The sequence below is a fragment of the Prionailurus bengalensis genome, chromosome D3, assembly GCF_016509475.1.
Source record: "Prionailurus bengalensis isolate Pbe53 chromosome D3, Fcat_Pben_1.1_paternal_pri, whole genome shotgun sequence".
Lineage (NCBI taxonomy): Eukaryota > Metazoa > Chordata > Mammalia > Carnivora > Felidae > Prionailurus > Prionailurus bengalensis.
This window is the reverse complement of record NC_057356.1, coordinates 5785476-6303608: the sequence shown is the minus strand read 5'-3', so window position 1 is coordinate 6303608 and position 518133 is coordinate 5785476. Positions and strand designations below refer to the sequence as shown.

Sequence of the window (518133 nt, the reverse complement as noted above, 5' to 3'; positions counted from 1 at the left end):
ACATTAATGTTAGCTGTTGCTATGCTTGCTGTGTGGGTGGCTTGACTATTACGTGTGCTTTGATCGTCTCATTTGGAGCGTCTCATGTGTTGAAGTGTCTCATTTGGAGCAACGACATCATGAAACCAGCACTGATGTCTGACTGTGATGTGAGGGGCTATTAGAAGAATTAGGAATCAGGGCAACCCCTCAATTCTGCCTCCAAAATCTCTCCCCAGATTTTCCACTTGGCTCCACCTCTCTACTTCCACCCTGGCCCCACTTACTGTAACTTTCCCTTCTGGAAGAAGCCGATGGTGGGCTTCTAACTGGTTTCTTCTTTGTCTCTTCTTCCCACTGACCTGTTTTCTGCACAGCAGCAATTTTGCACAGCCGGCACTTTTGATAAAGCCCATGCATTTCACCCCGCCAGGTGTCGATGCCAGGTCACAATAAAATCCAGAGCCCTTACCGTGTCTGACACAGCCTTGCATAGTCTGATCTGTGTCGACTTCACTGTCTTTGGCCCACATCTAAGCACCAGTCACCTGCTGTTTCTCTGGGCCTTTCGTGTGCCATGGTGCATCTCCAAACTCCGGTCCCTAGTGTCAGCGTCTACATGAAGGATCTGGTGTTACAGCCCGCGCCCTGCGATCCGGGAAAGCGAGAATTTAAGCTTTGTCAGCAATTCTACTTTCACTCGGAGTCACACAGAGACGGATTGCCCCGCCAGAGCTGAATGGCTGGGAAGCCCGGGGGGGGGGGGCGGGGCTGGTTTGCACGTCATTCGAGGGTCCTTTCCTCTGTCCACCTGCTCAGTACCCAGATCCCCTCTCAATAACTCAGAATTTACAGACTGTGGGCTTGTTGTACCGTCTATGAATAAAATGATACAACGTTGGGCGCCTGGGTGGCTCAGTCCGTTGAGCGTCCGGCTTGATTTCGGCTCAGGTCGTGATCTCACGGTTTGTGAGTTTGAGTCCCCTGTCAGGCTCTGCACTGACAGTGTGGAGCCTGCTTGGGATTCTCTCTCTCTCCCTCTTTCTCTGCCCCTCCCGTGCTTGCTCTCTCTCTCTCTGTCTCTCAAAAATTAATTAATTAATTACAAAAAAAGAAATCCTACCCCCCCAAGGTGATGGCATGAGGAGGTATTATTAGTGCCCTTGTAAAAGAGGCCTCCGCGCTCTGTTGCCTCGTGAGGACTCAGCAAGAAGGCGGCATCCAGGGGTGCCTGAGTGGCTCAGACGGTTAAGCAGCCAACTTCGGCTCAGGTCACAATCTCGAAGTCTGTGAGTTCGAGCCCCACGTCGGGCTCTGTGCTGACAGTTCAGAGCCTGGAGCCTGCTTCAGGTTCTGTGTCTCCCTCTCTCTGACCCTCCCCCGTTCATGCTCTGTCTCTCTCTGTCTCAAAAATAAATAAACGTTAAAAAAAATTAAAAAAAAAAGTCGGCATCCATGAACCGGGAAAGGGGGTTCTCGCCTGTCACCACATCTGCCAGTGTCTTAATCTTGGGCTTCCAGACTTCAGAACTGTGAGAGATGCATCTCTGTTGTGTATAAAGAACCCAGTCTGTGGTATTTTTGTCACAGCAACCCAAGCTGACTAAGACAGGCTACTATTTTCTGAGCAGTCCTATGTTTCAGGAGTCTGAGTGGTCTCCCACACAACGCTGCCTTCGCCCTGTGCCTTGAGCTCCATCCCAAAGGGCTGACAACCCGAAATAGACTCGCACCCCCTCTTCCACCCACACCACCCTCCTGACTTCCCGTGGTTGCTGTTCCGGCTTCTCAGCCGTCCCTCTTCTCCTCCTCCTCCTTCTTCTTTGACAGACTTAAGAGGATCATGGACAATTCTGATGTCACCATCGCATCTAAACACTAGCAATGTTGGGGCGCCTGGGTGGCGCAGTCGGTGAAGCGTCCGACTTCAGCCAGGTCACGATCTCGCGGTCCGTGAGTTCGAGCCCCGCGTCAGGCTCTGGGCTGATGGCTCGGAGCCTGGAGCCTGTTTCCGATTCTGTGTCTCCCTCTCTCTCTGCCCCTCGCCCGTTCATGCTCTGTCTCTCCCTGTCCCCAAAATAAATAAACGTTGAAAAAAAAAATTAAACACTAGCAATGTCACATGAAGCTTGTGGTCTGTTCTGCGTGGATTCTGCTTGATAGGCGACCTCCTTTCAAGGGCATTGTATAGGAGATTCCACTCAGGCTCCCCAAACCCATCTCGGAAAACAGGATGATCAAACCCTGGCAACCAGATTCTTTAAAGTGCGTTGAGCACGCGTTCTCTGAATGTCAATGCCTGTTTCCACCTCAAAGGAGGTTACCTGGAAATGTTAGATTTTCCCTCATGTTGCATTGGCCTGGTAGCGCTTCTCTGTTTTAAGAGTCTCATGCACACCAATGCTTGGGCTCTTAATTAAAGACCACGTTTAGTGGAAAAAATAATAGCAAAGTAGAAAAACACCCACTTGTCCTTGTACGGGTTCCTTAGAAATGGGGCTTGAGACAAATTTTATGAGCTAATGCTTTATTGGAGGGTACAGTACCAGGAATTCAAGAGTGAGGGAAGAGAAGAAAGGCAGAAAAGGAAGGAGAGCAGATTCAAAGTAGAATATTACCAAGGTTGGCCCAGCTTTGCAAGAACACTCCACTGCTTGCTCAGTTTTCTGGAAAGTCCCCGGGGAGAGGCTGTGCGCGCCCACCGAATCTCAGATTCTGTCCATCACGCAGAGCGTGGTACTGGGTGAGTGGGGTTGGGGATATGTGGGGGGAGGTGAGCAATTTATCTGCCCGCTCCTGTGGGTCTCTCTTGAGTTTTTCCCATGGGGCGTTAACCTCTCCCCATTTCCAGGTGGACTCCCTATAGTCAGCTGGGTCTGGATGCTGAGGCGACTGCAGCCTTTGCCTGTGTGGGCACCTGAGGCCATCAGAAGTGTTGGGAGATAAGGGGCCGGTGGCTTTGCAACCTCGGGCACAGTGTGAGCAGTGGCTGATGCCGTTCATGCTGGGAAGCAAGTGTCCCAGGTGGGACGAACAGGTCTGGGTCGGCCAAACCCAGAGTTCCACCACTGACAAAATTATGTATTTAGTAGAGTTCCCCCCAGTTCCATTCTACTCCCAGGTAACTATGGTTGACACTTTGCTCGACGTTCTTCCTGATTTTTTCCCCCTGAGAATATGCACATTCTATTTTTCTAAACACACATTTATCAGTTTTACTTCCCAACACGCATTTACTATTTATTTATTTATTTATTTATTTATTTATTTTCGCATTTACTTTTAAAATGGAAGCATGACGGGTCACCTGAGTGGCTCATTCGGTTAAGTGTCTGACTCTTAATTTCGGCTCAGGTCATGATCTCACCGGTCATGAGTTCAAGCCCTGTGTCGGGCTCTGTGCTGACAGTGAGAACCCTGCTTGAGATTCTCTCTCTCCCTCTCTCTCTCTCTGCCCCTCCCCAGCTTGTGCATGCGCTCTGTCTCTCTCAAAGTAAATAAATAAACTTTAAAAAAATAAAATGGAAGCATGACATACATATTAGTATGCAATTTGTTTTTTCACATCGTAATACCCTAGAATTATTTTTCCAGCTCAGCATATATAGACCTACTTTATTCTTTTTTTTTTTTTTTTTTTTTTTTTTACAGATAAGTTTGCATACTTTACTTCTCCTGAATCCTAATAGGTTTTAACTCCTAACATACACATTTTGGTAGCATAAGTTCTAATATTTTTATTTTGTTTTAATTTTAATTCCAGTATAGTTAACATACAGTTATGTTAGTTTCGTGTGTGCAATATAGTGATTCAGTAATTGTATACATTACTCAGTGCTCATCATACAAGTGCATTCCCTAATCCCTGTGTTCCCTAATCCCTATGTTCCCTAATCCCTATGTTCCCTAATCCCTATGTTCCCTAATCCCTATGTTCCCTAATCCCTAGTTCATCCATCCCCCAACTCCTCCCCTCTGGTAACCATCAGTTTGTTCTCTATAGTTGAGAGTCTGTTTTTTTTTTTTTTTGGTTTGTCTTTTTTCTCCTTTGTTCATTCGTTTTGTTATTTAAATTCCACAGGTGAATCAAACTATATAGGATTTGTCTTTATTTATTTTGAGAGAGAGGGAGAGAGAGAGGAGGGGAGGGGCAGAGAGAGAGGGTGAATCCCAAGCAGGCTCCATGCTGACAGTGCCCCAATGTGGGGCTCAAACTCACAAACTGTGAAATCATGACCTGAGCTGAAATCAAGAGTCAGACACTTAACGGACTGAGCCACCCAGGCACCCACGGGATTTGTTTTTCTTTGACTGATTTATTTCACTTAGCATGACACCTGTAGATCCCTCCATGTTGTTGCAAATGACAAGATTTCATTCTTTTTAACGGCCGAGTAATGTTCCATTGTATATATATAGCACATTTCTTTATCCAGTCATCTGTGGATGGACGCTTGGGTTGCTTCCTCCTCTTGGCTATTGCAAATAATGCTGCATTAAACATAGGGAGGCATATATCTTTTTGAATTAGCGTTCTTGTATTCTTTGCGTAAATACTCAGGAATGTAATTGCTGGATCGTAAGGAAGCTCTGTTTTTGACTTTTGGAGGCACCTCCATACGGTTTTCCACAGTGGCTGCGCCCGTTTGCATTCCCACCAACAGTGCACAAGGGCTCCTTTTTCTCCACGTCCTCGCCAACACCTCGATTTTAGCCATTCCTCAGTCTTTTTTTAGTAGATAATACCTCCTTCATTCTTTACATTAAAAAAAAAGTTTATTTATTTTTGAGAGAGAGACAGAGAGAGAGACAGAGCATGAGCAAGGGAGGGGCAGAGAGGGAGAAAGGAAGACACAGAATCCGAAGCAAGCTCCAGGCTCTGAGCCGTCAGCACAGGGCCTGACGCGGGGCTTGAACTCACAAACCGCGAGATCATGACCTGAGCCGAAGTCGGATGCTTAACCGACTGAGCCACCCAGGCGCCCCTTCTTCATTTTTTTAAGTGATGGTATAGCTTTTTGGTTTATGGATATACTGTAATTTACCTGATCATTTCTCCCTTGATAGACACTGGCAGGATTTTATGGTTTGTGCTATTTTATTTATTTATTTTTTTATTATTTGAGAGAGAGAGAGAGAGGGAGAGAGAGAGTGCACGAGCAGGGGAGAGAGGCAGAGGGAGAGGGAGAGAATCTTAAGACATGTGATTCCGTCCCATGATTCTGGGATCATGACCTGAACCGCAAGCAGGAGTGGGATGCTCAACAGACTGAGCTCCCCCCCCCCCACCCCAGACTGTGCTCTTTTAAACAACGTTGCTGTGCAGATGGACACAATTTGTGGGTTTTTTTTTTTCCAACTGTGTGAGAAGTGAGTGAGTTGCATTGTTCTTTGGGGGCTGGGGCAGGGGTGTCTAGCCCTTCTTTATTCTCCACATTTTAAGGACACTAGTCCTTTTCCAGTTTTTAGGCTTGGCAAGGTCAAAACCCTCAGACAACGCTGTCAGGAGTGTTTGATGAAATCCCTCTGACAAAGAGTCCGTGTCTGCTAAATGTGAACGTACATCTGCCCTGTGACCCAGCAATTCCACGTCTAGGTTTATGCACAATAGGAGTGAACACAGAATGTCCGTATCTGTTACTCAGAATCACCCATCACAGCAGGGAGCTGAATGCACTTTTTTTCGGGTCCAGCTTCTTTCCTTAGCATAATGGTTTGAAGATTCATTCAAACTGTGGTGTGTCTAAATAGCTCATTCTTTTTTTTTTTTAATTATTTACTGTTTTTATTTGTTTTTGAGTCAGAGAGAGACAGAGCATGAGCAGGGGAGGGGCAGAGAGAGAGGGGGAGACACAGAATCTGAAGCGGGCTGTAGGCTCTGAGCTGTCAGCACAGAGCCTGATGCGGGGCTTGAACTCACGGAGTGTGAGATCATGACCTGAGCTGAAGTCGGACGCTCAACCGACTGAGCCACCCAGGTGCCCCATCATTCTTTTTATTGCTGACCGGTATTCCACTGTATGGCCAACACCACATTTGCTCATCCATTCGCCTGTTGTTGGGCGTTTCGGTCATTTCCGGTTTTTGCCTCGTTCCAACACTGTGACTGTTCATGTGTGAGTCTTTCTGGACGTGTGGGTTCCTTTCTTTTTGGGTAAACACCTAGAAGTGCGCCGTCTGGGCTGCAGGATAAGCATACGTTTAACTTCTCAAGAAACGTGCTTGGGGCGCCCGGGGGGCTCAGTCGGTGAAGCGTCCGACTCCGGCTCAGGCCACGATCTTGTGGTTCGTGGGTTCGAGCCCCGTGTTGGGCTCTGTGCTGACAGTTCGGAGCCTGGAGCCTGCTTCAGATTCTGTCCCCCTCTCTCTCTGCCCCTCCCCTGCTCATGCTCTGTTTCTGTCTCAAAAATAAATAAACTTAAAAAAAAAAACCCAACACATCACCTTTTCCCAAATGGTTGTGCTGTTTTACATTCCCTCCATCAGTGATGAAACAGAACAGGCTGAGCCTTTGTAACGTTACCAATATCCCTGGGGGATTCTGCGGCTCACCTGAGCTCAGAACCACTGGCTTAGAGGATGATGGATTGAGGGGGGTGCTCTTTTCCTTCAGGAGGTGACAGGAAGCGCGGAGCCTCTGAATCAGAGGTGTGCCTGGTGCGGTGGAGATAGAGGGCCGGCAAGCGGGTCGGTGGGCTTGACTGGCTCTGCGAGGGGAAATGCCTCGATAGAGACCAGAGCAGAGGGGCGGGGGCAGGGAAGGATACGCTGTATGGACTCAATTCTGAATGATGTTGGGAGCCACTGTCGGGTTTTTGAGCAGAAGCATGACGTGATTTTGTAGCTTAGGAAACTGAAGCTCAGAGAGGTGAATGAACTGGCCACAGGGTCACACAGTAAGTGGCTGAGCTGAGATTCCAGCCTGGTCTGTCCACAGCCAGAGCGCGTGTGATTGACCTCTGTAGTCCCTTTGAGCTGTCTTTGGTATCAAATACACACATAAAAAGATGTTTGGAAGCCGTCGATGTCCTGCCAAAGACCACCAGGAACACACTAGAAGTTGAGACAATTGGATTTATTACTCATTACAGCGCGGGAGACCGGACGCCCTGCGCAACTGCGGGGGTGTCTCAGTAAGAGAACTCAGGGTGTTAGAAAGAACTGATTACAGGACTCGGGCTTTGGTTGGGTGATTCTGGGGAGAGTTAAGGATCTAGGAGTTTTGCCCTGGAGCGGTGCTGTTAGGAAGCAGGGATAATTCTAGGCCTGGGGCTCTTAAATCTTATGTATGTATGTATGTATGTATGTATGAGAGAGAGCACACAAGCGGGTGAGAGGGGCAGACGGAGAGAATCAGTTCGACTCCACGACCCTGGGATCACGACCTGAGCCCAAACCAAGAGTCGGACACTCGACCCACTGAGCTACGCAGGTGCCCGGGGCTCTCAAATCTTATCCAGAGGACAGTAGAGCCAGGCTGAGGCTGTAACTGGTAAAGAAGCAGCCATTACTGCTATTAGCCAAGAAGGGGAGATGTTTGGTATTTCGTGGCCTGGACCATGTTCGTGTTCTGTCTTGTTTTATGGTGGTTCCGAGGTGGCCTTGTCTGATGTTGATGTTCTGTGAAATTGTTATTTCAACGGGAGAACATGGAGGCCAGCTGACAGGGCCAGGCCAGCTCCTGGATGTCAGGCACTGCTCTCCTCTCTCTCAAAGCCTTGAGAGTTGTTTGATATTATTCATGGTGGAAATCGGGCTAGGGGAAAACTAGCTTTGGAACATGATCCTATCCTGAAGTCACAGCTTCTGGCTGCTTTATTTGCCATCTCACCCAGCTGTGCCAGCCCAGCTGTTTCTGGACCATACCCTGGTGGATTGAAAACTTCCCTGTGTGTGCTTATTTTTTTTTAAGTTTATTTATTTATTTTGAGAGAGACAGAAAGTGTACGTGAGAGAGAGAGAGAGAGAGAGAGAGAGCGAGCACGAGCCAGGCAAGGGCAGAGAGAGGGAGAGAAAGAATCCCAAGCAGGCTCTGAGATGTCAGCAAGGAGCCTGACGTGGGGCTCGATCCCGCAAACTGTGAGATCATGACCTGAGCCGAAATCAGGAGTGGGACCCTTAACCAATGGAGCCACCCAGGCACATGTTTGTTTTAAACAACTTTATTGAAATATAGTTCACGTGTCTTCAAATCCACACATTTAAAGGTACAATTCAGTGATCTTCAGTGTATTTACATGCAACCATCACCCCATCTCATTCCAGAACATTTTCATTGTTTTAAACAGAAACATTGTTTTAAACAGAAATATTAGCAGTGACTCCCTGTTTCCTCCCTACTCCGCATCACAGCCCGAGGCAACCACTAATCTACTCTCTGTCTCTATGGATTTACCTATTGTGAATATTTCACGTAACTGGAATCGTATAATACCTGGTCTTTTGTGACCGGCTTCTTTCACTGAGCATAATGTCTTCAAGTTCATCTGCTTTATAGTGTGGGTCACTGCATTATTCCTTTTCATGGCTGAATCATATTCCATTGTGTGGATAGACCACCTTTTGCCTATCCATTCATTAACTGAGGAACTTCGGAGGTATTTCTGCCTTCTTGTTGTGCCTGGGGTAAAAACAGTACGTTCCTCTGAAAGCCCAGGTCACTTTGTAGGAATCTTTATCTCTTCACAGAACTTCTTGTTTCTGGGAGATGAACCAGACTCCAGGAGAGAGTGGGACAGAAGAGGGAAAAGGGAAAAGGGATTTATCCAGCCGGGAAGCTCGCAGCCATTGGCTAGCTTTGTCACCCAGCAGGGGCTCTGGGAGTGCAAAGATAACTTAGGGCAGAAGTCCCTGTCCTCGAGGAGCTCACAGGCCAGTGACTGGAGGGGGCACATGTATTGTTTCCCCTCCTAGGATCCACCCCATTTTTCTGGTCTTCTTCAGGGGAACCGCCCCCCCCCCCACCCCCCGGTTCCTGGGAAGGAGAAACCCAGGCCTGACCAGCCCGCATTAGCCAACCCGTGGGCCTAGTGGTTGCCTCAGGAATGGGCAGGGACTGACTTCAGACAGTCCAGTGACATTCCATGACACTTTTCCTGGACCTCTTTTCTTTTTCCTTTTTTTTTAATGTTTATTTTTGAGAGAGAGAGAGAGAGACAGAACATGAGTGGGGAGGGGCAGAGGGAGAGAGGGAGACACAGAATCCGAAGCAGGCTCCGGGCTCCGAGCTGTCAGCCCAGAGCCCGACGCGGGGCTCGAACCCACGAACCGCGAGATCATGACCCGAGCCGAAGTCGGACGCTTAACCGACTGAGCCACCCAGGTGTTCCTCCTGGACCTCTGAGAAAAGGTAATTTTTCATTCGGTTCATTGTTCTTCCCATGTGGTTGATGCAAAACTCGGCTGGAAGCCTGAGGCTGCTGGTGGCCATCTCGCGGTGGTTTGGGGACAGCCTGCCTGAGCAAGAAGGTGACAGAAGGAAAGCAGGGCTCAGACACGGGAGACCAAACCGCATCCTGGTGATGTAACCTGAGCAACTGGACCACACTGTGCCTGATTTTTTTGCTACCTTTGTGCTTTTCAGCTGCACGAACTCTTAATCTTTAAGAATTAGAAAAATAAGGGGGGCGCCTGGGTGTCTCAGTCGGTGAAGCGTCTGATTGTCGATTTCGGCTCGGGTCATGATCTTGCGGTCATGAGATCAAGCCCTGTGGCAGACCCTGTGGTGCCAGCGCTGCCTGCTTGGGATTCTCTGTCTCCTTCTCTCTGCCCCTCCCCCGCTGTGCACACTCGAGCTCTCTCTCTCTGAAAATAAATAAATACACATTAGAAAAAAGAATTAAAAATTCATCATGATAATGGTTGCACAGCTCTGTGAGTATAACTAAAACCATTGAACTGTATACTTTAAATGGGTAAGTTGTGTGGCATATAAACTATATTTGAATAATAAAAAATAACACCAGATAAGGACGATGATAGAACCACTTGAGAATGTTATGGAAACCCAGACAAAGAGCAGCTCACTTTGTCTGCAAAGCAGACTGCAAACAGCCTTCCTGAGTAGATGTTACTCTGTATTACCGGTGAGGAAGCAAAGACACTCCCAGAAAGGAGCTGAGTATGTACCTCTTAATGAGTGACAGGGCTAAGAATTACATTTCTAGGAGCGCCTGGCTGGCTCAGTCTGTAGAGCACGTGAGTCTTGATCTTGGGGTTGTAAGTTGGAGCCCCACCATGTTGGGTGTAGAGATTACTTAAAAAAAAAAAAACCTAAAAAAAAAATATTTCTAGCCCATAAGCTGGTCTTTGAAAACACAGTCTTTCCTTAGGCACTGTCAAAATCTAAACCATGGTGCTAATTAATTGACCTAAATTATTTTAAAGCATTTATAGCATCGAGCCTGCTTATCATGAGCATCTCCAAATACACACGGGGAAAATCCCTGTAGTTCTAATGCCTTTTATTTTGGATTTCCAGAGTTTGACAAAAACTTTTTCACGTTTCAAAGTGGCTTATGTGAAAAAGTTATGTAAATAAGAAGTCCAGGATGTGAACTTCAGGCATAGCTGGATCCAGGGGCTTTCTGATGGCAATAGCATCTGATATCTATTCTCTGCTCCTCAGCTTGGGATTTGCATGATGTTGATGTCACTTTCATGCAGGCTATCCACACATGGTGGCAAAGGTGGTCTCCAGGACCTCTAGGGTTAAATCTTACCAATAGCTTCAGAAAATTCAATGCATTTTCATTGCATATCACTGGCTCAGCTTGGGACACATACCTATCCCTGGACCAATCCCTGTACTTATGCTGATTGGTCAAGCTTAGAGCCAGAGGGTAGGGATAGTCTACCTGAGTGGTGCTGGATAAGACAGGAGGGAAAGGAATCCCCAGTGGACAAGTGAGGTACTCTTACAGAGGGGAGAATGGATGTTGAGCACACATAAATAAACAAACAAACAAGCAAACAAACAAATACATTATTGTTTAGTTTGGGACCAGGAAGTCAGTAGTACTCCCTCACACTGTAGAAATATAGTCATCTAATAAAGTTGATATTAAAAATGTTCTCTTGGGGCGCCTGGGTGGCGCAGTCGGTTAAGCGTCCGACTTCAGCCAGGTCACGATCTCGCAGTCTGGGAGTTCGAGCCCCGCGTCAGGCTCTGGGCTGATGGCTCGGAGCCTGGAGCCTGTTTCCAATTCTGTGTCTCCCTCTCTCTCTGCCCCTCCCCCGTTCATGCTCTGTCTCTCTCTGTCCCAAAAATAAATAAAAGTTGAAAAAAAAAAATTAAAAAAAAAAAATGTTCTCTTTTGGGACACCTGGGTGGCTCAGTCGGTTGAGCATCCGACTTTGGCTCAGGTCATTATCTCACAGCTCGTGAGTTCAAGCCCCGTGTCGGGCTCTGTGCTGACAGCTCAGAGCCTGGAACCTGCTTCAGATTGTGTGTCTCCCTCTCTCTCTGCCCCCACCCCTGTCAGAAATAAATAAACATTAAAAAAATTAAAATGTTCTCTTTTTAATACTTCAGTTTCATTTTCATGATCTGGACTATCCTTTTCTTTTCACTTAATTTCCCAAATCTTTAAATATTGTTCTTCCTCACCCCTGGATTCTACCATCAAGAATGCCCCTCTTCTGTTTTCCTGTAGCATTTTCTATTTGGATTACCCCCTTTAGTCTCTAATTAATTACTTCCGGGTATTGTTCCCCGTGTGCAAGCAGGGCCTACCACAGGGGCCCAGGGTCATGTGACCAGGCCTTCAAATTCACTAGCAGATTCCCATTTAGACATTTCCTTTTTTTTCCTTTTTTTTCTTTCTTTGTTTCTTTTTTCCTTTCTCTTTCTTTTCTTCCTCCCCGTCTCTCTCCCTCCTTCCCTCCCTCACCCCCCTATCTATCTATCTATCTATCTATCTATCTATCTATCTCTATGCCCAACATGGGGCTCCAATTTACAATCCCAAGATCAAGAGTCACATGCTCTACTGACTGAGCCAGCCAGGTGCCCCTAGACTTTTCATTTTTTTTTTTTTTAACGTTTATTTATTTTTGAGACAGAGAGAGACAGAGCACGAACGGGGGAGGGGCAGAGAGAGGGAGACACAGAATCGGAAGCAGGCTCCAGGATCTGAGCCATCAGCCCAGAGCCCGACGCGGGGCTCGAACTCATGGACCGCGAGATCACGACCTGAGCTGAAGTCGGACGTTTAACCGACTGAGCCACCCAGGCGCCCCTAGACTTTTCATTTTTACAGATGTTAATTTTACATTTGGTTTATAATTCAGAACAGGAGTTTGTATCAGTCAGAAAACACAATCCATTCTAGGTCTTTCCAATAGAAAGTTTTGGTTTTTTTGTAAGATTTTATTTTTAAGTACTCTCTACACCAAATGTGGGGGTCGAACTCACACCCCAAGATCAAGAGTTGCATGGTCTACCGACGGGGCTAGCCAGGGGCCTCTCCAATGGAAAGGTTTTAATGCTGGAAATTGGTTAGACATATGCATTAGTTATCTACTGCTGTGCAACAAGGCACCCCAAAACTTAGTGGCTTAGAACAACAATCACTATTATCTTTTGTAGTTTCTGCAGATCTGGAAGTTGAGAGCAGCTTGGCTGAGCAGTTCTGATGCAGGGTCTCTCATGAGTTGTAGTCAAAATATTGGCAAGGGCTGCTCTCATCTGAGGGCTTAAATGGGGCCAGAGCTGCCACTTCCAGGATGGTGTGCTTGATGGCTGCTGGGGGGAGGCATTAGTTTTTCCCCATGGGTCTTTGCCAGAGCAGCTCCAGTGTCCTTATGACATGATAGCTGGCCTCCTCAGAGGAAGTGAGTCAAGAGAACAAGGTAGGGAGCGCCTGGGTGGCTCAGTCGTTTGAGCTCTTGGTTTCAGCTCAGGTTATGATCCCAGGGTCGTGGGATCAAGCCCTGCGTCAGGCTCTGTGCTCAGCGCGGAGCCTGCTTAAGAGTCTGTCTCTCTCCATCTGCCCCTCTGCCCATCTCCCCCTCTGCCTCCTCCCCAGCTCGTGTGTGCACTCTCTCTCTCTCTCAAAAAACAAACAAACAAACAAACAAACAAACAAAAACAAGATAGAAACAATACCTTTTATGACTTAGCATCAGAAGTCACACATTGTCACATTTGCCACATTCTCCTAGACAGAGGTGAGTCACAAAGCCAGTTCTGCCTCCTGGTCCAGGAGAGGGGAATTAGGCTGCACCTTTTGAAGGGAGGGGGACCAAAGGGTTTGTAGATATGTTTTGAAATCGTCACAACAGGTGATGATAGGAGCCAAGCAAGGGATGGTGAGAGGAGCCACAGATTAGCAACAGCAGAAAGCCGCTATTCCAGTTAGGACTGGAAGGGATGAAGGGAAGTGTGCAATTACCAGAGTCCAGGATCCAGGACCACCCAGCGGCAACGGGAACTTCCGAGGGGCTGGACACTCGAAGATACAGCGGAGTTGCTTCCCAAAGCGGAGGGAGACAGATGCTGTGGCCTCTTCCTTCCTCCACCTTCCGACCTTCTGTCAGGGTCTGCAACTGGCCCAACCTACCAGGAAGCGGACTGCAAGGGAGCCTGGGAGATGTAGTTCCTCGTGATTCGGGGGTGGGCGGAGAGGGCTGCCTGGGTCTGAGATCAAATGGGCAGAAGCCTAACACGGAGCCCCCTCCCCCGCCCTCCCGCAAGGACTGATCTGATTAAGTGGTGATAATGTGGTTATGTTTATCTTCACTTCTGATTCTCTATGAAAATTGTTCCCAACAAAGTGACATTTTAAAACTGAAAATGAAAAAAAAAAATACTGATGAGAGAAAATCCCTTAGTCTCCTTTATTCTTCCTTAATTATAAAACAGACTTCCGTGGGACCAGAAGGGAAAGGGAGTGTTCATACCCAGACAGCAGAAAGCTGAGCTAGCCTTTCTGTGGAAACAGCCTTTTGTTATTCTGTTTAGAACTTGCCAGCTTTTGAGAACTGATGGATGCAACTGTTCAATTTCTAATCTGGTTTCCTAGTCCCTCGCTCAACAAGCTTCTGATTCCAAGCAGAAAGGATTTATTTTGTCTGTTCTAGGTATATACCCCAGAGAATTGAAAACGTATGTCCATACACAAATGTGTGTGTGAACATTCATAGCAGCATTATTCCCAATAGTCAAAAAGTGGAAACTCAAAGGTCCATCAAATGGCAAACAACGTGTGGTCCGTCTACACAATGCAGTATTATTCAGCCACAGAAAGGAATGAAGTACCACATGGAAGAAACTCGAAAACATGGTGCTAAGCAAGAGAAGCTGGCCACAAAAGGCCACGGATTGTACGATTTCATCTCAAATCCATAGAGACAGAAAATAGATGAGTGGTTGCCAGGAGGGCTGGGGGAAATGGGAAATGGGGAGTGACAGCTAATGGGTACAAGGTTTCTTTTAGGGGTGATGAAATATTTTGGAATTGGACAGAGGTGATAGTTGAACAACTCTGAATATGCTAACAACCACTGGACCGTACACATTAAAAGGGTGATTTCACGGGGCGCCTGGGTGGCTCAGTTGGTTGAGCGTCCGACTTTGGCTCAGGTCATGTTCTCACGGTTCGTGAGTTCGAGCCCCGTGTGGGGTTCTGTGCTGATAGCTCAGAGCCTGGAGCCTGCCTCGGATTCTGTGTCTCCCTCTCTCTGTCCCTCCCCCATTCGCACTCTGTCTCTCTCAAAAATAAATAAACATTAAAAAAAAAAAAAAAAAAAGGTGATTTTGCTCTTTTTCCCCCCTGGCCGCTTGGAGCTCAGCCACCACTGTGAACGACACAATAACTATCCGGACCGGAAAGTTCATGACTGACTGACTACTTTACGGAAACAAATGGTCATCGATGTTCTACACCCTGGAAAGCAACAGTACCTAAGAAATTCAAGAAAAACTAGCCAAAATGTACAAGACCACAACAGATGTTATCTTTGTATTTGGATTCAGAACGAATTTTGGCAGTGTTGTTGCAGGATCATTGAGAGAGGCAGTCAAGAGAGAATTACTGAGACGTGTTCCGGGGCAACTTAGTAAGTTTATTTAAGCAGCACGGCGACAGGACCCTTGGGCAGAGAAATCTGCACTCTGGCTGTATGAAGCTGGTGGTTATATGCTTAGTGCTGAAGGGGGAGGGGACGTGCAGGGAGTAGGTCACAAATGTCTTCTTTGAATGTCTACTCGTAAAACTACTTTTGCAAGATTTCTCTGGTGCTTATCATTCAGCTCGGTATGAACTATCAATGAGATGCACAGGCAGTCATGAGACCCTTTAAGTATGTAGCAAGCAGCTCTCTTACCTGATGCTTATCAAAACCGTGCAGGCTATATAGGTCACCCTTCTGGGCTAAAGGTGAACATTTTTCTGCTCCTGTCCCTCATCAGTGGCAAGACAACTGGCTTTGGCATGATTTATGATTCCTTAGGGGGTGTAAAGATACATGAACCCAAACATAGACTTGCAAGACCTGGCCTGTTGGAGAACAAAAAGACCTCAAGAGAACGGCGAAAAGAATGTAAGAAGGAATGAAGAAAGTCAGGGGCGCTGCAAAAGCTGATGCTGGTGCTGGTGAACAGCGGGCTGGAGATTGGACTACAGAAGGAGTAAAGATTACGGGACGCCTGGGTGGCTCAGTCGGTTGAGCATCTGACTTCCGCACAGGTCGTGATCGCTTGGTTCACGGCTCATGGGTTTGATCCCCATGTCAGGCTCTGTGCTGACAGCTTGGAGCCTGGAGCCTGCTTCGGATTCTGGGTTTCTATCTCTCTCTCTGCTCCTCCCCCGATCATGCTCACTCGCTTGCTCTTTCTCAAAAATACACATTAAAAAATTAAAAAAAAAAAGGAGTAAAGATTCTGCATTGATTTTGTCTGTGGTGATTGTGCAGATTTTTCATGTGAGGGTTAATACACTAAGAGCTTCTATGTGGGAAAAAAGAGAGTGATTTCATGGCATGAATTATATTTCTATTCCTTAGTAAAGCTGGAAAGAAGGGGGGAAGGAGGAAGGAAGGAAGGAAGGAAGGGAGGGAGGGAGGACAGGACCCATTTTTTGTTGCACCTCACTGATTACTGATAACCCCCTGGTAGGTTCTGGGCCAGACCTGAGTTGAGAGATTCATTCGTCATTCATCATATATTACTAAGTGCCGGCTATGAGCCATCTGTTTGTTGTGTTGAATGCGTTCACACACACCATGGCATGTGAGCACCTGCCAGTCTGTGCTGAGGACCATAAAAGTGTACATTTACAGTGGGTGGGCCTGGCAAGTCCTGAGAGCCTGTCTTCAGATCCCGAAGTAATGTCAAAAGACACTTGATGACTAATTTATGGCTATGCCACTGAAAAGAAAACCCTCTATAAAGAAGGAACTATGCCAAGTAGTTGATAAGTGATTAGTTTATGGTACTGTGTTTGGAGTTACTTTTGTCTCTTTTCTGATTTTTAGATAGCACAGCTAATTACATTTCTAATATAAAAAAAATAAATTCACAGATGACTTCTGGCTGCATTTTTGGTTTGGCCACCACTGTGTCTTCAAACACTGGAGCCAAGTGTATTTAGATACAGCATCTATGCTCCAATTTGCCACACTCCTCCCTACTCCCTATTGCCTTAAGCTGGGGTGCCTTCACTCATTCATATAAACTGCCTGATCCCTGAAGGCATTTGAATTTGGGTCCCCTGATTTACTTTATAAAATCCAACAATATATAATTCAGGGTGGTCCACCAAGATGATAAATGTCCACATTTTAAGTCCCTGGTAAGTGGAATTAGAATATTTCACCAGTTTGAAAGTGAAAATTAATGTATTTAATTTCTAGATAAAAACAGAATTGTTCTCGGCACTTTTCTATACAGTTCGGTTGCTTGGGAAGTCAAAAAACCTGTTTCAGTTTAATTCATTAAAAAAAATTTTTTTTAATGTTTATTTTTTTTTGGAGAGAGAGATACAGCGTGGGGGTTGGAGGGGCAGAGAGAGAGGGAGACGCAGAATCTGAAACGGGCTCTAGGCTCTGAGCTGTCAGCACAGAGCCTGACACGGGGCTCGAACTCAGGAACAGTGAGATCATGGCCTGAGTCGAAGTCGGTTGCTTAACCGACTGAGACACCCAGGCGCCCCAGTTTAATTCATTTTAATAGGAAACTACTGTAGGTATTATAAGCAGGAAGAACTTCAATACAGAGAAAGAGAGGCATATAAGTGGGTTAGTGAGGCTGGAGGGAACAGGCTCTGGGCTCCCAGAATAACACAACAGAACTGACCTGCCAGCACAAGCAGGGCCTTTGACACAGTCCGGAGAGTGGGAAGTCAGGGGACTTCACTAGAGCTCTTGAGTTCAGTCAAGGAAGCCCTGCACCTGTTTTTTGACACCTGAAGCGGGGAAACTGGATATTGGGCCACTACTGCCCCCTATTGCCTGATGGTCTTTCAAGAAATAATCCCTAAAAAGAAAAAGAAAAAAGAAAAAAATCCCTCAAATTTGCACAGCACCTTCGCATATGGGACGCCATCTGATCCTCTTAATAACTTCACTAGATGAGCAAGGCGCGTGGTGGACGTGGTGTCTTCCCCTTTTACAAGCGAGGAAACTGAAGCTCAAAGCTGATGGGACATAATGAAGGTCACACAGCTATGTGCGAAACTGGAGTAAGCCGCCAGGTCTCCCCAGCGCCAGGTCAGGTCAGCACACTCCACCTAGTGTCATGAATGGGGTCTTTGGTGGCCCCGGGATAGGCTCTGCGAGCACGGCATACGCGTGCCAAGACTGTGCCACAGGAGTGCCACAGACTGGCAAACAACCGTAGCCCGGTTGCACAAATCTGCATCGCCAGGGCTGCTATGTGGCAGAGGTTATGTCTAGGGACATTCGAGAGAAGAAAAAAGGTGACGTTTGGGTTGGGTTTTGAGGGATGATCTGGCAGCAAAGTGCAGAAAATTGTCCTAGCGGCTTGCAAGAGCTCTGAGGGGGCGTGATGTGGCAGGAGCACTTTGGGAAACTGACAGAATTCCAATTTTGGAGGATTTGAACCAGGTAAAAAATATTTTTGTAGTTGAAGTATGATATGCATACAGTAAAATAAGGTGCAGTCGTCTTTTTTATTATTATTAATTTTTTTAACATTTATTTTTGAAAGACAACATGAGTGGGGGGAGGGGCAGAGAGAGAGGGAGACACAGAATCTGGAGCAGGTTCCAGGCTCTGAGCTGTCAGCATAGAGCCCAACACCGGGCTCGAACTCAGGAACCGTGAGATCATGACATGAGCTGAAGTTGGACGCTCAACTGATTGAGCCACCCAGGCATCCCTATTATTATTATTTTTAATGTTTATTTACCTTTGAGAGAGAGAGACAGACAGACAGACAGAACACGAGCAGGGGAGGGTCAGAGAGAGGGAGACACAATCTCAAGCAGGCTCCAAGATCTGAGCTGTCAGCACAGAACCTGAGGCAGGGCTCGAACTCATGAACTGTGAGATCATGGCCTGAGCCAAAGTCAGATGCTTAATCAACTGAGCCACTCAGGCGCCCCAAGGTGTATTAGTCTTAAGTATAAAAATACTATGTGAATATATAAAACTTTCCCAAATCCCAGGAAGTTCCCTTGTGCCCTTTCCCAGTCTACTCCCATCTCCATCCTTTCTGGTAGGTTTCTGTGGGATTAGGGTGTTTCCCAAGCGGTAAGTGCTTTCCCTGCTTAATTCCGTTGGCTAAGTAACCAGACGGTATTTGATGGCAGGCAGGTAATTCATTCATTGGCCAGAGAACACAGAAGGGGAGCTCGTGCTCTGAAGGCACCTTCTCGCAATTAGGACTCAAGGCAAGGGTTTCTGGGGTTAGGGTAGAAGGGGCTGGTATGCAAGCCGACGTGGGTGTTTTTTTGGGGGGAAAAGGGGGAGGAGGCTTCTTCGAATCAGAGAGTATCATTTCTTCCCTTAAATGGGTGCGGTCGCACGTGTCAGTGCGATGGTCGGTGTGTTTTTGTTTTAACAATTAGGTGGTAGGGCACCTGGCTGGTTCAGTCCAAAGAACGTGCCACTCTTGATCTCTGGGTTGTGAGTTCAAGCCCCATGTTGGGTGCATAGTTTATCTAAAAAAATAAAATCTGGGGCACCTGGGTGGCTCAGTCGGTTAAGCATGGGACTTCGGCTCACGTCATGATCTCGCGGTCGTGACTTTGAGCCCCACATTGGGCTCTGTGCTGACAGCTTAGAGCCTGGAGCCTGCTTGGGATGCTGTGTCTCCCTCCACCCCGCCCCTTCCCTGCCCATGCTGTCTCTCTCAAAAACAAAAAATAAACATTAAAAAAAGTTAAAAAAATAAAATCTTAAACAACAGCAAAACAATTAGATGGAAATGATCCCGACGTCATGTAGGGGGTTAACAGTCATCTGAACTGGATCAAACTGGTGGAAAACTGGGGACTCGTTTGGAGTTTGTTGGCGAGTCCCTGGTGGCAAGGGGAAGGCAACAGAGAATCTCGAAGACCTTGGCGTCAGCCCCCATCTCCCTTTACTTCTTACTTCTGTTGCTGCCTCCAAAGTTTTCGCCATCTCTTTAGACAATCTTAGGGCGTCGCACCGGGCGCGGGAGGTTTCCTGATACTGTCGCTTTCTGGTGTGGTCCACGTGAAACTTAGCCTGCGCGCGAAAGGGATGATGGTGGGGACAACGATGTTTGGCCTTTCAGAGCCACCATCCAGGCTCGGGGTGCGCGGAGCCGCCTTGTCCCTCCGCGGCCGCCGTGCGTCCGTTACGTGGCAGCTGCCGGCGCCCGCCAATCCACGGCGCCCGCATCAGCCCCCTCGGGTGGCGCAGCCGGAAGGGGCGGAGCAGAGGCGGCGGCGGCTGAGGAGGCAGCGGTGGCGGCGGCGGCGGCGGCGGCTCTGGAGGCCGCGGTCCCGGTCCTGGCTTCGGCCCCAGCCCCACCATGGTGACGCTCGCCGAGCTGCTGGTGCTCCTGGCCGCTCTTCTGGCCACGGCTTCGGGCTACTTCGTCAGCATCGACGCGCATGCCGAGGAGTGCTTCTTCGAGCGGGTCACCTCGGGCACCAAGATGGGCCTCATCTTCGAGGTGGCCGAGGGCGGCTTCCTGGACATCGACGTGGAGGTGCGGGCGCGCTGCCCGCGGCCGAGGCGGGGTCGCGCGGCGGTTCGGGGTTTGGAGGCGCTGGGGCCCGCGCTGGGTCTGCGGGGGCGCGGGGCGTGGAGGCCGCTGTCCGAGCGCTGGGAGGGGCCCGGGCCGCCGTCTGGCCTCCGCCCGGGCGACCCCCTAACGGCCCTTTCCCCCGCGGCCCGCCGGGATTCCGTGCCCCGGGATGCCCCGCGGATACGGAGCCGTCGCTTAGTTGCTTTGCGGTCTCAGTTTGGACGGCGGGTCCCCCGTGGAACCTGTCGCTGAGCTTCGTCGACCAGGCGCCGCGTGTCAGCTCCGGGCCCAGGAGACGCTTAATCTGTCGCGGCTAGCCGAGGGCCGGTCTCATTGGGTCTGCAGCTGCATTCCGTCGTGTTACGGATTAGTGTTGGAAAAAGTAAAGCGAGTGCCCCTGACGGAGCCTAGGCAGACGTTTGCGTTGTGCATTTCTTTATTTTTCATAGAAACAGCTTCAGTGTTTAACCTGTTTTCATGCAGACTTCCAGATACCTCCTTCTGCCGTCTCTGGCTAGGGGAAAGCTGGAGTTGGGCCATTCATTTTAGGCGTGATGATTACAGATAAAGTATCTGGAGGAAACAGGAAATTATTTTAGGAAACTAGCGGTCCCCGAATTTCCTCCTATACCCCCCCCCCCCTTTTTTTAAAACCAAAAGAGTGTTTCGCGTTTTATTTATTTATTTATTTAGGAAACCAGATGTAAGTAATACTTAAGTTCACTGCTAGCATGATTAATTGGGTTCTAGGATTTTCCATCTGGCAGTGAACAGCAGAGTTGGGCACAAACGACACAGTAAGAGTGAAGTCCAAAAATAAGGGGATAGTGGAAGGAGTGACTGATAAAATTAGTTAAGACGTTAAAGGTCAGTTATCCCAGTCTCCAGATTTTGCACGCTTTCTAAGAGGAACTAGGGTGACCGAAGCCTAACCGCTGATGTGTAGCAGATGGATGAGAACATGGGTCCCTTAATTTCCAGTCTAGTCGTTTTCTTAAGCCTTCTGGCATCTCAGATAAAGCAGATTCCTACACTGGTTTGCAGCAATCATTTAGGGAAACCTAGAAATGTAGCTTGCTCAGATTTTTTAGTTTTAAAGATATTTTTTCATGTTTTGGTGTTAGTAGTTGAGTTTGCAGGTGTGTTGGTGATACAGGCCAGTTGGAGACAACGTGTAAGGTGCTCTTCTGTTTCTGAGGAGTTGACGTTTAGGTTGGACGGATGAAACGTACATACTCAGAATTGAAAGGTGCTGTGGAGAGCCATCGAGTCCAGCTTTGTTTCATAAGTGCGAGACCGCAGCCCAAAGACGTTACTGTCACTAAGCGAAAGTTAAATTTTGTTAGCAAATATCCTACTGCCAACGACACCACTTACGGAGAAGTATGGTTTTAAATCTTTTGTGGTGTGCATTTCTTTCCTGCCTCCAGATTACAGGGCCTGATAATAAAGGAATTTATAAAGGAGACCGAGAGTCCAGTGGGAAATACACATTTGCTGCTCACATGGATGGAACATACAAGTTTTGTTTCAGCAATAGGATGTCTACTATGACTCCAAAAATAGTGATGTTCACCATCGATATTGGGGAGGCCCCCAAAGGACAAGACATGGAGACAGAAGGTGAGCTGAACATTCAGAAGACTTCTATCACCTTCTAAGAATTAACATTGTGTACGTTTTTATTCATCTGAACGGAGTGTTTATTTTGATTTCTTATTCTAGGCTCATTCACCGTCTTTAAAACCAAAAGCTTTTGTGATACACACTTTTTATTTCTCCAGGACTCCTACTTAACAAAAATAATTTGCTGGAATTTTATATTTCAGTTCTTCACAACGGTCTCTTGCAACTTTTCTTAGTCATTCTGTGCTTTTGTAAGCATGTAGGTTGTGTGTGCTTTAGGTGGTTGTGTGGATTTGCTAATCCTGGTATATACATTGTTGTTTATTCATTTATACATGACTAGTTTGGTTAAATTTTGTTGTTTTATTTTTGTGTGTGTTTATATTTTACACTTTTCTTTAGGTGGTGGAGATACCTGGGATGGTAGGTAGATTGTCTTTTGGCAGCATCCTGTCTTTTTGCGCATTTTTGTTGGCTGCTAATTTCTGCTTTCCTTCATTCTAACCTGTTTGTTCGCATGAGAGTGTTTTTTCTCTTAATTACAAAACCCCTACAACTAATTAGAGTTTTAGACTGATTGTTTTCTGTGGTTTTTACTTGGATGATGGGAGGTACAGGTTAGGTCATTTTAAATTAATGGCATTGGAAATATAGGGATTGACATTTTAGTAGTAACATCATACTTTGTTTCTTTTAGATGAATGTTGAGGGTGAAAAGATTCAATTGTAACTGGAGGAGTAAAAGTCTTAATTAAACATAGCTGATGGCAAATGGTGCTGTTGACTTTTAGGGAGTACTTCGTTGGCTTGTTTTTACCATTATTGTAGTTTTCTAACTTGAATTTGGTTGGACGTGAATTCCAGTTCTAGAAACTGTGTCTAGATATGGTGAGAAAGGCTCTTTCAGCCATATGTTGCAGTTAGATTGATTTATATTTCTCTGCTGACCAGCAACAAACCCTGAATTGAGTCTTTTGGAGGAATTGGTTACCAAGAACCAGCACATTTGGATTTTTGGAGGGGAGGGGGCACGGTGTACATCAGGATTTGTGGAAACTAGCAGTGCAACACATTTCATAGTGTTAACGTGATAATATTTGTTTTAGATATTAAGCAGTTTGTAGGGTACTTACATCATAAAGAAGTTATTTGTTGGGGCGCCTGGGTGGCTCAGTTAAGTGTCCAACTTCAGCTCAGGTCATGATCTCACGGTTTGTGAGTTCGAGCCCCATGTCAGGTTCTGTGCTGACAGCTCAGAGCCTGGAGCCTGCTTCAGATTCTCCCTCTGATTCTCCCTCTCCCTCTCCCTCTCCCTCTCCCTCTCCCTCTCCCTCTCCCTCTCCCTCCCCCTCCCCCTCCCCCTCCCCCTCCCCCTCCCCCTCCCCCTCCCCCTCCCCCTCCCCCTCCCCCTCCCCCTCCCCCTCCCCCTCCCCCTCCCCCTCCCCCTCCCCCCCCCTCCCCCCTCCCTCCCCTTATGCCCATGCTGTCTCTCTCTCTCTCTCTCTTTCCCTCTCTCCCTCTTATGCTCATGCTCTCTCTCAAAAATAAATAAACATTAAAAAAATAAAGTATTTGTTAGGTTTTGAAATCTGTAGAATTTAGAGAATCCTACTACTTAGTAATTCTTGTGCTTGCTTTTCGGGGCCACTTACGGCGTAGAACTTGGCTAACCCAAGGAGAATGAGGAGTTTTGAAGGGGTTTGTGCTTGTTCATTTTCTGGAAATTGGTCCTTTCTAAATTTAGAAAATATTGGTTGAGGAATGTGAGTATTAAATTATTCTTAAATAATCCTTTAACATAATATTTAAAATCCTTGCTTTTGTTAATGTTGACGAATGGAAGCTGTGAAATCAAACCTTACTCTAAAGGAGTGTTCCTCAGGCAAGGGACAGTTTTTGCCCCCCAAGGGAACATTTGGCAATATCTGGAGACTTTTTTTTTTTTTTTTTTTTTTTTTTTTTTTTTTTTTAAGTAGGCTCCATGCCCAGCGTGGGGCTTGAATTCCCTATTCTGAGACCAAGAATCGCATGCTCTACCAACTGAGCCAGCCAGGTGTCCCTATCTGGAGGCATTTTTGATTCTCATGGCTGGATGGAAGATCCTACAGTGCACTGGACAGGCCCCCCACAACAAAGAATTTTCTGCTCCAAAATGTCAACAGTGCCATTCATGAGAAGCCCTGCTCCTAAGGTCACATCATGCTTGGGGCTTTCAAAGTGAAGTTAGAGAGGGATGATTGGAGATTCCAACCTAACTACCTTAATATGGGAGGGGCCCTCCAGTGGGAATTTTCTCTTGTGGTATATACTTATTTCCTAACTGTTTTGTTCATTGTCACACCGTAGCACTATCTAGAAGCATACACTTATTCTTCAGAACTGTCCGTTCACCTTGTATTCATTTTTGGCTAAAAAGAATACCTGATTTTAAACCTTGTGCAGTTGTGAGCTTGTTTTTTCTCTTACAATGCCTGGCATTCCCCACTGTAGTGAAATTACTGCTTTGAGTTTCATAGAAGAATGTTTGAGTTTTGGTGTGGATTTTTTCGAGAATGTTTTCAGGTTTTTCTACACTCAGCTTCATTGAGATTAAAAGTCTGTTTTGATGCTGCTTTTAAATTAACATTAGAGTTATATGATTCTAATGCTATTGCTCTTAACATTAGAGTTATATGATTCTAAGGCATAGATTTTTATTTTAGTTTAAATATTGTTATTTATAGCATTATTAGGAATTTGTTTGTTTTATATTTTGTTCTCCCCCCCGCCCCGTCTTTTTTTTTTTTTTTTCCCCTTCAGTTAGCAGTCAGTATAGTGAACTTAGCAACAATTCATTAGAGGAGATTTCTTAGGGTTAACTGTTCTCCCTTAGTTAGTAAGTATTACATAGTATGTTTCCCACCCTGAAAGAGGTTTCTGTACTGGGAATGAACTTTAAAAAATGCTTTGAGAATTAAATTGTCCAAAGTGATGTCTGAGCCATTTCTAAACACCTTTTACATGGCTTCTCTAAGGAATATTTTGAGGACTATTGCTTTAAAAGTATTTTTCAAAAGGAGATTGCTAAATACGTGCCAATCTGTTTTCAAATTTTTCTGTAGCTCACCAGAACAAGCTAGAAGAAATGATTAATGAGCTGGCAGTGGCAATGACAGCTGTGAAACACGAACAGGAGTACATGGAAGTCCGGGAGAGGATACACAGAGCGAGTAAGTTAATGCCGTCACTTTGCAGCAGTGTTTGGTGGCCATGAAATTGTGAAGGTGTATTTCTCAACAGCTTGTTTATATTTTCCTCATGTGAATGTTTTACAAACATTATCTTACTAAAGCCTTGACTTAAAAAAAGCACCTATGCAAAGGTATCTTTTGAGTACATGTTTGTAGAGCTTTGTATTGGACTAGTTTATTATTGGGACACTAAATCTAAAGTGAAAAATGCTGCGAAGATTTAGCATGAGCTTTTAAGAGTTTTAAAGAATCTATGGTCAGCTAAGGAATATTCAGTGATAGTTTTCCTAAAGCAGAAAAGAAAACTGAAATGGTTGGTTTTTAATCACATGTTTTGAAATTTCTGTGCCAATATTATTATTATATGCTGAGAGTTAGCTTTTTTCCCTAACATGGAACATTTAATGTAGATAAAATAGCACTAAAATGTGAATCTAGGCAGCCACCAGGTGAAGCTCAGCTTGGGTTCTTAAATTTGTAAACTGGGGACGGGGAGTATATTTGTCTGTGGAAGCAGTGATGGCTGGAAGGCACCCCATGTTTAGTCGCAAAAGCCCATGATGTAGCCTTAAGCACTATGCTGTGCTTTTGCATGTAAAATTAAGAGGTACCATATTGACACGCAGACCAGATACCATATCTTAGATCCAGGTCCACATCTATGGTTCGGTGTTTTTTTATCCTCCAAATAGTTCTTGGGGGTAGACCGCACGGGAGCAAGCTTGTCTGTGAATGCCAAGTGCTTTATGTCAGGAGTCTGTTCGAGGTTGGGGTAGGGAGTGGAGAGAAGAGTGACTCTAAGGGATAGTGGGCACAGGCTGAACCTCTCGAAGGCGTGGTTTGTGTTCCCCCTTCCCTCTTCCATCTCTCCTTGCCACATATGGAAATGAGCCTTCAGGACCTAGAGCACACACTTTGCCCTTGTATGGGAGAGTAATGAAAAACCACAACAGGCTGGAAAAGTGAGAGCCCCTGTTCTCGCTGATATGGAGCCCCTGTTTTCGCTGATACGGATTGGGGCGTGAGGTGGGCCAAGGCTTGTGTACATGCACCCCTGCCTCTTCCACCATGATTCCTTCTCTTTGCCTCCACTCATAGTCTGTTCCTCTGGGATCACCACCTTTTCGCCCTCACCAGGCAGGGACCTATTTGTTGAGTACCTTGCTGACCACCAGGGGCCAGCCCATTCTGGGATGAGAAGGACACTGAGCAGAGTCTGAGGTCCAAGAGCTTTCATTGCTTTTTGTTTTAACCAGTTCAGACCTGACGGCTTCAAGGTTATGGGAAGTTCTTGGGAACACGGCAGCCAGAGGGAGCACCTGTCTTCTGGTCTGTAGAAGACATCCAGCCTTATTCTTTCACACCTTATTTGCGCGGAGATGCTCCTGTGTTTGTTTGACAAATATAATTTTAGGCATTCTGTTTATTTTTGCAAATCAAATAGTTCCCATGATGTTGTTTGGTTTTTGTACATCTCCCTGTAGCACTTGCTCCTTGGAAATGAATGTAATGAGACTTTTTTTTTTTTCCCACTGCAGTGTTGTGATGATAACAGATCTTCTAGGTCTGGCAGATGTGTGAGTAGTGTGAGGACAGTGTCTTACATACACACTTTTCTAAGCGAAGTGAAGGGAGAGAGAAATACTTCTTTTTACATGATTGGTTAATATTTTGAAGTGTTGACTCAGACATTCCCCTTTCAGACACAAATCTTGAAAAGCTAGTCATTCACAGGTATGCTAGATATTGGTTACTAAGTCTTCAGCAGAAGTAAACTTCATGCCATGGTTAGTACTAAAATTTTAGCTTGGGTGATTTTTTTAGAGTTCTAGTTAATAATGTTTTTGGGTGTGTGTCTTTTCTCACTCTGGGGGAAAAAAGCCACACTTTTTAGTAGCTAAGTTATCTTTTTGGGAACTCGTCCATTGCTTTTCACTTCTTTTTGAGGGATTGTCAGTCCACTAGCTATTTTAATTTTAGTCAGTGTTTTACAAATGATACACATATATCTAAAAACATGCACTCAGCTGATTTATACGTTACTGTCTTGCTAATTATAATTGTTTTTAGTATTGGCCATTTGTAGAAAAATCAGAAACTGCCTAGTAATTAAAAACAATTAAGGCTGTAGAATTTGATGGAAAATGTGAAAGAATATGACATAGATTGAGCTTCAGAATAAATGAATAAAGAGTGGTCATGGCTGTTACTTTAAGGATGGGATCCTTAGCTTAAGAGTGGGGTAAATCATGAAACTGGTTCCAGGTTGGTAGTAAGCGCTAGTAGTGGTCCATGAGACTGAGAAACCTCCTGCATCTGGAACAGCTGCCAAGTGCATCATTGATGCTCAATATTTGTTAAATACGTGTTTAAGGAAAAAGTCACTTTGACACATTTTGACTTGGTAGGTAGTGCTTTTTGGGTAACTGTATGATCTTGAAATAATCTCTTAGTTTTTTTTAAGTCCGTTTTCTGATTCAGCAAAAAGGATTATAATGTAGGAATATTTTAATGGGAGGGAGAAAGAAGGTTGTATTGGGTTTTAACCCTAGAGGTTAAAGTCACTTGGGCAAGTCACTTTTCCCCTGTGTTCCCCATAGATAAGCGGAACAGGCTTGACCATACCCCATGAATCCTTAAGGTCCCATATAAATCTAAAATTTTCTGCTTCTAAGTTTGTTGAGTTGCTTGGGGACAAAAGACAAAAATACTTGGAGTACTCTGAATGGTGTGCAAAATATTCCTTCCCTAAAGACTAGGATGATTTATGATGCTTATGCCTTTTTTTTTTTTTTTTTTTTTTTTTTTTTTTTGGTGTTAAATTTTGTTTGTTTGTTTGTCCTCACAGTCAACGACAACACAAACAGCAGAGTGGTCCTTTGGTCCTTCTTTGAAGCTCTTGTTCTAGTTGCCATGACATTGGGACAGATCTACTACCTGAAGAGATTTTTTGAAGTCCGGAGGGTTGTTTAAAAAGCCTTTTCCTGATGATCTCAAAATCATAATTCACTGTTTACCAAACATCTTGGTCATAATAATGTCATTAGTTTCTACATCTTTATTTTCGGAACTGTACATTCACAGCTTATGTTTCTTTGTGATTAATAGATATTGGGGGAAAACACCTTTTTAGGACAGTTATAGTGAAAATTTGACACTTGATTGGCATAATTTCTTATTTGAATTCTGCCTCCATTATATAGGCCTTTCAGAACTCAAACACTGTAAGTGAAATACAGGCATATAGTCCCTGTTATATCTATTTTCCTTTTGTTTTCATGATAAAATGCAGTTTGTTCAGACAAGTACTTTACGGATAGTACTTCACTAAAATGACTTTGGATCCCTTACCTGCAGTTCAAGTCATTAAAGATTCATTTTGTTGAGTCCTTAGGAGAAACAAGTCTGAATCTTGACATTTTCCACTCAGCCTGTTGGCAGCGCTCTGACTGGGGTGTTACCGGGTTGTTACTTTTATACCTGTCTGTCTTGTTTCTGCTTTGAAGATAAGACTTCCCCAACAACGTGTTCCCCCCCTAAATTTGTATTTTGAACCTAGGACTCAATCACCTCCAATTAGGTTGATGACACAAGCAGCTAATAACCATTTTTGGTTTCTGCCTAACCTTGTAAGAAGTCTCTCCTAAAGTCAGTTCTCTGGGTGTTGCAGCAAATGGTAGCTCTTTTCTTTCTGTGCTGGCACACCCACTTTCTCCACTCTTGGCATGTAGGAAGTGTGCATTCATGCAATTGGAAAAATCTGGATTTTTGATGCCAAAGGGTTAAAGCCTCTTGGATTTCATTGCAGTGATATACAGCCACTATTTTATTTTTGATCAGTGGCATTTTGGCCACTGTTTAATTAGGGTACTGAACATCACTGTCAGTACTAGGATTTTGTTTTTGTTTTTCTTGGGTCTCTATTTTTTGGCACATGTGAGTTTTGTATAAAATGACATGACTTTCTCTTGGTCTCTGATGATGGGTTTAAAATTAAAGGCGCATCTGGTTGTGGTGTGGGGGTGATCCAGGATTATGTTGTGACTGATGTATGTTAGTTACTTGTACATTTTTTTTGGATCTTTGCAAGGGGAAAACTACAAGTAACGAGTTTTATATAATTAATTTAAATTTGTTACAGGTTTTCATGTTCAGGATAAACAATTTTTCAACCTTGGGTGAAAATACTGCAACAGTTTTAGGGTGACTGTATTTTACCTTAAGACAGCTGTTGCAACTCCAATTTTTTTTTTTTTTTGGGTGTGTGTGAAAACACTTCAAAGTTGAATTAAAAGATGTACATTTAAAATTGGTTGTGTATCTAATCTGCCCCAGGTTCAGTAAATAAACAATTCTTTTTAAAAACAGTCTTAGTATTCTGTTTCATATTAATGCTTAAATAACATTTGTTAAAGTACCAGCTTTCTATTCATATTTCAAATGACGCACGTTCATGTTTTCTGAGTTATCATGCCTGATAAATGTCTGTCACTTTTTTTTAATGTTTGTTTATTTAATTTGAGAGAGCTCTAGTGATTACACAAGTGAATGGGGGAGGGACAGAGAGAGAGCGGGGGGGGGGGGGGGGGGGGGGAGAGAATCCCAAGCAGGCTCCACGCTGTCAGCGACAACCCGATGTGGGGCTTGAACTCATGAACAACCATGTGAGATCGTGACCTGAGTCGAAATCAAGAGTTGGATGCTTAACCGACTGAGCCACCCAGGCACCCCAAATTGTCACTTCTTAGGTTTATAAACTTGAGGATCATAAGTAGGAACCCAATATTAGCTTTCTTTGTGTGGTTTCTTTGATGATTCATTGTAAACATCTTAAGTATTTTTTCATTTGGAGAAAATTGAGGTTTTTTTTTCACTCAAGTATGTGGTTTATGCATGTGGGAAATAAATTTAGGAAGAATTAAGTGATTTGTGCAAGGCCCTCATTGGTGGAATCAAAAACTAGATCACTGCTTTTAGAAACTGTTCCTCTTCCTCTATTACACTAAGGGCCTGCTAAATAATAAAAGAAACTACCATTTGTTGAACACTGGCACTCTGCTAAGCCCTGTATGTGGTCTATCTCATCTATTCTCAAAACAGCCCTTACTTTTGGTGTTATCCTAATCCTCATTTTGGAAATACGGAAACAGGCTTGGAAAGCATCTAAGGATCTGAAAATTAGTAAGTGGAGCCCCAAATGCAAATGCAAGAAGGCCTTTTCCCTCAGGGTTGGTTTTCAGAACTGTGGAAGTCCCATTTTATGTATTTATTATATTATTATTATTATTATTATTACTTTAATGTTTATTTTTGAAAGAGAGGGAGACAGAGGATCTGAAGCAGGCTCTGTGCTGACAGCAGAGAGTCCGACCGGGGGCTCGAACTCACGAACTGTTAGATCATGACCTGAGTCAAAGTTGGACTCTTTAACCAACTAAGCCACCCAGGTGCCCCTGGAAATCCTGTTTTATAAAACAGTTGTCAAAGGTATTTTGTTTGTGATGTGATCCGATTTCAGTGGAGACGTTGCCTCTAGCTTATCTTTCACTTCATTTAGTTTGAGATAACTGGAGTCTGTAGGAGTACTGCATATTCCCATTTATCCATCCCCAAAATATTTGAGTGACTGCTTTGCGCTATCATTTGTAGCCACCGGTTAAACAAATTAAAGAAAAATTCCCACTGTCGTGGGGTTTACCTTTCAGTGGAGGAGACGAACCTCATATGTAAATTAATCGGCGTATTAAAGGCAAGTGCCATGGAGGAAAAATAAAGCGGGGTGAGCGGTTTTAGTGATTAGGAAAGAGAAGCATCACTGAGATGACATCTGTAAAGACCTGCTGCATGTAAGGGAGCAAGCCGTGCACGGAGCAGGGACAGCTATGTGTTGACAGGGTCCAGCATGTAACAGGTGGTTGGTAAAAGCTTGCCAAATGAATGTGTGCGTGGACGAATGAGTGGCCGCAGCCAATGGTGAACCCGGGAATGGGAAGATAATGTTCTCCTTTGGGGCTTTCACTTTCTCGGAAGTAAACCAACGTTGATTGTACCAGGCATCGGGTCCCCACCATCAACCCTATCTATCTTGCATACCTTTTAACCTGGGTCTCCGGGGCTGGGGTGCATTTCCGTCCAGTCCCTCCAGACCCACTTGTCCTTTGGCCAGGACGCGGTGTTGTGCTGCCACCGGCCTCCGACGGGCGCAGAAAGTGAGCGAACCGGAGCAGAATCCCTCCCGCCGAAAAGCCGCCGCAGAAAGGCCTGCTCGCGGTGGGAAGGCGCCCGAGCCCAGGTGGCTGCGCGGGACGGACAGTACAACTCGGGACCTGGTCCCGCTTCCACTCTCCGGCGGTCAGCTTTCCAGCCTCCTGCCGCGAGGGCGCTTTCCCCACCCTGCGGAACTTTGCTGCCGGAGTTCGGTTCCCGGCGGTCCCGAGGGCTTCCGGAAGCGGAAGTGCTCGCTGGCGGCGCCCAGGCGGCATCCCGGCGGCAGCGGCGGCGGCGGCCGGGCGCGCGCTATGGAGCACGTGACGGAGGGCTCCTGGGAGTCGCTGCCGATGCGGCTGCACCCGCGGGTGCTGGGTGCGCTGCGGGAGCTGGGCTTCCCGTACATGACGCCGGTGCAGGTACCCGGTGCTGCCGGGCGGAGAGGGGTCCTCCGTGTGCCGGGGGGCAGACGGGGAAAGGGAGGCTCTGAGCGGGCCAGGCCCCCCGGTAGTCGGACGCGGCCGGTGGGTGTGAGCTTTAGGTCTCGCGTCTTGGACCCGTCGCCCTTGCGGCGACAGGCGGTCCACACTCGGGGGCTGCCGAGCTGGTTAATGACCCTGGCAGGCAGGAGTGGCAGCGCACCTGTGCCAGGGCCCTACCCTCCTCCGTCCTTCGAGTGCCGGGGCCCAAGTGCCTGCTGCATCCCGGTCCCGCCCCCTCTAGCTGTGAGATCCGGGGCAGGTGACCTGATCTCTCTATGCTTTTGTGCTTTCTTTCCTTCTCTGTAAAACGAGGCAAGTAATTACCCGTCTCATACGGTCGTTGTGGGACTTAACACAGGACGGTGTCGGGCACATTATGGGAGCTCAGTAAATATTACCTGCCGTTGTTATTTTGTGGACTAAGTGAAGGGTCCTGGCCCAATTTATTTACTTACTCAAATATTTATTGAGGACGTACCATGTATCAGGTACTTTTCTAGGCTCTGGGGATTTTGCTGTGTTGTTCTCCTGTCATGGGCCTTATTTTCTTATGCAGGGGAGGGAGAAAGGAGTAGAAGAATAAAGGAATTTGAGTTGGTGGAAAGTGTTACTAAGGGACGAAAACACACTGATGTAACAGTGACAATAAAGTACAGGATAGGAGGAAAAGTGGAGTGTGAGAGAGGGCCTCTCTGAAGGTGTCACTGAGCAGATACCTGAATAATTGAGAAGGAGCTGGCTGTGGGGTGATTGGGGGCGGCAAGAGATGCAAATGCCCTGGGGCTAGACTTGGCCTGGGAGGTACAGAAAGAAGGCATTTGGCTGGGGCATCGGAAGTGCTGCAAGAGATGAGCAAAGCAGGGTCTACGTTGTGCAGGGTCTTGGAAGAGTCTGTATTACGTCTAAGTGCATAGGAAGCCATCCTAATGGGAAGCTAGGTAGGAAGGGAAGGGAGGTGACTGATGTGCAGGGAGTGGACCAAAGAGCAAAGAGGCCAGGGGGCCAGTGTCATGTGAGAGAGGATGGTGGCTCGGAGTAGAGAGGAAGCCGTGGATGTCGAGAAGTGAAATTTGAGATAGCTTTGGGTTTGTTGGACCAGATGTAGGGATGACAAAAGACAGGAATCTAGAAGGTGTCTGAGGGTTTTGTCTTCAGTAGCTCGGTGGATGGTGGTACCGTTTATTGAGATGAGGAGGGTTGGGAGAGGTAGCCCGTTTCTGAAGGAAATTGACGAGTTTTGTTTTGAAATACTGAGTTGAGCTGTCCATAAGATCCCCGGGAAAGATGTCAAGAAAGCTGGAGATAAAGCTTGGGAGTGCTGTGCACCCAGCCTTGGGAATGTAGACTCTGTCTCTGCCATCAGTGGTGATGATCAGGGTCTGTGCTAGTCAGTAGACGCATGTGGCTGTTGAACACTCGAAATACGGTGAGTCCAAACTGAGAGGTGCTCCAGCTGTAAAAAGTACAACGGATTTTGAAGACTTGGCATGAAAAATGAATGGAACGTATCTCATTAATTAATTTTTGAAATACTCATTACAGGGGTGCCTGGGTGCCTCACTCGGTTAAGTGTCTGACTCTTGATATCTGCTCAGGTCATGATCCCAGGGTTGGGGGGATTGAGCCCCAGGTCTGGCTCTGTGCTAGGTGTGGAGCCTGCTTGGGATTCTTTCTCCCCCCCCTCTGTCTTTCTGCCCCTCCCTCGCTCGTGCTCTCTCTCCCTGTCAAGATAAATTAAAAAAAAAAGGTAAAATATTCATTACATGTTGAAGTGACACTAGTTTGGATCTATTGGGTTACATAAAATATATTAGTAAAATTCATTTTACGTATTTCGTTTTGTGCCTACCAGAAAATTAAAAAACCGTGTATGTGGGTCGCATCATGTTTCTTCTGGACGTCAGTAGTCTAGAGCAGTTTCTCAGTCTCGGCACCACTGATATTTAGACTGGCTAATTCTTTGTTGTGGGGAACCGTCGTGGGGCTTGTCGGCTGTTTAACAGCCTCCCTGGCCTCTGCCTACAAGATGCCAGTAGCGCGCCCTCCTCTCTCTGGGTTTTGACAACCAGAAATGTCTCCAGGCATTGCCAAATGTTCCCCGAGGGCATAGGAATCATCCGGGTCGAGAACCCCTTTCACAGAGGTCATTAGAAAAGTCCTGTGTGTGCTGTGATGGGTAAGCTCAGGCCCTGGGGACCAGGAGTGGAGTCGTGGAGGGGATGACCTTCAAGCTGAGGCCGGGGCGGGCTTCGGGTTTGGCCACTGGTTGCTGAAACCACAGGACGAGGTTTCTCACAAAACCTAGAGGTTCTCTGTGGTGTTTCACATGAGAGGGTTTATTTGAACCGTTGTTGGTTTTTTGACTTGAGAGCCGGAAGGGACCCTGAAACTCAGTGTCTTCAAACCCTTCCTGGTCCAGAGAGGAAAGGAGGTGAGGCAGGGCTAGAATCCAGGACTCCCGAATCCCAGCTCCGCTTGCTGTCCCCTCCACGCCGTCTGTGTAGACGCCGCTGCTGTGTTGCCACTGAGCCAGCCCCGCTGGGGTGCCTGTGGGGACTCTGCTGAGAGCCTGCATCGTGGTGGGGTCCAGTGTGATGCCGGCCACCTGCTGGGTTCCTAGGGCTTTTGGCCACCTCCGTGGAGGCTGGCATTCTCTAACCGGTGCTTTGCATCTCTCTCTCCAGTCTGCAACCATCCCTCTGTTCATGAAAAATAAAGATGTCGCTGCAGAGGCGGTAAGTACCTCGTGCAAATGCAGCCCGCCCTCCCGTTTTCCCTCCAGAATGAACCGTGAGGAAAAGCCAACCAAATTTCCTCCCTCTTTGGCAGGTCACGGGTAGTGGCAAAACACTCGCTTTTGTCATTCCCGTCCTGGAGATTCTTCTGAGAAGGGAAGAGAAGTTAAAAAAGCATCAGGTGAGGATAGCCATGTGGCTGGTTTTTCACTCGGTCATCGTAGAGTTTACGGTTGCGAGAAGCTGGTCAGAAGGTTGAAGAGAAAGGAGATCTGTCTTCTTTATTTGCAGATTCTGGATTTGTGAATTTGCCTGCCTGTTAAGATTTATTTGTGGCTGCCCAAATCAGTACTTCACTGTTTTCTTGCTCATTCATGAATTTGTGCAGAGCAGCAAAAAATCTGCATCACGTGATGTGCAGGTTCCCAGCTGAGTCTGAGCGGGGCAACGCTCTGCCGCCTTGTTTCAGCTCTCAGACTATACAGAGATGTCTTTCTCCCAGTCTGTTTACTGCTGTGATTTTTGCATTTTTGCTGGTGATTTGAATGTTTAAGACGGCCTCAGGCGTGGCGCCGAAGCACTGTCGAGTGTTCCTGGGCACACGAAGGCTGGGATGGCCCTTCTGGAGAAAGTACCTGTGTTAGAGCAGCTTCCTTCAGGCACGAGTTCCAGTGCTGCTGGCTGTGAATTCAGTGTTGGTAAACCAACTATATCTTATTTGAGGTGTCTTTAAACAGAAACACGCATACAACCAGCTTATGTACTGATTGACAAAACACGACCATATAACCGTGCCTTTCCCCCAGGAGCAGCGTCTCAGTGTTTGCTAAGTCCGTGCTGTGAATGTTGTGAACTGACTGTAATTCAGAGCAGTAATTGACCGGATGCTGAAGAAGCCTGGGAAGTGCTGTTCCTCTGGGGACCCTGCTCTGTGAAGTGGAGGGTCCTGGCGTGTGTGTTCAGCTGTGTGACCCTGGGCACTGCTGATTGTGTCCTTTCCCCCCACCTGGGCAGGTGGGAGCCTTAATCATCACACCGACGCGAGAGCTGGCTATTCAGATAGACGAGGTCCTAGCGCATTTCACGAAGCCCTTCCCACAGTTCAGGTAAGTTGGATGCAGTGCCCCCGTCCGCCATGGGCGGTTATTTTGCCTGACCTGCTCAAAGACCTGTTTCTTGTTTTAGCCAGATTCTCTGGATCGGAGGCAGGAATCCTGGAGAAGATGTTGAAAGGTTTAAGGAGCAAGGGTAAGTTTGCTTGCTTCTGCTCCTTTTCTTGCTTGTTTTTGGCATTGAACCCAAGAGGAAGCCATGCATGGTCTGGGCCTAACTGGGAGCACTTCCGTCAGCAGCTCCCTCTCCCCCAAAAGTTTCATTCTTCGGGCCAACCTCCCATTTTGCCTGCTGGCTCCTTCCCATACGGCCCGGATGAGCCTTTCCCTTTCAGTGAGTCTTACCCCTGCAGAGGAGAAGCGAGGTCAGGGTATGGCCCCTACTCTCCCCAGGCCGGCTCTATGGGACGTCGGGCCCTTGTTCTTCTCACCGTGGGCTCTCTAAGTGGTGTCATCCCACCCTTGGTGGTCACTGACCTTGCCCTGAGCTCAGACCTGCAGCCTCTTCTCTGCCTGGCGTCTCCTGGGCATCTCCCAGCTGTTGCAAACGTGTCTGAAATGGGTACTTTTTATCCCCAAACCTGCACCTCACCTGGAGTTTCCCGGTCACCTGTCCCCCCTGTGCTTCTCCCATGGTCACCTGTCCCCCTTGTGCTTCTCCCACGGTCATCTGTCCCCCCACCCCCCCCATGCTTCTCCGAAGGTCTGGGAGTTGGCCTTGCTGCGTCACTGTCCCCTCCATCACCTCCCCCACCCGATAACCATCACCGGATCCTTTGCATTTTCTCTCCAGAGCACACATCTCTAACCCTTTGCTTTTCTCGCTCGCCACGTCTCCTGCTCTGATCTAAACCACCTTGTCTCCTGGGCTGTTGCAGTGCGTTTCTACTCTGTTTCTACTCTTGCCTTCTTATAATCCACTCTCCACAGAGCAACCGAAGTGGCCTTTTCAGTGCCTGTCTGATCATGTGACTCACTGAAAACTCTTTAATGGCTTCTGGCCCTTAGCAAGGATTCTAATGTTTGTAAGGGGCTTGCGAGGCCACCATTCTCCACTGCCACCGCCTTCCCATGCGCTTGCTGCTGCACAGACTCGGCTTTCTTCTAGGCCACTGCATGGGCCAGGCTCCCCGAGTCCCCAGGCAGGCTCTGGAGGTCAGCATTGCATCTGACAGTGCTGAGCACACACAGGTGTTTAATGAACAGATGAATGTTTGAGTACGTGGTGGCCATCAGCCCTTTGAATTTTTTTCAGTCCCACCATGAATAAGGTTTATAATGAGCAGTGGTAGGTTTTGTGGCCAATTTGTTCGAGAATCTTAATGACGAGGAACTGCTTCTGTCGAGCTATACCACGAGATGGTTTTCAATAGGGGTCACAAAGTCAAGTTCCTGCAGGGGTCAGAGGATAATATCAGTGTGTGAAAGGGTTGGGGTGGGGATTGGTAGGAACTGCCCAGTACACGCTTGAGTACTCATCTCTAGCTGATAGTTGCCTTGCAGGAATCTGGGCTCAGTATTACCAGATTTTGAATTAAAAAAACACAACAATGTGGAATTCCAGATTCTTACGTGTTGGCTCCAGACTTTGTTAACCAATGGCATGTAATTCACATTAAAAACAACAACAAACTTCTTTGGGTGCCTGGCTGGCTTAGTTGGTGGGGCCTGCAACTCTTGATCTTAGGGTTGTGGGTTCGAACTCCCATGTTGGGTGTAGATATTACTTAAAAATAAAATCTTAAAAAAAAACACACAAAAAACCAAAAAGACTTCTTGCAGGTCAGAAAGGTTGGGGCTGCATTTGGCCTTTCGTCTGAGGTTGTGATCTTTACATAAAATTCTAATTCTGTTAACATTCTCATTTTATAGATGAGTTAGCTGAGGCTGAAAGTGGTTGAATAACTTGTTTTAGGTAAAGGGTCAGCAGACCTTTTATGTAAAGGAACAGAGGGTAAATATTTTAGGTTTGTGGACCACAGGGTTTGTCACAAGTATTCAGCTCCACTCTTGTAGTGTGAAAGCCACCAGAGACAATACGTGAAGGGATAGGCACGGCTGTGTGCCAGTGAGGCGTCACAAAAACAGGTACAGGCCCGATGTGGCCGATGGGCTGGCCTCTGCTGACCCCGCCCCGGGTCTTGGCTCTGAACCTGATCTGCCTCCCTCACTGCCTCCCTCACGGCCCCAAGCTTTGCTGCTCTGAGCCCTGTCCTTCCTCTCAGGGCCTCACCTCCCTTCCCTGGGACTTCCACGACTTCTGACGGGGGGGTATATAATGCTTGGGATTTGGGATCACAGATATTCCCAAGATCCAGAGAGTGTGGTAACCATTACTGTGTTTTCAAAGTGGGAACATCATTGTGGCCACTCCAGGCCGTTTGGAGGACATGTTCCGGAGGAAGGCAGAGGGCTTGGATTTGGCCAGCTGTGTGAGGTCCCTCGACGTCCTGGTGTTGGATGAGGCAGACAGACTTCTCGACATGGGGTTTGAGGCAAGGTACCGGACTGTGGGCTTTGGTGGCTTCGGGCGATACTGGGCGAAAAGGAGAGCAAATTGGAATTCCTTTACCGCCCTGTGACTGCCTTTATCGGCCTCCTCTGAATTTCAGATTATTAGGTGGTTTGATCCTTCAGAGTCTACCACACAGCTTAAATTCCAGTTCCACTTAAGATGCATTTTCCTTCGTGATTTCTTGCATGTCTTTTAAACAGCATTTTTGGGATATAATTCATCTGTTATACAGTTCACCTATTTCAGATGTACGATTTAATGGTTTTTAGTCTCAAAAGTTTTGTCTTTGTTCTCTCCTTTTAACTGCTCCACTTGATAGCAGTATAATTATGTGTTCGTATTGGAGAAAACTTGAAAAAAGTGAGAGTATAGTCTCATCCCCTGGTAATGTCTACTGTGAACACTGTAATGCTTTCTCTTCCTGTCTTAAAATATGTTTAGTGTTATAAAGTCGTATTTGTTAATTATGCTGATAAATGAGGGGTTGAGTTTGAGCCCTCTTTTTTAGCATAAATACCATCCTGGAGTTTTTGCCAAAGCAGAGGAGAACAGGCCTTTTCTCCGCCACTCAGACACAGGAGGTGGAGAGCCTGGTGAGAGCGGGGCTCCGGAACCCCGTGCGGATCTCGGTGAAGGAGAAGGGCGTGGCGGCCAGCAGCACCCAGAAAACTCCTTCCCGCCTGAAGAACTACTACATGGTGCGCACTGGGCGTTCTCCTTACTGATTCCTGCAGTTCAGTCCTAATGCTGCCTGGGGTCTAAGGTACATCGTGGCACTGCCTCTAGGGCAACTGCCTGGAAGGTGGGGTTGAAATCAGGCAGGCTCACCAGGTGGGGGGGGGTGATCCTCACTGCTGACGTTTCTGGGCCGGGCTGGTAAAGTCAGGAGGCCGGCCTTTCCCAGGCAGAGGGCGTGGTCCGTAGGTTCTGTGGCGTGCGGTCAGGATGGGCGCCAGGGCAAGGCCGTCCAGTTGCACATCTCGGCTTTGCCCTCACTCGCGAAACTAGATGCCCTTACCGTACCAAGGAGGCTACAGCGCTACCCACGTCACAGGTGGTGGTAAGGATGGACTTATTATTAGTACAGATGAAGGTTATTCGGCCAGTGCTCAGTACAAGTACCTATCAAGAAACGGTAGCTTTGGGCACCCACTGTGGCTGGCGCTGCATTCTGCTAGCTCGTATTCACTTCCGTGGCTGCATGTAGAGGTACCTGAGTGTGTGAGGAGAAGCGCCACACTGAGGATTTGGTTTTCATAAAAATAGGGGGGAGGCATACAGACGGGTTTAAATGTCTCTAATTTAGGGGCCTGAATGGAGCGCTCGGAGTCTGTCTCCATGGTGGTCTTTCCAATTTTGTACATTCCTTCTGGAAACCTGTGTTCATCTTAGAGCCGTGATTTCTGAATGCGGGGATATATCAGAATCTCTTGGGGGCTCTTAAATAATAGGGATTCTTACGTCCAGTCCTAGACCCACTGAATCTGTATGCTGTGCCCAAGAATCTGCACTAACAAAAATCTACCCTGAGGGCACTTGAGTGGCTCAGTCAGTTAAGCGTCTGACTCTTGATTTTGGCTCAGGTCATGATCGCACGGGGTCCTTGCGCTGAAAGCACAGAACCTGCTTGGGATTCTCTTTCTTCATGTCTTTCTGCCCCTCCCCCGCTCACACTCACTGTGTCTGTCTGTCTCTCTCAAAATAAGTAAACACTAAAAAAACACTGTACCCTAAAGGGGTACCTGGCTGGCTCCGTTGGTAGAGTGTGCAGCTCTTGATCTTGGGGTTATGAGTTAAAGCCACATTGTTGGGCGTAGAGCTTACTTAAAAAAAAAATCTTCTCTGGAGATGGTCTTATAGCTGGTGTGATCCCTGTCTGTATGCTGGGATTTGGGGACAATTGCATTAAAAGATTTTTTTAAGTAATCCCTACACCCAACGTGGGGCTTCAACTCACAACCCTGAGATCAAGAGTCGCATGCTGTACCCACTGAGCCAGCCAGGTGCCCCTGGGGATGATTGCGTTAGATGACTGTGTCTCTCAGTTACACGGCTTTGTGACATATGTGTCAGCACATACTGATATCTATTCTGAGCTCGGTAGGCTGATTAATATACTGATAGAAGTGTGTTCTATTCATGGAGGATATCAAGAGTCCTTAACACTTAAGGCTGAAACTGGAAATAGCTATGGAGGTTATTATTGTCAATAAATTTGTTTTTATTTTATTGGTTTTCCTTCTTATTTTGCAGGTATGTAAGGCAGATGAGAAATTTAACCAGCTGGTATATTTTCTTCGAAATCATAAGCAGGAAAAGCACCTGATTTTCTTCAGGTAATCCTTCTGGATGCTGTGGTGGGAGAATCTGGGGCTCAGTCACATCCAGAATACTTAGGTACATGTAGCTCTAAGGTTTGGAATTCTCTCAGGAATGTTTTTGGCCGCAAATAGCTGAAAACCCAACTTTTGTGGCTCGAACAGGAGGCATTATTTTTCTCCTGTAGAGAGAAGTCCAGAGGTTAGGCAGGTCCCGACACTGGGTTAGATCTCTGGAGTGTCGAGGTCAGTGTTTCTGCAACTGTCCTGGCCTTTTGTTCTGTCTGTCCGTCACTGTCCTGTCCGCTGTCCTGTGTGCACTGAAAGCGGATAGAGGAGGAAAGGCAGAGGAAGGTGGAAGGGTATCCTTCACATCCAAGCTTTCTTAGAATCCCCTCCTCCCTAGCTGACTCGGGCTTTCATTTTACGGGCCGAAGGTGTGCCCCTCGGCAGCCGCTCACCTCGAGGCAGGGGAACTGAGTGTGCAGCTGTCCCAGCCTCGTCGTAGAGGGCGGGGAGGGAGGAGGTGGCTGCTGGGACTGGCGTTGGAGCGGCCAGCTCAGGGTCTGCCACGGTGGGGTTTGTTTCGGTGTCAGAACTCCAGAGGGTTTCGGATTTAGAGCTCAATGTGGATGATGCCGGTAGCCATTCTCCCAAAAGGGATTGGGTCATCGCCGCCGCGTCTGTGCTTGCCGCCTCCCTCCCGGCCCCGGGTGGTCGACGACGCTGAGCCCGGTCTCCCCTCTCGCAGCACCTGCGCCTGTGTGGAATACTATGGAAAGGCCCTGGAATCCCTGGTGAAGGGTGTGAAGATTATGTGCATTCACGGGAAGATGAAACATAAGCGCAACAAGATCTTCATGGAGTTCCGCAAATTGCAAAGGTGGGTTAGCTGCCGCGGAGGTCACCCTCGGCTGGGGCTGTTCTCTTGGCCTGGGATCCTCTTTTCTGCCCTGTGTAGCCCAGGGCCCCTGTCCTCGTCCTGACCCGTCATGCTGTGCTGCACTGACCTCCTTAGGTATCACGAGCTTGCCCGTGAGGTGTCTTAAGCTCTGTAAGAACAGGGACCTGAGTGTTGTGTGCCCTCCTGGATTCCCCGGTATATGGCCCGGCACCCGGCCATGGGGTTTTCATAACTTGTGCAGGTGGAGAGCAGATGGGAGCTATTCACTGAAGCCTCGTGGGTTGTCCTTGGGTGACTGCATGGGGGACACTCTCATCTCTTGGTGACCGTAATTGACTCTGTGTGTATAAGTAACATTTTGCTGCTTTTCTTAACCATTGAGCCTCCTGGCTGGTTTTTGTTTTTTTCCCGGTTGTGTTGTTAACAGCACTCTTCTAGGCAGAGAAAGAGAACGGACTGTTGCACTTCAGGATTACACTCAGCAGGTTTTTCTTTTCAAATAAAAGTATGCTAATCAAAAATCCCTTCACTGTCTCCTTCCTCCCTCCCTCCCTCCCTCCCTCCCTCCCTCCCTCCCTCCCTCCTGTTTTGGTTGGGAATTTGTGAATTCCTAGATATTCTTAGGAGGAAGAAAAAGTCAAAATGTTGTTACCAAATGCTTCTGTGAGAGATTCGGGACCCTGTGTGTTACTGTCCCTGTCATCATCAAGGCCAGTACAGACTGATGGTGATCTCCTTACTCAGAACAGTGTTTTCTCATTTTCTAGTGGGATTTTAGTGTGCACAGATGTCATGGCCCGAGGAATAGATATTCCTGAAGTAAACTGGGTTTTGCAGTACGACCCTCCCAGCAGCGCAAGGTACAGTGTGACAGAATGTTACCCTCTCTGGGGAATCGGGCCCCACGGATCCCGAGGAAGATACACATAACGATGTTCATCAGAATGTTGTTTTAAATAGCAAAAATGGGCAAACAGGTGAACCGTCACTGGCATGTCAAATAGTGATGCCATATTATGCAGCATTTCAGGTTATTTTCACATACTTTTTAAAAGTTCTCACATGAATGGACGTGATAGAATGTTTAAAGGAAAATAATACTTAACACTGCATGTGAAAGTTTGTTTTTCTCCCAAACATAGAAAAATGCGGGTGAACAGAACTCCTGAGCCATAATAGTTGTTACCTCTTGGTGGAAGGCTTACATAAGGCCTCTGTTCTCTTCTCTACTTTTGCCTCCCAGTTTTCTACTAGGACTGTATCATCAGCTGGGCATAAGTGCAACAGTTTTCTAGTTCACAGAAATCCTGTCCTTACAGGATCCTTACAGAATCCTGTCTGGTTTGTAGTCTGTTTAACTGCCAGCTCTGGTATTTCTGACACTGGCGAGGGGTAGGGTTGGGACTGAGCCGTGGGGTCTGGCGGCCCTGCGCCTGCACCCTGCCGTTCTCACTTGGTGATCACGTTCCCATCCTGTGTTCACAGTGCTTTTGTGCATCGCTGTGGCCGCACAGCCCGCATCGGCCACGGTGGCAGTGCGCTCGTGTTCCTCCTTCCCATGGAAGAGTCGTACGTCAGTTTCCTTGAAATTAACCAAAAAGTAAGCGGTCTTTTTCCATATACAATGCCCAGTGACAGTGACGGGATGGATACCTAGTAAACTTCTTTTTGGGCACGTGGTCTGGAACTTAGCTTAGGGGTTGCATGCTCACAGGGGCAAGCCTGGTGACGTGAGTGCAGGGACCTGGCTGGCTGAAAGGCTGTGGGGCGGCACCAGCCCCCGGTAGGATGGCAGACACTGCTCGGCTCCAGCTGAGTGTCAGTACTTGGGAACACAGACCTCGTGTTGGATGCTCTCCACCAGAAATCAGGATTGTTATGTAAAATCGATTTTAAAATTTTCTTTACAAAATTTCAGACCAAATAAAACACTTGGGAATTGGGGCTTCTAGGCCTCTGATTAAGGATTACCATGAATTGTTTTGCCTCTGGCTTTATTGGCACTGGCTCTGATGGGTGTGAGGGGATCCCAGCCAGAGGAGGTGAGCATGTGTCTGTGTGCAGTGCCCCCTGCAGGAGATGCAACTCCAGAAAAACACAGGAGACCTCCTTCCAAAGCTCAAGTCCATGGCCCTGGCTGACAGAGCTGTGTTTGAAAAGGGCATGAAAGCCTTTGTGTCATACGTCCAGGCATATGCCAAGCACGAATGCGGCCTCATCTTCAGATTAAAGGGTAAGTTGGACTGCACTTAATTGTGTCTCCTTCAGCATTATTACAAATGTGATGGTCTCACAAGTATTACAAATGTAAAATTGCTTTGTTTTACACAAACCTTTAGGCATATACAGGGTTAATATTTTCTAAACATTTAAAAGGAAGTTTTCTGGGGTGCCTGGGTGGCTCAGTTGGTTAAACATCCGACTTTGGCTCAGGTCACGATCTTGCAGTTTTTGAGTTTGAGCCTGGCGTTGGGCTCTGTGCTAACAGCTCAGAGCCTGGAGCCTGCTTCAGATTCTGTGTTCCCTCTATCTCTGCCCCTCCCCCACTCGTGCTCTGTCTCTCAAAAATAAACATTGAAAAAAGTTAAAAAGAAACAAAAGGAAGTCTTCCTAGGGTTTGCTAGACAGAATAAACTGGCTGCTGAGTATTCCTTTCCGCTAAAACTGTAACTTTAATCCTAATTAAAATGGACCCCTTAGATCATTTGGATAGAAAACAGTTACATTGGGGGTGCCTTGGGTGGCTCAGTTGGTTAAGCATTTGACTTCAGCTCAGGTCATGATCTTGTGGTGCACGAGTTCAAGCCCCATGTTGGGCTCTGTGCTAAGAGCTCAGAGCCTGGAACCTGCTTCAGATTCTGTGTCTCCCTCTCTCTGCCCCTCCCCTGCTTGTGCTCTGCCTCTCTCTTTCAAAAATAAATAAAAACATTAAAAAAAAAACCCCAAAAAACTAAACCAGTTGCATTGTTAGGCATCTTCCTTGGGTTGGTGCTTATAATCAATCCTATTTTGGGTGTGCTAACTCTGATATTTTGGTTTAATTAGATCTTGATTTTGCTAGTCTTGCTCGAGGGTTTGCCCTGCTGAGGATGCCCAAGATGCCAGAACTGAGAGGAAAGCAGTTTCCAGATTTTGTGCCTGCAGATGTTAATACAGACACCATTCCATTCAAAGATAAAATCAGAGAGAAGCAAAGGCAGAAGCTACTAGAGCAACAGAGAAAAGAGAAAAGAGAAAATGAAGGGAGAAAAAAATTCATAAAAAATAAAGCTTGGTCAAAGCAGAAGGCCAAAAAGGAGAAGAAGAAGAAAATGAATGCAAAAAGGAAGAGGGAAGAGGTACGGTGTGTTTTCTTTCTCAAACACCCAGCTGAGAATTCTGAATGAATTTTATCAAAATAATGTCTTTTAGTGGGAATTGTGTGCGGCTCCCCTATCCTTCTGTCCTGTTGTGAGTTGGGTGAGAGTGTGTTGTTGCTGGTGGGAACACGTTGCTGAGGAATTTGGTGGTTTGTTGGTCTCTATACTTAGGGTTCTGATATCGAAGACGAGGACATGGAGGAACTTCTTAATGACACGAGGCTCTTGAGAAAGTTTAAGAAAGGCAAGATTACTGAAGAAGAGTTTGAGAAGGGGTTGTTGGCGAGCGGCAAGAGAACAGTCACCACAGCAGACGTGGGGATCCCCGCCTGGGAACCTGACTGCTGACACCGGCTTTGGGGAGCGTGGGAGAGTGCGGGGAATGCGGCCAGCGGGCCCGGCACGGCTCACATCTGCTTTCGCTACGTGTCGGAACTTCACATCCAAGAAAGCTGTTCAGACTTGGGGGGCGGGGGGTTTTACACTCGTGGATATTGTATTAAAACCACACCGGCCTTTAGGTGTAATGGAAGAGCATAACTGTCGGAGTGTAAATAACAGACGTCAATATTTTGATGGGTCACCTATAAATTAAAGCTCATTTTTCTGTGGCTATTTTATACTTAACTTTCTAACAAAGATACTGAGGTAGACTTGATTTTTGGCTTTTTAAGGTTCCTTAGTGTTTTCAGGCGTCTGAGCTTCCTGGGTGTCCTTTCCCCTGGACTTTCGTTATCTCTTTCAGGGGCTGTACAAAACACCGGCATGGGGTTGCTGATGTTGCTGGGGTTCGTTTCAAAGAATAGTCCTCACCGCTGTTTTACGGGGGAGTATCTGAAAAACTAAAGAAGCAAATCCTAATCTGGGAAAAAACATATGCCTCGTGTTGAATAAATTATTTCCTTCCATCTGACTGTCTTGGGTGTGTGACTGAAGCTGCAGAGGCCTCACCAAGATGGCCAGGACCTTTGGGCGTCGGGTAGCTCTCAGTACTGATGCAACACCGTCTCAAAACCCTTCATAGAATTTATTTGAAAAGATGCTCGATTTGTCCCCAAGTACAATTTTAAAAAGCTGTTCAGGCACAAACAACATCTAAAGGAGATTCACATCTTTCACAGATGCAGAATTTCAGCTTATAAACGTTCTGGAAGGTCTTCATACGTGATGAGCCATATAGGATGCTCCTGCTAAATGCCGTTTCTGCCTTCCTTGGGTTCTCTTGCTGGTTTCCATTCTGTCTGCCCCCAGACCGATGAGGGGATGGCAGTCCCTGGCTCGTGTTCACCGCTGGAAGCCTGATGAGAACTGAACATGGTTTCTAGCCTTTCTCACGAGGCGCAGTACGTAATGTGTGTCCCGGGCAGCTATTAGTTCCTGAAGGGGCGCCTGGCTGCACAGGAAGGCCTGCATCTCTTTGATGCTTGTAGCAAATCAGTCTGGAGTGCAGGGAAGAAGGGAGGTGGGCTTGGGCAGGTCTTTCACTGGGTAAGTAGCCAGTAATCTAATTTGTGTTTCTGGAAAGTGCCTGGAAACCACGAGCGCAATTCAGGTTGGGTTTACGGGAACTATGAACACATTTTAGATGGGGCTGAAATGAATAAAGAATTCTTGAAGTTTTAGGTCTTTAGTCTGTAAGTCTTCACTAAAAAAAAAAAAATTCAGTTTTAGGGGTGCCTGGCAGGCTCAGTTGGTGGGGCACACCACTCCTGGTCTTGGAGTTGTGAGTTTGAGCCCCACATTGGGTGTAGAGATTACTTAAACATAAAATCTTAAAAACTTAGTTTCTGCCCGACTCACCAAGGGGTCAAGAGGCTACTCACCCCGCCCCAAGTGCCTCAGCTGCGCCAGCAGGGAAGGGTCCAGCGGTTACAGATACAACTTGATGAGCTCGTCGCTGACCGCTGAGGGTGTCAACACCCCCAGGTCTGTAAAGAGCAGTGTTATCAAGGAAGGAGACGTGTAGTCCACCCACGGGTGCTCCTCTTTGAGATCCTGTTCGGTCTGCACAGACTTCAGGGTATCTGCCTTATACTGAGGAGAGAGAAAGCGTGCGGGTTGGTTTCCCCCACGAGGGGCTCAGAACCGGCGTGGGCGTGGCCGACCAGCCAGTGCGCTACCGTCTGAAAGAGCGCGCCGAAAACACGAGAAGCCGGCTGCGCAGCGCCCTGGTGAGGAGGGCAGAGTTGCAGGGGTGAGCCAGGGGGGGCGGCCTACTGGCCGCCAGCCTCATCTAACGAAAACCCAAACCGCGTCTGCCCTCACTGGGGTGCTGGCTTCATTTCTCGAAACCTCTCGAGATAACAAGTCACGCCGCTTACACAGACCTTACTTTGTGCCCAGCACGTGCTGAGCTTTTCTCCTGGGTCACCTCCCAACTGTCGTCATGCTGCCAGATGGCACTTGCACCTCGTTTCACAGGTAACTGAAGTTCAGGGCGGAAAACGGGAGCATGTGCCCCAGGTCACGTGGTTGTAAGTGGAGACAGGAGCCGAGCCGGGACTCAGCCATCCGCTCTCCCTGCCTCCTTACAGCCCCTTCACGTGTGTCAGAGAGACCGAGAGACAGAAATTCTGGGGACAAACGGATCTGTCTGACTCTGAGTTCAACCAACAACTGATCTTTGCATCCGAGGTGTTGGAGAATGTGACGGGAGGACAGTAGCTTACGGAAACACTCTTACAGTGCTTTTTCCCCAAAGGTTTCAGCTTAGACTCAGATACCCCTTCAAATAGGTAAAAACAACAACAACAACAGCAACAACAAACTCTTGCCTTAAACTTATCTGGGACATCTTGCTGGTTTAGTGGGAAGAGCCGTACAAACTTGAAACTTTCTGCAACCACATAAAAAGGCTTGTTCTGTGCTTTGGCGCACACGGCCATCTGGTTGGTTCCAATCTGGAGAGTCAGAGAAAACGTAGAAGGATGAGATGTTATGGCACATTTGGAGGGTGTGTGATATGTTACATAATGCATGTGATTCTGGCTTTGGAATTAAAGATCTTTTAAACAAAGATGACCGCATAGGGGCCCGTGAGCGGCTCCGTCGGCCGAGTGTCCGACTTTGGCGCAGGTCACGATCTCATGCTTTGTGGGTTCGAGCCCCGTGTAGGGCTCTCTGCTGTCAGTGCAGAGCCTGCCTCAGATCCTCTGTCCCCCTCTCTCTATCCCCCTCCCCGACTCGTGCACGCTCTCTCTCAAAAATAAATGTTAAAAGAAAGAAAAAGACGACAACACAGACAGGTCTCCACAGATGCACAAAGAGTCAGACGCACGCCCCAAAGATGCTCAAGGTCTTCGGTCCTTAGGCAAACACAAGTCAAAACCACCATAAGATGCTACTTCACGCCCACTGGGGCGGCTAGAATAAAAAACAAAACACAAGTGTTGGCAAGGACGGAGAGAAGCCGGAATCCTTGCACGTTGCCGAGGAGAAGGCGAAATGGCGCGGCTGCCGTGAAGAGTCTGGTGGGTCCTCGAGAAGCTGAACGTAGAATTACCGTATGACCCAGAAATTCCATCGTAGGTATGTACTGGAGGGGACTGAAAACAGGAACTCAAACGGATGATTGTGCCCCCGCGTTCGTAGTGACATTATTCCCAAGAGCTGAAACGTAGAGACAACTCAAGTGGACGTGAACAGGCGGATAAGCAAACGTGGTCTGCGCACGCGACGGGACGTTACGCAGCCGTGAAGGACGACGAAGCGCTGACACCTGCTACAATACAGACGCTTGGAAAACATCACGCCAAGTGAGGCCACGCCTCCAAGCCGTACGCGTGAAACCTTTATGTCCCATATGTTTCAACACACAGCACGTGGAACAAATGATGAAATCCTTCCATGGTAAGCAACCGATAGAGAAATGTTACCACCACACTACACCGATGTCCAATATGCCCAATTAGAAAACAAGCAGCCAAACCCAATTCCAATTAAAACATGTTCCGAGAAAAGATGAACTGCATTCTCATGGTTTACAAAGATCAAAGACAGGTGACCAAACTCTGGCCGCTCCAGTGGCCCCGGGGGACAGGGACACCGTCTGATGCAATGGTCGTCTGCAGGCTAAACAGGATTGGATGAGGGAACCATAACACCCGATGCCGCCAGCAGGTAGGCTGGCGACCTCTCCAAGCCCAGAGCAAGGAACCGTGGAGAAGCAATGTTCTCACCTTGTTAATGATGCCCCCGTTTTCAACAACCCCTTCAGCGCCAACTATGACAAGATCCACTTTCTCCATGATGTAGCTGAAGAAATTAAAAAAAGAAAAAATTGCTCTATTTTCTTGGCTGCTGTTAGCATCACCACCTACCGACATTAATATTCCATTTTCAGCTCACTAAGCCCCTCTCAAAACAACTTTCTTCAGAAGAGCACCTCGCCCGAGACACACCCTTGGCACTCTTACTAGGTCTGCCACCACGGGGCGTGGAAACCCGCCGTGATCACACCCCCACAGTAAAACGTGCACAGCATGCTGCCACCCAGCGCACATACACATATGGGTGCGGTAACTGACCCAGGACTGATTCTCACTACGTGTGCGCCACTCGATTTTCCGATCTAATTCAATACGAACAAAACCACAATTTAAAAATCTGTGGTGGTCTGAAATTGGAAGAAAAGGCTATGTAGTTCAAGAATCTTTCTGGGGCGCCTGGGTGGCTCGCTCGGTTAAGCCTCAGTCTTCAGCTCAGGTCATGATCTCACGGCTCGGGAGTTCGAGCCCCACGTCGGGGACAGCGCAGAGCCTGGAGCCTGCTTCCGATTCTGGGTCTCCCTCTCTCTCTCTGCCCCTCCCCTGCCTGCATTCTCTCTCTCAAAAAGAAAGAAACGTTAAAAAAAATGTTTTTTAAATGAAAAAAAAAATTTATAAAAAAAAAAACCTTTCAGGTAGGGTGAAGGTCAATTTATCTTTGACGATGAACAATTATGTACAGTTCTTCAAAATGCTTACTTTGAACGCATTCTTAATTGCCTTAACCATCTGCCTTATGTGTTTTCTTTCCAAGAGATCATCCGTCCTGTTTTCTTTTGTGAGGTACCCTGTCAGTTCTCGGAATGTGTCCTTAGTTTTAAAAGTGAAGTTGCACGGGTAAGTCAGAGAAGCCCCGAGGGCCACTGAGGACAGCCTACGCCTGCTGAAGAGGGAGCACTGATTACGTGTGCTGGCCTTGACCCAACCTTTGCACCTTGTTCTTAAGGTGCGCCCTAAGACTACATAAGCGACTCCCACTCTCCACAACTTTCTACAGCTCTGTCTTCTGCATGTACTATCAAGACTTTATCACGAGCTTGCTGGTCTCATGAATTCAGAATTCAATTCAGAAGCGGCACATTGCCCAATGCAGTTTTATGAATGGGACGCAAACCTTCAATCAGGAAACCCTGCTCCAAGCCAACCCCGAGGGTGGGTGAGGAAAAGTAACTGTGGCCAGGAAGACAGGAACTTACCCAACAGCAGCATCTAGGACCACAGTGACAGGGACGTTGAGGTGGCAGAGAGCTTTGGCCATTTTCTTACTGGAAAATGACATTTTGAGAACATTAGAGAGTCCAAGAAAGTCCCATAGTGCGTACAATGAATCACTTAATTTGGACGACATATCACATTGGCTTGAAACGCTGCTCATATTCACGGATTAAGGGGCACATCCCAAGATTCTGGACTAAGGAAACAAGAATTTGGGTTCTTTAGAAGAAAGTATGTTTTAGGAAAACTACATTCTTGGGGACTCTGAGTAGGAGATACAAATGCAGAAAAAAGGACTAAGTTTTTCCTTTAATTATCTTCTGGGGAGAGATGTGAATCATCTACTCCTTGACACAAATCTTTCCGCAGACGTATTTGGTTGCTGTTCCTTTGATCTGACTACTAAATAAAAACCCTGGATCCCATACCGTGGCCGACTGCGATTACACAGGATTTTTCCTCAGGGACAGGAAAAGGCACAGCCAAAGGCAATGCTGACTATCTGGCAAACGGGTGGGGGGGGGGGGGGCGTGTTCTGTGTCTTCCCACACGGGTGCGAATCCTCAGTTTGCTCTTTAAAGTGACTGCTAGGGGCCCATCGATGGCTCAGTTGTTAAACATTCAACTCTTGACTTCGGCTCAGGTCACGATCTCACAGTTCATGAGTCTGAGCCCTCTGTCAGGCTTTGTGCTCACGGTGTGGAGCCTGCTTGGGATTTTCTCTCTCTCCCTCCCTCCCTTCTCTCTCAAAATAAATAAATAAACACTAAAAAAAAAAAAAAAAAAAAAAAAAAAAAGACTGCTCGGCACATAACCAAATGGAACGATACTTGCCCTGATAAGTCAGGCTGTGACTCTGTAATGTACACCTTGAAACGCTTCTTAGCCGCCACTGCTGCCTCCAAAACTCTCAGGACCACTCTGGAGTAGGCGTGAGTTAATATTCGCTGTGGACCGAGAAAGCTCTGTCAAAAGGGCAAGCTTTGCCGTGATCACCCACGCTCTCTGCCCCTCTAAATGCACGTTCCGGGCACCCCGAGGCTTCCCTGTACCCTTTCCCACAAGTCAAATGTAGGTGGAGAGGAGATCTTTGATGGCACATGTATCGTGGGCCCTCTCTTCCCACAGCAAGTGCGGGAGGGTGGAGCCTCCGCGTGGTGTGGCTCACAAGACACAAGTCTTTCTATCTGAACGCTCTGTTAGGTTCCTTTGGGCCGGTTTTCCCATTTCTAAGACTCGGTTTGCACACTCAGGCCCGCAGGCACCAGGCAGGTCGCATGAAGACATGCTCGGGTGGGGCCAGCGGCAAAGAGGAGAGACCAAGCTCCAACGGAGTCACAATGGGCCTCCTGTTGCCAGATCATCGATTTTTCTTGAAAATCCAGGACTTAAGCGTTGGCTAATTTTTTTTAGTTTATAGATACTACTCGGGGTAAACACAACCCATTTGTGGACCGGATACAATGTACAGACGCTCGCTTAACTGTGTTCTAGGCAACAGACCACACGGTTCTGTATACGCGAAAGGGGTGGATATAGCGCCGTAGCTCTTTTCCGGGCCTCCTGAGAGCCTGTAAGAAATACAGCTTCTCAGCCCCCCAAGACCTACTGAATCGGAATCTGCATTAAGATCCCCAGGTGGTTCATCCGCAAGGTGAAATGTGGGCAGCTCTGCTCTGAATTTAGTCTAAATCAGCACGGGTGCAGGTGGGTATCACACCTTCCAACACACCAGAGCAAACGAAACCTGCCCAATACTGAGCGCGGGGGGCAGTCTGGCGGGAGGAGAAGGCCTCAGCGAGAGGCGGTCGTCATCTTGCCTCCACTCGAGCAAAAGTGGCTTTGTTTGCAACCGGCGTTTGTATAAGCCCTACGCGCTGCTATTACATCGTTTACTGAATAACACACTTCAAAGGTTGGGAAGGGGATAATAAAACCGAGGACAAGATTTCAGAGTCAAAATGCAAGTAAATGATTTTATGGTCCGTGGAGGCTTGGCTGGCAGAAGAGGGACGCCGTGGGAGAGACGTCATCCAAGTTTTACTGCCCCTTTGCCGGGGCCTGGCTTAACCTGCAGCTCCTGTCCTCGCTCAACCTGTACTTGGCAGCTCTGTGTCTCTGAAACGGCACTGGAAACGAACGCACGGACATTATCGCAAGCTAGTGCTAACCTTCACCTTCACCTTCACATCAGGATGACCCGGTGCCAAGAGCTGTTATGTGCGGGCTGAATTTTGATTTAGTACACATCCAGTAATGAAAATGCTTCTGTGGTGAGACATCCTATTAAAATCAGAGAATCATCCGTGCTCTCCCGGGGTTTTTCTCCACCTGCTTGACGGGACAGCCTCTGTAACCACATTTACACACTTGTGTAGTGCTTGCTGTGTGCCAGGCAGAGTACGGAGTCCTTAGACCATCTCAGTACCTCCTCCCACAACAGCCTGATGAGGTAGGTGCTGTTACTACCTTTATGTACCATGAGAAAACTGCAGCACAGAGAGGTTAAGTAACGTGTCCAAGGTGAGACAGCAAGTAAGTGGCACGGACGGATGTTACCCCGGGAGTCTAACTCCAAGATCCTTGCTCCCAATTACCACACACCCCGGAAATCTACTCACCGCCCCATCTTTGATGAAAGTATGGCACAGATCTGCAATTTTATTTCTCGATAGGGATATTCTCCTGAGAAAAAGTTCTCCCCGCTCAATCATGATCTTTTTACATTTAGAGTAATCCTAGGAAAAAAGGAGCAGAATGAGGGGAAGGGCAAGATCCAGGAGAGTATTTGCAGCCAAACAAAGGAGAAAGGTAACCCAAGGAGGGCCGTGCTTACCGAGTATTCCAAGGAGGTGAGGCTAATAAAGCGTAGGAAGAGCTCCCCGCCTGAGGACACGGCCACAGAGGAGTCCACGCCACACAGGGTTTCTATGGCACTGGTGAGGTTTGCTCTCAGGCCCTGGATGGTCTCCCCTGGATTGATCACACGAGGAAGGCGATGTTCGTTTAAGTATCACGGCCCCTTGGTGTGTCTGTGATTCATTCACTTATTCAACCAGTGTTTCCCGAACGCATCCCGTATGCTAGAGACACATCAGTGAGCAGATGGACAGGGTCCCTGCTCTGATGGGACTCCCTCTCTAGTGGAAGAGGCAGACGGTAAACAAACACACGAAGAAACACACAAGTTACAGACCCAACAAGGACAGAGAAGAGCAGAATGATGAGAAAGGTGGGGCTACTTTGGAAAGAGCTAAAAGGGATGGCCCCTGGAATGGAGGCCATTGAAACTGAGACCTGAGTACGAAAAGATCCAGCCACATAAAGAGCCAGTAGGAAAGGTTACAGGTGCGGACTCTAACCACAAAGACCCTGAGATGGGGACAAACTTGACAGGACAGAGAGAGGCCGCCGGGGCCGAAGCACAGTCTAGTGAGGGATGGCCCGGAAGGAAAGTAAGCAGAAGTGGCAGATGAGGTGTGCGAGGCGGTTCAGGCAGGGCTTAGGTGTTTGCGTGTTACTGCAGGTACAACGGGAAGACTCCAGAGATCATCTTAGACACATGTCTCTAGGCCAGCCCTTCACACGCAAGAAGGCACTTTATTGTTGTTGTTACTTTGCTTATACGAGATATCATGCTATACCAAGAAACTTACATGTAGGATGCCTGAATTAGGTGATCACAATGAGTGACACTCATACTAAAATTTATCCTGTAGCATTCTTTGTAGCAACTGCACAAATTCTGGCACATGACAGAAACTCAATAAACACTTATAAAGCTGAGCTATTGCTATAATTTAAGCTTCATGGTTGACTTGTTACAACATGGTCACTCTTGGAGAGCCTGGGTGGTTCAGTGAAGCGTCTGATTTCGGCTTATGTCATGATCTCAGAGTTCGTGGGTTCAAGCCCCGCATTGGGCTCCACGCTGGTGGTGTAGCATCTGCTTGGGCTTTTCTCTCCTCCCTCTGCTCCCACCCCCTTTCAAAATAAATAAGTATATTAGAAACAAACAAACAAAAAACATGGTCACTCTTGATTCAAAGTTCATCTCACTTCTGAAAGGGGACCCATTTAATGATGACTGGGGGGCTCTCTCCAGGTTAAAAGGAAGACTGAGGGGAGCCTGGGTGGCTCAGTCAGTTAAGTGTCCGACTTTGGCTCAGGTCATGATCTCAAGCCTCATGAGTTTGAGCCCCGCATCGGGCTCTGTGCTGACAGCTTGGAGCCTGGAACTTGCTTCAGATTTTGTGTCTCCCTCTCTCTCTGCCCCTCCCCCCCTCCCCCACTCTCCTCTCTCTCTCTCTCTCTCTCTCTCTCTCAAAATAAATAAACGTTAAAAACAAAACAAAACAAAACAAAATGAAGACTGAAATTAAGGAGACGCTGAGCTTGGAGCTGCATCACCTTATGAAGGCCACACACATTTTCACTTTCTACCCTTCTAACAGTCATTAGAAGACTTTCCCAACACCCAAAGTGTTCGAATCCGACCCTCTTCACCTTTATCTCTCTTCAAGAATTCCAGCAAAGTCCGGATGGCGGCTACTGCTGAGGCCATGTCAGGATCTTCCTTCATCTGGGACTTAAAATATTCAATTAGCTCTGGGAAGGGACAAAAAAAGCAATTCATCAAACTCATTTAGCAGGATGTAAGAGCAGAGAGGTTTTCACTTAGAAGCAAACTAATTTTAAAAATACTTTCTTTTCAGAATGTTTGGCTTCAGGGGCATTATAAATGTTGACCGGAATACACTTTAGTATTTACAGGCTCTCCTTCTCGTCTTGAGAAAGCTATCCGTTCATAATGGTATAAAATTGAAGCACCACCAAATGATAGTGGAAGGTCATCCACCCTCTTAACCTGGACTCCACATCGTGGGAGAATCCCAGAGTCAACCTCTCCAGACAGTCTATGCTAATTCAAGCCTGTTCACCTGCTTACATATATACATGTACATGTAGAGGTCCATCCCCCTCTTATTTTCTTAAATGATAAGTATCATACATGTTAGTTTCCTCTTGTACCTCACTTAGTAAAACACCTTGATAACCACTAGACCTGCACATCAAATATGCCTTTCAAAAAAATTCCAGGGGCGCCTGGTGGCTCAGTGGGTGAAGCGTGGGACTTCCGCTCCGGTCATGATCTCGCTGTGAGTTCCAGCCCTGCACCCGGCTCTGTGCTGACAGCTCAGAGCCTGGAGCCTGCTTCGGATTCTGTGTGTCCCTCTCTCTCTGCCCCTCCCCTGCTCACGCTCTGTCTCTCTCTCAAGAAAATAAATAAACATTAAAAAAAATTCCAGTACTAGATCCAATAAAGCAGGGAATCTTACTCATATTTTACATATGAAGAAATCAAGACTGGGGAGACCTGCACCCCTGGCCCAAGTGTCCCTTTTTCGGAGGAGGGCACTGGAAACTGTTGGGAGAGGAAGGCCTGGGATACCCTGGGGACCCAGCCCCTGGATACAGGGGCAGCGAGAGTGATTGAGTTGCCACTAGAAGCAGCGCCTCCAGACGAGCAGCCTGAGCTTGGAAAGGGACTTCTCGCAGAGCGCAGCCCGGGCGTGCGAGGTGGAGGGACCCCGGCGTGGCTCCGCTTTAAGCCCAGCAGGCCCCGGCCCTGCCCGTCTCGACTTACCCTTGTCGTCCATGGTGCCCTCCGAACCGCGGAGCCCGAGGGGACCGGGGCCGCCCGCGCTGCGGGGAAGCGTCCCCCGACCCGTGTGGCTCGCAGCCGCAGACACGGTCAGCACGCAGCCCGACTCCACACTCCACTTCCGGCGCCTTGGGGGGCGGGGCCGTGGGTACGGCGCGAGGCCTGGGCGGAGCCGCCTTTGCGTCACGCTGCGGCGCCGGAAGTCGGGGTGCCCAGGAGCCGGGAGGAGTACTTGACTGCTGCTGCCGGGGCGTGGGGGGATCCTGGCTGCCATGGTGTCAGACGGTGAGGGCCGTGCTGGGAGGGACCCCCCCACCCCGGGACTGGGCGGGCTCGGCCTGGCCAGGACCACCCAGGTGGAGCATTATGTCGGGGGCCGGGTGCAACCTGTTTGGTCTTTAGGGGAGTAGCAAAAGAATTCATTTATTCAGTAAATATTTCTGAACGGCGTCCTGTGTGCCAGGCGTTATTTCATGCGCTGCGCAGTACGGCTGAGAACATGACAGACAAGGGCCCTCGGGGAGGGTACAGTCTAGTGGGCGAGGCAGACAGTAGGCAAGTAAATAATAGCTTCGAAGGGTGACAAGAGGTGTGAAGACGATATACTGGATGGTCGAGGCGCATCTACTTCAGATAAGAGCTCAGGTACTGAAACGGAGTCTTGAATGACTGTGCGAAGGCGCCGTGGCAAGTTGAGCCACTGCATTACAGTGAGATGGAAATGGGGAACTTGAGGGATAGAAAGGAGAGACTTTCATCCATACGTTAAACTATCAGTTGTAGAGCCTAATGTCTTAAGAAAAAAAAAAAGAGACCAGCGTGGTGGAAGCGAAATGAGCTAGAAGGGTGAGATCAGAGAACTAGGCAGATGCATGGCCCTTGTGGGCCAAGGTAAAGAGGTTGAGCTTTGTTTTTAAGTGTAATATGAAGCCATTGTAGGGTCTCAAGCAAAGAGTTGGTACAATCCGATTTATAATTCAAAAACTTTTAAAAAATATTTATTTATTTTTGAGAGAGGGACAGAGCATGAGTGGGGGAGGAGCAGAGAGAGAGGGAGACACAGAATCCGAAGCAGGCTCCAGACTCCAAGCTGTCCGCACAGAGCCCGACATGGGGCTCGAACCTACGAACCGTGAGATCGTGACCTGAGCCGAAGTCGGACGCTTAACCGACTGAGCCACCCAGGCGTCCCTGATTTATAATTTTAAAAGGTCACTTTGCTGTGTGGAGAAGGGACTGTGGCAGCAAGAGTGGAAATAGATCATTTCGGAGGCTGTAACAACTGCCCATGCTTCCTTTATCTTTTTTTAAGATACCACAGGGCTGTGAGAGAGGCAGGCCTGGCGTGGCCCAAAGGAGGAAAAAATCACAGGGCAGTGCCGTGTGTATGGATACCCGTCTCTCCTGAAAGGCAGCACTTTGTCTTTGTCTCAGGCTTTGGGTGGTGGCAAGGAGTGACCTTGAGAATTGTGGGATGGGGCCTCATGGGGAATGAGGCCAAAGGAGTGTGGGCTTACGGGTGGAGGCGTGTCTTTCACAGGAAGTCCTGTGAAAGACAGTTACTAAGTGCGGCTTCTGTGCTAGGCGTCTTTGTGTGTGTGGTTTGCATGTGTTATTTCACCCTAGGGTTAGCAAAAATCCTCACTCTGTAAGGAGTCCGGTCTGGTGGGCTAGATTTAGCAGAGCTGGCAACAGAGATCAGAAACACAACTAGCTGTGAAATGAGGCGGTGAGTTCTGAGTGTCGTTAAAAGAGGGTCAAAGCGGACAGTGAGGCATTGAAAAGCTAGTCTTTAGAGTCCCGCAGACCCGTCTTCATAGCAGGGTGTTTTGCTACTTGCCAGCGGGCCGTGTGACTTCGAGCAAGTTACTTTCATTTGCAGAGCAGGAATGCCATACTTCAGGTCCTCTAAGACGCTACCGATGATGAGATGCGTTTGTATTCAGGATACCACTAAGAGAAATGTCATAAGATACCGTCCTGCTTTTAGCAACTGTTAAATGTTAAAAGGAAAAAAAAAAAAAAAGAGGTGCACCTGGGTGGCTCAGTTGGTTAAGCGCCCGACTCCTGATCGCGGCTCTGGTCATGATCTCACGCTTCGTATGTTTGAGCCCCCCATCGGGCCCTGCGCCGACCGCTTGGAGTCTGCTTGGGATTCTTTGTCTCCCTCTCTCTGCCCCTCCCTCCCCCTAAAAAATATGTAAGTAAACATTTAAAAAAGAGAGAGAGGGTACGTGTTATAATTGATGAAAGATATTTCCCTCAGTATGTTAGCACAGAATGCGATTCTAGTATTAACATGTGCCAGTGGCTGATGCAGAGGACTCCTGTCCTCAGCTGGGGGAGACAGGACCTGTTGGAAGACCTGAGGAGGGTTCTTGGAGGAAAGAGGTAGCACTGGTTTAGGGCTTTGAAGGGTAAATAGGATTTGGATATGTGAGCGGAAATCTCCGAAGGAGTGAGGATTATCCCGATACAGGAGGTGGAACTGCAGGAAGAAGGTATGGGGGGCAGGAAAGGCGTTATTGCTTTTTGCTATTAAATGAGCATCCTGGGTTTTTCATAACGGCAAGGACTTACGGGTTTGTGTGTCTCTCACCTCAGTTAGAATTTAGACTCCTTGAGGCCTTGAACCCAGTATCCCCAGCACCTGACACTGGTATTTAGTGTCAGTGTTCGTTGAATGAATTCATGGTGTTGTTAGCCTGTCTAGTTGTGCCTAACTTTGGAGAGTAGCCTATTCCCAGTAAAATCTTTACATAGCAATTGCTTTTCCCTCTTTGGTTTTCACCTTTTAAAAATTGGTTCCTGCGGTGCCTGGGTGGCTCAGTGGGTTAAGTGTCTGACCCTCGATCTCAGATCAGGTCTTGATCTCAGCGTTGTGAGTCCAAGCCCAGTGTTGGGCTCTGCCCTGGGCGTGGAGCCTAGTTAAAAAAAATTTCGGTTCCAAATCACAGTTGGCCTTGCTGCTAGTATATTTGATAGACTTGAGGCCAAACTGAGTCCAGTGTCTCCCTTCAACCCCTCCGTGCCTGAAATTCTATCACTGTTGCATATTAACTGGTTAATCGGTGCGTTCTGTCCTTGACCAGGCATTTAAAATGAATATTTGGGCTTCGTTTATTAGGTATTTATTGGGCGTCTACCACATGTTAGGCAGTTGTGCTACAAGCAGAGGAGGAAGAGTCCCCTCCCCCTCACGGAGCTTCTGTTCTAGTGCATCAAAGATGTAGTGGTGCAGAGAGCAGGCAAGAGCCTGCTCAGGGCCCACAGAGCTTTAGATTATTAAAAGAACATGGCCTTTTGTTAATTTCATGATTGTAGGTTGATACACATGTAAAGGCAAGTGGTGGTGCCTGCTGTGGGTTTAATTTACAAATTGGGAATGTTAGCTTTGCTCTGCTTCCATGAGGCTAACGTTTTTATTTTTTGTTAATATTTTCAGAAGATGAATTGAATCTTCTGGTTATCATAGTTGATACCAACCCAATTTGGTGGGGGAAACAAGGATTAAAGGAATCTCAGGTAAGATTGCTTGAGGAGGCCTTTGGATAATTCTGGTTTAATTGAGTGTGTGTTTATATTGCTTTTTTAAAAAAAAAAAAATCAGCTATGGTAAAGTCCTTTACATACCATAAAATTCATCCATTCTGATGTACAATTCGATGCTTTTTTAGTAAAAATCACAATAAAATAGTGTAACCACCACCACAATTTCATTTTAGGATATTTCTGTCACCCCCAAAAAGTTCCCTCATGCCTGTTCACAGTCAGTGCTTCTACCCCCTAGTTGCAGGCAACCAGTGATCTGCTCTCTGTCTCTATGTTGCCTTCTCTGGACATTTCGCGTATTCCATGCAATATGTAGGCCTTTAAAAAAAAATCTATTTTGAAGTATTTTATTTTGAAATAATTACAGACTCATAAGAAATTGTTAAAAAAAATGGTGCAGAGAGGCCCCGTGCACACTTGCTCCGGCTTCCTCCAGTGGTAACACCTCCTGTATCTCAAGTACAGGAGTGAAGCCAGGAAACTGACACCAGTGTGCTCTTCAGACCTTATTCAGATCACAACAGATTCCCATCCATGCGTGTGTATGTGCGGTGCTATGCTGTCCCTGTCGCATGTATCTGTGGAACTACCACCACAGTCAGGACGAGAGCTGTTTCATCACAGTGCTCCTTTTTTTTAATTTTTACTTTTTTTGAATGTTTATTTATTTTTGAAAGAGAGAGACAGTGTGAGCAGGGGAGAGGCAGAGAGAGAGGGAGACACAGAATCGGAAGCAGGTTCCAGACTCTGAGCTGTTAGCATGGAGCCTGATGTGGGGCTCGAACTTGTGAACTGTGATACCATGACCTGATCTGAAGTAGGATGCTTAACCCACTGAGCCATCCGGGCGCCTTGTCACTTGTGTTCCTTTTATAGTTGCTACACCTGGGGCATCTGGGTCGTTCAGTTGGTTGAGTGTCCAACTCTTGCTTTCGGTTCAGGTCATGATCCCAGGGTCGTGGGATGGAGCCCCATGTTGGGCTCCACACTGGGAGTGGAGCCTGCTTGAGATTCTCTCTCTCTCTCTCTCTCTCTCTCTCTCTCTGCCTCTCTCTCTTTCTCTCCCCCTCCACCCATCTCCCCCAGTCATGCATTCTCTCTCTCTCTCTCAAATTAAAAAAAATAGCAATAATAATATAGTTGCTACACTTTAGACAGTCCCTGGTCCCTAAACCCTAATAAATGCTGATCTAATCTGTTCCCTAGTGCTATAGTTCTGTTGCGTAAATAGGTCATAAAGTGTGTAGCCTTTGAGGTTGGCTTTTTTCACTCAACTGAATGCTCTTGGGGTGCCTGGCTGGCTCAGTCGGATAAGCGCCTGATGTCGGCTCAGGTCACGATCTTGGAGTTCATGAGTTTGAACCCTGCTGACAGCGCACAGCCCACTTTGGATCCTTTATCTGCTCCACCCCCCACCCCCCCGTCTCTGCCCTACCCCACGCTCCACGCATGCGTGCTCTTTCTCTCAAAAATAAAATTAAACATTTAAAAACAAAACAGAATGCCCTTGATCCATCCAGGTTGTTCCATGTATCAAAGTTTGCCCTTTTTATTGCTGAGCAGTGTTCCGAGGAATGATATCCCACAGCTCGTTTCGTCACTCACCTGGTAAAGCTTTGACATTTGGGTGGTTTTCTTCAGGTTTTGGTTACTACATAAAAAGCTGGTCCGAAAATTTGAATGGAGGTTTTTGGGTGGATGTCAGTTTTCATTTCTGTGGGATGAATGTCCAGGATCGCAGCTGCCTGGTGATCGCACGTTTGGTTGGATGAGAAACTGCTGTACTGTTTTCTAGAATGGCTGTACGCTCCCACCAGCAAGCGTGAGGGATCCTGTTTGTCCCTCTCCTCACTGGCGTTTGATGTGGTCGCTGTTTTTTATATTAGCTGTTGTAATGAGCGTGGAATGCCACCTTATTGTGGTCTTAATCGCATTTCCTTAATAGCTAGACATGTTGCACATCTTCTCGTAGGCTTATTTGCCATACAGATCGGCCTCCTGACGTGTCTTTTCATGTCGTTTGTCCATTTTCTCATTGGGGTGTTAGGGTTATTTTTAACTATTGAATTTCGAGATTTGAAAAACATGTCCTAGATACAAGCCCTTTGTCAGATATCTTGTTGGCAAGTATTTTCTCCCAAGCTTTAGCTTGTCTTTTTATCCTCTTCTGGTGGCCTCTCACGGAGCAGAAAATTTTCAATTTTGATCAAGTCTGGTTTCTCGATATTTAAAAAATACGGCTTGTGCTTCTGGTGCTATAAGAATTCTCAGCCTTGCTCTAGGTCTTAAAGATTTTCTGCAGCGTTTTCTGTGAAACGTTCTACGTGTAAATGCATAATCTAGGAGGGCCGGCTCAGTCCACAGAGCATGCAGCTCATGATCTCCGGGTTGAGAGTTCGAGCCTCACGTTGTGGGGGTGGGGGGGTGGGGGGGTAGAGATTACTTAAAAATGAAATCCTAGAGAAAACGACCAAATAAATCCACAATCCACTTTGAATTATTTTTTTTTGAACAAGCTGTGAAATTTAAGTTGAGCTTTCATTTTTTTGCCTCTGTGTAATCCAGTTGCTCCGGCGCCAGATTTGAAAAGATTACCTTGGGGCGCCTGGGTGGCACAGTTGGTTAAGCGTCCGACTTCAGCCAGGTCACGATCTCGCGGTCCGTGAGTTCGAGCCCCGCGTCAGGCTCTGGGCTGATGGCTCGGAGCCTGGAGCCTGTTTCCGATTCTGTGTCTCCCTCTCTCTCTGCCCCTCCCCCGTTCATGCTCTGTCTCTCTCTGTCCCAAAAATAAAAAACGTTGAAAAAAAAAATTAAAAAAAAAAAAAAAAAGATTACCTTTTCCCTACTGAATGGCTTTTGCAGCCTCGTCAGAAATCACTTGGGTACTTGTGTGGGTTTATTTCTGGGTGCTCTTTCTGTTCCTTTGTGCTCTCTGTCTCTCCCTCCACCGGTACCACAGAGTGTTGATTACGATAGCTAGATAGTAAGTCTTGGGCTCCAGCTGGCTGGTTCCTCCCACTTTCTTCTTCTTTTTCAAAATTATTTTTTTTAACTATTCTAGTTCCTTTGCATTTCCATATAAATTAAAAGAAATTAATGTTTATATTATTTTTGACGGGGGGTGGGGAGTGCAGAGAGAGAGAGAGAGAGACAGAGACAGAGAGACAGAGAATCGAAGCAGGCTCCAGGCTCCAAGGTGTCAGCACAGAGCCCGACATGGGGCTCGAGCCCATGAACCACGAGATCATGACCTGAGCCAAAGTCAGACGCTCAACCGACTGAGCCGCCCAGGCGCCCCACCTTTGGCTGGTTTTGACACAAGGGTGATACTGGCTTCGTAAGATGAATTGGGAAGTCTTCTTTTCTGTTTTCTGGAACAGATTATTTTGAATTTGGTATCAATTGTTTTTTTTTTTTTATTTTATTTTTTTAATTAAAAATATTTTTTTAATGTTTATTTTTATTTATTAAAAAAATTTTTTTTAATGTTTATTTATTTTTGACAGAGAGAGACAGATCATGAGCAGGGGAGGGTCAGAGAGAGAGCAGGAGACACAGAATCAAGCAGGCTCCAGGCTCTGAGCTGTCAGCACAGAGCCTGATGCGGGGCTCGAACCCACGAACCGCGAGATCATGACCTGAGCTGAAGTTGGACGTTCAACCGACTGAGCCGCCCAGGCACCCCAAAAAATGTTTATTTTTGAGAGCAAGAGAGACAGAGTGCAAGCAGGGGAGGGGCAGAGAGAGAGAGAGAGGGAGACATAGAATCTGAAACAGGCTCCAGGTTCTGAGCTGTCAGCACAGAGCCTGACGCAGGCTCAGACTCGAGAAGAGAGGGATCATGACCTGAGCCAAAGTCAGACACTTAACTGACTGAGCCACCCAGGCACGCCAAGTGTCCATTCTTGAAATGCCAATGAAATCATCTGGGCCTGGAGTTTGCTTTTGGGGGAGGTTTTAAACTATGAATTAAATTTTTAATGGTTATTAAAGTTTTGAATGATCTTTTTCCTATTGGGTGAGTTTTGGTTATATGCACTATTTTGATTTTGTTTTCCACTTAATATAATATTTTTGAGGTTCATCCATGTCGTAGTACGTATTGCCGGTTCCTTTTTATTCCTGAATAGTATTTTATTGTGTGGCTATACCTCTTGTTCATCTGTTCACAAACGTTTGGATTGTTTCCACTTTTTGACTCTTAGGAATAATGCTCAAATAATTCTCAAACAAGTCTTTGTGTGGACGTATGTTTGCATTTCTCTTGAGTAGCTAGATGCCTATGAGTTGAGTTGCTGGGTCATGTGGTAAGTTTAGTTTTAACTTTTTAAGATGCTGCCAGACTTAAAGAGTGGAGTGGGTACGCCGTTTTCGATTCCTTTGAGAGGTGTGTAAGAGTTCTAGTTTCTTCACATCCTTGCCAACACATGTCTTTTTTTAAATAATCATTCTGGTAAGTAAGTAGTGGGATCTCATTGGGGTTTTAATTTGCGTTTCCTTGATGACTATTATATATACAGATATAATGTATGTGTATTATGTATATAGTATATGCTTATTAAGCATCATATTTTCTTTTTTTTTTAAGTTTATTTATTTATTTTGAGAGAGAAAGAGAGACTGTGACCAGGGGAAGGGCAGAGAGAGGGGCAGATAGAGAATCCCAAGCAGGCTCCATGGTGTCGGTGCAGAGCCTGACATGGGGCTCGATCTCACATACCATGAGATCATGACCTGAGCCGAGATCAAGAGTCAGATAATTGATAGACTGAGCCACCCTGGTGCCCTGTCATATTTTTTTAGTTGAAATGCATATTCAGTTATTACGCCCAATTTTAAAATTGGGCTGTTTGTTTTCTTATTACTGAATTGTAAGAATTCTTCATATATTCTGGATGTAAGTCTTTTTCCAAGTATATGATTCACAAATATTTTCTCCGGACCTATGACTTTGTGACCTGTCTCTTCATTTTCTTAATGGTGTCTTTTTTAAAGTCAGCGTTATCCAGGGGCATCTGGCTGGCTTAGTTGGTAGAGCATGCAACTTGTGATCTTGGGGTCTTGAGTTCAAGCCCCACGTTGGGTGTAGAGCACACTTAAAAAAAAAAGTAAATAAAAAGAAAAATCAAAGTTAAAATCAGCTGTATTGAGATATAACTGACATGCAATGGATAGCATATATTTAAAGTGTTCAGTTTGACATGTTTTTGTATATGTATACATTCATGAAATTATCATCACAATCAAAATAATGAACATATTAATCTGTGACCCCCCCCCCCCCCCAGAAGTTTCATCATGTTCCTTTATCCTGCCTACTTCTCTCTGCTGGTCTTTGCCCCTGGGCAACCAGTCATCTGTTTTGTCATTATAGATTAGTTTGCATTTTCTGGATTTTTATATAAATGGAATCAAACAATATGTAGTGGGATTTCTTTTGGTCTCGTTTCTTTACTCAGCATAATGATTTTGAGATCTGTCCAAGTTGTTACAGTAATGCATTCCTTTTTATTGTTGTTGAATAGTTTTCCATCGTATAGACCAGCACATGACTGCATATTACCCTATTACGCCTCAAAAAACTTTTATTTTGAACTCTCATCAGTGGCATATGAGAATTCCTTTTTTTTTTTTTGTACCCAAATAAGATATTCTCTTGCCTTGTTTTTGTTTTGTTTTGTTTTTAAATTTTTAAGCTTATTTATTTTGAGAGAGAGAGAGAGAGAGAGCGAGCGAGCACAAGCAGGGGAGGGGCAGAGAGAGGGAGAGAGAGAATCCCAAGCAGACTCTGCACTGTCAGTGTGGAGCCAGACACGGGGCTCAAACTCACAAACTGTGAGATCATGACCTTAGCCGAAACGAAGAGTCGGATGCTTAACCAACTGAGCCACCCAGGTGCCCCCCTGTTCTTTCTTAAGTTTATTTATTTATTTTTGAGAGACGGGGGCTTGGCAGAGAGAGAGAGAGAGAGAGAGGAAATCCCAAGCATACTCTGTGCTGTCAGCACGGAGCTCAACGCAGGACTTGATCTCACAAAAGGTGAGATCACGACCAGGGCTGAAATCAAGAGGCAGATGCTTGACTGACTGAGTCACCCTGGCACTTCTCTCTTTCCTTGTTTTATCTTTTGCCCACAGGATGTACCATAAAAGTTATCTCAGTTTGCTTTTAGTATATTTGATGGCCCATTCTCTGTTGGGGCATTGCACATTTTCCTCTCTGGGTATTATTTTTTTTAATGATTTGTGGATACTCTTTATATTAAAAAGTTCACCTTTTGCTTGTCATATATTGCATTTTTTTTTCCAGTTTGTAATTTGCCTTTCACTTTTGTTTATAGTCACCTTTTTTGCCATATAGAAATTTTAATAGGTTTGTTGTACTTTTTTTAAATAAAGTGGAATTTATCAGTGTTTTATTTGCTGCCTGAAGTATTTTTTCCTTTAAGAGAAACATGCTTTATTCCAGGATTATAAATATATGCACCTACATGTTTTAGTAATATTAGTGCTTAAGAAAATGTAAGCTCGATGAAAGAAGGGATCTTTGCCTGGCATATAACAGGTGCTTAGCATACTTAGTGAATGAGTGAATGGAAAACTTTTACAAATCACCAATTTAATCGGTATGTATATTAATCATCTGTTCTGCGTGGTGGTAGTTTTCTAGTAATTTTATCATAGAATGTGTAACATGTTTGCTTTCCTTAAATGTTGTACAGAAAATATTTGTGGAATAATGCACTGATGTAGAAATCATTTCAGATAAATAAAATTAGAAAACTAATTTTCAAGTGTTTTGGTTTATGGCTTTGGAGGAGGGGGTTCCTGAGCGAGTTTTCAGCAGTGAATAATTGTCTAAAATTTAAATGAAGTCTTTATCATTTCAAGACCTAACCTAGTTATTTGGGTAGCTGCTTTATCTTTTCTTCTGGTTTCTATTTTTCAACAGTTTACTTTATCAAAATGCATAGATGCTGTGATGGTGCTGGGAAATTCTCATTTATTCATGAATCGTTCCAACAAACTTGCCGTGATAGCAAGTCACATTCAAGAAAGGTATGACTGTCGTGAGTACCTGTTCAGTGCTTCACACTTGTGAGATTTTGATGCCAGTCGGCATGTACTGTTCCTTTCCTGTAGTGCAAAAACAAATATTTTTCTATAGCGTTGAACAGTACTAACAGCGTCAAGAATCAGTACGTGTACCTTTGAAAGGAATGAATGTCGGAAACCTCATTAGCTGACATCTAATAGAGTTGCATCATGTGCACAGGTAACTTACATGGAGCCAGCCATACTCTGTAGGCAAAGAACAGGGAGAATTATCAAGTGGGGCAGGTAGCTCCTATCCCTGTTGTCCTTGTGGGTCTGCTCCAGAGGGCAGGTGTGATTCCGCTTTCTCTCAGCCAGTCTTGACTCCTGCATACTTCTCAGAGTGTAATATTTTACTGCTCCGGGTGTGATTCTGGTGTTTACAGATGAGGGTTTTTCTTGTTATGTAGGCTTTTAACCCAGGCCAACTGTCCCATCTGGTGCTCAGCAGAAGAAACAGTTAACTTTTCTTTTCTTTTCCTTTTCCTTTCCTTTCCTTTCTTTTCTCTTTTCTTTTCTTTTTTTTTCTTTCTTTCCTTTTCTTTTCTTTCTGTCTCTTTCTATCTTTCTGTCTTTTTTAATGTTTATTTATTTAATTTCGAGAGAGGGAGGGCACAGGTAGGGGAGGGGCAGAGACAGGGGGAGACACCGAATCCGAAGCAGGCTCCGGGCTCCGAGCTGTCGGCACTGAGCCCGATGTGGGGCTTGAACCCACAAACTATGAGATCATGACCTGAGCCAAAGTCAGATACTCAACTAACTGAGCCATCCAGGCGCCCCAACAGTGACCTTTTCTAACACCAGTGTAGAACCTGGCTGCACGTGAGTCACGTCGGGACGGGTGTGTAGGTGTGCAGCTTCCCTGCAGACATGACCATGTACACGGTACATATTTTCACTGTTAATTTTGACCATATTTACTTTGTGCGCATACACTGACCATAGAATCTGATTCTCCGGGCAAGACACACTTCTTGTGTGTCTTAACTAGGTGTCAGCCACATTGTGGGAGAAGTGACTCTCGTGTACTGGCCTGTTTCATATGAGGTGGGTGGTCCTCCGTCCTCGTTTCTTGGGGCTGCTCTCTCGGCTGTGTCGAAAGAGCCCGTGAGCCACCAAGTAAGTGCCCTCGCTCCCATGATCACCATGCAGTTTTCTCAAAATTGAATGTAAAAGACCTCACTGATTCGGTTAAGATATCAAAAGAAAAACTAGAAAAGGCACAGTGGTCAGTTGTTAGAAAAATTAAAGCTGTGTTTTACAGGATTACTATAAAAATCATGAAGCACTGGGAGGATCTTTTCAGGGGCCCTTGGACCAGATTTGTATTACGGGGGGTAGGTGAATACCCCTCAAATAATAAACCAGCCCTAAGATAGAATTTGGTATGACTCTCCTCCCGACTGGCATCTGAGAAAGCAGGATGAGAACCACCTCGAAGCATGTCGAGAGACTGGGACCGGCTTTATTTCCTCTCACTTTTGAGAAAACAGAGGGATCATTGAAACACTCTCTGGTGGTAGACTCGCGTTTGCCAATTATTATAGAATCTTGCGAGGCAGAATTGGCGTGGTTTTTGTTTGTTTTCTGTGCTGAATTTCATCTGGGTGTTTAGTGAGGACAGAGTCCTGGTGTAACTCGTGTCCCCCCCCGTTTCAGTCGATTCTTATATCCTGGGAAGAATGGCAGACTTGGAGACTTCTTTGGAGACCCCGGCAACCCTCCTTCTGAATTCAGCCCCTCAGGGAGCAAAGACGGCAAATACGAGTTGTTCACAGCAGCGAATGAAGTCATTGCTGAAGAAATTAAAGATCTCATGACCAAGAGTAATGGATTTCTTTGCCCATTATATTTTTGTACAATCGACAGTTGAATGTGGAGGTCCTTGAGGCTCGAAGTCGAGAGATTTGGGGTTCCTGGGACTGTTTACTTGCGTTCTCTCTCTTTTCTTTTGTAAAATCATTTTCATCCAAGCCTGAGCCCCGGTTGCCTGACCTCGCCAGCCTCTCCCACTGTCCGCCAGCCTCTACTTCTTGAAACACACTCTTAGCGTCTAAGGATATCCTTTTGTCCTGTTTCTCCTCTTTTTAGGACCATTCTTCCATCTCTGACTTTTCCTTCATCTTGTCCCATAAAAAAATAGGTTTTTTAATTCTGCACATTATATTCTTCTTTTTTCTTCCTCTGTGTGTTTTCATCCGCTCTTATCTTTAATTGTCATTTCTATGTGAACACTTCCCAGTCTTTATCTTTAATGTAGCCTTTCTTCCAGCAAATGTCTCCACAGAGGGGTCCACAGTCTGGCTGGCACACCCCAGACTAGGTTCATTATCTTTCCCTCCCAGTCACACCGCCATTTCCACCCCCAGTTTCTGCCACACCCCTCCACCTACGTTTCCAAATTCAAAGCGTTCATTTTTGACTCTTTGCTGCTCACATTCACCATCTAGTCAGCCATGATATCCCATTAGTTTAGCCTTAGAAGTACCTCCAAAATCTGCCTCCCAATTCTCTGTCATCTGGCTCAACCCCAGCACCGTTGGCATTTTGGGCTAGTTAATTCTCTGTTGTGGGAACTGCCCTGTGCTTTGGAGGATACTTAGCAGCATCCCTGGCCTAGACCCATTAGATGCCATAACATCCCCCAGTTGTGATAACCAAATGTCTCAGACTTTGCCAAATATCCCCTATAGGGCACAGTTGCTCAGGTTGAGCACTGCTCCTCTGGATCACTGTAGTGGCTTCTGTTCACTGACTTCTGTCTGTCCCCATTCAGGTCTTTCCACTCATAGTTATCTTTCTGAAAATCAGAGCTGCTGTTTCCTGGCTTAAAGGCTGTTACTGGTTCCCTATTGCCCGTAGGCTGTGTTTTTTAAACCGTAGCCTGTGTCAGAATCACCTGGAAGGGAAAGGGAACTCTTTAGAGACAGGAAGTAGGTTCGTGGTTTCCTGGGGCCGGGGCAGCACCATGCGATTGGGACCGGCCGAAGGGATCTTTTGGGGTAAAAGGAAATGTTCTGAAATTGGGTTGTGGTAATTGTGTACAACTCTCTACATTTACTAAAAACCACTGAATTGTTTTCCTAAAAGGAGTGAATTTTATGATCTGTCAGTTATACCCCAGTAAAGCTGGTAAAAGTCGCCTGGGGGCTTGTTAAAACAAAATGCTGGATCCCACCCTGCAGTTTCTGGTTCTGTGGGTCGAGGGTGGTCCCAAGAATTTGTGTGTCTGTTAAGTTCCTGGGTGATGCTCCTATACCTGGTTCCAGAATCACACTTCAAGAACCACTGGCCTCCAGGGTAAAGTCTCAACTTTTCAGTATGGTGTTCAAGACCTTTCCTGGTCTGACCTCACCCACGGGCGGGGGTATCAGTGCTCCAGGACCAGCTGCAGGCCAGATGTCCGTCTGGGATCTCCACCCTCTTGAACTGCTTAACTCTTTTCACTCAAGGCGTCAAATAAGTTGCCAGCATCATCCCTGCTTGCCACAGCTAGAGGGCTTGCTCGACCCGCTATCCACAAGCCAGGCAGCTCTCCAAGGGTGGGAGGCAGGGGGTGATGGGACGGAGGAGAGAGAGACTCAGATCAGGTGCTGTACATGACCTTTCTTACCTTTTAGGTCATAACAAACCTGAACCTTTCCAGATAACCCCAGGGTGTTTTCTATTTATTTTTTATTGTGGCAGAATACACATAAAATTTACTCTTTAGCCATTTAAAAATGTACGGTGCAGTGACATTAAGTACATTAACATGGTGCACAAACATCACCACTGTCCATTTCCAGAACTTATCCCAAACTGAGACTTTGTATCCCCTCAGAATATTTTAAATTGAGAAAATGTTAAAAATTGCTTATTTAAGCAATACTGAGAACAGATCTCTCTCTGTGTTTTTAACCCTGATTTGGACATGTTGTCTGGTTTTATTCACGATGAATGCTTTGGTTTGAAAATTATTTTAGTCCAAGAAAATGCCCAGTAATTGACTTTTTAACTTTATTATTATTTGCAGGTGACATAAAGGGTCAACATACGGAAACTCTGCTGGCGGGATCCCTCGCCAAAGCTCTTTGCTGTATCCTTGGCGTTTTAGTCGTTCAGAAGGTGTCTTGGGCATGAAACATACCTTTCTTGTGATAATTTTGAGAACCTTGGGTGTCCATATTAGTGAAAGGCTTGAGTATTCTAAAGTGGTGGGTAATCAAAAAATAGTTTATCTTGGCTTTAGAACATTTTTAAAATAAGCTGTAAAAACTTGAAATGTAAAAAAAGGAAAACTCTGATGTTCTCTAGTATGTCCTGCTCCCAGCAGATTCTTGGGGGTGCTTGTATCTTGCGGCCTGGGGTGGGTGTGTTTGTTTCTTCTGCCTTCTGTAAATTAGTAACAGTGTGTTTGATTATAGGAGCTGTTTACTGATCCTGAGGCTTAATTCGTGAGCAGTTTTTCCACAGGCCCACAGGTTATTTGAACTTAGCGTAGAGTGAACACCTTCCTGAGCATTTTTTTTTTTTTTTTAAACCTGACTCCTGGTAAATCTTTTTTTTTTTTTAATTTTTTTTTTTTTTTCCAACGTTTATTTATTTTTGGGACAGAGAGAGACAGAGCATGAACGGGGGAGGGGCAGAGAGAGAGGGAGACACAGAATCGGAAACAGGCTCCAGGCTCTGAGCCATCAGCCCAGAGCCCGACGCGGGGCTCGAACTCCCGGACCGCGAGATCGTGACCTGGCTGAAGTCGGACGCTTAACCGACTGCGCCACCCAGGCGCCCCCCTTCCTGAGCATTTTGATGTTGTCTGTGTTTGTGTGATGTTCTCCCAGTCTTGTGTAATTTGATTTCTTTGTTTGGGAGAGTATTGAGAGATTCCTGTGTCCTGGGCTTTGGGGGTGCCTCTCATCTGTGTGTGGTTTTCACATTCCTTACCTTATCTGGCTTATTGACTTACTGGTGGTCCCAGTATATTCACACGTAGGATGTGGTGGACAATCACAGAAGGATCATATCCTGGTAATTTTAATATTCTGGGACAAAGATCATGTTTTGGTCAGGTTACAAAGCCCAGTTAATTGCGGTTGGTAATTGGAAACCCCCAATCACTCTTGTGTGTTTATCGTGGGAAGTGGAGCATTTCTTTTTTCAGCTAACTGGATGCTGGATTGATTTAAAATTTGAGGTTATTTTCCTATTTACTATAAATATCTATGAAATCAAATAATATTTTAAAATTCCTTAATGCTAAAAAAATAAGATATTCATAGAATGAACAAGGAGGTTAAAGGTAGGAGTCTATGGTTTTTTGTGAGGCCTGTAATCCTTATCTTACTGCTATAATTTTGGTGGACTGTTTAAAAAAATTGGTTGGAAAACCTTATAATACGTTTAATAAGATTCAGTTAAATTGTAATCTGTTTTTATCTTTTTATAGATAATCAAGAGATGAAATCGAGGATTTTGGTAAGATTAAGAAAAAATCAGTACTGTGTTTATATACCAATGGCAGCCTATTAGAAAGCATAACGGGAAGTAAGACCCATTTATCTATTTATTTTTTTAGTTTTCTTATTTTGAGAGAGAGAGAGCAAAGGAGGGGCAGAGAAAGAGGAAGAGAGAGAATCCCAAGCAGGCTCCACGCTATTAGTGCTGAGCCCTACACATGACCGTGAGATCATGACCTGAGCCGAAATCAAGAGCTAGACAGACATTTAACCAAACTGAGCCAGCCAGGTGCCCCAAGACCCATTTATAATAAATATTGAATATCCAGAATAAATCAACAATGTGTAAAACTGATTATGATGAAAAACTAAAATTCTGAGAGACATGAGAGAATTGAATGGAGAGCCAAATTTTACTCTTGGATGTCAATTTTTCCAAAGTTAAACTATAAATTTAATGCATTCTCAGAATACTAATGAGGTTTTTTTGAAATTTTTCATGGCAGAATGGGGGGAATTAAATTCAAGAGTAAGGGGTCCCTGGCTGGCTCAGTTGGTAGAGTGTGTGACTCTTGATCTTGGCTTGTCAGTTTGAGCCCCACATTGAATGTAGAGATTACTTAAAAATAAAATCTTAAAAAAAAAAAAAAAGAAAGAAGTTCAACAGTTTATCTGGAAAAATAAATCAGTGAGAACAGACAAATGCTTTCTGAAAGAGAATGATAAGCAGGAGCTTGCCCTGTCAGGCATTAAAGCACATGGCAAACCTGTAGTAACACTGTGATTCTGGCACAGTGGTAGACACAGGGTAAATGGAAAAGACTAGAATCCAGAGAAAAACCAGGTCAATGGAGTTCTTTGACTTGTGGAAAGGAAGCCCTTAAGTTTGTGGCAAGAAAATGAATTATTGAGTTGAAGGTAATGGGCCTATTGGTTGGCCATTTGGGGGGAAACCAACCTAGATCTCATGCCCACATCTAAATCTAGTAAATCAAATCAAATAAATCTAGTAAATCAAACATTTCACTGTAAAAATTCAAGTCATAAAAGCACTGGAAGAAAATACCTGTTTATATGCATCTTGGATAGGGAAGGACCTTGCTGAGCATGATGTGAAACTTTAAAGAAAACCTGAAGACCTCAAAAAAAATAAACCCCCAAAACAAGAAGGAAAGGAAAACTATTAGGAAAAGTATTTTCAGCATAGCTGCCTAAGAGAGGATTAATGTCATGGTTCTAAAAATGAAAAAGGGCTCTAAACTAAGTTTTAGAAGTTAAGGTTTACTGTAAAGAAACGGGTAGACGATATGAGCCATCTGCAGAAGGAGGAATGTGGATGGCCAGTTAGCGCTTGAGAAGTCGTGCGGCCTTCCTAGGAAGTGCAGAAGTATAAACGTCCAGTAAGACGTCAAGATTTAATGTGCATATACTTCAGCAATCTCCCTGATTACTTTAGGAGCTAGTCGGGGTCACGTAAAGCGTGTATGTGGGTGCTCATGAGAGCACTGTTTAAAACTCAGGATTGGAAACTGCTTCAGTGTCCTCTGTAGATAATTGGTTAGAGAGCAGAAATCTATGAAGTCAGCACGAAGGAGGATGTACATCCACATTCATTGATACGAGATTTCCTCCCCAGGTACTGTGGAATCAAAATGCAGATTGCAGGGGGTCCCTGCATGGTAGAGCATGTGACTTTTTTTTTTTTTAAACGTTTATTTATTTTTGAGAGAGAGAGACAATGTGAGCAGGCGAGGGTCAGAGAGAGAGAGGGAGACACAGAATCGGAAGCAGGCTCCAGGCTCTGAGCTGTCAGCACAGAGCCCGACACGGGGCTGGAACCCACGAGCTGTGAGATCATGACCCGAGCCGAAGTTGGACACTTAACCGACTGAGCCACCCAGGGGCCCTGAGCACGTAACTCTTGATCTTGGGGTCGTGGGTTTGAGCCCCACATTGGGTATAGAGTTTGTTTTTTAAAAAAAGAGCAGTTTCCTGAACACTAGGTGATCATCCTGGTGTGTGTGTGTGTGTGTGTGTGTGTGTGTGTGTGTGTGTGTGTATTTTGGGTGTGAGTGTATATATGTGCCCCAACAGGTGCTCTCTAGAAACTATTAAACAAGGATCCTCTCTTGAGCGGTAGGGTCTGGGGGAAATTGCTGCAGTCATCTTTATGCTATAGATAGTATGTAATAATGGTAACGAGGCAGATGAATTCTAATTCAACCAGCTGCACTGGTTGTGTCTGCTGTACATTGTGTTGACGTGTGGGTGAGAACTCGGCTGTGCCCGCAAGGTATTCACGTGGATATGATTTCCAGGTGATTAAGGCTGCGGAAGACAGCGCACTGCAGTACATGAACTTCATGAATGTCATTTTCGCAGCACAGAAGCAGGTGAATTGGGAGTATTTTTTCTTTTCAATTTTTATTTAAATTCTAGTTAGTTACCATACAGTGTAATACTAGTTTCGGGGGTACAGTCTAGGGATTCAGCACTCACATGACACCCTGTGCTCATCACCTGTTTCCCCCACCCTTCCCCCCTCCTCCCTCCCCCCCTCCTCCCTCCCCCCCCCCCCCCCCCCCCCCCCCCGTAACCATTAGTTCTCTGTAGTTAAGAGTCTGTTTCTTAGTTTGCCTGCCTTTCTCTCTCTCTTTCCCCCTCCCCCCGCTAGGGAGAGCATTCTTTTTAAAGAATATTTGTTTCCTTATGAAGGAATTAATTTTATTTTTTGAATGACGTACATAGAAAGGTAGTCTGACTAACTGGCCTTATCAGTGGATTAGGAATCTGGAATTCATATTTTGTACTAGTCGTTTCTTTGTTTTGGGTCCTGGAGCCCATGAGAATCTGCGGGGTCCCCAGAAAAAGGTACTCTGAAACCCAGTTTTGCATTTAGTTTCATGGAATTCATGGAACCCTTGTCTAGCCCATCCTTGGACCCATCTTTGGGCCTCAGGCTAAGAATCCCTAGTTTGCAATTCACACCATACCTTGCCTCAGTTTCTCTATCTGTTTGCGTGGGGAGGTCTTAGAAAGATTTGATATTTTTACCTTGCAAATATTTGAGTGAATTTTCACAAATTCAAATGAATTATCACTAAGACATTTTCTTCTTTGACATGTTAAAAATAACTTTCTTAAAACTTCAGTTTTAAGCCCCAAATGCTCCCACGTCCATGCCTAATATTCTCCGTGTTGGAGCAGCCGCATGCCATAGTGAAAGACCGTGGGCTTTGGGGACAGGCAGACTGGAGGGGGCAGGTGACAGCACTGCCTTCTACCGCCTCTGTGACCGCAGCCTGGCCAAGGCCTGGGTGCTTCAGCTGCAGATGCGCAGTATCTACCTTGTAGAGTCATCCTGTGGATCACATAAGGCATTTTGAGAGGAGTGTAGCACACAGTAGTTACCCGATGCAAGCTAGTCATTCTTATTCCTCTTATAATGTTTCCGGAATGTTCGTTTCAGAATATTTTGATCGATGCCTGTGTTCTAGACTCGGATTCAGGACTCCTCCAACAGGTACGTGTTCAAGGAAAGCGCGGTGGTGGTGGTCCAGGGAGCATGGTGTGCTCTCTTGATTTCTTGTGAGTGCTTCTCACCGGCCTGCACCCGGTTGTAGGGTTAGCCTGTGTGCTGCTGCAGCTTGGAGCACTCGCATCTCCTGGTCCTTGTTTTAGTTTATTTTTCTCACTGAAGTATAGTTGACACGCGGCGTCACAGCAGTTTCAGGTGAACGGCTCTCTGGTTCCTTTAAAATGTTTGTTTATGCTCCACACCGTGACTTTGATTGGTTCTGTGAAAGTGACTCACACATTGAAATGAAGTTCAATGACACAGGAAAGTATTTTTTAAAGGGGGAAAAAAAATCCCTTCAAATCCTGTCGTCTTCAAATTACCGTTGTTAATCTTAATCTTAGGCGAACAGCGTGACAGATCTCTCTCTACACAAGGTATAGGTGGAAGAATGATCACCAAGTAGAGCATTTTATAAAGACTGGATCATAACTCCACATCTGTGCTGTCCTACGTGATAGTTACATGGCTGTTGAGCTCTTGAAATGAGTCTGGTCTGAACCGAGATGTGCCGTTAAGTGCAAGATACACAGTGAATTTCAAAGACGTAGTATGAAGAACAGAATGTAAAGATTTCTGTATTGATTACATGTTAAAACGATAATACTCTGAATATATTGAGTTAAATAAAATGTTATTAAAATTAATTTTATCTGTTTTTTCCCCTTTTTTATGCGGCTAGAAAATGTTAAATTTCACATTATTGCCCACGTTATATTTCTGTTGGATGGCACTGTTGGATGTTGCTTTTTAATCAAACGTGTGGAAAAGAGGTCTAATTAAATCATAAAGGGGGGGGGAAGAAGACTAAAGATACTGCTGAACTTCGGATAAATGTTTTTTGACCACAAGAAATATTATTTCCTAAAAGATCAGTTAACAGCACAAAACTGGAAAACGCGGAGTTTAGGTTACTACTGAGGTTGCGGAGTAGGAGATACAGTTGGAAAGTACACTAGAGTCAGAGGTTCTGGAACGGTCCTATTTCTTAAACTTGGTGATAGGTACATGGTGTTCGTTGTATCAAAACCATACTTCCATGTTATGTATGTATAGTGTTATGCGTATGGTTATATCTCAGAATTAAAAAACCAAAAAGGTTGAGTATGTGTTTTAACTGCACATTTCAGCCTACACAGTGTCTGCTAACTCCTAGAAGATCTTGCCTGTGCCATGAATTTAGATACCCGCTCTGCGGGACGCCTGGGGGGCTCAGTCAGTTAAATGTCCGACTTCAGCTCAGGTCACGATCTGGAGGTTTGTGGGTTCGAGTCCCGCGTCGGCTCTGTGCTGACAGCTCGGGGCCTGGAGCCTGTTTCGGATTGTGTGTCTCCCCCTCTCTCTGTACCCCTCCTCTGCTCACGCTCTGTTTCTCTCTCTCTCTCTCCTCTCTCTCTCTCTCCCTCCCTCCCTCTCTCTCCCTCTCAAAAATAAACAAACATTAAAAAAAATAAATAAAAGGAAAAAATCCCAGCTCTGCCTCCCTGGCCCTCCTCACATTTATATGCGTGGGTCAGACACAGGCTCTGTGAGTTCCAGACTTGAGTATTCAGCTGTATATGCGGCATCTCCCCTTGGACCGCCAGCAGCATGTCAGGTTTCACATGTCAAAATCGGAACTTGAGGTTTTCATGCTGCCTCCCAGGGGCATCCCCATCTCAGCGACTGGCAGCTCAGACCGTCAGCCCCTCAGGCCAAAATTCTGACTCTAACTTGTTTCTTCTCTTCTTCTCCTTTCCTACCCTTGCAAATCTTGTCGGTTTGATCTTTGAAATAGTCTCTGAATCCCACCGTATGTCTTCCGCTTCACTACTGCCACTCAAGCGGAAGCTTGTAAGATCTGTTGACCGGCCTCTGTTTCCTTGCTGACGCCCACCCAAGTCGGTTCTCAGCACAGCGGTCAGAACGAAGCTTTCAAATCAGATCTTGTCACCCACCTGCTCAAAACCCTCCCGTGGCATCCCAGCGGGATGGACTAAAACCCAGAGTCTTCCCGTGGCCATCTGTACTCCCTACGCGATACGGTTTCCGGGTATCTTTTTGTCCGCGTGGCGTCTCCCACTTCCACACCGGGCTCCTTGCTGTTGCTTTCAAACCACAGGCCCGCTGCAGCCTGAGGCTGTCTGCACTTGCTGTTCCCTCTGCCTCTGAGGCTTTTCCTCAGTTGAGTCACCTCCTCAGAGAAGCCTTCCCTGACTGTCTAGTGTCACTCCCCGTCCCCTTACCCAGCTTCATTTTTCTTCATAGAAATGATAACTTGTGACGTTATTTCTGTGTTTACTTACCTGGTTGACTCTTCTGTCTTCCCCCGTTTGAACCCCAGCGTCCGTCAACAGATGAATGGGGTTAAGCAAATTGTGGTATAACCATACAATAGAATAGCATTTGGTCATGCAAAGGAATGAAGTGCTGATAACGTGCCACAACGCGGATGAACCTTGAAAACACGACGCTAAGGAAAGGACCCATGTTGCCTAAATCCGTTGATCCGAAGTGTCCAGAATAGGCAGATCCATAGAGCTAGAGAGTGGACTAGTGGTAGCCCAGGACTAGAGGAAGGGGGTGGGAGTGACTGCTAACAGGTACGGGGTTTCTTTTTGGAGTGCGGAAATGTTCTGGATCTAGATAGTGGTGACAGTTGCGTAACGCTGAATACAGTAAAAAGTAGTGAATTACACACTTTAAAAGGCTGAATTTTATGGCCTATGAAGTATCTCAAAGCTGTTGCTAAAAAATATAATGAAAACGAGTAAACATGGCGGGAATAAAGATTTTATCAGTGGCCAACACAGGAGAAAGGGCATATACTGTGCTACACTGAGGTCTTCAAAGGGCGAAAGAGTGGCGTGCCTGGGCGGGGGAGACGATAGCTGGAAACCTGGAGAGGTAGCGGGAAGCCTGTGGTCCTCCCTCACCCTGGGAGACCATTCCCTTTTGATTTGCTCAGTCATATCCTCCTTTGGAGACCTGACCTGGTGAGAATTCCATCCCTCTAGAAAAGCTTAAGCACGTGCCAGTTCGGCAGAGAGCCCTCTGTATGTCTTGCAGGCCTGTGACATCACAGGGGGACTGTACTTGAAGGTGCCTCAGATGCCCTCCCTCCTGCAGTATTTACTGGTAAGGAGCCTGACACCTGGAGTCCGAGGGACAGACCCCGTTTCCTGGGGAATGAATGGGAGCAAGGTGGCTGAGGCTAGTAATTGGAAGAAGAAGGAGCAAATGGTGGCCCCGGGGGTTTGGAACCTACAAGGGTGCACGCACTTCAGGTGGTCTCTGGAGGCGGCTGTGTGCAGAAGGTTGTAGGACTGTTCACAGAACGGTGCCTGCGGGTGGATGTGCTGGGTCGCTGGGAGATGGATAAAAATGCATTTCTTGATAGACTTTTAAGGAAGATCCTAATTTATTCTCCTCAGTGTTCACTGGCTAATATTTGATATTTATATCCTGACTTCTGGTTACTTTTCCCCCATGTTCTAAATAAAATTATCTTCCTTGCCTTTCCCCCCCCCCCCCCCAGTGGGTTTTTCTTCCCGATCAAGATCAAAGATCTCAGTTAATCCTCCCACCCCCGATTCACGTGGACTACCGGGCTGCTTGCTTCTGTCATCGAAATCTTATTGAGATTGGCTATGTCTGTTCTGTGTGCTTGTCAAGTAAGTTCAAGCACAGGGTTGTCCTTTTGTGTGTTGTGCGGGGGTGGGGGATGGTCAGAAAATAACCGGTTTTTTCCAACATCCTGTTTATTTTGTCCGTTCAATTTACAGTATTCTGCAATTTCAGTCCTATCTGCACCACCTGCGAGTAAGTATCCCCCGCCAGGCTGTGTGGCTGGCTCACACTGGAAAAGTCTAGAGCACTGAAGAGTGTGGTCCTCTGTGTCATTTCAGGACAGCCTTTAAGATTTCGCTGCCTCCGGTGCTGAAGGCCAAGAAAAAGAAACTGAAAGCATCAGCATGATCGTAAGATCCACCCGCCCCCACACTCTGCCCATCTTTTCGAGTCTATGAATAGAAATTGTATGGCAGAGTCTGTGTTGGGAAGGCCCTGAAAAAATACAGCATGTGTAGGATAATTTTTACTGAAAATTTCTTACAGGAAAGATTTCTAAACCATTATCCTCGTCCTGTGCTTTTGGGAGACTGCTTTTTTTGAGGGAGTCATTCTATGCAATGTACCCCAAATCATTTCTGACTGGTTTTTGGCCACAAAGGGAGAAGAGAAGAAAGCACAAATTAGTTAGTGACTTTTTTTTTTTTTTTTTTAATGAGGTGCTCATTTGTCAGTCAGCCCGTCCTGACTGATCACAGGCTTTGGACTCTGTTACCCGTGACTAGGTTCTTACTGTGAATGCACGACCCGTGAAATTTGAGTGCAGTTTTGGAGAAAGCAACCGTGCGGTGCTGGCATTAGTCAACGTAGACCATCTTCCTTGATTCCACAGCTGACTTTTACAGTAGTCATGTAAATAAACTCCCGATTGTCGAGATTCAGATTAGCTTCAGATACAGATATTTTTTCTTTTCTCTGACATCATTACGTGTCTGGACACAGTCATCCAAATAATAACAGTTTGTCACCGATTAAGTGCAAAGTCCGATCTTGAGTGAGTGAGGAGAGTGGGTGCAGGACTCTGGCGGCAACTTTTTCTTCAGAGATAGTTGTGTGAGAGCTGATTTGTGAAAGCCGGTGTCTGGGTTCAGAGGGGGACTCTCTTGGGGAGAATGGATTTTTTACGGTTCAGTGTTGTCCCCCAGATAGAATTCTTTCCTTTTGTAATGAGGGGAAAAAAAAAAAAAAGCAATAATGTTGGAGAACTGTTCTCTAGAAGCTTTGGGTTTACTACTGACAAATGCTAAAGGTTCAGAAGAAAAATTATTTGTAATTTCAATGAGAAAAAAAACCCTATTTTTTTATGTGAGCTTGAAGTTATTAGAAGTCCTTTCAAATTCCAGTACAATGTAAGAAGGGCTTTCAGGAATGGTGGCTGGTTTGATTTGTTTTTAAAAGTATATTGACAAAAACAAACAGGTGTATACTGACAAAAACCTGAAGATTCTAATTTTCTCTTTATGCCATCTCAGAAGCGGAGTCTCGTTTAAGTAGTTTGGTACTTGGTTAGATGATTTCGGGTAGATTTTGTATTCTGGATTTATAACTTTGTTAATTACACACAGATTTTGGTGGTCACCTGGCAAGTATTTGTGAATCCTTAAGTTCGAAAATCTGGTTTGTCTTTTAAACATACTATTTAATACTTCATAGCCTAAGAGTAATGGAAATCGCTGTTTTAGGTCTAGGAGTCATCAGATACCCAAAAGACGAATAATTTCAAGGAAGCTGATCAGGTTTTTGTTTGAAATGTTTTGTGTTCTGGCTTAATTCTGTTTAGGCTTTGTTTTTAACTGTTGTTTTTATGGTTTATATAAATTTTTATAATAAAATAATTTAAATTTTCATATTTGCCTAAGTCATTTTCTCTTATTGTTTGTTTCATGCTAACTCAACTTATCTTAAAGTTTGTACTTTAACTGGATTTGGTCAAATGTCAGTCAAGTTTTTATTCAACTCTGAAGAACTTTTACTTATTTTTTTTAATGTGTTAAAAAAATAGTTTTTAATGTTTATTTATTTTTGAGAGAGAGGGAGAGACAAGAGCCTGAGTAGAGGAGGGACACAGTGAGAGGGAGACACAGACTCCGAAGGAGGCTCCAGGCTCTGAGCTGTCAGCACAGAGCCCGACATGGGACCCGAACTCATAAACTGTGAGATCATGACCTGAGCCAAAGTCAGATGCTTAACCGACTGAGCCACCCAGGCACCCCTATTTTATTTCTTTTAAGTAAGCTCTATGCCCAATGTGGGGCTTGAACTCATAACCACAAGGTCAAGAGTCACATGCTCTACCAAGTGACCTAACAAGGAGGCTCTGAAGAACTTTAATTTCAAATCTGGCTAAAACTGTATATGAAAATATTGTTGGAAATACTGCGTAATAATAGATTGGTGTGAAGTATTTAATGCCAAGTTTCTAAGCCTGAAACTATTAGAAGAAAGATTTGATGTTTGCTTGTTATTTTGTGAGCAAGATTAGCAAAATTTTAATTATTTGGTATTTTCATTGGATAAAGCAAGCTGGTGGAATGTATGTTCTCATGTCATAGAAGCAGGACCTTTATTATCCCATAATAGTTAATTGTAAAACCATGAAATTATTCCCTTATTGAGTAGATAGTTAAATATTATAACTATCATCCAATCCTCAATTCTAAGGTAGTCTCTTGGACTTTATCTACAAAAAGATTCCTGCTCCCATGTTTTAAAAACAGTTATTTTGTTTATTTCAAATCATCCAAAGATGATTTGTAAGACCGTTAGTGATTCCCGGAAGAGTGCATGGAACGTTTCCAGCAGTGATGGAGAAGAGAGTAAACGTGATGTGAAAATGTTGGGGTTCAGAGAAAATGGGCAAGAAAGAATTCTTCAGTGCAAAAAGGGGTGGTTTTATTAAAGCATAGGTACAGGACCCGTGGGCAGAAAGCTGCACCGGGGCTGTGAGGAGTGACTGGTGGTATACTTTCAAGTTGGGAGGGGATTAGGGAGAGTGGAAGTCTCTAAGGAATTTAGAAGCAACCTTTCCAGGACCTGGGGCTCCCTGCTGTTAGGAAAAGGTCATATACTAGCGTCTAGTAAAACCTCAGTCATGAGACCCTTCAGATGTAGATCGGTGGGGCCCCAAGCTTGGAGGATGATTGCTAACATACATCTTGGGCGGAGGGGAGAGATAAAGGAGGTTCCAGGGGAATTTTTATATGGTAAAGGAGACTTACAGGATCCTGGAGGTCAGGCCATTGTTAAGCTTAAGTATTAATATTGAGGGGTGCCTGGTGGTTCAGTGGGTTAAGCATCTGATTTAGGCTCAGGTCATGATCTCATGGTTCCTGAGTTCGAGCCCCGCGTCGGGCTCTGTGCTGACAGCTCAGAGCCCGGAACCTGCTTCGGATTCTGTGTCTCCCTCTCTCTCTGCCCCTCCCCCACTCATGCTCTCTGTCTCAGAAATAAATAAACATTAAAAAACATTTAAAAAAATAAAAATAAACATTAAATTAAAATACTAACATCGAAGCAGAATTCCTAGCGGAAGGTCACACTGCCTGTCTTTTTTTTTTTTAAGTTTGTTTTTATTTATTTTCAAGAGAGAGCATGAGCAAGGAAGGGGCAGAGAGAGAGAGAGAGAGAGGTAGAGAGAATCCCAAACAGGCTCTGTGCTGACAGGGGGGCTTGATCTCGCAAACTGTGAGATTATGAGCTGAAATCAAAAGTTGGCCACCCAGGTGCCCCCATCAATGACATTTTTATATAAGAAGTACAGTATTTAAAAATCAGGGCTTTTCATTAGTAGTTGAAACTTTATGCCTACATTTTATATTAATAGAACAGATTACAAATAATTTTAAGAAGTTTCCTATTTAATTTTAATAATATTGTACCTCACAAATGACAGTTTTTAAAAAAACTTTTGAAGTTTTTTTTTTTTTTTATTGTAAATCCTAGAATCCATAGTTCATTTCACTACTGGCTAATAGCTTAATGCAACCAAAAGCAGAAAATAAAAACATACTTTTAGTACATACTGTTTATTCTGATCAGGACAAAAAATGATAACATGCTTTTATTATTATTTTTTTGTTTTTCTTATTTTTCAATATATGAAGTTTATTGTCAGATTGGTTTCCATATAACACCCAGTGCTCTTCCCAAAATATTATTATTTTTTAACGTTTTATTTATTTTTGAGACAGAGACAGAGCATGAACGGGGGAGGGTCAGAGAGAGAGGGAGACACAGAATCCGAAGCAGGCTCCAGGCTCTGAGCCATCAGCCCAGAGCCCGACGCGGGGCTCGAACTCACGGACCGTGAGATGATGGCCTGAGCCGAGGTCGGACGCTCAACGGAGTGAGCCACCCAGGCACCCGTAACATGCTCTTAAATACTAAAATGTTTTTATTTTGAGTGTCTGACAAGCGACACACGCCAATACAGGTAACTATGGTACTATGTCTGCGTAGAACATATGACAGCATGGCAGCAAAGTTAAGGTCTAGCAAAGTAGAACTCCGTGAAAATAAAGATTTGTAGTACATTGAAAACACCCCCAGGAACAGTGTTTGCCTACATTACTTTCTTACGTTTCCCCTAAAGTGAAAGCATTTTGACCCAGGGATTCAAAGTCATTCAACACAAAATTTTTCCTCAGTGAAAATGCTTTTACTCTCTTGTTCAGGAATGATGAGTAAATAGCAGCAATAGGTTAAGTGATGACCCCCCCCCCCCCCCCCCCCCCCCGTTGGCAACGTTCTAGGCTTTATTCCCAGATATACCGGGAGATGTAAACACTTTGCGATCCCCCAAGAGGAGCTGATGTGCGGGCTGGTGGTGGGGATATCATGCCGATTACAGCTGCAACAATCCACGATTTGGCAAGAGCGTAAGAACAAGGTGGAACTCCGTGCCGGGCACTTGTGGAACCTCAGCTCAGATTGCTTTCAGAATGTTAGGTTTGCCGATCTTCACACTGTCCTTTCAGGGAGAGACCATTATCTGCCTTCCAAAGAGGAGGTAACTCAAGTTTAGAGAGGTCAGGTGACCTGCCCCCGGTCCCGTAGCGTCCTCAGCGTCTCCACGCCGTCACTATAATAATGTCTGAGATGCTTTGAGGCTAGTGACGCAAGAATTGGGATACTTTTGTGTCTGCCCCAATGCTGGGCAAAACGTTTAGTGTTCTTCGAGCAGATCTCCTCTCGAGTGCTGACAGCTCTGTGCGGTAAATACAAACAGCAAAACACTCTTCAAAACGCTGGGAGAATCATAATAAAAACAATTCAACAGCCCTGCAGCCTCATCCCCTTTTTGTCCTTCTCCCAAAGTCCCCATAAAAATGACGTTTATTAAGGAGCTTGTTTAGAAGCCAGTGTCTGTAGGTAGGCTCGCTTTTGCGTGCGTGACTGAACTAAATCTCTTAAACGGGACGCAGACTCCAACTTTTTCGGGATCGAGATTTAAAGGCGCAGGGCCCGTGGGCGGGGTCGGGATGCTGCGGCCCCGGGTTGGGGGCGGGCTCTCTGCTGCATTCCACCCAATCACCGCCCGCCGCTCCTCCAGGCCCGCGGCCGATTGGTGGTTGCCATAGCTCCGGTTGGTTTGACAAGATGGCGGCGGCGGGGCGGCGCGGGCCCAGTCATCGCGTACAGAGCGTCCCAGCTTCCAGCGCGGGAGCGGGTTTGTGAAGCGGGCCGCGCGAGCCCCAGGCATGGGCTTGCCGCCGCCGGCCCCTCTGCTCTTGGGGCTTCTCCTTCTGCTGGACGTCCTGAGGCCGCTGTGGGGGGACCTGGGTGTGTACGGCAGGGCAGGGCCCCGAAGGGCGGGTGGGTTGGGGACGAGGCGTTTAACGGGCCAGATTTGGGACTCCTTCGGGTGCCCTTGCAACTAGTAACTCCGCCCTTCCCCTTCTTTCCCGCCCAGTTTTCATCCCTGCTTTCATCCGTATGACCGGCCCTGCGGTCAGCGCTTCCCTGGTCGGAGGCACCGAGGATGTGACCGTGTCCCTGGCCTTGCTGCAGGACAAGGAGGGTAAGGAGTCCGGCCCTCCCTGGGGGGGGGGGTTGGGCCAGGGCCACGCCGCCCAAGGAGGTGGCATCTCAGGAGGTGGCATCCCCTGGGGCCCGGGCCGCTGTCCACTGCAAAGTCGGCGTGGGAGCAGGAATGGGGGGCTGCTGTGGACCAAAGACGACCGACGGACAGGCTTGGTGAAAGAAAGCCTGGAACAGTAATGGCTCACGTTCACTGAGCTGCCTGTCTCCTGTGGTTTACATGCATCACTGCATTTCCCCAGTAAGAACAGTAATACACTTTCATGTCGTGTAACACATGAAGACACGAGAGTTCGCAGAGGCTGTTACTTGTCCAAAGTCGCACAGCTTGTGAAGGGCCCAATCCCAGGCTTGGAAAAGGATTCCCAACCAGGGAGCCTGACTCCAGCATGCACACCCTTAGCTGCTGGGCAATACTGCCTCCTTGCATCCTAATCTTCTCCCCCATAGGCTTATTGCCAACTCCAGCTTGTGGAGCGCTGACCAATGAGACGGGAGACTGGAGCTTGACTGTGACCCCCAGTGTGGTAAGGCCAGAGGTAAAACTTTTCCCGGGGCGTCTGCGGAGACCCACGTTTAGTGTTTCTGCAGTGCTGTTTTGGTTGGACAAGGTATGGTTTTGTCTGTGCTTGGAACCACCGTGAAACTACGGGTTACCAGATCGAGGAGACGCCCCTCCAGCCCAGAGGTGCTTACGGTAGGGCTAGCGGTCCTTGGACGGGTTTCAAGAAGTTTGTGAACTCACTGAAATTGTGTGTAACATTATGCGTGTGTGCATTTTCCTCATGAGATGGTTGCCAGCTTCCATCAGATTTTCAAATGGATCTGTGACTCAGAAATCTTGACCTCAGCTCAGGTCTTGATCTCACGGTTCGTGAGTTCAAGCCCTGCGTTGGGCTCTATGCTGGGCATGGAGGCTACTTAAAAAAAACAGCAACTCTCATTTAATAAATGTTTTATTGAATGCCTAGTATGTGCAAGACACCAGCGATGGAAATATGGACGAGAAAGCGACTGCGTGCACCCCAGGAACTGGGGACTCTTTTCATTGACTTTTTAATGTGTGTATTTAGTCTTCTGCTGATATGCTGATAGGAAGATAAAAAAGAAAAACTAAAAAGATGCTGGACAAACTGAGTTAATTTATCAGACTTGCTTGCTTTTCTGTTAAACTGAGGATTAGGAATCAGGGCTTACGAATCGCCAGAGGTTTACCGGCTGAGTGATGGCAGCTTTGCGTACGGTTTTCCTTTCGTAAAGTGAACCGAGGCAGCTGTGTGATTTTACTGTGTTTTCCGTTGTGTGTTCTTATAATTATCCATGCTGTGTTGAGTCACCTTAAAAAGTGCAGCGACTTTTCCTTTCAGAGCGCGTTGGATGTGACAGTGAGGCTGAAGAGGGGTCTGCAGGGGTGTTCCGCTAACGAGACAGATCCCTTCTCAGGGCCCCCGTGTATTGTCCAAACTCTTCTGGTTTCGGCATCTCACAATTCATCCTGTTTAGCACATCTGCTCATTCGAGTGGAGATTTACGCCAACTCTTCTTCGGCCCGGAATGCATCAGGCAAGTCAAGTCCAAACATTCACGCCGAACGTTGTCTGTCGGGTTCTGAGTGCGTGCTGCGCCCTTTGTACGCTTTGCTCTGGAGTCAGCGTTGCCTTCTTCAGCCTACTTTCCTTTTGTTTAATTTTCTTATTTTAGAAGTTTCTACTTTGCGTTATTGCACTTAATTAGGATCTATGTTATTCCGCTGTGCCGTTTGTATCTTTGTAGACTGCCCGAAAGGGAGAAAGTGAGGTTTGTTTCTGTGTCTTGATTCTTATGACTCCATCTTAAAACCAAAACCAAAAAAAAAAAAAGTCAAGGGAAAGATTAATGAAGGAGTTTACAAAAAACAAAACAAAGAAACCAAAAAACCAACCAACCAAACAAAAAACCAGTAGATTTTCAGTGAAAGCGTTGGACCTCCAGCTCCCTTTCTAGTGTCAGCCTATTAATTTATGCTTATGGAAGCATGTGGTATTCTCTTGTTTCAAAAACAGTACATACACACACTAATAACACACAGTTCACTATTCTATGCCTTTTAGAAATAAATTCCATATAGGGGCACCTGGATGGCTCTGTTGGTTGAATGTCCGAATCTGGCTCAGGTCATGATCTCACGGTTCGTGGGTTCGAGTCCCGCGTCGGGCTCTGTGCTGACAGCTTGGAGCCTGGAGCCTGTTTCAGATTCTGTGTCTCCCTCTCTCTCTGACCCTCCCCCGTTTGCACTCTGTCTCTCCCTCTCTCAAAAATAAGTAAACATTAAAAAAATTGGTAAAAAAATAAATAAGTTCCATATAAACGCATGTAGGTTCACCTCATTCTTTTTAATAGCTGCATAATATTCCATCGCGTGCAGATACCGTTGTGTATTTGACTAGTCTCTTACTGATGGAATCTGAGTCACTTCCAGCGTGCGGTGTGTAGCTAGAGCAAATATCACCGCGCACGTCTGCTTTTGGACACGAAAATGGCCTTGTGGTCTTCTCCCGTTCACACGGCAGGTTTTCTAAGAACGACAGAATGTAGCTGTGCCAGTGTTGAAGGTCCACTTTGATAGGTGCCACCACCATGTTCCCTGTCTCCTGCAGTCAACGCTAGCAACTCTTGCCTTTGCAGTCCCCCGGGATGAAGGGAGAAGCGTTCGTCCTCAGTAGCGAAGGTCTGTCACTTGTCATTTTGAGACTCCCACACTGTCGCTTCCCTTATCACATCCCCTCACTGTGATCCCCCTTGTGATTTTGGAAGTTGAGGAGGGTTAGATATGTTCAGATGGTGCCATCCATTGGGCCACCCTGCCTTCAGTGTGCTTACGCGGAAACATCTCCAAGATCTATTACCAAGTGCAAAAAGCAGCCGCACACGGGTGCTTATAGCATGGAGTGAGACTATATATTTGCATACGGAAGTTCTGGAAGGCTATCTGAGAAGCTAACCATGTAGGGCCATTTGGGCAAGTGGTGTGGGAACAGGAAGGGCTGGCTGGGAGGACTTCACTGTGTACCTGTTTTTAGATCCTCTTGAGGTTTTTTTGTTAAATTTTTTTTTAAAGTTTATTTATTTAATTTTGAGACAGAGCACAAGCTGGGAGGGTCAGACACACAGACACACACACACACACACACACACACACACACACACACACAGACACACACACACACACACAGAATCCGAAGCAGGCTCTAGGCTCCGAGTTGTCAGCACAGAGCCCGATGCGGGGCTCAAACCCATGAACCATGAGATCATGACCTGAGCCAAAGTCAGATGCTTAACCGACAAAGCCACCCAGGTGCCTCCTCTTGAGTTTTTTGAACATGTGCATCTGTGGCCAATTTAAAGGTCTAAAGTTTTGTTTTTAGGAGAAAAAACCAAAAAACATTCTCTAATGCTTAAAATTTAAAGCCAAAAAATAATATTCAGGGGGTGCTGAAAAAAATCTACAGAAAGGATTAGTAGCTGTACCATTCAACGTGGTGACTTTTCTTCTTTTTAAAAAATATGCTTGACTGCATTTAGGTAATAGATCAGAACGTCTTTGTATAAATAGCCAAACTTAGGAAAATTAGACTCTGTGTATTGGTAGTTATGAGATGTTCGCTCTGACCCCATGAAGGTATGAAAAATTTTGCACCCAGTCAGACAGAGATCAGAACGAGAACAAGGACGGAAGGACAGATGGGAGGTACGTGGTATGCCTAGGAACAATCAAGGTAGCAAATGGCGTAGGAGACATATAGGTAGATGCACAGATACCTACCTATATATCGCATAGTAAAACCCTATTCTAAAATGCCCTGTTTTTATTCCACTGGTTTGATTATACTAATGGCCAGACCCTTGCCTGAGTAACAGACTATGTTACTCAGACCTTCTCCTTATTCCTGAGACCATTGACATACTGGGGTTCTACTATATTCTAGCATAGAATTCTGCATAATTAGCTGTTTTTGAGATGCTTTAACTGTCATGTCATTGAAGTTAACTGTTATAAGTGATTGCTACGTAGTTTTTCTTTTTTTTTTTTAAACTACTATATCGGTCTTTCTTTCTTTCTTTCTTTCTTTCTTTAATATATGAAATTTATTGTCAAATTGGTTTCCATACAACACCCAGTGCTACGTAGTTTTTCAACATGTACCCAATCTTAGGACAAAAGTAAAGTTTCAAAGTAAAATTTATCTGATAAATTGTCGCAGGGGAACTGGAAACATTACTGTCTGGATTCTGAATTAGGAGGTTGAAATGTAATGTGACGTATTCCTTTTCCAATTCATGTAAAAATTATTAATTTCCCCCACACTTCCACACTTGAGCTAGAATCAGGATATAAAGAGTTGGGTCTGCAGTGCGATAGGACATGAGGTTGAACAGGTAGCATGATTAGACATGATCTTGCGGCCAAATGGGCCCCCAGATAATGTCTCTGAAATGTCCTCATGGCTTCGGTTTTATCTGCTGGAAGAGGTAATGCATTTGAAGGGGTCAATGGGGAATGTCAGTCTGTGTTATGAAAAGGATTGTTCAGTGTATTGAAAAATAAAGTCAGTGCATTACCTTTATCCTAACTTGTAAATTTTAGTCATGATTATCTTTAAGATCAAGCGTGACTTCATTTTGTTATAATTAGCGTATTTTCCTATATTTGGGTTTTTGTTGGAGTAGTAGATACAGGCCCAGATAGGGTTTATGCATAACTCAGGGATTCCTTAATATGTAATATTTGGTCCTGGTGATTTGTAAAACAATGATCCAGCTTTCTTTCGAGTATCAAAAATGTGGCAATGCTTTGTCAGAGTGTTTCATGGCTGGACTTCTCTGTCGTTTGTACTTTTCAGAGAATGTGACTGTTATTCCCAACCAGGTGTATCAACCCCTGGGTCCTTGTCCTTGTAATTTGACCGCTGGGGCCTGTGACGTTCGCTGCTGCTGTGACCAGGTAAGCTCTTTTCGATTACAGGTACAAAGGTTACTATACCCAATAGCATGTAAAGGATACAGTTCCCCATACAGCTTTTTCATAGATGGGCTTTGAAAAGTAAGATTGTGTTTTGTGTTGTAGATTGTTTTTTTTTTTAACTTTTTTTTTTTTTTAAAGTTTATTCATTTATTTTGAGAGAGAGAGAGACAGACAGACAGAGCACAAGCAGGTAGGGGCAGAGAGAGAATCCCAAGCAAGCTCTGTGCCATCAGCGTGGAGCCCAATGTGGGTCTTGAACCCACGAAATGTGAGATGGTGACCTGAGCTGAAATCAGGAGTCGGACGGTTAACTGGCTGAGTCACCCAGATGCCCCGCAGATTGTTTTCAAATTGAATATTTTCTTATCTAGCCCAGTCAGTCTTATTTATGGAAGAAAAAATGTATCTCTTTGGCGAAGGTCATGATTGAGATGATTATACTGAGGATGGTTTTACTACGTTATTGAGAAGTCTTCACGAAAAGATAAAAAGGAAGGAAAATACATTATTTCAGTGATTTTTTTTTTTTTTTGGGCAAATGTGTAGAGGTGCACGACCCTCATGGCAATCCAATTTGAGAACATTTCCGTCACCCCAACTGGAAACCTTGTGGCCCTCTGCGATCTCTCCCGTTCCCTGGCCTCAGCTCATCCCCAGGCCCCTCTTCACCTGCTGTCAGGCTCTGTGGACTGGCCTGTTCCAGACATGGCACATAAGCAGATTCCTCTTGTATGTGGCCTTCTGTGTCTAGCTTCTTTCACCCAGCATCTTGTGTCCAAGGGTCATCCGCCTTGTGGCCGGTGTCTGTTTTTGTCCCTTTTTTTTTTTTTAATTTTTTTTTTTTCAACGTTTATTTATTTTTGGGACAGAGAGAGACAGAGCATGAACAGGGGAGGGGCAGAGAGAGAGGGAGACACAGAATCGGAAACAGGCTCCAGGCTCCGAGCCGTCGGCCCAGAGCCTGACGCGGGGCTCGAACTCACGGACCGCGAGATCGTGACCTGGTTGAAGTCGGACGCTTAGCCGACTGCGCCACCCAGGCGCCCCTGTTTTTGTCCCTTTTTATGGCCGAGTCACATTCCGTCGCATGGACAGACCGTATGTTGCCAATCCATTCATCAGCCGATGGACGCTTGGATGGCTTTCGCTTTTTGGCTGTTACGAATGAAGCTTCCGTGAACATTTGTGTGCAAGTTTTGGTTTGGACGTGTGTTTCCATTTCTCTTGGATATATTACCTAGGGGTGGAGTTGCTCTGTCCTATAGGAACTGTGTGTTTAACCTTTTGAGGAACCGTTTTCCAAAGTGGCTGCATGGTTTTTATGTTTCCATCAGCAGTGTAGAAGGGTTACAGTTTTTTCCATGTCCTCATCTACGTTTGTTACAGTCTTTTTGATGATAGCCATCCCAGTGGGTGTGAAGTGGTATTTCATTGTGATTCTGACTTGTATTTCCGTAGTGGCAAATGATGCTGAACAGCTTTTGATGTGCTTGTTGGCCATTTTTATCTCTTTGAAAAAATGTCGCTTTAGATCCTTTGCCCATTTTTAAAAATTAACTAATTTATTTTTTAATTTACATCCAAATTAGTTAGCATATAGTGCAACAATGATTTCAGGAGTAGATTCCTTAGTGCCCCTTCCCCATTCAGCCCATCCCCCGTCCCACACCCCCTCCAACAGCCCTCTGTTTGTTCTCTATATTTAAGAGTCTTTTACGTTTTGTCCCCCTCCCTGTTTTTATATTATTTTTGCTTCCCTTTCCTTATGTTCATCTGTTTTGTATCTTAAATTCCTCGTATGAGCGAAGTCATAGGATATTTGTCTTTCTCTGTCTGGCTAATTTCACTTAGCATAATACCCTCTTGTTCCATCCACGTTGTTGCAAATGGCAAGATTTCATTCTTTTTGTTCGCCAAGTAATACTCTGTTGTATATATATACCACATCTTCTTTATCCATTTATCTGTCAGTGGACATTTGGGCTCTTTCCATACTTTGGCTATGATAGCGCTGCTATAAACATTGGGGTGCACGTGCCCATTTGAAACAGCACACCTGTAGCCCTTGCATAGGTACCTAGTAGTGCCATTGCTGAGTCGTACGGCAAAGAGGTTTTTATCTGCTTTCTTCTCTAGGATTTTGATGGCTTCCTGTCTTACATTTGGTCTTTCATCCATTTGGAGTTTATTTTTGTGTTTGGTGTAAGAAAGTGGTCTAGGTTCATTTTTCTGCATGTCTCTGTCCAGTTTTCCCAGCACCACTTGCTGAAGAGGCTGTCTTTATTCCATTGGATATTCTTTCCTGCTTCGTCAAAGATTAGGTGGCCATTCGTTTGTGGGTCCATTTCTGGGTTCTCTATTCTGTTCCATTGATCCGAGTGTCTGTTCTTGTGCCAGTACCATGCTGTCTTGATGATGACAGCTTTGTAATTCATCTTGAAGTCTGGAATTGTGATGCCTTCAGCTTTGGTTTTCTTTTTCAACATTACTTTGGCCATTCGGGGCCTTTTCTGGTTCCATACAGATTTTAGGATTGTTTGTGCTAGCTCTTGTGAAGAATGCCGGTCTTATTTTCATAGGGATTGCATTGAATATGTAGATCGCTTTGGGTAGTATTGACATTTTAACAATATTTGTTCTTCCTATCCAGGAGCATGGAATATTTTTCCATTTTTTGTGTGGGTTCTTCAATTTCTTTCGTAAGCTTCCTATATAGTTTTCAGTGTATAGATTTTTCACCTCTTTGGTGAGGTTTATTCCTAGGTATTTTATGGTTTTTGGTGCAATTGTAAGTGGGGTCGATTCCTTGATGTCTCTCTCTGTCGCTTCATTATCGATGTATAGGAATGCAACCAATTTCTGTGCGTTGATTTTATATCCTGTGACTCTGCTGAATTCATGGATCAGTTCTAGGAGTATTTTGGTGGACTCTTGGGTTTTCCATATACAGTATATGTCATCTGCAAAGAGTGAAAGTTTGACCTCCTCCTGGCTGATTTGGATGCCTTTTATTCCTTTGTGTTGTCTGACTGCAGAGGCTAGGACTTCCAGTACTATGTTGAATAACAGTGGTGAGAGTGGACATCTCTCTTGTGTTCCTGACCTTAGGGGGAAAGCTCTCATTTCTTTCCCTCCTTTGCCCATTTTTCAATCGGGTTGTCTTTTTGTTGTTAAACTATAAGAATTCATTATACCTTCGGGATACTAGTCCCAAATCAGGTATATGATTTGCGACAAACATCTCCCATTGTGTAGGTGTCTGCTTGCTTGTTGGTGTCCTTTGAAGCCCAAAAGTTTTTTAAATTTGTTGAAATTCGATTAATCAAGTTTTTCTTTTGTTGCTTGTGCTTTTAGTGTCATATCTAGAAAAAGTTGCCTGATCCAGGTCAAATACATATATATATATATATATTTTTTTAAGTTTATTTATTTATTTATTTTGAGAGAGAGGGAGAGAGAGAAAGGCAGAGAGAGAATCCCAAGCAGGCTCCGTGCTGTCAGTGCAGAGCCGAACGTGGGGCTCAAACTCACAAACCATGAGATTATGACCTGAGTCGATATCAAGAGTCAGATACTTAACCGACTGAGCCACCACGGTGCCCCTCCCCAAATACACATTTTTAATCCTTATCTGAGATTTAAGAGGAATGAGAGTTGCAAAAGAGGCACATTTACTGTGGCCCCAGTCACTCCTGTTTTTGGATGAGTGCAATTATATCGTGGTTGGTTTTACAAAACAGAAAAGGAAAGTTTAGGACCTTTATTTATATTGTAACTCTCATACCAACAATTGCACTTATAATAACAATTATATTTAATTTAAGAATAGAGCATATCGTCTGTCAATATCAATAGAAACATATGGTGTTCTCTTCCTCTTTCTTCCAGACTGCAGTGCTGTGCCCTGTTTCTAACCTCTTTCGTGTTTGTCGTATATGGTATCGATATACACAGCACCAGCCCCTGGCAGTGTTTAGTATCTGGGTCAGTGATGTCTTTGGACAGCTGCAACTTATGACTGCAGACATGATCAATTTTTCAATTTGAATTGTTCTTGTTTAAAGGTTATTTTCCGGGGCGCCTGGGTGGCTCAGTCGGTTAAGCGTCCGACTTGGGCTCAGGTCATGATCTCGTGGTCTGTGGGTTCGAACCCGGCGTCGGGCGCTGTGCTGACAGCTCAGAGCCTGGAGCCTGCTTCGGATTCTGTGTCTCCCTCGCTCTCTGCCCCTCCCCCACTCATGCTCTGTGTCTGTCTCTCAAAAATGAATAAACATTGAAAAAAAATTAAAAAAAAGTTATTTTCCTACTGTCAGGGAACAAAGGATTCGGGACATTTTTAACTTTTAGTTCTCTGAGTCCTCTGTGAAATGGGGGAAGAAAATGGATGAACAACCGAATGCAGGAATGAAGTCACTTCTTGGTGACATTAATTGGGTCGTGATATAATACAGCAATGGCCTTAAGGTTTCTTAGGGAATACGGACTGTTTGCCCTAACTCGAGATGTCTTTAGGTTTCTCTGGGCTAGGGGTTTGGATGGTGATGACAATTAAAAAGGGAAGTTTACTCTGTTTTATTCCCCACTTGGAGTGTCTTCCATATTTTCTTCTCTTCATACTTTTGCTTGTTTGTTTGTTTTTGTTTTTTTGTGGGCACATCTATGTCCCCAGTAAGGATGTGGTTCCCTCGAAGGCCTGAAGTTACTGACTTGGAGGCTCGTAGGGAGCTGAGGAGAGACATTCTAGCCGGATTTTACTTTCCGTGAGACATAGCACTGGCAGCCTGGATGGGCACCGTGTTGTTTCGTCTTCCTCGGTGGTGTCCTCTTCCCCTGAGAGCTGGTGGCGGGCACCCCAGAAGCTTCTGTCTGCTCACCGCTCCTTCACGTTTCCTTCCAAGGAATGCTCGTCGGATCTCACAGGACTGTTCAGAGAGGCCTGTTTCACCGGCGTTTTTGGAGGCGATGTCAACCCTCTGTTTGACCAGCTGTGCTCCGCGCAGGGGGCGCCGGAGGCCCCTGGCTGGTTCCCGTTCCTGTGTGTGCAGTCGCCGCTGGCCAACTCGCCCTTCCTGGGCTACTTCCACCACGGCTCCGTGTGCGTGTTGGGGCCCCCACGGGCCCCCCACGTCCTCAACATGAGGTTCAGTCTTCCACGTCCGTTAGCGGCTTTGTTTTGTGTTAAGCCTTTGAGCGAATTGGGCCTCACCCAAAGGAAATGGGTCAGTTACCACTAACGGTGAATAGTGATTATCTGGGTTTGGGAAACCGGGGGTGGGCTCACAGGGGCCTCAGTTTCTTTCTGGTACCTTTCTGTCATGTTGAAATTTTACAACTTTATTCTTATTATCATTGAAGTAAAATTCACGGAGCATAAAATTAACCACTAACCACTTTCCAGTGTACAGCTTTTTGGCTTTTAGTACAAATATTTTTGTAATTAAAAAAGTAAAAAAAAAGAAAATGCAAGAAGAATTGTTTTTAGCAGATACTGGCCCGAAGGAGTAGTGATAAGCCTCATCGATTTACAGTTCCTCTAGGCCACAGGCTTCCGCCGAAGTGTATCCGCATACTGATCTGAGAGACTTCTCAGACTTCGGTTACAAACAAGGAGATCCAATCATGACTGTGGACAAGGCATATTTTACCATTCCGCAGGTAATAATTTCAATTTTAACATGCTAGGGCCTTTTACAAATTTTCCCCTCCTGTCGTTAATTTGACTTACACTGCTGTTAAAAAATCTCATCCTAAGTTATTTCTCCTGTGGACTTTCCAGGTACTCAACTCTTTATGGCCTGTGGATTTTATTTTTAATAGTCTCTCTTTTTTTTTTTTTTTTTTTCAACTTTTTTATTTATTTTTGGGACAGAGAGAGAGAGAGAGCATGAACAGGGGAGGGGCAGAGAGAGAGGGAGACACAGAATCGGAAGCAGGCTCCAGGCTCCGAGCCATCAGCCCAGAACCCGACGCGGGGCTCGAACTCACAGACCGCGAGATCGTGACCTGGCTGAAGTCGGACACTTAACCGACTGCGCCACCCAGGCGCCCCTTTAATAGTCTCTCTTAAATTAACCACTGTCGTTGCTAAATCTCAGAGTGAACTTACCAACCAAAACAAATTCTATAAATTTCCCCGGAAATAACTACCATTCTGCACTTCTGTTAGTTTCACAGCCAATTTCTTGTAAGCTATAAGTATATAATCTAATGTAATATTCCAGAGATTTTGAAAAATATCTCAAGGCTATATAGAGCTTTGTGTGAAATCTTTATTTTTTTATTTATTTTTAAAAATATTTAGTTTGGAGAGAGAGAGAGACAGTACGAGCAGGGGAGGGGCAGAGAGAGAGAGGGAGACACAGAATCTAAAGCAGGCTCCAGGCTCTGAGCTGTCAGCACAGAGCCCGATGCAGGACTCAAACCCACGAACTATGAAATCATGACCTGGGTGGAAGTCGGATGCTCGACCGACTGAACCACCCAGGTGCCCCGAAATATTTTTTTAAGTCCCAAATCACGAGGAAAAAAGTATTTGTGGAAAGAAAACACGGGAGTCCAAATCGTCTCTCTTCACTGTTTAAGGAATCCATTTTTTACAGTTTTAACAAAAGTATGGTTGTCATGAGGGAGAGAAAATGAAGTTGAATATAATCATGTTTCTGCAAAGTCAATGGAGCAGAGCAGGGAATTTTCTTTGTTTTCGTTAAATAATACTTATTGTGACAAAGCTTCCAGACTTTGTGTAGCAAATTAACTAGATCATTTTCTTTGTTGGTCATCTAGCGAGTGAACTAGTCGTTGCTGAAACTAAGCCACCGGTAGGAGCAGGCCACAGAAAGAGCGCTTGCGTGAGATGTTGGTCTGTGTTTTATGATTCGAAGAGAAGTCACAGCCCTGTTGGGATTCTCCCTCACCCTCAGGTGTCCCTGGCTGGGCAGTGCCTACAGAACGCACCGGTGGCTTTCCTTCAGAATTTCGATGTGCAGTGCGCCACTAGTTTGGAAGTATCCCAGGAACAAGATGGAATTATCAACACGAAGATCAAGAATGGCGTGCTGGGAGGTACGTTGCGTTGGTTTGCAAAAAGAACGCAGACCCGAGTGTCGACAGAAACCGGGATCTCACGAGAGTATAAATCACTTCTACTGGATCAATTTAAAATATTTCAGCTGTCCGTCGAAGAACGTGTTTTCTTCAGAAAAAGTCCCGTTCCATAGGATAGCACATTGCATATTAGTTCTTCTTTAAAAATTGAGGGACGCCTGGGTGGCTCAGTCGGTTAAGCGCCTGACTCTTGGTTTCGGCTCAGGTCACGATCTCGCAGTCTGTGATTTCAAGCTCCACATCGGGCTTTGTGCTGACAGCTCAGAGCCTGGAACCTGCCTCCGATTCTGTGTCTCCCTCTCTCTCTGCCCCTCTCCCGTGCTCACTCTGTTTCTCTCTCGCAAAAATAAATAAACACTAAAAGAATAAATAAATAAAAATTGAGGCAAAATTCACATAACATAAAATCAACCATTTTAAATGTTTATTTTTATATATATTATGTTGAGAGAGAGAGAGAGGAAGAGAGAGAATCCCAAGCAGTCTCCGCACTGTGCAGAGCCTAATGTGGGGCTCGATCTCATGAACCGCTGTGAGATCATGACCCGAGCTGAAATCAAGAGTCAGATGCTTAACCAACTGAGCCACCCAGGTGCCCCTAAAGTCAACCATTTTGAAGTGTACAATTCAGTGGCATTTAGTACATACACAATGCTGTGCCACCATCACCTCTGTCTAGTTCTAAAACATTTCCTCCCCCTAAAGGACACCCCCCCCCACCCACCCACCAACAGCCTCTTCTTCCTCCCCGCGCCCTGACCCCTAGGGACCATTAATGACTCTCCTTTCCATCTCTATGGATTTGCTTGTTCCGGAATTCCCGTAACAAAGGAATCCTACACTACGTGGTCTTTTGTGTCTGGCTTCTTTCACTTAGCATCACATTTTCAAGGGGTAGCCGCCGTGGCACGGACCAGAACGTCACCCGTGTTTATGGCTGGGCAATATTCCATCGCATGGTATCTGTGCCACGTGTGTTATCCATTCGTCCTTTGCTAGGCATTTGGGTTTCCAGCTTTTGGCGACCGCGGGAGTGCTGCTCTGAACACTCGCGTGCAGATGTCTGTGTGAGCACAGGCTTGCGTTTCTCCTGGAGCTGTACCTACCAGTGGCATTGCCGAGTCATGTGGTGATTTGACTTTCTGAGGAAGCCCCAAACCGCTTGTTAAGTGAGCACTCCGTGTTACATTCTGCCTGGTCGTGGACCGCCTCTTTGTTCCTATAGGAGAGTGGCTCTCAGGATTATTATCACTGACTTTGGATCCTCCTCCTCCGTTGTTATCAGATGCCAAGAACAGTGGGATTCCTATTTGGTGGTGTCTGGGGAGTGGGAGAGTTTTGTAGCTGGCACACGGGTCAGGCGCAGTTATCGTATTTGCTTGATTAGCTTTCACTTTCTTTTTTTTTTTTTTTTTTTAATTTTTTTTTTCAACGTTTATTTATTTTTGGGACAGAGAGAGACAGAGCATGAACAGGGGAGGGGCAGAGAGAGAGGGAGACACAGAATCGGAAACAGTCTCCAGGCTCTGAGCCATCAGCCCAGAGCCCGACGCGGGGCTCGAACTCACGGACCGCGAGATCGTGACCTGGCTGAAGTCGGACGCTTAACCAACTGCGCCACCCAGGCGCCCCTAGCTTTCACTTTCAATAAGTAAATGTGATCATGTTGGGCCATGTAGTCCTATGAAGTTAATTTCTGTATCTTTTCAGGCATCGTTACACCAAGAGTAACCTATGAGGAAGCAACCGACCCAGACAAGTTCATCACCAGGACAGGTAATTTAACGTCATGCTTTTACATCACTTCTACAGAAATATGTGTGTCATTTCTTGTAAGTAGTATAGAGTCTTAGAGTAAATATGTTTTTATTAAGAATTTAAGGAGGTTCACAGCAATTAGAACTTTGTCTGTTCCACATTCTGTTTGTTCCCTGTTCCATCTTGCTTTGCTGAGGAGCGATATCTGTGCCCTGGAGCCAGTTGCCTAGTCCCGAGCTATGGGGGCTCCAGTGTCCCTGCCAGTTTTCAGGCTCTGTGAACCTCTTCGAAAATATTTTCCAGGGAACCAACATTTATGTTTCTTGTTCTCTTTTCCTTTTTATTTTTAAGGTTATTTGTTTATTTATTTAGAGAGAGAAACAGAGTGAGCGCAAGTCGGGGAGGGGCAGAGAGAGAGGGAGAGAGAGTCCCCAGTAGGCTCTGTGCTCCTTGCTGAGCCTGACTTGGGACTCGATTTCATGCTTGGAAGATCATGACCTGAGCCGAAATCAAGAGTCAGATGCTTAACCAACTGAGCCACCCAGGTGTCCCTTCTTTATTTTTTTAATTTTAAATTTTTTTAACATTTATTTATTTTTGAGACAGAGAGAGACAGAGCATGAGCTGAGGAGGGTAGAGAGAGAGAGGGAGACACAGAATCCGAAGCAGGCTCCAGGCTCTGAGCTGTCAGCACAGAGCTCGATGCAGGGCTCAAACTCAGGAGCTGTGAGATCATGACCTGAGCTGAAGTCGGACACCCAACCGACTGCGCCACCCAGGCGCCCCAGGTGCCCCTTCTTTAAAAAAACATTTTTTGGGGGGCGCCTGGGTGGCGCAGTCGGTTAAGCGTCCGACTTCAGCCAGGTCACGATCTCGCGGTCCGTGAGTTCGAGCCCCGCGTCGGGCTCTGGGCTGATGGCTCAGAGCCTGGAGCCTGTTTCCGATTCTGTGTCTCCCTCTCTCTCTGCCCCTCCCCTGTTCATGCTCTGTCTCTCTCTGTCCCAAAAATAAATAAGCGTTGAAAAAAAAAATTAAAAAAAAACATTTTTTTTAAGGCTTTTTTATTTTAAGTAATTTCCACATCCAAGATGGGGCTTGAACTCATAACCCTGAGCTCAAGAGTGACACGATCTACTGACTGAGGCAGCCGGGTGCCCCTCTTTCCTTTCTTTCTTTTTTTTCTCGCCTTAGCCTTTCTCTTACTCGTTTCTTTCTTCTTCTTCTTCTTTTTTAAAAATATAACTTATTGTCAAGGTAGCAAACATACAGAGTATACAGTGTGCTCTTGGCTTCCGGAGTAGATTCCCGTGATTCATCGCTTACATATAAAACCCAATGCTCATCGCAACAAATGCCCTCCTCAGTGCCCATCACCCGTTTTCCCCTCCCCATCCCCCGCCCTCCCTCCATCAACCCTTAGTCTGTGTTCTGTATTTGAGAGTCTCTTATGGTTTGTCTCCCTCTCAGTTTGTAACTGTTTTTTTTTTCCCCTTCCCTTCCCCCATGGTCTTCTGTTAAGTTTCATCTTTTTTTCTTTTTGATAATTAAACTTTGCAGTTTTAATGCAGCCAAACAAATGATTCAGAGTTTGGCTAATGTCATCAGGATTTTTGTTAAGGATATTTGTATTTCTCTGCAGTATGTTGTAATTCTCAAATTTATTCATTCATCGAATCTTAGCAAATACCTACAATATAGTAGTGAACTAGACGGCAGGCCTCTGTTTCTAAGGAGCCGACCTTCTGTTAGCCTTTCATTTTTGACAAACATTCTACTGAGCATGTCTCTGGATCGAACTATGAGCCACATTCCGGGGGTACAGAAATGGAAGGGAAAGGATAGATATTGTGATGCTGTGGGGGGGGGGGGTGGCCAGTGCTGACTCGGTGGGACCAATAATAGACCTGAGCTCAAGGTCGTTAATTTATGACAATTTTTTTTTTTTTTTGCAGAAACACTTTTAAGTAATGGATCGGCCCCCAGAAATGTGAATGTGGAAGAACATTATATTTTCAGATGGAATAATAATACAATCAGTGATATAAGTGTCAAAATTATTAGGGTAGCAATTAATGCTCACCAGAAAGGTAAATCTGTTGAGAGCAGTGAGAATGTTTTCAGTTGAAAACTTTTTTTTTTAAGATTCTCATAATTATTACGTGTAAAACTAAGTCAGACTTTTTTCTTATTTGTAATTGTGATTTAATAAAAAAGGCTTTTTTTTGCATGTCAAAATGTAATTATAAGATAAAGAAAATGACACTATGGGGGATAATTTCTTTCCCTAGTAAAATGGTACACACTATATTTTGTATTGTGTTTTATTTCCAGGGATCATGACACAGAGATTTACAGTAAAATTTTTAAGCTATAATAGTGGTGATGAAAAGGAATTTTCTGGAAATCCAGGTAAGATAGTGTATGTCAGTCACTGATCCTACAAACATATTTTAATTGAATACTCCTGTACCACAGTGATGATTATAAGGAACTCTCTCCAATTGTAGTTTGTGATTCTAGCCTGTCTCTTTCTCTTTTGTGGCACTGTATTCTTTTTCTGATAACAGCTTGGCGTTTTGTTGTTGTTGTTTGTATAATGCCTTTGAAGTGTTGGTAAAATTAACTTTTTAAGAAATAAGAAGCTATAGATGGAGATGCGATGGAGTCCATGGAGAGACTTCATGGGGACTGTGAAGTTCCAGGCATGTGCATTTTGTCATTATGTGCAAATATGGCATCACTTGGTTCGTTATGTATTTGTTTGCTTCTTTAATTCGCTGTTGCCTCCTTAGCGCTTAAAAACAGTAAGGAGAGGGGCACCCAGGTGGCTCAGTCGCTTAAGCGTCTGATGTCAACTCAGGTCACGATCTCACGGTTTGTGGGTTCAAGCCCCTCATCGGGCTCTGTGCCGACAGCTCAGAGCCTGGAACCTGCTTTGGATTCTGTGTCTCCCTCTCTCTCTGCCCCTCCCCTGCTCACGTTCTGTCTCTCTCTGTCTCTGTCAAAAATAAATAAACATAAAAAATTTAAAACAGTAAGGAGAACTGCAGGTCCAATGTGTTAGCTGTTAGTCACGCCCACCCGCTAGGCACTTGCAATGTGGCCAGCGGCATATGTGGACATGATAATATTTGGATATATTGAGTTGAATAAAATACATTCTTCAAATTAATTTCATCTCCTTTTTCTCTCTTTTTTTTAGTGGGGCTACTAGAAAAAAATTTTTAATGTCTAAAAAATTCTAAAAGTATGTCATATTTAAAAATCACATATGTGGCTTGCATTGTATTTTTATTGAACAGCACTGACTTGAACCATAGTAGGTGTTCAGTAAGTATATGTTGGATGGATAAACTATCATTGTTTTTAAAAAATTTGTCCCTCCTTTTACTATTCTTAATCGGGCAGGAAGTAACCATGAAGGAACAACTTTTTTTTACCTTTATTTATTGGTTATTTTTATGTATGTATGTATGTATGTATGTATGTTTATTTTTGAGATCAGGGGAGGGGCAGAGAGAGGGGGACAGAGGATCTGAAGCAGACTCTGTGCAGACAGCAGAGAGCCTGACGTGGGGCTCGAACTCTTGAATTGTGAGATCATGACCTGAGCCGAAGTTGGACACTTAAGCGACTCGCAGACTCCCCTATTTATTTTCAAAACTTTTTTACTTTTAAATAACTTTTTAGTTTGCATGATTTTCAATATTTGCACATAGTGATTTAATAACAATGCATGATCTATTTTACATATATATTTTTAAAAATTTATTTATTTATTTTGATGGAAAGAGAAAGCATGTGAGAGTGGAGGTGGAGGGCAGAATCCCAAGCAGGCTCTGTGCTGTCAGTGTGGAGCCTGATGTGCGGGTTGATCTCAGAAACTGTGAGATCATGACCTGAGCTGAAATCAGGAGTCCAACGCTTAACCGACTGAGCCACCCATGTATATATGTGTGTGTGTGTGTGTATATATATATATATATATATATATATATAATTTTTTTTTTTTTAATGAGATTTTAGTGTACTTGTTAATGTGGAGTGTTGGATTTTATTGTCGGGTTTCGGGGCACCTTGGTGGCTTGGTCGGTTGAATGTCCGACTTCGGCTCAGGTTGTGATCTCGAAGTTTGTGGGTTCGAGCCCCACATCGGGCTTTGTGCTGACAGTGTGAGCCTACTTTGAATTCTCTCTTCCTCTCTCTCTGCCCCTCCCCTGCTCACGCTCTCTCTCTCTCTCAGAAATAAACAAACATTAAAAATAAATTAATATTGTTGGGTTTCCTAGCAGGCTGCTGGAATTTAAGGGTTTTCATTCCTTGATTCAATTTCACATGATTTCTGAGAAGCACCATCAGAACATGTGAAAAATGTTGAAGCTCTTGTCAAAAAAGAATAAATTGATTATGAGCCAGAACTGATCAGTCTGTGAAACAGCTTGTGTATATACAGCACTTTCTGAGGCAGGAGGGGTTTTAGGAAGACTACACGACCTGGGCCCTCTCCTCAAAGAATTCACTGTCTCACTTGGAAAGACAGCCCGGGGTCATGGAAGCCACAGAGAACAATATAAGAAAATGAATAAAGGAGCACTGGGCTTACGCACAGGTACTCCAGAGCTTCAGGGAAGTAGAATGTTGACCATGCCCCTAAACTCTCCATCGTTAAGGAACCGTGTCAAGTATCTAGTAGGAGCAGGTTCTGATCTCAGTGTGGGAAGAGAAGCAGAGTGAGTCAGAGTTCTGCCTGCGGCGTGTTTCTGTCGTGGGCTGTGCGGAGGAGATTGTACCTTGGAAAGCAGCCAGTGCGGGCTGAGAGCAGGGCTAGCCCCGGGGAGGCCAACGGGGCAGAAGTGAGCATTGGGGGTAGTGCACGCGGGCAGGGTCGAACAGCGGCCGGAGGCGAGGCTGCTTGTTCCCGAGTGGTGAGAGGTGACGTTGGAAGCACAACCACCACGCGTGAACCCCAGTTGCGTCCCGGTTTGTAGAAACAGCCCTGAAACGTGTTTTGGGGGACATCGGGGGAAATAGCAGTATGAACTGGATAGGATTTGATTCTAAGGAATTATTAATTTTCTCAGGAGAAATATTGGTATCATGGTTCTGTAGAAGAATATCCTTTATTTCAGGAGACGTAAGAGCTTTTAGAGGTGAAGTGTCAAGTACGCAGCTTATTTTCAAAAGGCCTTTTGCAAAAATTAAATATGTATGCGTAAGCTTGCGTAATATAGACACGACACATACGGCTCAATATTGAGGGTCATTGATTTTGGATGGTGGCTACATCGGCGTCCGTGGTGTTTCTTCTGACTTTTGCGTACATATGGACGTTTTCCTAATGACAAGGTGGGAGCCGTAAGGTGGGTTAATAGGACACGAGTGGAAATAGGACCTGGACCAGACCAGGGGGTGGAACTGATTTACTGGAGACCCTTCTGTCGAAAGATTACTTTGGTGTCAGTCCCCTTTCAAAGCACCTGTGACAAAAGTGGTCGTGATCACTCACGAGTATTCATTACCTGACCCGCTTGGCAGTGGATTCCTCAGTGCGAGGGGCCGGGGCTGACTCCTGCCTGCTTGTTACTTTCCAGGGTTTATTTAAAAAGTCGCACAAATATCTTTGTGAAAAAAACCCAGACAAAATGGGAGCGCCTGGCTGGCTCAGTCGGTTAAGCGTCTGATTCTTGATTTGGGCTCCAGTCATGAACTCATGGGTTCGTGGGTTTGAGCCCCACATTGGGCTCTGTGCTGACAGCATGGACCCTGCTTGGGATTCTGTCTCTCCCTGTCTCTCTGTTCCTCCCCCACTTGTGCTGTCCTCTCTCTGTCTCAAAATGAATAAAAACAGGGGCGCCTGGGTGGCGCAGTCGGTTAAGCGTCCGACTTCAGCCAGGTCACGATCTCGCGGTCCGGGAGTTCGAGCCCCGCATCAGGCTCTGGGCTGATGGCTCGGAGCCTGGAGCCTGTTTCCGATTCTGTGTCTCCCTCTCTCTCTGCCCCTCCCCCGTTCATGCTCTGTCTCTCTCTGTCCCAAAAATAAATAAACGTTGAAAAAAAAAATGAATAAAAACAAACTTAAAAAAAAGTAACAACAAAACAGAGGAAACGAATGAAGGTGGTATCTCTTTTCAAGTGTATTCTTTTTTTTTTTTTTTAATTAAAAGAAAAAAAAAATTTTTGAGAGAGAGAGAGGCAGAGCGGGTGGGGGGGGAGCGGGGGGATGGTGGTGGAGGGACGAGAGAGAGGGAGACACAGAATCCGAAGCAGGCTCCAGGCTCCCAGCTGTCAGCACAAAGCCCGATGCGGGGCTCGAACTAATGAACCGTGGGATCGTGACCTGAGCCGAAGTCGGACACGTAACCAACTGAGCCACCCAGGCGCTGCTCAACTGTATTCTGACACAGCCTTTTCCGTGTGTTTCCTTGTGTTGTGTATTCCTCTTTCATACTGTTTGACAAGGTCACGCTTGCTGTATCAGATTACCTTTAGCTACTTCTTATTATTCTGTTTGTCTAGGTTACCAACTTGGCAAGCCTGTTCGAGCTCTAAATGCCAACAGGGTGAATAACGTGACGACTCTGCACCTTTGGCAATCGGGTAATCTGGTTTGGTAATACGATTAGCCCTTCGGTAAGCTAGAACTGGAAATATTGCCATATTCTGCATCTAATCACGTAATCACCTCAAACTCCTGTTGGTTTATTTAGCGGGGGCGGGGGTGGGGGTAGGGATGGGGGAGATCGTGCTTCTCCGTTTTCTCAAAATTGAACACTGTTTGCACCTGAAGAGCTAGTCATTTGTAAGAGAGACTTAAATACGGGGTTGGCTGGAGAGGCCCTTGTCGTGGTTGCCTGGAGACACGACTATAGATTTGTTCTGAACCATGGGAAACCTGTGCCTTGGTGGCACTCAACTGCTTCTGCCAGAAGGCGTTAACTCACATGTTTAGAATAAACCACTGATCCCAGTCAAGGTACAGAAAGGCTCCTTTGTTCAGCTTTGAAAGGAGCAGAGTGACAATGACCTCGGTTCTCAAAAACTGGAAACTTTATCTCTACATACTGTTTTCCAAGAAAAACTTTGAAGTAACTCTTTACTTTCGTTTAGCAAAAATAGTAAGAGGACAATCTTCTGATTTTCTAGCTGGAAGGGGTTTGTGTACATCAGCAACTTTCAAACCCATTTTATTTGGAGAAAATGCACTATCTGGATGTCTTTTAGAAGTTGGGACCAGTGAAAACTGTACTCAGCTCAGGTGAGTGTATCATTGGCCAATTTTCCTGCGTTTTGAGTGGTTTGCTTAAAACGAATTCACCGCACGAACAGTAAAGACAACACGACTGTGAAAAATTACAGTACGAATAAAAAGCTTTTGGAAAATTGGTAGTGGACAGTGAATAAGTACAGTTTATTCACAATTGGTTCAAATATTGATAGAGGGGGAAATCGAGTTCTTCCCTGGGACCGAAGCCCTTTCATCCATATTTATGCAGTTGCTCTGCTCAAGTCTGTTCATCATTGGAACCCAATACTCCTAGAAGTACAAAAAAGGGCAGGAGGCAAATATAATTGGGGTGGTTAACATTCAAAGAATACTTGTTACGTGGTGTATAAAGAACCTTGCACTTGTCTGGGTGGCATTTGGGAAGTGTGTTAATGGATATGCAAATGCATTATTTTTTTTTTAAATTGAGGTGAATATAATACAATTAATATTTTATAGTAAATAATTCAGTGACATTTGGTGCATTTATGATGTTGTGTAATCACCACCCCTATTTAGTTCCCGGACATTTTCATCTCTGCAAAAGGAAGTCCGTGCCCACTAACCGTCGTTCCCCCCTCCCCCTCCTCCAGCCACTGGCAACCACCAATCTCTAGGGAGATACCTCTTCTGGACATTTCATATCAATGGAATTGTACGATAGGTGACTTTTTGTGTCGGGCTTCTTTCGCTCAGCTTAGTATTTTTTTTTTTTTTTAATTTTTTTTTCAACGTTTATTTATTTTTGGGACAGAGAGAGACAGAGCATGAACGGGGGAGGGGCAGAGAGAGAGGGAGACACAGAATCGGAAACAGGCTCCAGGCTCTGAGCCATCAGCCCAGAGCCTGACGCGGGGCTCGAACTCACGGACCGCGAGATCGTGACCTGGCTGAAGTCGGACGCTTAACCGACTGCGCCACCGAGGCGCCCCTCAGCTTAGTATTTTTGAGGCCATTCATGTTGTAGCAGGTGTCAGTGCTGGGCTCCCTTCTGTGGCTGAGTCATACTCCATTGTACGGCTGCACTACATTTGTTTATCTGTTCATCTGTGAATGGACATTTGAGTTCTTTCCACCTTCTGGCTGTTGTGAATAGTGCTGCTATGAACGTTCACATACCCATTTTTGTTTGACTCCCTGCTTTCAGTTATTTTGGGCATGTAGCCAGGAGTGGAATTGCTGGGTCACAGAGTAATTCTGTGCTTAAATTTTTTGAGGAACCACTGCATTATTTTCAGTGGCTGCACCATTTTATATTTCTACCAGCAATGTAAGAGGGTTCCAATTTGTCCACATCCTCCCAACACTTACTATTTTCTGTTTCTTAAATAATTTTTTTAATGTTTATTTATTTATTAAAAAAAATTTTTTTTTTTCAACGTTTATTTATTTTTGGGACAGAGAGAGACAGAGCATGAACGGGGGAGGGGCAGAGAGAGAGGGAGACACAGAATCGGAAACAGTGCTCCAGGCTCTGAGCCATCAGCCCAGAGCCTGACGCGGGGCTTGAACTCACGGACAGTGAGATCGTGACCTGGCTGAAGTCGGACGCTTAACCGACTGCGCCACCCAGGCGCCCCTTTAATGTTTATTTTTGAGAGAGAGAGAGAGGAGAGAACGAGCGTGCGCGCATGAGTGTGGGAGGGGCAGATAGAGAGGGAGACGCAGAATCCGAAGCAGGCTCCAGGCTCCTAGCTGTCAGTATAGAGCCCGACGCGGGGCTCAAACTCAAAAACTTCAAGATCATGACCTGAGCTGAAGTTGGACGCTTAGCCTACGAGCCACCCAGGTGCTCCCCGATTTTCTGTTTTTTCGATAGGTGTCATCTCAGTTGGTGTGAAGAAATATCTCATTGTGGGTTTAACATTTTTTTTTAATGTTTATTTATTTTTGAGAGAGAGAGAGAGAGAGTACTAGCGCATGTGCAAGGGAGGGGCAGAGAGAGAGGGAGACAGAGGGTCTGAAATGGGCTCTGCATTGACAGCACAGAGCCTGATGGAGGCCTCAAACTCACGAACAATGAGATCATGACCTGAACCAAAGTCTGATGCTTAACTGACTGAGCCAGCCAGGTGCCCCTCATTGTGGTTTTTATTGCATGTATCCTTATACCCATTTTGTCTGTAACACATCCCAAGTAGTATAGTTCTTTGGGAACTACATGGGAAAAGATGGGGGAGGCCCTAGACAGGAAGTAGACTACAGGTATCACTTACCAGCAGAGGCTCTTGATTGTGGGATAGAAGGCTCTCTCCTGCAGTTTATAAGGTTTTTACCTGTCAATGACATTGCCAGAAAGGAAGGATGCTAAGTTCCAATTCTTTTTTTTAAAGAAGCTGTTTTATTTTATTTTATTTTATTTTATTTTATTTTATTTTATTTTACTTTATTTTGTTTTGTTTTGTTTTATTTTGTGTATGTATGTATGTATGTATGTATGTATTTTTTGAGAGAGAGAGGGCACAAGTGAGCAAGGGACAGAGAGAGAGAGGGAGAGAGAGAGAAGCGGGGCTCACCTGTGATGGGGCTCATGTTCACCCAAAATGGGGCTCGAGCTCACCTGAAGCAAGACTCGAACTCATGCACCTGAGACCATGAGCTGAGCCAAAGTCAGTTGCTTAACTGACAGCCACCCAGGCGTCCTCTAATTCTTAATCTTCACTTAATCTTGTGGCTCAAAAATCTAGCTAGATACTTAAAAGATTCTTTTTGCTATCGGATCACTATGGCCCATAAATTTATCCTGGTAACTCGATATGTGATCTACCCACCTCCCAACTTTTGTGACCACCCAATGGAGTCTATAAACTACATGATACCAACAGAAGTTACTAACATTTGAAGTCCAAAGTGAAAGATTGCTTCTGTATGTCCTCCCCAAGTGGCTTAGGTCCACCAAAGAGAACAAAGACACGAGGTGCCTGGGTGGCTCAGTCAGTTAAGCGTCTGGCTTTGGCTCGGGTCATGAGCTTGCAGTTCATGAGTTCGAGCCCAGAGTCCGGCTCTGTGCCGACAGCTCAGAGCCTGGAGCCTACTTCAGATTCTGTGTCTCCCTCTCTCTCTGTCTCTTTCCTGCTTGCTCTCTTGTCTCTCTCAAAAATAAACAAACATTAAAAAAAAAAGAGAGAGAGAGAGAGAGAACAAAGACACCCAGCCAGCTTTTAATGCCAGTTCCTCTGGCAGCTTTTGATTTAGGCACCCAGCAAGCACAACCTAGATATTCCCTGGAAAGGACTTCAGGATGAGACCCACCGGTCATGTGCTGAGAAATGTCTTACTCTTTTGCAGGGAGAATGCTGTTGAACTACTTGATTCATTAATACAAGCAACTCATGTTGCAATGAGAGGCAACTCCAATTACAACGATCCTAGCGATGGCTGGGTCGAAATAATACGTAAGTCAAAGCTGCATAGATGTGCAGCATGTAACTTGTTGCTATGACTACATAGTGCTAGCCCTGCGTGTGTGGGAGCCCCACAAGGCAGCTCTTCCTTTGCTGTGGCTCAAATGACGTTTGTTTTTAGAGGTTAATTCTCTAGCCAGCAGGCTCTTCACATCTTTTACCTCTTATTAACGATGCCCCCCCCTTTTTTTTAAAGTTTATTTATTTATTTTGAGAGAGAGAGAGAGAGAGAGTGCGAGCGAGCATGTGTGCTGGTGGGGGAGGGGCAGAGAGAGAGGAAGAGAGAGAATCCCAAGCAGGCTTCGTGTTCAATGCAGAGCCTGACACGGGGCTCGAACCCACGAACTGTGAGATCATGACTTGAACTGAAATCAAGAGTCAGACGCCCAACGAACTGAGCCACCCAGGCGCCCCACCATTTTTGTTTAAGAGAAAAGCCACATGAAGTTCAAACTGCCCAGTTGTTTTATGAGCGAAGTCTTTGTAAAAGGAAGTCTAAATGAGTGTTGAAGCTTTTCAGTGCATTTCAGTTTGCATTGCTGTTTTTGACCACCAGGGATGTAGGCAGATGAGAACGGACTTTTTAATTTATCAAAGCAATGTCGTTAACCTAAAGGAAAATAAGGTGATTGAGAACGTGATGCTGAGTGAAAGAAGCCAGACACAAACGAACGCAAACTGTCTGATGCCACGTGTATGAAATGCCCAGAATGGGCAGATCTGTAGAGACAGAAAACACACTGGTGGTCGCCAGGGGCGGGGGCGGTTGGGAGGAAACGAGGAGTGACTGCTAATGGGCACAAGGTTTCTTTTGGGGGCATTACAAATGGAATTTGGCGATGGCTGTACAACTCTGTGCGTGTACTGAAAACCACTGAATTGTACACTTCAAATGGGCGAGTTGCGTGGCGTATGAATTGTGTCCCAACAGAGCCGTTAGAAAAGAAAGAAGTTAATGTGCAGCAGGTCAGGAGAGCAGGGACCACCCAGGCCGGGTAGGAAGACTCGGGCCGGGGCGTCCGCAGCGAAGGGCTAGCAGGGGATCGATCGGCCAAGGAGGTGAGGTGCGTGGCACGGGCGGCAGCGGTGAGCCACGCTAGCTTGCCACGGCACACCGAGTTCAGCTGTGAATCCAATACGTGTGTCCGGCCACTGAGCTCCAGCTCGCTCTGCTCGTCAGCGCAGAAGGTCGAGGCCACGGTTTGTGCTGGCAGAACTGGAACCAAAAGCCGGGGTTCCAGCCTCTTTGGTGTCTCCGCAGCCGGCAAGTCAGGCGGCGAGTCTTTCTGACGTCGTGGGGGGTCTTAAGTGTGTAAATATGCTGAACAGAAAGAAAGCTTCTTCTGTTGCTCTCATTAATGGGTTGCCTTTTGGGGCCAGAGAGAGCTAACCGGCTCTGCAGTACCCGCTTTCCTAAGTCCCCTCCTGTCGCTGCGGGTGCGGCTGCGCCGCTCCCCTCTGCCTGGCCGGTGTAAGCAGCTCTCTGCGTCCTGCACGCCTTACCTTACCACCTTCGGTCGCTTCGGCTCAGCGGGCTGGAATTCGCACAAAGAACCATCCAGACACTTGCCTGTGCTCTTCTCACCCGTTGTGATTCGGTCTGGATCATTATGATCCCTGACCCCCTCCCCTCTGTGGGCGGTGAGGGATCACGTCATGTCTGTGGGCTCGACGTGCCCATATCACTCTCTGACTTTGGGAGGGGTCCCGGGGGCCATGGGGCCATGCCCCATGCTCCAGCCACTAGACCCCGGGTTGGATCCTCATTTGGGAGCAGAATCTTGTCAACTCCTGGGCTTTGCCACCTAGGCCGGCTGGATGGGCTGTGGACTCCCCGAGGGATGGAGGGAGGGGGTCAGGAAAGCACCTGAGAAGCGGAACGTGTGGCAGGTTTCAAGACCGAGACCCCAAGGTGGTTAGGTAAGAAAGCGGAGGTGATGGCATTTTGTTGCCTTCAAGGTGGAAGCAGTTAGCTTCTCTGTCACATGTAAGCCCAAATCAACCCTGGTCCTGGTTGATCAGCAGAAGAGAAGTGACGTTGAATGCGCGCATCGAGGAGGAGGAAATTGGATGTCATAAAAACACGGTGTCACCACCCGCCACCCCTCCTGTAATCCACCTCGCCTCTTTTCCCCTGAGGGCTGGTTTTCAAGATGAATGAAAGTTAATTTCCTCTTTAGTTCTACTCTCTTCCATGTGTGTTACTCTATGGCAACACATTAGGAAATTGCTTCCGAACTACTTAATCCCTACTAACTAAAGTTGTTAGCTGCATTTCAAATGTCGTACACAGCTTTTACGCGAGCAGTGACAGCATGCCCTTTGTCTTGTGGCATTTTACTGCGATTGTGTGGTATCTCTGCTAAAACTCTGGGGGAGCTTGGAGCTTGGGAACTGAATCAGGATTTATGGCTTTATTGTGTGGGTCAAGGATTTTATTATTAATTGAGTTTTTTCACTAAAAAATTATTTATTTGAGAGAGAGAGACAGACAGACAGAGAAAGAGGGAAAGAGAGAATCTCAAGCAAGCTCTGCACTGTCGGCACAGGGCCCGATGTTGGGGCTCAGTCTCACAAACTGTGAGATCGTGACCTTGAGCCGAAATCAAGAGTCAGACATCTAACCAACTGAGCCACCCAGGCGCCCCCCTGGGTCCGGGACTTTAAGGTTCCAGTGACTGACTTTACAAGGAAAAGTTTTGAACTCAATGGATAACACGGTTATTAGAGGTGAAAGAGGCAGTAATGTGATTGCTATCTAATAATGTTTCCTGTTTTCTCCCCCTGCATCATGACACTGTAGGAAAACTGTTACTAAATTATTCTTCCCAAAATGCACCGCTTGACATCTCTGTAGGCGCAGATGCCCCCGACACAGACACAGGGGCAGACCCATCGGTTAGTGTGAATGGCATCTGCACGGAGATTCCTGCCCGGCTCAACGTCCGCATCCTCAGCTCAGATGCTGGTGCAGTGGAAGGGATTACTCAGCAGGAGATACTTGGCATAGAGACAAGGTTTGATTGCATCTTGGATAAGTGTCGTTTGGAGAGAGTCAGTAAAGTTGAGAGTGCTCCGAAGAATAGAGAAATGCCAATTTACAGTCTGATCGTGTATTTACAAGTTGCAAATATTAGCCACGGGAGTATATGTATAAATGGAATATGTATCCACTGTGTGTGTAATGGTAACTTGTTCTCACAAGTATTTGTGAAGCTGTGTGTGAGGGATTCTGCGGGGTCTCTTGGGGGGACAGAGATGAGCAAGGGGTGCTTTGTGCTGAGCACGGTTGAAATCCGTGAAAGTAATAATCCACTGGGGTACCTGATGGGGAGGGCGTCTCCCAAAGGGGAGTTGGGTGCGGGTGCCGGAACAAGAGCAGAGGGGGGATGCTGGATAGGCAGCAACGGTGGACGTTAACCACCGGACACACCCAGTAGTGCTCTGCTAAGAATGACGCGGTGCGTGTGCACGTGACACGTGACACGTATAAAGGCGCCTTCGCACTGCGCCTTGCACTTGGCAAATCCTCCCAAATGGTTAGCTGTTGTTCTTATTCTCATATTGTTTATTACTGTAGCTGGGTGATCGGCCTATGAGGTGCTCCTCTCTCTCTGTGCTATTAGAAATTTTACATCATCCAAAGAGGGGGACAAATTACTAGAATTTGAACGTTTTTAAAGAGAATCCCAATTTATATTGTTGCTGTCAGTTACCTGATGCTCTTAACAGATTAGAAACGATTGGTGGATGTGTTACCTGCAAATCTTTTCCTCCCAGGCTCTCCTTAGTGAACTGGCAGTTCCAGTGTGGGCTTACTTGTGAAGATAAGGCCGACCTTTTCCCTGTCAGTGCGTCCGTCCAGTTTATTAAGATACCTGCACAGTTACCCCGTCCACCAACAAGGTAAACCGGTTGGCAACCTAAGTTGATGTTATTAGGAAGCAGAAAAATATATACTGGAAAATAAGTTTATTTCTTTCATCAGGTTTTGATGCGTCTCATCAAAATCGTGCTTTGTTGTACCTACTGTAATCTTCTAAAATGTTTTGTAGATTCCAGATCAATTTTACAGAGTATGACTGTAACAGAAATGAAGTGTGTTGGCCACAACTTCTATATCCTGTGACCCGGTATTATCAAGGTAGGGTAAAGCAGATTTCTGGAATGGTTATCATTATGTAATATGGGGGAGGGGAAGAGAGAGAGGGAGAGAGAGAGAGAATCCTGAGCAGGCTCTACGCTGTCGGTGCGGAGAGCCCGATTCGGGGCTCGACCTCATGAACTGTGAGATCACGACCTGAGCTGAAATCAAGGGTCAGACGCTTAACCAACTGGGCCACCCAGGTGCCCCCATAATATTAAAAAAAAATGTGTCACAGAAAACTTAAAACACATAGAAAAAAGTTTAAAAAAAATTACCAGTAAGGTTACCACTCAGAAATTATCACTATTATTGTTTTGGTTTACTTCTACCTAAATAATTGCCAAAAAAGTTAAGAAGTAAGAATTTTGCTTCATTTCATTCATTTTTTTTTTGCAGGGGAGCCTTATTCTCAGTGCATGGCCAAGGGCTTACTATTGGTATCGTTTTTCATGTTAGCTGTGTTCCTCAGTAGCCCCTGGGCCAGAACATGCCAAGTGTGAAATTTCAACTACCATCTGACTTCTTGCAGACCACAGACTTCAGTGATTTGTTGTACTTCTGTGTACCTCTCTGTAAAATTATAATAAATGCGGTGCTTTATTTTTGTAGCAAATTTTTCTTAAGTGCACTGCGAATTTAATCCACACATGTAACTATCCAGATGTGCAGAGCAATGCAGGAGAGGCGTGCATTCTCACCGCTGGACCAGGCTGAGCAAAATGCACGAGAGGGTCAGCTGGGTAAATAAATAGTAGAAGGTTTAGTGTATCACAGGTTTCTAAAGTCAGAGGAATTTTGGTCCAAATAGATTAGTCTTACCTTAGAAAGTTAGTATTTTCTCTAAATTTTTATTTCTGTTGAATTGATTAATTTCCTCTATTCTAAAGAAAGAATTAAAAATCCATAAAGCCTTAAGATGTATATATTATAAAATCTATTATTTTGTGTAAAGACACAAAATAAATTGATGAGGGAGGGGCTGAGGGAAGGAAAGTAATATTGAGAGGAGAGTAAACAAAATCAGGAGTAAAGGTAAACCTGTGAAAATACACACCAAAGACCTTGCATATAGCTAAGGTAGACCCCTTATTTAGTCTTTAGTTTACAAAAAACCAAGTATGATTAGCTACAGGAATCATAAGTGCATGGATTTAAAATAAGCTGGTTTTCAATGAAGGACAGTTTTTCCTAGTTGAGCCTTGACAGAAATTCCTCCTGTGGCTCCTTCCAGGGGGACAAATGGCATGAAGCAGGGGTCACTGGGGGAAATGGATGTCTTCAACCACAGCCCTATCGTGGCCACACAGCAAATCTCAGGAGTTTTCTTTGTGGGCCAGATAAATGTAGTCATGTTTCGTACGGACTTTGTATACTGTCCGTAAACCTAATTTTGAAAAGTGATCGTCTTCCCTTTCACACGCTGATCGAATTCCTCGTGCCTCCTGACTTCCCAGACATGTCGAATGTGTTGTTGCATTTTCCAATATAAACCTGTGAATCTAGTTCTATTTTTTACTAATTCATATTAAACATGTAACTAATGACATAAAAAAGTTTCTCCCCCAACACCACTCACTATTTATATTTCATTGAGAAATACTGGATTCCCTTCTGCTGCTCTTTTTCTTTGATTTGGATCTCTGTGGTTGAAGTGATTACATCCTATAGAAGGTGTAAAAAAAATTGTCTTTGTCAAATAAAAGGAAATGCCCACTGATCAATTAATTGTAGTGATTCAGAAAGTCTTTCTCCGGCAGTTAGTGAATTAGCTCTGGAAAATTAATGACAAATTTCCAAATGACAGATACTCGAGCCTGATTTTGTGGGCTTTGTTACGGTGACTTTTGTAGTTAAGAGGGGAAACGCACACTTTGGCAGAAAAATGGCATCTGAGGGACCTACTATGTGTTTTTAACTTTTACGTTTATACATTCACGTATGCAGTTGAGAAATACTTATTGAGTGGCTACTACATGCTGGACGCTGGAGATACCAAGGCAATGTCCCTTGTCTGGTGGAGCTCACATTCTAGTGGGGGGAAACTGGCAGTAAATACAGACAAGACAATTGCAGACAGTGGTAGGTGTGATGAAAATAAAAACAGGATGGGGTGGAGTGGGGTGGGAGATTACCTTAACTAGGCGTCGGGGACAGCCTCAGAAGCTGGAACATTTGAGCTTAGACCCGGAGGAGCCAGCTTTGAGAGGGTGTAGGAGAGGGATGTTCTAGGAAGAGGGAGGAATCAGCAAGTTCAAGCGCACCTACCTGGGATGATAGCGGAAGGCAGGGGCGGCGGAGCAAAGGGAGACCAGGGCTAGGCGATGGAGATGAGCGCTTGAGGGAATAGAGGGGTCAGATCCTGTGGGATCCTGCCGGCCATGCTAAGGAATTTGGATTTTATTTGGAAAGCAGTGGCAAAAGCCAGAGAATTTAAACTGGGCCGCACCAGATTTTCGTCCTGTGTCAGAGATCACTGTAGCTGCCGTGGGGAGGATCCGCAGAGCCGGTGCGGGGGTGGGGAGGCGACAGTGCCGGCGGCCGACCCCGCTTTCTGATCTGCACGGGGGGCGGGACCCGAGAGAACGGCCCCGCTGCAGGAGCCAGCCGCGAACCCAGCAGGAGCCAGCCGCGAACCCACGATGCGGCGTAGTTCCGCTGGTATGAAATGTCCCGAGAGGGCAGATCTGAGATTAGACTTTCGCGATTGCCGAGAGCTGGGGAGGGAAGGAGTGGGAACTGACTGCGCGGAGCAGGTGGAATCCTTTTCGGGTTGATGGAAATGTTCTAAAAGTGGATCGTGATGACGGCTGCACAACCACTCTGTAACCTTACTAAAAATAACAGAATTGGATACTTCAAATGGGTGAGGTTTACGGCACAAACTCAATGAAACTCCTTTTCGAAAGCTCTAAAGAGCTGAGCGAAGGGCCGTTTTCTGCCGGGAGCCTCCGCAGGCGTCCGTCGGCCGCAGGATTTGTGCGGGTTGGCCCAGCCGCGGTCGCCGGCGGCCGTAACTCCGGGCGTCTATTGGTCGGCCGGCGGGGGGCGGGCGCACGCGGGAGGGCGGAACCGGAACCGGCTGTAGCCGGGGGGCGGGGCCTCGCGCGCGCTGTGGCGGCGGCGGCTGGAGCGGGGCCGCGGTGGCAGGACCGGGGGCGGCAGCTGCAGCTCGGAGCCCCATGGTGCGCGGCGGCGGCCAGGCCGCAGGAGGAACCCGAGGCCCCGGTCGCCCCGGCTGACCGCACGGACCCGAGCGGCCCGGAGCCGCCGCCGCCCGTCGGGCCCCGCCGGGGCGCGGGCTGGCCAGCCATGGGGTCCCTGTTCCGGAGCGAGACCATGTGCCTGGCGCAGCTCTTCCTGCAGTCCGGCACGGCCTACGAGTGCCTCAGCGCCCTGGGCGAGAAGGGCCTGGTCCAGTTCCGAGACGTGAGTGTCGCCCGGGAGACGCGGGCCGCACCTGCCCGCCCGGCTCCGCATCCCGCCTTTCTTTCGCTCAGGCCTCCCTTCCGCGGGCTCCTGGGCAGGGGCGCGTCGCTATCTCCGTTTCGCGGGCGGGGAAGCTGGGGCCCGGCTGACCGGCCCGAGCTTCCGCAGAGCGGAGCCCGATCCCAGGGTCCGGGCGTCTGGTCCGCGGCGGCTTTGGCCGGGTTGGTTAGGAACGCTCTGTGTAGGCTTCATCCACTTCGGGTAGTGCCATCAGATGCTCCGGAGCGCCGACTCCGTGCCAGGCACAGCGCTAGACGGGAGGGCAAAATCTGTGAGGCCTTTTGGAGTCCTGGAACTTACGGGGGTGGCGGGGACAAATATTAAGCAAATACGTGAACAAAATGTTTTCTGTGAAGGTAACTACGGTCGGGTGGTCAAGGAAGGCCTCTTTGAGGAGGTGACGTTTAAGCCAGGATGAAGTCTGAATGGGAAAGAGCTGGTCCTGGAAGATCTGGGGGAACAGGGTCCCAGACGGAGGGAACCGAAGGAGCCCAGACCCCGGATTGGGAATGAGCTTGGTGTGAGCACGTGGAGGGGAGGGGGTTTCTGTCGGTTTTGTTCACTGGTGTGTGATGTGCATACGGCTGCCTGATAAGGAGTGGGAGTTGTCTTCCCAGCAGGTAGGGATAGACACTTGTTTATGTACGTTTACTTGTTTATTATTTGTCTACACCATGGATTGTCAGCCCCCAGGGCCAGGGGCCTCTTCTGACTTGTTCACTCCTGATTCCCCAAGACTTAGCACAGCCCCTGCCATTTGTGGGCATTAATAGGCATTTGTTGAATGAAGGAACAAGCCTTTATTGAGCGTTTGCTCTGTTCCAGATAGTGTTTTTCGTGCTAGCAACTCAGTGGTGAGCAAGGTGGACAAGGTCCTTGTGTTCTTGTTGCGCGTAGCCTCGGAGGAGACAGACAAACACACTCTGTGGACAGGGATTGTGAAAAGAACAAGGCGTGGAAGGGGAGTATTGCAGGATCTAATACTTAGCGATTGAACTGGAAGTCCTTTCAGGGGAACATTTTATTTCCCGGGCCACAACTTGCGTCTTCTGGTTGTTTCCCTTCATCTCTCTGAGGGGCCCTTCATTTCAAAAGGGAACACCCCTACCCGAGATCTGATATCAGTGACCCTTGGGTCGGCTCCAGAGGAATTACAAGGTCAGGAAGAAAGTCTTGAATGACAGCCGAGGCTGCAGGGAAGGCCCAGATCTCTTCCTGTTTCCTGGAGCCACTTGGGCTTCAGTTCATGGTACCCACTTACCTGGTAGGGGCTGTGATCAGCTGTGAGTAGCACCGGAAGGATTCAGGAAACAGGAGCGAAACTGGCTCCCTTCTGTATAACTGGTAGATTTGTTCCTTCCTGTTAGTACTCAAGTTGAGAGAGACTGATATTATCAAGCTTAAATCTTAGAGGTTTGAACAAAGGCCCTAATTACAAAGATGCAAGTTTCACTGAGCGCCATTACATTAGGTAGTAGGGTATATTGGGATCCTTATCTGAAAATCAGAGAAAGAAAAAAGTGCATATGAAGAGCTCAGCTGTGTGTGTTTGGGTTGACTGTCAAACAGCATGGGTGCCTAGAGTAAAAGCTCCGTAACATCTGACACATTTCTTGCCCCTTTCCGGAATTCCTCACTGACTTTGCCTTCACTGGCTGGGATAACTAACATCAGTCTTTTCTGGCTTGCATAGGCTCTATGATTTTCCTTTTTAGTACTCCTGAGGGCAAGGAGGCAGGCGCAGGGTTGCTGTAGTGACAGCCCATGAGAAGACTTGGAAAAGAAGGTTATTCCCCTAGCCCAGGGGTCTCAGTGAAGGGCAAGTTCATCTCCCTCTTCTGACAGTCTGCAGTCTGAGAACAATTTTCCCCAGTAGCCCTTGAGCTGCTGGAGTAGGAAGATGACTAGTGTGCGTATCAGTGAAACCTGCACCGGGTAGCCTCTGCTGGTTTTTCTGGGTTGAAGGTTGTTAGCCTCGGGGAGCCTGGGTGGCTCAGTCCGTTGAGCTTCTGACTTCGGCTCAGGTCACGATCTCACAGTTAATGAGATCGAGCCCCACATCGGGCTCTGCGCCATCAGCACGGAGCCTGCTTTGGATCCTCTGTCCCCTCTCTCTGCCCCCTACCCTGCTTGCTCTCTCTCAAGAATAAACATTTAAAATAAATAAGTAAATAATTAAAAAAAAAAAAAGAAATTATACGTTGGAGTTTAGTCTTGAAATGAGTCTGCATTAAAATACACTATAGTTCCCCCCGATCTGTGGAGATGTGTTCCAAGACCCCCAGTAGGTGGGTTGCTATCCGAAACCGCGGAACCGCGGATCGTACTGAACGTTGTCCATATTGTATCTCTTCCTGTGCATACGTACTGTGGCCCACTGTAATTCATGGCTCAGGCACTGTCAGAGATTGACAGCAATAGAACAATTATAAAATGTACCGTAATAACAATTATGTGAATGTGTTTGCGAGGATATATGTGAGTTACATCTCTTGTCAGTTTATCTTCTTGTCCTGTACTCACCCCTCTTCTTTTTTTTTTTTTTTTTTTTTAATTTTTTTTTTCAATGTTTATTTATTTTTGGGACAGAGAGAGACAGAGCATGAACGGGGGAAGGGCAGAGAGAGAGGGAGACACAGAATCGGAAACAGGCTCCAGGCTCTGAGCCATCAGCCCAGAGCCCGACGCGGGGCTCGAACTCACGGACCGCAAGATCGTGACCTGGCTGAAGTCGGACGCTTAACCGACTACGCCACCCAGGCGCCCCTCACCCCTCTTCTTTCGATGATGTGAGACGATAAAACGTCCACGTGACAAGAGGAAGTGAGGCAAATGATGTAGGCACTGGGCCGTGATGTGGCACTGCTATTGACCTGGGGAAGTGCCAGAGGGGGGATTGTCTGCTTCGCCACCAGGGTTGACCGCGGGCATCTGAGACCCTGGAAAGGGTAAACTGTGGACAAGGGGCACTACTGTGCTTCCTGTCACTGGCCTAGACGTAGGGTGACATTGCCTCCCTAAAAAGAAAACAGAAACGAGATTCTGTAAAAGAAACCGTGGCAGAAAAAGCCAGGTGAGACGGTGGGGGTGGTGTGTGTCACACCCAAATACGTTTGTATTGTTGCCGCAGAAATTGGCCTCCTCATAAAGAGTCTACTGTTTGTGGAACCACCGTGTCCACGTGGAGTTCGCCAGTGTTTGATGTTGAAGAAAAAAAGCCCTGAAATGGGGCAGTGCCATCGTCTGTAGACCGCTTGGGATGCATCACTTCCTTTTCATTCTGGGCTCTGCGGATTGTGCCTGAGTCATGACGAACTTGAAAGCGGTTACTTGAGATTAGTGTGATCCCAGAAATGAATGTGAATGTGACAAGCAGAAGTGAAATGGGAATTTTTACCTTACTTCTGGTTAATCCTTTTAAAAAAATTAGAAAAACTGAACGAGAACTGAGAGTTTGGGGTCGACTCTTCCCGGTTTGGGCAGTTTCATGGCAAGCTCTTATCTAATTGTGGTTTCTGAGAGTGCCCAACATAAGTGATGGGGTGCAGGAAAGATAAAATTCTTGCCTTAAATGCCTTCCAACACGAGTGATCACTGTAACCTTTTTTTGTTATAAAATAATAAATGTCCATTGTGGGAAACTTAGAAAACCTAAGAATAAGTTACTAACCTCTATGATCCTATTATCTAGAAATAAACACTCCAACTTTTTCGTTAATATTGGTTTAACATTATTTTTCTAATAATGTTTTAAAATGTACATATATACGTATTTTCATATAATTGGAACCACACTGAACATATCTTTAATTTTTTCCAGACACAAATCAGAACTGATTTCCTCATTACATTTTCTTTCACTATATGTGTACGTATGTATACACGTGTGTGTATTTTATTGTTTTAAGCTTTGTATTAGAAGTTAAGTAGAGGGAAGAGTGGGAACAGTGAGTTCCTGTGGACCCGTAACATAAATTCATGGCCCCTCATTGCAGCCTTCCACCTCCAGACAAAATCTGTCCCTCCCCTCTCAGACCAGATTATTCTGAAGCAAATCTCGTGTGTATAATTTCTTTCATAAATATCTCCATAATTATCTCTAAAAAGTAAGGACAGTTAAAAATCATAACTACAGGGACTCCTGGGTGGCTCATTTAGTTAAGCGTCTGACTTTGGCTTAGGTCATGCTCTCACAGATTGTGAGTTTGAACCCCATATTGGGCTCAGTGCTGACAGATCTGAGCTTGGAACCTGCTCCGGATTCTGTGTCTCCCTCTCTCTCTGCCCCTCCCCCACTCACAGCCTGTCTCTTTCTGTCTCAAAAATAAATGGTAAAAAGAATAAAACAAATCATAACCACAATATCATTATTATACTTAAATTTTTATGTAATACTTTCTATTTTTTAAATGTTTATTTTTGAGAGAAAGAGACAGAGTGTGAGTGGGGGAGGAGCAGAGAGAGAGGGAGACACAGAATCTGAAGCAGGCTCCAGGCTCTGAGCTGTCAGCACAGAGGCCAGTGCGGCATTCGAACATGGGACCAGTGAGATCATGACCTAGGCCAAAGTCGGATGCTCACTGACTGAGCCACCCAGGCGCCCCTATGGTTTCTATTTTTTTTTAAGTTTTAAGTAACCGCTGCACCCAACATGGGCTTGAACTCACGACCCCGAGGTCGAGTCATACGCTCTTCTGACTGAGCCAGCCAGGTGCCCCAATAATGATTTCTTAATAGAATCCAATACCTCAGTCATTTAAGACATAATTAAGAAAAACTTTTTTTAACATTTATTTAACATTTATTAATGTTGAGAGATACAGAGTGCGAGTGGGGGAGGGGCAGAGAGAGAGGGAGACACAGAATCCGAAGCAGGCTCAGGGCTCTGAGCTGTCAGCACACAGCTCGACGCGGGGCTCAAACTCACGAACTGTGAGATCATGACCTGAGCGGACGTCGGACGCTTAACCGACTGAGCCACCCGGGCGCCCCTAAAACATAAGTTTTAATAAGGGCATAATAATCAGTTATACGAACCATAATTTTTATACCCCTTTATTGATCTGTATCATAGAATTCACCCATTTCAAGTGTACATTTCATTGTTTTTTAGGAAATTGACTTAGGCGTCCATCACCACGATCCAGCGTTAGTAGAACATTATATCCCCCAGTAAGGTCGCTTGTGCTTACATACAGTTAATCCCCAGACCTGCCTCCAGCCCCAGGCAGTCACTGGTCTACTTTCCGCCTCTAGATTTGCCTTTCCGGGACATTTCATGGAAAGGGAATCACGCCGTATGTGGCCTTTAGCGTCTTCTTGAAAGACACACTCGCATTGTTTCCGAGAGTCATCGCGGTGTTTGGTGCGTCAGTGGGGTGTTCCTCTTGATCGCCGAGCAGTGTGCTATGGTCTGCGTGTGGACCATAAGCTCTTTGACCAATTTTGTATTGTTAATAATTTTTTCTTCTATCCCTGAGGTTGACGTTCTTCTTGGTAAGTTTTGTAGGTATCCATAGGTTTTTGCTTAGGTTAATTTTCTTCATGGGATGTTTCTGGGCCAAAGGGTATTTTTCAGGCTTTTTTTGGTAAGAGTTGCCAAGCCGCTTTCCAGAAAAGCTGTGTTGGTTCCCACTCCCATCCAGTTAGTGTGTGAGGATGTACTTTTCCCTAAAGCCTTGCCCATCATATTTTATTCTTAGAATCACATTTACCTGTACATTTTAGAAATTTCAGAGCAAATTTTTCATCCTTTTCTCAGCTCAACCAGAATGTAAGTTCCTTCCAAAGAAAATTTGTTGGTGAGGTGAAGAGGTGTGAAGAACTAGAACGAATATTAGGTAAGTTTTATTTTATTTTATTTTGTTATTTTGGGGGGTTAAGTTTATTTTACTAACTTAATTATTTCTATATAAGCAAGCCTTGTTCACTTTAGAAAAATTAGGAAATATAGGCCAGCAAAAAGGAAAAAAGAACTCACCATCCTGTACTTTTGACTCTTTACCTATAAAAGTAAGGATTCACATATATAACTATCAGGCTATTTTGTTGTCAGCTGTTTCTCAGGAAGTCCTGTAACATCTTTTCGTATCAATAAACAGATGGACCCCTCATCATCTTTTTTTTTTTTTAAAGTTTATTTATTTATTTTGAGAGAGAGAGAGACGTGGGAGGGGCAGAGAGAGAGGAAGAGAGAGAATCCCAAGCAGGCTCTGTATCAGCAGTGGAGAGGGACCGTGACCTGAGCCGAAACCAACAGTAGGTCACTTAACTGAGCCACCCAGGCACCCTAGACGCAGCATCATTTTTAATGGCTGCCTAGTATTTCATGAGATTAATGTGTTATAATTTAGGTAGCCAATCCCTTGTAGTTTGTCATAATTGAAGACATTGTATACATGTTACTTAAAATTATACCAAAGATCAAGGGAGGCATGAAATGACAGATTGGCTTTGTTTGCAAAGGTGTTAGATCAGTGTTCCCTTGACGGTTAAGCTTCACAGCTCAGTAGCTCAAGGCTACTTGCTTTATCTATCTTAGCCTAAGATAGCCTATTTACCATCTTAGCCTAAGATAGTCATCACTATCAATTCCAGTGTGAAGTTCTGACCGAAATGGGGGGAGGGAGAGGATGATTGCATACCACCTACTGAAGTACAAAACTTTTTTTTTTTAGGAGGATGAAAGAGGGGTGCCTGGGTGGCTGAGTCAGTTAAGCGTCTGACGTGGGCTCAGTTCATGATCTAAGAGTTACTGAGTTCGAGTCCTGCTGCGCTGACAGCTCAGAGCCTGCAGCCTGCTTCGGATTCTGTGTCTCCCTCTCTCTGCCCGTCCCCTGCTTGCACTCTTTCTCTCTCTCAAAAATAAATAAACATTAAGAAAAAAAAAGAAGGATGAACAGAAAAACATGGGGATGAGTGAGCCAAGGAAGGGACCGAATATGACTTTCGAAATAACTTTTTAAAAAAATTTTATTTACACACACACATATATATATATACATATATACATACATATTATTTACATACATATGTATGTATATACATACATATTATTTACATACATATATATATATGTGTTTATATGTATAAATATATATATATATATTTATTTATTTATTTAGAGAGGGAGAGAGAATCCCAAGCAGGCTCTCTGCTGTTATCACAGAGCTGAACACCGGGCTCAGTCTCACACACTGTGAGATCATGATCTGAGCTGAAGTTGGATGCTTAACCAACTGAGCCACCCAGGTGCCCCTGGAATGATTCCTAATAGCTAATATTTATTGTGGGTCTTTATCTTTTTGAAATTTATTTTATTTTTTTTATTTGAGAGAGAGGGAGGGGGAGGAGCAGAGTGAGAGAGAATGAGAGACAGAGAGAGAGACAGGGAGAGAGAGAGAGAGAGAGAGAGATTGAATCCCAAGCAGGCTCCACGCCCAGTGCAGAGCCCAATACGGGGCTTAATCCCACAACCCTCAGATCATGACCTGAGCCGAAATCAAGAGTCAGATACTCAACCAAGTGAGCCATGCAGGCACCCTGGATTTTATGATTTAATTGGAGATTTTTAAGGCCAAAACACTTTTAATGATCTGAAATCTATTCCTTGCATATTGTTTGAAGTCCTGGTTCCTTGTGTGGGTCGCGTATGATAGAGTGACGTCATGTTCCTTTCTTTGCAATATAGTGAGTCCTTGGGCAGGTCGTGGATTAGGAATGAGGTTTTTAAAGGCAATGACACCACATTAGGCACGTGTAGGACTTCCTATAGCTTACACTGTTTCAAAAAGCACATAGACTTCAAAAAGGAAAACAGATTTCCCAAGTAAATTAGGTTTAATTGGTGAAACGATTTGTATCCCATTTCCGGAGACCTCTTAAGCCCCGTGCTTCCTTTGCTATCCTGTTAGGGAGACATCCTCACCTTTCTGTTTCTTTCTCTCAATAAAATAACTAGTAACCCTTCTCCAAGATATTCTATCCGGTTATGACTCTACCAGGCGTGACTTGCATCCTAAGGACAAGGATGCTTCATGGCATTGAAAACGTAAACTGAAGAAATTTGCCTGGTTCACTGCGAGTTTTATGAATCTGGCTGTTGACATAAGTAGGGAAGCAGCGCGGATTGTTGTGAGTCCGAACAGCCTGGCCAGCGCGGAGCTCTCCGGAGAGCCTGGCTCTCTGCCCAGTGCCCTCAGGGCTCCGTGCGCTGCTAGAGGCTGTGCTTCTCCTGGGGGATACTTACTTCCTCCTGACGGCACCTGCCAGGGAGTCCCGCTGCTGTCTCCGGTGGGGACGATTCTAGGTCTGTCCCTGGCTTATCCTGCACTTCTGAGTGCGTCTCATCTGCAGGTACGGAAACAGCTGCGACTCCAGAGTTCTTTAACTAGGGTCTCAGACATAAAGGAGACTTGGGGGATTTCAGGGAATGTTTGTCAGGTTATCGTCTATCTTGTCACTGCGTGCTCACCTCTGTAGGTGGTATAATTTTGTAGATCTTTGGAAGCGAGGTTGTAAAAGGCTTTTTATAAGTCAGTTGGAGTAAGCAAGACTTCTGTGCATTCAGACATTAATTTTGAGGCGACCCAGGAATGGTTGGGATGGAAAATGTTCTGACCGAAATGTCTTAGAGTGGGTTTTTGAGTCTAATTTGTTTACCTTTTATTCCCACAGCATATTTGGTACAGGAAATTAATAGAGCTGATATTCCCCTGCCTGAGGGAGAGACCAGTCCTCCTGCACCCCCTCTGAAACAAGTCCTAGAAATGCAGGTAATGTGTTTCTGAAGAAGCTGTTTTAGGTCGCTGATCGCAGACACTGCTCGTCTGCTGAGTTTATATCGTCCAGGGCTTGTCGGGTTTTCTTCTCAAAACCATGGAATGAAAACTAAAGAACAATGCTATGGTTAGCCCTCCAAGTTTTGTTTTTTTGTTGTTTTTTGTTTTGAGAGAGAGGAGGGGCAGAAGTGAGCGAGGGGCAGAGAAAGAATCCAGGAGGGTTAGAAGGAGAGAGAGAGAGAGAGAGACAGAGAGAGAGAGAGAGAGAGAGAGAGAAGTGGGGCTTGAACTCAACTGAAGCGGGATTCGAGCTCACCTGATGTAGGACTCGAATTCACGAGCTTTGAGATCATGACCTGAACCGAAGTTATATGCTTAGCAACTGAGCCACCCAAGTGCCCAGCCCTCCAAATTTTAAGTGTAATTTAGTTTTCTTGTAAAATGTAAGATGCACGCTCCCTTTCCAGCTGGTGTTGAGCTGAAGCTAATGAAAATTGGGTTGTGAAATGGGGTGCTTAGTCAGGTAATGTTTCTGAAAGTACGTTCCGGGCTTATCCGGGCTTTAGCATGCCTCTCCTGGCGTGAGTAAGGGAATCTTCAGTCCTGGGCCCTTTGCCTTCTGTCAGACTCACGGACCTCCCCTCTATGCTCAGAAGCTAGTATGAAGGTGATAGGTTATTCCAGGTCAGCAGCAAACAATTCCTTGTCCCTGAGTTCAGTGTCTCAGGTATACAGCGTTCCTCCCAAGAACCCTGGCTTGTCTTGTTAGTCAGCGCCCCTGTGACTTATCCCCCGAGGTCTGTGTCGATCATCTGATAGTTCATCGCACTGGGAACTAGACTAGAGCCCCTTAGAGCTCTTCTGAAACAATCAGTATTGTGTAGCCAGGACCATTCCATGGCTGGCCGCTCTGTTTATCTGGGAGGAAGTCACTTAACATTTGTTATATGAGTGGGCTTGAGAGAGAATTGTACAATCAGATGAGTTGAAAGCGGTCATCTGGTTTGGCCTGTTGGATGGGTTGTTTGTGATATAATGACAATTTCGGTGATTACTGAGTTTTTATAGTTTTCGTAAAAGGCAGAGCACAAGTAATGGAGGTAGTATGTCAAGGGATTTGTTTGCATACAAGTTTTCAGTGAGTCAGGGATTTGTTCTACAGATCTCTGCCTCTGTTGTTCGAATACTTAAGTATTGTTAAAGAAAGATGCCTGCAGTGTAATTGATTATGAAAGAAGATTCGATCTCAGGGCATCCTTCAGCCCAATTAATCGTATAAGCGCAACTTATACATGTAGACTCTTTTTTTTTAACTTTTAACTTTTAATTTTTTTTTTTTTTTTTTTTTTTACTGTTTATTTTTGAGAGAAAGAGAAGGAGAGTATGAGTGGGGGAGGGGCAGAGAGAGAGGGAGACACAGAATCCGAAGCAGGCTCCAGGCTCTGAGCTGTCAGCACAGAGCCCGACGCGGGGCTCGAACTCATGAACTGCAAGATCATGACCCGAGCCGAAGCCGGATGCTTAACCGACTCAGCCACCCAGGCGCCCCTATACATGCAGCCTCGTAACTAGAGGCTGGGAATATTCATGCTCCGAAAAGGTGACCTCAGTTTTTTTCTGTGTTGCAAATAAACAGAAATGTAGACTTGAAAGAAGGAGACTGTTTGATGTGTGACAGTGGGTAAGCAGATGAAGGAAAATCCACACAAGTGGTGGCGGCTGAGATCAGGCCAGGCCAGCCCAGGGTACCGTGAGTCATCACCTGCGACACCTCCATTGTGCGTGGTGTCAGCTTCTTAGGAGTTCCCTGAATCAGTACGAAACCATGAACGGTGGACCTTTAAAATCTCTGCATGCTTCCGTATCCCTGTGCGACTATCGGATTCTGGCTTGTTAAGCCCTGTCCTGGCTCTAGTAAGTGTGTGAGAAAATGACGAAACTACACTTGGAACGGACCTGTCCTCTTAAGTAACTGCTCTTTTGCTTTAGGAGCAGCTGCAGAAGCTCGAGGTTGAGCTGAGAGAAGTCACCAAGAACAAGGAGAAACTGAGGAAGAACCTGCTTGAACTGATTGAGTACACTCACATGCTCAGAGTGACAAAAACCTTCGTTAAACGAAACGTGGAGGTACTGACCACACACGTGAGGAAGTGCATTTCTTTTGTAAAACTCTCGTTCCCGGAAGGTTTCTCTTTCGGCTGTTCGTTATCAAACAGGTTCATTTTGATCTTAGCTTTATTTTTCAGTCGGATTATACGGCATGAAAAAAAAAAAAGTGTTTCCCCGTGTGGGTTGATTTAGCGATAACGATACTTCCTATTTGTAAAATCTTTAGTTTTCAGTTGAGAAAAATCTTTTTATGTTCATGAGGGAAAAAATGGGAAAGTAGAGTTTGAGCTCTAAAATTTAGGTATTTTTTTTTTTTTCTTCGCCAAATTACTAAGAGTAAAAGAATTAACAAAAAAGTCTTTGTAAGAGTAGAAACAGTCTACATAATAGTCTGTCCTCAGCTGAGTAGGGAGGGGAGTCTGTTCTGTCAGGGCCGTTTCGTTTGGCGTGGTGACATCTGACTGAGCACTCTGTCTCCGAGCGAGGCGGCGACATAAATTGTAACTGTATCTCTAGTGAACGACTTCAAGTAGCTGATAAAAAAAGGGACGGGGGCAATGATCGTTTTTATTTACCAGAGCTGTGTTCCACGTCTAAGTTGTCTTGGGGTGTCGGCGTCCAGATCTGGCACCCAGTTAGGATGCCCTATAAACTTGTTTGGAAACGTGACGTGGGAAATAAAGTGTCACTTTTAATAAGACGCACTTGGTTTCATATTTCTTTGTAGTTTGAACCTACTTACGAAGAATTCCCTCCCTTAGAGAATGATTCCTTGTTGGACTACAGCTGTATGCAGAGGCTGGGAGCAAAACTGGGGTAGGTGACAACCACCGGGGGGGCCGAGCATCGCTGTCCTTGTCGTCAGTGGAGGGATGAGAGCTACCGTTTGAAGGCCTGTGACGGAGTGAAAGAGAGTGCATGTCTGTTTAAGAAGACACTGTGCTCCTGTATTTGCTGAGTTGGAGTATTCAGCTGTATTGACTTTTTAGCTAAATACCGTGGGGATTTCTTCTTTCAGTATAATGAGCTGGAAAGAAGGGACGTTTATGCCATTCAGTGTTATATCAATAAGCCTACCATAATAGGTCAGTGACTCATCAAGTCCTATTTTGTTTGGTGGAAACATAGGGGCTAAACTGAGTTCGTTAATTAATTGATTTTTTAATTTTTTTAAAACGTTTATTTATTTTTGAGAGAGAGAGAGAGAGAGAGAGACACACACACACACAGAGCGTGAGTGGCGGGGGGAGGGCAGAGAGAGATGGAACACAGAATCCGAAGCAGGCTCCAGGGTCTGAGCTGTCAGCACGGAGCCCAGCGAGAGGCTCGAACTCCAGAACCGTGAGATACGACCCGAGCCAAAATCAAGAGTTGGACACTTAACCAACTGAGCCACCCAGGCGCCCCAGCTATACATTTTAAAGGGTGTTTCAAAAATTTTTGACCCAGCATTTTAGATACTTTGCATTTGGAGGGCTTTCCAGATACCCTTTTCACCATTTTTCCAGAAACGAAAGTCTTCATTTCTCCTTTTAATGCAATTTGAGGATTCAATTGCTTTTCAATTGACTGCAGGTTGCTTTTATTGTCTCATAGGTTTGTATCCGGCCTAATTAACCAAGGGAAAGTTGAAGCATTTGAGAAAATGCTGTGGAGGGTTTGCAAAGGGTACACCATCGTGACCTATGCAGAACTGGATGAGCCCCTCGAGGACCCTGAAACCGTGAGTCGACGTCCCGATCGCCTTTTAACCACGACAGACTGGCAGCAGAGTTGGGGGCACAGTGCACGGGGAGCCGCTTGAGAGTGGGGTGTTCACCTGATGGCTTATCATCCTCGAGTACCTTCAGGTGTAGCTCTGAAGTCTAGGACTTTCTCCTCGACGGCAGCCGGGAAGTCACCGTAGACACGTTGCTGCCGTCCGAGCCTCAGACCCCATTGAGGTTTCCCCCGTCGTACCACAGACAGTCTAGCTTTGAACCACAGTTTGGATCTAATTGTCACGTCTCTTTGGTCTCCTTCATTCTGGGACAGTTTCTCAGTCTTCTCTTGACTTTCACGACCTTGACATTTGAAAATGATTATAGACCAGTTGTTGTTGTCGTTTTGTAGAATGTCTCTGCATTTGGGTTTGTCTGCTGTTTTCCCAGGATTAGATTCAGGTCGTGCGTCTTTTGCAGGAGCGACGCTGTGTTCTCCTCCCTGCATCCTCGTGGGCACACGATTTAGTCTGTCCCATTGTTGGTAACGTCGCTTTGATCACTTGGCCGAGGTGGTGACTCCTCGACTTCACTGTGAAGTCACTCCTTTTCCTTATAATTAATAAGTGTTTTAGGGGAAGTGCTTTGAAACGCTGTACCTATCCCATTCCTTACCAGATTTTCAGTTCTTTGTTTCCCGTTTGATTCAATGAATTATACTCTTACTGTAATTATTTATTTTGATATTAAAATTCTCTAGATTTGGCCACTCGGGGCCCATTCACGCTGGCTGTTATGTCCTTTTTTCTGTGCTGCCATCATTTTTGGAGCGCTTGTGCTTTTGAGCACAACAAGCTGTCCAGATTCATTTTGTAATCCTCTCACACAGCCGTGGAATCGGCCATTTCTCTACGAGCCTGGCACTCTTTAGTGGAGAATGGTATTTAGAAGCCAAGGTGTAGTCTCTGGATATGCCCGTTGTCAATTGAGGAGTTGTGTTCCCCAGTCTGTCACTGGACAGCTCTAGGGCGTGCACACACACACACACACACACACACACACACAACTTTATTTCTGGGCCTGTGCGTACATACTGAAAACTGTGAGTTCGCATCCAATTCCAATCCAACACCACAGAATTCAGTCTCAGATCCTCCATTTCTGTTTTTGTAACGTTTTCCTTTGATGGTGAGAAACACGGCTCCTGTTGTTGTAGTATTTTTACTTATTTTCAGTCCTCTCGCCTGTAACCGACCTTCCTGTCAGTGTCTCATTTTTGCCACCCCCACATCCCCCTGTGCGGAGCCCTGAGTTCCCCATGCCAGGTGGGCCCCTGGTGTGGGTGCCCTCCTCACCCTGCCTGGGCCGCTCCCCTACGTAGATGCTCTGCCCACCTTGCTTCAGCTCTGGCTTTGCCCAGGCCATTTTTGGTCTTCCCCTCCTTCTGGGTCCATCCCTGCACATGCACTTAAGGCTTTAGGACTGAATTATTCAGGAAGGGAAGTAGAGGGGCAGGAGAGAGAAAGAGCCATCATCACTCTTTCAAATCTCTATGATTTTTTTTTTTTAGATTTTACAATAAAAATAACTATATTGCTCTAAATGAGGATGAACTGATCTTATTAAAGGTGGAAGAGGAACTTTAGCTTCTTAATTTTGAGGAAAGGGTTTGTGGGTTGTTTTGTTTTTTTCTAAATTTGCCTCAGGAATTTTGGCTGTAAGATTACTGTATGTCCCATAGTAGTTGTGACACATAAAGAGGAATTTGGCTGTGAAATGGATTTTCATAAACTTTAGCCTGAAAAAACCACGCATGTTTAACCTAATGTGTGAAAATCTAATCAGTCAAGTTGTTCATTAACCGTCCACCTGTGATCTTTTCTACTCTTTTGTGGCTCCTCTAACTGCCACTAGCAATCTGTTTCTTTGTCCTTCAACTGTGACCTTTAGGACCTCTGTATGTAAAATTGAAGATAGAAACCATTCTGCAGTGGCATTACCTATTCTTTTGCGCTTTTTCTTTTCCTTTATTTTATTATTTTTTTTTATTATTTAAAAAAAAATTTTTTTTTTTAACCGTTTATTTATTTTTGAGACAGAGACAGAGCATGAACGGGGGAGGGGCAGAGAGAGAGGGAGACACAGACTCGGAAGCAGGCTCCAGGCTCCGAGCCATCAGCCCAGAGCCCGAGGCGGGGCTCGAACTCACGGACCGCGAGATCGTGACCTGAGCTGAAGTCGGACGCGCAACCGACTGAGCCACCCAGGCGCCTCTATTATTTTTTTTTTTAATTTTTTTTTTTTTAACGTTTTTATTTATTTTTGGGACAGAGAGAGACAGAGCATGAACGGGGTAGGGGCACAGAGAGAGGGAGACACAGAATCGGAAACAGGCTCCAGGCTCCGAGCCATCAGCCCAGAGCCCGACGCGGGGCTCGAACTCCCGGACCGCGAGATCGTGACCTGGCTGAAGTCGGACGCTCAACCGACTGCGCCACCCAGGCGCCCCTATTATTTTTTTTTTTTAAAGAGAGAGAGGGAGAGGGGCAGAAGAAAGAGAGATTGAGAGAGGAAGAATGCAGATGAATCTTAATCGGGCTCTGTGCTCAGCTCACCTGGGAGCCTGATGATGGGCTTGACCCCACAACCATGAGATCATGACCTTAGCCAAAATCAAGAGTCAGATGCTCAACTGACTGAGCCACCCAGGCGCCATTGAGCTTTTTCTTTATTAAGAGGACCTATCAGTCATTCTCATATATATATATATATATATTATATATTTCTAAGCTCTTTTATGGCAGGCTTTTACCAGCTATGTGAAAAGGCATTAAGTACCTGTGAAGAAAGAGAAGTGGATTAGAGAGATGTGTATCTTGAAAATACAGCAATTTCTCCATAATTACAAAAGAGATGCATGCTGGTTGTAGAAAATTGGGAACAGTACCGAAAACGTGAAGGAGAAAATCTATCCCCTGTGGTCCTGTTCAGAAAGAGCCACTGCTGACATTTCAGCGTGTTATTCTTTTAGTGCTTGTTCTGGGGGTTCGATTTGGCAACGATTTGGCAACTTCTCCGGTTCTAGGATTTGTGTGTTCTGATCCCTTAGTGTCATTACCGACCCCAGAGCTTATTGCTGGCCATTTTCCCCTTGTCGGTCTGGTTACTAGATGCGATGCTGGACTCCGGCGATTTCACTGGGTTTTATGATTTGTATTTCGTGTTGTGAACTGTCCCTGTGCCTTCTTACGCCCGAGGTGGTTGACATGGTACTGTTGTTAAAACTGTTATGGAATCTTCGAGGTCAGGTGTACTATGAATGCCGTTTCTTTCTTCCCCCTGTTTCGTTTCTTCAATTACTTATTTTGAAATAATTTCAGTTTACAGAAAAGTTGCCAGAAGAGAACAGAGACTTGTCATATCCCTTCACCCACATTTCCCTGTCGTTAACAGGTTCCCACATTTGCTTTGTCACCCGTGTGCTCTCTCTGTGAGTCTCTTCCCGTTTTCTCTAGGCTCTTTGCACACTTTCTACAAGGAAGCCATAGACTCTGTCACCCCTGGGTCACTCCAGTGCGGGTACCCCCAAGCAAGGACACTCTTCCACAACCACGGGGGGCCCCTCCGAAAGAGGGAAAGAGCACGGGTGTAGCTCTTTTGAACACTCCGAACTTGCCATGCCCACCTCCCAGCAGTTTGCCTTTCTTCCTTCCTGATCCAGCACCTTCCCTGGGTCTGTAGTCGCGTCTGGAACAGGCTGACCCCATCCCTCTGGGCCACTTGATGTTTTCGTCACCACCAGACTCGGGCCATATGTTCTTGGCAGAGACACCTTGGAAGTGACGCTCTGGCCATCTCAGTGCATCTCGTCAGGTGCGGGCCAGTAACGTCGACCTGGTCACGTGGCCGTCTGCCGGGTTCCTCCGCTTTCATGGCATCGTGTTGCCTTTTGTGATTGATTAGTAGTTTGGCGGGAGGTATTCCAAGTGGTGCTAGTGTCCCGATCACCAGCCTGCCCGCCACCTGTAGCGTCCATTGATGGCCCTCGAATCTGCCACCTCCGTCATGGTTGCCACGTGGTAACCATGTGGGTTCTCGATTTCCATCATTCCTTCTGTACTTATTAGCGATTCCACGGAAGGTAACGCTTCCCCCCTCTCGCATCCATGGACTCATGGCTTCCCATTGTATTTAATGACTTGTAATCTGTCACACTCGGTGTTTATTTGGATGCCCAAATTGTCCCTGATTCAGCTACAGAAGGTCCCTTCACACATGTTCCTGTGTCGTTTGGCCTGTGGGTAGCGTTCACTGAGCATTCCCTTACTTTCTAGCAGCACAACACATTCCAGCTTCATCTTGGGCTTTCGGTGCCTGGCCTGGACCCAGCCATTTCTCCAAGGACCCCTGGTTCCTTTTAGTGGACGGTGTTTGCAAAGGTCTGGGTGCTCGAGTGCTCACCGCGTACGGGAGTGTCATTGTTTCTGGGCCCTTCCAGCGGTAGCATGTGTGCGTGCGCACACGCACACGCACGCACACCCGCACATGTCCACACGCACAGCTGTAACCACCTCTGTGGCTCCCTGTGCTTGTATTTTATAAAGCTATGTGTTCCAACTATAACTTAAAATTCTGATCAGTTCTTTCTAGACTTAACCTTTTTCTAGCTCTTTTCTGACAAGTGAGAAATCTGGCTCCCCTTATCCTCAACGTATTTCATGAATTGCTCAGTTTACTTATTTATTCAGTGTAACCGGTCTCCTAACCACATTAACCATCTCCTGCAACCCCCTGGCCACCCTTTGTCCTTGCCTTGGGACCCACCTGCCTGGGCTTCTCTGAGGCTCCCCAGCCTGTTCCCCTGCCTCCTGTGGCCCAGGGCTCGATTCTTAGACTGCTTCTCTCCTCTCTCTGCCCCTAGGGATCCTGTATAATTTCACAGCTTTAAATACTGCCTCCCAAATGTTTATCTAGAACTTGGACCTCTCTTCTCAAAAACAGACTTTTCTGTATAACTGGCTACTCTGTGTCTCTTTTAAAAATCTGAAAGACATTTCCACTGGGTGCCTAAAACTGGACCTCCCGATCTTTCCTCTCCTACCTGCCCTGCCAGGCATGCCCATCTCGGTAGGGGCTACTCAGCCCTTCCGACTGCTCAGGCCCAGAGCCTTGGGGGTCGTCCTGACTCTTCTCTTTTTCCTCACACCTCATGATTAATCCTGTAGCGGAGTGATTGGCCATGTCTTTTGAATAGGAAGAGACTCTGGCCTTTCTCGTCACCTCTACCCTGCTCCGCACCTCAGGTACATCCATTCCGCAGGAGCCTCTGTCCTGAGCTCCTGCCCCGGCCACTGCCCTGCTGTGCTCCCTCCTCCCAGCATCCAGAACAATCCCCGTAAGATCATGTCACTCCTCTACTTAAAACCTTCCAGTGGCTTCCTGTCTCACTTGGCAAAACACCCAGAGCCTTGCAGTGTCACCTCTTGTGGCCTCGTCGCATGTCTGACCTGTCCACGCCCCTTCCGTGTATGGCCTTCTTGCCTTCCCTGCTCCTGCTTCTCCGTGAGCTCTTCTGGGCCTCGGGAGGTCCTTCCCTCAGTGGCCGCATGGCTCCCTCCCTTCCTTCACGCCGTTAAGCTCCAATGCTCTTCTCAGGGAGGCTTCCCTGGTCACCCTATTTAAAATCACCACTCCAGCCTCCCCTCCCTTTCTCCTCTTCCAGCTCTGTTTTCTTTACAGCACTTAACGACCATTTGGTATGCTGTGTTTTTCTTTGTGTCCCTCGCTGCCAACTTGACTACGAGCTCCCCAGCCCTCCCAGATCAGGGATTTTTGTCTCTTTTGTTCAGTTCTATATTCCTAGCACCTAGAACAGTGCCTGGGAAATAGGCCAAAAACCTATCCAGTTTTATGTCTAGAATATTTGTAAATATAGTCAATTCTCAGTATTTATGGTAGCTCTGTAGGGTCTCCACGAACACATGAATGAATAACACTGAACCACCGTCCTAGCAGAAATGCAGCCTTAGGTTTCTGTGAGCCTCTGGTCACATTTTGTCCACCAGCCAATAATAACCTTGTTTTATGTGTGTTTCTATTTAGTGTGTATTATTGATTCATTGAACGCTGAACTCAGCAGCACTATGAGTTACGCCTGAAGGAACCTTATCTAACCCACGCATTTTCTCTGTCTTCACTGCCTTCTTGGGCTCAGGGACGCTAGCTAGCACGTCAGCATTCTGCCCGAGGACCATTTTAGATAGTGAAACCTGCAACAAAGAGCACAGATCTGAAAGACATGATCCTAACCAAACCATGAAAAAGACCCTTGGGTACAGGATGAGAGGGAACAAGAAGGCAGAGAGCCGCCCTGTTTGACCTCAGCTGGAGTACGCACGTCGAGTGGCTCCAACTTCGGGCTGCTCTGCGGTGTCTATAAATGGCCAAAGCCATGGCCGGTACTGCTCTCAGGGTCATGAGTACAGCGTGGCCGGTTTGGGTGAAGTGTAGTGACGGAGTCTGCAGAGGCCAGGATGGCTGCTTCTGCTACAGGAATGAACCAATGCACTTTTTAACAGAGTTTTTGCTGCCAGGGTTTTCAGAGATCTGGGCACAGGAGTAACAATGATCCCGGTTTATTCTTTTAGGGAGAAGTCATAAAGTGGTATGTGTTTTTAATATCCTTTTGGGGAGAGCAGATTGGCCACAAGGTTAAGAAGATATGTGATTGGTAAGAACATGAAACATTTCATTTGATGTGTTTCTTTGTATTCAGTAGTCTCTAGTTTTCCTTAAAAAACCCCTCCGTGTTTGAAGGGAACTGCGGTGAGTGCAAAGCCTGTTGCGTTCTGTTACGTATCTTTGCTGTAATACCATGTTTGTCTTTTTTTAAGTTTATTTATTTATTTTGAGAGAGAGAGCACGTGCTCATGAGCAGGAGGAGGGGGAGGAGAGGAGAGAATCCCAAGCAGCCTCCATGCTGTCCGCACAGAGCCCGACGTGGGCTTGATCTCACAAACTGTGAGATCCATGAGCTGAGCCGAAATCAGGAGTCAAGACACTCAACTGATGGAGCCACCCAAGTGCCCCTGTGATACTATGTTTTTAAACATTCAATTCGTCACCTCTTGTCAGCGTTACGCTTAAAATAATTGAGAAGTAGAGATCATGTTTAATAACATTCTTAGATTTTATTTTCTCTTTGGGAATCAGGGCTTAAGGATAATCCGAGAAGGAGTCACGTTTTAGTATTTTGTGCCTTCCTGTGGCTTTGAGCTCCGCAGAGGCCCGTGTGTCATCACTGAGCGTACGGTTCCTCTTTTGCTCGGTGTTTGACAGGTTTCTCTGCACTGTGGGGGAGGAGGCCCGGTGAGTGGTGAGGACTGAGTGGCTTCACCGCCCACGCCCAGGGCGGGCTGGGTAAGTCACCACGTCCGGGCTCCCTCCCTGTAAGAGGGAGCGGCACTTTCCTCCCTCCCTGGGCTTCGGGACTGAGGCCACACAGGCAAGACGCTCCCGTGCAGCGTCGGCCGCCGCCACGCGCTAAGGAGTGTCACAACGGAAATCTCTCTGTGACTTGTTCTCATCAACAGTGGAAAAATAGGAAAAGCCAAACAAAAAAGTCAAAAGAATGCCCTTTGTTTTTAGATGGCTTATTTCCCGTGGGGGTGAGGCTGGGGCTTGGTATTTCCTTTATAAAGTGTTTCCCAGAGTCGGATACTCTGTCACCGGTGATACGGAAAGTAATTTTAAGTGTTACATGGACAGACCTGTTGTTAATTTCATAGATGTTTATTCAGTGTACATTAGAAAAACTGTCACCAGCACACAAGCCCATGATTTCACACACAGTGTTGCTTAGGATAAGGCTAGAGTGAGTATTTAATTTTAACAGTCAGAACTTACAATGTTAAGTGTGGCAGAAAGGTGTCAAGGCAGAAGGGAGAGTGCAGTAGGGAGGCACACCTCGTGTGTTTCGGGTGCCACGCAGCCCCCCAAGAAGACGGGCCCTGGGAGGCGAGGGAGGGGCTCCCTGCACCCACCACGTGTCCAAAGCAGTTGCTAGGACACCGGAGCTTTTTTTTTTTTCCTCCCCCTCCCTTTATTTTCTCTTTCTTTTAAAAGTAATGACCGTTGTGTGTTCAAACCTGTTTAATGAATTCCCAGCCCAAGGATTGGGGTGGATTTCAGAAAGTTGGAATGGGGAGCAAGCTCCGGGAACGATCGGGGCAGGGAGGGAACACGGAACCAAGAGAGAGCGTGCTAAATGTGTTGAAGCCCGTAGACATTTGTCGGATGTCTCCGTGTACAAGGCCTCAGCGCGGGCAGGTGCCCGTGTCTGACCTTTTTCTCCCAGAAGGCTGCTTTTGTTCCTTTCTGGGGGGAGATGTGCCCACGTGGTGCACTGAATTCGGTTCTAGTGTTTGCTGTCGCCTCTCCTGGTCCTGACGGGCGTGAGACTGTTGCATTCTGTCTTGTAGTTACCACTGCCACGTTTACCCCTACCCGAATACAGCTGAGGAGCGGAAGGAGATTCAGGAGGGGCTCAATACCCGGATTCAGGATCTCTACACTGTGAGTAAACCGTTGCCTCCTTACCTGAGGTGTGTAAAACATTTACAGGTCCATTTACCTTGTTTTTCAATGTGGAAACTTTTGGTTGTGGACAAATCAGGATGTTCTTGGGAGATTGGAAAGTGACTCCCCTCGCTCCTCTTCGTGGAAGTTTTATTTTAGCCACCTGTGAGAAATCTAGGCGGCGATGGTGGGACTTTAGAGAAGATCCTCTGGTCATCGCAGGAGACAGGTGACCCGTTTCAAGTGGTGGCTGTCATTTTTTTGCCTTCACTACTTCAGTGACCGTTCCTCCTTGTATCAGCGAGGGCTCTGGGCGGCAAGAAGTGGGCTCCCACCCACCTAAGCAAAAGGGGGTTTCAGGCCCGAATGTGACACGGTGGAGTTGGTGGCTCTCGGGGCTGACCGGGCACTGAGCCGAGACTGGGAATGAATGGGAAGGATGGGAGCTCCGTGGGCCCAGCCAGGCCGCCGTGCCGGCACCCAGATGGTAATACCCAGCCACCTCCTGTGCCCTGGGGGCTGTGTCCTGGAGGGGCAGCTCCCGAGAGAGCATCCGATCGGCTGGGCTGCTTTCCGCCCGCCGCCTGGTGGTCCTGGCAGCCGGGAAGACACGGAATGAGCCCAGGAGGGGCCGGTGCCGGGGACAAAAGCTGGGAAAGCCTGTGTTTGTTCCCACGCAGGTGCTCCACAAAACCGAGGATTATTTAAGGCAAGTGCTGTGTAAAGCCGCCGAATCCGTCTACAGCCACGTCATCCAGGTGAAGAAGATGAAAGCCATTTACCACATGCTGAACATGTGCAGCTTCGACGTGACCAACAAGTGCCTCATCGCCGAAGTCTGGTGTCCTGAGGCCGATCTGCACGAGCTGCGCCGGGCGCTCGAGGAGGGGTCGGTAAGGTGGCCGGGACCAGACGGAGGGACCGGGGCTGCTCTGGGGACGCCTGAGAACCCGGGAGACGCCAAGGAGCGTGGGAGTGTCTGGGAGCGGGGAGAGGGCTGTGCTGACTCCTGTCCTGGACCGATGCCCCGGAGAGCGTGTCATCCGAGGGCGTGCGCATGCGCACGCGGCTTTCAGTGGCTCTTCTGGTCGTGTGGTTAGAGAAGTAAAACATACATATAACAGAAGAGACGCAGTGAAGTGGCTTCCTCCTACCCTGTCACCTCAGAGACAAGGGCTGTTTTCTGCTGGGTCTTTGGGTTTCTTAACTGAAGGGTAAACACGTACGAATGGATATCTTCTTGCTTTCACGGAAGGTTGATGGTTATTCATTCTGTTCTTTTCACTTAGTAGAACTTCCCTACTTTTTATACTATTTAATACTTTGCTCTACGGATGTGCCATGGCCTGGGGACCTGGCTGCCTACTCATTTAGGCGGTGTGGTGCCTGATGTGACCAGTACCACCGTGGCAACCGCCACTTGGCCGTGGCGGTTCACACATACAGATCTGTCAGAGGAGAGGCCCAGATATGGAATTGCTGGGTCAGTTTTGATGGATGGTATCAGCTACTGCGTTTCTCTTACTTTGAATGAGGTTTAAAGTTTTTTATCAGGGGCTCCTGGGTGGCTCGGTCAGTTAGGCGTCCGACTTCGGCTCAGGTCAGGACCTCATAGTCTGTGAGTTCAAGCCCCGCTTCGGGCTCTGTGCTGACAGCTCAGAGCCTGGAGCCTGCTTCGGATTCTGTGTCTCCCTCTCTGCCTCTCCTCTGCTTGTGCTCTGTCTCTCTCTTAAAAACAAATGAACATTAAAAAAAAATTGCCACAACCCAAAACCTCTGGGACGCGGCAAAGGCGGTCATAAGAGGAAAGTATATAGCAATCCAGGCCTTCCTAAAGAAGGAAGAAAGATCTCAGATACACAACCTAACCTTACGCCTTAAGGAGCTGGAAGAAGAACAGCAAATAAAACCCCAAACCAGCAGAAGACAGGAAATAATAAAGATTAGAGCAGAAATTAATGCTATTGAAACCAAAAAAAAAAAACAGTAGAACAGATCAATGAAACCAGAAGCTTGTTCTTTGAAAGAATTAACAAAATTGATAGACCACTAGCCAGTTTGATCAAAAAGAAAAAGGAAAGGATCCAAATAAATAAAATCAAGAATGAAAGAGGAGAGATCACAACCAACACAACAGAAATAAAAACAATAATAAAAGAATATTATGAGCAATTATATGCCAATAAAATGGGTAATCTGGAAGAAACGGACAAATTCCTGGAAACATACACTACCAAAACTGAAACAGGAAGAAACAGAAACTTTGAACAGACCCATAACCAGTAAAGAAATCAAATCAGTAATCAAAAATCTGCCAAAAAATGAGTCCAGGGCCAGAAGGCTTTCCAGGGGAATTCTACCAAACATTTAAGCAAGCGTTAACACCTATTCTCTTGAAACTGTTCCAAAAAATAGAAATGGAAGGAAAACTTCCAAACTCTTTCTATGAAGCCAGCATTACCTTGATTCCAAAGCCAGACAGAGACCCCACTAAAAAGGAGAACTATAGACCAATTTTCCTGATGAACATGGATGCAGAAATCCTCAACAAGATAATAGCCAACCGGATCCAACAATACATTAAAAAAATCATTTGCCACGACCAAGCGGGATTTATGCCTGGGATTCGGGGCTGGTTAAATTTCCGCAAAACAATTAATGTGATTCAATACATCACTAAAAGAAAGGACAAGAACCATAATGATCCTCTCAATAGATGCAGAGAAAGCATTTGACAAAATATAGCATCATTTCTTGATAAAAAACCCTCAAGAAAGTAGGGATAGAAGGAGCATACCTCGAGATCATAAAAGCCATATATGAACGACCCAATGCTAATATCCTCCTCAATGGGGAAAAACTGAGAGCTTTCCCCTAAGGTCAGGAAGGAGCCAGGGATGTCCACTCTCGCCACTGTTATTCAACATAGTATTGGAAGTCTTAGCCTCTGCAATCAGACAACACAAAGAAGTAAAAGGCATCCAGATTGTCCAGGAGGTCAAACTTTCACTCTTTGCAGATGACATGATACTCTATATGGAAAACCCAAAAGATTCCACAAAAAACTGCTAGAGTTGATTCATGAATTCAGCAAAGTTGCAGGATATAAAATCAACGCACAGAAATTGTTGCATTCCTAAACACCAACAATGAAACGACAGAAAGAGAAATCAAGGAATCGATCCCATTTACAGTTGCACAAAAAGCCATAAAATACTTAGGAATAAATCTAACCGAAGAGGTGAAAAATCTGTACACTGAAAACTACAGAAAGCTTATGAAAGAAATTGAAGAAGACACACACAAAAAAGGGAAAATATTCCATGCTCCCGGATAGGAAGAACAAATATTGCTAAAATGTCGATACTACCCAAAGCAATCTACATATTCAATGCAATCCCTATCAAAGTAACACCAGTATTCTTCACAGAGCTAGAACAAATAATTCTAAAATTTGTATGGAATCAGAAAAGACCCCGCATAGCCAAAATGATCTTGAAAAAGAAAACCAAAGCAGGAGGCATCACAATCCCAGACTTCAAGCTCTACTACAAAGCTGTCATCATCAAGACAGCGTGGTACTGGCACAAGAACAGACACTCAGATCAATGGAACAGAATAGAGAACCCAGAAATGGACCCACAAACGTATGGCCAACTAATCTTTGACAAAGCAAATCTTTGACAAAGCTACTCATCTTTGACAAAGAATACCCAATGGAATAAAGACAGTCTCTTCGGCAAGTGGTGCTGGGGAAAACTGGACAGCGACATGCAGAAGAATGAACCTGGACCACTTTCTTACACCAGACACAAAAATAAACTCAAAATGGATGAAAGACCTAAATGTAAGACAGGAAGCCATCAAAATCCTCGAGGAGAAAGCAGGCAAAAACCTTTTTGATCTTGGCCGCAGCAACTTCTTACTCAACACGTCTCCGGAGGCAAGGGAAACAAAAGCAAAAATGAACTACTGGGACCTCATCAAAATAAAAAGCTTCTGCACAGCAAAGGAAACAGTCAGCAAAACTAAAAGGCAACCGACAGGATGGGAGAAGATATTTGCAAATGACATATCAGATAAAGGGTTAGTATCCAAAATCTATAAAGAATTTATCAAACTCCATACCCAAAAAACAAATAATCCAGTGAAGAACTGGGCAAAAGACATGAATAGACACTTCTCCAAAGAAGACATCCAGATGGCCAACCGACACATGAAAAAATGCTCAACGTCACTCATCAGCTGGGAAATACAAATCAAAACCACAATGAGATACCACCTCACACCTGCCAGAATGGCTAACATTAACAACTCAGGCAACAACAGATGTTGGCGCGGATGCGGAGAAAGAGGATCTCTTTTGCGTCGTTGGTGGGAATGCAAGCTGGTGCAGCCACTCTGGAAAACAGTATGGAGGTTCCTCAAAAAAATAAAAATAGAACTACCCTAGGACCCAGCAATTGCACTTCTAGGCATTTATCCAAGGGATACAGGTGTACTGTTTCGAAGGGGCACACGCACCCCAATGTTTATAGCAGCGCTATCGACAATAGCCAAAGTAGGGAAAGAGCCCCAATGTCCATTGATGGATGAATGGATAAAGAAGATGTGGTATACACACACACACACACACAGACACACACACACACACACACACACACACACACACACACACACACACAATGGAGTATTACTCAGCAATCAAAAAGAATGAAATCTTGCCATTTGCAACTACGTGGATGGAACTGGAGGGTATTATGCTAAGTGAAATGAGTCAGAGAAAGATAAAAACCGTATGACTTCATTCATATGAGGACTTTTAAGAGACAAAACAGATGAATATAAGGGAAGAGAAACGAAAATAATATAAAAACAGGGAGGGGGACAAAACAGAAGAGACTCATAAATATGGAGAACAAACTGAGGGTTACTGGAGGGGTTGTGGGAGGGGGGATGGGCTAAATGGGGAAGGGGCACTAAGGAATCTACTGAAATCATTGTTGCACTATATGCTAACTAATTTGGATGTACATTTAAAAAAATTAAAATTAAAAGAAAATCTTTAAGAGCCATTTGAATTTTCCTTTTTTAATGAGCTCTGTGTTTTTCTGCTTTGCCCATTTTCTTTTTATTTTTTTTTAACGTTTATTTATTTTTGAGACAGAGACAGGGCATAAATGGGGGAGGGTCAGAGAGAGAGGGAGACACAGAATCTGAAACAGGCTCCAGGCTCTGAGCTGTCAGCACAGAGCCTGACATGGGGCTCGAACTCACAGACCGCGAGATCATGACCTCAGCCAAAGTCAGACGCCCAACGGACTAAGCCACCCAAGCGCCCCCCCCCCTTTTTAAAATTATTATTATTTTTTGCTTTGCCCATTTTCTACTGGTTTGTTGGTTTTTTTCTTACTAACTTCTGTTGGCTCTTTGTGACATGAGAAAAAATACTGTCCTCAATTTGCCACTCGTCTTCTGATGTTTCTGTTTGTTGGCTTGCTTTGGTCATGCAGTAGTTTTTTGTTAAATATAGTTGAACTTATCAATTCGCTTGTATGGCTTCTGAACTTTGAAGAGTAGGCTCCAGCGCCTGACTCCCGGGCCATGGTGTCAGTCTGCCATGTTCCTGTGAGTTTTTTTTTTCCTGCATCAAAACCCAGTTCTTCATTAGAAATAGTAGGTTTACATGTTTCAAGTGACAGCTAAGGAAGCAAGTTTTCATATGAGGTTTTTTTGGTTAGTCCCGTTTCGTCACATAATTCTTTGACGGCACAAATGGACTTTTACTTTTTTTTTTGGAAGAGGGCTGGCTTGCGTCGACATGACCAGCCAATGACCACATTTCCTCGTTGCTGAAAACCAGCCAGTCACCCTGCATCACATGTACCTGTGGGTTGATGTCTAGACCATGCCTTTTGCTGCCACTGGGAGGGAGTTTGCTGGGGACATCAGCAGTTCTGGTGCTTCCATTGTCTCTGGGTGCTGTAGCCGCTCTGGCTGTCTGAAGTGTGTTCTCCGAGTCCTGAGCAGGGGCTCGTGGGAACAGTGCTCCCTGAGTTCTCCCGTGTTCGTAGTAGTGTATGCCTCCTGCCTTTATAATCGGAAGTTTGTTGTTTGGAAATAAAATCCTGGGCTCGTGTTTTAAAATTTTTGTTGTTGTTTTCCATGGGTGTCTTAAACATGTGATTCCATTTTGTTCTGGCATGGCGTTGCTAACAAAAAAGCCTGATATTAATAGAATTTTCCTTATAAGTCTTGGTACTTTTTTTTTTTGCCCACATGCTTAAAGATTTTTTTCAATGATTTTACTCGACTGTGTGTTGATTCTGTTATTCCGGGTTGGTATTTTCAGATATACAGTGTGTTCTCTTAATATGTAGTTTTAAAAAAAGTTTCAGAAAAATTCTCAACTATAGTTTTTAGTATTTGTTCTGTTCTCTTGCTCTGGTTTTCTCCTTCGGGACCTGCTGTTATGTTTAAGTTAAACCTTCTTATCTTCAGTGTTTGTCACTTTTCCCTGAATCCTTTTTGTCTTTCTTTACTTTTTGATTTTTAAAAATTTCCATTCTTTTGTCTATTTCTCTTGCAGCATTATTACTAGGAAGGTGTCTTCACCTTGGAGTTTTTTCTAGTTTTGTCTCGTTTCTGTATATTTTTTCTTTTTCTTCTAATACTTTTCTGAGTTCTGTCACCTCATTTCAGACTCTTATTCTGCTTTGTGGGTTTTTTTTTTTTTCATATCAGGTATTATCTTTGTAATGTTTCTGCTCACTTTGATATAGTAAGTTAAATTGTCATCTCTTCTGTGAGTATGTCTTTCTGGCATGCTTTCATTGTTCAGAGGGATGTTCTGCTCAGTTTTTTTTTTTTTTTTTTAACTACAACTTTATATAAAAGTCTGACCTGCATTCTTCTTTTGATCACTTTTAAATGAAATTAGTTTTCTGAAACGTGTTTAAATATTCAAGGAAATTCTGTGTTAGACATAACTATATTCATACATAAGAATATACGTTTGAGATACTAAAGGGAACTCTATGTTACATATAATGTAAATACATCGTCTGTTTGTATATTAGTTCTGCAGAACCTGCTTAAGATACTCAAGGGGGGCGCCTGGGCGGCTCAGTCGGTTAAGCGTCCGAATTTTCATCTCAGCTCAGGTCATGATCTCCCGGTTCCCGGGATCAAGCCCTCATTGGGATTGACGATTATTCTTGTCTATTTTTTGGTTTTATTAGATACTGTAGTTGTCTCCAGATTCCTCTTGAATGTTTTTATGAGGCATAATATTAAATTTCAGTTTTATGTTCGTGATTCTGAGACCACGTCATCCACCTGTCCCTGTCATCCCTAGCCCCTCCGTCCGCTTTCCCGTCCTTGCAGCCTGGCCACCGTACTCTTCTGCAGGACTGCAGCCCCCCAGCGCCACCCCCCCGACTCCTGCTGTCACCCCCTCTGCCCGTGAGCCTCCGAGGGTGGTCGGCACTTGTCCGCGTGGCCACGCCGAGCCTCGCCGTAGCAGGGAGCCCGTGGTCGTGGAACGGGATTTTGGGTACTGATTTTTCCTTTCTTTCTTTTCATGTGAAAGAGAGAGAGCGGTGCTACAGTCCCCTCCTTTATGAACACCATCCCAACAAAAGAAACCCCCCCGACTCTAATCCGCACCAACAAATTCACCGAGGGCTTTCAGAACATTGTGGACGCCTATGGAGTCGGGAGCTACAGAGAAGTGAACCCAGGTGGGCGGTGTGACCTCGTCCATCCTCCTGCCTCGTGCGCCACTGCCGCTGCCTCTCCCCACGACGCTGTGACAGGCGTTGGGGAAACAGGCTCACTGCTGCTGCTGTTGTGCCGTTGTCCTGAGTGTAAAATGCTCCCTTGAACCTGTCTGTTCTCTTTTGAGAATTCTGGAGAAGGTCGGGTGTTGGAATTAACTAGAATTTTCTGCCTCCGGTGAGTCAAGCGTCTTGCTCTCCCCGCAGCTCTCTTCACCATCATCACTTTCCCCTTTCTGTTCGCCGTGATGTTCGGAGACTTCGGACATGGCTTCGTGATGTTTTTGTTTGCCCTCTTGCTGGTGTTAAATGAAAACCACCCCAGACTAAATCAGTCACAAGAGGTGAGACTACAAACACCGCAGCTCCTTACGTCTGGTTGGGTAATTAGCAGGGATGATCTTAAATGTCAGTTTTTGGCAGTAAGCGTCACTGTAGGACGGAGCCGTAAGGGGTGCGGGCCTGTGGTCTCTGTGTGACGGCGACGCCCCCCACGCCAGCCCTCTGAGAAGTCCCAGGCCCACGTGGGTCCCGCTCCTGCGATTTCGCGCGGTCCCCCTCTGCTCACCTGCCCTGCTTTTCACAGATCATGCGCATGTTTTTCAATGGCCGATACATCCTCCTGCTGATGGGGCTGTTCTCCGTGTACACGGGCCTCATCTACAACGACTGCTTTTCAAAGTCGGTCAACCTGTTCGGCTCTGGGTGGAGCGTGTCAGCCATGTACAGTTCCAGCCACACCCCTGCGGAGCAGAAGAAGATGGGGCTCTGGAAGTAAGTGTGTGTTACCCAGCGGCGTTTTAGGTCGGAAAGCGCTTCTCGGAGGTTCCTCCGGCCTCCGCTAGGTCAGCCTGCTCACTCTGCTTTCTGTTACAGTGACAGCGTCGTCAGGCACAACAGGGTTTTGCAGTTGGACCCGAGCATTCCTGGAGTGTTCCAAGGCCCTTACCCTCTTGGTATCGATCCCGTGAGTGCACCTGTTCCTCGCCATGATCTCCGCTCCCTCTGTGGTGCACCTGGTTTCAATTGTCCGAGTGCTTCCTCAGAAGGTTCCCCGGGTTGCAGGCGGTGGGGAAGGTACCCTGGGGGGTTTCTGCCTGGGCGGCCGTGGCCCATGTGCATCCCCAGTCAAGTTGGCTTAGAGATGAAGCTGAGCTGTCCGTGTGGGAGCCCGGGTCAGTGCCCAGTGGGAGGAGTCCGTCCAGAGAGGTGGGGCCGCACGCCGTCGGGGTTCCTGACCTCGAGGGAGAAATTGCATTTCAGGAGCCTTTAAGTGGAGGCAGCTTCCTAAATTTCTTTTTTCTTTGTGGAAATTTTTGTTTTTTTACCCTGTGATCTAGAAAGAAATAATAGGGATTTTAGAGCTGAAAGGAAGCTTAAGGTTCTCAGGGTGCTTATTGAGGTAGTTGTTTGAAATGGGAAGTGTTTGGAGAAGGAAAAGAAAGACGCAGCTGCAGGGCACCGGGACTGCCGCCCCCACCCCATGCCCCACAGGGCTCAGCAGGCAGGCCTCACCGGGCTCCCGCCAGGCTCCCTCCAGGGCCCCCCCCAGGCCCATGCCAGGCCGCCACCAGGCTCCTCCCAGGCTCCCACCCGGTGCCCAGGCCCCCGGCAGGCTACCTCCAGGCTGAAGGACCATTTTTCTGGACTGTTGGCCGTCTTCTGGGAGAATCTCACCCTAGAAAGGGGAGCTTAGAAACCAACTCAAAATCGGTCTGGGGGCGTGAGCTGTAATCGTGTGCAGAAATGAAAAAACTGAAGAGAAAGGTCCGGCACCTTCATCGGAGCTTTCCAAGCCAGTGCCCTCCTAACCGGTCTGTTCATTCTCGCCTCTAAATGTAATTTGTGTAATTCAGCCTTGTTGCCTTGCATCTTCATATAACTGGAAACTTGAAAAAACTTTCATAATAATTTCTTTAAGGTACAGCATTTTGGAGCCAGATTCCTAATAATGTGTGGCCTTGCTTTAAGGAGAGAAACATTTCTGAATATAGGCTCCAAGGAAGAAAGTTTAGGAGGGCGTTTTGTGGGGGGAGGAAGAGACTAGGGCACGGTACTGCCTCGTTTCGCTTTGATTTAATTTTAAAAATTGGCACCACGCTCATACGGTTAAAAAATAGATCCATGTGCGCAGGCAAGGTCCAGCTCTTGCGAAGGTCTCCTCTGTCCAGTCCTTATTTCCTCAGTTTCCCGACCCGGGAACGGCTGGAGGTAGTTTTAGCGTCTCCTGCCAAGTTTCTTTATGAACTTTTAAATCTACCTTCTTATTCTCCCCTGTTTTTTGCCTAAAAGTTGTTCTGTACCCAGTTGCTTTAGGCTTAGCGATGAAAGATAGACTTACATGTCGCTGGCGAGGTGTCGCGTTGTTGCCGGCTTTCCTCCTCTCCCGCCCCTGCTTCCCCCGAGGAGGGCGCCGGCAGTGGGCTTTTTCCCGTGGGTCCAGGCAGTCAAGCTGAAGTCAGCCTAAATACCTCTTTCTGGAACTTCTTCTCACTTAAAAAGAACTAATAGGCCCTGTTTCCCTTTTCCTAATCCCCCGAGTGAGGGACTATAGGAATTAATTTTTCAGAGAGAGAAGAGAGAAGAGAGGTAATCAGCGGCGGGGGCCTGGAGGGGCTGGTCAGGGAGCCCCGGGGGGTTGAGCCTGGGTGCCCTGGGTCTTATCAGCACGGTTTGGCCACTTGCTGCACTGACGCTTCCTCCCTCCCTTCCTGTTAAACTTTATTATAGAACGCACATCGCTTCTCGGCCTTTTGGCTAAGATCAAGTGTATTATAGAACGCACACGCACAAGGATGTATAAAACCTGTCTGTGAAGTCCTAACACACATAGTTGTACGGCCCCCCACCCCCACCCCCCAGGGTAAGTGACCCCGGGACCTGGAATGCGCCCCTGGCCGCACCGGCCCTCCCCAGAGGGAACTTGCCGCCCCGCTGACTCCGTGTGACTCTTCCCCTGCTCTTCCTCTCGGTCTCGCCTCACAAGCCACTTCCCTAAACACAGTGTGGTTTCATTTGGCATCCTTTGCATTTCATATTAAAGATGGGATTGTTGGTAACAGTCTGGTCCTGGTTTCAGGAAATTAGTGGTTCTCAGATCACAGGCGTCAAGGAGGAAGTCTGAACGTTGCTTTCCTTTTAAATCTGTAGCTGCCTTCCTATGTCCGGTGTCACCTGTGTGTCCTGAAACAGTTGAAGGAAGTTAAAGATGTCTTGTTTTGTTTTGTCTTCAGATTTGGAACTTGGCCACAAATCGCCTCACTTTCCTAAACTCTTTCAAAATGAAAATGTCTGTGATTTTAGGAATTATTCACATGACTTTTGGAGTCATTCTGGGAATATTTAACCACTTGTAAGTACAGATTTTTTAAAAGTTTTTTTAATGTTTATTTATTTTTGACAGAGAGAGAGAGGGAGAGAGAGAGGGAGAGAGAGACAGAGTACGAGCGAGGAAGGGGCAGATAGGGAGACAGAACCTGAAGCAGGCTCCAGGCTTTGAGCTGTTCGCACAGAGCCCGACGCAGTGCTCGAACCCATGAACCGCAAGACCATGACCTGAGCTGAGGTCGGATGCCCAACCGACTGAGCCACCCAGGTGCCCCCAGATTTTTTTTTTTAAAGCAGTATTTATAAGCCAAGTTTGGTATTCTTAAACGTTGCCTCTTGAGGGTGGACTGTATGGGCCTGCCTTTAAAGGCAGCCAGTGTACTGGAGTGCTGTGCATTTGATTGTGTTGTGATCATACGGGGTTTTGACCGTTTCAGTGATTCATTTATTTAGCAGCCATTTATTGATTGTAGAGGATATGCCAGGCGCTGTTTTAGGCTTCAGGGACTGAGTAGTGCTGAAGACAGAAGACAGGTTTTGCCCACATGGAGTTTTCCATTCAAGGGAGGGAGGCATGCGGCATGTACATTCAGATTTGTTTCCAGAAGTAATTTTTGTCATACTCTTATTTCATTATAAGTTGGAAAGCTTTTTGTTTGTTTGCTAGACCTAGCGTGTCAAGAGGAAGACAGACGTTGCATCTTCTTCCTCTAACTGGACCTGTTAGTGAAACACTAGCCTTTCCACTGTGCTCACATCTGTTTTCTTCGTGGATATATCTGAATCAGTAGTATGAGTTATAAGACAAAGGATGTTCTGGTGGGAGAGGCCTCGTCACAAAGAATTTAAGAGCAATTTTGTCTTCATTTTTTTTTTTTAGTCTTTTTTTTAATGTTTATTTACTTTTGTGAGAGAGAGAGAGAGACAGAGTGTGAGCGGGGGAGGGGCAGAGAGAGAGGGAGACACAGAATCCGAAGCAGGCTCCAGGCTCCGAGCTGTCAGTACAGAGCCCGATGCGGGGCTAGAACTTGTGAATTGTGAGATTGTGACCTGAGCCGAAGTCAGACACTTAACTGACTGAGCCACCCAGGTGCCCCTCTTCATTCTTTATCTCAGTCCAAACTTGCTCATGGTTTGATCGATTCCATTTTGGTTTTTTTTCTAGGCATTTCCGGAAGAAGTTCAATATTTATTTGGTTTCTGTCCCGGAACTTCTCTTTATGCTGTGCATCTTTGGATACCTTATATTTATGATCGTCTATAAGTGGCTGGTTTATTCGGCAGAAACCTCCAGAGTCGCTCCCAGCATTCTGATTGAATTTATTAACATGTTTTTATTCCCGGCTAGTGAAACGAATGGTCTTTACTCAGGGCAGGTAGGTGACGTTCTTTTCCACCCCCGTGAGCTTACAGGAAGTCCTGATGGTAGCCTTTTTGTTTTAAACAGTAGATGATTGAAGGGGCTCTCCGCAGGCCTCCCAGGAGTGTAGGGGCTTTCCTGTTTCTTTGTATGTTGTCGCAAGAGCTCGTCACCCTGCTCTGAACACTGTGCTGGGGGCTCTGGGAAACACTCAGTAGCCGTCAAAACTGTGGGAAGAAAATGTATGGACTGGAGGGTTTCTGAGGACTGGCAAATCCCACCCACCCCGCCCCCTCCATTTTTCTAGTTGCTTTAAAATCAATCTCTGACTAAGCCAGGGCATCCCAGAACCGGCGTCTGGACCCCACAGCACACTGACCCTCTCGCAAACTGGCTTTTCTAGAGTGGTATGTTTGGGTAACGCCCACCACATCCACGGTGGCGGGGTGAGGGCTCGGGGGTGACCGCCCTGCTTGCAATCCTAGCTCTGTCACTTCTTCGACGGGGAACTTTGAACACATACCTTGACTCCTCTGTGCCTCAGTTTCCTCACCTGTAAATGGGAATAAAAATAGGACCCAATTTGTAGTCCAGAGTTAATCTGATCAAATACTTAGAAGTACCTGGCACCTACCAGTGCTCAATAAACGTGAGCTTGCGTTGTGATTACGATGAGGGTCTCTGTGCTGTGTCGAGTGCCACAGTGTCACTGCTGAAGGACGCTGCTGTGGACCTTGCGTGTCGTGTTCCCAGTGTCTGTGAGATACCGGAGAAATCTTCTCAGTGCTGTCCTCTCCTGTGTTCTCCTAAGCTGTAGGTGTTTTGTTCTTGTTTTTTTAATTTTGGTGACCCTGCAAATGGAGCGTTTAGTTTTGTTTTCCGCCTTCCACGGACAGCTCGGTTCACTGTAAGCCCGATTGGAAGCTCAGCTTGTGGAACCGTGGGCTTCGCTGTGAGCTGTGCACACGTGTCCTTCTTGAACTGTTTGAGCTTCAACTCTTACCTATGGTTCTCCTGTTTGTGATTTTTCGATTAGATTTCGTTGTTATTTTGTTGGACCTTTTTGTAGGATGACGTAGATTGTGGGAGAAAGGCACAACGGGAGTTCGGCGGCGCTCAGGTGCCGTGGCCGGGAAGATCACTGAAGGGCACTACCTTATTTAACGTCTCCGGCGTGCCTGAAAAGTGCTCTCCGTGATTATTCTTCTTAACTCACACTAGCCCTCGAGGTCAGTGGTGTCATCCCGGTGGCTCAGGGCAGGCCTGGTCACACAGCTGCCGGCGGAGCCCAGATTTTAGCCCGGTCTGCTTGACCACACAGCTCACGACTTCTGATAGGACTCTGCCCGTGGCCGCCACGTTTCTCCGCATTTCGGGGCACACTCGTGTCGGTGGTGCGGTACGAGATGCTAACGCATACCTGCTACTAGCTCGTACCACGTGGTGCACGCGGCTCTGGGAATCCGCGTCACATGGGGGCGGCCGTGGAGGAAGGCTAGGCGGGGGACCGTGTGATGCCCGATCGTTTGTTTTCATTGCCGCCTCCAGGGCCTATAAAGCCACACAGAGCCACACACTGCAGTGGCTGTATAAGCGCGAATGTGCTTTGCTCTCGATTTCTTTTTAGGTGATGGTAAATATCTGTACTTTAAAAAACGTGTTTACTTATTAATTTTAGAGAGAGAGAGAGAGAGAGCGCACGAACAGGGGAGGGGCAGACAGGAAGATAGAGGATCACCAACGCAGAGCCTGACGCAGGGCTTGAACTCCCAAATTATGAGAGCATGACCTGAGCGGAGATCAAGAGTTAGTGGCTCAACCCACCGAGCCACCCAGGCACCCTTAAACATGCCGACTTTTGAAGAAAAGGCTTTTAGTTTTGTTCTGAATGCTCTTTTAGTATCTTTCTCGTGTAGAAGTGAATCCACTTACTATTATTTAGGTTCCTCACGTAATCTTTACAATGATAATAATAATAAAAACAAGAATATAAAAAAATGTCTAGTCTGTGTTTGTATTCGTCCTCTTTCAGTGTTTTTGGGAAATGACGAGCTGGGGTTTGCCTCTGGTTTAGAATGTTCTTATGCATCCCTCACTGATCTGAACAAAGTGTTATTTTACCGCTCTGTCAGCGGTGTTACTCATCAGTTCTAGAATTCAGCTATGAGTTTGGGAAAAGACCTGCTGGCGAATGCAATTCGGCTTTTGCGTTTACCTTCTGTTCCTCGTTATTGTAAATAAGGAGACGTTCTCCTGGATTTTCACTCCTAAAACGCACCAGTGACCCGGCCAGCACGTCCTTGCATTTTAACGGGCTTCCTCCCCTTCTGCGCGACAGGAGCACGTCCAGAGACTGCTGCTGGCCGTCACGGCGCTGTCCGTTCCCGTTCTCTTCTTGGGAAAACCACTCTTCTTGCTGTGGCTGCACAACGGGCGCAGCTGCTTTGGCGTGAGCCGGGTAAGTGTGAGTCCGGACGCGTGTTCGGAGGTGCCTGGTGGTAGGTATAGAAAGAGACGTAAAGAAAACACCTTTCAGAGGGTCTCAGGCTCTTTGTAAAGCCGGCGCTCCCTTTATCCGGAAGCTCGGTGTCGCCTGTTCCGCAGAAGTTCGCTGCGGAGCCCGCTGTGCGGGCCTGTGGGCGCGGGCCGTGCGGGGATGAACCAGGCCGGCGGGGGGTGTGAACCAGGTCCTCCAGCACTGTTGTCATCGGCAAAGCGCTTTTTGTTCCTCCTCCTGGCTTCTTGACTTTTTTCTTTAAAGTGTTGTTTAATTTAAATAACCTCCCTCAATTATAGGAAACGTGGAACGCACAGGAAAGAGCTCCCTATCCTATCATGCGCTTATAACCAGGGTTACCATTTTGTTAAATTTCTTCCTAGACTGTTTTCCTGGGTGTCCGCTTTCTCATTTGATTTCTTTAAAAATAATTGTGATAGACTATACTGTCACCTCCGTCCACGTCCAGAACTTTCTCATCCTCCCAAATGGAGACTCTGTCCCCATGAAATACTGACTCCCCATCTCTCCTCCCCCAGCCTCTCAAAACCACCATCTACTTTTGTTGTTAGGAGTTTCACTCCTCTAGGCACCTCGTATTCATGGACTCATGCGGTATTTGTCCTTTTGTGACTGGCTTATTTCACTGAGCATAATGTCCTCAAGGTTCATCTGGATTGTAACAGAATCTCTTCCTTTTTAAGGCTCAGTAATATTCCGTTGCATGGATAGATCAGATTTTGCTAATCCGTTCATCCATCGACGGGTACTTGGGTTGTTTCTACCTTTCAGTTATCGTGAATAATGCTGCTTTCAGCACGGTGTATAAAAATCGTTTCGAGTCCTTTCAGATTTTTGGATATGTGCCCAGAAATGGAGTTGTTCGATCACATTCTATGATTATTTTGAGGAACCACCGCACTGTTCTCCACAGTGGCTGCACCATTTTACATTCCTACCAACAGTACACAAAGGGTTCCAGTTCCTCTAATCAATACTTATTATTGTCATTTTTTAGACAGTAGCCATCCTAACAGGTATGATATGCTTGCGTTCTCATAAACAACTTTCTAATCTCGAAGAGCCGCATCATTAGGAGAAATGAAGGGGCTCTGACTTTGGATTTGTCAGGTCCTTGTGATTTTAGTATATGTGCTGCCGAAGCGAGCACTGGTCCTTGTGATTTTAAAGGCAATGACTCTGTATTCTTTTGGTTGTTGTTAGAGTGGTTACACACTCGTAAGGAAAGACAGCGAGGAAGAAGTTTCTCTACTGGGAAGCCAAGACATAGAAGAGGGAAATAACCAAATAGAAGATGGATATAGAGAAATGATGTGTGAAGAGGTAATCTTCCCTGTTACTGTCCATAACATTAGACAAGGAGCCAAGCTCTCGGGGTGCCTGGCTGGGTCAGTCGGTGGAGTGTGTGGCTCTTAATCTTCAGGTCATGAGTTCAGGCCTCACGTTGGGCATAGAGTTTACTTAAAACACAAAAAACAAAAAAAAAAAACAACTCAAAACCCAAAACACCTGTTACAAAAGCTTCCCTAAATACTGTTTTGATTGTTGCCCATAAGGGTTTTGGCTTATCATTTTGTTGTTTCAGTTTTACAGTGGGATTTCTACTGTTAACATTACATGCTGTCATATTAAGTGACTTAAGGTGCCATGAGCATTGCTTTCCAGAGATTCTTGTCTCAGTCAGAACTTTGTAGTTGTAAGAGGGAGACCTGATTACATTGGCTTCACAGGGAATCTTCTGGCTCATGTCAGGACAGGAGCAGAGTTGGCCTCAGGATGATTGGTTTCCGGGCGTCCAATTCCAAGAAGTCTGGGTTGGTTTTCCTTTGCAAGTTTGCTTCATATTCTGAAGCCAGTTGGCCCCACGATTTTGGAACCTTGGCCACAGCCAGCCCTGAGCTTATTTTCTCCAGTCTTTCCGTCGGAGAGCAAAGTGCTCTCGGCTGATTGTTAGATTAGGAAGCATCCCAAGGAAGAACTATGATTGTCTGGCTGCAGTCCCCCGTCATCCCTGTTCCAACAGCCGCTCCTGTCATCTGCACGGATGGCCATAACTACGGACGGGGTCTTCGGCAAGAGAAGTTTACTGCTAGAAGCCCAAGTTCAAGACGTTGGCAGGGCTGGTTTCTCCCCTGGCCTCCTTCTTGGCTTGTGGGGGCTGCCTTGTTCAACGTGTCATCACGGGGCCTTGCCCTCCGTGGGCATGCGCCTCTTCTTCTAAGGACACCCACACTCGTGACCTCTTTTAACCTTAATTACCCCTTAAAAGGCCCTGTCTCCAAGCACAGTCACGTTGGGGTTAGGCCTTCAATATGTGAATTTGGAAGGGGGTCACAGTTCAGCCCGTAACGGCTGTGGCTGGGGGTGTGGGGTGAATGGCAGAAGAAGCGGTTCCCCCCAAAGAAGGGCGGCACAGCCCTGGGCAGACAGAGTAGAGCCGATTCCGCTACTCTGGTCGGCTTTATTTTCTTGGAAACTTTATTTGGCCATCCAGTAAGGGCCAAACAAAATTTCTGACGGTCAACATTTTGTAATTGTTACGTAATGTAGCGTTTTAATTTGGGATGATTGATAATTTATAGGATCATAAGAGAACCAAAAAGCAGAACGGGGAGGAGCGTTAGAGTCCTCTTTCCCAGTGTTTTACAGCCTTTTCACTGCCAGGGGCCCTTTTCACAGTCTCCCCTTGTTGGGCCTGCATTTATGCAGCAGACACGCACCTGTCTTCTGAAGACTTCAGAGTCTTCCAGGCTCGGGGTCGGTCAGCGTCTCTGGTTTCAGTAGGTGTTCCGTGGTCGCTGAGACTGGCCCCAGAGTCGCACTGGGCTGCCCGAGGGCCGTGACACGGGTGCCGCACGGGGGAGTACGGGGGAGCCGGGGCGGCGTGCTGTCTGTGACGGGGCTGTGAGTCGAGCTCAGGCCTTTGACTCGCTGCTTCTCACCCTCCTGCGCCGTCTCCCCAGCCTCCCAGAGGCCGGTCCTTCCGCTGAGCGAGGAACGGAAAGCGGCCAGGCGTGGCGGTGGGTGGGCGCGTGCGGGCAGTTCGGCGACTCTGATGCGTGTTGTGTGATCTCCCTCAGTTTAATTTTGGAGAGATACTGATGACCCAAGTGATTCATTCCATCGAGTACTGTCTGGGGTGCATCTCCAACACCGCTTCATACCTGAGGCTCTGGGCTCTCAGCCTGGCCCACGCACGTAAGTTTTTGCCGAGACCTGCGGTCCCACACTCTGTGCCGAGACGCCCCACCGTGCCGCGGTGAACCCGGGGGGGGGGGGCTCTGTGCGACATTTCACAATTCCGAGGGAAGCCTAGTGCCGTCCTTCGGGTACCGCGTGAGCCAGTATTGTGCGGGGACAGCCTCGCCCGTTTGTGTCAGCCCTCTCTCTCACGGGGAGGCAGGCCTCTGGGTTTTCCGGCGTGCCGTATCTTCCTCCGTGTTTGACGTGATCGGGAGCTGGCTGACTTTTACATGAGTTACGCGTAGATTATGTAGGTGTGTGGGTTATTTGTGGATACTAATTCAGAATTGTCAGAAGGAGACCCAGTCCCCCTGGCTAAGTGCAGCGACGCCGTGGACGTAAACAGAAGTTAACCCTGCCGAATGACTCCCCCGCAGAGCTGTCTGACGTCCTGTGGACCATGCTGGTGCGCGTGGGCCTCCGGGTAGACACCACTTACGGAGTCTTGCTGCTGCTACCAGTAATCGCTCTCTTTGCAGTGTTGACAATTTTCATCCTTTTGATCATGGAAGGCCTTTCTGCATTTCTCCACGCCATACGCCTCCACTGGTGAGTATGCAAGTTAGCTTTCGAACTGCTATTTAAAAAATGTTGGACCCCTCTGCCCACGTGTATAAATAACCCCACAAAATGCCGGCACTTAATAACCGTGTATGTTTAATACTTTGAATTTATCTGGGGCCTGACAGGTTACCTCATTGTAAAACAAAATAAAATTCTTCCGTATTTCGTGATGGTTTACAGCGTATGTCGGATTGCTTGTCTGTGTATGAAGTTACCCGGGTGGGGAGAGAGGTTCTGAATACTCGTGTGTACGCGTGTAGCGTGTGAGGGATCATGACGGGTTCGCGTTTCCGTTGCACGTCGAGGAGGGCGACACGGGCAGGCTGTGTGTGTGTCTGTGTGTATCTTATTTAAGTAATAACACGTGTGCCAAGAGAGCACGTACGGAACGAAGCAGCTTCGGCACAGGAGCCGTTTGGGGTTTTTTCTTAACTTATAAATGTTGTTGCAAGAAATGTAGGAAATGTTACTCACAGTCTCTCGTTAATACACGGACATTTTTTTGTTTTAGGGTAGAATTTCAGAACAAGTTCTACGTTGGTGCAGGCACCAAGTTTGTTCCTTTCTCATTCAGACTACTTTCGTCGAAGTTCGGTGACGACGTGGCATGATCACATTGCCGTATCCAAACAAGCTTTCGGATTTATGGAGAATTATCATGTTACAGAATTTCACTTCCGTCAAACTTACGATAGGAAAAATTCCGTCTTCATTGATTGCCTTATGACATAGCCAAATAATTCTGTAAGATATACCTCTTCCTCATGTTAAATATTTTGTAACGTTTATCAATTTCAGATATGTAAATTTCTTTCAGTTTTTATGGTGAGCAAACTTAAGTTAATGCCAAAAGTTATGTTAAAGTTATTTTTAAAAATAGAGGCTTGGCGGGGAGAAGTGGTTTTGAATGGCTAGTTGAAAATGGTCTTAGCTACTCGAGTCCTTTTCACCTTATTAAAAAAAAAAAAATTACAGCGTTATTCTGTCACTTGGAGTTGTCAGACAATATTTTCCAACAGCTGAAGTTAAGTATAGTTTTTTAAAAAATTTAATGACGGATAATCAAAAGATTCGCATTTATTCTGCTTGATTAAAAGTATGTAAACATTTTGTATCGTATGCTGTCTGGAGCTGCAAGTAGGGGATTGTTTCTACAATTTTGTCTTGTTTTAATAATTGGAGAAAACGGGATAAAATAACATACGACAGATGGTTATCCCACTTGTATATTTTTAAAGATATTCTTACCCTCTTATCCCTATATAAAACCAATTATGATCATTGTATGTTGGAAAGATAAACTGTATACTGAGCCTTAAAACCCAGTGTGACCGTAAAAGATAAAATACGGATGTGATTTGAACTTAGGGACCAACTTGTATGATGTTACTGATGTTACCGAACCTTTTAGGGGTTTATACTGAGTGAAGGGAAGGTGAAAAGTAGTATTTTGTATATTTTTATAACAAAATATAAATTAAGATATTTTACCATGAAGAGATTGCACCTGGCCTTGAGAACAGTATAATTTTAATTTTTTTTTTTTACTTTCAGACTGATTGTAAATAAAGGTCTGGTAAAGGTATTTAGAGTTAATGTAAGCTTTCAAACACCATTTGGATCGGTTGAAAGTTCTCTTTAATTTAAATTCATCTATTCACTTGACATTTAGCTTTGAAGGATTTTGAGTCCTGTTGAATGTTTTAATCTACGCAGACAGTCCCCACCTTACCAGTGGTTCCACTTAATGAATTTTGAATTAATGATGTTGTGAAAGCAATACACATTCCGTAGAAACCATACTTGCAGGGTTGAATCTGGATCCTGTCCGGGCCAGCGATCTGTGGCCCCATCCTCTCCCGCCATGCTGGGCAGAGGCCGCAGCTCCCAGACAGCCACGCGGTCGGGAGGGTCAACAGGTGGTACACGGACAGCCACCTGCGCCCACACGGCCGTTCAGTTTGTCACTTTCAGTACAGGATTCAGCCCATTACAGGAGATAGTCAATACTCCCTTATAAAATAGGCTTTGTGGTGGATGACTGTGCCCAACCGGAGGCTCCTGTCTGTGTTTGGAGCACGTCTAAGGCGGGCCAGGCTAGGCTGCGGTGTTCCCTAGGGTAGGTGTGTTAAATGCATGTTCAACTTAGGATGAGACCCCATCGTAAGTTGAGGACGATCTGTAGTTTTGTAAATTATGTTCATTTTTCATATTTTACTGTAATTGATGTTAGGTAATTATTTTCAAAAAGAAATCGGCAGTGTTTTCACTTAACGTTTTGAGGCAGGTGCATGAAAAGTCCTGTTTGTCACCATACACCTTCACCCTGCCTAGTGGGGGAGTTTGGAATTTTCATTTCAAGCTTGGATTCTGGTAGCCCTGGATCTAAGCGTGTCTTTTCAGGTCAAGTCGAGACCTGTTTGCCGAGAGGCATGAACTGAACACGCTGACGTAATCGTGACGCTAACGTTAGACCTTAATTGTGTGGTAAGCCTTCCATGCTGCTCTTTGACCAATTGGGAGTTACTGGCCTTTGTCCCTCGTATTACAATATCAAGCTTCAAACCACGCGGATAAATCCTTGGGAAGTGATTCTGCTGTCAGAGTGCAGTTTCTCCGGAAAGGTCTAACGTTGGACACTCCTGTTGGGTGAATACAAACTCTGAACAGTGCTGTCCCTCACCACTGGCCATCTTCATTACTTTACGCCAAGGATCTGTTGTAATAAAATGGTAATTCATCCTTAGGAAACTCACGATTTCGGGGCACTGTTAGCCGATGAGTAAACAGGGGGCCTGTAGTGTCTGCTGGAATTTTTTAGTGCCCCCACTGGTAACTGTTATGGGCTGTTACAGAATTTTTCATTTTAAGTAACATCTCTTACCAGGGTATAGAACAGAGAGGAAAGAGTCCGTTTTTAATTGAGACCTATGTAGTGGTTATGTATTCTACATAATTGTATAAAAAATGAATTAGCAGCCCCAACTTTGGTGAAAGGCCTCTCTAGAAATAGAGCTTGATCGTGTCTTGTAGGCACTAGGGGAAATTTAATTTTTTTTCTAAAGCTGTAGGTTCCAGTGGCTGCTTTATGTTTAAACTTTATGCTTTGCTTTATGTTTAAGCTGTCTGGTGGAACTATTATGTATATCATTTTTGAGACAGACTTTGTTCCCTTAATAGCAAATATCTGGAGGAAGAATGGTCAATTGTCCGGATGAAGCTATGTATCTGTTTATTTTCCTCAAGAGAACACGTCATGATAAATGTCATGACAGCCATGTTTTCCAGTGTTCATTCAGGTGTTCATTCTGTGTGTTAATGGAGTCCTAAAATAAAAATCCAAGGCATTTCTTCAGGAAAACAACTTGATTTCATCCTGCAAGGGTAAAGAACGTCCTTGTGGTGACGTAGTTATGGTCAGTTAAAGAACTTGGGTGTTCTGATGGGGATCATGGTGAGCCCTGTGGACTGTCCATTCCTTGTGGGTAGGACTTTGAAAAGACACCCCTTTCACGGAATGCCATTCTGTCCTCATTTCGGGAATGGGTACTTTATAACAACATTCTGTGCTCAGTTTCCAGTCTGCTGTAGCTTCAAAAGGCCTAGATGAGCCTTTTGATGTTTATGAATTCAATATTCATAGGTCACTCTTAAGATGTTTATGAATTCAATATTCAGGCATTTTAGGGTCTGACTTATTTTGGAAAACAAAAACAGAACTGCTACAACTGTTCTGCAGTCTGCATTTGAAAACAGTAAAATCTCTTCATTTAAAATTTTAAAGCCAAGTTTGCGTGCATGCCATCTGGTATAATCTCCAGTAAGGTTATTAGGAAATCTTAATTCAAGATGATGAAAATCAGGCAGTTCCAAGTAATAGTTTTCCAACAGCAAGGTCATTGAGGCCGGGCTTTGGTTTAGAATTGTAAGAAATACTTCAGAACATTCCACGTGTTCCTTGATGGGAAAACCCAACATGAAGGCTAGGTTCTTAGTGTCAGCCTTGTCGTCCAGGGGACTCATCTCCAGGAGGGGAGAGCAGTCACTAAGTTAAAGCTCCACAAATGCATGAAAGGACAACATTGCATCTTCCTATCAGTATTGAACTTCTTTTTACTAATGAAAAATAAATATATTTTTAAAACATGGGTGTTTTGCTTTATTATGCCTTCACGTGTCTAGAAAGCTAAAGCCAGAAGTCGCCTGTCCCTTCTTGGGACTCCCTCTTCCCTGATCCGTGTGCCAGAGAGAACCTGTCCATTCCTGGAACTCTTCAAGGTGCTTGCTTTCTGAGGTCCTTTGATCCACACTGGCGGCGGGGGGGGGGGCTCAGACTATCAGCCCTGCCTCACCTCCTACTCTGCCTGGGCCATCTCTGAGACAGTGCAACCTTGACCGGTCGCCTCGCTGGCCTCCTTCGGGGCAGAAGGGCGGGATGTCAGCCCGGGGTGATGAGGATCCTAGGAGGGGCTCCCTGGAACCCGCAGTGGGGTGTCCCGGGCAACAGCGGCGGTAGGCTCCGGGCTGGGCTCGTCGGTCCCCCCGAGTCGCGGGAGCATGCGTGCTGCCCGCTGCTCCGCTCGGCTCTCCGGCCGGCCGGAGCGGCGGGCCCGGATCCGGGGGGAGGCTGGGCGCCACCCGCGGGAGACGGGCCCGCGCCGCAGTGAGCGCGGGGGCCGGGGCGGGCGCGTCCCGGGACGCTGCCGACCCGCGCCTGCGGCGGCCGTTGCCGAGGCTCCCGTTGCCAGGGGCGCCGAAGCCGCGGACGCCGCCCGTCGCTGGGCTCCCGGGGCGCCGTCTGGCCCTTCGCGGCGCCATGGACGACCTGCGGGTGCTGTGGATGCGCGACCGCGTGTACACGGCCTTCGGCCTCACAGACCCCCACCTCTTCGAGGAGCTGCTGAACCGCGACGGTGGCGAGGTCGAGGACCTCATCCTGCACTTCCTCAACCAGACCAAGGACGAAGAGGGCGCCTTGACGCTGTTCTTCTACCGCAAGGTGGTGCCCGAGGAGGTGGAGGTGGAGATCGGTGAGCGCCCCGACTAGGCTTGGACTTTGTGCAGTTCGGCGGCTGCTTTCTGAGCCGCGTCCCCTGATACAGGCCTTAGCCCAGTGTCCCTCCCCGCCGCCCCCTCCCACCCCCCCCCCCGGCTGGATGTCCCCGTTCTATGTGGAAGCAGATCTCAGCCTCACTTAAAAGGGTCCCCTGGTTAATTCCTGGACCCCCGGAAGGGTGCTTGGAAATCTCCCTTGGACTGTGACCTGTTTCTGGACTTGCTTCCCCCTTCTTTCCCTCCTCTTCTGGCTCTTCTCCACCGTCACTGCATCATGAGAATGCCAGTATATCCTCTGCTGAGCATGCTGTTCCTTGGAGACTCAAAGCTGCCGAGACTGGAGGCACCAGAATGGTGTCGGCTTCTGGGCAGAGGCGGGGGGAGAGGCCTCCTCCCCAGCTCCGTGTCTCACATAGTCACTCACTCTCTGCCTATTAAGACCCTTGGGCAGCTTTATTGGATCCTTTGTGGGGCCCTGGTCATCCAAAGGCCCTGGAGGGGGACCAGGGCATGCCTCTTCATCCCGTTTTTCTATTTCTGTCCCTGCCCCCGGTCAAGTCTTCTCTCTGCTCCCAGCCGAAAATTATATGAACGCAGACAACTAGATGCTGGTGAGGGTGGTGATAGGAAGGAGGGTGGTGGCCAGCTAGCCCAAGATGCTCTTCTAATAGTTAAATGCGTATTTCTTGAAATAACAAAATGGAATCAGGCTGTATATATATCATGGGATGACTCACTTAAATTAAAAAAAAAAAAAATGACACAGGTAGTCCTGGAGGGCATTCTCTTAAAAATTCACATGACAGGGGCGCCTGGGTGGCTCAGTTGGTTAAGGGTCCGACTTTGGCTCAGGTTGGTCTCATGGTTGGTGGGTTCGAGCCCCGCGTCGGGCTCTGTGCTGACAGCTCGGAGCCTGGAGCCTGCTTCCGATTCTGTGTCTCCCTCACTCTCTGCCCCTCCCCTCCTCGTGCTCTGTCTGTCTCTCTCAAAAATAAATAAACATGAAAAAAAAAGACCTCACATGACATAGAATTACGTACAGTAAAACATGCAAAAGCAACCCTTCACTAACCCTGAAGTCCTGCTGCCATTCCTAGTAGGTAGTTGGGTGTGTATCCTGCCAGATCTTGCCCTGAATCAATCTATCATCTAGCTATCTATCTATCTATCTATCCATCATCTATCATCTGTATCTTTCTATAATGTTAATATATAGATGTCTAGAGCTTCTAAAGTCAATCATACCATGTATATTACGTTGTGACTTGCCTCTCCCTCAAACGTATCTTGAGAATTTTTCATGTCAATACTGATAGATCTACCTAACTTTACAGGTTTTCTTAAAAATTTTTTTTTAACGTTTATTTATTTTTGAGACAGAGAGAGACAGAGCATGAACGGGGGAGGGGCAGAGAGAGAGGGAGACACAGAATCGGAAACAGGCTCCAGGCTCTGAGCTGTCAGCACAGAGCCCGACGCCGGGCTCGAACTCACGGACCATGAGATCATGACCTGAGCCGAAGTCGGCCGCCCAACCGACTGAGCCACCCAGGCGCCCCTAACTTTGCAGGTTTTAAGCACATTGATGTACCGCGCTTACCCATTCCCTAATTAAAGACCATTTACCCTCCTATAGTATTTTACTTCACAAACAAGGCAACAGTGCCCACCCATCTCTGCACACTTTGTGTAATTCTTTGCGACGGGTTCACAAAAGCACAATGGCTGGTTTCCTGGGTGTGTGCATCTACACCGGCTGCCCAAACTGCTCTCCAGAAAGGCCCTGCCAGTCCACACCCAACGGTGGTGAGGTGCCTGTCAGCCAACAGCCTTGCCGACATCCGATACTGTCGGTCTTTTTAACGCTCGCCAATCCCATAGACGAAAGAGGGATGCGCTTGCTTAGTCTATACTACGTGTTTAATAATATTTAGTGGAGTTGAGCCTCTCTCTCTTTTTTTTTTTTTAGAAGTGAAGGCTTTTTTGAGTATTAACTTAAAATTTTTATTTTGTTAGTATTTTTTAAATGTTTATTTTTGAGGGACAGAGAGCCCGAGTGGGGGAGGGGCTGAGAGAGAGAGGGAGACCCAGCGCCCAGCAGGCTGCAAGCTGTGGGCGCAGAGCCCGACGCCCGGCTCCATCCCAGGAACTGCGAAATCAAGACCCGCGCCAAAGTCAGGGGCTCAACCTGCTGAGCCACCCAGGCGCCCCAGGGTTGAGCCTCTTTTTTATGCTTGTTGATCACTGAGATCAACCGGTGGAACCGCTTGACCATGCTGCGTCCTTCATCTCCTGGGGAGTCTGCACAGGGTTTCCTTTCGGGCCACTTGAAGCTGTCTCTGCTAACCGGAACATTTCTGTACGACTGTGTTGGTTCATAAATTGGCGCTGGTCCAGGAGGGCAGGGGGAGACGAGCAGGGAGGCAGAAGGCTCCAGACCGGCAGGTGGCAGGTGTAAGGAGCCCGGGGAACTAGCGCCCGAGGCCGGTTTCAACGCGAGAGGATCAGGTGCCTGCCTCCCCTCCCCCCACGCCCGCCAGCGTCTTCGGGTTCGTGGAGGGGCCGCTGGCGGTCACTGCACTGGCCGAGCCCCACCCAAGGGCAGGAGGCGGGGAGGGGCTCCCGCGTCCTCGCCGTGACCTTCCTCCCCCCTCCCCCCCCCCCCCCCCCCCGCTTCCCCGGGACTGTCGCAGGTGCAGGCCATTTCCCCGCGGCGCGCGGTGGGGTGGGGGAGCAGGGCATCAGGTGTCTGGTGTGGTGGGGCAGACACGTGTTACTACTTTTTTCCTCCGTGCTGGCGGCGGTGAAGACGGCGAGACGCCCGAGGCGGAGGAGGAAGGCGAGGAGGAAGAGGCGGAGGCTCAGCCAGCGGAGTTGGAGGGTGAGTCGCGTGGGGGCGGCTCCCCGCGAGGAGGGAGGCTGGGGCCCGGTATGGGGGACAGAGGTGGGTGCTGGCCGTTCGGGGCGCATTACCCGGGCCCCGGGGGGCCCGCAGCCAGCGACCACAGACTGGGGGGCCGGCAGCTGCAGGGGGGCGGCCTCCCCGAGCTCTGGGGCCGAGCGCGCAGCTGTGAGCAGGGCCGCCCCTCCCACGGCTCCGCGGAGCACCTGCCTGGCCCCTCTGGCCTGGGCCTCGCTTGCCTTGCGACCGCTTCCCTCCCCGCTCTGCCTCTGTGGGTCTGAATCCTCCTGTCCTTTCTCTGGTAAAGGCGACAGTCACGGGATCCAGGGTCTGCCCTCTCCGGTAGGACCTCCTCTTTTATATCTGCAAAGACCCTGTTTCCGAATACAGTCACCTTGGGAATTCCACCCGGTATAGTACACGTCCCCCGGCGCCTCGTCCCTGTGCAAGCGGCGTCCGTGACAGCTCAACACCTGTGCGCTCTGTTGTGTAGCCCAGGCTTCCTTCCCCTCGTGCAAACCACACGCCCCGTTTCTTCTGGCCAGTCCGAGGCAGTAGTGGAGGATTTTACTGCTGATAGAAATGTGTGAGCTGGAGAAGTTGCTGGAAACACACCTGAACGTGCGAGGCGCCTGATTCTCTGCAGGCTCCGCTTTTCCTGTAGTGATGGGATGGCTTTAGGTTCGTGCTAAGGCTGGGTTCTCCTGCGGGTGGCTCTTTTTTCCTTTCCTTTATTAAAAAAATTTTTTTTCGTGTTTTTGTAGTTGTTGAGTGGTTTCATTTGATTCCTAGTGTATTTCTACTGTTTATCTAATTCAGTTGTCTACTTGTCCTCATTCCTGAAACGATTTATTTTGCCCTTTTTCTGGGCAGCTGCATGTATCTTATTAAATTTTATGAAGTTTTTCAAATTTTAATTTCAGTAGAGTTAACGTACAGTGTGATCTTAGTTTCAGGTGTATAATATGGTGATGATCAGCCTTCCATACCTCTCACCTAGTTCACCCATCTCCCCCTCCCCCTCCTCCACCCCCATAACCATCAGTGTGTTCTATGTAGTTAAGAGTCTGTTTCTTGGTTTCTCTTTTCCTTTTGTTCCTCTGTTATGTTTCTTAAATTCCACAGATGAGTGAAATCCTATAGTATTTGTATTTCTCTGACTGACTTATTTCCCTTAGCATGGTACCCGCTAGTTTCACCCATGTCGTTGCAAGCGGCCAGATTTCATTTTTTCTTATGGCCGAGTAATCCATTGTATCTCTATATACACCGCATCTTCTTTATCCATTCATCTACAGATGGACACTTGGGCTGCTTCTGTATCTTGGCTATTATAAATACTGCTGCCATAAACCTAGGGATGCGTGTATCCCTTTATATTAGCGTCTTTGTCTTTTTTGGATAAATACCCAGTAGTGCCATTGCCGGATCGTAGGATAGTTCTATTAAAATTTTTAACCTTTAAAAAAATTTTTTTTAATGTATATTTATTTTTGACAGAGAGACACAGAGCATGAGCGGGGGTGGGGGGCAGAGAGAGAGGGAGACACAGAATCTGAAACAGGCTCCAGGCTCTGAGCTCTCAGCACAGAGTCCGACGCGGGGCTTGAACCCACGAACCGTGAGATCATGACCTGAGCCGAAGTCGGATGCTCAACCGACCGAGCCACCCAGGCGCCCCTCCAGACGCGTTCATTTTAGCCAAAATGTCATTCCTTCTGTAGTACAGATTGAGGGGAGAGGATTACAGGGTTAGAAATACAGACCATGAGTCCTCAGGGAGGACTAAATTGGATTTTGACAAGACAGACGGTGGCTATGAGGGCCACAGCCCTATTTACTGCGGGGCTCTAATCTTGTTGAGAGACACATCCATTTCAGCACCAGTCAGTCTCTGGACAGGAAGGACATCTGTGGACGGACGCTGCTTGGACGCAAAGGCCAAGGAGGTCTTTTCAACAAAGCAAATTAATATTACTTCCAAATCAATAATTAAATGTATTTTTTCTTTTTATTGTGGTAAAATATACATAAAACTTACCATTTGAACATTTTTGTTTATTTTTCAAATTTATTTATTTTGAGAGAAGGAAGAAGAGACGGCGGGGGGGGGGGGCACGTAAGAGCGGTGGGGAGAGGTGCAGAGAGAGAGAGGGAGACCGAGAATCCCAAGCAGGCTCTGTGCTGACAGCGGGGCTTGGTCTCACGAACTGTGAGATCCTGACCAGAGCTGAGCTCAAGAGTCAGATGCTTAACTCATCGAGCCCCCAAACTTACCATTTTAACCACTTCTAGGTATACAGCTCAGCGGCACTGCATTTATTTGGTGCATTTGTTAGTGTGTTTTTGGCTACAGGCTGTTACTGGTGCTCTAATCCCGTTGGTGCTGCTGGCTTTATACCATTTCCTCTGCTGGTGGGTGTGCCGGGCACTTAACCACACCACAGTCGGATCCTCGAGTCTGACCGCTAGCTGTTATCGTTCCCATTTTACGGATGAGAACGTCAATAGTAGACCAGTAGACCCCACACGTTGATTTGATTCAAAAGCCACAATGGCTCCGCCCGGTGCCTTTTGCAGCAAGAGCCAACCCGTTTGGAAAAAGCTCTCCCTTCCCTGTAATTACTGGGTTTCTCAGAAACTCTCAGGGCTGTGACGGGTTCTGAGAGTTCCAGATCCGCACTGATAACAGACTTGAGAGAGATACATTCGTTTTACTTAGATTACCTTTCTTTTCATCCCCCACAAGTTTCGAGTTTCAGAGTGAAGATAGAGTATGTGCTAGTATGTTAGCTATAATTCTCATCCTAATAATAAAACTCCCCTTTAAGTGAAAACCTCAGAGAAATCACTCACTGGACACTGTCGCTGGAACATGCACACACACACACACATGCATACACGTGAAATTTCCGACCGAGAACCCACCCAGCAAAAATACAAACGGCTTTCGTCGTTATAACGTGCGTCGAGGCTGCGATTCGTTTGTCCAAAATGTACACGGAGCTTTTAGATACCGTGACTATTGAATGAAATAATGCTGCCGTACAAGATGCGGGTCTGGCCTCGATGGTAGGAAATCTATTCTGATTATTTCATTTTGCACCCTGAACGATATTTTGCAGCCAAGAATCTGCAACTGAGAAACGATTCCGCAGATCAGCTTGTATTAGGCATCGGGGATGAAGAAGTCGACAGAGAGAGTTTAGAAGACCTGCCCGTCAAGGTACGCGTGGCTCCTTCCCCTCCTTGCTGGGGTAACGGGAATGCCATACCCTGTGATGGGTCTGGGTAAGTGACAGTTCATGCGAGGAACATATTTGGAATGGAGACGATAGAATCCTGTGTTGGGGGTCCCCACAACTACCCTCAGGTTGGATGGTTCGCTAGAATGACTCCCAGGACCCAGAAAAACGTTTATACTCAAGGCTATAGTTTATTTCAGTGAGAGGAGGCCGCGTAGAATCAACAAAGAGAAAGGTACGTGGAGCAGAGTCTGGGAGAGAAGGGACCCGAGCCCCCTGCAGGGTGGCGTGGGGGTGCTGCTGCTCCCAGCACGTAGGAGAGCACACGGGAAGTTTTGCCAGTCGGGGAAGCTCACTCAAGCCTCGGCGTCCAGCGTTTCTACCAGGGGTCTGTCGCGTGGGCATGAAGGGCCAGTCTCTAGGTCGCGGGAAGTCAGACCGATGTAGTGTGACCAGGGCCCCAGGCCACCAAAACCAGGCATTCACCACCAATGACGTTGCTAGTCTAAACTATCTTTGTACCCCAGGTGTAGACAAAGTCTAAACTATCTTTGTACCCCAGGTGTCCATCAGGTGGGACATTCCAAGAACAGAGGTTATCACCTGGGAACCGGCGAAGGGCCAGCCTGAAAACCTTTGGGATATGCAGAGTTTGGACAGCCCAGGCCTGCGGCCGAGTTAATCTTTTCACAAATCCCAGAGGTGGAGCTTAAAAGCCAGGATGTGAGCATTTAGCCCGGCCTGTGCTAAGTGAAATGACTAACTACTCCATGAATATACCCTACCCCCCAAACCAATTGGAAGCCGGCTTGTTGCAATTTACAAGCTAGGAAAGGGCTCAGTCTGGACATTTCCCGAGTCGGTTTACTCCCGTGTGGCTGCGCTGGCCAATTAACAGCAGAGTCAGACTGAGTGTTCAGGCCTGGGTCCTTCATGGTGCGTGGTCCCCCCCGTGTCGGCCAGGGGGACCAGAACGCACTGACAGGAGTGCTCAGGGGCACCCGAACGTTAGGTTGTCTGGGTGAGCAGATGTATCTCAGCCCGTTGATGTTTGGTTCCCCATGTTCCAGAGAACCGTTAAGCACATCGTGGAAAAGACATATCTCCATGTGCTTTGTACTCCCGTTCCTGAGGAGTTCCTGGACCAGAATGTGGTGTATTTTCTCCGAAATACAAAAGGTATAGTTCTAGTGTGTGTGTGAGTGTGGGTGTGTATGCACGTGGGGGTGTCTCTGTGAGATTCTTCATTTTTACGCTTTCTTGAGAATACAACTCTTTTTTTTTTTTTTTTTTTTTTTAGTACGGTCGATCCTCAGTATTCACGGATTCCATATCTGCAAATTCACCTACTCGCATTTTTTTTCGTAACCCCCAAATCAGTACCTGCAGTCGCTTTGAGGTCATTTGGGGCCAGGCACAGGATGGGGCAACATCTGAGTCCCCCCGTGTGCCTGTTCCCAGCTGAGGGCGAACGCGGTGACAACGTTTTAACTCTTGTAAACAACTGTTCCTACTGTGATCTCTTTGGTGCCACGGTTTTCACATTCTTTTGTGCTTCTTGTTGGCGATTTCACTGTTTAAAATGGCCTCAAGCGTAGTAGTGAAGCACCGTATTCCTGAGTGCAAGAAGGCTGTGATGGGGCCCCAGACGACATAGGTGTATCAGGTACACTTCGATCAGCTGTCAGTTATAGTGTCGGCTGAGGTCCATGCTAGTGAATCAACAGCGTATGTTGAATAAGGTGTCTGTTTCTTTTTTAAGTTTATTCATTTATTTTGAGGGGGAGGGAGAGAGAGGGAGGGAGGGAGAGAACATGAGCAGAGGAGGGGCAGAGAGAGAGAATCCCAAGCAGGCTCTGCACCGTCCGCACGGAGCCTGATGCAGGGCTTGGACTCATGAACCACAAAATCATGATCTGGGCTGAAACCAAGAGTTGGACGCTTAACCGGCTGAGCCACCCAGGTACCCCTAAATGAGGTATCTTTACACAGAAACGCACATAAAGCAAGGTTACGTGTTGATGGCTGATAAAGATGTGACCGGAGGAGTGCCTGGGTGTTTCGGTCGGTTGAGTGTCTGACTCTTGATTTCGGCTCAGGTCATGATCCTGGGGTCCTGGGATCCAGCCCTGTGCCTGCTTGGGATTGTCTCTCTCCCCCCTCTGTCTCTCTCCCCCAATTGCATGGGCTCTCTCTCTCTCTCTCTCTCTCAATCTTTCAAGAAAGAAAGGAGGAAAGAAGAAAGAAAGGGAAGGGGTGAGGAAGAGAGGGAGGGAGGAAAGAAATATGACCAGAGGGGCACCTGGGTGGCTCAGTCAGTTAAGCGTCCAACTTTGTTTCAGGTCATGATCTCACAGTTCATGAGTTCGAGCCCCGCATCAGGCTCTGTGCTGACAGTGCAGAGCCTGCTTAGGATCCTCTCTCTCTCTCTCCCTCTCTCTCTTCCCCTCCCCCACTTGCATTTTTCTCTCTCTCTCAAAATAAGTAAATCACCTTAAAAAAATGTGACCAGAGGCTGCAGAAACCTGACCTCATATGTCCTGTAGGAGCAATGGTTCAGTATTCGCTAATTCCTTGTTGGAGGTGACCTCGCAGAACAGAATTCCCACGAATAATGAGAGTTGACTGTATGAATACGTTCTTGGTTCTATTGTAACAATTAAAGGGAGATGCAAACTGTTGTGGCCCTGAGTTATAAGAAACTCTTTGGGGCTTTGTCCACGTGGGCTGTGTGATTTAAAGCCGAGGGGCCGCTTGGAGGCCACGTTCATCCCGCAGGGTGACTTCTGGGTGGGATGTTCCCTCTGTGCATTCCTGCCGCCCTCGTCCATCCTGGGTGCCACCTGGGTGCTTCTGGTGACACCCCCGTCCCCCCAGTGGTTGTCACTCTCGTGTCTCTTCTGACCCCTGGCTCTTCCTCTTGCCTCATTCGATTCAGGCTGACTGCCCACCCTTCCTGCCTGCACGTTCCCCCGTTTCTTCCGCCTTCGCCTCCATGGAGGCTGCGCATACGTAGCTACATTTTCACGATTCCCTGTAAATCGTAGAACAAGCATTATGTTGCGTTCTTTTTCTCTCTTCTGAACTTTGATGGTGTTTTGGGTCAGGGCCTCCCTGCCGGGTGACTCTGCCCACGTAGGCGGGAACCAGAAGTAGGGAAGACAGCTTGTAGAGGCTCGCGCCCCCTCATCCCTGCTCAGTGCTCTCCTCCAGGACAGCACCTGCCATGGCGCACAGGCCGCCAGCTGGGCAGCAGCCGCGTCTCCTCGGATTTCATCACTGGACCTTCTTGTCGTCTTTGTGTCTCGCCGTTTCTCTTCCGTCGAGATCAGCCTCTCTTTCTCCTCCGCTCTGGGTTCTTAGGTTCTTTCCCCTTAAAATAAATTTACTTAAGTAAAAAAGAGTTTGCTGTAAAGAAGCATATTAAGGAGAGAATGTCTACACAGCTGTGGGACCAAAGCCAGTGAGGTAACTGCCTTGGTTGGTGTATCTGCTGTGTTTCCCGGTTAGATTGAGGGATGGGCCCAAGTGACCTTCAAAATGTGTACCGTGCGGGTGGAGTAAAGACATGTAAAATAAAACGTGGTTGGAGAATAGGCTGTTACCAAATCTGTCTTTAAAAATACCTGTGGCTCTGGGGCGCCTGGGTGGCTCAGTCGGTTAAGTGTCCGACTTCGGCTCAGGTCATGACCTCAAGGCTTGTGAGTTCGAGCCCCGCATCAGGTTCTGTGCTGGCAGCTCAGAGCCTGGAGCCTGCTTTGGAGTCTGTGTCTCCTTCCTTCTGCCTCTTCCCCAGCGCGCGCGCTCTCTCCCTCTCTCTCTCTCTCTCTCTCTCTCTCTCTCTCTCTCTCTCTCAAAAATAAGTAAACATTAAGAAAATTAAAAAAAAATAAGAAAAAAATACCCATGACTCGGGCGCCTGGGTGTCTCAGTCGGCTGAGCATCCGACTTCAGCTCAGGTCATGATCTCGTGGTCTGTGAGTTCAAACCCCGTGTCGGGCTCTGTGCTGGCAGCTCAGAGCCTGGAGCCTGCTTCAGATTCTGTGTCTCCCCCTCTCTCTGCCCCTCCCCAGCTTGCTTTCTCTCTGTCTCTCAAAAAATAAATGAACATTAAATAAATACCCATGACTCAAAAAGGACTCTGGTGATGAACTGGGGAGGCATCGCTGGGTACGGGGACCCAGGGAGAGCAAGGAACCCAGCAAACATTTCCAGAAAATGCTACTGTTTCTATTCTTGCCTGACTTCAGACAACTCCAGCCAGATCCACCAGTCTGTGCAGCTCTGTGAACCACAATGCGTAGGGTTTCTTTTTGATGTCTCAGCGGCCGAGGGAGTCGTTTGCACAGACATTAGCATCATGTTGAGCCTGTGCCTGGAACATTCGTTGGTAGCTCCTCGGGAAGAAGGAGCAGATTCCTTGGAAGGTCCAGATACACCTGGAAGGTTCACTGCCTGCCACTTCCCCACGCGTCTCACCCTCTGAATCTGTTCCCACACAGAGATGATCTCTGAAGCTACCAACATGAAGGAAGCCATGGAGATCATGCCCGAGACCCTGGAGTATGGAATTATCAACGCTAACGTGCTTCATCTTCTGAAGAATATCATATGTCAGGTAACTGTGGACAAAGGGAAGGGACCTCAGCATTTTGTAAGACTAAGGCCACTTGATTCATTTACTCCGCAAGTAATAAATATCCAGCGGGTGCCTCTGTGGGCCCTGGTGGCAGAGCGGCGAGGAGCACGGACTAGGTCTCTGTGCTCCAGGAGCTTATGCTGGGGAAGGACACGAAACACAGATTCATAAACTGGAAAATAACAGGCAGTGACAAGTGGCATGAGTGAAATGAACCCTAGTAATGTGAGAGAAATGGACTGTGTGTGTGTGCAGGGAGTGGTGGTAAGGGATGGCCTCACTGAGGAGGCGATGTCTGATAGGCAAACAATAAAAAAAGAATCTCATGAGCAGGCTATTCTAATGACAGGTTGTTAGGGAAGTGACATTAGGGAAGTGTGATAGGGTGGGGTTGAGGTGGTCAGGAAAGGCCCCTTTGAGGGCATGGCATTGAATTGAGGCCTGAATCAGGTGAAGGGGTCAGACCTGTGAAGATCTGGGGGGAAGAGCGTCCTGGGCAGGGAAGATAGCTTGTGCAAAGGTCCTGAGGCAGGAGCAGACATAGCCTGGTCCAGGAACAGAGGGAGGGCCTGTGCGGCTAGAGAGTAGTGAGGAAAGTTGGAAAGGAGGGTAGGTTTTCAGCAGGGGAATAACATGATCTGGTTGGCATCGTTCCTCTGGCTGTTGTGTGGAAATCGTACTGTGGGAGCGAGGGTGAGGGCCGAAGGCAAGAGTGGACCAGTTGGAGTCCGTGGAAGTGTCTGTGGAGGGGGATGGTTGTCTGGACTGGAGTTCAATCAGGGGAGGGAGTGGGAGGCAGGCCGTGTCAAGAATCTGTTTTGCTGGGGAGAGGGCCAATGGGGCTTGCTGGTGACTTGGGTATGGAGGTTTTGGAAAATGGAGAGTCACGAGGGACTCCCTAGGGTTCGGTTGGGGATGAGCGGCCGGGCGGGTCACTAGAGAGATGGGTGAGGGCAGAAACCGATCTGGAGGGAAAGCCAAGAACTCTCCGGACATTCGAGCTGAGGTGTGACGGGCTCAGGGAGAACTCAGGGCATTCCTCCGGAAAATATTTATTGAGCACCTACCGTATTCCACTGAGCGAACAACTCGGCCGAGATCTGCCTCACGGAGTGCTCGTTCTAGTCAGGAAGGCTTACATTAAACAGGATCTGTGAGAGAATCTGTTCGGTTGAGTCTTGAACAGCATGATTTGAACCACACGCATTCACTTCTACGTGGATTTTTTCCAATAAATACGTTATAGTGTTGTAAATGTATTTTCCTTCTCAATAACAGTTTTTCCTCGAGCTTGCTTTAAAATTTTTTAACATTTATTTATTTTGGACAGAGAGAGAGAGAGAGAGGGAGAGAGAGAGAGAGAGACACGGGGCATGAGCGGGGGAGGGGCAGAGAGAGGGAGACACAGAATCGGAAGCAGGCTCCAGGCTCCGAGCCGTCAGCACAGAGCCCGACACGGGGCTCGAACTCACGGACCGTGAGCTCATGACCTGAGTTGAAGTCGACGCTTAACCGGCTCAGCCACCCAGGCGCCCCTCTTCTAGCTTGCTTTATTGTTAAGCATACCGCATATAACACGTGGAACATACTGATAAGTGTTAATCGACAGGTGATGTTACTGGCAAGGCTTCCGTCAACAGGCTGCTCTTAGTAGTTAAGATTTGGGGAGTCAAACGTCATACGTGGATTTTCTTTTTTTTCTTTTTCTTTTTTTATTTTTATTAAAAAAATTTTTTTTAGCGTTTTATTTATTTTTGAGACAGAGAGAGACAGAGCATGAACGGGGGAGGGGCAGAGAGAGAGGGAGACACAGAATTGGAAGCAGGCTCCAGGCTCTGAGCCGTCAGCCCAGAGTCCGACGCAGGGAACTCACGGACCGCGAGATCGTGACCTGAGCTGAAGTCGGCCGCTTAACCGACTGAGCCACCCAGGCGCCCCAATACGTGGATTTTCAACTGCACGGAGGGGGCGTTGGCATCCTCACCCTTGCGTTGTTCAAAGGTGAAAGGTAGCGTGCTCAATAGTGATGGGAGTTAAGAAAGACGAGGTTGGGAAGGGGGTAAGAAATACTGGCAGGTGGAAAAGGTAAGGGTTTTGAAGTTTTAGGCCGGGTGGCCAGGAACACCTCAATAGCATTTTTTACCGAGACCATTGCACTTGGCTCCTGATCGACCCCGGCCGCTGCCCTCACCCCTACGTTACTTTATCCACGTGCCAGCCAGAGTGTGGCGATGGTGCGAGGCCAAGGGGCTGGATAGAAGCAACCAAGGGAGAGGCCGCCGGAGGAGGGGATGGGGGGAGGGGGAGTGCTAGGGGCAGGGTGACACGGCACCCGTTTACCGTTTTGAAAATGGGGCAAATAGAGAAAAGGGTCCAGGTGTTTATTCTGCCTCCTCTACGTGAAATGCACTGGGTGATTAAGTAGTAGATGAGAGAAGCGTCTCTTTATAAAAGCATTTCAGCTATAAAATAAAGAAGTGTTAGGATGAGGCTATTTCGGTTGTGTGGCTCCCAGAGGTTCGCGGATCTTGTCATGGAACAAGCGGGCGCTACTGTCCGAAAGGAGAGAAAACGAGACATTGTCTCCTGAGCCGTTAGTCTTGGCAGAGGGATTCTGACGGAGTGTCTGGACCCAGTGGGAGATACGGAGCGCACGGGGACACAGCGAGTGTCACTGGGAGTGTGCAGTCAGCAGAACCCAGACTGGGAATCCGCAGGTCAAACATCCTGGGTTCTTCAATGAATCGGAAGTGCACGTACCTCGTCCTCAACGATGGACCAAAGTTTAAGAAGAAAAGGCAAAGCTACAAGCCCAAACCAAAACTCAACCAACCAACCATCCAACTGACCCACAGGCATTTAAATGGAGGAGGGAGGGCACAAGTGAGCGAGGGGCAGAGAGACAGGGAGAGAGAGAGAGAATCCCACAAGGGGCAGAGAGAGAGAGAGAGAGAGAAAAGTGGGGCTCATGTTCACCCGAAGCGGGACTCGAACTCACCAACAATGAGATCATGACCTGAGCTGAAGTCCGATCCTCAACCAGCTGAGCCACCCAGGCGCCCCCTCCCCCTCCCTATTTGAACCTCCACATGAACTAGCTTGGCCCTGAGTTGACTGACTCTTCAGCTGTTTGGCCGGTGACCTAAAGAAATACAGTATGCTGATCTGGGCGGTCACCTCGCGCTTGGGTCACGTTCTCCTCCTGGGGTCGTGTTAGGTCAAACAACATTTCTCTGTCTTTAGGTCTGTGCTCTGGGCTCGAGTTCTCTCCATTTTGTTGCCATTATCTGTGCCGCCTCTCACAGAACATTCGAAGCCGGGGGCCGCGGAAGTGCATGAGTTATTGGACATGACATTGATTCGTCTCATAAACTTGACGTTTCAGGTTTTCATGCCAGCTCTGTCCTTCAATCAGCACAAGGATGCGGCCACGGGATTTGCGTCCGAGAAAATCTCGGACTCTTCCGAGTATGAAGCGGGGCTCCCTAGCGTGCCCGGAGAAACGTATCACAGCATGCAGTTAATACGGGATGAATTTTTAATGAACATCCAGAAATTTGCAAATAATATTCAAAGGACAATGCAGCAACTGGAAGGTAAGCTTCATGTTTTCTTCTGTTTCGTTACGCGTGGGAACGTCCTTTAGGAAGGCGACGTAAGAGTCCAGGAGTCTTGTTTTCATTTGTAAGCATTCTTTTTTCTCCGCCCGCCATCTGAGCGACCCCGAGCTGGAAGGAAGATGCACAGAGAAACAACGAATCCTTGTCCTCAAGGGTCTTATCGTCTGGTGCACAAGGAACTGTGGCAGATGAGAGCTTGGGAAAGCTATTAGGACTTTTAGGGTTTGGAGGAGGGAGACCCTGTGGCGGAAGCAGGAGGAAATCACAGGAGACTTCCTGAAGGAGGTGGCATTTGACTTCCTCTGAATGGACAGCAGAGCGTTAGTGGGTGGCGTTGGGGAGCAAGGGCATTTCCGGCAGGGAGAGAGGGCTGAATGAGAGAAGGGAGTTTGAAAGAATGGGGTTTCCGTGAACGAGGAAGGGTGGATGGCTGGTCCTGGCTTAGTGTCCAAGCCCAGGGCCCCACACGTGGTGGGGCTGCAGCAGCTACTGCGGGCCTGTACCTCACGATGTGGGGGAGGATGGCACGGTGAGAGTCCCAGAGCCTGGGAGCACGTGTGTCATGGAGAACAGCAAGGTCGAGAGGCTGGCGTCGTGGGGAAGGTGAGTCCCATTTGGGGTTACGCTTTGGAGAGCCCTATCCTGTGAAAGCCGACAGGCGATTTCTCGGCAAGGGCTATTACGGTCTGCGAGATGGCATTGCTTTCGAGGAAGAGAAATCCCACCCCTGCCCCAAAAGTAAAATTTAACACACCCCACTTAGTAGCAATTTTCTCTAAGACTAGAAACACCCGCAGAGATCCAATTTTTTTTTTTTAACACTTATTTGTTTTTGAGAGAGAGAGCGAGCGAGCGAGCACAAGTGGTGGAGGGACAGAGAGAAAGGGGAGCGGAGGATCCAAAGCAGGCTCTGTACTGACAGCAGAGAGTCCAGTGTGGGGCTCGAACTCACAAACCGCGAGGTCGTGATCCGAGCCGAAGTCAGACGCTTAACCGACTGAGCCACCCAGGCGCCCTGAGAGCCAAACTTTTGATAACATGCTATGGACATGTGTTTTTCATTCATTCATTCATTCACTCATTCATTCATTCATTCATTCATTCATTCATTCACTCACTCACTCACTCACTCACTGTGAGCAACTGAGCAGAGGAGGGGCAGAGAGAGGGGAGAGAGAGAATCCCAAGTAGGCTCCACACTGTCGGCATGGAGCCCACGTGGGGCTCAGTCCCACGAACCATGAGATCGTGACCTGAGCTGAAATCAAGAGTTGGATGCTCAACCGCTTGAGCTACTCAGGAGCCCCCAGACTTTTGGTTTAAATTTCTTTTTTAATGTTTATTTATTTTTGAGAGAGATAGAGACCGAGTGCAAGCGAGGGAGGGGCAGAGAGAGAGGGAGACACAGAATCCGAAGCGGGGTCCAGGCTCCGAGCCGTCGGCACAGAGCCGGATGCGGGGCTCGAACTCACGGACCGCGAGATCGTGACCTGAGCCGAAGTCGGACGCTCAACCGACTGAGCCACCCAGGTGCCCCAGACTTTTGGTTTAGAATGTTCTTTTTTTTTTTTTTTTTTTTTTTAATCCCCCAAGAAGTGATATTCGCCTGATACCTGTGTTTGTTTTACTGTCTTAAGTTCCATTATTTTGCGTGTCTACCTGACCCTTCTCTCCCCGAAATAGTGCAAAACAGCGGAGATGTGGAAAGATGTTTCTTCTGATCTTGGATATGATTTCTGTGTCCAATGTCAAAACGTAGCTGAGTGGACACATTTTTGTGTTTTAGATAAAATACAAGAAGGAGCTGCAATGACACGTCATCTGTGACTATCAGTTCCTCTAGGTTGCGAGAGTACGATGGATTTCTTTTTTTCCCGTTTTCCTACAATGGGCATGTGCGATGTAGAAAACCAGAAAGGCAGATAAATTACTACTCTGTAATGTGGGTCAGCAAGTTATGGTGCGTGTGCCAAATCCCACCTGCTGGTTGCTTTGTGTGGCCTGTGGGCTAAGAATAGTGCTTACCGTTTCCAATATTTAGATTTTAAATGCTTAAATAAGGACCTACAGTCTGCCCTCAGCTTTGCCTCTTGGTCTGCAAAGCTGGAAACATTTACTGTCTGATACTTTTTCAAGACAAAAATTTGTGGGAGCGCCTGGCCAGCTCGCTCGGTGGAGCACGTGACTCTCGATCTCAGGGTTGTGAGTTCGAGTCTCGCGTTGGGTGTAGAGATTACTTAGGAAAAAAACCTTAAAAGCTTTGCCAATTCCTGTTTTATAGTATCATCTTGAGGAAAAAATTTGTTTTTGCTTGTAGGACATTAAGCCATACGAATGGCTTTTTGTAAGTTATTGGCTGTCAATTGAAAAAGCTCTTTTACCCTTTTCTCCTTTTAAGATGCATGAGATCACAGGGGTCAGGTAATCTGTCGTGGAATGAATTTTTTTTAATATAAAAAATTTTAAATGTTTAGTTTTGAGAGAGAGAGCGAGAGAGTGAGCGTGCGCATGAGTAGGGGTGGAGCAGCAGAGAGAGAGAGGGAGACAGAATCCGAAGCAGGCTCCAGACCTCACAGCTGTCCACACAGAGCCCGACGCGGGGCTCGAACCCACGAACAACTGTGAGTTTGTGACCTGAACCGAAGTCAGTTGCCCAACCTACTGAGCCACCCAGGCGCCCCATGAATTTTTAATACAAGTATTAATACGAGAATTTAATACAAGAATTAATACAAATTCCCTTTCCTCCTCCAGCCTTCAGAATTGCCATTCTTTTCTTAAAGGATCTTATAAAAATATCTTGTACCGTCCTCTCTGGTTTTGTTTTTGCAAAAGCCCCTCCTCTTACCAGATGTTCTCCCTCTCAGTGTCCTGTGTCCCCTGTTGCAACGCAGGCTGGTTGCTCTGTCAGCGTGGTGCATGGCTGTGTCCTAGATGCGATGTTTCCTGGATCCCAGGTCTTCTCGCTTAGTTGGGTTACTCCCTCATCGTGTAGGAATGCATCCCTAAGTAACTTCCTTAGAAAAGGTGTGTGGGAAATAATTTTATGAGAACTTGGGTGTCTGAAAATGACTTTATTCTGTCTTCACAGTTAATAGTTTGGGCACAGAAGTTGGAGTTTAAAAAAATTTTAACACATACAATTTCTTTTTGTTTGCTTTTGAAAGAGAGAAGCGGGGCGGGGGGTCGGGAACAGAGGATCTGAAGTGAGCTCCGTGCTGACAGCAGAGAGCCTGATGTGGGGCTCGAACCCACGAACTATGAGGTCATGACCTGAGCTGGAGCTGGACGCTTAACCGACTGAGTCACCCAGGCGCCCCGGCACAGAATTTCGAATACAGTTTTCTTCATTGTTCTGTAGTATCCAGCGTCCCTTATGAGAAATTGGATTTTTCTTTTTCTTTCTTCTTTGTTTCTTTTCTTTTCTTTTCTTTTCTTTTCTTTTCTTTTCTTTTCTTTTCTTTTCTTTTCTTTTCTTTTCTTTTCTCTTTCCTCTCCCCTTTATGTGAACTTTTAGGAGTGTGTCTTTATCTTCATGTCTTAAAATGCTGGGATGATGGACCTTTTTGTGTGGTCCTTTCTCCATTCGTTTTGCTGAGCGCTGTGTGAATATTTTCAACCTGAAGACCTAGCTTTGTAGTCTGAAAACTCCTTTTGGTAATTTCTTCCACTATTTGTCTCTGTTCTTTCTTGCTAACGTTGGGGGACGCTGCTGATTCTGTTGCTCATCTTTTCTCTTGTCTTTCCCACCTCTTTGTCTTTATATTCAGCTTTTCTGAAGAGTTCCTCAACTTTTATCTTCTCCAACCTTTGACTGAACTTCTTCGCATCAGCTATCACATTTTTTTGGTAAGCCCAGTGAGGGGCTTCAACTTATGACCGTAAGATCAAGACCTGAACTGAGATCAAGAGTCAGATGCTTAGGGGCGCCAGGGTGGCTCAGTCGGTTGAGCGTCCGATTTCGGCTCAGGTCATGATCTAACGGTTCGTGAGTTCGAGCCCCGCGTCGGGCTCACTGCTGTCAGCACAGAGCCCGCTTCAGATCCTCTGTCCCCCTCTCTCTACCCCTCCCCGGCTTGCGCTCTCCCTCCTACCCCACCACCCAAAAAAGAGTCAGGTGCTTAACTGACTCAGCCACCCAGGTGCCTCTTGGCTATTATATTTTTAATTTTTAAGACCTCTTATTCTGTGATTATCCCTTTTCCAAAGCCTTCTGTTCTTGTTTCGTGGGTGCCATATTGCCTCACATCTCTGAGACTGATAATTGGGATTAAAAACAAATTCTCCTTGGGGCGCCTGGGTGGCGCAGTCGGTTGAGCGTCCGACTTCAGCCAGGTCACGATCTCGCGGTCCGGGAGTTCGAGCCCCGCATCGGGCTCTGGGCTGACGGCTCGGAGCCTGGAGCCTGTTTCCGATTCTGTGTCTCCCTCTCTCTCTGCCCCTCGCCCGTTCATGCTCTGTCTCTCTCTGTCCCAAAAATAAATAAAAACGTTGAAAAAAAATTAAAAAACAAACCAAAAAAAAAACCCAACAAATTCTCCTTTACATTGTCTTAATCTCCTCTGAGGTCATTGTTTCTGATTTATCTGGGCCTATTCCCTGCTGGAGGTTTTCTCAAATATCTGGTTGTTAGTTTAATTTTTTAAATTTTATTTATATTTTTTTAAGATTTTATTTTTTCTTAAATTTTTTTTAATGTTTATATATTTTTGAGAGTGAGAGAGAGTGAGAGTGAGAGACAGAGCACATATGGGGGAGGGGCAGAGAGAGAGGGAGACGCAGAATGTGAAGCAAGCTCCAGGCTCTGAGCTGTCACCACGGAGCCCGACACAGGACTCGAACCCACGAACCGCGTGATCGTGACCTGAGCTGATGTCAGATGCCATCCAGGCGCCCCTGGAGATTTTATTTTTTTAAGTAATCTCTACACCCAAGGCAGGGCTCAAGCTCCCGACCTCGAGATCAAGAGTCACATGCTCTTCTAACGGAGCCAGCCAGGCACCCCTTGTTTAATTTTTAAATTGAAGTTACTAGGTTGTAAATTCAGCAACATCTTAAATAACTAGATCATTCTGACCAAGCTTAACACTGTTAAAATTATCTATAATGCTTAGTTACATTCTGATGGAAGAGAACGAAAGTCTAGACGGATTAGGATGGGGCGGGGGGTGGAGGGGACGAATCGGATCTCCCTGTACCGATGTCTGGAGAGAAGAGCCATCCGACTCACTTGGACGTTGCTGTCTGTAATCATTTCCCCCGAACTGGTGGCCAACTGACCATTGTTATCCTACCAGGGGAGATTAAGTTGGAAATGCCAAGCATCAGTGTGGACAGAGAGGTGTCTGACCTGGCAGCTGACCCGGAAGCCGTTGAAACCTTAGAGCAGTGTGTGATAAACTGGCTGAATCTGATATCCGCAGCTGTGGAGGGCCAGCTGAAGAAGACCCCTCAGGTAACTCAGGCCGCACTTTTGAAGACTCCCTGACCGTTCACGTGGCCACCGGAGGAAGAGCCAGGAGTCTGGGGATCTGTCTGACCCAGCCTCTTCTTACTCTTTGGTCACCTCCTTAAAAGTTCAAAGCAAAAAAATAAATTAAAAAAACAAACGAAAAAAAAGGGGCGCCCGGGTGGCTCAGTCGGTTGAGCGTCCGACTTCGGCTCGGGTCACGATCTCACGGTTGGTGAGTTCGAGCCCCGCGTTGGGCTCTGTGCTGACAGCTCAGAGCCTGGAGCCCGCTTCGGATTCTGGGTCTCCCTCTCTCCCTGCCCCTCCCTCACTCATGCTCTGTCTCTGTCTCAGAAATAAAGAAACATTAAAAAAAATTTAATAAAAAGTTCAAAATCCCCACACCATCGTTCCTGGGCTTTCTGCGGTTAGCGTGCAGCCACATTACCCCGTGGGCTGACAGAGGTCATACTGTGTGTCAGGATGCTCGTCTGGAGGCTTCCTCCTCAGGCTGGTTTCCTTCGTGGCGTGGTACATTGCCCCATCAGTTCTCCAGAGAAAGAGAGCGGCTTGGCTTTCGTAGCCAGAGTCCTGACATTCACTCTGACTGGAACATCTGAGGTCAAGTGCAGGGCTCGGTTCCCATTTGGAGCAGTTGGGAAGAGAGGGAGGGGTTCTGTAGAAACCACCACAAGTGTGCCTTCCGCACGAGCGATGACGGTTTGTGTGTTCGTGTCACCTTGCAGGGTAACGGTCCTCTGGCCGAAATTGAATTCTGGCGGGAAAGAAATGCAACCCTAAGTGCACTCCATGAGCAAACAAAGCTTCCAATAGTCAGGAAGGTCTTGGATGTGATCAAGGAATCAGATTCTATGCTTGTGGCCAACCTGCAGCCAGTCTTAACTGAATTATTCAAGCTCCACATGGAGGCCTCAGACAACGTGCGGTTTCTGTCCACTGTGGAGCGTCATTTCAAGGTAGGCCGGGCGTGCTGCGCTTTGGAAAGTCGGGTCTGTAAATTAGCTCTCACGCGGATTTAGTTTCCTTGTTTGTTTATCTAAAAATTTTTTTTAAATTTACGTGTATTTATTTTTGAGAAATAGAGTGAGACAAAACGTGAGCGGGGGAGGGGCAGAGAGAGAAGGAGACACAGAGTCTGAAGCAGGCTCCCGGCTCTGAGCAGGCGTCAGCACAGAGCCTGATGCGGGGCTCGAACCCACGAACCGTGAGATCGTGACCTGAGCCGCAGTTGGACGCTCAACCGACTGAGCCACCCAGGCACCACTAGTTTCCTTAATTCAGCACTTAAAAAATTGTGGTCACAAACATATAACATTCATTATTTTAACTACTTGCAAGTATATAGTTCAGTGGCATTAAGTACATACACGAGGGGCGCCTGCGTGGCTCAGTCGGTTAAGCGGCCGACTTCAGCTCAGGTCATCTCATGGTTTGTGAGTTCGAGCTCCGTGTCGGGCTCTGTGCTGACAGCTCAGAGCCTGGAGCCTGCTTCCGATTCTGTGTCTCCCTGTCTCTGCCCTTCCCTGCTCACATGCTTTCTCTGTCTCTCAAAAATAAACAAACATTAAAAACAAACAAACAACGTACACGGTGCTGGGTGCCCATCCTCATTATCCATAAGCAAGCCATTTTCATCATCCCCGACATAAACTTGGACCCCTTGAGCACCGATTCCCTCCTCCCTGCCCCTCTGGTAACCTCTATCCCACTTTCTGTCTATGAATTTGCCCGTTCTTGGTATTTTATACACGTGGCATCATACATCTTTTGTGCTGTCTCACCACGACTTTGGTTTACATTCCCTAGTGACTGATGAGGTTGAACACCTTTCACTCTGCTTCTTAGGCCGTTCACGTATCTTTGGTGAAACATCTGCTGTAGTCTTTTCCCCATTTTTAATTTGCCTCATTATTGATTTATGAGTTAAACATTTTTGAATACAAGTTCCTTATCAGATACATGCTTAGCAATATTCCAATCTGTGTGCGTTTTCACTTTCTTAATGACAATTGTGTTCTTTGCCTTCCCATTTTGTGGGCCAGGAGTTTGGGGAAAGCTTAGCTGGGCGGTTCCTCTTGGCTCACGTACAACAGCTGGGGTGGCTGGCCTGCGGGACCCCTTCCACGTGGCTTCTTTGCCTACACATCTGGCGTCTGGGTGCTCCTGGGCCTTTTTTCTACATGTGGTATCTAAGTCCCTAGTATTTCTCTACGTGGTTTGGATGTCTCAAAGCCTGGTGGCTTCAGGATAATAGGGTGGCCACGCTTGCTTTTTAAAAAAATTTTTAAAGAGTTTATTTATTTTTGAGAGATCGAGGGAGAGAGGGAGAGGGAGAGAATCAGCAGGGGAGGGGCAGAGAGAGGGGGGACAGAGGCTCCGTGCTGGCAGCAGAGAGCCTGATGCAGGGCTCGAACTCAGGAACTGTGAGATCATGAACTGAGCCGAAGTCAGACGCTTAACTGACTGAGCCACCCAGGCGCCCCTAATGCCTCTTTATTTTGAGAGAGAGAGAGAGAGAGAGAGAGAGAGAGAGGGAGGGAGGGAGGGAGAGAATCCCAAGCAGGCTCCATGCTCGGTGTGGAGCCTGACTCGGAGCTCAGTCTCACAACTGCGAGATCGTGGCTTGAACTGAAGTAAGTGTTCTGATGCTTAAATGACTGAGCCACCCGGTCCCCGGGATGGTCATACTGTTTACGTGGTGGCTGGCTTCCAAGAGACCAGAAACAACATTACGGCCGCCATATTCTATTGACTAAAGAAGTAACAGCCTGTGCAGACTCGAGGGGGTGGAGATGACTCGGTCTCTTAATGGCGAGGGGGGCACAGTTAAGATGTTGTGGCTGCGTTTGGAAAATACAATCTGCCACACAGAATATGTACTGGGTGTGTGTGTGTGTGTACTCAATAGCTATACATATATCTTCTTTTTCTCTATATTTACTTTTCTCGCTCTCTACATATCTATTTATGTACATACACACTCCTACTTTATACACTGCTTCAAATGGCTTTATTTACTTTAATTGTAAATCTTATCTGTCTTTCCGTGTCAGTGTGCACAGACCTATTTCAGACTCCTTTCGGTGGTGAAACGCTTCCTCCCGCACTAAGTACACTTTTTGAATTAGGAAGAGTGAAACTTCCCGCGCACGCGCCGCTTTACCAAACTACTCGGACCCCAAGGCTAAGGTTGCTTGCTCTCTCCGATTAGAACATCACGCACGGATCTAGCTTTCACGTCGTCCTGGAGACCATCCCGTCCATGATGAGCGCCCTGAGGATGGTGTGGATCATCTCCCGACACTACAATAAAGATGAAAGGATGATCCCGCTCATGGAGCGGATCGCCTGGGAAATCGCCGAAAGAGTCTGCAGAGTGGTCAACCTGCGGACTTTGTTCAAGTGAGAAGTAGCGATGCTATGTTTTTCCGAAGATCTTAAACAGCTTTTTTTTTTTTTAAGTTTATTTATTTATTTTGAGAGAGAAAGAGAATGTGAGTGGGGGAGGGGGGAGGCGGGGAGAGGAGAGAGAGAGAGAGAGAGAGAGAGAGAGAGAGAGAGAGAGAGAGAGAGAGAATGAATGAGAATCCTAAACCGGCTCTATGCCGTAAGCACAGAGCCCGACTTGGGGCTTGAACTCACGAACCTTGAGATCATGACCTGAGCTGAAATCAAGAGTCGGATGCTTAATCTACTGAGCCACCCGGGCGCCCCTTAAACAGCTTTATTGAAACCTGATGCACACACCGTACGATTCACCAGAATGTACAAGCCAACGGCTCTTCGTGTATTGGAGTTGTGTATCTGTGGCCATAATCGATTGTGGAATATTTTCTCTAATCCAAAAAGAAACCCCAAACCCTTTAGCTGTCACATCCGGCCTCACTTTCTGTCGCTCTTGATTTGCCTTTTCTGAACATTCGTACAAATGGAGTCATACACATGGTGGCTTTTACGACAGACTCCTTCTGCTCAGCACCATGGTTTTTTTCTTTTTCTTTTTTTAAATATGAAATTTATTGTCAAATTGGTTTCCATACAACACCCAGTGCTCATCCCAACAGGTGCCCTCCTCGATGCCCATCACCCACTTTCCCCTCCCTCCCACCCCCCATCCACCCTCAGTTTACTCTCCGTTTTTAAGAGTCTCTTCTGGTTTGGCTCTCTCCTTCTCTAACTTTTTTTTCCCCTTCCCCTCCCCCACGGTCTTCTGTTAAGTTTCTCAGGATCCACGTAAGAGTGAAAACATACGGTATCTGTCTTTCTCTGTATGGCTTATTTCACTTAGCATCACACTCTCCAGTTCCATCCACGTTGCTACAAAGGGCCAGATTTCATTCTTTCTCATTGCCACGTAGTACTCCATTGTGTATATAAACCACAATTTCTTTATCCATTCGTCAGTTGACGGACATTTAGGCTCTTTCCATCATTTGGTCATTGTTGAAAGTGCTGCTATAAACGTTGGGGTACAAGTGCCCCTCTGCGTCAGCACTCCTGTGTCCCTTGGGTATCAGCACCATGGTTTCAAGGTTCACCCGTGTGGGAGCCGGTGTCAGGGCCTCATTCCCCTTTAGGGCCAACTAATAGCCCGTCTTGTGGACACGTAGGTTATTTTATTTTAATCAGGATTGTCTTCCTTAGTTATCCTGGGAGACACCAAGTCCCAGGGCCCCTAAGGCCGGAGGGCCTCTGGAATCAATGAAGGAGGTGCAGATGTTCACGTTCCTAAACAAAACAAAACAAAACAAAAAAAACTCTGCAGGTGAAAGAGGCATAACAATCTTGGCTTTGTCATTTCCCTGTGGTGCTGCAGCCTTCACTGTTGACTTGTGGCCCGGCCGAGGCTACCGGTCCCCTTCCGGCTGGAACAGAGAGGTCCCCAGGGGAGCCGCAGCTCTGCCGGTTGGGTGGGCGGCCGGCCGGGTGCCGTTCAGCCCCGGGGGTGGCCTACGGATCTGCAAGGGGGTCGCACCCTCGTAGGCCGGTGCAGGGGGCTGTGGGATGGGGAGGCCCTGCTCCTCGGGGACAGCGCTCCCCTCGGAAACCTGCTCCCCTTGGGCTGTGCGGCTCGGCTAGGACCGCCACCGAGGTTCAGCCTCCGAGCCACCGAGGCTCAGCCTCCCCCCGCCCCCCCTCACCTCGCTGCTTCTCTTTGCTCCACAGAGAAAATCGAGCCAGTGCCCAGCACAAAACCTCAGAGGCCAGGAACGCCCTGCACATGTGGAAAAAGGCCTATTTCGACACCAGGGCCAAGATCGAGGCTTCGGGGAGAGAAGCTCGGTGGGAGTTTGATCGAAAGCGGCTGTTTGAGAGAACGGATTACATGGCTGCCATCTGCCAGGATCTCTGCGACATCCTGCAGGTGGGGAGGCTGGAGCGGGTGTTCTCCGATGCCCCGAAAGGTGGCTGGGGTTCGGACGTGGCTGGACGGAAAGCGGTTTGGCTTTTTGATGGCACGCTGTCCGTGTCCAGCGGAAACCAGGAGACGGACAGGGGCTGGCGGGGTGGGGGGAGGGAGGGAAACCCTTGAGAGACCACGCAGAATGTACCGGAAGGTACCAAAGCGGGCCAGACCGCTCGCACTTCTCCTTGTCTCCTGTGACCCACCTCCCTCACCCCGCTCTCGGCTGTCCTTTGACCTCCGGCCACGCCTGCCTCGTAGCTTTTGCAGAATCCTCCCCCTCCTGTCTTTCTGTTAAATGTCGGAATTTCTCAAAGTCTAGTCCAAGACTTATTCTCTCCTGACGCCACATCATCCTGCCCGTTGTTTCGGCTGCTACCCATCCTTCAGGGACTCCTTGTTTATCTGGTCCCTCTCTCTTTTGAATAAACGGTCAAAGGGTCTGGCGGCTGGTTGGATGAATTATCCACTGTTCTTTGTCTCACGAAGGTCCATCCGTCCGTTCATTCTTAGTGTTAACGGAGCGCTCACTTGTGCCAGGCACCCGTGCTTGCTACTAGGGCCGGCTACGTCACCTGCCGTGCCCAGTGCGACAGATGTGGGACCCCTTGTTCAAAAAGTAGGAAAAAAATGCATTAAAAGCATTAAAATCTAAAGCTTTTCCCTTTCTTCTGACATCTCTTACCTCGGCAGGCTTTATTTTTTGTTTGCCCACGACTGTGGCAAAGTAAAGAAGGTGAAGGGAAATTGAACATTTAAATTATTCCATGATTTGGGGCACCTGGGTGGCTCTTTTTTTTTTTTTATTTAATGTTTGTTTGTTTTTGAGAGAGAGAGAGAGAGAGCGCGCAAGCAGGAGAGGGGCAGAGAGAGAGGGAGACAGAGAATCCGAAGAGGGCTCCACACTGACAGTGGAGAGCCCTATGTAGGGCTCGAACCCATGAGCTGAGATCATGACCTGAGCGGAAGTTGGACGTTTAACCGACTGAGCCACCCAGGCGCCCCGAGCATCTGACTCTTAATTTCAGCTCAGGTCCCCATCTCACGTTTGCGAGTTCCAGCCCCAGTGCACTTGGGCTCTGCACTGACAGGGTGGAGCCTGCTTGGGATTCTCTCCCTCTCCCTCTCTCTGCCCCTCCCCTGCTAGCACTTTCTCTCTCTCTCTCTCAAATTAATATTTAAATTATTCCATGAGTTTTACCATTCATATTTACATTGCGCAGTGTTCGCTTAAAGGGCAGATACGAGGCCATCTGACTCGTATGCGGAATCACTGAAAAGACGTGATTTGTACTTTGTCACTCGAATGTGCAGATGTACGTCATTGCCAGAACGATGCGACAGCGCGGCACCCAGCTGACTTGGTTGGTTTTCTCCCACTTCTTTTAATTTTTCTAATTCAGAAAATTTTTTAAGTTTTTAAAACTTGAATTCCAGTTACTTAGCATACAGTGCGATATCAGTTTTAGGCGTATGGTATAGAGACTCAATACTTCCATACCACACCCTGTGCTCATCGCAACAAATGCCCTCCTTCGTCCCCATCACCTGGTTCACTCACCTCCCCACACCCTCCCCTCTGGTAGCCATTGGCGTGTTCTCTGGAGCTAAGAGTCTGTTTCTTGGTTTTCCTTTCTTTCTTTCCCCCCCTGATCCTTTGTTTTGTTTTGTTTCTTAAATTCTACGTATGTGTGAAATCATGGTATTTGTCTTTCTCCGACGTAACTTCACTAAGTAGAATACTCTCCAGTTCCATCCGTATCCCTGCAAATGGCAAGATTTCGTTCTTTTGATGGCTGGATGATATCCCATCGCATATATAAAATATCACCTCTTTATCCATTCATCAGTCGAAGGACATCTGGGCTCTTTCCATAATTTGGCTACCGTTGATAGCACTGCCATAAACATTGTCCCCTTTTGAATCAGTATTTTCTTTTTTTTATCCTTTGGATAAATACCTAGTAGTACAATTGCTGGGCTGTAGGATAGTTCTACTTTTAACTTTTTGAGGAACTTCCATACTGTTTTCCAGTGCGGCACCAGTTTGCCCTCCCACCAGAAGTGCTAAGGGTTCCCTTTTCTCTACATCCTCGCCAATACCTGTTTCTTGTGTTGTTCATTTTAGACACTCTGAGAGGTGTGAGGTGGTATCTCATTGTGGTTTTGACTTGTATTTTCCTGATGATGAGTGATGTTGAGCATTTTTTCACGTGTCTGTCAGTCATCTGGATGTCGTCTTTGGAGAAGTGTCTGTTCATGTCTTCTGCCCATTTCTTCATTGGATTATCTGTTCTTTTGGGTGTTGAGTTTGAGAAGTTCTTTATAGATTTTGGATAGTAACCCTTTATCAGAGATGTCATTTGCAAATATCTTTTCCCATTCTGTCAGTTGCCTTTTAGTTTGGTCGATTGTCTCCTTCATGGTGCAGAAGCTTTTTATCTTGAGGAAATCCCAGTAGTTCATTTTTGCTTTTGTTTCCCTTGCCTCTGAAGACGCGTCTAGTAAGAACTTGCTACGGCCAAGGTCAAAGAGGTGTTCTCCTCTAGGATGTTGATGGTTTCCTGTCTCACACTGAGGTCTTTCATCCATTTTGAATTTATTTTTGTGTATGGTGTAAGAAAGCGGTCCAGTTCTTCTGTATGTTGCTGTCCAGTTTTCCTAACACCATTTGTTGAAGAGCCTTGTTTCCATTGGATAGTCATTCCTGCTTTGTTGAAAATTAGTTCACCCTATAGTTGTGGGTCCATTTCTGGGTTCTCTATTGTGTTCCATTGATCTATGTGTCTGTTTTTGTGCCAGTACCATACCGTCCTGATGATTACAGCTTTGTAATACAGCTAGAAGTCCGGAATTGTAAGGCCTCCAGCTTCGCTTCTCTTTTTCAACATTACTTTGGCTATTTGAGGTCTTTTCTGGTTTCATATAAATTTTAGAATTCCAAGTTCCAGTTCTGTGAAAAATGCTGGTGTTATTTTGACAGGTATTATTTATATGGCATTGATTGTATAAATTGCTTTGGGTAGTATAGACATTTTAACAATATTGTTCTTCCAATCCATGAGCATGGAATGTTTTTTCCATTTCTTTGCGTCTTCAGTTTCTTTTATAAGTATTCTATAGTTTTCGGAGTACAGATCTTTAACTTCTTTGGTTAGGTTTATCCCTAGGTATGTTATGGTTTTTGGCGTGATGGTAGTGGGATCGATTCTTTGATTTCTCTTTTCTGCTACTTCATTACTGGTGTATAGAAGTGTAACAGGGGCACCTGGGTGACTCAGTTGGTTGAACATCCGACTTCAGCTCAGGTCATGATCTCGTGGTTCATGAGTTCAAGCCCCACATTGGGCTTGCTGTCATCAACCTGTCTGTGCAAAACCCACTTCAGATCCTCTGTCCCTCTCTCCCTGCCCCTTCCCTGCTTGTGCTCTCCCCAAAATAAATAAATATAAAAAAAAAAGAAGAACTGCAATGAACTTCTGTATGTTGATTTTGTATCCTGTGACTTTGCTAAATTCTCATATCAATGAATCTAGAAAATTCTCTGGTGGAGTCTTTTGGGTTTTCTATGTGGAGTATCATGTCCTCTGTGAGGAGTGAAAGTTTGACTTTTTTTCTTGTTGATTTGGATGCCTTTTATTTCTTTTTGTTGTCTGATTGCTGAGGCTAGGACTTCCAGTGCTATGTTGAACAACAGTGGTGCGAGCGGACATTTCTGTCATGTTCCTGACTTTAGGGAGAAAGCTCTCCGTTTTTCCCCATTGAGGATGATATTAGCTGTGGGTCTTTCTGATGTTGAGGTATGTTCCCTCTATCCCTACTTTTTAGAGGGTTTTTATCAAGAATTGATGCTGTATTTTGTCAAATGCTTTTTCTGCCTCTGTTGAGAATTTCATATGGTTCGTATCCTTTCTTCTATTAATGTGGTGTATCGCATTGTTTGATTTGTGGATATTGAACCACCTCTGTAGCCCAGGAATAAATCCCACTTGATCATGGAAAATAATTCTTTTAATGTACTGTTGGACTCAATTTTCTAGTATCTTATTGGAAATTTTTGCATCCATGTTCATCAAGGATATTGGCCTGTGGTTCTTTTTTTCAGTGGAGTCTTTGTCTGGTCTTGGAATCAAGGTAATGCTGGCTTCATAGAATGAGTTTGAAAGTTTTCCTTCAATTTCTGCTTTTTGGAACAGTTTCAGAAGAATAGGTGTTAATTCTTCTTTCTTTATTTTTTAAAATTTATTTATTTTGAGAGAGAGTGTGCAAGTATGAGTGGTGGAGGAGGAGAGAGAGAAGGAGAGAGAATCCCAAGCAGGCTCTTATGCAGAACCCCATGTGGGGCTTGAACTCATGACCCTTGAGATCATGACCTGAGCTGAAATCAAGAGTCAGACACTTAACTGACTGAGCCACCCAGTTCTTCTTTAAATGTTTGGTAGAATTTCCCTTGGAAGCCATCTGTCCCTGGACTCTTGTTTATTGGGAGATTTTTGACTACTGATTCAATTTCTCTTTCTTTCTCTCTCTCTTTTTCTTTTGAGAGACGAAGGATCCCATGGGGGGTAGGAGAGACAGAGAGAGAGAAGTGGGGCTCAACTGGGGCTTGTGATTTTTACCCAAAGCAGGGTTGGGGCTCACCCGATGCAGGACACGAGCTCACCTGAAACAGGGCATGAGCTCACCCGATATAGGGCTTGAACTCATCTACTGTGAGATCATGACCTGAGTTGAAGTCAGATGCTTCACTACTGAGCCACCCAGGTGCCCCCTGATTCAATTTCTTTGCTGGTTATGGGTCTGTTCAAATTTTCCATTTCTTCCTGTTTCAATTTTGGTAGTTGGTATGCTTTTAGGAACTTATCCCTTTCTTCCAGATCTCCCAGTTTGTTGGCATATAATTACTCATAATATTCTGTCGTATAATTGTCTGTATTTCTGTGGTGTCAGTTGTGATCTCTCCTCTTTCATTTACAATTTTATTTTATTTTCTGGTCTTTTCTCTTTTTGATAAGTCTGGCTAGGAGTTTATCAATTTTGTTAATTCTTTTCAAAGAACCAGCTCCTAGTTTTGTTGGTCCTGTTTTACTTTTTTTTTTTTTTTTTAATTTATGTGTTGTTTATTTCTGCTCTAATCTGTATTTCTTTTCTTCTGCTGGTTTTAGGCTTTATTCGCTGTTCTTTTTCCAGCTCCTTTAGGTGTTGGGTTGTGTACTCGAGACTTTTCTTGCTTCTTGAGTAAGGCCTGTATTGCTATATACTTCCCTCTTATGACTGCCTTTGTTGCATCCCAAAGGTTTTGGACTGTAATGTTTTCATTTTTTCATTTGCTTACATGTATTTTTAAATTTCTTCTTTAATTTCCTGGTTGACACATTCATTCTTTAGTAGGATTTTCTTTTTCTTTTTCTTTTTTTTTTAATTTTTTTTTCAACGTTTATTTATTTTTGGGACAGAGACAGAGCATGAACGGGGGAGGGGCAGAGAGAGAGGGAGACACAGAATCGGAAACAGGCTTCTCTGACGCAGGGCTCGAACTCACGGACCGTGAGATCGTGACCTGGCTGAAGTCCGACGCTTAACCGACTGCGCCACCCAGGCGCCCCTAGTAGGATTTTTTTTAACCTTCATGTATTTGTGGTCTTTCCAATTTTTTTTCTTGTGGTTGACTTCACGTTTCATAGTGTTGTGGTCTGAAAATATGCATGGTATTGTTGCATCCACACAACTCCTGAAACAGAATGCTATGGGCACCAGTGACAGTCACAACAAAGTTTATTACAATGAGAGGCAAGGCCGACCGATCCGGACCAACACTGTTGATAAGAGTGTGGCCCCGAACAGCCGGGGTACAGAGTTTTTATGGCCGACCACATCGTTTTATCATCACTTGGGAACAGAACAGAGAAACAGTTCCCAGATGAGTTAGAAACAGTTTATGGATGAAGTGATTATTTTAGACTTTTTGCCGCTAAGTTGCAACCAGTGGATCTCCTTGACCTTGCCTCTGATGCTCTTCTCTTTGAGCTTTTGTTTCCTTCATTGGTGAAGCCTGATTTATAACAGTATGAAGCATAATTTACAAGAGTGAAGCAAGGCTGTTATCTCTTGACCTTCAGTGTCAGAACAAAGCTGTTATTTTTCAAGCTACACGTTAGCCTTACATTACAATTTAACCCTTACAGTGTGATCTCAATCTTTTTGTATTTGTCGAGGGCTGATTTGTGACCCAGTATGTAATCTGTTCTGGAGAATGTTCCATGTGCACTGGAAAAGAATGTGTATTCTGCTTTAGGATGAAATGTTTCCAATATATCCATCAGTCCATCTGGTCCAGTGTGTCATTTAAAGCCATTGTTTTCATTTACAATTGTTAGGTCTTCTTGGTAGATAGACCTCTTTATTATGATATAGTGCCCTCCTTCACCTCTTGTTACAGTCTTTGGTTTAAAATCTAGTTTGTCTGATATAAGTATGGCTACTCCGACTTTCTTTTGATGTCATTAGGATGGTAGATGGTTCTCCACCCCCCTCACTTTCAATCTGGCTGTCGTTGGGTCTCACACGAGTCTCTTTTTTTTTTTTTTTAAATTTTTTTTTTTCAACGTTTATTTATTTTTGGGACAGAGAGAGACAGAGCATGAACGGGGGAGGGGCAGAGAGAGAGGGAGACACAGAATCGGAAACAGGCTCCAGGCTCTGAGCCATCAGCCCAGACCCCGACGCGGGGCTCGAACTCACGGAGCGCGAGATCGTGACCTGGCTGAAGTCGGACACTTAACCGACTGCGCCACCCAGGCGCCCCGTCACACCAGTCTCTTATAAGTGGCATATCGATGGGTCTTTTAACCCATTCTGAAACCTTTGATCTTCTACGTCACCTATTCTCTCCTCTGCTTCTTCAATCCTGTTGGGACTCTATCCAGTCAGTTTTGCTTCTCAGTTACAGCATTTTATTTTTCCAGTCTGACTAGTTTTTAGGTCTTTGATCTCTGTAGCAAGGGTTTCTCTGGAGTCTTCTGTGCTTTTTTCCGAGGCCAGCTAGTATTCTTCTGACTGGTGTTCTAAATTCTTGTTCAGATATATTACTTCTATCTGTTGTGAGCAAATCCCTGGCTGTGGTTTCTTCTCGATCTTCCTTTGGGGGGGGCGGATTCTCTGCCTTGTCTTTTTGTCTAGGTTTTTGTCTTTTGCGTGTTGTGAGAGCTTGTTATGTTTCTTGCTCTTGAGAATACTGCTGTATTGAGGGGGTCCTACCTGGACCAGGGGGTCCAGGCCTGGTGCTTCGGGAAGGGTCTCTGGCGACGGGGCACTGTGCTGCTGTGCTTTGGTTGCTCTTTCCCCCAGGTCAGTCCTCTGCAGAGCTCCTCCTTGCTTGCAGTGAGGAGTGTTTGGACTTTTAACTACGTGTGCTTTGATTTGTTTGTTAAAGGAAGCTCGATCCAAAAAAAAAGAGAAAAGGAAAAGGAACCAAAGCCCCAAACGGACAAACAACTATAAGCCTGATTCCACGAGAGAAAAAAAGAGAGAAAGAACGAGACTGATTCAAAAAACGAGACAAGGGGGGCACCTGGGTGGCTCAGTTGGTTGAATGTTCAACTCTTGATGTCGGCTCAGGTCATGATCCCAGGGTTGTGGGATCGAGCCCTGCGTCAGGCTCTGTGGTGAGTGTGGAGCCTGCTTGGGGTTCTCTCCTTCTCTCTCTGCCCCTCGCCTACTCACATGTGCACTCTCTCTCTCAAATAATAAATAAACTTCAAAAAAGAAATAAAAAAAAACCCCAAAAGCCCCACAAAAAGTGAGAGAAGGAAATGAAAATACAAACAAATGAACAAAAAACTCTAAGTCTGATTCCAAAGGAAAATAACAAAAAAAGAAAGTGTGGTCCTATTTCCAGCTTCAGAACTGAAGCTGATGCTTTGGAGCCCTCAATGATCAGTGGGTGGGGTGCGTGTGGGGGGGCCTGTGCTCCCCCTCTGGGGAAGAGGCCCCCTGCACCGGCTGGCGCCCAGTCAGACGGCTCAGCAGGCCGCAGGGGGCGCGGTCTGATGTAAGCGGCTCGAGCCTCCACTGGGGGTGCTGTGTTGGTTGAAGTCCCAGGTGCTGGTGGTCGGGGAAGGTGGCGTCACCCCGCTCTCCGGTCCCCAGGGAGGGGAGCTCAAGCCTCCCAGGCGAGCCAATGGTCTCCCCTCCTGTGTCCCAGGCTTCTGACAGATCCCTGCCAACAGGCCGACTGTGCCCAGGCTGGTGGTGGGGCTGGGATTCGAAACTCCAAATCTTGGGGTGCCTGGGTGGCTCAGCGGGTTGAGCGTCTGACTCTTGGTTTCGATTGGGACACGATCTCCCACTTTGTGCCACTGAGCCTCACGTTGGGCTCTGCACCGACAGCATAGATCCTGCTTGGGATTCTCTCTCTCTCTCTCTCTCTCTCTCTCTCTCTCTCTCTCTCCCTCTCTCAAAATAAATATTTAAAATAAAAAAGAAAAACTTCAAATCTTAAAGAACCTGCTCCTCCCTCCGGAGGAGCCCCTTGCGGTGCTGCGCCTGGCTGTGTTCGGTCCCAGAAAAGCAGTTGTGTGGCCCCGTAGGCGCCTGGAGTTTATGGTGACACACAGTGACAAGCTGCGGCCACGTCGTCTGCCCTCAGCGTGCGCCTCTGTCCCCTGCTGTGGATCGGCCGCTCAGGTGTGCCCCCAAGTCTTTTGTTCTGGGAGAGGCCATCTGCCCTCTTCCAGATGTACTCTGAGAAGGGGAAGGTTCTCTCCCAGTGCACCCCCGGGGATCCCCACCTGACATGATGTCACCAGTCTTCTCCCCGCCCCCCCCCCCCCCCCCCCCCGCCCGGCTCGACTTCCAGGAATGGTGCAAACTTCCAGACCCTCAGAATGTGAGCTCCTCTGTTTGCAAAAACTTGTGATAGTCCGTTTCTCTCGATTCCCCGGTCGGTGGTTTTGGGGGGTGTTTTTCTTGCACGACCCGAACCCCCTCTCTCCCCCGCTCTCTCTTCTCTCCGCGAAAAGGGCTCCCTCCCCTCCAAGGCACTGCGGCTCTTCTCTCCCCCAGTTCACGTCTCTGCGCCTCCTGGTACCTGCCACGGTCTCTCCCTCTAATTGTGCAGATTGTTCTCTTAATCCTCAGGCTGATTTCCTAGGTGCTCGGAATGATACGATGTTGACCGAGCTGGGTTCCAGGGACCAGGCAGGTCCAGGGTCCCCCTACCCCTCTGCCATCTTAACTCCTTCTCTCTCTCACTTCTTGGTGCGAGCACGTTCTGCCAGGATTCTCTACCTCCAGCTTACCAACGGGTAAGGAAGGGCTGGGTGGGTTGCCTGCTCTTTGTCCTATGTCATCGCTCAGGGGGAGTAGTTGGCCAACACGGGGAAACAACAGGAAGTTACAGAACCGATACGGTAGGTTTCCTGATCAGGTGTGTTTCCTAGCCCACTGTTCTGGAAGCAAACTCCGGCTCGAAGGGAGAAGGTGGTCTCTCATCGCAGCCTGTGTCCTCGTGTACTTGTCTTCGATGTGACACATTTCCCTGTGCTGGCTGCGAATGTCCCCCCAACCCCCTGAACTGCCGTACGTGGGCCCGCTAGAATTCTGTGCTCGTGGGGCGTCCCTTGCTGTATGTGACAAAGTGGAAGCAGACAAGTAGATCCCACGTATCTGCTCACATGTGTGCACGGCCGCCCTATCAGATTTCATTTACAAAACACACGTTCAAAGATAAAATTACTGGGGTGTCTGGGTGGCTCAGTCGGTTGAACACCCGACTTCGGCTCAGGTCACAATAGTCCTATAAATGCATAGGTGCGGCTGAAGTAAGTGCGCTGCTGTTGGCGCTTTTGGGGTGTGTACTTGAAGCCTGATCTGTTCTGAGGCCTTGGACGTGACCAAGTGATATTCAGTGATGAGTAGTAGCTAGCTAGGCAGTTTGAACTGCACGTACAAAGGCCCTGTGACAGAAAGGAATGTGGAAGTAAAAGCAGGCCAGGGAGGCCGCGAGGAGGTGGGGTGTGGGGTTGGGTAGGTGGGGGCCTGAACATGCAGACTTTGCAAACCGTGTCAGGACGTATGGATCTTGTCCCATGTGCAGTGGGCATAGTACCAGAGGTCTTAGACTGGGAGGAAGTTGCCTATCTGACATGATTCTTGCCCTCAGACAAATCTAGACATGCAATCTATTTGTAGTTAAAACACTCATGAGAGGGGCGCCTCGGTGGCTCAGTCAGTTAAGCATCCGACTTTGACTCAGGTCACGATCTTATGGTTTGTGGGTTCGAGCCCCGCATCGGGCTCTGTGCTGACAGCTCAGAGCCTAGAGCCTGCTTCGGATTCTGTGTCTCCCTCCCTCTCTGCCCCTCCCCTGCTCGACCCTGTCTCTCGCTCAAGAGTAAATAAACGTTAAACACACTCATGGAAAACCGAAAGGCAGCCTCCCTGTCTTTTGTTTGTTTGGACAGGTTATGGAGGAATTTTACAATATATTTGGTCCAGAACTAAAGGCAGTGACGGGGGATCCCAAGCGCATTGACGATGTCCTGTGCAGGGTGGACAGCCTCGTCACCCCCATGGAAAACCTGACCTTTGACCCCTTCAGCATCAAGTCTTCCCAGTACTGGAAATATGTGATGGATGAATTCAAGATTGAAGTTCTGGCAAGTAACTCGTCTATAGATTTGATCTTGGAAGTGGGTACCATGGTTCCCCCATGTTAAATTTGTTTCGTTATGCTTAGGATTTTTTTTTTTTTAATCACAAAAAGTAATACCTGCTTACTTGTAAAAAACAGAAGCAATACCATAAGAGAGTCTTAAATACAGACTGGACCGAGGATTGCTGCAGGGGAGGTAGGTGGGGGGATGGGCTAAACGGATGGTGGGCATTAAGGAGGGCACTTGTTGGGATGAGCATGCGGTGTCATATATGAGGGATGAATCACTGGGTTCTACTTCTGGAACCAATGCTACACATATATGTCAACCTACTTGAATTTAAATAAATAAATAAATAAATAAATTAATTAAAAAAAAAACAAATGATACTGAGGAATATAAGATAAAAATGAACATTCCTTAATCTTTTTTGTCCCCATTCCTATCTGTAGGCAGAATAAGGTTAAGTCAAGCTACACACAGTAGCATCTCTACAAAGGTGGGTTTGCTGTATAATTGGGGAGGACATAGGAAGCTGCAGAATGGGACTTGATTTAGTAGGCAGTAGGGAGCCACTGAGGTTACAGAGTGAGGTAATCAGAATTATGGTTGAGGAAGGTTCTTCTGGTCACAGCATAGGCTGATTTAGGCTGGGGAATGAGAGGAGGTGGGGAGATGATATAGGAGGTTGTGGCCTGGGGTACAGAGGAGGCAGAACCTGTCAAAGAGAGGCGGTAGCTGAGAATATGGTTTCACGCCACACAGCATGATAATATGGTGGATGGTCCATCATGGTTACACTCTCAGCTTCATGTGGGAGGCACATCAGGTCCCCATTTTAGGTCTTGAGTAATTGTTTTTATAACCAGAGCATCTTTTTATATGGGCAACCCCAGACTGTTCTTGGGTTATCTAAACATTTCCATTTTAATTACACCCGGTGTATTCTCAGCTTCTATTTTGTTTTAAGTGTTATTTTTATTTATTTTTTAATTTAATATTTACTTATTTTTAGAGAGAGAGAGAGAGAGAGAGAGAAAGAAACAGAGCATGAATGGGGGAGGAACAGAGAGAGAGGGAGACACAGAATCCCAAGCAGGCTCCAGGCTCTGAGCTGTCAGCACAGGGCCCGATGCAAGGCTTGAAGTCATGGACCACGAGATCATGACCTGAGCTGAAGTCAGTCACTCAACTGACTGAGCCACCCAGACGCCCCTATTAATTTTTATTTTTTATTAAAAAAATTTTTTTTCCCCAATGTTTGTTTATTTTTGGGACAGAGAGAGAGACAGAGCATGAACGGGGGAGGGGCAGAGAGAGAGGGAGACACAGAATCTGAAACAGGCTCCAGGCTCCGAGCCATCAGCCCAGAGCCTGACGCGGGGCTCGAACTCACGGACCGCGAGATCGTGACCTGGCTGAAGTCGGATGCTTAACCGACTGCGCCACCCAGGCGCCCCATATTAATTTTTATTTTTAAAAATGTTTATTTAGTTAGAGGGAGGGACGGAGTGCACAAGTGTGGGAGGGACAGAGAGAGAGAGGGAGACACAGAATCTGAAGCAGGCTTCAGGCTCTGAGCTGTCAGCTCAGAGTCTGACGTGGGGCTCAAACCCACAAACCGTGAGGTCGTGACCTGAGCTGAAGTCAGACGGTAACCGACTGAGCCACCCAGGTGCCCCTAAGTGTTACTAATTTTTAAATTGAATTTTTCATTGAAGTCACTTTGTCAAGGAATACTAAAAGGCAAATAATAAGAAAAAACAGCCCCATGCTTAACCTTCTCCATTCCCATTCTTGATGTCATTTTTCACAATTCTAGATGTTTCTTTTGTTGTTCACCTTCATATTTCCTAAAGAACTTGCCAATGTGGTTATTTCCTGATGTATCTAATATAATCAGTTTTAGACAACTGTTAACTTTTCAGAGTAGATATGGACTTCACTGTCCTACTCCTTCCCCATACCCACTTGCCCCCCTGTCATCTAACAGAGATTTATAACTTTTGGCTAAATTAATGATTAGTGTTTACTCCTTATGTCTGTGCAAACAGTGTTCACTGCTGAGCCAAGAAGCACATCATAAGCACACTGCCTTTCTTGTTCAACCCTTCATTTTTCCTGAAGTTAATCATTGCTTTTATTTTTATTTGCCTGGTTATTTACATACCTGTTATTTTTTTCCCCAACTGCTCTAACATCTCTGCCACATATTTATCAATAATGGGTTCTGTCTGCTTAAAAATATGAGTGTTACTATTTTCCTAGAGGCCTTTGTCCCAGAGCTCTCTGTCCTTCTGTCCCAGTCTATATTGTTTGCTCTTTAGATTTATTGCAAAGTAGTCACCCTAGGACTTCTCATCTTTTCTCCTCTGTATTGGATCCTGTTTTCTAGATTTCACATCTTCCTCTTTTCTTGTTTAGGCCTTTGTTTTGCTGAAGCACATTTTTTAGTATCTTCCTAAGAAAGGTTTCATGGGACATCTCTCTTTTATGTCTTGTGTGAATTCTGGAATAAAGTTGGGTACAGAATTTAAGATTGAAGTAACTTTTCTTTGGGGGGGCGTCTGGATGGCTAAGTCGGTTGGGTGCCTGACCCTTGATTTCCGCTCTGGTCATGATCTCACATGACCAGAGTTCAAGCCCTGCATCGGGCTCTGTGCGGATAGCATGGATCCTGCTTGGGATTCTTCCTGTCTCTCTGCCCCTCCCCTGCTTGTGCCCTCTCAGTCTTTCAAATTAAGACTTAAACAAACAAACCAACAAAAAAGAAATAACTTTTCTTCAGATATTGAGGGTATTGTTCATTGATTTCTAGCTTCTAGCATTATCACAACTCTGCTGTCCTTCTGATTTAATTTTTCTAGAACTAACCTTCCACTCTTCATAGACTGGGGCGGGATGAGGGTATAGAGGATACATGGTGGCCTGGCTGTGCAGGGCGGAGGAGGGATCCTGTGTTTGCCCCTCGCCTTCCTGGTGCCTTGTGTCTCCAAACGTTCCTGGAGGTTTCGTGGGGAGTAAACAGGTACCTGCCTGTTCCCCTGTTGCCAACATTTCGTTGTAATCCTCTGCCTTCTGTAGAGTTACTTTCCATCTGCCTAAGACTCCTGAACTATCTTCTCTCCTGTTGTGTCCTCTTCTGCTTTCTTTGTTTGTAGGAGTTAACACTTAACAAAAAATTTCCTTCCTACCATTTTGAGTGCAACGAGGGGAGGGGAACAGAAAACCAATGTGGCCGATCTACTGTGTTTTTTTTTTTAATTTTTTTTTTCAACGTTTTATTTATTTTTGAGACAGAGAGAGACAGAGCATGAACGGGGCAGGGGCAGAGAGAGAGGGAGACACAGAATCAGAAGCAGGCTCCAGGCTCTGAGCCGTCAGGCCAGAGCCCGACGCGGGGCTCGAACTCACGGAGCGCGAGATCGTGACCCAAGCTGAAGTCGGACGCTCAACCGACTGCGCCACCCAGGCGCCCCGCCAATCTACTGTTTTTAACTGGGCGCCAGCTTCCGCTAAAGCACAAGGGAAATCTATCACAAGTCACAAATTTGTTTTTTGCTTATTTCTTGCCACTTTGTTTTTGCAGGATAATTACGGGGACATGAGGGCTGTGTTTCTGACTTTTGCTTTCTTTTTTTTTTTTTCAGGTTATTGAAAAAGAAGCAAAAAATTTTATTGATGAATCTTTTAAGACACTTCGATCAGCTGAAGCAGCGTTTGACATGCTTCTAAAATTTAAGCATATTCGTTCACGGGACGCTATTAATCGGCAAATGATGATGAAATTTAATGATATCCTGGCACAGTATTGTAAAGAGGTAATTGAAAGATCGACAGATGCCAGAGCAGTGGAAGGACACTGGGCAAAATGTGGAGAACTGAATGGGGCCATTATCTGTCTCTCCTATTCAAATTCAGAGAGACTGTTGAATTTTCCCCAGTGAGCATGGCACATGCCACAGATAACCAAAACAAAGTGGGTTTATTTAGTGAGGAAATTCAGTAAGAATTTATCAAATATAATATCATATACCTTACATTGTGATGGGCTCTGTACGAGTTTGTAGTTGTAATAATCACATTAATAACGGCAGAAGTCCTAGCTAGTCGTGTGCCGAGATCATGTATGTATTTGCATATTAATTCAGAACAATGTATCCGGTGCTCACATATTTCCAGGTATGGTGTTAGGCACAGAGATAGATAAATGAAACACAGATTTTTCCTTCAAGTACCTAGTGGGAGAAAGAGACAAAAAAACAAAAACAAAAAAACCCAACTTATCATCTTATTCAGAGGATGAAATGAGAATATGTGAAATAATTTGGTCAACGTCAGTTACCAAAATACAAAGGGACAGACTGGTCTCCAAATATGTGGTTTTCTCTTGATGCGGTACCAAGAGACTACGAACTTTGTAGTAAAAACCTTTACTTTGTAGTAAAGGTTTGTTATTTTACGTGAAGCTTTGAAGGTCAGAAGTCTACAGTGGTTGCATTGGGTTGAAAACAAGGAGTCAACAGGGCTGTAGCCTTTCTGGAGTCTCTAGGGAGATTCGATCTCCTGGGTTTTTTTCCCCCAGCTTTTAGGGATTCACGGCCCCCTTCCATCTCCAAAGCCAGCGATGGCTAGTCCCACTTCCGCCTAGGGAAAGACTCTGACCCTCTCTTCTGCCTCCTTCTTCCTTTTGTAAGGGCCCTTGTGATTACCTTGGGCCCACTCAGATAATCCGGGGTCATCGTCCTATTATAAGGTCAGCTGATTGTCAACCCCAATTCCCTTTTGTCGTGTAATGTAGTAAATTTACAGATTCTGGGCATCAGGACCAGGGGATGCCTGGGGGGTGGGGGGGATGTTATTCTGTCTCCCACATCTAATTACATGAGAATGTGGAGATACTTCTTTTAAAATGCAGGTCCAGGGGCGCCTGGGGGGCTCAGGCGTTTAAGTGTCTGACTTCGGCTCAGCTCATGATCTCGAAGCTCGTGAGTTCAAGCCCAGCATCAGGCTCTGTGCTGACAGCTCAGAGCCAGGAGCCTCCTTCGGATTCTGTGTGTGTCTCTCTCTCTCCTTCTCTCTCTCTGCCCCTCCCCGGTTCGTGCTCTGTTTCTCTCCTCTCTGTCTCTCTCTTTCTCTCAAAAATTAACTTAAAAAATAAAATAATAAAATACAGGTCCAGACCATGTGGTCTACCAAGTCCACTTCTGGGTGTATACCCTAAAAAATTGAAAAGTATGCTTTTTTAAAATGTTTATTTATTTTGAGGGAGAGAGAGAGAGCAAGCGGGGGAGGGAAGAGGGAGAGGGAGAGAGAGAATCCAACCAGGCCCCATGTTGTCAGGGCACACCCCCACGCGGGGCCTGAACTCATGAACTGTGATAGATGAATGGATACATAAAATGTGGTCTGTCCATACAATGGAATATTCCCAGCCTTAGAAAGGAAGGATATTCTTTTTCTTTTTTAAATTTTTATTTATGTATTAAAATTTTTTTAAATGTTTATTTTTTGTTATTTTTTTTTTTATTTAAATTTTTTTTTCAATGTTTTTATTATTTATTTTTGGGACAGAGAGAGACAGAGCATGAACGGGGGAGGGGCAGAGAGAGAGGGAGACACAGAATCAGAAACAGGCTCCAGGCTCTGAGCCATCAGCCCAGAGCCCGATGCGGGGCTCGAACTCACGGACCGTGAGATCGTGACCTGGCTGAAGTCGGACGCTTAACCGACTGCGCCACCCAGGCGCCCCATATTTTTTGTTATTTTTTTAATGTTTACTTATTATCGAGAGACAGAGCATGAGCATGGGAGGGGCAGAGAGACGGGGAGACACAGAATCCGAAGCAGGCTCCAGGCTCCGAGCTGTCAGCACAGAGCCCGACGCGGGGCTCGAACCCACTAACTGTGAGATCATGACCTGAGCTGAAGTCGGACGCTTAACCAACTGAGCCACCCAGGCGCCCCTTAATGTTTATTTTTGAGAGAGACAGAGCATGAGCATGAATGGGGGAGGGTCAGAGAGAGGGAGACACAGAATCTGAAACAGGCCCTGGGCTCTGAGCTGTCAGCACAGAGCCCAACCTGGGGCCCAAACCCATGAACCGTGAGATCAGGACCCGAGCCAAAGTCCGATGCCCAACCGACGGAGCCCCCCAGGCGCCCCAAGAAAGGACATTGTGACACAGGCTCCAACATGGATGAATCTGAAGACATCATGTTAAGTGAGATAAGCCAGTCAAAAAAATCCCAATTACTGTATGATTCCACTTACGTGAGGTGTTTAGAGGAGTCAGATTCCTGGAGGCAGGAAGTAGAGTGGAGAGCACCAGCGGCCAGGGGAGGAGGAGAGGGAGTTAGTGTTTCACGGGTCAGTGTGTCAGTTTGAGACCATGAAAGTGTGGGAGGTGGATGCAGGTGGTGGTTGTGTGACAGTGTGAATGTGCTTAATGCCACTGAAATGCATTTAAACATGGTAAACTTTGAGGCGCCTGGGGGGCTCAGTCAGTTGGGCATCCGACTCTCGGTTTCGGCTCAGGTCATGATCGCACAGTTCGTGAGTTCGAGCCCCGCATCGGGCTCTGTGCTGACGGCTGCTTGGGATTCTCTCTCCCTTCTCTCTCTGCCCTGCCCCCCCACCAAATACATAAACATTAAAAATGTAAAGACCTACATCTCAAGTTAAATCTTTCTTGGCGAACATGCTGATGCATATCACAGACCACTTTTGATTGCTTTTCAGATCGACATAGTTAATAAACTCTTTGTTCAGAACCTGGACAACCCGCCACTGTGTAAGAACCACCCTCCGGTAGCAGGTGCAATCTACTGGGAACGGTCCCTGTTCTTTCGGATCAAGCACACCATCCTCCGATTTCAGGAAGTGGAGGAGATATTGGAGAGTGACCGAGGAAGAGAGGTATGTTGCTTCCCCGGAGCTGTCGCCGGGCGTATCTCACGGGTGACCTAGAGCTGCCGGTGTGAGAAGCAAATCCTGGCTTGCGACTTCGAAGGCCTTTCCTGTGGTCCCTGATTTCAGGCTCATACATATGATCGTACATATGACATCTTCCAGGTAACAGGCACGTGGGCTTCTCCCTGAACTTGATTTTCAGCTTCTCTGGAGGGTGACCATCTTTCTGATAATACTGTTCCTCCCCCACCCATGGGGTTTTGAATGTTATATAGAAGGGGCTGACAAATCTTTTCTTGAAAGGTCCAGAGAGTAGGGGCGCCTGGGTGGCTCAGTCGGTTAAGCGTCCTACAGCTCAGGTCACAATTTCGCGGTTCGTGAGTTCGAGTCCCACGTCGGGCTCTGTGCTGACAACTCAGGGCCTGGAGCCTGTTTCAGATTCTGTGTCTCCCTCTCTGTCTCTCCCCCTCCCCTTGCGCGTGATCTCTCTCTCTCAAAAATAAATAAACGTTAAAAATAAATTTCAAAAGGTAAAAGCCGCTCTTAGCTCTTGGGCTGAGGTCTGCTGATCTCTGCTCGTCGGCCTGGATTTCAAGCCATACCTTCTCATACATACCCTGCAAAATTCTTGGAAATCTCTATACTTATTTTTGCAAAATGCACTAACAGATTTTTTTCTTAAACGTTTATTTATTTTTGAGACAGGGAGAGACAGAGCGTGAACAGGGGAGGGTCAGAGAGAGGGAGACACAGAATCCGAAACAGGCTCCGGGCTCTGAGCTGTCAGCACAGAGCCCGACGCGGGGCTCGAACTCACGGACCGCGAGATCATGACCTGAGCCGAAGTCGGCCCCTTAACCGACGGAGCCACCCAGGCGCCCCAAGATTTTTTTTCTTTAATAGGGTGAGAGAAAGAGAGGAAAAGGTGTTAGATTTCTGAGGACAAACTGACGATTGCTGAGTTCTTTGGCAGGTGAGACAGAAGTACTTGGAGGTGGGTTGGACAATGAAAGGCTATGAAGACAGAAAGTATGAGCTGTGGAAAGAGGTAACCGAACAGGCCCTGCCGAATCTTATGAAGAAGAGTCTGCTTACTAAGGTACGTACTTCCAGACCCTTGTCCAGATCGTGGCGGTCAGGTTAGGTGATGGCGTCTGCGATTTTCTGGAGCTCTGGTTTGTCGGCACGGTTTGCCGTTGATCGGTATTTCCAAGTGGAAGACAGGGAAGGGCCAAGGTTGTCCGGGGAGGAGAGGACAGGGGCAGAGAGGGAGGAGCCGGAGGCAGCATAAGGTCACGGTTAGGAAATGCGCCCGAATCCGGCAGCCCTGCTGACTCTGTGGCCGAGCGGCTTCACACCGAGCCTCAGTTTCCCCATTTGTAAAATGAGTTGCATCAGATGACATCAACACACAAAGTATTAGCTGAACCGGGTGTGAAATGGCTGACAGTTGAGCTATGGAAAAAAACACCATTTTGCCCGATTCACCCTTATGCACAGTGCTTTAGCCGGAGCCTGCTGCCCAGCAGACGCTCCGTAAAGAAATACTAGCCGTGAGGGAGGAGAGACCCGCGCACAGCATCTCGAGGTGTGTGGCCTCTGAAACCCTGAAGTAGGTTCCAAAATGAGTGCAGAGGGCCAGACTGGAGACGGCTTGGGTCCCATCAAAAGGGGCAGCTCCTGCTCAATCCCGGTCTCTGCTTGTCAGCGTTCCTGGTTTTTCCAGGGAAGCCAGAATTCCGGATGTGCGTGCGATTGACCACTTTTTGGACGTGGGTGGCTAAGTCGAATTCTTTAAACCCTGTTCACTGAACAAAATACGTGTTCCAGCTAGCTCCAGCCAGCCTCCCGGTCTATCAGGGCATCAAGGGCCCTACGCTGATCGTCTGCAAATTTACGTTGAACTTGGGTCGTCTGGACCGCTTCTTGGACCGTCCATGCCATGCTTGTGAAATGTCTCTTCCACAGACTTCTGCCGCTGCTGATGAGGCTGCAAACTCCGAGAAGGGGGCCGTGTTTGTAATAAATTTTTCACCTGCTCTCAGGGAGATTATTAATGAAGCAAAGTACTTGGAACAGTTAGGATTCCCCGTCCCCGAGTTAGCAAGAAATGTTGCTCTCCAGGAGGACAAATTTCTTAGGTAAAAAGATTTGTCTCTTAAATCAACAGGGAACTTTTTTGATCTCAGGACCCCTTTCTATTCCATTCCGTTACAAATTATTGAGAACCCCACCCCCTCCTGCTTTCATTTGTCTGCATTTTATAGCTACCGGTATTTACCATGCTGGAAATTAAAACGAAGCAATGTGTGAACTGTGTATCTAGCCATTCACCTGAAAGTAACAATAACAAACCTGTTATGTGTTAAAAAAAAAAAAAAAAAAACACTTCCTAATGAGAAGTATACCGATATTTTCCAGAAAAGGAAGTTAGTGGGAAGGTTGGCATTGTTTTAAATTTCTGCAAATCTTTCGACCAAAGTTTTAGGCTGGTGAAAGGTCTTTGGTAACCTAGATAAAGGGTAAGCTGTTTACGAGCTCTGTTGTGTGTCCTCATGTCAATGACTTTCCTCCTGTAACGCACAGGTACACAGACGGAATACAGCGTATGCTGGATCATTATCACATGCTCGTAGGAAAGTTAAATGAGGCAGAGGCTCTGCTTCTCGACGATCATTCCCAGGAGTTGATAAGAGTGTTTAGGTCTGGATATAAGAGGTTAAACTGGAACTCACTAGGTAACATAATTCATCCTCCTATTCATTGCCTTTTAGACTTTGGAATGCAAAAAATATATGCTTGTAGGTTATTTTAGTTGAATTATAATCTTTGCATGTCTATAGACACGGTCAACATCCAGGTTTTGAATATTAATCATTTATATTTGGTGGAACTTTGAATTCATCTCAAGGCTTTTATGGGGACTGAAGACAAGATTTGGACACTCTGCTGACCCAGTGCTTTCTCCTCCAAAAATAAAGCAGCCTTTACTGTTTTTCCTAATATTGTTTTCTAATATTAAAAATTTTAATTTTGAGATAATTTATAGATTCACACCCAGTTGTAAGAATTAATACAGAGAGGTCCTGTTTACCCTTTACCCAGTGCCCTGGCAGTAACTTCTTGCAAAACTATAGTACAACTCACGACTCAGATGCATTGACAGTTGAGGCACAGAGCATTTCCATGCCGCAGCGATAACTCATGTTGCCCTTTTATTTATATTTATTTTTAAAAAATTAAAAATTTTTAATGTTTATTTTTAAGAGAGGGAGAGAGACAGAGTGTGAGCAGGGGGCGGGGGTGCAGAGAGAGAGGGAGACACAGAATCCGAAGCAGACTCCAGGCTCTGAGCTGTCAGCACAGAGCCTGACGCGGGGCTCGAACCCGTGAGCTGTGAGATCATGACCTGAGCCAGAGTCAGACGCCTCACTGACTGAGCCACCCAGGCGCCCCTATTTTAAAAAATTTTTTAATGTTTATTTATTTTTTAGAGAGAGAAAGAGGCAGGCAGAGAGAGAGGGAGACACAGAATCTGAAGCAGGTTCCGGGCTCTGAGCTGTCGGCACAGAGGCCGATGTGAGGCTGGAATTCACAAACTGTGAGATCATGACCTGAGCCAAAGTTGGACGCTCAACCAACCGAGCCACCCAGGCGCTCCACATGTTGCCCTTTAAAAAAAAATTTTTTTTTTAAATGTTTCTTTATTTTGACAGAGAGAGAGAGAGAGAGAGAGAGAGAGCGAGCGAGCGCGCATAAGTGGGAGAGGGGCAGAGAGAGAGAGGGAGACACAGAATTCAAAGCAGGCTCCAGGCACCAAGCTGTCAGCACAGAGCCCGACACGGGGCTCGAACTCACGGAGCGCGAGATCATGACCCAAGCTGAAGTCGGACGCTCAACTGACTGAGCCACCCAGGGACCCCACATGTTGCCCTTTTAAAGTCCTACCCACCTCACTCCCATTCCTAGCCTCAACCCGTGCAATCGTGAATCCATTCTCCATTTCTATAATTTCGTCATTTGTAGAGCGCTCTATAAAGGAAATCATATATGCCCTTTTGGGTTGACTTCGCCACCTTAGCCTGATTCTCTGGAGGGTCGTCCAAGACGTTGCACATATCGGTGGTGTGTTCCTCTGGTGACTGAAATCTCATGGTTTCAATGTGCACAGTTAGGTTAGCCATTCACCTGTTGAAGGATATCTGGGTTGCTTCCAGGTTTGGCTATGATGAGTAGACGTTTGTGCCATAAAGCCATTTGTGTGTAGGGTTTTATGTGAACGTGAGTTTCATTTCACTGGGATAAGTGCTCAGGAGTGCAGTTTCTGGGTCCCATCCTACTCGCATATTTAGTCTTTTTTTTTTTTTTTTTAATTAATTGCCGTGGAGCTGGCTGTGCCATCTTATATTTCCACCTGCAATGTATGTTCCACTTTTTCTGGATGTTGGCCAGTATTTTGGTATTATCACTATTTTTTCTTTCTTCTTCTTCTTTTTTTTTTTTTTTTTAAAAATTTTTTTTTCCCAACGTTTATTTATTTTTGGGACAGAGAGAGACAGAGCATGAACGGGGGAGGGGCAGAGAGAGAGGGAGACACAGAATCGGAAACATGTTCCAGGCTCTGAGCCATCAGCCCAGAGCCCGACGCGGGGCTCGAACTCCCGGACCGGGAGATCGTGACCTGGCTGAAGTCGGACGCTTAACCGACTGCGCCACCCAGGCGCCCCAGTATTATCACTATTTTTAAAAAATTGTAGCCATCATGTAGCTCTGTGATGATCTCGTGGCTTTGATTTGCATTTCTATATTGGGGAATGATGCTGAGAATCGTTTCGTGTGCTTCTTTGCCATCTGTATGTCTTTTTTGGTGAGATGTCTGTGTTTTTGCCCATCTTCTAATTATATTGTTTGCTTTTTTACTTTGAGAGTTCTTTATATGGTTTAGATACTAGCCTTTTGTGGGATACGTGGTTTGCAGATATTGTCTCCCAGTCTGTAGCTTGTGTTTTCATTCTCCTAACAGCATCTTTTGCAGAGCAAAAGTTTAAAATTTTGAGAACCCCAATTTATCGAGTTTTCCTTTTACGGATCATGCTTTTGGTGTCAAGTCTAAGGACTCTTTTTGCCTAGACTGACATCCCAAAGATTTTCTCCTTTTTTTCCCCCAAGTTTGTTAGAATTTTATATTTTATACGTAAGTCTGTGATCAATCTTGATTTTTTTTTTTTTGTACAAAGTGTGAGGCTTAAGGTGAGGCTAATTTCTCCTCCTCCTCCTTGACCATGGCTATCCAATTGCTTCAGCATCATTTGTTGAAAAGGGTGACTTTTCCCCGTTAAGTTGCATTTGCACCTTTGTAAAACACCAGTTGGTCATATTTGTATGGGTCTGTTTCTGGGTTTTGTGTTCTGTTGATCTATGTGTCTGTAGCTATATGCTAAGTCTTGAAATTGGGTAGGTAGCCCGATTCTACTCATTTTTTCTCTTAAGCAAATTGTTTTGGCTGTTCCAGTTTCTTTGTTTTTCCATGTAAATTTTAGAATAATCTTGTCTGTATCTACCAAAAAATGCTTGCTGGGATTTTGATGGGAATTATGTTAACTTGGTATATCAGTTTGGGGAAAATTGATATCTGTACTGGGTTGAGCTTTGTGATCCATGAACATGGTATATCTTTCCATTTATTTAGATCTTTGATTTCTTTTTTTTAATTTTAAAACATGTTTTTAATGTTTATTTACTTTTGAGAGAGAGAGAGAGAATATGCAAGCAGGGGAGGGGCAGAGAGAAAGGGAGACAGAATCTGAAGCAGGCTCCAGGCTCCAAGATGTCAGCACAGAGCCCAATGTGGGGCTCGAACCCAGGAACCATGAGATCATGACCTGAACTGAGGTTGGACGCTCAACTGACTGAGCCACCCAGATGCCCCTGATTTCTTTCATTAGCACTGTGTCATTTTCAACATACAAGTTTTGTATGTGTTTTGTTAGATTTATGCTGAAGTATTTAATTTTTTATTGAATGGTTGTAAATGATACTGTGTTTTTAATTTTGGTGTCCACATGTTTGCCACTAATCTATAGACATACAATTAATTTTTTAACGTAATTCCGTCTGCCTCCGTGGCCTTCTCTGATGCGATCATGACAGGCATGAGGAGCAGAGACATTGGGGTGCCTCATCACAGTTTTATGAAGGTGGAAATCTAGGCTCCTCAGCTGGCTCTCACCGGAATGAGTTTGAGTGAGGTCATGGTTTTGTCTATGGAGTTCGGAGTAGAGCAGGGACTGTAAAGTTTTCTGTCTTGCCAGGATGTCCCTTTCCTGGTCCTGTGGCTAAAGAGAGCAGGCTTCTTTTTGGACTTTGGCATTTATGGTTGCCAGCTTCTTCAGCTCTGCATCTGAGATATAGAAGGAAAAAGAACCCAGGAAATTCATCACTGTGAACCCTTGGGTCCCCGAGTGGGGACCCCAGGTCCCTAGCCAGTTGGCTTCTCTCCACTTTTTAGAGTCTTATGTTTGTTTGATAGATAATGTGCAGGGTTCTTAACTGTGATTAGCAGGGGGAATAAGGAAAAGCACATCTCCTCCCTCTTCCTGGAAATAGAAGTTCCCTTTACTTTTTTAAAAAGGCATTTTTGTTCTTCTTTTCCCCCCTTCTTCCTCTTTCCCTTATTTTCAAATCTTCTCCCTTCTTTTGTCATTTCCTTCTCTTCTCCCTATCTCCTTTGGGTGGAAAACGTATGTTTGGACTTGGGCTCCGGAGCTAAACCCCTGGGTTAAACGATCAGCTCTGCCCACGTGACTCAACCTTGTGGAGGCTCAATATCCTCATCTGTAAATTCAGCATAATATTAGTACCCAATTCACAGGACTGTTGTAAAAAATTGATGACAGAATAATATGCTTAGACCGCTCTGTGACCGATCACATGTGTTTAATCCAGGTTGACTATTCATATTATTCCTGGTTATTTTTCTTTCTTTAAAAAAAATTTTTTTAACGTTTATTGATTTTTTGAGAGTGAGAGAGCATGAGCACAAGCAGGGGAGGGGCAGAGAGAGAGGGAGACGCAGAATCCGAAGCAGGTTCCGGGCTCTAGGCTCTGAGCTGTCAGCACAGAGCCTGACGCAGGACTCGAACTCACAAACCATGAGATCATGACCTGAGCCGAAGTCGGAAGCTTAGCCGACTGAGCCCCTCCATGCGCCCCTGCTGGTTACTTGTCTAAGCAGCAGGCCAAAGGCGATGTACGTGGATCAGGGTAGGGTGTAGGTTCAGGTTGCCATGCCAGTGAGAAGACAACAGAGCTGGACCTTCTGTTTCTCCTCACAGTGCTTTAGATGATGATTTGCTAAAATCTGAGCAGGAGAAATGTATCGTTCAGTTGACTCTGAGAACAGGGCTCCTTGTCCTGGTCCCCAAGGGTGCTACGTGGATGTTTGCTACCACGAATACCCAAGGGGATGGAATGAACATTGGTCTCTCCTGGGAAGGGATGCCAATATTAACATTCTGGATGTCGGTCGGCGGGGTATGGACAGAAAGAGCTGAAAGCCAAGCATCTTTTTCTCTTCTCTCTCTCTCTTTTCTCCTTCCGAAGGTATTGCTGACTACATAACTCGGTGCAAACAGGCCATTGGGAAATTCGAGTCCCTTGTCCACCAGATTCATAAGAATTCAGACGACATTTCTTCCAGGCTGACGTTAATAGAGTCTGTAAATCTCTTTAAATATCCAGCAGCTAAAAGTGAGGAAGAACTCCCAGGTAGATATGATTTCTTATTTCTCTGATTACAGAAGAAATTAAATGAAAGAACCCATTGGTCATGGCTGCGTGCGCACAGGCGTGCACCCCACCCCCACCCCTCCCCCACATTTGTTTCGGAATAAGACCGTTCCTAAAGGTCTTAGTCAGTTACTGGAAAGGATCATGAGTAATTCTTGGTTTTTGCCCTGTTTTACGTCTTGCTTAGTTTCACAGATCCCTGACTCTGTGGGGACCAGTAGTACTTTGGCAATAACTTCATAACAGTAACACAGATTGTGTTTTTATGGGCTCACGTTTACTTGTTGAAGCAACATCCTTTAAGCGGTCTTAGATGAGTCTAAAAGCAATTCAAGAAAAGCAAAGTCGCCCAGAGAAAATAAAAGCCGCCCTTTGCACGTGGTGTGCTTTGGCACACGCAGTGCACATCCCTGTGTTGTCATTTATTCTTTTACTTAGGGCGTGTCGTGAACTTTTGGTGTTGACGTATTTCCTGCTTGCGGTCTAGGTTAGAGGCTGCTTTTGTATTTTTAAGATCTGCAGTTAGCGTTCGGATGGCTCTGCGAGTAACATCCCTCCCCGTGTTCACGAAGGACTGTAACCGGTGTCTTCCTCTTCAGGCGTGAAGGAATTCTTCGAGCACATTGAGCGAGAAAGGGCCAAAGATGCGGACCACATGGTCAGGTGGTATCTTGCCATTGGGCCTCTGCTGACCAAAGTCGAGGGCCTGGTCATCCACACCAACACAGGCAAGGCTCCCAAACTGGCCTTCTATTACGAATACTGGGAACGTAAAATTTATGACGTCTTGACAAAGCTCATCCTGAAGTAAGTCCACCTCGTTTCCTGTCGTGAAGGCAGTGTGCATAGACTAAAGGAGTTTACGCATGGGAGTAGTTAAAGGAAGGGTCATAGAGTGCAGAATAGAAATGATTTGGACGGTAAGTCTGCTTTCTGGTCAAAGAGTGCTCACAGGAGGGAAGGATGGCTTTCTAATTTGGCTCACGTTCTTGTCAGGCCCCTCAACGTTCGGAAAAGGAAATTATCCCCCGTGGGATCATTCTGGGAAGCCGCCCTAGGACAGTCAATGTCTTCTATGTGAAGGACCCCCGAAGAAATTTCTCTAGTGTCCCTTTTGAGCTTAGCCTCCTGAGAAAGTATTATTTTTCTTTTTTTTTTTTTTTTGTTTTTTGTTGTTTTGTGTTTAAACGGTGTGGATACTATGGATCGTTGACTTGAAAGATTTCCCTTTTCTCCTTGACTGCTAGGAAACTTAGAGCCAAATTTGTAGCCTAAATGCAGCAAACGTAGAAGTATTTACGATTGCATTGTCAGTTACGTTCTTGTGACTCTAGACTCTATACGTACCCTCTGCATATATGTGTGTATTTGAATCTAACACGTATGAGAGCTTACTCTGAAGGCTCGTGTTATACTCCTTTTGCAATCTCACCCTCGTTTTCCGGACACAGTGTGTTGGAAGATTAAGCGACTTTCTTAGCCTCGGTCACACACACACCTTGTAAGAAGAACGGCTAGGATGCGAACCTGGTCCAGCATCACTTTGCTAAACATCTGTGATACGTGTCTCTTTATTTTATCCCACTTTGAGTTTAGGGTCTCTTACTACAGTTAAAGCATTCTTGTGAGCTGCTGAAGTCCACTTGGGAACAAGACGTTAATAAATAAAATAAATACCTTTGGTCGTCTTGCTTCCTGGACCCAGTTTGACAAATTTCACTACGTTGATCCTTTACAAAAATCTGTTTTCCTCACGTTTCATTTATCTTCTTCTTTTTTTTTTTTTTTCTTTTCATTATTGCTTCTTAGATTTCTGCAGCAGCTTCTTACACAGGGCACCTCCTATAGTGTTTCCTTTTTTAATATGCTATGCTTTCCCTTGATCCGTCTGTCGATCCATCCATCTATCCATCCATCCATCCACTCATTCACTCATTCACTCACTCACAGGTTTCTTAGATCCTGCGTGTGTCAGGCACCAGGCCAGACAGGGCCCCTCTCCTTCTGGATCTTTTCCATCCTCATAGGAGAGACACAAAACACCAGGAACCCAGACATAACCAAGATGATTTCTGTGAAAGAAAGAAAGCAGCACAGTGTTTTGGGACAGGAAACGGAGTGGCCGTTGTAAGGGGGTGCTCAAGAAAGCCACCCTGAGGCCGCGTTTTAGCTGAATCCTGAGGACCAGGAGTGAGCCACAAGACGAGGGCCCTTTCTGGGAGAAGACAAAGCCAGTTTTATGACCATCTTTCCCGAACCATGTGGAACAGCTTTTGGAAGTCATCACTGTTACTCCGGTGTCTTTCAACTAATAGATATTCACTTCCCCAAAGTGGAAATGAACTACATATAAGTGTAGGCCAAAACGGGGGCACATAATAAAACTCAGTGCGCATTGCCCGCTATGACGCCAGAGCGTCTTACTCCACACAGAGGGTTTTCACGTGTGATTTTTGTGACACCAGCCGTTTCCGTCAAGTGTTGGATATACTCCACTCCAGTGAGTCCTGGGTCTGTCTGTCTGTCTTTTTTTTTTTTTTTTTTTTAACCCCTCTTAGGAATTTGCAGTCTTTTAATTCTTTAATCCTGGGAAACGTCCCTCTGTTCCAAACGGACACCATCCTGACGGCGCCCGAGATCATCCTCCACCCCAACGCGAATGAGATCGACAAAATGTGCGTCCGTTGTGTCCGAAATTGCGTGGAGATCACCAAGGTAAGGGCGGAGGGGTCTGTGGATCCACAGCGGGGCTTGTGGCCATCGGCCGCCAGGCCCGCCGGCTTTGGGGAGCACGTCGCCGAGGCCGCGGAGAGCATGGGCTCCGCTCTGCTTCTTGTCCAGACTCTTGCCCTCCTCTGGGCTCCTCTTCCAGCCCTCGAGAGCCTGGGTGTCCCAAGGCTCGATCCAGGCTCCCTTTTCTCCTCTCCGTGTGATCCCGACCCGTCTCGTGCCTTTAATGCCATCCTCGCCCAGACCTCTCTACTACCCACCCCGCTCTTCAAGTCTCTTGCCTCCTCGATGTGTCCCCTCCGACCCTGGTGTTGGCAGGTCCTAGGTGGAATTCTCGACTTCCCGTCTTGCACCCTGCCCCTGCCCCCGGTTTCCCTACTGCAGGAAGCGGCGCCCGCAGCAGCCCTGATGCACGAGCCGGGAGCCCAAGAGCCGGCCCTGATTCTAGGCTTTCCTCTCGCCCACCTCTGTCCCGCCCATCGGAGGTCTGGTTGAGTCCCGGCATCCCTCCCCTAGACGATCGCATGTTTCCACACCCCCTCCCCCGCCACGGGGTGGCGGGGGGGTGGGGGGGGTGTCAGAATTCTCTTTTTAAAATACGAATCACTTCACGTCAGATCTCTTGTGCAACCCCCCCGACGACTTTACGTTGCATTCGGACATAAGCCGAACTCCTCACTGTGCTCCCAGTCCGGCACCTGCCTGCCTTCCTGAGCTCACTTGCTACATCTCGTGCTCCCCCGCGCTCAGCCCCACCGGCCTCCAGCAGCAGCACTTGCTCCTCCTTGAGATGGTTACGGGAACTCTTCCCTCTGCCTGGAAATTTCTGCCCCCAGACTTTTCCCTGATGGCTCCTCCTCGTTCTCTGTCCTATCACCCGTTCCATCTTCTTCCCATCGCCTACCGCTGCCTGACCTTTTCTTCTTTCCTCGCTCATCTATCCATGACTCTCTTGTGCCACTAGAATGCAAGGTGCATGGGAACATGGACCTTGTGTGTCTGTCCACCTTTGAATCCCCCGCGCCCCCAACAGCATCTGGCACATAGCTGGCTCTCAACTATGCAAATGGGGTCAAAGGAGTGTCTGCTGGCCAATAACCCGTAGTTTGTGTCTCACCAACAATGGGAAAATGGGGCCATTTTTATGGATAAGGGATGTCACATCCCCTCAAGACACTAACATTTTCTCTTTACTTGGTTTGTTCAGAAAGTCAAATATGTTTCAGGCATTTTTTTAAAGCATAAAAATGAGGGGCGCCTGGGTGGCGCAGTCGGTTAAGCGTCCGACTTCAGCCAGGTCATGATCTCGCGGCCCGTGAGTTCGAGCCCCGCGTCGGGCTCTGGGCTGATGGCTCAGAGCCTGGAGCCTGCTTCCGATTCTGTGTCTCCCTCTCTCTCTGCCCCTCCCCCGTTCATGCTCTGTCTCTCTCTGTCCCAAAAATAAATAAACGTTGAAAAAAAAAATTAAAGCATAAAAATGAGTATAGATGTAGATAGGGAAGTTAATTTAACTGTACTTGGAAATTAATAAATTGCATATATTTTATAATCTGTACAAGTAAAGTTGTTTATTAAACCTCAGTTATGTAAATTCTCCTTACGTTATAGCTTTTATATAACTGCGTCTTTGAAGAGGGAAACAAACAATTTCCAAGGAGTAAATAAGTAGGAAAGACTCTCTGTGAAACATTCTGGGTATTTTTAAATATTATTTTATTAAAAAATTTTTTTAATGTTTATTTATTTTTGAGAGAGAGACAGAGCACGACCCGGGGAGGGGCAGAGAGAGAGGGGGACACAGAATCCGAAGCGGGCTTCAGGCACCGAGCTGTCAGCACAGAGCCCGATGTGGGGCTCGAACTCCCCGTGGGGGGCTCGATGTGGGGACCGTGAGATCATGACCTGAGCCTAAGTCGGACGGTTAACTGACTGAGCCACCCGGGCGCCCCAACATTCTGGATATTATTCACAACATTTTATACCGATTTAACACCCCCCTCACTAGATGGATTTGAGGCTCCTGGTGAAGCCTGCATTATTTTATGTTCATAAATGCTTTCTTTCAAATAAAAAAGAATGTTTACCTGTCCTTTCACAAAATGTCAGAAATGTACTTCCTTAACAAAAATCAGCTTTTTTTGACGAGGTTCTGTGACTGGCGAGACTTACTCCCAAGTCACGTGACTTTATGCATAGGAAGCAGAATAAATGCTGAAGTGCTGTCCTTTTCCCTGGTTCTTCTTTCACCAGCATTTTGTCCGATGGATGAATGGCAGCTGTATAGAATGCCCTCCTCAGAAGGGGGAGGAAGAAGAACTCGTTGTAATGAGCTTTTACGATGATATCTCCCTGAACCCTCAGATAATTGAACAAGCCGTCATGATCCCCCAAAACGTCCACAGGATTCTGATCAGTCTTATGAAGTACCTCCAGAAATGGAAGAGGTATCGACCTCTCTGGAAGCTGGACAAGGCCATCGTGATGGAGAAGTTCGCCTCCAAGAAACCTCCTTGTGTGTCCTACGATGAAAAGTTGCAGTTCTATTCCAAGATTGCCCAAGAAGTCATGCGCCACCCCTTAGTTAAGGACGAGCATTGCATCAGGCTGCAGCTGGGGCCTCTGGCGAGCACGGTGCAGGAAAACGCCAGGTCCTGGGTGACCTCGCTGGGAAAGCTGCTCAATGAGTCAGCCAGGGAGGAACTCTATCACCTCCGTGAAGAGATGGAGGTATCGCTGGGGTTAATTACACTACTTCTCGTGATAAATCACGTCTCCGTTGGGGACTGTGTTTTCTAGGTTTCTTTGGTGTCCTTTGACCTCTCTTTTGCAGAGCCTGGCCAAAAACCTGAAGAAGAGCCCCAGTACCCTTGAAGACCTCAAGTTTGTCCTTGCCACGATTGCAGAGATTAGAAGTAAATCTTTGGTCATGGAACTGAGATACAGGGATGTCCAGGAGCGATACCGCACCATGGCAATGTATAACCTCTTTGTGAGTGAACAGTTTCCTTTCTTTAAAAGGATTTTTTTCATGTGTATTTATCTGAGAGAGAGAGAGAGAGAGAGAGAGAGAGAGAAAGAGAGAGAGAGAACATGCATGAGAGGGGCAGAGAGAGAGGATTGGAAGCGGGTTCCGTGCTGAAAGCAGAGAGCCTGACTCCAGGCCCGAACCCACGAGTGGTGAGATCGTGACCTGGGCCGAAGTCAGACGCTTAACTGACTGAGCCACCCAGGCGCCCCATGGATTTTCTTAAGCATTTTTACAGTTGGGTTGAATTCTAAGACCCTTTGCGGAAATACTTCTCAACGATGACTTTGAGTAATAAAATTTAAATGTAGAGCAAACCCACAGTTATTCAGAATAATGAAAACAGATTATTTCTTGATCTGGTATGGCTCAGGCTGTATTTTTCTTTGGAGATCATGTCAATCCCCCCCCCCCCCAGCCCCGTTTCTGGTGTTAATTTCCTTTAATAAAGGGCTTTCACAAAATAAGCGGGAGGGAAGAGAGTCGGAGAGGATTAGGATGATAAGAGAGATGGGTAGCGGTAATAATTCAGTTGCCTTTATTACAGTTGTTCAGGGTGGCTCAAAGGAACTTTAGAAGTCCCTGGAGGAGTTTGAGGGGGCCTGGCCTCTCCCTGAAACTGTATACAAAATTTTGCATACTGTGCCTCACATTCACGCAGAAAGAATCAGCTGGAGAAACACACTAGAAGAAGCAAATAGCTGTCGTAAGTCTGCACTTGGATCAGACTTGTATTGCAGCCTGTATGTTCCTTGACTGCTCTGAACACCTTCACTGAGCAGTCACCCTGAAAGCTAGAGATCCTCTCGTCATAACATTGCACAGTATGCAAAATGTACACTTTTAGAATTAAAAGTTCCCAATTTTGTCTTTTGTTTCCTTTAGTTTTTTACTTTTTTATTAAAAAATTGTTTTTAAATGTTTTTATTTATTTTTGAGAGAGAGACAGGGCATGAGCGAGGGAGGGGCAGAGAGAGAGGGAGACACAGAATCCGAAGCGGGCTCCAGACCGAGCTGTTGGCACAGAGCCTGACGCGGGGCTCAAACTCACCAGCCGTGAGATCATGACCTGGGCCGAAGTCGGTCGCTTAACCGACTGAGCCACCCAGGCGCCCCTTTTGTTTCCTTTATTAAGTAAAATTATTTGAAACTCCGTTAGGGTCTGCTCATATTGTCTGTGTGTCTCTTGGTTTCCTTCAAGTCATTTTGATCCTTACCTACCTGTTATTTCTGATTGAGTTCTGGACATTGTACATGACAAATCTGTAGAGAGAGTTGGAGGCTCCAGATGTTCTATTTCATCAGGGGAGATTTCTTTTTGCTTCTGATAGACAGCACAGCTAGATGCATCAGCAAGCTAAGATAACCTTATTTTAATTAGGGATTAAGTTGAGCTGAAACTGGGTCCTAGTTTATGAAGGGCTTATCTGTCTATGGTATCTCTCTTTCTATCTGTGTTACCTGCTTATTTTTAAAAATTTTATCCTGATTTTGTTTTCATCATAAATATATAGTTTTTCTTTCTTTTAAAAATGATTTATTTATTTTTGGGAGAGCACAAGCGAGGGAGGGGCAGAGAGAGGTGGACAGAGGACCTCAAGCGGGCTCTGCGCTGACAGGCTGACAGCAGCGAGCCCGACGCGGGGCTTGAACTCACGAACCGTGAGATCATGACCTGAGCTGAAGTCGGGTGCTCAACCGACTGAGCCACCCAGGTGCCTCAAATATATAATCTTTCTAATTCAAGCAGTTTTTTTGTGGATTCAAATGACCGAGCCTGCTGTTGTCACAAGTGGAAATCCCTAGGCAGTAGCTTTGACCGGAATTTCAGTTCCAAATTTCTGGCCATTTATTGTTTGTCCTGTTTCTTTGTCAGCCTCCTGATGCAGAGAAAGAACTGGTTGACAATATTAAAAGCATGTGGTCAAATCTGTTCAATGAGTCCGTGAATGTGGATCATTCTCTTGGGGGCATAAAGAGAACGTTCACAGAGGTACCTTTTACATTTTTTTACTTTCTGAGTAAAGATATGGACAAATGCCCATCGGGATAAATTAATGCAACCCTGCCCTTTGCAGATTACTCGAGGTGAAATATTAAACTACAAACAGCAGATAGAGGAATTTGCAAAGCGTTTTTATCGTGAAGGCCCTGGTTCTATTGGCGATGATCTTGATAAAGGTAAGAACATTCACGTTGGGCTTCCTGAGGCAGTGGAGTATGTTTTGCTTAAGGATGTTATGGGACCATGGAATGGAGCAGTGGTTCTTAACCTTGCCTGTATACTGGGTTCACCTGAGGATCCTGACAAACCCGGTGACTCCTGGCGTCCAGATCCAAATAGTCTAATTCTCTTGTTCTGGGGGTGGGGGGTGGGGTGATCCAGATGCCAAGACTTTTAAAACTCTCATGGGAATCTAATGTGCAGCCCAAGTTGAGCCACTTAGAGGGATAATGTGAAGGAGGCAAAATTTTCTCTTAAATTTGTTTTAATGTTTATTTATTTTGAGAAAGAGAGAGACAGAAAGAGAGAGGGAGAGAGCGTGCGTGGGTGAGGGGCGGAGAGAAAGGGAGACACAGAATCCCAAGCAGGCTCCGGGGTCTGAGCCGTCAGCACAGAGCCCGATGTGGGGTGCAAATGCATGGTCTGTGAGATCATGACCTGAGCCGAAGTCAGACGCTTAACCGACCGAACCACCCAGGCACCCCAGGACGCCGAATTTTCTAACTGGAGAGTTTTGCATATGGACCTGGCCGTCTGGTTTCCGTTAGAAAGAGAGATAAAGCTGTGGTAATTCTAAATGTGTCTTCCTGGATGGCTTCTATTTATTTACTTATTTGCCAGGAGTAGAGCTTTTAGCCATTTTTGAAAAGGAGCTCACGAGACATGAAAAGAACCGCCAGGAGTTGGCTAATGCTGAGAAACTTTTCGATCTTCCGATTACAATGTACCCAGAGCTGCTCAAAGTGCAGAAGGAGATGAGCAACCTGAGGACCATTTATGACCTCTACGAAGCGCTGAAGGTGAGCGTCTGCCCACAGACCCCGCCTCCCCGAAGGCAGTGTGAGCGTTGACTCGGCCAAGCGGGTTTTGGTGCCGCCGTAATTAAGAGCCCGGGGCGGATTTCATGGAAGCTCTCGCTTTGGCTCTTGGGAAGTAGTAACTGCCAATGGATCCGGGGTCTCCATTTGGGGTGATGGGAAAGTTCTGGAGCTAGATGGGGGTGATGGCTGCACACCATGGTGAATATACTCGACACCGCCGAATCGTACATTTAAAAGTGGTTAAAATGGTACATGCTGCGTTATGTGTATTTTTCCACAATAACAAGAAAGAAAATTCTCTTTGCTGGTTGGGGCTTGGTTAAGGAGTGGGGTGAACCATTTAAGAAATTAAAAGAAATTAAAAGTAGCAGATAGCATGACATTTGGATGCCCCTCTTTAACATATGTTCCCGGTGCAAATTCGTACCATTCCTTTATTCGTCCCTCCGTCTCTTCACTCTGTTCTGTACAGCCCAGTGCTGTGCTGGTTGGGAGTAGGGTCCAGAAAGGAGGTGCATCTGCTCATCCCACTCCTGCCCTTCTTGAACCCCCGGGAGAGGCTGACTGCGTTAGTCTGGGTTCTTCCAAGAAACAGAACCGATGGGCACCAAACAGATTTATTATAAGGAATCGGCTTATATAGGAATGGAGACCGGAAGTCCCAAGGTCTGGGGTCAGCAGGCTGGAGACCCAGGACAGCTGATGGGGTATCTCCAGCTCAGGTCTGAGCTTGAAGGCAGAAGACTGATGTCCCAGCTGGAAGACAGGCAGAGAGAGAGAGAGAGGATTCTCTCTCACTCAAGTTTTCTCTCTAGCCCTTCAGCGGATTGGATGAGACCCACCCACAGAGGGGAGGGAAATTATCTTTACTCAGGCCGCTGTTTCAAATGTTAATTTTACCCAGAAACACCCTGGAAAACATTGTCCAGAATAATGTTTAACCAAATATCTGGGCACCTGTGGCCCAGTCAAGTTCACCCATAAAATTAACCATCACACTGACCCACGAGTGAATCGCCATACTGCTCTGATATGTGACAGGAATATGGTAGACAGAGCGCCATGGGGCCCAGAGGGGGAAGGAGGTGGCCCAGGGAGGTGGCCTTTGAGCAGGACTCTGAATCAGTTTTTTCCCCGGCGCGGCCATCGGATTTGGGGCCCATCCTACCCCAGCATGACCTCATCTTAAATCTGCAAAGGCCTGACTTCCAAATAAGATCACATTCTGAGGTCCCAGGGGGACATGAATTCTAGGTGGCGGGGGGGGGACAAGCTTCAGCCCCCGTACACCCGGGAGTGTGATACACGGAGAAGAAGAGGGGCCGAACCTGGAGCACTCCAGCATCACATACCACAGGAAGATGCCCGAAAAGGAAGAGAGGACAAAGAGTGGCCTGGGAGGTAGGATACGGGGACAGACTGACGAGCGTGATGTCTCGGAAGCCGAGTGACGGAAGCGTTTCAGGGGGCGGGACTGTCAACCTGCCGCGCATCCGATCAAGTGGGAGGGCGATTAGCAGTGACCGCCGCGTCTCACGTCATGGAAACCACTGTGACCTTGGAAGGAAACGTCTCAATGGAGCGGTGGTCGTGGACGCCTGATTAGAGTGAGTCCGAGGGATTTGCCCACAAGAAAAGGAAGCACAGGTCCCCGCAAAGACGTTTACATGAATGTCCACGGCAGCTTTATTTGCAATAGCCCAGGACCAGAAAAAACCCAATACCCCCCAGGTGGATGGCTAAAGAAACTGTGGTACATCCATCGCATGGAATGCTACTCAGTAGTAGAAAGGATTGGACTGCTGATGCACCGGGGTGACAACATGGATGGGTCTCAAAATCTTCTTGCTGAGATATAAGATCGTACATCTTGGATGATTCCATTTACCTAAAATTCTAGAACGGGCCAACGAAGTTATCACGGCAGAAAGCAGGGCAGCACTTGCCCGGGGATGGGAGGGGGGTTACAGAGAGGCGGGAGGAGACCTCCGAGAGCTACGAAGGAGTTCACGATCTCGACTGCGGTGACGGTCCCGTGCGTGTGCACACAGGCCAGAGTTTGCGACATTGTGCACCTGGACACATCCAGCTGTGTCCGCACGCCAGCCGACCCTCAATAAAGCTTGAGGAAGAGAGAATGGGAAGAGAGGAGTCAGAAACCCCAGATCTGGACAGCTTTTCCAATGTGTTTTGTTGCAAAGGGAAGCAGAGAACTGAGGAGCTGTGTGTGGAAGGGAGGTGGGGTCAGGATAGTTTTTTTTAAGACGGGAGAAATCAGAGTGGGGGTTTGTATAGTGATCCAGTAAGGAGGAAACGTGGGTGAGAGGAGACAGAAGGGAGACTTCCTCGAATGATGTCTGGTGTCCATGAGTTGGTGGGAAAGGGTGGGGTTGGGACGTGGCCTCAGGTAGGAGGCGGGTGTGGTCATACGGGGAAGGCAGAGCGTGTGCATAGAGATGCTTCTAGCGGGAGATGTTGAACGTTCGGTTATGATTGTGTCGGTTTCCCCGGGGACGTGCACAGCAAGATCATCAGCGGAAGATGAGGGCAGGGGGGTGGCTGGTTGAGGCTAACAAGGCAGGGGTGAGGTGGTGGTCTGGAAGAATAGGCCCCAAGGGAAAGCCGCATTAGGGCCCTGGATTTAGACTGAGGCCAGTGAGAGAGGCTGAGTGTCCTCAGCCATCATGGTTGGCTGCCCTGGTGTAGGTGTTGAGCACTGAGGAACGTTGAGTGTCGAGGAGCGGATTTAACCACAGTTGTGGTTTTCCAAATGTACTTGGTGAAAGAAGGGACGAGAAAGAGTGGAGGGAAAAAGGCCTTGTAATGATTGCCAGGCTGTAGGTTCAGGCGTAGAAACTCCAAGAAGTACTTTGGTTTCTTTACGATTTCATTCGAATTTATCACTTACTGAATTTTTGCAAAAAAGAGGTAATACATTTGTGGGTGTCATCTCAAAATAATTCAGAAAGTGGGGCACCTGGGTGGCTCAGTCAATTAAGCATCCACCTCTTTGATCTTGGCTCAGGTCGTGATCTCACAGTTTGTGAGTTCAAGCCCCGCATCAGGCTCTGTGCTGATAGCTCTGAGCCTGCTGGGGATTCTTTCTCTCCCTCTCTCTCTCTCTGCCCCTCCCCTGCTTGTTCTCTCGCTCTCTCACAATAAATAAATAAACTTAAATAAATAATCCAGAAAGCTGTTTGAGCTTTTAATATCTTTTTAGAAGACCAAGAGGTGAAAAATAGTAAATGCATCTTCAGGTCCTTTATACCTAAGTCAAAAAAAATTACCACGTGTATATTTCATCAATTAACACAGTTTTCTGTGAAATACATTTTGTGACTCGAAGCAAATCCGTCAAGCCTGGATGTCACCGGTTGCAAATGCAAATGATTCGAGATGGTACGTTTCACGCAAGACAGCACTTCTTCTGTTAAATCTCAGGAAAATACATCATGGAAGATCTTTTGGGTGTGATAATCAGGAAGGATTACCTAAATTATAAGCGTTTTGTAACCTCAGCTGCTTTTTTTGGGAAAGAGAAGCACGTTATGATCACACCTGAGTGAAACACTTGCTTTAAGGTCTCAGCAGCTCCGTGATTTCAGAGATGCCTGTTTCTGATTTTATACTTCTCATTTTCCTCCCTTGGAAAGGAAGACGTATTTTTGGATTCCACACATCCTTTGAGACAGCATTATTTTGGCGGGGCCTTGACACAGTTGGAATTCTTTTGTTTGTATTTTGGAGCCTTTAACCAATCATTCCTTTGTGAGTCTGAGGTTTTTGTGGCCAGATGGGTGATGATATCTGAAAAGGAGGGAGCATGACCACGTGTTGAGTAGCGGCTGTTTCGGTCAAAGGCAGTTTTGTTACTGGGACTATTTCTTGTCCGTTTCTAGGTTGCGAAAGAAGAATGGTCTCAGACGCTCTGGATCAACCTGAATGTTCAGTTCCTCCAGGAGGGAATTGACAGCTTTCTCAGGTCCCTCAGAAGGCTCCCCCGGCAGGTCCGAAACCTATCCGTGGCCTATCATTTGGAAGCGAAAATGAAGGATTTCAAAGACTCAGTTCCTTTACTACTTGACTTGAAGCACGAAGCGCTAAGAGACAGGTTTGTTTTGTCCTGTTGGCCTTTGTGGAAGGGGGAGGAGTTTTAGTTTAAAATCTATCCTTGCTTAGGTCTGATGACAAAGTACAAGGTTTCAACAGCAATGCAGAACGCTGAAATATGCAGCTAAGAGTTTTATGGTATTGTTTCCATGTGAAGTTTCTATTCAGTTATCAGCGGTAAGGATTCTCTAATTTTTTAAACTTGTTTTTTTAAATCTTTTTTTACAGTTTATTTCATTTGTTTATTTATTTATTTAGAACGTGCACGCGCACGCCAGTGTGGGAGAGGCAGAGAGTGAGGGGGAGAGAGAGAATCCCAAGCAGGCTCTGCACTGTCAGCTCAGACAGAGCCTGATGTGGCTCTTGAACCCACGAACCATGAGATCATGACCCGAGCTGAAGTCAAGGGACGGACACTCGACAGACTGAGCCACCCAGGTGCCCCTCTCCTATTTTATTTTATTTTTTAAAACAAACACTTCCAGATATAAACTCGTGTTCGTGGATGCTTCATTCTAACGGTTTAGAAAAAATAGCAAGGGGTCTAGATCAGCGCCATCCAGCAGAAACACGTGACCCAGACATGTCATTTAAAATTTTTCCAGCAGCTGCACCAAAGAAGTAAAAGAAAACAGGTAAAAATAATTTTAGTAATATATTTTAACTAGCCCAATATACAAAACATTATCATTTCAACCTGTAGTCAATATGAAACATTACTCACAAGATATTTTATGCTCTTCTCCAAAAAATATGTTGCAACCTGGCATGTATTTTACGCCTACAGAACCTTTCAGTTTGGACCCCCCACAGCTCAGATGCCCAATAGCGACACGTGACTTGTGGCTGCCATACTGGACAGAGCAGGTGTCACTGGTTTTTCAACGGAATAACCGGTCCTGAGGGTGCGATGGAGGAGATTCGCTCCTCATTTGTCCGTGATGGTCCAGACGTGGCCCCACGCGGACAGGGATTAGTAGGAGCTTTGTGAGTCACGTTTTCTCTGCCGTGATCCTCTCTCCCTCCATCGTGTTTCCCAGCACGGGGGTAGAGAGTCACGGAATGGCATCCAATGGCATCATTCTGCTCAGCAAGAAAGCCATGCCAGACAATTCCCTTCCAATCCTCGTGATGACGCCAGTGAGTAAGCCTCTCTTCGGTGCCAGGTGCGTCTCTGACATCTCTCTACACTCGTGGATCTCCCTTCAGCAGATGCAGGTGGCCCTCAGGCCCGGGGCGACCGTCTTTGTCACTGTTCTACAGGGCCACTTGGGCGCTCACTTTGATCTATGCATCCCTCAGTTTTCCCAACTAGATAGAAGTATTTTCTAGCTAAAGTTCCCTGTTCTTTTGACGCCACAACTCAGTGCTTCCTAGACTTAGATCATTTCTTAACCATTTTTGTCCCATCTCTGCCAATATCATGTATACTGTCACTACTCTGTTTCCCATCAGCTTATTTTTTTTTACTCGAGTGTGTTCTAAGAAGAAAGTTACACCACCATTATAAATGGGAAACCAAAAGCTTTTGCCATGAATAGAAAGTAATTATAAAAATAAAAAACATTTAGGGCCTCCTGGGTGGCTCAATCGGTTAAGCGTCCGACTTCGGCTCAGGTCATGATCTCACCGTCTGTGAGTTTGAGCCCCGCGTCGGGCTCTGTGCTGACAGCTCGGAGCCTGGAGCCTGCTTCGGATTCTGTGTCTCCCTCTCTCTCTGCCCCTCCCTGACTCATGCTCTCCCTCAGTCTCAGAAATAAACAAACATTAAAAAAATTAAAAAAAAAAAAGGCAAATCCACAGGCCAAATGCAAACCTTAAAGGAAGACCAGATCGGGTGGAGCACTTTGTGCTCAATGCTTCCGCGTGCACAGATCCTCCTGCCTACAGGGGATCCCTTCTTACTGTCTCCATCACTTGGTGGTTTTTCGCATAGTTCTCAAAGCAATTTGTGATTATTTAATGCACAGATTTGTGTTAGCGTGTGCTGGCCGTGTCCCCGAGGACGTGGTAGCGTTCCCGTGGGCAGGAGCTTTGCCCTTTGTCACGGGCACCTCTGACGGCTAGCTCACTGCCTGGCGCAGATCTAAGAGTGAGATAAAAACTGACCAAATGCACGGCAGCTCACAGCTTTCACCAGGGTCTCAAACAGGCTGAGTGAGCCGACAGAGGTCAAGATCACTAGTCTATATATAGACTCTGTGACGGAAGCAGGTTCCAAAAAGTTAAAAGCTGCCTATTTTCTTAGATGGTTGGGAAGAGTAGCCATGCAAGAGTGTTTCTTGATGGAGGTTGTTTCCTGGGTTCGATTCTGGAAGCCAGGGGGATTTTGGAAAACTTTGGAGATGCAATTCCAATGATGTCCTCAGTAAATGGGGTTTGTCCTGTGATTTAAGTGGGAATAATGAAATCCATCACTGAATCCAGGAAGCACAAAGGTTTTAATGCGGATGCTTTCAGGCATTGGAAAGAACTTATGGAAAAAACAGGCGTAACGTTTGAAATGACAGAGACGTTCACCTTGGAGAACATGTTTGCCATGGAACTTCACAAACACACAGATGTTCTCAGTGAGATCGTAACGGCTGCCATCAAGGAGATCGCCATTGAGAAAGTAAGGCTGTTATAAAACAACTTAGAAAAGAAAACTATTTTTATCTTAATTTATTTGAATTCCAGTATAGTTAACATACAATGTTATTAGTTTCAGAGAATTTTTTTTTTTTAACGCCAAGAGAAAATGTGTTTGTTCTAGTACTTGTATTTGAGTAATAAAGAATTATTTGCTCTAGAGGAGTCTGGGTGGCTCAGTCATTTAAGCATCTGGCGCGCGCGCGCTCTCTCGCTCTCTCTCTCTCTCTCTCTCTCTTTTACATTTATTTATTTTGGAGAGAGAGTGAGAGAGAGCGAGCACAAACAGAAGAGGACCAGAGAGACAGGGAGACACAGAATCTGAAGCAGGCTCCAGGCTCTGAGCTATCAGCACAGAGCCCGATGCAGGGCTTGAACCCACAAACTGCGGGATCGTGACCTGAACTGAAGTCGGATCCCTAACCGATTGAGCCATCCAGGTACCCCTTGTCTCTTAATTTCAGCTCATGTCATGATCTCACCGTCCTAAGATTGAGCCCCAAGTCGAGCTCTATGCTGAGTGTGGAGCCTGCTTGGGATTCTCTCTCACTGCCCCTCTCCCTGCTAGTACTCTTTCTTTCTTAAAAATAACAAAGTAATAAAAAGTGAAAACAATCATTTACTTAAGAAATAGGACTTCTGCCTTGGTTAAATTTTTGTTCTAAATTATCATTTCACCTCCAATGTATTTATTAAAGAAAGAATGGATGTTGATGGTACAAAACTGACAAAATAAATCATAATTCTGCCACCTGAAGATAATTATTTCAGCGTATATGAAAAAACGCAGGGGAGACACATGCATCCACATGCATATACACACATGCGCACACTATACAAATAGTCATACAAACGTGTCAACGTACCTGCACATAGTGTATATACCCATATACGTACATGCACGTGCGTGCACGTGTACATAAATGCACATACCACATAGACATAGGTACACGACACCACATATACGTGTGCACGTACACACCATACACACATACATGTAAATAGCGATGCAGCTGGTTTTTGAAAATATAATCGTAAATAGGCATATTACTCTGTAATTTGATTTTCTTGCTTAACAGTAAACACGGGAGCAGGACCTCCCAGGTATGCAAGAGGCAGACTAGGAGACTTAGACCCTGGTTCTAGAGCCAAGTGAACTGGCCGAGCTGCTCTTTGAGCACCCAGTTCCCATCGCTCTAAAACGTGGGTAATAGCCCTTACTTCACTAGGGTGCTCTGAGCACCGAAGGCGATCACGTATGCAAGTGCTTGGTAAGTAATGACCAGGGTCACCGTGACAGGCTCTCCACTTACCTGGGAAACTGACACAGACTCTGGCTTGAGCAGTTGACCAAAGGCAAGCTCAGGAAGTTGCTGTGGGGTTTGGAGTTCTGGTTTTCCAACGTATGTGCCCGAACCGCTCTTTTCGTATTCCTGACCAGGCTGTTAAGGAAATCTTGGACACGTGGGAAAGCATGAAGTTCACCGTGGTCAAGTATTACAAAGGCACACAGGAGCGAGGCTACATCTTGGGATCGGTGGACGAAATCATCCAGTGCCTTGACGACAACATGGTCAACCTCCAAAGCATCTCAGGAAGCAGATTTGTGGGGCCTTTTCTGCAGACTGTTCACAAATGGGAAAAAACGCTTTCTCTAATAGGGGAAGTCATTGAGGTGAGAGAAAACCAGGAAAGCACTCTTGTATGAGAAGATTTTCTGCTCAGACACTGACGATTCTCTGACATACTTTTTCTGGGTTGATGTATTCTGGGGTGTGTGTGGGCACGATTACAGGAGTCCATCTGGGTTTTTATTTCAACAAATGCATTTTTAACTTCCACAATTCTTCCTTTTCATATGTCCCTATTCTTTTTTTTTTTTTAATAAAGTTTATTTTGTTTTTGAGAGAGATGGAGAAGTACGAGTGGGGGAGGGGCAGAGAGAGAGGGAGACAGAGAATCCTAAGGAGGCTCCGAGCTGTCGTGCAGAGCCCGAAGAGGGGCTTGAACCCGCTCATCTGTCCCTATTCTTGTTTAATTCTGTCCTGTTCTTGTTGCCAGGACATACTTTTACCTCCTTTATCACACTGAAGAATTCAAACATATTTAAAGCCCTTTTCAGATTTCTCCATATTTATTCTTTTCTCAAGCCAGGATTTTCCTCTTTTTTGTGGGTGTACGTGACCATCTTTCACGGTAGTGGGTTTTTCTCTTTTGTGGTTTATTTAATTTTAAAGTTCATCTCACATAACAGGTTTCTACCTGTGTTTGCTTCACTTTGTCACGTGTTTTTGCAGTTTCTCCAGGTTGGCACTGAACAAGGTGGCTTGGGGCTTTCTTCATTTGTGGGAGATACTAGTTCAGACCTCTGTGAGCAAGCCAGGTTCATCTCACCATTTTTTTTAAATGTTTGTTTATTTTTGAGAGAGAGAGAGACAGAGAAAGACACAGAGCACGAGCAGGGGAGGGGCAGAGAGAGAGGGAGACACAGAATCCGAAGCAGGTTCCAGGCTCCGAGCTGTCAACCCAGAGCCTGACACGGGGCCGGAACCCACAAATTGTGAGCTCATGACCTGAGCCGACGTTGGACGCTTAACCGGCTGAGCCACCAGGCGCCCCTCATCTCACCATTTTTGCATGGCTGTCTCTTTCCCCCTCCCCAGACTACAGGCAAGTGCCTGTTCCATGGGACTGGCTAGGGGGTGTGGTCCAGGCCCTCACCCCTCTCACACGTGTGCTTCCTTCCTTTGCTTGCTTTTTAATTTTTTAATCTATGGCTTTTCATTAGGTAGGACATAGTACTGTTTTTTTTTCTTTATTAAATGTTTTTTAAAAAACGGAAGTGAAATTTACATAACATGAAATTAATCGCTTTAAAGTGCACAATTTCATGGCATTTAGTACATTCACAATGTTGTGCAACCATACCCCTGACTAGTTCCAGAACATTTTCATCATCTCAGAAGAAAATCTCATACCCATTAGAAGCAGTCACTTACGTTTCTCTGTCCCTTAGCCCCTGGCCACCACTGATCTGTTTCCTGTCTGAATTAATCTATTTTGGACGTTTCACACAAATGGAATCACGTAACGTGTGGCCTTCTGTGTCTGGCTTCTTTCACTTAGCGTCCTATTTTCTTTTTTAATTTTTTTAAAGTTTATTAATTTTGAGGGAGAGACAGAGTGAGTGAGCAGGGGCGGGGCAGAGAGAGAGGGAGAGAGAGAATGCCAAGCAGGCTCTGTGCCATCAGATGGAGCCCAGTACAGGGCTTGAACTCACAAACTGCAAGTTCATGATCTGAGCCCAAACCAAGAGTCAGACGCTTAATGGACTGAGCCACCCAGGGCTCCACAGCGTCCTGTTTTCAAGGTTCATGCACGTTGTAGCGGGTATCAGTGCCTCATTCCTTTTTATGGCTGACTCGTAAGTCCACTGTGTGGAGAGACCACATTTTGGGTGTTCGTTCTTCCGCTGGCAGCCATTGGGTTATTTCCACCTCTTGGCTGATGAGCAGAGTTCTGCCGTGAGCATTCACGTACAACTGTTGAGTCCCCGTTTTCGGTTCTGTTGGGTCTATGCCTTGTGGGTGCAGTCGTGGGTCACATAGCGTTTGGCTCAGTTTTTGTGCGGGCTTCTTTATGATCTGCCCTTTATTCCTCTCCTTAACGAGGCTCTCCAACCCCTGCTCACAAGTAGAAGCTTCCTCCCTGTCTTGGGCTGCTGAAGACTTTTCTTTTGCTTTTGAGTGTGGCCGTGTACCTTAACATACATAGCTCCACTTTCTCCATCATTCTTGTGTATTTGGAAAGGAGGGTATGCACTCGCTCTGCCACCTTGCCTGGGAACACTTTTGACCTGAGTCGATGTGGATCTGTCCCGCGTTAGGGTGGGATTTTGCCATACGTACCTCGAGGTACCCAGGCTGACGTTGACGTTGTGCATTTCCAGATTTGGATGCTGGTTCAGAGGAAATGGATGTATCTTGAAAGCATTTTTATCGGTGGAGACATCAGGTCGCAACTTCCAGATGAGGCGAAGAAGTTTGACAACATCGACAGAGTATTTAAAAGGGCAAGTGACTGGCTTCTATTTTAGTCATGAAAGGACACTGACGAGAGATACTTTTAGTTATGTTTCTGCATGTAGTGTTTTGTCTATTAAGTAGCTTCTGAATTTCTTAAATCATTATATATGACCTTAATCCGTTCAGTAAAAATTTCTCTTGGGTATCAAGCCACTGGCATACGGCACTGGAACTTTTTTATATTTATTTTTCATTATAAAAGTAACACTTAAAAAGCCTGGAAAATGCGGAAAGGTAGAAAAAAATGTATCTTCCAGAGTTCCGTCACATCGACATGACCACTGCAGTATGCCATATGCTTTTTTTTCCTGTGTACATGAATTTAAAAACACGACGATAACGACATCTTATATAATTTTCTCATAATTTTCTTTTGATGTTATAAGAAATGCACTTCGTATGATGAAACTGAGAAGGGATTTGAATGCCTTTATATACCGTTCCATTGAGTGGCCTGACGTTAGATGATTGCCGTCTAGTAATGAGACATCTTGTTCAAAGGGGAATTCGTGGCATTCATAAATAATTCGTGGGCTTGTGCCTCGTGTCTTTTGCACGTTTAGGATGAATATCTTACGAGGAGTTGTTGGAAGGCAAATTGCCCGTGAAGGCGTATTGCTCAGTGCAGAGTCCTTCCAGGAAAGGGTTGTGTCCGTCATCACTGCCCCTAGTAATTAGGGGTGGGGGTTTTAACCCAGAGCCTCGGGGCTTTGCTGCTCAGCGGTCTGCAGTGCTCTCCAGTTAGGAGGGGCTGGTTCACATTTGGGTCTCCTTTATCCATTAGCGTTCATAACATTTTCTTATTCATTTGCATAAGCTTTTTTTTAAACTTAAGAAAAAAATCACACACTGGATACCTATTTATTATAGAAGGATTTAGATACTATTAAAAAAAAAGTAGGGGCGCCTGGGTGGCTCAGTCGGTTGAGCGTCCGACTTCGGCTCAGGTCACGATCTCGCGGTCCGTGAGTTCGAGCCCCGCGTCAGGCTCTGGGCTGACGGCTCGGAGCCTGGAGCCTGTTTCCGATTCTGTGTCTCCCTCTCTCTCTGCCTCTCCCCCATTCATGCTCTGTCTCTCTCTGTCTCAAAAATAAATAAATGTTAAAAAAAAAAAAAAAAGTAAAAAAAAAAAGGCAAAAAACATCTACGATCTCATACCCAAGATTACCATGTTGACAGTTTAACATGTATCTTTCCAGAATTTGTTTATTCCTATGTAAACATATACATAAATATTATAAATATTCCACAAAATAACATCGTTCTTACCCATGTGATCATTTAAAAATTTTTTTAAACATCTTTGACATATCTGTCAATAGGTGAACATCTAAATGATCACTTACAGCCAGTGACTGACCTAAGTTCCTATTCCTGGACGTTTAGGATAGTTCCCTTCCCCCTCCCCCCTTGCCATTCTGAAGGGTGCTAGTGAACGTTCCGGAACATACGCACTGCCCAGAGCAGACTTGCCGCTTGCATCCATCCGGCCCACGTTCCCCGAGGCTCTTCTGTGCGCTGGTGCTGGCATGTGGGGCCTGTCCGTGAGCAAAAGAGCTTAAAAACCTCTACCCCAGACCGCTGGCCTTCTAGGGGGAAGGTGGACAAAATGAACACCGGAAATAAGTTAAACGGCACGTAGTTCGCTGGGAGGTACTCGGGGGATGCTTATTTAAACGTGCGACGTTTCTGCCGCGGTGGCCCCCGGAGGGCTGCGGTCCGGGTGTCTGTTGGTCCTGTCGTCTGTCGAGCCGGCGCCGAGCGGCGATCCCGCTTGCCCGGCCCGACGGCTCCCCTCTCGCCCTCGTGCAGATCATGGGCGAGACCTTAAAGGACCCCGTGATCAAGAGATGCTGCGAGGCCCAGAACCGGCTGGGCGACCTGCAGAACATCAGCGAGGGCCTGGAGAAGTGCCAGAAGAGCCTAAACGACTACCTGGACTCCAAGAGAAACGCTTTCCCGAGGTTCTTCTTCATTTCTGACGACGAGCTGCTCAGCATCCTCGGGAGCAGCGACCCGCTGTGCGTCCAGGAGCACATGATCAAGGTGCGCCCCCCGCCGCCCCGCCGGAAGCCGCCGCGGAAGCTCGGCAGCTGCGGTTTGCCGCGTCCCAGATCCCCGAACTGCTACGGGCGCGGGGGGCGGGCGCTCAGTCCGTTAAGCGACCGGCTCTTGGTCTCCGCTCAGGTCGTGATTTCATGGTTAGTGGGCTCGAGCCCCACATCAGGCTCTGTGCTGAGTGTGGATTCTGCTTGTGATTCTCTCTCTCTCTCTCTCTCTCTCTCTCTCTCCCTCCCTCCCTCCCTCCCTCCCTCCCCCGCTCACTCTCAATCTCACAAATAAATTTAGAAAATAGTTTTAAAAAAATTTAAAAAAGACAGATAATGGTGCTGGGCTTTCATCTGAAATGTAAGTCTGATGAAATCCACTATAGTCTGAAATTACAAAAAATCCCACTGTTGTTTGTTGCTCTTTTTCTATAGCCCCAAAACACTTTTCTTTTCTTTCTTTTTTTTTTTTTTTGGAGAAACTAAAAAGAATATAGCAATGCACAAAGACTAATATAATAAGCAGAGAGGTGGTACAGGACAGTGCTTCGGCATGTGGACTCTGGACTCAGATTGCCTGGGTTCAAATCCCAGGTCTACACAGATTTGCTGTGTGACTTTTGGCAAGTTACTTAACCCTTCTGGGCATCAGTTTCCTGTCTGCAAATGGGGAAAACCCAATAGTTACCTGCTTCAGTGGAGTTGTCATTAAGATGAAATGAGTTCGTATGTGTAAAGCACTCGGTGACCGTCTCATAATGTTGGCTGACATGACCTTATCCACCACCCAGAATTGACTGGTAACTAACTTGTTACCAGTGAGTCATATTTACTTCTCTACACCCTCTTTGTGAGACAAAGCTGTAGAGAGAAAGTCGCCATCCTCTTTGCCCCCATCACAATCCTTACTCCCTCTTCAGGAGGCAGCCACTGTCATGACTTGGCAGTGATTCGTTCCAGCCCGTTTTCATACTTGTACATAAACGCATGTGTATCTGTGAACAATACCGACTGGCAGGAAACGCAACAGATAAAACTTTCTCTGGTGATAGATGACCAGAGCATGGCCAGAACGAATCTTGATCAGCTGGTCAAAGCTGTATATTTAGTATCAGCCCTCGGGTAGGGCTTCCCAGCTGTGGCAGTGTTGGTCAATGGGCCAGAGAATTCTTTGTGTGCCTGTGTGTGTCGGGGATTGGGGGCTGTCCTGTACGCTGTGGGACGCTCGGCAGCATCCCTGGCCTCTACCCACCAGACGCCAGGAGCATCGCTCTCCGGTTATGACAACCAAAAATGTCTCCTGATGTTGCCCAGTGTCCCCTGGGGGCAGAATCATTTGTGGCTTTGAATCAGTGTTGTGGAATAATTCCTTTATTCCAGATAAACAAAGCGTTTGGGATCAAGTACATAACTCCATACTTTCCCTTTAGTTAATGTGGATTTCCTTCCTAAACCAAAATTTGTGCCTTTGATTTTTTAAAAAAAAAAAATTTTTTTTTTCAACGTTTATTTATTTTTGGGACAGAGAGAGACAGAGCATGAACGGGGGAGGGGCAGAGCGAGAGGGAGACACAGAATGGGAAACAGGCTCCAGGCTCTGAGCCATCAGCCCAGAGCCTGACGCGGGGCTCAAACTCACGGACCGCGAGATCGTGACCTGGCTGAAGTCGGACGCTTAACCGACTGCGCCACCCAGGCGCCCCTGTGCCTTTGATTTTTGTCTTTTTTTCTCAAAGGGGCGATGTGTGTGTGTTTGTGTGTGTGTGTGTGTGTGTGTGTGTGTGTAATTTTTTTATTTTAAAAAATTTTAATCTTTATTTTTGAGAGAGCGAGAGAGAGAGAGAGAGAGAGAGAGAGAGAGAGAGAGCATGAGTGGGGGAGGGGCAGGGAGAGAAGGAGGCACAGAATCCGAAGCAGGCTCCAGGCTCCCAGCTGTCAGCACAGAGCCCAACACAGGGCTTGAACTCAAGGACCATGAGATCATGACCTGAGCCGAAGTCAGATGCTTAACCGACTGAGCCACCCGGTGCCCATATATATGTATATAATGTTTGTTTATTTTTGAGAGAGCGAGAACAAGCGGGGGAGGGGCAGAGAGGGAGAGAGAGAGGATCTCAAGCAGGCTCCAGCCTAGATCAGAGCCGGATGCAGGGCTTGATCCCACGAACCACGAGATCACAACCTGAGCCAAAATCAAGAGTTGGAGGCTTAATCGACAGCCCCCCGGGCATCCCGGAAGAGGTTTATATTTTGTTACCACTTTCAAAAAAAGATATTTTACTGTTTTGGAAAAGCGTATATCGTAGTACTTCATTTACCAGTGGCCCCTTTTGCAGACCCTCTGGCTTTATTGTTTAAAGCCTGTTGCCTTTTCCTTCTCCTCTCTGACACGCGGAGTGCCTAGTCTTATACCCTGGGTCCTAAAAGACTCCTCTTCCCCCCGAGTATCATTCCGGATCAAGAACAGTGCTGACAGGCAACAAATGGCCAGTGTTGAACGTGCTGGAGGCGTATCTTGCACGGTGTTTGAGGTGACCCTTCCGACCTCATCTTGTAAGTGCCATGATTACGTCTCTTCCAGGCTGAGAGAGGAGAAGCAACTTGTCCGAAGTCACCCAGCTGGGCCGTGGGGGAGGGATTCAGGCACGTCTCTGACTCCTCAGCCCTGGGCCGTTTTGTCACCGGGCCTCTTCTGTCCAGATACCTCTCTGTACCCGCATGTACTCCAGAATCTCGCGTGTGGGGAGGGAGTGTGTCTTCTTTTCCTTTCTCTCCTTTTTAGCCCCAAACAGCCCTTCGCACAGTGCGGGATAGACGCGCGCACCCAAAGCGTGCTGCTGGGATGAGCAGCTGGGCGAGCGGACGCCTATTTGGTGCTGGCGTCCCGGGGGCTCCCGTGCGTGGTGGGGGGCTGGCTGCGGGCCATTCTTGGCCTCCACCGTCCAGCGCACGGATCGCAGAGTGGACTCTCCCCTGTGTTGCAGATGTATGACAACATAGCACTGCTGAGGTTTAATGACGGGGACGGTGGAGAAAAGCTGGCGTCTGCCATGATCTCAGCAGAGGGCGAAGTCATGGAGTTCCGGAAGATCATACGGGCCGAGGGGCGCGTGGAGGACTGGATGACGGCAGTTTTGAAGGAAATGCGGAGGACCAACCGGCTGATTACCAAAGAGGCTATTTTTAGATACTGTGAAGACAGAAGCAGGTAGGGTCGTAAATGTGAACGTGTGTCACTTTATTATATTAGCAGTCATAATGGATTAATATTAAAGGCTTGGGGTAGATTGAGTGACGTTCCAAATGAAGTTTTCTTTTCTTGGGATAGCTAAGTTAGCCCGCGCCTTGTCTGTCTTTCAAGGATCGCCTAATTCAGGACTTCTCAAAGTGCGGTAGCATCAGACCGACAGTAGCAGGGCCCCTGGGAGCTTGTGACAAATGCAAATTCCTGGGACGGACTCCACCTCCGCCCCACGGGGCCATCTGTGTATCTTATAAGCTCCTCACCGGGGATTCTGAGCACGCTCAGGCGTGAGAACCACTGACCTGGTGACCCAACAGAAACCAGGTGTTCAGTAGGGTTCATCCGTGTAAAGTCGTTTCTAAGATATTTAACTGATGTCAATCACACCTTGATTTTTCTGGCCTGAGAAGCTTCCAGGCACCAAGCTGAGCCACGCCTGCTTCTCATCGAGCAAAGGGCTGGCTTTAATGTGTGGTACATATGACATCTTTGGATGACTGGTGCCATCAGATTTAGGCGGGGCTCCCGGGAATATATTTGGCAGGGCCTTGATGGCAGACATAAAAATCTCCATTATTATTTTAGGAGTGCTGTCCCTTTGATTTTAGACACTGAAAAACATCTAGTTAAATAAATGATCAGAGAAGAGCCTTACAGTTGGATCATTATGATCCTATTTTTTAGGTGCTATAAAAATTGGTTTATGTCCTTATGTCTATCAAGTATACGTAGATATCTTCAGTAGTGTGCTGGTCATCAAGCTGGTTTTCTGAAGCAAACAAACAAACAAAAAACCTTTGATTTAGAGAGCTTGTCAATTTACATGGTGTAGATACTTCCACCATGGCTGATTTCAAAGCTAGCGGAATAAGATAAGTGGTTTGAACGTCAGCCTGCAAAATTCCCGAGTCTTTGGCGGTAAACTCTCGTGAACTGGTAGGAGGCAGCTCCTGTACGTTATCAGCCATGTTCATTAGTTGAACTACTATTTAATCGGGTTCCTGCTCTGAGCTGATCACTGTGCCAGATGCTCATACAAAACTGAACGAGACAGAAATCACCGGCCCCCGGGAGAGGTGATCACGGAGCATTCTGCAGTCTCCTTAATGCCCCCAGATCAGAAGAATTTTACACCAGCGTTAGTTTTCCCGACATCATAACTGCCACGTTGCCAGGGTGCTGCTGTGTGTCACAGCGTGTGGTTGGTGGGAGACAGTCAGGGAAGGGAACCCGATGTGTCTGTATTACTCCTTTCCTCCCCAAATCCCCTCCGCTCGGGCACTGTCGTTTCTAACGACAAGGGTGAGTAGTTGAAATGAGTACATCGGTTTATTTGAGCAGACGTGTTTTGGCTTCACTGAGAAGACAGGCCCAGGGATACACAGCCCCAGAAAGCACCCCTGTCCTGGGATTTGCCAGACGCCATCATGGTCACCTTAGCTGTGCCCTGAGTCACGTTATTTACTCTGCTCGGCTTGCTTCTGCCTCTCCTGATTTCCAGCTTCCTAGGTTCCCCATCACCTTTATCTAGTGTGTAGGGGTCATAATTATAGATACTATTTAGGTTTTCGAGGTGCCATACAACTTTAAAGCAAGGTGGTAAAGCCTGATCTTTTTTTGTTTTAAATACACTTTTAAATTTATTCTATGTCATCAGGATAATGACGTAGTAATTCACGGTCACTTTTCCTGGATTGGAACTTACAGCTCTGGGTCTGTTACTTATTTTTTTTTTAATTTTTAACATTTATTTTTGAGGGAGAGAGAGAGAGAGAGAGAGAGACAGAGAATGAGCAGGGGAGAGGCGGAGAGAGAGACAGAGACACAGACTCCGAAGCAGGCTCCAGGCTCTGAGCTGTCAGCACAGAGCCTGAGGCGGGGCTCAAACCCATGAACTCTGAGATCATGACCTGAGCCGAAGTCAGACGCTTCACGGACTGAGCCACCCAGGCGTCCCCAAAATGTAAACATTCTCATAATGTTCCCATAACGTTAAGCCATTCTGAAAGGTCTATTAAGGCGTCTTTTCAAAGCGATCTAGCAGCTCCCTACACGGTCAGCTGTCACGGTCTCACGTGCGCGTGTGGTCGGCTCGGGCTTTTCCTGTCTATCCGGAAGACTTCTTGCCATTTTGCTTGCCTAGAGCCCTTCCTTTGCCTTTCCCCATTCCGCATCAAAGAACTAAATTCTTCCAGGGGCTGTTGTCTGGTACCAGTCCCTCGAGCAGGTGCGCCGTTTCCCCTTTAGAGTCGACTGGATGCTCCTGTACCAGGGGATGGTGGTGCTGGCCGCCAGCCAGGTGTGGTGGACATGGGAAGTGGAGGATGTCTTCCGCAAGGTGCAGAAAGGGGAGAAGCAGGCCATGAAGGACTATGGCAAGAAGATGCACGAGCAGATCGACGAGCTGGTCACTCGGATCACCATGTCCTTAAGCAGGAACGACAGGAAGAAATACAACACGGTCCTCATCATCGACGTCCACGCCAGAGATATAGTCGACTCCTTCATAAGAAGCAGGTGAGGCCCTTCCGGGGCGCCGGTGTCTCACAGCGCGTCCGGCCCCGCGCTTCGTCTCGCCGCCTCTCTGACCGCGTCTCCCGCTTGTCCCCTTCCAGCATCCTCGACGCCCGGGAGTTTGAGTGGGAAAGTCAGCTGCGGTTTTACTGGGACCGGGGGCCGGATGAGCTGAACATCCGCCAGTGCACCGGCACCTTCGGCTACGGATACGAGTACATGGGTTTGAACGGGAGGCTGGTCATTACGCCGCTCACAGACCGGATTTACCTGACCCTTACTCAGGTGACTGGCCTCCTGGACCTTGTGGTTATCAGCTGCCTGTGGTTACGGGTTTCTCGCTGAGCAGGATTAGGGTGATCGGAGGCACTGTACCTGGTTGACCCGTGTCCCCTCCGTCCCGATTCACGTCCGCTCGGAACCTCACAAAGTGACCTTGTTTAGAAATGGGGTCTTTGCGGACTTAATTAGTTAGGGGCTGGGAACACCCTGGATTAGGGCCCTGTAGCCAATGACTGGTGTCCTTGTGAGAAGAGGAGAGGACACGGAGATACAGGAAAGGTGATGTTAAGAGAGGCCGGGCTTGGAAATGACGTGGTCACAAGCCAAGGAATGCTTGGAGCCACCAGAGCGAAGAAATCCCTCCCAGGAGCTTTTGGAGGGAGGGTGCCCCCTCCCCCCTCCAACAGCTCGATTTCAGACTTCCAGCCCTAGGTTCTGTGGACGAATACGCTTCTGTTGTTTTAAGCCCCCTACTTGGTGGTAATTTGTTAGGGCAGCCCCAGGAAATTAACGCCGATAGTGAGGGGCATTGTTGTTTAAACCCCGTAAATGAGTTTCAGATTGGAACGTGACTGGCTTGCCGCCTTTTGGGATTGGGCTGTTGCAGGTTCAGGTGGCGCCTGAAACCCCCGTCAGGTTTGATAATTTGCTAAAAGGATTCCCAGAACTCAGAAAAACCATTACAGTCACAGTTGTGGTTTATTATAGCAAGAGGACGCAGATCAAAATCGGCAGTAGGAAGGCTTAGGACAGGGTCCGGGCGAGACCAGGCGCGAAGCTTCAGCTTCCTCTCGCGGTGTGATTGTGCAGACGGCATTATTTCTTACAGCGGTGACACGTGGCAGCATGCATGAAGTATTGTCACTCAGGGAAGCTCATCAGAGCCTTGGTGTCTAGGGATTCAGTTGGGGACTGGTCGTGTAGCGATGGCTGATCACCCCGATGGCCGACGTTAGTTTCCAGCCCCTCTAGAAGTCAAGCTGATACCATGTGGCCCAAGGTCACTGTTCTCAGGGCATTCCAGGGGCTTAGAGGTCAACTCCTAGAATCTGGAGACAAAGGGCCAAACCTTTTTTTTGGGGAGGACTAATCCTTTACTGCACAGATGAACGTGCGTCCGTGAGCCCCAACTCTGGGACCTACCGGGACCTTGTCCTTAGTGTAGGCACAGATTCTCGCATGTTGCTTCATCCTGGGTGTACTGGTTCCCCTATCATGCGGTGGGGGGTGGTCGGTAGCGGTCAGTGGAAAAACACAGAAAAGAAACATTAAGAATGGTGACTATCAGAAAAGGTGAGTGTGTTGGATGCCTGGATGGCTCAGTCGGTTGAGTGTCTGACTCTTGATTTTGCCTCAGGTCATGATCCCACCATTGTGGGATCGAGCCCCTCGTTGGGCTCCATGCTGAGCATGAAGCCTGCTTAAGATTTTCTCTCTCTCTCCCTCTCTCTCCCTCCCTCTCTCTCTCTCAAGTAAATAATAAGAAAGGTGAGTGTGAACTTGTCCCTTGCCACATGTATATATTCCACATAGATTATCACAGTGCTTTGGGAAATGACACCCGTTTCCTTGTGAGAATCAGACCAATGTATGTTTTGCATTTCGCTCATAACAGGCACTGTCCATGTATCTGGGAGGGGCCCCTGCTGGCCCAGCAGGTACTGGCAAAACCGAGACCACCAAGGATCTAGCCAAAGCCCTGGGCCTGCTCTGTGTTGTAACCAACTGCGGTGAAGGCATGGATTATAAGGTAAGGCCTTGTCGTCACTCCCGGTGCTGTGTTACTGGGCAGAGAGCTAAAAGCGGGGCATGGTAGGAAGGCATTTCACCTCATTCTCTTCCATGAAAACGCATGGAGGCGGCTGGAAGAGTCGAGCTGAGAATCTTTTGCCCCCGGTCCCAGAACGTACACGTGTCGGCTTTGTTAGCAGCTTGTAGAGCAAGCGTCGCAAACGGAGATGCCACCAGAGCCACATAGATAACGAGGAAAGCAGCAGATAGAGACAATAGGGAGTGGTGAAGACTGTGGCCAAGTAGAAGGCAGTGCTTCGGCTGCGGGGGGAGCCACTGTTTAGCTGCGGTTGTTACCACTTGGGAAAGCGGACCCGGTGTTGCTATAGTTTCCAGTATTTCAAGAGAGGCCAGAGATCGGGAGTTTTCCATGCAAATCCTTAATTTGTAAAATCCTGTGAATGGGAGCTGGCCCATGAGAGGGTCCCGGAAGTGTTGCCAGAAAGATCCATTCGTGGGGTGGTCGGCCAGCTGCCTCTCCGCCAACCTGATGTTCCCTGTCTGCTTTAATTTAGGCGATGTCTCCGCAAACGTATCGCTTGCAGTTTGAAAGATAAAAATTGCCCTTGTCCTGCCATTTCTTTCATTCTAGGCCATTGGGAAGATTTTCTCTGGCCTCGCCCAGTGTGGGGCCTGGGGCTGCTTTGACGAGTTTAATCGAATCGACGCCTCTGTGCTGTCGGTCATCTCGTCCCAGATTCAGACGATCCGAAACGCTCTGATCCATCAGGTGACCACGTTCCAGGTGAGGCTGAGCGCGGGGCCTGCCTGGACCACATGCTCCAGGGCGGAAACCTCACCAGGGTGCTGGGTAGTCGCCCTTCCGGACCAGGCTGCTGACAGATGATTTGACAGGCTTCTGCTTTCAAATTGAGATGGTTGGGTTTTCCAAAATTATCAGCATCTTTGACAATTAAGGACTGCGCTATTCTAAGAACTTCGAACTAATTGCAGACATATGCAAAGTTGCTGTCGGTGGGCAAGGCAGTGTTCTCAAATAAGTGATGTACAGAGCCCCCTTTAAAGGAGAAAAACATTCGTGGTCACTTCCCAAGTTTGAGAAAAAAGGCAGCCTTAAAGATTAATGTCCCATGGGGCGCCTTGGGTGGCTCGGTCGGTTAAGCACCCAACCTCGGCTTAGGTCATGATCTCACAGTTTGTGAGTTCGAGCCCCGTGTCGGGCTCTGTGCTGACAGCTCAGAGGCTGGAGCCTGCTTCGGATTCTGTGTCTCCCTCTCTGTCTTCCCCTCCCCTGCTCACTCACACATTCTCTCTCAACACAACAAATAAATAAATAAATAAACAAATAAATACAGTCCATTCCATCTGATGAAGCTGGGTAAGAATTTGGAGAAGCACGATCTAACTATATAATTCGCACACTCCGGAAGTGGGTTCTGTAACGAAAGGGACCAGAGTGGCCAGACCAGTCCCCTGCACCAGTGTATATATTCTCTGAGGCCCTACAGAGCCTCAGAAGTTCGGGACCCAAATGTGGCTCAGGCTGGTGCGGATTCGCTTGGGGGTACCTCCCTGGCCCTAGCCACCCACCTGCTTTCCTCCCGGACCTCAGTGTGGCTCATTGTCGAGAGATTATGTAAACTAGGTACTGGTAAACATTTTTGGGATTCCCAGAAAGGCTTTGGGTGGATTTCCTTTTAATTCGTTCTTCTGAAATCGTTCAGGGCTGGGCTTACTGCTTGTGAGGGAGGGAAATTGAACCTGCAATGCATTCAGGTTAAATAATAAATAACCTGTCCGTCATCTCCGGGGGGCAGTCTGGGCCTCCTGTGGATATTGGGACATGGGTGGGAGTGGTCTCAGTGCAGCCTGGGGGACGAGACAGGGGGAGCATCAGCTACCTGCTGGGCTGCCCCCCTTGTCACCGAGGCCACCCGTGCCTCATAAAAATAGAATTTCCTATTTTTTGTCTCTATGGTGGACCAGCGAAAGAAATAAAATAGTAAGCTCCTAGCAAAAAAAAGTTGAGGCAGGTGAACCTCAACTGTAGGCTAAAGAAATTCAAAATGTTGAGATTCCTGCAGTTTGTTGGTCCCCGAGGCACCTGGAGGATGAAGAGGTGGGAAGGGGTGATGTCCAGGCGCCCGGGGGGCGGGGTTGAGGCTGGATTCGGGGAGTCACAGGTAACCTGAATGAAAATCCACTTTGCGTGGGGCGCCAGACTGTGTGCTCGAGCACAGATCGCCTCGCTCAGTCGCCAAACCTTGCGGAAAGGGAAAGCGACTCAGAGAAGTTAGGTAACCTGGTGGGGCTCACGCAGCACCTCGGACCGTCCCCAGGCTGCACTCCTTCCCCCCAGCTGCCACTTCTCAAGTGTGCAGACCCTTGATTTGGATCAGAGTTTGGGGAGGGCAAGGCTTGCCCCCTAGAACACTCAGGCCGTAAGCACGAGGGCTCTACGTTTAACACCCGGAAACGGAAGGGAGCCGAGGGTGATGCCTGGCGGCCGTAACCCCCTTCCTTTCCTGTCACCCTCCAGTTTGAAGGGCAGGAGATCTCCCTGGACTCGAGAATGGGCATCTTCATCACCATGAATCCCGGCTACGCTGGCCGCACGGAGCTGCCCGAGTCAGTGAAGGCCCTCTTCAGGCCCGTGGTGGTGATCGTGCCCGACCTGCAGCAGATCTGTGAGATCATGCTCTTCTCGGAGGGCTTCCTCTGGGCCAAGGTGAGGCCTTGTGGTTGCCCGGCCCAGGCTCCGCCCTGGCTCTGCTTTTGGACTGGGGGCTTGGCAAGTTTGCATTCTATGTGGCTTGCTTGCTGGCTGTCTCTCTCTTTCTCTCTCTCTCTCTCTCTCTCTCTCTCTCTCTCTCTGTCTCTCTCTCTGTCTCTCTCTCTCCGCCCCCCCCCCTTCTCCTGCCCCTTTTGAAAATTGTGAGTTTTATTTTCAAATAATTTGGCTCCCAAGAAGTGACAAGCAAAGCGCAGGGAGTTCTGTGTGCCCCTCCCCCAGCTTCCCCAGGGATGACACCTGACACCCCCAAGGCTGGTTGTCAGAACCGGGAAAGTGATGCGGGCGCTGTGCTTTTAGCTCAGCTACAGACTTTATCTGGATTCCGTCGGGTTTGCTTGTTCATAGAGCCGTTCCATCTGAGCACCCGTACGTCCGTTTTCGTTGTAGAATGATGTCCCTTTGCTCTCGGGTCACTTTCTTTCTTTGTTTGTCATTATCTTTGATCACAAAAGACGCTGGCCAAAAAGATGACTGTCCTGTACAAGCTGGCCCGGGAACAGCTCTCCAAGCAACACCACTATGATTTTGGACTGAGAGCCCTGAAATCGGTGTTGGTAATGGCTGGAGAGCTGAAGAGAGGCTCTTCGGAACTTAGAGAGGTAGGGACCACGTGTACTCACGTCCTCTGGGTCTTCGGTTCCCACGCACCTGACAACCGCCGGGATGGGTGACGGGCTACTATATGGTACTCATGGGAAAGGTTTAGCCTTAGCTGTCACTTCACTGGGTAGCTGGCCTCAGTTGGGTCTCTTAGCCATTATATGTTTTGTTTTGTTTTGTTTCTAATTTGATTTATTACCATAGGTCAATTTCAGTGTCTCCACGGCACCACAGTTTCTGATGCCTCTGATCAATCCACAATTGCAGGATGGTGGGGTGGAGGGATGGGGATAAACCCAGGCCTCAAGGAAGCACGAGTACGAATTTTGCGTCTTTTTCCGCTTTGCAATGAAAGCACAGGGCCTACTCTGAAGCAGACTTCAGTCAGTGCTGCTCTGTGGGCAACAGGCTCACGTTTTTCTCTGGAGACTGTGCTGACAATGCTTCGTGTCTCATAATTTTTTTTTCAACGTTTATTTATTTTTGGGACAGAGAGAGACACAGCATGAATGGGGGAGGGGGCAGAGAGAGAGGGAGACACAGATACGGAAACAGGCTCCAGGCTCCGAGCCGTCAGCCCAGAGCCCGACGCGGGGCTCGAACTCCCGGACCGCGAGATCGTGACCTGGCCGAAGTCGGACGCTCCACCGACTGCGCCACCCAGGCGCCCCATCGTGTCTTATATTTTATAGAAAATTTCATTTTATATTTCATGAGAGGATTCCTAGACCAGTCTCCGGGTCTTTCAGAAATATCTTTGAAGATGTCCGTTTCATTCCATCCAGGATGTGGTGCTGATGAGGGCCCTTCGAGACATGAATCTGCCCAAGTTTGTGTTTGAGGACGTCCCTCTTTTCCTCGGTTTGATTTCCGATCTGTTTCCTGGACTGGACTGCCCGCGTGTTCGCTACCCCGATTTTAATGACGCCGTAGAGCAGGTGCAGCAGGAGAACGGCTACATTGTCTTACCTGCCCAGGTAAGGCAGCGTGAAATGACTTCACGGGCTTCTTCTGGGTCCTTTCCATTGTTTTTGTTTGTTTTTTTTTTCATTAAAATATAAATAATATAACATTTACTGTCTTAACCATTTTTCCCTGCCTTTTTTTTTTTTTTTTTTTTTTTTTTTTTTTTAGTGTGGTAAGGTACACATACCATAAAAATTTCCATCTTAGCCAGTTTTAGTCCAGGGTAGTAGTGTTAAGTATATTCATATCGTGAAACAGATCTTCAGAACTTTTCCATTGTGTGAAACTGAGACTCGGTCCCCGTTAACCAGCGACTCCCCCCTCCCCTCCGCTTCCCCAGCCCCTGGCACCTACCTGGCACCCAGCCTTCTGCTTCTATGAATCTGACTCCTTTGGGGACTTCATGTAAGTGGAATCCTGAGGTGTTTGTCCTTTTGTGACTGGCTTCTTTCACTTTGCCTGTTTTCACGGCTCATCCGTGTACTAGCATGTGTCGGAATCACCTTCCTTTTTAAGGCAGAATAGTTTCCCACTGTATGTACATATCACCCACCATAATATGATAACTGAAGTGTTTTGCTTTGGGGTCCAACCATTTAAAATTTTTGTTTTCAACGTTTATTTATTTTTGGGACAGAGAGAGACAGAGCATGAACGGGGGAGGGGCAGAGAGAGAGGGAGACACAGAATCGGAAACAGGCTCCAGGCTCCGAGCCGTCAGCCCAGAGCCCGACGCGGGGCTCGAACTCCCGGACCGCGAGATCGTGACCTGGCCGAAGTCGGACGCTCCACCGACTGTGCCACCCAGGCGCCCCGGGGTCCAACCACTTAATGTTCTCTCCCCACCCCATCTTTTTTTTTTTTCCAGAGTCACACATATAAGGAAAATTAAATTAAATGTTACCGATAAGATTTTGATCATCTCAAGTCTGTAAGGTTGTATATGTCATCATTAAGCCATGAACTGCCAGAGTGTTCTGCTGAGGGTCTAAATGCCTAAAGCTTCAGGACCGGGGTGGCCGCCTCTGGTCGGGCTATCTCGGGGCATCAGGCTACCCAGAGGCCTCGGGCTGGGGCAGCAGGTACTGGCCACAGATGAGAGAGCTCTTGGCACCTTTCCTGGCACTGAGGTTTTCCTCTGGATGTGGTTGTTTACAACAATGTGTTTTCTGGTGGGAATGTAAAATGGTGTAGCGGCGATTAGAAAAACAGCCCGGCCGTTCCCCAGGAAGTTGCACACAGACTTAACCATATGACCTGTGTATCTCCCCAGGAGAAATGACGTGTGTGCACACAAAAACCGGTACACAAATGTTTGTAGCAGCATTGTCTGTAAGAGGGGAAAAATGAACACGTGCAAATGTCCACCCGTAGATGAATAAGCAAAATGTGATCTATCCGTGCAAAATGGGAGAGAGAATCAAGTCCTGACCCACGATATAATGTGCACAAACCCTGAAAACGTGCTGAAAGTAGCCAGACACAAAGGCCCACATATACCGTGTGATTCCATTTATGTCATTCCGTTTATTTATGGAGAGTGGGCAGATCCATGGGAACAGACAGCACATGAACAGCGCCAGCAGCTGGGGGCAGGGCTTGCAAGGGTTGACTACGGGTGCAGAGTTTTGGGGGTGGGGGAACGTGTGATGAAAACCCTCTAAGATTGCGTGTCGTGACTGTGCCCATACTAAAACCCACCGAATCGCACACTTGAAAGGGGTGAACTGCATGGTAAGTGAATTATAGCTCAATAAAGCTGTTTTAAAAAAAGCTGTGTTACCCTAGCTTACCAACGTTTGCCCCACAGGTGGATAAAGTGGTTCAGATGTTCGAGACCATGTTGACCCGCCACACGACCATGGTGGTGGGGCCCACGGGAGGGGGCAAGTCCGTCGTCATTAACACCCTGTGTCAGGCCCAGACCAAGTGAGTATGACCCCGAGGAGGGGGCCTCGTTGCCCGGTCGTGGTGGTATCACCTAGTTACACTTTGCTTTCTCGATTCCTGGGAGGTTAGGTTTGTCTTAAAACACTGCCTTTTTTTTTTTTTTTTTTTAAATCATGAAAGTAAAAAGTTCATTCGTGTTTGAAACTACATACAGCTACCATGGGGAAGACATTTTCAAGCCAGGGTGTAATCCAGTTAGAAAGGAATGTGAAACATTTTTAATACCTTAGCTTCATGGCCACCAATTATTTTCATGACCCAGTCAGCTTCAGAATCGCATGCAATACAGAGTGAAACATACAGTCCTGAAAACTGAAATCTGAACACGTCAGTGTCCTAAACACCACTTTAGACTCGAAGTGGCTCGATTTGTTTCATTGCTGAGTTAGTCCACCTATTTTTATTTATTTTTGTTTTTATTTTTTTAAGAGAGAGAGTGAGCTTTCCTTTTTTTTTTTTTTTTAAATGTTTATTTATTTTTGAGAGAGACAGAGACAGAATGCAAGTGGCTTAGGGGCAGAGAGAGAGGGAGACACAGAATCCGAAGCGGGCTCCAGGCTCTGAGTTGTTAGCACAGAGCCCGACGTAGGGCTCGAACCCACGAACCGTGAGATCATGACCTGAGCCGAAGTCAGACGCTTAACTGACTGAACCACTCAGGCGCCCCTAGTTCACCTATTTTAGAAGGCAAAACAGTGACCCTTGTGTGCATCACCCTGTGACCGGGATCATCCGTGAGGGAAGTATTTCACAAACAACCTTATAAAGATATTTTGAAAATTAACTGGTTAAGTTGTATTTTCTTGGTGTTCAGGTTGCTCCTTCAAAGTGAGGCAGGATGCTCACCATTATGCAACCCTTGTTATGGTATCAGAGTGGCCAAAAACAGAGTGTCCCCTCCCCAGATGAGTTAACCATTGCCAGCCCAGTGGGAGCTAGGAAAGGGATCTCACACTCCTGATACAGAACATTCTAAAGACCTGGAGTGAGTTGTCGTGCCCATCCGTGTCCTGAAAACAGGTTTTCTCACCTCTCGCTCTCCTCCTAAGTAATAACTAGGTCCCAGAAAGACTTCGCTGCGTGCGAATATTCCAGCAAAAATCTAAATCAAGACTTATAATCTTCGTGATGTGAACATTTCTAGATAGTCTATATAAAATCAGTGAGTAAGTGACTGCCATTTTTCCTTAATTCTTCTTATGTTTCTTATGAGAAAGCCAGTGGACAGTGGCTCCCTGGCTTCAAGGGGGCTGCACCGTAGCCCTCCTGCTTTTTGTTCTTTAATTAATTCATTGTTAGGTAGTTGATAGAACTGTCACATACGTGTGTGTATTTGCACGCCACCGTTATTTTTAGGTAGTTAATTATGAACTGTTTGTGCGAGGTGTGGTTTTCTGTAGACGGATTCATCCCATCGTGTTGCAGGAATTTGCAGGCATTATGGTGGCAAATGCCACATCCACACGACGCACAAGGTCAGCAGCACAGAGCAGACATCCCGTAGATACGAGAGATTGAACGTTAGTGGTCCAAGGGTGTGTTATGTAGTCCTGGACGACTGTTGTCTCCTATACGTGAATTATGAAACCTTTACGTAAATCGTCACAGGCACGACTACGTAACTTAGCTTCTCGTTGCCCTGAAAAGGCAAGGCTCTGCCTTCAGTTCAGACCTCGCTTGTGCTGGGGCCATATTTTTGGTGAAACATGGTTCCCTTGCATTAAAAAAAAATTTTTTTTTAAGTTTACTTATTTTTGAGAGAGAGAGTGTGAGTGGGGGAGGGGCAGGGAGCGAGGGAGACACAGAATGTGAAGCAGGCTCCAGACTCCGAGCTGTCGGCACAGAAGCTGATGCAGGGCTCGAACCCACGGATCGTGAGATCGTGACCTGAGCCAAAGTCGGACGCTTAACTGACTGAGCCACGCAGGCGACCCTGTTCCCTTGCATTTAGTGTAAGCCATTGACGGTAATGGAGAAGCCCAGGGGAGAGTTTGTGTGGGTTGCATTTGAAATTTTGGACTGGATCCCAAACATCTAACCCCTGCCTAGGCAGCCCAGACTGTTTTCCTAATGTGTAGTCCACCTGGACCACAGCTGCAGCCTCTCTCCTTGGGTTTAGGCTCGGGCTGATGACAAAGTTGTACATCCTAAACCCCAAAGCCGTGAGTGTCATAGAGCTCTATGGCATCCTGGACCCCACCACCCGAGACTGGACAGACGGGGTGCTGTCGAACATCTTCCGGGAGATCAACAGGCCGACGGATAAGAAGGAGCGAAAGTGAGTACCTTTGTAAATGGGAGAGAGCCTGGGTTAGCCTCATATTAATTATCTGAATGTTATAGGTAAAGAAAAAAAAAAGACAATGTATAGTATTGTAGTTTCACGCATGGACGCCCACAGACTTAGAGTCAGATGTTGAAGGCCCTGCTCACAAAGTGCCAGATGCCATGTCCGTTCTCTGTGTGTTATCTCTGTCTCCTCAACTGCTAGGATACTCTGCTCTCTATAAGGATACTTGTCCTTGGATAAGGGCCCACCTGGGTAATCCAAGATGCTGTCATCTTGGGATCCTTAACGCCTGCAAAAATCTTTTCTTCCCCCCAAATAAGGTCACAGTCACAGGGTCTGGATGGACGTATCTTTTGGGAGCCACCATTCAACCCATTATACACGGATAGGGTATATGAAATACTTTCCTTTGCTCTTAACCTTACCATAAGAAAAGTTGGTGTCAAAACCAGTGACCAATAGCAATTGATAGTCTCAGTTTTAAGAAAAGACTGAGACTGTGATCCTATCCGTCTCCACACACAGCTGCTGCTCAGCTCCAGCAGATTGTTCCCAGGCAGGAGAGCAGGTCTGTGTTTTCAGCCTTCCGGGTTGCAAGAGAAGCAAGAAATTCAGATTTTGTGTGAAGTTGCATTATTCTTCAGTGGCAGTGACTGACTCACACAGATATTATGGTTTGTTTGTTTTTTTCCTTTTGATTTTATGGGTCAAACCTCTGGATCCAGTTGGGTGCTCTGTGTCAGGTCCTGGCTACAGAGCCCTGGGAAAAAGACATTCGTCATGAATGGGGAAGGGACGCCAAGTTCCATAAGAAAGCCTGGCTTACTTTTCTTGGGTTGCTATAGGTATATTTTATTTGATGGTGATGTGGATGCTCTTTGGGTGGAAAACATGAATTCTGTGATGGACGACAACAGGCTGTTGACGTTGGCCAATGGTGAGCGCATTCGGCTTCAAGCGCACTGTGCTCTGCTCTTTGAGGCAAGTAGTGATGAAAAATAATTTTTAATATGTCTTGCAGTTAAGAATTTAAATGTTTATTAAATTGGTAATAAATATAGATGACCAAAGAAAACCCAAACAGTGCAAGAAGAGTTTTTATGATGAGGGCAACTCAATACCTCCCTCACTCTTCTTACTCCTCTTTACTGTATCCTGGAGGTAACTGCTTTTCACTCTTGGGTTGTTTCTGCTGATCATTATCCTGTTGTCTGTATATAACACGCTTAGCATGCTGTTTCTTCCTGTATCAAGTTTACACAGTATCTACTCTATGACTGCTATGAAAGCGAGAGTACATCTCTCACAACACTAGCTCACTCCCCTCCTCAGAATACTAAACTAAACTGATTGCTACACCAGTTAAATCAGTAAAAAGTATTTGCGTTATTATGAATATGGAAATATTTACTGTAGAGCCAACTAGTATACTGCTATTATGTTTACTTTCTTTTTGAGCCTTTTTTTTTTTGGTCTTAGTTTGTAGTTGCCTTCTTTTTTCTCTCACACTATTTGCCTTTAATTTTCTTTTCATTTATTTTTGCAAACTTTCTATCATAGCCCCTGAACCTGTTTCATAGCTGTGGCCCTGAGACTTGTTTTCACTTCAGCTTAATGTTAAAGTTGTTCCTAAGTTGGCCTGCAAAATTCACTGATGCATGTGTATTTCCTTACCTTATTGGCTGACTGAACGGTGTCTTTTTTTTTCTCATGGAGAGATAGGTGTGTTAATATTGCTGGTTTAGATGGGTATGTATTAAGTTTTATACTACCCAATCTCAACTATGTTTTAAAAAATGAGGAAAAAATACTGAAAGGAAAACAGTCCAAAACAATGTTTATTTCTTGGTGTTGGTATTTTGGGTAACTTATTTTCTTCTCTATAGTTTTCTATTTTTGTCAGATATTCTACAGCATATTAATTTTCATATTAATTTATAGTAAAAGAAAAGTTAAAAAGATGCTACATCAGAAATGTATAACCTTCCCATGATAAACCTAAGTGTTCAGTTGGAAGCCTCATGAAAGCTGTGTTAATCTGGGCATGACTTGGGTTTTATGCAGTTGTGAAAACTTTGCCCAAAGCAAAGGCCTTTAAACATGCCGTTCAGCTGTTCGTAGCTTTAGACACGACTGATTTCCTTTATTTCTCTAGGTTGGAGATTTACAGTATGCCTCTCCTGCAACTGTGTCTCGATGTGGAATGGTTTATGTGGATCCTAAAAACTTGAAATATCAACCGTACTGGAAAAGATGGGTTAATCAAATACAAAACAAGGTGAAAATTATTTCTAAGATGAACTTAAAAGTTATTAGTATTCGTGCCTAGCTGAATAAACATAATCCAGGGGGATGTTTGTAGTTAAAGCCATGGCCTTGACCTTGATCTGCCTGTGATCTTAAGCAGTGTCAGAGCATCAATAAATTGGATGAAATCTGGAAGACACACTTACTAGATTTCCAGATAATTCCCTAGCTGGTGGGATAGGTAATCTTTTTTTTTTTTTCATTTGTTAGGTTATTTATTTATTTTGAGAGAGAGGGAGGGAGGGAGGCAGGGAAGAGACAAGCTGGGGAGGGGCAGAGAGAAAGGTGGACAGAGGATCTGAAGCAGGCTCTATGCTGATAGCACAGAGCCTGATGCGAGGCTCAAACTCACAAACTGTGAGATCATGACCTGAAGTCGGACGCTTAACCAACTGAGCCACCTAAGCGCCCCAGGGCTACGTGATGATTTCAGTAGTCTAGATCAAGGGTTGACATTTTTTTTTTCCTGTAAAAGGATTGAGAGTAATATTTTAAACTTTGTGGGCCGGCTGGTTTCTTTTGCGACTACTCAACTATACCATCGTGGTGTGAAAGCAGCTGAAGTACATGAATGGTCATGTCTATGTACCAATAAAATTTTATTTACACAAAGAAGTGGCAGGCCAGGTTTGGCTTGTGGGTTGTAGTTGGCAACTCCTGCTGCAGCCAAGCCCAGCTGTTGAGAGACTTCTCTCTAGAGGGGCCCAGCTTTTGCTGAATTGGATGGATGCAATGTGAAGGACCTAGCTTGTCACGTAATTGAGTTCTGACGGTTTTAGTTGACCTCAAACCGTGTCGCCTGTCACATGGCTGCTAAAATGTGTATTGTAACAAAAGGCTTCGTTGAAAAGTATAGAGATCGGTGTGACAGTCATGTGAAGGTAGTGCCTTGACCACACACCCAGGACACCATGACTGCGTTCTCAAAGCGACACAGGTGGTTTGGGTGTATCACTGGAAGCACTGCTAGGCTGATGGTCAATTGGAAACCAGGACATAATTATCCCAGAGAAGAGAAGACCGAGGGAAGCGCGATAGGACCATTGGAGGCACCGTCGTAAGGGAGAGAGAGTTGTGTCAGGGCCCGTGCGATCCCTGGTGGTCCTCAGCGCCTTGATAGGGAGAGGGGCTTCCACTGCTTTGCACTCTTCGCAGGATGACTGTGGCCGCACCACTTGAACTTGAAGATAATCAGCCCCATTTCTGCCAAATGGGACCCGTTATCCTCCCTCCCTCCCAGGTGGCGGGGTAGATGCTATGGCAGTGAAACGAAGCGCTTTGCAATGAAAGTGCCCCGTGAAGGACAGATCTCTCCACAAACGGAAGGCGCTGTTATCGGGGTTTACTCACCTGCCAAATCTACCCTTCATCAGAAGACCTTTCTCATCCCTCTTTCGCCAAGATCAGCTTTCCACTAACTTCCCCTTAACTAAAGGAGCCCTCGAAAATGCATTGCAATTCTGCTCTTTTATAGGCAGAGCAAAGCAATTTAGAGAGTCTCTTTGAGAAGTATGTGCCCTATCTCATCGATGTGATTGTGGAAGGGACAGTGGATGGAAGACGAGGCGAGAAGCTGAAGACCGTCGTTCCGCAGACAGACCTAAATATGGTGAGAAAATATCCCTGTTAGCAAAGAGAGATGCTTCCCTAAAGGTGGACCCACAGGCCAAGGGAAGCGGAGATGCCAGACGGGTAAACTGTAACGTCACAGGTCGCTTTCTTTGGCGACCCTGTGCAGGACAAGGTGCCAGGCTCCGTCTGACGGAACCGATAGGGTGGGTCATAGGTTCCCACCGCGCTGGGACCTGGGATCCCAAGGCTTATGACCAGAACTGACCTTGGGGTGGGGGAGTGGAATGAATGGGCTGATCCGGGATTTGCCTGGGCACTAGGTAACCCAGTTAACCAAGATGTTGGATGCCCTACTCGAAGGAGAAATAGAGGAACCAGACCTTCTGGAGTGCTATTTCTTAGAGGCTCTGTACTGTTCTCTGGGAGCTGCTCTGCTCGAGGATGGAAGGATTAAATTTGACGAGTGCATTAAACGCCTTGCTTCTTTGCCTTCTGTTGATACGGAAGGGGAATGGGCCAGCCCCGGGGAGCTGCCAGGTAAGATCTGGGCGTAGCCTGGTTTCCTACTCACAGCGCTTTGGGGGGAGGGTTTTGGAGGAAGTGACCTTGCTTTTCCATACGTATGCCCGTACGGGTTTTCCAGCTCGTTGGCTTCTGTAGACACACGTGCAATGGTCAGACCCCCCCCCCCCGGGGTACCCTCAGGAGTTCCAGCGTGTGAGCTGCTAGAGCAGAAGCCGCACTGGCTTGTCTTGTTGAGTCTAAACTCCTCCCCACCCCAGCACTCCCACCCTCGCACCCTGAGTTTAGTTAGGCGCTCGCTTCCTTTGCTGTTGAAGTTTTTAGAAATTTTCACACTTTGCATGACTTTGAGTTTCTTCTCCTTTGAATTTCTCTGTTTTTTTAAGACCACCTCTCTAATTTTCATCTGCTGTATTCCCGAGTATTTTCACAGGAGGTGATCAAGGGTGGATCCGTAGGTCCTTCTTAGGAGATCTTCGTATTAAGGTTTTTAGTTTGCGTGTGAAGAAGGTGCATCCTCCAAGAGCGACGTGTGATGAAAACCTGCCTTTTTCAGGAACTCTGTGTAACGCTAGGATCCATCTTTGTCTAGTTCTTTAAAAAAACTTTTTTTTAGCGTTTATTTTTGAGAGAGAGAGAGACAGAAGACAGACTGTGAGTGGGGGAGGGGCAGGGAGAGAGAGGGGGACACAGAAACCGAAGCAGGCTCCAGGCTCTGAGCTTTCAGCAGAGTCCAACACGGGGCTTGAACCCACCAACCGGGAGATCATGACCTGAGCCAAAGTTGGACGCTCAGCCAACTGAGCCACCCCGGCATCTCATCTTTGTCTAGTTCTTCATGATATTTGAACATGACTTGGCCGGTCACCATCTTTCTAAGCTGTATCCTATCATCATTACCCGGGGCGTTCTTTGTAAACAGCAAAGTAAAGTGGTCCCAGGACTTCCTAATGGGGAGCGCTGTGCTCTCCACCCTCCTGCTCGGGTGCCGGCTTCCTTGCTGGGCTCCTCCTGAGCTGTCTCTTCTGTTTCCCTCCTACCAACTCCCTCCCAGCTGCTCTTGGACCTGCTCAGGGGAAACCTTCTACGCCCTTCTAGAGACGTCTCTCCACCTCTTTCCTGTGAAAGCCACGAGTCCTCGAAAGGTTGGCTTCGAGCTCCGTCTTCTCATCCCACTTGCTTCTCAGCCAACAGCCACCCGCCCCCCTTTCAAATCCCGGCTCCCCTGGAAGTGCTTCCGGTGAGCGTGTCCGCTGCCGTCTCCACCGGAGCCCAGGGGCCTTGGCGTCCTCGCCATCCCGACCTTGCCTGGCGTCCGACGTGGCTGACCACTTCCTGCCCTCTTGAAATGTCCCTCCTCTTCCCTGCCGGCCGCTCGTCCGTCTCCTTCCTCTCCTCGGGGTTTGGTCTTCCAGCCTCCTTTCGTGCTGCAAGTCCTCACGGAGCGCTGGCCGCGCGCTCCCAGCTTCGGCCTGCCAGTCTCCTTCCCTCCTGAGCCTTCTCCTCGTTCCCTCGCTCTGTCCTACTGAAATCTGTGGGTTGTCTATCATTCATCTATCTGCTCGTGTATCCGTTGTCTATCTGCCTTCCATCTGTCTATCTGTCTATCATCTATATCTATCGTCTACCCACCTATTATCTATCCTCTGTCTGTCCACCTTGCACATCGGCGACCCTGACACTTTCTTCCCCCCACCCCAGCCCGTCACTTCAGCCTGTCGATCTCCACCCCCACATCTCTTGGGAGCTCTCCTGTCGGCTCTGCCCTGGGTAAGGTGGGAGCCTCACTGACAGATCTCCCAGTCTCCACTCACCTCCTCCAGATCCATTTTCCACTACAGTCGTACTGATCTCTGCAGAGGCAGACCCGATCACGTGTCCCACCGGAGACTAATGTCACACGCCCAGGACCGACAGGGTGGAGAACAAGCCCCTGAAATGGCCTGCCAGGCTCTTCACGCAACAGCCCCGCAGCCTTTGTGGCATTGCCTCATCTGCCCACCGTGTGCACTCCTCACTCCTTTCTGTTCCTCCGGCCACCCCGCCGTGCTCTCTTCTCCCTGACAGCCTCCCAGTGGCCCCCAGGTCTCTTGGCTCAGGACTCATGCTTCAGGTCTCAGACCGGATGGCATCTCCTTTGGGACGGCTTCCTCCCCGTGCTGGCTGCAAAATTTGGTATTGCTGGGGCCTCCGGGTGGCAGTCTCTCTGGGAGCAGGTGCACGAGGAACCTTTCTTAGAGCTGATCTGCGTAGCACCCCTGATGTTCAGGTACAGAGGAGTGTGGGCTGCGGGGCGCCTCGAGGTGCCCCGCGTGCCCTGTGGCACCTGGCGCTTCTCCGACCTCTTCCCTGCCCCTCCTGGTCAGACGTCCTCCCGGGCGCCCGCTGCACCTGCGCTTGCCCTGTCGCGGAACGTAGCGCTCCGCGTTGACATTGCCTGTTGACTTGCCTCCATTCCGCCCCCCACCCGGCCGCCAACAACTGTACAACTAGGTTCCAGGGTTGTCCGCCACCGAGCTCTCTCGTCCCCAGGGAGGGGGCTCAGCGTGTACCTGCCCAGTGGACGGGAGTGTAAGTTCGAAGTACTCAGTTAAGTTGCCGTCCAGGGGGCGGGTAGCATCAGTTCGTCTTATGCATGTCCCGGAGCTGACCCTGTATTTCCGTGTCTACGACTGAAGCGAAATGGACCATTATGTACCACAGGTCACCTCCCAACCATGTATGACTTTCATTTCGATTCCGCACAGAAGAAATGGATACCGTGGAATAAATTAGTTCCTGAATACGTTCACGTCCGCGAGAGGAAATTTATCGACATCCTGGGTGAGTGAGAACCAAACCCCTGTTCTCAGTGTATGGCTCTTGTCCTGTGAGGAAGTGAAAAAGATCCGGGGGCCTCCGTGGCCCCCTGAGTCCCACCCAGAGCGTTGGTTCGGAGAAACTGAAAAGATTGAGCCGTGGGTCTCACCAAGAGGGTGGCGTTTCTGATTCTGTTTATGTGCGGCTGACTCTGAGCGTCTTCAGACGTCTGTGGTTCTCAGCTGTCACCTGACAGGTGGGGTGGGGATAGGACAGTCCGCTCTGCCCTCCCCCCCCACCATCTCCACGGGCCCCCTGCAGCCTGGAGAGCTGGCCGGCTGTGCGAAGGAATGAAGGAAGAAAGCGAGAGGAAAGAGCAGGGCAGCGTGTGGTGGAAAGGGCTGCCTCGCGAGGTCGTCCACCACGGACGTTTAATGGGTTGTGCCGTGTTTTTTAACGCACCCCTCTGGCTATTTAGAGAACGTAGTGGCAGGATGACTTCCTGAAACAAACGTCTGGGTTTGGTTCCGATGGAATGAGACCTACCCATTTCCCCAGGAACCAGTCAGGACTAAAAGCAACCAGTGCAGGAGCAAGCCAGACCTGGTTTCGCGGTTTCGTTCTGTCTTTGGAGGAAGTTGTTGGTCAGGAAACCAAACCCTGCAGATGTGTGGCTGATGTAAGCCGTGGAGAAACTGAGTTTTTAACATCCCGAGTATACGTCGGAGTCGGACACGAAGAACGGTTTGGGGCTTCTGAATCTGGACCGTAGCAGTGACCGCACAGCTGTAGAAATGTACCAAATGCACCAAAACATACCCTTAAAATGGGTGAATTTTATGGTGTTTAAGCGATGCCTCCGTAGCGCTATTAAAAATAACGATTGGGGCAGTGACATTCCAGACGGTAGCCGTGTACTCACTTTCAAGGTCGCGTCTTGGGGTTTTGCCGACGCCTTTTATGGGACGTTCGGAATTCCGTGAAACTCCGGGTTGCCGCATGCTCCCCTTTGACGTTTCTGTGATGCCCCCCTCCTACCGTGTTCCCCAGTTCATACAGTGGATACAACGCGCACCACCTGGATGCTGGAGCAGATGGTCAAGATCAAGCAGCCGGTGCTTCTGGTTGGGGAATCTGGCACCTCTAAGACAGCCACTACCCAGAACTTCCTCAAAAATCTGAACGTGGACATGAACGTAAGTCGTGGTTGGCATCCTGCTGGGTAACAAATCGCCCCCGCGCGTAGCAGCCCAGGGCAACAGACGCTTACTGTCGCACCATTTCTGCGCGTCAGGGATCTGGGCATGGCTTAGCTGGGCGGTTCTCGCTCACGCTCTGTCCTGAGACTGCTGTCCAGCGGTCGGCCGGGGCTGGAGGCCTGATGGGGGTGCTGGAGGGCCCTCTCCCAAGGTGGTGGGCCTCAGTTCCCCACTATGTGGACCTCTCCGGGGGCTGCCAAGTGACCTCTTGACATGGCAGCCCGCTTCTGCCAGAGCGCACGTCCACGACGGAGCAAATCGGATGCCACACTGCTTTTGGTGACCTAGGAAATCACCTTCCCTCGCTTTGGCCGTGGCCTGTGGGAGACACAGAGACCACCGTGAATCACCTTGGCCTGTGGGAGGGGGCTACGCGGGTGAATGAGTACCTGGAGGGTGAGGGTGGACGGGGGTCATCTTGGAGGCCGGCCGTCTCTTTATTCATCACCTTGCTGTGGTTTTGAAAACCTCAAGGTTTTCCTTTCTTTCCTCCAGGCCTGTGTTAAATGTGGGAGGGTCTGACACGTGGGGGACACTGAGCTAGCTGGGTGCCACAGGGACAGACAAGAGCGAACTTGCAGTCAGTTCTGGAGGGACTCACAGTTGGGTGGGGGGGGGGGACAAATTCGGAAACGAACCCTGTGAAACATGACACTGCAGAACATGCCAGGGTCCTAAGACATTAGGAAGGGGGGTGCCAGGGGTGCCTGGGGGCTCAGTCAGTTAAGCATCCAGCTCTTGATTTCAGCTCAGGTCCTGATGTCACGGTTCATGGGTTCGAGCCCCTCCTTGGGTTCTGCGCTCACAGTGTGGAGCCTGCTTGGGATTTTCTGTCTCTGTCCCTCCCTTGCTCACACTCTCACGCGCGCGCTCTCTCTCTCTCTCTCTCTCTCTCTCTCTCTCTCTCTCTCTCTCAAAATAAATACACTTAAAAAAAAAATAAAGAGGGGCGCCTGGGTGGCTCAGTCGGTTGAGCTTCCGACTTCGGCTCAGGTCATGATCTCGCGGTCCGTGAGTTTGAGCCCCGCGTCGGGCTCTGTGCTGACAGCTCAGAGCCTGGAGCCTGTTTCGGATTCTGTATCTCCCTCTCTCTCTGACCCTCCCCTGCTCGCACTCTGTCTCCCTCTGTCTCAAAAATAAATAAACATTAAAAAAAAAAAGGAAGGAGGCTGTCAATTCTCCTTTCTATACTCAGAGTTGCCTTACATGGGCCACCTGCTCATCATTTCAACTGTCCTGGCTTCAAACAATTTTTATTTAATGTTTTTTTTTTTTTTCCAATAACCAAGGCAAGATTCTGTCTCCTCCAAGAAGCTGCCTGTGCTTTTCAGGATATCCAGCTGATACATACTTGTCCCAAATCCACTCACTGACTCAGTTCTCTGTTTTTGTTAATATCTGCTCATCCTTTAATTTTCCAATTCCTGTTTTGGCCTCCTGGAACCTCAGAGGGGAGAAGAGTTTCCTGCGGCTCTTCTTTCTGACTCCCTTACTTAGGCTTGTTCCCCGGGAAGCCCTGTGACCCTCTAGGCCGGGGAGTGGTCAGCCAGGCTTCTCGATGGGCATCACATGAAGGATGTGGGCAAGACAGGGCCAGGCTGCCCGCGAATGGTCGAGCCCAGTCACAGGTGCACGGAATCAGGGTTTATTCAGCTTGAAGGATGTCATTGTGGAGGCACAGAAGGGATGTTTATAGCCAGAGGGACCTAAGAGTTTGTGGGGTCAGGCAAACAGCATCCACATTCAGAACGCCCCCCACGACGCCCCTCTGCCGGGACTCAGCAGCTGGTGCTCATCGGCCCGGCAGTCACATCGGTGCACATTCGTTATGAGGAGACGCACGTTGACCTTCATCGCACGCGGCTCCCGTGCACCTGTCGGCACCTCTGAGGACAGTGCCGTCTGCAGCAGTGGTTCTCAAAGTGTGGTCCCTAGGCCAGCAGCATTGCCTGAAAACTCGCATACACGATCCTAGACATTTTGAATCAGAAACTCTGAGGATGGGGCCCTTTGAGCCGTTTGGCACAGGCCCTCCAGGTGATTTGGGTGCATATTAAGAGCGAGAACCATTGACCCATGAACTCTCACCAAGTGCTCTAAGAAGCACAGTGAGGGGTCCTGTGTGTGCCCCGTGCATGGGGGAGGCTCTCCACCCAGGGGCCCGGGTCCCCCCTCACCTTTCTCTCAGCAATTAATTCCAAAGGTGCTCTCTCTGACCTGTTTATTAAGACATAGCAGGCATGATAGTAACTTCTGGTTGAATATTACTTTGTCACGTGGAAAACGCCTTTGGGGATTTCATCGCCTGTGATAAAATCACCCTATGAAGCAGTCCAAGCAGATGCTATTAAAACTGTCTTACGGATGAGAAAAACGAGGTTCTAAAAGGTTGAACCTCTTTGGGGCGCTTGGGTGGCTCGGTCGGTCGGGCGTCCATCTGACTTTGGCTCAGGTCATGATCTCGTAGTTTGTAGGTTCAAACCCCACGTCGGGCTCTGTGCTCTCAGCTCAGAGCCTGGAGCCTGCTTCAGATTCTGTGTCTCCCTCTCTCTCTCTCTCTCTCTCTCTCTCTCGGCCCCTCCCCTGCTTGCCCTCTCTCTCTCAAAAATAAATAAGCATTTAAATAAATAAGTATTAAAAATTTTTTTTAAAGGTTAAACCTCTTTTTGGAGGTCACTTAGCCCGACTGTGCAGAGCTAAGACCCCTTCGTTGACATTGTGCCAGAGGCCCACGTGTGGTGACTGGTCAAGCTTGGCCTCACACAACCTGCTGAAGGGGAAGAATGCTGTACCGGCGCACACTGGGTTATGGGAAAGTTCAGACGCCGGGGAATTTGCAAAATGGACGGCAGCGCGCGGTCCAGCATTTCCCGCTGGTACTGAGAAGAGATGACCACCTTCTGGAATGATCTCTCTCTCTTCCAGATTGTGTTGATAGTCAACTTCTCCTCCCGCACCACGTCTCTGGATATCCAAAGAAACTTGGAAGCAAACGTTGAGAAGCGAACCAAAGACACATACGGCCCGCCCATGGGAAAGCGCCTCCTGGTGTTCATGGACGACGTGAATATGCCAAAGGTGGCGTAAGGTTAAGGAGCAGGGGGCGGTGGGGCCGGGCCGCGTGCTGCGCTCGCGTCGCTGTGTGTGCGCGCGGAGTCCGTGAGTGTGCGAGCGCGTGCCTTCGTTCTGCACGGTGCCCGCAGGGTGCTGGCGATGGGAGCCAGCTCTGGAGACAGTGTGACTGGAAAGTTCTACTGACACAGCGGGACTCTTCCTTACTGATTGCTTTCCTAGAGGAGTTAGGCAGCAGGCAGCCTCCAGGCTTTTTACAGCATGTATTCGAGTAAGTGGTTTCTCGATGAGCTAGAGCTCAGACGATAGTGTTGTTCTCAGTGCCAGGTACATGGAAAGCATAAAGTCAGACGCCTCCCAAGGATTCCTCTGGATTTACCAAGGAAGGGAAACTTTAGCATGCAGGAGTGTGTTTCTGGGGCCGGAGCCTGAGAGTTGTGAAGTTTTCTTAGTACTAAAATTTAAATTTATGCAATTTCTGCAGAACCATTTTTTTCCTCTGAAAATCTATCCTCTAGATGGACTGTGTGCAAAGCCAGGATTCATCCACCCATCCATCCATCTCTCCTTCCATCCATCTATCCACCCACCCACCCAGTCTTCCTTCCTTCCTTCCTTCCTTCCTTCCTTCCTTCCTTCCTTCCTTCCTTCCTTCCTTCCATTTGCCCATCCGTCCATCTATCCATCCATCCACCTACATTTCTTCCACCCATCCACCAACCCACCCATCCATCTGTCCGTCCATCCATCTTCCTTCCATCCTTCCATCTGCCCATCTGTCCATCTATCCATCCATCCACCCACCCACTGACCCACCCATCCATCTGTCCATCCATCCATCTTCCTTCCATCCTTCCATCCACCAGTCCGTCCATCTATCCATCCATCCACCCACCCACTGACCCACCCATCCATCTGTCCGTCCATCTAGCCATCCACCCACCCACCCACCCACTGACCCACCCATCCATCTGTCCATCCATCCACCCATTCATCCACCTTCCTTCCTTCCACCCATCCACCCATCCATGCACACACCCACATACCCTTTCATCCATCTGTGCATCCATCCAATTAACGTGTATTTATTGAGCGCCTCCTATGGGTCTGGTGCTGTGCAGTGACAAACAGAACATAAGTAGTCCCTGCCCTCATGGAGTTTATAGTTCAGTGAGGCAGACAGATAAAAAAAAATAATAATTACAAATGAATATGTAGTTGCAAACCTCGAGAAGCCCCATGAAACTAAAACCAGAGTGCTCTGAGAGAGGAAGAGGAGAGATGAGAATTAGTTTAGATGGTTAGCAGAGGCATCCCTGAGTTCTGCTTTACGATACTACTGTTATCTCCTTTCTTTAAACACTAAATCAAGGTGGATGAGTATGGCACACAGCAGCCGATTGCCTTGCTGAAACTGCTGTTGGAAAAAGGCTACCTGTATGACCGTGGGAAGGAGCTCAACTGCAAAAGCATTCGGGACCTTGGCTTTATTGCTGCGATGGGAAAAGCTGGAGGAGGCCGCAATGAAGTTGATCCGAGATTTATTTCGCTGTTCAATGTCTTCAATGTACCATTTCCTTCAGAGGAGTCTTTGCATTTAATTTATTCCTCCATTCTGAAAGGCCATACCTCGGTAACTTGATTTTAATTAGCAGTCTAGGGGCGCCTGGGTGGCTCAGTTGGTTAAACGTCTGACTTCGGCTCAGGTCATGATCTCACGGTTCGTGGGTTCGAGCCCCGTGTCGGGCTCTGTGCTGACAGCTCGGAGCCTGGAGCCTGCTTCGGATTCTGTGCCTCCCTCTCTCTCTCTGCCCCTTCCCTGCCATCACTCTGTCTCTTTCTCTAAAAAATAAACATTAAAAAAATTTAATTAGCAGTCTGAACTTGAGGGCCTTCTGTTGGGTAGAGTGTTTGCATGGTCCTCTTGGGCATTAGACACAGCAGGCACAAGGCCCACGGTACTTTTAGGGGCACACAAAAATGTTTTCTTTCAAAACTGGAAGAAAAAATATCCAGTCTGGATTATATTCATCTTTATATCAGTGCAGTCATAAAAGATAAAGTAACATTTTTATGGAGGAAGGGGCCCAGAAGGCAAAAGTGCCTTGGGTCCGTGGAGTCACGATGTGGCCCTGAGTTACATGTGTCACATTGGGCGGCAGCAGTGAATTAACTAGGGGACCAGGACCTGGAGTCAGGCCCCGTGCTGCTCCTTGGGCAAGTTCGTTGAGCTCTCCTGGACCCAGTTCTCATCTGGAATGGGGATGACGATGGCAGCCACCTCACAGAGAATGCACGTAAAATGTGCGGCGCGGCGTCTAGAACATAGCAGATGCTCATCAGATACTAGTTACCGCTCTCCTTAAGTCGATTTAACTTGGCCATCCCACAAGTGGAACCCACGCATTTAAACGATGACCTTCTGCTCCCGGCATTTCCCTCCTAAAGTGAGGTTTGCACACAGTCTTCAGGGGCAGGAAAGGTAAAGGTGTGGAGTGGCCAGGTGTGATCACCAGGGACTGTGAGCACCTGGTGTTTCGTGCCTTACCTTAAGCCATTCGCTTCCAAAACCGTGAGGTCTGCCCTAGTCCAGTCAGACTCCAACGGAGGGCTGGTGTGGGCTTTGGTTTCACATCATGTTGACTTGTCAGTTAATGAGAAAATCTAGGGAAACAGAGCAAATCAGATGGTGAGTTTCTCTGGCTTTTTCAGTTTTTTCTTATCTCCTCTTTTTTTTTTAATTTTTTTTAAACGTTTATTCATTTTTGAGACAGAGAGAGACAGAGCATGAGTGGGGGAAGGTCAGAGAGAGAGAGACACAGAATCTGAAACAGGCTCCGGGCTCTGGGCTGTCAGCACAGAGCCCGACGCGGGGCTTGAACTCACGGACCGCGAGATCATGACCTGAGCCGAAGCCGGACGCCCAACCGACTGAGCCACCCAGGCGCCCCTCTTATCTCCTCTTTAAAAATTATGATAAAATTCACATAGTGTAGGATTTGTTTTAACCACTTTAAAGTACAGTTTATTGGCACTGAGTACATTCGCAATGTTGTACCATCATCACCACCACCTTATTCCAGAATATTTTCATCACCCAAAAGTAGTCCCGCTATCCCATCCTTCAGCCCCTGGCAATTGCTGATATGCCTTCTGTCTCTCTGGATTTGCCTCTTTTGGACATTTCATATAAAGGGACTCGTACACCATGTGGTCTTTTGTGACCGGAGGCTTTCATCTGGCATCATGTTGTCAAGGTGCATCCGTGTGGTGGCACATATCAGTGCTTCGCTCCTCGATGTGGCCAAATGATGTGCCATTCGTTGTATGGATAGACCACATTGGCTTATCCATTCATCCATCGATAGACACTTGGGGGGGTGTCTTTTCAATTTTTAGGTGTTTCATGAAAGCATCATGGCTGTGAGTGACAAGCTGACCTTCTGCACGTTGGCGCTTTACAAAACCATTGTGCAGGACCTGCCTCCCACACCATCCAAGTTCCATTACATCTTTAATCTTCGGGACCTCTCAAGAATTTTTAATGGTCTTCTCCTCACTGATCCGGGGCGGTGAGTTTGTCTTCTCTCCATACCCATGTGGCCCATGGGAATGATGGTGGATTTTCTTTTAAGACAGAGGACTTGTCAATGAAATGGATGAATTAACGTATCCATTAATCACCCAGTGTCTTTTTGTTTATGTTAAATGAAGAAAAGGGTTAAGGGCTTGGTTAAGGCCAGATGACTTGTAAGCCCTTGACTTGAAGACAGGGGAGCCGTGAAAGACAGATGCGTAGACACGTGATATTTAAGCCCTTGGTGGCAATGCTCTACTGACTGTGTATTCTTTCTAAAGTTGCCTTTTGCTAATGCACCTGAATTGTTTGCAGTTGCTAGTTACGTTTTGTGAAAGACCCACAAAATGGAGAAGTAAGCACAAGGGACGGAAAGGATTAAATCTGGGTATAAAACTTTTCTCATTAAAGCTGGACTTCTGTCTCTACGTTAATGTGCGCTTTATGTAGGTCTGCAAGCAGAGTCCACTTTTGTGGATTCACGTTGAGTCCACGAAAAATCGAAAAGTGAGTTAGTTGAGGACTTTCCACATACCCAAACTTGTTCTCAGGTACCCTTGAGGAAGACCAGGGGAAGGCAGCTTCAGGGATTTAAGGGGGGAGTAAGGGCTCTTTGCCAGCAACCAGAGAAAGGTCTCGAACTGGGGCCGGATGGAGCTGGTTCTTAAAATACGAAGCTGCCAGTGGCCTTGATGCTGATTTTAAATTCTTACATTCCAGCAAGTAGAAGCCGTGTCGGGTACTCATTTTATGTCACTTACGTCATTTACGGATAACGTTCTTTTTCTCCCCTACGGGAGGGTAAATTATAGATGATGATTTTATGGTCTTTACACTTAATTTGTTAGCTTCCACTAAAATTTCACTAACGTGAGGCCAGGGGGGAGAAAGGACTGTAGAAATGTTGTCCTTTCCCACACCCTGTGTATCCATCTGAAAATAGTAGCGTTTAGCCCCTCTCTCTCTAGATGGCTTCCCGACTGATTTTGCTCCTGCCATCACGTAGGTTCCAGACGGTGACCCAGATGGTGAGAGTCTGGAGAAACGAGTGTCTGAGGATCTTCCACGACCGATTAATCAATGAAACAGACAAGCAGCTGGTCAGTACCTCAAACTATACCAGCAAATTCAAAACTCTAACTACAAAATTCTTCTCTGAGTGAAGTAAACAAGCATACCCACCCCCCCCCCAAGTATTTTTTTTAAATATAGTTCACCAATTGGAGAAAAATACACTAACAACAGAAGTTGATGGATAGAGGAGGGTGGATTATGGAGTACCTTGCAACGGAGAAAAGAATCGAATGCAATATGTTCTTTTTCTGACAAGTCTCAGCACATATATGTTGTCGAGTTTGAGTCCTTAAGCGGTCTTCTGTCAAAAGGTACAAGACCACATAGGCAACCTGGTTATGGAACATTTTAACGATGATACGGAGGCGGTGATGAGGGATCCCATCCTGTTTGGAGACTTCCGGACGGCCCTGCAGGAAGAGGAAGCACGCATTTATGAAGATATCCAGGATTACGAGGCAGCCAAGGCTTTGTTTCAGGTGTGGATGGGGCTTACCTTCTCCACAGCCTCACTTTTCCTGGGAGCGCTTCTCAGCGGAGCCCAGCACTGGGAAGAATACCCGTGCCTGTGTCTCAGGGTTCAGAATGAGAGCTTGTGTCTTATCCGGTGATTGCCACGTCCGGTGGTACGTGGGGATGACCTGAGGAATGTGTTAAATACACCCCTCTGGGTTTCCATTCATCCAGCCCAGGGAGGGTCCCAGGGTTCCAATGCACAGCCAGGTTTGGGAACCACTCAGCTCTCTGCTATCCATTTTCGTTTTAATTCACGAACTGAGCCTTGTAATCAGCTTTGGCTCACTGCTGGCCGATCACAAACCAGCCCATAGAAGCCCTAATCGCCAATACTAGATTTAGTCCCATAAACCCAAACAATTGAATTATTTCAACCACTATAGATTATTGGGGGGGGGGGGGGGGAAGAATCTCTCCTCCGTTTTTAATTTCTCCCGGACAAAAGGAAAGTCTGTCTCTCAAAATCCAGTGATCCTTTTTCTCTCTTTTTTTTTTAATTCAGGAAATTCTTGAGGAGTATAACGAAAGCAACACCAAGATGAACCTGGTTCTCTTTGACGATGCCCTGGAACACCTAACCCGCGTGCACCGCATCATCCGAATGGACCGCGGCCACGCCCTGCTCGTGGGGGTCGGAGGCTCAGGGAAGCAGTCTCTCTCCAGGCTGGCCGCCTTCACAGCCGGCTACGAGGTGAGTCGACCTCCCCTCCCAGAAATGGTTTATTAAAGCAATTTCGCCTGTTGGTAGTTCATGCAAACATTGGAAGAATCGAAAACAGATCAGATCATAGCATGATGTTTTCATAGAGTGTAGAATTGGGTTTTTTCCTTGTTATTATTTTAACCGAATGTCCGAAAAATCTAAGTTTTGTATTGTTTTCGAATGTTTTTTTAAATTTAGTTTTGCGAGAGAGACAGAGACAGCGTGAGCATGGGAGGGGCAGAGAGAGAGGGAGACACAGAATGTAAGCAGGCTCCAGGCTCCGAGCTGTCAGCACAGAGTCTGACGCGGGGCTTGAACCCACCAACCGTGAGATCATGACCTGAGCCGAAGTCAGATGCTTAACCAGCTGAGCCACCCAGGGGCCCCTTGTATTATTTTTAGAATGGACACTATGTCAAATCGAATTTGCAAGTCAAACTTGAGGCAATTTTGTGGTTTGTGGCGTGCACTCCTACGGAGGAGGGATCGGCCCAAACCTCCACGGACCCAGCATTCAGGTCAGCAAGTTGCTGGCTGCTGTGTCGGCACAACCAGCCCACACGGTCCTGGGCCATTCTTAGAATCTCTTTCAAAAAACAAATCCCCAAACAACAGCTTTATCGAGATATAATTCACAGACTGTACAATTCACCCATGTACAATTCGGTGCTTTTTGGTATAGTCACAGATACGTACAACCATCAACACAGTCTATTTGAGGACATTTTTGTCACCCTCAGAAGACATCCTCTGCCCCTTAGCTATTACCCCTCTATATTTCTGCCCCTCATCCAGCCCTAAAAAAAAATCACTAACGTACTTCCGGTCTCTATAGACATCCCTATCCTGGACTCTCATATAAATAGAATCATAGAGTATGTGGTCTTTTGCGACAGCTTCTTGCACTTAACCGCCTGTTTTCAAGCTTCAGCCTCATAACACTGCCCGGTTCCTTTTTATGGCCAAATCGTGTTCTGTTGTATAGATTGACCACACCCTGTTTATCCATTCACCCGTTAACGGACAGGTGCCCGGTTTCCACCTTTTGGCCGCTGTGAACGGTGCTGCTGTGAACATTCACGTACAAGTTTCTGTGTCCACACGTCCACCTAGGTGTGGAATTGCCGGGTCGTGTGGCAGTTCTGTGTTTGATCATTTGGGAAACTGCCAGATTGTTTCCCAAAGCAACTGCACCATCGTACGGTCCCACCAGCACTGCGTGGGGGTTTCTGTGTCTCCACACCATTCTTAGAAACTTACCGTGGGCTCCTGCCATACCCACTGGCAGTGCCCTTGCAGGAGTCTCTCAAAGCGGAGACGTGCAGCATGCAGTGGGGCTTAATTTGGAACAAGAGTCATCTCCACGATTCACTTGTTTATTTTTGATTTCGTGGCTTGCACTTGAGGTGTCCTATCCAGAAAGTCATTGCCAAGACCCATGCATGACTGTGTGTGTGTGTGTGTGTGTGTGTGTGTGTGTGTGTGTGTGTGTGTGTGTTTTAGAGAGTCTGTGAGTCAGGGAGGGGCAAGGGGGAGAGACAGAGAATAAGCTGGGCAGGGGCAGAGAGAGAGGGGGACAGAGGATCCTAAGCGGGCTCTGTGCTGACAGCAGAGAGCCTGGTGCAGGGCTCAAACTCATGAACCTGAGCTGAATCTAAGGGTCAGATGCTTAACCTACTGAGCCACCCACGTGCCTCTGTGAGAACTCTTTGTACAGAAGAGCAGTCATGATTAGTTCAATGGATCTAGCTTGCAGTATATGCTTTTGTTTAAAGTATTTCTAAAAAAAAAAATAAATAAATTTGGTTGATTTACCTTCCAGATCTGATAAAATATGTGATCCAGATGTAACCGTTTTTATAGTTTTTGTACATTTTCCTAGACAAGTTGATTTCTTCCGTTGATCGGTCCTGGTAAATCTGATGTACTGTCCCCTGAGGTAGTGTCGTGCATCCTGGCCTGGCCTGGCCTCGAGGAACGGCAGAGAGGATGTCCGAGGGACAGAGGAGAAGGGTGAACGTGTGCTGGGCTGTTACTGTGCCCTTGGAATTGGGGGGGGAGGTTGGGGAGTGGGGTCATAGCGAGCTGTTCATGCCCAAGTGGTGTTAGGAACTGTTGAGGGCGGGGCGCCTGGGTGGCTCATTTGTCGACCTCTGACTCTTGATTTCGGTTCAGGTCATGATCTCACGGTTCGTGAGTTGGAGCCTCTCGTCAGGCTCTGCGCTGACAGCACGGAGCCTGCTTTGGATTCTCTGTCTCCTTCTCTCTTTGTCCCTCCCCCACTCTCTCTCTCTCTCTCTCTCAAAATAAATAAACTTAAAAAAAAAAGGAACTGTTGAGGGCAAGGGGGAAGCTAACTCAGGGAGGATCACTGGGGTCTGCACGTATCAGACGGAACCAGAGACCACACGTATTTGGCTGAAAGTCATCCATGTTGCCGTGTGTGTGTGTGTGTGTGTGTGCGTGCGTGCACCGAGTGCCCTGCGTGAATGTGCCTTTGCAGGCCCGCGTGAGTGGCAGAGCGTGCACGTGACCCCATGTGCGTGCGTATATCGGGGCTGAGGGGTGGCAGCGCACGAGGGATGTTCTAGTCGCTGTAAATCCCCTGAGCTCTTTCAGAACTGACAGTTGGCTGTTTGCAGTTCAACTTCCCGGCCTCTGAGCCGACGGAAATGAACGGAGAAGGTGTGTCCTCATTTACATTTGTGTCCATTTCGAAAACATGTAATAGGATTTTAAAATTTTCGGGATCGAAACCGGCTTCCTACTTCGTTTCTCTACACACCTTCCCACAATCTGATTTTCGATGAACTCGCAGCCGGGCCTGTACCCACACGTGATGGTTGTGCTTGTGTGGGTTCCGTTTTCCTTTCTCCCCGCTCTGTGACTCCAATGACTCGTGTGTTTTTTTTAACATTTTTAAAATTTATTTTGAGAGAGAGAGAGAGAGAGAGAGAGAGAGAGAGAGAGAACAAGCACGAGCTGGGGAGGGGCACACAGGGAGAGAGAGAATCCCAAACAGGCTCCAAGCTGTCAGCATAGAGCCCGATGCCAGGCTCGAACTCACGAACCATGAGATCATGACCCGAACTGAAGTCGGATGCTTAACCGACGGAGCCACCCAGGTGCCCCTCCAATGACTCATTTAGCGAATGAAGGTGTCCTTTTCCTCTGCCATACTCACGTGGTCCCCTCTGCACAGACCTGCGTTCCCTGCACACTCTGTCACGCTCTACACGTGTGCACGCCGTTTGCACAAAGGACTGTCAGAGTTTTCTTCGTCCCGCGTTTCTCACTCAGCAGTGTTTGTGAAAATGACCCGGGGCGTCTGGCTCTGCTGTCACTCGTCCCCTGCAGACGGCTGCACGGCCTGAGCCTCTCCCCCTGCCGTTGGCCTGTGACCCTCACGCGGGCCGGTCGTCTCACGGATGCTGTGCTCCGTGTCGGCAGGTGTTTGAGATCCTCCTGAGCCGAGGCTACTCGGAGAACAATTTCCGGGAAGATCTGAAGAACCTTTATCTCAAACTTGGGACCGAGAACAAAAGGATGATCTTCCTGTTCACGGACGCCCACGTGGCCGAGGAGGGCTTCCTGGAGCTCATCAACAACATGCTGACGTCAGGTACGCGGGCTGTGCTGGCCGGATACCCGGCCAGGAGGAGGGGCCGCTCGGCGCGGGCCTGGTGGGGCCCTCGGAGATCAGAGTCGTCCTTGGGCAATGATGAGGTCTAGGCTTGTTCCCAAAGGTCCCTCTGGCTGCCCTGAGGGTCTAGACAACAGGAAGGCGAGAGCGGGAGAGGGTGGCTGGTTTGGAGCTGCCACTGGGGTGTGCAGGCGACAGATGACCTGGGTCTGGACGGGGCCGGGGGGTGGGGATGGCGGTGCTGTGGGAATGGAGGGAAGCGGGAGGATTCACGAGGTACGGATCGGCTGAGGGCGAGTGAGGGCGAGTGCACCCAGGGTGGCTCCCCCTTTCAGGCTGGAGCCTGTGGTGAGTGGTTCCATTGCTAGGAGGGGGAGGACCGGCCGCTAGGGGTGCGTGGAGATGGCTACACTTAAAAAAACCCAAACTGGATGTCGGATAGAGTTTGCTAGAGAGAGTCTGCTAGAGCCTTGGTAACAAAGTACCACAAAATGGGTGGTTGGAAACCACAAACATTTGGGGCGCCTGGCTAGCTCAGAAGAGTGGGTGACTCTTGATCTCAGGGTCACTTGAGCCCCCACGTTGAGGGCTGAGCCCCACGTTGGGTGTAGAGATGACTTAAAAAAAATTGGGGGCACCTGGGTGGCTCCGTCGGTTAAGCATCCGACTCTTGATTTTGGCTCAGATCATGCTCTCCTAGTTCGTGGGTTCGAGCCCCACAAACCGGGCTCTGCGCTGGGAAGTTCAGAGCCTGCTTGGGATTCTCTCTCCCTCCCTCTCTCCCTCCCTCTCCCCTACTTGCTCTCTCTCTCAAAATAAGTAAATAAGTAAACTTAAAAAAAATCTAAAATCACAAACATTTAGTGTCTCACAGTGTGGAGGTCCCCCCTCAAGGCACCTGCTGGGGTGGTTCCTTCTGGGGCTCTGAGGGAGAATCTGTTCCAGGCCCGTCTCTGGCTTCTGCTGGTTTGCCGCTAATTCCTGGGCTCGTGGGCGCGTCTCCCCGGCTCCGCTTTCCCACTCACATGGTGTTCTCCGTGCGTGCGTGTGTCTGTCTCTGATCCAAACTTCCCCTTTATATAAGGACACCAGTTGTACTGGGTTAAGACCTACCTTATGGACCTTGTTTTGTTTTATTTTTATTTTATTTTCAGGTTAGTTAACATACAGTGGAGTCTTGGTTTCAGGAGTAGAACCCACTGATTCATCACTTCCGTACAACACCCAGTGCTCATCCCAGCAGGTGCCCTCCTCAGTGCCCATCACCCATTTCGCCCATCCACCCCCCCACCTCCTTTCCAGCCACTCTGTTTGGTCTCTGTATTTAAGAGTCTTTTATGGTTTGTCTCCTTGTGTTTTATCTTACTTTTCCTTCCCTTCCGCTATGTTCGTCTGTTTTGCTTCTCAAATTCCACATAGGAGTAAAATCATATGATATTTGTTCTTCTCTGATTGACTTATTTCACTGAACATAATGCCCTCTAGTTCCATCCACGTTGTTACAAATGGCAGGATTTCATTCTTTCTGATCGCTGAGTAATATTCCATTGTATATACTATCCATTCATCAGTCGATGGACATTTGAGCTCTTTCCATACTTTGGCTATTGTTGATAGCGCTGCTATAAACATTGGGGTGCGTCTGCCCCTTTGAATCAGCATTTTTTTGTAGCTTTTGGATAAATACCTAGTAGTGTAATTGCTGGGTCATGGGATAATTCTATTTTTAATTTTTTGAGGAACCTCCGTACTCTTTTCCAGAATGGCTGTGCCAGTTTGCATTTTAATGACCTCATTTTAACTTCGCGACTTCTATAAAGACCCTGTTTCCAAGTAAGGTCACATTCTGAGGTCCCGGGGGCTTCAACCTATCTTGTGTGGAGGAGCACCATTCGATCTGTAGCAGATCGGCAGTTGGATGTAGGGGTCTGGCTCTCAGATGTGGTTCCTAAAGCTTTGGAGACGGATGGGAGCATCTGCGGGGAGAGTGTGAGACATCAGGGGAGCCCGGGGCTGAGTTCAGGGAGAAGAGGAGCGAGCCGGAGGCTGAGGTGGCAGGAGGGGAACCGGAAGCGGATTCCTCTTTATCTCTCGCAGTACACGTAGCTGTGACTTAATCACGGCCGAAGGACACAAAGCACCATCAGCAGAGGGGGAGAGGCGCATGGGACGAAGTCTGGGGAGTCAGGCAAGGCTTCCAGAGCCCTCTTCCAGGGCGGTCACATAGGATACGTTTAACGCCTCCAGCATCTGATTGTGACGACACACATGAAGTGTCATCCCCCAGGGAAGCCGTTCGGGACTCAGCGCCGAGGGTGTTTACTGGGGGCTGGTCACGTAGGCACCTGCCGCCTGGCACCTACTGAAAATTCTAGGTTTCCAGGGGGAAAGCAGGTGGTCAGCATGAGCCACACTGTTTGCACAGACAGTTCAGGCCTGATGAGCTACTCTGATCCCTGAATGGTAGTGGGAACCCTCCCAAAGTCCGTGTTCCCAGACACGGGCCAGGGGCCAACCCTGCAAGCAAGCCTTAGTGAGGAGAGCAGCCCCAGGCCTGCCACATCATCTTTGTTCCATATGGGAACCCAACGGATAGTTCATAAAAATGTAGGATACTGATTCGAAATGGTATAGATACAGTCGGAAAAAGTCCAACTTGCCAGAGTCTGGCTGCTTTCCTGCCCCGGGAGGGCTGTCTCTGCATCTCCCCATTGATTTAGTTATTCCAGAATTCCCGTCAGGCCGAAACCCTGGAGTGCATCAGATGCCTGACCCCTCCCGCATTTTGTCACGCTTTCTTTTTTGTCCCTGGAGCCCGTCCCTTACCTTGCGCTCCCTTTACCGGCCACCAGAGCCAGACCCTCGTCGTGTCTGACTGTGACTCTTCACACGTATCTCTGTATCGATCTTCCTGCTTCCTAACACACCGCCTTCTGTGCACGTCACCAGCTCGGGGTCCCCGCGGACTGACTTCTGTTTCCGCAGCCTGAGTTCCTCTCCCTCCTCATTTTCCATCCTGCCTCTGCATCTTGCTCAGGCCCTTCTTCCCGCCTGCTGCACTCTCTTTCTCCCTCTCTTTATCAGCCTCCATGGTTGCAAGCGATGGAAACTCAACTCCAGTTGGCTTATGTGAAATTAGAGGGAGATGAAGTCAGTATTGATTCACAAAACTGAAAAAGTCCGGGGCACGTTTGGATTCAAGTGCTCAAGAGAGAGCATTCCGAATGGGTCTCCCCCACCCACCACCCACCCCCCACCCCTGTCTTGGCTTTACCGTTTTTCTCTTTTATTTGCGTTTTTGGATTTTCCCAAAGTAATGAAACAAACAAACAGCACCAGATGCCCGAGGCTCACATCCTCCTTGGCTTAGCCTGGGCCAGTGAGATTCTTTCCCCGATGTTTGTGGGCCGAGGGCTCGGCAGGGCTGTCATTGGCTGGCTCGGATCACGTGCCCCGTCCCTGAGCCAATCGCTTTGGCCGGTTGACGCAGGGCTCTGACTGGGCAGGCCACCCAAACCGCTGGCAGGCGTAGAATGATTGTGAAGTGATTCTCCCAAGGAAAAGAGAGACCTTTGGCCAGGAAGTGGGGCCGGGCGGGGACAGAGGGACTCCACTTTCCAGTCTAAAGTGTCAGGTGCCAAACTTCCTCCAAATTCTAGCTCCGGGGCCACGCAGGGTCTCCCTCCCCTAAGAAGCCTCCTTCACTGGTGGCAGCTTCGTACCTCCTGAATACCTGGGGCACCTGCAGTCCCCGCTACTCACGTGGCATTTCGCACATGCTTCCTTGGGTCGGCATCAGACTTTCCACACATGGGTTGCAGACTCGTGAGGATGGGTACAAGCGCCAGCCCTGTCCTTTGCTGTATCTGTAAACCCCACTGCAGGGCTGGGGCGTATTTTCTGTGAAGACCCAGAGGGCTCCTGTGGGTCTCATTGAATAGCACCCCAAATGGGCAAGGCTACTTATTTTCCGAAGCCCTTACACTTTGCAGCAGAGTTTTTCATCCTGGGCCCTAATGACATCAGGGGCAGGGTGATTTTTAGTTGTGGAGCTGTCCTGGGCATTACAGGCTGGTTGGCTGTGTCCCTGGCTTCACTAGATGCCATCAGCACCCCAGCCCCACACACACACATAAGCCGGGGCGACCAAAGACGTCTCCAGACGTTGCCAGATGTCTCTTGGGGGCACAGTTGTCCCTGGTTGAGTACGCTCACGATAACCCTCCCAGGTAAGGAGACGTTTGTTCCTTCCACTTCAATGAGGAGACTGAGGCTCAGAGGGGTTTGTACACGGGGTGTGAGTCTTGGGCCTCAGAATCAGGACACGAGCCCTGCTCCTTGGCCTTGGCATCTACGGCTCTTCCAGTGATGCTGTGCTCCTTTCATTTAAGTGCCTAGAGGGATGATACCGCCCCCTCCCTGCTCCTCCGAGGCTGAAAAACTCATTGCGTCTTTGTTCTCTAGGGATCGTACCCGCGCTTTTCCCAGAAGAGGAAAAGGAGTCTATCCTCAGTCAGATTGGACAAGAAGCTCTGAAGCAAGGGACGAGCCCGGCCAAGGAATCCGTGTGGCAGTACTTTGTGAACAAGAGCGCAAATAACCTGCACATTGTCCTGGGCATGTCGCCGGTGGGGGACACCCTGAGGACGCGGTGCAGAAATTTCCCAGGTGCCCCTGAGCTGAGCCTGCAAATCGGTTTTTCCCCTTCGGCAGGGCATTCCCAGCAAAGTGAAACAGGAGATGGTCACTGGGCGGAAATTCGGGCCCTGCAGCGTAGGGTGAGACCCGCTCTGCCCCTCAAGACCGCCGGCGGGCTCTCGGGCTGCCCACGGTGGACAGCGTCCTCCAACAACGAGGAGATGCTCACAGGCCCAGGCGCACAGCCCGAAGTGAGCTCCCTGCTCTCTTCCATTTGAACCGTTCTGCCAGCCTCGTGGAAGGTGCAATACCTGGACCTCTAGAGCAGAGGTTCTGAGTTGGGGGGTGATTTCCGGCCCCATCCCGGGGCCATTTGTCAATGCCTGCGGACAGTTTTGGTTGTCACATCGGGTGGGCGGGGGAGTGTACTACTGACATCTAGTTGACAGAGGCCAGGGTTTTGCCCAACTTTCTATGCTGCACAGACAGCCCCGCGATACAGGGTCGTCCAGCCCAAATGTCAGCCGCGCTGCGGTTGAGAAACTCTGCTTTGGGTGAATTATTCTCGGGTGCGTCCAGCTCCTTCTCCAGCGTGCCGGCTGCTGAAGACCGTGTCAACGTCCGTGATCATCTCAAGGTTGCAGGCTGACCATCTCTTTTTGTCTCTTCTTTTCAAGGTCTTGTAAATAACACCGGTATCGACTGGTTCATGCCCTGGCCCCCTCAAGCCCTGCATGCAGTCGCAAAGTCATTTCTAGGTACGTGACAGCTACTGTGGGGCCCCGTTAATGATGTAACAAAATAACGTAATGCTTTTCTGACTTTGAATTTTGGTCCGGTAGCTCCCTTCATCGTTAACCCCCATGGCCACGAATGGTTTTTAAGTTTGTCAGTGTGTTTTTGGTTTATATTGTGTTTTAAGCTAAAGAGATTGCAGGGGACTTACAAGGATAACTTAGGGGACAATGGATCAGGTATCATCCAAAGCAGGCGTTGGTACACCATGGCCTTTGGGCCAAATGTGGCCCGGGGCTCGTTTTGGTAAATAAAGTGTGATTGGGACACTGACTCACTGGTCAATGACCATGGTGTCTGTGGCTGTTTTTGGGCCACAATTGCAAGGTTGAATAATTACAGGAGAGACCATACGGCCCATGAAGCCTGAATATTTACTGTTTAGCTCTTTACAGAAAAAGTATACCGTTGCCTGACCCAAAAGATACCTGAAGGACCTTTTAGAGGACTGTTTATCAATCCATGCTGAATTTGCTGTATAGTTTCAAGCACCTAAGCCCTTGATTATTAATTTTTAAGAAAAAATTTTTTTTCAACATTTATTTATTTTTGGGACAGAGAGAGACAGAGCATGAACGGGGGAGGGGCAGAGAGAGAGGGAGACACAGAATCGGAAGCAGGCTCCAGGCTCTGAGCCGTCAGCCCAGAGCCCGACGCGGGGCTCGAACTCACGGACCGCGAGATCGTGACCTGGCTGAAGTCGGACGCTTAACCGACTGCGCCACCCAGGCGCCCCAGGGAAAAATCTTTTTATCTGGACCTAACTTGAGCAGATTCATGCCAAAAGACACTGGGTGACCCCGTAAATAGCTTCCACCTTATAAATACGTATTCAGTAAATAAATAACTTGTCCCTTTATGCAGGGAGAGCTCAGGTTTTTAATCAAGATGTACTTTCATGGGTAAAGGGGCTAAGAGAATGGCTCTGTCCTGCTGATGTGGCTCAGGGATCAGCAAGCTTTTTCTGGAAAGGACCACATGGTAAATATTTTCAGCTTTGTGGGTCATACAGTCTCTATTGCAACTACTCAGCTCCGCCGTCGTGTCACGAAAGCAGTCATCGACAATATGTAAGTGAACGGGTGTAGCTGTGTTCCAATAAAACTTTGTTTACAAAAACAGGTGGTGGGCCGGCTTTGTCCCGCGTGGTTTGCCAACCCCCGTATCCACGCGTCTTCGCTTCCAAAGACGTGCTAGCCACCTCCCTGTGTTAGCGCTTAGTTGCACCCTCAGCCTTCAGTGCTTCCGCGTCATCACACCGCGTGGAATTTGCTGAGAATTTTTTTTCTTGGGATAGATTCCCCGGCGTTGGGATAACTGTGCCCCAAAGTTTGGATATGGGTGAGGCAGTTTTTCACGCATGCTGGAAATAGGCCTGTGGGCTGTGGTTTGCTGCCCTCCCCCCCCCCCCCCCCCGGTATGATTTAAGATCACATCTGCAGCATCTGGCTGAATGGTTACTTTGGGCCAATCTTGTCTTCCTCCATCTTAATTGAAGACACATTCTGCTTTGAGGGGAGTGTGTTTCGCCATCTGTTAGATAAACCAAGATAAACCAAGATCAGCACCAGAAGAGAGGATTGACTGTTTCAACAGACTTAAAGGAAGACCCTCCTTGTGGCCACTCTGTGCTGGGCGCAAGGGATAGAGCCAGAGACACTGGATGCATTTCCTTCCTGAAATTCCAAGCCCCTCCCCGGACAGTGTCATAGCCATCCAAGGGACAGAGCTCCCTACCCACAGGGAAAGAGAAACTGCTGCAGCACAGATTGGTCCTGTGGTCCAGAAAAGCCACCAACCAAGTGATAGCTACTCTTTCGCTTTCCTTTTCTATTAAACATTTTTATATCAGGGCACTAGGGTGGCTCAGTCAGTTAAGCATCTGACTCTCGATTTTGGCTCAGGTCGTGATCTCACAGTTCAGGAGATCGAGCCCCGCGTCGGGCTCCATGCTGACAGTGTAGAGCCTGCTTGGGATTCTCTCTCTCTCTGTGTCCCTCCCCTCCGCCATCCCTCAAAATAAATAAGTGAACTTAAAAAAACATTTAAAAACGTATTTTTATATCATTTTTTCCAGTAAAACATCTATAACATAAAATTTGCCGTTTTAACCATTTTTTTAAAAAAAGATTTCAATGTTTATTTATTTCAGAGAGAGAGAGAGACAGTGTGAGCAGGGATCAGGCAGAAAGAGAGGGAGACACAGAATCTGAAGCAGGGTCCAGGCTCTGGGCTGTCAGCACAGAGCCCGACGTGGGGCTTGAGCTCACGAACTATGAGATCATGACCTGAGCCGAAATCGGACGCTTAACCGACTGAGCCACCCAGGTGCCCCATGTTTTTGTTTATTTTTGAGACAGAGAGAGACAGAGCATGAGCAGGGGAGGGACAGAGAGAGAGGGAGACACAGAATCCGAAGCAGGCTCCAGGCTCTGAGCTGTCAGCCCAGAGCCCGACGCGGGGCTCGAACTCACAAACTATGAGATCGTGACCTGAGCCCAAATCGGACGCTTAACCGACTGAGCCACCCAGGTGCCCCGCCATTTTAACCATTTTTAGGAGTAGAGTCAGTGGCCTGAAGAACATTCACACTGTTGTGCAGCCGTCATCATCCATCTCCAGATCTCTTTTCATCTTGTAAAACTGAAACTGTCCCCATAAAACACGAACTTCCTGTTCCCCCAGCCCCTGGTAACCCCCAGGGGTTCTACTTTCTGTCTCTGAATCCGGCTGTTCTTGACACTTCGTATGAAGTCGAATCACGGAACATTTGGCCTTTTGTGTCTGGCTTCTTGTACTCAGCATGTGTTTGAGGCTCATCCACGTTGTCTCGTGTGTCGGGATTTCCTTTCTTTTTACGACTGGGTAATCTTCCGTCGCGTGGATGGACCATATCCTGTTTATCCGTTTGTCTGTTGATGGACATGTGGGTCGCTTCCACGTTTGGCTGTTGTGAATAGTGTGGCTGTGAACATTGGCCCACATGGATCTCCTTGGGTCCATTTTTCAGGTCTTTCTGGGCACATGCCTCAGAGCGGAATTGCCGAGGCACAGGGAATTCTTTGTTTAGCTGCGGGAAACTCCTCTTTTCCGTGTCTAAGAGGCATTTTTTTCTGTTCCTTTCTCTTCAGGGACTAATCCGATGATCCCAGGGGAAAACATAGATGGTGTGGTAGAGCATGTTGTCTTGGTCCACGAGTCCGTGGGTGAATTCAGCAAACGATTTCTACAGAAACTGAGGCGTAGCAACTATGTAACTCCCAAAAATTACCTTGATTTCATTAACACGTATTCGAAGTTACTGGACGAGAAAACTCAGTGCAACATAGGTAAGACATGGGAACGGGGCGGTGAACACGTAAGGATCCAACTGATGACCTTTTCTTTAAGCAGGCGTTTCTTAGCAAGACGGGGAATAATCAGGATCGAGGCGAAGTGTAGCACGCTCCGGATCTTTCATCTCGGAGTGACTCTTCTGGGTGGGCAGGGGGCTGTCACGCTCTTACTTTTACTCATCCGTGTTGGGTCATGCGTTTTGCAGCTCTACATTTTCCCTGCTTAGAGATACGGTCTGGTGGCAGCCACGTGCTCTGTTGGAAAGTGCTCTTGAAAATGCTGCGGCTCTAGCTGTTGGCCTAGATGAAGCGCTGTTTTCAGAAATACATTCGTTTTGGCCGATGCTGTCTCAGCATGGCAGTGGAGGTGATGTTGGCATCTCCTGGAGATTTTTTTTTTTTTCCTCGGTTGAGCCCAAGTTGGACGAATCACAGTGAGGCCGCTGGCACGCTTCCCCGGGCGTACTGGCAACGGTGCTCACCTTGGTGATGGGTACGGGTCCTCTCTTTCCTCAGCCCAGTGCAAGCGTCTGGAGGGGGGGCTGGACAAGCTGAAGGAGGCCACCATCCAGCTGGATGAGCTGAACCAGAAGCTGGCCGAGCAGAAGGTCGTACTGGCGGAGAAGTCGGCCGCCTGCGAGGCCCTGTTGGAGGAGATTGCCACCAACACGGCCATAGGTGAGTGTGGGGCCAGCTCTGGGGGCAGGGACCCCCCAGATGGGGCGGGGCTCCACTGGGGGACATTCCTGAGAAGCCACTTGGAAGGCCGCTGTTTTTCTCCTGAGCACGATGCGCATTCCCGCATGTGGACTTCGCGGGCCGCTCCCGCCGGTTGCCCGCCACACCGAGCTCGCCTGTGGTCATTCCAGCCCCTTCCCACGCGGCCCAGCCCCGGTCCCATCTCCCCTGAGACCCTTCCCCTGCCGACCCCTCTTCTTGGCCCCCTGACCGTTGTGATGGTTCCCGCTCTGCTTTTCGGTTCTGACGGTTTCACAGTCGTGACCTCGCTCCCTTCTTCCCATGCGCTCGTCTTCCTGCTGCTCCAGCAAGAAACTCTCTCTCGGGGCCGGGATCCTTCGCAGCGTCAGGGCCCATACGCGCTTTGCGCTCTGTAGACGCTCGGCCCACGCTTGCTTCTCGACCGTGAAGGCGAATCCCGAGAGAACGCCTCATTGGAAAATATTAGGGCATCCAGCCACCGTTCAGTATGTTTATTGAACACCCACCGTATCGGTTCCCTGGGGCCATCTGGTGAAGCAAAGTCAGCATAAATTTTCGCAGGGCCCCAGGGCACACAGGATTGCGACACACCAAGGTGGTGACGAGCATGGCTGTGATGCTCAGGTCCTTGTGCTCCGGTCCCAGCTGGGTGCTCTCAGACAGGTGACAGTGTATTTGTTTCCTAGAGCTGCCCTAACGAATGGCCACACCTGGGGGGAGGGGGGCTTCAAACAACACTTGACTCTCTCACGGTTTTGGAGGCCAGATTTGGAGATCGGCAGGACCAGCCTCCTTCCTCCTGGCTTCTACCAGCTTCTGGTGGTTTGCTGGCAGTCCTTGGCTTTTAGGTTTATCTCCGTGTCTACCACCACTGGCACATTATCTCCTTCCCTCTGTGTTTCTGAGTCTTCCCGTGGTCTTCTTATAAGGATACAAGCCATTGGATTTGGGGACCACCCTAACCCAGTATGACCTCATGTGAACTAGGATCTACAAAGACCCTCTTTCCCAACGAGGTCACATTCTGAGGTTCCCAGGTGGACGTGGACAGTGGGGAGATACTCTTCAACCCAGCACACCTACTATGAACCAAAGCCTGTTCTAAACATTAGGGTTACAGACCTTGGGGGGATGCTCACATTCTAGCGAGTGGAACCAGACAATCAATGAGCCAATAATTAGATCAACTTCCGGATTTTGATCAATGTCATGAAGCAAATAAACAGAGAGATGAGGTCTAGGGTGACAGAGGGGGCAGGGCACCTTAGAGGGGTGGTTCTGAGCTGGGCCTGAATAAATATAAGAAAAGGTGACGAGAAGCAGGGAGATCTCAGTGAGCCGGAAAGAGGGAGGGTGGCCCTAGTGTCCTCGGCTAACACTGGCCACACAGGGTTGGGGGACTGTCCTGTGGGATGGAGTGGTGGGACGTGGGTGGGCCAGTCAGAGCAGCTGCCCTGCTGTTGGAGACCCCGTGCCCGGTAAGGTTTCTGTTCTAGCAGGAACACCCGAGGCCGCCGTATTGGACAAAGCTCGTTAGATCCCCTGACAGCCCAGCACCAACCTTGGAGGGCTGCGGGCCGCTTTGTGTCAGTGGTAATGGTCCCCCGCCTCCGTGCCCAGTAGTTTCACTAACCTCCCCTTCCTCCTGTAGCTGAGGAGAAGAAGAAGCTTGCAGAGGAAAAGGCCATGGAGATAGAAGAACAAAACAAGATCATTGCGGTGGAGAAGGCTGAGGCCGAGACAGCCCTCGCCGAGGTCATGCCCGTGCTGGAGGCTGCCAAGCTGGAACTGCAGAAGCTGGACAAATCCGATGTGACTGAGATTAGGTAACTGGTGGCAGTTTCCAAGTGTGCTTGGCCGCCCGTGTCAGTCCCGACAGCAACTACGATAGTCACGGCGGTCGGGCATTTGTGGAGCCCCGTCGCGCGCCGGCCACCGTGCCGAGCACTTTCCGTGGCGGGTACCGTTAGTGCCGTTCTTATCCTCGTTTGCAGAAGAGGAAAGTGGGGCGCAGGACCGTAAGATGGCTCGCCCCAGGTCCCCCAGCCGGGAGGTGGCGGAGCCTGTTGACTTTGGACCCAGGCTGACTCACAGGAGGGGACTGAGTTCCAGAGCGGGGTGTGTGGGAGGAGGTGGGGTTTGTCAGCCGATGCTTTTTTCGGGAAACACGACACGAGCGTCTGTCTGGGGCGCTTGACGCAGGGGGCCGGAGCCCTGCTGAAAATAGCTTGACAAAGATGTGCCGCAAGCTGAGAGTCGACTGGGGAGGCTCTGATCCAGCTCTAGCCAAATGGGCTTGTGAGGGGTGGCGAGAGGGGCTCTTTATTGTGGCTCCCGGACCTTTGGCGAGTCAATTTGTAAGATGCCTGTCCCCCCTGCAGCCCCGGAGGACGTCCAGGGAAAGGGGCCTGGCGTGGGGCTGGTGGGTGAGCTTTCTCCCGCGTTGTGTGGGGCTCCTTAGGGCACCGTTAATGGATCTCGCTCATCAACTCGGCACGAGACTGAAGGCAGGAAGGAACACTCCCCATCTGCCTGCCCCTCTGCTTGTGTCGCCTGGCCCCACACACGTCTCCCCCTGGTCCGGGACCCTCAGCCCTCTCCTCTCTCCCCATCACCTCCTTGCTTTCGGAAAGGGTTGGGGTCTTCTGGCCCCACAGTCAGGTCTCCTGTGAGAGACACTCCTGTTTCCAAGCCCGTGGTGGACTCTCCGTCTTAGGCTCCCGGCAGAACGATGCTTGTTCTCTGTGCTCGTCTCTCTTCCTTCCTTGTCAAAGGCTGGGCCCCTGGCATTTGTTTATTAGTGAGACATGTGGACTTGAAACCGAACGTCCAGCTCATTCCAGGGCAGGGGACTTAAGCAGCTCTCGGGAGGCCACCTGCGGATACTGCTGTTGGCAGAGGTCATTATTTCGGCTTTGCAGAGCGTGCTTGAATGAAGGCGTAAGGATGGACGTTTTAGGACCGCAGTCGTACGTGTCACAAGTTCGGACGGGGGTGCCGAACAAAGCAGAAACGCATACGAAGCTGAGTTGTAGGACAGACCGTCAGCATACACATTTTCAAGGGAAACCGCCAACGTCGGTTATACAAATGTCGGGCACCGCTCCCAGGCCAGCGGCATAAACACACCGTGAGAGCAGAGAGCCGGGGAGGAGTTTTGAAGGGGATTTGTTTGGAGAGAAGGGGCTGTGAGTCCCCGGCTCGACCCAAGGGCGAGGGGGAGACGGGGCTCCTACAGGACCAAATGGAGAGCTTGCTATGTGTCCCCGGCAGCTGGCGGGGGATGCCCGTATCTCGCCTGAGACAGGTGCGAGATGGTGCTCGAGTCATTTCTGAGAAAGCGCGAGTGGCCTATGACCCGAAGGGACTAGTTTCTGGAAACGTAATTATGGGAGTAGGTAATGTGTTCGTGTATGGCTCTGCCTCTTACGGGGGGGGGGGGGGGTGACCTCAGGTAAGTCACCTAACCTCTCTGTGCTGCAGTGTCCTCATCTGTAAGACGAGGCTGATAATAATTGTCCCCATGGCCTCAGGGCTGTTGTGAACTATTATACGAAGAGCTCTCCGGACCACACAGTGGGCGTCAAGTAAGCATTAGCTAGGATGGTCCCAACATCTCAGTGACATGATGTGAGAGCCCCCTCCTTTCCCCCCCACCTGCCCCCAACACAGCAGGTACCCATTGCCTTTTGGTTCTCACATGTCATCCAGAGGGTTTTTGTACGTGGTCACGGCAACCGGGCGTACAAGTGTCTCTTCAGTTCCTGACTGTAGATTCTAAAGGTTAGTGGAACAAGGGACACCTGTGTATTTTCTTCCTTCTCTTTTTGGTGTGTAAACGGTCACATACCGTATGCATTTTTCTACATCTTGGCTTTTCCACCGAACAGTGCGTTTTGGAGATGTTTTGCGTGTCAGTATATGATGAACTTCCCCAATATCTAAAAAGAGTCCATCACATTCCTTTGTACGGTGGCTGTGTTATCATTTGCTTAACCGGCCCCAGTTTCCGAATCTTTAGCTTGTTGCCAGCCTTTTGCCTTTACAAACCGCATGGCAAAGAATAGCACCGACCGCACTTCATTGCGCAGCCGGGCAAGTCCGCCGCAGGGATACTTTTCCAGAAGCGGAACTGCCGAGTCCAAGGGTGTGTGCGTTTATGATGTCTACAGCTGTTGTTTAGTGCTCTCCCTGGGGTGGAACCAATTTACACTCCACTGACAGTCCACGGGGGTGCCTGCTTTTCCAGAGCCTTGCCAACAGAGAGCATCATGGCACGTTTGAATTTTTGCTTGTTATGTAGATGAAAAATTGTATTTGTGTAGTTTTAATGTGCATCCCCCTTATTGTGAGTGAGGCTGGCCTTTTTTCATAGGTGAAAGACGTGTGTTAGGTTTGTGTGTATTTCCTTTTCTGTGAACCGTTTATACACTTTGCCCACTTATCTGTTGGATTGTTGTTATTGTTACTTTTTCTCTCGTCCGTTTCCAGTGGATTTTTATGTAATAGGGAGGTGAGCTTTTTATCCACGATGTGAGTTGCAGATATCTTCCCCTGTGGATCATTGGCCATTCGACTTGGCTTGTGAGTTTTGTGTGTGTGTGTGTGTGTTTGCTGTGCATGAGATTTTTATGTGGCAGATTTTAGCAATGTTCTAGTTTGTGGATCTCGGATATTATGTCATCCTTAAAAGGCCTTAAAAATGAAAGATTGTAAGACAATCTCCCCATGATTTCTTCCTGTGCATTTACAGTTTAATTCTTTACGGTTCAATAATTGATCTTTTGGGGATTTTTCCTGGGGTTCAGTGCGAACCCAGTGGATCCAATTTTATTTTTATCCAAATTTATTTTTTCCAGATGACTATAATCTGGCTCTCTTTAGGTCATTTGGATGTCAAGTGTGGTGAGCCAGCACTTACATCTTGACAATTTCATAATCCTTTGATTCTTTAAATAGCACTTTCTTTCTACGAGGCTCAATCCCCTTTGTAGAAATCATCAGATGTTAAGCCAGGAAGATTAGGAGTCATGAAGATTAGAAGTGGACGTTCCTCTGTAGTATAAAAGGCTCCCTTTGTTACTGGCTTGTGGTTTCACTTTTCTTCGTTCCATTCGTTCGGTAGTCTCTGGGTGCCCACCACCCGCCCACCGACCCTGTGCCGGCACTGGGGCTGAGCAAGGTCTTTACTGCATTCAGCTGACACTCCCGGGGAGGCACGGGTGTTTGTGCAGGAATCCCACGTGGACAGTAAGATCACCCAGGAGAAGGTTAGGACGGGGAGATCTTTGCTGCTACGACCATGGATAATGGGGGAACCTGCCCTAGTCGGGGCGGGGGGTAGTCAGGGAAAGTATTCCCCAGGAAGTGACATACAAACTGAGACGTGGCTAGAGAATATGGATTCACCGGCTGTAGGATAGAGGCTAGAGGCGGCCGTCTCTGTCTCTGCGGCTGGAAGGAGCTTGGCCCGAGGGCAAAACAGAGACAGAGTGTCTGAGTTAGAGTGAGGGAAGGTGGGGAGTCGGGTGTGTGAGGATTCTTTCCCTCCGGGGAGCGGGCATATCATCACCATCTTTCTCTCACCTGTTTCTTTTGTGATGGGAGAAAAGAATCGAATGAAACAGGAATGTTTCTGTTTCCCAGACTGACCACCTCAGGATCACTAACACCTCAGTTCTCCTGTGTTACGACGGCGCCGCGTTCTGTAGACACGAGGTTCCCGGGACTCGTTTGGAAGCTGACAGCAGAGGGCTTCGCTTTCATAGACTCACAGGGTTTCCGAGTGGGAAGGTCTGGCTCTGTTTCCCCATTTTGCAGATGGGAAAATTGAGAACCCTGGAAAGTTTATAACTTGCCCAAGGTCTCAGGATCCTCCACTGAGGCCGGGGCTCTTCCCGTCTTCTATCTGAAAGCCTCTCACTGCTTCTGTCCTCTTCTGATTATTCAAAGATCAGTGGCCCGGGCCTGGCCTTCATCAACCCTGAAGGAAACCTTTCAGAAACAGTTGACAGCGTTGCCTGCTTTCCTAAGACCTAGTGGCGGCCTCATTGAACCTTCCCCTGGTGACTCAGGGCCATTACTTTAATCATCCGTCTTTGTGCCGGAGTCATTGCCCTGGCCTGTCCTTACCCCGCGTGGCTCCTTCTCTCTGCTCTCGTCTGCAGGCGAGCGGGTGGGGGTCCTGGGGCTGGGCTGGGTGGGGCGTCTGCCCAGTATAGAAAGCCTCCACAGCGCTGCGCTGGCCGCGCTGGTCTCGCTCTCTTGCTCCCTCCCGCCCTCCTTCTCGCCTCTGGGTCACCCTGGCCTCCTGCTGGAATGGCTGGGCTCCTGCCTCGCCTCCCCCCAGGCTGCCCTCTGCCCTTCTGGGGCCTCTGTCATCCCTGCTCTCCTCTCTTTTCCTTCCTTCCATCACTTTCCTTACGCTTCTGTCTCTCTTCACGGTTTTGGTGTCTGCACGGCTCATCTGGGTCGTAGGTACTTTGCCCAGCAGCAGGCAGCCAAGCGGTCCCGCTGGGTCCCAGTGAACGTGCCACCTGTTCCTTCCCAGGTCTTCGTGCTGCTGTGCCGTCCCCTGCTTCTTTGGGTCTCGGTTCCCTGAGGGTTGAGGGCGCTGGACGTCTGAGCGTTGGATCAGCAGAGTGGCGGTCTGGTCTCATCAAAGACAAAGGCAACGGGGGTGACGCAGACCGGAAGGAGCCCGGGATGTGGGGACCCCGGACCCCACGGGCTGTGTGAACATAGGCAGGCCGTGTGAAACGCTGAGCCCTGTCTCTTCATCTAGTAAATGGATGGCAGTAATGAGAGCGGTTACGCTGTAGAGTCTAAGGAGCCACCCCAGGTGTAATTAGAAGCACAGATTCTCAGGCTCCACCCTGACCTACTGACTCAGATGCTTGGGGTGGCCCGGGTTTGCATTTTAAATGACACCCGCCCCCGTGATTCTGATGCCGTCAGGTTCCGGGAGCCTGATCTGGCGCCTGATGGGGGAGACCAGTCCCTGACTTGGAGAAGCTCACCCGAGGGGCCCAAGTCGGTGTCGGGATGTGGCTTCCTTGGCTTCCACGCAGTGTCACCTCCAAGAGATGACTCTCGGTTGAGCCACGTTTTCTGGAACTCTCATTTAGGCTAGGTCCTGGCCGCATCCTGGGTCTGATTCACATATGCCTTTGTTTCTCACCAGGTCCTTTGCTAAGCCCCCCAAACAGGTACAGACGGTGTGTGAGTGCATCCTCATCATGAAAGGGTACAAGGAACTCAACTGGAAAACTGCCAAAGGCATGATGTCTGACCCCAATTTCCTGAGGTCTCTGATGGAGATTGATTTTGATTCGATTACCCAGAGCCAAGTTAAAAATATTAGAGGTGAGCGGAGACGAACGTAGGAATAGCCGGGCTTGATCCCAGTTTGGCATCTCAGTCTTGGGAGTAGGGATGGAGAGCAAGGAGGGAATTGGCCGGGTGACTGTGGCCAGAGGAAGATGCCAGCACCGGGGGTGACATGGGAAGGCTGGGTGCCGGGTGGGCAGTGGCAGCCGACGCCTGCCGCACGTTTGACGGCAGTCACTCTGGCGTTCCCGTCAGGAAACGGCGCCTTCTTACGGAACCCAGCCTGGCCTTGTCTTCCGGCATCTTGTCCACCAGGCATGGTGGTGCAAGAGGCGGTCTGACCTTGATCTCTTCCCTTGCGCTTTTTGCCAGTGTACGGTCTCCTGTGGATCCCTGGGAGATGGGCGGGGAGGGACCGGCACCACCCGCAGCCAGCCTCTCTGTCCTCAGTTACCGAATGCCCACGATCCCTTTGAGCCTGGCTCCTGAACTGCCTAGATGTTTAGCCAGTGGGAACGAGGCTAGTCTTTGCAAAAGGCCACTCAGGTTCATAGTGCCACTGTTTACCTTCATGGTTTGTTCAGAACGTTATTGTCAAGTGCTTTTTCTCAGCAGCTCAGACACACAACTAAATGAAACACTAAGGATAACAAGTGCAAAACCCCAAGGACCTCTCTTTACCTGAATATTGGCTTGGGTGGGTTTCCATTCATGTGAAATTACTCCCGGGGTGAGAGTATAGGTAGAGGGGACGGTGACTCATCATGGCCTACGATTCCCAGCCAGCTGCCTGCTCTGAGCCACTTTGACGCACAGTCGGGGGTCCCCATGGACGGACGCCCCGGGTCCCGATGTCACATGGAAGTGCCTGGGTCATAGGATGTCCTGGGTGGCAGTAACATGTGCCCCTCCCTCACACCTTAATCATCCACCTACACAAAACTCATTTATTTCCCATCTTACTTTCCCAAGAGGAGTCTTGTCACTCGTCGAAATCATTGCGTCTTTGACCGCTAGGCCTCTTGAAGACTCTCAACACCACAACTGAAGAAATGGAAGCTGTGAGCAAAGCAGGCTTGGGGATGCTGAAGTTTGTGGAAGCTGTAATGGGCTACTGTGACGTTTTCAGAGAAATCAAGCCCAGAAGAGAGAAGGTATTGTCCACACGTAAGACCTAAACATTGCTGCCAAGGGAGCAATCTGGAGTCGCGTTGAATATGTCCAGAGCTTTGCCGGAAGCATTCTGACAGGGTTCTGATTTTACATCGCATAAACGTTCCCCTGCCCGCCCCCAGCACTACTAAATGATAACCCTGAGTTATAGCTCTCATCCAGATGGCGTGAACTGGCAGAACCAAAGTCTGGAAGATTTTCAAATTTTGCGTGAGAAGAGTAGGATAAATGGGTAAAAACTGTCCTCTGTGGCTAAAGCAGGATTCTCAGCCTTGGAGCTCTTGACGTTCGGGGCCGGACGGTTCTCCGTGGTGGGGGGCCGTCCTGTGTACCGTACGATGTTTAGCAGCATCCCTGGCCTCCACCCACTGGGTGCCATTGTCCCTACCCCTAAGTTTTGACAACTAAAAACGTCTCCCGACATTGCCATATGTCCTCTGAGGGGCAAAACCACTGGGTCAGAACGCACAATACAAAGGGAGTTGTAAGGTTGATTCGATCATTTTGAGACCTATTTTCTTAAAAAATTTTAAATGTTTATTTTTTGGCGGGGGGGAGAGAGAGAGAGAGACTGAGTGCGAGTGGGGGAGGGGCAGGGAGAGAGGGAGACACAGAGTCCGAAACAGGCTCCAGGCTCTGAGCCGTCAGCACAGAGCCCGACATGGGGCTTGAACTCACAAACCGTGAGATCATGACCTGAGCCGAAGTTGGATGCTCAACTGACTGAGCCACCGGGCACCCAGAGACCTATTTTGACGTTGCTTTATAACTCAGAATCGTATTGCTTAGAAAACTTAGAACTGGGCATAAGATCAGTATTGTTTTCACGCGTTCTTTTGAGTTTTTGACTTAGAACCACAGTGTCATTTTACTGTGATCTCAGTACACTGGGAAATTAAGCATCTGCTAACTTGGATGAAGACCTGTTTTTCCAATGGGATTAGAGCTTTTGCAGCAAACTGTCGAAGAGGTGACTAAGAAGCCAGGTACCTCTGCAGGACGTATGACGGCCCCAAAGAGTATGAACGGCATTAGAAACGCGGTGTGGACGTAAGCCCAGGGGTGAGACTCCTTCGTCCCTGCCTCACTCCGGTCCCTTTCCCCACCGTTCTGTGAACCGTCTTCCCACAGGTGGCCAGGCTGGAGCGGAACTTTTACCTCACTAAACGTGAACTAGAAAAGATCCAGAATGAGTTGGCAGCGATCCAGAGAGAACTGGAGGCTCTGGGGGCCAAATACGAGGCAGCCATTCTGGAAAAGCAAAAGCTGCAGGAAGAAGCCGAGATCATGGAGAGACGGCTGATCGCTGCTGACAAGCTCATCTCGGGGCTGGGGTCTGAGAACATCAGGTCAGCGGCCGACGCGCTGTGCGCTAAGAGCTCTGAGACTCTGTGGTCCGTGAGCGAACGTCGCCGATGGACCGTCTCGCCATGTAGTCTTCACCCCGCGCTGGGTTTTTATCTGAACACCGCGTGGGAAAGTTCCGATGTTACTGTTACCGTGTTTAGGGTGGCTGATGCCATTTTGCGCATTCTGTGGTTTATTAAGTAATTATGAAGGGTTAAGGAGGCAGCGCAGCTGTGGAGACAGGGAGGCACCAGTGGCCTCTGGCAAGGCGCCCTCTGTCCTAGAAACGTTTACTTCTTAGTGACCTTTAACTAAGGCACCTAGTGAGCGCCTCCTGGGGGGGTCTGGACGAGGAGTCCGCCTCTGTTGCTGGACGAATCTCTTCCAAGGGCTCTTGTGTCTGGCTCAGTCCTGAGCTTCAGTTTTAAGCAGGTGGGACTGTTTGATGCCTAGGGGCAAGGCCATGTGGCCAGAGCTGGTCCGCTGGTAGTTTCCATTCCAACACCATAAAAGGGGTATGGAAAACACTAGAAAATACTGTCTGCTTGTAGGAAACAAACCATTTTCAGTATTTCTAAAACCTCGAAGACTTTGGCCATTTGCCAGAAGAGGCCAGGTGAAACATCTACTTCCTTTTATCTCGGGTAGAATTTTGTCACCAAGCAGGACCAGAGCTCATGAGTTCTGCTGGGTGTGTCTGTAAGTTATTGATCAAAGCGTTCGGAAACAACGTGATTACTACTTAATAAATAGCTTGGAGACCAGATGCATCCCGCAAATACTTGTCCAGCCCCCCAATTAGATGCTGGGTTCTGCTGAACCCTGCAATTAAACAAAGTCTTCCAAAACGCTGGGCTCACCAGGGTGGGGTGTGGCAAAATGACCTGGCAGTCTTTGTTTCTAAAAGGAGAGAATATCTCCAACGACGTTTCCTTCTGGCTCGCCCCATTAGCGGCGGCTCAAGGTGGTTCTTCTAGAATGTTCCTTCTGATTGTGCCGGAAGATAACGGCTTACCGCAGCCCCTGTCTCCTGTGCCAGGTGGCTGAATGACCTGGACGAGCTGATGCACCGGCGGGTGAAGCTGCTGGGGGACTGCCTGCTTTGCTCGGCTTTCCTGAGCTACGAGGGCGCGTTCACGTGGGAGTTCCGTGACCAGATGGTCAACCAAGTTTGGCAGAATGACATCCTGGAGCGGGAGATTCCCCTGAGCCAGCCCTTCCGGTTAGAAAACCTGCTCACGGACGATGTTGAGATCAGCAGGTGTGTGTGACCCGGAGCCCGGAGGACGAGGGTGCCTTGGGGTGGGGGTCCACGTGGGTGTCACCCCGGCAGGACACAGCAAGGGGTGCAGCTGACTTGACTGCACAGAAGATCCGGCTTCCTGGACCCTGAGGAGCGTTGAGCAGCCTGTGGGTTGGTAGATTGTCCTGGAAGGCCAGTCCTACCACCGTCAGCACTTGGTTACAACTTGCACAAGAAAAATACATTTCCCTGTCACTGTTCCTTCCAGGTGGGGCTCCCAGGGACTGCCCCCCGATGAGCTCTCGGTTCAGAATGGCATCCTTACCACCCGGGCCAGCCGGTTCCCCCTCTGCATCGACCCCCAGCAGCAGGCCCTCAACTGGATAAAGAGAAAAGAGGAGAAAAATAACCTGCGGGTACGGCCGGCCCCTCCCCGGGTGACCCCTGCCCTCCCTGCCTGTTCTCTCCCGCCATCTCTACCGTGACAGCCCCGGGGCCCCCAGCAATGCTGAGCTGAGGCGTCACCATCCTGAAGCCCTAGCCGAGCCAGTCGCCTCCCTGCCCGCCCACCCCGTCCCGTCTCTGAGGGCTGCACGACCTGCCTGGGGCTCTGCTCGCTTACCTGGGCACGTCTTTCAGCTGCCAGGAGCTGGAAGGTGCACCCTACCCATCCAGGGCTTAGATGCTCATTTTTTTTTTTTAATTCTGGAAGGAACAATATCTCAGTATCTTTTGATTGAGATATAATTCACATACTGTAAAATTCACCCTTTGAAGCATACAGTTCGGTGGTTTTTTTTGTATATTACCTACAGAGTTCTACAACAAACACCAGAATCTGTTTTTACCACTACCCCCCAAAAGCAATGTTGCATGCTATAGCCACCTACCCACACGCTCCCTCCGCCCCCCACCCCCACCCCCCACCCCCTGGCCACCACGGATGTCTTTTATAGATTTGCCTCTTGTAGACATTTCATATCAATGGGATCATACATGTGGACTTTTGTGTCTAGTTTCTTTCCCTCAGTATCATGTTTTCAAGCAGGTGTCCGTGCTTCCTTAGTTTTTATTGATGGATAATACTCCGTTGCCTGGACAGACCACGTCTGACCATCCATTTAATCCATAGATGGACATCTGGATTGTTTCTGCTTTTTGACTAGCATGAATAATGCTGCTGTGAACATTCGTGTGCAAGTTTTCTTTTTCTTTTTTTTTTTGGTGGGCATATGTGTTCAGTTGCCCTGGGTGAAATTGCTGAAATTGAAATTACTTTTTCCTTATTTTTTTTTCCTGGTCCTTGCTCCCAAGTATGTACAGGCTGTTGGGGGGAGTGTCTGCCTCTAAGATACACACATAGCTATGGTGAGACAATTATTATTATTATTATTATTATTATTATTATTTAATGTTTATTTTTGAGAGAGAGAGACAGAGTGTGAGCTGGGCAGGGGCAGAGAGAGAGACACACACAGAATCTGAAGCAGGCTCCAGACTCTGAGCTGTCGGCACAGAGCTTGATGTGGGGCTCGAACCCACGAATCTGACCTGAGCTTGAAAATGACCTGAGCCGAAGTTGGATGCTTAACCGACTGAGCCACCCAGGTGCCCCCGAGATAAATATTAATGAGGAGATGCTTCTTGAGTTTCCTCTTCCTCCCTCAGCCTGCCGGGGTCCTGAACCAGCCCCACGTAGCCCCCAGCCCCACCCCTGCCACCATGCTCCCACTTAAAGGGGGGGGGGATTCCAGCTTAGGGGAGGGGGGGAGGCCAAGTTAGTGAACATAATGAAAGCAGGTGAAGGGAAAAGGAGAGGGAGGCCCCGGGGGCTAGAAGAGAGGAGGAGTTTTCCCAGACGTTTTGAGGAAAGAGCTAGCAAAGCCCTCATGAGGTTGGAGGGAGGTGAAGCAAAGAGGCGAGTGAAAGAAAGATTTCTGCCGACTCTTCTTCTGTGAGACGGAAGGAGAATCTCTCGCGATCACTTTGGGCTGCTCAGAGCCTGAACCTAAGGGGTTTCTGGCTTCTGCGGGTCTCACGCTTTGCTTCTCTCCCGTTCTTTCTCCCCTCTGGTTCCCTCCACCCCCCAGGCACCGGCATGTCCCCTCCCCCCTCCGAAGGGCAAGGCGCTCTCCCTGCACAGTTGCCGAGGGCACAACTCTCAGTGCCTACCTCCGTCTTGCAGGTTGCTTCCTTCAATGACCCCGACTTCCTCAAGCAGCTGGAGATGGCCATAAAGTATGGGACCCCTTTCCTGTTCCACGACGTGGACGAGTACATCGATCCGGTGATCGATAACGTCTTAGAAAAGAATATCAGAGTCTCCCAAGGACGGCAGTTTATCATCCTGGGGGATAAGGAGGTGGATTACGACTCAAATTTCAGACTGTACCTAAACACCAAGCTGGCCAATCCCAGATACAGCCCGTCTGTGTTTGGGAAAGCCATGGTCATCAACTACACCGGTAAGGATGTACAGAACCTCAGTGGCGAATTAGGGTGGTTACCACGGAGACCACAACTGGGGACCAGAGCTTTCAGGGGACGCCGTTTCGTCAGGTGACCCCAGGTCATTCGCTCCTAGCCAGATCGCAACTGGTCGGTTCTTGGCGATGAAGGTTTGGGCGCCCCTAGGAAGGCAGCGGGGTACGTGTCTTGGGGCGTGCCGAGTCTGGACCACGGGCCCAGGTACCCACCCCCGGAGTGGGGCGAGACCCTTTTGTGCTGGGGCCGGAAGTTACTCCGTGCGGTGCACTGAAGTACGCGGCATGATTTTGGATTTCTGCCCTTCCTCTTGGCTGAGTTCTGTCAGGGACCGAGTGCCGTTTCTCCCGTTTTCTCGGGTTGGCCTGCACCTGCGTAAATCGGTTAATTACGTTGGGTGTGCTTTCCACTCTGGCCCCCCAGTATTTATTTTGGGACCCCCCCCACACACTCTTGTCCTCCGCAGGGTGGGCAGCGTCTCCGTGTTGTTTTGACGGTTTTGACCCGTGGCTTTAGGGTGACGGCAGGGCCGAGTCCTCGAGTTCCCAAAGGGCTGGCTCAGACGCAGCCCCAGCCTGTCCCGGGCGCAAGCGCGCAGCAGGCGAGGAGACGGGGTGCCCCGCAGTGACGGCCCCCCTTCGCTCCCCAGTCACACTGAAGGGGCTCGAGGACCAGCTGCTGAGCGTGCTGGTGGCTTACGAGAGGCGCGAGCTGGAGGAGCAGCGGGAGCATCTCATCCAGGAGACGAGTGAGAACAAGAACCTGCTGAAGGATCTGGAAGACTCCCTCCTTCGGGAACTGGCGACCTCCACGGGGAACATGCTGGACAACGTGGAGCTGGTGCAGACCCTGGAGGAGACGAAATCCAAAGCCATGGAGGTGCGAACCGCACGGCAAATGCACTGAGCCGGGGGCGGGTGTGGTCCCGGACGTGCCTTTGGGAGCGCCAGAGGAGAGAGGAGAAAAGGAAAAATGTCTCCAAAGGAGAAAATTGGATTGCATGATCTCAGGGCCTCATTCCCGGGTCTTAGAAGCTGAGGCGGGGGGGGGGGGGGGGGGGGGGGGGGGGGGGGGGGGGGGGGGGGGGGGAGGGGGGGAGGGGGGTCTCCACCTGTGCTGTCGTCAGATTTGGGCTCCTAGTCACCTGAGGATTTGCGTGATGAGAACAGGCCACCTCTGCTGGGGTGTGCAAAGGGGAGGGGAGCCCTAGACGTGTTCCCAGGGACCCTTGTGCATCAGGCCAGCCTCTTTCAGTCGACAGTGATAGAAAACCCAGCCCTACTTGGCCTAAGTCAATTTATTAGCTTAGAAAACAAAGCCCAGGGATGGCTTCAGGCAGGCCTGGATCCAGGACTCCAAACATATCATTAGGACTCAGTTTCTCTCCATTTCTGGGCTGGGCCTTTTGTTGGGTTGGCTTCATTCTCTGCCTCCCCATGGGCCAATCCCCCCTCATGGTTACAAGGTGGGTGTGGCCTCACGCCCCCTCAGGTTCGGGTCCAAAGGGAAGAGTGGGAATCTTTACCTGTCCCTATCATGAAGGTTCCCCAGAGCCATTTAAGTCACGTCCCCACCCTAAACCGGTCCCACAGCCTGGTTTGTGGTATGTGGACTGCTTGGGTCTGGGTTATATGCTCCTCTCCTGGCGTTGGGGTGGACGCCACGTTTGGAATGAAAGGGGGATGTTGGAGTCTCCAAGTTCAAGTCAGTACTGTTATTAGAAGAACAGGGCACGGGGCGCCTGGGCGGCTCAGTCGGTTGAGCGTCCGACTTCGGCTCAGGTCATGATCTTGTGGTTCGTGAGTTCGAGCCCCGTGTCAGGCTCTTTGCTGACAGCTCAGAGCCTGCCTCCGATCCCCTGCCCCCGCCTCTCTCTGCCCCTCCCCCACTTGTTGTCTCTCTCTCAAAAATTTAAAAACAAAAAGAAGAGGAAGAGGGCACAGGTGCGGGGGCATCCAGCCACAGACGTCCAGGCAGGTGCTTTTCAAACCCCTGTGGGTGCTGCGTGGCTTTTCTTGCTGCCCACCCCCCCACCCTGCTCTCAGCATCCCTTACGCTTTTCTTAAGTTTTATTTATTTATTTTGAGAGAGAGAGAGAGAGAGAGAGAGAGAGCAGGGGAGGGGCAGAGAGAGAGGGGGAGAGAGAAGATCCCAAGCAGGCTCCGCATTGTCAGTGCAGAGCCCAATGCAGGGCTCGAACTCACTAACTGTGAGATCATGGCCTGAGCCGAAATCAGCAGTTGGACTCTCAACCGATGGAGCCACCCAGGCGCCCCGTGCATCCCTTGCTTTCTTGCCCATTTCATAAGTCATCCTGGTTGTGGGTGTCCGTCTCCCTGTTTCCATGGCGACGCTCATCTTTTCTTTAGGTGTCGGAGAAGCTCAAGCTGGCAGAGAAGACGGCCTTGGACATCGACAGGCTGCGGGACGGCTACCGGCCGGCCGCCAGGAGGGGGGCCATCCTGTTCTTCGTGCTGTCCGAGATGGCCCTCGTGAACGCCATGTACCAGTACTCCCTCATCGCCTTCCTGGACGTTTTTGGCTTGTCACTTAAGAAGTCGCTGCCCGATTCCATTCTCATGAAGCGACTAAAGAACATTATGGACACACTGACCTTCAACATCTATAACTACGGGTGCACAGGTGAGCACCTCTGCACTGATTAGGACAAATGCGCTCTGTGTGTGCACCTCTGACGTCTGTGTGTCCAGATCCCTTCTGCTGAGGACGTGAGTCAGGTTGGATGGGACCCCATCCTCACGGCCTCCACTTAACTGCACCTCTTTATTTTTTTAAATTTTTTATGTTTTTTTTTTTTAATTTCATTTTTGAGAGAGAGAGAGAATGCAAACGGGGGAGGGGTAGAGAGAGAGGGAGACACAGAATCCGAAGCAGGGTCCAGGCTCTGAGCTGTCAGCACAGAGCCTGATGTGGGGCTTGAACTCATGGACTGTGAGATCATGACCTGAGCTGAAGTCCGATGCTCAACAGCTTGAGCCACCCAGGCGCCCCTGACTGCACCTCTTTAAAGGCTCCGTCTCCAAATATGGTCACATTCCAAGGCACTGGGGTTAGAACTTCAACATGTGGATTTGGCGGGGGGGGGGGGGGGGGGGGAGGGGGCGATGCACAATTCAGCCCATAGCAGCTGGGCAGGAAAAAGGTTGAGGACTGTCGTTCCTCCAGGGCTTGTTTAAGTGGCCAACACCTGCAGCACACAGAAGAGTAGAATTCAAGTCCCTTCCCCAAGAACACATTTCTTCTGTTTTTACAAAGAAGAACTTTAATATTTAGCATCCCCCTACCAATAGTAAAGAATCTGTGGATGGGATGTGCTTGCTCCGCAGCGGAGGGCTGGCAAACCGTGACCAGCAGGCCAGATCTGGCTCACTGCCCGCTTTTGTGAATAATGTGCTGTTGGAACACGGCTGTGCCCACTTACGCCTATACGGTCTGGGACCCCTTCCTGCTGTAATGGCAGATGAATCGTTACTACACAGACCGTCTAGCCTGAAAAGTCAAAAATACTTCCTACCTAGCCTTTTGTAGGAAGCTTGCTAACACCTCTTCTAGACTGTAACAGACAAGAACTTGCACTTAGAGTTAGGCGAACGGCCAGTTTTCCATCGAGAAGGTGGCTCTGGACTTCTATCACACGGTCCCCCCGTTGCCCTGCGCTTCCTGGGCCGGCGTGGCAGGTGCCGCCGTAGATAGGGCCGTTGCGCACGCGCAGGAGCAAGCGCCATCGCAGCTGGCCCTTGGGCACCACCTGCGAGCTGAGCCCGTAGCGTCTACGCTCGCACGGCCGTGGACACACAGAGCAGAGAGGGCCAGATGCAGGTGCGCTGCTCCCTTGTTTCATTTCATCTCTCTTACATTCGAGGCTGGTGTGCATAACAAACTCCTTTTTTTAAAGCAAATTGGCTTTATCTGTACCCTCTGATGTTTCCCTCCAGGGCTGTTTGAGAGGCACAAGTTACTCTTCTCTTTCAATATGACGATCAAGATAGAGCAAGCGGAAGGCAGAGTCCCACAGGAAGAATTAGACTTCTTCTTAAAAGGTGACAAATGTGTCCCCTTTTTCATTCTTCCCAACTCCCTTGGCCCACATTGCCCACGCACACATCTAAGTTCATTAACACAAACCACAATAATAACAAAAACTCTCCTTGGAACTTGGCTTCCAACAGCCCCGCTTTCCTAAATATTCCAGCCTCAGAAGGCTGCCTTGAGGCCGGCGGTCACGCTGAGCTGCCCGGCTGGGGTCCCGGGCCGAGGGGAGGCAAGCCAAGCTCACCTCCTGCCTTGTCCAGTCCCCGCTGGAGACGAGGATTCTTCCCTGGAGCGAGCGGGAGGAGTGAAAGCACTGAGCTGCTCACTCTTCCCGGCATGTTACTGCCAGCCGCTTACTTCTCTTCTTCTGTCGTGATCAGGAAACATTTCCCTGGAGAAAAGCCACCGGAAAAAGCCCTGTGCTTGGCTGTCAGACCAGGGATGGGAAGATATCATGCTTTTATCAGAAATGTTCTCGGACTCCTTTGGGAATCTTCCCGATGATGTTGAGAAACATCCCGCTGTCTGGCAGGAGGTGAGATCACGTTCTGTCTCTCCTCCTTCCCTTCCCTGCGAATCAGTCATCTTGAGACCCAAACCATAGCCTCTTTGTGAGCAAGAAGAGACTCCTTTGTGGGACTCACTCAGAGTGTCGTTCTCACCCTCCATGGCGCTTGATTGAATTCTCCTTTATCTAGTTCAGCTAGCGTTGCGGGAGAACCATCCAACTGTCCTTCTGTCCGTCCGCCCATCTGAGAAATAGGCACCTACCGTGGAGCACAATCCTTGACGGGCACTAAGGACTCAACAGTGAAAACGATTCAGTCCCTCCCTTCCTGAAGTTCTTAGTTTTGGAGCAGGAGGTAGAAAATGACAGAGCTGTCTAGAAGTGACCGGAGGTGCATGCTTCTAAAGATTTCATTCCTTTACAGTGGCTTTTGGGACCTTCACAGAAAAATGGAGGCTCTAGCGCTTCTGCTTTGACGCCACCACCCGTGTCTTTTGCTTTCCCCAGTGGTACGACCTGGACTCCCTCGAGCAGTTTCCATTCCCCTTGGGTTACGATAGCAGCATCACCCCTTTCCAGAAGTTGCTTATTTTGCGCTGCTTCCGCGTGGATCGGGTGTACCGGGCGGTGACCGACTATGTGACTCTAACCATGGGAGAGAAGTAAGTGCGTTGTTGTGTTTGCTCGGCCCTCCTGTGGGGTCCTCCCCCGCGCCCCTCCCCCAGCCTGAACTCACAGACAGCAGCGATGGGCCGGCCTCCGAGGGAACTGCCACCGCCCTGTCATTGAGCGCTCTTCTGTGGTCACCCTCGTACCGCTCCGTTCAGGAGAAATACCAGGTGAGGCACACGCGTGGAGTTTTCTAGGAGCCGCATTCAAAAAGGAACAGATAAAGGTAATTTTAATACCATTTTATTTGACCTGATATGTTAAAATATTATTATTTGACATGTAATTAATACGAATATTATCAAGATATTTTACGTGATTTTTTTGGGGGGGGTTTGTTTTTGGTATTAAGTCTTCAAAATCTTGTGTGAATTTACGCTTACAGCACCTCTCAGTTTGGACCGGCCACACTTGAAGTGCCCAATAGCCACACGTGCCTACCGGCTTCCATACTGGACGGCACAGCTCCAGAACCGAAGTCAGTCGTATAATTTGGGGCTGCAAACCCAAACGTGCCTTCATGGCCGGCAGATGATGGAAATGAGTGTGCCAGGCTGGGTGGGGACTGTGGCAGCTCGGAGAGGTCAAGTCCTGGTTCACAGGGGCAGCTGCCCCTTAGCTGGACCGACACCAGCTGACAAGGGGGGTCCAGAGTGGCTGGATCCTCTGACTCTTTGAAAGAAGCTAGAAATTTGGATTCCTACACGAAGTCTCCCAGGCCTGATGTGTTGGTAACTAATTTTCAAATCTTGAGAAGTGGGCCATTCAGGACACGCCTGTGGCGTTGTCGGCGTGGAGCCTCTGGGTCCTGTGCCGAGGGGACGTCCGCCTGGAAGGCCCCCCCGTCAGGTGGCGCCCCCATGGATGTGCCTGGCTGTGCTAGGGGGACACAGCAGGGCCCGCGTCGCCCAGGGGTTCACCCTCTTGTGTGACATGTGCGTCAACATGGACTGTAACCCGGTGGGAGCTGTACCCGAAGAACAACCAGAAGGTTCTGGAGGCGGCGAGGCGAGCACGCCGTGGCTGTCCTCTGCGAGAGTCCCCGCTTTGTTCCCTCTGCCAGGTACGTGCAGCCCCCGATGATCAGCTTCGAGGCCATCTTTGAGCAGAGCACTCCGACCTCGCCCATCGTGTTCATCCTCAGTCCCGGCTCTGACCCTGCCGGTGACCTTATGAAATTAGCCGAGCGCAGCGGTTTTGGAGGAAACCGCCTCAAATTCCTCGCCATGGGTCAAGGTCAAGAAAAGGTAATTAGTTGTTGGAAGGAATAAGCTCTAAATTTGGGCGAGGTCCCCGGGGTGAGTGAGCTGGGCGCAGTTCCCGTCCCCTGAGCGGCAGGCGGGCAGTGGTGTGGTCCTGGAGCGGGCATGCTGTCACCACCCGGCCTTGCTGGCCGCTGTGCTGCTCTGTTGCTTCCAGAGTCCCTTCACACGTAGTCGTCCTCTATTCCAGTCTCCGGACATCCCTGTTTTGGGTCAGGGTGGTCACTGCCCCCGCGGCCTGGCCGCAGAGGCGGTCAGCGTGCCGGCCTCCGAGAACCTGGAGCTCTGGGGGCTGAGGGGGGCCGGCAGGTGCAACGTGCTGGCTCATCTTCCAGGTCGGGACCCGGCCGTGTGGCTCAGGCGGCCCTGAGGGATCCTCAGAGATGGGTTCTTTGAGGGCAGCCCCCGTAGCTCCTGGGTCACCGGCTTCTTTGTGGCCTCTCCTGGAGTGGGCCCTCCTGGGGGCTCGGAGCAGGTTTCTGGGAGAGCACGGGCTCAGTGTGGCTTTGGGACACCAACTCCTCCCCTCTCTCTCTCCGTCGGTGCAGCTGGCCCTACAGCTGCTGGAGACGGCGGTGGCCCGCGGGCAGTGGCTGATGCTGCAGAACTGTCATCTCCTGGTCCGCTGGCTGAAAGATCTGGAGAAGTCCCTGGAGAGGATCAGCAAACCCCACCCAGACTTCCGCCTGTGGCTCACCACAGACCCCACCAGGGGCTTCCCCATTGGGATTCTGCAGAAGTCTTTGAAGGTTTGGTTCAGGACAAACACCCGTCCCCACAGCCCTGTTCCTCAGATCGCTACCATTCTGCCGTCCGTGTGTGCGTGCGAGCGAGCGCGTGCTTGGAAGTAAACCTAAAACGCAGCCAGACCTTCACGGCCACCCTTTCCAGTTCCGTCTTTCCCTCTCTCTTCAGAGACAAGCACTGTCCCGTACCACGTGACAGTTACGACTCTCAGGCCTGTCTTTACCACTTCCTTCCGCATGTATCCAAAATAATACCTAGGTTCGTTTTCCTGGACTTCACATTTATGAAACCTTCTTTTTCTCTTCGATGACAGGCCCGCCCTCAGCTGCACTTCTCTAGTGGTTTACACGCCCCATTTAACTTACTCCCCAGACAAGTTTTGTGTGGCAAGATTTTGTCATCTGTCACCTGGGGCAGATAGAGGGAAAACTTGGTGACGTCCGTTTTGCATCTGAAGCTCCCACGGGCTTCTTTCACTTCTCTGGGTCATCTGATGAGCGGGAGTCAGAACCACATCTGGTCCCTTATCTTCTTTGCCCGGGTCCTTATAAGAGACTTTTGCTGCCTGGGGAGCAGGAGAGATGGCCACGCAGGGATGGAGGGAAAGCCCAGGTGTCTACATTTTGCGCCCTCTTCAAAGCTGGACTCGTGGGTCTGCGGTTTCCGTCACGATTTGTCTTCTCTTCTGACAGGTTGTTACGGAGCCACCCAACGGGCTGAAACTCAACATGAGAGCGACTTACTTCAAGATCTCTCCTGACATGCTGGAGCAGTGTCCGCACCCGGCTTTCAAGTCCCTGGTCTACGTGCTGGCGTTCTTCCACGCGGTGGTGCTGGAGAGGAGAAAGTTCGGGAAGATTGGGTGGAACGTGTACTATGACTTCAATGAGTCTGACTTCCAGGTTAGGACGCAGTGGCTGCTGCTTCTCCCAAGAAACTTCCTCCTCTGCCGGCCTGTGTCGCCCCCACCCCTTCTCTGAGTTGTGAACGGCCGCAGTGTTCCTGCCCACACTTGAGGAGAGGGTCAGAACGTGAGCGACTCTGTGGGCTGGAGCACAACCGTGCCTGTCCCTCGTCTTTTAAGGTCTGCATGGAGATTCTGAACACATACTTAACAAAAGCCTTCCAGCAACATGACCCTAGGATCCCGTGGGGCAGCCTCAAGTACCTGATTGGAGAGGTAGGAGTGTCTTGGGGGACCCATCGTGGACTGCCTCCCAGGGCTGGAGCTGGGCTGTGGCCTGGTGCCCTTATCAGTGACCTCTGAGACCTTGGTGATTCCCCTGTTGCTTCTGCTGCGTGTCAGCTGCAAGGTCTCTGTGGAATTCTGCCGGCTCATCACCCGATCGTCTTTCTCCTAAGTGGGCTCCGTCCAGATGGAGGTTCTGGATTCATCATCCTGGGGGCCGTGTTCTCTGGGGGGGTTGGCAGTTCCCCTCCTCGCCATGCCTTAGGCATGTCGTCGTAGCCTCGCTCCCGGTCGGTGGGCGTGGAGGGCTACCCTGGAGACCATGACTTTAGACAGGCCGTGTGGGAATGCCTCCCCCGTGGCCTGCGTGTGCTCACGCAGGGGCACCACCAATTCCCAAGGCCAAAGTGGTGGCTGGCTTCTTTGTTGTTTTGTTGTCTCTTCACTACGTTTTGGGGATTTTGCAAATGGCACACTGGCTTCCAGGACCCCACAAAGTTGCACAAGCCTCTTGTGCACAGTGGGCCAAAGGCATGTGATCAACATGGTTTGAGCTGCACAGCAGCCCGGCCAGCAGGAGTCCCCCCACCGAGGGCACATCAGGTCTCAGGTGGGTCCTGGGTTCCCGGCCAGCTCTTGCTCTCGGTCACTCAGGTCATGTATGGAGGACGGGCCATCGACAGCTTTGATCGGCGCATCCTGACCATCTACATGGACGAGTACCTGGGAGACTTCATTTTTGACACTTTCCAGCCATTCCACTTCTTCCGGAATAAGGAGGTGGACTATAAAATCCCCGCCGGTGATGAGAAGGAAAAATTTGTTGGTGAGATTTCTCAGGCATCAAAATATATGTTAGAAGTTTTTTCTAAGGGAGACCGACCGTACATCTCAGCTGTTCTGTTTTCTGTGGTTGGCTTGATGGCTCTTCTGACCCCTCTCCTGGGGGGATCCTTGGCTGGTGGGCGTGCTCCGTTATGTTTTGTAGGGGGCCCAGCAAGTTCTTTGTAGCCTCAGCGCTGATGGAGTTAGTTTAGATTTCCCCATCCTGGGGTGATGACAAATACGCCACATTCTGCCTGAAGGGCAGAGTGGGCCCCAGGAAGCTCACGGAGCCATTTTTGTCATAAGAAATAAACACGGAGCCGGATGGGGCGTGGTAGTATGGAATTTGTATTTAAAAACACGCCACCCACTACGCAGTGGAAATTAGTTTTGCGTATCTGGGGATGTTGAGGCCACGCAGCCGCAGAAATTGAGGGCTGTGTGACGGTGTCCTCTCCGTCCCGATTATAGAAGCCATAGAGGCCCTCCCGCTGACCAACACACCCGAAGTGTTTGGTCTTCATTCCAATGCCGAGATTGGATATTACACTCAGGCGGCTCGAGACATGTGGACTCACCTGCTGGAGCTGCAGCCTCAGACAGGTAAAGTCGGCCGCGGGGACCGAACTAGCGTGGTTACGGTGGAAGGGCGTTGTTGGCCCAGAGGGCTATTGGTCCTTGTGGTTTCTGTAGCGTCGATGCCTTTCCTAGAACCAGAAGGCTCAGGACGCCCCCGTCCTAACCCTCAGATGCCTTGCTCTCCCTAAAACGTGTCCTGGTTTTAGGGGAATCCAGCAGCGGCATCAGCCGAGATGATTACATTGGCCACGTTGCCAAGGACATAGAGAACAAGATGCCCCGAATCTTTGACTTGGACCAGGTCAGGAAGCACCTCGGGGTGGGACTCTCCCCCACCTCGGTGGTGCTTCTGCAGGAGCTGGAGCGCTTCAACAAGCTCGTCACACGGATGTCCAGGTCTCTGGCTGAACTTCAGAGGGTGAGCACGCCCCTCGTGTGCAGACCTCTGCCTACACGCGGTACCCGGTTTTCCCACAGTCTTGCCTGACCGCTCTTGATTCTGCGAACAGGCCTTGGCCGGAGAAGTTGGAATGAGCAACGAGTTAGATGACGTAGCCAGATCTCTCTTCCTCGGGCAAATCCCTAGTATCTGGAGAAAGCTGGCCCCTGACACATTAAAGTCCCTTGGAAACTGGATGCCCTACTTCCTGCGGCGGTTCAGCCAGTACACATCGTGGGTAAGTGAGAGACCACAGTCTGTGCGTCAGTTCGAGGCTCAGCCTGGACCACCCCCCTCCCCAACCACCTCCAACCCCTCTCCGGCGCCCCGGAGGTACCTTCTATTAGCGGTGATTGGGTGCTCGAGAAATGGCTCCTGACTCTACAAGCATACCTGTATCTTTTTTTTTTTTTCCTTTTCTTTTTGTTTTTAAGACTTTGAAGCCTATTATGCACAACTTGATTTGTTCGTCTCAGAGTCCATCTTGGCCACTGTCCATCGAAGGGCATTTAGGTCGACCTTATTCTTTTAAGGGGACTCCATTTTACAGATATTCCATGTCCTTTCGCCTGCTGGACATTTGGGTGGTTCCCTTTGGGGTTCCCCCCCCCTCTATTTTGCCAATACAACATTCTGGCGCACGTAACTTTGGATGCACATGAGTATATTTCACAGGTAGGTCCCTACAGCGGAAGTGTTGGGTCTCAGTGTGTGCGTTTTGCATTCTTTTTAATTTTTTTTAATGTTTATTTTTGAGAGAGAGAGAGAGAGCGTGCGCACGCGCGCGCGCATGAGTGGGGGAGGGGCAGAGAGAGAGGGAGACACAGAATCCGAAGCAGGCTCCAGGCTCTGAGCTGTCAGCACAGAGCCTGATGCGGGGCTCGAACTCACGAACCTTGAGATCGTGACCTGAGCCGAAGTCAGATGTTTAATTGACTGAGCCGCCCAGGCACCCCAATGTGCATTTTACATTCTAACAGCTCTTGTCACATTGTCTTCTAGAGAAGTGGAAACCACAGCGAGTGAACACGATTATTTCCTCCCCTTGCTGCACCATGTGTGTTCTTAATATTTTGCATCTTTTTTTCCTGATAGGTAAACGCTCATATATTTAGGTGTGCGTTTCTTGAGTTATGGTGAGGCTGAGCATATCTTACACACATATAGCTGTTTCATGTTTTTTCTGTGAATTGTCTTTTCGTGTCTTGATTTCATTTTTATCAAGTTCTCTATCTTCTTAAACTGATGTTTGAGAGCTCTTTGTGTATCCAGGAGATGGGCCCTTGGTCTGCTGGTGTTGCAAGTGTTTCCCCCCAGCTTGTCAGCATCTTTTGATTTTTGCCTATGGCACTTCTTCCAGAAGAAAGTTTTACATTTTTATTTGGTCAGATGTCTCGCTCTGTTCTTTTATGGCCTCTGGGTTTTGCATTTCCAACTCAAGATCATGACAGTGTTCACTGGAGAGCCGACCTGGTACTCTCGTGGTTTTATTCTTTAAGTCTCTGCTCCTTCTGGAACCGGGTGGTTCAGCTTGTTCTCCCAGACAGGCTGCCGTTGTTCCGACACCGTCTTTTTGCTTCGAAGGTGAACTGTGTCTTTTATCCTGACCCGATCTTCTGGTCAGCTCTGGCCCTGGGATTTGGTGGCGGCCCCGGTCTCCCGCCGCCTTGCCCCCTGCCTTCCAGGTCACTGAAAGTGAGCCCGGCGTGATGTGGCTCTCGGGGCTGCACATCCCGGAATCCTACCTCACGGCCCTGGTGCAGGCCACCTGCCGGAGGAACGGCTGGCCGCTGGACCGCTCCACCCTGTTCACGCAAGTGACCAAGTTCCAAGATGCAGATGAAGTGAACGAGCGGGCAGGACAAGGTACGGTCAGCTCCCTATCGGGTCTCCCTCCCCGAGCCGTCTCCCATTCAGAGGAACAAGCATGGTGTGGGCGGAAATGGGCCAGGCCGGGTTTGAAAGGAAGGCTGCTGCGAATATTGGCTGTATGTGTGCACGGTCTGTGTCTCGATCTCTCTGGGGGTCGATACGTGCGTTTCTCTTCCAGTTCCAACACCGAGACCTGGGGTTGATGTCAGGAGGGACCTGAACCACGTTCGCCCTCTCGTTTGCAGAAGTGGCTCCTGGGTCAGAATTAGATCGTTCAGAGAAAGGAGGGCCCGAGGGCTTCCCTGGAAACTTTGAGGGGCTGGGGGCATGGGAGCCAGAGGGCAGGTTGGACTAGGTTCGACCCATGAAATTACAATGTCAGTCCTTGTGACACTGGTGACTGACGCTGCCGTTCCCCAGGGCAGTGCTGCCGCCATAGTCGGAAGACATTTACCCGTGAGCCACAAAAGCCCTGTTGAGTGAGCTTAGAGATGGGGTTCACGGTGGAGATTCAGGGATGGTCACCGAAGCCTCGGAGGAACTCTCTGGGCAAGTGACTGTCCTCTCCTCTGCCACTGTGTGTGTCTGCCGTGTTCTGCTCCCCAGACACCATTTTCTCGGTGAGGCTTTGACTTCCTCTCCGCACTCCCTCTTGGCCCACCACCAAGCTGTGGTGCTTCTGTCTTTATAACCCGGGGGCCCAAGCAGTCTAGGTCTGTGTGCCCTGAAGCCTGACTGGTGGGGGAGGCAACTCTCCCTCGTCTCCTTTGCCAAAGCCATGGGGAGGGGAGGCTCATGGCGTCTACGGTGTCCTTCTGAAAAGGGAAGAAATGACGGCCACGTCTTTTGGACAAAGGCCTGGGCTATGTCTGGGGGAGGAGAGCGAGGGAGTTGCCTCTGTGTGTGCACTGTGGACATACCTAGGGCCATTGTGTGCACAGCAGAGTGGCTGGTGCCTCCACATAAACCCTGGGCTCTTCCCGGGATATCCAGGATGCTTCGTCTCAGGACTGTATCTCGAAGGTGCTGATTGGGATGTGGAAAGAGGATGTCTTATCAAGAGCAAACCAAAGGTGCTGGTGGTCGACCTGCCGATTCTGAAGATCATCCCCATCGAAGCCCATCGCCTCAAACTACAGGTAGAAGGCTGACGCCTGTTCCTGGCTCCGTCCTCCCCTCCCCGCCCCCCACCGGGGGCACGGTTGGGGGGGGCGGGGGGGGGGATTGCAGTTCAGTCTTACCCTTTAAGCACCCTTACAGGTTCTTAGCCTTTTGTGGGAGGGGGGGGAAGCCCCAAGACAGGACAACAGCGTGAAGCCACCTTCCAGGAAGGCACACGCATGCAAATGTGTGTAAGCAGAGACTCCCCCCGGGGTGGTGGGGCACGGCTTCAAGTTCGGAGCTGTGGTCCAGATTAACTTCAGGAAGAGATTCCTCCATTCCCTTGACCTTCTGCGGGCACTGCCTGAATCATAAAATACTTACGTCTGAGGTGGACAGCAGGCACCCCCTGGCTCGCCTGGCCCGGATGCCCGTCTGATGAGCGTAGCTACACGAAGCCCCATCGGCAGTCAGCGGAGGGCGGCCCCGCAAAGCCCCTTGAAGCCTCGGCCAGGCCTAGCAGGAGGCGCCCGCACTCTCAGCACCTAGACTGGGCTTCCTGCTTCCCGGGCTTGAGCTCCTCCGCCGCTCGTGGGGGATGCCTCACGTGCCTCTCCTTTGCAGAACACCTTCCGGACACCGGTCTACACCACCTCCATGAGAAGGAATGCCATGGGAGTTGGCCTGGTGTTTGAAGCCGATCTCTTCACCACAAAGCACGTATCTCACTGGGTGCTGCAGGGGGTGTGCCTCACCCTGAACTCCGATTAACCTTTTGGGCGAAGGAACCCGCACTTGTGAGCTCCGTCCCCTGTCGGCTCCGTGGGGCCTCGAGAGGCTGGAGCTGGGCTGATGCTGAGACTCCTTTCATTCGAAACCAGCCGTTTTAATCTCTTTCCATATAAATTGAGCTGACAGTTTTGTTTTTTGAAGCGATTTTTAAGGATTCTGCGTATTTGAAAAGTAAATACTGGAGAGCATTTTGAAATGTGTTTTCTTTCCCTTCTCAGAGGAAATGTGTGATTAGGCAGAAGTGCCCCACACGCCACTGGCACGAGTGAGAATTCTAATGGAAAATGTCAAGGGTGTGCTATTGACAATCCAGGTCTGTCTCAGCAGACGCCTCTCTTTGGCAGGAGCGGCCTGCTGGGTGTGGGGTCCGGGCTGACGATGCCAGCCTAGAGCAGAGATGGCCACAGTCGCCCACCGCCACCCCTCCCCCTTCCTGAACTCTCTGGCCTGCTAGGTGGGGGTGGGGGCGAGGGCCCTGAGCTCAGTGTTGAATTCCTGCACGAGCTCCTACCCGCGACCTGGCCGGATCTGCGTGGGGTTGGGTGGGTGCAGACCTAGAACAGCCGGAACCGGCCCCCGGGGGTCCCTTCGTTCTGCGCACCCTGGGGCGAGCCCGGAGCCCCGGCCGGGCCCGCCGGAGGCGCCGAGTAGCTTTACTTCGCCAGGGAGGGGCAGGGTGGAGCACCGGCAGGGCAGGGGGCGGGGGCCGGTCACGGGCAGAACGTTCCCAGGGGCAGCCCTGGGCAGGGCTGGGTGACAGGGACTCCTCTTCCCGGAAGCAGAGCTGCCCCGCCCCTGGGGCCGGAGCCCTGGGGAAAAAAACACGGGGCGAGAACGCGGTAATTACTGGGGGGCCTGCTGTGTCTCCTCCCCCAGCCTCCCCCCAGCTCCTCCCTCAGGTAGTTTAATAAAAGACACAAACCAGAAAGAGGCAGGTTTAGAAAATAAAGTTTGTTGGGATCTTGAACATTTTGGATAAAACTAACCAAAAAATATGAACACACATTCAGGTTGTGGTGACACGAGGAGTAACATCATCTTATTTCGTTCCCGCGATAGACACATACAGCTGCTCGGCTATCGGGGCCACCCCGGGGGAGGCCTGGTGGGAAGTTACGGGGTCTCCGGGAGGGAGCAGGGGCTGCTCTGGACGGGCCGCCCAGGAACTGGAGCGAGAGGGTCGAGGCCGGTCGGCACGTGTTGCTCCGGCTGTATAGTTAGGCGGGTTGACTATCTGATTTCATTAACGTCGAGTAGTGATGCAGCCTGTGGCCTGTGCTTTGTCCACGAGCGCATTGAAGTTACACGGAGTGGGATTAGAAGCGAGCGATTCGGCACACGGGTGTTTGGCCACGGCGATCGGTAAATAGGTATTCTGCAGCAGGGACATGATCGTATTCTGGTGTCAGTACCAGGGCAAAAGGAGCAGGAGAATAAGAATGTTGACGTGTCTGAAAAATTTGGCATGCAGGGGAATTGGAGAAAAAAAAAAAAAAAAGGCGTGGATGAGTTTTCCTAGTAGTGATCACAGTGCATCGACAGCCAGGGGGGAAGGGTCGCCCGGGCAGGCTTCACACAGTTCTGTCCGTCCCTGAGTGCTTCCTCGCGGCCTTTCCTCCGTTCACCTGGTCGACCGCCAGCGTCTCCACCTCGGGCGGGGCCTGCGGCGGGGCGGCGTGGTGGATGCGGTGGGCCACCCCCACGTGAGCCTTGTGCTGCTTCTCGCGGGCCGGGCTGTGCGGCTCGCTCGAGCCGCGGTCGGAGGCGATGGGGGGGATGACCAGGGGCCTCTCCTTGACGAGGTGGACCTCGGCCGATTCCCGGGCCAGCAGGAACGGGGTGGGGTCGGGCATGGCGTCCACCGGCTCCCGCAAGAGTAGTTTCCGGCTCTCGGCCCCGAATCTGTAAACCTCTTCGAATTCCGGGTGCAGGGGGGCCGAGAGGCTCTTTTTCATTCGGCGGCGGGGCGTTTCGGGCAGCTTGTCCTTGGGGGGGGCCGGCTTGTAGCTGGCCAGCACGGGGCTCCCGGACGGGCTGCCGTCCGAGGTCCCGCCGGAGCTCATGAGCTTCCTCTTGGCGGCGTGCAGCTGCGAGGTCAGGTAGGCGATGGTCCCGGCGCGCTGCTCGAGCTCGCTCGACAGCATGTTCAGCTTGTGGCTCTTCAGCTTCAGCTCCTCCAGGTACTTCCTCTCGCGCTCCCTGACGGTGCTCTCCAGCACCAGGATCATGGCGTCCTTCTGCTCCAGCTCCCGGAGCAGCTCGCTGTTCTCGTCCTCCTTGAGCTTCAGCTGGGCTTCCAGCTCCTCGCATCTTCTCTTTAGTTCGCTGCTTCGGGAAGATCCATCTCCTAGAGGAATGAGCCGAGGACAGGATTGAGCGCCCACCCCTCCCGGAGCAGAGGCACGGAGACTGTCTAGGCTGGCCTCACCTCCCAGGGCGGCCGCGTGGAAGGCGGGGCTGGGGTGGGGGCACATTGCTCCCACGCTCCATCCTGCCCCATCTCCGTGCCCTCCCCGCCGCCCCCCTCCGCCCCCACCCCACGTGGGGATCACGTGGCCTCTGAGCTCCCTCCCGCTCTCAGTTCTCCGGCTCCTTGCACAAAAGCGTGCCTCCAGAGCTCAAAAATGCCCAAGTCACAACGGGCAATTCTCCGGGTTTCGGACCCCGGCACGTACCCAGGAATAAACTGTGAGCAGATCCAGCTGTCTGCTCGAGTGGCATTTATCGAACACCCGCTCCGTTCGGCGTGCCATTGTGAGACCCAAACGTAGACTCTCTCCGTGTCCAAGCACAGAGCTCTGAGGCTGCCCCTTCCTGCCACACGGGTCCCCTCTCTCATCGTGTCTCAGAGGGCAGGTGTCCCTGTGCCTGCGCTCGGCTCTCCTCGGCCCCCCCGGCCCCTCACCGTGCGCCCACAACCAGCCGCTCAGGGACACCCCGGGGCCGGTGCAGGGTGGGAGCTGGCGTCTGCGGGCACCTCTCACATGAGGAGGCGGATCCGGGGCTGCGGACTGATGTTGGGTGGCCCCAACTTTTTGGGCGCTCCTTCGAATGCCTGCCTCTGCCTCCCTGAGACCCCAGACAGCTGCTCCTCGGTGACCTCTGTTCCCAGGGAGCAGCACCTCCCGTCCTGACCATTTCCACTCTCCCACGGGAAGCTCTGCCCCACCACGTCCTCCGCACGCACGTCCCGTCTTTCTTTCCCCGTGGAAGCTGCGCCTGTCCCGTTCATCGCCTGCAGCAGAATCTCCCCAGCTGCCTGAGCGCTCAGTCACCGCGGCACTTGTGTTTTTGCATTTTTTCTTTTTTTAATTTTTGAGTAAGCTCTACACCCAGCGTGGGGCTCGAACTCAACCCTGAGGTCAAGAGTCACCTGTGCTACCGACTGAGCCAGCCAGGTGCCCCTCACTGTGGCATTTTTAAAACATTCTCAGGTCCCCTCCCTGACCCTCGGAATCAGAACCTCCAGTGGAGGAGCCCGTGTCTGCACCCCGTGTCCCCAGATTGAGCAAGTTCTGCATCCACTAAGGTAAAGAAGGGATTTCCAGCCCTGGGGAGGGGAGATGCCCCAACCAGGACCAGCTGAGAGCTGTCACACCGCCTCCACAAGGAGGCATCCCTGGGCCCATTGTCATCTTGAGCCCAGGCTGCTGCTGAGGCTGCGTGGGCTTTGGGACTTAGGCCCGAGAGCCTTGAGGAGCTCTCTAGGGGCCAGGGGAGGAGGGACTGGGCATAGGAGCTCCCTCCTCCTGGAAGCAGAGAGGGTTCAGGGCAAGAATTGTGTTTCTTCAGGTTAGCCTGGCCAGGAGGTGGCAGGAAGCCAAGGACACTGATTTCTGTGATGTGGATGGCAGGGGTGCAGGACATCCTATTCTCCGGAATCCTCAGAGGCCCAGATCCTGGTCCAGGGCTTCAGGGGGTGAGGAGCATCCTGCCTCTGCAGTGAGGCCCAAAGGGTGGGCTCCGGTCCCCAGGCCCCTCCTCTCATCGACAAAAGGACATGTTGGTCCCTGAGAGGCATACTTAGGAGACTGTAACCTGAGTGTCATGAATGGAAAAGTCAATCCTTGGTGATGCACTGAGATCCACGGAAAGGCCTGCATCTGTTTCAAGGGCTTGGGCGTGCTCATGAATAATAACTGCCATTGTGAAGGCTAGAGAAAGGCATCTTGGGGCACCTGGCTGGCTCAGTCCCTTGAGGGTCTGACCAGAGTGTCTGACTGTTGATTTTGGCTCAGGTCATGATCCCAGGGTCGTGGGATCGAGCCCCACTCTGCGCTGAGTGTGGCAATTTTCTCTCTCTCTCTCTCTCCTTCTGCCCCACTCCCACACTCATGCTCTCTCTCTCAAAAAAAAAAAAGGTGTCTTGACTCAAGTGTGGATTCTGCACACTTCCCCACTCTGTTCTGGGGAGCGAGCGTTTGTCATTGGCCACAGAGGCCCCAGTTCTATCTTCTCTGCCCCAGCTGCCATCAGACTGATCTCTTTGGGGGTCTTGGAGGATTCTGGTTGAGGGGAAGCATTCTGGGGACTGCAGTCTAGAGGAAGACATTCACGATCCTCTGGGGACCATCCAATAATTTGGTCGCTCATTCAAGTAGTTTTTAGGGAGCATCTGCTCTGTGTCAGGTCCCGTATGAGGCTCGAGGGACAGAAGAGGTGGGACCCTGCTCCTTCTCCTGTCTCTCTTTAAATTACATGTATTTCTTGATGATAGAAGGAACACATATTCACTGGAGAAAAATCAGAAAATCAAGAAAAGCTTATAACAGGCATTCCAAATATCGAAAGAAAATGAAGAAAATAAAACCGCTCCCCCTTCTCACTGCGCCGACAGCCCCTCATAACATCTCAGGGTCCAAACTTACTTCCCGTCTTTTCTAGAAAGCTCTGGTCACTTGTGCAACTCTTCCTAGCAAGTGTATTTTCTTCTCCACGTGTAGGTAGTGCAAACAAATGGCACCAACATGTGCCACAACGGGAAGTGACACTGTCATTAACTTTCAGGGAGGACGTCCTTACCTGTCTGGTCCGCACTTTTGAGTGTCAGCTCATATGTTAAATCTAAAAAGGAAAGCATATGCGTTAATTGCGTATGGTTACAGTAGCTCTCAAAGCCTTCATCGGCTCTGAAAATGCAGAACCGACCTCCACGATCACCCCGCGCGTCCTGCCCAGACAGAGCAGGGCTCGGCAGCATCGGGGCAGGCGTGAGAAGGCAGAAACTGTCCTTTCTCGCGCTCAGAGGAAACCCGCCTTCCCGAAAACACACGCCAGGGGCCACAAGGAGCAAGCAGCCTGCTCTGTACGCGACGCTTCGGGGATCGGTTCCAAACTGCACTGTCCATTCCAACCACCGCATCTGAATCTTCTAAGCCCTCAGTATGCCGAGAGATGGCTTTGCAGCTTTATGTCGGTTGCCTGTCCATTAGGCAGAGAGGGTGAGCTAATAAGGCACCGGAGTGCGCTCCGGCAACGGCAGGCTCGTCCACGACGGAGGGGAGCGGAGCCCCCTCTTCACCCTGCCCCCGAGTGGGCCTGGCACAGCTTCCGAGCCGGCCGCCGTCTGTGACGGGCCGGATCACAGGTCCCCGCTCTGCCCTGCCGCAGAGGGGGTGCGGGGCCCCCGGTACCTGTGCAGTGTTGCTGCAGCCGCCTGATCTCGGCGTGCAGCCCCTTGAGGGTGCCGGCATGCTCCCGCTGGAGGAACAGGAGGTTCTTCTGGGCGCTGTGCAGCTGGTTCTCCAGGTTTGTGGCTGCCATGCTGACATCCGGGTGACCTGTGGGAGACACAGACGCCGGCGGCCCTCCCTGACGCTGAGGGTTGCAGGGAGTAGGCCGGAAGAGGACGCTGCCCTCTGACCGCCCCCCTTGGCACCGGGGGCTCACAGGCAGCATGAGGCCCAGCTCTAGAAGGGGGGCATCAAACCCCGGGCCCCCCGATTCCAAATCCTGGTCTTTCCACACGCCACCTATACTTCTACAGACTGTGACCAGGACAGCTGTATCGGCAAAGATTTCCCTGATGAGCTAGGCACCCACAGCTCCCTCATGGGAAACCGGGCGCCTGGGCACCGGGGGCAACATTTCCTCAAGATGGCATCGAGCGCTGGCCAAAGCAAGCGAGGGGTGGGAGGAAGAGGCAGGGGGAATTCCAGCGGAAGCCTCTGGATTTCACAGAGCTGAGAGGAACCCCGGGTCTTTCTTTGGGAAAAGAGCCACGTGGCGGCTGTGGGAATCTGGAGTCTGTCCCCAAACCCTGCCTCCCTGCCCGCGGTGGCTTTTCAGTCCTCAATCGTCAGCTGCTCACACAGGGCCTCAGATTCTTGGCCTTTGTCGTAACTCAAGAAATGAGGTGAAGTCTATCGGTCTTTCTGGAAAAGCTACCAGAGAAATTCAAGATGCCTTGCATGACACTGAAAAACGCAAAGGACAAAAGGTGGGTAATTAACTTATAAATTGGTCTGGTAAATACACAGCCTCAGAGCGCAGTTTCCTCATCTGCTTTGCCAAAGTTCCTCCCAGAGGAGACGCCACTTCTCAGATGGCTTCCAGTTTGTGGACAAACGGCTCTGGAGAAGACCACACACCCAGGCACTGTCGCCACGTTGGGTGACACCAATCGCTGTGCCTTGTAAGGTCAGTGACATATTTACACCCCAGCTCTGGAGCTAAGAAAAGCTCATGACTGGAACTCAAGACCCGTGTCCTCACCGCAGGAAAAGCTTCCCTCCATCCCCCCGGCGACCGGCTTCGCTCCAGAGGAAAGGTAAGAAGGAAATCGTGTGGCAGGCGAGCCCGAGAAAGGGAAGGTAAAGGAGGAAGGGTGAAGGGAGCCAGGTACAGAGCAACAAAAGGACACTCCGGGCAGGACAGGGGCACAGCGCAGCGCCCGGCCGCAGGGTCAGCTGTGGACGTGGGAGATGCTGGTGGCGACTGAAAAACGCCGAACCCGTATTTCCGGGGCTTGCCGATGAAGACAAAGAGCGACTTAAAGCTGATCCGGAACTCGCGGGCCTAGGGTGGTAAGAGAGCAGCTCGAAGCACAGTCTTGCCGCTCAGCAGGGCTCTCGCCCTCCGGCACCTGCCGTGCAATCTGAGTCCGTCCAGAGTGCACGGAGCCTGGCGCAGGGGCACCCCACGTGCCACGCCTTCGAGTAGGGGTGTGGCACCAGGGGAGCCTTCAGGCTGAGCAGCCTTTGATTCCAGGGGCTTCCCGCTTAGATGCTTAACTTCACAGGCACGTCTTGCTCAGAGAAAATGGGAAACGTGAAAATTTCAAAAACGGATTTGTCCAGCATCGAAATGTGCCCGTTCACAGTCTCATCGCCTCGTGAATCAGCAGCGTTGAGTTGTACTTACTGATCTGTAATTCATTAGTTCACCGTGGCAAGCGCAGGAATGAGAAGGTGCCCTTGAAGCTCCCATTGCCGTGGGCAGACAGTCTCGGGAGGAAGACGCACCAGGCGAACAGGAAGATGTATGTATGTATGTAGAGTATGTAACTTGCGGAGCCGGCAAGGGAGCTGCGGCCGCTCCGTCCGGGGCCCCGACAGCGGGGGGACAGGGTCATCGACCCCACGGCACCTCACCCGACGGGCGCTCTCCCCTTCTCCGTTGCTGGATACACACCAACAGTGTGGGCCCCCTCAGGCCCGAGGCGGCGAGTCGCATCTCCAAATGGTATCCAAGCTACTAAATTATTTTCTATCAGCTCAAAAGGATAACAACATCACTGACTTCCGGAGGACAAAGAGTCGCTGTAGCTTAAACAAAAAGCGATGCTTTAACTTTCTCATCCTTAGATCTTGTGACATGTGATCACGGTCGTGACCTAATCCTTCCAGTAAACGGGCAAGAATGAAGCTACAGAAGCATCCCGGTTAGGCCACGGAGACACAGCTGAGAGACGTGGCTGATCTGGAAGAAGAAAAGAAGGTGGTCCCGCGAGGCTTAGTTCAGAATCTCTAAGACACTCTGGGGTCACAGACACGAAGGAGCGTTCGTGACTCCCCCCTGGAGGGGTCGGCATGATGGCTGACGGGAAAGCTGCAGGGCGTCTGTGCCCATGAATAATGCATCCTGCCTGAGCAAAGGCATTCACCCCGTCTTGATGATGTGTCAACCAGTAACGGAGGGCGACATTCAGAGAGCACGGCTTGCACAACACTGCACTTTGTGTGTCAAAAGGGCACACGCTGTAAAGTGTGGGCTCTCCGTACCGCAGCTTTTTGTCTTGAGGCAAAATCCCATTTTGTTTCTAAGCGTCGCTGGGAGCGGTCAGCAGTTTCGCAGTTATTGGCTCGGCCGAAGGCGGGGTGGCCTGGACGCTGGCCTCCGAGATGGGGTGCCAAGACACCGGCACTCGAGGGCCCGGCCACAGTGGCGGCCGCAGGGCAAGGCCCACGCTGGTGGTGTGCACGGCTCCGCCAGAGGAACTCCAGAAGTGGTGGGAACAGGCGCTGAAGGCAGAAGGTCTGCCGAATAGGCTGCTTTGACCGTGATCTGGAGGTTAAGCCACACGCGCATTCCCCCCCCCCCCCCCCCCCCCCCCCCGTAAAGTCATTAGGCACTAAATGTCTGTTAATGTGCTATTCACTCTATCGGTTTGGAAAATTAATGCTTGACAAAGCCTTGCTCTTCCAAACTCTGGAGAGAGGGGTTCTGGAGACCCGGCCAAGACCGCCTCCCGCAGCGGGGAGGGACGCTAACACCATCTCCTGGTGAGAACGTGCTTTTAATGAAGGTCCTTGGAGAGACGTGGGCCCCGACCTCACCGAGGCTGCTCTGTGGCAGCAGGAGGACAAATGGCCTGTCAGTAGCTCGTGTCCGATTCTCATCCTAATTCAAGAGTGATGTTCTTTCTTCTCTTTCAGGGCATTAAGGCTTAAATGGTGGCACGATCATTTTATTTACGGGCCATCTCCAGTTGTACCAGCACCAAGTGCTCTCCTGTCACTTATCGTCGTTTGTTCTCGCCACGCCCCCTGAGGAAAAACGCGAATATCGCACCAACAAGGGAAAACATAAACCAGGAAAGGCCGCATCGGAGCCTCGCAGCCTCTCTGGGCCCTCAGGCTCCGCGGGCCAGAATCCCGAAGGCTGCGGTGGGTCTCAATTCCACGCACACGTGGAATGCCCACGCCACACCCGGTGCTCTGACACGGAGGGCACAGGCGCGGTGCCCTGCGGTGGCCTCTGCACGGGGGGTGTGCACCGGACGCGGGCGCACCACTGCTCCCCGGGGCAGGGCCCACAGGCTCTCCGTGCTCCAGGTGAGACGGACAACGGCCGGAGGGCGCTGCTGCCCTTCCAGTCCGGCAGAAAAGACTCAGCGGCGAAGCTTCCCGGGAAGCTGGCTGAGGGCAGGGCACCGTGCGCCTAGCCAGAGCCGCTGTGAAGCAGCTAAGCCGGTCTGAGGAGAAAGAACAAGGTACCCGTGGCGTCACGTGTGTCCCGGTCCTGGGGGTCCAGGCGGGTGCCCACTCTGAGAGGCAGGGCCACGCTCCCTCTCTGCCTCTGGGCTGACTCCGCAATGAGGCCGGGGTGGTCAGAAAGCCACGCCTCAGGTGTTACGGCGGGGAGGGACCACAGTCAGACTTGCTTTCGCCCCCTTTGAAACACATACGCTTTCCGTACCGTCCCTCCTAAGTGCACACACAGATCTTGCCCACATTTGCATCCACAAACAGAGCTCTGACCGCCTGGCATCCTTGCAATGCTCCTGGGATCCAGCCCCCCCCCTGCCCCCCCCCCCCCCCCCCCCCGCTCCCAGAGGCCCTGCCTGCTCGGCCTGCCCCTTCCCGGGCTCGCCCCACACCAGTCACCTCGGGGCTCCATCAACACCGCTGTCCTCTCGGGAGCCCCCTCTGCCGCACCCCTCCCCCAACACAGCGCCTTCCCGCACCTGGCTCCCTCCTGGCTCCCTCCTGGCTCCCTCCGTCTGGAATGCTCTTGGCAAACCACCTCCCATCCTCTTGCCTAATGAACTTCCACTTTTCCTTCACATCTGAACTCCTGCATCACAGACGGGCTTCGGATAATTTTACACTGCTTCCTAATGTTGCTGAGTGGAGATCTCGACAAGAATTGCATCGCATGGATCAAAAAGCACTGCGGCAGTATTGATTTGAACATGACCTCATCCCGTAATTTCTTGACATGCCAGAAGCAGTATTTTAAAGTGTCCCTGTACCACATTTCTCAGACTAAAAGCAATGGAGTATCTCTGATAGGAAAGGGCCCCACCATTAAAAGATGGGAAATTTCTTTGTTCCTGGCAATCGCAGACTTATCTTTTCACAAAGCCTGTGGAAATAGGGTAATAATTTTAGAATCCGAAAAAATAGCACACTAGCACTCACGTGGTAGCTGTGAATTAGTTATAAGAAGCTATTTTAGACTCTAGTCATGAATAAGTTATAACCCATTCACGTTAGGTCCTCTCACACTGCCAGCGATGAGAACAGCTCCAGTCCATCCTGACGCCGTCTCTGCGTGCCTCTGGCGTGGCCTGTGGCCTGTGGCCTGTGGCCTGTGACTCAACAGGAGCCGCCCAGCCCTGAGCAGACCGCAGTACCCCAGTGTTCTGTGACAAGGACCTATGTGGCCTTCTCCTGGGGACTTCATGTGCCCCCTCCTGCGTGTCCTACAGCACAGGCACTGCCATAGAGAAAACGGAGGTTGGCCAGGGGCAAAGGCAGCAAGTGTAGACATCAAATGTGAGAGGAGAGGAAATGATTTCTAACAGGGAGGTGGTTTTCCAAGCAGATTCATGGACTCAAAATGTTGAGGGTGGAAAAAACCTTCAAAATCAGCTAGCTATTCCAACTCCTCTTTACTTCAAGATTAAGAAACTGAGGCCCAAAGAAGATTTGCATAACACAGTGGAATAAACAAGACCAGAACCGACAAGCTCCTGAGGGGTCAGTGCTTGGGTTTAAATCTAAACCCTATCTTGTCACCTAAATCACCACAATATCTAACTCATAGGGTTGTTTTAAGAGCAAAATGCCATCATTGGGGCGCCTGGGTGACTCAGTCGGTTAAGCATCCGACTTCGGCCCAGGTCATGATTTCACAGTCTGTGAGTTCGAGCCCCGTGTCGGCCTCTGTGCTGACAGCTCAGAGCCTGGAGCCTGTTTCGGATTCTGTGTCTCCTCCTCTCTCTGCCCCTCCCCTGCTCATGCTCTCTCTCTCTCTTAATAATAAATAAACGTTAAAAAAATTTAAAAAACTGGGGTGCCTGGGCGGCTCAGTCAGTTGAGCGTCTGATTTTGGCTCAGGTCATGATCTTGTGGTCCATGAGTTCGAGCCCCGCGTTGGGCTCTGTGCTGACAGCTCGGAGCCTGGAGCCTGCTTCAGATTCTGTGTCTCCCTTTCTCTGATCCTCCCCTGTTCATGCTCTGTCTCTGTCTCAAAAATAAATAAACATTAAAAAAAAAATTAACAGCAAAATGCCATCACTTACAGTGTGCGGGTACAGTAAGTGCTCAATAGATGTTAGATATATTTATATAGTATGTAAATGCTATATATTATGTAAATACTGGCTGATAATTACATAAACATACTTCCAAACTGTTTACTGAGTCCTACCTGTGAGGTATTTCCAGAACATCATCTAAGTATGGAAATGAGCTAGCAAAGAAATTCTAGTTACTTCCAAAGAGAGAAACATAAAAGCAAACAGAAACATTTTCTGGCCTTTATCTTCCATATGCACTGGAGAGAAGCATTCAGGGCAGCGAATAAAGAGTTAGGCAGAGCAAGGCACCCTCGGGGACGTAAAGCCTACTTCTTACTTTGAAACAATCTAAAGTGCTCTAGGAAAAGCTAAAAAAAGGTCCAAGGCTAATTAGGCCATCAACTCTCAATCCAAAATACCTGCTTTTAGGAAAGGAAACTTACCATCTCTGAAAATGAACACTGACATTATTATCAATTCACAACAGTCCAGGATTAAAAAAAAAACATTTTAAGTTGTAGGGCCTATTTCTACTTGTGCATGTATTTAAGAAATTCAACTAGTAAATTATTTGAGAATCCCCAAGAATTAGGGCACCGAGAAAAAGGACATCATCGAGGGTGTGTAAGCATTCAACAACCACCCCAGAAACATTCTGGGAAAGAGAATGAACACCATTACAAAGTGGAAGCAAAAAAATATGTTGAAAGCAAAAGGTGCAATTATTTTAAGTGACAGAAAATCTTTATTAATCATTCTTAAAGAACTGCGTGTGTGTGTGTGTGTGTGTGTGTGTGTGTGTGTGTGTGGCTAATAAAACAGGTGTGGTTAGGAGCTAAGCACAGAATCTTGGGTCAGAATCTTGTTCTGGCTTGGCCACAGCAACCAGGCTGTTTCCTCCTATGACATGGAGAGAGCAGTAGCACCTACAGGGCACAGGGATTGGGAGGAGAACATGAGGCAGTTCAGATAAAACACTGAGCTACAGGTGTGCTATACTGTGGTAAAGCAGTAATGGAACTAATTTTGGACTCATCCAAATGTGCAAACTGTGGGTGGAGATGGTGTTTTGGGTCCTGTCTCTAGCTGGGTAGGTAGAACATCTTTTTAAAATGAGTACGTCTCTAAAAGTTAAAAGAGGAAAACTCCTGTAGAAACAAATAAACAAAAAAAGCATCTTTTTTTTTTGGTAAGATAACCACCTCACCAAGTAATCTGAGTATCTGTTGATAAGAGGTTAGTATGGTATAGGTAAACTATGCAATTATCAGAAATGATAGTTTAGATAATATTTATTGACAAGGAAATATTCTAGGAGAGGTTAGGTCAAAAAATATATTAGAAGTTATATATATATAATATATTTTTGGACATATAACTAAGGACAAAATCCACAAGAGATATACAACAAAATGTTAAAAGCGTTTCTCTCTAAAGAGTGGATTATGGATAATCTTTAAAAATTCTATTGCGATACTCCCTAAAGCTTCTTTAATAATGAACATATACTGGTTTGTTGTCGGAAAAAAATCATAAAGAGATCTCTCTTAAAGAAGGTAATCTCTGACTACCCACTGACAAAGCCGTATCGCATGTTTCAGTTATTTTGTTCCAGGGCAGTCTTGAGTTGCTGGAATTGTGGTTCATTTACCAGAACCAAGAATGATTAATGGGAAGGCAGTTTTTCCAAAAGCAACAACTCAGTGTCCCCAGGACAGGCAGAAAATGATCATGATGAGCACTTGAGGACCTCCCCACCCCCATGCATTATACATTCCTGTGCTTCTCTGACATTATCCATCACAAAACACAAGGCCCATCAACAATTCTTGAGACACTGACAGCCATTTCCTCCTGAAAGCATATGCAGTCCAACATTAAAGTTGTAATAGATGTGATTAGAGAGATCGGCAATTAGACACGGGAATGTGATACGCGGCTGTCTGGGAAGTCTGCAGTCACTAGGGGCCTACATGATGGATTTATTAACCAAGTTTCTCTGCAGTCTGATTAGCTCCTACTTTAAGAGTTTCTGTTTGGTTTCTATTTAAAAACCACACCAGGTGTCTGTATACTGGTAGGGGCTCGGCCCTTCCATTTGAAAACATCTCAGGAAGAAGCGCGTCCGTGTTGCAGATTGTCACAGTGTCTCTAAGCGGGCAGTGCAGGCCAAACTGGGCAAATGCATGAGTTCCATGGTCTGAAATGGCGTGGCCCCGGAGCGCTTGCGGGATGCCCAGGGCGCTCCCAGAACACTGGGCAACTTAATAGCCACAATGCCCACACCCTGTGGCAGACCCTACCCCAGGAGGCGGGCACACCAGTACCTTCATCTGCTGGCTGGGAGGGGTCACCGTCTGGGCAGAATGCCAGTACAGACTCAACTCAGCACTTTCTACTTCAAAGAGAAAGGTCTTAGAAGTTGCCTCTAGGGAAGAGATGGCCAAGTGACTGATGGGTCTGTCAGCTCAGCCCTTCCTGCGCTCCCTATGTCCTCCTCCTGTCCCTGCACAGCATCGAGGATGACTGCCCTCTGGGGACCACCCGATAGCCTCACTTCATAACCTACAGTTGTGAAAACGTTCACAACTCCGTAGCGATGCCACTTGCGAACTTCTAAGAGGTTGTCATCTGCAAAGATGGTCCTGGGTCAACAATTTAGGGAAATAAAATCTCACAGCTTCCCACACACGCAGTTCTACCCAGCTTTCCTTTAAAGAGAAGGGAAATAAACAGATCATTTCTGATGATGGTGCTTCCATTTCTACGCTGACTACAGATTTTAATGGTTTACTGATAGATAACCCAAAAGATGTAGTGACCCAAATGCCGAACTGTCTTTTCACAATAATGAAACGGGAGACGCTCCTAAAATGTTAGTACTTGATGATCACGATCTAAATTGTATTTCCGAGGCTGAGAAGAGGTGTTCACTTGCTTTAAAAATATCTCTCCATATGGCTTGCCAAACAGATGAACCATTTCAACTGATTTAACTGATGGGGCTTCCTCTATCCATCTTGCGAACCTGCCTAATTATAGTGTAGGTCCCAGGGAAAGAAAGGTATTATTAACTGAAGCTCTATACACTTTAATTTAGCCAAGCTTTTCCTTTATTGCTTACAAAAGGTAAAAGTCAATTGTTTCATTAGTGCTAATAGAACATATTTAGCTGAACCCTTATGAGGCATCTGGGAAGATTATCACTTACAAAAAAAAGAGATCTCATCCTCATGATACAGGTGGAAGAACTCTGCCCAGTCCCAGTGACGTCATCTCCGACAGCTTCACAATTTAGTGCGGCAACCAAGCAAAAATGAATCACCTCCTCTGACTTGCCCTTGTACAAAATGGGCCCACACTAATTATTTCAGAAGAGTGTAAACAGGGAAAACATTAAGGATCTTTGGAATTATTAAAATAGTCTATCAATAGTCAATTCAGTAACTAAAGTCACCATGGCTGGGCATTTAATTTTAGTGATTACATATCCTCTGATGAACACTAATAAAATATTTGTTTTTATCGGACACTTATGTCTATGGAATAACATAGCAAGAGTGCCAATAATGTTATTTATTTATTTACTTATTTAATGTTTATCTATTGAGAGAGAGAGAGAGGGAGGGAGGGAATGAGTGGGGGAGGGGCAGAGAGAAAGAGGGAAAGACTGAATCTCAAGCAAGCTCCTCACTGTCAGCACAGAGCCCTATGCGGGGCTCAACCTCATGAACCACAAGATCATGACCTGAGCCAATGTCGGTGGCTTAACCGACTGAGGCACACGGGTGCCCTCCAATAATCTTAAAAGAAGATAAATTTAGTCTTTTAAGAAGGCATTTACCGGGGCGCCTGGGTGGCGCAGTCGGTTAAGCGTCCGACTTCAGCCAGGTCACGATCTCGCGGTCCGTGAGTTCGAGCCCCGCGTCGGGGTCTGGGCTGATGGCTCAGAGCCTGGAGCCTGTTTCCGATTCTGTGCCTCCCTCTCTCTCTGCCCCTCCCCCGTTCATGCTCTGTCTCTCTCTGTCCCCAAAATAAATAAATGTTGGAAAAAAAATTTTTTTTAAGAAGGCATTTACCTAGATCTTCATTTCCGACCTTTTTTGGATGGCTTCAGCATGTCCACCTATGGCTGCACCACCCTTTGATTCTCCATCCTGTGATCTGACAGTCCTGACGTCAGATCATTCAGTTCTTTAAAAGTTTCCTTTCCGTGAGCTTTCTGTGCTGTGCAGAATAAATGAGGCATGTCTACTGGTGGCATTTCAGGCGGACTCCCATAAAGTTCTTCCTGCTCACAATGAGCCTTTATTATGTCAGGGCATGAGACAATTTCCAGAATCCCATACTCCACTTCTTTAGTACACTGTGCATTAGGTTCCGGAGAGGAGGAAAACTCCTCGCACAGCATCGCTCCCTTAAGAAGGCGTGTCACTTAAACGAACAGTGCTGAGACCCAGATGAAGCTGGGAGGGTGGAGGGCACTGCCCGGCGCGCAGGTGCTGTGCGAGCCATTTTAGGGCTCATCTTTGCAACCAAAGTTGGATCATACTAGATAGACAGGCCGTCAGTTCGTTAACCCAGTGGGAATAAAGGAGAACAAATCGAAGCACGATAAGAGGCAGGGCAACTGTCTTTCAGAGATTAGCTATCAGCGGCGGGAGGAGAGCAGAAGAACCTGGGACAGTAAACATTACTGTGTCTTCTAAGGATTTTTCCAAGAATGGGACGCAGTTCAGTATTTTCTTGTTCTTACTGACCTTTACCTTTTAAAGGTCACGATACTTCATCTGTACCTCTGTCACTGTTTCCATTTGCACAACTGTCTTTTGCTGTTCTTTTCCTCTTGTGCTTGACCCCTTGCTCCCACAATGGGGTTAACTCAATCCTTGGTTCATGACACGCTCTTTCAGGGCCCACCTTTATTTAGATACTTTTAATAATCAGCACCCGATGTGGGATGTGGCCACATCCTTGGGAATTAGCGGTTCACAATACCCAGATTTTCCATCCGATGCCCCAAATTCTTAGAGTGGGTGTTTTGGCGTCTTCTGGTTGCTCTGATTCTGGTCAAGTCTGTGGGCCAGTTGGGAGCCTGAGTCGTTTTTCCTTCTGCTTTGCATGGCGGGCAGGATGGCTGCCTCCAGGCATGCAGGCAGCCGCTTTTCTTGCTGGCCCGGGGGCGGGGTGTGAAGCAGCTTCCGTGTCAGTGAGACAGCAGCTACGCGGGCCCCACGATGCTCTTCAGCGGGCTCTGCCCTGTCGTTCCAGGGTTTGGCCATCACGGTACACGGTGTGCTGATGGTGACGGTGTCGGATGATCACCTGTTCTGCCTCTGCCCTGACACAGCCTCTGGGTCAGTCCAAGCCATCTGGGCAAGAAAATACTCCAAGACGTTTTTTCGTCATGAGAAGCTGAAAATCATCTATAAAAGTGGTAATTATGGCTATGGTATACATTGTGTCGATGCACCAGGCTCACAGATAATCATTTCATTATTGAAACTATCGCACAAGGTAGGTATGATCGGGACCATTTTTTAAGGAACTAAAGCTCAGAGGAGTGAGACACTTGCTTAAATTTGCAAGCATTAAGTGCATCAGCTAAATGCCCATTTATTTCCAAGGGGCTTTGGGCCTTCCTGTTCTCCCCCAATACCAGCGTGTGGCGTTCGGAACTAGGAGGTCTCGTGGCAGCTCTGGGAGAAGGTATGAGTCCCGGCTGTTCGCCGTGCGCTATGGAGCACGCCATCCAAGTGGCCGTTACAGAACGGAGCAGGGACGGGGGTGGTAATGACAGCTGCTGCCCTGCTAATGCGCCAGGTGCTGGGCACCTGTGACGAGGCCAGCTGTGCTGAGTGCCATCCATGCCTCGCCTCCTCAAACCCCCACGACAGCTCTGCGGGGTGGGCACTTCCCATCTTCCCACTCTGTGTGCGTGGAAACAGGCGCAGACAGCTCAGATGGTCTGCTCTATGGAGATCACACCAGCCTGGTATCTTCCTGCTGCTTTGTAGCTCCCTCTTTCCTCTCCAAGGAAGGAGAAGCTGTGCTAATATAGGGCTACATTTTTAGACAGAAAAGACCTAGCCGTTGGCTCAGAATTTCTTTTAGTTGAATCTAATAGCGTTCAGCGACAAGATATTACCATGGCGTAACCTGCCCTACTGACCAGTGGACAGACGAGCCCCAGTCATCTATGAGCCCCAGCGACACAGCGGGGTGGAGATTAACCCCCAGGTGGCCGCGGTATGAATCCTAGTCCCGTTATGCATTAACTACGCAACTTTAGACAAGTTACGTATGGCTCCCTGTGCCTCACTCTCCTTATTTGCAAAACAGGAAAGCAGTACCTGCTCTGTCAGGGTTGCCATGAAAACAGTCCCTCCGGTGAGGTGCTATCCAACAGAACTTACTGCAATAACGGAAGCAGTCCATTCGCTGCTGTCCAGTAGTCACTGGCCACACTGAGCACTTGGAGGGTAGTTGGTATGTCTGGGAAACGTATCTTTTCCCTTTTATTTTTTTAGTTTGAATTTAATTCAAATTTCAGGGCACCTGGGTGGCTCAGTTGGCTAAGCGTCCACCTTCAGCTCAGGTCACGATCTCCTGGTTTGTGGGTTCGAGCCTTGCATCGGGCTCTGTGCTGACAGCTCAGAGCCTGGAGCCTGCTTTGGATTCTGTGTCTCCCTCTGTTTCTGCTCCTCCCCCGCTCATGCTGTCTCTCTCTCTCTCTCAAAAATAAATAAACATTAAAAAAGTTTTTGAATTAATTCAAATTTAAATAGCCACATAATGGCCGGGGTGACCCTACCGGTCAGTAGAGACATAAAGCAATTAGAACCACACCTAGAACTGGGTGCTTGTTCCCACTCTTACTACAACACTCAGAATCACCCAGACAGGTGTCCCGGGCTCCCCCACGCACCATTATGGGGTCTGCGGGGCCTATTCTCGCTTTGCACTGCAAGAATGACCTAACAGTTTAATCCCAACTGCTATTATCATCACACCGTCCCATTTTATGTCTTCCTAGCATGTATCTTTCTTATATTACCAGAATGCAAACCGCACAGACACAAGCGCCGGTCGGTCCCATGCTATATCAGGAGCACCTACAATAAAGAGCGCCTCCCTCTAATCATCCGAGCTGGCCCTTTGAGAAAGGGTTCTCAACAGTGGGAATTTGTGGTGCTCTCACCCAATCTCCGGTCTGACACCCTCCCGTTAGGGTAGCGTGTTTTGTACTGGTGAGGTGGGAGGGTGTGGAAATATTTCTCCAACTGGCATGGGAATAAGGCAAAGGAAGGAAGGCTGGCTAGTTCATGCATGCCTTTGGGGAGTCTCTCTAATAAAAGACCAAAAACACGATCAAGCCACATAAAAATGAAATAAACTTTAATTTCAGTGGCAGGGACAGTGTGGGCTTGTTCAGGATATTCCATGGAGTCTGTGACCTATGGGATCTTGTCGGGGCAGCTTACCTACACGTGGAAACGTCATTTCTGTTACGGGCCAGCCACGGCGATCCCTGGTGCCGACGCCAGCACAGCATCGAACTCAGATGTGGCTGTGCTGCGCACAAACCAAGGGCTCGGTCCACACCCGAGGCGCTTTCCAGTGGAGTCCGAAACTTAGAGATCAGGAAACGCTCACGCCACGTTTGGACGAGGCTCTTCCTGGTCCGCGACGAAATGAGGAAAACGTGGACAATGCAGCAGGTTTTCTGTAAAGCTGACTTTATTCCGTGCACGGGACAATTCTTCATTCTCCTTGTCCCATTTCCCAATTCGAAAATGCACTGTTACATGATTCTAAAAGCCTGAGAACCACTCGAGTCACCAAGAGGTCCCAGTGAGCGCCAGGAGCTGACCCATCATCGTTTTGTTTTTTAATTTATCTTTGGAAGCTGACAACGCCTATCAGAACGGGCCGAGCAACCCGTCCTCCTTTCGACTACGTGCCTGGTCGTCCTACATCAAGCCAGCGTGTGCTCCAAGTGCCCGCTGTGCCCTCAGTCTCAGGCCTGCCGCTGTCGGGGTGTGAGACTCAGCCGCTAAAGCACAAAGAAAACAAAGTCTAAAGGACTCCTCACAAGGTACATGCCGAGTACAGCAAGTACGACGACCAGGGGAAGGGTAACCCGGGGAGGTGCACCTGCCGCGGCGTCCGAAGCTCTTTTTTTACCCGCCTGTCTCCCACACGAGGCCGTACCAATCCCGGGGAGGCCGGGTCCCGGTCACCCGAGCACTCCCGGTGCTGTCCACACTGCCAGGCATGCGGAGGCGCCGGTGAGCGCTGAGTGGAGAAGGGCTGCAGGGGCAGAGAAAGTTTGGTTTTGAGGAGGCAGCCACGAGGGCTGAGCCTTAAAGAGGGGCTGGGTTCACACGGAAGGGGGCACTTCTGGTGACGTGAGTATGGAGTTTTAGTTAGGAGTGACAGTGACGCCACGTCAGACATGGAAGGAACGTTCTGGGGAGTGGTGGAAAATAAGGTTAGGTAGAAAAGCCAGGGCCAGAATTTAGTTGCTTATCAAAAGCCTCTCAGAAAATTGGAAATTAAAGAGAAAGAAAATGGGGGGGGGGACACTGAGATTTTAGCCAATAGAGGCAAAACCTGTACTAAAGAGCGTTTAGTCTAGTGGGGCTGTTGCAGGATTGTGAAGGCCAGAGCCCTGACAGCACGCCCTCCCGCTCTGGGGAAACGGCATCACACAGAAGCACCTGCACGGAGCGTGCGCGCCTCGCTATGCCCTTTATACGCACTCTCAGAAGTAGACACGATTATCCTCATCTTCCACACTAACAAGCTTCGACGAGTTCAAGAAGTTTCTCACAGTCATAGCTAGCCAGCGTCAGGGCTGGGCTTCACCCCCAGCCCGGCCGACTCCGAGGCCACTCCCTGAGCCGTGGACGCCGCTGCTCTGCCCAGACGAAGGCAGGGACGCACGAAGGCTTCAAAGCGCATGCCCTGCAGACGCACATCACTTGCCCTGTTAGTTCACTTGTCCATTTGTTCAAAGTCCTGTTCTGCCCTGTTCTTTCCCCATATTTTAAGTTTTAAGCTTCTCAGGTCTATTCTTTTTTTTGGGGGGGTGGTGGTGCTAACTAGAACTCCAGTGCTTACTCTTGAGGATGCTGCTCATGAAAAAAAAAAATCCCAGAAGAGGAGAAAATGTTTTTCATAATAAATGTTCTTCTTAAAGCTGCACTTCCTAAAGCAGACACTTCTCAGTGCCTGGGTTAAGAAGCTACCTGGGTTAAAGAACCACAACCTTATTCTGCCCTCCTATCTGGAAATGCGTACTTCTGTTTCACTACCAAGCAAGTATTTTAAGACAACTGGACTTTCGAGAATGTTGCTAATTCACTTAAAACGTAACTTTTCATTTCTAAAAGTTTGCTTTTCTAATTGGTTACCTTACTGATAATTTATTGTTTTAGTAATACAATTTAAAGTGACATTTCTCTTTTTTTTCGGGGGGGGGAGGGGCAGCAGGAGAGGGAGAGAGAGAAGCTTAAGCAGGCTCCATGCTCAATGCAGAGCCTGACTCAGGCCTTGATCTCACAATGAGATCACGACCTGAGCTGAAACGGAGTCGGACACTTGACTGACTGAGCTGCGCGGGTGCCCCTGGAGTGACATTTCTTTTGTGAAGATATAGAAACCTTTAAGGTCTTGGTTAGTTAGAGAGGGGCCTGGGATTTCCCTCTTCCTGCAGAAGAGATGTAGACACTGACAAATTCCTTGTTTGGAGTTTTGCGTGTGCCCATCCAAATCCACCATCGGTGCCACACCCAGATAGCTGCACAGAATGGGGAGTGGAGAGAAGAAGTGCCTCCTTGATGAGGTGAGTGGAGCCCGGCAGAGGCTGGGAGAAGTGGTGCCCCTTTGGGTCTTGGTGAAGAGCTTGCCTGCTTCTGCAACCTGACTCTAACCTGCTCTCCAGAAGAGCTTCTTCGCTCTCAGAGAGTCTACACAGCACGTCGTGTACGTATGCTTACAGCATTCAGACTTAAAGGGAGAACTCAGGGATTCCATCCTCTTGATGAACTCCATATGAGAGTTTGACCCAGTTAGAGCAGTGGTTCTCATCCGGGTACTCGTGCCCTCAGGGTGGACATCCGGGGTCGTCACAGTGTGGTAAGGGGCACGTCTGGCATCCAGTGGACAGAGGACAGGGACGCTGTGAAACAGCCCGCAGTGGCCGGGACGGCCCTCACACCAGAAACGGCAGTACTGCAGCTACAAACCCTGGGCTCCGGTCCTTCTAATTGGAGGCGGGCCTTTTTTCTTTGGACTTGAGGTTTCCTCTGCTCTCCTCCGGTTTCCCGGATTGCCAGCAAACGGCGCGTGGATGGAGCTCGCGGGACAGACAAGCCCCAGCCACGGGAGGCGTTCTCCCTGTAATAATCTGCTGACCCTGGAGGGAAAGGCAGCTGCGGCGCAAGCCTACCAGGGCACCTGTGAGAGCCTCTCCCTCGCTTCTGGAGCCCCCGGGGGAGGCGGGTGTGCGCAGAGGCGCTGCTTACCCAGCTCACCATGCCGGTCAGAATATGCGCGCGTCCTTTCTTTTGCTTGGAAGGGAAGGGCCGCGTGTAAACTCCGATTTGTTTAAGAACGTAAGTTCTTCTCTTTAAGTGTAAGATGCTGTTTTGCGCCTATGGATGCTTAAGTGAACCGAGAAGTGAAGGGGGTGAATGTGAGAGAATTCTGGAACCCCACGTAGGGACCCCAGGATCACGGTTATAAAAGTGAGGTTTCTAGAGACGTTAAATGGATGGATTAAGGTTGACCCGACATGCACTTTCCGTGGGAGTACTTTCATCTAGAACAGCTCATGAATCTCTAGGAAATTTTGATGATTACAGGCTTTAATGTTTCTTGAATGCAACGGAATTCCTGTTTTTAAGGAGACCACTAAATACTTATATAAAGACTGCCAAAAAAATTACAAAATCATGCCAAAACTCCTTATATTTTATGTGTACTAGCACTTTAAGAAAAGCTTTCCAGGCTGGGAAAAATGAAAGAACAGGCTCCACGATCACCAGGAAACACTGTTTATAAAAAGAGCCATAATTTAAACTTTGTTTTTTACACAAACGTATTGGAGAAATTACATAAATTAGTATTGAACTGGTAAATCTTAAAATGGCTTTCTACTTGGAAAAGGTCTCTTCCAAAGTAAAAACAATTCTGTTAAAAAAAATCCAACTTTAGAAATAAAATTTAAAGATACAAGTACAAATCAAAAAGCCACCCCTTTAAAAAAAAAAAGTGTTCCAACATAACATGGAAGACAGCATAAAAGAAATAAGTTATGTAAGTGCCCTCAGGACAACTGAGGCAAATCCTCTGATGGTTTTGTGAACTTGGGGGTGTAAAGGAAGGGCCTATCTCCCTCGGTGGGGTGCGGGGGGCACACAAAGCATCACACTTCATTTTCTCAACAAAGCAAGAAGGGACACCTGGAATACTCCAATGAATACAACATTACACATCCTGCTATCGCGGAACTGACCTGTGGGAGTGGGGAGGCACAGACAACCCTACACACATTAATTCATACCAAAAAGTAGGATATTTGCACAAAGTCCAAATTAAATTGTCCTTCATAAATCCCTTACAGTTGCCTTGCAAATCAGCTCACGGTCACCAAACCATCATTTAAGAGTAGGTAAATCTAAACACGAACATACAACTGACAAGTGAACTACGTCTTGAGAAACTAGTATAATTTGCTTTTTAAAAATCTTAGACAATATTACATATAGGATAAGATTATTCAACTTCCATTAGCTAAGTAATGTTTTAAGATGCCATATTTCTTCTGACAAATTCTTAGTCAACAACTGCATTATTCTTTAATGTAAATTATATTTTCTAAAATCCCTACTTCCCTTTGGACTAGAAGACTGCTGAGATAATTAGTTAATACTCTATATTTACAGAAAGATGTATGGAGAAATTACAATTCAAACAGGAAAAAACCAGACCTTATCACCTCACAATCCCCATGGGTCATCTGCTAGGTACTTCTGAGCACTTATTCTTAAAGCTCAAATTAAGATGGTAAAACCAACTGATGTATCGTGGACATCTGGTATATTTGATAACATTTACAAACCGCGATTTTAAATCTCTACTGTACTATCATTTAAATAAACTGTTTGGAATGACTCTGTGTGTCCGATATATTAAAGCAGATCAATAAACACTTGCGTACAATTGGGGGGACAAGAAAGTTAGTCTCTGGATGCAATCTGTTTTCAGCAAAGAAGAATCTTTATTCATCTCTGCCTCTGCACACTCTGTCCAGAAGACAAAATGTACTGTCCTCACTGGAATATGCAATCCCGCTTGTCTTTCTCACTCTTTTTTTTCTGACTCTCCTTCTGACTATGGACAGTTGTGAAAACAGTGAGGCCTTCTCGCTTGGGGAGGAACTCATTTCTAATGGTGCTTGTGTTACCCTCCACTGGGGGCTGTTTCAGAACCATCTTTCTTTTGGGGAATAATGTGATCCCAGCTATCTGTTGCCAGTCATCTGTTTCAGACTGACCAGTTTCTTCTGGAAGCGCTTCCCCATGCTGTCCCTGTCCCAGACCAGGCTCCCACAGTAAAAGGGCCTCTGGAGTCTGGCAGGGAGGCCTTGCAACCACACCATCCCCCAGAGAGCTCCTTGACAGCTCCAGAGGACTTAGTTTTCCCATCTTGCTCCTGTGCCCCATAGCCTGGTACATACACGGAAGAGGATGCCAGGGATAATTAGACACGAACGGTATGCTCCAAATTTTCCACTGTAGCTCAAGAGTATTTTATGAGCCGTCCTATTTGTCAGGCTCACATTGTGGGGGTGGGAGACAAGAACCATAAATGCAAAGAGGGTGGCTTCTCTATCCCTTTGGGGTGGATGGCATTTGTAAGCATATATTCAAATTCGTTTTGTTCAAATGAAAATGGTTTTAATGTAAACATTTTAGCAATTTCACCAGATGTAGAAGATACCCACATACAAAGGCTGTCACAATGACTGCCAAAAGGACTTCTGAAATAGTCTATGTCCAGAAACTTGGCACATTAAGTGTGTCTGTTAACAGGAGACCACAATTCACAGGTCAGAGTATAAAAAAAAGTTCTATCTATCACGCCCTACACACTCATTCATCCACGATGAAACTGAGAAAAATAATCTGGCAAGATTTTGCAGAAACTGGATGGAAGTGGCTAGATAGATGTCCTACGTACGGATAATGAATATGAGACTTTTAACACACAAAAATCCAGGGCCTTCACCTAAAAAATGGAGTGGGCTCATAAGACTTTGGGTTACCGCCCAAAGGCATAACATTAGCGTGCTAGATGACGCAGGGTCCTACTGGTGGGCAGCGTGGATGAAGGGTGCCCACGTGCTTCAGTTGCAGGTGCAGGAAGCCTAGATGACCAGGTTCACTTATATCAGGGTTCATCAGTCCATGATATCACTTTGGCTTTCCTGTAGAGACTTGGAAGTTCTGCAGGTTACTGATACCAACCAGGGACGCACAGCAACTCAGCTAGGAAGACAGTGGCTCAACTGTCTAATGCTTTCTAATTGCACTCAATGTTCCTTCAAGGCCAGGGATGGGTAATCTGCTTCCTGGTTGAACTTCAGACATGTGATGATAACCTGCACAGGAAGGTCTTGGTAGTGTTCCGAACTTCCTTTGAAAGGCACTCTAACCACAGCCTGCTGGTGGGCAGAATTCAGTGCGTTGTTCTAGAATTAGCCAACGATTGCCCCAAACTGTTCTGAGTTCCAACCTACAACCATGGATGAGACCTGAGAACACCTCCACACAGATAGCATTCAACCCACTTGTCTCCAAAAAGGTCTCATCTCTGGCTTTACTTGTTCCAACTTAGATTTTTATTTTATTTCTTCCTAAAAAAAATAACCTTTGCCTTCAACAAGGTTTGGCTTTGTCTCCGAACCAGGTACTAATACCGTAGCATCGCTAATACTGATAAAACTCCTTCTGTCAAAAACTGACTTGACCGCTTTCTTGACGGGAACGAATTCTACAACTTGAAACCCTACGTAGCACGGAGGCCGAGGAGGATTACATATCGTTTCTCTCTATCAAACAAGACCGTGTTCGTCTCTCCCCTGGTGCAGTGCAATAGGGCATATCAGTGAGCAAGCACCTCACTGCCTCAACTTTCTGGTCTGGTCACCGGGATGGAACCAAAAGATAAAGACGATTCACTGCTGAAGACAAAGACTGACCCTCCTGGAGAAGAACAGGCCATACCTAACAGCCCCTGCTATACACTTGTCGGCGGGAACACAAAAGTGAAAAACCAAACAACCTCTCTCCATCTTTCTTACCAATGTGCAAAACAAAGTATTTCCAAAAACGGGATCGGCTCCCACATGCCACAAGCCACTGGAGAGGAAGTAACACAGTGCCTTTCACCTGGGTTGACAGGTGTGATGGCCGGGAGAGAGAAGAGTTAAAAGAGCCCTCTTCACTGTCCAGGGTGTGGCCTGAGCCTAACCGCCTCTACTCGCTCATGCTGAGAACACCAGAATAGGAGCGAAGAGAAAAATACGGTGACCTCGGGTTATTGTGTTGCCCAGTGGTGGAACTGTAACCTGGGGAACTAGTGTTTTTATGAATACTCTCTGCATTGCACTAAATAAGTAGCCCTTACAGGGTATAAAGCCACTCACTGCCAGGTGAAATGTGCGATTTCAAGAAAAACAGAATCGTACAGCAATACTTAGACAACGTTTCATAAGAAATTGGGCTTAAAAGGACATCTCATAAAGCCTCTTACCTGCATAGTAAATGGAAATGGCACAGGGTGAATTTAAAACAGGTTGGGAAGGAAACCTGAAGAGAAGTAGTGGATCTTATGCAGGCCTAAATTTCATATCTCAAGTGTCGCCAAGGAGGCAACAAAGAGAACAATTATAGCGGCAGAGTCCTATATGCCTCAAATTCCATTACAAGTGCTCGTCTGTCTTTTTTCTCTCCCTTATTGGCGGCTTTAAGCATCTCAGGCTTGCTCTTTTGTTTGGTCCTAACCAAAGGAGTTCCACTGCTCAGTGTTGAGAATTGGGCTTGTGGAAGGAATCTCGATAGAAGGAGAAAACATATTCCTACTTCCTTTACAGCTACAGAAGAGCAGACACTTCTTCCTTCAGAAAGTGATTTCTGATAAAGTGGTCAACTGGGAAGAATCACAAAGATGTGTATCTTACTCTGCTCTCCAAGTGTGGAGACCTGCATGAAATATACAAACTCCCCTGTTTTCTAAGTTCTTAGACAGCTGTGTGATGGCTTCAGCGACTGTGGTGAAGCGCTCTAAAATGCAACCTTTGACCTCTAAAAAGGCTGTTGTCTAACTGGCTGCCTTACTTGATAATTTGTTGTCTTAGTTGTAATATTTAAAGTGGCATCTGTGATTTTTTTTTCAAAAGTAGAAAGTACACATAAGGCTTTCTTTATTTTTTGGTTGGCCAGAGAACTTGATATGCTTCTCTTTTCCCTTCACGCGTGCTTTCATGCGTAAAGCATAGATAAATAACGTATTTCATGTTCAAAGTTCGAGTCTTTGTCTTATTTAAATCATACCCAAATTCAGCTAGTGGATAAACGGGCACAAAAAGCATGAGACAAACTCATCTACTAAGGAAGGAAACTATTTTTAAAAGGTTGTTTTTTGTTTTTTGTTTTTTTTTTGGAAAGGTTAAGCACATGCATACATTAATTCAGAATTGTTTTTCCCTCTAACTGCTTCCTCAACCAGAGAGGTCAGACGCCGGTTTAACTCAATCGGCCTCGTGACCATTACGCTCCACCTAAATCCTGGCGCAGAGAACGTTCGCTCGGGTACGCTGGTATTCACAGGAAGCTCTGCTCTGCTCCTTGGCCACAGACAGAGTCCTGGCCCCACCAACCCACTTAATACATGGATCGTTATTGACAACCAATAGCCTCTTCTTGATTATGGGTAGATCATCATCCAGATTGTTGATAGATCATCATTCCCAGGATTGGCTTAGCACAAATAGGACACACCTTTTTCTTTTTCAAACACAAAGCTCAAATTCACCTAATCTTTTCAGCACATTCTAATTCTATTTCTCCTCGGCTGTGTTTTACCTTCAGCTGCCAACATATATTTAAAAAACAACACAGACATACTGGAAGAATGTCCAGTGCAACTTCCTGTAGGTGGATATGACTGGATTTTTTTTGCTGTGAAATTTGAGTCATGTTTGAGTAATGAAATAAACAAGAACTAAAATGCAGAGCAAGCACAAGAATCAGCCCTTAATCAGTATCTTTTAAAAAAATAATTTCAGCTCAGAAGAAAATCTATTCACCTTCACAACCTGCTGACTCTGACAAGAATGACTGACATCATCCCATTTTTTAGAAAGAGCTTTAAAGGAAAAAAAAAACACCTCTTCTGCTTGTCTTTAGAGAAATGGGTAATTTTCCCTTAATTAAATGTTTGTTATAGAAAATAAAAGCCGAAGGAAGAAATACAAATCACGTATAATTAAAAAGAGCCTTTTAAAAGTCTTTTGACTGTGAGAGCGTCTTATTACCTATAAAGCCCATACACAGGCTAAGGAGGACCACAATCACCTCTGATACCAGATTGGCCTCCACCCCAGTACAAACCTTCCAAAGGCTCAGGGACGTTCTGGGGAGTCGTTATGCCCACAGCTGCAGAAGCCAGCACAAAAACACGAAAAATGAGCCAGAGCCCTTCAATCCACTGCCTCTGGAATCCCCAGACCCCCCGCCCCCTCCCCCCAGGGGGGGTTCCCCACACCCGGTCGGGGAACCAGCTTATGTGGAAACTCTGCGGGGAAGGAGAAGCCCCTTCTTTCCACAGCTGGAGGTTCTAACCATAAGCAACGTTGGCTTTTATGTCCAGGTGAAATCTGTCTTCCTATAAGTACTCCTCAGTCGCTTCTGTACTTGGGAATTACTCTAAATAGAACATACAATCCCTTTGCTGCACGACAGACCTTAAATATCTGAAGACAATTAGGGCACATTCACTGGTCTGCCCAAACCTTTCTGCAGGTTTAAACATCAAAGGTGGAGATGTGAAAATTGATGTCATTAAGGTAGCGCCTACCTAACTGGTCTGGAATGTCAATCTGAGTACAACATTTATTGCAGCTTCGGCATGTGAAGCCCATAAAGGCACCTAGGCGATGACCTTTAGGGATGTCCAATTCAGTACATATAATTAGTCTTAGTTAAAAAAATGTGTGCCCACTGTGTATCAGGAACTTTTTGACTGACCTTGTTCCGGGCAGAAGAAAAAGGCCTGTATCTTGTTAGAAATGCTGAGAAAACGCTTTATCAGCATTTCTTAAAAGCATCAACGTTGTTAACATCAGTATTGTTGCGAATGCCCTCTGCCGCTTAAGTAATGACATTAAAATGAATTTATCCAACGAATCGCAGATGAAAGAGTTAAGAACCCAAATGATCTTCCGTCGCAAGTAAAAGGATTCATTTGTTTTTTTTATATAAGAATTAATAATATTTTCCAAGAGACCTGTTAGATTGATGTGTTTATATGTACCACAATAAAAATCGGATACACACAAATAACTGTTTTGTACTTTGGACTGTAAACGTAAACTAAACCTACTGAGTAATTACAACATGATGCAGAGAAACAAAACTATTTCATTTTAAGGTGTTTCAGTAGTGTGTGTATATATATGTAGACCCACATATATACACTTGTATAGATCTCACAAGTCTTAAAACCTTTTCCAAAAAATATTTCGTGTAAGATGAACATTTAGCCAAAACAAATACATAAATTCAAAGCATCTTTGGGGATAAAAGTCACTTTAAACGTGAGCGTCTTTTTCCTTACAATTCAACAGCAAGAAAAATGCAGACAAATTCTTGGCGATGTAAAAAAAAAAAAAGCCCCCATTTAATAAAACAATAACAATGCTCTTTATAGAAGGCTCAAACCTAAAAATCTCAAAAAAGAACCCAGCAATTCTAGCTTTAACACTCTTACAGGTAGGTTTCTGGAAATGCGTAACATAATAAAGTACCACGGTCGCGGAGCTTGTGTTTTGCAATGAGACCTATTACTGCAACCTAAATTACGGAGCACGATTATATCTCCTCTTAGGTCACCCCACTTTCGTTATTGGAATAGATCATACTCTTAAGTATCAAAGCTTGAAATTAAATAACACAGGTCAGCAGGAACACGTAAGTCAGATCAACTAGAGTCACTCACTGTAGCCGACGGCAGCTCTGTAGTCAAGCCTGGAGCTCTACTGCATATTAGCATTACGCTCAATTTCAGGAATTACAAGCAAATCGTTATTTGGGGTAATCTCCAGCCCACATCAAAGCTTCAGAAAAGGGCTGTAAGGTAGATACTTACGTAAAGGGTTATCAGAAAGAGAGACAATATAACTTATCGGGGAGGGTCTCTAACGTCCACAGTGTGTTAAAACGCATGAAAAAGGCGAGGTGGATTCAGACGGCCTCCTCCCCACAGCCTCCCAGACAAAGCAGGGCCAGGCCCTCGGGCGCTCCTGGTGCACCTGCAATGCGGATCCCTCGCCCCACAATCCCACCCCGAGGCTGGCAGGAGCAGCCCCTGGGCCGGCCGCTCCTGCCCCATCGCATTGGCTTGGGTGCGCGGTGCGGACGGTCCGCAGCCTGGACTGGAGCCCTGGCAAAGGCATCCCCCTCCCCATAACGGGCTGCAAGACGCCGCAGGCAGCCGGCGCGGGGGTCGCTGCGCTTCATTTCTGCCCTCCTCTCCGCCTTTTCGTGTCTCCCGCACGTCCCCCGACCCCCCGAGGTGTTTCCGCAAGGGGACACCCTTCCCCGTCGGCGAGCCCTGGGGGTGAGACGGGAGGACCCCCTCCCCCTGCAGCGAGGGCTTTTAGAACAGCCTAAATAAATTCCTGTCCGGACAGGTGCCCCCGCCCCCCGCCGGCGCCCGCAGAGCCTCCCCAGAGGTACCGCCAGGTGAGCGGGGCTGCACTCGGTCACACCTCGGGCCCCGCCTCACCTGCGGGCGCGGCCGTCGCGGTCCTTCAGGCGGCTCCCCCCCTCGGCGCGGTCCTCCCGGCGGGCGGCTGCGGGGGCTGGCGGCCCATGGGCGGGGCGGCGGGCGGGGCTGGCTCCCGGCTTCGGCCCTGCCCCGGCCGGGCGGCCGAGGGAGGTCAGTGGGCGCCGCCCGCCGAACGCATCTCGCCGGCTCCCACCCGAGCGCTCGCCGCGGTGCACGCCGGGAGCGGGGGCCGGGGCGGCGAGGCCAGGCCGCGCTGACCGGGCGGACGGCTGAGGCGCCGGCGCGGCGGCGGGTCTGTCTGCGGGGCAGGGCGGGGGCGGCCGCTCGAGAGTCACTTCGCGGGGAGGGGACGATGCCCCACTCCCCCGGCTGTGGTGGGGCAGGGGACGGGGACCGAGGGGCAGGGAGGGTCTGGCCGGTGGGACGCAGGCGCAGAGCTCAGGTGCGGCCGCACTGCGGTTGCCCAGGGTAACGCGGGCCCGGGTGGGGCGGGGAAGGAGGAGCGAGCGGGCGAGCGGGAGCGCGCGCGCAGGGCCGGGGTTGCGGGGGTGGGTACCCGGGACCAGCCTGGGATTGGGGGGGGGGGGGCGGGGAGGGCGCGCGCGGGCGGCCGACGGGGGCGGAGGCGAGGGGGTTGCCGGGGCGAGGGCCGGACGGCGCGCATGCGTGCGGCCCCCGCTCCCCCCGGGGCTCGTCGGCCCCGTGCGTGCGCACGCGCGCTGTCCCCCGGAGGCGTCTGGGTGTGCGGAGCGCGCGCGCGCGGCTCGGAGGCGCACCTGTGAGGTGTCCCTTGAGGAGAGGGAGGGTGGGTGCGCGGAGCCCGCGGCCTGGGGCGCTTCAACCCCTCACTTGGAGTGAGTTGTCGGGCGGCCGGGCTGCAGTCTATTTCTTTTCGGGAACGAGGCGGGGGCGGGGGGCGAAAGGGGAGCGGGCTCCGGCTTGGAGGGAGGATGAGTGGGTTAAAGAAAAGAAAAACAACCCATCACTTAGGATGGGCCTCGGGCCGGGGCCGGCCCCTGGGCGTCGGTAGGAAAGGTCAGAGCGCCCCCCACCCCCACCCCCCACCCCCCATCCCCCCCGCAGCCGGGCGGCGCGGCGGCCACCGGGCAGGCCCCGCGGAGGGCGGCCTGGCCGCGGGGCCTCGGCGGGCCGGCGCGGGCCCCGCGGCGCCGGCAGCGGGGAGCGGGGGTCACAGATGGCGGCCGGGGTGCGCGGCGAGGGCTGGGCAGCGGCAGGGGCGAGGCCGGGCGGAGGCCCCGCGGGAGCCGGACTCCCGAGCCGGGCTCCATTGTTGTCGGAGCCGAGGGAAGGGGGAGCGAGACCGCTTACGAAGCCCGTGGAGCCGCGCCTTGGAGCCTTTCCAGGCGGGTCCCCGGAGAGGCGGTAATGGCCGCGCCGAGGGCGCGGGGAGCCGGGCTGCGGCGCCGAGAAGCCCGGCTGCGTGGTGTGATGCTGTGTGTGTGTGTGTGCGTGTGTGTGTTTTTAGAGCGCCCTGCGTCCCAGCAGAGCCGGCCGAGCCCCCTGCCCAGGTGATGAGGAAGCCTCCGCGCCCCCAGCGCAGATCGCCGCTGCTGCTGGACGCCTCCTCCATTGTTTGACCACAACAAGGGCCGGATTCTCACCCAGGTAAACCGGATGGCCGCGCAGCCGAGCTCCCTCTCAGCTCCCACCTCCAAAGGAATCCTCTCCTCTTTCAGGACTTGACTTCCGTGTGCTCACTGTCCCCTGCTCCTGATTAACTCCGTATCTCCACCTCCCAGACATTTTCCCATCCGGATTAATCTGCCCGCATCTCTCTGCCAAGTCACCTCTCATTTCCCTCAAAACTCGGCTCCTTTGTGAGCCCTTCCTTGCCGAACTCTAACGACTCCGATCTCTCTAGGAGGAGCCCGCTCTGTACTCTTTCCAGTTGCTAGTTTGTTTGTTGGTTGTCTTGCTGCAACAAAGGAGACCAGGTACTAAAAAAAAAAAAAAATAATAATAATAATAATTTTAAGTTACTGCTTTTTTTTTTTTTAAACGAGCGTTCTGTGACGTTTAGACAGTTTCTTGTTTGAACAGGATGGGACCGTTTTTTTTTTTTTTTCGTTTATATTATTTGGTCTTCTCTTTTAGAAAGGCCCCTACTTCCTTTATGGAGGCATAGCTTTTAGAGCAGAAGAGTGACCTTTCTGTTTAGCCCACAGGTTAATTTAAATTAAAAAAAAAAATTTTTTTTTTAAATAAGTAAAGCAATGCATTTTCTTTGTAAAAATGGAAATAGCACAGACATGGTCACTACCGGTCCCTGTCTCCAGAGATGATAACTATTTTATGTCCGGTGTGTATCCTTCTAGATCTTTTCAAATGTGTTTCCGCGTGTGTACTTGTATTATCTTTGTTTTAGCGAGGACTGGTGCACTCTTATCTTCCGGTTTCAGCATCGGGCGTGTTAACTCGTTTGTAAGAGCTGCTGCATCACGTTCCGTAGTTTGGGTACACCATAGTTTATTTAGCTGTTTCCCAGATTGATGGCCATTTAAATTTTAACTTTATTTAAAACAGCTCTTCTGGCGGTGGTTCTCTGGTGAAATGAAATTTTAGTGAAGGGAGCACAGAGCTACACTAATTACAGAGAGGAGGCCTTTAGGATGGGGGTTCTCTTTGGTTAAGAAATTTACATGTGGGACCTCTGCCCCTCCCCCAGTATAATCATGACTCTACTACTTTCAAGTCTTGTGACCTTGAGGAGGACAGCCACTCTAAGCCTCCGGTTCCTTTTCTATAAATGCTAATACTTGCTGGGTCTGCTCCTCACAGTTCAGTGACATGATGCGTGTGAAAGTCCTTTGCAGGATGTAAACTGGTATGTAAATGCTGATTTTATTAGCTTTTGTGAGCCAAAAGGATTTTTTTATTTGCAACGTGGTGTACGTCTTTTTTGACCGGCTGTGTCTGTTACAGAGATCACCAACTCTGAGTGCTCTTTAGTTTGTGATTTTGCTGTAATTTTCTTATCAAGAACCGTTAACCTGTTAGACTTCTTGAAGAGTATTTGACAGAGCATATTTTTCCTAGTGTTGTACATGCTCTAAGAGATAAGATATATACGTTAGTTGACTGTGAATAAAGTATCAGCAAACAACACTACGCAAAACAAAACTTATTTCCTACTGATACAAATTTGTGTATGTATTTTCCTGTGGCGGCATCAGATTCAGTTTAGCTTTTATGTTCTTGGGGTAAAATGTATTCTAACTGAATTTGCAGGCAGTATCAGAATTTTAACCGTTTAAATATCGATTCAGTGACGTGGTGGGTATTATTTTAAGATGCAAGAAATACAGTGAGGGGTTTTGTAGGTATTTTTATTTCATTCAGATACATATGAATGCTTGCAGTGTGGCCAGCAAAATCAATTTGTTCCTGTTCTCTTGGAGGTTATAATCTATGGGGGTGGAGGGAACCAGAGAGTAAACAACCACACAACTGCACGTACAATCACAAACGGTGGTATCTGTTAGGAAAGTTAGGTAGTACCGGTTACGAGAGAGTGTATATAAAAAGGGGAACAAATTTTGGATGGTGGAAAGAAGGCCCGGGAAAGACTTTTTGCAGAAATAAGATTTGAGCTGAGATCTGAAGGGTGAGTAGGTGTTAGTGTAGAGTGAAGTGGGGGATAATTTTCCAGGCAGGGGAATGGCATGTGGGAAGGCCCTGAAGGGGGAGAGAGCTTTGCCCATTCCAGGAACTGAAAGAATGGCTTGTGGATGGATTCTGGTGGGTGAGGGGGAAGCGTGGCTAGGCAGGGGGCCAGATCATGTAGGGTCTTGTAGGACAGGTTAAGGATGTTTTATTTTATTCTGAGTGAAATGGGAAACCATTGCAAGGGTTGGGTTTGAAGCAGGGGAATGACATAATCAGATCTGCATTTTTAAACAGCCACTCCAGCTGCTACATGCAGAATGTGGAGGTGGTGGGCAGAGTGGAAGTCAGGGAGATGAGGTTGGCCATTTTAGAAGTCTGTCTGGAAGAGAGGTGATCTTTCCCTTGGAGTTCACAGTGAATTCAGACGGCCACTAAACTATGGGCAGATAGATAGTTTGATTTTAAAAATCCTTATTTCTTATTTTTAAGAAGTAGGCACTTTTTAATGCTAAAGTATACATAGAAATGAAACTAGTTATCCACATTGTACTTAATAGAAAAGTATTAGAGTCAAGTTAAAAATTAGGATATTATTTAACAGCTGTTTATAAGTTTTATGAAAGCAGTAATGCATGGAATAAGAGTGAGGGAAGGATCCAAAATGAAAAGAAGTATTTGTAGATGCTATCAGCTGCAAAAATGAGAATGACAAAAAACTATCAGACAAAAATTGAGGAAGTGACTGGGTACACAATGCAGATATAAAATTTATAGCTTTCTGAATACCAAAAATAACCGGGCAGAAACTAAAATGGAAAAGAAAAAAAACAACAACAAAAAACCCCAAACAGGCTCTGATCACAATGCAACGAAATAGCGTAAAACATGTAAGTACAGCCTTACAAAGATAAGTGCAGTCTACACAGAGGAGACCATAAATATCCTGAAAGATATGAGAGAATGTCTTAAATGGAAAAATAGGCTGTATTCCTGGATGTGATGTTTAAACATTATAGAACTATCCATTTTGGGATAAACTGGACAGAATAATTATGAGTAATGAGGTGGGACAAGTTCTCTCTGATATCAAATGTGTTATAGAGCCACGTTCTAAACGGTGTCATGCTGGCTTTATAATATCTGTACAGGTCACTGGAATCTATCCAGCACCCCCCAAATACACATGGGAGTGTATAGTAAATGATAAATCATCATGAATGCCCCCTAAATCATAAAGAAAATGTGAGAGCAGATATTAAACATCTGGAAAAGAGGGTTCTGTATGCTGAGGTGGGCAAAGACTTTGTAATCAATCAAACAGACTTGAACTAGAATCTTTTTTTTTGAAGACTCAAGGATTTTTTTAATGTTTACTTTTGAGAGGGAGATAGCGAGCAGTGGAGGGGCGGGGGGGGGGGGGGTGGACAGAGGATCCGAAGCTGGTTGTGTGCCGACAGCAGATCTCACGATCACGACCTGAGCTGAAGTTGAACACTTAACCGTGTAACCAACTGAGCCACCCAGGCGCCCCTGAACTAGAATCTTCTAAGTGAAGAAAATATCTGCCGTGCAGGTGTTGTGAGGGAAAGAGGTCGAGATCCTGGTAACTCTGGGGCACTCAGATCTGTTAGTAGTTAAAGATCAGTGGATTAGACTACAAAAAATTTAAAACTTACATAAGAAGAGAAGGAAAACAAAACCCTAGGATTAGAAGCCAAACCACAAAGTAGGAAAATATTTGTGACAAACATAAGTGAAGACTTAATACCTTCAGCATGTAAAGAACTCACATGGATCAATGAGGAAAATAATATAAGTCCACACACAAGTGGTTGCAGGCTGTGGACAGACAGTTCACTGGATAATTTGTTAAAGATGTGGAAAGATGTGTACTGTCACTAACAATCAAATAGTTTGTCATTAGTCATACGGAAAAGTTAGATTTTATTCTCAAGAGCAACAAAACCAGAAGACGCTTAAAAATCAATGCACAAAAACGTTATGAAGAAAAATCTTTACCTAAACAACTGAAAAGCTAACCTAAATAAACGGACAAACATTACATGTTATTGGAGGGGAAAGCATCATTGTAAACACTGAAATATTCTGGAAGTTACACTGTAATTTTAATGTAGTTTCACGTGAAATTCCAGTGAGAATTACTTCTGGACACTTGATAAGTTGCTTCTAAAATTCATCTGGAGGAGTAAATGTTCTAGAATGGCCAAGAAATGTTTTAAATGGAAAAATAGTGATAGAGGATTTGCCATACCAGATATCAAAACATGCTGTAATGCTGCAGTAATATAAATGCTGAGTGCAGGAATAGGCAGGTTGCTACATAGAGCAAAGTAGAATCCAGTAGTAGGACCTATTTCTATATAGGAATTTAGAGTAGAATAAAGTTGGTATTTTGACACAGTTGGGAAATGATTGTTCATTATATTGTGTAAGGATAAGTGACTATTTGGGAAGAAAGATTTTACTTCCCCATGTTCAAAATGAGTTTTATGTAGATTAAAGAACTAATTCAAGGGGAGCTTGGGTGGCTCAGTCAGTTGAGCATCCCAACTCTTGATTTCGGCTCAGGTTGTGATCCCAGGGTTGTGGAATCAAATCCTGCATTGGGCTCCATGCTGACTGTGGAGCCTGCTTAGGATTCTCTCCCCATCTCTGCTTCTCTCCCCTACTTGAGTATGTGCATATATGCGCTCTCTCTAAAACAAACAAACAAAAAAACCCCCTCAAGAACAAAAGAAAAACTGTAAAGTTTTTAGAAGAAAATAAAGGGAATTATGTTGGAGGATGTATTATGGAAGATACGATTTGTTTTTTGGAGACATTTAGGCAAGACCAAGACCCAACATCGTAAGGAAAAGATTAATAAATTTAATCATTATCAAAGTTGATATTTTTGTGTGACAAAAGACATTTACAAGGTGATAGCCTGGGGAAAAGCTTGTAATGTGTACAGAGAGGTAAAGAGTAACAGAATGAACAATTAAATGATTGGAGCATAGAATAGTTCTCAGAGAAAGAATTTCAGCATCACTTGTGATTAGGGAAATGAAAATTAAAACAACTAGATTGGGGTGCCTGGGTGGCTTTGTTAAGCATCCGACTTTGGCTCAGGTCATGATCTCAGCTGCTCCTGAGTTCAAGGTCCACGTCGGGCTCTGTGCTGACAGCTCAGAGCCTGGAGCCTGCTTGTTTTCTGTATGTCCCTCTCTTTGCCCCTCACCCGTTCACACTCTGTCTCTCTGTGTCTCTCAAAAATAAATAAATGTTAAAAAACAAAATGAAACAATTAAATTTTTTTTCACTGGGGGCTAATCTGCAAAAATTAAAAAGATATTTGAAGGTGTGGAGAAAAAGGTACCTAATACTTTGTTGGGAATGCAAAATTGGATCTACCTTTTTAAAAAAACAATTTGACAGAAGCTATAAAAATTTTAAAAAACGTGCTTTGATCTAGCAGATACACCTCAAGGGATCTGTAATATTCTCGTAAGAGAACACAGGTTAATATGAACGAAGTCAATTGCAGCGTCATTTATAATAAAAAATGGAAATTTTGGTGCCTCTATACTATGGAACGTTCTGTAACTTTTAAAAAGAGAGGTAGGTTTGTATGCATTGACATAGCCTGGATGGATGCCTAGGATATATTATTGAGCCAAAAAGGCAAATTGAATTCCATTTTTTGGTAAGGTAACACAATATATTCATACGTGTGTGTGTTCTAAATAAAAATAGAAAAAGGTCTAGAAGGATACATGGAAAATATATTTAACTGTGACTACTTTTGAGGGAAAAGCAGAGGAGAGACTTTTTATTTCACATGTATTTGCATTGTTTGAATTTTTTTTATAACGAGTATTTACTTTTGTAATTAGGATGTTACAATTTCTCACTTACAATTCAACGAAGGCCTAACTTTAGACCAAGAAATTACAATACCTAGTACTTAGGATGCGGTGAAAATGTCCTATTATGTTACAATGGCTATATGTATCAAGAGCCTTCAGAGTATTCATATTTCTTGATATAAGAACCATCAAGGGCATATTTTTCGATAGAGAACAAAAGATGTGTATCATAGAATTATTATGTAGGGTACATTTGCAGAATGATTAAGTTGTGGTACATCCAGTGGACAATGTATGACTATTAGAATGCCTGTGACAGTGTTAAGTGGTAGAAAAGCAGGATACAAAATTGCATACGTGACGTGATTCGTACTCTTAATAAAAAATCCCAACAACCCTCCTCAAAAACCTATGATAGAAAGGTGTCGAAAAGAAATTAGATGAAAATCTTAAAAATTATGGACTTTAGGTGGTAGGATGTTGGGTGATTTAAAATTTTTTACTTATATTTTCCAAGTTTATATTTATTATATTTATAATGGAATATTTACTTTTTAAAAGTACATTATATACAGGGCATATGTTAGCTGTATGGTTAATAGGTATGTGCATTTTTAGAAATAGGTAAGCCCTATCCTCTATTAAAGCATACTCTAAAATGTACTCTAAAAACTAATATCTGAACATTTTTGAGTGATGCATTTGGAATAAATTTGAATGAATTTTGTTGCTTTTGGCATTTGGAGGAAAATTGCTTCTAGCAATATAATTTGCACAATAAAAATAGATCTCATTTCTAATTTTATATCTGTAGAATAAATGCAGAAACTTAAACATGGGCCACGGGATTTCTTTTCATGTTAACTCGCTGTGTTTCGAACACACAGATCTGGTCACAGAGCAAGTTGCATTTAATGGAGTCTTTCAGGATGAGGAGGTCCAGCCAGCTGGACCATAGGCAGAAGCACCAAGAGCATGGCTATCGTGCAGGGCCTGTGAACGGGTCAGCAGAGTGGAGCCCTGGGTACTGGCGGGGGGGGGGGGGGAGGGGGGATGCGTTACGCGTGAGGCTACAGAGGTTACCATCAAGGCACATGGATTCATCCCCTTATCAAGTGTAATTGTGGCCCGGCAGTGGGTAGTGTGGATGTGGAGTAACGTGCTTTCGTGGACAAATTCAAGTGTGGTAAGAGGAGATAGATTACAGGACATGGAAGGGCTCTGGGAGCACATGGGAAGACATTGCACATAATCCAGTCTTCCTAGGAAAAGTGATGTCTAAGGTGAGCTCGAAGGTAAATGAAGGGAACAGCTAGTGTTACGGCCTGAAGGTAAAAAGTGTGGGGAGAAGAGGGTAGTAGTCAAGGCATAGTAGCAAACAAGGCCTGAGGAGTTTGAAGAGACTTGGTGTGAGGGGAACTAGAATTGGAGTGGGCGGCGGTGAGAGACGAACCAAGAGGTAAGTAGGAGCTGACGTTGTTCAAAGTTTAAAAACCTTATGAATAAATTTGGAAATTACGCTGAAAGTTGCTGGGGCCCTTTGAAGAACTTTAAGCAGGGTACTAGCAACCCGTTTTACACATTTTATTTTATTTTATTTTATTTTATTTTATTTTATTTTATTTTATTTTATTTACTTTTTGAGGGAAGCATTGTGTACACGCACATGTGAGCAGGGGAGGGGCAGAGGGAGAGAGAAGGAATCCTAAGCAGGCCTCACGTCCAGCATGGAGCCCGATGTGGGGCTTGATCTTAGGACTGTGAGATGCTGACCCGAGCCAGAATCAAGTCAGACGCTCAACTGACTGAGCCACCAGGCAGCACCCCCACCCCCAATTTTACATCTTAGAAAGATTACCTTGTGGTGGACAATGGATTAGGAGGAGGCAAGACTGGAGGCTTTTTGTAGGGGAAGACGACTGTGGCACAAGTACAGCCGAGACGGCATAGGTGGAATGGGGAATATATTCAGGAGGTAGAGAGGAGATCGAGGGGACAGGACTTCATGAGAGGAAGGAGGGTGGCTGATAACCAGGTTTCTGGCTCGGGCAGCTGAGGGGCTGGTGGGCCCATTTCCTGTAGTTGAGAATGTAGTTGCTTTGGTGAGGAGATGACAGATTGAGTTTTGGACGTGCTGAGTGTAAAAGGCTTACAGGACAGACCTGTAGTTCTTCTGAAGATGCATTTATGCTGCAGATGTACTCTTTGTTATAGGAGTGAGTGGGCACCGTGCACAGGTCTGTTACTAAAATCAGTGTTTATGTGGTAGGTTTTTCTTGGAGTATAATTCTACATTTATAAGTTGTTTATGATTAGGGAATGGCTGTCTAGCTTAAGACTGGACGGTTGACGCCTTTTACATGGAGTTATTTAAGATTGCATGACCCTAACTTTGGATAATATTGTAGTTGTCTTTTGGACTAGACTCTGCCTCTCTGAGCCAGTGGTGGTTTCTCTGAAGAGTGTTGGTGCTCCTGTTGGTACTCCTGACTACTTGGAGTGATTTTCTGTTGATGTTGACAAACTGGTCCCTTCCGCATAGGGACAGGCCAGGACTTGGGCAGGGTAGTTCCCTGTGTCTGCATCCGTCTGGCAGTGCCCACCTCACCATTAGGAGTTGTTGCAGTCCATTGGGGCTCCTATAACAACTACCATAGATTGGGTGGATAAAACAGTAGACGTTTCTTTCTCTCAGTTCTGGAAGTGGAAGTCCAAGATCAAGGTCTGGCAGATTCAGTGTCTGCTGAGGCCCGCTGCCTCATTCATAGGTGGTCATCTTCTCCCTGTGTCCTTGCACGGCAGAGGGGTAAGGGAGCTTTCTGGGGTCTCTTTTATAAAAGGGGAGTAATCTCATGAGGGCTCCACCCTCATGACCCATTCACCTTCCAGAGGCCTCACCCCTAATACTATCACGTTGGGTATTGAGTTTCAAGATATGAATTTGGTGGGGGGGGGGGGTGGGAGGGGCACAAACATTTAGTCTACAGCAGAAGTGTAGAAAGAGATCTGAGAATCACTCACGGTGTGCTTGCCATGTGGCTGGTATGGAAGCCACTGGATGGGTGAGAACACGTGGGGCAGAATGAGAAGAAGCTCAAAGCAGAGCCGCAGCATGGGCACATTAAAGGAAAAGGTAAGGGAGAATATGCCTGCAAAAGAATTTATTGGAGAGGAAGGAGGATGTCTTAGATAGAGACCATTTGGTGGTTGAAAGAAATCAACCCAATAAACCCATTGAAATGGCTTAATTGAAGGCGGATTTCTGAGGAGGCCTCCATGGGATCCAAGGTGGTTTCTTCAGCTGGGCCCACCAGTGTTTGGAAAGTCGACAGGAGTCAGCGTGGCTACTGTCTCTGCCTTTGTCCTGAGTCTGTAACCCCTGCCACTTGGCTTCATAGACCCTGCCTTTCCGCCTCCCAATTCTAAATGCTCAGGGAAGAGATTCCAGGGCTTCATTGCACCGTTGCGGGCCCAGGGGAGATCTGCCTAGCTGCGTGCCTGAGCCTGGGGGGCTGGTTGGGCAGCGGGTGCAGGGGTGCTCGTGAGACAGCAGAGTCCTGGCAGCTGAGGAGGAAGTTCCAGGAATGTGTGAGAGCGGTCGTTGTGCGTGGCTCCAAGGTGTTATGAAGGGGAAAGGAGTGAAACTGGGTTTGGCAAATTGAAGTCATATAGCCGAGGTTTAAAGAATTACCACAGCTAGTCCTGGAAGAATACTTAAAAGATGGACAACCAGTGGCTGTGGTCAGTGATCATTCGTACAGAAATTGGAGGAAGAGAGAGTCTTAAAAAATGACATTTAACTTTGGAGTTGTATCAGCAGCATTGAAAGCTTATTCTAAAAAGCACTAATTTGTGTTGCTTTTCCAACGCTAAAGCATTTCTATACCTTTATTCTAACTCTGGATTTTGCAGTGTCTCTTGTGTCAGCTGATACGTTATAAGAAATTCAGTAAAGCTATTCTAGAGCTCATTTATTTTTCATATCCCACAAGTTCATAAAATAATCATAGCTTATTTCCACATCTTATTTTGCAGTGCCTTCCGTGGTATTGTGACAGATCTTTTGGCCCTTGCAGGCAGAGCAAACCTCTCTCCCAAAAATTATAAATTCTGCCTCTTAGGTAAATGATAAAACTATTCATAGAAATAATCTGAACCTTTTTTTTTTTTCTGTGAGTAAACTCCATTATGTCCCTCTGGCTTTCAAAATTATTTTTAAGTGTCCATTTCAAACACGTGGGATTAAGCTCGATAGGATTTAAGAATATTTCACGGATTCATAGTACTTGGCATCGGCTAGCAAATGTGTCGGGTTTCCCTGTTAACCAGCTAGCTATGTTATGATAGGATTAGGACCTTGTGATAAGCCCCCAGACTCACAATTAGAATCAGGAAACTTGCAGGTTGTACAAATCTATATGATGCTTGGCATCTAGTTAGGTAGTAATTTACTGTGAAATTCACTTCAGGTTCTAATACCTTAGTGTAAGTATCCATGAAGGTTTCTGAGCAGGTATTTGAGTGCCCTCTTGAGGCATTATGGACAGTTAAAACATAGACTCCTAAAAAGGTTTTTTGTTTTTTAAACAACCCCAGTCAAGAACCAGTGGTCTAGATGGTTGAACTGGGGTGGATGTAAATCGGGAGCAGAGGAGAGCTGAGGTGGAATACAGGGGAATACTAGTACTTAGAGAGGAACAGAGGCTTTCCAGGCAGACTGAGAATGAGGGTTACGTGGCGAGAGTAGAAGACAGAGAATGTGGTTGGTGGTGTTCGGCAAGATAAAGAATTACAGATGCCCTTGGGTTTGGCCAAGAGGAACTTGAGTGGTGTGGTGGTGGTTGGGGAATGAATGGGAAGTAAAGCCGTAGAAATCAGGAAAATAAGTTTTTAAGAGCCTCTATAGGGAAATGGAGGAGAGAGAGAGAAGGTATGGCAGCTAAAGAAGGGATAGGATTAAATACTGGTTTTCCTTATGATAGAAGAAACTTGCATTGCATTTAAATGCTGAAGGAAAAACAAGCGGAGGGAAGACAGAGTTGAAAGATGTGTGGGGATTGGGAGGAGGAGAAGAGAGCTGGCTTTAGAGCGACTAGTCTGGGATGTTGTTGAGGGAGAATGTTGTCTTTTACAGGGACTTGGAAGATGGCCAATGATTTTCAGTTCATTGTGGGAGGATAGGGAAATACTCCTGTAGGCAGCGGGAACTAAAAGTAAGAAGATGAGACTGGTTACAAGAACAGGTGGAATTGTCACAGAGATGGCTCTCATTGAAGCCAAGCCAGTGGTTGAGCTAAAGAATAGTCCGGACACACCTTTGGAGGATACTTGTGTTTAGCCCCAGCACTGAAAGAACTGGTCTGTGCCCTCAGCAGGGCTGCGGGGAGGTGAACAAGTGCCAGAATTGACCACGAAGACTTGTAGGAGCCGGGAATCCGTGAACTGTGAGGAATGGCCTGGTGGCCTTACAAGGAGACCGCCACTTTGAGAGCGGTCTTGCAGAAGTGGTGGAGTCCGAGGGTGTGGGTGGAGAGGGAGAGGGTGCATGGGAGTAGAGACAGAGGTGTGGGGGTGTGGGGAGGTGGGGCACCGAAAGTGACAAGAGCCAGTTGGTCACAGTGAGGCGGGCCGAGGCGCTCCGGAGGGCAGACGGGGGCTTGTCTGTGTGTGGCCGGTTACAGCCATGGGCACAATGCCTGTAGAAGTCTCACATAGGCTTCTTTGCTTTCATAAGATTTAAATTTTATGTAACTTCTGTGCCACCTCCTATTAGAAAAATAGATTTGAGAACAAATTGAGAATCTGACTAAACGGAAGAGAATGTTTAGGTCTATTCGTGACATTTGAGGGGGCTCTTGCACAGGGAAAGCAGAGTAAACGTGACTAAGTTTTTATTTATTATTCCGAAAAGTGTCAACAGTTAAATCCTTTAAATGTGCAGGACCATTTGCAGTCAGGAATAACGTTTTTTCCTTCATTTTGGAAAAACCAGTAGGATGGCTAATGGAGGTTGTTTGGCTTCAGTTTTGTGAAATACATCATTAAGAAAAGATAATAGACTCCTACTACCAGCAGTGCTGAACTAATAGTATGTTTACATTTGGGAGGTAGGGGGGGTCGATTTCTAACTTAGAGTGCTCAGTTTTGAGTGGTAAGGCATGATACTTCGCATCAGCGTATCCAAGGGGTCGGTTGGGCAGGTGCCAGCTTCAGCCCAGACGTGTCTACTGCTGGGGGACTGGCTTGTAGACCTTGGAAGGCCTCCCTGCACTTCTTTCCAGCGGCCTTTACCATGTCATGGAGCTGACATTAAAAGTGTACCCACGTCCGACATGAAATTAGCATAGACAAAACTGTGTGTTAAGCTTCGCTCGACTAGTAGTGGGTGGACATTAAACATTGATTGACTCTGATGTTATGATTTTTTTTTCATATTTTGCATGCAATAAATGTTTTTCTCAGGTCTTGGCATTTTCATAGGCCCTTGAGATGCTCATAGGCCCTGGGGACTGTGCTGAGGGTGCCTAAGGGCTGAGCCACCCCTGTTCTGCTGGGATGTCTGGGCACGTCTGACAGGGTGGACCTGCCAGGAATCTGTCGGAGGCACCAAACTGCCTCCTGGGCAAACGCCATCCTCAGGGGAGCTGAAGTAACTGTTTCAAGTTAGCTGTTTTTTGTTGCAAGGAGCAGAGAGCTACTCAGACCATTTTGCAAAATGTGGTGCAAGGATGCACCGGGACCAGAGACAGCTCAGGAGCTCAGGCAGCTGGAGATGAGCCACAGTCTTTCCATGGACAGTAGGGTCTCGCAGGGGGGCTCTCTTTGCTTTTGTGTCTTTTTCCTCTTGCTGCCTCTGGCTTATTCTTTTTCCCTTCCGCATCTGTCTTTTCTCTGCCTTATAGAGATTCTGTTTCCTCCTGACTTTGGTTTGCTGTGATCCTCATAGCTTCTCTAGGTCCTTTGTGCATCGTGACCTTTTGCATGTATCTCTCCCGGCTAATCACCTCATTCCCAGTAGTTAGCTTCCTGAGAAAGAGAGAGGTTGGAATCAGACTTTGTTGTTGCTTTTGTTGTTACAAGCCACATCAGAGGTCACTGTTAAGCTCTTGGGTCAGGTTTAGAAGCCATGGTGAGGTGAAAAGGAGTTGTCTTGTGGTCCATGGCAGCCTGGGCCTTCCCTTAAAGCTGAGGCCCTTTCCATTAGCAGAATTTGTAGGCTCATAGGCCCCATGATTGGCATGTGTAGTTCAGTAAGGAAGAAAAACCTGGCCTAATCCCAAAACAATTTGAAATTCTCCCAAATGTATTCCTGCCCTTCAAAGTCCTGTTAACAGCCTTTGTTCTAAGTCACCCTTTGTTCCCATAGAAAAACTAAAATCCCTAAATATATTGAAAGCATTTTCACTTTCCCATTTTCTTCCTCTTTTTTTCAGTCTTTGACATTACAGGGTCACTCAGGGTCATCTGCAGGATTTTGTTTCCCCTGTTAGTGATTTCTGCTGAAATTGATACAGCTACTTCAGATAGCTGTTAGCAGAGTTGGTAATTCTAACCTCATGTCATTCACATATTTCCTTTCCCCCAAGGATCTGGGGAGCTATGGAGACATACAGTAATTTAGCACCATCCCCACATGCATGAGATTTAGAACCGAATGTTGCATCTGAATGTCAACATGGCAGCAGTTTGATACCTGAGTGCCTTAATACGTCATCAGAGTTCCGAAGCAAAAGTGATGTTCCCCACACTGAAGTCTACACCCAGACTGCTCTCGGCAGTTATAGAGTCTTGGGGGTGGGCAGTAGGTGGGACAAATAAAATAACAAGAGTAACAGTTGATCTTTGGTGGGCCCTTAAAAATTTCCAGGTACTTTTCTCTGTACTTATGCGTTAACATATTTAATTCTTAAACTACCTCATAAGATTACCTTACAAGGTCAGCTGCCTTTATTGTCTCTACTGATTGCATTCTTTACCTCCTAGGTGAAGGTCCCACGGCTAGCGTGTGGTAAAGCCAGGGCACCAGCCTGCTCAACCTGGCTCCAGTCTGTGCCCCTTCAGTGCTCCTCTCTCTGCAGAACGGTGAAAAGCCAGTGCTGATTTTAGACCCACTAAGGTTCCAGCCCTTCCAGTCACTCACATCCAGTCTCCAGTATCTGTGAACCTAAAATTCAGTTTGGATACATTCCTGTCAGGAGGCTAACTATAGCATCTTGGAGTGAACTTGTACAGACTGTCTGCATTTTCCTTTCTAGGGTTTCTCAGGTTTTCCCAGCTTCTCTTTGATCCTATATGCCTCGAATCCCATGTATATAAATTCCATACATAAAATGGGGAACTCTATACTTTGAGCCAGTTCTTAAAAAAACTTTGTGATCCTAAATTTTCCATAATATGGACCTTCTACTTTTCTTTTGCCTTTCTCCAACCCAGCAGGATCCTAAGGCTTTGGTGGCTCTTGAGCCATCCACTGTGGGCCCTCCACTGTCTCCTCTTCTGGAGTGTCTTGGGGTTTTTACTCTTGTCACTGTGGCACGTTTTCCCCTTGTTTCACCATTTTTCCTAGCTGGAAAATCCCCCTCAAGCTTTTCCAAACCAAAGCTGTCTCTGGAGTTTTTTCGAAGCATGTGCCCTTTGGGCTCAGTGAGGAGGAAGGTCTGCCAGCCATCTTGGTTTTCACTAAACTCTTGCCTCTCTGTCTGGCTTTGCGTTCCCTAGACCTTGAACGCCTTCCTTAGTTCTAAAGACAGTAGAAACACCTTTGACCCGTCCGAGTTCTTTGCCCCTCTGGGGTCTGACTTCTTTTCATGTGAACCATCGGTTAGTAAAATCTCACTCTGCCGTGCCACTCTCCCCCATTCTCTTGGGAGGCCTCTGCACCAGAAATCTGACGCCATCTTGTTTTTCTCCCCCACTGCTCTTGCCTTCACTGAGGAGGTACTCCCTGTTTTTAAGTGGAGTTTGTTACTTCGTAAGTTTCTGGCGTTTTCCCCAGAGCCTGAACAACACCACCCTTCTCCTGAAATATGATTTTCTGAAAGCCTTCTCACCCTGGGATTATGGTTGTATATCCGTGTCTGTGCAAACTTGATTCTGAGAGCCATTGTGTTTCCAGCTAAGCATTTTTTCCTTTGTTTTATTTTTTTTCCTTCACTTCTGTGATAATTTTTTTTAACGATCGCTCCCCTCCCCTGCCCCCGACCCCCACTTCAGCTCAAGATGAGGATAGGTATTTGTTCATCTTTATTTGGTCACTGCTGAAAGCCGGAATAGTCCAGTGGAACATGCAGTCTGGATCTCTGTGGTTCACATACGTAATAAACTTTTTCGTTGCTTCCACACGCGGCTGGGAAGCAAGAGAAGGGAGGACCCTTGTCGATAGCCGTTGGCCTCGGGGCACCGAGGGTGAGGCGGTACGGTTGCTTGTCTTCTGCTGCGGCTCGAGGCTGGCTTCTCAGCTTCCGGGCTTCTCCCACCTGTGGCCTTATTTCTCTACCACAGGAAGAGAATCGACTTGATCAGGTAAGGGCACTTCAGTGCTCTCTATCCCAGTGGGCCTAGTGATTGTGCCCAGTTAGAAGGGTAAGCCCATAGATAACGGGTGGTATTTTTCTTTCCTGACCTAACTTGTCCTGAGTGGTAAGGCCGGGGCCGCTCCTGCCTGGGAGGGCCCACCCACCTCTCCCTCTTCTCTTTCCCCACGTGCTCAGTTGACTTTGAGGCAACTGCCCTGTGTGGAAGCCTGGTAGAGTGGTTGATGTTCTTTCCCTCTCAGCTCTTATTGGCTCGGTGTTCCTGTGCTGCCTGGGGTACCCCCGGCCAGCCTTCTTTATTACAGGTGGTAAGACCCCAGATACGGGTCTAGTATCTTACTAGTTTCCCCTACATGCTGGTACTTACTTCGGTCTGAAGTTGAGGGGTACCCCTAATCTAGGGAGAAGGAGCCCTCCTTGGGATCTAGCCTGTGGAGTGCTGCAGCAGGAAGGAGGGTCACAGGCCTAGCTGATGACCAAGTGTTGATGTGTTTGGCGTTTCTAGTTCAGTCCTGTGCATGTTTCTCTGGAGAACCCAAAGGTGTGTTTGCTGAGGCCACTGGCTAAATTTGGTGTTCATCTTTTTTTTTTTTTTTAAATTTTTTTTCAATGTTTATTTATTTTTGGGACAGAGAGAGACAGAGCATGAACGGGGAAGGGGCAGAGAGAGAGGGAGACACAGAATCGGAAACAGGCTCCAGGCTCCGAGCCATCAGCCCAGAGCCTGATGCGGGGCTCGAACTCACGGACCGCGAGATCGTGACCTGGCTGAAGTCGGACGCCTAACCGACTGCGCCACCCAGGCGCCCCTGGTGTTCATCTTTAATGGCACTCGTTTGCAGAAATAACGCTGACTGCCCACCAGGGCCAGTCCCACCAAGTAAAAAAGCCTCAACACCATGAAGTTCTGCTTTGTTTGTTATAACCATTCCCTGGCCCTGTTTGGGATTTCTGTCCATGCTAATCCGAATTCTGATTGCCAGATCTTATCCCGTTTTAGGGTTCTTGTTATTTTTGTATGATTCTTTAGCTGTAAGAAGTCAGCTGCGCTTGTGCTTTATGCTTCCTCAGTGAGCCTGCTTTATAAATCTGATTTCCCCCGATGTGGTTACTTTGGCTTGCCAGATAATACAAGTTATGGGTGGTGACTCAGGTCTGAAAATAGCCGGAATCTGAGATTTCTACAGCGGTCCGGTTCAGAGAGACGGAAAGTAGACTGGTGGTTGCTTAGGTATGTGAGACGGGAGAGGATTGCTTTTCGGGGGTGGGGAACAAGGCTCCAGTTTGTAATGTCCCGAGACCTGATTTACAATCATGTGGATATACTTAATGCTACTCAGCTGTTCACTTGGAAGTGGTTAAGGTGGTAAATTTTGTTGTGTGTTTTTTGCCACAATAAAAAAATGCACTTAGGGGCGCCTGGGTGGCGCAGTCGGTTAAGCGTCCGACTTCAGCCAGGTCACGATCTCGCGGTCCGTGAGTTCGAGCCCCGCGTCAGGCTCTGGGCTGACAGCTCAGAGCCTGGAGCCTGTTTCCGATTCTGTGTCTCCCTCTCTCTGCCCCTCCCCCGTTCACGCTCTGTCTCTCTCTGTCCCCCCAAAAATAAATAAACGTTGAAAAAAAAAAATTAAAAAAAAAATGCACTTAAAAAAATAGCTAGAATCCCAAATCCCTAACTCTGCCAAGCTACGGTGACACTCCCACTCCCGGTGTCACCAGGGACAGTCCTGCCGAGACCCACGTTTTATTCCTTTTGCAGCCTCTCAGGCCCCATCTGTCCTTGTCCTTCCTTTGGTTGCCTCGGCTGGGCCCCCTGCGGCCTGCAGGCATTTCCTTGCCTCTGCCCGAGGGTGGCTTGAGCTTCCCGGTCTGTGTTCCTTTTTCTCCAGGGCCTGAATGTGGATTTGGTCCCTTTGGGTCTTACTACTCCAACAGGGCAGGGGGGATGCAAGTTTAATAAAGGGACTCATCCTCACTGAGCATTCGAGCTCATCCCACGCGAGCCTTCTGAGCCTACTTTCCTGCCTGGCAGCTGCTGCTTGCCCTCAGGGCCGGCGTCATTCCTGGCTGGCTGTGAAGGACTGGACCCTTGAGGAAGACCGATCCAACAGAAGCAGCCAAAGGAGAGGGGCAGGGAGGGGCAGAGGAGTCCGGTGGGAGTACCTGTGCTTACCTTCTGCGGGACTTAGAGTAGGCGTTCTCATTGTGTCCTGGAAAGACAGCACTTTGCTTAGGCGCCCCTATTAGTGCCCTCCTCCCTGAGAATAGCGTGTAACCCCCACCATTTGGTGGTGAAGAGGGAGCATCCACATGGCTAACACTTCACTGATGAGTCTACTGAAGCCTGTGAGGCCAGATGACCTATGGTCACACTGCTGGTTAGTGTCAAATTAAGAATTGGAACTTCGGACTTACCTGCAAGTCCAGTGTTCTACCCACCAAACCATATGATCTTAACGCACGTATATGTTACACATTGACTAGACGGATAAGATAAACTTATGCTACGTACATGGTATTCCATAGGGGCCATCGTGGAAGCAAATCACATTCTGTCCCATTACTCTGGCGTTTCTGTGTGCAGAGTCGGAGAACAGGGCGAATGCGTCCACACTGTGAGAAAATGTCACTAAAGTCAGGTGTGTTTTAAAACAGTCTTATGAGTCGAGGGCCAAGAGAGAAGAGCTGCTGGGAGGAAACAGGGAGGTGCAGGAGGCAGACACGGAGGTAAGAGAGCAGTGCTTGACTTTGAACACAGGAGGGATCCTAATTACAGGGAGGTGGGCCCTCTAGTCTCAGGAAGCCTCCGTGAAATGATGTTCTTGGCAAGGGAACGAATGTGTCATGCACTAATTAAAAATAAGGGAAATAAGGAAACTCATATTTAGTTAGCCTCAGCAGTGCTGTGGGCACTTTGATAAGTACTTTCACATTTATTATCTTCTTTAATTATCACAGCAAAGTGTTGTAGACATTATTATTCATATTTTTTACAGATCAGTCTGAGATTGGACATGATCACATAGCAAGGGGCAGAGCCAGGGCCTCCACCCAGCCGTGTCATTCCATAGGTCATTTTTGTGGGAGGACGTGGCTGAAGGGGAGCTGGGAATGTGCACCTGTGTCATCCTTTATCGCCTTAATGACATACGTAACTCTCCTCCTCAGAAGCAGACCCGGCATCATTTCCTCCGTAGCTCTTGTTGCCCTTCTTTGGACCTAATTTCATAGTCCCTGTGGTACTTCTCCAGTTAAAGAAAAGTCACACATGGCTTCTTTTGTCTTTTATCTTCTCTCCGCTAGGAGTCATTAGACCAGGTCCTGCAAAAAGCAGTTGTCCTGGGGACCGAGTAAAAACAGTTCTCTTCCCTGTATCTCATTAAAACAGAGCCCAAATCATTAGCTGCTGAACTTTGTGAGGGGAGGGGTCAGGGAACCTGGGACTTCTGGGGTGTGGGGCTTACAGAAGGGTAGGCAGGAATAAGGGGCTAGGAGAGAAGAGGGGAGAAGGAACTGAGGAGCTGACATTCTCGGGACCGCAAGTAAGGAAAGTGGTCAAGGGGACAGGGTGGCCTCCCCAGGAGATCCTGGATGAGTAGCTGAAAGGATCATAGTCAAGGGGCTCTCTTAGTGCCCAGCAGTCATACTGGATTGGAGTCTTTTCTAGCCAACTGGTAGCAGGGAAGTGGAGAGGAAGGCATCGAAAGTGACATAAATTCTGCCACTGTCTGTAAGACTTTCTGTAATAAAGTTTGACGTGGTTCCGGAAAGGAGAAGCATAGACCCCGGCTGACATAAGTTTGGTTGGCAAATCCTGCCCGGAACCAGAACTGCCTTTGACCAACTTAAAAAGTTGACCGCAGTGTCCTTGGGGGGGGAATTATCCTGTAAATTATTGAGGTAAATGATTATCAGTAGCGTATTGAGGAAATGCTACCTGCTACTTGAGCACCAGGTAAAGGGGTATTTGAATACTGGCCAGGCTGTTACTAAGATGTTACACAATGGCAGCCAGTGGCCAAAGGCTGATGAACTATTTGAGGAGCCTTGTTTTGAGGTCATTCCAGTTTTCAGAAGTGCATGGTGCTCTAGTGACTAGGTGCTGTGCCTAAGTATCTCGGCAGGCCTTTGGGTGAATAGAAGTCTGGAATGTGTTCTGAGGCTGGGTGGGCATTCTGGTGTGGAGGGGTTTGGCCACAAGAGATTTAGACCCAGGAGTTAGAGGTGCGCGCTTGCACCACTGTGAGTGAAATTCCCCTCTCGGCTTTGGCCACCTACAACTTCCGGTTACTGAAGTTGGCCTAGGAAGTCGAGGGAGCCTGTGTTCGCTTTTGGGAGTGAGAAGCACATCTCGGAGACGTGACCTGGCAGTTGGGCCTTCTGGGGTGTTATCAGCCTGGGCGGATGAAGAAGTGTGAGAAGTAGAGCAGCCAGAGGCCTTAGCGGCCGCTTTAGAATTCAGGGAGCCAGGTGGATCCTTCTTCAGAGGCTTTCTGAGCGCCAACTGCTCAGGTGAGAGGGTTAACACCGTACAAGGTGGGGTTTTACTGTGATCGGTTACCGCTGAGGTGGCCCAGGGCCCATGTGGAGGGACTCTAATGAGGAAAAGCAGCTCTGGTATCTGGAAGAGTGGGGTACTCGTAAATGTGGGGTATGTGAGGGGCCCATTTGGGACCATGAGCCTGCCCTGGGCATCCAGAATGGTATCTTCCAAGCCCCTCGTATCTTCTTTTCCAGCGCTGATGGTGATGGTAAAGCAGAATAGAATGGGATTGGCATTCCACAGTCTTAATCGATGAGTTCTAAGTGCCTGCCATAGCTAAGTTATTCTAAGATAGGTAAGGAAGGGAAGTCAACTGGTGAGTATCTCAGTCTTCCTATACCCCATTAGTGTATTTTACACTGGAATTTCCAGAAGGTATAATAGAGTAGTGAGGAGGTAGATGCCGCTTCTGTTGTGTGCCCAGAGTCCCTGGCCTTGAACAGAACAAATAATCTCTTAGCCCTGTTACTTGGCAGCATAAAGGCACCAGGGACCTAAACGGCCTTTTCGTTTATGTTTTGTGCGCCAAAGCCTGTAGAAAAAGGTTAAGCAGAGCTCTCTCTTCCCTTGGAGTTGTACCACTGCCAAATTAATATCTGATTGAGTTGATTTCTGGTACTTCCTGATAATTTGTGAGGAAGAGGAGTTCCTAACCAAGCTAGAGACAGGTTTCATGTTCTCTCTCCATGAACAGAGGCATCCGTTATGTCCAGGGGGAACAGTATGATAGAATTGTATGGCCTTGGCCCTGGAAATCAAGGTCTTACGAGAACACATTAGTGGATTGCTGCCTAAAGGGATAATTTCCGAATCCTTTATAGAACACCTCTCTGGGTAGACAGTTATTTCCTGTGATGTTCATCTTTCATTTCTCCTGTATAAAACTTTGGAATTATTGTGGAGGAATGGGGGGGAGCGTTTTTCTTCAATAATAGTAATGGTTGATGACAAATTACTAACCACAAGTAAGTGTTCATCTTACCGTTTGTTCACATACTTCTAAACTTTAAGTGTTTAACATGGAATCTCAACTGCATTTTGGTCTCTGCGTCCTTTTAATGCTTTAAAAAGTGTTATTAAGGACCCCAAAGAGCTTTCTGTTTATGTGGGTTATATGCATTGACATTTAGCATAAATAGAAATTGAAACCAAAATTTTACAGAAATATGTAACTAATTTATTTAAAAATAAGGATAAACCCATTTTGTGTTAACACAAATGACATTTTTATGAAAAACAGCTATTTTCCAAAAAACATTTAGTAGGAAGAATGGCAGTGTTTACATTTTCACAAATGTCCTTAAATGTATGAGGCTTAAACAAAAGACATCTTCTATGTTCAGTCTCTGAGTTTGTTGTTTTGGTTGAAGTAGATGAAGACATCTGGCCTCACACAGATGATATAGTTGGAAAAGGGATTTTTTTTTAAATTTTTTTTTTTTTCAACGTTTATTTATTTTTGGGACAGAGAGAGACAGAGCATGAACGGGGGAGGGGCAGAGAGAGAGGGAGACACAGACTCGGAAGCAGGCTCCAGGCTCCGAGCCATCAGCCTAGAGCCCGACGCGGGGCTCGAACTCACGGACCGCGAGATCGTGACCTGGCTGAAGTCGGACGCTTAACCGACTGCGCCACCCAGGCGCCCCAGGGATTTTTTTTTTTTGTAGCCTTTTCAGTTAACTGTGAGTTCATTTGTGATATAGCAGTAAAACTTGACAAGTGGTAAGCTCGTAAAAGTTAGCTGCAGTGTGAATCTGAAACCGAATCAGTGAACTTTTTGTATTTTAGTGTAGCAAAACCCATTGGTCTCTCTTGTACTTTGAACAGATCTTTTACCCGTGATGATTTTATTAACTCACACGTTGGTCATTTGGAAAATACTGTTTCACCGAGTTATGTGGATCTTGCAAATGTTCACACGTTTCATTGTATGTAATAAAAAAAATCATGTTTATAAAGGATCACCGTCAGTCTCACCGGAAAAACCTTCAAATATTGGAAAGCTGTAGAGCTCATGGGGGCAGGCGCCACTTTCCTAAAGTCCCAGTTTTCACCTGAAAGTTTGAGTTTGACCATTGGCAACACATACCGTCAGGTATTTCCTGTTCAGTGAAGTGTCTGCCCAGCACCCAGGTCTGCATCACCAGTTTGTCATTCTTTCAAGTGAAAAATGATGTTGTGTCGAGAAAGGGGCTAGTTGGGCTTGCAACTCAGTTGTGCAAGTGCTTTTCCTCGAGGCAGCTGTTGCACTGTGCTAAGCAAGCTGGTATACTTCCCATTTTAAACGTGGAATGTGAAAAATAGAGAATTTAGAAATATATTTGTATATATTTAATGCAGGTGTAATAAAGCTAATAATATATTTAAGTATAATCAATGGGTCTAGATTTAATAAAATAGTTTTTACTGCTTTTTCAAAGGTATTCTTAAGTGAAAAAAAAATTCATAACTCTTGGTGCATGGAGGTGAAGAATGCAATTGACTGCTGGCACTGTTTGGTGTCTCTGCCTTAGGATTTCATAGGAGGTGCCTAAGGAATCCACAGTTTTACCAGCGAGTGCTTTTGATCCTCCGTGCAAATCTCAACACAGTGAAAAAAGCAAACAGTGTCTTAGTGTTATTCTGAAAATCATTTTGATCTTGTTTTGTACGGGGTTTGGAACCCCCAAGAGTCTTCAGATCATGGTTTAAGTTAAGAACTGTTCGAAGACAGTAACTGGAAAGAACTGAAATTACTTTTTCTAAGAGTTTGGACAAATTGTTCAGGATCTCCTCACAAGTTAGGTTTTTTGCTTTTTGTTTTTGCCAGGGACTTGTGGCTGTTGGACTTATTTCAGCCTGTCAATGTCTAATTTGTAGGGATGGAATACCTTTCAGGGAGAGTAGCCAGGAAGGGCCCACTAGGCCCTGATGTCTCAAACCGGACAACTGCCCACTTTTATATTACCTGCCTGACCCTTGAAGGTGTTTGACTTCATGCCCCTTGCTAGAGGACAGTTTTGTTTAAGATGAACCAGGCCAGATGTTAGGCACTTAGCACGTTGTATGGGGAGTCTCACACCTGGTGTGAGTAAGGAAGCCATGTGAAGGACGTGTGTGGTTAAGCAGAATGTAGAGCATACTCTGAAAATTTCTGTGGGTGGGAGGAAGGGGAGCACGGATAGGGAAAAAAGAAAAAAGAAGGAAAGAGGTGGATACCACAGCACATCCAGCTTATGCTGAGCTAGGAAATTAGGGAAAAGAGGAGTCTTTAGAGAAAGGGATTTCTTTCTCATTCTATGGCCAATATTTATTCTGAGCATTTTCCCCAACGCAAGAAATGGTCTGAATAAAACCTGAAACCTTTTAATAGGCCATCCATCTGGATTATTTATTCTTCAACCGACATTTGGCTGTGTCCTGTGAGACTAGCATAATGCTATATGCTAGTCACTTGGTGAGCAAAATGGACCCGGTTCCTGCCTTCATGGAGCTCCTGTCTACATGGACATTAATCAACAGATGATAATTACAAATTGTGAGAAGCGTGTTGGGAGCAAGGATCTAAATCAGAGGGTGCGGAGCTCATGTGATTAGGAACTATTTCACTTGGGAGCATTACCAGGGAAATTAAGAGTATCCGGTGATCCAGAGAGGTGGGTAGTACAGACCCATTTTACAGACAGGTAGCTGGTGCTCAGGTAGATTAGGAAATGGTCTGAGGCCACACTGGTAGTGATAGGAATAGGATTTGAGCAGCGACCTGTGGGCCCACCCTGTGTTTAACTACCGTGTAATACTGCCGAGCCCCAGCCTGTGTTGGGGAGAGTTAGAAGTCAAGTAGAGTGTTTTGGGTTTTTTTTTTTTTTTTTTTTTTTTTTTTTATAGTTTATAGAGAATGTTTTCATGTTAAGGATGAGACCTTGGTCAGGCATTTGTGAAGAACCACATTTATCCTCTGGATTGGTGCTTCACAAGGTTTACCGCATGTTAGGGTCTCTGGGGGTAGGTAAGACTCCCTGGGGATCTTGCTAAAATGCAGTTTCTGACTAAGTAGGTCTGGGGTTGGGCCTGAGATTCTGCATTTCTGGTCAGCTCCCAGGTGAGGCTGACAATGCTGGTCTGTGGATCCCTTTTTGAAATCGGGTTTCTAGAGCCAATTTTCCTTTTCCACATACCCTTACTACATGTGGATCCCAGTCACTTCAGGCTTTGGAGAGGGAGAACTGAGGCGAGTGCAGATTGTTGGGGGCTGTGTGAAACGCGTTGTCAGTTAGGGTTGCTTGTGAACCGGCAGCAGAGAAGGGCTCTGGCTCATATAAGGTAAGAAGGGATTACAGAATTGAAGTCCAGGTGGAGGGGCCCGGTGGCTCTAGAGGGTCACGAGGGCGGAAGCTACTTGAACATCTGTTCCGGGCACCGTCAGCGGGCCGTGTGGAAGACCTCCACTCATCACTCCTCAGAGCGCTAGGAGAGAAAGTCTTGGGCGAGCTCAGGTCTGCTCCTTGCCCGTGACTACTGAATAGCGATGGGGAATCCCTGGGGACCGGGCTTTCACACTGGAAGGATGCAGCACCCGGCTTTAGTGCCACTTAAGAGGGAGAGGCGGCAACGGTGCAGTCTGGAAAGGGAGCGGCAGCTGGGAGGTGATGAAGTTACCACTGTTGCCCGCAAGTTCCTGGAGCTGCTCCCAGTTAGCGGTGTAAACCCTGTGCGTTCAGCAGGCGGGCAGATTGAGGAAAGAGAAAAGATGTTGAGCCCTGGCTCGTGCGTCGTCTTGTTTCATTTTCATAACAACCCTAAGAGATAGAAATATAAGTGTACGTGTCATTTCTCTTTCACATTTGAGGAAATTGAGTCTGAGACTTAGATAACTTGCTTAAAGTCCGACAGTAGAAAAGCTGCAAAGTGTGTATTTTGCAATAGAACACAAGTTGGCAGAAACTGCTGCTTCTTGGGGTAAGAGGTGGCTTTACGTGGGCCGAGCATTGTAAGGATTGGTGGAAGTTGGGGAGGATGCGTGTGGACGCAGGGAGCTGAGGTGCTTGGTGATTCGAGACCTCGGAGGTAGAATGCCCGCAGGAACAAATTGCTGTGTTGATGGTAGGTTTTTATGGGTTTTGATGTATGTAGAGGAAGAGTGGAATCTTTTTTCCTTTTAGAATATTTTCTGGTGATCAGGCCTTCAGGTTTAGACTGAAGCTCTTTCATGCTCTCAGCCCCCTGAGGCCACATGGTATTAAGGCTTGTCTACTGGGTGATTCCTTGACAGGGTTTATGTTGATTTAGGGACATGTCGAGATTGTAGTTGCGGTGGGAAGGGAAGTGGCGTGGCCAAGTGGACGGAGTCTTGTGTGCACTTAATGTGTGGCACCCCAGACTATTCCACTCCGTGGCACGCGGACAGGCAGGCTTTGTCTTGGTTGTGCAGGAATGAGCCTTGTTCTCTCACTGGCCAGGCACTGAGGAGAGGTTCCTGCGACCCGTTGGCCAGGGCAGAAGCTATGCTTCAAATATAAAGTCTTTCATGACTAAATTTTATCTTATTTCCAGATGGAGCATTCTTTTCCATCCCTGCCCACTTCCCTTTGATTTTGAGCCTTAAAATTTTATTCTGAGAAGTATTCTTTCCTATCATACACAAAACTGTAATTTGGTAGTGCTAAGAAAGGCATAAAGCTCTTCTTGAGGCCACAAAGCTCACAATAGATACAGGCTAAATTTAAACTCTGGTTGGTCTACCATGTAACCTTCACCACCGCTCCCACCAGGGTGTGTGTGTGTGTGTGTGTGTGTGTGTGTGTGTGTGTGTGTGTATCGTGCGTTGCGAGAGAGAGAGCAAGAGGGAATGGGAGTGGGAGCATGTGTGGGTTTGTGTGAGGGACTTTTGGTGGGAGGCGAAGACTGTATATACCATTTATGGATTTATTTCCTTTGGAAGTTGAAGCAAAGAGGGAACTGTTGGGAAGGAAAGGAAAAATTAAGATCTTTCTATGAAATATAATCTCTTGAGTAAAAGAATGTAAATGAGATATGCAACTTTTATTCTTAAGTGAGCAAAAGTGAAATGGCTCAGGTTTTTACAGAGTGGAAAGGGCTTGGATCCGTGTGAAATCAGCATGTCCCATTCAGCATCCCAAAAGAATAAATAAATGTCTGTTGTGTGTATTGTAGGTGGGGCCTGAAGAGATCAGTAGAGGGGGCCATGTTACTGAAAGCATTCCATGTCCTTCTCTTGTTAGTTGCCAGAGCTAGTAGTTTCCTAGGCTGCAGCTTCCTGTGGCTGTGACAGTGTGCCACAAACGGGGTGGCTTAAACGACAGAAATTTATTCTATTGTGGAAGCCAGAAGTCTGAAATCAAGGTGTCAGCAGGGTCGTACTCCCTCTGAAAGCTCTAGGGAAGAATCTCTTGTGTCTTCTAGCTTCTGGTGATTGCCAGCCGTCTTTGGCATTGCTTGGCTTGTGGACACATCTCTCTAATCTCTGTCCCCATCGCCACACTACTTTCTAGCCCCGTGTGCATGTGTCTGTCTGAATTTCCCTTTCCTTTCTATTATAAAGACACCAGTCATTGGACTCAGGGCCCACCGTGATCCAGTGTGACCTCATCTCAAGTAATTACGTCTGCAAAGGCCATATTTCCAAATAAGGTCACGCCCTGAGTTTGCAAGCGGACAAGGATTTTGAGAGACAGTATTCAGCCTAGTACACTTTCTCCTGCAAAGCTCTGGCTGTCCCAAGCTGACATTGATGAGTTCATGCTGGAATGAATGTCGGCACTTGGTGCTGCAATTAGAAGATGGGGATTTAGCTGTTGAGTTTTGATTGGGTTGCAGTGGAAGGGAGATTCTGACAGTGTGGGCTTCTGAGGCAGAAGATGTGTTGAGTGCAGTGAAGACTTGAAGTGAATCTTTACATGATTGTCGGAAGACAGCGTTCCCTGTTCCAGAAACTGGACAGCGTTTCCAGGAGGAGTGCTGAGGCCAGATTCACTTCCTACTAGAAATGCAGCTGCACAGCAGCCCACTTAGGCACTGATGTCCTCGTGGAACTTGGTGGTTCAACCCCCACTGGGGTCTTTACCATACTTCACCTCCTGTCTGTGCACAGACCCCATCCTTCTTTCACTCTTAGGAACTTTGGTGGTCTCCTGCCTTCCTGTTTTTCTTAAGATCGAGTTCTAGCTTTCTGGGAAGACCACTACTGCACAGGTGTCTTGCCACTGTGAAGGTTATGTTTTCTGAAGAATCAGTCCTAAAAAAAAAAAGTCCTTAGCATTTAAAGTGTTCCCGTGGCTTGCAAGACCCTGTTGATGCATGACTCCTGCTTTTGCCCTGTCTTCTCCTACGTGCTGAACTTCCACTTCTTCTTAAGGTTTGTCATCCTGAATATCTCTAGACACCAGCTGTCCCCTAGGCTGGGACCCTCTGCCCTCCTGCTCTTTGTGGCTAACTCAGTTTGTCCTTTGGATTTCCGTTTAGAAGGAGAGTCTCCTGGAGTCTTCCTGGTCATGCTGAGACTAGTTAGGAGGCCCCTTGTTCAGGCAGCTGTGTCTGCAGGTGTGAGCCTCTGTGATAGCCCTGGTCATGCAACACTGGACCTGTCCCCTTCCCCTCCTAGACTGTAAACCGCACGAATGCAGAAACCATGGCTATTCTGATCATCATAGGATCCTCTAGCGCTTAGCCCAGTGCCCGACAAATACCGGGGACAAGGTAAATGTTTGTGGAGCGCATGCCTGTGCACATGCACGCTCTGAGCCTATGTCTAGAGGTTCAGCGTCCAGGAGGGCTGCGTCAGCACTCGTCTTCTAGGCCTGCTTCTGGGTGGCGGGGCAGTCATCTACACAGAAGATACTAAACATGGAATGAGCCAGAACGTAATAGGGAACTGGGAACGTGAGGTTCTTCTTATAAAATACTTCCCAGTAATTAAGGGACCTAGAAGTTGCTTTGGATTTCACACTTACTAGTCTAGCGCATCATCATCTGAGCTCGTGCTCATCTTTGTTGAGTCTTCTCCAGACCTCCCGGACACAGTTGTCTACTCTGTAGACACGTCAGGAAGATTAATCACGTGGCTACTTCAACCCATTGCAGTTAGTGGTGGTTATTTTTGGGTGAGTGTGGAAGCATGGACATACCTTCTTGCCCATTCTTGTTTTTATCCTTCCCAGAAAGTGTGCCCTTGTCCCTTGGAGTGAAAAAACTGTAACCCACATGTTCTGACAGATCCGGTTCTAGATAGGAAGTTAGGTTGGTCTCTGCTGAAATAGATTTAACTGACAAATTAGAGTCAGCTACCAGAAAGTAGGATTATTTATATTTAATGCTTTGTAGGAAGTCTTGCAGCCATAAAACTGGAGAAAGACCTGTAGTACTTTCTGTATTTCTATGTAGTTTGGGTAATTCTATTTTCTCAAAAACCAGAAAAGAGGTAATTTTTACTTGACTTTATGACAGAGTAATTATGGAGTTATTTTTAAATGACTAGATTTCCTGAGCCAGCAGTCTGAATTTCAGAGAATACATTCGAGATGAAAAAACAAAAAAGGGCGTCCAGAGAGCAACGGTAGCAATGCGCCGTGAGCGGGCCCCGCTGGGACAGGGGACGGACGAGCCAGAGGTGTGCAGTGTGGGTGTGTGAGGTGTGCTGGTGGGAGAGGACGGAGCGCTCTGACTCAAGGCTCTCTGTTGCCTTGAGAAACGGGGGGCTCGGGAGCCTGTGCTGGAGGTGAGGGCGAGGTGGGCCGGAGGCCGTGGGTTGCCAGGTACTCCGGCAGCCTTCAAGGCTCAGTCGAAGTTGTTGACACGGAAACGTGGGTCACGATCTTCCCTGTCAACGCACAAAGGCCGAAGTTTGTATTGGGAGAGGTGACGGTCTCTTCCAGGTGGACAGCCACTTTGCCCTCTGACCGTCTCCGTCTGGCAAAACCCCAGTCCCGCGGACACTCGCCTGTTGGCCTTCACGCCGCGCCCGAGGGACGGGCCCCTCCCGTGTTCCCTCTGCTCGCTCCACGCAGCCGTTTCAGACCGTCTTGTGCAACCCCAAGCCCTCCAGCCCCCCATCTGCCCTCCCCTCCTCTGCACATGACCTTGCTTCCTGCCGGCCGGGACCTGGCAGCTTCCCACCCTCTCCCACGTCTTGCTGCCTCCCTCTGCTACAGTGGGTGGCTGGCCTCCCCCTCTCAGGCTGCCTTTCTGGGTCTCCGTGGGCCTTTCCAGGATGTCTTTTCCCCCATATTTTGCCTGTCCCTTTGAGTGGAATTCTTCCCATTTCTGTTTCTTTCCTGAACTTTTCCTGGAAGCATCACTACAGACAGCCCCCAACTGTAGGGGACAGCTTGATGAGTGTTCACAGCCCTGACATAAACACACCTGTGTAAACCAGAGACCGGCCTAGGCAGCCGTGTGGCCGGGACCCCCGAGCCCCTGTGCTCCTTTCCACGTGGAGCTCCTCTGCCCTCTCTGTTCCTGACGGCGTAGATTAACTTTGCCTGCATTGAACTCTGTGTGAATGGAGACATGCAGGATGTCCTCTTAATGTTGGCGGGTACTCCACTTCTCCCCAGGTGACCTCATTCCAGCCCCTGCTTCGGTGTTCATAGTTCACAAATTTGTATCTGATCAAGTGCTGCCGCCTTCTCTGAGTGCCAGTTTCTTTCATTCAGCTACTGTCCCCAACATCTGCTTTTCGATATTTTACAAATGTCAAAAATCGGAGTCCTGTTCTTCGTCTCCAAACCTAGGTTTTCTTAGAGTTTCCTGTCTTAATGGCTCCACCTCCACCTGGTTGTTTACACAGAAAACGGAGCGGTCGTCCTGGGCATCTCTTCTTCCCTCACGCATTTGTTCCGTCCACCAAGCCGCCTGATTTTTCTATCCTAAGTATGTCTTAAAAACATCCACTTCGTTTTATCTCCACCGCTGCTTTGGTGCAGGTTACCATTCTTTGTAACCCAGCCTCCCAAGGTGACCTCTGACATGTTGGCCGCCCGGGTTCTCCTGTTCTCCTGCTTTCCTCTCACCTGTTGACTCTACTTTAGTCACAGTTGTCTATTTAAAAATGCAAGTGATGGGGGCGCCTGGGTGGCTCAGTCGGTTAAGCATCTGACTTGGGCTCGGGTCATGGTCTCACGGTTCATGGGTTCGAGCCCCGTGTCGGGCTCTGTGCTGACAGTTTGGAGCCTGGAGCCTGCTTGGGATTCCGTGTCTCCTTCTCTCTCTACCCCTCCCCTGCTCGCACTCTGTCTCACTCTCTCTCTCAAAAATAAATAAATGTAAAAAAAAAAAAAAGTTTTTTTAAACTGCAAGCGATGTTCCCACTTTAAAATATACAAAAACTAACTACCACTTCAGTGGCTTTCCGTTGCCCTTAGAGTAAAGATCAAGCCCCACGACTTCAGCGCCATCTCCCCTTTCTCACCATGCACAGTGACCCCTCTGGGCCCCTTTTCTCTCCTAGATGCCTTGCTCCCTCCCATGGTCTGTTGCGGATGCTGTGCCTTCAGGTTGAGTGTCTCCTGTAGATCTGAGCTCCAACTCTTGCTTCTTCAGGGCAGTCTTCCCCGACCCTCCTGACCAGGTCGGCCCCACTGCCCTTGGAGTCATGGGCTCCCCGAGCGCCACCCAGGGCTGCTTCGTAGCACTTAGCATAGTTTGGGTTTTACGTTTCTTGTGGACATCTTTGATGATGTCTGTTTCCCCATGAGATGGTCATTTCCGCACAGGGAGAGACTAGGTGTGTTTGTGTTGAGGGCACACATGCTCAGTAAACATCTGTTGCTTGGTGACCTGTGGAAGACAGAGACAGAAGGAGTCTTAGATGTCCTCTAAATTCACTGGTTCTCTGCTGTTCTTGTTGGTTGGAGCTGGCATTTAAGAGGCAGGGAGGGGAAGACAGCAAACAAGGAAATGCATCCCTACATACACAGACTAACTGGGGCGGTTGTCCACGAGGGAAAGTGAGAAAACCCAGCGGAATGATGTGCTGCAGGGTAGGAGGCGAATCAGTCTAAATTGGTTAATGGAGCCGCCCTCTGAGAAGGCCCCGCCGACGCTCTCACTGCTGAGAAGATGCCAGCTCGCGGGGGATCAGGGAGACGCGTGGGCAGGGGAGTGTTTGAGGTGCTGAGGGGGATCAGGCTGGGTGAGTTTGAAGACTGGAAAGGGGACGAGTGAGGTGGTGTGTGGTGTGCAAGAGGATGTGGTGGTGAGACCGGGTGTCCCCCGTGTGTGTGCCCCGGTGAAAGGAGCATGCATTTTAAAGAGCAGTGGGAGGGTTAAGGTCGAAGCAGGGGCGTGGCACGATCTTATTTACCTTTTTAAAAGGTTGGGTTGACGCCTTGTGGAGGCGCAAGAGCGAAGCCGAGAGGTGGCGGATTGAGCAGCTAGGGGCTTCATCTGAGCCGGGCCCGGGTGGTTGTCGTGGCTGCGGAGACAGGCTGGGCAGGTAGACAGAAGTCATGGAGGGAGGCAGGTTTGGCGAAGAGGAAGTCAGGCGGGCTCCCTGCGTGGATGCTTCTTGGACGGAAGAGTCAGGAGGGAGCAGGCTGAGGGCTTGGGTTTGGGGACACTTTCTGTGATGTAGTCCTGGGCTGGAGGTAAGACTTGGGAGTTGACATCAAGATGGTATCTTAGGCCGTGTGACTGGGTGAGATTACTTGGAGAGGGGTTATAGATCTGGAAAAGAAGGGGGGCCCCCGTTGGAGCCCCGAGGCACCCCAACATTTAGAAGTCCAGCAGAAGAGGAGTGTCCAGCAAAGGAAACACGGAGTGGCTCATGAGGGAGCAGGGTGGCTGACAAGGAGGGGACATTAGTGCAGGCCACGGACAGGAGGTATGTCGTGGTCCCGTCTGGTGGACGAGGACAGTGCCCGTTGAAGGTCACAACAGCCTGGATAAGAGTGGTTTTCAGTGAGGGTAGAGACAGACGCCTGACGGAGAGAATGTGACGCACGAAGCTCTCGGGGAGTTTTGCGGTGCAGGAGAGCAGGTACTTGGGCGGATAGGTGGGGCGGGGCTGTGGGATCCAAAGAAGTCTGTTTGAGGAAGGAGGGTGCAGAGAACATGTTTGTATGGGACGGACCAGCAAGTGGGACAGAACTGTTGATGACACGGAGAGTCATTGCAGGATTTGATTTTGAGGAGGCCTCGGAAGTGCTGACGGGGCACACGTGGCAGGACTGGCCCGTGAGGAGCAGGAAGGAGGAGGAAGGAGGCAGAGCGCACAGGTGTAGATGCGGCCTGTGGGAGAGTGAGGACGCTGTCGTCACGTTGTTCCTGTTTTCTCAATACGTTACCTTGGCAGGTTACCAGCCCCGAGAGAGGGAGGTGGAGGGGATCCAGGAGATTCGAGGAGAAAGGAGGACACTGGGGACGTTGCTGTCGTGACTGCAAAGCGGCAACTGAAAATCCTGGAAAGCGTATACCGAAGGCTTTCAGAAGAATTTGTGGAGGCCTGGTGCCCACCCGAGGTTTGTCATCGTGAATTCAGGAAAGCCTGGCGTCATTCGGCTGCTTTGGGTGCCCGTATGGATAGGTGGAGAATTGGATTTAAGTAAGGTCGGGGTGTTATTAAAATGGTGTGACAGGGAGAAGGTGACAAGAGAGTTAACGGTGAGCGAGGAAGAGGCGTTCTCCCGATGGACGGAAGTGGAGTGAGCGGGTGACAGGAGAAGAGGAAAGGTTATCGCTTGTGAGTCTGCGGGCGAAAGGCTGCTGGAGTCGGAGCCGGCAGGGGACGAAGCACCAGGCGGCCAGAGGGTGGCTTGCTGTTGAACAGACTTTGGAGACGGTGCAGTTACTGGTGATGACAGAAACGAGGTACGGCCTCGGAACCGTGATGGAGGAGGAGGGTGGCCGGTGAGGGGGTGGGGCTGCAGAGTCTGCGCCAGGAAAGGAAGTGGGAGAAAAAGGCAGACAGGGTCTCGTTAGCGGGACAGAAAACGATTAAAAGCAGACTGGAGGTCCCGTGGGAACAAAGGAAAGGTTCCGTCAGATTAGCAGAGTCAGAAAGCTGGAAGGGCAGGGTGTTGTGGTCACATGATAGGGTTTCACTGAAGACACGTCAGCCTCTGTCACCGCATTTGTGTCCTAGGTCCCCATCCGTGTAGTGATGTGCCCGAGTTTGCCTGGCTCCGTGATGCCTGTGCAGGCAAAGTTTCTTTAGCTCTGTGATTCAGAGTGCTGGTTGCCGGTGTGTATCTTTCTCCTGAATCTCTTTCCACCTTCACTACAGGGATCTCCTGGGCAGAGGCTTACCGCTTTTCTTTCTGTTACGGAAAATTTCAGATAAACTCAAAAGTAGAGGAAGTAACAAAATGTACTTCTGTGTACCCTTCATCCAGGTTCAAAACCTATCGTCCTACGTCGCTATTCTTGCTTTATGTACTCCTTTGTGTCTTTGTTCGCATGAGAAGCCGGTTTATCCACTGAGTTAGGTTCTGCGGGCGACTCCAGGTCCACGTGAGTATTGGCATCTTACCGAGCAGTTGCGCAGCCTGCATTTCAGAAAGGAAGAAAGTACGTCCTACAGATGTGTGTCCTTGAGTCTCCAAAGCATGCTCTTTTACATCATGGCTGACTGAGAGCATACAAAATGTCTTTTTGTGATAGGCCAGTACACCTGCATCATCCTGATTATCTTCAAAGGAAATAGATGCAAAATCACGTTAGGTGACTTACTCGCCTGGTGTTCTAAGACTAAGTGGAAACACACTTCTAAATCCCTTTCATTCCTTTGGTGGGACTTTGTTCGCACAGCATCTGCCCTGCATCTTCTATCCCCAGTCTTTTGAAAGGCATTACTGTCCTGTCCCTACATCAAACCTTCTTCTCCCTCAGCAGCCCCCACCTCTCGTCTGTCGTCGGTGCCAGCAAGACATGGTCCCCGGTCTCCCTGGGTGTGGTCTTGTGTCCAATGGCATGCCCTTCCGCAAGCCTGTTTCTTCACAGGTCTGGCTGGGAGGATTCAGTGGCTCTGCAGTGGTTTTCTCTTCTCTGTCAGTGGTGCCAGGCCTGGGACGGGTGCCTTTGTACTTCCTGTATCACAGTCCATCTCCGTCAGAATCGCGCCGCGAAGCATTTCGCAGCATCTGGCTTCACGCCTGTGCACTAAGCCTGATGTCGAGGCGTTTGGCTTCTTATTCCTGTAGGAGTGTAACTGGATTTTTCTCCCCTGCTGAATCAGGGTGATTAGTCTTGATCTTATGTCTAGATTATACTGAGTGTGATCCAGCTTTCTGGAACATCGGTCACAGTTTCCCGACCTCCCCCTCCGTGGTTGGCATTCTTCTGATACCTCCGTCGTCCCAGCACAGCGGGCCCCCGTGGGAGGCCGTCTCTCCACGTGTTGTACTCCTCAGCATCTCCGTTCTCCAGCACCTGCCCTGTGAAGACAGGGTCCTTCTGCTCTGAGTTCCTGGTTTGCAACTGTAGGATCATTTAAACAAGAAATTCATGAAAAACTAGTGTACTTTTTTCCCAGGCAAAATCGTATTTTTTGGTTGACCGTGTAAAAGAGCAATATATGTAAAAAGTACGTGCAAAAGTGTGTTTAATCAGGTTTTCAAAATCCACATCCACGCCTCCTAGCACAGCATCCTGAGCACCTTCTAGGGTCGAGAGGCTCTTATGTGTACGTTCTGCATCAGACTCTGGCTCAAGTTTTGGAGGGAAATCGGTGTCCTTGCTCTGTTCGGACTCTTGATGTTTGTACCCTGCAGGTGTGTGTGACCAGAGGGGCCCCTTCCCCAACGAGCGTGTCTGCCTGCAAGGAACATGAAGGCCAGGGCGGGGGCCCAGTGTGTCTTCCACAGCTTCCAGACTGTGGTGGAGTTTTAGCGTTGCCTCTTGGTCTGGGATGGAGAGTGCTTGTCCTGAGCAGCCCTCAGAGGGGCCATAGCCCTGATCTCCTAGCTGTGAATCCCGCGCCTCCACCTCCAGGTGGCCCTTCCCGGGCCAGCACCCAGAGACTCTTTTTTAACCTCTGGCGTCTCAAGCATCGGGTGTTGGCTTGCTGATCCCTCATTTTTAGCGGTACTGAGAGGTCAGTGCTGATTTGGGTGTTGCTTGGTGTCACAATGTTTAGATGAGGCAAAGATTTCAGTGGATAGAGGGAGGGCCCTTTTTCACGGAAGGTGGGGGTTGGGGGCACATGGGCTAAATTGAAGCAGTTTTTCTCTCAGTTCTCAGCTGAACTCTAACTTCCTGTTTGAGCAGTTCTTGCCCACTGTAGGTTGAATCCCCAGACTGCTGGGGGCACTCCTGAGGTCTCATGTGGAGAGACTGAATGTTGCCCTGGGCAGTGTCAGGTGACCTCAGGGCAAGGCTCCTTCCTCCTGGGGTCGGAAAGGTGGTCCCGCAGTCCTGTCGGCTGTCCCCTTCAGCACTCTTACGGGACGGGACGTTGGATATGAGACGTGTCTTAAGTGAGAGAATCTTGGGAGCCTGTGATTTGGGATCTGTAGGATTTTTTTAGCCCGTATTTGCTATCTTGCTTTCTAGTCTCCTTCGTATGTACAGATGCAGTGGGGCAGGTGGTGGTTAGGAAAGTTTATGGCGAGGAGGCTTTTTGTGTTGTTTGTCCTTCTGTTCATTGGTTCGTCACATGGAAGATTGGCTGGAGTTCTTCTTGCTTTATCTTTTTTTCTCTTTTTCCTGAAGAATGTAGCTAGCCCTGCCCCCGCCCCACATGGTAAGACTTGCAGGTATGTCTAAGCATTTCTGCCTGGAGAGAGGGGTGCCTGATTCCTCCTCGAGGGAAACTCTGGTGGAGTTCAGGCAGGAATTTCATGTGCCTGAGCTTTGGTGTGGAGATTCCGCCTTCTGAGCAGTTAGTTCTGACGGGCGTCCCGACCCTCACTACTTCTGTTTCCAAGTCAGGAGAGCCACACGGTGTCCAGGCCAGCCGGTGAGGGACAGAGGGCAGGGTGTGGCAGTGTGCCTTGTCTTCCTGCCCTGAAGCCACGGACGCCTCTCTCTCGGGGTACATGCGGTACTACGCACATTTTCTCACGCTCAGGGTTGGTTGGGGAAGTCAGCTATTCGGGGGAATCATATTTGTTTAGTTGTTTCTGGTTCTGGGATTGGTTTGTTGCTGCAGCAGGAGCAGGAAAAGAATGTCTTCTCTGCATTAACTGATTTTTTGTCATAAAAATTTTCAAATACACGGGTATAACATTGTACTTATCATTTATCCATCATCATGTATCCATTACCTAGATTCAACAGTTACAGTGATTTTGGCACATATGCCTTATCTGTCCTTTTTTTTTTTTTTTTTAACATTTTTATTTTTGAGAGACAGAGCGTGAGCAGGGGAGGGGCAGAGAGAGAGGGAGACACAGAATCTGAAGCAGGCTCCATGCTCTAAGCTGTCAGCACAGAGCCCGGCGCGGGGCTCGAACTCACGGACAGTGAGATCATGACCTGAGTCGAAGGTGGACGCTTAACCGACTCAGCCACCCAGACGCCCCAATTATCTGTCCTTTTTCACTGTCTTTTTTTGTTTGTTTGTTTGCTGAAGCATTTGAAGACTCCTCTCCGACATCATGTCACTACATTCCTGCAAGCTCCACTGTACATCTTTGAAAACACTGCCATTTGCACGACTATAGGGGCAGTAAGACACCTAACACAGTTGGCCGTGTTCCTTGTATAATCTGATACCCCATCCTTCATCATGTTTCCTTCGTTGTCTCCTTTCAGCAGCTGGTTCATTTGAATCAGATTCCAAAGAAGGTCCTCATATTACATTGCATTGTTAGGCCTTGTGTCTGTTTACGCCTGCGTCTCGAGCAGCTCCCCCCACGGCTCCCCATTTCCAGGGCATGTACTTGTTGGAACAGTGGGCAGCCGTCCTGTGGACTGGCTCCTATTTTGGTATTTTTCTGCTTGCTTTCTGCCATTTCTTCTCGTACCTTTACATAAAAATGATGTTTAAAGTCTGGGTTACGTACCAGTTCAATCTTTCAGCAAGAATGTTTCGAAGTGATGCTGTGTGTTTCCTGTGTTTCCTGTCAGTCACATGCAGGGCTACACACAGGTCTGCTTGCTCCTCTTTGAGTGGTGCTAAGATTGATGAGTGGGTTTAGGTGATGACAGCCCGATCCACGCAATGTCGAGTTTCTGGTCATGCTCAGGTATTTCATTAGGGTTATGCATTTCCTAGCTGGGTTGTCACATGACCTCAAAAGATCGTTCACAGAGGGAAGATAGGATGGACGCACAGTTCTTTCCTTTTAATTGCCAGTTTTTAGGGTAAAAAGTTGGTGCCCTAGTTACTTCCAGTTTTGCTCAGTGCCTTGAATCTCTGTCTCTCTGCCTCTGTCTGTCCCTGTCTTTGTCTCTCTGCTCCCCGCCACCCCCATTCCCCACCCCTGAAATCAGTGTAAACTTGTGAACTTTTGTATATTTAATTTGTTTCAGTAGATTGCATTCATTATTCCTTTTTGGATGCTCAGTTGTCCCATTTTTGGCCAGTGGGAGTCTCTTCATAAATTGGCATTGCTGTTCCTTTGGCATGAGTCTCTTGCTTTCTGGCATAACAGGATGTCCCAGCCTCATTTTGTAAAATGCTCTGGCCTTGAAATCAGCTGTTCCTCCAGGGATCCCTGTGCCTTTTGGTGGAGAAGGGTGTTTTGCTGTTGATTGTCACTGCTTCTAGGTCTTTCTGGTGCATAAAGCTAGAAAAGACATGAATTCAAACTGGTAAATTTTATGTTGTACAATTTTTTCCTTAACTTTGGTTTTATGTTTGTATCTGGTTTATCTTAACATTGAATCTTGGTTCCTCACAACGATCGCAAAATTACTTACTTGCATGATCCTAATTTATACACCAGTGTAAACGACACACCAGTGTTGTTATAACTAACAAGCTACTGAAAGAAGTTTGATTTCTTTGCGGCTTCGTTTGTTGACAGAGCGTGTCCCTCTGAGTACAGCACACTAAGTGTGGATGTTACCGACTTGAAAAGTCATTCTTTTTGTTTTAAAATTTTAGGGATTGTTTTCCTTTTTTTGGACTTAGTTTATTTTTGGAATATATATAAACACGTTTCCAAAGCTGAAACGACATGATAAGGTACGTTTGGAAACGTTTGACTTCGTCTTTGTCTCCTTCGTCTCCACAGATAACTGCTTACCTTCGGTTTTGTGTTATCTTCCCTGTTAATTTGTGTACATGATGTAAACAAACACACATCCGCATTTGCATCCTGGCTTGGCACAAAAGTCAGCGTATTATATATACCCTTCTGTGTCTTGCTTTGTTCGTGAAACAGCATGACCGGGGTCTGCTCTCTCTCAGTGCATAGTGTTCTTCCTCGTTCCTCTTTTTGAACAGCCAAGCAGCATTTTATTGTGAGGATTAACTAGAGTTCGTTGGACCGGTGGGCTGTGCATAGGCCGTGGGTTGTCTGCAGTTTTGCTGTGTCAGGTACTGCCTCACTGAGTAACCTGGGACATCAGTCACTCCCTGCTTTTACCAATATATCTGGGGATGGAAGTATGTGTTACAGAACAGACGGTAGATGCATATCGAATTTGTCCAGCCGTTGGCTATATTTTTGCTGAAATGAGTCCAACTTCAAAATCCTAACACTTCCACTTAAAAGCAGTCCAATTTATTTTGCCATTTTATCGTTAAAGACATCTCTTCTTTTGCCCGTCGCCCTGTCTTTGTATGGAGCATATTATTGAAAGTGTTCAGGAAGATCCGTTGATTTCATTTAATGAATTAATTGAAGTGTCAACTTACTGACTATAGATTACAGGGGGTGCAAAGATTGGTAAAACATGGTCCTACACCTCACAGGAGTTCAGAGTTCAGATAGAATATTTTGGGATCTGTTTTCTTTGTTTCCTGATCATTCTGTTTGTTGTATATTTTGTCCCATGTTGGTCATCAAAAGACTGGTAATAAGGCACTGGGAAATGCCAGTGCTGTACCAGAATGAGGCAAGATATGCCTGTTGGGGGACGAGAGGGTGTTGGGAAATATTCCATAGATGCATATGCAGCACGTATGAATTGAACACCTCCCCTTCAGCAGAACGTAACAGTGAGCAGCACACACAGTTCCTCGCTCATGGCATTTACATCTTAGTACAGGAGATCTATCAAAAACCAAGGAACAGTGAGAAAATTACAAGTCATATGTGCTTTGAAGGAATCAAAAGAGAGTCTCAGCAAGGGGCCTTCTTTAGGTAAGGGAGGGGCAGCTGACACAGCAAGGCCCACACAAGCATTTCAGGCCCTAGCTTGGGGTGTTGCGAACTGAAATAGAAAGCACAGCGAGGTGTGGGGGAGAGTTGGAGGTAAGGTCATGCAGGGCCTTGGGTGTTCACTTAAAGGTTTGGATTTTAATTACATCAGGAAACCAGTGAGGACAATTCAACAAGGGAATGGCATTCGATACCACTTTGTCATATATTTATTCTTCCTGTAGGCCAGAAGGCTACTCAAATCTGATGTTTTAGGTCTAAAGCAGCACTGTCCTTTCTGAAGTTCAAAGTGGAGATAGTTTTCCTTCTTGCTCCTTTATGCAAGACAGCTGCTTCTCACATTCAGGTCTTCTGAGGATTTCTTTTCTTTTTCAATAATATTCCCTTGACGATGTTTAGATAATTACAATAAGTGGTTGTAAGTGGATTATATATACTTGGGCTATGAACAGGAGCATGATATCTACAAATTCTCTTCTTCAGACCTGCAAATCTAAGAGATACATCTCTCTGGAAGATAAGAGAGCTTCTTCCTCGAGATCAAAAAAGGTCTGTATTACTGTGTCACATTTATATGAAATTAATTATGGAACCAGTAGCATTTGCTGGAAAAGAGGCATTTTCAATATATTTGCTTATGTTTTCGTTACAGGAGACTGGAGTGATACCCATGTAGGGAATCCCCAGAAGGAAGGATTGGCACACGTGGAACCCAAGGAGCTTGCTTCCTGGGAAGGCTTCTGTCTGATGTGTAGGAGGCAGAACGTCATACTGACTCTTCAAGGGGAGGCTACAGGGGATCGAGATCAACACGCAGTATCTCACCCTCCACCGCAGGGGACACTGTGCGGTCCTTTTTCTAGAAGTGGGAAGTACGAGATTGTTCTACAAGAAGAAGATTCCGGGGGCTTAAAAACGCAGAGGTTTGCACCTTGGGAGCCCCTTGGGATGTTGACAACTCAGGATCTGAAGGAAAGTTCTGTGTTCATGAGTTACAGAATTCATGTGGGAGTAAATGTCACTTTATGATCAGTAATAATACTGAGTGAGGAGCACTATGCAGGAAGAAACCTTCCATAGAAAGACGGGCAGGGAGAAGCTTAGGCCAACCATAGCCCTACCGAATAGAGCAAGCCTGAGATAGACTGCCAGGATGGCCAAATAAGAGACTCTATGAAATAGCAATCCTTCAACTATAGTAGTCGTAAGGAAATTTCCTCCTCTAAATCACGATACCAAATAGGAAAAATGATCTACAAGTGCCCCATGTGTAGGGAATTTTTCTCTGAGAGAGCAGATCTTTTTATGCATCAGAAAATCCACACTGCTGAGAAGCCCCATAAATGTGATAAGTGTGATAAGGGTTTCTTTCATATATCAGAACTTCATATTCATTGGAGAGACCACACAGGAGAGAAGGTCTATAAATGTGATGATTGCGGTAAGGATTTTAGTACTACAACAAAACTTAACAGACATAAGAAAATCCACACAGTGGAGAAGCCCTATAAATGCTATGAGTGTGGCAAAGCCTTCAATTGGAGCTCACATCTTCAAATTCACATGAGAGTTCATACAGGTGAGAAGCCCTATGTCTGTAGTGAGTGTGGAAGGGGCTTTAGTAATAGTTCAAATCTTTGCATGCATCAGAGAGTCCACACGGGCGAGAAACCCTTTAAATGTGAAGAGTGTGGGAAGGCCTTCAGGCATACTTCTAGCCTCTGCATGCATCAGAGAGTTCACACAGGAGAGAAACCCTATAAATGTTATGAGTGCGGGAAGGCCTTCAGCCAGAGTTCGAGCCTCTGCATCCATCAGAGGGTGCACACTGGGGAGAAACCCTATAGATGTTGTGGGTGTGGGAAGGCCTTCAGCCAGAGCTCAAGCCTCTGCATCCACCAGAGAGTGCACACTGGGGAGAAACCTTTTAAATGTGATGAGTGTGGGAAAGCCTTTAGTCAGAGCACCAGCCTCTGCATTCACCAGAGAGTACACACAAAGGAGAGAAACCATCTCAAAATATCAGTTATATAGAGTGTTTTGCTAACAGTTAAAATTCTTAAAACCCATAAGTGCCACTAGGAAGGAAACCCTGTAAATACCTACATTGACCCAAGAAATTTTTACAGCAAGCCCCAGCAGGACATTCTTTTTGAAGAGGCATATGTGAGGTTGGTTTTTCTGGTTTTTGTTTGTTTGTTTGTTTTGTTTTTTGGATTCATGCCAAGTATGTTCCACGACTTTGAATCTGGAATCCCTCTGAGTGTCTGCCCCAGATGGGCTGTGAGGTCCCAGTCATGGGTGTGTGTTTCCTGGGATTTGGGCATGATGCCTCAGTACTTGGAAATACTACACAGGAAACCGTGATCATTGCCCAGCCTCCTGAGTCACCCTCTGTCTATGCTTTACTTAAAAGTTATCCCGGTGATTCCCCCTTCGGGAGCTCATGCCCTTCCTTCTCTTGATTCGGACATACTGGTTAATGAATGCATTTGAAGATGGACAGCTCCCACTGAGATAGTGTTCTGGTATTTCTGAGGTTCTCACTTGATTCAGCCCTTACATATCTTTCCATATATCCCATTATTTCTGAACCCACTTTACCTGTGTGTCCTCAAAACACCCATAAATATCCACCCCTTCCTAGATGGCATTAAATTTCATTTTAGATTTTAGGTGACTCATAATTTCCATTCACTGGCCTGTCAGAAAAATCATTGGCAGACATACATGCCCTTGAACTTTTCAAAAAAATTCTTGTGGATTCTGCTAATCACTGTGTCTCTATGTTAGACCTAATTTTCTAGTGGTTTCATCACGTATTTTTAACTTGAATTTTTTTTTTTTTTTTTTTTTGGGAAATAGCTGAATGTAAATAGGAAGAAGCAAGCAAGCGAAGTTAGAACTTTTCTCCATCCAGAATTGCCCTCTCGGGCTCCTCTTGTAAACACATGGAGCTCCTTACTAGCCAGGGGAGACCATAGGAGAAGTGGATGGTCGGAAGGAGTCACGAATAATGTTTAGTCTCTGTAATTTTGGGCAATAATGTGTAGGAGTCCTCAGTACCTTCACTGAGGATTATGTATCCATTCATTTTTAGGCATGAATGTCTATGTTACTCTCTCCTTTCCTTTCTTCGTTCATTCAACAAGTATTTATTGAACACCTCCTGTGTGCCAGGCACTGTGCTAGGTGCTGGGAATACCACTGAGTAAGACAGACAAGGGCCCTACTCTCATGGAGTTTACTTCTGGTGGAGGAGACGATACGCAAGTAAGCAAATACATAACGTAGTTTGAGATAGTGATTAAGTGCTATGAAGAAAATAAACTAGGGTGAGGATTTAGAGTGGGGGTGGGTGGGGGTGGGGCATCATTAGACGGCAGTCAGGGAAGGCCTTTCTGAGGGTGGCATCGGAGGGAGCGTGCAAGGCTGGAGGCACTGGCCGGCCGGCCCCGCCACCGCGCCTGCGTCTGTGGAGTGGAAGGCGGCTGGGCGCCGGAGCGGAGCGAGCAGCGGGGAGGGGGGAGATGCTGGGTTGCTCAGTATTCTGACGTTTATAGGCCCTTTTTTCTTTTCTCCTTCTTGTTCTTGCTCTTTTTTTTTTTTTTTTTTTTTTTTTTTTTTTTTTTTTTTTTTTGTGGCTAGATTGATATTAAAAACTCATGTGGAAGGACTCAAGGAATGTTTAGAAGACCAAAAGTCCCCAATGACGAGAACAAAAAGCACCTAATTTTTAACTTTGTTTCTCTTCTCATTCCTGTTTCCATTGATTTCCCACATGTAGTCCTTATGCTCAGGAAGTCTTTGGGGGAAGTTTAAGGGTCTTTGAAGCTCTGAAATGGGTGAGCAGGTTCACAGTGTCTGTCAACTGTCTTAAGAGGTTGGGAAATGAACTACCCAAAACAGTCGTCAAAATGCTGAAACAAAGCTTGATTTTCTCTTCATATTTGAGTTAAGTTTTTCTGTTTGACTGGAAGGGGTTTTTGTGTAACTAAAACCTCAAGGCATAAAGGAGATTTAAAAGGAGCACATAACTTAGTGGGTGGGCCATGAAACTAGAGATGGGGTTCCGGGGGTAAATGTATCCCTGTTTGGATTTTCATCCAGATAGCTCTGTTCACAGCCTTTGGGAAGTCCCTCCTCCTGTGCGTCCTCCTTTCCCAGGAGAGGGCCAGCCGAGTCACTGGGGGAAGCCTCTTCCAGGCCTGACGCCCTCGACTACGATTTACTGTAGTGTCTTACCCTTGTCCATGTCGCGGTAGGCTGCGGTGTTAGAGAGCCGCCTAGACTTTTAGTTGGTAGAGAGACAGCTGAAATATCATCGGTAGGATTTTAGTTTTAGGAAAAATCAGTTTGATTTCTAGCTTTATTACTATTAGGTGTGTGAGCTTGGGCAAATCGCCTAATCGTGGAGTCTGGTTTTCTCACGAAATGAGGACATTAGGCTAAATGATTTCCGAGTTTCCAGCTAGTCCTAGAGTTCTATATTTCTACATAGTTGAATTATTTTATCATGCTGTTGCTGGGGGATATGACTAACACTTTTGAAGCTACTAATTTTATGTCGAGCTTTAAAGTCCATAATTGTTATCTTCGGAAAATATTATTTGACCTACAGTATGTCCAAATCAATTTAATAAAATCACTTTATAACAGGGTTCTGTGCTTGACACGTGGTTGTGTGAATTCAGTGGTCGTGTGTTTTGTGTGTGTGAGGGGGAGGGGGAGAGAGAGCGCGCGCAATTGGGGATGGCTTGTGTATTACTGGGTATTATGCCTAGGGTGACCATATGATTTACTGCCCAAACTGGGCACTTAAGAGTATAGGGGGTGCTGTTAATGAGGACCACAGGCCTGAACCGGGACTGTCCCAGCAAATCAAGTTGTGAGGACACCATGGCCCAAGCAAGTAACAAATGACTGAATTGCATCCGGAGTAATTCAGAGAGGAGGTGCAAGGTCTGTGGCAAACTGGAAAAAGCATGCCTTTCTGGAGGGATGGCCCCTGCTTGCCTGTAGCTGTTTATTTCCATGCTAGAATATAGGCCAAAGGTTCCCACATGCTCTGCTCTTTTAAGAGAAAACCAGCAAGCTGAATTTTTAGATAAAATTTAATGTTTTAAAGTGTTTTAGATAAAACATGAGTTTTGAATGTCGGCAACAAATTCCTGGTCCCTGTGTGACCCGCGTTGGTCATTTGTATCACCTGCCTAGTGCCCACAGGCTTTTGTTTAACTTTGTGAAGCCCTGCTCTGGTCCCTGAAGGCTGCGGCCGACTCCTGCTGTGGTGGGACAGAAGTCCCAGGGGAAGCCATGCTGGCCCGTGCTCCGTGCCACAGGCTTTGGACGGTGCTTCTGGCGTCTGCTGGCTTTGAGGGGACAGTCTGCGTCCCACTCCGACTGTCAGAGGGGAAGCCGCCCAAACTGGCCTTTTGACGCGAGAGGGTTTGGGAAGAGAGGTCACACGTGGGCTCAAGTGTCGCTCGCGGAGTCACTTTTGGCTCCTACTAAGATTTCGGATGTGAGAAAGAAGTCATGGCTGACTTCACAGCCCACTGACCTGGGGACCCCTGAATAAGTGGCGAGTGCTCCTTTAAGAACTGTATCGAGTCGGAGATCCCCAGACATCCAGATGGTCTGCTGTAGAAGACACGGGTGCCCGGCCACCTCGAGGAAGTTGTCGGATTCTTTTGGGTCGTGTGAGCTTGAGCATGATGCTTTCTGAGGGATTTCCCAACACTTGGTTCTGTTATCCTAAAGAATGTTGAATCGTGAAACAGTTTTTCTGTCCAACTCGCTCAGGAATTTGAAAAACCAGGTGAATGGGAAGCAGATATCAGAAGCACTTGGAAAAAGTACTCAGTGGTGAGATCAAGCCCCGAGGGGAGAGATGAGGAAGAGGCGAGCACCACCACAGGCAGGAGCCAAACATAAATAGCGTCGCTGAGTTAAGATCGAGACCGCAAGAGATAGGAAAACTGAGCGTGGCAGAGCTCTTCCTCCGTGACCTTATGCAGCTCAACGTCTCCGAACCTCAGGTTTCTCACCGTAAGATGGTTTTGGAAACACCGAACTCCCGAAATAGTTGGGAGGACTAAATAAGCATGTATAAAGTGCCTAGCATTTCGTAATATGGCAGGAGAAAAGTAGTCCCACTCGTCTGTTCGGGAAGATGAGTCATGTTCTTGGGGCTCCTCTGTTCTGCTGAGGCCCACTGGGATGGGTTTGGGCATCTAAATGTGGGGTAGGACCTGGAGAAGGTAGGCGGGACAACTGGCCTCTCCCAGGATAGCCCGGGACAAGAAAGTAAGAGTAGAACTGGAAAGGTAGTGGGAGAGGGACCCGGGTGAGCAGGGTGGTGGAGGGTTGCGCGCCATCATGGGTGAACCCTTACGACCACAGACTCCTTCCTTGAAGTCTGGGGATGCTTGGTCCACGTGGAACTCCTCGTGGAAACCGTGGAAAGACTGTGTGCTGGGTCCCGGCTGGAATGGGACGGACCGTCTGTACGATGGTAAAATACGTGTTTCAGCCAGAAGAGGGCAGCTGTGAGACCGTGAGCTCCAAGCTTCCACAGGCCCCATTTCCCCAAACCCCTAAGGGGCAGGGAGGCCGTGGGTGTCTTTGTGACCACTCCTAGTGTACAGAGTTAGAGCACTTTTCAGATCGTAAGTAAATGAAAACCTTCTTTAAATCATCCCGTGTTAGGCACATGAGCACATCCAAAGATCCCAGGGCCTTGGGCTTTGTTTACACACGTCAGCGGGAGCTTGGCATAGATCTCAAAGGAAGGTGACTCTCATACCAAAGCGCTTTTATTGTTCAGATTTAGGCGTGTGCAAATGAAATAAACATTTTTAGAGTAAAATAATGGCATATAAAAGTCGCTTTTCTTGGTTTTCAGGTGTATTTATGTATTTTTTAGACTCCCAACTCGTGGGTACCTTGCCAGCTATATTTACTAAGCAATATTTCTGAAAATGGGTTCACTCAGAGACTTCCCCTCCTCCTCTGTGCTGGCCCAGACCCGGGCCTTCCCTGCCTCATGAATTACAGTGGGAGTGTTGTGTCTGGAGAGCGACATTAAGCCTGATATCTGTAGATGGGTTTCAGAGAAGTCGAGAACCTTCTTAAATTGTATGCAGAATTTTGTGTATCTGCAGGTATGTGTGTTTTTCTAGGAAGAAGGGCTTTCATTAAATGTGACTCTGATAAAAAAAAAAAAAGCCAATTGAGGGAAATTATCTGATTTAACCACATGGTTATTCACTATGCAGGGGGGTGCCTAAGAGTCCAGAACAGAGGCGGGTCACTGGAAGGAATAGAAAATGTTGGGTGTAATAAATGGAAGGAAAAAAAATAACACTGTGCTGTGTCGCGGAGAGAAGGCCTTTGGCATAAAACGAGATACATATGCGCATGTTTGTACCCTGGTCGTCACGGATGAGCTGTGTTACGGTGTCATGGCGTAATGTAATGTGCTTAAGAGAAGCTCTGTGAGCCGTGCAGGAAGGCCTGCGGAGGTGAGAACAGCCAGGTGTTTCCGAGGGGCTGGCTGGGGAGTGGAAGGAACTGGCTCTGAACGGACGCGCTGAAGCTACAACACAGTTTGCCTCTTGGTTGCAAAGAAGGCAGTTCTTGCTGTAACGTCGGAGTGAGGTTCCCAGTGCTGGTGTGGCTCGTGTTCAGCTTCTCAAATAAACCTATTACACCACTTGGCGTTGTGTTCTTCCGTGTTTAATTTCTGTGCCCCACTTCGCTTGCCTGGAGCACAAAGTTCAGGTGTTATCTCTTTATTAACATTTAAGTCCGTCACCTTGAGCCTTCATCCCGTCTCCAAAATGTGCTTCTCAGCCCTGGCACTCCTTTATCCCTATGTGCCCCCCTCCTCCCTTTCTGAGGTGAGCTGGAGACCCACAGGGTTGGAGTCCAGAGGGGAAGTCCCGCTTACATCCAGGGGAGACTGAGCAGGAGGCTGGGCCTGGGGGTGGGGGGGTGCCGGAGGCTGTGTTTCTGTAGCTGTTGCCGCCACACCGTAACTGCCGATGCCAGCGTTTGGAGAGAACTGCATTCTCTGTGTGCTTCACACTGAGATCACTTGATCCAGGAACTATCAGGAAAAGAAATTTTAAAAAGCTCAGTGTAAAACAAGATGGTAGAGGGGTAAAGTGAAACATAACGTGAATCACAGAAAAGGTGCACGGGTTAAATTATGCCATTTACAGACATTGTCAGGTTGAATTACAAGCTTCGCCACAAATGTGTATAGGTCGATGACGAGAGACCATTCGAAATAACCCAAAAGGTTGAAAATAAAGGAGTGGGGAGACCTCAGCAAGTGCTCGCGGAGAGTGAGCAAGTAGTGGTAGCCTTGTCCATCAAAGTAGAATTAGCGAGGTAAACGGCATCGACTTAGGAACTTTGTCAAGAAGATCGCTGTGTGCTTTTATTTGGCCAACATAGCTTTGGAAGATAGGCAGTTTGTTTTTAGAAACGCAGTGAGATATCTGGTAATCCCTAACCACAGCATGTTCTTTTCACCCACATCTCCTTAATCTTCCAATCATCTAAGAAAGATCTGACTACTCAACTAGCTTCATTAACAAACGACGTGTCAGTTGTCTCTGAACTGTGTGCCGACAGACCCACTTGGAACATTCATGATAATTGACCATGTTTATGCTGGAGAGAAAATCTCACCAAATTCCAGGATGTGGAAAATCTCGCAGGTCCCATTCTCTGACTATAACGCAATAAATATTGAGGTTGCCGAGAAAGGGCCAAAAATCCTTCCGCCCTTGGAAATAAAACACAACAGGACGTCCTCCTCCCTCTCCAAGTTTGCAGCTAAGAAGGCAATACAAACAAGTACACGTCATTTGGAAATGGAGCGCCATGATGGTGTCACATAAGGCACCTGGTTGGATGGGACCAAGATGAGTTAAGGGTTTGATGGCCTTAAATTCGTTTGTTAGGTAAATATTAAAAATAAACCAACCTGTCAAACTAATAAGGATTCTCACCTGTTGCTGTTCCTCTCAACCTGTTCCTGTATTGAGTCATTTTGAAAAATAAAGATAACACCTTTTTTTAGTTACCTAATTCTTTAAAAAAATTTTTTAATTTAATTTTAGAGAGCATGAGTGGGAAAGAGGCAGAGAGAGAGAGAGAGAGAGAGAGTGAGTGAGTCTCAAGCAGGCTCCACACTCTGCAACCCTGGGATCCTGGCCTGAGGCGAAATCAAGAGTCGGACGCTCAACCGACGGAGCCACCCAGGTGGTCCCGGTCGTCCAGTTTTTGAAAATATACCCGGTTAATATACTATTAAGAGGTTATGGTTTCTTATTTAAGAAAGGATTTAGTAGTATTTAATCTTCGTTCCAGAAGAGCTTATATAGCACATAAATATCTATGCCCTTCACCGCTTGCCCAGAGTACAGAACTAAGTCGACATCTGGCATGAATGTTTCAATCAGTCATTTGAGCTTTGAAAGGGTGATACAACTCATCCAAGGTGGCATGGGTTCTACAGGTGGAACTTACCAAGTGTTAACATTTTTACATCTTTTCAAGACTATTCAGATTTTCTCCCTCATTTTTGAGGATTTCTAGTTTCCCATAAAAATCATCCTGTTTTTGGACATCTCCTTTTAGAGATGTAGGTAACTCTTAAGGTCTTGGCTCTCACTGTCATTTTGATGAATAACCTTTTCTGATAACTCCTGTATTTACTTTCTTTCTTTCTTTCTCTCTCTCCTTCCTTCCTTCCTTCCTTCCTTCCTTCCTTCCTTCCTTCCTTCCTTCCTTTTTTCGTATCACACTTGCCCCAGTATGTTAGTTTTACTGTTATTCTCTAAGAAGTGGACATTGGATTTGGTGATCAATTCTGCTGGCTGTATTCTTATTTATTACTCTTCTAGTATCATCAATCACATCTTCTTCCTTTCCTTAGTTTAAACATTTAAAAAAAAATGTTTATTTTTGAAAGAGAGAGATGGGGCACAAGCAGGAGAAGGGCAGGGAGACACAGAATCCGAAGCAGGCTCCAGGCTCTGAGCTGTCAGCACAGAGCCCAGTATGGGGCTTGAACTCATGAACCACGAGATCATGACCTGAGCCGAAGTTGGGTGCTTAGCTGACTGAGCCACCCAGGTGCCCCACGATTGATACCTTTAAACTTAATTTTCTGTATCACTCAAACCCTTTGTATTCTGTATTTACTTTTTTCAACTTGATCTATTATTTTTCACTATCATTCTGGTTTGGTTAATTTCTCTGTGGTATTTCTAATTCTGTGCTGTTCGCTGTGTAACAAATGCCCATGATGTAGTTTTTAGTTGTACCCTTTATGGAGGTAAAATGCCAGTCTTTGTCTTGTTACGTTGGTGTTGCCTTGAGTTCTGCGTCAACATAGTTCTTCACATATATACGTACGTGTATGGGCGTAGCCTGACTTTTTCTGGAAAAATGAGCAAATTCTGTACGTGTGCTGTGATGTGATTTGCACTTAGCACACATCTTCGTGGCTGTTCGATATCAGCACATTCACATGTACACCTTCTAATGTTTTAATGGTTCCATCTGCTTTAATGGACATTTCCAACTGTCCTCTGTTCATGGAAACTTCTCCCATGTTTTCTCTTACTACTTCTGTGATTTTTTTTTGAAATGTATAAATCTTTGATTTAAATTTTAAATCTTTGGTTTTTGTAAGGCAGGTGGTAAAGACTCAAGTGAACGTTTTCTCCAATGGCTGCTTATCCTATGACTATTTATTGAGTCTTGTCTGCACAGACTTGAAATGCCAACTGTATTATAAGCCAACTTCTCATATATGTATTTGGGTCTATTTCTATTCCATTCAGTATTTTTAATTCCTGTATCTTTATTATAGCTTTAATATTTGCAAGGCCAGGGACGCCTGGGTGGCTCAGTTGGTTGAGTGTCCAACTCTTGATTTCGGCTCAGGTCATGATCCCAGGGTTGTGGGATCAGACCCCGTGTCAGGCCCTGTGCTGACCATGGAGCTTGCTTGAGATTCTCTCTCTCTCTCTCTCTCTCTCTCTCTCTCTCTCTCTCTCTCTCTCTCTTTCTGTCTCTGTGTTTCTCTTTTCTCTTTCTCTTTCTCTCTCCCTCTGCTCCCCTCCCCCTGCTCACTTTCTAAAATAAATTAATCAAGTAAATAAAAATAAAAAAAAATATTTATAAGGCCATTTCCCAGTTCATCACTCTTGTCTAGATTTTGCCCATCTCTTCTGGAATGTTTGATCAGCGACCTGGAAACCCGTGTCATTTTGTGTTAGCCGTGTGCCTTGCAAACAACTTATAAGATCATCATTTTCAGATTGGATGCTCATTTTTCCTTCAGTGAATACACAACGCGTGTTCTTTTTTTTTTCATTTGCAGTATATGCTAACTCGCTGGTGAGTGATGCTATTGCCAGTTGAAAAGAAAACACAAAAAATATGGTCGGATTTTTATTATTTGGCACGTTCATTGCCCTTTCCTTTATAATTTAAGTAAACAAGCTTGAAACTCCATAGTCCTCATTGGATGGGAAATCCCATGATTTTGGAGTGCGAGATGGAGTGCATACATTTCTTTTCTTCTTCTTCTTCTTCTTCTTTTTTATCGTGGTGCATGTATGGTTTCTTATGTTCACTGCTGGTGCCGCTCATTTGAGCTTTCCCAACTCTGCAGTTTGACTTTTATGGACTCCGCTGCCCTGTGTTTTATTTCTGAACCCCACAGGCTCATGCTGTGTGCGTGTATCTATGTGCGCCAATCTGTTACAATAAATCTCTTTCTTTATATCTATATATATCCTATTGGTTCTGTTTCTCTGGAGAACCCTGACTAATGCAGCCTCTAATGTGTTTGGGGCTTGGGCGAGAGTACAAGTAGAGACCCACGTCTGTCGAAGTGGAAACCCACACCCATAGTGAATCAAACCGCTAGCTTGATTTATGATCGCAAGAGTTATAAATCAAGCTAACAAAGCGTCCCCTAAAATAAATATGTTCTAGTCTCCTAGTGAAAGGCTGCCCAACTTCAGAGCGCTGTGACTTCTCCAAATGCCATGTTGGTCGTGACGGCCCTGGAGGGTGGACTGGCCGTTCTCCACCCCCACCCCACCCTACCATTGCCCCTTTATTGGTCCTCAGGCTGGAGTGTCTATACCAGCAGCCGGCTCTTTGGAGATAGTACTGGAAGAAGGGGCTCATGCAGGCCCTGAAGGCAGGGCCTGGGCTGTTTGGGAAGGACCCTCCAGGGCAGGGATGTTGGGAGCCTGAGGCAGCGCTCTGGGTTGGCTCACCCGGTGGCTCCCGCAGGGGTCTGAGTGGGGGCCCCTCTTGACCGGGTGCAGACTGACCATGTACCATCGAAGCGTTAGTTAGCAAAACTATTGGGCAAGACCAGCCCAACTGAAATTTCTGCCTCATGTGGATAAACAAAAATAAATGTATCCAACAGCCATTTTGAGGAAGGAAGGAAATGGAAACCGTAGCCCGTGAACTCGTCTTTGATCACACGCCTTGGGCATTAGCGAGTCAGTATTTTCAGGTCTTTTTCTGGTTCCCCCAGTGTTTTGGCTTCACATTGGCCAAGTCGTTTGTCCTTCCCCATGGTGAGTGGCAGGCAGGAGGATGCGTGAATAGCTCTTTACTGCGTAAGTGTTTCTGTCTCAGTGTAAGTGCTAATCAAGATCCTCAAGAGGTCCTTGGGCTGCGGGATGCCTGGGAGACATAGATTGTTGTCGACCTCACGTGCTCAATGCCGGAAATTCTTGAGAGGCCACTCAGGGACGACCGTGGCTCGTACTTCTCAGCAACATGTTAGCACCAGCCAGCGTCTCTTCTCTGCTCTTTTTCTCACGCTCTCAAAGAAAATGCACAGAATAGCTTACAAGTTCCCCAAAGTCCTCTGCTCCCTCTGATAATTGCTTCTGCATAGTGACACAATTTTAATATTCAGTTTTAATATGCAGACAATTCTAACACGGAGTAAAGCAGTGGCTTGGATAATCCCCACGAGTGTGGAATAACAAGATAGATATGTTGCTTTGGAATTAATTATGTTTTATTTGCCTTCATGATTTAGTTTTGAAGAATATAATTAAATTAGCTCACATTCCTTGAGCAAAGAGGCAAGTTACATGGGTGTTTGGGAGAGGGCCAGTAATTTTGGGAAAACCCATCTGGGGTTCATTTTTTTTTTTTCCTTTGTAAAGAACAGTAATCTAGAAGTTGCTGATTCACTCGTGGAGAGTTGACTATTAATCATATACGAAAGCGTTTATGTTCTCTGTGTAGACCATAAAATAGTGAGAGATGTTTTTCTTTTGTAAAACAAAACAAAAACCCCAAGATGGATGGAAGAACAATTTACTTTGTTATTCAGTTTCTACTGGAAAGAGTGTTGCTGTCACCTTTATTAGAGTTGATACGTTTAATAACAAAACTAAATATAACAGACCCCTCCTCACCAGGTACACTTTATTAGTGAGGCAGAGTTAAATGCCAGAGTTATTTTACATCAGTAAACAGGAGACACTGAACAGCAAAAACCTGACAGTTCTATGTCACGTGGCCAAAGAGGCTGACAATTAATTCTTGGTTATTTTGGGGCCAGCAGTGGTGTGGCCTGAGAGGAGGCATTTGCCCCCTCTAGTGGTCAATGGGGGTGGGCGGTGGGGGAGGGGCTCTCCCACAGCTTCCCTGGAATAATTCATCCCGGTCCCCAAACTCCTTATAACTTTCTAAACATTTTCCCCCTTACGAAGATTCGAAACCTGTTCACTTGCTCTCCGACTTGCTTTTAAAAGACATTTCTCCTTGCCTATAGAACATTTTTCGGACTCACCACAAATGCTGTGAAAGCCACCACCGTGGGCGTCCCAAGTTTTCACCTATTCTCTCTCTACTTTATGCCTTTCGTACCTAATTTCAGTGTTGAATCTCATGCTCCAAATGCAGTTTACTTTGTCTCATGTTTTCAGATTCTTTGTTAGTTCTAAGTTCTATTAACTATATCGAGGCTTTAATCGATCACTCATTTGAAAGATAAAAAAGATATAATTAGTTAATCGATTACTCATTCAAAAGATAGAATTAATTTTTTTTGTAAGGGGTAGTATTATACGAAAAAGCCTGACGTGGGGCGCCTGGGTGGCTCAGTCGGTTAAGCGTCTGACTCTTGATTTCGGCTCAGTTCTTGATCTCATGGTTTTGAGCACACATGGTTTTGAGCACCACTTTTCTTGTTCCTGTTGGGGTCATCAAAGACCATTATCTGACCAAAGAGAGTTCTGCTAAGTACAAGAACGCTAGAAAGGCTGGGGCGCCTGGGTGGCTCAGTCGGTTAAGTGTCTGACTTCAGATCAGGTCATGATCTCGCGGTTCATGAGTGCTAGCCCCGCATGGGGCTCTGTGCTAACAGTTCAGAGCCTGGAGCCTGCTTCGGATTCTGTGTCTCCCTCTCTCTCTGCCCCTGCTCTGCTTGTGCCCTGTCTCTCTTTCTCTCAAAAATAAATAAACATTAAAAAAAAAAAAAAGAATGCTGGAAAGGAATGGCGGTTAGCAGCATGGGAGTGCAGATCGTAGCCTACGGACCAGACATACTTATGGGCTTATGAGTGGCTGAAAAGTTCCTTCTCCTGCCTCCTTTTCTCCGCCTTGAGGCAACTGTGGGTGGAACTTATAAACTACCCTTATATTTTAGAATCTGAGATCTCTATCTTAACATACTTACTGAAATGGTTGTAGCAATTCAGAGGGAACAAGATACTCTACCTCTGTTTTATGCACAGGGTGCCGAAAAGAGCGTTCAGTGAAATGCAGAGGTGAGGGGGCAAGGCTAACCCAAAACCCAGGTGTCCTCAAGTTACTAGATGATCCAGCAGTCCGAGTATATGCCCGAAAGAATCGAAAGCAGGGACTCTAACAGATATCGGATACCCTGTTCATAGCATTAGCCCAAAGGTAGCCAAAAGGTGGAGACAACCCAAGTGTCCATTGATGGATGAACAGATAAGCAAAAATGTGGTCTGTCCACATGGTGGAATATTATTCGGCCTTAAAAAAGGAGGGGACGTCTGGCACATTACAGCGTGAGTGACCCTTGAGGCGAGCATGCCGAGTGAAGTAAGCTGGTCACAACAGGGCAAATACCGTATCATTTCACTTCCATTAGGGACCTAGAGTAGTCACACTCATAGATTAAAAAAAAGTAGAGGGGTGATTGCCAGGGTCTGAGGGGACAGAATGGGGAGTTAGTGTTTATAGGGACAGAGTTTCAGTTTGGGAAGAGAAAAAGTTCTGGAGACGGATGGTGGCGATGGCTGTACCTGTGGATGTACGTAATGCCACTGAACTGTGTGCTTTAAAACGGTTAAGATGGCAAATTTTATATTATATATATTTAACCACAATGAAAAAACAGTGACAAGAAAGAAAGGGGGCATCTTGGAAAAATATTTAGGAAAAAAAAAAAAGGTGTCACAGTAGGCACCTCGCCTGGCTTTCATCCCAGCCCCCTATATACTAGCTGTGTGATTTTGAGCAAGTTGCTCGACCTCTCTGTGCCTCGGATTCCTCATCTGTAAAATGGGAATGATATCGTACTTACTGATTATGGTTATTGTAAAGCTGAAAGGAGACGATGCAGGGTGGCGCTTCGTAGAGGACCTTGCACAGAGAGAGCATAGAATAAATTCTGGCCATCATTACGGAGAGGGTAGCCTGCCAAGGACTTGCTTCTAGTAAGTAGCAAGCACTTCCTGTGAGAAGCACGCCAGCCTGTCTCCAGGGCCAGCCTCCCCCACCGTTAAGCACACAGGTCACACATCGTGTTATTTGCTTAACCCGATCGAATCCTGAGTGCTGCATCTTTGGGAGGAAATCACTGCCTATCAAGACGGCCAGAAAATTCAGCTAAGACCTTTAAAGGTGTCAGCACATTGTCAATATTTGACTTCCTGTCAGTGCAGTGGAAAGATGGGTGTATGTGATTTGCAAATAAAATCTTTTAAAGTAACATGGAAAGAAGACCAGCACCAGATGTCCCGAATCCGAAACCACTACCTCACGAGTTAGAGAGTTGCATCCTTCCTCGTGACGACCAGCCAAGCCACCAGTCATGTCACGTAGGGGAACCTGCATTTTCACCGAGCGTCTACCTAAGTGAAAGCCAGCTTGTTGGGGGCTGAAAATAGAATAGAATCAGACACGCCGCTCGCTCTGTAGATTCTACCTGGCGGGAGAAAGACTTCCAAACATACAGTTACAGCTCAGTGTGGCAACAACACCTACGAGGTGTGAGCAGGGGTAGCGCCGCCCAGGGCCGCGAGGCCAGGCCGGGCTGCTTAGAGGAGGGCTTTAGGGGATGCCGAGGAGTCCGCCAGGGCACAGCCTCACAGGTACAGCGAGAAGGCACCCCCCAGCAGAGGATGCGATGTATGCCAGTGGTTCTGGAAATTCAGCCTGGCTTCAGAAGCACCCAGAAGGGTCGCGAGCACACAGATCACGGATCCCAACCCCGCATTTCTGATGCGGTGAGCGCGGGGTGGGGCCCGAGAATCTTTGTCTCTGGCAAGTTCCCAGGGGATGCTGACGCTGATGCTGTTGCCCTAGGGACCGCGCTTTGAGAACTGCTGATTTACATGAAGGCCTCAAGTCGCAGCGTGTGTTTGGGGGAACTGTAGGTAACTCAGGATTTCTGGAATTTGAAGTGTCTGAATGATGCAGTTAGAGAGTTAGGGAGGGGACTAAAGGCACAGAGCTGAGGGCAAGGGAAGCAGCACACTCTTGTGTATTTCAACAGCAGCAGGCCCTGTAACACGGCCTGCAATCCTGACGACAACTCAGGAACTAGGTGCTACGGTGCCCATTTCACAGATGAGGCAAGTGTGGAGCGCAGGCTAACTGATTGGAGAGAGAGATGCAGGAGGCAGGGGACCCCAGACTCTGTGCCTGATACGATACGGGGGAGCAATATCTTTTTAAAGCTGGAGACAGATCCCAGGTGATGCCAATGATCAACACAGGAAGCTCGGGAGAGGCAGGATGGAAATGTTCCGTCTGGATTACCGGAACAGATAAATTCCCTGTTTTCCCCAGTTAAGACTCATTTCTTGGGGCTCCTGGGTGGCTCAGTCGGATAAGCGTCCGACTTCAGCTCAGGTCACGATCTCACGGTCCGTGAGTTCGAGCCCCGCGTCGGGCTCTGTGCTGACTGCTCGGAGCCTGGAGCCTGCTTCTGCTTCTGTGTCTCCCTCTCTCTCTCTCTCTCTGCCCCTCCCCTGATAATACTCGTCTCTCTCTCTCTCTCAAAATTAAATGAACATTCAAAAAAAATTAAAAAGACTCATTTCTCCCCCTCTCCACTGAAATTGGCCACTTCTGTTGGCCATGACGTAATGCCGGCTGTGGTCACCAGGGGGCACTTTTTTACTTTGAATAATTTAAATTTGTCAGGCTCTGCAGAGGTCAAAGTACAATGTTCTTCCAGAAAATACACCTTTTAAGATTTGCCCTTATTGTTTTCCATTCTATTGAGTTTAATGGTGACATCTGTTCAATTGTTCAGTGAGTATCTACTGCATACCCACCATGTCTAATCCTCTGTGGCTGGCAAAGAAACGAAATGTTTTCCTGGCCTGTGACTCCCATGACCTCGTTAGTAGGGAAGATAAGGTGACCACAGCACATCTTGCTTGAAGTCAGAGGAACGGTGTAGACACCCAAGAGGGTGTGAACGAGCAGTAGGACCTTCCAGAATGACGATGACGTCCAAAGCAAAGGTGAAGAGGCCGGAAGGTACTGGAACATAGGATTTGTTTAGGGAGGCTGGAGGAATGCAGTGGCCCGGAACCAGGAAGCCTGGAACACAGTCATGGGGGAGTTACTGGTGGGGGAAAACTGGAGATGGGGAGAGGGGTCTGGTCCAGCTGGAGGTGACTGGGTCTGTACTGAGGTGACATTGGAATAACAACTAAGAATTGCTTCTGAATCCCATGGGGTAAACGAGACCGCCTGGGAGAGTCGGGAAAGAAGGCATATTCTGGAAGGCTCTCAGAACACCTTGTTTTGAATAATGGTTTTTAAAGTCGTTCTGTTAGTGCTCCTTTACTCAGATATTTTCCTGTAGGGTCAGTGGTGAGATGTTTTGCGTGTTAAAGAATAAATTATCCGGAGGGCCTGGCTGGTTCTGTCGGTGGAGCACGCGACTTGATCAGGGTCGTGAGTTTGAGCCCCGCGTTCGGCATTGAGGCTACTTAAAAAAATAATAAGGAAAAAAAAAGGAATAAATTGTTCTGATGCTTGTTAAAATGGCAAGACTTTACTCAGGACTGTCTCGATAGGTGTCTGGACTATCCGGGGAGGCGGGTGTGGGGGGAAGCGGTGACAATCAGGCGACTAGGAATACAGCCAAGACAGCCGGGGATTTACCGTCCACAGTGAGGAGGGTCGGGGGACAGAAAACTCCTGAGGGAACATCGAGGGGAAGGATTGTTGCTAAACCGACTTCACAGGGCTTGCTGAAGGCAGGACAAGGTGATTGGGCGTCGGGGATGGCGGGGTCCCCCGTAAGCTGACTAACGGATTGTTGTTGGAGCTGGCCTGGTGGAGAAGAGGGCTCCCGGGGGCCCCACGCAGGTTTGGGAGAGGAGATCTTTTATAAATTCGAATTTCAGTGCGTAAAGTGGGCCGTATTTAGACGAGTTAAATGGGAGCAGGATTGTGGTGAAATGGCTAAATGAAGCCTTAGGTATTTATATACAAATAATGAAGCTTTGTTGAAATTATAAGCCAGTGGGAAAAGTTTGTTTGATTGACAATAGGTAAAGCGGCAGATAAATGACTTCAGGGTCCTTTTGTTTTTGCCTTTGCTGAAAGAGATAGTATTAGTGGGTCAAGATAGATTTCTAAAATAAAATGGAAATATGAAGTGCTTTTGGTCCATTGAAATAAGGTGATGTCTTTGGTCACAACCAGGTTCCCAGTTAATAGGCTGATTGCACACACACACACACACACACACACCGACTTACATAAACATTGAACCTTCAACATGTCTTAAAAAAAAATTTTTTTTTAATGTTTATTTATTTTCGAGAGAGAGAGAGTGTGAGCAGGGGAGGAGCAGAGAGAGAAAGGGAGACACAGAACCCGAAACAGGCTCCAGGCTCTGAGCTGTCAGCACAGAGCCTGAGGTGGGGCTCGAACCCACAATCTGAGATCATGACCTGAGCTGAAGTCGGACGCTTAACCGACTGAGCCATTCAGGCGCCCCCAGCTTGTATTTTCATAAATTGACGTTTATACCTTTATAATTTATATTTTAGTTTTTGTAACGTTGATGTTTTTATTGATTTACATTTTTCTTCTTTTCTCATTCCTCCTTAAACTCCCCTTTCATTTGCCAAGAGGCAGTTAAGTGCATGGGCTCTGGATTCGACTCCAGAATCCTCTCTCCTCATAATGCAGAGGCTTCAGTTCGTCTCATTGTAGAAACAGGCTCATCAGATGCCCAGCACCCGCTCAGTCAACCATCCCTGCCTCTGGCTGACCCTGCCTTTGGTGTGAGACAGAATTCCGGCCTCCGCTTTGTGAACTGAAAGGGAACTCATCTTTCCAGCTTGTCCACGAAGTTCTGGTGTGCCTCAACTTCTTGTATTATGCGGTTAAGGATGAGGGGCACCTGGGTGGCTCAGTTGGTCAAGCGACAAACTCTCGATTTCGGCTCAGGTCATGGCCTCGTGGTTTGCGAGTCCTAGCTCTGCGTCGGGCTCTGGGCTGACGAAAAAGCCTGGAGCCTGCTTGGGATTCTTTACTCTCTCTCTCTCTCTCTCTCTGCCCATCCCATGTGCTGTGCGCGCTCTCTCTCTCTCAAAACAAGTAAAATAAACTTTAAAAAGGTATTAAAACAGAAGAATGGCTGAGCAGTACTTACTTGATGAAGAAAATTCACAAGACCCTGTTCATGGTTCTCTACTATGGGATTGTCCAACCTTTAACATCCATTTCTCCCTTATGTACAAACCCACGGGTGTTAAAAACAGGACGAGGAAACAAGTTGCGTGTTCAACACCACACTTCCAGAGGTGGAATTAACTCAGAAAGTGGCTGGACGACTCGGGCCCGGAGCCCACGGTCACGAGTGATCAGCTCTGGTTCTCGTCTCTGCGCTGCGACTCAGCGGCCCCTTGTTTAGCACTGGGCGCTCTGCAGTAGGATGCAGCGCCCTTAACCTCTGTTTGCAAAACATCGTCACCCACAGGGCAGTTTCCCCCGGGTTGAAAAGGGAAGATGAACTCCAAGAATCAGATTTTGTTTGCTCCCGGTGGGGCAGGGAAGTTTAGGGTCATTTTACCTGGGAGGGTTCTTCTGATTCAGCCAATGGTTTTGGCTGAGAGTTGCAGGCGTGGTCCTTCAAAAAGTAATAGAGGGGCGCCCGGGTGGCTCCGTCGGTTAAGCGTCCGACTTCGGCTCAGGTCATGATCTCACGGTTTGTGGGTTCGAGCCCCGCGTCAGGTTCTGTGCTCACAGCTCAGAGCCTGGAGACTGCTTCGGATTCTGTGTCTCCCTCTCTCTCTGCCCTTCCCCTGCTTGTGTTCTGTCTCTCAAAAATGAACAAACTTAAAAAAAAAAAAGTAATAGAGACTTCTTTTTTAGGACTGGTTTTTCCCTACTAGCTGTATCCGACATAATTTATATCATGATCGTAGATAACTATGCATGACGCATTGACACGTTTTTACTGATATAGTTCTTTATCAACACGTTTAGCCTTAATCAATTCAGGTCCAAGAGTTGCTGGTTGAAGTCTTGAGGGGGCAACGTACCCGGATGTGACCAAATGTGGGGTTTGCAAGGCAGAAGCAAGCAGCAGATTCAGCCTGGCTCCCCGCCCGTGACTCTGGTGGTGGTGAAAAGGCGAAATGCGTAGGAACGGGCTGCTGTCGAACGGGAGGCGTGTTCCTCTCAGAGACCCACGCAGCAGGGGCGTGACATCCACGCTCACCGCAGAGTGTCACGCATACACCGTGGGGGCCCCTCCTGGTGGCCACGCTCACTGTCCATGATGCTGCGGCCGTCCACTCTCCTTGCTTCCATATCCGGTCTCCGTTCGTAACTCTGTGACTTTTGACTGTGCTCCTGTCTGCATCTTTGATCTCTTCTTACATTGCCCTTTTGTGAAAGAGCTTCTGCCCAGGCAGCCGTCTTCTTAAAACTTTTCTTCGTTGGATGAAGTCAGCAAATGTTTAGAGACGTAGGCAATTATTTGTTTTTTACGTTTTTGTTTTAATTCCGGGGAGTTAACCTATGGTTAACCTAAAATAGTAGTTTCCGGCATACAGCATAGTGATTCACCCCTTCCGTACGTCACCCTGGGCTCATCACGACAAGTGCCCTCCTTAATCCCCATCACCTAGTTCTCCCACCCCCACCCACCTCTCCTCTGGGGACCCTCTGTGTGTTCTCTGTAGTTAGGAGTCTGTTTCTTGGTTCCTCTTTCTCTGTTTTTCCTGTTTGTTCCGTTTCTTAAATTCCACACAGGAGTGAAATCATATTGTACGTGTCTTTTGCAGACTGCCTTATTCCTTATCCACTTAGCATAATACTCTCTAGCTCCACCCATGTCATTGGAAATGGCAGGATGTCATTCCTTTTTATGGCTAAATAATATTCCACTGTGTATATGTACCACCTGTTCTTTACCCATCCGTCTATCAGCGGACACTTTGGCTGCTTCCATAATTTGGCTGTTGTTGTTAATGCTGCTATAAACATCAGGGTGCATGAGTGAGTGTTGTTGAATTTTTGGGGGGTAAATACCCAGTAGTACGATTACTGGATCGTAGGGTGGTTGACATTGACAAGTCTTGAACAGACTTCGATGTATAGTGTTAAAAGTCAAAATAGGTGACACATACGGTAAATTTCATGCTGTAGAAACTCTACCCTTTATTTAAACTTTTTTTAACATTTATTTATTATTGAGAGGCAGACACAGAGTGTGAGCAGGGGAGGGGTAGAGAGAGGGGGAGACACAGAATCCGAGGCAGGCTCCAGGCTCTGAGCCATCAGCACAGAGCCCGACGTGGGTCTGGAACTCCTGAACTGTGAGATCGTGACCCGAGCCGAAGTCGGTCGCTTAACCGACTGAGCCCCCCAGGTGCCCCTTTAACCTTGATTTAAAAGAAGGGGAGATAAGAAAGTGCTCAGAAGTGCACACGGTTTCAACAACAGTCATCAACTGCCCATCATGGTCAACGCTGAGGAATTCATGGCCAGCATCACCGGCTGCTTGCCTTTGTGGGCACATGAAAACCACATCCAGCTAAAAGGTGGGGAAGCTCTCCCGGGTGGCCGTTCAAAGGACTGATACGTGTCACCTCTGGGCTAGAAGCGGCATGTCTCCTACCTGTGCCGTTTATTCTCCAGGCCGTGGGTGCAGGGACCCGGCTGCCTGAAAACGCACGCACCGTCCCTGCCTCAACGCCCTTGGCATGACTGCATAAAAAAGCCCTTGAAGGTCAGGACTTCATTCACCTCCGAGTTTGTAGCCAGCCTCCCAGTGATCCAGATGGTAGCCCAGATGCCTCGTTCCGAGCTCGGCCCAGGCTCCCCTCTGACCAGTGGTCTTGCGATCCCACAGGCCTGACGGCCAGCCCACAGGCTTTATTCCCCAGCGTGTGCTTTTGCATAGTGAAACACAGACCAAAGATCGCAACAAGACAGAGATAGGGGTCCATCTGGTGTTACCTGAGGCTGGGGTCCTCCGCCTGGCACCGTTCACATTTGGGGGTGCACAGCGCTTTGTTCTGGGCTGCCCTGGGCACTGGAGGGTGGTCAGCAGCGTCCCTGGGCTCAACCCCTCGATGCCAGGATCGGCCACCACACAACAGTTGTGACGACCCAAAGCGTCTCCAGATATTGCCCGGTGTGCCCTGAGGCAACGGGGCCCTTGAGAAGTGCGGCTCTAAGCCACGATTAGGACTCACTCCTGAAGTAGGAGAGTGATGGGTGGCGCTGTGTGCGTGGCTCTTGGAAGAGCTTCTGCCGTGGCCCTTTATTTTTTAAAAAAATTTTTTTTTCAACGTTTATTTATTTTTGGGACAGAGAGAGACAGAGCATGAACGGGGGAGGGGCAGAGAGAGAGGGACACACAGAATCGGAAACAGGCTCCAGGCTCTGAGCCATCATCAGCCCAGAGCCTGACGCGGGGCTCGAACTCCCGGACCGCGAGATCGTGACCTGGCTGAAGTCGGACGCCCAACCGACTGCGCCACCCAGGCGCCCCTGCCGTGGCCCTTTAAACAAGTCCTGATTCCTCTGCGTCTTTGCTGCCCGCTCTCATCAGGGGACAAGCGAGGCTGGTCAGATACGTCACTGGGTTGCTGCGGGCGACGCCAGCCCTGCCCCAGGAACAAAGGACCCAGACTTCCTGAAGCACAGGAACAGAAAAGGGAACCGCTCTCCCGTGTTCCCTGACTCATACTTTTTAATTTTATTTTTTTATCTTTAGTTTTGAGAGAGAGACAGGGTGTGAGCAGGGGAGGAGCAGAGAGAGAGGGAGACCCAGAATCCGAAACGGGCTCCAGGCCCCGAGCCGTCAGCACAGAGCCCGACGCGGGTCTTCAACTCATGAACCGTGAGATCGTGACCTGAGCCAAAGTCGGATGCTCAACCGACTGAGCCACCCAGGCGCCCCATACTGACTCCTACTTTTATTGTATACACCCCAGCCCCCAGCGAAACTTAAATGTGAGAAGAGCAGAACTAATCCCACCAGCATTTGAAGCCAGGCGCTGCCGTGGGTTCTGTGGAAAGGACAAAATGAGCAAAAGGGACAGAAGTGCCTGCTCTCCGCGGTCCGCGGAGCTCGTCACCTGGCAAGGATGGGCGTGGTGTCGCGTGGAATGTTCTGGAATTGTGCCCTGTGGTTCTCAAAGTGCTGCTCAGCCCCCCCACGCTTGTTGTGTCCCTGGTCCCTTTTCATCCCCTCTGCTTGACCTCACACCCTGTGTCCTCTGAAGGCAGGGGACACGTAAGTCCTGCAGAGTTTCGTGCCTGGCGAGGCAGCCTGGAGAGCGCCATGGGTGCTGGCTGGGTCCTGGAGCAACAAGTTGGCCTCTGCTTGCTTGCAACCCCCCCCCCCCCCCACCTCGAGATCAGAAGCTGTGTCTGGGCTTGAATGGGAAGCGGAGCCAGCAGCCTTCTCCACACCCTCCGTAAGTGGACTGCACCCTGCGGATTCTCGACACAGGGGTGAAGGACAGAACTGGGGGCGGGATCGGAGACGCTTTGTCAAGGTGTCCGTTGTTCCCTGTGACTATCTGAAGGACCTCGTCTCCTGGTGGCTCCTTCACCGTAGGGCAGAGACACGGGCAGGTCCGCCTGTAGTTGAGTTTGGTGTTACCCGTGTGAGTTTATGTCGTACACGCGGAAGTGATGCGGCTTCCCGGCGGATCTCAAGGTTTTGCTAAGTGCAGGCGAGGAGAGGCTAAGTGGCCCTTCACTGTCCTCTCCCTCCTCCCAGCCCCGTGGCTCCTGGGCTCCAAGGGGAGCCAGCTCGGCCCAGGCAAGGGAGGCGGAATGTTCCGGGGGAAGCCACGTGTGCGGGGGTGCCTGCTTCCCAGAGCAGCAGTCCTCAGACCGTCGCTGGAAGGAGCCGGAGGAGATCATGGAATCTCCTGTGACATCAGTATGAAATTTGAATTGTTACTGTCTTTATGGGGCACATGATAAACTACTCCAGCAGCCCATGTGTTGTGTATGTACACACACACACACACACACACACACACACACTCGGTGCAGGTGACGTGCGTGCTCAGACAACAGCCCCTCCTTAGGAAAGCCCTTGTCCAGCTGCCCGGAGGACAGCGGTCTGACATGTGCCTTCAGGCTCCGTCCAGCTTCGGTGCAGAGGCAGCCCACAGCCGGAGGTGGAGCGCAGTGGGACACGGGGCCTGGCACGGGGCCCCCAGGGCGGAGGGGCCGCGGTGGGGTTGGCTGAGGCCTCCCGTCTGCGGGGGCGCCGAGCTCTGGCCCCGGCCTGCTGCCTCTGCCTTCATCTTTCCCGGCGTCGCCCCCCGGCAGACCTGTCGCCTCCGAATCCCATCTCGGATCTGCTTCCTGGAGGGTCCAGAGGACACGCTGCCAATCAGTTTTCCTCGAGGGACCCGTGGTTGGAGCAGCCGGGAGGCCCTGTCGCAGAGGGGGCCATGGGGCGGTTTGTGAGGGAGGGCGGCGCGCGAAGAGTAATTCCGGGCCCACACACGGCCTCATTTATTCTCCGTCGCGCACCCAGGTAGGGCGGGAGGGGACGCATTCTCTCCGCTTTCCAGATGGGAAAACCGAGAGCCCCGAGATTTCGCCGACTTGGCATTTTACGGGCCGGGAGGCAGGGGAGCCCGCCTTGGCGGCCGTGTCCCCACCCCCCCCCCCCCCAAGTGTCCTTGCTTGAGCAAAGCCACAGAGGGAATGGAAAAGCCTTGGGCAAAGACCCAGGGTCTACTCTGTTTGCAAACACATGCGGGGTGGGGGTGGGGGTGGGGGGTGGGCAGCTGCCCCAGAGAAAAGCTTTTTGAAATAAGTGTCCTCCAACTCACACCTGAATTGCTTTTCCTTTTAAAAATCTCGGCTCTCCATCTTCTGTTTAAGAAGTTCACAGGAGGCCACAGGGTCAGGAGAGCCAGGCTTCTATTCTTTTCCTTTCTGGCTTTCCCCCGGTGCTGGTTATGCAGACGTCTCACGTGATTTCTGAACCTTCCTGCACGCGTCACGAGCCCTTGGCCTCACCCCTTTCATCCATGACAGCGACGAGCCTCGTCCGAAGAGCCACGAGGTCAGTTGAACATCATTCCATCCTTCCCTGGGACTCTGGTCGGAGTCTCCCCAGAGAACCGTATGAGCTCCCATCCCTGACACCTTGCTGTAGCCCGAACCCACTCCCCAAAGTAGCCTCATTGACAGCCATTCTTTCTTCCTCCTTGCTAATCCCCAAATCCCAAATTTGGGGAGGGTGGCCAGTGTCCAGCCCCAGGATGAATCGTAAGGGGGTAAAGATACCAGCTGGGTGTCCTACAGTTGAGCTCAATTCTGACACTGTCTACGGGGAGAGAGCGTCAGGTTCCATGGGTCAAGGGCTCAGTCCCACAAGACTGCCTCCCCAGCCCCTTCAGATGCCAATCACAAGGCCAGGTGGTCACCTATGGTCTGGCCCACTGGCTATAGCTTGGAGATTCCAACGATCCCCTCCTAGGGTTTGAGTAATTTGCTGGAGCAGGCTCAAAGATCTCAGAGAAACATTTTTCTTACTAGATTGCTGGTTTACTGCATAGGATACAATTCAGGAACATCCCAGGGCAAGGCGTGGGGAAAGGGCGCGGGGCCAAGCTCTCCCAGCACCCACTCTCCCTGCAACTCCACGTGCCCATCAACCCGGGGGCTCTCCCAACCCCGAACGCCAACCTTTCGGGTTTTTCTGGAGGCTTCGTTACAGAGGCGTGATTATTTAAACTGATCCCACCCCCGGCCCCTCTCCCCTCCCTGGAGGTTTGGGGTGGGGGTGGGACTGGAATTTCCAACCTTCCAATCACACGGTTGCTTCCCCCTGGCAACCAGCCCCATTCTCAGGTGCTTTCCAGAAGTCGCTCCATTAACATAACAAAAGACACCTTTAGGGCTCTCAGCACTTAGGAAATTCCAAGGGCTTCAGGAACTCTGTGCCAGGAACAGGGATGAAAACCAAATCTGTGCCTGTGCAAAGCTGGATCCCAGTCCTGCACTAACAGGATGGGTAGACTTTGGCGTATAATTGACCTCCCGTGGATTCAGGTTCTTCTCAAGTGAAAATATTTGCCCTGCCTTGCTGGTGGTGTGGGAGGAGGTGAGATACAGGGATGGAGGGAAGCAAGAAGGGGCAGCAGGGAAACGCATGTGGGTGGCCCCCAGGGGTCACCCCCCAGTGTCAGAGGGAGCCCCACAGCCACCTACCTCACTGCTCTGAGGTGCACCTGCGTCATGTAAATATGGACTCCAGGTTAGAAAGCCCACTTCACGTCAGAAATTCCTTCCCCCGTCTCGGGCTGGGAGCTGCTTCACAAATTGGATTCTGCAATTTCATTGAGAATCCTTATTGGGGGATCTGAAATAGCAGAGGACAGAGATTGCCAGGGTGTCTGCCCTCCAGAAGAGTCCTGTCAACTATTGATTGGTCCCTCCGAGCCCTAAAAGTCACAGTCCCCAGGTCCAGGAGGTCCGAGGGGGGAGACCGGTCTTCGGCTTAGAGGAGCAAGTAGGTGGAGAACCTACTGGGAAGAGAGTAGCTATAAGAAAACCCTTTCTCTCAGAAAAACAAAGGCAGGTTACAGAGCAAGTAGAGGAGCAAAACCCCGCCTCCTTCGCTGACCCAGGAAATACGATGGAGAATGTTCCCGTGATGTGTCCATTGAGAGTGAAACAGATCTGTCCCCTTTCTCTCTCCCTGCTTCTCCCTTTGTGCGTATTTCCCGTGCAGACAGCTTTCACGGCCTCTCGGGGTCTCAGACGAAGACAAGGCTGGCGACATTGCGTCGCGAGGGGGCAGCCAAGTACAACACATTGGAAACGCAGGCCCTCAATCTTCCACCCGCCGGAGAGCAGTGTTATCCCCGTCCTCTGAGGGGTCCCTCTTTTTTTTTTCTGGGCTGGAGAAGTTTCCTGTAATACATTGGCCCATTTTACAATCCGTTTTTCCATTAGCTGGGAGTAAAGAGTGGAAAAACAGAATGAATTGTGGAAAGAAGCAGAACATAGGTATAAATGTCAGATGACGGGGTTTTACAGGCACATGGAAATCTCCCCCCTTCACAAACCATTGTGATTCTTTTTAGACTTAGAACTGGTCTCAGGGTGGCCCGAGAGAGAGGGGACGGAAAAAGGACATCCCAACTGCTACTCTGTGGTTCAAACCAGCGGCACGTGTGCGTCCCTCGATTCAACAAGTAAATATGTTCACCACCTGCCGTATGTGAGCTGGGACAGATGCCGTGAGGAACACTGAGGCGACTCACCCGCAGCCCGTGCCCTGTGCCCTGCATCTGGCTGGTGGGTGGGTGACAGGGTCACCACCTTCTGCGGCTGGAAGTCCAGAGGGTCCCAGTCACACCAGGAAGACACCGCCCCGAGCGCGAGTGCGAGGAGGGAGAGGTGGCATTCTGTCGAGGGAGGTGGGGAGTCAGGAGGTGCTTCATCAGGTTGGTTCAGCAATGACACATATCACTTTGACGTGTAGGTCGTTGGCCAAAGCAAGTCATGGGGCCGAGGCTGTCGTCGATGGGGCAAGAAAGTACAATCTTTTGGAGCAATGACCTAGCTTGCCACGTTGGTGTGCAGAGCGTGCTGATTGTATAGTTTGGGCTCCACCTGCTGTTCTCCAAGTACCAGCCGATTTCTTCCCCGGGAGCCTCCAGTGTCCCAAGTACGCCAGCTCCTAAGTTCACCGGGAGGAAGATCCAGTATTTACCAGGAAAACCATGGGCAGACCTAGGGAAGGAACAGCAGAAATGAAAGCAAATGAGTGGATAGAAAAGAGGCTATGGAGGCAGGATCCGTGGAACTGACCGGCCAACCTCTGAGGACTTTGGGAACCTGACAAAAGGATTCCAAACCGGATTAGGAAGAAAAAATCGGCAGGAGTGATGTGGAATTTTTGATGAGAAGACTGAGTAACGGGGGAGACCTATCCCGTCAACGGTGAACATAATAGAAAGCTAGAATAATGAAAGAGAGTGGCGTTGAATCAAGAATAAACCAGTAGATCAGGGGACAGAACAGAGAGCTCAAAAATATATCGCTTGATGTGTTTAATTGCATTAACATAGGAGGGATAGCTTGATTAATAAAGAGTTAATAAGTCATTTGGGGGAAAATTGACCCTTTAAACAAAATCAGTCAAGAGTCTCGCTTCATCCTGTATCCCAAGTAAATTTTAGTTGCATGAAGGAAATACATGAGTAAAATCATGGATGAATTGGAAGAGCATATAGGCGCTCTCTGGATAAGTTCTTTCTTTCCAGGTGTAAAAACAATAGAAAAAAATCCTTAAAGAAATTAAGAAATTAACCACTTAAATATTTTAATTTCCATTTATGTACATATGTGTTTTTTTTCCTAGAGAAAATGAAAAGCCAAAAATGAACTATGAAGATACTTGTCCAAATATATTAGAGTCATGTCCTTAAATGCACAAAATACTCATGCTAACTAGTAAGAATGAGACGAGGACCCTGAAAGAAAGACGAGCAAAGACCACAGGCAGACAATTCAGGGAAGAGAAAATGTAATTAGACAGTAAAGAGTTGCACACGAAACACAGAGCAAATTGCCAACCTCAGCAATAATAAAAGAAATGCAAGTGCGCAGCGGGAGGCAACAAGCTTTGACTTAAGTGAGCAAAGACTGGGAACATGCAAAGGTGTGAGTGGCTTTGGAGAAAGGTACCTCTTGACATCTGTGCTCATACGTTCCACAGGTTCACACCCTCTACAGGTTCACACCCTCTGCAGGTTCACACCCTCTATAGGTTCATACCTTCTACAGGTTCACACCTTCTATAGGTTCACACCCTTTACAGGTTCACACCTTCTACAGGTTCACACCTTCCACAGGTTCACACCTTCCACAGGTTCACACCTTCCACAGGTTCACACCCTTTACAGGTTCACACCCTTTACAGGTTCACACCCTTTACAGGTTCACACCTACAGGTTCACACCCCCTACAGGTTCACACCTTCCACAGGTTCACACCTTCTACAGGTTCACACCTTCCACAGGTTCACACCTTCCACAGGTTCACACCCTTTACAGGTTCACACCCTTTACAGGTTCACACCCTTTACAGGTTCACACCCTTTACAGGTTCACACCTACAGGTTCACACCCCCTACAGGTTCACACCTTCCACAGGTTCACACCTTCCACAGGTTCACAACCTTTACAGGTTCACACCCTTTACAGGTTCACACCCTTTACAGGTTCACACCTACAGGTTCACACCCCCTACAGGTTCACACCTTCCACAGGTTCACACCTTCTACAGGTTCACACCCCCTACAGGTTCACACCCTTTACAGGTTCACACCCTTTACAGGTTCACACCTACAGGTTCACACCCCCTACAGGTTCACACCTTCCACAGGTTCACACCTTCTACAAGTTCACACCTTCTACAGGGAGTGCCTCGTGCCAGAGGTAGAGCCCCTTGATCCAGGAGTTCACTTTCAGTAATCTGTCTGGTGGGTCACTCATGGCTCTTTCTTCTAGGGAACTGCTTAGAGACGTGGCCAATGATCTGAGTACAAAGAAGGTTGTCAGGATGTTCTTCTTAGTGTCAACAATTTGGGAACAGATAAAATGTCTAATGCCTGGGGTTGATCAAATAAACTGGGGCCCGGTTAAGAATAGAACAGTATATGGCACATGAAAAAAAATCATAATAAAAAAAAATCTCCCAGGGGCTGCTTAGCAGCAAAGTGCAGGGAGCGTGGAATGCTATACTTTGAATAGATACACAGGTCAAGAGGTAATAATTTCCACCCAATACAACATAGAGTCAGTCTCCGTCCGACTCCTGTCTCCAGCCTTTCCTGAGGTCACCAGCGTATCCACGTTTTTGTCATCCTTCCAGGGATACTCTCTGCCAGACTATTAGCAGGGGCAAGAGATGTGATTTCTGCATCGAGAAGGTTTGAGGATGTTCTCAGCAGGACAGGAGAAGTTGAAGAGAGAGGGTTCATCCATGGCGGTCCACCGGGGAGAAGGGAGAAGATAATGTTGCCGTTGCTGCTTTCAGGTGGGCAGGGGGCGATGCAGGGAGAAGATGCAGAGGCTCTGCAGAGGAGGGGCTGAGGGTGGGAGGGAGGAGGGGTGGGCAGGGGTCCTTGGGTGTTGGAAAGATTCTGTGCGTCCGCTGCATCAATGTCAGTGTCCTGGTCGTGATACTGTACTATCGCTTTGCAAGAAATTACCGTCGGGAAAACTGGATAAAGGGCTCACGAAATCTCTGCGTTAGTTCTAAAGCCTGCGAATCTACAATTATCTCAAAATAGAAAGCTTAGCTGAAACGTTTAGATGTCACGATCAAGGCACGTTCTTAACATTGGAAGCTTACGTATTGGTTAACTTTTCATCGTGAGGCCGTCTCCTTTCCTTGGCAGACATTTTTCCGAGGGCTGGTTCTTCATCCTTTATGCGCGTGTGGCCCTGGAGGAAAGCGTGCCTGTCGTTTTCTTCCATTGGTGGGACTGCCAGGAGCCCCGGGTATCCTGAGGGAAGAGAGGTCGCTGAAGACAGGAGATCCTGTGCACAGAGGGTTTCCTGTCTTTTCCCCCACTCTGTCTTTTCTCTTTTACTTTTAAGACACACACGTTGAAACACAATAGGGTAGAAACAGAGCACGTGTGTTGGGGTCTGAGCATCGGGGTTTGTTGCTGATTTTACCGCTTACCTAACGGAGCAGTGTCAACCTCGCCGAGCCTTGGTTTCCTCATCTGTAAAATGGGCCTCAAAACAGAACCTACTCATCACGGAGAGGATCTAAATCAGAGGTTGACTAGTGGTGGTCCTTGGGCCAAACCCAGCCCCACCTCCCCCCATTCCTCATACCACAAGAATGGGGTCGAATAGTCGTGACAGAGACTGTCTGTCCCACAGAGCCACTTACCCTCTGTCCCTTTACAGAAAGAGTTTGCCAGCCGCTGGTCTAAATGATATAAAGTGTGTGACAACGTTTAAAAATGCTAAAACACGGGTCACAGTTGCTGTTAAACACCTTTAAGCCACAGACCTCTGTTCCCCTGAAAAGCGAAATCAGGTAGACTGGCTTTTCTCACACGTGGTCAGTCTGGACAGGTTGATCTTAGCAATCGGATAGCACGACCCCTGATAAGTCTCACGCAAGACGTTATTAGTAGTTTTCCTCGCAGGGAACAGCATTTTATAAGTATAGGTATGCGTGTGTGCGCATGCATATGGAAAGGTGTGCACATGTGTGTATGTATACCTCCAGGCATGCACACACGTGTGTGTATATCCACATAAACGCACACATGCATATCTGCGAGTCAGATAACACTTTTTTTGTATGATAAAGCATCGAAAGTTGAGTCTACATATCTACCAGCTGGATTTAGCGGTTGTTAGCATTTCACCGTATTTGTTCCGTCGCCTGCAAATCTGTTGATCTCCAGATCTATGTGTGGATAAACCTGAAAGCAAGTTGTAGACATCATGACCCTTCACCCCTAAACCCTTTGCCAGCGTTCATGTCCAACAGCGAGGAGCTTTAGCGTATGAAACCACAAGACCGTCGCCTACCACATCCAATGAAAAGTAACAAGACCCGCCTCGTATCACCTACGATGAAGATTTCTCCAATTGTTCACACAATATGTTCCTTGCATCTTGTTTTTTTTTTTTTTTTTTTTTTTTGTCCAACCAGGGACCAAGGAAGTTTCCCTCATTGTGTTTGGTTGTTATGTCGCTTTTAATCCAGACCCCCCGCCCCCATCCTTGCCCTTTCGTGACATTGACTTTTTGAGGAGACAGTTGTAGACACATCTTTGAATAGACCGCGGACTCTCGGAAGGCTGGGCGACGTTCTTGTTTCTTCGGCGTGTCCCTGAGTATTTAGTACAGCCACATCTTTGGAGCTGAAAACATTCTTTGGACTTCCTGATCGTGCTGGATCAGGCGTGCTCTGGGCAGAGGGGGACGGGAAGCCCTTCCCACATGAAACTCGCTAATAAACTTCCATTCCACAGTTAGGTGGTTACCCTAAAACACTCAGGCTTTGTGCTGCCGGTCATGAGACCAGGGCTCAATTTCTTCCTTGCCCACTGCTGCTAGAAGAGGGGACTTGATTTGGTCTTCGTTTTTGTAGTTTAACAGGTAGTGAGCAGGTGATGAATGGTGAAGAGTTGAGAAAGTCCGAAGTGGTGCTCCAGGACAGGACAGACAGGGCTCTGGGACAGTCTCTCACCTTGCCATTCCGGCCCGTGGCTCCTTTTGGTTACAGACCCAACCCAGGGAACCGCCCTCACCTCTGCCCTGACCCTCCCTTTTTCATCACCCCGTGTACTCCCATTTTTTAGGATGAGGGCTTCTGTGTCCCCCTCACTTTCAGAGTGCTTTTGCAGGTAAATGAGCCTAGGTCTATGCGGGGAGAGGAGTTACCCAGGACAGGAGAGTTTGGGACCTCTCTCCCAGCTCCCCCCTCTCTCTTTTTTAATGCTTATTGATTTGTTTTGAGAGAGAGAGACTGTGTGTGGGGAGCGGGGGAAGGGGCAGAGGGAGAGAGAGAGAGAGCAAGAGAGAGAGAAGCCCAAGCAGGCTCCTCACTGTCAGTGCATAGAGCCCCTCGAGGGGCTCGATATCACAAACTGCGAGACCACAACCTGAGCTGAAATCCAGAGTCCCAGCCAACTGAGCCACCCAGGCGCCCCTGTCCCCTCTCTTCTGTCACCCAGTTTGCCTTTGGTCACTGTGTTTTCCCAGTTGGAAGTTTGCCTTTGGATTCTTTTCTTTCCTTAATTAAACGTTCCAGGAGACTGGGGGTGGTTTAAGGAGGGAATCCTTGGAGATCCCAGGGTCTTGTCAACAGTGGGGACCGGCCAACATTATTTATTTGAAACCTTATATAATGCACGGAATTAGCATTGCATATTTCGAAAAAAGAAAAGCTTGAACCCGGTGTTTTGAGCCAGAAAACGAGGAGAAAAGTTTGGCTGGGTGTGCTGAGCGAGCCCCTGAATTTCCTATAGCTGATAGCCGCCCCTCCTTCCTAGAAGTCCCGGGTGAGCTGGTTTCCAGCCACGGGGGCGATCTTAAAATAGACTGTTAGGTGTAACAGCGAAGGAAAAAGCGGCATTTCTGGGAACTTTGGAAGCACAAGGGAATGCAGTCTTGACTGAAACAATTACAGAGGAATGAGAGAAAGCAGAACACGGGTGTTGGAGCAGCCGAGGGTCAGACTGCCCTGGAGCCTTCGTCTTTGCTCGGACAGAACTCGAGGGGTTACGCGCAGCTCAGAGGAAGAGCCCGAGTTTTAAAATTATTATCATCATTATTATTACTGGTATATTGCTTTAGGATGCCCGGCCACCTAAGAATCTGGAGCACTCTTACAGATTTTGTAGCAACACCCATGTTTCTGTGCGGTAACCGAAGTCTGTTCTTCACCAAAAATGTAGTCAGTCTTCCGGCGTCGGCTCCCGGCACCCCTGCCTTTCCCTCTGTCTCCCTCTTAGCATCTCTCAGGTTAGCATCCCCTTCTCGGCAGCTTTACTCCATCCCCCTGACTGGGGACATCCCCCCGATGATCCCTCTGGAGGGATCTGCAATCAGTGACAAGCCGCAAAGTGGCCGTGGAACTTCTGTTGCCCTCCCGTCTGTAAACTCTGGGAACGCAGACACCCCTGCACCTCCCAGGCTGCCTGGCAAAGGACAGGTGAGCTCACTTCAGGACTGTTTTAGTGAGCATGTGAAGACAGGAAGAACTAGAGATGCACGGCTGCCTCACGGAAGCCGGCCAAGAATACGGACAGATAGCTGACCGATGAGACAGGCATAACCCATGAAAAGTATGGAAAGCACCTTTGAGAAGCTCAACCCAGGGGCACCTGGGTGGCTCAGTTGGTTGAGCACCCGACTCTTGATTTCTGCTCAGGTCATGGGATCGATCTCCACGTCGGGCTCTGCACTGAGCATGGAGTCTGCTTGAGATTTTCTTTCTTTCTTTCTTTCTTTCTTTCTTTCTTTCTTTCTTTCTTTCTTTCTTTCTTTCTTTCTGTCTTTCTGTCTTTCTGTCTTTCTTTCTCTTTCTTTCTCTTTCTTTCTTCCTTCCTTCCTTCCTTCCTTCCTTCCTTCCTTCTTTCTTTCCTTCCTTCCTTCCTTCCTTCCTCTCCCTCTCTCTCTCCCTCTGCCCCCTCCCCTGCTTGCACTCTCTCAAAAACAAAGTCAACCTAAATCAGATTCAAAGAAATGCAAATTAAAATAACACCCCCTCCCCATCAAATCAGCAGGGAAGGAAATAAAATAATATACAGTGCTGTTGCATGAAGGAGATTGGCACAAACTCCAGAAACAGTTTGGCAGAGCAGTGGTGAGCGTAATAGTAATTATGGTAACATCCCCACCCACAGTGTTTGCTGAGGTCCTGCTCTGTGCTGCGGTAGCGTTTTATATATCTTGTCCCATTCAGTCCTCACCATGGAACAATCCTATGAGCAGGCCAGTTGTATCATCCCCTAGATATAAATCTTCCTAAGTAAAGATTCGGTGCACCCATAGATTCATGGGAGCATTATTTATCTGGGATATCTATTCCACAGATGATCCTGTTGTCGTTCAAGAGCTGTTTATGATAGACACAAAATACCACGAAGTATGTCTCTGATGAAATTTTATGTGGCGACAGACTCAGACAGACTTAAACCTCATAGGACCTTAAATGGCGCACTAGCCACCCTGATCATGAAACTTGACCTGAGAGCTCTAGACTTAAGGGACAAGAGCGAGATCCCACACTGCACACCTAGCAGGACTGTACAGGTGCAAGAATCCCACACAGCCATGCTTGGAAAAGACTAGAAGGAAATCCACCAAAATGGTAACCGATTTGGCTTCCTTTCATTTCTTCTCTGCACTGTTCCATAAGTCTCGATTTTTTTCTTTCACAAACATCCTTACTTTTTATAACTTCTTTAAACGTGTATTCATTTTCAGAGAGAGAGTGAGCGGGGGAGGGGGAGAGAGAGAGAGAGGAGAGAGAGGATCCCAAGCAGGTTCCACGCTCATCGTGGAGCCTGATGCGGGGCTCGAGTCTACAATTCCGGGAACATGACCTGAGCCAAAATCAAGAATCGGGTGCTCAACCGACTGAGCCACCCAGCCGCCCCATTACTTTTTATCATTTTTTAAACATTTTTTAAAATCAAAGGTCTGTGTGCGGGGCAGTTTCGGGGGAAGCAGAAAGGAAGTATTTCCGTGGAGGAAGACGGATTATGGATTTTTCAAACTATGTCGAAATCCAAAGAGGTGGAGAAGGGGGAGGTCTCACTGAAAACCTGGCTCCAGGAGCGTCTGTGGGTCTCGTCACCTGCACAGGCCTTTGTGTCCTGAGCATTTCACCTTTTGGTTGGTGGCCCACTGCAGGACTGACTCTTGGGAGAAATACCCTAGCGATGAGAAGAGACAGGAAAGATTTCCTCCGACATATTCCTTATTCCCTGTCTAGACTTGATTCGGAAGACAGTCGGGGTGGCTGAGTGTCCTATTCCTAACATGCGCCTATGCCTCTGGGACTGTGCAGTAGAGGCATGATCTCATGGAGGCGGTGGCTGAGATGCCCCCGTGTTCCCTAGCCACCTTCACACTGTATCCGGTATTCACTCTGCTTGGCCCCTCACTCTGCTCCCCACAGCCTCGGCAGAATTTCTCTTTAAAACCCTACTCTCGGGGCGCCTGGGTGGCGCAGTCGGTTAAGCGTCCGACTTCAGCCAGGTCACGATCTCGCGGTCCGGGAGTTCGAGCCCCACGTCGGGCTCTGGGCTGATGGCTCAGAGCCTGGAGCCTGTTTCCGATTCTGTGTCTCCCTCTCTCTCTGCCCCTCCCCCATTCATGCTCTGTCTCTCTCTGTCCCAAAAATAAATAAAAACGTTGGAAAAAAAAATTAAAAAAAAAAAACACAAAAATAAATAAATAAATAAATAAATAAATGCTAAAAAAAAAAATAAAATAAAACAAAAAACCCTACTCTCTAATCATTGAAAGCATTTAAGTCCCAGCTCGACTGTCACCCCCTTCTGCCAAGTGTCTTGAGTCACTTCCCACTTAGAGATTCATTTCTTCTGTTGTGTCCTCTTAGTTTTTCTTCACCCCCCCCCCCTTTTATACCCTGGTTGTATTGCACTAGAACCGGACACACACTCACTGTGTGTGTCTGAGTTTAGTTCCACTCGTCTAGGTTTTGTGTGGAAGACACTCATAGATGCTTAGAAGCGGAAATGGCCGTGTGAAATCAGCTACCCAAGGAGACTAGCCCCTGGCGGGGAACCTGTGGACTGCAACCTTCCCCCGTGGCTCAGAGCCTCTAGGACTGGGATTCTCTCTGACACTGTCGGATCCATTTTGGAGGCATGTCTGTGGAGGTTTGGCTTTCATGGCAGAGGGGCTCTGCGTTTACTTCGTCATGCTCCGCGGATTGTGGGAGTGTTTGCTTGTGCAAAGCTCGTGGCACAGAAAACCTGTCTCTAAGTGTGATTTTCAGACAAGGAAGGCGCACCGGTTCCTGATCGCCACCGTAGTGCTGTTTAACAAGTAGCCCCCCTCAGCCCCCAGGGGCTTAAGACAGCACTTACGAAGCTCATGGGTCTGCAGGTCAGAGGGGTGGTTTTGCTGGCCTTGGCTGGGCTCGCTCATGTGCCTGAGGCTTAGCTGACTGTCCGCTGGCCTGGGAGGGCGCTGGCTGGAACGCTTGGGACGCCACTCTGCTTTGTGTAGCTTTTGTTCTCCAGCAAGCTAGCCCAAGCCAGTTCTCAGGGCAAGAAGGAGATGCAAAGGCGAGCAGAAAGGCCAAGCGCTTTTTCAAGCCTCTCCACGTGTCCAAGTCTACCAACATCTCATTGGCCAAAGCAAGGCTCACGGCCAAGCTCAGAGGCTGAGTGGGAGGCTTCCGGAAGGTTACAGGGCTGAGCGTGGACGCTCGAGGGGACAAGCAGGGCGGTTATTACTGCATTCGGGTCCCAGAGAAAGGAAGTCAGACTTACAACATACACCTTAAACTCCAGCCTGCTTGGCATGCAACGCTCGGACGGAGCTCGCGGAGCTATCTTGGCCTGATTTCCTCTTTTTTATATAGAAAACTTTTCCCCCTTGGACATGCAAAGAGAAGCAAACAGATCATTTGAGGAGGCTGATATTTTGGAAGACTATTAACCCTGTTAATAGTTAATAAGGAGGGATGTCCCCTGTGTCCCCTCCTAGAACTCACCATATGCAGGAGAGACAGATATATTCAGGAAATTGTAACACAATATGGCAAGAGCCATCCATTGTTCATAGATTATTTTCTTAATATGTGGGGTATGGTATTGCTGTTGCAGTCTTCAAGTGGTCTTAACAGACAGTTGGCCCCTCCCTATAATTCTTTCCAGAACGTATCAGGGTAACATTTAAACTTTTTTTTTTTTTTGTGTGTGTAAGCCGATGGTCTTAACTTTGGTGGATATTGTTCAACTTTTAACAGGCTAACGAACAGAAATCCCCTAGGGTAGGTCACGTGAGTTGACGAATTCTTTGTGTAATTTGTGAATACACTCTTTGAAGGACACATGGCTCGTCTGGGTCCCCCAAACACAGAAGCTGAGACAGGCGTTGGAGGCAGGTACTTGATCCGCGAGGGGATTCTGGGAAACACAGGCAGGGGAGTGGGAAGTGGGAGCTGGAAAGGGAGAAAACCCCAACATGGGTGCATTAAGGAGCTGGTTACCACTGTGGGCAGCTGGGGCTCGGGCCCATCAGGGGTCTCCTTTAGCATTGCACGGACCAGCCTGGAACATGTCGCACTGAGGAGTGGGCAGGCTGGGCTGTTTATCCGCTGGCTCTCATTCCTGATTGGTTGGGTTTGCCCTGGAGTCATCGAACCCGCAGTTCTCTTCTGGGCTTCCCTGGAGACAGGCTGAGCAACCTCCAGCGTGAGCACAGGTGGGCAGGAAGCAGAGAGGCAGGTATTTGAACACAGGAGCCGTCTGTATGCACAGGAAGTGCTCACTGCAGCTGCCAGTGAACTGAGGCAGACCAAGGGGCTCAAGGGCAGGGCCTCAAGGGCACTGAGACCCTTCGCAGGGAAGCACACACCTCAGTGCTGAACCGTCTGCCAGGGCTTTGTTGAGACGCTGGGATTGGGCGTGTGGACCTTAAGGAACTCTCGGGCTAAAATCAGTGTGGCCGTGCTCGGCGAAACAGATGTGAGCTTTCCGGCGCTGGTCGATCTATGCTGAGCGGGATGCTAAGTTATTTTTTAAGGATCAACTTGGCACTCCTCAGCGGAGCGGAGGGTTCCTACGCAGACACCTGTCCTTGTCAGGCTTCTCAAGGTCAACACACAATGTTGGCTCAGGCGTGTGGTTCCATTTATAACTGCCAGTGTGGAGCGGTGCATGCTGGGTACTTGCCAGGAAGCATAATCTTAAACTCACTGCTGCACCACATGTATCGGGGACTTGGCTGAGAGCAGTCTTTATGGAAGGCTGATCTGAAGGGCATGCGGCCCTTCCATTCTTCTAGAACAGGATCACATGCTTTTGCTATAAAGAACCAGATGGTAATTATTTTAGGCTTTTTGAGCCAGATAGTCTGTTGCTTTGACTCAGCCCCACTGCTGTCGCTCAAAAACAGCCCCAGACGACGCGTTAAGGAATGGGCGTGGCTGTGTGCCAATAAAACTTTATTTACAAAAACAGGCTGTGGGCTGGATTCGGGCCATGGGCCACGAATTGCAGCCCCCTCGCTCTAGAAGGTCTAAAATCTAGGGGCACCCGGGTGGCTCAGTCGGTTAAGCGTCCGACTTCGGCTCAGGTCACGATCTCACGGTCTGTGAGTTCGAGCCCCGAGTCGGGCTCTGTGCTGACGGCTCGGAGCCTGGAACCTGCTTGGGATTCTGTGTCTCCCTCTCTCCCTTCCCCTCTCCTGCTCGTGCTCTGTGTCTCTTTCTCAAGAATAAATAAACATTAAAAAAATTTTTTTTAGAAGGTCGAAAATCTAACACTGGATAGATCAAGGCAACCAGCACAGGGTGCCGTCCCAGGACTGTGGTGTGACAGACCCTGCAGAATGAACTCACGTGACCTAGCATAGAGGTTACTGTTTATTAACCTGTAATTAGTTGCTGCCTTGACTGGACTGTAGGGAGTAACACAGGAGTAACATCACTGGACAGTGATGGGGTTCGTAGAGAAACTGTCTTATCAAGGTCACCCTTGTGTCCAACTTCAGGATGTTTGGGGAGATGTCAGCCTTGACACCTTGTGTTGTTCTTTTGCAAACACCTGAGAGCACAGAGCAATTCGGTCATTTTTTGCCAGGGACACTCTGAGTCCGGCTGTAGAACCAGATTTTCATTTTCACTGTGGCTTCTGGGAAACTGAGTCAGGGCAGTTTGGGTCACGGTCTCGAAGGACCCTCAGCCTTCCACGGGGTCTCTTTTTCATTTTCTGATGACCAACCATGATGAGTGATATGTTTTCTCATAAGCTGCCTCAAATCCCTTTTGGAACAAGGCAGGAAGGAAAGCCAGAGAAGGGAGGGGAGGGGACAGGATGTCCCTGAGGTTCTGGGCTTGGGTTCCGCATTTCTCTCAGGCGCCTACGTTGCCACAGCTTGAGATCCTATTTGCTTCGCCAGGAAATCTCCTCCTTCACTAGCTTCCTCATTCTCCCTATGCCTGGGAGGACTACAGATCCTTCCGTGTGGACCCCGGGGCTCTCTCCAAAGTGGGGCTCTTGTCTGTAACAGGCCACTTCTTGCCATCTCGTGACCAACGGGCCCACCTCCCAAGGCTCCAGAGCATTGCTGAGACCGCGTGGTAATTTGTAACAAAACTTACCGCAGGTACAGTTCCGGGGATGACAGAAGGGAACTGCAGGGCAGAAAGAACAAACTAGTTTGGAGACATTTTGAAGAGCTCTCCGTGAAAGGTTGGCGGACTGAGGCCTGTGGGACAAGTCTGGCCCACTGTCCGTTTTTGAACAACCCTGAAAGCTAAAAATGATGGGAATAATGAAGGGAAAAATCAAATGAATAACCTTTTATAACACGTGAACATTATATGAAATTCACATTCCGGGCTGTGAATAAAGTTTTATTAACACACAGGCATGCCTATTCACTGACATATTGTCTGCGGGTGCTTTGCCCCACGATGGCAAAGATAAGTCGTTTCAGGGAGACCGCTCACCTACAAAGCCTGAAATATTTATTATCTGGCCCTTTACAGAAAACATTTGCTGACCTGTTCCCTAGACCAGGGTCGTCTTCCGTGTATCCCTCTTGTCAGTCTGGTGGTTTCTATTTCTGCGGTAGGAGCTGCTGAAGTTTGCACCTGCTGTTCCCTCAGCCTGGAGGGCCCTTTCCTCTTTCCTCCCCAATCTGCTCCTCACCTGCAGGTGTCCTTGACCTTCTCGACTGGGTTGGCTTCTCCTCTTGGCTTCGTAGCCCTTGTCACCTTCTCAATTTTATGCTCGTCTGAGCAAGGATTTGATTAGCATCTGTCCTGCCTCTAGACAGTCTGCTCCATTCTTCAAAGCAACGTGAGGCAGTTTAGAGGGAAACATAAAATACCGCGTGGGACAAATGCAGGGGCCTGGTTTTGCTCAGCGTGTCCCCAGCTCCTTGCCAGGACCTAGAAGATGCTCACCGAGTGTCTGTGGGCTGAGCAAATGGCAAGTTTGGATGGGAAGGGGAAGGAAGGAAGACGAAACCACAGTTATAAGGGGATTCAGGGTCAAGCAGTCTGCACACTGGCCAGAACTGGAGTCTGATGGTGGCTTTGGAGTTTTGGCTCTGTCACTGAGTAGCTGTGTGATCCTGGGCAAATTACTTAACCTCTCTGGGCTTCACGTGGACAGTGGGGGTCATCATAGTACCTGCCTCAGAGATGTGTGAGGTCTGAACACATAAAGTGCTTAGCATAGAGCCTGGCCCATAGCGAGTGTTTGTTGTTGGTCGTGAGTTGTGTTCTGCAAAGGATCTGCGAAGTCCTAACCTCTGGTGCCCGTGAACGTGACTGTACTTGGAAACGAGGGCCTCTGCAGATGTAATCGAGTGGAGATCACACTGGATTAAAGTGGGCTCTAATCCAGTGACCACTGTCCTTTTAAGAGGGGAGAAGGCCACATGAAGCCAGAGGGCAGCGATGAACCCACAAACCAAGGAATGCAAGACTGTCGGTAACCACCAGAAGCTGGGAGAGGGTCGTGGAATAGATTCTTCCCCAGAGCCTTCAGAGGGAGCACGGCCTCGCCGACACCTTGTCTTTGGACTTCTAGCCTCTAGAACTGTGAGGGGACACATGGTTGTTGTTTCAAGCCCCCCAGTTGGCGGTCACTTGTTATGGGGGCCCCAGGAAACCTGTACAGTGTTCCATAATCCCAAGGCTACCATTGTTCAAGGGGAGAGCTAATGGCGAGGGAGAGGAGGATGGATGATTAGGCACCGTCTATATTTTCTTGGGCATTTGGGTCCATGCACGGAAGGCACTTGTCCGTGGGCTGTGCCTCAGCCAGTACCAGGTGGGCATCGGTGAGCCAATGTGCTGGTTTCCTGGCCCCTTGGTTGGGCAACTGTGGGGTAGGTGGCCTCCTAGGATTCCCCAGGTTGGAAATCCTTTCTGGGCTCCCCTCCCTTCTCTGTCTCCCTTCCCTGCTCCCCGTTCAGTGCTTCCTGGGGTCACCTCCCAAATATACCACTTCCAGTCACGTTCTGGTCTCAGCTTCCACTTCTAGGGGAGCGCAAATTGAGCGGGAGAGTTTGTAGATGGCGGGTGTACAGGGCTCAGGGATCATCCAATGGATCAAAATCCCAGGAAAAGCTGAGGGAGGCTGGGAGTCAAGGGCAGGTGGATGAGTTACCCTTGAGGAAGAGAAGGGACACTTGAGGTTGGAGAAAAGAATATAAAGATGGTTATAGATGGTGGTAACTTTGGTAAATGAGAACCATGAGCTAAGAACCTATAGGAAAGAAACCAGTGCAATAGACTTCTTTACCCTCTTTTTAAAAATCACTATCAAAGGAACACATGTGCATCAATTTTGAAAAAATAAAATAATCTAGAATAGTGTTCTAGTGGTGAATGACAGCTCCTTGCCCCATCCCTCACCTTCCCTCCCCTGGCCCTGGAGCCAACCTCTACTGGACAGTATTAGATTTTAGTTCCAGTGGGTACCCCCGTGCCTCTGAAAGACAGGCTGACGTGGTTAATTGTGGGTTTACCAACTTCAAGCATTGCCTGTTTGCTTCCTGCTGTGCTGGATGGTGCACAGTGAGCAGAATTACAAGATGGCCCCAGGATTCCAGCCCTTGGCACATACACACCTTCTCCCAGTCACTTATCTGGAGGAAGCTGATGTCACTAAGGTCCTAAACCACTTGACCTGAAGGTAGGGAGATATCCAGGGGGTCTGACCTAATCCCAGAAGCTCTTTGTATCTGGGTCTGGGGGTCAGAGACAGAGGCAGTCAGAGCTTCAGAGGACCAGGGGGATTTGATGTTTGAGAAGTGCTCCACCGCTGGCTTGAAGATGGGGTGGGGGGCCACATGGCAAGGAACTTCGGGTGGCCTGTGGGACCTAAGAGTGGTCCTCAGCTGATAGCCACATAAGCACCCCAGTCCTACAACCTCAAGGAACTGAATTCTGACATGGCCATGCAACCTCCGTAGAGGACCCTAAGCTCCGATGAGAGTGTGGTTTTTATTTGAGCCTGGTGAGACCCTGAGCACAGAACGCAGTGACACTGTGCCCAGACTCTTGAACTCTTGACCTATGAGCTATGAGCTGGCATTGTTTTAAGCCACTAAGTTGTGGTTATTTGTTACACAGCGTTGATAGCAGATACAGCCGGTGTAAGATGGTGTGAGGATGGAAGTTGTGTCTTCCCCCTCATCCCCTACCCCATTTCTTCTGCTGCCTTAGTCTCTCCTCCGGCTCCAAACTTGACCTTCCGTGTCCTTCCCTTATTCCAGCCACCACAGATGATACCATCTTGGCTCTCCATTTTGTAAGCTGCAGCCATGTTCAGCTTTGTGGGCCCTGTGGTCTCTGTCACAACTACTCGGCCCTCACAGCAAGAAAGCAGGCACAGACAGTAGGCACAGGGACAAGTGTGGCCGTGTGCCAGTAAAACTTTATTTACAAAAACAGGCTGTGGGTCCACCTGCCCTGCAGAACCCATTCTACCTCCCGTCCTCTGTCCGATGAACTGTTCCTCTTACCGGCTCAAGGCTGCTAACGTTGGCATTCTGTTGACTCGGTTCTTAGGGTCTATTTCCAATTTATAAAAAACAGATTGATGTGTGGTAATGGGAAGTCCTGGGAATATCCAGGCTCATCTCTGCTTCCCAGTGACTTTTAAAACCGTTGCCCCTATCGGATTCTGTTCAGTTGAAAGGAAGAGACCCCATGGGGGCTGAAAATGGAGACACGGCCCCTTCCTTTATAAACACACGCAGGCCTATGCAGCCCACGCCTCGCAAGGCAGGGGGTCACAGCTGGAAGCATTTTCCTGGGAAACTCAGAGTTGTCCAAGGCATTTATCCGGTATTTTATTGTAATTGGTTAATTTATGCTTTATTTACCTTGTGGATATGATCTGAAAGCTAATGCCGGAGTAACCGCTGCCTTTTTCTGTTCTGTGTTGTCAGGAAAATGTATGTCCCTTTGGCTTAACATCTTTTTGAAAAAAAAAAAAAAAATGAGAAATGGAGCTTTGGAATAAATTTTCCACCGCTCATGACGAGGAGCCTCCAGGCACCACGGTCTGTGTTCTTTTAAGTCAAATAAAACTGGTTTCTGCAGAGAACATTCAAATGTTTCACCTTGGCTGTAGAATTTGGAACTGATCTTCCAAAATCAGCGGTGCTGGAAGGCAGTCCAGGAGCGATCGGTTGGAAAACGCTGATCCCTAGGAGGAAACTAACGGAGGAACCCAGTAGTGTGGTTGCCTCGTCTGGTCGGCTGCGTCCAGGCCCGCACTGCTCCGTGCACGTGGGCGCACACACGGCATATGAATCCCGCCCTGCCCCAGCCAGCCAGCTGCCAAGTAGGATTTGCCTTGACTGCTGCTTATCATTTCCAATTGTTCTCCAAATAAAACAGGCCCCAGAGCTGAGGCGAATGCCTTCGAAGGCATTTTTCCACCGGATATAGGTCCGGAATAAGAAATCAACAGAAATCTGCACCTCCAAGCACATCTGGGGAGATGGCTTTTAATTCAGAGCAGTCGGAAGCCATTGACAGACACAGAATAGAGCAGGGTGGATGGAAAGTAAAGTCATGGGCTGCCGCAGCTAGCTGCACCAAGGACAGTCCCCTCTTGAATCTGTCATCTGTCACCTGGGGATAGAATGCATTGGCTCTCTGTCTTTTTTGTCTCTGTCTCCTCTCCCATCCCCCCCCCCCACCCGAGTCACCCTCTCCAGCTCTCCGTCTCCCCCTTCCCTCCCTCCTTAACCTCCTCTTTCAGCTATAAGCCCGTCACCTTTAAGAAAAATACTTTTGGGGGTGCCTTGGGTGGGGGTGGGGGGCTCAGTCGGTTAAGCAAGTTTATGGCTTCAGCTCAGGTCAGGATCCTGCAGATCGTGGGTTCGACCCCTGCGTCGGGCTGTGTGCTGACAGCCCAGAGCCTGGAGCCTGCTTCGGATCTCGTGTCTTCCCCTCTCTCTGCCTCTTCCCCACTTGCGCTCTGTCTCTCAAAAAGAAATAAAGAAATTAAAGAAAAATTAGAGAAATTAAAATAAAACTAAAGAGATAAAAATAAAAATAAAAATAATACCTCCTATTGCACAATCTTGCAATAAAGTAGACTCTACAGAAAGTTGCAAAAATACCCGGCTAGTCCCAGGGACCATGCAGTCGGCTTCCCTCTGGTTAATCTTTACACAACAACACTATAGCAGCAAAAGCAGGAGCCCACCGGGCATAGCGCATGTCCAGTCCTGTGTCATTAAGCCTTTCATCTTGTCTGTTCACTTTTCCACACAAGTTTATTCCATTCTTGGCATGTGTAACTTGCTCAAAGAACTCGCACTGTGTATTTATATTGTTCCAAAGAAGGGGCGCCCTCTTTTCCCCATCTGCTCACTTCCGGGGCATCCGACTGGACCTGGGCCCTCCTGCAAGGTGTGCCCACGCTGGGGGAGGAGAACCTGGAGCCAGGGTTCCTGACCTTGCTGGCCGCCTTGGGAAGGGCTCTCGCACACCTTGTCTCATTCGGTCTCCATTTATTTTCATTTAATAGGTGGAAGGAGGTGAGGCAGAAGTGAGCCCACCTCGCTTCTGGCAAAAAGCTTTGGTTACAGATGTGATGAGAAAGCCGTGCAAACTGAAATGAGTTTCGTGGGCAATCTGCGTGCATCCGTCAGGCGGGCAGTCTCCTGTGACGTGGGTAATTGCTGGCAGGGAAGCTCAGCCTGGTCCTGGGGCCAAAGCGGGATCTGCTGGGAAGCTGGGAGGTAGGCGTGTGCTCTCAGTTCTCACGTGGAGCACGCCTGTGACCATGTGTGTGGCTGTTCCTGCCACGGACCCACTGGGGGATCCTATAATCAAACTCAATCCTGACACTATCTTCCGGGAGATGGTATCCCCCCCGCGGGTTAAAGGCTCAGCCCCACAAGGCTGCCCCCAACCTCAGACGTCTGTCCCAAGTCCAGATTGTCCTCTCTGCTTCTGACCGAAGAGTGGAGGTTCCTTGGGTTTCGTTAATTTGGTTAATTTGCTAGAACAGCTCACAGAACTCAGGAAAATAGTTTACTGATGAGACCACTGGTTTCTCAAAAAAAGGATATAAATCAAGAATGAGCAGAGGGAAGAGAAGCAGAAGGCGAGGGCCGTGGAAGGGGTGTGGATTCCAGACCCTCTCTGGATGCGCCACCCTCCCGGCACCTCCCTGCGTTCACCAGGCTGCAGACTTTCTGAACACAGCCTGTTCTGAGCTTTTATGGAGGCCTCGTGTTGTGGCCATGATTGATTGTATCCTTGGCCACTGGCGGTTACTTCAACCTCCAGCCCCTCTCCCTAGTTCCAGAGCTCTAATCACAAGGTTGGCTCCACTGGCACCCAGCCCCCATCCTTTCCAAAAGTCACTGCCTTCACAGACACTCAGATGCGGTGTGAAGGGCTTTGCCAGGAATAGCGAGAGACACCTTTATCTCTCTTATCACATAAGAAATTCCGAGGGTTTTAGGAGCTCTGAGTCAGGAACCAGGACGAAGACCAAATATGCATTTCTTAGTATAAATCACAACATCTCGAGATGGAATCCACTTTTTTACATTCTGGGGAGAAAAAGGTGGGTCTGTGAGTTCTCAGGAATCTGAGTGAGTGGGCAGCTCCTGGCTCTTTTGACCTAGAGCAGTGGACCTTATGTTTGAGGGGTGGGGCTGTTGGTGAGGCGACCCCAGACAGGACTGGACCTGACCAGTCGGGGGGATTCAGGGCAGACGCTGGGCTGCTCTTGGCTCTCTTTCCACCGTCTCTGCATTTTTCACTGGGAATTAGCTGGAGTCAGCAGGGTGTGAGAGAAGCACATCGTCCATCCATCTCTGTGGGGCTCAGGGGGCTTCTGAACAGATGGGCAAGGGGATGGGCTAGAGACACCTGCAGTCCCACGATTGTCCCAGATCGACCTTTCTGGAATATTCGCATACAGGGGGTGAATGGACTTGTGGTTTTCTTTCTCCTGAACAGACAGTATATGAAACCAGAAGAACCTGGCTGCTGGGCAGACAGTGCTTAATGATCTGAAAACAAAGCTCAGGTTTTTTTTCTTGGCTGGGGAGAAAGGATGGTTACCTTGATTGGAGCTGGCCTTTCTGAGGCACTTTTCAAGTAAGACTGCCCTTGTTGGGGTGGGGGAAAGGTCAGGAGGAGAAAACTTTTATTTTTATTTATTTATTTTTTTTTATTTTTAACATTTTTTTATTTATTTTTGAGACAGAGAGAGACACAGCATGAACGGGGGAGGGGCAGAGAGAGAGGGAGACACAGAATCGGAAGCAGGCTCCAGGCTCTGAGCCATCAGCCCAGAGCCCGACGCGGGGCTCGAACTCGCGGACCGCGAGATCGTGACCTGAGCTGAAGTTGGACGCTCAACCGACTGAGCCACCCAGGCGCCCTGAAAACTTTTATTTTTAAAACATTTTTAGGGGCGCCTGGGTGGCGCAGTCGGTTAAGCGTCCAACTTCAGCCAGGTCACGATCTCGCGGTCCGCGAGTTCGAGCCCCGCGTCGGGCTCTGGTCTGATGGCTCAGAGCCTGGAGCCTGTTTCTGATTCTGTGTCTCCCTCTCTCTGCCCCTCCCCCGTTCATGCTCTGTCTCTCTCTGTCCCAAAAATAAAAATAAACGTTGGAAAAAAAAATTAAAAAAAAAAAACATTTTTAAATTCCATCATAGTTAACATAAAGTGTAATGTTAGTTTCAGGTGTACAATATAGTAATTCAAGCCTTCCATACATCACTGCCCGCCACAACAAGTGCCCTCCTTAATCCCCATCACCTAGTCCCTACCCCTCCCCGCTGGTGACCATCAGTGTGTTCTCTATAATTCACTGTCTGTTTCTTGGTTTGTCTCTCTTTTTTCCCCTTTATTCATGTGTTTTGTTTCTTAAATTCCACATGAGTGAAATCATATGGTGTTTGTCCTTCTCTGACTTATGTCATTTAGCATTAATACTCTCTAGCTCCATCCGTGTCATTGCCAATGGCAATGATTTCGTTCCTTTTTTATGGCCGAATAATATTCCGTTGTATCTCCCTCTCTACCACATCTTCTTTATCCCATAATCAATGGGCACTTGGGCTGCTTCCATAATTTGGGTGGATATCCAAATCCAGGAAATAACAGCTGTGAAGAAGCCTAGGATCTGGAAGAAAAGGCCCCCCCCCCTTTTTTTAAGTTTATTTATTTATTTTGAGAGAGAAAGAGAGAGAGAATCCCAAGCAGGCCTTTCGCCATCAGTGCAGAGCCTGATGTGGGGCTTCAACCCATGAACTGTGAGATCATGATCTGAGCCGAAATCAAGAGTTGGATGCTTAACGGACTGAGCCACCCAGCTGCCCCTGGAAGGAAAGACTTTGGCCGGTGGGTCGGTGTCTCCTAAAGTCTGTATCAGAGGCGTGGTAGGATCAAAAAAGACGTTAAAGACTCAAAGTTAATGGCATCTACGGCTGTGTGACTTTGCATGAGTTACTCAACCTCTCTCTTCCCCTCATCTGAAATGGGATGTGAGAGGCAGAATAATGACCCCCCAAGGATGCTCACGTCCTAATCCCTGGACCTTGTGGCTATGTTAAATTACGTGGTGAAGAAGCGTTAAGGTCACAGCTGATTTGAAGATTATCCTGGATTATCTGAGTGGACCTCATGAGGGAGGAGGCAGAAAAGGCGACTGGAATGAGTGAGGTCAGAAGGAATCGGCCCAGGGTGGCCGGCTTTGAAGGTGGCAGAGCCATCAGCCAAGAATGCAAGCGACTTCTTGCCCTCAAAGGCGAGGATGTGAATTCTCTCCTGGAGGCTCCAGGAAGGAATGCGTTCTGTGGATGCCTTGACTTTAGCCCAGGGAGACCCGTGTCGGGCTTCTAACCTACAGAACTAGAAAATGATACATTTCCGTTGTTTTAAGCCACGAGTTTGTGATAATTTGTTACAGCAGCAAGAGGAAACTAATACATGGGGACAACAGTAGCACCTACCTCCTGGGGCAGCTGCAAATAGTGGACGGATTATTACATGACAAGGGCTTAGAGCTGTGTGCGTGGCTCAGTATGATGATGATGGAGAAGATCGTTGCTGCTGTCATTGACGTGAACATACTTACCTTGAACGACGCCGGAATTTGGAGTGTCAAGGGGAGGGGAGAGCCAGAGCAGGAAGAGGGGTACAAACGGAGACCCTAAGGATGCAGGGTCAGGAGCATGGGAGGGGAGAGCAGACAGTGGTGGTGACCCCCCGGGTAAAGGGGTGTAGGAGGCAGGACAGCAGAGGCCGGAGAGATGCCTCCCAGCTCAGCATGGCGGAGAGAGCCCTGGACCAGCAGCCATGCGGGAGCTCCCGGTGGCCACCAGCCACATGTGAGCCCTTGGGACCGGGCTAGTCTGAATCTGGATAGGCTACAATGTAAGGGCACATTGGATTTCAAACACTTGGGACACAAAAAGAATGTAGAGGACCTTATTAATAATTGCTGTCGATTCCATGTTGAGATAGTAAGATTTTGGATACACTGAGGCACAACGCCTATTTGTTAAATTAAATCTCGCCTATTTCTTTTTTACTTAAAAAATTTTTTTTGATGATTATTTTTGAGAGAGAGAGAGAGAGAGAGAGAGAGAGAGAGAGACAGAGCATGAGCAGGGGAGGGGCAGAGAGAGAGGGAGACACAGAATGTGAAACAGGTTCCAGGCTCTGAGTGACAGCACAGAGCCTGACATGGGGCTCAAACTCACGAACCGTGAGATTGTGACCTGAGCCAAAATTGGAGGCCTATCTGACTGAGCCACCCAGGTGCCCCGCTTTTTTCCTTTTTTATTTTTATTTTTATTAAAAAAATTTTTTTTAACATTTATTTTTGAGACAGAGAGAGACAGATCATGAATGGGGGAGGGTCAGAGAGAGGGAGACACAGAATCTGAAACAGGCTCCAGGCTCTGAGCTGTCGGCACAGAGCCTGATGCGGGGCTTGAACTCAGGGACTGCGAGATTGTGACCTGAGCCGAAGTCAGCCGCTTAACCGACTGAGCCACCCAGGCACCCCATCTTTTTTCCTTTTTTAAAATGCGTCTCCTAGGAAGTTTAAAACTCCTACTGAACGCTGTGCTAGACCTAACTGTGTGGGCGTCCCCTCAGGGTTTCTGTTGCTTGTTAGTAAAGCCAGGTGACCTCCAGGGGCTGCTTAGGGCATCTGAGGTTTGGGGACCGGAAGGTTGCTGGGCGGGGGGCACAGATAAAACCATGTCCGCAGAAAGGTACATCGTAAGGAGGGGCATACGGACGGAGGCCAAGGCCAGGACTGCCTTTCAGGGAAGGTAGGCAACACACGCCAGGAAGGAGATGGGGCTAAGAATCATTATTCACACTCTTGCAGAGACTTGGGCAATTTACAATCCAAGGAGAGAGAATTAACGTAGAGGGAGAGAGGAGATCGAGGGCAGAGAGGGTGAATTGATGGGGGAACCCTTGCCAAGGGAGGTGAGAAGAAGATTTAAGAGCTGGGCAGGAGTTAACCTTGGAGGGGGCCAGGCAAAGACGAACAGCGAGAGAGAAATTAAACAATCAGCACACTTACCAGAACCGTGCCTCCGAGCGCAGAGGGAATGGAATTGGATGAGACCGCTAACCCCGGGCGGCAGGAAGTCAGGAGGAGGGGAAGGTATGTGTTTGCCGCAGGAAGGAGCTCGAGTTGGTCGAGGAAAATGCATGTGGTCAGGCAATGCACGCGAAGCAGTGGGGGCGCGGGGTCACTCGGGGAATGCGCAGACCGATTGCGGCCGGGCCATCAAGGGCCCAAATGCCGGGATAAAAGGCCCTGCAATCCCAGCTCCAGAGAAATGCAAAATCAAAGACAAAAAAGAAGCATGTTCTGCTCTCTGAGCCTCAACAACCTATGTTTCCCGGGTTTGTTCCCACTGACCCAGCAAGGATGCGCGTTCTCCTAATCCCCCCCAAATCTCTGAGGGCTGGCGCAAATCATCGATTCCAGTAACGGGGTTGCGAGGTACCGCCAGAAACCCCATCGGCAGCCAATATGTGGGGAGAGATTTGCATCTTCTGTTTAAAACCTTACTTCCTGGGGTGCTGGGTGGCTCAGTCCGTTAAAGCGTCCGGCTTGGGCTCAGCTCACGATCTCCTGGTTCGTGGGTTCGAGCCCCGCGTCGGGCTCTGGGCTGACGGCTCGGAGCCTGGAGCCCGCCTCGGATTCTGTGTCTCCCTCTCTCTCTGCCCCTCCCTCACCACTCTCCGTCTCTCAAAAATGAATAAATGTTAAAAAAAAAAAAAAAAGTTAAAACTGTAAAACCTTACTCCCTGCCCCACCTCCTGAGTGTGCCCTGAGAAATCTTCCTTTCTCAAACTGCGTTGTGTCAGCTTCAGACAGAAGCTGGGACAAATCCCCCACATCGCTTTCTTATTTTTGACCCTCTTCCCCCCTCCGGTCGGCTCCTTGTGACAGGACTCCTCCCCGGCTCACCTGGAAGGAGGAGGGAGCGTGGGTGGGTCACGGTCACGCCATCCCTGGGGTTTATCCGGTGGCATAAGCCGGAAGCTGCCCAGTCTCTAGTGAGTGTCCCTCCCATCCGCCAACGTCCGTGTGGGGTCCCCTTCCAGCCTGCGCGCCCTGACCCCCGTGTACGAACCCTTCCCAGCCGGGAGCCCTTTCTTGCTTCCTCCTCCAGGAAAGACAGTAAGGGGGCAAGAAACCCCAGCCCTATTTCTTTCGACTCCTCAAAACCCAAACCCCATCCCTCTCTCCCGTTGCCACCGAATTGAGGACACTCTGTGTTCTTTTTCTGGTTTCTGGCCCATAACTCTGGCAAATGAGATCTTGGCGTTCCAGGGGCCCAACACGGGAGGTTTCTTTTCTCCACCCCGCCCCCCACCCCCCTGCCAACTTAAAAAAAAAAAAAAAAGCCAGCCTCCGAAGTGTTGATTTTCCTGCTGTTTTTTTTAATTTTTTTTTCAACGTTTATTTATTTTTGGGACAGAGAGAGACAGAGCATGAACGGGGGAGGGGCAGAGAGAGAGGGAGACACAGAATCGGAAACAGGCTCCAGGCTCCGAGCCATCAGCCCAGAGCCCGACGCGGGGCTCGAACTCACGGACCGCGAGATCGTGACCTGGCTGAAGTCGGACGCTTAACCGACTGCGCCACCCAGGCACCCCATCCCGGATTGATTCTTTTTTTTTTTAATTTTTTTCAACGTTTATTTATTTTTGGGACAGAGAGAGACAGAGCATGAACGGGGGAGGGGCAGAGAGAGAGGGAGACACAGAATCGGAAACAGGCTCCAGGCTCCGAGCCATCAGCCCAGAGCCCGACGCGGGGCTCGAACTCGCGGACCGCGAGATCGTGACCTGGCTGAAGTCGGACGCTTAACCGACCGCGCCACCCAGGCGCCCCTTTCCTGCTGTTTTTAAGTTCAATCAGATTGGATTTCAGTACAGGAAATACCTCACCCACTTTCTCCTCACTGTTCTCTCTCCTCTCTGGGGTGGCTCAGTCTGCGTTGGGCGAAAGAGGCCAGCAGTCAGACGGAAACAATATACGACTTGCAGCCAGGCTTGTGAAACAAGGTCACTTGAGCACAGGCTCTTCTCTTTCCAAATAAACCTCAGTGCCCCCAAATGGAAAAATCCAGCTCTCCAAACACGAGCCCGTTGGCTGCTCTCTGGCCGAAAGGGGCTGCGTTTCAGTGAATAAAAGGACGCGTTTTATTTCGCAAAGGCCGCGTTCTCTCAGGGGGTGATTCCGTCCTCCTAGGGGGCGACTATTTCTAGCTGGATGCCGAAAACAGAGGAAAAATGGTAACAGGGGGGACGCGCATGTATGCGATCTTCGCTGGGTCATCAGAGGCTCTGACGTGCCTCGTGCTGTTGAATTCTTCCACCGCGAGGAAACTGAGCCACAGAGAGGTTAAACGCCCGACGTCGCATGACGGCAGGTGGCCGGGATGGTCCTGGAACCCGGGGCTGCTGGTCTCAGGCGCACCCAGACACGTCCTCCGCCAGCCGGGGCTGTCTGTGGACTCTTGCTTGGGAGAGGAAGAAGGGAGAACGTCTGGCCTTTGTGGTGCTTGCTTTAGCCTGGCCAGTTGCCGGTTCTGTGTATGGGTGGGATGCGCGGTTTGGATCTTGGCTCTGGCTCTCCGATGTGAGGGCGAGTCTGGTGTGTTTAGGGAGCACCTGGGCGGCTCCGTCGGTTGAGCGTCCGACTTTGGCTCAGGTCCCGATCTCCCGGTTCGTGAGTTTGAGCCCCACATCAGGCTCCGCGTGGTGCAGAGCCTGCTGGAGATTCTCTCTCCCTCTCTTTCTGGCCCTCCGTTGCGCACGCTCTCTCTCTCTCTCTCTCTTTCTCTCTCAAAATAAATAAACTTTAAGACATACATAAAAGAGGGCGAGGGCTGTGTTCTTCTTACCAACTGGCCAGGGCTTTACTTAGGAATAAAGCACTTTGAGCGTCTCATAAACCGCCCCCAGGCTTCTCCGTAAGAGGTGGGGTGGTTATGTTCCAGAACTGCTGACCCATTGTTGCAAATTGCCCATGTCTCGCCGGACTGAGGCCCTTGTCCTTTGGCCATCTACTTGAATCAAGTGTCGTCCTCGCTAACGAGGCCACAGGAAGTTGTCCCGTATTCCTCATCTGTCTGCTTCTCTTGAATGGCTGGTTATGGACAGGTCTGGAATATAGGCTGTGCCATGCTCCTGTCCTCCCTTCCGGCTCACTCACCCCCCCAACCCATACCTTTGGGACAAATACGTCCGACCCCCTGACTCTCCCCCCCCCCCACTCCCCCCGCCACTCTTGGCCACATGGCATTGCCTTCAGGATAAACATCTCTGGCTGACAAAAGATTGATGCCCCTGTAAAGACTTCCTGTAGCTCACACGATTTGTGTTCTACCGCAGGGCAAGTCTCGTTGAAACTGAGCTGCTCTCGTTCCTAAGACCGTAGCCCCCCCAACCACCCCAAAGCTTTCAAGAATCAGGAATTCCGAGCTCCTGGTGGTGCCTGCTTCCCCGTTGAGTTTCTGCTCCGAGCTGACTGCCACTGAAGGCTGCTTGGACCGAGTCCAGACTGGGGCCCTGAGCTGGAGCCATTCAACTCCTCTTGAAAGGGTCTCCCCAGGAAGGCCATCCAAGGCTCAGCCCCTGATCTCCTAATTTGGGGTCGGAGTCCCCACTCCCACTAGCCTCAGCTCTGCTCACACACACAAGCCGGACGAGATGGACCTCCATCACACAGCCTGGTCATCAACCTCCAGGCAGGGAGTTGGGCCAATTGTGTCTCTGTTTTCCCTGGAAAATGTCCGATGTACACGTCACCTTACAGACTATCAGAAAACTTCCTGGGGCTCCCTTCGTGATGCAGAAGGACCAATTGTATGGGCAAGGGAAAAAATGCCCCCTTCGTGCTTGCTGGCGTGGGAGGCGGGGTGCAGTTGTCAGTTGCTGGGGAGCAGAAAACACTCCCTCAATTCCTCTCCTTCTTGCCTGAGGCCTCCTTTGGGAGCCGGGTCCTGCGGGAAAGCAGACTGTGCTCCCACCCCCCTGAAATACTGCATAATCAGTTGGTAGTCACTTCCTAATCCTAAAGCTAATGTGTGCTGACTGCAGAAAATTCAAAGGGGAAAATAGAAGGGAGTGATTCAAGTGTGACTAGAAGCCATCCACCTATCGCCCCGCCCCTTAGAGATACCCACTATCAGCTGTTGTTTCATTGAAGGGAAAGTCACATGACCTAAAATTAACCATTCGACACCGAAGGGTTCAGCGGCATTCTGCACATTTCTGGTGTTTTGTAACCGACACCTCTATCTAGTTCCAGAACATTTCCGTCACCCCAAAATAAAACCCTGTACTTCTTTTTTTTTTTTTAAAGTAGGCTCCATGCCTGCGTAAGCAGGGCTTGAACTCATGACCCTGAGATCCAGACCTGAGCTGAGGTCAAGAGTCAGACACTTAACTGACTGAGCTACCCAGGTGCCTCTAAAACCCCTGTGCTATTAACGTTGACCTATTTCCATCTGCTTTCCATTTTCTGCTTTAATACGGTATTTCCAAATTGTATCCTGATTTTGTCCCTTGGTTAAATTTTATTTTATATCAACATTATTGGGTTATAATGTACATACAATAAGACGTATCTATCTTAAATGCGCAGGGCGATGGGTTTTGACATATGTGTATGTTACAAATATATACACCCAGGTAGGCCCAACCCCAGTCAAGATCTAGAGTGTTTCCAGCACTCCAGAAAGTTCCCTGGAGCCTTTTGGGGGGTTATTGTCTCCTTTCTCCTCATTGCAGGTAACCTGTGTTGATTTCCATTTCTATTAATTTTCATGTTCTAGAACTTCACATAAATGGAATCACCCAGTGTGTTTTCTTGCTTTCCATCTTCTTAGCGAGCACAGCCTTTCTGAGATTCATCTATGTTGCTTCGTGAATCAGCAGATTTGTTCTTTACCGTTGCTAAGTACAATTCAGTTGTATGACTAAATCAGCAGTGTGAATATACAATCTTAAACAAATAAACAAAGAAACACTTTCTTAATTTGTTCTGTTGATGGATATTTCATTGAGTTCTATTACATGTGCTTTTTAGAACATGTTTTTAATAACTTCACAAGCAATTCTCAATGCCTGCTTCATGTCCTTGGTTGGTTCTAACAATTTAACCGAGCTACTTTATTATTTATGGGCAGTTAGGTTTTGTCTGTTACGATGAACATCCTTATACCCAAAGTTCTGTCCGGGACAGATGTTTGGGAGCAAATGGCCAGATCTGAGTTAAGAACATTTTAAAGGCTTTTGGCCCCCACTGTCTACGTGAAGAGCCTATGTCTGTAGGGTGATCATGTGACTCAGTTCTGGCTCATGAGCTCTACGTGGAAATCCAATGGAGACTGTGGGGGTTATTTTGCTTTCCTTGTATGTAAGTACTCCCCCTCCTCTTGAACCCCCCTGGTGCTTGAACCAGGCACCCGAGGCTGGAGGTGGAGCTCAGCCGTCTTGTGACCTTGAAGGGATATTCCCCATTAAAGATGGGGAAGCAAGGGCGCCTGGGGGGCTCAGTCGGGTGAGCGTCCCACTTGGACTCAGGTCACGATCTCACAGTTCGTGGGTTTGAGCCCCGTGTCGGGCTCTGTGCTGACAGCTCGGAGCCCGGAGCCTGCTTCAGACTCTGTGTCTCTCTCTCTCTCTGCCCCTCCTCACTCATGCCCTGTCTCTCTCCCTGTCAAAAATAAATAAAAACATTAAAAATAAAAAAGATGGGGAAGCAGAAGAACAGTCCATCAGAGAGTCTGGGTATATTCCACTGGCTTCAGAGCCTAGATCTGGGACCAACAGATAGAAACTTCAAAGAAGAAGATAAGTCCATAGAAGGAAGTTTTATTCCAATTAAGAATAGTTATTACAATTAGTGAAATTTCTTTTCTTTTTTTAAATTTAATTAAAAAAAATTTTTTATGTTTAGTTTTGAGAGAGAGTGAGAGACAGAGAGACAGAGCATGAGTGGGGGAAGGGCAGAGAGAGAGACAGAGAGAGACAGAGAGAGAGAGAGAGAGAGAGAGAGACACAGAATCCAAAGCAGGCTCCAGGCTCCGAGCTGTCAGTACAGAGCCCGACGCGGAGCTCGGACCCACGAACCGTGAGATGGTGACCTGAGCAGAAGTCGGATGCTTAACCGACTGAGCCCCCCTGGCGCCCCCCAATTAGTGAATGTCTTGTTGGTAGAGATATTCAAACAGAATGGAATGCCCATTTAGGGTAACGTGGAAGGGGCAGAGCAGGCATAGGATGTTGTAACCTCCTCCTCCCTGTTGGATTTTATGACTCGACTCTCACGGGCATGTCTCTGCCTTTTGATTCTGTCCAGGGAAGGTGGTCCTATGACTCCTTGTGTCCTGCTTCATCTTGACAAGGATGCTAGAATCCATCTTGCTCTTTATAAGACTCTGAAAGCTGGTTGACTGTCCTTTAAAACTGTGCTCAGATTCTTCCCCTGCCAGGTACACACTCATCTGTCTCCTTGTGTGGTTTTATTAAAAGGTCTGTTGCGTGTATTAAAAATGCAAAATGTCTACCCATCGCCAAATTCTAGAAATGCACAAATATTAAAAGTTGGGTTTTTAATTTTTTTTTTTTTATTACAGCTGCCACAGTGGTCATTAATATGTAAATTCCAATGGCTGGGAAAGTTGACTTTTGGTCATAAATTGCCTCTTTCCTCCTGATAATCCTGTCTGACTCTACAGCTGTCTAGACAATGGAAAAATTAACACCATGAAGCAGAGTAGTTTAAAAACCTTTGGAGCCAAATGCTTTCTTTCTTTCTTTTTTTTAAATTCAAAATCCATGGTGAGAAATGTGAGACCAATTAGTTAATTATGCAAGGAATCCCTCTGGAGTACCAACCTTGAATAATAATAAGACCTTTCATTTGAACAGCATTTTAATACTTTGAAAAAGTACTTTTCCATACGTTATCCTCTTTGATCCCTTGGAATGTGTGACTTTATTCCTGTGACAGTGTTCCAAGGTTATAAAGACCACCAAAATGTGACACCTCAGCTCTGTAACATTACCATCACATTCTCTTCTTTAGCAAATTAATTCCTTGCAAGAAAATGCAAACTCAGCTCATTCAGATAAGTCAATAAATGACTTACTTGAGAGAAAAGAAAATTATAAATCTTAAAAAAAATACAAACTCTCAAAATCTGACGTGCCTGGGTGGGTCAGTCGACTAAGCATCCGACTGTGGCTCAGGTCATGATCTCATGGTTCATGGGTTCGAACCCCACATCAGGCTCTGTGCTGACAGCTCAGAGCCTGCTTCAGAGTCTGTGTCTCCCTCTCTCTCTGCTCCTCCCCTGCTTGTGCTCTCTTTCTCTCAAAAATGAATAAACGTTAAAAAAACAATTAAAAAGGGGCGCCTGGTGGCTCAGTCAATTAAGCATCCAACTCTTGGACTTTGGCTCAGGTCATGATCTCACGGTTCATCAGTTCAAGCCCCGCATCAGGGTCTGTGCTGGCAGCATGGAGTCTGCTTGGGATTCTCTGTCTCCCTCTCTCTCCCCCCTCCCCCATTTGCATGGTCTCTGCCTCTTTCAAAATAAATAAACTTAAAAAAGATTAATAAAAAAAATTAAAACACAAACAAAATAAAACTCTTAAAATCCTTCACTGACTTTCCATTTCTTTGGGATCGAAACCTCCAAATTTTACCATGATTACCAAGACCCTGTATGATTTGGTCATGGTCAACCTCTCCCAAATCTCATTTCTTGCTAATTTCCCTTGAGCCTTCTTCCCTCTGTCCACACTGGCCTTTTTAAAGGTCCTCCAACATATGATGCCACTTTTCATGCACTCCTTAGCTTGGTTAGTACCTACTGATTCCAAGGTTACTTCCTCAGAGAAAGACGACCCCCCACTTTTCTCCCTGTACTGAAGTAGATCAAATTTCTTTGCAATACATCTTCAGAGAACGCTATTTCTTTCCCCCAGAGCAGAGGTAAATAAACTACAGCCCTAGGACTAAATCTGGCCCTCCACCTGTTTTTGTAAATAAAATTTTACGTGCACGTGGCCGTGTTCATTTTTAATGGGTTCTCTATGGCGGTTTTCTCGTTTAAAATTTTTTTTTCCCAGCCTTACTGAGGTACGATTGATAAATAAAAATTGTCTATACCTAGGCTTACAACATGATGTTTTAATAGATGTATACGTTGTGAGATGACCACCACAACCAAGCTAATTAGCTTACCCATCACCTCACCGAGTCAGTTTTGTGTGTGTGTGTGTGTGTGTGTGTGTGTGTGTGTGTTGAGAGCACTTGAGATCTACTCTCTTAGTGGATTTCAAGTGTTATTATTAACTGTAGTCATCATGTTGTAGATTAGATCTCCAGAAGTTATTCATCTTGTAACTCAAAGTTTGGGTTCTGACCAGTATCTCTGCTTCCCCTCCCAGCCCCTCACCCCAGGCCCTGCCGAACAATCGTCATTCTATTCTCTGTTGCTTTGGGTTTGACTCTTTTTTATTTTTTAAAGATTCTAGATATAAATGAGTTCACACAGTCTTTGTTTTTCCGGGTCTGGCCTGTTTTACTTAGCATAATGTCTTCCAGGTTCCTTATTATCCTTATTGTTGTAAATGACAGGATTTCTTTCTTTTTATTTTACTTTTATTGATTGATTTGTTTTTAACGTTTATTTTTTTCAACGTTTATTTATTTTTGGGACAGAGAGAGACAGAGCATGAACGGGGGAGGGGCAGAGAGAGAGGGAGACACAGAATCGGAAACAGGCTCCAGGCTCCGAGCCATCAGCCCAGAGCCCGACGCGGGGCTCGAACTCACGGACCCCGAGATCGTGACCTGAGCTGAAGTCGGACGCTTAACCGACTGCGCCACCCAGGCGCCCCTTAACGTTTATTTTTGAGAGACAGAGCACAAGTGAGGGAGGGTCAGAAAGAGAGGGAGACACAGAATCTGAAGCAGGTTCCAGGCTCTGAGCTGTCAGCACAGAGCCCGATGTGGGGCTTGAACTCACGAGCTGTGAGATCAGGACCTGAGCTGAAGTCAGACGCTTTTAACTGACTGAGCCACCTAGGCGCCTCTCCTTTTTAAAGGCTGAATAATATACCACTGTATAGTGTGTGTGTAATACGCTATACATATATGGAATATATATACCACATTTTCTTTATCCATTCATCCATTGATTCACACTTTGGCTGTTTCCATGTCTTGGCTACTGTGAATAATGTTTTTGGCTGTTTTCTTGCTGCAATGGCAGAGCTAAGTAGTTGCAACTGAGACCATATGGCCCACATAACCCAAGACACTGAATATCTGACCCTTTATGCAAAAGTCTGCCGACCCCTGCTGCAGAGCATTGATCGTGGTTTGCAATGATACATCGGTCGTTAAGATGATGTGATTGTCCGTTACCTCTTCTAGACTGTGGGCTCAGAACTTGGCAGATGTTCAATAAATAGTGTTGAATGAAAGGAAAAACGAATGGAAAACAAGAAGGGTTCAAAAAAGAAAGAAAGGGAGAAAGAAAAAAGGAATAATGGCCGGGCATTATTATGATCCTCTGTGATGTTAAGAATTCTGATCTTTGAGTTAAGTAGTCATGTTCTGTTTTCACGAATTCTCACTCAGCATTTCAGGCTCCTTTTCTGAACTTCACACAAAACTGACAATAGGAGAGGCTGAGGCCAGAGCCTGGATTGAACACCAACAGCTGGGTCCTGGATCACCCATGGGACAGCTGTTACCCATCTTGGTTGGGCCTATTTTCAGGAACCAACTTGCCCATCACATAGATTTTTCTCACTGTGTCTTTATTCCATCTGGAAAAGTGTAAAAAAAAAAAAAAATTTCAGACTGGGCTGTGTGGTATGCTAGGTAAATGTTGTTCTCGTCTTCCTGAAAGAGTAGCTCTCAGTCTGTAGCACTTCCAACCCACCACCGGCAACAGAAGATGGTTAACACTGTGGGGTGGTTTTACAACATACCCCCAAACTCTCGGACACTCCTCCCATCGAGAGAGGTCTAGGTTCTCTTCCCTTGCAACTGGGTGGCCTTGTGACTGCTTTGATCCCTAGACTGCGGTGGAAGGGACTCCATATGACTTCCAAGGCAAGGTTACAAAAGGCCATGAAGAATCTACCTTGTTCACTGGAACGCTCATGCTCGGAGCCTGGAGCCACCGTGGAAGAAATCTGAGCCCCCCATCAACCCTGGGGAAACCCCAGGTGATCCTCCCATTGACAACCCCTCCGAGCCCAGCCTTCCAGGGTGCTGGACCTATGAGCAAAGCCATCTCAGACTCTCTGAGCCAGCCTGCCAGCCAGCTGATCCAAACGATCCCTGCGGACACCATAGAGAACAGAAGAATCACCAGACCACACCTGCCTAGATTGCTGACCGCAGTGTCATGAGATACAAACGTCTCTTACTTTACGTCCTCACGTTTTGGACTTACTTGTTACGCAGCAGCCACAGCAGCCACAGCTCACCGGAAGGCACTACGACTGAGCCAGGGAAAAAAGGTGTCTCATTAAGGTTGGTAGTCCGTTTTTGGAAAGTCACTGAAATTGCCTCTTTGGCTCCCCTGTGCGGTCCTGGGTTGGCAGGGCAAACATTTTTATGCCCATTTTTTCCAGATCAGGACATCAACCCAGGTTAGTTAAAGCACGTCGGCAAATGTGTGGAGGACCTAAATCGTGCATTGTTTTGTCACTGTAGGAACTACAAAGGTACTTTGTTTGATAGTTGGTGGGGAGACACTGAATGTGTGGAGGGTGGGGCGATATGCATCTTTTAAAATAGGTCTCTCTTTCCGGGCCAGGAAACCTGTGACTTGCTAACATTTAAGTAGAACACTGAGGGTGTTTGAAAGGAAGTTTCCAAAGACTGGACAGGACTGTATTCCCGGCAGTGGCTGCCAGGGAACACTCAATGTGGAGAAGGATGAGTTTGACAAATATACGGAACAACATCAAGGAGCCAAGCTTCTGTTCCAGAAAATGGCAGCTGTTGTCAGTACAAGGTCCAGGTTCCACCCTGACCTTCCCCACCTCTGCCTCTTTCCCTCCCTCCAAAAAGGCTCTTTTCCTATGTTGTAGTTTTTAACAAGGAAATGTTTGGCATGAGAAGAATTATGCCTTTTCTACTGTACATTTGTCTTCTGAGGGGTAGGAGCCGGGACTTAACGCACCGACATCCCCTCGCTGAGATGATCTGTGTGGGTGGGTGACAGGGGGCAGGAAGGGCCAGTGGTTGGTGGTCTATGGGGTCAAGGTCTACGGGGTCTGTGGTGGATGACGGGGCTCCATGAGGGCCAGAGTTTGGTGGTCTATGGGATCAAACGGGATGTGTTTGGAGGTTTATGGAGGGTGGTCTATGGCCTCAGGGTGGAGTACATGAAGCAAATGTAATAACCCACCGCAGGGCGGCCATATTTCCTGTTCCTCCCCGAAAACACAGAGCCCTTGATGTAATTGGCTCTGGACCCCTGGCCCACCAAAGGACAAATGTAGATACAGTCCCTGGTACCCCGGATGTTTCCGTAAGAATTTATGTGCCCTAAGTGTGTAGATTGTGATGAAGGAATGTTAGCATAGGTGTAGACACAGCCGAAGCATCTGATCGAGACTACTGAAAGGTGCAGGCATCGTAAATTCCAAATAGAAGGATGATTTTGCAACAGTAGTTTGGGGCAAGGAAAAAAAAAAACAAACAAGAAAAGAAAGCAAAGAGTTGGAGCTAAACGCACAGGGAGTTGGCAGGAATGAAGGCGTCAAAATTCAACCAGAAAAGGCCACTGGAGTTTTCCAGCCAGAGCGTGATTCTGAACTGAAATGAATGAACCAGAACTAAAAGTCTCCGTTTCCTCCCCGCGTCGTAGGAAAATTGAAAAGCTCAGTCCTCTCTGAATTCCAGTGGAAATAATTGCTCCCTTAGAAAACGGCAAAACAAAGATCTGGACCGTATCACACCTGGGTATTTCTCTTCCGTGTCCTCCTGTCTGTTCATCACGGCCGGTTCCGGCCCAAGCATCACCCCTACCCCTACCCCTGTTGTCATCACCCTCCTTTTTCATGTCACGGGGCAATTTTGTCTTAAGTCCTGTGAAAGTGGCTTTGGCATTTGGCTGAGAAAAATGGCTTCTTTAACTCCATTTCGGCCTTCCCCAGGACAGCCCAGGGCACAGTCCTGCCCCCTTCAGGTACGACAACGTGGGCTAGAACCCAGACCCACGGGCCATGAGATTCGGGGTGCCCTCCTCTGACTGTGGTGCAGGTACCTAAGGTAACAGAGAGGAGTGAGCTTCCCGCTCCCGGGAAGGACAGAATTTTACAAACCCCGGGCAGCCGTGCTAGGTTAGGGCAGGAGCCGAGCAGGGCAGGCATCACCCCGGCCCCCATTCCCTCCTTCCGAGGCCGGGAGGCCGGGTCAGACCAAAAGCTGCAGACGGTCCCTCCCAGCCACCTGAAAAATCTGGGGGTGAGTGGTCAGAGGCACCCAGAGAAGCAGATCCCTGAAAACAGACCAGGACCGAAGAGACACAGTCCTTCTCCGGGATCGTTGACGAAGCCCTGGAAAGCTCCATGTGTCTGCCGCCTTTGAAGCCGGCTGGGACAGAAGCAGCAAGTGGCAGGAAACCGCCGTGCCCCACGTGCCTGGGTCTGAAAAGCTCTCTGTTTGGGAGAGCAGGGGGAAGGGAGGGCTGCTTCTGCCCAGGGAGCTAAAAATAGGGCTCCCAGAGGGGTATTTTGGGGATGGCGTGGGGGCGGGGATTGACGTGTGTACTTTAGGGCCGTGGTTTCCCGACTCGTGTTTTACGAGGGCCCTCGGGTGGGGGACGGCGGCGTCTGGGGGGCCCGCGCTTTAGAGAGCCCGCCTGTCTGGGCCACAGAGCCGTGTCCCCTTGGCGAGCCTCGGCGCTTACAGTGCCCCCCAGGTGAGACGAGGGAGCCCAAGGGCAACGTTTAAGGACAGGCCACTTGGACCGCAAGGTGCAGGCGCGAGCCCCAGGCTGAGCACCCCTCCTGCCGCGCCCTCCTCCCCGCCCTGGCGCCGGACGGCTCGTGGCACCGGGGACCCCAGAAGCCCCTGCCGAAAGGGACGAGCCGCCAGAGGCCACCTTGCGGCGGCGCGTGTCCCCGGACCCGAGGGGTGGCCGAGAGGCGGCTTTAAGGCGACCGTGGGCGGTGCTGGGCGCGCGGGCTGGGCGGTCGTGCGCAAGGCTCCTGGCGGGGCAGGAGGTAGGAGGTCCACTTGGCAGCGGTACGGGGACACGCCGTGTGCTCGCAGGCGACCGACCGCGTGTAGCCACGAGGTTCTCCATCTCTCTTCATGGGGACTACGGTCACCCACCAGACCATTCTGGAGGCAGCCTCTGAAAGCCTGCCTCATCCTCTTCCTCATTCAGGGACCGGGCTGCGGGGGGAGGAAGCGACTGTCCAGCCCAGGGGCCCCCGTCCCCTCCCCAACGCTCAAGGCCCCTTACGCGGCGCCATGTGGGCCGAGCAGCCGCTCAGTAGTAGCTGTCAGTCCTACTGTGACACTACTGGCTAATTCCCGAGACAGACCCGCTTCTGTCTCTCTTGGTTGGAAGTGGCACAAACCCCAACTGGGTGAAGCACTAAAAATAACTTATTGTCTCGTTTGACCACAGTTGCCGAATTCAGGCATGGGTGGATGCAGGGGTTGACACCGTGTCATCGAGCGGCAGTTTCCAGCCCTTTCTTTCTGACTCTCGGCCCCAACCTCTCCGCGTGGAGTCCCTTTCCTGGGCTCTTCGTGGCGAACCCGGCCGGGCTGGCAAGATGGCGGCGCCCACGCTTTGGAGAAAAGCCCGCAAGCTCCTGGGTCCCAGCATGCCCGTCAACATTCCGGGGCTTCTCATTGGCTCCTGCCGAGTCACATGATGACCCCGATCCAATCGCTGTGGCCCTGAGGCCCCGGGTCCATGCTGCGCTCCTGGAGCTGGGTCAGAGCTAGTTGTCTGAGAGTTAGTCCCGGGTGATTGTCCGGAGGGAGGCTGACGTACGTCTCTGAAAGAGGGAGGGAATGCTGAGACTTGGCAACTATGTAAAAAAAACAAAAACAAAAACAAATTCTGGGTTGCAAGACCAACACGTGTCAGCTTGGGCAGCTAATCCTATTATGGTAAAATAAAGGATGTTAAAGACTCAAATTTGCGGGAACCTGGGGGTGCATCTGCAGGAGTGGTGACCCTGATTTTCTAGGGATGCAGGTTGCTCCCGTGTCTCCACATTCTTTGAAATTTGTAAAACCTTTTCACATCCAGGGTGTGGCTCAAGGGCAAAAAAAAAAAAAAAAAAAAAAAAAAAAGTTGGTCATTTAATTAAATCAATTGCTTAATACTCTAAAGTTTTGTGATGATGTAAAGTGCAAGTTTTATATACAGGGCACAAGAGGTTTTAATAGATTCCACTTGCGTTCCAAATTAAAACAACGTTAAATGCCTTAGTAACCCTAGCAGAGAAGAAAAGAAAAGAAAAGGGGGAAAAAGCCCCCTCTTATTTCCAAATCACTACCAGTGGAATTTTAAAAATTATTTACACACTTAGCCATGAGCCCCTTTATACATGACAGGTTTGGCAAGAAGGCCTGAAGCAATAATTTAAAACAGAGGTTGGGAGTATGTGTAAGGAACTCCCCCCCACCTCTTTTCCAAAATAAATGTACCATCAGATCCACAAAAGCGGTGAATTTTCCTAAGAAAAGGCTGTAGCGTTGGGAGCTGGGGGCCTGTAGATGCTGCATGAGGTCAGCTGACAGCACTGTGTGGTTACTTTCTGTGCATTCTAGAATAAAGTGAGCAATGCAGCCCTTGAAATACAGTGGAAAGAAAGACCAGTTCCCCGACACGGATCATTACGTTTCGATCTAGGCCGAACTTATATGCTTAAATGGAATTATGAATACATGGCAGTGTTTTTTGGTTTTCTGTTCTTTTTTCTTTCTTTCTTTCTTTCTTTCTTTCTTTCTTTCTTTCTTTCTTTCTTTCTTTCTTTCTTTCTTTCTTTCTTTCTTTCTTTCTTTCTTTCTTTCTTTCTTTCTTTCTTTCTTTCTTCTTTCTTTCTTTCCCTTTCTTTCTCTTTTTCTTTCTCTTTTTTTCTTCCTTCCTTCCTTCCTTCCTTCCTTCCTTCCTTCCTTCCTTTTTAATTCACTAGTCTACTGAACTCTGGTGTGGAGTTTTGTCCTACAATACCAGGAAGACTCTACTTTCTGCCTGTTGATGTGGACATTCCAGAGGTGACAAAAGGAGGTGTCATTAGGCTGAGGGATAAATCACCAGGTCCCTCCCAGCAAGGGAAGGGGCCATTGTTGAACGGTTGCCTGTTTTGGGGTTATACGGACATGTATTTGGCAAGGCCGGTGGAAAGAATCTTGAAGCCCCTTCAATGTCGCTGCACTGCCTGTCAGAGCGAGTGCTGTAGATCATGCTGCCGGGACCCCCACCCGAATTTCTCGAGTGGCCATTATCTCCACTCGGCTTCCAGCCACCACTGCCTGAAGCCTCTTCCTCTGAAGCTTGGAGGCCACATTGCCCTCCCAGCACCCCGGAAGTGCTAGGGATTACCACCCACCCCCGAAACCCTCAGCCGATGGCTCTGGGCGGTTGATGTACAGATCCCCGGTTCACTCGCCCCTGTGGGGGCCTGGTTCTTGTATCAAAAAATAAACTTCTAAATTTCAGACTAATTTTAGACTTACAGAAGGGTTGCAGAATTAGCATGCGGAGCTCCCGTATACCCTTCCCCCTGCTCCCCCTGATGTTGTAATCTGACACATCCCTAGTACGGTGATCAAAACCAGGAGACTGACATTGATGTGAAGCCGGGAACTAGACAACAAACCTTACTCGAATTTCACAGGAGTTTCCCCTAGTGTCTTTTTCCTGCTGCAGGGGCCCGTGTTACAGTTCGTTGTTGCGTCTCTGGTCCGCTCCCATCTGTGACAGTTTCTCAGCATTTCCGTGTCTGTCATCACCTTGACATTTTTAAAGAGCACTGGTCAGTGACTTCTGAGAATGGTCCTCAATGTGGGTTTGTCTCATGTTTCCCCATCTTTAAATGAGCCTACGTGTACTATTGGCAGGAATGCCCCAGGGTGACGTCGGGCCTCTCTCTCGTTGGCATCCTAGTAGCGGGTAATGCTGTCGCTAGGGCCTCCCTCCTAGTGATGTTAACCTTGATCTCTTGGTGAAGGTAATGCCTGCCAACTTTCTCCTTTGTAATGTTCCAGTTTTCCTTTTGCGGTTACCGCCCTTGGGGAAGACGCTTTAAAACCTTGCAAATATCCCCTTTCTCCGGGGTGTGGGGGGGTCTTGTCTGCCGCCATCATGCATGTGGTGTTCGCCTAACAGTGATTTTGTATTTCCTTCCCTTATTTGTTTGGAATTTACTAATACAGTTTATTTATTTATATTTCATTACATATTTATCTTTATCACAGTTATTAATGGGGATGCCATTTTAAGGAAGAGCCGTCCCTTCCGGGTGGGATAAATCTGGGGCCCCACGCTTTGCTCCCCTGACTGCCAACTTACTGACGGGGTGGGCTCCACTGTGCACAGTCACAGCTGGAAGTGACAGATCGTCTCCTGGCTTCCTTCCCTTCCCTGCTTCCCTTCCCACTCTCTAATCCTGCATCCTGCACCTTCCAAATGACATTCCCATACGCAAATCCTGACCGAGGGTCTGCTTTCAGGGGAGCCCACCTCCCCACTTAATAGATGGGGCAGGTGTGAAGACGAGTGACCCTGGGGAGCTGCATGGTTAGATGAGCAGCTACCCAGTGAAATCAGTTGGGGTAAGATCATAAAATCTGCATGAAACTCTCACGAACCCTGCTAATTCCCCAGTCGCCCATCCTTGACTCTGAATAATCTGGTTAACTCAACTTTCCCTTGCCTTTTGCTTAAGTGAATGCATCCTAACAGATTATACTTTAAACTCTTTGAAAGACACCCAACAGGATGTTCCAAAGAAACAGGGTTATTTTTGCACAGCTAAATGGTCGCATAAATTCCGCTTCTTGTGGCCAGCCCTGGGTTCCCACACAAGCGGAGGCAAGGCTGTTTTCTAGAAGAATCGAGGGTATCCAGCAGAGGCGGATGAAGTTGCGATTAGCCAGAAATGCCACCTTCTGTTACATGTTGGGCAGTCAGGTGGCTGACAGAAGGAAGGCTTTGGCGCTACATGGTGGCGATGAGGCCCTGGCGGCTGGAGGACCAGTGGGTTTGCCAGGTTCTGGGATCGGGCCTCGTTTCTGGTGTTCGGAGACATGTGGCATCTTTACTTTTGGTTCCTAAGAAACCTGGTGTGGGGGCGGTGAGTGTGCGGAGCGCTGTGGGTGGTTTGGTGCATCGACACAGGTGCCACTGATCGGAGAGTTGGTGACAACTTGGGTCAGGCTCCTCACTAGAAAGGGGCGCGGGGTGTGGATACGAGGGCAGTTGAGCCAGACTTCCCATTTCCTTTTTACCAGTTTTGAAATTGATACATCATTTTAATTAAAATTTTTTTTTAATGTTTCATTTATTTGTGTGTGTGAGAGAGAGAAAGAGAGGGGAAACGAGCGGGGGAGGGGCAGAGCGAGAGAGAGACAGACAGACACAGAATCCGAGGCGGGCTCCAGGCTCCGAGCTGTCAGCACAGAGCCCGACGCGGGGCTCGAACTCACGAACCGCGAGATCATGACCTGAGCTGAAGTTGGACTCCTAACCGACTGAGCCACCCAGGCACCCCCTAATTTAAAAAATTTTTAATCTTAGAGAGAGAGAGAGAGAGCGAGCACGCGCGTGTGTGCATGAGTCAGGGGGAGGCACAGAGGGAGAGAGAGAGAATCTTAAGCAGGCTCCGTGGTCAGTGTGGAGCCTGACATGGGGCTCGATCCCACGACTCTGGGATCATGAGCTGAGTCAAAATCAAGAGTCGGACGCTCAACGGACTGAGCCACCCAGGCGTCCCTTCTCTTCATTTTAAACTACAAAGATTATTGAGGGGAGAAAAGATATTTTTGTTCAATTTTACGTCCCCAGGAGAACAAATAGAAGGGAAAGGAAGATGACGGGGAATGCAAATTTAGTACAAATTCACGATCCATTATTCACAAACCTTTGAATTTTCCAAAATCAAGGGTGTTGAGGGAATCAGCATATTTTTGGAATTTTGAAAAGTGATGTATCATAGATACTGTGTGTTATGGAACACACGCCCCCTACCCCGCACCCCCCCCCCCCCAGCAGGGTTTGGGGGAGAGCTCTGGGCTAACACATTATTTTCCGCAGAAAGTAGTAAGGACGTTTCCACGAAGCTGGGTTAGCGAGGACCGTGTCCCCTTATGGCCAGTGGGTTCAGGTTTTGCTGCCCAAATGCATTAGGAGGAAACTTTTGGTGTTCAGACCTTTTTGGATTTCGTATTTGTGGATAAGGGGTCGGTGGGTCTGTGTCCCCTTTCCAGGCTGATGTCAGAAATGAGTCTCACCGCCAGAAGCCTGTGTATTCTTCCTTCTTTACCAGAAAAGTTTGGATCAACGTCTTTGATCAGACCAAGCAGAATGTGGTACAAACGTTGCTGCTCTGTTTTTTTGGAAACAGAATTTGTGCTTTGGGGAGAGACGCAAGAATACGGATGACCGCACGAAGTCTCTGTGGTAGGGGTCGATGGTGAACAGAAGAGACACGTAATCGAAAGTCGTGAGTGGGTTTGCCCTGCCTCCTCCCCAGGGTCCAACCGGATTCCTGGGGGCTGGCTGCAACCCCTCGCCCCCTTGTCATCCCTCAAGATCTGCGGCATCCACGGTCCCTGAAAATGGCCGTGTTTCCTTGGAGGGTGCCTCAGAAAGGGAGGGAGGCTGGGCAAGGAAAGAGACAGTTCACTGCAAGGAAAAATATACACCCACTAGGAGTTTATTTTCATTTAGCGCCACGGCCCTCTCCGGGGTGTGCGGGCAGGACTAGAAATGTGCTCTGCACCATTTAGAGAAGAACTGGGTTGAAACATATAAATAGGACTTTGAAAGCATAATGGAACACAGGCCCTTTCTTGCAAAAAAGAAAAAAAAAAAGACATTTGAAATAAGAAGTCTTTCAGGCTCCTCCCTTCCTTCCCTGTGATTTATTGGTTTGTGATTCACCGTGACGTGGACCGGTCAGATCCGAAGCCCGTGCTGCCCGGGCGTCATCGGGGGCCAGACGGGCGATCTTTTCACGGAATCAGCAAGTCAGTGCTTGTGTTCATTTCCTGGTTCTGTTGAGGCAGATTGCCACGAACTCAGTGGGGTTTCAAACAACACAAGTGTGTTATTTTGCCGTTCTGGAGGTCCAGAGTCTGAAATGGGTCTCACAGGACTGAAGTCGAGGTGTCGGCAGGACCGCGTCCTTCTGGAAGATCTAGGGGAGAGTCCTTTTCTCCCCTAAGGATGAGGGGTTGTAGCCAGGCTTCTGTTTGCAGATGCTGCCTCCCCCTCCCCTCACCCCTTGGCTCCTGGTCACTTTCTCCAGGTTCAAAGCCAACAGCGGCCATTGGACTCTTTGTTGCCCTGCATCTCTTTGACCCTCTTCCTCCCTTTTCCTATTCTTAAGGACTTTTTTGTGGTTGCATCGGGCTCCCCTGGATAATCTGGAATAATCTCCTTATTTTAAGGTCGGTTGATTGGCAACCTTAATTCTATGCGTAACCTTAAATGCCCCTTGCCATGTAACCTGACAAACTCACAGGTTCCAGGGAAGAGAACATGGATATTCTTTGCGGGGGGCTGGGGGGCCATTTTTCTGCCTCCCCCAGAGCTGACCCCCAAGGTGGAGTGAGCTAGTCACAGAAGGGGAAATGATGGAAGATGTGGGCGGGGAAGAGACTACTGCGGATGTGATAAAAGGAATCACAATAACAGCCAGGTTTTATTATGTGCTTACCATAACCTTGGCCCGTTGTGCCCCATTTACATTTTCTTTCTTTTTTTCTTTAATTTTTAAAAACGTTTTTATTTTATTTCGGGGAGAGGCGGAATGCGAGTGGGGGAGGGGCAAAGAGAGAAGGAGACGCAAAATCGGAAGCAGGCTCCAGGCTCTGAGCGGTCAGCACAGAGCCCGACGCGGGGCTCGAACTCACAGACGGCGAGATCGTGACCTGGCTGAAGTCGGACGCTTGACTGACTGAGCCACCCAGGCGCCCCTACGTTTTCAGTTTTAACAATCACATGTGGCTGAAGGCTACCCTAATGGACAGCACAGCTCTGTTAATTCAAATTAACTAAATTAAAGATTAGTTATTGATTAGTTGGAGTGTGGGCTAGCCAACATTTCAAGTGTTCAGTACACACGTGGCTAGCGGCCACCATGTTGGATTGCATCGGTGTGGAATATTCCCACCGTTGTGGAAAGTTCTGTTGGACGGTAGAGGATAATTATCTTTCCCAAACGTCACACAGTTAGAAAGTGGGAGAGTTCTGTTTGAACCCAGTGCCTTTGGCTTGAGAACCTAAGCTTGGGACCACCATATCATCCAGATGTCCCTGGATGTCTGCTCGTCTAACTATGTCCGGGGGCATTGAAATGTAGCTCATGTTGGTAAAACCATTCTAGATCTTGGTCACATCCTCCTCATTTAATGCCTTCTAAGGACCACATGGTTTCTGGTTCACATGTTCCTCTGACATTTTCATTTAGCCTTTGAGGGCTTACACCTTGACCTGTAAGCAGGAACCCCGATGCTGGTCATCTAAGCCATTCTGCCTCCTGTTAGTTGCGTGGCACTAACTGGGCATGACTGTCCTGTGCCTGCCCTTCCATTTGCCTCTCAAGGGGCGGGGAGGAGCGGAAGGCCCTCCGTCACCCAAACAAGTAAGAAGGGGATGGAGTAGCCCATCAAAGGAAATGGCACATTTTTTAGCAAACAGCTTCCTCGTGCTGCGGTGTTGGCTAGATCAGAAGTGCCGGTCTGTTGAGCCCAACGTGGAAACTCAGGCAACTTTCCTCTGACTTTTTCTGTTGAAGATGGCCGGCCTGACTTTAATGATGGTCACAGCTGCTACTTTTCCAACACCCGGGACATGCCATTGTCTAACCGCTCCCCTGCATTGACCCGTCACCCTCCGAGGCAAGGGCTGTTGTTCCGTCTCCAGTCCACAGATGGAAACACTGACCCTTTCAGCCCCTCCCCAGGGTCACGCGGCCAGGAGTGGTGGGGCAGGATGTGAACCCCGCAGCCCAGCTTTGGGTCCTGGGCTCTTCACCCTGTGCAGTCTCCCCCTCTGTGTCTTGAGGGTCAACCCAGAGGTCACTTTCTTTCCTTTTCCAAATGCCTGTTGCTTGCTGAGGGAACTAGAGGGCCAGTCTGCCTGGCGTTAGTTAGCGTATTCTCTTAGAAGGTGAGCCGGGTTACGGAGGTGTGGCAGGCGGACAATAGGCCTGTCTGCTGTCCCAAGGATGCTCCCCAACCCTTCTCTGCTGTGTCCCAGCCCTGGGCCCCTATGGCTCTTTGGGCAGGAGTAACCTGGGTCTACACCAAGCTCTGAGTCCTAAGGAATGCAGTAGAAGTGTTTTGGGAACCGGAAAGGAAAACCAGAGCTAGAAGAAATGGGAGAAAACCAAATCATGTCCCATCTGGGCCCATATCCTCAGAGCTGTGGACAGGCTGGTCCCAGATACATACAGACCTCCCTAGGGAGCTCCCTGAGCTGGGCCTGCCCAACCCCGAGGCTCCCCGGGGACGTTGCCCTGCACTTTCATTTACCTAAGTGACATGCACGTTAACAGGCACCTCATGCCTGTTTTGGCCACTGGCCTCATCACCGGTCACCTAGTCTCCAGGGCCTTTTGGAAATTTGTCTCCACTCTGAAAAAGCTCCTTTTGTGCAGCTGTGAAATCCCAAACACAAAGGCCAGTGTACAGAGCAAACAAACCTGCCAGAGGCAGACAGAACTTTCCAGAATTCCTGGCCTGGCAAGACCAGCCTCCTCCTGAGCAGTGTGATGTGTGGTACATTTCACAGTTTACAGAATGAGTGTTTCTTTTCTTTTTTTTTTTTTTTCACAAGGAAATTTTTCCAAGGAAGGTTTGAGAAAGATAAATGATGTTCCTGGATCGAGTTAACATAAAATGTTCCCTCGACCTTCGCAATTGACTCGGGGGGCCAGATGGGGGCCGGCAGGTGCCTGCCTGCTGAAGGACAGTTGTCCAACCTGCAAGGAAACATTTCTGGTTGCCTGACGGAGGCGAAAGGCTGTCAAGGAGGACAGAGCAAATATTTATTTTCGGCCTAGGGCAAAAATGTTAAATTCATAGATGTATGAGTTACAGAGTCACTGAAGCAAAGTGTAAATCCTTCAGGATCGTCTGCATTCTGTGGATTGATTGTGCAGTAAGAATGTAAAAACCAGAGGGGCGCCTGGGTGGCGCAGTCGGTTAAGCGGCCGACTTCGGCTCAGGTCGTGATTTCTCGCTCCGTGAGTTCGAGCCCCGCGTCCGGCTCTGGGCTGATGGCTCAGAGCCTGGAGCCTGTTTCCGATTCTGTGTCTCCCTCTCTCTCTGCCCCTCCCCCATTCATGCTCTGTCTCTCTCTGTCCCAAAAATAAATAAATGTTGAAAAAAAAATTAAAAAGAAAAAAGAATGTAAAAACCAGAATGATAGGAATGAGAGATATTTAGTTTGTCATATAAGAGTAATGCTAAAAAAGAAAACAACACCTGGGAGCATCCAGGGCTGGCTAAAATAAAATGCATCATTCTACCACGTGGGTCACCTGATATTTACTCCCACTTCTGTTTCTGCTTCTCGCTCTTGCCGTGTTTTGGCTCAGCTTCCATTTCTGGTATTTTCTTTCAATTCATTTGCTGTTCAAACAGCCTGGGATTTTCAGGTCATTTTCCACATTTGCCTTTAACCCTTTCTTTCCCTCAATGTGTCAGCCTGAAAAGTGCTTCTTTTATGGCCCTTTACAGCTTGCATTCAGCTGAATTTTTTAGTCCTTAAAAAGCAGTATTGAGCACTTCAGAGATTTTGACAAATCGCAGAGAACTAAGAGGAAAACGGATCAATGGAGATGGTTGATATCTCATATAATCCCGGCTTACATTAAAAAAACCCTAAATTTTTTGACACTTGAAAATTCAAACAGTACAGAAAAGTACAACGTGGAACATAAACTCTCTTTTCTACAGACCCCCCCTTTTCAGGGCTGCCAGATTTAGCAAATTAGAATACAGAACGCCCAGTTAAATATGAATTTCACATAAACAACAGTTTTGTTGTTGCTTTTTTTTTTAGTGTAAGTATATCCTACATGTTGCATGGGACATACTGATACTAAAAAAATGTCCATTGTTTAATCTGAAATTCACATTTAACTGGGCGTTCCTTATTGTGCCTGGCAATCCTACCCATTCCCCACTGGGTCCTCTCCCCAAAGGTATCCACTGTAAGTACATCTGTGGGGTAAATCCCCAGCAGTAGGATTGAGGTTCAGAAGAATCTAGTGGCATTTAGACTGGGTTGGAGGAATTTACTGGAGTAAATCAAGCACTGTAGTAAACATCATTCCACCTGTCTTCTTGAAGAGCAGTTTTTAAAGGGCTGGCAAAAGGTCAATCCTCACGACGAAGGGAATGATTAACAGAATGAAAAGACGATCTACGGAATGGAAGGAAATAGTTGGCAAACCATCTACCTGGTAAAGGGTTAATATACAAAATATATGAGGAACTGCTACAACCCGATAGCAATAAAAATAAAAATAAACCTGATTTAAAAATGGGCAAATGACTTGAACAGGCATTTTCCTCAGGAAGACATACAAGTGACCAACAGGTACATGAAAATATGGCCGCCATCACTAATCATCAGGCAAATGCAAATCAAAACCTCAAGGAGATCTACTTCACACCCGTTAGAATGTCTATTATTTAAAAAACAAATGCTGGCGAGGATGTGGAGAAAAGAAACACTTGTGCACTGCTAGTGGGATTATCAATTGGTGCAGCCACTCTGGAAAACAGTTGGGGGGGGGGTTCCTTAAACAATTGAAAATAAAACTACCATATGACCCAACAATCCCACTTCTGGGCATAGATCCAAAGAACTTAAAAATCAGGATCTTGAAAAGGTATCTGCACCCCCATGTTCATTGCAATATTATTCACAATAGCCAAGTATGGAAGCAATTTAAGTGTCTAATCGACGGATGGATAAAGAACACACACACATGCGCACGCACACACACACACACACACACACACACACACACAGGAATATTATTCAGCCTTTGAAAAAAGAAGGAAATCCTACCATTTGCAACAACATGGATGAACCTGCAGGTCATGACACTAAGTGAAATAAGCCCGATTCAGAAGGACAAATTCTACCTAATACCACTTATATGAAGAATCTAAGAGTCAAAGTCAGAAGCAGAGAGTAGAATTGTGGTTGCCAGGGGCTGTGGGGTGGGGAAGGGAGAAACAGGAAGGCATTAGTTAAAGGGTACAATGTTTGGGTTATACACAGCGAATAAGTCCTAGAGATCTACTGTAGAGCACAGGGACCAGAGTTCCCAACACTGTGTTGTATACTTAAGCATTTGCTAAGAGGGTAGATCTTAGGTCGAGTGTTCTCATAACACACACAAAACAATAAGAAGAATGTAGGAGGAAACTTTTGAGGTGATGGATACATTTATGGCATAGATTATGGTGATGGTTTCATGGGTGTATCCTTATTTCTAAACTCACCGAATGGTGGACATTAAATTTGCTCAGCTTTCCGAAAAAGAGGTGGATTTTGGTCTCCTGCCCTAACTGGGCTTCTGGGAGTTGAGGATAAGCCAGTGGAATAAGAAAAGTGGAGAGTCACAAGATGGGCAGTGTTTCTGGAAATGGATTTCATTTAGGGTCAAAGGTTTGGATGATACTGGCCGCTTGGAAGTCATGAAATGACCGCCTCTTGTTGGATCTCACATAAAATCACAGGGTTTGCTTATTATTTAGCACTTGAGGAACTGATATGTTAAAATTTCTCCTCGGGACTGGATCTTGATCATGTTGACAAGGTCGCTAGACAAAGCCAGTCAGTAGCTTTTCTTTCCGCCTTGTTTCACCTTTCCTTCCAAGCTCAGACTCTGGGTCGTCTGTGGACCTTAGCCAGAAGTCGGACGTCATCATCGTCCCATCTGATCTTGTGTCCTCACCACCTGCTCTTCCAATGGTGGGTTCAGTGTGTGTATTTACATACCTCCCACTGTTTGTTTTCAAACCAAATATGTGAGAAGGAAGCAAAGGCCACCCTTGTTTGCTTTGCCTCGTAAAGCCAGCGCAGGTGAATGGACCGGCTCATGCACCCAAATGCGCCCAGTGCGCTACCCCCCGCCCCCGCAACCTCCCATCACCAAGACCCACTGAGTGGGTCTTTTCAATGGTGCTTTTCAGACTTTATACATAATCTCAGTACATTTTAACATCCCAATACATTACACTTACACACACATGTACAGAGGTGAGAGTCAAATATTTAACATATGGTCAGGCCAGGAGGCTGATGATCAGAATTTGGTCTTAAAACTGAGCCGGCCCTGGGAACCCCCTGCTGTGCCAGAAATTAACCCCTTTGATGCTGAGGTTGGCAGGGGAGTGTCCCAACTGGCAGAAACTGTACTTTGATATTTTAACAATTATAGTCATAATCGCTGAGGGCCAGCTGAACCTGAGCTTGCATATGTACAACAGAAACAAAAACTTCATAAAACAGTACTTCTCTTGTCTGCTGTGACACGCTCTGGTATGTTGTTTTATTCTGGTTTGTTCCGCTCCATCCACCCCAACCCATTCTTTTATTTACAAATGCTGACCCAGACCTTCTAAATTGATTTCATGACCCGCTAGTTGGTTGTGATCTACGGTTTGAAACACTGTTCTATTCTGGCAGTTCTCAAACGTCCCCATGCCTAAGAACCACTTGGGAAGCCTGTTAAAAATGCAAATTCCTCACTCTAGTTCTGGCGGGCTGCACCCTGCTTTTTGGAAGTCCCTTAAGTGATGCCGATGCAGGTGGTTTAAGAACCTCTTGCAGAAACACCCATCAACCCCAGGATGTGAATGAAGCACGTGTGTGCAGACACACACACATCCTTACCCCTTTCTGGATACTCTACACTGTTCCACTTATCTATGTGTCCAATCTGTATTGGAGCAGGGAGGATACCTTCATTTGTAAACAACTAAAAACTCAATTTATTTATTTTTTTTAAATTTTTTTTTCAACGTTTATTTATTTTTGGGACAGAGAGAGACAGAGCATGAACGGGGGAAGGGTCAGAGAGAGGGAGACACACAATCGGAAACAGGCTCCAGGCTCTGAGCCACCAGCCCAGAGCCTGACGCGGGGCTCGAACTCCCGGACCGCGAGATCGTGACCTGGCTGAAGTCGGACGCTTAACCGACTGCGCCACCCAGGCGCCCCTAAAAACTCAATTTAAACTGATTAAATCCAATGAATTTATTGACTTGTAACTGAGAAGTCCAGGGCCACTGGCTTCAGACAAGGCAGGATACAGCAGATGACAGTGAGGACCTACTTTCTCTCTTGGCATTTGTCAGCTCAGCCTTCTTAGTGTTGGTGCCACCTTGGTCTGAATCCAGAAGCTTCTCAGGCTGCATGCTTCCGTGGTCGTATCCAAGAGGAAAAAGAGGGAATGAATCTATGAGCAAAACATTCCAAAATTAGGTCTTATTGTCCTTCTTTCGCCTGATTTGAACCCAAGAGTGGTGTGGGATGAAGACATCTGCTGACGGGCTTATGTCTATCAGATCCCACTCTAGAGGTGGGGATGAGGTCAATCCTATGCAAGTCCTGGCTATTCGGGTGCTCTTGGGCAGTGGAAAGGGGAGGTGAGGTGCTGGGGATGGCAAGGGATCAACAACTCCACCTTCATGTGCCGAAACCACCCCTCCTTAAGATTACAGCTTTGAAAAGCCACGAAATTGTGTAAAAGAACAGCAGTGAGATGAAATTTTGGGATCGGCTTTTCAATTATATTAAAAATCCTCTTTAGGAGTTTGTTTGGAATTGCACGGAAATTCTGGATTAAATTGGGGTGAAGTCAACATCGTTACCATCTTTACCCCAAAAGCAAGATAAAATCTATTGATTCAGGTCTACTCGTGTTCTCCAGTAGTTTTGTAAGTGTCATCACGGAGGTCTTGGGCATTTCTTGTAACTTTATGCCTTGTATTTTCTATGTTTTTTGTTTGTTGGTTTGTTTGTTTTTGTTGTTGATATTGGTGGATCTTTTTGCCCCTGACATTGTGTGATTGATTGAGGCTGCTACAAAGGAAAGTTACTGGTATATATATATACTTACCTTGTATCTGGCCACCCTACTAAACCTTTTTATCAGTTATAACATACTAGCTGGTTCTCCTCCAGGAAACCTTTGCTTCCTTTCTCTCCTCAGAGGCTCTGCAGTTTGGCTAACTCAGGAGTCATAAGTAGCTTCCTAAGTGTCAATTCCCTCAATCTTTCCTTAATCTCTCTTTACTTTCTCTGCTCATCCTACACTATCCACACCCTGCTAGAGCTCCTCTATTTATTAATCAAAAATATATTCAACATCTTGAGGCTTACCGTGTAGTATGAAGTGGGCACATTTCCTTAAACTTCCCTTAATGTATAAAATTCTTTGCGGGATATAATGGACAGCTATTATTTACAAGATACAAGACTTTAGGGTAATACTAGGTCCCATACTTGCCATTGAGTTGAACTGCCTATGGGGCCAGTGGAAATGCCACCATGTTTCCGGAGAGAGACATTCTTTCAGGGCCTGTGGGGAGGGTATAATTTGGCCCTCCTTGTTAAAGTTCCAATAAATGTTTTCCTGCCACTGCTTTTGGAAACAGAGAAGCAAGTATTTCCCCCCAAATTTTATTAGATTGTCAAAAATTGCACATTTTGCTTCCTACAACGGGCGGGATAGCATAGGAGCAGGTTGTTCACTACAGAAGTTCAAAGAACATAGAAATATAAAGACGATGTTAGTAATCCCTCTAACTGTCACTCTTCCCATCCCCTAGCCCCAGGTAACAAGTAGTAAGCTTAGTGTGTGTCCTTCGATGCTATGCTCTACGCTTGTATCTATATTTACTAGTTTTTTATTTTTTAAAACAAATGAGAATATACTGTTCACATCACAACTTGTTGCTTTTTTAAAAAAAAATACATCTTCAATTTTAGAGTAGTTTTAGATTTACAGAAACGTTGCAAAGATCGTTCCCATATACCCCTCGCCCAGTGTCCCCTGTTGTACATTTGCCAAAACCAAGAAACCAGCCCTGGTATATTCCTATTAACTCTACCCTTCATTCCCGTGATATCCCCTGATATCTCTCTGTTCTTCTAGGACCTCATCCAGGATACCACACTGCATTCTGTTGTTGTGTCTCCTTAGTCTCCTCCAGCATGAGACAGATTCTTAGGGTTTCTATGTCTTTCATGACCTTGACACTTTTGAAGAATATTGGTGCCTCTCAATTTGGGTTTGTCTGATGTATTTCTCTTGCTTAGATTGAACAATAGGCTTTGGGGAGGAAGACCACAGAGGTAAAGTGCCAGAGAGTATGCTACTGACGTATTACTGATTAACCTTGATCGCCTATGGGTTGTTTTTTGACTTAATATATCAGCTACCTCTTCAGATTAACACGCTGCCCTAGTGTGTTCCTTTAATCAGCCGCATAATGTTTCATAGTGTCGGTGAAACAGAGTTCATTCAAGTCTTCCAAAGGTTCTCATGTAAATGTGAAAATAACGTGAACATTCTCCACTTGATTCTTGGATAGGAGCGATTCTCAATATGGTGTCTTAAACTGGAATGACACCCATGGGTTTACTATGAGTGAGGGTTGCAGTGGGCAGGGGGAGGGGTGCACATGGTGGGACCAGTAATAGACAGTGCCTTCTGGGAGTGGAGGATGACATAGCAGAGGCCAATGGATCCAAATGGGGAAACCTCCAGGAAGTAGGTAAATGGAGTGTAAGACTAGCTGGGCCATAGTTATGACTTGAGTATAGGTGAGGAAAGGAAGTTATTTTAAGTGCTGGGAGGTGGGGAGTGTCGGGTGGGGCCGAGGAGGACCATACAGAAGGACCAGGTTAAAGCCCAGCTGGACCCAGTCACTTGAGATAATCCAGCGATATCTTGGCTAAGGGGGCAAACAGAAGAAGGAAGCTGTGGGAGTTGGGGGGCCTGGCTCTCTCTGTCTGCCTTCTGTCACATCACCCGGGTACCCTCTCCAAGGGGAGATGCCAACCTGTTGGCTGTCGTGTTGGCCGATGCACATGCTATTCCTGGTGGGTGAAGGGTAGGTCCTGCAGAAGTGATGAACCTAGATTTTCCCAGAAGTTCTTTGTTCATATGGAGGACTGAGATTCCCCATCCGTCTTCCCCCAGATGTCCTATGGAGGACATAGGAAATCTGGAGTCTACACCACAGGATGGTTTTGTCCTTGACATGTCAGCATTTTCATCCACACTGGATGGAGTCACCCAGCTTTTCAAAATGAGAAGTTCAGGGTCGCTGCAATTTTCTCTTCCTTTCTCCACGAAAGAGGTGTCTCGGATGTTTGTGGCCAGGAGCTCCCCACACTGGCCCTATAACTGGAGGCTGATTCTCTTTCTTCTCCACCTGCCCTCACCCCTGCTGTCCCAAGCAGACAGAAACCAGATCCCGCCCCCCTCTTCCACAGAGAAATTTCAAGTCAGGAACGCATGGGGCTTTGTCTGGAAGGCAACCGATGTTGGCGAGAGCACACTGGTGACTCGCTTACCTCCGTTCCTCCTGGAGGAGGCAGCTTGTTTTGGACCAATGATTGCATTTTGTGCGAACGTGCTAATTTCATAGATGTTTCCCGGGGAGGGCGCGGAGTCAGCTGGTCTTTGTGATACGCAGTCGTGTCTCTCGGGGGTGGTGCTTTGCTGCTCCTCTGATTCTGCTTCTGCAGAACTTCAGCCATCGGAAGTATACCCTGGTGTCTTAAAATGATGTCATGTGATTCAATGGGGCTACTCTCCACATGGCGATATGAGTCTCTCAAGACGGCCTCGTGCTCCAGCAGTTGCTAGTAACAAATTCGGTGACTCTTTGAGTATCATCACCCCACCCGGTGGAGGGAGAGTGGCTGGCCCCCTTTCGGGAGCTTTGATGAGGATGTGATGATTATAGGGCCAGAATGACTGATTCTTTTTCCCTTCTCCCCCTCCCCCTCCTCCTCCTCCTCCTTTTTTCTGAGAATTCAGATAACGTGAAATGAATCACTTTAAACTGAACGATTCAGGGACACGTAGTGCCTTCATGACGTTATGTGACCACCACCTCTAACTTGTTCCAGGGCATTTTTGCTACCCCCAAAGAAGACCCCATAGCCATTAAATGGTTCCTTCCCACTCTCCCCCACCTCCGTCCTCTGGCGACCACCAATCTGCTTTCTACTCTTTGAAGTGGCCTTTCCTGGACATGCCACATCAGTGGAAGTGAACCATATGTGGCCTTTTATGTCTGGCCTCTTTCACTCAGCCTCAAGTTTCTGAGGTTCATGTACACAGGTAGATGCATCAGAACGCCCTTCCTTTCTATGGCTGAGTAATATTCTACTGTGTGAATAGACCACAGTTCATCTATGTATCCATCTGTCAATGGACATTTGCGTTTTTAAAGTAATAGTAATCACAGTGTTATTAACCAGCCTCCAGAAATAATCTTCGCTCCCAGCCACCACTGCCCATGTTTCTAACATTCCAGTGATAATAAGATGGTTTCGTATGTTTTGCGTTTACGATAGGTAGTTTCCCTAGCCTGCAAAGAAGTTGACTGTGGAACTCATTGGCATGACAACACTTTGTAATGGTCATGGAGGGGTGCATAGCTGAAAAACCAACACGATTATTGTGAGACAGATGGACTTCAGTTAAACTCCTGGCTCTGCCCCAGCGAAGTAGCCTCAGGTGGGTCACCGGACCGTCTCACCAAACCGGCAATGGGCATCCAAAAATCAAGCCTTAAAAACAACACCCGCCTCCCAGCATTCCTGGGAAGAGAAAATGAGGTGAGGAATATAAAATACCGAGAATGATGTCCAGCATGTGGCGAAAGCTCATCACAAGGGGGTCATTTTTCTCATTCTTGTTTGGTAATAGTCCCAAGCGTGGTGGTGGGATCCAGGCGTACTGAGTTCTAGTTGCGAGATTTGGCACAAGTGGTTTTGTGATCTAGGATTTAGGATTGATGATGGGGCGATAGTGACACATATTCGGGGGCCCCATGAGATGTTCTGTGTCTTGAGAGTTGAGCGGTCCCTTTCTTTGGAACACTGTGTCTGTATTGTGGTGTGGGCGTGGAGGCAGACGAGTGCTCCCTCCATCTCTCAGCGTCTTTCTGTCGCTCATCTGTCTCTCTCAGTCTCTCTTACTGACCCTCTCTGACTCCCTCTCTCTTTTCGACCCACTGCTGAATCAGCCTAAACTTTGTCTGACCCCATGTTGCTTATACGTGACACCAGTCTTTTCTAAACACAGGCTGAGCTCAAAATCCATTATAGAAACACCCATAAAGTCTGTACGTGGTTATCTCGGAATCGAGCTGAGCCAGGAATTTGGACCCGTTTTTACTTTAACCTTATCATTATTGGTGTTTGATCAGATACAGGCTGGCAAGGCAAAGCTGTGTTTGTCAAGGCAAAAGACCAAAAGAATTGGAAAAGGATGACTTTCATATGTTTTGCGTTTACGATAGGTAGTTTCCCTAGCCCGCAAAGAAGTTGACTGTGGAACTCATTGGCATGACAACACTTTGTAAGGGGGTGGGGGTGGGTAGGAGTGTGTCATGAAGGGAGATGCTGGAGACAGAAAATATTGGTTTCCAAAGTGTGCTCTCTTTCTTGCCCACCCCTCCCCTCCCCAGATGTGGTGAATCCTGATTGGCTGAAGCAAACACGGCCTCCTCCCCACCCCCGGCCCCCTTGCCTGGTTCTGCTTAGACGGGGACATGTGGCTCAGTTCCGGCCAGTGAGATGCAAGGGGTCTCCTGGGGGCTTCTGGGAAATGCTTCTTAGCTCCTATAAAGAGACACAAGGAAAAGACAGCCTCCTTTTCCACCTCTGGATGTTGGGTGTGGATGTTTGCTTGGAGCCGTGGCAGCCATGATGAGGCCATGAGGGGTTGACACTGAGGATGACACTAAGAAAGGAAGAACCCAAATCCTCGAAGCCATCACTGAGCGTTCGGCCAACCAGCCCTGGAACGGCCCTCCATCTGAATATCTTCCTAGGGGAGATCGTCAATGCCTTCACCGTCGGGACACTTTTCTTTGGGCCTCTCGTGGCTTCCGACCAAGCCCGGTCCAACTGATGCGACCAAGACGTGATGACTCCAAGTCATGTCGGATGGAAGGGACAGATGGCCCAACTGGTTGGTCAGGGGAGTCTGGGTAGAATCCCTTACGTGTCAACCGTCGTTGTTTACCTCTTCAACCCGTGTCTGGAAGATGAGAAGGTCTGCATCCTTTTTTCCATCCAAATCACACACGAGCCTTTGTCAGCCACCCCGAAGGAAACGAGCTTCTTCACAAGGACTCCCTGGGGAGTCTCAGAAGGCTGTCGGGACAGAAACGGAACAGGAAGCCGTCACTCAGACTCTGCCTCAAACCTGCTCGTTGAGAGCTGCCCGCTCTCTTCCGTTTGTCCCGTGTGGAGGGGACGTTAAGCCCCTGCCGCGTGAGATCGTCTTGGGGAAGGAGCGAGCTGGTGGTGGTTCTTAGAGCAGTGCTCAGGGCAGGGCGGGACGCGAGCTGGGTCCGCACGGGGGCATCTCTCGTTCCCGGTCGACCGGCCCCTCGCTGGGCCCCTGCTCTCGAGCCAATCAGATGTCCTCTAATCGGGAGCAGCTGAGACTCAGAGGCTTTTGCCACATAGACTGTTCCCAGAGCCGTCTCCTTCCTGTGGCTTCTGTTTTTCTTATTAAGTGCTGCTTCTAGACCTGTAGCTGCGAGAGACACAGCGAAACTACCGTAGAAACAGTGAGTCTTCTGAGCCCCGTGCTCGCGCCCCACGAAGCTCCAGGGGAGCAGTAGGTCTCGTCCAGAGATGCTTTCTGGCCGTGCAGTTTACAAATCGCCTGGCACGGGGAGCTGGGCCTTTCATCCAAGTGTCCGGATTAATGTTGCCTCTGGGTGCTCGAAGGAGCCACGAGGTCTGACTTACCCACAGCCCTTTCTTCCTGGCTGAGCCCCGTAGGTCTGTTTCTGTGGCTATATTTATGTCCGGGGAACTTCTCAACAGGAAAGGAGAAGAAAACACAATTCAGTGAATCGATGTCGGATCAGCGGTCTCAAAAACTGTCGGGCCACGCTATCGAGTCATGTTCTGGGACCCTGACGTCTCTCCACCGTTTCCTGAGCTGGAAAGTGTACGGGGACAGGAAGGAAGGCATAGTCTCTGCCAGAGCTCAGGGGCTGCGGTGAGGTAGACTGCACCGTCCAGGACGGGGGAGGCCCGGAGGCTTGGTTTTCCTACTGACGCGAGTCCTGGGCTCACCCCCTGAAAATCCAAAGCCCTGCAGGCCTCCTGGGGTTAATGCTATGAAGCCCCAGGTTCAGCATGTGACTTGGGGGTGCCCTTCGGAGCTCGACGCCGATCCGTGAGAGTTACAGAATGCTGGTAGTGGCTGTACCTCCACCCACGTGGAGCTGTCACACTTGAATGTGAGCCCACCGTCCTTTCCAAGGTTGAGATCAGGTCCCTCCCCATCCCCCTTCGCCTGGGCCGGCATGACATTAACCTCGGTAAGGGCGATGTGACATCAGTTGAATGAGTCTGGGAAAACTCAATCAGTGACATCTAGTTGCCTACCCCAATAGGCATCCTTTCCTTGTTCCTCAGAATCAGAATCCTGGATAATGTGCCCACCTACAAAGTGCAGTTCTTGCCTTCTGTTGTGGCTTAAGTATGCCCGCGTGACTGAGTTCTGGCCAAGGGGAGTAGAAGTGTTGTGTGGTACTTTCAAGAAATCCTCTTGAAGAGGGCAGACTCTCCCGGAAGGCGAGCCTCTTTTGCTCTGACTTCCTTGGTATTGCCTGGAAGGTAGGCTTGATGGTTGGAGCTGCGGCAGCCGTTTTGGTTCCTGAGATGACTCCAAGGATAGAAGCCACACGCTGAGAGAATGCAAGAGAAATATAGAAGGAAGTCCGTCCCAGATGGCATCAGGGAGCCACCGTGCCAGCCTTGGAGTGACTCTTTACAGGGTCCTCTTACATGCGGAAGAAAGACACGTGTGTCCTGTTCAGTCCGCCGTTACTTTGGGTTTTCTGCTATTTGCAGCCAAAGGTGTTCCTAACTGATATGCGTGTTCAAATGTTCTTTCTCTTATTCAAGGACCACTGGGCGTGGAATTCACCCCATCGTTTTGTGTTAAGCTTACCCTTTCCGGGCAACATCAACCCATATTAAAGTAGAAGCGGGAGTACAGATGAAGTTCATCTTTGAAACTTCTGGGTTTGCTTCTCCTTCCAGGCTTTGATGTCCTGCCTTCCCCCTGCTTTGGCTTGCTTTTAGTTTCTGCTGTTGAGTAATTTTCTGCACCTGCTAAGTTATTACATCTAACGGGATCCTGGGTTTCAATCAAGTTGTCATTCCCTGCTAAGTCACTTCTATTCGCGAAAACTTGTCACCGGAGCTCCTATTTTTTAAAAAATCTTCCTTAATTTCACATCCCTCTCTAGCTACTGCCTCATTGCTCCCCTCTATAGCGCAAATTCTAGAAATATCTGCCTATACCAGGCCTGTCTAGCCGGATAACCCCAATAAGTAGCATTCACATCGTGGTGTGTATTAAGGGCATCCCTGAGTTGTGCAGTGCACAACCAGCACTTCTGCACATGGGAGGCCTGGTCCATACTCACCGCTTCCACCTCCTTAACTCCCAGTGTCTTTTGAACCTAATGTAATCAGGCATTTGTTTCCACCAGTCTACAAAAATAGCTGTGGTCAAGGTCCCTGGTGACATCCATTCTCACCAAATCCGAGGTGAATTCTCCGTCCTCATCATACACAGTTTTACCAATAGCATTTATCATTCCTGCTTCCTCCTTGAGATGCCTTTCCCCCCTGGCTTCTGGAACTCCCTCTGAGGTTTCCTCCTACCGCACTAGCTAACAGTTTTCAGCCTCTTCTGTCTTGCTATCTTCTACACGACTGTTTTGTTCACGCTATATCCTCAGCAGGAAGTCTGGCAACAGCAAACATTCAATAAACAGGCTAGTTACTGAACGAATGAATGCATCTGAAGGATCTAATGTCTAAGAGTGGAATTTCAGGCACCACGACAGCAGTGTGGCTATCTATGTTGGGAAGGATGGTTCTTTCTTTTTTTTTTTTTTTAACTTTTTTCTTTTAACGTTTATTTATTTTTGAGACAGAGAGAGACAGAGCATGAACAGGGAGGGTCAGAGAGAGGGAGACACAGAATCTGAAACAGGCTCCAGGCTCCGAGCTGTCAGCACGGAGCCCGACGCGGGGCTCGAACCCACAGACTGTGAGATCGTGACCTGAGCTCAAGGCGAACGCTTAACCGACCGAGCCACCCAGGCGCCCCAAGGATGGTTATTTCTGCTAACTTCTGAAACATTACAGAGGAGAGAGACACTTACAGAATGATCGGTCAGTTCCCGTGTCTAAACATCCTGTGCTCAAAATGCAGGGGACGCATTATTCACAAAGGGTACAAACGCTAAGTTATAAAACGAATAATTTCTGGGGATCTGGTGTGCAGAATGGTGACTAGACGTAAACATACTGCATTATATCCTTGACAGTTGCTAAGAGAGTGGATCTTAAATGTCCTCGCCACGCGCGCGCACACACACACACACACACACACACACCGAAATGGCAATTATGTGACTCAGTGGATATGTTAAGTAACGCTGTGGTGGTAATCATTCTGTGATTTGTAAGTGCATTAGAGAAACATACTCCACCCTTATTTTTTTATTTTCGTTTTTTAAATGTTTTATTTTATTTTTGAGGGGGAGAGAGAGAGAGAGAGACAGAGTGTTGAGCAGGGGAGGGGCAGAGAGAGAAGGAGACGCAGAATCCGAAGCAGGCTCCAGGCTCCGAGCTGTCAGCACGGAGCCCGACGCGGGGCTCGAACCCACAGACTGTGAGATCATGACCTGAGCTGAAGGCGAACGCTTAACTGACTGAGCCACCCAGGCGCCCAACATACTGCACCCTTATGTCTGACTCTGGGCTCCCTCAGACAACCCGGGACCATTTCCCCATCACAAGATCCTTAACTTGATGGCACGTGCAAAGTCCCCTTGCCACCTCAGTTCCGTGCACACTGCAGTTTCCAGGTTTCAGGGATTAGGATGTGGACATCTTCGGGGCCATTGTACACCTGCCATGCTTCCTGGCCTTCTTGAATCTTCACTCTGGGGTCACCTTCTCAGTGAGGACTATCCTAACCCTGTAGCTTGTCTCCACCCCTCAGGCCTCCTGATGCCCCTTTCTGTGGTCAACTTTTTCTTCTAACATAACATATAATTTACTAATACCTTATGTTTATTACCTGTTTCCCCCAATAGAATGTCAGCTCCAGAAGGGCATTTTCTCCCTGCTGCCTCTCCAGGGCCTGGCATACAGAAGGAGCTCCATAAATACCCGTTAAGTGAATGATACAAGACAAAACGAGCCAAGCCTTTTTAGCCTCAATATGAGCCCCCCCCCCCTGCCCCCAAGTGGAGAGTTTGCTCCTCAGGTTACATTCGGCCAGGGGACTGATGACGTTGACCTGACCTTCCAGCACCCCGTGAGGGTCCCTGAGGGTCCCGGCTGCCACAGGGGCACAGAGGGGACGGATAGGAACAGGCAAGAGAGGCTCAGAGGAGCTGCACGAGGGTGCCGTTTATTGAAAGAGAATATGAGAGCAATTAGCCAGTGTCGCCCCCAAGCACGCCTCGCTCGGTCCCGAGAAGGATGATTTCAGAACCAGACGGCCTTGTGCAGTCCCCATTCTCACGCCGGCCCTGGGAGCGGTAGTCTGGGGTGGCCTCGAGCAGCTGGCCCTGGGTTCCCGGCTGGCTCTGCTCGTGACTTGGGGCGTTTTCCATCTTCCCAAGGACCGTCCCCGGAAACTCATGGCTCTCCGGTGACCGTGTGCGGTTTCCTTTCAAGACGCAGCTACCAAAGACTCGGTGCTCCCCCTCGTCTGCCATCGGGGGAGCGCTGGGCCCTCTTTTAAGGTGAAATCTGTTTTATCAGTCTTAACCTTGTTCAGTTGTTTCTTGCAGCCCAGCACTAGGCTGTCAGGGCATTCTACAAAGGTTTGGGGGGACATCTAGAGAAAGCGCCTGCTGATGACAGCATAATGCAGTGCCCTGGCCAGCTGGCTTCCCAAAGAACACACCTTCTGACAGGGCTTCCCAGCTGCGGGCGGGCGCTGGGGGTTCAGGCTGCAGCTGCTGCTGGAAAAGGAGAAGAGAAAAATGTTGGGGAGGGGGGGGAGGTTCAGAGGCAGCTTTTCTGCACGGTTCCAGGAAGCCAGATTTGGGTGTATCTGAATGAGGCAGTTCATGTTAAAATCGGGGGGCAGGGGGAACCAAAAAAAAAAAAAAAGAGAGAGAAAACCCACAATGGAAAAGCAATGAAAGGAAACGGTGAACTTTTCTGCTGAGAAACCCACAAACACCCTGTGATTGATTTCACTTTCCTCGCTCCCTGGTTTGTCTTTGCACAGCTTTCACATTTGGGGGTACAGGGAAAAGAATCACGGGGCTGGGCGTTAGAGCACCCAGGCTCGAACTCAACTGTGCCTCAGAGACGAGCTGTGTGACTTTGGGAAAACCGCTGTCCCTTTCTGGAGCGTCGTGTCCCTCACCTGTACCATTGGGGGGAAATAATTAGTCTGGCTCCTGAGGTTGTAGGGAAAAGTCAAATGTAGCACTGTGCCGTGTTATGCTTAACGATGATGGTTAGCAGTGTCACTGGCACTGCTAATTGTGATGACAATTGTAGACACGGGGGGGAGGGGATTAGGGCTGATTGGTGAGGGACCCCCAGAGCTTGCTCTCCCGGGTCTTTGTTCTAACTTCCAGAAGACGTGATGCTTCTGCTTCTTAAGGGGACCCATCTGAGTTAAATTTAGTTTCATACAGCTAGGCCACTATTTAAAACTTGGAAAAGATTCACCAAAATGGCATTTTCATACCTAAATCAAGTAATAGAGACTGCTTCAAAACGTAGCTTCTCACGAGCACGGCCTCTGGCTTTGGGAGGGTCATGTCTTTAGAAAGATGCAGACTTTAGTTGTGTTTTGGTCCTCGGTATCCACGCCCTTGGTCATGTGACTTTGGACTCTCCCATAAAGGCGATGTTTATCATTTGGAAGTTTCAGCTCTTGGGCGAGACCCTTAACCACCTTGGAGAGAGTTTCTCGTCTGTACGATGAGGATAATAAAACCAACTCAGAGCAGTGTTGTGAGGACTAGAAATAATGTACATAAGTGCTCAGTAGAGGTCCCGTGTGGCAGCTCACCTCCAACATGGCCCCAGTGATCCTTGTTTGCTGGGACCCACCTCTCACACCGAACAGGGCTGGACTGTGTAACCGACAGGGTATCGCAGAAATGTCGGTGCGTGACTTCCAAAGCTAGGTCGTAAGAGACATTGTATGCTCTCCCTTGGGTCATTTTCTCTGGGGAAAGTGGCCGCCATGTCATGAGGTCACTCAAGCAGCCCCATGGACTGGTCTACATGGTGAGGAACGGAGGCCTCCTGCCAACAGCCAGCACTGTTTTGCCAGTGTCATGAGTGAGCCAACCTAAAAATGGACCCTCCGGCCCTGGTCAAACCTTCAGATGAGCAGAGCCTTGCCGCCATCTTGATTGGAATCACGCGAGAGACCCTGAGCTAGCTCCACCCAGCGAAGCCACTCTCCAATTCCTGACCTCCAAAATTGTCCGAGACAACAGGGGTTTATTGTTTTAAGCTACTAAGTTATGGGACAACTTGTCACACACACAGCAAGAGGTAGCAAATATTACCCTGGCGCTTAGTAGCATAAATCTGTGTTTATGTAACAAAGGAATGATGATGCCAACTGCTGTCTATGGAGATTCCATTATGTGTCTCACAATGAACTGGTGCTGAGGCTCTAGAAATGAACTGTATATACATTGTCCCTTTCCTCAAGGCTTATCTAGCTTATCAAGGGAAACATTAACGGGCTGCAGGATGGCCACAGGCACAGTAGGTACTGAAACCTGCCCACTGGAAACATCGTCAAAGGCAAGTCCTCTAAAAATCCCAAATATAGGAACAGCCATATTTATTCCCGTGTCTTTATGGTATGGCCATCGTCCGCCATTTCCACTCTTAATAGAAGAAGATAAAGAACAAAATTTCCTTTTACTGAGCAGATGCTGAATTCCTGCAGTGTGCCCAGCACAACACCCACTCACAGTAGGTGCTCACCAGTGTGTGTTGGGGTTTTTGGTACAGTCAGTGAGGCTGGTGGGGGGTTTGAGAGGTGCCCTTAGGAATGCGCTCAGTATAACCTCTCTCACCACCAGGTGGTGCTGTGGAGGCCGTGGCTTCCTCTGGGGGCCATTGCCGGCCTGAATGGCCCTCGGGGTGTGGTTTGGGTTGGGTTGGCCTTGAGGGGTGAGTCCCACCCCGTTTTCCTGGACTTGGCTCTGCTGACTTCTGAGGTGTTACTTCCAGAGGTTTCCCCAACAATAAAATTATTACTGTTGTTATATCACAAGTGAGAAGATAGGTCTTGGTAGTCCAGGAAGCAGACCCTCACCAGACGCTGCTTTCAGCCTCCAGAACCATGAGAAATGAGTGTCTGTGGTTTAGGCCACTCCATCCGTGGTATTTCCTTATACCAACCCTCACAGACCAAGACACTATTGTATGTGTGTGCATATATATAAATAATTTATGTATTTACAATATAATATTTTTCTTAAGGCTTATTCCTTAAATATTCTTTGGAAATTTGATTTTAATTGCTATCTAATTTTCAAATTGTGAATGTACTGTAGCTTGTTTACTCTCCTTTTTTGGGGGGTATTGAATTGTTTCTCCTTTTTAAAAAAAGTTTATTTATTTTGAGAGAGGGAGAGAGAGAGAGAGAGAGGGAATATGCGTGTGCATGAGTCGGGGAAGGGCGGAGAGCAGAGGGAGAGAAGCCCAGGAAGGCTCTGCACTGTCAGTGTGGAGCCCGATGCAGGGTTCAATCCCACGAACCGTGAGATCATGACCTGAGCCAAAATCAAAGAGTCAGATGCTTAACTGACTGAGCCACCCAGATGCCCTCTGGTTTCTTCTTCTTCTTTTTTTTTTTTTTAAATTTTTTTAACCTTTATTTATTTTTGAGACAGAGAGAGACAGAGCATGAACGGGGGAGGAACAGAGAGAGAGGGAGACACAGAATCCGAAGCAGGCTCCAGGCTCCGAGCCATCAGCCCAGAGCCTGACGCGGGGCTCGAACCCACGGACCGCGAGATGGTGACCTGAACTGAAGTCGGACGCTTAACCGACTGAGCCACCCAGGCGCCCCATGGTTTCTTCTTTTTTAACCTTTATTTATTTATTTTTTTTAATTTTTTTTCAACGTTTTTATTTATTTTTGGGACAGAGAGAGACAGAGCATGAACGGGGGAGGGGCAGAGAGAGGGAGACACAGAATCGGAAACAGGCTCCAGGCTCTGAGCCATCAGCCCAGAGCCTGACGCGGGGCTCGAACCCACGGACCACGAGATCGTGACCTGGCTGAAGTCGGACGCTTAACCGACTGCGCCACCCAGGCGCCCCGACCTTTATTTATTTTTGAGACAGAGAGAGACAGAGCATGAACGGGGGAGGAACAGAGAGAGAGGGAGACACAGAATCCGAAGCAGGCTCCAGGCTCTGAGCCATCAGCCCAGAGCCCCACGCGGGGCTCGAACTCACGGACCGCGAGATGGTGACCTGAACTGAAGTCGGACGCTTAACCGACTGAGCCACCCAGGCGCCCCATGGTTTCTTCTTTTTTAAACTTTAACACGTTGCAGTATAATTCACCTACGTGAACCTTCACTTCTGTCACTGATTAGTTCTTGAGAGTAGATCCTAGAAGTGAAGTTACTGGTCCAAAGCGGGAGGACATTGTCAAGGCTTCTGCTGTTACCAGATTTTTTTCTAGAAGAGAAGCTCATTTAGAGCCCTACCAGGATAAGTACCCCCCCCTTTTTTTTTCTGCATCCTCTCCAACGCTGTTTTTTGTTTTAGAAAAATGTTCTCAGTTTGGTAAACTTGGTAAAAATGGTGTTTTATTTGTGTATCTTTAATTACACAGGCCTTTTTAATACACTTATTTGTGTATCTTTAATTACACAGCCTTTTTTATACACTTATTAGACACGTTCTTCCCTTCTTATATACATGTCTTGCTCCTGGTTAGAGCGATCGTCTTTTTCCCCCCTTATTTGTTTTTAAGAACTCTTTATATATGAAAAGCACTTATCATTGGTCCATCGTCAGTGTTGTAGTTAGTCCTTCCCCAGCGTGTTTGCTTTTAAATTTTGTTTGCGATAGTATCTGATGTTCAGAGGTTTTGCTTTAATGTAGTAAAATTGATCAATCTGTCAGATTGCTTTCATTATTTGCTGCTGAGAAAGCTTTATCCCCTCCAGAAATCAGATGAGTATTTACGTCTATTTTCTCCTGCTTGTTTTGGGGGAGTTTTATTGTTATTACTCCTTTATATCTACTTTTTTAATCCATCTGGATTTCATTTCGGTTTATGATGTTGAGAGGCCAACTTCATTTTTTCCCCCCAAATAACTAACCAGTTGTCCCAGCACCCATGACTGATTCCTGCTTTCCATATTGATTTGTAAAGCCACATTTATGGTGTATTAAACTTTTATATGAGCTAGATTCTAAGTACATATAAAATCTACCATTTTGTACTGGTTTTTCCTCCGGAGAGATGTTCTCTAATACACAGAGTGGTTCGTGCCATTTGCCTGGACACACCCAGCCCACCTCGCTCAGGGTAAAATCCAGACGGCCCAACCTTGAGGCGCTTCTGGGTTTCACCTGACTGTCCATCAACCCGCCCTGCTCTGTAGGTCCAGTCCCTCCAGTGGCCTCCAGCAGCCACCCCCACCCCCGTCTTTTAGTAAACAAGCCTCATGTGTGTGAAAGCCTGCTGAAAAGCCCTCCCAAAGTGCGCCCCCGAACAGAGCCTGGCAACGGCGTCCTCAATAGGATGCCCTTCCCTGGCCAGCACCTCTCCAGCCCCCCCCTGCCCCCTCTGCTGCCTCCAGGCCCACTTCCTGGGCCCTCCCATCTCCCGCCGGTCACCCTTGCCACTCGGTACTATTCACTCTTAGCTCCTTATCTCCTTTATGCGGGGGGCGGGGTGGGGGGGTTGCGTCTTCCCCGAGTGTCCTCAGCCTGTGTTTGTCAAACTGAATCAGAGCCCAGAATGGAGAGGGCGTGTGCGTGGCCACTGTTCGGTGGGGGACGCGCACTGGTGTGGATGCGTGGTTTGGGCCCGCTCCCTTGGAAGGGGACCCCGAGGGCTGATGACGATGCAGGACGCCTCGGTCATGTGGACCCACTGAGGCAGAGAGAGAGGAGCAAGGGCTTGAGAACTGACCCCCAACGTGTGCTTTGAAGCTGGCGCATGCAGCCTGAAGCTTTGGGGGCGGCACGCCAGAACCTTGCGGCCGAGTGGGGATCACAGAAGTACCCCCCTCCTAGAGCCCGGACCCCATAAATGCTCAATAAACGTTGCTGCTAAGTGTCGACCCCCCTCGGCATGATTTTTAGGAGGGCGGATACTCTCTGGAGAGAACTTTCACCCAGAGGAGACGCTCTGAGCTGATAATTTTGTCTTTACAAGGAAAATGAACCTCCACGAATGCCCTTCCAGAGAGGAAACCCCAGCCCCTGCCCCCACCTGCCCCTTCTCTGCCAGCTCCCCGCGTGAAATCTTTCTGTTTTCTTTACTTAGCACTTTGCACGTGAGCGAAACCACCTTCCCTCGCCGGCTAATTTGTGCCCTGGTTCAAACTGCTTCGGTCCCACATTCCACAGCACTGTTTCCTGATATTCATTTCACCCCGCGGTGTCTGTCTAGCCCCGGGATTACTGGGAATCGAGAGGCGACCCTGTTTGGTTTTTTGTTTTTTTTTTACCTCCCCCCCCCACCCCGCCCCAGCTTCCACCCAAACCCCGCAGACTTTTCCCACGTGCCTTTGTTTAGCATTCAGCTCTGGCTCCCTTCCGCATGTTTAGGGAGAACCTTCTAGAGAAAAGGCATCGGGGTTTCTCTTTTCTTTGTTCCCTTCTCAGAAAGCGTTTTGAAATCCAATCTGAATCTCAAGTATATTTTGAGCGGTGTTCAACTTTTAATGTGCTGTGAAAATTTGGATTCAATTAATTTCTCTTGCATTCTGAAATGGTGTGAGACTTTTATTTTTTGTTTCCTGGACGGAAGCCTTGCCACATTCGTGGAAAAACTGAGGGGGGGCGGGAGGGGGTGGGTTTCTCGTAAGAATGAACGTAAAATGGATCGAAATTGTTGCTCGAGGGGAAATGGCTGACTTGTAGCCTCGAGGCCGTGCCTGCAAACCTGGGGAGGTCTGCCTCCGCCAGCGACCGGCTGGTGGCCTTGACTGGAAACCTTTCGATGCCGAACTGGGACTTGATGTGTCACGTGGATGCTGGCACTCCCCTCTGCGGGCCAGTTGTCCACGTGACGTGGTCTCTGTACCAAGGCGGCCCAGCCAGTGGATGTGGGAGGATGTCACGGAGTTGTTTCTGGAATGCCGCGTGTATGAGCTTCTCGCTGCTGTGACAAATGACCACACGCTGGTGGCTTAAGGCCACATGCACTTGTTGTCTCATAGTCCCGCAGCCCAGATGACCCGAGTGGCTACAATGGGGTGCAAATCGAGATGTCAGCAGGCCTGTCCCTTCGGGAGACTCTAGGGGAGAATGTGTCCCTTGGTTCTTCCAGTGTCTCTAGGCTGTCAGTGTTCCTCGGCCCGTGGCCACGTCCCTCCGACCTCTGCCTCTGTCGTCACATCTCCTTCTCTGGCTCTGAGCCCCAGTTTGCCTCTGATAAGGACCCTTGGGACGACCTTAGGCCCACCCACATAATCCAGGATACTCTGCCCATCTGGAAATTCTTAATTTGATCCCACCTGCAAAGTTCCCTTTGCCCCGAGATGTCTACACCTGAATCGCCAGAACCTGACCTTCCCCTGTCCAGAATTGCAATTCACAGCCGCCTTTCTAGAGAAACCATGGGAGCTGTCTGGTGGGACAGAAATGATGCCTGAGGACATTTCCAAAGCATTTCTGGGGCAAAGAGAGGAAGCTGCCGTATGTGTCCAGAGCCGGTATCGTTTCCCAGAAGAGAAGGACCCTGGGGTCTTAGGTTAAGAGAGTGCAGATCCTGGGGCGCCCGGGTGGCGCAGTCGGTTGAGCGTCCGACTTCAGCCAGGTCACGATCTCGCGGTCCGTGAGTTCGAGCCCCGCGTCAGGCTCTGGGCTGATGGCTCAGAGCCTGGAGCCTGCTTCCGATTCTGTGTCTCCCTCTCTCTCTCTGCCCCTCCCCCGTTCATGCTCTGTCTCTCTCTGTCCCCAAAATAAATAAACGTTGAAAAAAAAAAAAATTAAAAAAAAAAAAAAAAAAAAAAGAGAGTGCAGATCCAATCCCGACTTGGGTGATTCACCAGAATGCCGTGAGCTTCGGGCTCTCCGGCTATGAGACGCGGATGTCAGGCTCCCTCCGGGCGCTCGCGGGAATTTCTGGAGATGAACATGAGTATGAGAACCACCTCTCACCTGTAGTATGATAGTGACATCATAGTCAAGGAACGGTTAGAGTCGAGATAGGAAGGCGTTGGTTGACGTTGCGCGCTTCACAATGAAGAGCCGAGATGGTCAACTTGCTAGATTCCAGCTGAACAGAACAAAACAGAAAACTAGCAATCCTTCTTAAGACCTGGTTGCCCAGGAAGGAAAAACCAAGAATTCTGTTCTTCCCTCCGCCCTTGGTGGTTTGGGCACGTTTGCAGAATATGCCTGTACAGAAGAGATTTTTCAGGATCGTGGGGTCACTTTGAAAACTGGCATAGAAAGTTGGGAGGGGGTGGAAATTTCCACGTGGCTCAGTGGCGAGTGTGATGTTTTGACTCCAGGCAAAGATCTGAGTCCCGGTGGTTGGTTGATTTGACTTGATTACTTTGCACTCACTTCCTTTCATCTCCTTTCTCCAAAATCCATCCACCTTGGTGAGCTTAGGTGGCTCCGGGTAAAAGCTTTGGCTTCAGCATCAGATACCCCTGGGTTCAAATCCCAGCCCTATCGCTTGCTGGCTGTGTGACTTCAGGCCAATTACTAACCTCTCTGATCTTCTGAGTCCTGATTTGTAGAAAATCAGAACAGATGGGAAAGTGCTTATTGGAGCTCCTAGGACCTAGAAGGTGATCAGTGGGAGCTAGTTTCTTTCCCTCCTATTGGGAGGGGTCTCCTTTACTCAGCCAAGTCTCACTGGAGTTGAATCTCGGTGGTCTAGGAACACGAGTCCTGGGAGTGATACTGGGAATGTGTGTTCTTATCCTGGATCCGGAGGCTGGAAGTCCGAGATCAAAGTGCTGGAGATTCGGTGTCAGCACTCTCTTGCTGTGTGCTCACATGGTCTGTATTAGGGGGGAAGGGTCAGGGGAGAGACAGAGACAGAGATTGATTTCTCCTCTTCTTCTCATCAGACCACTGACCCCTTCATGGGGGACCCACCCACATGACCTCTTCTATCCATAATTACCTCCCAAGGGCCCCACCTCCTCATACCAATCTATTGGGGGTTAGGGCCTCAGTATATGAATTTGGGGTGGGGATGCAAACATTTGACCTATCATACTGACTTCAAAAATATACACAAGAAAATAAGGTAATGACCTTTGGCGAGATATATTCAGTATAATAGAAAACCCATTAGTGAGGACAAAGGAAAATATCGGTTTCCAAATGCTTTCTGATACCCATACATTTTCAACTCTATTTTTTTTTAAGGTTTATTTATTTTTGAGAGAGACAGAGAGAGAGAGAGCTAGTTGGGGAGGGGCAGAGAGAGAGGGAGACACAGAATCCGAAGCGGGCTCCAGGCTCTGAGCTGTCAGCACAGAGCCGGACGCGGGGCTCGAACTCACGAACCTAGAGATCGTGACCTGAGCCGAAGTCGGACGCTTAACCGACCGAGCCACCCAGGTGCTCCTCATTGGCTTTTGCTGGAATGAAAATGAAATATGTTGCTTTAATTATCAGCCAAAATAGCCATCACCCATTCCTTGGTCACGCACGCTGGTCGAGGAGCCTGGGGGTGGCGGGGAGGCGAGTGGTCACTCCGAGGGCACTGAAGGTCCACGTCATATATGCAGCCCGGCCTTAGTCTCTGATGCCACTCTCTCTGCACAGCATCAATAGCTCCTTTCTGCAAGGGACACATGTTTACCAGGGGATCCTGGGCCAGGAGCCAGACTAAGGAGGAGACAGCGTGGTCCCCTCCGATGGGGAGATCTGTCCTTCGAGGTCAGCGGTGACAATTCCGTGACTGGGTGGACCTGCCCCGACTGCATGGCCCCGGAGAGTCCTCCAGGGCAGAACAGAAGCGGTGGATGGAACAGACCCAGCTCAGCGGTGGGGCTGGGCTGAGCCGAGATGGGGCCGGCCGGGAGGGCACTGCCGAGGAGGACAGCTCGAACGACAAGCTTTCAGCTGCCACCAAGCTGTACGCTGCCCTGGTGACTGGGAGAGCCATCTGAGGGCCACCCTGGGATCTTGTGCCTGTGGGCCATGGATGTCCTGGGGGCCGGGAGGCGCAGTCTGGGGGCTTCTGTTTGAGACTTTGCTTTAATGGAAAAAAAAAATACCACTGAGTTTGCTTGTGGAACTGTCAGAAGTTGGTTATGCTGACATGAACAGGATCCCAGAATAGGAACCAGCTGGAGGTTCATATGGAGACAAACAAGAGTCCTAGTGATTGATTTCTTAAATCTTCTCCGAGCATGTTAGCAAAACAAACAAACAAAGGGGGGGAGAAAGCTCCAGTGCTCTGTTGAGAAACAAAAATGAAAACGCCTGCCGAGTCGAGGGACCCGGCTTTGCCCTTCCTCCCTCCTGAAGAATCGGGAAGAGTCACAGCGAGTAGGAATAGTGGCTCCTGTCGGCCACACGCCCAGGGAGAAAGCATCAGTGGCTCCATCAGGCAGAATGGCGGGCCAGGCAGAAAGGCAGGAAGCGGTTTCCACAGCTGCACTGGCTCGTTTCAGTGACTCGGGGCTACTTCGGACCGCGGGATGGGAAGCCACCCCCAGCTGCACGGAGCCCGTGCTCTGGGGTGACCACAGACATTTCACATCTCATCCGCTAACAGCACCTTCCTTCCCCGCCCACTCCTGACACCCGAATCCCCAGCGGTGAGCCCGGCCCGAGGCAGGCAACGTCCGGTTTCTGGGACGTCAAGCCGAAGAAAGAAGAGTGAAGACGGGAACAGAGGTGGCCGTACGACCCTGGGGGCTTGTCGATTTTTATGCGCTGAATCTGGCCCTGGAAAGACCTCTGACTGTTTCAAATGATCTGTGAATAGATTTCCCTTTGGGTCATCAGGCTACCAGGCAGCAGAGGTGGAAGATGCCCCCCTCAGCCCGCAGAGCCCCTCCAAGGAGAATAGCTGCCTGACTCGGGGAACTTGGCTCCAGGCTGGGTCTTAACAGCCAAGGCTCCGGCTTAAAGCTCCGAAGCGAGGGTTCTAATAACAACCAGGTGGAAAAACCAGCTCCCACCAAACCCTCAGACCTGAGTAGATATCGCCTCATTGGAGGAAAGAAAGTACCACAGAACAAACCCTAGCATTGTAGGAAGCCACCCTGCAAACGGAAAGATGGGGAGCTTCGCCCCCGGGAGGACAGACACACTTTTGGAGAAGCTTTCCTACAGGAAACAGACAGGAACCGTAGAAAGCCATCTGTCTTGGGTCCGCAACGTAACTCAAGGAAATGTGATCCTACGGTGAAGTAAACATGAGATGTTAAGACCGTGGATTGCAGCGACGAGAAGCCGGCAGAGGCGGAGGCGAAGGAGCTGGGTGTGTCGAGAAATACACCCGGAGAATGGACGCGGGCATCGGCAGCAGCAGAAAACAATGGAAACCGTAAAAGTTGGGTCAGCGGTGTCCGGGAATGTGGGGCAATCTGCTGACCAAGACCACACTTTCCACCTCTTCCCTGAAAACAGAACCAGTCCTGCCGGCCAGTGACTCGTGAGTGCTGGGCGCCAGTAGGGAAGGGTCCCCCGTCGTTAGCAAGAGGAGGCCTAGGGACGAACACTCCCGCTCTTCTGTTGGACTTGATCTTGTCTGCATGCATCTGTCCACTAGACATGGTAGAGAAGGAAGGAAGGTTCGGGCTGTTGTATCACTGAATCAGCCAATCCCGGAAGCGTCTACTTCACTTGTTGGTGGATCTCCTGCTGCACGTCCCCAAAAACACTCATCTGGGATAGGTTCAAGAAGCTCTGCTAAGCGCAGAAAAGGGAGAATGCAGAAAGACCCCAGCGAAGCTGAGGAGACACCCCATCTGCGAGTTGGGACCAAAGGGGACATCCTGCTTCAGGTCAACGTCTGAGACAAATCCACGAGAAGACGAGCACACTGGGAAAAGTCAAAGGGTGTAGATCCAGAGAGAAGTGCTGTTCAAGTGGCCCATGCATTCCGGAAAAGTTCCCTCATAGTAAGAGAAACGCACATTTAAACTAGACCGTGACGCCATATCCACACCATCAGGTTGGTAAAGACCGGAAGTTCGAGAGCATTCTGTCGGCAAGATGTGGTGTTGAGGACTGTCCTGCGTTGCTGGTGGGAAAGTCGGGGGCTATAGCCACAACGGGGGGGTGGGGGGTGGGGTGGGGGGGGGTGGGAAGTTTGTTAATGTTTGTCAATGTTACGAGTGCACACGTCGGTTCCAGGAGATGGGCACTGTGACAAAGTGACATCAGACAAAACCGGACACTAACGCGTATTCCGAACAGCAGGATATTGTAAACAAACTCCAGTCCATCCGTAAAGGGGGCTGGTTCCATAAGGGTAAGAGTAGTAACTTCTCACTGTATGTCCCTTGGTGTTCCTTTTATATTAAAAATGAAAATAAATTCCTAGTGAAAAAACACGACAGAAGACACTTTTCTTAATATGATAAAGATGATTTATCTTGAGCTTAACAGCCAGCATTTTATTAAAGGATGAAGCCATGGACACATTCCCATTAAAAATCAAGAGCATAAATGGATCAATAAATAAATAATCAGGACAAGACAAGGATGCCCATTAGGGCTGCATTATTTAATGTCTGGATAGGCCAAATAAGCCAATGCAATAAGGCATGAATATTAAAAAGGAGATATAGTGTTGGAGAGGAAGACAGATTTATCGTTTCTTGCAGATGACAGTGTCTATTATTATTATTATTCCTTTGCTCTTTGATGGTTGCAATGCCTCTTTTATATATTTTTGTGATCTAGGTCAATTTTAAGGGTGTCTTCAGGCATTTGTTAGGAAGCACAGACATAGGGAGGGGAATGTAGGCAGCATTTAAACTTTGGCAGCTTTGAGACTTCTTTTTGTGCGTTCACTGCAACAATCCTTAGTGCGGGGAGTTAAATATGGGAGGCCATATTTATTTAAAGGGTGAGCTCCCGGGAGGCCGGACGGTGATGTGGGTGGAAGAGGCCTTTTTCTGCCGGCCCGTCCCTGAGTTTCTCCTACCTCTAGAGGCTCTCAACAAGCTGGAATTAGAGTATTATATGCAAGGTAATCAGCTGTCATTAGCTGCACAACCTTGGGCCCTCACAAGGCTGGCTTGCCAAATAACAGCATAACGCACTGCGGCAAGCTCTCCCCTCTCGCCAACTCTGGTTACGTGGGACCTGGGCCTTTCCAACAGTGGCCTGCCCACAGCCAGAAATGCGTCGGCAGGCCGCACAAGGAAGTGCCCTCACCAGGGGTGCCCTGGCCTGGGAAGAGAGTGATGACAGTGAGGAGCCAGCTCCCTGTGGTTGCTGTATCCTTGCTGTCCGTAGGCCCAGCTGTGTAAGCCCCCTGAGGCCGCTGGGCCCAGTTGTTTCATCCTTTCTCTACCTTGTTCCCAGTAGAACAAAGCCGTTGCCCAAGGGTTTCTTCCAGGGGCCAGCTATAAGGCTCAGAGAGGGTAGCAGCCGCTGGGTGGCAGATGTCCCTTAAAACTGCTCCTCTCCTGCCTCCCCCCCACCCCGATTAGCCTCCCAAGCTGCTGACCCGAAAGGTCACCAAGGGTCTCCTCACTATTCTTCCTCGTCGCCTCCTTTCCCCTGTAATCCATTTCACTCACAGTAGCCAGAATGATCTTTCAGAAACCTAAGTTGCTTCAACCCCTGTTTAAAATCTCCCACTGGATGTCCTTCGGTCTGGGTGCCTGGTCCAAACGCCTCTCTAGGGTCTCCAAAGCCCTCCCTGATCTGCCCGTCTGTACTTCTTCAAGCTTACCTTACATTACTCACTCCAGGCCACTCGCTTTGCTGTTCCTCGAATATATATGCTTGTCCTTACGCTTCCTGTTCCCTTCGGAAGTTTTTCCTGTAGGACTCAACAGGGCTTGCTACTTCTCATCCTAAAAGTCTCAGCTCTGAACCTGCCCTGGGCTCTCCACGAACGGCAGACCCTTCCCCTCTCCCCTCACCTTCTATGTTATTTGTTGGTTTGCACATTTCTTTCCTTTCTCCGCCACCTGCCCCCACGGAGCCCTCTCCTGTGAGAGGGCCTTTGTCTTGATCACTGCTATGCTTGGCACAGAATAAGAAATAAAAAGGCATGTTCAATTATTTTAATTGATTAAGAAAGAAATATATGACTGAGGACTTCATCTACATATTGGTATGAGATCCAAACTTTGGAGGTGATGGAGCTTAAACGCTGGGGTTCTCACCCCAAAGCCGCCCCCCCCCCACTCCAAGACCCTGGATCTAATTTTTAATTGGCAATTTTGTATTTTTTTTTCTTTTAAAGAAATCCTCTGAAATTGTATAAACTTAACACTCCCCTGAACCTGGAACTGCTCCCACCAGCAAAGACCGTAGTGGCTTAGAGGCCAGATGCCTGGCTGGATGATGAATACCAAGGATGTTAGTAATCATAATAATCACAAGCAATGACAATACTAACAATCGCAGCCCGGGTGGTGGTCGTAATGAGAATCGTAGCCGCAGCTATCACTTAGCACATGTACCGTGCTGGTCTGAACAGCACGGATATTTTATGCAGTATCATTTACGCCCATTTACAAGATGAGGAAACGAGGCTCGGTGGGTCAGGAAGCTCGCAGAGCAAGCTCGCACCCAATGGCCGCTGAACCCAATTCCCACGGCCACGGCTCCGACTCGTCAAGGTGGCAGAGGACGTGGCTCGCCTGAGCCGACCTTCTAGAAAACGCTGTTTTCCAGACCCCCGGATCCCGCGGGCTGCGCTCGCCCTCTCTGTCCTTGTCTTTCCCGACGACCCCAGCTTGCTGGCCACGCAAAATCGCGCGCAGGGTTGGGGCGGGATGCTGTGTGGGGGGATCTTCTGTAAGAGTTAAGGGGAGTGCGGTCCGTCCTCATCGTTCATGTTCCTGTGTTTGCGAGTTCACCTGCTTACTTTGACTCGTAGCCTGCAAACCGATGCTCGCGGCGCGTGCTGGGCCGTTCGCAGGCATCCGCGTGGTCACCCGACGGGCGTACCCCTAGCTGAGTTCAAAAGGGCAACTCTGCCTTCCCGTTCCCTTCGCGCTGTCTACAAGTGTCCCTTCTGTGGCCTCTTCCACACGTCAAGTTCCACACTTCTGTGCTTTCGTCTTGGGTGATTTTGCCGCGTGAAACGGCCCCGAGCGGAGCGCTGAGGCTGCCTCGGGTTCCCGCGCGCAAAAAGCCTGGGATGGGCCTTACGAGGAACACACGTTGTTAGATAAGCTTCGTTTGGGTGTGAATCCTGGCGCGGTTGGCTGTGAGTTCGTCGTTAACGGGTCGATAATATATACTAAGCAACGTCATCTTTAAGCAGAAACACACACGGAACAAGGCTGTGGGTCGTATGTTCTGCATTTCCCCCTGGACCAGACGATCCGTTCCGCGCTGTTGGCTACTGCGGTAGCCGTGGGCGCTACATGCCCAACCGAACTGTAGATTCTTCTGAGCCTGAACACAGATTCCCGTCCGCTCCTGGGTCCCCAAGCTCAGAGCCCCACTGGAGCATCTAGTGCAGGTGGGGTGCTCAGGAAGCCCCGTTACTGACCGTGCAATAGGGCCCCGCGCCCCACGGTGCCCGCGTCCTCTGGGCAGACCTGTGAGAATTGAGACCTGGAGGCTGCCTGCGGTTTGGTTTCTGGAACGGCCTGGAACATTCTGTCTGCGATCTGCCCTCCTTCCCATGGGGCTGCTGTGTGTTGTTATTCCCTCCCTAAGACGGAAATGATTAAACAGCATACCTCTGGCCGATGCGGACTATTTATTAAGACCCCATAAAGCTAAGGCACCGCTCGCCTGTTAGGCCACACGCTTGAATTGCTCTTTGCGACGCTTGCTACAGGCCCCTTTATAAAAAGATCCTTACTGTTTTGAATCAAATTCCCTTTAAAAACGTAGACTCAAGTTTCTTTTCCTCCGTCCTCCCTACCCCTGGCCGGGGCCTCCCTGAGACCCTCCTCCCCAACGCTGGCCTGCCTCATTCCAACGCCTGGCCATTGTAGGTCCTATTTTACAGGACCCCGGCTGGACCTGAGGGCTTACCGTTCTCGCTCTTGTTTTCAGAGGCCGGGGGGGGGGGGGGGGCAGGGGGCGGGGAAGGCGGCAGAAGCCGGTGGGGGGGGAGCCCAGTGGGGCAATGAAATGAGTGAGTCCCTCGTTTCTTGGGCTTGGCTTCTCCTCCACCCGCTGGGCCGGGAATGCCAGTTCAGCCTGTTTACAAGCGGCCCTGGGCCAGCTGCAACCTTCCTTGTGGTGGGAGGGAGCCAGGGGGCTTATCAAAAGCTGGGCGAATACTTGGCGGGGGTCGAGCTGAGGGAGCAGAGGGAAAGTGGGGAAGGCCCGTTCCGGGAGCTTGAGTTTCCATGTGTCCTTGGAGGAAAGGACTTGTGTATTCAGCGTGGGCACACGTGCCTGTGTGTGTTTGTATGCATGTTCGTGCGTGTGTGTGTGCATGTGTGTGTGTGTGTGTGTGTGTTGAATGCGTGGCTTTGGTTGAGCCGGGCTTGGGCAGCAGCCATTTGGAGCGGCGGAGGAGGGCTGTTGGACCTAGGGATTTCAGCCACGGAAAAGAAAGTCAATGACCAAAGAATCGTGTTCGGATTCTTACGGGGCAGGGAAAAAGTACTGCTCAGTGTGGGCGCCATCTTCCTGATGGAAGACAGAAACGGAGAGGCCTAGTTTCATGGCCAGTGGGCGGGGCCGAGGCCTCTGTGAGATACGGGTTTCCCAGAAAGTGAAATTATAAGTCAAAATGGAATAATTCCCGTTCTCCCTCCCCCAGACTCCAGGGGCCGTGGTGTGGTGTGGCCTGTCATTAGTTTGCGAAGTCAACCCTGGTGGACAGTTCTTTGTTACCCGGGCTACCGTCGGATCCAGAATCAGCCTCAGGGGTTGATAAGCCTTATTTGCCACGTCCGCTCATATGAGCCCAACGGAAGAATCCTTCGGGAGGGGGGCACCTGGGTGGCTCAGCGGATTAGGCATCTGACTCTCGGTTTCAGCTCAGGTCATGATCTCACGTTTGTGAGTTCGAGCCCCACATCGGGCTCTGTGCTGCCAGTGTGGAGCCTGCTTGGGATTCTGTCTCTCCTCTCTCTCTCCCCCTCCCCTGCTCTCTCTCTCTCTCTCTCTCTCTCTCTCTCTGTCTCTCTCAAAATAAGAATAAGTAAACTTAAAAAGGAAAGAATCCTTTGGGAGGATAATTTGTGGGAGATTGGGGAAATTTGAATATAGGCTGGAAGTTAGATGATATTAGGGAATTATTATTTATTCAGTTACGTATGAGAAAGGAACTGCAGATGTTTGGCAGAACGTTCTTATTTTTCCTCAGAGGTGCAGGCCCACGTGCCAAGGGCTGAAGGGCTGTGGTATCTGTAATTTACTTTAAAATGGTTGAGAGAGAGAGAGAGAGAGAGAGAGAGGGCAGGATGCTAACTTGGTGGCACATATATATTTCCATTTTTCCCTATGCTTGAAAGTTTTCAGAGTAAAGAAAAGTTTTTTAATGTTTTGGGGAGTAGCCCTTAAAAATAAATCTAACACCATGTACTAAAGAAACATCTTTGAGGTTTCCTTAAAAGAGATCTTCAAGATCAAAGAAGCTTCTGGGTTCTACTGATGCCTGCCTGGAGGCGAGGCAGGCAGGGAGGAAGTCAGCTTTGAGAAACGGGTTGGGCATGTGGGGCCAGGGGCCAGCGGCCACGGCCCTGCCTCCATACCTCTTCTACCTAAATGTGTCCAGAATGTTGGCTTGACAGGAGGTAGGACACTTGTCGATTCTGAAGTCCAACAAAGGCTACGGTCTGCTCCTCTAGGAACCTCGTCTCCTTAGACGACAATAGGGCTCTGCTTGGGAAGTTGGATCTCCCTGAGGAAGCCGGATCCCAGATGGAAGTCACTAGAAAGAGGCTGCCTTTTACCGCTCTTGGCCTGTCCAAGTATAACCCTGTGTGCCAGGGACACGAGCGCCATTACATTTCACCTCGTCCCAACCCTCTGAGGCTGATGCCATTATCACTCCCATTTTGCAGATGGGAAAACGGAGGCCGAGAGAGCACATTTATTTATGTGAGGCCACCTGGACACCTGGACAGGCAGAGCTGGGACTCACCTGTGGGAGCCAGAACCAGCTGTCTCACTGCTTGAAATTTTATTGTGGCTGTCGTGCCCAAATCCCTGCAGGCTGTGTGGCCCGATTGCCCTGTAATACTTCTGTTAGTTTTCATCGTCTTCCTACTCCTTCACGACTTGATCTCCCTTTTGAGGCTTCCATGGTTATTTCTTTTCATTTTTTTAAATGTTTATTTATTTTTGAGAGACAGAGACAGCACGTGAGTGGGGGAGGGGCAGAGAGAGAGGGAGACACAGAATCTGAAAAAGGCTCCGGGCTCTGAGCCATCAGCCCAGAGCCCGACGCGGGGCTCGAACCCACAAACGGCGAGATCACGACCTGAGCCGAAGTCGGACGCCCAACCGACTGAGCCACCCGGGGCCCCATGGTTGTTTCTTTTAATCCGATCTTGCTTGTATAAAAATGTGCCGGAAGTTAACCAGCACAGGGCAGCTCATAAATGTTTCTTTTAGGGGCCCCAAGCCCTCTCTGAGTGGCATGGGGCCTACCTTCCGTCTTTCTGGCTCCCATGTGCCCCAGATCATAATACGTGTCCGATAAATACATTTCGACCCTACTCGCAGTGCCTAGCACACTCCTTTGCACACAGCAGCCTTTCAATAAACATTTGTCGAAGCAACACATTGGGTTGAAATGCCTGACGCGGTAGAAAGAATCATCGAGACAGCGTCTCGGCGCCACCCTGGAAACACAGTGTGCAAATCTGGGACCATCTGTCGGGCTTCTGGAAGGCCCAGAAAAAAAAAAAAAAAAGCCATCAATTTTCCTGAAATAGCACAAACAGGATTTCCTGGAGGGAGCCAAGCCCGGGGAGCAGGCTGCATTTTGGAAATGGGAAATGCAGCCCGTTTGCAGTTCGGGAACTCCGCTGCGGCAATGCCCTGCCGGCGGCTGTGGAGGCGCCCCACGGCCCGGGTGCTTCCGGTCATTAGCGATCACTTCTGAGCCGGCGGAGGCAGGGGGAGGCGACGGACAGTTAATCCACCGGAAAGACTGCAGCATGAATGTCAATAAAATTGTCCTTTACCGCAGGCAGAGCCCAAAGGAGGACCAGAATCCGCTTGCCTCTGCCTCAGTCCCCCCCTCGCGGTGGCCGCGCGTGGCCTGTCTCACCACGTCTGGAGGAGACGTTCCAAGGGTCAGAGAGCCCGGTTCAAATCCAGGCTCCTCCACTCGCCGGATGCGTGTGACCGTGTGCAAGGTGTGCCTCAGTTTCCCCATCTGTATAACGGAGATGGGAGTAGCGTCTGCCTCCCAGGGCTGTCGAGGGGATGATCGGGGCAGATAAAAAAGAAAAGCACGTAACATAGGGCCTGGCACACCATGTGCGCACTGCACGTTGGCTGTTCCTGGTTCCACGGCCAAACTGCGTCTTGGCGCTCCCTCCCGGCTCCTCTGTCCCCGATGCTGCCCGACACCCACTTGTTCACCCTGGAGTCTGGGAGCCCGCTAAGCACCCACATCCTGGAGGCCGGCGTGTGCAGGATCCTTGGTTGCCTCCTCCAGCGGCCAGTGGCTCTGGGTGTTCGTTGGCTGGTGGCCACGTCCTTCCCACCTTTGGCTTCATCTTCAGGCGGCCGCCCCTTCCGGGTGCCCCCCTCCACCTTGCAGGGACACTTAGTGTTGGATTTCGGCCCCCACTCCAATAATCCAGGATCATGGCACGGCTAGATCCCTAACTCAATCGCATCTGCAAAGATCCTTTTTCCAAATAAGGTCACATTTATAGCTCTCGGGTGGACGTATCTTTCGGGGAGCCACCGCTCAACCCCCAATAGCTACTGACTTCCATGTCTGCAATACCACTGGAACCCGTCGCGTTCCCCCACGCCAACGGACGTGCCGGTGGCCCTGTCGTTCCCCATCTGAGCGTCTCTGGACTCTTGTCATCCTTGTCCTGCTGACCCGAGTGTCTGTACTTCCCAGTCACCTTCTGGATCGGAAGCTGGTTTCCAATATGGTGGCCACCCGCCACCTGTGAGGACCGAGCCCTCGAAGCGCAGCCCGTTGGAACCGAGGTGAGCTGTACGTGTAAGGTGCACACTGGCTTTTCATGGGCTTCGTATGAAAGGAAGAATGTGAAATACCTGGTAGTATTTTCTGTATTGATCGCATCTTGAAATCGGAGATATTTTCGATACATAGGGCTAAGTGAAATATATGATTAAAATGAATTTCACCCATTTCTTTTTACCTTGACTAGTGTGCCTACTAGAAGACTTAGAGTTACCAATGTGGCTTACCTTACCTCTCTGTTGGACAGCGCTGGGCTGACACGTGTCCTTCTCTGGCCACCCGTCTGTGTCGGTTATCGATACCCGATAGGCAATAGGTCACTCCCAAGACCCAGTGGCTTAAAGTAGCAAGCTTCTCATGCTTCTGTGAGTTGGCTGAGAGGTTCTTCTGCTGGTCTCACTGGGGTTGACTCGTGTCCAGCATACGGCTGGACGGTCTGCCGGGCTGTGAGGCGCAAGACGGTCTCCCTCGCGGGTCTCACGGGGGCCGGCACTCGGCTCGACTCTCCTCTGCCCAGCCTCCCATCTCGCGGTTGGTGAGAGTGGCCTCCTTGCGTGGCAGTCTTAGAGTGGCCTCCGAGAGGACGGGAGGCCGCAAACACCCTTAAGGCCTAGGCTCCAGCGTGATGTCATTTCTGCCCTATCCTTGCTCCGTGATCTGAGCAAGTCACGCCCAAGGGGATAGAGAAACAGACCGCGTCTGGAAGGGAGGAGTGACAGAGTCACGTTGCAGAGGGACACGCGTACCCGGAGGGGAAGAAGCGCGGACACCGAACAATGTACCGCCCGGTCCTTGGTGCCTCGCTCCTCCCAGGGCCCCGCCCGTGCTCCCTACGTGGTGCTCCTTCCCTTTGCCGTCTAGCCCCGGCCGACCCTGCGTGTGCCGCCTTCAGCCAGCATCTGTGTCTGCTGTGGCCCCTCTCCACGGGCACCTTAAAGGGCCATCTGGTCAACTCTCGTGGACATCTGCCACCTGGGAACAGGAGCCTGGCTCCTCCTCTGGGAGACGTGTTGCCACACGAGACTAGAGATTCTTTCCGCCTCTCCTGCCTCCCCTCCACCGCGCACGCACCTCTCCCCCCACCCCTGCAGGGCCCAACGTGTCCAGCGTTCTGTCCCCATGATTCAGACCCCTTCAGGTGTTTTCTCCCTCCACACAAGCGCACAACGCGCCTTCCTCCCCTCCCGCCCGCGCGGTCAGGGAGGCGGCAAAAGATGTTTGATAAGTGCCCACGTCCCCCAAGCTCCAGACAACAGTCCCTTCAGCGTTTGCTCCTGAATAAACACGGCGGCCGACTGGGGTTTTCTCGGGCCGAACGAAGGTGGAGAGAGGTTTCTGTTTGTTGCTTTTGAGTTGGCTGCTGGTTGTAAAGAAACACAAAGGTCCAATGTTCTGTCCCCAGGATCGAGGCACATTCAGGGATTTTTTTCTCCCCCCCCTTCGGATCGCTTTATCAACAAGCCACAGGCACAGCGCCTACTGTGTTTTCTCAGGTGTCCTGTAAACCCGTCAGGCTCCCAACGACAAGGAAGCTGGCGGCCTTGCCTTAAAAGCACACCCGCACCCCGCCTTCACATACTGGGCTTTTCATAAGCGCACGATGCAGTGTTTAGACAGACCGGCCGTCAAATCCTTCCAACCTCAAAACGCTCAGAAAGTCACTTCTGTTTCTTGGATCAAGGGGTCTGGGCAAGGGAGGGGCTGAGCTGAGCCTTCGAGAAGATTTTAAGAGCACGCTTGGCAGGATGTCACGGTTTACTCCTCCAGACAGAGAGAGCACACAGGAGAGGTGGTGTGACTGGGGGCGGGGGGGCGCAGGGCGGAGGGGAGGGGGCGCCTGCATGGGGGGGGGGGGCGCAGGGAGGTCGAACGGGTTCCAGAACCCGGCAAAAGCATCCATTCCTTAGACCAGGGGTCAGCATCCCGATCACTTCTTACCCACCCCGTGGGTGAAGGAGGGACCCCTGCCCGGCCCTGAATAGTATGACGTGGCCAAGCACACGTGGCTGAACACGGTACCGGACAGAAGAGGGTCGTGGCACTTTAGTGGCACTCCCCCCGCACGTGTCCTCCCAGCCTGCCGGGGGGAGGGGGGGGAGGACGCACACCCCACTCGGGGCTGCACCAGGGTCATGCTCCACAGCAGAGGGAGCCTCCCGGGGCTGTGGGAGGCGGGCTTCCTGTAACAGGAGGGTGGGTGGCCCACGGTTCCCCACAGGAGGATGGGGTGGCTTGTCTGAATATGCGCACAGGTCAGCAGGGGGGTGACACCCACTGGTCTGGGTGGGAGGGCTTCCCCCTGTGTGGGGAGAACATTTGGAGAGAGCAAGGAGCTTACAAGACAGGCCTTTGGGGCTCTGGGAGGCTCAAAGGTGTCAAGGAAGCGCCTGAAAATTAAGGTCCCCACACAGCTGGCAAACCATGGCCAGTGAAGGGCCACCTAAGAAACGCTCTAGAGTCTCACTTGATGGGAGACAGAACAAGTGTCTGTCACATTTTTATTGACACGATTCAAAATATAATAATAATGGTCGACCGCAATGTTCTATAAAATACAAGTCCACCAGTGAGAGGAATGGAATTCTTCTGGGGAGGGAGGGATAACACCTTGCTGAACTGGAGTTCAAAATTAGGGCTCCCTGGGGCGCCTGGGTGGCTCAGTCGGTTGAGCGTCCGACTTCGGCTCAGGTCACGATCTCGTAGTCCGTGAGTTCGAGCCCCGCGTCGGGCTCCGGGCTGATGGCTCGGAGCCTGGAGCCTGCTTCCGATTCTGTGTCTCCCTCTCTCTCTGACTCTCCCCCGTTCATGCTCTGTCTCTCTCTGTCTCAAAAATAAATAAACGTTAAAAAAATAAAAAAATAAAAAAAAAACAAAATTAGGGCTCCTGTCATCAAATCGACTGCATAGTTTCCCCCGTAAAATGCACCTCACGCCATACAAAATAGGCAGGGGACAGGCCGGGTTTGGCCTGTGGCTCGCAGTGTGCTGCCTTTTCATTTAGATAAGTCATTACCCTCTGTTGGATGCCGTGTTAGGGTCTGAATGGCTGGAAGCAGTCACCGTGCCCTCAGGGTGCTCACAGTCTGCATAATGGGGGAGACCCACAAGTAAAGAGCAGGGACAAATCAATATGACCAGTACTATAATGCAGACGCATGGACAACTCTGATTAGGGGATTCTAGTGCTGCTTGGCGATATCAGAAAAGGCTTCCCAGAAAAGGCGGTGTTTGCTGAGAGGCGGGCACACACCCCATGACAAAGTGGGGGGAGGGAACTGGGTGAGGGGCCAGCTTGTGCAAATGTGAGAAGCAGCGGGGAAGCCCGACCCACCCGGGGACCGGCGTGTGGTCAGAGTAACCACAGCCGGGTGGGGAAGGGGAGAGGGAGAGGGTGGGAACGGGGGGCAGGCCCCTTACAAGGGACCACAGGCACACATTGGTGGTCGTACGTCTTCAGAGATCCGCGTTTGTGCTCGGGAACGGCGTGCTCACAGCTGCGAGAACACTGGACTACAAGGGACGGACACGGAGAGGGCTGTTCCTGCAATAACCCAGGGGAGAAAAGAGGAAGATTGGTCCTGCGGAAAGCCTGCTGAGGATGGAAAAGGAGTGAGACTGGGGGCGGGGGGCGGGGGGTGCTTACAAAGCGCAGTCACGACCGGAAGGGGTTCTGGGGCTCGGAGGGTCTCCGGGTGGGCAGATCAAAGACCCACAGAGGAAGAAGCCGAAGCAATGAGGAGAACAGGGGACCCCTGGCGGACGCCGGGGTCTAGGATTTCAGCGCTGCGGCAGGTCCGCATCCTGACACGGCCAGGATCGTGGGCGCGGGAAGGAAGCGCTTCAGCAGATCAGAAGGGACGTAAAAGGGGTCCAGCGAATGTGACCCGAGAACGTTGGGTTGTTGCTCAAGCGGGGCTCACGTGGCCCGGCTCGGTGGAGGGAGCTGGTGTGGAGAAGATTCTGGACCAGCTGCTGGGCTCAGTTTGGCTCTCCCGACATCTCCTGCTGCGTAACGAGCATCCCCAGGCTTCTGGCTGAAAGCAACAATTGGTTATTATGTCTCATGGTTCCGGTGCGTTGCCTGGGCTCCTTTGGGACACGCTTCCCCGACGCCCACCTGGCTTCCTCTTTTGCCTCTTTGCTCCAGTGTCACCCCGCGGGGCTCCCTCTGGCCCCTACCCTGCCCCCTTCCGCGCCTGAGGCTTGGCCCCCTTTCTTCCTGCCCCACGTTTTCTTGTTTCCGTTGCATTTCATCACCTTCCAACATTTCACGTAATTTATCTGTCGCGCCATTGCTCTCTCCTCCGCTTCCCTCGCCCCAAGGACATCAGCTTCATGACGCAGGGACCTTTATCGATTTCGTTCGTTGATACGTTCCAGTGCCTGGCACCTGGGCAGTGCTCGATAAACAGGCTGAGTGAATGAATAAATCCTCTTGGTCCCAGCCCACCTGTCACCCGGAGAGACTGTCCGTGGCCACCTGGTTCGAAAGCCTTCCGTCTCGCTTTCTCATTTCACTGTCTCCTGAGAGGTACTTACCGCCCTCTGATACGATCTGGGTTGTGGATTTACTGGTTTACTCTGTGCCCCTTGCTGAAGTGGAAGCACAATGACACCAGGAAACCTCTCTGTCTTGCTCAACGTCGCGTCCCTAAACCAGTGCCTGGCACACAGCAAGTACACAATGAATATCTTCTGGAAGTTTCTGTCGGGGCTGCGCTATCAGCCCGCTTCCCGATAAGCCCGGGGACCATATTCTCAGCCACACCCCGCAGAGGGCCTTGTGCACGCAACCCTTCGTCAATATTTGCAGAGTGAACAGTATTTCCGCTTACCTGCTTTGAGACGGAGGCTGGGTGGACGGCCCTGGGATTCTGTCTTTCAGCACAAAGATTCTTTTGGATCAAGGGAGTACCAAGGCAGGAAAGTGAGACGCTCAGAGCCCCCTCCTGCCCAGCCTGTCCACAATGTGGCTTTTCACGTCTTCTCGGATGCAGCTGTGTGCCAGCCCCGAGGAGCGGCCGGGCCGGGCCTTCCCACACGGCAGGCCCCACAGTGAAGCCTTGTTTTCCCCTCAGTCCTCTGCCTGAACCCTGCTGGCTGGGCACAGCCCTCCCCAGGCCCTGACTCCGGCTCCGTGGTGGAGACTTGGACGCCTGTGTCTGCTTTCTGTCTCGTGGCAGATTCGTGGGAAGTGATGTGTGGCTGGGCGCAGCTGGATAATCACAACCGCCCTGGAGAGTGGGTTGTGTTTCCCTTAAGACGCCAGCTCCGGTCTGCTCCCTTCACCCCACCGCACCCGTTACATCCGATTACCTGCAGAGCCTGTCGTGTGTTCTGACTTCCCATGTGCCCCACACAGTCCCTTTGCATCCCGAAGGAGTCTGACTCAGCTCTTCGAATTCAGCGGAGAAGCCACCTCCTCCAGGAAGCTGCCCTTGACTGCCCCCCCCCCACGCGTCTGCCTGTGAATCTCAATCTGCGCTAATCCTCACTGCCTCTTCTCTGATGTCTCAGGGCTTGTGCTAATTTGTGTACCACCGGATTACGAGTTCCGTGGGACAGGGGCTGGGCCCTCCGGCACCTACTACAGTGACCAGCGGGAGGTAGGCCCGCAGCCATTGCTTATGAATGCAAGAATGAGTGAGTGAATTAATGATGCCCTTGTGGCAGCCACGTCGGCATACTGTTTTAGTGCCTTTGTCTGCCCGTTTGTTCTGTGAGGGCCGGTCTCACGCTTTTTCTAGAACCCTGCAGCCCAATGGTTAACATCCTAGGGTGATTGTTTTTACTCCCCAAGGGGACATTTGTCGATGCCAGGAGACATTTTTGTTTGTCACAACCGAGTTACTAGTATCCGGTGGGTGGAGGCCAGCGATGCTGCTAAACACCCCCCTCCCCCACCCAGCGCACGGGACAGCCCCACCGCAAAGAATTATCTGGCCTCCCAAGCATGTTGTGAATCACCAAAGCTCTGGGGGCAGAGGGGACAGGGTGATTACTTCCTCGGCATATACCTAGCTTGTTCTTTTTGTGCATAACATTTCCGAGTAAACAAGCTATGTGATACACACGTCCCCTTGCTTATTTCCCAGTGTATCAGTCAGATATGCTGTGTAACGAACCGTCCCGAGCGTAATGGTTCAGAACAGCCACTTACTATGACTCGTGAATCCGTGGCTCAGCTGGAAGGTTCTGCTGATTTGAGCCGGGCTTAGCTGACCTCTGTGCATCCTCTGGTGAGTCTGCGGGGGCTGGCCGGCTGGCTGGCTGGACTCGGTCTCCGCCGGAATGATTCAGCTGGGTTCCGTATTGTCCCTCCTCCTCCAGCCGGCTAATAACATCGCTTCCCACATCCCCAGCTCAAATCAAGAGGGGAGAGGAAACGGACTCTGTCTTGAGAGGAGAGGCTGCAAAGTCACTTGGCCAAGGGGGTGTGGGTGGGGAGAGGTGCAGAATCAGGGTCAGCTTTGCAACCAACCTGCCATTGTCAGTCAAGGGCAGCCTGTTTTGTCCATCCCTGCCCCGCCTCTGGACCTTCCCGGTTCTGCTCACGGCCTCGGGATGAGCTGAGCTCCTGGACGGTGGCACTTACGTTTCTTCAAATCTTTGATGCATCCGGTCACGTGACGACCGGAATGCTTCTGGCCGGCATCTTGACCTCTGATGAAGAATCCCGCCCCACCGCCCCCCAACTCACACGCACTCCCATCCGCTAGCCATCTCCCCTGGCTGGCTGGTCACGACTAGACATGTCCCCAGACAAACTCATCCGTCTTTCCAAACTATGGTTTATGGCATCACCAGCTGCTCCCCAAGCCGGAAATGTCAGAATCTTCCAAAACTCCTAACGTCTCCCCACCATCCCCCATCCAGCTGATATCCAAGCTCTGCCAATTGTACTTCCTAAATACTGTTCCAGAGCTCTTTTGTCTCCCTTCTTACCCTGCCCACGTTCGGAAACGCTTACTCCCTCATCTGCAAACGGCAGTAGCCTCTTAATTGCGCCCCGACCTCTGGGCTTTGGCCCCCCTCCTCCGCCGCCCCCCGTCAGGTCAGCAGCGTAATTCTTTATGCCAGAGATGTGCACGCAAGACGCACCCCGACCGTATCACCTGACAATAAGGGGAGACTTCCGTGTTGTTGAATGGAATTACAACCAGGGGCGTCTGGATCATGCCCTGCAAGAGGCATGGGTGCCCCTCCTCTGTGCATGGGTGCCCCGGGGGCACCGTGCACTTAGGGTACCATATCGGAGGAGGAATTAGCATAGAACTTCGTGTTCGCGGTGCCGGTGCTTGTAATCAGATCAGCAGTTCCTCCTCTGGGGGAGGGAAGGGGAAGGAGCCAGAGGCAGGCAGCTGTTGGGGGAGGTGCTGCAGGGACCTCCTTCTCTACCGTATTCCCCTGCGTGAAACTGCTCAGGGCTCTCTCTGCCGCTCGCAGGATAACGTCCAAATTCTGTAGCCTTCTGTGTACGAAGCACCCCAGGGTTAGTGGCTCCGGGAGTCAAAGGGAGGAGAGCTTCCCTCTGCTGCGCGGTGTCTGGAACTCTAGCCGGGAAGACGGGAAGGTTGGAGGTGACGTGATGGCTCAGGTCTGAGACAACCTAAAGTCTCACCCCCTCACACATCTGTAAGTTGCTGCCACTTTGGGGCCACAACCTCAGGTGGGACTATCGCTTTGCCCGTGGCCTCTCCACGCGGGTGCTTGGGACTCCTTACAGCATGGCGGCTGGTTCCCAAGAGAAGCACCCAAAGAGAGTCGAGTGGAATCTGAGTCCTTTTATGACCTTGCCTCAGAAGTCACACAGTGTCGCTTTCGCCAGGATGAACGCTCCTCATGTTTAGCCGATGGGTGGCCATTGAAATAAAGACGACGTTGCCCAGCCTCCCTTGCAGCTAGGGGTGGCCAAGCGATTTACTAGCCAATGAGATACAAGTAGAAGAATTATATGTAATTTTCAGGAAATGTCTTTAAAGGGACGTGGCATTCTGATATCTGTCTCTTCCTTCTTGCTGGCTGGAAGAAGGATTTGATGGCTGGAGCTTAAGCAATCGTTCTGAATCTTGAGGAAGAACCCCGGTGCAAAGAATGGCAAAGAAATGGCAACTATCTTGACATCAAGGGGCACCTTAGCCATCCTTGGTTGCCTGACTACATACTTCTACTATATGAAGAGAAATAAATGTTTTGCTATTTAAGGTATTGTTATCTGGAATTTCTTTTTTTTTTTAATTTTTTTTTAATGTTTATTTATTTTTGAGAGAGAGAGAGACAGAGCGTGAGCCGGGGAGGAACAGAGAGACAGGGAGACACAGAATCCGAAGCAGGCTCCGGGCTCCGAGCCGTCAGCCCAGAGCCCGACGCGGGGCTGGAACCCATGAACCGTGAGATCATGACCTGAGCCGATGCCTGGCAATCGCTGAACCACCCAGGCACCCCTGGAGTTTATTACTTTTATTTTAGAGAGACAGAGAGAGAAAGCACAGTGGGGGTGAGGGGCAGAGGGAGAGAATCTCAAGCAGGCTCTGTGCTTAGCATGGAGCCCAACATAGGCCTCGATCTCACAGCTGTGAGATCATGACCTGAGCCAAAATCAAGAGTTGGGCACCCAACGAATTGAGACGCCCAGGCGCCCCTGGAAGTTCTTTAATATGATTACTTTAGACTGTAAATTTCGCAAGTTGCCGGGGAAAGCCTTCTCTAATTAATCACCGTGCTATCCTGGCTTAGAGATGTATTACTCTCGGTGATGTTGCTTCTGTGAGACCCCCCATCTTCTGGATCTCCTTATCCAGCACCAGAGGCGGCTACCCCAGAAGAGGGCAGGGTGGGTGCTTGGGGACCCAGACAATGTTACCTCTGGTTTGCTCTTCCTGGGCTGGGGTTGGAACAGCCGTATCCCGAGCCAACGCCCGGCCTTCCCGGGGCTTCGCCCAGGCCGCTCTGGAGAATTTGGCCTCCACCCTGCCAAGCACAGAGTGTCACCTTGTGTGACGTGGCTCAGTGCAGAACGCACACGGCCCAGTGGAAAGTCTTTCTCTGGGCTGACACCAGAAGTCTGTTGACCTCAGTGAGAACAGTAGGTCCTGGCCGGGAACTCAGGACCCACTTCCCGCCAAGCCGTGTGCATTTTCGGAAGCGTTTCTTCTTGCCGGAGAACCGAGGGGCTGGGGTCTTTGAGGGTCACTTCTCGGGTGGATTTGGCCTTCAGAGAGAAGTTTTAGGAAGGCGGGAGGAAAGATCTCAGAAGATGGCTTCTGGGCGGCCACGGTGTTTTCCCCGTGAGAAGAGATCCCCGAATAAATTCTCTGTTGTAGACAGGCGGACGTCTGTTTGGTTCTGAGTTAACCAATAATGATAATTGGGGAGGGGGCCTAATCATGGATTAGGTTCGTCTTTTCTAGAGTATCATAGAAATCATACGCACAGACAATAGGTAACGATTTTTGGTCTGGCTTCTTCATTCAGCATAATTATTTTAATGTTTACTTATTTTTGAGAGACAGAGAACAAGAGAGAGAGCACGAGCGAGCATGAGCCGGGCAGGGGCAGAGAGAGAGGGAGACACAGAATCCGAAGCAGGCTCCAGGCTCCGAGCCGTCAGCACAGAGCCCGACGCGGGGCTCGAACTCACCGACCGCGAGATCATGACCTGAGCCAAAGCCGGACGCTCAGCTGACTGAGCCACCCAAACGCCCCTAAAAAAAATTTTTTTTAATGTTTATTTTTGGCAGAGAGAGAGAGAGGGAGACACAGAATGGGAAGCAGGCTCCAGGCTCCGAGCCGTCAGCCCAGAGCCCGACGCCGGGCTCGAACCCACGAACCACGAGATCCTGACCTGAGTGGAAGGCAGATGCTTAACCCACTGAGCCACCCAGGCGCCCCACTCAGCATAATTATTCTGAGATTCATCCAAGTTGTTGTATGCATCAGTCGTTCCTTTTTATCGAGAAGTCGTTTTCCATTGTACGGATGTGCCTTAATTGGCTGCTGTTGACGGCCGTTTGGCTGGTTCCCATTTTGCTGGTGACTGTGAACAAAAACAGCTACGAACGTGTATGTCCGAGTCTTCAGCACCAAGCTTTTGGTACAACTACCAGGACTGACTGGGAGAAATTAATGTGTTACTTAGACAATGGTCTAAGGGGCCTGAAAAACAGATGCAGAATGCTTTATAACCAAATAAGCCATTTATGGAAATGACAGCAAAATGAAAGGCTGGCTGGTTCAAATTCCTTGGTTACAGACAAAGAACTGAGGTCTGGGCGTCTGGGCAAGTTCACGGTAACGGTGCTGGGAATACGTCTCACATTCAAACGTGAGATGCCACACGGCGTGAGATACAGTCCCCTCTCTCCCCTTTGAAATAGTCATTGGGCACCTACTGTGTGGGGGGCATTGTTTCCACATGTGGTCCCTGGACCAGTGGCTCAGCATCATCTGGGAACTTGCTGGAAAGGCAAATTCCCCGGCTCTATCTCAGACCGACCGGATGGGGGACTCAGGGGTGGGTCCCGTGATCTGAGTACTCACAAGCCCTCCAGGTGACTCAGAGGCTTGTGAGAGCCATGGATGCAGGACGCTGGGCTGAACTGGGGCTTCTATTCCCGGGGGCAGGGCAGGGGACAATCGCCGAACAAGAACACAGATTCAAAGACCGTTCAAATCGCCACAGGCGTTAAGTACAAAATAAAGCCAAGTGATGGGACAGAGGGGGACGTGCGTGGCTTCTTTGAGGGAGGACGGTCAAAGTAGGGGAGACCTGATGTGAGATAAAAGTGGGGTCTGGAGGTTGGGGGGGGGGTCCGTGTTCTGAGCAGAGGGAACAGCACGTGCAAAGACCCGAAGGCAAAGACAAGCTTACCCCGTGGGAGGAAGGATAAGGAGGCCAGTGTGGGTAGAGCATGGTGGGCCTGGGGAAGGCAAAAGGAATGAGGTCTGGGAGGTGAGAGGGGTCAGATCACAGAAGACCTTTTTGGTCTGCGAAGGGAGAATAGCTTTTATTCTAGTATAACTGAGACCCTTGTGTGGGTTATGAAATCAATTTAATGGGTCATGCTTGCAACTGAAAATCAGTGAAGTGGAACAGAACAGAATGGATAGGATAGGACGGGATGCATAGAAAACACCAGAGTGTGCTACACGTGGTAAGGGTGACTCGCATCGCATAGGGACACGGTCACGGGTGTGTGTCTGAGTCATCACGTAAAACGTCTTAGAGGAATCAGAGTCGAAACAACTTGAAAGACGTGCTTTCGGGGTGTTCAGGAGCGGCTGGTTCAGGGTGATGGCATAATCAGATTTAGGTTGTTACAAAGGTCATGTGGCTCTTGTGTGGGGAATGGATTTCAGGGGAGCAGGAGTGGACGGGAGCCCGTGAGAAGACTGCTGTGGTCATCTGGGTGAGTCGGGGAGGGCAGTGGCTGAAGTGGGGACAGATTTTGGAGCTCTTAGGCAAAAATATGGCAGAGTTGAATAAAGGGGGAAGGGAGGGAGAAAAGAAATCCAGGATCAAGTGAGAGGTGGTGCCAGAACAGAAATGATTGGCATTTGGAGGGTTTCCCCAGGTGTTACTTGAGGTGGCTCCTGGGGACCTGGGTCCCCAGCCCCAAATCTCTTTGTCCTAACGGTCAGCTGGAGGACCTCCAACCTGCCTCCGTCATCCTTTGGGTCAAGGGGAATAACAGAGAGCCCTGGAGGAAAAAAGGGCTCAAGGCCATGACTTTGACAAAAGGCACCTGCCCCGTGACAAACAGGCTGCGGTGTGCCTGGTCCAGTGGTCAGAGTAGGGGAGCTCTTTCACAGGGACCCCTTAGTTTGGGGATCCAGGGGGCAGCGGGGGCTGCTGGTGAGGAACCTCTTAAGTTTGTCTAGTCCTCACCACCCTTGACCCACAGGCAGGGAGTCCCCCCGGGGAGGGGGGTGGGATACGTGACATCATTTATTCAACTTTCCTCTGGACCATCACTTTGCCCCCTTTCTCCCACCTCCCACCACCCACCCATGCTCCCCCCCCACCGCGCAAAGACATGTTTTCAATGAACGCAGTCCTGGGCTGAAGTCTGGGGTGTGGCCCTCACTCGCCTTGGCTTTCAGTTTCCTATTCACTTGTCCCCCCGAACCCAAGATAGCAGGTCCAGTCAAAGAAGAATGGGTTTTTGTGCCTCCTCTGAAGCACTGTGCTCGTCTCAAAGGCAGCGAGACAGCAGCATCCATAACGAAAATCAGAAAGATTCACGCAAAACAAGAATTTCACGCCATCAATATTCAGCTTCAGAAGTCATCCTTATCACTTGGGTATGTCAATTGTCTGTTTGAAACGAAGCTGGCACACGGTTTGGGACACATTTAAAGCTTTGCTTTGTGTTGTTTGCTCTCTCTCAATGGGTTTGAACTCCTCAAGCAATAATGAGCCTGACTTGGGAAGCCAGTGTTTATATAAAGTCCAAATGAACGCTTTCCACAGCCGCGGCTCTAAATAAAACCTTTTGCTCTTTCGGCGCCATTGGAAGGGGACTTAAAGGGACATTTTCATAGGGACATTACCCAGGAAGCAGCTACATCAGGGCAGCGAGTCCTCAAGTTACTTTTCTGACTTTCCTCCTCTTCCGGCAGGCGTGGGTGGGTTTGCATGTAACTATTCCAACACAGTCACACTAGCCGAATGTGGCTCTTTAAAGTTAAATGAAGTGAGGGGCGCCTGGGTGGCTCAGTCGGTTGAGCGTCCGACTTCGGCTCGGGTCACGATCTCGCGGTCCGCGAGTTCGAGCCCCGCGTCGGGCTCTGGGCTGACGGCTCAGAGCCTGGAGCCCGTTTCGGATTCTGTGTCTCCCTCTCTCTCTGCCCCTCCCCTGTTCATGCTCTGTCTCTCTCTGTCTCAAAAATAAATAAACGTTAAAAAAAAATTTAAAGTTAAATGAAATGAAATTAAAAATTCGGTTCCTCGAGTCTCACTGGCCGCATTTCAAGGCCACATTTCAGCCGTCACACGTGGCCAGTGGCTACCATATTGGACGGCACAAATAGAAAATATTGCAGCCAGTGGAGGAAACCCTAGGGGCCAGCACTGGTATATACTCTCCTCCCGTAACCAAGTTCCCCTCAATTATTTGATGCTAATTGCCTATTCTTGGAACCTTCCATTCGGGATGAATTAAAGCCCTCATCACGTAGGCTCTGGCTCCCCGTGCAGTGTGGGGCGCCTGAGATGGTCATGGGGGAGTTATGTCACCCAGCCAGACGGAGACCCAGGAAGCGTGACTTCCCCAGCCCTCTACATTCTGTGAATCTGGAGGGGAGACCTAACCCTCTGGTTAGCCCTCCTGCACCCGGTTAGCAAAACCGCATTACCGACCCATGAACGAGTCAAGGGAACGGCTGAGTCATCTGCCAAAGCCAAGGTAAAGCCAAAGGTGTGACCAGAAATGGCCCGTCGATGGAAACTGAGCAGTAGGAAATCTTGCCCCGTAAAAAGTTCACTGGAGGAAACCTTCTAAACGTGCTCACTGTGCTGCCTATCGGACTCCCATCCCGTCCTTTCTCCTCATTCCTGTTACGTCTCTCACTTGCTTAGACTTTCAGCCGAGGAAGGGTGAGCAAGCCGGCCCCTGTGCAGGGGCTTGGCGGGGCGGGGATTTGACGGTCCTGCCTGTGGACGGAAGTCTGAGGAGGTCCGGCTGCCTGGGGCGCAGAGGCCTGCAGGGTGGGGGTGGGGAGCAAGCGACCAGTTGGTCCGGTGGGTTCTGGGTGGCTGGTCACCGAGCAAAGGTGACCCCTGCCGTGGCTGGGTGTGGATTCTGGCCAGACAGCCTCCCGTGAGCGCCTAGACTCCGCCCGTCACCAGCCACACGGCTTCGCCAGTGACTTCCTCCAATTTCCTGATCTGGAAGGTGGAAGACGGCACCATCCATCTCATGGAGTTGTTCTGAGGGTAAAAGGGAGGCGACATGGAAAGAAAGCGCTTTGCATGGTGCCCAGCGCGTCTGCTCCCTGTGTGCACCATCTGTTATCATTGGATTATGTGCAGATAATGTTGCCCGAGGTATTTTAGCTCCTATGCAGCCCTAGGGAAGGTGGGGGGTGGGATTCAATTCACCAACTGGGATTTACATAGGAAAAGCGCTTCCCAAGATTGTATGAAGGTTAGGGAAGAAATCTGTTGATGTGAGTTCTTTAGAAATGAAAATGCAAACCGGGGCCCCTGGGTGGCTCAGTTCGTTAAGCGCCCAACTCCTGATTCTGGCTCAGGTCATGATCTCACGGTTCGCGAGTTCAAGCCCCGCGTCGGGCTCTGCACTGACAGCACGGAGCCTGCCTGGGATTCTCTCTCTCTCCTTCTCTCTCTCTCTCTCTCTCTCTCTGCCTCTCCCCGGCTCACGCTTTCTCTCTAAAAATAAATAAATATACTTAAAAAAAAAAATAAAGATACAAATCGCGTGTCACCATGCACAAAGTTGTTTGATCCCGATAGTAAAATACTATTTAAAATAATTGAGACCTTTACTGCTCATCGGTTTAGCAACAATCAGGACTTAACATTCAATACCCGGGAAAATGGGTCTGGTATAGACACACAAGAGGAGTGAAATCTGAGACTTTTCTAGAAGACCCATTTGGTATCAGCAAATCGTGACACGTTTCTACTCTTTGGCTCTCTGACACCACTTCTAGAAACGTGTCATGAGGAGTGACCATATGCGTGCCCAAGGGTTGGGCTCTAAGATGTTCAAGGCATGGTTGTTTCATGATGGACTCACAGTATGCAGTTGTTAAAAGTCATGTTGTCGGGGCGCCTGGGTGGCGCAGTCGGTTAAGCCTCCGGCTTCAGCCAGGTCACGATCTCGCGGTCCGCGAGTTCGAGCCCCGCGTCGGGCTCTGGGCTGATGGCTCAGAGCCTGGAGCCTGTTTCCGATTCTGTGTCTCCCTCTCTCTCTGCCCCTCCCCCGTTCATGCTCTGTCTCTCTCTGTCCCAAAAATAAATAAACGTTGAAAAAAAAAAAGTCATGTTGTCAAAATGATAAAGGAAAAGGAAGATACCATATTATATGTACAATTTGAACCTGTCAAAAATTTATGTCCGTGGAAACTAGTATTATAAAAGCACTTCCATCTTTTTTAAAAATTATTTTAAAAGTTTATTTATTTCGAGAGAGAAAGAGAGAGCGCAGGGGAGGGGCAGAGAGGGAGAGAGAGACTCACAAGCAGGCTGTGTACTGACAGGCCGATGTGGGACTTGAACTCACGAACCCTGAGATCATGACCTGAGCCGAAGCCAGCTGCTCGATGGACTGAGCCCCCCCAGGTGCCCCAAGAATGAAACTTCTTTTTACTGAAAAGAAAAATCTTTCTTCGTGTGTTAATTACATGGAACATTAAAGGGGAAAGAATCCTGTGGAAGTCAAGTCTCTTTTGAGATCCATCTCCAAATAAAAAGTCTATAAATACAAAAAAAAACAAAAAACAAAAAACAGTGGTCCACATCAAGGTCTGAACTACAAGTATCTCTGGGAAATAGTTTGGGTAACTTATTTTCATCCTGGTGCTCTTACGTATTTTTCAGTGTACAATTTCCATCCATCGCTCTCACAATCAGAGAAAAGCCAATAGCAATTTTTTTTTCTGCTTTTCAAGGATGCAATAATCTATAAAACAACACATCCAAACGTTTTGAGCGAATGTATGAAATCTTTGAACTCAAACAAGTGTTTTCCTTTGAAGTAATGACCTTGGATTGTTTCACGCTTGCTCTCAGCAATGGTCCTGCTATTAATATTATCTTTATAAATTCCTTTTCAGGGCAGCCTGTAAATTACACGTGAAAAATCAATCTTATTGAGCTATCCCTGCTTTAATAATGACATCATTAACAAGATAAATTACCGTTCTTAGGCCCTACGCTGAGCTCTGAATTCCATTAGGCTGTTTACGAAAACCAAGTGCACCTTCAGAAAGGTTGAAGGTTTGTTGGAACTGCGTATGTTTCACAAGGGCAGAGGAAAGGTTTTTTTTGTTGTTGTTGTTATATTGTTCCAAAAAATGGTGGGCGCCAAGCATTTGTTTCTTCCCTTCCTCTGACCCCTTAACCTCTTTACTGTCTGTGGAGAACGTAATCTCAAAAGAACACGTCAGAATATCCACACGCCTCCTTTTCCAGAAGGAACATGTTTTTTCATTAAGTCTTCCCCGAGACGTTGAAATCTCTTCGTCACGGGTCACAAGTTCCAGGGAACCTTCTCTGTCTGCATCAAACTTCAGAGTCTGCCGAATGAAACCCAAATGAGCTGCTTCGGCGTGGCTTGAACAAGAGACCTCAGCCAGAGGTGTTCCACACTGAGAAATGGAGACCCCTTCCTCTATTCGTGCACACGCACGCACACGCAGTAGGATGCTGGGGGCAGGCTGGGAATATTAGCTCTGCGAGGTCTCCGGGCTGCTTCTGTCTGTGGATTGGAGGAAATGGGTTTCCCATCTTTAGCCCCTGGGTGTTCGGGGTCTAGTAAATCATTTGCTTTCTGTCCCACAGGAATGTTTCTCAGCAAATTTTGACCTGCCCAAGTGATAAAACATTCAGATTGTCCCTTCGTGCCAAAACCCTAGACCACTCCAGGGTTTATAAAATATGCGAACGTTTGTACACATATGTTTTGTTTCTGTTGAATAAGTTGAATTTTGTGGGTAATTTTTGTATAAAAGCACGAACACTCCAAACGAGGTTTAATTTTTGCTTGTACGGTGTAAGTTCGCCGAGTCTATGTTCTACGGAGTCGATTTTATTTCCTCTATGTGCTCATGAGCTCGCAGGCCCATAAACCACTCAGCTTTTATTCATTTGTCCCTGTATTGCTCCTAGTTTTTAGTCTATTCCTTTTATACGATTTTTATTTAGTATTTTATTTATACTATGTTATAATATAGTGTTTAATTTATAGTATTTTATTTATACTATTTTATACTATTTTTATTTGGTTGATAGTTTATGAATCTTATCTTTATTTCATTACTAACTGTAACTTTTTAATAATAATCTTTATCTTGATGAATATTTTCTTCGCATGATTAGATATTAATCCCTTTCCTTTCCTATGAATTTGCTCGAAACTCATTTGCCATTATTTTTTGGCCTTTCTGTACCTATTTGCCTTTCGTATCTCTTGTCAATGACCACTTTGAGACCCTGCCTTTTAACAGGCGAATCTCGACTCTTCACGTTTATTGTTATGATGGTTTTGCTTTTCTTGTTGGCTCCCCGATTTTGTTTTCTGTTAGCTAGGCTTTCAGTCACACACACCTAGACTGATTTTTAACTGGGGAGTGTCCTGTTTTCAGTGATATAACAGTGTGTTTAAATGGAAGATATCTGCCTTTTAACATCACCCGTGAGGAGTGGACTTGTATTTAGTTCTCAGCTGTTCCCACCGCTGGTCTAGGATTTGGCATTTTTGCATCTGATGAGTCAGTTACAACCCAGCCATCCGCCTCTCAGCTTCCGAAACTTTCTTGCTATTCTCTCCCTCCTCCCCTCTCCTCTTCTTCTTGAAGTTCGAAGCCTTATGAAAAGGAAAGGAAAGGAAAGGAAAGAAAGCAAAGCAAAACAAAACAACAACAACAAAACTGCCTTTCTTGTGGTTTTGGTGAGGTTTTGGGAGGGAACAAAGTTAGATGCCTCTGTTCCATCAAACATGTTGATCCCAGGGGTGCCTGGGTGGCTCAGTCCGGTGAGCGTCTGACTTCAGCTCAGGTCATAGTCTCGAAGTTCGTGAGTTCGAGCCTCGCGTTGAGCTCTGTGCTAACAAACAGCTCAGAGCCTGGAGCCTGCTTCAGATTCTGTCTGCCTCTCTCTCTCTCCCCCTCCCCTGCTCATGCTGTGCCTCTCTGTCTCTCAAAAATAAATAGATGTTAAAAAAAATTAAAAAATAAACCCAAAACATGTTAACCCCCAAAGCACTCCCCTGAAGTTTGCAGGATTTACTTTGTCTCAAATATCTTCACACCTACTTTCTCCAACTGGCAAGAATTTTAAACATGCTTTTCCCCTTTGTTCAGTCCTTGAAGCTCTTGACCGTGCCTCCTCCCGCGATGTCTGGGGGGACGGTGCTCGTATGGCAGATCTTGTGAAGGTCCGCCAGGGTCAGAATAGCCTCTGACGCCATCACAGCTGAAAGATGTCAGTGTGGACCACTCTGGTAAGTGGCATCACTCTGTTTGGTGCTTTTGAAGACTGACTTGTGGTTTGGTCATTACGGTGGGAAACTCCTCAGAAATACCCGCCATTAGGCATCTTTTCTACTTGGGCAGTTGAGGATTTTCATCTTCTCTTTCATTGTTCTGTTACTTTACTTCCTCAATGTTTGCTCATGCTTTTAGAACCTTCCGTTCGGTCGATCCTCTGCATCTTTGGTCCCTTGCGTTTACTGTTTTGTTGTTTTGTTTTTTAGTGGATGGACCTTTCTTAGGTCCTTTTCTCTCCTTTCTTCTTCCTTTCCCTAAAGAACCTTTCCATTAGGGTCGGCTCCCCCCGCCCCGCCACGAGGTTAGATTTCCCTGCAATTATTGCGCTAATCCCACCAGCCTGTGTTGGATCCTTCCCCATGCTGACAGAAGGTCATTGGCGGGTTTGGGGTTGGGACAGCGTTCGCTAGGGTGTTGAACGGCCAGATCCAGGCCCCCTCTGTCAACCTGAGGTCTGGAAAGCCAGCCAGGTGGGAGAAACTGGAGGTTCCCTTCCTGGCCTGCTCTCATGCTTTTGCCTTAGAAGGTTTGGAGCCTGAGATCTAGCAGCGTTTCTAGCAGAGGGTGGAGTGCAAGCAGGGTAATCCCAGAGGTGAGGAGACGTAGCAAGCCGGCTTGGAACCGTGCCATTCTTTCTTTCCTCCCGGATTCCCCTTTCTGCCCCAAGCTGTGTCAGAGAGACCGTTGTCCGGAGCCGAGGTCGATGCCCTTGTCCTGTCATAACTTGGTTCCGGGTCTTCCAACACCGGTCATTGTCACAATATCACAGGGTGGCCCCATCGGTGAAGCGTCCCACTCTTGATTTCGGTTCAGGTCGTGGTCCCAGAGTCATGGGATCGAGCCCCGGGTCTTAAGATGCTCTCTCTCGGGGCGCCTGGGTGGCTCGGTCGGTGAAGCGTCTGACTTCGGCTCAGGTCGTGATCTCACGGGTCGTGGGTTTGAGCCCCGCGTCGGGCTCTGTGCTGACAGCTCAGAGCCTGGAGCCTGCTTTGGATTCTGCGTCTCCCTCTCTCTTTCTTCCCTTCCCCCGCTCACACTCTCTGTCTCTCTCAAGAATAAATAAACATTAAAAAAATTAAAAAAAAGAGAGAACTACAGGTCAACACTGTCTCGGGTGCCCCTGAGATAGGCGTGGTCGTTCAGGCAAAGCTCGCAGGTGTGATGCTGCTGTTTACCTGCTATAGACGGCAGGGGAGGCGGGGGGGGGGGGGGGAGCCAGGACTCCCAGAATTCCTGGCCAGTTGGAGGAACTCATTTTGTGGGAGACGTCTATTTGCATGTGATCTGCATACACGTAAACCCCGCAGGACCAACGAGTGTCTTTCTCGCTTGATGTCACTGCACCGACGTGCTAGGGTCTCCTTAAATGTTTCTGGAAAGAAGGGCGGGAAGGGCTGCTCATTTCTCTGTTGCCTTGATTTCCTCAAAACACTTCAACACATTTTATCTCATTTGATTCTTACAAGGAGACAGGAGGATGCATCACCAGCCTGATTTTTATGGGTGAATCACCTGGTGTCTTAGCCCAAGAAGTGAATGACGAACACCAAAATCGATGGGGAAACTTGGTGTCACTTTTCTTACCGATCCGCGACGGGTGTTTCACCTACCTGAGAACCTTTCGTGTTTTCCCAATGCCTCTTGCCCGTGTATTCTCAGCAGGCCCTCAGGCTGCTTCTGTAGAGGGAGAAGGCTCAGGTGTTATCACTCCCGTTTGTCTCTGAGGGAACTCCGGGCTACCACGTGGGCAGGCATGCTGGAGTACAGGCTGGGCCCAGAACCTTCTGCTACACATGGTGGGGCAGCCGAGGGCTGCCTCAATAGTCTTGGCCCCAAATCAAGAACGGAGGACTTTCTCTACCGGGGCTGCTGGAGGAACAACTCTCCCCATTCCCTGGGCTCCAAGCCCGCGCTCTTCTGTGGTGGGAGGGTGGGGAGGGCCTCGCCTTCAGACAAAACCAGCACCCTTTTCTTCTCTGGGCTTACCCAGCTCACGCGGGAGTATTTTTGTTTTCTTCTTTTTCTGCCTCTGTGGCATCGATTCTCAAAGTGGGGTTCAGGGCACCCCTGAGGAACCCCTGTCTGGGGTCTGTGACGTCAGTGCTGTTTCTGTGACAGAAATAAGAGAGCTGTGTCGCCTGCTCTCACCCTCTTGTGCGTGCACGGCGAAGCTTTCTGGAGGCCACGTTACCATTACCTAAAAAGGCTGCTACACGTCCGCGTCGCGTGGCGGAGTTTTGGTCGCATCCTTTACACAAAACACGTTGCGACAGATTGGCAGCAGAAGCGGACGTAAGAATCCAGCTGTTTTTGGATGAACACAGTTCGGATTTTCCTCGGATTAAAGACATCAAAGAAACGTAAAGCAGGGCCACTCTTCTCGCTAAATATTTTTCTTGAGGAAACTTGATCTGTTCTGAAAAAAAAAATGTATTATGTCAACGTATAATAGCGATGCTATTGCTGTTTTTAAGTGAATGAATTCGTAGATCTTTTTTTTTTTCAACGTTTATTTATTTTTGGGACAGAGAGAGACAGAGCATGAACGGGCGAGGGGCAGAGAGAGAGGGAGACACAGAATCGGAAACAGGCTCCAGGCTCCGAGCCATCAGCCCAGAGCCCGACGCGGGGCTCGAACTCACGGACCGCGAGATCGTGACCTGGCTGAAGTCGGACGCTTAACCGACTGCGCCACCCAGGCGCCCCTCATAGATCTTCTCTAAACTGATCAGTGATAGAGAAGTGTCAACACAACACACGTAGAAAACAAAGCTCATAGGGAATCCTTGGTAAAGTTTAAGAACGTGAAGAACCCCGTGTACCCGATTCCTTAGGGCCCCATCACCAAGTGCCACAAACTGGGACTCTGAAAAATGACAGACGTTTATTCTCACACACGTTTTTAAAATGCTTATTTATTTTTCAGAGACGGAGCATGAGCAGGAGAAGGGGCAGAGAGAGATCGAGACACAGAATCTGAAACAGGCTCCAGGCTCCGAACTGTCAGCTCAGAGCCCGACGCGGGGCTCGAACCCACGGACCGTGAGATCATGACCTGAGCCAAAGTTGACCGCTCAACCGACCGAGGTGCCCAGGCGCCCCTATTCTCAACCCGCCTTGAAGGCCAGGAGTCCAAAATCAGTATCACTGGGTTAGAGGCAGTCTACTTCTGAAGGCTCTGGTGGAGAATCTTCTAGCTTCTGGTGGCTCCCGGAGTTCCTTGGCTTGTGCCACATCCTCACCATCGTCCTCTTCTCCGTCTCAAATCCCCCCAGGGCTTTCTCGTGTAAGGACGCCTGTTGCTGGATTAAGGGTCCCCCTGGGTAATCCAGCGTGATCTCAACTCGAGAGCCTTAAGTTAATCACATCTGCAAAGACATTTTTTTCCCCGAATAAGGTCACATTCACAGTCTCCGGGGGTGTGGATGTTGACCTAGCTTGTGAGGGGACCGTCACTCCACCCACAATGCCCTGGAACCAACCAGGTCCTCCGCAGCCTCCCCCGCTCCCCAACTTGGTTTTTTAAAGACAGTCGGGGATAAAGATCTCACACCCCTCGTGGGATGGACAAGCAAGAACTGAACCCCACACGCCTGCAAAATAGGGACAATACTTTGCCACCTACTCTGGCTCTGGCTTTCTTGGGATTTTCCTGAAAATATTCTTCCGTCTCCTGTCATGTCTAAAGCAGTGGTCGGGGAGGGTGGGTAGAGAAACCCCTGTCTATCTCACCCCCAGGAGCCCGCTTGGGCCACATTGCCTGTAGGTGACACCCGACTTTCTCTCACCGAAGAAAAGAACATTAGGATCCAGAAGTTTCTCTGGATATCCAACTCTGCCCAAGTGAAGTTAGAGAGGCTTGAATGGAAGAGGGTCGGAAACATGTGGATTAAATTCTTTTAAAAATAAACAAGGGTGTTAGGAATTGTGGATTGGAAAGAGACTCGGGGCAATGAGTTTCAGGTTTTTGCTGGGACCCAAAATGCCAATCAGGATCAGAATTCAGTGCCGGCCGCCTCCCCCACCGTCCCACCGGGTAGTGGGTAGGAGCTCAGATTCCCGCACCAGCCTTCTCGGGTTCCAATTCCAGTCCCGTCCTTTGCCAGCTGTGTAGGTGTGGGAATGTCACTGAGCCTCTCGGGGTGTCAGTTTCCTCCTTTACAACACGGGGAAACGAATATGACCTGCCTGGTATCAGCCGGGATATGCGAGGCTATGTTGCAGTGACAGACGGCCCGAAAACTGTCGCTTCCCGCAAAGGATTACTTCTCACGCTTGCTCCTGGTCCTTGGAGGGAGGCAGGGGTGGCATTCTCTGCCTCCGTCTCTGCAGAACCAGGCCGATGCAGCTTGCATCTGGAACGTGACCCGCCTCCCGAAGGGGGAGCGCGATTAAGAGACGCTCAGTCTCGGAGGCCTTTCACCTGGAGGGGAGCCCGTCCCCGAGGCTCGCATTTCATCGGCCGTAATGTGTCACGCGGCCACACTGAAGTTCGACGGGGTGGGAGCGCGGGGTGGGAAGCAGGGAAAGACGGGGGGGGGGGCGGGTAGCGTATGTTGGGGGACAGCGGCGCATTCTTCCGCTGACCGCACAAGCCGTCGTAGGCATCGCGTGTGCTCAGTACGATGCTTGGTGCATAGTTAGTGCTCACTAACTGTCGTAGCATTCAGATCATCACATGACAGCTGTCCTGTCCCCCCAGGTCGGCGTGACCCCCACCGCTATGCAGTGCCCTGGCCGAGGGCTCCTTGCGTGTTCTTTTGGTCCCCCTGGTAAGGTAGGAGAGGAGAAGGGGGAATAGGGACCCGTTTGTGGAGCTGAAGCAGAGTGGGACTCTCGGCAGTTCTATTTTTGTTGTTTCTAAATAATTAAGGGGCCTCCTGAACGAAGGGGAGGGTGGGTATTTATCTCCCTTTCCATGTTATGCATTTCTTTACGAAGTAGAGTCTGCTTGGGGAGGTGCCTGGGTGGCTCAGTAGGTGAAGCGTCCAACTTCCGCTCAGGTCAGGATCTCACAGTCCGTGAGTTCGAGCCCCGCGTCGGGCTCTGTGCTGACGGCTCGGAGCCTGGAGTCTGCTTCGGACTCTGCGCCTCCCTCTCTCTCTGCGCCTCCCCCACTTGCGCTCTGTCTCTCTCCGTCTCTCAAAAATGAATAAACGTTAAAAAAAAATTGTTACATATAAAAAAAAAAAGCAGAGTCTGCTTCAATTCTTTGAGACCCGACATCAAGCACAGTGTCAGGCATATAGTAGATGCTTGATTAGGGTTTGTGGGACGAATGAATGAATAGAAGAATGAATGAATGAGTGAATGAATCCTAGGAGTGTGTTGTTAAATTTGGAACAATTGGCTGTGTTGAAAAAAAAAAAAAAAAAGCCTTGGCTTGTGCTAGTAACCACTCTCTGTGGTGTAAATACTCTTCCCGTGACGGATCTTGAACGACCGGCGAGATGCCACTGAACGTGGCTGGGAAGCGGTCCGGGATCACCCCCTGGGAGCTGTTTGTGGCAGCTTGGCACACCATCGATTCCCCTCCACGACCCCCTCGCTGTCTGTCAAGGAAGAGCTCACTTAATCAAAAAGCAATCCATTCCGTTTCTGCATTGTTCTCTTTATGACCAAACTCTCACGTAGATATAACTGCCTGGTGTCTTCCTTGGAGGAGTCCTCCCTCCTTAGCACCGAAGAGTAGAATTAAGGAAGGTCGTGTAGATTGTTCTGCTGTGTGACCTCAGACAAGGCCTTTACCCTCTCTGGGCTCCAAGGCATGAGAATGATGAAAATGTGGAAGGTTCAACTTGACCCAGAGGATGAACGGCGGCCCCCTGGACGGGCCGTGGGAGATGCCGCCAGTTTGGTTCCGGACCCTTGCCCAGCTTAGGCTAAGCGTTCCCACCTGGCATGGAACTTTCTCTCCTAAGCACATCCACCGTCCTCACGGACCAGAATCGACAAACGTGCTTAGAAATCCTTCTACAAAAATTCCAAAACAGCCCAGCCCAGAGACCGAGCAGCAGGGAACCAAGAAAAACAAAGGGGAAAAAACAATAATTGCCTTATTCTGGAAAGTTCAAATGTGGGCCAGAGCCTGTTTGTACGACTTTAGGGCAATGAAAGCAGTGGAAAATTTCGCTTGCTCACGTCTTTTCACGAAAGCCCTCCTGGCGCCTTTGCAGGCTCCGGTGGGGGGGGGGGGGGGTGTCATACCACAGAATGAATGTGAAAATCACACGCAGCCCTCACCGGCTTCCTAATCTCCAGATATTACAGATGACGGACGATGGTTGGATTTCATCCATGGTCTCTGCGGGGGCCAGACAGCCACGCTGGCTCTCCAGTCTGTGTCGGATGCTGGTGAAATTCGGTGGCGGGGAGGTCTTGGCACCCTCCCTGGCTTGTGAAGGGGGCCTGGTTCTCCCAGGGGGTCTGTCTGTAACCTTGGGGACGAGTGCCGGGCTCCACTGGAGACGGCTGGGTTTCCAAGTCGCCAGGGAGTGAAGGGACTATCGTGACCTAAGTGCCCCAGTGACTTCCATTCAAGAGGGTCTGCTACTGAGTTTCCTTCTTCCTGACCCTCTCGGCTGTTGGCCCAGATACCCCAGTCCCTGGGGTATGGCCTGCCCTCCAGGTTCATGCCCACCCCTTGGTTCAGCAGCCCTGCTGCTCTTAGGAGTCATCTGGGACCGTCCCCTCGCCCCTCACACCCAGTGCATCAGTAAGCCTCGCAAACCCTCTCCCTTCTTTCTTCTCTTTCTCTCCCGCTATCCTACCACCGTGGTGGCAGGTGGGCGAGGGACAGGGCTCCTAACCCACTGTGAAAACCCAACCAAAAAATCGGGCTCCTCATCCAACCTCTGTCCACACAGGCAAAGCTATGATTTTTCACAAAAAAGCAGCTTTGGATGAACCGGCAAGTGCCAGCCCGTGGTGGTATTTGGGCATGAATTTGCAAATCATTCTTCTCTTCCCGGGAGACCCCAACACATAGAAGTATCTGCTCCTCACGCTTTCCTGAAGGCCACTGTCTGTGCCCACCTGGGCAGCAGTGCCAGCCTCCCAGTAGGCGCCCCGCTCCCTCTCTTGCGGCCACAATCCATTCGTCCTCTCTCCGGCCACTGGAGTGACCTTCCAAAGACATACATCAGAACAGAAAGGAGGCCCCGGCGGCGGGGGTGGGGGTGGGGCACGGTCGCCCCAGATGAGAACCACTGCTTGATGAAACGTGGTCTTTCCCCTTTTCCTTCCCTGTTCCTTCCTCCACAGTGCTCATGTGATCAGCCATTCTCCTGTTGACTTCTCGGTCTGTGTATCTCCCGCGGAGGTTTTAAAACCAGAACGGAGGCTCAGTTCTTTCTGCAATTTCCCAATCCCCATCTCGGGCTCTGTGCATGGATTAGATTAGCGGGTCTCAAGCCTTCCAAAATTAACAAACTGACGATGCTCTGCGCCATCCCGGGCCTTTTAAACTGGAGCGTAGAGCGGGAAGCTCCTGGAGGGTGGGCGAAACACAAATTTCTGGGCCACTCCGGAATTTCTGCTTCAGCAGGTCTGGGGCCGGGGCCCAGGGGACGCTGCTGGGCCGGGGACCGCCCTCTGCAAAGTGCTGGTCTGTGTTAAGTCATTAACACCGTTGGCTCGCATTCTGGACTATTCCTCAATCTTGCCTACTTACTGGTTGTGTGTGTGTGCGTGTGTGTGGAGGGTGCGGGTTGCATTTTTAGGATAAAAGAATGGCACCATCAGGAGTCTAAATAGAATTGCTGTGCTAATTCCCTCTCCAGGAGCGAGGATTGGGATGTTGCAAGATAGGGGCAGCCCGGTGGGGCCCGTGTCCCTGGTCCGTCAGAGGAGATGCCACCCACAGCCTCGCCCCCTCCCAACATGGCCTCGGGCACCGCGACGGGTCTCGCCCGGCCCCGGCTCCGGGAAACATCCCGGCAGAGCTACACAAACGTGGGAGCCTTTAACAGGCCCGGTTAATCGTGCAGCCATTTGAAGGCACGTAATTGTCCTTGGCAAAGAAAAATTGCGGGTTACCGGACTGTCAGAGGCGGCCTGGCTGAGCTGTCAGCCTGTGCGGGGGCGACTTTTTCATCGAAAGTGGTTTCTGTTCTGCTTTGCTGGGTCCACCGCTCCCCTTGAGAAGGGTCCCATCACTCTGCTCGGACACAGACGCCACCCAGGGAGGAGGTGTCAGGAATCAAGTGGGCTCGTCTCGGCCCACAGACAGCAGCAAACGGCAGGGCAGGGGAGAATAATGAGCTATTCCCGGAGATATATTTGTTTTCATTTCTAACCCCACAGCTAATTCTAAGAAATGAAATAGGCGTTGTTTTCCTTTAGGTACATTTGAATTTACAAGTCCTAAGTCTCGGGGAACGAGGTCAACCAGACTTTGCCTGTGCTCACGCGTCCGACGAATAAAGCTTTTATTTATATCCCTCCCTACTTGCCTCCGAGAAAGAATTGAGAGCGCTTACAACAACAGCAACAAAAATCATTTGAAAACTAAGATCAACACGGGTTGCTAGAACAGAAACGGCAAGTTAGGTCCAGTGAAAGAGGGTGTAACCGGGCCAACTGCGAGGAGTAACAGTGTCCGTGATGACGCGTATGCTGCAGTCCTGAGCTTCCCGGGAGCCAGGTAAAAAAGGGAAACGCAGGAAATCTCTTCTCTCTCACTATAGAAAGCAATTATCCAGTTTAGTTCCGATACCCAGTACTAAAATAAATTTCTCGTGCTGGGCTTTATAGAGGGCTATTGAGTTACAGCGCTCTCGACAAAAACACGTTAGAGCAAATGCAAATATAGAATTCCCATGATGGCTTCTCGAAATAATGCCGGGTGAAAGTCGATCCGGTAAAAGTAGTTCTTCACGGAGCTAATCTGACACGGCTCGTGTGCGAAGAGTCCTTGAAACCTCATTTGACTGAAAGATGAACCCTTTTTGAGGAGTAGAGGAATAATAATACTCCAGCAAACCCTACTATCCCAGCTATTGTGGTCACAAGGAAAAGGGACCAGCACTCGCCTGCTCCAGTAATGGGAGCATTGCAAAGTTACAATAAATGCTTGATGCTTTCCAAACGCTTTTCATCACGATTAGAATAAACCCTATAAGGCCCTACATGATCTAGTTCTGTCTGGGTCAATTCCAGCCTCAGGGCCTTTGCACAGGACACCGTTTCTTCAGTTCTTTGGGTGCCAGACCCCTAGCACTTTAAACCTATGCCCAAATGTCCCTTCCTTAGAGATGCCTTCCCTGACCACCTAACAGACATGGCCCCTCTCACCTTTGAGTCACTCTCTGTCACATTAGTCTGTTTCATTTTGTCTTCACAGCAGCCGTCACTCTGAAATTACCTTTTACTTTTTTCACTTGTTTGTTTTCTCTCTCCCCTCATCGTGAGACCAGGAATCGTGTCTCTTACTCCTGAATCCCCTGTGCCTTGAACAGCGCCAGGGAGTTAGGGCATGCCTAAAAATTACGTGCCGAATGAATAAATAAATTAGTATACAATGCGTATTTGGCAGTCATCAAATGCCAAGATTACGAGCCCTGGTCAGGGCCGTCGTGTACAGTGGTGGGGGTTGCACACTGCACAACTGCAGGAGATGCTGTCACTTACGTATGGCACTCCTCTCCCCAAGACATACACTGCACACCCTACATGGCTGTGTGCAGGCAACTGTGGGGTATGCGTCCTCTTGGGGACGGGAACTGGAAAGATCTCATTTCTAAGAAGGTACAAAGACCCCAGCTTCCGGGACCCGAGGAGTTTCCCTCCAGGCAAGACCCTTTCACACTCCTTGATTCACCTTTTCTCCGTGTGTCATCTGGCAGATCCTGTGTCATTCAGACACCCTTGACTTCCCTTTGGATTATCTTGGTCATAGGCGCGTCTTAGATTGGCCATAGCTCCCCAGGGCCTCTCCCGCTCGGGTCTCCTCTTAGCCTCCTGCCTTTCCGCCCCTGTCACCAATCTCCTGGTCCCTCCCACACCCCCCACGCAAATTCGCAAGAAGGAAGATCATGACTGGTCGCACTCATCCTCTTTGGAGAGCGTCTTCATGCCAAGCGTCCCCATTGGTTGACAGCCAAAGGTTGGCCGCTGACATCGACTTACCATTTCTGTCCAATCGGCTGCACTTAAGAGGCAAAAGGCCTCTGGTACAGGCTGGCTCCCACCCAGGAAATGTCTGTTGGGGGGGCTGCCTCTCCCCTCCTCGAATCCTGGGGCACAGCACTGACCTGGCCGGCCCCCCGCTCCACCTGTCGAAGGAGAGCCGGGAAAAGGCCGCGCAATGACAGAGAACAAAACGGTGTGTCCGAAAACCAAACGGACGAGGGGCAGGGCTGCTGTCCCATGGCGGAGACCGAGCCGGGAAATCGGACTTCTTGCCAACTTTAGACACACGCAGAGCCATGATTGTGCTCAGGGATTGTCCAGGAGAAACCCTCCTAGGGGAGCACAGGCCCTCCCGCTGTGTCACATCCTCTGGAGTGGCGTCTGAAAACCAGGCCTCATGGCCTGTCGGGAATGAGGGCTTTTTCGCAGACTGCCCACTGTACGCCTGAGCAAAGGGAAGTCCAGAGAGGTTGAGCGACTGGATGACTTCACCAGCGTCACCCAGCACCCGCATGGAGCCCAGATGTCCCTCGCCGTTGGCCTTCTCACGATGACGCCACACTGCCTCTCTCAGGTACGCTTTCCTGACCCGCCCCCCCCCCCCCCATAACTTCCCAGAGATGTGAGTGATGTTCATTTTGCATCCCTACGATGCCTGCCACTGCCTTCCAGATGGTGGCGATTAGGGTTGGTGGACATGAAGCCTATTAGACTATTGCCTTCTTTCTTTTTTTAAATATTTATTTGCGGGGGAGGGGCAGAGAGAGAGGGAGACAGAGAATCCGAAGCAGGCTCCGGGCTCCGAGCTGTCAGCACAGAGCCCGTCGCGGGGCTCGAACTCACAAACCGTGAGATCGTGACCTGAGCCAAAGTCGGCCACTTAGCCGACGGAGCCCCCCAGGCGCCCCAGACTGTTGTCTTCTTAAAGCATTTCAGAGGTAGCATATTCGCACCTCAGGGCCTTTGCACTTGCTGTGCCTTTGCCCGGAATCCTCATCCCGCAGAGAGTCTCATGGCTTGCTCTCTGACGTTAGTTTTCTACTCCAATGGCCTCTCCCTAAAGGGTCTTTTTTCAACCTCCTCATTTTCGTTAGTACCCATCATGCCGTCTTCCTTCACCATGTTCTGCCTGTCAGCAGCCATCACCACCTGGTGTTATAACATTTGTTCGTTTGTTTGTGCGCAATCTCTCTTGTCCACTGGAATGTCAGCT

At 48.4% G+C, this 518133-nt stretch overlaps 9 protein-coding genes and 2 long non-coding RNA genes across 29 annotated transcripts; 7 read left to right on the top strand and 4 right to left on the bottom strand.

Moving 5' to 3' along the window:
* Positions 1-9211: 9211 nt before the first annotated feature.
* On the bottom strand, positions 9212-13800 carry LOC122470148. Of its 2 annotated transcripts, none has more exons than XR_006293847.1 (3): positions 13374-13800; positions 13088-13205; positions 9212-9435 (listed from the first exon to the last, which is right to left on the bottom strand). It is a non-coding gene; the product is annotated as an uncharacterized LOC122470148 (long non-coding RNA). The 2 variants fall into 2 exon arrangements; XR_006293848.1 differs by lacking the exon at positions 9212-9435 and adding an exon at positions 12005-12721 and having other exon boundaries at positions 13374-13608.
* Positions 13801-19771: 5971 nt separating this feature from the next.
* TMED2 (transmembrane p24 trafficking protein 2) lies at positions 19772-29384 on the top strand. Of its 2 annotated transcripts, XM_043557393.1 has the most exons (5): positions 19840-20122; positions 21592-21784; positions 22190-22210; positions 24889-24996; positions 27866-29384. In XM_043557393.1, the coding sequence occupies exons 1-5, from the start codon at positions 19943-19945 to the stop codon at positions 27988-27990; spliced, it is 627 nt and encodes a 208-aa protein (XP_043413328.1). In that variant the 5' UTR covers positions 19840-19942; the 3' UTR covers positions 27991-29384. The 2 variants fall into 2 exon arrangements, with proteins under 2 accessions (XP_043413329.1, XP_043413328.1); XM_043557394.1 differs by lacking the exon at positions 22190-22210 and having other exon boundaries at positions 19772-20122.
* On the bottom strand, positions 20580-31425 carry LOC122470147. The gene is made up of 2 exons (XR_006293846.1): positions 31111-31425; positions 20580-20734 (listed from the first exon to the last, which is right to left on the bottom strand). It is a non-coding gene; the product is annotated as an uncharacterized LOC122470147 (long non-coding RNA).
* Positions 31426-31456: 31 nt separating this feature from the next.
* DDX55 (DEAD-box helicase 55) lies at positions 31457-45557 on the top strand. Its single transcript, XM_043557386.1, has 14 exons — positions 31457-31643; positions 34391-34441; positions 34536-34622; positions 35456-35547; positions 35627-35689; positions 37904-38053; positions 38577-38766; positions 40322-40404; positions 41138-41269; positions 42058-42150; positions 42776-42890; positions 43355-43523; positions 44336-44628; positions 44821-45557. The coding sequence occupies exons 1-14, from the start codon at positions 31536-31538 to the stop codon at positions 44995-44997; spliced, it is 1803 nt and encodes a 600-aa protein (XP_043413321.1). The 5' UTR covers positions 31457-31535; the 3' UTR covers positions 44998-45557.
* Positions 32842-55932, bottom strand: EIF2B1 (eukaryotic translation initiation factor 2B subunit alpha). 6 transcript variants are annotated; one of them, XM_043557392.1, is made up of 10 exons: positions 55777-55930; positions 54636-54737; positions 52966-53102; positions 52751-52867; positions 50964-51076; positions 50111-50179; positions 48828-48903; positions 47424-47549; positions 46473-46683; positions 32842-33159 (listed from the first exon to the last, which is right to left on the bottom strand). In XM_043557392.1, the coding sequence occupies exons 1-9, from the start codon at positions 55787-55789 to the stop codon at positions 46519-46521; spliced, it is 918 nt and encodes a 305-aa protein (XP_043413327.1). In that variant the 5' UTR covers positions 55790-55930; the 3' UTR covers positions 32842-33159; positions 46473-46518. The 6 variants fall into 6 exon arrangements, with proteins under 6 accessions (XP_043413327.1, XP_043413325.1, XP_043413326.1 ...); XM_043557390.1 differs by lacking the exon at positions 32842-33159 and adding an exon at positions 40266-40568; XM_043557391.1 differs by lacking the exon at positions 32842-33159 and adding an exon at positions 45658-46294 and having other exon boundaries at positions 55777-55932.
* A 30-nt stretch (positions 55933-55962) lies between these two features.
* Positions 55963-80911, top strand: GTF2H3 (general transcription factor IIH subunit 3). Its single transcript, XM_043557384.1, has 13 exons — positions 55963-56079; positions 59240-59319; positions 66298-66404; positions 68100-68266; positions 70456-70518; positions 71692-71721; positions 71869-71897; positions 74197-74271; positions 75348-75401; positions 78504-78572; positions 78973-79108; positions 79220-79256; positions 79343-80911. Exons 1-13 carry the CDS (start codon positions 56067-56069, stop codon positions 79410-79412), a joined length of 930 nt encoding a protein of 309 aa, XP_043413319.1. The 5' UTR covers positions 55963-56066; the 3' UTR covers positions 79413-80911.
* A 3719-nt stretch (positions 80912-84630) lies between these two features.
* On the top strand, positions 84631-114395 carry TCTN2 (tectonic family member 2). 9 transcript variants are annotated; one of them, XM_043557373.1, is made up of 19 exons: positions 84654-84845; positions 84976-85083; positions 85554-85630; positions 86471-86666; positions 88762-88830; positions 89984-90084; positions 95004-95245; positions 95634-95760; positions 97026-97167; positions 98920-98985; positions 100920-101054; positions 101299-101376; positions 105484-105564; positions 106111-106222; positions 109520-109626; positions 112493-112652; positions 113416-113541; positions 113691-113779; positions 114179-114395. In XM_043557373.1, exons 1-19 carry the CDS (start codon positions 84764-84766, stop codon positions 114280-114282), a joined length of 2202 nt encoding a protein of 733 aa, XP_043413308.1. In that variant the 5' UTR covers positions 84654-84763; the 3' UTR covers positions 114283-114395. The 9 variants fall into 9 exon arrangements, with proteins under 9 accessions (XP_043413312.1, XP_043413313.1, XP_043413314.1 ...); XM_043557372.1 differs by having other exon boundaries at positions 85554-85642; XM_043557374.1 differs by having other exon boundaries at positions 84655-84845; positions 85554-85642; positions 95004-95200.
* Positions 114396-116877: 2482 nt separating this feature from the next.
* On the top strand, positions 116878-161372 carry ATP6V0A2 (ATPase H+ transporting V0 subunit a2). 3 transcript variants are annotated; one of them, XM_043557369.1, is made up of 20 exons: positions 116878-117208; positions 123030-123108; positions 125945-126042; positions 128038-128175; positions 128885-128973; positions 129754-129880; positions 136505-136587; positions 138338-138431; positions 139115-139327; positions 146026-146176; positions 146420-146556; positions 146799-146986; positions 147089-147179; positions 149446-149564; positions 150705-150915; positions 153238-153357; positions 154621-154740; positions 156498-156615; positions 157038-157209; positions 157736-161372. In XM_043557369.1, the coding sequence occupies exons 1-20, from the start codon at positions 117092-117094 to the stop codon at positions 157833-157835; spliced, it is 2565 nt and encodes an 854-aa protein (XP_043413304.1). In that variant the 5' UTR covers positions 116878-117091; the 3' UTR covers positions 157836-161372. The 3 variants fall into 3 exon arrangements, with proteins under 3 accessions (XP_043413304.1, XP_043413305.1, XP_043413306.1); XM_043557370.1 differs by having other exon boundaries at positions 116898-117208; positions 157140-157209; XM_043557371.1 differs by lacking the exon at positions 153238-153357 and having other exon boundaries at positions 116898-117208.
* A 529-nt stretch (positions 161373-161901) lies between these two features.
* Positions 161902-309313, top strand: DNAH10 (dynein axonemal heavy chain 10). Its single transcript, XM_043559162.1, has 79 exons — positions 161902-162265; positions 164755-165160; positions 168307-168407; positions 169497-169605; positions 172929-173044; positions 176451-176661; positions 181983-182140; positions 182881-183111; positions 185367-185557; positions 187322-187520; positions 198023-198217; positions 201865-202035; positions 204957-205133; positions 206101-206226; positions 207096-207268; positions 207714-207865; positions 212730-212894; positions 213515-213722; positions 215474-215630; positions 217896-218372; positions 218476-218634; positions 220547-220663; positions 220749-220851; positions 221516-221694; positions 225615-225826; positions 228286-228439; positions 229898-230131; positions 232406-232528; positions 234354-234587; positions 237574-237797; positions 240081-240350; positions 240449-240632; positions 242245-242379; positions 243013-243165; positions 244921-245109; positions 245628-245774; positions 246561-246752; positions 248552-248670; positions 250811-250969; positions 251827-251962; positions 253137-253259; positions 254763-254897; positions 255181-255397; positions 258086-258205; positions 259232-259377; positions 262366-262518; positions 263885-264145; positions 265912-266084; positions 267096-267189; positions 267475-267642; positions 268182-268370; positions 271833-272004; positions 276490-276693; positions 277341-277421; positions 280590-280787; positions 281310-281471; positions 283165-283339; positions 288697-288878; positions 289860-289996; positions 291147-291364; positions 292402-292623; positions 292874-293021; positions 294791-295070; positions 295739-295968; positions 297459-297732; positions 299046-299150; positions 299523-299677; positions 300158-300312; positions 301383-301566; positions 302130-302330; positions 303021-303230; positions 303413-303508; positions 304172-304343; positions 304814-304945; positions 305128-305339; positions 305431-305598; positions 307046-307226; positions 308226-308371; positions 308958-309313. Exons 1-79 carry the CDS (start codon positions 162041-162043, stop codon positions 309102-309104), a joined length of 14097 nt encoding a protein of 4698 aa, XP_043415097.1. The 5' UTR covers positions 161902-162040; the 3' UTR covers positions 309105-309313.
* A 744-nt stretch (positions 309314-310057) lies between these two features.
* On the bottom strand, positions 310058-339776 carry CCDC92 (coiled-coil domain containing 92). Of its 2 annotated transcripts, none has more exons than XM_043557382.1 (4): positions 339673-339776; positions 314759-314905; positions 314148-314189; positions 310058-311472 (listed from the first exon to the last, which is right to left on the bottom strand). In XM_043557382.1, the coding sequence occupies exons 2-4, from the start codon at positions 314886-314888 to the stop codon at positions 310697-310699; spliced, it is 948 nt and encodes a 315-aa protein (XP_043413317.1). In that variant the 5' UTR covers positions 314889-314905; positions 339673-339776; the 3' UTR covers positions 310058-310696. The 2 variants fall into 2 exon arrangements, with proteins under 2 accessions (XP_043413317.1, XP_043413318.1); XM_043557383.1 differs by lacking the exon at positions 339673-339776 and adding an exon at positions 324672-326499.
* On the top strand, positions 317468-385115 carry LOC122470913 (collagen alpha-1(I) chain-like). The gene is made up of 7 exons (XM_043559161.1): positions 317468-317600; positions 337689-337732; positions 339578-339967; positions 341162-341301; positions 373537-373702; positions 380939-381004; positions 381108-385115. The coding sequence occupies exons 1-7, from the start codon at positions 317468-317470 to the stop codon at positions 381129-381131; spliced, it is 963 nt and encodes a 320-aa protein (XP_043415096.1). The 3' UTR covers positions 381132-385115.
* The last annotated feature ends 133018 nt before the right edge of the window (positions 385116-518133 follow it).

Bases quoted from the DNA above. Each gene is read 5' to 3' on its own strand.
- TMED2 (XM_043557393.1), top strand. From the start codon at position 19,943: ATGGTGACGCTCGCCGAGCTGCTGGTGCTCCTGGCCGCTCTTCTGGCC. The intron at 20,123-21,591 runs GTGCGGGCGCGC...TCCTGCCTCCAG, and splicing joins TCCTGGACATCGACGTGGAG to ATTACAGGGCCTGATAATAA. The intron at 24,997-27,865 runs GTAAGTTAATGC...TTGTCCTCACAG, and splicing joins GGAGAGGATACACAGAGCGA to TCAACGACAACACAAACAGC.
- DDX55 (XM_043557386.1), top strand. From the start codon at position 31,536: ATGGAGCACGTGACGGAGGGCTCCTGGGAGTCGCTGCCGATGCGGCTG. The intron at 38,767-40,321 runs GTGCGCACTGGG...CTTATTTTGCAG, and splicing joins GCCTGAAGAACTACTACATG to GTATGTAAGGCAGATGAGAA. The intron at 43,524-44,335 runs GTAAGTTGGACT...TGGTTTAATTAG, and splicing joins CCTCATCTTCAGATTAAAGG to ATCTTGATTTTGCTAGTCTT.
- EIF2B1 (XM_043557391.1), bottom strand. The intron at 48,904-50,110 runs GTAAGTTCCTGT...TAATTTCTTCAG, and splicing joins GTCCTAGATGCTGCTGTTGG to CTACATCATGGAGAAAGTGG. The intron at 47,550-48,827 runs GTGAGAACATTG...CTGACTCTCCAG, and splicing joins ACGGGGGCATCATTAACAAG to ATTGGAACCAACCAGATGGC.
- GTF2H3 (XM_043557384.1), top strand. The intron at 68,267-70,455 runs GTAATGGATTTC...TATTATTTGCAG, and splicing joins TAAAGATCTCATGACCAAGA to GTGACATAAAGGGTCAACAT. The intron at 79,109-79,219 runs GTAAGTTCAAGC...TTCAATTTACAG, and splicing joins CTGTTCTGTGTGCTTGTCAA to TATTCTGCAATTTCAGTCCT.
- TCTN2 (XM_043557372.1), top strand. From the start codon at position 84,764: ATGGGCTTGCCGCCGCCGGCCCCTCTGCTCTTGGGGCTTCTCCTTCTG. The intron at 101,377-105,483 runs GTAAGATAGTGT...CTGTTTGTCTAG, and splicing joins GGAATTTTCTGGAAATCCAG to GTTACCAACTTGGCAAGCCT. The intron at 112,653-113,415 runs GTTTGATTGCAT...TTTTCCTCCCAG, and splicing joins ATACTTGGCATAGAGACAAG to GCTCTCCTTAGTGAACTGGC.
- ATP6V0A2 (XM_043557369.1), top strand. From the start codon at position 117,092: ATGGGGTCCCTGTTCCGGAGCGAGACCATGTGCCTGGCGCAGCTCTTC. The intron at 128,176-128,884 runs GTACTGACCACA...ATTTCTTTGTAG, and splicing joins TCGTTAAACGAAACGTGGAG to TTTGAACCTACTTACGAAGA. The intron at 128,974-129,753 runs GTAGGTGACAAC...ATTGTCTCATAG, and splicing joins AGGCTGGGAGCAAAACTGGG to GTTTGTATCCGGCCTAATTA.
- DNAH10 (XM_043559162.1), top strand. From the start codon at position 162,041: ATGGACGACCTGCGGGTGCTGTGGATGCGCGACCGCGTGTACACGGCC. The intron at 176,662-181,982 runs GTAAGCTTCATG...TTATCCTACCAG, and splicing joins GACAATGCAGCAACTGGAAG to GGGAGATTAAGTTGGAAATG. The intron at 295,071-295,738 runs GTAAGGATGTAC...TTCGCTCCCCAG, and splicing joins CATGGTCATCAACTACACCG to TCACACTGAAGGGGCTCGAG.
- CCDC92 (XM_043557382.1), bottom strand. From the start codon at position 314,888: ATGGCAGCCACAAACCTGGAGAACCAGCTGCACAGCGCCCAGAAGAAC. The intron at 314,190-314,758 runs GTACCGGGGGCC...TTTCCTTTTTAG, and splicing joins GCTGCAGCAACACTGCACAG to ATTTAACATATGAGCTGACA. The intron at 311,473-314,147 runs GTAAGGACGTCC...TCATTCCTCTAG, and splicing joins CAAAAGTGCGGACCAGACAG to GAGATGGATCTTCCCGAAGC.
- LOC122470913 (XM_043559161.1), top strand. From the start codon at position 317,468: ATGGGGTGCCAAGACACCGGCACTCGAGGGCCCGGCCACAGTGGCGGC. The intron at 317,601-337,688 runs GTCTGCCGAATA...ACCTTTCTGCAG, and splicing joins ACAGGCGCTGAAGGCAGAAG to GTTTAAACATCAAAGGTGGA. The intron at 337,733-339,577 runs GTAGCGCCTACC...CTGTCCGGACAG, and splicing joins TGAAAATTGATGTCATTAAG to GTGCCCCCGCCCCCCGCCGG.